At 40.4% G+C, this 576,716-nt stretch overlaps 2 protein-coding genes and 3 long non-coding RNA genes across 8 annotated transcripts; 2 read left to right on the top strand and 3 right to left on the bottom strand.

The window, feature by feature from the left end:
• Positions 1 to 14,052: 14,052 nt before the first annotated feature.
• Positions 14,053 to 40,125, top strand: LOC112644285 (uncharacterized). Its single transcript, XR_003126276.3, has 3 exons — positions 14,053 to 14,106; positions 21,755 to 21,835; positions 39,877 to 40,125. It is a non-coding gene; the product is annotated as an uncharacterized LOC112644285 (long non-coding RNA).
• Positions 40,126 to 147,224: 107,099 nt separating this feature from the next.
• Positions 147,225 to 439,087, bottom strand: UST (uronyl 2-sulfotransferase). 2 transcript variants are annotated; one of them, XM_025422523.3, is made up of 9 exons: positions 438,695 to 439,087; positions 327,560 to 327,603; positions 272,283 to 272,438; positions 261,586 to 261,665; positions 251,624 to 251,777; positions 198,720 to 198,817; positions 196,621 to 196,778; positions 149,869 to 150,148; positions 147,225 to 148,335 (listed from the first exon to the last, which is right to left on the bottom strand). In XM_025422523.3, exons 1-9 carry the CDS (start codon positions 438,942 to 438,944, stop codon positions 148,236 to 148,238), a joined length of 1,320 nt encoding a protein of 439 aa, XP_025278308.1. In that variant the 5' UTR covers positions 438,945 to 439,087; the 3' UTR covers positions 147,225 to 148,235. The 2 variants fall into 2 exon arrangements, with proteins under 2 accessions (XP_025278308.1, XP_025278309.1); XM_025422524.3 differs by having other exon boundaries at positions 147,225 to 150,148.
• Positions 439,088 to 445,885: 6,798 nt separating this feature from the next.
• Positions 445,886 to 446,789, bottom strand: LOC112644282 (MICOS complex subunit MIC26). Its single transcript, XM_025422522.3, has one exon. The coding sequence runs from the start codon at positions 446,759 to 446,761 to the stop codon at positions 446,165 to 446,167; it is 597 nt and encodes a 198-aa protein (XP_025278307.1). The 5' UTR covers positions 446,762 to 446,789; the 3' UTR covers positions 445,886 to 446,164.
• A 49,255-nt stretch (positions 446,790 to 496,044) lies between these two features.
• On the bottom strand, positions 496,045 to 562,692 carry LOC112644281 (uncharacterized). Its single transcript, XR_007412703.1, has 4 exons — positions 562,596 to 562,692; positions 536,909 to 537,080; positions 528,801 to 528,928; positions 496,045 to 504,130 (listed from the first exon to the last, which is right to left on the bottom strand). It is a non-coding gene; the product is annotated as an uncharacterized LOC112644281 (long non-coding RNA).
• A 68-nt stretch (positions 562,693 to 562,760) lies between these two features.
• LOC112644280 (uncharacterized) lies at positions 562,761 to 563,815 on the top strand. 3 transcript variants are annotated; one of them, XR_007412684.1, is made up of 3 exons: positions 562,761 to 563,045; positions 563,176 to 563,507; positions 563,645 to 563,815. It is a non-coding gene; the product is annotated as an uncharacterized LOC112644280 (long non-coding RNA). The 3 variants fall into 3 exon arrangements; XR_003126273.2 differs by having other exon boundaries at positions 563,145 to 563,507; XR_007412683.1 differs by having other exon boundaries at positions 562,761 to 563,507.
• Positions 563,816 to 576,716: the final 12,901 nt, after the last annotated feature.

Below are 576,716 nucleotides of genomic sequence, written 5' to 3'. Positions count from 1 at the left end.
GCTCAATGCTGAAGAGGAAATGGGGACAGAAGTTAGGAGGTGACACTGAACCTTTAGGAGCAGAGTTCTGTCTGCCTGGGACCACAGGCGTGTTCCTGTCACTGGCCATGCTCTGGGGAGATGTGACCCATAATTGGATCTAGTAGATCAAGTGTATGTGTGTGTGTGCATGCACACAGGGGAGCAGGGAACAGAGAGAAGAGACTACAGCATAGCAAAGTTTGAAACTAGACGAGCAAAGAGAAAATTAAGAAAATGCAGGAGGGAATCTCGTAAATATGACTGGCTCCACCTGGCATTCCTCTTCTGGGCAATTCAGCCTCTGTGTGAGTATGCGGTTGGGAGAATCGGGTGAGCAGCCAGGAGAGGGTTGCCACGTGTCCTTAAAGAGGTAGAACTATGGCAGAAAAGTTAACAGAAGTGATAGCACCTGGGGGTAGGGGCATTACGGCTCCTGGGACAAGATAAAAAAAAATGGCAGATGGCCCCTGACCCAGATCAGGAAAGAGGCCAAGGAGGAGCAGTGATGGGACATTCCCCTGGACAGGCACTCGTTCCTTTTAGAGCAGACCTGCTAACAGGCAAATTCCTGACTTAGCCTGTTGATAATTTCATTTCCCAGAGGGTACAGAAGGAACTAGGGAAACTGCTCCCTTCGATAAATTTTAACGAACAAGGCAGAGTCTGAGTTCACACAGTGCTTCTTACGGGCACCTTGGGAGAAAGTCTGCAATAGCTGGCCAGGGAAACTCAGACGTGTACAATTTTTATGAACTCTAAATTTGTGAGATGCTGATTTTTAAAAAAATTCAAGATGGATATGATCCCATGGCCCAGGATTTTGGAAGAGAGGGAGCTCAAGACGTCCTGATGAGCTCACAACTGGGACTCTGATTGTGTAATTATAGTTGCTCTTACTGAAAATAGAAGGGAGGGTTCCCCTGAGCCCCCCACCCTCCAAATCCAGAGTGGCTTCCCCAGGAGCTAATGAACTTTAAATCTAAAGGGGCAGGTACAAAAGCTGGCAAGAAAAGCCTACAACCAAATTAGAAGCCAAGTAAGGAATGTGGTATACATAAGTAAGACTCGTGTCAGGAATGCTAAAACCCCAAATGAGCTGAGGGTTGTAAAAGGGGATGAAGTCTTTATCATCATCTTAGGGCAGAAGATCAAGGGTATAGTTTGGGTGACAAGAAAGCCCAATGGTTAAGAGCATGCGCTCCTACATCTCAGCTTCTACATCTATTAAGGGGAAACTAAAACTATCCACCCCATGGGTTTTTTTTTTTTTTTTTTTTAAAGAAATTAAGCAAAATAGAATGTGTGAAACACTTGGAAGAGTGGCCCATAGTAGGAGTATAGGGCATGCCTGAGGCCACCTATATCCATACAGATATCCTGTGCCAGGCCCAGGGATATGCTGGTGAACCAGAGAGGTAAGGTCCTCACCTTCATGGAGCTTACATTTATGAGGAAGAAGTAAAAGGTACCATAAGAAGGAATGACCATGTGAGGAGTCTAGAGATGGGGGAGTGCTTACCCGGGGAAGAAATATGGAAGCTGAGACTGGAAGAGGTGAGAGAGGGAGGGCAGAGGAGCAGCAGGAGTGGGAGAGCCACCAAGTTAAGGAACTGAAAAGTTGGTCATGACTGTGGGGCAGTGAGCTCAAAGGAAGCAGAACTCTTGAACTTTCTGTTTTGTTTTAGTCTTTTTTGGTCAATAAAAATAACTTTCAGATCGCAAAGGCCTAAATATTGGAGAGGGGAAATCAAAAGAGCACCTAGCTCTTCAAAGCAAGAACAAGACCTACCACCTGAGCTGGAGGCTCTTGACTTCCTCACCTTGGATGGTCCCATGCCCAACAGTTGGTGCTTCAGGGCTTGTCCAGGCCCATACACGACAGCAGGTAAACCTGGGTTTCTTTGACCTTTCAGTTTTTTTTTTTTTTAAGTTGTTAAAACACATACAAACTTCCAATAAATGGTTTTATGAAAGGCCTTTTTTCAAGGACGCATCTTAAGTAGATTGAAGGAATCATCTAGGAGGACTTGAGTTTACATTTGCTGAAAACTGTTTCATGCAGCCGGCTAGAGAAGCAGTGTCCTATAAGAAGTCAACGATTGAACTCAACTGAGTTTTTAGCCCTGCACAGGTCATTTGTTTTTAGGAGCAAATTCTAGGCAGCCATTTCAGTATGGGGTAGGAGTCCATCTGTGGTAAAAAGTTAAAGCCTAAAGGCACAAGAAGGAGGGGTAGATAGACACAGATACTTGTTTCAGCATAGCTTAGAAAGACACAAACCTAGAAAGCATCCATCAATCAGAGAATGGTGGAATGTTGATGGTGTGAAGTACCATGTGTCTATAGAAAGAAAGATCTAGACGATTGTGATGTATGCTTTAGTGAACAAAGTAAGCTGTGGAATAAAATGTGTACTGCTTCCATCTTCATAAAATGAAACAACAAAATGCTTTATTTTTGTGCATATGCATTACTATCTATTTGTATAAACTCAGAGACAGGTATTATTAACTCAGGAAAGTGAGAATGGAAAGATGTTAGGAGGAGAAATAGCTTCTAAGTTACACAGCTGTGGATTATTTTATTTAGTTCAGTAAAACAAATACTTCTGTAATTTGAAATTTGATTTTTAAACACATTAAAGAAGTAATTGAATCAGATGTCTAAAGGAAGAAGAAATGTGGAAAAATTTCATGGGGATTTCACATTCTACTCTATGATATAAAATTACACTTTAACGTGATGTGCTGTGAGATAAAAGCATCCTCTTGTGAATCTGGGGAGAATTAAACAACATGCCATGTGGATCCAATGGCTGTGAGTCCTCTGGTCACCATGGCATGGGCCTAAGGTTGCTCCTAGCCCACTTTGAGAAGTCAACTCAATCCAGAGCATGTCCCACTTTCCAAAAGTTGGACCCTTAAGCTCCACTGACACCTAACGTCATGCTCTTCCTCTGCTTCTCCACAAAATCTATGACCCTGATCCTCTTCAAAAAATGTCACATCAAGCCGGTCTGACAAACTTTTAGCATCTTGGTTAAGAGTGTGGCCCCCCTGGATGCCTGAGGTCAGAGCCCAGCTCATGTGGTAGCTGCTTGATTTGGCGAGTTGCTTCATCTCTCCATGCCTCATGAAAAAAGGATAATGCTGGTATCCACACACAGGGTCTTAGGCGGGGTGGAACCAGTTAAGACATCACAAAACACTTGGAGCAGTGTCTGCCATATAGTGTTTTATCGCTTGCTGTGAGTATCACCCATCTCTCATGATTCCTCTAGGACATAGCTTTTTGACTATTCCCCTCAGTTATTTATTTAATTGTTTCCTCCCACCCATCACTCTTAGGCTTTGAGTAACTTGACCGTAGGGTTCACGTCTTTGAGTGGCCAGGGTTTGGCACAGCACCTAGCGTGGAGTGAAGACTAAATTGATGAAGGGACGATGGATGGATAAAGCCATTCTTGGTCTACTTCCTGATGTATGCTGTTTCCAAACACCCCAGCAAGCCTCAGTGTTTGTGCTTACATTTTGGTACACCTATTAGTGCGTACATCTTATTGGTGTGTGTTGTCTAATTTACCTTTCTTTATATCACTTATGTTCTAACTTAAATTATGTGTTTCTTGGCTCATGTGGGTTTCCTTTCTTTAGTATCTCTTCCGGTTGCCCACTAGAAGAGTCTGAGTCTATTTTTTTTTTTGCTAAATGGGGTGGGAGAATCTTGGAGGGAGAAATGTGAAGGGGGCTTCTCTTGGGGTGTCCTCAAGACGGTGACCAGAATTTCAAGGGGTATTTTCAGATTCCATAATATAATAAGAGAAAAGGAACCAAGCCCTTGAATGAAGAACTTTCGGTCACCTCTACCCAGGCCCACATTTCAATTTCATTTCGTTTCATCAACTCCTCCCCTTGGATGGTGCACTGAAGTGAAAATCATCAGGAAAGGTAGGACTTATAAAGGGACCCGTTCAAGGGATCCTGTTAGGAAGAATTCCATTTCAAAGAATGGCCCTTTACTCTTGCCTGGAATTCTGTCGGTGAAACAAAAAGCTTGGGGAAAGCCAGTAAGGTGAAAATACGGACCATCCATCTGTTTGGAGAGAAAATATTATATAAGTCAGAGGGCTCAGATGAGGTGCTGTTTTTTAGGTTTGGGGGTGGGGAAAGGTTTGGACAAACCTATTTCCGTTTCCTAGTACACAGAAACTAGATATAATATCAATCTGTTATAAATAAACATGATATCTCCTCCAACATTTGTCATTGCTTCTGACTAGTCTATTTGATCTGTGAAAATGAGATTACTTGCAAACCTGTCCTAGATTTTAAAGCTGAACAAGATATATTGATTATACAAATATTTTTATGTCACTATATATCTTAATAAAATAACATTCATGTCTGGAGTATATGTCAGTCTGGAAAGACTGCCCAAAGCCAGATCTATTTATTTAAATCAGGAAAGGCAAAGGGCCATGCTGGCAGCCACTCAGCTTGTCATGCTCTCATGGTTGAACACAGATAATAATAATTTTGGGTGCACACAGGCAGATTTCTGAAAGGAGGAAATTAACCCCTATGTTTACATTATGAATCAGCAGGGAACTATTTCAGATGTTGAGACCAATAGCAGGCATAGCTAATTTTTTCACTCTTTTTAGATTTTGAGCCCACATGGGGATCCTACTGGAATTCCAGATTCAGATTCTAATTTCTGGGAATTCCAGTTTCTAAAGAAGTGATGAAAGGACTGGGTACTCAGGGTCACCATTCTGGCATGATGTAGTTGGCAATTCCCCTGGGAGGAAGGGACTTACACAGCCTGCCATTCTTGCATGGTTTGTCCCTGGGCCAGGCACCAGGGGGGATTTGATGGCCACCTGTAGGGGTGAATCTAACAGCCCTGTAGGGGTGAGTCTAATAGCCCTATAGAGAGGAGATGGGTTCTCCTTACATCATATCCTTTTCTCTGTGGCCAAACAGCCCAAAAACAGAAGCTGCCTTAGGGTTCATCAGGAGACTACCAAGACAGAAGGTTTACTCCTCAAGAACAGTGTTGTTTCTCATTAGAAATTCTCTTAAACCGTCCATTCTGGGACACCTCAATTTTGTTGGCAGCTCAATACCAGAGGGAATGTCTCCTTTTGGGCATTGGGAGTCTGTTATTAAATCTTCAATTTCCGGGGCTCTTGGGCGGCCCAGTTGGTTAAGCATCTACCTTTGGCTCAGGTCATGATCCCAGGTCCTGAGTTGGAGTCTCTCATTGTGCTCCCTGCTCAGTGGGGAGTCTGCTTCTCCCTCTCCTTCTGCCCCTTCCCCTGCTTGTGCTCACTCACCTGCTCTTTCTCTGTCAAGTAAATAAATAAAATCTTAAAAAAAAAAACAAAACTTCAATTTCCTTTCACTGGGAGAAATTTATTTTTTATTTTACTCAAGGACAGCGTTATGTACCTTGTCATTGCATGCTTGGACGGCCATGGGCTGAATGTTAATGTGTATCCCACCCTCCCTTCCTCTACTGAAGCCCTAACCCTCAAGGTGATGGTATTTGAAGGTAGGGCCTTTAGGAAATGATTAGGTTAAGATGAGATCAGGAGGGTAAAGCCCCATGATGGGATCAGTGCCCTCATAAGGAGAAGAAGAGACTAGGACTGCCCCCCAGCCCTTCAAGTCAGGACACAGCAGGGAGGCTGTGTCTACCAGCCAGGAAACCAGGAAACAGCTCTCATTAGATGCTGAATCTACTGGCACTTTGATCTTGGACTTCCCAGGCTCTAGAAACTGGGGAATTATAGCAGTCTGAACTGACAGCATGACACTAACAATAAATAGAGAATAGTTCTGTTTAGATTTCACACTGCTAACAGGTTTTGATTTATATTCAAAAATTACTTTTTATTGACATTAGTATTAATGGAACCACGGGCAATAGATAACTACGGGTTATCTCAAACCTCCAGGGACTCTTGCATTCCCGTGGAAAAAACCAATTAGCCAAATTTGATAAAAATGAATATCAGGTCCACAAAACCAGTACAGCCAGAGACCAAAGATTAGAACTGGCATCATCAAAATGATTGTGTAGGTCAAGCATGATTTCTCCAAGAGCATTGTTTAAATATAAGGGTGTTTAACTGGCAGGAAGGAGTGCCATATTGAGCAGCGACTTCCCCATTATATAGAGATGAGTTCATCAGTCTTCTAACAGAAAGTGGAGCCCAATGACACATGGCAGAAAAGGCTTGAGAGCCAGGGTGTTTGAGGAAAAGTCAGAACCCCGGGGAAGGCAGTGGAGGATGTGGTACCTGAGAAAGACCGCAGGGCCCCCAAGAGCCACCCTGGCTGGGCAGTGCAGTCGGGAGCCACCAGAGAGAAGGCAGAGGGTTGGCTTTGGGTCAAGTTTGCCTCCTCTTCAATTCTTCCTGCTTCCCACATGCATGTCTGAATTCAGGGAAGCCATCCTGCAGGCTGATTTGGTGCCTCTGTAGAGATGCAATCAAAGTCTCTTCCCTTAGCTGGGGCCATAAAAGAAATCACGATCTGGTTTGTAAATCACTCTAACTAGCGTGGTGGGGTATTAATTGTTGTTACTATTTGCCTGAGAGTCTCATGTGTTCTCTTAGAGATTGCAGTGTCTGACCTTCCTCTTTGACTTGCCTCATTTGCATTGTTTTTCCTAACCCGCAGTATTGACACAGTGGCTTGTGCATGGAATTAATTTGTAAGCAGATTTTAAAGGAGAGCATGTTCAAACTAAAATATGTTTGCAGGCATTTGACCTTTTCAAACAGTTATAGGATTGGGGTCTTACATAACAAATACAGCCAACAAGTTATTATTACTTGTAATGGCAAATTTAAGAACATTAAAATCACTTACAGCACCCAGAATCAACAGCCTCTGGAGGAAAACAGTGTAGGCAAAACGCAACCATTTGCAAACAAAAAGCCACCTTTGAAAAGACCAAAAAAAAAGGAAGAGTGGTTTTCTTACTTATTATCAAGTATAGGTAAGAAATTTAGCCAAAAATGTATCATCTGAATCTGCCCAGTGGCTTAAGCTACAAAAATTTCTTTCTTGCACTGCTGGAGGCTAGGAGTCCAAAATGAAGATCTGGCAGGTTGGTTTATTCTGGGGCCTCTCCTCTTGGCTTGTAGGATGCTGCCTGGTCCCTGTGCGCTCACATGACCTATTATTGTTCACTTGCATGGGAGGAGAGAGTCCTGGTGTCTATTCTTCCCAGGGAACCTGTCTCCTGGGATCAGGGCCCCACTCTAATCCCTGTCACCCCCTTAGAAGCCTTATTTTCAGATACAGTCACAGTGGGGGTTAGGGCTTCAATGTGGGAATTTTGGTGGGGAAGTGAACATTCAGTCCATAATGTGTATCTTTTTTTTTTTTTTTTTTTAAGATTTTACTTATTTATTCATGAGAGACACAACAGAGAGAGGCAGAGACACAGGCAGAGGGAGAAGCAGGCTCCCTGTGGGACTTGATCCCAGGACCGGAGCCAAACCCGATCACAACCTGAGCCAAAGGCAGATGCTCAACCACTGAGCACCCACGCAGGTGTTCCCATAATGTGTATCATAATTAAAGGTGCAGCTTTACATATTTATATTAGTTAAAACTTTGCACGTGTTTAAATATAACTATTTGACTTTATGTTGGTCAAAAAGTAGCGAACAAAATGAATGGCTATGACAATTAAAATTTGTTTATTGTATTGTGTATAGAATATACCACAATCAGGAAAGAATAAACACGTAATGGAAAGAGTGGGAAAATAAAGGTAAAGGTTCTCAATTTGAATCAGTCTAGTCAAAGCCTAATGGTGTTGGTACCACTATGGGTTTATAATGATGATAATGATGGCATCCTATAGTTTTATAGCATTTTACAGTTTACAAAACATTTTGACCTACTTGACCTCATTTACACTGGAATTCCAGAAACTCTTTCCTGAATGCCTCTGTCCATTGAATGGTGAGAGGGCTCTGGCAGGGAGGGGCAGTCTCCCTGTGGAGGCAGGGCTTGTCCCTGCTGTTTCATAGCCTGGAGAAATCCTGCCACCACCGCAGGAGGTAGCAAGCTAGATGAGCGAGCGTTTTGGCCAAAAAAGTTAAGAACTGAACTCCAGTTCCTCTTCCTCTCCTCCGGAGCTAAAGAGACAAGGAAGGTCCCTGCCACAGCCAGGTTACATGGGTCAGGCCCTTAGCTGAAGGCCCAGTCTCTAGAGAACCTTCAATAAAATGTCGTTGCTAGAATTAATAATAAAAATAGCGCAGCCAGGAACGTTGGCACAGCCTTAAGCAGGGCCAACTTGGCCATTCCAGGCCCGAAACTCCTGCTACTTTCTACCACTTTCCACAGAGGGATGTAGACAGCTGGGCTGTCAGTTGTGGTCACAGGGGCCCATTTTTCATTTTGGGGCTGCTGCTAACCCTGTGGTCTAGGATTTGAATAGACTGGCCTTGCTCCTGTGCAGAAAGGCCTAACAATAGGCCAAGCTTACGTCTAGAACACGTTTGTTGCCAGACTGCCATCCCTGTGAGAACAGGAGATACTTCTACTACGTTCAGCACTGTACCCCCTAGTGACTCGCTCAGTGCCTGGCACGTGATTGGTGCTCAACATGCATTTGTTGAATAAGGACTCACACTTCGCAATTCTGAACCTCAAGGGGGTAACCAAGTGCCAAGTTCAGGACAAAATCCACCCCTTCTTAACATGATTGAAAACAAGCACACAAGAGGATAGAATAAGGAAGCTCGTGGAACAGCTTGAACAAAATGCAGTCTTATTTCTCTTGCCAGTACCTAAGCTCACTATATTTAAGTGAAATGTCTTAACACCATGTCAAAACATTTACATATGCCTTTCTAATTGAAAGCCTAGGATTGTGGCAAGGCCTTAGCATGCTTAGAGCACCTTTTGATCACCACAAATTCTAGGCTCGTCTATGACATTGTTTTGACGGAGATGTTGTGGCTGGAGCCGTGGTCTGCCCATCAAATGGCTTAGCCTTGGCTTCCTGGCTAGGTTTCTGGCTCAGGTGACCTCACCACATAATCCCAGTAAGCTCTGGCCATGGCAACTCTGGGCAAAATTTAAAGTGATGGTGACCAAGAGGCTAGGCCCGGCATTGGTTTGGGCTTGCCTGTCAGGAGATCATATGACATTGGTGTTCATAATGGTCAGACATGCCAGGCTCACTGAGACACAAATGCCCTGCGTGTGTGATATCTGCCATGATCCCTTTCTAACAGTCACTTGAGTTTTAGACAGAGAAATGCATTCGTGACCGGATATCAGTTGGTGAGGCCTGACATTCCACAGTCGATTGAGTTAATCCCTGGTGGAGGTCCCAGAGATAGTTCCACGGCTGCTGTCTTCTTTTCCAAACCGGTCATCTGAATATGATAAATGTGAGTTTTACAGCTAAGATTAGATATGCCTTCAGCCCGAGCTCTACAAAGCAGGGTGGTTTTGAACTGGAATATCAAGCAAGTGAAAGCAAGTCTTGGCTGTGCCACCTGAGAAGTGACAGTCTCTGCGGGGGAGTGCAGGGGCTCCCTTTGAGCAGAAAACCCTGCTGCGTTTACAGAGCCTGCCCTAGGTGAACAAAGGCAAGCCTGTGTTTTAAGAGGAGATGAGAACTTGCCCTTGAAGCCTCAGACAGCTTCCAGACTTGGACAGGTTTGTGTCTTGCAGGGCCTCTTCACACAGGGTGGGCTAGGGTGGGCAGGGGATGACCTTGGTCACAGGGTGGGGTGGGAACTGGTGGGTAGTGGAGGCTGGGGCACCGAGGGATGGGTGTCTGTCTGGCCGGTGCCCTTGCTCAGTGCTGGGTCACTGGGCCAGGCCGTGTAGGGTCAGTCTTAATTGCCATCATCTTGAACCTAGCTGATTAGCTATGCCTTGTACACACACACCGGGTTTGGAATCTTGGAGGAGCACAGGCCAGAAACCAAACACATCTTGTGACTTCCTCATGCGCAGAGAAAAGGGGTACAGAGAGACCAGGTGCCCTCTAGCTTAAGAGAAAAGAAACATGGACTTTTACGGACCTTCAGAAATTTCAAGTGTGGAATCTGAAGCGTTCCACTGTGGAGTTTCTCGTTTGTGCAGTTATGTTTTCATCAGGCTGGTGGATGCATGGTCTGTGCCAGACACTGCCCTGGGTACTGAGTCCACCTTAGTGATGGGAAGCTCTCTGACTGCAGGAATTCACTATCCTGTGAAGGAGGTAGGTTAGCAAACAGGAGTAGGTGCTGGTAGGAGCCTGGGCTAAATATCACAAAATAAGGAGGGAAAAAGGAGAACCAAGTGCAGTAGGGATGCTGAGTGTGGGGCAGACACACTACCAGGGGTGGGAGTGTTCAGGAAAACATCACAGGAAGAAACATTTGAGCTGAGTTTTGAAGAAGTAGACACTTGTCAGGCTGATGGGTTTAGTCGGGGGAGTGTTTGAGGCAGAAGGACAGCTTGATCCCCTGGGAATGGGGATCATGGCTCATCCTTGAGCCCACCAGGGCCTGGCACATAGTAGGATACCTTCAGTGCCAGGGGATGGGCTGTCACATGGGAGGCCCTTTGCTGTTCCCAGAGAAGAGAGAGTGAGGTTCGGGAAAGAGTCCCTGATAGAAACTGAAGCAGGGCTGCATGGTTATGGCTAAGGGGTTCTGGTTTTATAGCATAGGTCTTAGGAAGCTCTTGAAGGCTTTGCAAGAAGGACAGGCCCATATTCCAGTGTAAATTTTAGAAAGATCAGCCTAGGACCTAGTGTAGAATGGGTGGGAGCCCAAGGAAAGGCAGGACTGACTGCCTCTCCCTCTAGTAGAGGATTTGGCCCAGATGTGGCCCCTTGGTGGACCCAATGCATCCAAGATGTAGGTGGTGGTCCCAGGAGGCTGCTTTCTGAGGAGTTCTGTATTCCTGGAGAAGCAGCAGGGGTGCCAGTTGATGTGATGCCTCTTGGTGGAAGGAGGCCTGAGATGGAGAAGAGGGAGACTGCAACAGGGATCACATAGCATCTTTGGGGACTAGTTTCCGAGCACATGTGAGAGTCCTCTGAGGCCTCCAGAAAATCCTTACAAGAAGACTTTGCAAAAAGTGCGGTGGTACGAGAGTGCTTGGGTGGCTCAGCCAATTACATGTCTGACTCTTGGTCATGATCTCCCAGTTGTGGGATGGAGCCCCATGTCAGGCTCTGTGCTCAGAGTGGAGTCTGCTTTAGATTCTCTCTCCCTCTCACTCTCTCTCTCTCAAATAAATATATAAAGAATCTGAAAAAAAAAAAAAAAAGCATGGCGGTGCAGTAGCAAGTAGATTCAAGCAAAATAGAATGAGAAAAAAGTTAATTTTTGTATAAATTTACTTTCAAAGAAGCAAAATGAAGATCACACATTATATTTGCTTTTGTATCTTACTCTGCTTAGCATTATTTCAAGAGATTCTGCTTATGCCCTTAAATATATTGTTATTTCTTGCTGAATTCCAAGGAATTCTTTATGCTCAGGAATAATGGTTAATAGCGCCTAACACAATCCACAGAAGGCATCTCCATACAAATAAATTAAAACGTTTTACTTAGGTCAATTTAAAAAATAAAAAGAGCTGGAAAGATAAATTATTTGGCTCTGCAGTGGCATGTCAGACCAAGTATAATGTAGCAAAATATCAGTCTTACAAAAAAAGTCAAAGGAAAAGATTATGCTCCAAATTGCTCCTGGCTGACTGGTCTTCTGGTTATTAATTCAAATGTCCCTCCTATTGGTGCTGTTAATGGCTTCAAACAGATCTTGTCTCCTTTTATGCAAGGGGAAAATTGGACCCATTCCAAACAAAATAGCAGTAGCAGAAGGAAGCCAACATTTGCAGCATTGTTAGATAACTCCAACTATTAATTTTCTTTAACCGAGTCCCTTTTCATTTTTCACAGATATTTCTTACACTGCTTAAATCTACAAGTTAGACATTCCTGATGCATAAAAAAATGTTAAATAAAAAAAGAATTTTCCCATATGATGAGCATCCTGTCTGCCTTCCTGGGCTCTTTCACCAAGGTCAGCTAGTGACACAATAGTTGAAACCTCAGATGTGTGGGTTATTTTGGTTCTCAATTAAAGATAAGGCATGGGGGATGGGAAGGGGACTTTAGATTCTTTGGGGATAGGGAGGAGAGTCAAGCAGAAGCAATTTGAAAAAGTTCATCACATGATTCTGACATGTCCATGGGTTGAAAACTACTTAGAGTTGTTGACTCTTAGAATTTAAGGGGTCTTTGAGTTCAGCCAACAATACCTTCTACGTCAGGTTGGAACCTCCCCTGTTTGATCTTGTGATCTATGCTTGAATACCTTGGATGAGAGTGACCTTTTGGACATTATGTTCCTGGACCACTTTAATATTTAGCACATATTTCTTTATCTTGAGCTCTCTGTCATGGTCATTTTTCATTTTTTGGAGTGCCTTAAATCCATTTCTTCTTCCTAAGAGCACCATGATTTTCTTTTGGGCATAACCTACCTTCCATGGAGCAGCCTGGGTTGGACAAATATAGATGTCCTCCTGAAGTGGAAATTAAAGACGTCTTTGGAAGTTTTGTCTGCCAGACTCTTCTTGTCATTTCCCTGAGACAGTCAGAGGGTAGGCATGTGACCCTGGAATTATTTTTCCCTAGGGGTAGGGCCCAGCACCTCGGTAAAGAAATTTCTGATACCAGGATCTTTTATTATCACCTCTTTCTTCTTGGCCCCAAGTCTGGTTAGCCCCCAGTAGGCCTCAGGCTTTTCAGTAACCGGTAGACTCTTCTATCCAAGCGAGGCAATTTCCGTTGCAAAGGAAAGCAGGAGTAATCAACCGAGGAAGGCCTTCTTAAGGGGGTTCACATTTAAAGAATAGTTAAGATCCCTAATTACCTAGTGATTCCTTGTGTTAGGTCATGGTCAATATTGGTGATTTAGGTACCAAACAGCAGTATTGGCCTTTGAGAGGCTCAGAGTATAATGGAGGAGATAGACAAATGACTTGACCATGAAATTTATTTGTGACAAATCCAACATAGAGATAAGAGCAGGTTGCTGGGCACTGGGCAGCTCTAGGTCAAGGTAGGAAGGAGTGTTAGTTTGCATCTCCCTGGAGGCTGAACTCCCAGGATAAGCTTCCTTTACATACATAGGGGTCTCATGATGGAGAAGCTGAGCCAGAGCATTGAGAGGAATGAGATTTACTGTGGACACCCGAATGGCTGAGATCCTGTCACTGTGCTAAGTGGTCCCAGTTGTAATTTGTGCCAGAAAAGCCCTGTTGCTCTTCCCTGGCCAGGTAGTCACCATAGCATTAGTTATTTTATTGATTATTTTCTCTCATTACTTAGCCTCACCCACAAAGCTCTTCTTGCCACCCCTACCTCTGGGGTGGTAGATTTCCATACAGGATGACCCTTTCCTGGTATGAAGTGTGGAGAGTAAATGGGCAACCTCAGGATAAAGCTCATTATACAGCTACGTACTATGGCCTGGCAGGGGAGGGGATCCTCCTGTTGGGATCTCAGCTGTGGCTCAGGCCTGTCAGATTTTGGCTCTGGTGCAGATCACAATGGGAGAAGTATGGCAGTGTCCCTCACAAAAGAGGGTGGGTATGATGGGTATTCCGGGACTTATCTGTTCTGGGATGCTTTCTCATGTCTAATACATGGCTAAAAGCAAGGGCTTTGGTTCTAGAGCTTATCAACTGAATGATCCTGAGCAACTCCATTTCTCTAAGCTTTAATGTCCTCATCTGTAAAATGGAACCCTTCTTCAGAGAATTAAAAGAAATAATTAACAGAAGGCCATGATCACAGTGTGCGGTACATGGTAATAGCTAAATTGATTTAATTCTTTTTTTTTTTATTCACTATGGTGATAACCTCTTACCACTTCTGTTATTTGAATGAGGCACACATTCTCCCAACCATATTCCTGTCATGGGCCTAGCTTCCTCTCCTTGGGACACTCGTGAGGTCACAATTCCACCTTGTGTTGAGATATCATGCTCTGTTTGCCTCTGGGTGTGTGTTGGCCAATGGTCCTTGGAGGTGAGTCTTGTATTCCACCGTCTTCCATCTTGTTCTCTGCTGAACATGGACGGGCTTCTCCTGAACCATTCTCGTTCCCTATCCTGTAAAGTTCACAGTTGTACTGGGGTAGTTTTCTCCCTTCCTCTTCAAATTTCTATCTCTGGTCCTCCTGTTTGGGTCAGTGAGTTTCCTGCCAAACACGTTCTTCCAGAGCTTGTGGATGCATTCACTGTCCCTCTGCCAATAACTATTGTTCTATGTGGTGAGCCCTGGTCCAGAAAACCAAACTCTGCTCTTTGATACCAATTGAAAGCCCGCTGCTCATTCCTCATCCCTTCTTTTCTCAACTTGTGAAACTCCACCTCAAGAGATGTAAACACCTCCTATGCCCTCAGATGATTGAGTGTCCCACCCAGGACTGGAGATGCATTCTAGATTCTTACCCATTGTCAGCTTTTCAGAAGAGAATTCTATGCTTATTTAAGAGAAATTTTGATGAAGTTTAATTGTTTAAATACAAGAGTTCTTACTTAGCTTTATTAAATTTTTGCTTTCAAGACAAAGTAAATTCATTCTTCATATATATATGTGTGTGTGTATATATATATATATGTAGTGATTATATATTGTTTTAAGTGCTTTTTTCAGATTATGAATACTATATAGAAAAGATATTTAAAGCATATAAAACCCACTTTGAGGATTATCTCCAAATCAAGCTTAAAATTTAATTTGTAGGAAAATTAGAAGGAAACACCACAAAAAGTTATTAAACGACCTATAACTCCCTACATACTTTCAATTTACAGAATGTAGTTAAGCCTCTAATTGTTTAAGTGTTTAACCCACAGATGCATGCCTTTTTTCTAGCTTTTTAGAAAATAAAGTCTGGCATTAATGTGGTGACTGTTCAAGTACACAAAGCATGTGGTAGTTAATCATCGGCCCCATTGCCCTTTTCACATATGCAATAAAAGAGAATCATTGTCTACACTTCCATTCTCCTTCCTGATGCTCCTCAAATACTGATGTAAAAGTTTCAAAGTACAAGGACTGAACTGTAATGTTAAGGCTCCACTTTTAGGGCAGTAGCCCAAGATCAGAACAGAGGTGTCCTGAAGGTAGAGGGACCTGACATCCATCTCTCCTGGAAGAAAGTGGCTGATGTGCTCGGTCAGTGAGCTTGCCTGCCTCCTACTCCATAGCTTTCCTCTTTCTCTTGTAGCAAAACTAGGGGCAGTGAAGACATAAAAAGCTCCAAGAAACTCAGTGGTCTGTTTTCAGTTACCCTAAGATGCTAGAATATCAACCTGACCATAGAAAAACATGTAATATAATTTCCTAACCTTTATTTTGAATACCAGGGTGTCAAAAGTGGGATCAAATTCCTAGGACAAAAATAGACCTTCCAGTTCACTACAGCTCGTCCTTATGGCCTTGTAGGCAAGGAGGATTCCATCGAGGCCAGCTTGCTTGTGTGCTGGTGAGAAGGCCCCCAATTCCATCTGCAGATTTCCTTGTGCTGGATGGATTATGGTTGGCCAGAATAGTCTCTTAGCTTATTATCAAGGAAATAGAGTCAGCCATCCCATGGATCAGTGAGCTTTGCTCTGCTGCCTGGCTAAAGAACTTGATACATTTATTTTTAAACACCATTCTTTGCTTCAGGACTTGACCTAGAAAATATCTGTTATTGATTTCAGTTGGACTAGAGACCAATTTATCAGTATTTTTGGTAGAACAACTGAAGCCCCTAACACTTGAGACACTAGGAAACTGAGAAGCATGCCCTTGCTGTCTGGGCTGAACAGAATAACTTCCTAAGCTTGCAGGACTTTAGGAGCTTCCATGGGGCAGTGCTCTGAAGAGGAGGGTAGAGGGAAGGGCATCACTGATGAAGGGGTTCTTTACTCTGTCTCTCATGGCTAGTCAATGGGAGGGGCTTAATGTACCAAATCACCAGTAGAAGAATTAGTGAATGATCCAACACGTTCATATAGGATGAAACCAAAGAGAGATCCACTGTTGCTCGTCACTAGCATGTTACTGTAAATATTCCTCATCAACAGCATATTGCAATAAATACACTTCACCAATAGAATATTGCAGTAAATACTCTAAAGCTTTTTGCTTTGCTTAATTTCATCAGTTTCATCCAGTATGTATTTGGCCTGTAAGAACACAGAGGGAAGCTGAGATTTCATTATACAAGGTCCATTCAGCCAAACATAGGCTTTTTTGACATTCCGCTGAATTTGGAGCCAAGCCTTTCCGTTATTCTAACTTCTTACCCACTTCTGGGAGATGTGTCCAAACATATTTCTAAAACTTGAAACTAGCCCATGGCCTGAGCAACTGCAATTAGGATTTGGGGAAATTTAAAACTCACGTCCAAATGATAACATGACCCCTAAAAGAACAAATAAACTGACCCAATTGAACTCTGCTCAATGGTTTGAAAATGCAACCTCCAAGGGCATCGTTGGAGTCAAGGATGTCACGTGAGGCTCCCAGAGGGGTGCAAACAAGAAACTGATGATCTGAAGAATTTGCAAAGGTTTAGACCAGATTCTTGAGGAGCCAGCCTTACAGGAGATGGCAAATCCGGTTGTCAGCAGCACCTAGAAGTGCCCGAATCTTTGCTCTTTTCTAGAGCCACCCGCTGTGGGGCCTCCTTTCCACGCACAGCTGACTCCCTGCGGGCTCCAGTTTCCCTCACTGAAAGGAGCCCGTGCATTCCCAGCAACCAAGCAACACCTCTGCAGACCATGGCCTGCGTCCTGCTGCGGCTGCGCTGCACAGGGAGGGCCGCGGCTCTCCCGCTGCACCCAGAGCCTCTGCAGTTCTCCGGAGGAAGGTTCGAGCGCCCGGTGGCGGTGGCGGCGAGGACGCCCACTGTCGCCGCTGTCCCGCACCCCTTGACCCCCGGCAAGCTTGGCCCTGGCTTTACAACGTTTATACGCAAGTCTCTCTTCAGGTTTGCTGGGCTGTCTACGAAAAGCACTCGTTTTCTTTGTTAGCAAATGCACCATTTGCCAGCTGAGGGTTTTGCTTTGCACTGCTGGCGACTCCATCCCTGCCCTCGAGTTTGCTTTCTGACACCGCACAGGTTTTTTCTTCCCTCTCGGTTTTGGCATCTCGCGTGTTTTCTTCTAGTATCTGTCTCTCCCCTTCCCCGGCCTGGTCCTCGGCGATGCGAGCGCGAGCCCGAGCCCTCGGGTTAGAGACGGCGGCTCCTTTCCTTGGGGTGGATTACCTTGAGGTCACTCGGTTTAGCTTCGCTCCTTTAAAGGGCCCCTGGGTGCTAACCTTTCCCCGTCTTTTATCAGTCCCGGGCCTTACTACCATCTTTCCAATTGTTCCTTTGGCTTTGTTGCAATCTCCCGGCCAAGAGAAGAGCAGCTGGTTCTGTCTGGGGGTCACTCTGCTCTCTCTCCAGGGGGCCCTTTCAGCATCTGCGTTGATTCTCTGAACATACCCTCACCAGGACCCGCACACATGTACACACACTCCCCTCTAGCTTGACTAATTGGCCATGGCTATCCTGGGGGTTTCTGTGGTTCTTAGAGGCCAGTGTGATTGAATTGGCACTTTGGGACTCTTAAACCGAGCACATTTAAAAGGTTGATTTAGAGGGAGCTTTGACAAAGGCTCTTTTAATTATTTTTTCCTCTGCTTTGCCAGTGCACAGTGCTGCAGTCTGTCAGAGGCCAGTCCCAGAATCATTAGGGGGCCAAGCCATTAGGTGTTCCTGCTTACTCTGCAAATATAACAGGCTTATCACGTAGAACTCTGTCTCCAGCTGGTTTAAAATGTAGGTGGTGCCAGTGGGTAGCAGCTGTTACAGGCTGGGGAGCCAGGAGACGATGGGGACGTTTTATGGCACAAGGAGGTCAAAGTTGACAACTCCGTACAGTATAATGTACCCTTCCATTCTTCGCCCTGGTGGCAAGGGCTCCGAAGGGCGACTGCCTCCCGGGGTCCCCAGATGCCACCTGGCCCTTGCCAGCCAGATCCCAGGCAGGCTTAGCCCTGGCTTTCAACAAGTGGGATCAAAACACTCAGTCACATTGCAGATAATGAATAATTCATACATTTGTAATTCAAATAGTCGTGGTGATGCATAATTCAAATGAAAAGTTGTTATTGCAAATGAGGGGAGAATGGATTCATTTCAGATATTTTTTTTTATTTTAAATTATTATTTTCCTTAGGTTTCAAGGTTGGAGCAGCCTCTATTTTTGCAGCTGTTTTATCTGAATTGGTGCTGGGCTTCGCGGCTTTGCCACAATGTTGATCAGAGAGGGGCAGTGCTTCCGGCTGGGATATTTCACCCAATAGCAAGGACTTTTTGCTTTTTTCGTCCTGAGAAATGGGGTTAGTATAGACAGTCTATTTGTTCTCTCTCTCCGCTTACTTCTCACCCCAACTATGTTAGGGAATTTTCTTTTTAAAACATTATATTATGAGATAATTATCATATGATTTCACTCGTATGTGGAATTTAAGAAACAAAACAGAGGAGCATAGGGGATGGGAGAGAAAAATGAGACAAAATCAGAGAAGGGGAAAAAAACCATAAGAGGCTGTTAATCATAGGAAACAAACTGAGGGTTGCTGGAGGGGAGATTATGGGGTAACTGGGTGTTGGACATTAAGGAGGGCGTGTGCTGTAAAGAGCACTGGGTGTTATATAAGACTCATGAGTCACTGACCTCTACCTCTGAAACTAATAATACACTGTATGTTAATTAATTGAATTTAAATTTAAAAAATAAATAAAAAGCTAAAAAACCCCATTATATTCTGAAAAGTTTCAACCATACACAAAAAGTAAGCAGAATAGTGTAATGCACTCCCATGTACACATCACCCAGTAATAGGAATGATCAAAACATCTCATTTATCCCCATCGGTTACTTTAAAGCAAATTCCACATCTCTAAAAAGAATCACTTCATCTGTTTCATCCAATACACTTCAGCATGTCAGCATCTCTTCTAGATGTTTAGAAGGATGGCCTGTATGGCTCATATCATACCCAAGGTCAGAAAAGGCTCCTCATTGGTGACATGCTCCGGGGGCAGTCATGGCTTCATGGAAGTAGAGGGCAAGTAGCAACCCGGCCTCACCCCCAGTGACATCACATAGGAAACCAATCCCTTGAAGGAATGCCCTGACGTGCCCCCTCTCGCCTCCACCCCTCAGGCAGTGGCCCGGCATCATGGGAATTTGCCTTGTCTGCTTGTTGGTGGTAACACGACTCCCTTTCTCTTTGAGCTCATATCAAGTTTTTAAAGCCTCTCATACTAGCCTATGGTTGGGACATCAAGGAGCTAGATTTTTCACAAACAAGCTTCACTCATTTTTCATATTTTCAACACAAAGTAGGCTACAAAAGCTGTGGTCAGGATGATCAAAGTGTCCTGGAACAAAGAAAAGAGAGTCATTTTAAGAAAATGACTGGACATAATACTACTTAGTCATGCCCAGAAGAAGGTGAAGAATTTGTTTACCGTTTTTCATTTCTGTAATTCAGATAACGTGGCACCAAAAAACCCCCTCTCTAATTCTAACATTAAACATTGTTTGTAAGAGATGAGGCTTGCTCTCCATAATACATATGTTCCTGAGAAAACTAGATATATACTGTCCTGTTTTGTTTTGGTTTTCGGAGGGGAGGGGACAGTAAATAATTTCTGTTGAATCTGGAGTGCTTCACATGGATTTTGAAATAAATCTATTTGATAAACAGAGAACTCTTTTTAAAAATGAAAAAATACCTCTTCCCTTTCCTTCCTTCCTTCCATCCTTCTTGAACACTTTGAGCTCTAAATACTTTGTTAACTTAGTACATTTTGTAAATTTGGGTTTAGGTGCATCCAGTGTTTCTTGTTGGGATTTTGTTTTTCTAAACAGTGGCCTCACTGAATGCAGTAGCTGACATTGATCACACTGGGATAAAAGCACATCAATATTAGCAAAACACAAATGTCTTCCATTTGTCTTTGCACTTACTGTCTTACAAAAACCAGTGTTAATGGAAAGACGTTATTCTGTTGTACGATTGGAGGAGTCAAAGATCTGCTTGTCTTCATTGCTCTCTGCTTTCTGACCTGTTGCAGATGAAGATCAATTCGGAACATATTAAGATAAAACAGTTTTTACCTGGGAAAGGAGAGTGTTATAAGCATTTGACCCTTGAACAACTTAATGATTGGGGGCACTGACCCCGTCCCCCCCTTCAGTCAAAAAAAAATCTTTTTTTTTTAAAGATTTTACTTATTTATTTGGCAGAGAGAGAATGAGAGCGAGCATAAGCAGGGTGAGCAGCAGAGGGAGAGGAAGAAGCAGGCTCCCTGCTCAGCAGGGAGCTGGAGGCAGGGCTCTATCCCAGGACCCTGAGATCATGACCTGAGCCAAAGGCAGACACTTAACCAACTGAGCTGCCCAGGTGCCCTCCAAAATCTTCATATAACTTCGACTCCCCCAAACCTTAACTACTAATAGCCAATTGTTGATCTGGGTGGCTCAGCGGTTGAGCCTCTGCCTTAGGCCCAGGGCGTGATCACGGAGTCCTGGGATCGAGTCCCTCGTCCGGCTCCCTGCATGGAGCCTGCTTCTCCCTCTGCCTGTGTCTCTGCCTCTCTTTCTGTCTCTCTCATGAATAAATAAATAAAATCTTTTAAAAAAAAGAAGCTTTATTGATAACATAAACATTCGATTAACACATAGATTGTATGTTACGTGTGTTACACATTGTATTCTTTCAATCAAGTATGCTAGAGAAAAGAAAACGTTATTAAGAAACGTTATTAAGAAAATGATAAGGAGGAGAAAGCAGTACTGTCTTGTATTTATCAAAACAATCCCTGTATAAGTTGACCTGTGCAGTTCAAACTCATGTTGCTCCAGGGCCAACTGTATTTCTAAAAGAGCAAATTATCCTAAGTACTTATGCGCCTCAGGTTGTGTAAGCATCACAGAACAGAGAGCTGGAGCAAGGGGACCGGACACACCATAGGGACTGGGATGGATCATGGAACTCAGTTGTGCCCGTGCATGGACACGTACGCACCCCTGTAGGACTAATGGCACATTCTTTGGAGTCACAGAGGAACAGACAGGTCCTCACACTTCCTTTCACAACACTTTTTGACCGACTCTCAGCCCACAGCCCCACCTTAGCTAGAGGTATTTCCTGCGTCCTGGGGTGAAGAGCAGGTGTGTAGCCAGCTCCAAAGCCAGGTTCCCATGCTGTACCAAACCATCATCTCAGCCTTAGATGGTTAGAACTCAGGGTCCTGGAGTCCTTCCTCTTGCACCTAAGCCCAACCTTAAAATTAGAACCTCGTATGTCCCTGGTGGTTGCTCTTTTGTGCTTTTGTACCTTGTCAGCTGGACTCCCAGTTTTGCCTGTGGAGCATCTGCGAGGAAAGGCTTCAACAGGACTCAGGTCCTGCTCACTTCAGCAGCCACCCTGGGCCTCCTGCCTGCTTTATTATCCTCCTTGAACTTCTGATGCTTTGATCTTGGATTCTTAGCTGTTCATTTTCTGCTTCTCAAATTCTGCTTGTTTTTGGAATACTTGAAATGCGACACTCTATTTTCTCCCCGTTCTTAAGCAATGGGCCGATCTAACACCAAAACATATTTTTCACTCATAGGTGCCAGCGGGGAGCATGAGCTCCTTTTTTGCTGATTGTCTGGTGATTTTCATACAAGATGAAATTTACTTCGGGGGATGGGTAAGGCCCTTCCAGTTCAGTTTAAAAATTGTGACCCTGTGCTTTGGTTGGGGACAAAAATAAAATTCTTATTACTATTCTAAAAGGGTGATTGATCCACAAGAGGGAGAGAGAGGAGCCCGGAGGGAGGCCTCCAGCCCCCTTATATCATAGTTCTGCTCTGAGCCCTCCCACCAACCACAGCAAGACACTTGCCTCATTTCTTGCTCTGCCCTGGTTCATGCCGAAAAACTTTAGAGTACATTTAAAACCTGGCAAATTCTAAAAACTTTCCCTTAGACAATGAGTTCTACTTTTTCTTTTTGTTAGGAAAGAACGTTCTTTTCCACTTTTCTGATGTACAAATTGGATTTAGTTATGGTAAAGCTTTAAAACACAGATGGATTTCTTTTTTTTTTTTTTTTAAAGATTTATTTATTTATTCATTCAGAGAGAGCGACGAGAGAGGCAGAGACACAGGCAGAGGGAGAAGCAGGCTCCATGCAGGGAGGCCCATGTGGGACTCGATCCTGGGTCTCCAGGATCACACCCCGGGCTGCAGGCGGCGCTAAACCGCTGCGCCACCAGGGCTACCCCAACACAGATGGATTTCGAAGGCCTACCAGCCACTTCTCAAGTTGGTGTTTCTGATTGTTCAAAAGATTCATGTCCCTATTGCCTCCGTTGACAAATAAGTTTACAAATCACCACAAATTCTCCATTTTCAGGGCTTAGCACGTACGCTCCTGAAGCAGAGACAGTGTCGCTTTTGTTGCTGTTGTTCTGTTTGGCTGTAATGTATATAGCACATTGAGATTATAAGTATATTTCAGCTGAAAACATCAGTTTTTTTTAAAAAAAGTATTAGAAGAAATTATAAGCACTTGATCAAAACACAAATTCCAGAAAGAGACCAATTAACCCCAACATCCTGTATCAACACAGAACTGCAAGATGACCCGAGAGCATCGTATGCTATCAATTACACTGACACGTTCTAAAAAAAAATAGGTCTGTAGGAGAAAATGCCTTAGTTCCTTTGTCAGTTCTCTTTTGACATTTTAAGAGTCTGCTTAACTCCCACATTAAGGTATGTAGGGCAGCATTAATCTATGTATCAACCTGTCTGTGATTTTAAAAGGCCAGGCAAAGAATACTCTTTACCCTGCCATTTTAGGACTAGTCTCTTCCTGTTGCTCTTTTGTTCTTGGAGACATTTGTGCTCTCTCTCACCCCTTGTGGCGCTGGGGACTGGCATGCTTCCCTGGACAGGCACCAGATTCGGGCAGGGTGAATGTTTCCTTCATGTAATCTGAGTGAGAACCAGAGTCAGTATTGCCGCAAGTTACACTAGACCAAGGATTACCAGGAGCAAAAGGAAATCAGGATCCATTATTTCAGAGTTCAGCCCATGAACCACTGATATGCTCGTCAGCATTTGACAGCACGGATAGGAAGATTTACAGGAAAAATCCAAGCCATTTGATTTGATCCAGGAAGGATTTTTTGGAGTTCTAGAGGGCGACATTAATGAATTTTGACTAAAAATAGAGTAACTCTTCCAAAAAGGGAGACTTTGGTCATCTTCCAAAATGATTGGGTCACCATATCGTAAGATAATACTTAAATGCAATTAGCTCCTTGTACTATCCAAAGTGTGTGCCAGAAACACATGATTACATCTCATTCATTATCACCTTTCCCAGCTCCTGGGCTGCTATAAACATCATTTTCTTCCAAGGTCAGCTGTAGTTACCTCACTGAGAACTGTCTAGGTATATTTAACTTTGGGGATGGGTCCAACATGCCACTTTAAAAGATGATCGTATTGTTTTTCCTGCTTTCCATTTCTGAAAAGGCGAGGCTTTGGCCAGTGGGTACTCGACATATCTGGCTGCAAATAGGTTACTGGGAGCCAGGCAATGTGGTGCCTAATTTCAGCATTCACTTAAGTAAAATTATTTATGACAGTCCCTACAGGTTTTTTTTTTTTTTCCTTTTCCTAAAGGGAGAGATGTGTCATCTCAGCCAGATTGAAGGAATATTTGCATTTAGTCTTAGCTACTAGTGCATTTGAAATACAGCCTTGAAGGTTTAAACTAGGCATGGTACGTACAAAATTGGATTAAATGTCCAGAAAATGGAAAGCGTTCATTTAAAACATCACTAAATCAAGTTTTCAAATAATCGCGTAGTTTAACATTTTTTTTTTTACACAAGCAGCTGAAACAACATCCGAAGAACCCTCAAAAATAATAGGGTCAATCTCTGTGCTATGTAGTTAATCACCTAAGCCACAGAAAACCTGCACGATGGTGATTTGAATGGAGAGAATTCTCATTTCTAATTGTCCAAGTTTGCATTGCAAGTTGGAAGTATTTTCCAGTGGGTTGGAGGAGGCAGAGAATCTGGACCATACTTTCTAAAAGGGCAAGGCAATGAGCAGCATGAAACATGGGCTCCAGTTTGGAAACTAATGGGAGTTCTAAAACCGTTACATGTCAGAGCTGAATGAGTCTTAGGGATCAGTTGTTTTAATGTCTCCTTAGTTGCACAGATTCTGCATACCACAGAAACAAAGGAAAGCTGGTGCAAGATAAGATCCTCTGACATGTTGTCCTCATTCATAGGTCAGAAAGTTCGGAGAACTGAGTTCTGCAGCAGAAACACAGAATGGGCTCTGTTGTCCACGCTGAAACAGAGCTGATGACTCCCTGCTTTCTTATCTAAAAGCTTTTTGTAATGAAATATCCCTTTTGATATTTATAAGACAGCCTGTTGAGTTTATCATTTATGTTGCATGGTTGTTGCTACTGAGTAAAAATAATTTTGTCTTATTAGACTTGATCTTGGTTCAGAAAATGAGATTGATGCAGACAATAACAAATAGAAGGGGGAAAGAGGTCACAACCTAACAGGAGGATAGATTTATAATACTCTCCATCTTTTTGTTAATTTTTCCTTTTAATTAGAAATTCCTAACAGATGTGATATTGGTTATATGGGGAAAATCGTTCTGGGAAAATAGCTTTTCTAAATGTGCAGAATCTGTGATGAGGGAGAGAGAGAATGAGAGAGAAAGAGAGGAAGAGAAAGAGAGAGAGACTGGCAGCATCGTATGGCTCCTGGGCCGAGGCAGCAGCAAGAAAAGTATATAGGGCCACACTTCTAATTATCCGAGAGTTCCCTATTTTCAAAGGGAGTAACTGTTACATACATTCATGTGGTCAAGAGGGGGTGAGTAAGTTTCCACAAGTCTGGTAATAGGAATGGAAATCAGGAGTTGGAATACTGGCATTTCTGAATGTCAGACCAGGGCTCAGATGCTCAGGAAGTCACTTCTGTCTTGCTTGTGTTGCAGGATCAATGACCCAGCAGAACCTATTCGACTTAAACTTTATAAAGAACTTTTTTACTCTCTCATCCATGGAATAAATGGAGAGACTTATTCAGGAAGTTAAATGCTCTGATTAGAGCCTGTGCTGTTTCATTGTGAGAGGGACAGGGACAGAAAGTCTGGCCTCTCAGAGTGCTCCCTAGCTTGGTTATGGCAGTGGTTCTCAAAATGGAATCTGTGGACCTCTGGGGTTCCCTGAGCCTTTTAAGAAAGATTCGTGAGTTCAAAATTTTATAACACAGATGTCATTTGCTTTCTTCATTGGATTCACTTTTGCGTTCACCAATGAGTAATGGTGGTGGGTACCACTGCTGAGACCTCAAGTCAAGTCACCTGTGCAACTGACATCATGTTGGTTATTGTCATGCATTTGTTTTTAAAATATGCTAGTTTCACTTAAGAATGCCTCACAAAGCAGTAAAAAGTATTAATTGCCTTAATTTTGATCCTCAGTTACAGGTCTTATTAGTATTTTGACAAAATGGGAAGTATACATAGAGCCCTTCTGCTATATTCATAAGTACCACATGGGCTTCAGAAAAACACATGGGTAGGTGGGTTGTGAGCTTAACTAGCTGCTCCTTTTATGGAATACCACTTTTCCTTGAAAGAATGACTGACAAGCAAACATTGGTTATTCTGACTCAGACACATGGCAGATATTTTCTTACAAATGAACTAGGGAAGCTTTCATTTCAAGGAAAATAAATGACAGTATTTGTTGCCAATGATAAAATGCAAACTTTCCAGTGAAAATCAGGTGTTTAAAAAAATTGAATCTTCCACTGTGGACTTGAGAGCTTCCCTACACTCCAGCTTTTCTGATGAGATTTGTAGTGATATTGACAAATTTAACTTTAGGGGCTATTATATAGTGAAAAGTGCCAACATTTGGAGGAGCTAACTCATGATGTTACAAAATCATGTATGGGTCATAGTGAAACAGAGTCCAATGGAGTTCAAAGTAACAGAATATGAAGGCCATCCATCATGGATTCTGATTTCATTTGCTAACCTTTTTAAAAGAAACTACCACTTGTTGAGCTTTGGTATGCTATCAGAGGAAGAGCCACAGTTATCTGAAAAATTCGTATCTCTTCCAACTTCATATCTGTATAGAGCTTGATTTTCTTTACATATTTCAACCAAAGCAACATATCACAACAGATTGAACGCAGAAGAAGACATGAGGACCTGGATAGTCATAAGGAGATTTGCAAAAATGTGCATCTCTCACTCATTTTTTAAAAATCATGGTTATTCTTTGTGAAAATGTTATTTATGTAAACATGCAATGCTGCTATTATGATTTTAAATGAGTTAATCAATAGTTTAACAATTTCCCAGTTTTATTTTATTTTATTCTATTTTAAGAATTGTATTTATTTATTTGAAAGAGAGAGAGAGAGAGAGCATGACTGTGGAGGAGAGGCAGGATCTTTGTCTGAGTAGGGCCCCCGACTCGGAAATCAATCCCAGGGATTGTGACCAGAGCCCAAGATCAACTTAACCAACTGAGTCACCCAGGCCCAACAATTTCCCAGTTTAAATCATAAAACATCAAAGATTGATATGTCTAATCTACATAAACAAAAGCTATTTGGGGGTCTCAATAATTTTTTAATGTAAAAGGGTTCTGGAGATTAAAAAATATTGGTAACTGCTGGTGTACGCTTAGAGTGCCAACTACAGGTTAGAGTAAGGGGCTCCTGGTGCCTTTAGGGATGATAGAAACACCCTGGGAAGTTATCAAAAGTGAGGCAAGAATTTGGGGATTGTGGAGATCAAGAAGAGATTCATTGAAACATGAGTTAATTACATACATAAACAGCTAAGGTGCAGGGATGAATCAGGTCACTGATTGAAAATAAAGACAACATAAATAGTAGTAGGTAACTTTTTATTTTTTATTTTTTTATTTTTTATTTTATTTTCATTTTTATTTTTTTTAGTAGGTAACTTTAAAAAGGCTCCTGTCCCCTCATTGGACCTAAAAGACTTTCCTAGCTCTCCATTAAAAAAAAAAAAAAAAAAAAAGAATAGTGATCAAAAGAGCAGATCCTAGGGACGCCTGGGTGGCTCAGTGGTTGAGGTCTGCCTTTGGTTCAGGGTGTGATCCTGGGGTCCTGGGATTGAGTATTGCATTGGGCTTCCCACAGGGAGCCTGCTTCTGCCTCTGCCTGTGTCTCTGCCTTTCTCTCTGTGTCTCTCATGAATAAATAAATAAAAATCTTAAAAAAAAAAAAAAAGAGTAGATCCTAAATGAACAGACTCTCGGTTGGAATGTCAGCAAGCCTACCTTGTTAGTTATGTAACCCAGGCAGATCCTAGTGGCCACCTCAGTTTCCCTATCTGTAAAATGAGATAATAATGCATAGAGTTAGGTACAAAAATGTGACATTGCAGTCTTCTGTACCCGACCTAGTGCCTGGTGCATGGTAAATGTTCAGTGGATATTAATATTAGCAGGTCAATTAAACACACACACACAGAGACACACGCACTACAAGAATGTGAAATACTTAAGAAAACAAAAGTTAACAGCAAACAGAGCTGTCATAACTATGGCAAATGGTGGCCCTACCTCATCCAGAACGGGGATTTTTAAACTGTGAAGCTTCTGGGCCCTAATAGTTGAGTTCTGGGAGGGATTCTGTGGCTTCTTTGCCCTCTGACTGTCACTGATGCACCCCCTCCCTATGCCCTCCCTGGAGACTATTCTAATCAGCAACTAAGCAAGTGACAACAAAAGAAGTTTTATATTGAAAAAAAAAAAAAAAAAAAAAAAAAGGAAGGTGAGCGAACCAAAAGGAAAGTTCTCGAGTTTCCTGGACACAGCTCTTTCTTTTCTCAATCCAGCTTCTGCTGGCAGTATGCTAGTGGTCTCTTTTCTTTGCAGTCAGGGATTTTAATGGCCTTTAAAAAAAAGTACTAGGTTTCCCTTCTCTGCTCATTAGTGTGCATTTCCTAGGCCTCCCTGCTGTAGTTCACCAAACAGACACAGGACACAAGATCACAGGAGATTCTTTTCCCAGAAACAGGGGCTGTTTTCTGCTTTCCGTGCATTTTTGGTCAGCTTGCCCTGCAGAAGCAAACTCGGTCACGAGTCCTTCCTGCTCCAGGGGAGCCTGGAGGTGGAGTGTGCTGCACCCAGAGCCTGCCAGGTGGGGTGCTGACCTTCACCTGCTGCACCACCCTGGACGAGCTACCTACTTCGTGCTTGGGGCTTCACATCTGCTAGAACATGCCAGCAGAGTCCTCTTATCCTTACTCCTAGCCCTGCCAGCTCAGAGCACTTGCTGCTGCTGCTTCTTCTTCTTAAAGATTTATTTATTTTTTAGAGAGAGAGAGACAGAGAGGGAGTGAGTGCACACTCTGGGGGCAGGGGCAGAGGGAGAGGGAGAGACAATCTCAAGCTGACTCCATGCTGAGGGTGGAGCCCCACAAGGGGCTCGATTCCATGACCCTGAGATTATAATCTGAGCCAAAACCAAGAGTGGAGGCTTCACTGACTTTACCACACAGGTGCCCGTCAGAGCACACTTCAGAGTGGAAGTGTGTGCCTGTTTTAGCCTCTTTGGCTGTAAGACCAGAAACCCAACTTGAACTAGTGTAGACACAGGACTTGGATGCTTTCTTCAGGCTTCACATCACTCTTTTTTTTTTGTTTTTAAACTTCTTTTAAATCTTGATTCCAAATTAATTTTTTTCCTGAATAAGCATTTTAATAAGTCTTTTTTTTCCCTGAATGAGCATTAATCCGAAATTTTCCTGAATAAGTATAAAGCACGTGCAATGTTCTTTTTTTTTTTTTTTCTTTTTTTTTTTTTTTTTTTTTTTTTTTTTTTTTTTTTACGTGCAATGTTCTTTTGGCATTCTGCAAGGATAAGTGTTCTGTGTGGCCAAGAACCGATTTATGCAAGTACCAAATTTACTACAAAAAGTTTTTTAGGTAGTGTACAAAATAGGAGTGGTTGAGGGCTAATGATAAGTTTATGTTCTTCTAGATGTGTTTGGGAACATTTGTTAGGATCAGACTCATCACCAAGTGCAGAAAATCCGAAGTAAGTTCACTGGCGATGCATACCCCTTCACTAGGAGAAGCAAAAGAGACAGGATTTCAGAAGCTGAGAAAATCCTGGCTGAGTTGTAGAGAGAGACAGAAACCACAGCCTGTGTCAGTTTTGCAGTGACAAGGATCAGGCTCCTTTTGTCTTGTAGCTTTACCATGAATGGCCACCATTCTCAAGGTCATGTCATGGTCTAGACATACCTTTAGCCTCTATGCTTGCATTCTAGGCTTGCAGAAGGAGCAGGAGGTCCCATATAGCACTTCAGATTGCATCCCTTTGGCTAGAACTCAGTCACATGGTTATATCTAGCAGCAAGAGAGTCTGGAAAATGCAGTTTTTATTCCAGGCAATCATGTACAGGCTAAAAATGGGAGAAGTTTCTGTTACAATAGAGAAGGGAGAAACAGATAATGGTGTTGCAGGAATTCTCTGCATTGGGTGCTGGCAATTCTGGGTCACATAGATTCGAAGGATGAGGAGGTGAATCAGATGAAGAGTGGTGGGCAGCAAAGCAAAGTTGATTGAGCAAGAGTATAAAGCTCCTGGAGCAAGAGGGAGCTTTTTAAGTGTAGGGGTTTTTATGAGCTCTTTTTTGCAGAACTATCTATCTTCAGTGATCAGGGTGTGTTGAGTCATGCCAATCGGGGCTTTGGTCACATATCTGCATACCTATTAGGTTCATTTCCACGTGCTGATGGTCTTTTTGGATGACATCTGGGGGCTTATGTCTTTACTGCCCTCTCCCTGTGATAGGGACATGTGTCTTGTAGTTAACTGTCTTATTTCAGGATATTTCAGAAGTCATTTCTGCAAAGGCTGCAAAGCGGAATGCTAGTGTACTCCTGCAAAACAGGATGTCAACGCTATTTTATCTTAGCTGTCCTGACCCCATATTTTCTTGTTGGGGACCCTGGCCCTGACTACCGACCTGTCCAACTCACTCCTAACATTGGGAGGCAAGTAACAGCCTCTGCCACCAATAGTTTTATGCTGATCTCACCATGGAGATGGAGAGGTATTATGGACTAAACAAAAGATTGGCAAATATTACTGTAAAGGGCCAAATAGCAGATATTTTAGGCTTTGCTGCCATATTGTCTGTGGGCAGCTACTCAACTCTCCTGTTGTAGTGAAAGCATTCTTGAACCATACATAGTGGAATGTATATAGCTGAATTTGGCACTTGGCCCTTAGTTTGTCTTCTCCTGGACTAAACAAGCAATAATACTAATACTATTTATTTTCCATTTATTGTATATGTGCTAGGCACTGTGCTGAACACCTCACCAGCATTTTCCTGACTATTCTTTTCAAAAACTAGGTGAACTACATATTATCATCATCATCATCACCAGTTTTGTCTATGAGGAAAGTGAGGCTCAGAGAAGCTAAGTGACTTGTTCAAGGTTGTTTGGCTTGTAAGTGGCAGATGGATTTTGAATGAAGACCTTGACTGTGCAGCTCACTCTGACTCCGCTCCCCAAGAAAGTCTGGGCAAGGGAGTAATCAGAGCCTGTGACTGTAGATTTGCTCCAAGATGGTGGATTTAAAGGGCACAAAAGACTTAAATAATGTTTAACAGCTTAGCATTTAGTTAGCAAAAATTATTAGTTAAAATGGGAAGAAGTTACATAAAGGTTGTTGATAAGAAAACTCATTATGAACCATTGTTGATTTGAGGGCTGCTGTAAGTGCTCTCCTGGTTACCCTAACTTCTTTGAATCAGGTTAACTCAGTATATATAGATATTGGTGGGGGATATGGGTGGGAGGACACAATAGCAGGAAGGTGTATGTTGGTCGGGACCATTGTATACTGCCATATGACCATGATGCATGTGTGGCCCTATGTGGCTGTGCAGTATATAATCTGCACTGTGGTATGTGGTGGTCTTAGTATTGGGTGAGATCAGAAGGAGACAGGATTTCAGAAGCTAAGAAAAGCCTGATTGAGCTGGACAGGGAGACAGAAACTTCAGCCTTTGTCAGTGGAGGCCAGAGTCCAGGTGAGCTGTTTTTAAATAAAGGGAGAGATATTTGAGTGGGAGGAGAGATAAAGGAGAAAGTGCCCCCAGCCCTTGCTGTTGGGGAAATGCTTAAACCCATTTCATTCATTTAACCCATTGAATGTTGAAAGTTTTCCTTCTCTGTAGGTAACTGGCAAGTCTATTTTTCAGCATCTAGCAGCTTTAAATGACATATGAACAGATCTCCCCAGAATGATACTGTCTCCAGGGAGAGCTTTTCAGCTAAGCAAAGCATGGATTTCCTCTGCTGGAGTACTCTGGCTTTGCCCCCACAAGATCCAGAGTTCCTTTCCAGCTCCTTTATGACTCCTGGAAAACCACCTGATTTCTCAAATCAAGCATAATTTATTAGGAAATCTTGCCATTTGCAACAACATGAGTGGATCTTGAGAATATTACGCCAACTGAAATAAGAAAGACAAATACTTCATACGACCTCATTTATATGTGGAATCTAAAAAACCCCAAATTTAGAGATACAGAAAACAGATTGGTGGTTGCCAGAAGCAGGGGCTGAGGAATTGAGTGAAGGTGGTGAAAATGTACAAACTCCTAATTATAAGATACATAATAAGTCCTGGGAATGTAATGTGTAATATGGTGACTATAGTTGATAATATTGTATTGTATATTTGAAAGTTGCTAAAGGAGTAGATTTGAAAAGATCTCATTGAAAGGAAAAGAATCTGTAACTATGTGAACTGATGGATGTTAATGAAACTTAGAGCAGTAGTCAAATCATTGTGGCAAAATATACACATAGCGGGATCCCTGGGTGGCTCAGCGGTTTAGCGCCTGCCTTCAGCCCAGGGCGTGATCCTGGAGTCCCGGGATCAAGTCCCACGTTGGGCTCCCTACCATGGAGCCTGCTTCTCCCTCTGCCTGTGTCTCTGCCCGTCTCTCTCTGTGTGTCTCTCATGAATAAATAAATAAAATCCTTTTAAAAAAATATACACATAGCAAATCATTATGTTGTACATCTTAAACTAATATAATGTTATATGTCAATTATATATCAATAAAACTGGGAAAATTTTTAAACAGATAAGCCTAAAGAAGGATAAGTTATTATTGATACAATATTAATAATCTGAACAATACATGTGTTTTTCAGAGCAGTTGTATATGCATTATCTGATTTGATGTTCATAGAAACTCTGAAGGGAAAGGATGACCAAAATAAAACTGACACATGTTGACCTTGGATGCTATAGGTGTGACTGACTGAATACTTTGATGAATACTATCTTGTTCAGTCCTTCGGCTATTGGGGGTAGTAGGTCATTATAGTGTGCCCATTTTACAGAGTTGGAGAAGCAGACACAGAGAGTAAAGTAATTTGCCCAGGGCCATACAACTCTCAACTGGCTTGTGCTATTGCCAGAACTTGAACTCAGTCTTCTGAACTCAGTTTCACTGCTCCTGTCACTTTTGCTCAGCTATGGGTCCTTATAGAGGGTATGACAAGGGAGTCAACACTAGTAGGTTGAACTTCTGAAGACAACAGATTCTATCTAAACATGTGAGGATGCCCGATACCCCTCTTTATTAATATAGATCTGTCTTCATGATGGAACAATGAAATTACCCAAGAAACATCTGTTGGTGTATTCCTTCATATATTCAGCTGATATTTATTGAGAGATGGGCTCTGTTGAGATGTTGGGGATAAGAATAAGAAGGCTAACATCTAGCCACTGCTTATCAGCAAGACCATATGAGCACTTAAAGGTTGGCATCCATTTTGGTGGGTTGGTGTTCATGTCATATCTATTGTTAAATATTTCTTAAAGATTTATTTATTTACTTTAGAAAGAGAGAACATGAGTGGGAGGGGCAGAGGGACAGGGAGAGAGAATCTCAAGTAGACACTGCACTGAGTGAGGAGCCCGCTGTGGGGCTGAGATCAGGACCTGAGCTGAAACCACAAGTCGGATGCTCAACCAACTACATCACCCAGATGCTCCTGTTGTTAAATATTTTGAATACTACCACTAGATACAGCAATAAATAAATTCCTGCCCTTGTGAACCATGTATCTTCATTTGACAAGAGTCAATTAAAAAAAGCAGCTAAAAAAAAAGCAGCTAATAAACAAGTCAGTGATAAGAGTCATAACACAAGTAAAACAGAGTGATATTATGAACATAGCACCTTTTCTGCTTTTTATCTTGTATTTAGTTTGCTTTACAAAGATATTTGATTTTGAATTGAATGAATGTAAATAGAAGTTAAATGCAAATTGAATAAATAACAACAACAATCTATGATGCTGTGTTGGAGGCTAATGGAGATTGGGGATAATGAAAAGGTGATATTTAAACTGGGATCTAATGTCAGGAAGGAGCCAGCCTCCGAGAGAAAGGCTTCTTGTGTAGAAAGAACAGCTCCTGTGAGGCTTCTACATGGGAATAAGGTTGGTATGTTTGGGGAATGGAAAGAAGCCCGGGGTGTCAGAGCACAGTGGGTGAGGGACAGACAGGTGTACACAGGAGGTTGGAAGGGAGGACATGGCTGATTCATGCAGGACTTTCAAAATGTTTGAATTTATTAAGTTTCAAGGAAGCCTTTGAAGGCTTTTTAATAGGAGAGAGCCATGGTCCTATTTGTGTTCTTAAAAGGTCATGTTGGTTGCAATATGGAGAATAGATTCTCTGGGATGCAGAGAGACCGGATGGGAAGTTTTTTACAATAGTCTGGAGATCGATGGCCTGGGCTATGCACATAACCATAGCAAGGAGGGAAGTGGTTTGCTTTAGGATATATTTTAGTTATGGAGTCGACAGTTAACTTGGATGTGTTAAAAATGGGGAGGAGTCAAGTTTGCTTCCTAAGTTTCTGGCCTGAACAATGGAGATTAAAAAGACTAGGGAAAAGCAAATTTTACATGAAATTCTGCTTCGGGGGCACCCATGTGGCTCAGTGGTTGAACATCTGCCTTTGGGTCAGGTCTTGATCCCGGGGTCCTGGGCTCAAGTCCCACAGGGAGCCTGCTTCTTCCTCTGCCTATGTCTCTGCCTCTATCTCCGTGTCTGTCATGAATAAATAAAATCTTTAAAAAAATAAATTCTGATTTGGACATGTTAAGTTTGAGATGACTATTGAATGCTGGGTGTTTAAATCAGTACACTTTCATGTGCAAGACCCGTGGTATGCAGTGAACCACATACATAGCATAATGAAAACCATCGTCAGAGGATTAGAAAGGATTTCTTAAGGCTATTGCTCTGGAAGTGTGATTAAGTATGAACTTCCAAGGAAACTCTAAGGTGATTATTAATGTTGGAACCTAAGATTTGTGCAGGAGACTAATAGAAGGTGCAAAGGGGAGGCAGGTGAGAGCCAGCTCATAGAAGACCCTGTAGGGAGATGATGGAAAACTATTGAAGGGATTTGAGTAGGGAATGATGTGACCACACTGAATTTTTCAAAGATAATTCTGGAACATTATGCAGAGGAGATTGGAGGGGAGTGAGGCTGGAACAGGGTGAACAATGAAGATTTACTGCCAACAATCCAGGTGGGAGACGATGAAGGCTGGAACTCAGCCAGTGACCCTGTACAAGAAGAGGAGGGAGCAGATTCAAAAGATATTCAAAAGACAGATTCGATTGTACTTGGGGATTTTCTGGCTGTGAGAGTAGGAGATGAGTCCTCACTGGGTCAGTTTTTCTAGCCTGAGTGCCTGAGTAGATGTGGGGGCCATTAAATGGGATCCAGAGCACTGGTCCTTGAGGCCTGGGTGGATATGACCCTATCTTGTTTTTTTCTGTGCCAACCCCAGAGCCCCTTTTCAGTGTGAGAAGCTGATTTGCTTTAGCACTTCCTCTAAGCACTTCCTCATTCAAGAAAGCCTTGTTGAATGAATTTCTAGAGAGCTAGGGTCCTACCAGGGGAAATGTCAACACTGAAGGGGTAGACATTCAGGCAACTTGGTAGGTGGCAGGAAAACCAAAAATCAGGGGACCAGCAGAACCAGCAGAGTAGAAAGTGAGGGAATGGCCAGAGGCAGGATGAAATGCCAAGGAGACATAAAATGAAGTAGGGACTTACAAGTATTCTCTGGATCAGGGCATCAGCAGTATTGGTAGCCAGCATGGTTTCAGTGGTGTGGTGAAGGTGCAAGTCAGGTGATGGGTGGAGGGACAAACAGGACAGGAAGTGGAAAATACTCAGTTAAAAAACTTGTGGGCAGTGTGGTCAGAGAATTGAGAGATTTCCCACCCAGTTTTTCGATTTTCTCTGTGAATTAGGAGGAGGCAGACAATGTCCTGAACTTGAGGAAGCCGCATGGAGGATTAAGATCAGTGGTGATTCGTAAAGACAGGGAGTTTTAAAAACTCAACTCTGAGAAACAGAAGACATTGGTTCTCACTTCGCTCTCATCCTGACCTCTAGAATTATCCCTCAGGGAACAACCTCTCTGCCCAAGAGACTTGAGTTAGAACTCCAGTTCACTGATGTGTGGATATGTGAACGCCTCTCCCTCCAGTCACAGAATGATTCTCAGTCAGAACTCAGAATTAATCCTGTGAGAGAGCCCTGGCTCTTGGCATTGAGCTCGGCACTATCAGACTTCCATTCCAGTTAGTATTCCAGGTCAGCCCAGTTGGTTGTTTTCAATTTGTACAGTTGATTTGCTTTAGCACTTCTATTAAACACAAAAGAGCTTGGATTTGGGACCCCTAGCCATTGCTCACACCAGCGGAGACTGGGGAGGGCTGTGAGGCATTCTAAGTGCTGCCCTTCAGAAAGAGATGTTAAACTTGTGTTTCTCCTGATAGATGTTGGTAGATGTCCAGAGAAAAGTTAAAGTTCCCATTGCTTTTTCCAGAAAGAGTAATGGGGAGCCCTTGTGTTCCAGCCAACAATCCCTCTTCTCAATAAAACAAATAGGTTCTAATGTTGGCAGCTTTCTGAGCTGTTGCTGAGAACATAAAGGCTGCTCTGTCTTTTTCTGTGGTAAATATACAGCAAGTATTTAACTCATTACTAGATAAATCACACTGAGATGGATCAGAGTGTCTGGTACTGGTTTCTATTTTTTTAAAAACATTGATTAATATTCCTCCTTTTTTAAAAAAATGTTCCTTTCCCCCAACTTTACTGAGGTATAATTGACAAGCAGAATTATAATATATTTAAAGTGTGCAAAGTGGTGGTTTGGTTAAGTTTCTACTTTTGTTTTTTTACTAACTCAGTCCCTTAAAGAGACACAAATAAACATATTTAGTAATAGCAACTTAAATAAGGTAACTAGAGAAATGATATGGTTAAAGAAAAGATGTGGTGAGGTTCTAAGCCTCACCCAGTGGTCTGGTGCTCCTCTGTATTTCCCTGCTCTAATGGGCCAGGTGGGCCATAGACTCACCCTGGCTGATGAGACGAGGGACAGAAGTGAGCTAAGCCATTTCTAGATTTGACACTTAAAATCATCCTGCAGGATTCTCTAGCTTTCTTTCTCCATTTGATAATGACCATGGAGGTCACGTGTTCCAGTGTATTTAAGCCATGTATTTAAGATAGAACACAGCCACCTATCCATATCAGACATTATGTGATCAAGAAATAAAGGTTTACTGTGCTAAGTTATTGAAACTTCTGGGTTTTATTGTTACTGTAGCAAGACCTATCTTAGCCTATCAAATGATATCACTTTATCAGGAAAAACAAGGTCTTCTATGAGTCCCTGGAGTTAGCTGACATGAAGTGAGACAGGGGGGTATACCTATCTCAGAGCTGTCTGCAAAGATCTGCCTTGCCTTAAGATCATACTTTATATGCCTGTAGAAATTTCCAGAGGTCTTTACATTGAGTAATTGTGGATCATAGCCTCCAATAATAGGTTTCTGACAAGAAAGCAAGGCTGCTTTCCTTTAAGGCTACAACTTGATGGTGGTCAAAAGAATGACAGTTTATGTATAATTTACTCAGGTGGAGTTTCCCAACGCTGCTCTAGGTATGAGTAAACTGCAGTTGTGATCATAGTAAGTAAGCTGTTATGGTTTTTTTTTTATATCTTTTTGCTGCCTTCTGGGGCGGAGGCTGGGAAAATCTCTTCAAGCGTTATTGGTGAGGGATGTGTGGGGAGATGTTCTCTAGAGAAAGCCTGACATGTAGTAATAAACAAGTCAGGTTGGGCAGCCCCGGTGGCCCAGCGCTTTAGCGCCGTCTTGGGCCTGGGGTGTGATCCTGGAGACCCGGGATGTAGTCCCAAGTCGGGCTCCCTGCATGGAGCCTGCTTCTCCCTTTGCCTGTGTCTCTGCCTCTCTCTCTCTCTGTGTCTGTCATGAATGAATGAATAAATAAATAAATAAATAAATAAATAAATAAATAAATAAATCTGAAAAAAACAAAAACAAGTCGGGTCATCTATAGCTATCACATGGCATGCCCCAATTTTCTCCTTGTCAGTTTTAAGATTTTCTTTATTTATTCATGAGAGACACACAGATAGAGGCAGAGACATAGGCAGAGGGAGAAGCAGGCTCTCTGAGGGGAGCCTGATGCGGGACTCAATCTCAAGACCCCCGGATCGCAACCTGAACCAAAGGCAGATGCTCAACCACTGAGCCACCCAGGTGCTCCAGGTCCTACCATTTCTGCCAGGTGTTCCTTCCCACTCAGCCTGGATCTTGCTGCAACCGAGTACATCTGAAGGACCATCTGTAGCTGGGCATTCAGGAAGGAGATAAAACAAAACCACTATATTGGAAATATGTTTACGCCTCTTCTTAATTTCTTTGGGTAGTATCTACTGACTGTCCACTAAGAAAGAGGAAGGGTTTTGTCTCCTTACAATTATTATTTCCCACAATTAACCTTCCCCATGACAGTTGTACTATATTTGCTGGGGAGGAAGGAAGAGGTGAACACGGACCCCCATCCCACTGGCGGTCCTTCCCACAGTTACCCTAATGGCTGCCCTCTGTCCACTCCTGTTCTCTACGGGGCGACTCAGAGCTTGGTGGGTCTTGAAGCTCATGTCAGTCAAGGGTCTTGTCAGGAAAACAGAACTCGTGCCAGATGGTCCTATAGAGGGAATTTAATTAGGAATTAATTACAAAGATCTTAGGGGAGCTGACAGATATAATAGGACGATGAAGCAACTCAAATTTTAGAACAAGAGGCACATGAGGGCAAGAGATTTTCAGAGTTTAGCAGCTCAGGGTCTCCCTTGCTGGATGCTGGAAGACCAGAGTCGGGTGACTCCAGCGGAGCAAAGCCTCCTGGTGGGCAGTGGATCCATAGATGTAGCTATGGATGGAGAGCAGAGTAAGAGAGGGAGAAGTACCCAACCTTCCTCCTTCCTCCCCCAAATGTGTGGGAATTCCAACTCTCAGTATCTTGGAGTATGACCTCACTTGAAATGAAATCGAGTCACTGAAGATGTGATTAGTTAGGTGAAAATGAAGAAGTACTGGAACAGGGTGGGTCTTTAGTCTGTCTACTGGGGCTGGTGTCCTTCTAAGAAGAGGAAAGATGCAGAGACACACAGGAAGAACACCTTGTAACAGCAGAGGCAGAAATGAGAGTCCTGCATCTATGAGGCAGGAAGGACAGAGGATGGCTCATTGTCACCAGAAGCTAGGAGAGAAGCATGTACAGATTCTCCATCACAGACCTCAGAGGGAACCAACCCTGCTGATACCTTGATTTGACCTTCTAGCTTCCAGAACTGTGAGAAAGTATATTTGTGTTGTTCTGAGTCACCCAGTTTGCAGTACTTTGTTGCGACAGCCCTAGGAAACTAATACAGATGAGCAGAGCTTCTGGAAGGAATGCTCTCACCACTTAGGTGTACTCTCGGCTACCACTTTCTCAGCGATGTTTTTGTATGAGTGTGATCCCATATACACCCTGGTGTTCAAAAATATGCCAACATCTCTGGTCCACACAGTACTGTTATGGATTTATTCTATTTTGTTTAAGTGTCATTTAAATGGAATCAATTCCATGAAGAAGAGAAAGAAAACATAGGCACCCAACCTGCCATCCTAAAGCAGAGCCCTACTGCCTTACTTGGCCAGGTTCAATGATCGGGGCACCCTTATCTCCTCCAGCCCAGTGATGGGGTCTTCCAATCACATGAACTGTGCATAGAGAGCATGTCAAATACAAAACAAGGACTTGGGTAAAGAAATCACTACAGTCCCACACTGGGCTCCCCATTCAGTGGGGAGCCTGCCTTTCCCTCTCCCTCTGCTGTCCCCTGACTCCCACTTGGGCTCGCTCTCTCTCTCTCAAATAAAGAAATAAGATCTTTAAAAAAAGAAAGAAAAAGAAGAAATCACTACATCCACTTTATCGAAGATGGAACCTTTGAATTTTTACATACTGATTGATAGAATTATCAAAATAATTGGAATGCTAGGACTTATCTATAAAGACATATATCCTATCCATAAGAGACCCAGGATGCCTTTTCTTAAGCTTTTATATTATCAACTTTTCATAGTTTATTGTTAATGATTTTGAGAATATTAATTAGTGTTCTTCATAAATAACTAGTGTTGGATAATATCTTTTGCTCTTCCTAATCACTAACCAAATTCTGTGTTTCTAGAACTTCTAAGAATTTATAACAAGCAAAGAGTGATGAAAACAACCACAAACACAAAACCCACGGGGCACAAACAGCCTGAGACATGACCACTGGCACTGAGCAAAATGACTAGTTAATGCGCCTATAACCCTCCGGTTTTGAAGGGGCCACAGAACCAGGCAAGTTAAAAACTCCAGAATGTTCTTATCATGGGTACTGAATCAGCATTTGGTAATCGCTTCAGATATCCTTGTCTTTTGGGAAAAATAAAAGCAGCCTTCTGATATATGATATTCCCTCAAAATGACTAATAGCAAGGATTCAGAGAATAGAAAACCATTATTTTGAATGGCATTCTCACATGGGCGGTGGTATTAAAGTGCATGGTTTTTCAGATCTAAAAGAAGAGGAAAGAGGAATTATCCAGATCTTGTATTTTTAGTTGTTTTAGATTATTTTTCTCCACCTCAGTGGCAATAAGAGCATTTCTAGTGGAAACACTCCTTGCAAAGCTACATTTTGCTGTTTTGTGTGTGGGAGAAGGAGAAAGCAGGCACTTATTTTAAGGATCCTCTCAACATGACTTTCTGTGCCATGATCCCAGAGAGGTCTGCCCATTTGTTCATTTTCCAGGCTTCATGTTGGATGTATTTGATTTGGTGATAAAAACCCTATTTGCTTCCCAGGCTTACGCTGGCTGCATTTGCTTGATTTGATTTGAAAGTTGTGATCTTTACAATACTTGTGTATTCCACAGTAATGCAAATTATTGTCTGGTTGCTACAGTGTCTGTATCTCTGGGCCTGGATACCTTGCAAATGAGAGTCCTCAGAAAATCTGGGCTTAGGAAGCCCCTAAATGGAAGATTGGTTTCATGACCGTGGAGGCCAGTTGCTTGGTCCACAAAGAACAGAGGCTCACCTCCCGACCGCATGCTCACTGAGTGTTCTCACCTGCGTCTCAGGCTCCTTGTCCAGGTTTGGGCCGAGTGCAGGCTCTTAGCATACTGGAGAAGCAGTGTCCACTCTGGCGGGGCTCCAGGCCTGCCCCACTGCCCCCTGTAAATGTTGGTGACGGTCACCAGGGCTCTAGTTCACGGAGTTGTGGCTCTTTGACTTAGTCCCTCGCTGATTCTCTATTCTACTGAGCCTAAAGCTCCAGGTTCATTTCCCTACAACATTTTCCCATAACCTTTCCTTAGAAGGTGTTCAAGGCTGTTGCTCTAAAGCATCCTCCACCATTCACTCAAAAATTTATGGAGTGCTTACCTTGAGTGTTACCCTTTGCTGGAGCATGGTGAGCATCACCAAGAAATATATGAGGGACAGAATGGATTTAGTTTGGTGACTTGCAGGCACTTTTTTGCATGTTAGTGGTATAATCTTATGCCTGCTGGATGCAGGGCAAATGTTTTTTCCTGTCCTGTCAATGACAAAAGACATAAACAGTTTTTAAAAACCATTTAAATGATCAAAGATGTCTTTCCTTTCCCATCTGACTTTCCTGAGAAGAAAAGTCCTTTCCTTTTAGAGAAGTCCATTCCACTTCACAGGATCTGCAGAGTGAACTTGGTTCAACATTTTAGGAGCATACACTGTTGGGGACCTGTAGTGTGAGACACATTGATTTTAAAGAGAGCCAGAGCTGCAAAAGAATATTTGCAGAAAAGCAAGACTGTTTGTAGATGGAGAAGATTATGTAGCACAGAGTGGTGAAGGATTCAGAGTCAGGTGGTCCTGGGTGGGACTTCTCGGTGGAAACCTTCTGGGAATTTTGGCAAGTCACTCAACCTCCTCTTCTGTAGAAGGGACTACTAGGATGCATTTCATAAGTTTAGGCCAAGTACTGATAACCAACAACAAATGCACATACAGGATTTAGCACATGGAAAGTGTTAACCATTGTTATTACTGTTCTTAGTGCAGAAAAGATAGGAAAACATTTTGGACAGACAGGCTGGAGTTTAAGAGATCGGACTTGAATTTGCAGGCTATGGAAAGTTTGGTAGCCAGGGAATAACATGGGATAGGCTATATTTAATAAAAATTGATCTCGTGGGGTGCCTGGGTGGCTCAATCAGTTAAATGTCTGCCTTTGGCTCAGGTCATGATCCCAGGATCCTGAGATGGAGCCCTATGTCAGGCTCTCTGCTTGGTGGGGGAACCTGTTTCACCCCTTCCTTGTCCCCCGCCCCCATGTGCTATCTTTCTCTCTCTCAAATAATTAAACAGAATCTTTAAAAAAAATTGATCTCTCTTTAAGGACCTGTGGTTCCCCCAAATGGCATATTTATATTTGTCTCTTTATCTCAAAACTTTTCTCAGAAAAAGATAGCACATCTTAAAATCAATCACACTTAAAAAGTTATTGTGATCAGGTCAGATAGTGATTATTCTATCAATTCACAACTGATCTTAGGTAAAGATTTTGTCTCATAATCAAAACATAATAAACTCAAACTCTGTAAGCTGAATTTGTGTATCCTCATTTGGAGGGAGTTAGGTGATGTTAATTCAGCTATGGACAACTGAGGCTCATCTTACTGGCTCTTACCACATACTGTACAGGGATTTGGATGTTACTTCAATGAGATGTGGCCACTTTCCACATTTTTTAGGGACTGAATATTTGTGTCCCCCCATTCATATGTTGATGCTCTAAGCCCCAATGAGACCATATATAGAGATAAGGCCTTTATGGAAGTAATTAAGGTTACATGTCATATGGCTGGGACCCTGAACAAATAGATCAGTGTCTTAGTAAGAAAAGACCTCAGAGAGCTTGACATCTCTCTCAGTGGTCGTAGGGAGGAATCCCTATGACATCCTACAGCAGCATACAGGGAGATGGCTGCTACCTAAAAGCTAAGAGAAGAGGAGTCAGTAAGATACCAAATTTGCAACTTGATCTTGGACTTCCAGTCTCTAGACTTGTGAGAAAATCCATGTCTGTTGTTTAAGCCCCCCACCCCAGTCTGTGGTACTTTGTGTTGGTAACCCAAGCCGATTAGTGCAACACCCAGCCTCAAACTCTCATTGTGCATATGGAGAGGAAGGGTTATTCTAATCCAAGTTATAGTTATTTTTTAGGGATGGAATTTCTGTTCCTCCATTCCTCCCAAAGCAAGGTTGCACTTGCCTCCAAGGAAAGAGTATCTGGAGCCCAAAGTCCAGAGAATTATAAACACCTTTTCTTATTTAGTTGGATACTGGGTCCCTTCAGCATGAAGTGTGGGAGAACATGGACCAAGAAGCCACATGGTCAAGTAAGCTAAATACTTGAGAGAATTATAAAAAAAAAAAAAAAAAAAACAACAAAAAACAGGGGAAAAATACATCTCCACATTAACCCCAATTCATGAAATCCTAAGTATGGTTTCTTCCACAGGGAAATGATGTGGCTTGACTCGTGACTGCTCTTCCTACCTACTGGTCTCCTTGTTTCAGGATACTTGAGAGATTGAATATACAGATGGACAATGGCTAGACAATATATTAAAAAAGGGACTTTGATCTGCAATCTGCCAAGGAAACCAAGCCCTTTGTCTACGATAAACAACCCAGGAAGCCAGGCTGCTCAAAATCAGATTTGTAGATTGCTATCTCTGGTAATAATCCAGGTCTAAATAATAACCTCTGTAACAATTGGCCCTGAGCTGTTGGGATTTGATTAATAACTGCCAGCTTCTCTAATTTTTTTTTTCAGTTTCTCTAATTTTGATCCCTGCTTCTCTAGGACCAACCAGAGAGAGCTCAGTATGCACTCCTAACCAATCACATGGTGCACTGCTTCTCATTAGCTGCCCATGGTTTTCCATGCCAACAGCGTGCAGTGAGGGCACACTTGAAGCCTTTCAAAGCTTATTTCCACTAAAAACTTTCCTGTTCCTCTGCTTGCCTTCCAAAGTGACTTTGGCTGACCCTCTTGCTATAGCAACTTGGATAAATAGAGCTGCATGTTCTCATTGGTTGGTCTTCATTTACTTTCCTACTGTCTTTTTGTCTGTTGCTTAGAACACTTGAGAGATTCCTTTCCTCCATAATAGTGCTCTACATTTTCCATCACATTTATGATGGAGATACAGCTCCCCCCAACCTATGCTTGTTAATTGTTAAGGGGCATGTGATACAGTATAAAATAAATCACACTAGGTTTTTGTGAAGATGTAAACTAATCCCTAGGAGCATGAGGAAGGGCACACCAAGAGAAAGGGAGAAAACAATCTGTTCTTTTGGTAAGTGTGGACTTCGAATAGAGCTTGCAGGGCTCGTGCCCCCAGAGTAATTGTTCCAGGCCAGTGATGTGCACACAGGGCCTCCGACCACCTGTTCCTGTCCGCCCCCCCGCTGCCACCCCCGTCACTTTTACAAAGGTATTTATAGTGACTTAAGCCCATGTTTCTGAGTTCCTGGATCTAACCCCTGGCAGCCCACAGCTTCCCTGTCTTCACTGTGCCTTTGTCCTTTCCGCCCCACTGAATGTGTGGCCTCCTGGGTGTCCCCTTGGGGATTGGGCAGGCAGTCTAGGTGCTTGTTTTGCTCAAGCCAGTGAAAGAGGCATGAGGGATACCTCAAAGGAGGCTTTCAAACTGCTGATCTTGGCAGTTCTGCTGTTTTGAAAGACAACAGAACAGCGGGAAAGAGGAAAACTTCATTCCCTTAGAGCTTCTCTGCTTAGCTCTGGCAACAATTGCAACAGAGTGCATTTTGGGGGAATTGTCTGAATCGGCTCCTTATCTGCATTGCCTGGAAGGAGGTTTAACAGAAAACAAAACAAAACAAAAACATCAACCAAAAAGCCTCTCCACTAAATTCAGACTACCTCAAACACTCATTTTAGTCTGGTTTGTTTCTTAATAATAGAGATGAATAATTAACTCCCTAAGTTCAGGATTTCTAATAAATAGATATCCATTTGAAGGAATTTGGAACTTGTGGGATTTCTGATTTAACCCCATAAGCTCCTTTATTGACAAAGAATGCTCCTTAAAGCTGTCTAGCTATCAGTCATCAAGAGCTGACACATCAAGAGAGAGGTTTGGAAAGTCATCACTGAGTGTACTTGATGGGAAAAAGAAAGTAAGTGACCTTTCAAAGTATTACTCCAGCACCACCCCCCAAGAGTAGACGGGGGAGATGTCCCCTAAGTGACTGTTAGCCAGCTGAGTCCACACAGACTACAGGAAAAATGTATACAAGAGATCTGACTCTGAATCATATATTCTCTGCCCTACTCCAGGGTTTCCTGATCCTCTTCCAGATGCTCTCTCTCTCGTTTCTCACTGGGCAGGCCTGCTAATGGATTCTCTGGGTATCCATGAGGCTACCTCTGTTTAGCCAGTCACCCTCTCTGGCTTTCATCTTCCACCCCTCCTTCCTTTCCCATGGCTCCTCAAACCTCCAAATCTCCTTTATTCCTGACAAGTGCTCTCCCCTCGACAAAACTTCACTCAGCCTCCTCTGAGCTCTCTTTTCAAGGTGGCCTCGTCCTTGGCTCCATTCTTGGCTCATCGAGTCATCCAATTTTAGCAAAGAATCCTGCTAAGCCAGATTGTGGAGAATTATCCCCACTCCTGACATCCAACCAAGCTCCTCTTCCTTCTACCCACCCTTGATACTTGACTAAGTTCCCCTTAGTCATTTCTCATCCACTCCTTGACCCTGCCGCTTGGCTATAAATTCTCACTTGTTCCTGTAATTCAGAGTTACGTTCAATCTCCCTCCCTTTCCATAAAGTCTTCCTTGAGGTTTCTAACAAGCGGCAGAACAATTTCTCTTCATACGCCCCAACCCCAGGGTCCTGCCTCTTCTACATATGGAATTCTCTTTGTCCTTTAGCTCTTGATCCCTCCTCTTCAAGATTAATCTGGTTCCCACTGTTGGGTGCTGTGGGCCTCACTGAATCCTGCAGGATGGAAGAGAGGAGAGGAAAAGAGGCTTTCTCTGTCCTCAGAGCCTGGTGGGAAGGATAACCAGAGCTTTCCCCTGCTCAAGTTAGTAGGACTGTGGCATTACCCTCCCTTCCTTCTGCTAAAAGAGTTCCTGACTCATTTTGTCACCTGGGTCTGAGACCCCAGGAGAGGAAAAAAAAAAAAAAAAAAAAAAAGAGGAAAAAACTGTTGGAAAAAAAATCTCCAACAACTTCTATTTGTGTTGCTGAAAGGATTTGTCCTGTAATGCTGAAAAACCCCATTCTGCCACAAATGGATTCCCCTCTATATGGAATTAGAAATAACTACAGTGATTTGAAACTGTTACAAAGCAAACAACCTCAACAACCTGCTGAATTATTGATGCTGCAGAAGAAACCTGGGTGTGAGGTCAGATGGGAGGGGCAGAGGGAGAAGGAGAAGCAGACTCCCCACTAAACACAGAGCCTGATGTGGGGCTTGATCCCAGGACCCTGAGAACATGACCTGAGCAGAAATCAGATGCTAATGAACTGAGCCATCAGGTGCCTGCCTGGATAATTATGTTTTAAAGTTTCATTCCCACTTTCTAATCCTCATTCTGTTTGGGGAATTACAGTCTCTATGGGGCCCATTTTGGAGACTGAAAAATTATATAGTTCAAAAAGTTCTTGATGTTTACCTTCCAGTTTTATTTTGGGTTGTATTTGATGGTTTAACATTATATTTTGACAAGTCACAATATTTTGTGTTCTGCTAATATTTTATAAGGCAATAATATTTCTTTCAGTGTAAAATATGAAAAGAGTTTTATTTTTCTAAGTTGATACATATTTTTAGACATGTAGTTCGATAGTGTGTCAGAGAAAAGTGAGAAAAACAAATGTAGTAGAATGTTAAGTGTTGTCTGCAAATATTGGAGCTCTAAAAAAAGTTTTTTTTTTAAGATTTTATTTATTTATTCATGAGAGACACACACACACACAAAGGCAGAGACACAGGCAGAGGGAGAAGCAGGCTCCATGCAGGGAGCCCTTATTTTATATAATCACATTAGTATGATCATACTTAATAAAATTTTTAAATAATTCTTTATTCCTCCTATTGTTCTTATATAGGCTCTCACTATCTACTCCATGTTCAAATACTCAGATTGTCCTCAAAACATTTTTTTACAGTTGACTTGCTTAGATTAGGATTCACACTTTGGTTGGTATTTTTTTTTAAAGATTTTATTTATGTATTCATGAGAGACAGAGAGAGAGAGAGGCAGAGACACAGGCAGAGGGAGAAGCAGGCTCCATGTAGGCAACCTGATGCCAAACTCGATCCCGGGTCTCTAGGATCACGCCCTGGGCTGAAGGTGGTGCTAAATCGCTGAGCCACCAGGCTGCCCATTGGTTGGTATTTTTTAAAATTCTCTTATAATCTATACTATTCCTCCTTTTCCTCCTACCATTCGTGTCATTTCTTTGTTGAAGAAACGGAATCATTTGTCTTCTAGAATTTCCCATGATGTGGGTTTGGTTGCTTGCATCATTGTGGTATTATTTCACATAGACTCTACCCCTTATATTTCCTATGACTGGTAGCTAAGTCCAGAGGTTTTATCATACAGAAGATTGTTGTTTGTTTGTTTGTTTGTTTGTTTTGCTGTTAAACAGGAAAACTTTGTGGTTGGAGCTGGGACTTTCTATTGATCACAGAAGGAGGCACATAATATCTGTCTCTCTTTTGGTAAGTTTTTCAATCAATCAGTGAAGAGAAAGTGTATTTGGATTCCAATCTAGGAAAATATAACTCCTCTCCTCATACAGGGCAAAGAGGAGGTAGACTTTGGAGTCAGACTTTAGGTAAGTTATTGAACTGTGTGACCAGACAAAACATGCTGACTTGATTTTGCTGGATGCTGGATATTTTTGTTTTCTATAAATATTTTTGAGCCATGTTCTGGGATACTTGGACACAGTTTGATGATTTCAGATCCTGTTTTTACAATTGTTAGGTGGGCCCAGAGTAGCATTTAATCTAAGCCTAATTTGGTGTCACTGCAGAAGTGGGAACCTCAAGTGCCCATGAATTATTAGGATTCTATGTTAGCGTCTGGTACTGGTCCCTTTAATCCTTTATGGTGGTTCTTTCTCCAGCTTCTGGGAGGGTTCTTGTGTACAGGCACTGATCAGTGCCCTGCAGGATACTCAGATCTCTGGATCTTGCTGTCTCTGCAGTTCTTTCCTCTCTGGTATTATGCCCTGTAAGCTCCAACTGCCTTGGTATCTCAGTTTCACCTCTTCCACTTAGAGAATCTGCTGGCCTCCACTGAGGTCACCCCTCCCTGTGTCATGGCCAGGAAATACAAGGTGATAAGCTGGGCCAATCATAAGACTCAGCTTGTCTATTTCCCATCTCTTGAAAATCAGTTTTCTTTGTTACCTGATACCCAATGTCTTGAAAATTGTCATTTCAAGTGTTTTAGTTGTATGAGATGGGAGGGTAAATCATGTTTCTCTACCTGGGCCAGAAGTAGAAGTCTTCAAATGGACCTTTTAACTATATTTGGCTTAGTCATCCATGAATATGATATAGCTCTTCATTTATTCAGACCTTGTTTATTTTTTCCTAGAAAAAATCTTTTAATTTTCAGTATAGTGGATTTTTGGCTATTGTTTTAGATTTATTCTTAAGTACTTGATTTTTAAAAATATCTTTCTGTATTCTTCATCATTCCTAGTAGATCTACGCTCTTATCTGATATCAATTTTGTTTGACTCAAAGAACTTTTCTGCTGTGCTGGCTTATTGGCCATGAATTCTCTCAACTTTGTTGGTCTGTAAATGTCTTTGTTTTGCCTTTTTATAAAATGATATTTTTTGCTGGATGGAGGGTTCTAGTTTTTTTTTTTCTTTCAGCATTTCAACTTTTGTTCTTAAGATTTATTTATTTGAGAGAGAAAGAGAGAGCATGCATGTGTATGAGTGGGGGGGGGGGGAGAGAATCTTCCAGCAGACTCCCTGCAGAGCCTGACCAGGACCCAGAGATCATTACCTGAGAGACACGAGTTGGCCACCCAACGACTGAGCCACCCTGATGCCCTCTCTTTCAGCATTTTAAAGGTATTATTTCACCATCTCTGGTCACCACTGTTTCTGAGATAAATGAGTCTTTATTTGTCTTGCTGTCAATTTTGAGTAATACATCTTATTTTTTAGCTGTTTTAATTTCTTCTTTTTATCTTTAATGGTTTGATTATGATATGATAGATGTGATATTTTGTATTTAAACTGTTTGGCATTTTCTGAGTTCTTTGATGGCTTGATGCATTTCATCAATTTGGGGAACTTTTAGGCTATCTTCTCTTTGAATATTCTGTCCCATTCAGTATTCTTCTCTAATTACATTTATCTTACACTGTTTCATATGGTATAGCATATGGTATAACATATTGGATGCTTGTTCCATTTTTCCCACCTCATTTTTATGGTTTAGTTTAAATAATATATATTGACTTGCCATAAAGTTCACTAATTGTTTCCTCTTCTGTTTAGTCTGGTAATAAAACCATTGAATGGTTTCTTTGTTTCTGATACATTATTTTTCATTTCTGGCATCTTTATTTGGTTCTTTTTTTATATATATTTCTAGTTCTGCTGAAGTTCCACATATATTCATGCATATTGACTAATTTTTCCATCTCAATCCTCCAATATACTTGATCACAGTTATTTTAAGGTCATTGTCTGATAACCCCACTGTCTTTGGGCTATCTTTGGGCCTACTTCTTTTGACTACTTCTTCTCTTGATCACAGAACACATTTTTCTTGCTTCTTTGTAGGTCTTAGACTTCATGATTCTATGCCAAATCTTGTATGAAAAACAATAATAGAGAATACAGTAAATGATGTTTACTCTCAGGCAAGAGCTTGCTTCTTCTTTAGACAGGCTGCTAGTGAGGGAGGATAAGTCAATCTAATCTAGCTAAGCTGGTACTGAGTTTGTCACAACTTAATTAAGAGTGATTTACCAGTCACCAGCTTCAATGTTTTGAAGGCAGCGACAGGATTTTCCCTTCAGTAGAGCATAAGCTCTGAGCACTGGTGAAACTCCATAGTTGTCTTTATGCTTAAGAGACCAGCCACCAACTTTCTAAACTACACAGGGTTGATTTCTGCTTTATGAGCAGGTTACTAACTCTGGGGCTTTGGCAGAGTTCTCTTTGCTTCTGGCCGACTTCCACACTTTTACTCCTTGGGAGATCTCGCCAGCTCTCTGTCCCCACCAAACTCCAGGGCCGCTACAGGGCATTCAGTGAAGGTCCAGAGTATCTCAGAGGGATATTTATCACCTCTCCTGTCCTAATCCTAGACTTCACAGGACTGACTGTGTTCTCAGGGAAGGACTAGTGTGCCTTCCAGGGATTTCTCTCCACTTCCCTGCCTTTCTTCTAGCTTTCAGTATGGCACTAACTAGTATTTGCAGAAGGTCTGTGTACCTCAGAAAGGTCTCTCTTTGAATTTCTTCCTCACCTCCAGTTTTGGGTGGACTTTCCCGTGAACTTGATGAGAACCTCTGGGAAAGAGCTGGCTCTAACTAATGCTGCTCTAAACTCTAGTCCATCAATTGAGCCTCTGTGATTGTCATGTATTTGTTAAAGTTCAACTGGCTTTTTTCAATTCCCTTCTATACAAGATTATTCCTTTTCTAACCACCCTGACAAGTATGAAGCCACTATGGATCTCTTCTCACCTAGGAAGAATTTGTCACTTTCTGAAATTAAGTTCACCTAAGTTTGGTTCTTTTAAAGATTTTATTTATTTATCTGACACAGAGAGAGAGAGAGAGAGAGAGAGAGAATGCACAAGCAGGGGGAGGTGCAGGTAGAGGGAGTGGCAGGCACAGGGAGAGGGAGAAGCAGGCTCCTCACTGAGCAGAGAGCCTGACGTGGGGCTCCTGGGATCATGACCTGAGCTGAAGGCAGACACCTAATGGACTGAACCAGTTTGGCTTTTTAAAAACTATGATTTGTGTAGCTCATCTTGCTTATTCTCATTGTTAGGGCCCCTATAACATCTTTGTTTCTTTTTTCCCTATAATGTTTTTAAACTTTTTAAGCATCTTATTCTAAAAAAAATCTTGCATGGACCCTGATTACATAAAGCAGGTCAAAAGTTGAATGGTCTGGTTAAACCATACTTAGTAAATGGAGTGGTGGCATAGAAGTTCCCAGTCTTTCTTATCATTTTTTGCAGTGATTACTTGGAGAAATTTTCAAGTTGCTTGACAATCACTGGTCTGATCATCAAGTGGGAATGTTTTGTTTACTGGTCCAATACTTATAATTTAGTTTTTCCAGTATTTCAATGTCCAGCACTCTCTTTAGTTTTTACATGCCTTGCTTATGCTGCTTCCTCTCCATAGGATACTTGCTTCTCTCCTAACTTAAACCACTTGCCCTTCAGGGTCAAGCTCTCCCTTAAGGAGTTCTACATAACCGGAACTGTTAGGGCACTTACTATCTGGGCTATACAATTTAGACATTGACTGAGGGATGTCTTTTCCTGGTGTAGTGTATGTTCCTCTGCCTCTGTAGCTGGACATCCTTTCTCCAGCTAGGGACTATGTTGGAATTTATCTTAGGTTTTGTTTGGGACTGGAAGAGAGAGGTAGACTGAATATTTGCTGCTGTGAGTATTCTGGAAATGTGAAAACTGTCTTTTGGTTAATGACTCTGTGTCAGCCAGAATTGTTCTGTATTCATGGCTTAACATCTTTGCATTGAAGCCCACATGATTTCTGCTTATCTGACTAAAATGAACCTTGATTGAGATCACCGTCAGCCCTTCAGAATCAGGTGACTGCCTTTGTTTCCACAGCTATGCCATGGGATGCTGGGACTCCAAGGTTCTTCTTAGTATTAGTGATGCTTGAAGACTTGCCATACAGTTATTTTAACTACCTTGTTTCTCCCATCTTTCATCCTCTCAGCGGCCCAGGTCCACTCATGCTAGCCTGATATTCCATAGAGCCTTGCCTCAGTGGGGTAGACTGGCTGTATTCCAGAACCACACTTCAATTGGATTAATGTGGCTATAAGAGGCGCCAACTGACAGTGTGTCTTTTCCCTGATATGTGCTGAGCTGTCAGCAACACAACTGGCCTATTGCAAGGTGGCACCTAGAATATCTAGGCAAGCTCTCAACATGTAATTGTGAGGATTTAGAATTAGTATGTTACTTTTGACTCTGCCTCATGGCTTTCCCCAGAAACAGCTATTCAGGGCAACTCCGACTCAAAGAGATTTCTGGGAATGAAATGTCTTTTTCCTTCCCCAGGAAGATCAGAGAATCTTTAACCTTTCCTTCTCTAGGGTAAGTCAGCTACCTGTTTTTTCTCAAGTATTTTCTAAATCTTGGGGATTGTTGTGGAAATAATACCTACCTCTTGGAGTTGCTATGAAGATTAAAAAAAGCATCAGTCTTGCTTAAATACTCTGTATTTTTCAATATGCATGTTTTCAAGGTCTTTTATGCATGTTATACGTGTTTTCCTGCATCTTTCCTGCATGTTCTTCAAGCTCTTTTATGAAGTAATTGGGCCCAAAAGCAACAGAAGACATAAACACCAAAAAGGCTGTTTTTTGGGGATCCCTGGGTGGCTCAGTGGTTTAGCCCCTGCCTTCGGCCCAGGGTGTGATCCTGGAGTCCTGGGATTGAGTCCCACTTCAGGATCCCTGCATGGAGCCTGCTTCTCCCTCTGCCTGTGTCTCTGCTTGTATCACTCATGAATAAATAAAGAAATAAAATATTTTTTTATTTTTTTTATTTTTATTTTTTAAAGAAGGCTGTTTTTCTTAGAAGACTTTAGGGAGTCTAGTTTCAAGTTTTAGTACCCTGGTCTGAATCCTCATTGTAACATTCTTATCAAACCTCTGGCCTGGCACATCTGTAGGTGAGGTACACAGGTCCTGAAGTTACAAGAATGTGAGAACTAGTTGGCAAAAGACCTTTATGTGTACACCTTTAATGTGGGAGGAGTTTTTATTATGTTTTCAAGAGAGCTCTAAAGTACAATTTTCCTTAAATTTTCTTTCATCACATTTACGTATCTTCCTTAAAAAACACATTTGCACTGCGTCTGTTAGTAGTATTAGAGCCTATGCATTTATTCTGCTTTCATTAGGTCATTTGCCCAGTTGGCATTCTGCAACTCTGAGCTACACGCTGACAAAAGCTGAAATTTTAAACCTACCCAGCAATCAGTTGGTAGAATGGGGCTGTATTAATCAACTTAAAATGAAATGTGTTTTGGGGTCTGGGTAACATTAAGTTCAGCTTTAACCTCTCGTTAACCAGGTGAACCCTGCTCTTGGGTAATGGGTTTGGGCACAGGTACTCAAATCACTGTGTGGATTTCCAGAAGTTTTGAGTAGGACAGTGTATTTTCTCCCTTGCTCTCTAAAGGGGTTTATTGTTAAAATTCCTTGGGACTTGGATTATACTATTTGGATACTTTATCATCTGGATCCTGAAATGAAACCTCTTAGGTAGCAGAAGGGCTGAAACCTTGGCTGGCGGCAGTGGTGGAGCAAACCTGCTCTCTTACTAGCTCGATGGGTGAGGGGATTTACTGCTCGTGTAGATAAGATTCAATGTAGTTAGACACTGTCAACATGTCCTGGTGTAACTGCAGTGCCCCTCCTTGACTTTCCTAAGGGAAAAATAGATCTCATGACATTGACTTTCATTTCTCAGCTACGGTATCTAAAGCATCTTTTCTCATAAAGGGGCTAAGACATTGGGCTTTAGAGGTCTCCATTGCTGGACAGACTTAGGAACATAACCTAACATGCAGTTTAATTGTTCATACATGGACATGTTTACAAATGCATGTATTATTATTCTTTTTAAGTTTTAATTTTAATTCCAGTTATAGTGTTATATTAATTTCAGGTGTAAATATTCAACAGTTTCATACAACATCCAGTGCTCATCACGACAAATGCACTCCTTAATTCCCATCACCTGTTCTCCCCATCCCCCCCACCCTCTGGTTACCATCAGATTGTTCTCTATAATTAAAAGCCTGGTGTCTTGTTTTGTCTCTCTTTCTTATTTTCCCCCCCTTTGCTTGTTTGTTCTCTTTCTTAAATTCCACATATGAGTGAAATCGTGTCATTCTGACTGATTTAGTTCACTTAGCATTATACTGTCCAGATCCATCCATGTAATTGCAAATGGCAAGATTTCCTTTTTAATGGATGAATAATATTCCATTGTTACTTGCATTATTTTAAATGTAAATTTGCACACAGAGGAAATGGGGCATATCTGCAGGAAATAAGTATTTACTACCTGATGGCATTAGTATCAGTTTAGATTATAATGACATTGGCTCCTCAAAAGAAGGAATGAACTAGGCTCCACTGTAGCTTAGTTGGCTTGACTTAGTGGTACTTTTAGGTGGTTGTTTATTTATTCATTCATTTAACATGTTGTGCAAGCACTATACTGGGCACTGAAGATGTATCTTTAAAAGCAGAGATAGTCCCCTTAAGAGATTACAGCAGAATGGAAGAGACAAAATAAACAGGTAGCTGCCACAGCAGGAGAGAGAGGAGGTAGAGAAGCAAGAAAGAGGGATTTAGCCTCTGGGCAAAGGCCTGCAAAGGACAAGTGGTCCTGGAGGAAGTGATCACCACTTCATATTATAAAATTTTGTGTATAGGTTCACTCATTCTCAAATCTCCCCTGTTCTTTAAAATTTTCCTGTTTTCCCATGTTCATTCTTCTACACGAACTTTGTATTATTTTTATCAAATTTAAAATTTGGACTATATTCATAGATTAATTTAGGTAGAATCACTGTCTTTATCGGGACTGAGTTTTCTTACATAAGAACCATATATCTCTATTCACATTTTTAAATAAACCATATACCTCTATTCACATTTTTAAATAAAGATTTTTAATAGCATTTTTTCAGATGTGTCCTACATTTGTCTTGTGGTTATTGCTAGATATTCTCCCCACATAATTTTTGTCAGTGATTGGGATTTTTAAATTATATCTTATAACCAGTTAATTGTGGTAACAAAGAAAGCTAGTGAATTTTGGATATTTCTGTTTTACCATAAAGAGATCACACCAGACATAGACGATTCCTCTTCCCATTTATTGACTGCTTTAGGTTAAGTTGGACGTCAATTCCCCAAGCCAGTGGGGTATATGGTACCTCAATCCTGAAAGGAAGAGTGGGGCAACACCCCATGGCAGGCATTACACTATTATTTTCCTATTTCTGATTCCCAAATGACCAGATACTCAAGGATACCAACAATCCTGATAAGCCCAAGAGGTAACAAACACCCAGCCAGCTGTTCTTTTCTTTACCTTTAAAAGACTTGCTATTTAAATTTATCTTTTATTTATTTATTATCTTAAAAAAGATTTATTTATTTTAGAGAGGGAGGAGGAATAGAGGGAGAAGGAGAGAAAGTCTTAAGCAGACTCCCTGCTGAGTGTAGAGCCCCATGGGGGACTCAATCCCATGACCTCAAGATCACAACCCAAGAGGAAACCAATAGTCCTTCACCCAATTGACTGTGCCACCCAGGTACCCCTAAATGTACGTTTTACAGATTTGCAAAGGCATATCACTCAGAGGATGCTATAGTTAATGAAGGTTTTTGAAAACTGATAACCTTCATTTTGAACTCACTTTGATGTTCTGTGAGGCATTAAATAATATTTATCTTCTGTATAAGGAAACTTACCAAGAATAAGACAGTGTGTCTTCAGCACAAACATTACTGGATGAATTTTAAAATGCCTCAATTAGTTTAGACCTGCTGAAAAAAATCCTGCCTTCCCTCAAAACACATTCAAAGTAAGACTTAAATACAGCCATTTTGTTGCTTTTTCTCTTCAATGTATTGAGGTATGATTTACATAAAATAAGATGTGTTTATTTTAAATAGATTTTGATGAGTTTTGACAAACGTGTACATCCATGTAATCACTACTATAATGAATGTCTAGGACATTTCCATCACTCCCATCCCTGTCCATCCTCCTGTCCTCCCTCCACTCCATCCCCAAGCAATCCCTGATCTGCTCTCTGTTTCCATAGATTAGTTATAAACGTTTCCAGATACAGATGCATAGAGCATGTATTCTTTTATATTTGGGATCTTTCACTTATTTTAGAGATAGTTTTATTGAGGTATAATTTGCACACAATGCAATTGACTCATTTTGAGTGTACAGTTTGATGACTTGATCAGTGTTTACAGTCATGTAATCACTGCCACAATCAAGATAAGATACAGGACATTTCCATGGCCCTGCGAAATCTCCTAGTCTTCTTTGCAGTCAATTCTTTATTTGCAGAGACTAAGCTGTGGCTAATCTCACCATGTTATATTTCTTCCTATTGGATGCTGTTTTCTCACTTTTAGAAGTAGAAGGCCCATGTGGATCTTTTTTCCAATTTCCTTTGTCTTTCCATCATTACATACATGCTTTCTTTTATATCCTTTAACATGTTTACAAGATTTTAAAATCTTAATCTTTTCATTTTCAATCATTTAAGGTCCTTGTCTACTAATTCCATTATTTTTGTCATTTCTGTGTCCCTTTCCATCAATTGATTTTTTTCCTGGTTGTAGGTCAATTTTTTGTTTGTTTCTTTTCATGCTCTGTGAATTTTTATTTGATATTGGGCTTTGTCAATTTTATTTTTATGAGTGCTCATCTTACTATATTCTTTTAATGAGTGTTTTTTTTTTTTTTCTAGCAAGTACTTGTTACTTGGGATCAGTTTTACCAAGACTTTCTTTTAGAGGCAGCCAGGGTGGCTCAGTGGTTTAGCACTGCCTTCAGCCCAGGGCCTGATCCTAGAGACCTGAGATCGAGTCCTTTGTTGGGTTCCCTGCATGGAGCCTGCTTCTTCCTCTGCCTATGTCTCTTCCTCTCTCTCTCTCTCTCTCTGCATCTCTCATGAATAAATAAATAAAATATTTGAAAAAAAAAAAGACTTTCTTTTAAAGAAAGTTACAGCAGATTAAAGACTTCAGAAGAACCCAGGCAGATTTCTACAGTTCTTTCTCTGCATGGCTCCCCTTTATTATATATTCTGCCCCACAGAGTTACTTTGGACTCCCGAAATTCAAGTCTTTTGTCGCCTAACTCAGAAAGATAGCCAGGCTCTCTTTGCATTACATCTCTTTGCATCAAAGTCCATAAAGTTCTTCCAAGCAGAAAGCTTTGTCAATAGTAGGGTTATCTTCATTTGTTTTCCTTTTTCTCAGGAAGAACAACTCAACACTGCTTGTTGTACAATGTCTGAAAATAGCTGTTTCTTATATTTTCTCCAGTGTTTTAGTTGTTTATGGCCAGATGATAGTTCTGGATCCTCTCAATGTAGGTTTTATATTATTGTTTTTAAAACGTATGTGAACATCATTAGAATTTTCAACTCATTTTGTGATCCCATTTTTTAAATCATATGAATTGGATTTCCATAAATAGAGTCTCAATTTTCATGTAATGGAAATGAGGTCATTGACTTTTTGTGGTTTAAAACATAAAACCATTTAAGTTGTAGTTGAGTGGTTATTGGTACCCTCAGATCTAATACATTCTGTACCTTCTTAGAAGTAACAATATTTTCAGCATTAATATGGAAAAAACATTTTGCCTTATTATTACAATAATAAATCTGAAACTCACAAGACAAAATATTTGGTAGACTTTAGTCATAATTGGAAATAAAACTACACACATTAGAATTAACTAGGGAAGTTGGAATTTCTGTTCTTTTTGTCTTTTCTCTTCTTGCATGCCTGGTTTGCTTGCTTTAAATGATTTATACACATGAATTGTCTCCTCTAAAGTATCAAGGTAAACTATGTTCCAACCATGGATAATTGCCCATGTATTCAGTATTTAAAAATAAACCATAATATATCTAAAGAAATCAAGCAGTGAAACTAAACAGAGATAAATATCTAGGTAGCACTGAATTTATACATCACTTCTGGCCAGGAGAATGATCTGTCAGTGTTGCTACCCATGCTCTTGGCTCCCCACTGAGGCACACTTGAAACTACCATCCAGAGAGGTGTCTTCACCTGATGTAGAGAGAGTCACGTTGTCATGAACTTTTAGAGCTAGAAGGAGTTTATCATCAGTGCTCTCCTCCATTCTATAGTAGAGTTAATGATCTTGCAGCGCCCAGGAGGCTGCCACTGTAGCTGTTGCCTTCTAGCTGGAAGGGAAGGTAGATTTCTGGTATATTCACAACCCAGATGTATTTGTCATAAAAATCATCCACAAAGGAGAGTGACTATAGTTGCAAACAAATGATCAGACTCCAGGCTGCATATATTAAGGGCTAAACTGGCTTTTGAATTGGATGAGGAACTGAGTTTCCGAGTCAATATGAGTTTCAAATTATAGGGAGACCTTGTTATCCTGTGTTCATTACAGGAGTCTCTACAGTTATGAGGTTGCAGGATTCATAGGAAAGCCAAAGTCAGAGGCAAGCACAAACCATCAAAGCCAGAAAATATTCACTAATGATCTGACGAACCACCATTCCACCTTAACCATCGAGTATTTCTCAGCTCCTCATGTCAAGGCCGTCTGTGGCTGGCCTGTCTCTTGCTGATGGTCAGATATTAACATACAACAATTAAAAATGCAAATACAAAAGATTCAGGAATTTATAAAGTTGATGAAAATAATGTAGAAGAATTGTTGGAATCACACTCAAAGTTTTGAATGATGAAAGTCTGACAGAGTTAACCTGGTGAACAATTTAAGGAGAGAAATCAAGTATGTGTGAGGCCAGGATATATCCCTAGGAAGAAAATGATTTGATTACTAAAGGACTAGGGGAAGCCTTGGGGAGTTAAAAATGTTCTAGATTTTTTTCTAATTACTTTCTTTATTACCATACTGAAAAAGCCAAACTTGAATATCAAGTGAACTACATCTTATTAGGCTATCATGCAATTTGTTTGAAAACTAATAATCTCAGGGCACATGGATGACTCAGCCTTAAGTGTCCAACCCTGATTGGCTCAGGTCATGATTTTAGAGTCGTGAGATGGAGCTCTGCTTTAGGCTCTGCTCTCAGCATGGAGTCTGCTTGTGACTCTCTCTCTCTCTCCCTCTGCCCCTCCCCTCACTAGCCTGCCCGCTCTCTCCCTCTCTCTCTCTCTCTCTTTCTCTAAAATAAATAAAATCTAAAAAAAAAAAAAGGAAAAGAAAAATAATAATATCCCTTTCAAGGAAATCCTCATGGAATTGATCTTTTTTTTTTTTTAAATTAAGTCATAATTATTTCTTAGCATAAATTTTGCTAAATGTGATATAAATCTATTTTTAAGTTTTAGCTTTATTATTCAAGATTTGGTTCCTATCAAATTAGCTTTTTATTTAGTGTGAAATTTTGGTCCCCATTTTAAAAAGGTTTAACTGACTTTTAACCAGTTGTGATAATGTACCTTTATACAAAAGCAGTTTAAGATTGCAGGGTTTTAGTTAATTGAGGACCAAAAGGAAAGCTCTCTGGTGACTTTCCGGTATAGAGCCTTTGAGATGAATATTTATCTAGAGATCTTCAGAAATGCAAAATTACTAGTTCCTTAATAGGCAGTAGGTGTAACCCATAGTTTGGTTCAACAGCACTTTCAGGTCCTCTTTATGGAAAGAAAAGGAGGACCCTGCAAATCCTAGAAGCAAGAAGGGGTTCCTGCTGTGGCCCTGCCATCTTTGCCCTCATCTCTCCCTTCTCCCTACCTTGCATGCCTCACCTTCTCCACTTGCATTTCCTTTTCTTATACAGGGCTTTCTCTTTTCTGGTCCTAAGACATTCTGGTAGCGATAGACATCATCCTGGTAATTGTCTGAGCATGTTGTTGAGCCTTGGATATTCACAACCAGATGTGAGTTACTCATATCACCATCTTTAGGTATGAATATATAGTCCCATGTCTTTTGTTTAATCTCTCCAGTGATGCAATCAGAAGCCATTTCTCTCTTTAACAGGAAGTTCATATTTCTTGCTCTTAATATCATGTATCCCCACTCCCAAATTATACAAGCATCCTGGAATCTTATTCAATCCAAGGGTCAGTCTTGTCCCCAAATTCCAGAAAATCTGATAAGTCTGCTAGTGGGCTTCAGATTATGGCTGCCATGATTCATTTTCAGCCCTACAGTGGTTTCATGGTTGAAAATGGACTTCCACAGTCTAATATGTCTTTGTCCAGTGCTTTAAGTGTGCTCTTTCTCATCTAGATCCTTCAGATCTAAATGGTGTTTATGGAACCATTGGTACAGATTTTTTTTTTTTGTTAAAGATTTTATTTATTTATTCATGAGAGACACAGAGAGAGGCAGAGACAGGCAGACAGAGGAGAAGTAGGCTCCATGCAGGAGCCCGATGCAGGACTTGATCTTGGAACTCCAGGATCATGACCTGAGCCAAAGGCAGACACTCAACCGCTTGAACCACCCAGGTGTCCCCAGATTTTTTTTTTTTTTAAGTTTATGCTCACATGCTCAACCAAATGATCTCAGAGTCCAATCTTGGTGGAAGGAGTGCTGTGTCTGGACAGGTTTGCCCTCTGCCATCCCTGTACCCAGCATTCTCCTTTCCTATCCATTTGGTACTGGAAAGGAGTCATTCCAAATACCCCATGCCTTCCAGGTGGTGTCCCCATTGGGCTCCTAGGGTTCCTCCTGTACCAACAAACCTCAGTTAAGAGCCTACCAACCCATTAGATAACTTCCCCATAAAATAGAACCTCAAAAATGTGTTTGTGGCAATGAAGGGAACCCTGAAATCTGTAAGCAGCTTGCAAGGCATCATCTAGTCAAAACCTTTTATTTCAGAAAGGGTAAAGAAAGAAACAAAGACAAGGGCCCAAGACATAACAGTTAGATAATAAGAGATCTGGGATCAGAACTCCTCAATTTTAGCACAGCACTCTACATACAGGAGTTTGATCATATTATGGCATAGTCAATCAGACTCTTCTCAGAAAACTTTCTATTATATTTTGTTTGCCTGAAGGAGTATCAAAACAAGCCATGCACTTCTTGGAATTGTAGGACCATCCCCTTTTATATGTCCTGCTTTGTTATATATGAAGAGAGGATTCGATGGGAGCTGAATATTGAAATCACTTTCATAATGTACACTTTTTATACCAATTCTTCTTGTTATTTCAAAGGTCAACCAATATTTTTTCAGAAACAAAAAAGGTGAGAGTAATGGAAAGTAGAATTGTCATATAAAGTTGTTTATGTGTGTGATGCTAATACAGCAATTTGGCCATCCTTTGAATATCACTGTGTTGAATGGATTCCTCTGATTCTGAGTTGGGCCCAAACCACTGGGGTCGTATTAGGATGTCGTGCTGAAAGACCTGTCTGCATTGTTGTTCCCTGATACCTCTTCATGTCTCTTCATGTAGAACCTTATTTTTGGTTGTTTCTTTAGTCTTTCTCAGGCGGTGTAGCTAGAATTTCCTTCCCTTATCTCAGAGCTGTAACTTTTCCAAGCTTGAAATATTATAGCAAAGACTAGTTCAAGGGCCCAAACTTTCAGCAATTGTATTGCCGCACTTCCTACGCTACAGACACCTGGAACCGGCACCTGGGACACTTTTGCAAATTTACCCCTTTTGTAGACCATGAGGTGTCAGTTTGATCAAATCACCTTAAGGACTGCTTTCCTCCAGAGGAGGAGTGGAGCTTACCACCTGACACTGGCCTACCTAAGAACACAAAGGATGGGCCACTCAAATGATACTCCCTGAATTCCTGCAAAAACTCTCCAAGTCTTTTCCAAACTATCAAGTTCACCCAGACTGGTAAGAGATTGTTAGAGTCCCCCGCTAAAATATATTCAGTCTGACTCATTATGCATCCTGCTACCTTTTTTTTTTTTTTTGCCTTTGGATCCAGCTCAGTGCCTGGCACATAATAGGCAGTCAGGGAATATTTGTTGAGTTAGAAAAATTTAAAGAATTTGTGACCTGATTAGATGGAGAGTTCTGACCTGGGCTAAATGGGAATAACAAGAGGTAGAGTGGGGATTAGTGAGGGTAGGGTGTGCCGTAGGCAAAAGTGAGTACTGGGAGTGGTTCGTGTTCATTTCATAGATGAATTAAAACATTTGATAACCCTGTAAATAGACTACTGTGCAGTTATATAAACAGCGCACTTAGATTGTGGTTATAAGGTGCTAAAATAACTATGAAAAATGAAAGAGTCCATCAATCAAGTGGTTGTTTTGCCTACGTGAAAGTCAAACAACCCATTTGACTGATTTTTTTCCTCTTCTGAATTGACCCCATTGTTTTGTGAGCCAGTGCTATAGTGCAAACTGCCAATTTAAGGCAATGCTGAGACTGCTGGTTATAGGTTCTGCAGGCTCCTGTGTGAAAAATGAAGCAAAGTATGACTGCTCAGCCATGACGCTGGCTCAGGAGACGTTTGTTCAAGTCAGTGATCCAGGCTGTTATATCACTGAGATTATCATATTGTTTCTTCTTGGAGGGCATTGCCTAGGTGGTTGAAGGGAGAAATGAGAAGGATAAATGTGGAAAGGAGGTTCAATTTTTACGATCTTTCCAATTTAAAGGCAATTCCTTTTGAATGGTAGTAGAGAAAGACATGTTTATGTATCTGTGTAAATATGCACTTACTTAAAGACCCAGTGATAGGCTGAACAATGGTTCCCCCAAAGATATCCAAGTTCTAATCCCAGGCACCTGTGAATACCCTGCTTTACATGGCAAAGGTCCTCTTCTTCCTCCCCTTTCCCCCCTCTCCTCTCCTCTTCTCTCTCTTCTCTCCCCTTCCTCTCTTGTTTCCTCCACCACCATCCCTTCCCCTCTTCTCCTCTTCTTCCTTGCTCTCCTCCTCCTCTTCTTCCAACTTTGCTTGTAGCTAGCATTCATTCATTGGACATTCTGGCATTTTCTATGAGTGCTGGTGGAGTGAGAGGCAGCAGTGTCAAATGGGAGCCAGCTCTCTATCCTTCATTTCAAGTAGGCAGACAGACAGCATCTTTACAAGGTCCCTACATCCATCTGTTCACACCTGCCCTTTTTGGGCTGAACCCAGGATTCTGGGACTTTTCCGAACCCCCTCTCTAACAATACCTGTTGGCTTTCCTAGGATTGCTGTGACAAATCACCAAACTTTGGGTGGCTTAAGACAACTGAAATTTATGTTTTTGGGCCAGAAGTCTGACATCAAGGTGTCTGCAGGGCTGTGCACTCTCTGAAGATCCAGCAGAGAATCTGCTCCATACCTCTCTCCTTGCCTCTGGTGTTTGCTGGCAACCCTTTGTGTTCTTTGGCTTGCAGCTGCATAACCCCAGTGTTTGCCTCCATCTCCACATGGCCTCCTCTCTGCATATCTGTGTTTGTGTCCCTTCTCCTCTTGTAACGACACCAGGTGCATTGACTTCAAGGCCAACCCTACTCCAGTATGACCTGTGTCTTAATTGCATCTGCAAAGAGCCTATTTCCAAATAAGATCACATTCATAGGTTTTGAGGGTTAGGACCTAACGTATCTGTTTGGAGAATACAATGCAACTTGTAAGAACCCTCTTTCCATGGGACTCTGCTCTCTGCTTGTTCAGCTTGGGATGGCCTTTAAGATAGTACATGATGCCAGTGGCTTCCAGTTCCCCTTGACTCAGATGAACTTGGGTAAGGGGCAGCTTATGGTAGGAATACACGTTAGAAACAAGTCACTAACATCCTGGAGCAGGAGCCTAATAGGGTTGGTGCTGAAGCTGGAAGGAGATTCCTGATTTCAGGAAACTCTGGGGACCTCAGCAGTCAGAGGTGTGGAGACTCATTCTTGTGCTGCCATTAACATGTCTCAGCTCAACTCTGAGTATTGCTTTCTCCAGCCTCACAGCACAAGTGACTTCCTGTATCTTTTCACTGATTTTACTCCCCTACCCCAACTGTAGCTTATTTTTTGTTTTTTGTTTGTTTTTAAAAAAGATTTATTTATTTATTTATTCGAGAGAGAGTGCAGGGAGAGGGACAGAGGGAGAGGGAGAGAGACTCTCAAGCAGACTCTTCACTGAGCATGGAACCCAATGACATGGGGCTGATACTAGGACCCTAAGATCATGACCTTAGCCGAAACCAAGAGTCAGATGCTTAACCGACTGCCACCCATGTGTCCCTGCTTCTTGTTTTTGATTTGGCTTTTACAGGCCTGATTCTGCTTCATGACCCTTCAGCTGTATGGCTCATCACAAACTGATACGTTCTTGTCATGTTTCTTAGTTCTCATGCTGCTAGGGACTGTATGTTTGTGTACCCTCCAAATTCATATGTTGAAACTCTAACCCCAAATGTGATGATGCTAGGATGTGGGGTCTTTGGGATGAAATTAGGTTCAGATGAGGTCATTAGGGTAGAGACTTCATTATGGGATTAGTTCCCTTTTAAGGAGAGGGAGAGACACCAGAACATCATCTCTCTCTGTCTCTATCTCCCTCTCTTGCTCCCCCATCTCTGTGTCTTTCTGCCATATGAGGGCACAGGGAAAAGATTGCAAGACAGGAAGAGGTGTTCATCAGGAACTGAATCTGCTGACACCTTGCTCTTAGATTTTCAGACTCTAGAACTGTGAAAAAAAAAAAAAAAAAGCTATGGTATTTTGTTATAGCAGCCTGAGCTGACTAAGACCCATGCCTTATGGAGAGATTCTGAGTGACTCAAGCCCTTTGAGACAGGCTCGAGCAGAGGACATGGGAAGACCAGGCCAAGGATGTGAGGTAGATGTGTTAATCTCCTCTGGTTTCCAGGGCTATGTATGTGTGTGTGTGTGTGTGTGTGTGTGTGTGTGTGTGTTGTTTTAATAGGAAGTAGTGATCTAACTCAAAGGTTCCCTCTGTAATGGGGGCATTTGAAGCTTACTGTAGGCTCCTGGCAAGTCTTCCTAAAACACAGCAAAGATGCTGCCTTCATTCTTTTGGGATGGAGCTCTGGACTGGGTGGAACTCAGAGAGGCTCTCAGCATCCTACAGGCAACTCTGACAACCCCAGATGGCACTTCTGAGCTGGTGCAGAGGGTAGTGCCCCTGACATGGCAGGGTTTGTGTGTCTATGGAGGAACAGAGTACTAACAGACCTGGGACACTCACTGCAGCTTGGTACCCAAGCAGGAAAGCCAGATCTATGGATTAGTGCTTGTTTGTTTTGTTTTGTTTTGCTTTTTAGCTGCTGAAGCACATGCTCTGTTTCATGATGAGTAGAGGGAGCCAACATGTGGCTTATTGACCTCCATTGCTGAACCTATTCCAACTTGGAGATGTAAGAGGCCCTCTTCAAGTGTAAAGAAACCCCTTTGCTCATGTAACTGAAATTTTAAGTACCTCTCAGGTCTGGTTTCAAGTCTGGCAATAAAACAAAAATCTTTCCCACTGCTTCATAGATTGGGTCTCGTTGGTATAGTTCAAACAAGTGCAGTTAGCAGAAGCCTCTGATATTCCTGGAAACAAAATGAATAGAGGCAAATCTGGCCCCACCAGCTCAGTAGCATCTTGCTGGCCTTCATGTAATCACAGCTGTGGAATGTTCTGGCTCCCCTTGCTGCACGAGAAAGCCTGATTACAACAGGAGATGGAAATATAAGCTAGACATATCTGAGGAGTAACATCGACAAAGCTGAAACATAGGTAGGTCTATAAATCCTTAGAAGTCATTGGTGGGAAAGAATTTGTTTCCTCTAGTCTTCTAATCTTTCCCATTTGAAAGAAACTTCTGCACTGAACAGTTTATATGAGCTCCAGGTTCCAAAACAAGCAGAACTGAGAGTTTCAGATTACCAGGAAGAATCTTCTGGAAGAGTCTGGAAGACACTTCATACAGACCCACAGGACACAGGCAGTAAAGGGGTAAATGGCAACAATAAGGCTTGGCAGCAGTTTAGGGACCTCCTGGGACTACTCTGCTGCTGTCTGCGGGATACAAACAATAGAAGCAATAGTGTTGGCCTGCTAGAAACTTACAGTCCAGGTGGGGAGAGAAGATGTAACTCTGGGAAAAATTAGACAGCATTAAAGTGGTTAGGTGACATTTTAAGAGAGCAGTGGAGGAACTGTAGTGGACCCGTGAACAACACGGGTTTGAACTGTGCTGCATCATTTTTTATGAGGATTTTTTTTGGATACAGGACAGTATCGAGAATGTATTTTCTTTTTCTTAAGATTTTCTTTTTCTTTTTCTTTTCTTCTTTCTTTCTTTTTTTCTTTCTAGATTTATCTATGTGAGAGCATGAGAGAGCACATGTGCATGGGCAGGGGTTAGGAGCAGAGGGAGAGGGAGAGAGATCCTCAAGTAGATGCCACACGGAGTGAGGAACCTGATGCAGAGGTCAATCTCATGACCTTGAGATCATGACGTGAGTCAAAATCAAGAGTTGAAGTCTCTACCGACTGAGCCACCCAGGCACTCCTGTTAAGATTTTCTTAATAACATTTTTTCACTATGGCTTACTTTATTGTAAGAGTACATTATATAATTCCCAAAACACAAAATACATATTTATCATCTGTTTATGTTGTCAGCAGGGCTTCCAGTCAACAGTCAGTTATCAGTAATTAAGTCTTTTTTTTTTTTAAGATTTTATTTATTTATTCATGAGAGTCACACAGAGAGAGGCAGAGACATAGGCAGAGGGAGAAGCAGGCTCCCTATGGGGAGCCCGATGTGAGACTTGATCCTGGGACCCCGGGATCACAACCTGAGCCCAAGGCAGACACTCATCCACTGAGCCACCCAAATATATCCCAGTAGTTAAGTTTTTGGGGAGTCAAAAGTTATTCCGGGATTTTCAACTGTGTCCTTGGTCAGTGCCTCCAGCCCTTAAGTTGTTAAAGGTCAACTGTATTTTATGGCAATCCTGGTAGAATTGTCAAAGTCATCTAGCAATATTGTTCTGCACTGCCAAGGGAAGGAGCCATGACTTTTGGTTGTGGTGGCTAGAGAAGAAGCAGGGCTTGGCCATTGGAGTGGGCAGGAGGCTTACTGATGAAAGAAGAGGGGTCTTTCTGGGTGAGGAGAATGAAGTGGGTAGAGGGCAAAGAGGGGCTATTGAAAGATGTGCTCAGGAGAAGCAGAATATATGTAGAGATTTGGGGGAAAGGTCAAGCATTTGGACTTCATGCTTTACAGAGAGTAGAAGGAAAAATATCCATTCTACAAAGTCTGGGTTTTGTAATAACTGCTGATATTCTGGGCTTATGTACTACAAAGAGTTTAAATGTATGTTTTATTGTAAAACTTCAAATAAAATACTATATGTAATGATACTGATCTATAAACTGTAAAAAATATCAGAATTTTAAAGGCCAATTCTTGTACAAGTTCTCTGATAAGTCTTTTTGTGTCAGGTCTTTTGTTTTTTGTTTTTTGTTTTTTTTAATCATAGAAGGAAATGTTGCCTTATCCAAAGTGCTCTGAAATATCTCACATGGGAAGATTTCTCGATGAGAAAACAATTATGTAATTTTACTTGTGTTTACCCCACTTCTGTACATTTTAATTTACTAGAAGCTAAGGACTTCACAGAAATCTCAGCTCCAAAGCAGGAATTTCCAAATGTCACCATAAGGTAGGAAAACCAATGGTTTTAGACGTAAGGCTTTGTGTCAGTTTACGAAGGGTCTGCAGGAGCGAAGCATGGCTGCCTTTTACTCATCCGTGTTCAACTGGATTCTAGCAAACAGACCTTGTAAAGGCCCTACAATCCATGGAACCTGCTTACCATCAAGACCTTAAGTTAGTTATTGTCCTTCTCCCAATTAACTTTGCAAAGGATTCACATTAGAGTCTGCCAACACTGCGAAGTGAGGAATACAAATGGCACCATTGGAGTGCTGCCTTGGTGTCTCTAGGTGCTTCTGCCCATGCTGGTCCCGCATAGTGATGACTCTATGGGCTCTGACTATACCCAGAGAGCAGTTAGGCTATTTGCCCAAAAGCTGAGCCTGGCCAGCTTCAGAGCTCTGCCCTGGCCCTGCCCTTTGAGGAGGGCACAGATCGCTGTTCCTGTTCGACAAAGCCCATTGAAATGTAAGCCCCTATCCAGAAGTTCATGTTTTCCTGATGAATACGTCCCATTGTGAATCTATGTGTGTCTTTTTTGCCTGTGGATATTCTGTAAAAGGCCTGTTTGTATATGCTAATTGATAGGATTTAAGTGTGACAGAGTTACTGCATTCTGCTGAAGCGAGGATTGAGAAGTGAGGTTTTCCAGGGCCCAACCAGAGAAGACCAGAGCCTTGACAACCAGGTGTTCGTGGAGAAGGACAGGGAGAGATGAGCAGGAGTAGCAGGACACAGACCATGGAGAGGCAAAGGCTGGATAAACAGAAAACGCTAGTTCACAGAGGCTGCTGTTGGAGATGCAGGTGATGAGGGAGGGGAGGAAAAAAATGAGTCAGGCCCATAGCACCTGCCTAGGTGCTTCTACGGAGGCTGGGCTCATCTCCTCTTTCTGGATTCTTCCCTCCCTCTACCATAGGTGCCTATTATGCTTCAGTATAACTATGTCTTTTATTGTCTATATACTAATGTGTTGACATTTGGGGCCTTGTGACCCTGGAGGGACCAACTCTCCCAGCACAGGCCAATTCCTGAAGATAGTAAACAACTCGCCTACAATTGTGCTTGTCAAATACAAATCAACCAATTCAGAGCCCACACCCTAACACCTCCCTTAAGAGTTTTCATGCTGGGCCATTATCCACCCCATGGCCAGGTACCAGACTCCTAGGGACAGCCCCTATGCTCCAGAGCCCCCTGAAATTGTTCAAACTAGCCAAACCTAACTGGCTTACCCAGCCTTGCTCGTTCTTCCCACAGAAACCATATAAAGGCTTTCGCCCATTTAGTTGGTACCCTTCTCTTCCTCCTGGCCAACCTGGTGCTCCCACGCGTGGCCCCTCGTGGTGCGGCATGCTCTCTTCTTAGGAACTGCAAGTAACAAGCTATCTTTTCAATGGTAATCATCTCTTAACCTGTTGGTCTCACCATACCTAAATAACAGTGAAACCTATGCAAACACTCAGTTCCAAAAATATTTCATAGGCCAATGTTCTACCCAAGTCAGTCTGCTCCCACACCCCTAAATCACCCCTGCTGCCGGTTCTCTTTTCTCTCAGCTTTTGAGACTTCACTTGGTTGATAAGTAAGTCAATAAGTGAAATCAGAATAAAAATGAAAATGTAACAAAAAACATGTAGCAAAAGTGCCTAATATTATCTCTGAAATGATCTAATGAAATCTCTGAATATTTAAGGCTGAAGTGAAGCCTGAAGTGTTTGTTTTGCTAGATACCCAGTGTTTGGTCTACAAGTAAAAATAAGGTAAGGGGGAGCGCCTGGGTGGCTTAGCAGTTTAGCACTGCCTTCGGCCCAGGGCGTGATCCTGGAGTCCCGGGATGGAGTCCCACCTTGGGCTCCCTGCAGGAAGTCTGCTTCTCCCTCTGCCTATGTCTCTGCCTCTCTCTGTGTGTCTCTCATGAATAAATAAATAAAATCTTTTTTTAAAAAAAGAAAGAGGGGATCCCTGGGTGGCTCGGCGGTTTGGCGCCTGCCTTCGGCTCAGGGTATGATCCTGGAGTCCCGGGATCGAGTCCCGCATCGGGCTCCCTGTGTGGAACCTGCCTCTCCCTCTGCCTCTCTCTCTCTCTGTCTCTCATGAATGAATAAATAAAATCTTTAAAAAAAAAAAAGAAAGAGAAAGAAGAAAGAAAGAAAGAAAGAAAGAAAGAAAGAAAGAAAGAAAGAAAGAAAGAAAGAAAGAAAGAAAGAAAGAAAGAAAGAAAGAAAGGAAGAAAGAAAGAAAGAAAGAAAGGAAGAAGAAAGAAAGAAATGAGGTGAAATTGAAAGTAAATTTCAGATCTGTTGACCTAGCAAGATCCAGGCAACTAATGGGCTGGACTCGGGTGGCAATCTTGAGAGATGTAAGGACAAGAAAAGCCTAACATTTGTTGTGTGATTACTCAGTGCCAGGACTGCTTCAGAGGCTATGATTCAATCACTTAACGCTCCAACAAAACTGGGAAAAATGTTTTATTTCTATTTTAAAGAGAAAGAGACTGAGAGGCCCAGAGATGGTGAGTAACTTACCCTAGGTCACAAGGCTAGCTGAGCAACAGAGATGGAGTTCAAATCCAGGTAACATGGCTCCAGAGCTTGTGCTTTCAACCACTTGGCTATCTTGCATAGCAGAATGAGCCCCTTCTGGCGACCAGACAGACCATGTACAAATTTGACTCTACCAGTTTTTACTGATTGATTGATTGATTAATTAAAGACTCTACCAATTTTTAGTTGCGTGATTTTGGGTAACTTGGCGAGCTATTATATAAAGGTTCATCTACAACATACAGATGTTGGATGATAATCCTCATCTAACAAGGCTCTTCTGAGGATAAAATAAGAATCATGAGATGAACATGCTGAATACTATGGTACATAAAAAAGTTGTAGACAAATATCAGAGCCCCTTTGTAGATCTAAGCAAGATATAGCTGGTCATTGTATTATTACTCTTCATGGGTGACTCCCTACTTACTCATACCTGAAGTATTTTACCTGAGTAGATTTAGGAAACTGGAAAATGTGTCATTAGCTAAGTCTTCCCTCCAAGGAGGTGTACAGACACAAACTGGGCTGACTTTCAGCATGGATGCCCATGGCAGTTGTTAAAATACGTAGTATGTCATTTTGAGTTGGTAATCAGCTGTTTCCCCACTGAGTAACTGCCTCCCCACTGAGACTCTATCACTCCCAGTTACCCAGACTGGGCCCCCGGGGCACCACCCTGGCATCTGTTCTGGTCAGTGGGAGCCCAGGCTGCTCTGGGGGAGTTCAACATCCCAAATATCACTACTGTGGGCCAAAGCAGAAGAAGAGCTGCACTGCGGCCCTCAGATGAAGACCCCAAATCCTGGGTAGGGGCCAGCCAAAGCAGGAAGCATGTGCTGGGCAAACTGCCCTCTTTTTATGTGCTTAGGGATCAAAGAGAGAAAAATAAGCAACAGTTTCCCTCTTTCTATCCTCCCCTCCCGTCATTCTAACCTTTGAAAGGGACCTCCTAAGAGGGACATTAACATTATTAGGCCCTTGACAAAAATGAAGATGTCCATGTTTATGAAAGTATGATTCCAAAGCGGATCCGTGCCGCCTTAAGCTGACCTGAGAGATAAAATCACCTTTCTCTGGGCTCAGGCCAAATGACATGTGGCTCCTCTGGCCTGAAACTTCTCCCGATTGTAAGGGGCACTTCTGGAAGACACCCTCCCAACAATCGCATCTGTTCAGGGACCACCCAGCCTCACTCGCATGGGCTAGCAATCCAAATACAATTGGCTTCAATTAGATCTTTCTAAAACAGTTTCCTGTGAGCGTGGCCACGAAGCCAGGAGGCATCTTTCACAACCACATTTGAGCTGTCTCTTGGAGCAGGGTTAGGTCGCTTTGGAGTTCGAGCCAAGGCTTTATCCACTTTGCAGTGGGCATTTGGGAGAAGGCTTCCGAGATCTGGCGAACTTAGGCAAAGATAGTTCATGAACCGTATTTATCACATCATGTTCAGAGAGAAACACCAGGATCATATTTCCTTTCGTATATAGTAACTGCCTAGCTTTCTATTGCAATTCCTCATATGTAATCTAGGTCTGCTTTCTCCAAAATCCCATCAAGTGCCCTTATACAGAAATAAAATGAGACTTAGAGGCATTGAGCGCCTCACTAACCAATGGAATGAACATAGAATCATTCTCTGTGATGTTCTCCCTTAACCAAATTGCTTGGAACTGAGAAATCATAAACAAATCAGTTAATATTTTCTAGGAAGTAGGAATCCTTTTAAATTATTTTGACTTTTCTAAAAGGTACAATCTGTTAACCTTATCCACATCCCCAAGAAGGTGAAAAGCTGAGAAGTGGGGATAGTAAGTTTGCGTGTGTAGGTTTGTCATTGACACATGTTGGAACATCTAGAAAAGACCTTCATGATCAGCTAGTCTGTTTTGTCCCAAAGGATATGTCTCAGAACATTCATAGAAGTTATGCATTAAAATAATTTTTTTGATCCAATAAAGTTTGGGACAACGATTTAAACAGTGAAGTGGATGTGTTTACTGTCGGGCTACCAAGGCTTTTAACAGACTGATGTTTGTGAACAGGTGATGACATATGAAATGTTCAACAACCAGTTCTCCAGAGAAAAAGCCCTGCTTTGTAGCATCTACCAATTTCTGTGCTATAAATATACCCTCTATGGTTGATTTGAAGCTACCAAGCCCCAGGATCAGTGATCGTGAAGTTGGTCATCCGGACTGCCCAGAATACAGATGGAAGATGTAAATAACCTTAGGAGCCAACATAAAAGCAAAAGGTAGTGAAGGAATTCAGAAGTATTGTTTTGAGTAATTATCACCTTTGTTTTAATATAATTTAGTTAATTGTAGGTTCTAGAATTTAATTTTTAATAATGGACCGTGTTTAGTAATTCACTCACAAAATTTCTGAAAACATAACAATTGACATTTGCAAACTGGAACACACTGGTTCCAGCACGCCAGTGTTTATGACTCCGAATGGACTTACGGGGGGTACTATGTGGCACTCTCCAGAATGATTTGACCCGGGACCTTTTCTTCAGGTGGGATTTTACAGAATTTGTGTTCTGTGGAGCACACTTTGGAAACTGCTGGTCCAGTTCAACATTGTCATTTCTCCCCCTTGGTTTTTCTTCATTTTTAAAGCTCATATGATTTCCTGACTACTAGCTGGGAGCTTAATATACCACACCTCCACTTAATTCAATTCAATAAATATTTATTGGACTCCTGTTATGTGCAAAGTATTATGCTAGTCCTACAGAAAATTCTAAATGACTAAGAGTTTCTGCTCTTGGAGGGTAAGTTGTAAGACAAATCTACAAAGAACAACAGAGAAGGCAACATCTGGGTAGCACCATAGGAAAGGTACAAGCAAAATGACTTGGGAAGTTCAGAGGAAAACAAAATCATATCCAGTTGTTATGGTAGGAGATGATCAAGTCCAACGTGGGGCTAGAGATTCAGCTGTGTCTCATGCCTGGGGTTGGAGGAGGTACAGGTAGACAGAGCGGCCAGCATGTGCTCTTCTTGTGCAAAGTGTATCTATTCACTCTTTCATTACTTCTTTAGCAGACAAGTTGGAGAGGTCCTAGAGGAAGGCCAGTGCAGCCTGTCTTTAAAAATTTGCATTTTTAATGCAATGCCAGATGAAGTATTTGTGCACATACTAGCTAGCTCTTTGGATTTTCTCCTCTGTCAATTGTCCATTTGTATCCTTTGCCCACTTTTCTATAGGTTTCCCCTTTTGTTCCCTTGCTTTTTTGCAGGGATTTCATATATGTTCTATTATGTAAGTTACAGATGTGTAAAATACTTTCTCCCAGTCTATCACCCATGCTTCATTTGTCTGTTATGTCTTCCAGGGGCAATACAGTGGAGTGGTGAAGCATGAGGGCTCTCAAGCTAGGGTGCATCCCTAGGGCTCATCTCTCACTCTTGTACTCCAGATGTGTCTAGGACAAGTTACTGAACTGATCTGTGCCTGATTCCTCATCTGTCAGATGAACGGTAACCCCTGCCTCATAGGAGAGGTAGTAAGATCAGGTGAATGAATACCTTTCAAGAATTTTGCTAGTAAATATTAGCCTTTATTAGTTAACCTGAAGTGTCTGATTGTGATGTCATCAAATCCATTAATTTTTATTTTTATGGCTTATACTTTTTGGGACTTTTTTGAAGAAATTCTCCATCTTTTTTCTATTAATTTTATATCTTCATTTTCACACTTATGTCTTTAATGGGGTGAAGTATTCCTCCAACCTTAATATTTGCCATGTAATGAGCCAACACCATGTCTGAGTAATCCATTTTATGATTTCTTTTACCTTAAATGTCTTCACTAATATCAGTGATAAATTAAACATAATATATTACATGTAAATATTAAAGTCTTCTTATTGCTTGTTTTTTGGTTCATATTTGACTGGTGCATCCTTTTCTATGCTTTTCAACCTTTCTGTATCTTTGAAAAATATGTCTCTTGGAAATAATAATAAATAATCAATCAATAATTATATAATAACATTATATTATTATAATAACATACAATATAATTAATATAATATATAATTATAATATATAATTAACATATAATATAATTAATAATTAATTATAATAAATACCAAAGTTTTCTGTCTTTTAGGTCTTTGTTTTAATTCATTTACATTAAAAAAAATTATAGGGTGCCTGGGTGGCTCAGTCAGTTAAGCATCTGCCTTTGGCTCAGGTCATGATCTCAGGGTCCTGGGATTGAGCTCCGAATCAGCTCCCGATTTAGTGGGGGGTTTGTTTTGCCCTCTCCCTCTGCCCCTCCCTCCCAGTGCACTCTCTCTCCCTCAAATAAACAAAATCTTTAATAATATTCTGTAACATCATAAATAATACAAGTATTAGATTAAAATACATATTTCTGCCATCTAATTTCATGTTTTCCATTTACCATGGCTTCTTTTTCCCTTTCTGCTTTCCTACTTTTCACAGCCACATCAAATTTCCTTTTGTCTGTTTAAGTTTTACTCTCCATCTTTATTATTCTAACGTAAGTTAAATTGCTCTTAATTTAATAGATTATCTCAGAGTATTATCTATTATTTCAAGAGGTGTTATATAATTCTTTCTGAAATAAGGGCTTATTGACTTTAATAAAAGCAAAACACTGTTCAGTTTCCTGATAATTAAATATGTGCAGATGGAAAGCACAGTAAGAGTTTGGTAATACCCAGTGTGGGGAAGGTGCATGGAGACAAATACTATTGGTGGAGGCATGAACTTTGGAGACAATTTGACAAGTATCTATCAAATGTTCATACTTTTTGATTCATCATTTCCACTTCTAGGAATTTATCCCATAGATAAGACTTTTGTTGTAGCATAAGACATTGTTGTAAAAACTCATACTCTGTTCTGTCTCAGTTTTTTTTCCGATGAACATGCATCACTTCTTTCATTAAAAATGTACTATATAAAAAAATACTATATAAAAATTATATATATATATATATATATATATACACACACACACTTGAAAAAAGGAAAGAAATGTAAGATGTCACACAGCCAAAACAAAAAGTTTCTAATATCAAAAGTTTGAGAATCTCTGATCTAATGTATCACTGTAATTGTTTCTATTTAGAAATATTAGACAGTCAGTACTGTTTTAGTTTGGGCTGCTGTGACAAATCACCATAGACTGGGTGGCTTAAACACCAAACATTTATTTCTTACAGTTCTGGAAACCTGAAAGTCCAAGACCAAGGCACCAGCAAATCTAATGCCTTGTGAGGTCCACCTTTCAGATTTGCAGATGGCCATTTTCTTGTTGTATCCTTACATGGTAGAAAGAGAGACTGGGCTAGCTCTCTTCCTTCTCTTATAAAGGCACAAATCCCATCATGAAGCCTCCACCTTCATGACCTACTTACCTCCCAAGGGCCTCACCTCCAAATACCATCACATTAGGGCTCTGACATATGAATTTGAGGGGAACACAAACATTCAGTCCATAGTATTATTGTATTTCAACGAAATAAAAATGAGATTTTCTCTGGTCTTACAATATGTTTTTATATGAGTGCTTTGAAAATTCAACATAGTTTTCCTATTTTATTCTATCAGTGGGTAAACTAAACTAGGAAGAAGTTAAAAAAACTCAACTCATATCCCACAGTAAGTTAACACAGCCCTGAGGCCTGACCCCCCTGCCATCTCCGGCAGGTATGTTTGTCTGAGAGATACATCACAGAGGTAATAGTGAGTCTCATTCCTCAGTCATCATTCAATTCTTTGTATACATGTCCCAAGAAGAAAAACCCGATCAAGAGCAATGAAGCAGCTTACAAATACTTTGGAATTATTCCATTTATTTTTACTGTTACGGACCGTTCAGATTGTAACCATTGATCAGTCATCTACATGGCTTGGTAACCAATGAAATTGGACAATCTTAGTGGCCTTCCATTAGAAAGAATTGCATAATAGTCCATGAAATTACAATTTTGCATTGCATTCTTGAAACAGGCCTAGAAGCCACAGAATGAAAGCAAATGGCAAATGTGAGTTTAGAACAGGCAGTCCTGTGAAGCCATGTTCATGAGGTCTGGAAGGGAGGATTTTGTAGTGGAACTCACAGACTTGAGAGGGCTTCAGAACAGGGAACCTAAGCAGCCCCCATTTCCAGCTTTGATTTGTGTTCTGTTCAAACAAAATACCTTGTTTTCTGAATGCTGCTTTGGCTTAATTTCAGCAAAGTAGCGATTCTTAATCCAAAACAATCAAGAAGAATTTGTGCAGTGGTCAAACAGCGTTTTTCTAAGTGCTTGGAAGTCATGAACGTCCACTGTTGCAAAATATTCTCTAGCAAACAAGGCAGAGAAAATGAATGAAAGTGCCAGACTATGCCAGGGTCAGCTCCAATGGCCTTGAAGCCAACTGAGACTCCAGAGAGGTACGTGTCTCGATTCCCTCAGCTGTGAAATAGGAACATAATACAGCTTTATGCTGACATCTAAAACTGTACTCCAATAGGCATGTGTATATATGTGTGTGTGTGTGCACATAATTCATCCACTTTACAACTGCCATGCCAGTAATTTTACTATTGTAAAATATTGTAGCAAATATAACTTTAATTCTCAGATTTTCAAGCATATATTATTCACTACCTCTTCTATGCCTCCGAAGCACTTTGTCCATGTTTTCATTATGTATTCATCATATTTTGTCGTGGTTAGTAATTTATCCATCTTTCTTCCCAGATAGACTTTAATTCCTTGAAGGTAGAGATTATGTCTTCATCTTCATATTTTCAAAGCCAAGTGCAATAACTGGCACATATTAGGTACTATATAATGTCTAAAGAATAAAGATATAAACCAACGATTAAAGTCTACCTATATTCTAATCATGCTGTTACAAGATACTTTGGAAGAGTAAATACATCATTCACTGCACACAGATTCAAAGCAGGTGTGTGAAAACAAGATATAGCAGGGAGTACTCTTTCCTGGATGCCAAAGGGAAAAATACAGATACATCATCCTCTTTAGATTTAGAAGAAATTGAGGTCAATTTCCACTCTAACTATTTATTATCTAAATTCCTGGTCACCAAGGTACTTAGAATGTTAAAGGTCGTACAAGTTGGCATTATTTAAAATACATTCCTAGAGGTCTTAGAGATATTCATAAGGTCACAGAAAAAGCTAGTGATGCAGGCCAATTTAAATTTTCTCTTTTGTCTACAAAACTTTTATATGTGAGAAGAAATTGTTTGAATTCTTATCCACCTTAAACCACCAACCCCATCAATTTGCTGGATACACATTTATTTCAAATTAATCTAATGAACAAAATAGACAGGTACTCATTTTATCCCTGAATTTCAGTTAATCCTACTACTGCCCAATAATATAATGGTAACCTGAAAGGAGAATTTAGATTACTAATGGCATATGTGCAGGCCTATGTGTTGAAAGGGACTTGCACTTACAGTAAGAGGAAAAACATCTTTGTTTATCAAGCCAGTAGGAAGGAACTAACTTGAATTGATGGGATGATTTTAGCAATGGATCTTTGGATAATTTGGTATAATTGGCTAATATTTTTAGAGAGTTGGGAATAATTGGTTAATAATTTTTAACAAAAAAGAATCCCTTGGTTGGATGAGTAGTTTTTCCTTTAATTTGAGATATAGTACCAATAATTTTTCATGGCTCACTCATCAAAGAGATGACTGATAGGGAGTGGAGGAGTGCAGCACGGGGAGGCCAGAGCACAGTAACAGACACTTGCCACACAGCATCTCAGAATCTTTGAAGGTCAAGATCTTAGGACCCAAGAGAAGTAATGAAGTCAAGATCATGGTTAGTGAGGGCAGGTACTTTTATTTTTTTGATGTAATGACATCATTAATGAAAAACCTGTGAGGTTATTCTATATGGACCAGTCCTTGAGGATGTAGAGAAGAGAAGGGTAGTAACTGGGGAATAGGCAGGGAAAGTGGACATGATTTTAGGGAATCAGTTGAATGTCCTCTATGTTCAAATTTGGGGATGCTTTGAAAAGGAAGAAGAACACTATGAGTAGTAGCCCTTGAATTTCCAATAGGGACCAAGGACTCCACCCAACATGAGGTGATGCTTTATAGTATGACAGGAGCTTTGATGCTACTGCAATACAATTCTGTTTTGTTAAGGTTCTGTTCACCTTCTGAATGGGAACATCAAACTGCTGGGATTTCTGGATACTGTTTGCCAAACCACTGTTATTTCATTAGCAAGATTGTTTCCCCTATGTCAAGACACCACTAAGCTCAGGAGATCTCTAGGCATCTAGACAGATAGAAATAGGCAGCTGAGCTTCCAGAGTTGGTCCTAGCTGAGAACCAACAGACTGTGCATCCCTATTGCATTCTCAGGAAGATCCCAATATTTGAGGTAACTTGGATAAGTTCCTAAAGCTCAAGAAATTGCCATCAGAGCATTCATTTTTGTATCCTCATATCTTGGTTCCATTCCTGGTATCTAAATTATATTTGTTGACTAAAGCTGGATTAATTTGAACTGACTTTCCCCAAACTGTTTTTGCCTTTTTGTAAAAGGAATGAAACTGTGACATCTCAGCTACTAGAGAATGTTGCCACTGCTACTGATGATGGCAAAGATACTTTAATTAAACAGCATTTAAAGTTTTTAGTCCGTTGTTTCATAACAACCAGCTGAAGTAGGTGGGCAGCTTTGGTTTTATTCCACCTTAGGGAGCATTCCAAATTCTCAGAGGCTGTCTTGGCACTTGAATTATATTGAGATAAAGTCAAACATACTTCCTTGCTTCGCTTCAAAGTCCTGCAGAGAAAAAAACAAAAGAAAAGACTTCAACAATTTTTCCCTAACTTTCTAACTTTTGAAGTATCCTATTCTATACATATCTCCCTGAGATAGTTCAAAGTCACATAATTCTAAAATAGCATATTAAATCACTTTTTAAAATTAGTACTCTCCAGATTGGTATTGCCATAGGGTTAAGGTTAAATCTATGTCTGCCACGTTTGCTGATCTATCCCCTGGAACAGTGCCTGGTACTCACTCACTACTAAGTATATGAAAAAACTGTTAGAATGTCTTTATTTCTTTCTTTTTAATTAAAGTTTTCTGATCTCACAAACCCAAGTGGCACAGTTCAGAGTTGTTAGGTTGGAAAGCTATACGCTTATTCCAAGATTCTTCCATTTTTCTAATCCCTTTTGGAATTCTCATATTGGAATTCCTGTCTTAGACCAAGGCATGTGGTTTTGAAGGATTTATTGGTGGCAAACTTTGCTTTTGTGAGAGGATCTGCTATTTAGAAAATGTAAAAGGCATCTGGAGCCCAGTCTGGTAAATAAGTTGAGTAATCTAACTTTATAATCTCATTCATATGTGATTAGAAACTGACAAGATTAATTTTCTGATGCATTGCATAAACTATATCTCAAAATAATTCCCAAACAGGAATTTCACAGATGATTTGAAGAATGATGGCTCCACTGGAATAAATGTATATTTAAGGTGGGCAACCACCTTAAATAGAACTACATTGCTTTTATGCTTCTTAAAAAAAATCTCATAAAATTTTGTCACACCAGAGAAACAAAATTCCAAGTGGTTCTTGTTTCATATTCACAGGCAATGCCTGGAGATTATTTGAAGCCTAGTACTGTTGAGCCCAACACTTTGGTCACCTGGACCCGTGCTCCAGAGAACCATGATAAGTTTGAATTTGTGGTTATCTTTTAAGTCCTTCAGCATGCCAGAAAGGATGGTGTTAATGCCTTTGGTTCTTTAGTCAATTGTGTTTTCACTGGAATTAAAATAATAAGCTTCTGTGCTACCTATTAACTTCCTACATGCTGAGATGAGAATAGCTTGAAGCTGTGGAAAAATGCTGATAGACTTAAAATAAAGAACCAAAATAGCCATATAAACAAACCTCAGGGAATTTTAACCAAGAAGTTACTGCCAAATGAATCTTCGGCCAGTGAAAATGCTGAATATTTTATTTCAAAAAGGAACTATATTTTTAGTCTCTGCCATGCTTGTCAACACTCTATTGTAATAATAAACATGACCATTCATAAAAAAAAATGATGGAAGCAACCATTTTCACCAACCCTATCAGCCTCCCCATCCCATGTCGCAGTGGAAGCAGAGATGCATGAATAACTGACGGGGTTCACAACTATCACGTCGGGGCATTTGCCCCTCAACACTAAGAATAAGAAAACACACAGCTCCTGTCAGGGGGCAGTTTCATGAAAATGGCTGGTTTCCATGGCGTCCTTCCCACAAGAACGAAAGATAGGAAACGAAAGGCCAACACTGGTCTTGTTTCATGATACTTCATTAGCGGTTTTTTTTCTCTTTCTATTTTTCCTTTTAGTGTTTATTTTATGGATAAAAATACTGTTGTGAGGTGGAAGGCTGAGGCAGCTAAGCAAATAATTCAGGCAACAAGGGCATTGAAATAAGTATTGTAAATATATTTCATATTATAAAACAACTTACATTTACCTCAGACAATTAGGAAAATAAATCAACAATCAAGAAGAAAATACAGGGGCACCTGGGTGGCTCAGAGGTTGAGTGTCTGCCTTTGGCTCAGGTCCTGGGGTCCTGGGATGGAGTACCACATCAGGATCCCCACAAGGAGCCTGCTTCTCCTTTGGCCTATGTCTCTGCCTCTCTCTGTGTGTCTCGCATGAATAAATAAATAAAATATTTTTAAAAAAGACTCATGTCCCTTACTGTTCAGAAATAATCACTGTTAACATTCTGATGCATTTTCTTTAACTGCATTATGGGCAAATAATAAAAGATAAAATTCAGACCAGACATGTAATTTTCTTTTTTTTTTTCCTTTAGTATATTATGAACCTTTTTCCATGTCAGTAAATAGTCTTCAGAAAGGTGATTTTAAAAGGCTGCATGATAGCTGGCAACATGCATAGAACATAAATTTGTCATTGAAATTCCAATTGATAGTTAGGTTATACGTAATAATATATATATTATAATATATATATATAATATATATATTCATAATGAGCACTTTTCTCTATAACATTTTGTGTTCTATTATGATTATTTCCTTAGTATGCATTCTTTGAAGTGAAATTCCCAGATCAAAGGGATTATTTGGATACTTTTAATTAATATACTTTTGGTTAAAAAATAAATGCCTCCACTAATATATTGAAATATGCTAGAATAATTCCCCTTACTTTTCTTTCAAAAATAAACATTATACATTTGGATCTTGAGTTTATTAGTCCCATCCCTGTTGGGCAGTCTATGCAAAACCAAACATGATGTACAGGTTCACCAAGATGGATGGCTTATCTCTCAGCTCACTACCTGCCAGGGGAAGTAGGGCTGGATTTGCTAAAAGGTTCAAATATGAAAGTAAAAATTATGGTGAACAGTTTGGGGTGCCTACAAAGACCATTGCTTATCTTACAAGTACATTTTATAGACTTTGTTGGAAGAGTGGAGTTCGGCAACTATTTTTGTAACAGTAGATCAGGGACATCAGACTCAACCTTGAAGAACCCAGATATAAATCACAAAAGTTTGATTTAAGTGATAAAGAGACACTTGTTCCATGCACGTGTCTTCACCCAGAAGACTGGATTAGAGCAGCCTATTGGGGCCATGAGGACTGGTATACACACAGAGAGAGCCAGTCTACCAAGAGAAACCAGAGGATGGAGCAAAGGCATACAGGGAAGTAGAGGTGAGAGGCCATCATGGTGGGGTTGGAGGAAGTGGGAAAAAGAGAGAGTAAACAAACATTTAGTTTTCAACTGCTATGGATTTCCTAGGTGTATATTTTTAACTTCATGAAATATTCCACTCTTCCTGCAATAGATTCCCCTTTAAAACTGCCTGAAATGGGTTTCTGTTTCTTTTAACCAACTTATCTTGATTGAAACAATGGGAATGATGTTGACCAACTTTCCTCCCTGGCAATCTGAGGCACAGGCCCTTGGCTTATGTGCTTCATTGCTGGTCAATAAATTTTAAAGAATAAGGAAAAATTCAAACAAGAATGTCTAATTGCTGAATATACCTTAATTTGAAAGTGTCCTTTTTTCCCCTATGGATACGTCATGTTGGTCAGACCACAAGCTGACATGTGAATTTATTCCCCTCAAATGAGTCAGTTGAAAAAAAAAAAAAAAGCAAAACCCAAACACCTCCCAATTGTTCTGAAGGATAAAAAGGGAGCTGGTTGGTCCTATTGGTTTGTACTAACAAATATAACCCCCAAAACCTGGCTTCAGTGTATTTAAAACAATAATATTAGCTACTTGTGTTACCCCAGTGGGAACAGAGTTTTAATAAACTGCATACTGTCTGGATTGGTGTGATTTTTAACCTGACAGGGGGCTGAAAAGTACTGAAAGGTACTTGTTATATGGTCCAAAGTTGAGATAGTAAGAGTAGGGTTCTTTTTTATTCACGCTTTAAAAATTTATTATTATTATTATTATTATTATTATTATTATTATTATTATTATTCACACTTTCCTGAGAAGGTCTCTGTCGGTAGAAGACAAAAAAACCTGGGTCTGAGCAGCTGAGACACACTTTTGAAGCATATCAGCTCCTCCAGACCCCAAATGCTACTGGATAATCTATATACTTGTCCTCGGATGAGACTCTGAGGAGACCAGAGTGTTTTGGTTTTGGTTTTGGTTTTTGCTTCTATTTTGGAATGGCCAAGTGTTGGTGTGGAGAGGATCATGTGTTTGAGGAACAAAGACCTAAGGGACAGGGCAAGGACATAAACAGAAGCTCTAGCTTCTCTGTTTTCTTCAGAAATTCAAATTCAAGTATGTTAGGTCTGATTTCCTGGGAAACCCCCATCTTGGCTGGAACTTTCAGAAGGTAAAAGAAAAACTGAAAGGACCATTTTGCAATTTCCCCAAACTCTATGCCTAGAGGAATTCATTCTGTGTCACATTGAAATCCTTCCTGCAGGGTGTCACCCTTGTTCGCCTGTGTGTATGTGGAGCACAGCTGAATGTGACAGCCTGGGAGTCTCCAGCAAACCAGTGCAGGTGCTTAAAAAGTGCTTAAACTAAAAGTATTGGTGCTTCAGTTGTGTGAGTGAATTTGTTTATGAAAATGTGTGAGACAATTATGGGGGATCACCAAAAATATTTGAGTGGAAGCTGGAGGTGCCCAAGTTCTTAAACTAGCAGGTAGGGGAGATAGCTGATTACATTTGGATTTCTACTGTGACTATCACAGCATCTGTGTCCCCCTTGGGGAGGTTGGCACTAGTGAGACAAAGGCATGACATTTTACTCATCTTAAGTTAGTTATAATGGGTTGCTGTTGACTGACCATATCCCCCTAAAATTTGTATGTTGAAACCCAATCCCCAATGTAATGGTATTTGTAGGTGGGGCCATGTGGCTGGAGCCTTTATGCTGGAATGAATGCCCTTATAAGGAGACACAAGAAACATGATCACTTTCTTGGCCAGTGAGGACCTAGTGAGAAGGTGGCTGTCTACAAGCCAGGAAGCTGGCCTTCACCAGATGTTGGATCTGCTGGCACTTTGATCTTAGACTTCCCAGTCTCCAGAGCTATGAGAAATAAATTACTGTTGTTCAAGCCACCCAGTCTATGGTATTTTGTTATGGCAGCCCAAACTGACTAAGACATGGGCGCCGAAGTAACTTTTATTCTCCACCCTCTGCTTGTCAGAAACAATTGGGAAACTGACCCCCCACCCATAGTTTCAAAATGTTTATAAATCTTTTTTTCTTTATCATAGATACTTCATATTCTAAGAATATTTTTTGTCTCTGACTCATCTTCTAACCAAGTGTCCAATGCCTATCTGAATTTGTGATTCCAAGCATTAATTTCCCCCTCTGGGTTTGCCTTGTGTGAATTAATGATTATAGAAATGATAAAACAGATGACAAAGTAAAATATCAAAGAAGACACAGAAGTTCACAGATGAGCAGACATAAAGACATAGCAACCTGATGCTGGTCAAAGAGTACACACTTTCAGTTATAAGATGAATGAATTCTGGAGATCTAATGCATCAGATGGTGACTGTAGTTAATGTTATAATGTATACTTAAAATTTGCTAAGAAAGTAGATATCAAAAAAAAAAAAATAAAAAAATAAAAAAAAAAAGAAAGTAGATATCAAGTGTCCTCAATGTACATGCACATATGCACACATACACATAGCTTACCTATGCAACATAAATATTTATTAAATATTAAATACTTATTTAATATTAAATTAATTAAATATAATTAATTAATATTAATATTAATATTAATATTAAATTAAATATTAAATATTATTTAATATTAAATATTACCTATTTATGTTGCATAGGTAAGCTATGTGTATGTGTATTAAATACTTATTTAATATTAAATATTAAATATAAATATTTATTAATAAAAGAGCACTTAAATAAATTATGGTACATCTATCCATACAATAAAAATCATTGCAGTCATTCAAAATATTGAGGAAGTTCTTTATGAACTGATCTTTAAAAAAATCCAAGATACATTATTCAGTTAAAAAAAATGTTGCAATCTGGGTGGGGCAGGGAATTGGAAAGGAGTCTGAGCATGCAGAAAAATATTATGAAAGTATTTTAGTAAATGATTGGGTAAGCAGACAGACCCTAAGATTGAACCAGGGCTCCCCTTCTTAGCCTATGGGTCAGGAAATATCATCCCATCGTTCAATGGTAAGATCTATTAGTGGACTCTACCCTGGTTGCTGAGCCAGCCAAAGGTGCTAATGCTGGTCTTCACTGGATTAATTCATAAATCCAGGATAAGAAGATGAAAGTAATATTGATGTTATGTAAGATATGGATTTGTAAAGATCTTACAAATGTAGTAAGTTTTGTCATTACTGTGCTACATTTAATATGCTTTATGTGATTTTAAGACGTGAGATTAGAATTATTGGCTTTACTATATTTTAAAGTTTATTGGAGTCGCAATAGTTAATAAAATGTTGGAAAGACTGTACTTTTTAAATTTGTTAAATTTACTTGACAGGCATTTGACCTATGTATTACATATAGATGTACTAAATATGTAACTGTAGTGTGAAATGTCTAGGTACGTTTTGTTATTTAAGAGAGAAAAATTTCATTCCTTATGAGTTAATTTAAACATTAATCAAGGGATGTGAAATGGCTTTTCTTATTTTTGGACAATTACTGTATTTCTAAATAAAAAAGAAATGAGATTCATAAGTTGAACTTAAACATTTATAAGGGCTGAGATTCTTAACTGATAGCTTTAATAAATTGAATACTACTTTTAAGCCCTGCTACAGAAAGTCTTCCTTTCTAGACACAAACTCCTTCTGACTTTTACAAACTGCTCATTCCCATTGTGATCTCAGAGATGTGGAGTAACTTTTTGCTTGAGATGGAAAAAGCTCAGGGAAAACCTTAAGTTAGTTGTCCTAGATTTTTAAAATCCCTCTCCAAAATCCAAGTTAATGCAGCTTGATTCTATCTTTATAATCTCCCATTGAAACATGCCTTACATTTGTCTTTACTCCTTTCTTCCTTGGGGGATGCCACTGCAGGACCAGCATCAGTACAGGATTTAATTTCCCCACAGGGTTTCCTATGAGGAGTTAATTGCAAACATTTTTACTCCTTTTCTAACCACTATACTTCTTTTAGTGGCTTCCTAACCTCATTCTTCTCCTTGTGCAACTATTTCTAAGAAGCAATTCACTTATACAGAATTTCTCACAGTTGATAAAAGGTATCAGCAGCGAATTCATGGATATGGGAGGTCCATCATTAGGTCACTGTTGATGGAGGAGGCAAGCACTTGCAGATCCTAAATGGGTTTTGTTCTTCCTTCTCTATGACTGCAAAGTCCTTTCCTCTCTTTGTCTAGCTCACTCCTCATTTTTCAAAATCTCATCTTGACGGCTTGAATGTATTTTCAGGACTGACTTTTGTCCCCCTCCACATTTTGGGGACTCATTCGTGCTGCTATTTGGTATTCTATTCCATGAATATATCACATTATATTTATTCATTTTTCCATTCATGGAAATTTTAGGTTGTTTTCAGTCTTTTATTCATCACAGACAATGCTAATAATAAACAATTTTATATGCATCTCATGGTTTACATGTGCAAGAATTTTGCTAACATCTTTAAGTATCTGGGAGTGGAATTGCTGGGCCAAATATAATAGATGATGCTGAAGGTTTTATTGATTTTTCTACAGCATATGAGACATCCAGTTGCTCCATGTCTTTCTGAACACTTCTTCAAAATTGAGATATAACTGATATATAACATATTAGTTTCAGGTGTACAACATAGTTATTCAATATGTGTATGTATTGCAAAATGAGCACAATAAGTCTAGTTAACATCTGTTGCCATATGTAGTTACAAAATTTTTTCTTGTGATGTTAAGATCTACTTTCTTAGCAACTTTCAAATATGCCATACAGTATTATTAGCTATAGTCGTACAAACACTTGATATTGTTAAGAATTTTAATATTTGCCAATTGTGTGTGTCTAAAATTATATCTCCTTGGAGTTTTAATTTGCATGTCTTGGTTACAAATAGTTGAGCATCTTAGATGTTTGTTAATATTTGGCTTCTTCCTTTGTGAAATATGTGGGATTTTATTGGTCTTTTTCCATTGGGTTGTTTATTTTTTTAACAGAGCTTAGAACATAGGAAGATATATATCAATAGATATATCATATATACATATGTATATATGACATAAAGAACTGTATTGGGCATCTTGGTGGCACAGTCGGTTAGGCAGCTGACTCTTGGTTTCAGCTCAGGTTATGATCTCAGAGACGAAGGATTGAGCCCCACTTTGGGCTCCACATTCAGCTTGCTGTCTGCTTAAGATTCTCTTTCCCTCTCTCTCTGCGCCTCTCCACCACTCTCTCTCTCTCTCTCAAATAAATAAATAAACCTTTAAAAACAAAAAGAACTATATCAAAGGAATTCTTTACATATTTCTGATCCTAATCCTTTGTCAGTTTTGTGTGTGGCAAATATCTCCTCCCAGTTCATGGCATATATTTTGTACCCTCTTTATGGTATCTTTTAATGAATAGATAGTTTTCAATTTATTTTATCAAAATTTTCCTTCATGATTTTTCACTCTTTGTGTTGTATTTGAGAATGGCTCCTATGCCCCGTGGTGATAAAGACTGTTTCCTGTATCCTCTAAAAAAATTTGTGTAAATGAAAAAAAGGCTATTTATTTGGAAATCGCTTCAAGTTCATAGATAAATTGAATGGCCAAAAATAGTACTAAGGGGACTCAGTAAACCCAATCCCTAGATTCCTATATTGTTTACATTTTATCTTCATTTCCTTTTGCATTTTCTTTCTCACTACTTTTTCTCTCTTTTTCTCCTGAAACTTTTAAAAGTCAGGTAGATCAATCATGATGCTTTATCCCTAAATACTTCAGTGTATGTTTTCCTAAGAGTAGGGATATTCTTCTAAAGTTTTCAAAATTTTGCTTTTTCCATTTATGTTCTTGATCCTTCAGGAATTTTTGAGTAAGTTATGAGTTTGAGATCCAATATAGTTTTTTATAGAGATAGTTAAGAGTTCTGCACCATCTGGAAATACTCCAAACTTCCTCTGTAATGCCACTTCCAACGAATGTCAGTTTTTACACCTGTGTGGGTCTGAGGATAGGCATGTTAGTCTGTCCCATTGGGCTGTCTATTTTTTTTTTAAAGATTTTATTTATTTATTCACGAGAGACACAAAGAGAGGCAGAGACATAGGCAGAGGGAGAAGCCGGCTCCCTGTAGGGAGCCTGATGCAGGACTTGATCCCAGGACCCCAAGATCACAACCTGAGCCAAAAGCAGACGTTCAACCATTGAGCCACCCGGGTTCCCCTGGTCTGTCTATTCCGTTAAGACAGATCACATTATCTTAATTACTGTAGCATTGTAGTGAGTTTTTTTTTTTTTTTTTTTTTTTTTTTTTTTTTTTTTTTTTTTTTTTTTTTTTGTAGTGAGTTTTGATGTCTGGTTGAAGATGTCCCCCTACCTTCTTTATATCAATTTTAGAATTAGTTTGTCAACTTGCAAAACAATCATTTAGAGATTTCAACTGGATTTTCATTAAATCTATAAAACACTTGTATAAGAACTAACATCTTTGGAAAACTGTGCTTTCTAGTCTATGAAATTAGTACGTCCTTCCATTTATATAGATATTTTTATGTTTATAAATATACATTTATAGAATTTTTTTGCAGAAAAGTATTGTATGTGTTTTTTTGGACTTATTTCTAAGTATCATATATATTTCTTGGTCTTTTAAATGGTATCTTTTTTAAAGCATAAAACTCTAAATATTTGTTATTGGTATGAAGAGTATATACAATGAACTCTTACAAATTGGTATTATATCTAGTAACCATGCTAGAAGCTCTACTGGTAAGAATTTGTAGATATTTTTTCAGGTTTCCTATGCAGTCATATGATCTATATATGGCACTAGTTTTGTTTCTTCCTTTTTTTATTTTTACATATCTTTTATCTTCTTGCTTATCTCAGAAGACTAAAACTTCTAGAACAAGATTAAATAGAAGTGAGAATGCATGTCCTTGAATTGTTCTTGATTTCTAAAAATATACTTTTTTAACATCTCAACACTAAATAAGGCATTTATTGTCATTTTGTCTATGGGGACCTTTGATCAGATTAAGGAAATTCTCTTCCTACTCAGCTGCATGTTGAATTTCATTGAATGTTTTTTTCTGAATCAATTTAGATGATCATCTCCCTTCCTCCTTTTAATCTATAGTGTCAGTTACATCAACAGATTTTTCTGAGTTTGCAGTAACCTTGTATCACTAAAATAAACCTAACTTGATTATGTAGTACACAACAGGTAGAATTCAGGTTACCAATATTTTGTTTAGGGTTTTGGCTTCTATTCTCCTGGGTGAGTTTTTTCCCCGCCCTGGTTTTCAATAAAGAATTTTGCTAATTTTGTAACATAAGTTAAGGTAATGTTTCCTCTTTTTCTGCTTCCTGAATTTGGTAACATCAAAAATATCTGCTCCTGAATTTTGGGAGAACTCACTTGTAAAACCAGCTAGGCTTGGTGTTACTGTGGGAAGATTTTAAACTCTGGTCTGATTTTGTTTGTAGTTATAAAACAATTCAGATTTTTAGTTACTGCTTGAGGCATTCTAGAAAATTGTCCATTTCATCTAAGTTTTCAATTTATTTTTATAAACTTATTCATAACATTCTTTTTATCTTTATAATCTCCACTCTATCTGTGGTTTGGCCATTTCCCGTCCTCAGTCCTAATGTTGTTTATTTATACTTTCTCTCTTTTTTTCTGATCAGTTATGCTACACAAATATTCATTTATTAACCTTTTTAATTTTTTTTTTTTATGATAGTCACAGAGAAAGAGAGAGAGAGAGAGGCAGAGACACAGGCAGAGGGAGAAGCAGGCTCCATGCACCAGGAGCCCGACGTGGGATTCGATCCCGTGTCTCCAGGATCGCGCCCTGGGCCAAAGGCAGGCGCCAAAGCGCTGCGCCACCCAGGGATCCCTATTAACCTTTTTAAAGATCCAACTTCTGGCATCTGGATCCTCATTATTTTTATTTTTCCCATTTCATTAATTTCTGCTTTTTCTTTTTTCTACTGTCTTTGGATGGATTATATTGTTTTTCATAGTTAACTTCTTAAATTGCATACTTATTTCAGTAATTTTGAAATTATCCTTTTAAAGAATATATTTTATTTATTTGTTTATTTGTTTATTTATTTGAGAGAGAGAGAGTGTGTGTGTGAGAGAGAGAGAGAGAGAGAGAGAGAGAACAAGAGTCCGTGTGAGCAGGAAGGGAGAGGCAGAGGGAGAGGGAGAGAGAAAGTCCTACGCAGGCTCCATGCCCAGCACACAGCCTGACACAAGGCTCAATCTCAAGACCCTGAGACCCTGACCTGAGCCAAAATGAAGAGTTTAACACTTAACTCACTGAACCACCCCAAAACACCTCAATTTTTCTTTTTTTATATAAGTAATATAATGATTATATAAATTTAGGAAATAAATTTTCTTCTCTGTACTGCTTCCTTACCCCCCTTCTAGTCTGGAAGTTATATACTCTATAGCTAGTCTTTCTATAGCTCCCTTAGAAATTTTATTATGATTATCTAATTACCAAGTCAATGTTAATATTTTATCCTTTTGGGTAATCCAAGGATGTTTCTATGTTTTTCCTACAATAACCTCTCAATTTCCCTATCATTACCCAAATTTTAATTATGTCTTATTTTTCTTTTCTAGCCCCCTCAAATTGAAAGTTACTCTCTGAGAGTGAAATCCTCATCACTTAGGGCCCCAAATTAATTCTTTCAACTCCTAAAACAGTCCACTGACTTAACCCTGCATTTTGTAACGGTAAAGAGCATGGACTTCTAGTCCAAGCCTGATTTGGAGGATACCACAACCATTGAAAACATCAGATTCATGAAACGATTGCTATTTCTGAGAACTGTTTATCTCAGACAAATTTCCCCTTGAGTGAGATGATCAAACAACGGTGACTCTCTCCCCTCTTTCCTGTTTTCATACTCTGACACATACTGTGCTTTTTAATGAAACAACTCTAGGGGAAATTTTCTAGTACCCATGAAAGCCTGCTTTTTAAAATAAAATTAATGAAATATTTTCCCTTTTACTGGGATTCCACTAATTTCCACTGGTTCCCTTTCTTTTCCCTGTGGCTGAAGTCTTGAGTCTTTATTAGCAAATAAAGTGTTCAGTTAAGGCATGAGGTATGTGATACGTGAAAACAAAGAGCCTCAGTGAATGGTGGAAACGTGGGCTTTACTTGTCAGGGTGCATTCCATGTGCTTCCTGAGTAAACATTAAAAAACAAAACAAAACAAAACCCTTTAAAACAACAGACTCTGAGTAGGCCAGCTCAGGGCTGAGTGAAAGCTGAAGAGAGAATTTTTCTCTTTTCTCTAAAAATAATTTTTTTCTCTTAAAAGAAAACTGTATTTCTGAAATGGGCCCTGCGGGGTCAAAGCAATTTAATTCTTTGTCCTTCCAGTCCTGCTGTAAGTGAAGAACCACTTGATTTCAGACTCAAGATGGGAGGAGAGACTTGACCTCTGGCTGCCCCACTCTGAAACCCATGGCCTGACTCAAATGGCCCTCTTAATGGCTCCCTAGTAAACTACATTAGGCACTTCTGATTTTGTTCTATCCCAAAACTAATTACATGCCAAATCCATAAAAACAGGTGGGGGAAAAAAACAGTCTGTGATGGGATGCAAATCTCATCTATGATGTTGGAAAGCCACCACTAGGCCCCGCTGCGGAGGCAGCGTGGCTTCCCTGCCAGAGTCCTGGGGGGGAAGACAACAGAACTCTCGAAGGTGATTGGCCAAGTTAAGCCACAAAGTGATCATGGTGACCTCTGACTGAGAAAAATAATGGGGCAGAGAAAGTTAATATCGTGGGTAAGGAATTTTGTTTACAAAGTCTATACTTAAAATGATTTTTTCAGTTTTTTAGAATCCATAAAATGAGATTTTCTAAGATAAATAGCCAGCTTTTTGTTCAATAATGGGGGAATCTCTATCATAAATATGCAAGGGGATTTCTCTTTCTCTCTCTCTCTCTCTCTCTCTCTCTCGTTGAAAATTCACTTCTTTTAGTATCTCCTGTTGGCAACCTGCGAACATTAGTGATATTAAGATAGTTTGCTTCATCACCTTGTGTTTTAAGTTTTACTTTTCTATCTTGAATGAGACCTGCTTTATCCACACTGTCAGACGGAGGTTTGGGGCATATCCTTTGGAAACCTGTCCAGATTCCTCCAGATTCTTTTTAGATTTCACATTTTCTTAAGACCAAGGGCTGTCATATTCAACAAATTTTTCTTTCAATGTCTCAAATAGAAAATGCATGTTTTAGTTTTCCAAGGTATGCTTTTTGAGAGTATACTTTTTTGCTTTTTACATGCTAATCGGTTCAAAATATATAAGTGTTTCGTGAGAATATAAACTCCCTAATTTTACAGATGTTCATGTATGTCCTTTGTTTTAAATTGTCTTAATATTTGTCCAATGTCAACTATGTGCCAGGCATTGCTGTGTTTTACATATATTATTTGATCCTCACAATAGACCCATGGATATGCACTGTCATTATGTCCATTTTACATGTGGGGGAGTCCAGGCACAGAGAGTTTCAGTGACTCGCCCCAAGTCACACAGCTGGTTAACTCCTGATTTTGCTTTAAAAGCAGGCATTCTGGGCAGCCCGGGGGGCTCAGCAGTTTAGCGCTGCCTTCAGCCCAGGGCATGATCCTGGAGACCCGGGATGGAGTCCCACGTCAGGCTCCCTGCATGGAGCTCCCTCTGCCTGTGTTTCTGCCTCTCTCTCTCTCTCTCTCTCTCTCTCTCTCTGTGTCTCTCATGAATAAATAAATAAAATCTTAAAAAAAAAAAAAAAAGCAGGCATTCTGCCCTCAGCTGCCCACCTCCTCACGATCTGCTATGATACAAAAATCTCTGGCCAGATTTGCTCCGTATTTCACCTGTTTCCCAGGCTCATGCACACATGGAAGCTGCATTAACTTCTAAAAGCCACTAGCACACTAGGCTAAGTCCAGTAAGCAGGACACAGATACGGTATCATTTCACTTCTATGAGGTACCTAAACTGGTCAAATTCACACAGGGAGAAATCAGAAGGATGGTTACAGGGTTGAGGGGGTGGAGGGAGAAGGGAGTATGAGGAGTTGCTGTTTAATGGGTACAAAATTTCAGTTTTGATGAAAGGAGTTCTGGAGCTGGATGGGGATGATGGTTGCTCAACAACTGTATTACTGCCACTGAACATTGCTTTTCAAGATAGTGAAAATGCTAAATTTTATATTATATATATTTTGCCACTATAAAAAAATGCAAAAAAAAAAAAATCCCCAGCAACGCCCAAACAAAACCTCACTAAGATTCTCTTCAAGAGGCCAGTGATTCAGTGAACAGAGAGTACCCACTTGTCGCTAGGAGCTGCCAGGTAATGGAAAAATTGTGTTCAACTTCTTTGAACAGTTCAGAAGAAGTTGGAGATTGACTTGACAGATACTTATAGTTTGGGAAAGTATGTGTGGATCCAATTTTGTCATACATTCTTCTCTGTAGTGTTTCAAGATGGTGCTGTGTATTGGTGGAGAAGAGAGCAGTGCCTGGCCCAGATGTCCGAGACCGGGCAAGGCAGCTCCCTTCCCGCACCGGCTTCTCCGTGGTCTCCGGGCTCCGCTCTGCACTGGCTCTCCCGTTGCTGCTCCAGGTCCTGGACGTTTTGGCTTCTGAGAGATGGTCTGTGCTTGCTGCCTTCTCCCAGCCCGGCTGCCTCCCTGGCCCCGTTGCCAGCCAATGTCATTTCTCCTTTGTCCATAACTTGAGCCAATAGAATATCTTCTCGAATGGTCTGCCTCTCCCACAATCCTGTTGTAACAACTGCTGTCTTATCAGGTGAGGCAAGACCTGCACAAGTGTGCTTGCTCCTCACGGCCACCGCTGGTTCAGTGCCAGGACCCCCGAGTATCAGATGAGGAAGCTTCGTCCAGTTGATCCAGAGAAGAGGATGCCCCAATACTCCTCTCATAGGTCACTACACATTTGATTTACAGCCTTTTTCTCAATGTATAGTTACAGATCTGGGTATGTGTGTTTTTTAATGTACAAATGACTCTTTAATGTCATACACATCCACATTCTCTCACACACAGACTCACACATATACGTATGCTCGCATACACAACTTTACACTCATGCCAAGGCGTGCGTATACCACACATGCACACACACGCACACATACACTTGCACAAATATGAGTCTGAAAGGTTGTTTATTGTGCTTTCTGAGGCTCCCTAAGACCCTTAGAATTAGGTTCAAATTTCTTGGTCTGGCATTTGGGATCCGCTGGAATCCCAATGTCTTTCCAGTCTTTTCTATTCCCACACCTCTCTCACCTCCATTAGGAATCCAGTGGGTGACAGCCAGGACTATGCTGGTTGGCAGGGAGGCTGTGAGGTAGAAAGCTGATGCTGGGATTCCTGTGTCTTTTTTATCTATACCACTGAGGCCTTCTATTGGTATCCATTCCTATCTAAGGAACAAACTCCCATTAGGACCCTTCCTACTTTACTCAAGCTCTTTTGTCTACCCTGATCCTCTCCCAACTACTTTTTTGAAATCTGACCTTCATCAGTACACTTTATGTATCCATCTGCATTCCCTACACCCTGGGCAATGACCTTCTCAACCCAGGTCTCTATATTCCTTCCTCGTGCCACATACCAGCCTTGTGTTAAAGTTACCTGGCTTACTTTACTCATCTTGTCTTCAAACCTGGAGACTTGGTTGGTGAAGTGTTGAATTTGCCAGTATCATTTCAAAGAGTTTAGCAAGATATCTTGCACAAATCAGGTGCTCTAAAAACTCATGTATAAGGTATAAAAGTCGGCATATTTTTTGGTCAGTAAATTCTTCCACAGTCATTTAGTTCAATTTATAACATTGTGTATTGAAATTATTTAAGGCAACCTTTTAGGTGTAAGTATTATTCGATGAGGATAAAACACTAAACCAGAATCATGGGGGGCCCTTCTGTGGGCTGGTCCCAGGGGAACAAGATCTTGGGCCAAAGGGATGTGCAAGGTGTCAGGGAAGAGCCATTTTACAGGATCATAGTTTTTGGTGGGATGCATGAAGAGGCATCTAGAGCATAAAATAAAGTGAGAATGTTCTAGAAAAAGGAATGCCTAGAAGGAAGACAAAAAGAAAGATATAAGGAGTCAAAAGACTCTTTCTCTTAATTAAAAAATTTGCCTTGGTTCAGCATGCCAAGCCAAAGGGTCAAAATTGAATTTAGGAGATTTATGCAAGAGGATTCCTATCTCACTTCCCATGAATTTGTTGAAGTACAAATTGTTTTATCTCAACAGTTCAGTGACAGTTGCTTCTGTGTCATTATTATTAAAATGAGGCTCCCATATGAATAGCATATCAACTTTGTGTAAGCTAACATGGGTTATGAGCTCTTCAGAGGAAAATGTCTATCCTAGTGAAAAAATATTATTATTGCTACTTTATTACTTTCAAATTCAGTCGGAGCTTTGTGTTGAGGCCACTGGGACAACTTACATCTATTGCTTTGATCTCTACATTATTTATTTCCATATCAGTGTGAATGTTTTTCCTGAGGAATCTCTAGTTTCTGGCCCAGGGGTTCTTTGGCAGTGCAGATGCTGTGTCAGAGAGTGAGGCCCTGGGATTTGCCATTTCAATTCAACATGTAGACTTACCTTTGAAGGCTTAAAAACTATCCAAAGAGAGGGTTGGGAGGAAAAGAGTTATTTTTTCCTCCTACCTCCGAGTCCAGTTACCTAATAAAGATTCATCATTCCTTTTGTCCGAGGAGCTCTGTGACCTAATTTTGCTCCTTGCTTCGTTTCAGATATCACAACCCATTTTTATGCATTCAGCTTTCCTAATGAAATCCACATGTCTTAAATCAATAAAGCCATTGTTCAGCTTCCTTTCCTATTTCTGTAGTGCTTTTTGCCTGGTCTATTTTGTTTGCATACTTGTTTGTAGGAAATATGGCTCTTTATCTAGAATTCCTGCCTTTTGCTGGGGGGGGGGGGTGGTCTTTTTCTTATCTTTCCTTTTAATGATGATCAGTTTGTTCATGTGCAGCTATTAAACGTATAGTTCTTTCTTTAATGGGCTAGTCTAGAGGAAACTTTGTTTATACAGGTTTTCTTTGTCATTAATTGTTTGTTTTAGATGGATTAAGAAATTAACAGTGAGAAACTCAATGTCTTTGTTGATTGTCTTTGTATACATATAGGATGTAAAAGACCCCTGTGTAAATTTCAAAAACTCAGTTTTTATTGCCTGTCAGTGTTCTACCTTTTTCCCAGAATCCCAAGTCTGTCCTTTCTTCCATTTCAAGAGCCAGGCATTACTGAGTATGTAGATCTTTTTACATTCTTGAGGTCCTCCAGATTGTGTTGAGACTCTCTTTGGTAGCTTTCTGCTCCTAATGAACTATAAACCCATGAAAGTTGCCTGATGGGTAGTCAGGCTACTTGGCAAGAAACATTTTATTTATCTGAAATCCAAGACTTCAAAATAGAAACCTACCCACAAGCCTTAGAGTTGGTACCAAAGGGTGTTTTCTTCTCAAGTAGCTCTCTTCCAGTCTTCTCATAAATTCTAAATACTCTCCATCCCATCATGACTTTCAACAGAGTTGAGCAAGGGCTAGCCCAGCAGCAGCTCCTGTGATTCCCCCAGAAATCTTTCCTTTAAAAATTTTTTTATCTAAGTTATCATGGCAGAAAGAATGGGCCATATTAGCAAGTAGGTACTTGAATACAGAGGATGATAATGATGATGATGATGGAACACCAGATCCCATTTAAGAGTTAAAACATTAATATTGGGCCATTTACTCATCAAATTTTCTTGGATTCAACCTTGCCAATGGGAAAGATAGAAGAAGGAATAAATAAATGTGGATCCCAATGTTCAGACATGCTCCATGATCCTATTCTTTTTTCCTCATTCATGGTCTTCCTTGGCCTTTTTGGAGGTTGTGTCTCTTTTTCTTATTGTAAGCATCTTGCCAGAGTCGTGGCAAGTCTTCTCCCCTTATCCTCCTTTTCTGCATTTTTATTTAAGTCATATCCTAATGGTGAAAAAAATGTCTTTTTTCTCTCCTGAAAAGCTCTATTATTAACTATTCTGGACTGGATGTGAGAAGATGAGCTTAGAATTATTTTTTTTAATTTTTATTTATTTATGATAGTCACAGAGAGAGAGAGAGAGAGGCAGAGACATAGGCAGAGGGAGAAGCAGGCTCCATGCACCGGGAGCCCAATGTGGGATTTGATCCTGGATCTCCAGGATCGCGCCCTGGGCCAAAGGCAGGCGCCAAACCGCTGTGCCACCCAGAGATCCCGAGCTTAGAATTAAATCCACACATGTAGCATATATAGCTAGCTAGCCACTTTAAAAAGCACAAAGAAAAATTCAAACTCACTCATAGCTGCTTTATTAACATGTTTCCTTGAGGGGAAGTAGTTGAAAGGCAAATTAATTAATGAACACAACCATTTGGCTTTGTCCACCCAAGAAATGCCATCAGTCTCTAGCACACCAGTTTCCTTCAAGAAAGGTAGAGAAAGGGAGAATCCCATTCTGCTTTCTGTGGCTAAACTTCTTTTCTGTCTTCTACGTCTCTCCCTCTAGACTTTTCACTTTCTTGAAACATTTTCTCTTCAATGTCCAGAGTTACTTCTCAGTCACTTCTGTGAACTCAATTTCACACATCAATTTCAAGTCCATTGGACAGGCAAACATTTCTTGTGGGCCGGCACTCTTTGGCTCATTAGAATTACTTTTCTTCTTGACCTGAGAAGTTAAGAAGAGCAAGAGGGGTGGCTGGAAACTGAGCTTACTTTCATTGGGGCTGAATGATCTTGAACTAAAAGGAGGAACACCATGTTTGAATGAAAAACAGACAGTTCCCTGGTTTAAGGTCCCAGACATCCTGCCTCTGGCTGGTGACAGGACCCTTGGGCTGGTTTGTGGACTAGACTGAGGCTGGGAAAGCTCTCACAGAAACTCTGTTTCCCCTTCCAGCCTGGATTCAGGAGTGGGACCCAATCCCAACTTGAGGCCAAGATCCCTGGCACCCTCTTGCTTTTTCATAAGTGTTTTCTCCTCCCTGCATTATTAATTGGCCCTGGGCTGCCCAAGGGGATGTTCTTGGAATAACAATTCTGAGCATTATCAAGTGAGGCATTGAGGATTGAAGAAGTGACCGAAGAAGCTCCAGAGCTGCATGTGACTGGCTGGTCATACCTTTGTTGATTCGGTCATGATTTACTGGCTAGTTCTGATGTGACAGTGTGATGCCTGACTTATAAGTGAGTTTGAGAGGCCTTGTAAGAAAACAGACCATGTGTCAGGTCAAGAATAGCAAAAATAAAAAAAAAAATCATTTTGATCACCAGTTCCAGTACTGTGTTGACAAAGATTTTACAGCTTTGTTCTGGTTTAGGGTAAGGGGAGTAGTCTATGGCAGGCATGGAGAGAGAAGTGGCAGTAAGAATTTTGGTCTTTTTTCTTTTTCATTTTTTTGGTATATTTTTTTATTGGAGTTTGATTTGCCAACATGTAGTATAACACCCAGTGCTCATCATGTCAAATGCCCCCCTCAGTGCCCATCACCCAGTCACCCCACCCCCCTGCCCACTTACCCTTCCACTACCTCTTGTTCGTTTCCCAGAGTTAGGAGTCTCTCATGTTTTGTCACCCTCACTGATATTTCCCACTCATTTTCTCTCCTTTCCCCTATAATCCCTTTCACTATTTTTTTATTCCCCGTATGAGTGAAACCATATAATGTTTGTCCTTCTCTGATTGACTTACTTCACTCAGCATAATACCCTCCAATTCCATCCACATCGAAGCAAATGGTGGGTATTCATCATTTCTAATGGCTGAGTAATATTCCGTTGTATATGTAGACCACATCTTTATCCACTCATCTTTCAATGGACACCAAGGCTCTTTCCACAGTTTGACTGTTGTGGACATTGCTGCTATAAACATTGAGGGGCAGGTGTCCCAGCGTTTCACTGCATCTGTGTCTTTGGGGTAAATCCCCAGCAGTGCAATTGCTGGGTCATAGGGCAGATCTATTTATAACTCTTTGAGCAACCTCCACACAGTTTTCCAGAGTGGCTGCTCCAGTTCACATTCCCACCAACAGTGCAAGAGGGTTTCCCCTTCTCCACATCTCTCCAACATTTGTTGTTTCTTGTCTTGTTAACTTTAGCCATTCTCACTAGTGTGAGGTGGTATCTCATTGTGGTTTGATTTGTATTTCCCTGATGGCAAGTGATGCGGAGTATTTTCTCATGTGCTTGTTGGAATTTTGGCCTTTTGATCTCATTCCTTCTACTACAGAGGAAAGAGTGATTGAGAGACCAAGGACTTCTCTCCTGATTCTCAGATCTGGCCCAAGCTCTTTCCTGGGGCTCTTTTGGTGGCCATTGCAACACATCCAGTCTCACCCCACAAGCTCAGTGGAAAAGATGTGTGAAGAGAGAACCAAAGACATGGCTCAAAAAAGAGAACAAGGATGCCCATCCAGCACATTCCCATGGAGTTTAGTGACTACATGACCAGCCCCTCCACCTGTCAATTGGGAGGACTTGAATGATTCCCAACCTCTTGGTGTAATAGTTTCCTCACATGGTTTTCTAGAATGGGGATGATAAAGCTTTGTTGTGAGGATTAAATGAGATAACACATAAAAAGCCCTTGGAATATTTTCCTGGCTGTACTAAGTTCTCCATAAATGTCAGCTATTGTTATTAAATTATATATAATCTCTTTATTTTCCCACTAAAAGTTCCATTCCTTCTATGGTGGCTCAATACCATGTATTGCTAATGATTCCACTTTATCTTTATCCAGGGATCCTCCCCTGTGGGACTCTCTGAATGTCTCTTAAAGATAGTGTGTAGCTTTTTGGGAAATAGAGGCATCCCGGAATCAGAGAATGATGAGTCCAGAAGACCATCCTCCTATATCTGAAGTTCATAGCATGGAACCAGAGGCGGGCAGTTTCCCCCAGCAGTTGTATGGGTTGATAGAAACTTTGATAAAACTGTGAGGAAGATGAATGATTTGGACGTCTTCCTGCCCTTTTATCCTCTCTGACTTCATCAGCTCTCTTTCCTGGCACCCAGGGCTCACCTCAGCGTGTATCCCAGGGTCAACCTCGGCCTGGCCTTCTCCTAGGCTCATTAAACCTTCATTCCCTGACAGAAGCATCCTGATTGGGGTTTAGGAGATGACCTGATTTCTGGTGATTTACACTTTAGGAATGGCTGATGCATGTGACCACATGGCAGTATTTACATTTTAAAAAGGAAAGCTATTAATCAAGATTAAGGGAGTGTATGGTGCAATTTCTTGTCTGGAGGACTTTTTATTTTCCGCCAATATTTCAGAAAATCGGGAACTCATACATGGGTGCCCCTCTTTGTGGAATGTTGGCTGCCAATTACTGGTTCAAAGTTGAGTTTTCTTAAAAAGATATTCAGAGAAGAGGGTCCTAGAGTGTCCCATATAGCTGTCCCTGACTGTTCGATAATTCTCACTGTCAGGACATTTTTTTCTCTTAACCATGCTAAATCCTGTCTGTGCTGTTTGAACCATTCTATTTTCCTCTCGACCTGCCCTCAGTGGAAACAAAACAGCTGGTGACAGCTCCTTGCACACAACAAAGGATTCTGGCTTCTAAGGACCCTTGATTTAAAGGTAACTCGCTAGTGCAGCCACCCCCAATACGGACCTCTCGGGCCCTAACGTGGAGGGTTGAGCCACGGTCTCACAGATCAGAAAAAGCAGGAGCACCATCGTACACCAGTTTTATGTCATTGCCATGTGTGTGACAAATCTCGTGTTTAACTTGGGCGAGCTTCAGAAGGCTGTCACTGTACCGCATTCCACCTAAGAGCCTGCCACCAAAGGCCCCCGTATGAACCCTGTTGACGTTCTCCACAGCCTCGCAGATTTTCCGAATGCAGCCAACAAAGTAGCTTCTGTGGAGGACATGGATATTGTTGCCATTGTCAAAATGTAGTATTCATCCATTGATTAAAAGAGGGGGGGATCCCTGGGTGGTGCAGCGGTTTAGCGCCTGCCTTTGGCCCAGGGCGCTATCCTGGAGACCCGGGATTGAATCCCACGTCGGGCTCCCGGTGCATGGAGCCTGTTTCTCCCTCTACCTGTGTCTCTGCCTCTCTCTCTCTCACTGTGTGCCTATCATAAATAAATAAAAAATTAAAAAAAAAAAAGAGGGGGGCGGTCGGTGTATGGACCATGTTGACACACAAAATTGCATGGCTCAAACTGTGTGTATTCTCATTTATGTTATTCTGTGATTCATGGAGCACAAATCCTTCACCAGCTTGGTGGAGACGGGGAGACAGTTTTAATTCCTGAATGGATTCAGAATTCTTACTTCAGAGTGTCTGTAGTACAAGTGTGTGCCCAAATGTTCTTGCCAATACAACAAAAACATATTGCTGTATCTTTAAATCCACTATTTTGAATCAAAGATAATTTTCCAGGGGACCCTGGGTGGCTCAGTCGGTTAAGCGTCTGCCTTCAGCTCAGGTCATGAACCTGGGGTCCTGGATCAAGCCCTGCAGCAGGCTCCCTGCCCAGGGGGTGTCTGCTTCTCTCTCTCCCTCAGCCCCTCCCCCTGCTTGTGTTCCTTCTCGCTACATCTCTCTATCTCAAATAAATAAATTACATCTTTTAAAAAATTAATTTTCCAGGCTTTTTACCTTGCAAGTTTACCTTTGCTGTGCTATTTACTGCTTTTCAAGTGGGATCTAGGTACAGGAGTAAAATGCCAGAGTGTAACCCATAATAATAAAAATTAACATTTACTGAGCATGTGTACCAAGTATTTGATGCATTTTAACTTTTTAAGCTTCTCAACAATGCTATGAAGTAGGCACAGCTGTAATCCTCATTTTATATATATAAGGAAACTGAAGCACAAAAGGATTAGGAACCTTGCTCTAGGTCATCAGTTAGCAAAAGGCAGAGGCAGGACCTGAATCAGACAGTTCACCTCCAGAGCCCCAACCCTCAGCCACAGCATGTCAGGACCCCTATGCCCGAAGCTTGAGTGAGCATGGCCATCTCTCTGAAGGGTCAGGTTGCCTGATGGTGAGTAATTCACATATTTTTTACAATGATAAAACAGATACAGAGTCTTATGCAAACGTAAAACCTCAAAGAAGTGTTTAGTGTGTAGTGAATCATCTCAGACTGCACCCTGGCTGTGAGGGTAAGTACTTCCTCTCCTCCATGTCTGCGGCACACATTCAGTGAAAAATTGACGAGACACTGTGGTGTGCCTCATCTATTCTTCAGTTGCACTGAGGTCAGATGTCAGAGGTGATAACAGAGTTTCCGGCCATTCTTCTTGGACTTTTGCTCTATCTCATTCCCTCCTAGGGATGTCAAGGGTAGGTCATGCTAATGTCCTCACCTGCAGGGCAAGAGGGGAGTATTTCCTTAGGCAAGGGGACTACCAGAGGTAGGGGCTGTGTACTGTCATTGGCCAGTCGTTTCCTGTGCCCTTCCTGGGGTCCTGTCTTTCTGATGCCCTACCCCTGGGTAGCCTACACTTCCTCCCCAGTATTCTAGGCACATGTGCTTAGCTCTACCCCAGATGTTTGCTGATGATGTCATGAAACTGGACAGAAGTCAAAAGCTGAGCTCCTTTTATCAATTAAAGCATCAGAGATGAGCTCGATGTTTGACTGTTTGGATCTTGAAGTGTGTCCCTGCCACACTTAACCTTCTTTCTGGGAATCAGGGGCACAGAAAAGCAGGATCCTATCAGCTTCTCTTTAATGGCACGTTTGTAAGGAGAAGCCAACACACAGCTGGGACGATCTCTTCTGGAAAGATTCTGAGTACCACGGTGGGCTATACTCCATTTCTCACTGAAGTGTCTGGTGAACAGCAAGTTTACATGAGCAAAATGAGTCCACTCTATCGATGCCATTGTTTTACTCCTTTCCTTTCCATATTGGATAATCACAACTCAACTCTAAGAAAGACTGTGTTCATAAAATGACAGGATCACAAATAGCCTCCTGAACCAGACTCTAATCTGGAGAATTTTCTCCTGGTACTGTTGGCATGCACTTTTTCTTTCTCATGGGTTTTTTTTTTTTTTAACTTTTTGAAATAACTGCAGATTCACATGCAGTTATGCGAGATCACGCAGAGAGATCCCACATACCCCCTACCAACTTCCCCCAGTGGTAACATTCTACAAAACTATATAGTACAGGGGCGCCTGGCTGGCTCAGTCCGTTAAGTGTCTGCCTTCAACTCAGGTTATGATCCCAGGGTCCTGGGTTCGAGCCCCGTATCATGCTCCCTGCTCAACAAGGGGGATTTGCTGCTCCCTTGCTCATGTGCTCTCTCTCTGGCTCCCTCACTCTCCAATAAATGAATAAAATCTTCAAAAAAATTTAAAATAATACTGTAGTACAATATTGCAACCAAGATATTGATAGTGACACAGTCAAGACACAGAACATTTCCAACAGCACAAGATCCCTCATATTGACATTTTAGAGCCAAATTCACTTTCCTCCCTGCTGTCCCAGGCCAACCATCAATCCTCCCAGCGTGAGGGAACACAACCATCAATTTCTTGTTGCTGAGAAGTATTCCACAGTGAGTCTACTGCAGTTTGTTCAACTAGTCGCCCACCGAAGGACATCTAGGTTTTTTCCAGTTTGGGGCTATTATGAATAAAGTTGCTATAAACATTTGTGCCAGGTTTTTGTGTGAACGTGTTTCATTTCTCTGGGATAAATGCCCAGCAGTGCAATTGCTGAGTCATATGGTAGTTGCAGGTCTATTCTTTTTAAGAAGCTGCCCAAGTGTTTTCCAAAGTGGCTGTACCATTTTACACTCCCACCAGTAACGTATGAGTAATACAGTTTCTCTGCAACCTTGCTATCCTGATAAGTGTGTTGTGATACCTCACTGTGGTTTTAATTTGCATTTACCCAATAGCAAAAGATGTTGAACATTTTTTTGTATATGTACTTGTCATCTGTAGATTTCTTCTGTGAAATATCACTTCATGTTTTTTGCCCATTAAAAAAAAGATTTTATTTATTTATTTGAGAGAGAGAGAGATGTAATATAGAGAGAGAGAGAACAAGCCAGAGGCAGGGCGCAGAGAGAGGGAGAAGCAGGCTCCCCACTGAGCGGTAACCCAATGCAGGGCTCTATCCCAGGACCCTGAGATCATGACCTGAGCTGAAGACAGATACATGCTTAACCGACTGAGTCACCCTGATGTCCCTCTTGCCCCTTTTCTAATGAGACTTTTTTTTCTTACCATTGAATTTTGAGCCTATTTTAAATATTTGAGAGAGTAGTCCTTTGTTGAATATGTGGTTTTCAAATATGTTCTTACCATCTGTAGCTTGTCTTCATTCTCTTAACATGGCTTTTGGTAGTGCAAAAGTCTGCAGTTTTAAAGAAATCCAATTATTTATTTTTCTTCTATGGATTGTGTTTTTGGTGTCAAGTCTAAAAAAGTCTTAATCTCAAAATTTTCCTCTATTTTTTTCCTAAACATTTTATGTTTTTACATTTAAGTCTGTGGTCCATTTGAGTTTATTTTTGTACAAGGTGTGAGACAGAGGCCTAGGTTCATTTTTTGTGTGTGTGTCTGAACATCCAATCGCTCTAGTACCATTTGCTGGAAAGCATACCTTTACTCCACTGGATTGTTTTTGCATCATTGTCCAAAATTAGTTGGGCATATTTGTGTGACTCTATTTCTGGGTCCCTCATTCTGTTTATTGTTTTATGCACCAATTTCTCTAATAGTGCCATACAGTTTTGGTTACTTATTGTATAAGATTACTTACTACCTAATAAGTCTTGAAATCAGATTCTTCCTACATTATTCTTCTTTTTCACTTTTTTTTTTAAAAGCTATTCTACTTCCTTTGCCTTTCATAGATATTTTGGAATAATATTTACTCTATATCCACAAAAAAATCTTACTAGGATTTTGTTAGAAAATACATAAAACCTGTATGTCAATTTGGGGAGAATTGATATCTTTACTCAGTTAAGTCTTCCAATCCATGAACAAGGTATATTTATTTAAATAGACCCTGTTTGATTTTGTTCATCACCATTGTGTAGTTTTCAGTATACAGATCTTAGGCCTGGTTTGCTATACTTACACCTATTTCATTTTTTTTTAGAATTGTAAATAGTATTGCATTTTTCATTTCAGTATCCACACATTCATTTCTAGTACATAGAAATACAATTGGTTTTTGTATGTTTATTTTATATGCTGTGACCTTGATGAACTCATTTATTCTAGAAGGTTTTTTGGTAAATTCTTATGATTTCTTGGGGGATCCCTGGGTGGCTCAGCGGTTTGGCGCCTGCCTTTGGCCAGGGTGCAATCCTGGAGTCCTGGGATTGAGTCCCACATCGGCCTCCCGGCATGGAGCCTGCTTCTCCCTCTGCCTGTGTCTCTGCCTCTCTCTCTCTCTCTCTCTGTGTCTATCATAAATAAATAAATAAATCTTAAAAATAAATTCTTATGATTTCTTATGTAAGTGATCATGTCCTCTGCAAAGAGGGACAGTTTTATTTCTTCCTTCCAATTATGTATGCCTTTTTTTTTTCTTGCTTTATTGCACCGGTTAGAATTTGCATCACTGTGTTGAATTAGGGTAGTGGGTGTGGACCTCCTTGCCTTATTCCCAATCTTAGGTGGAAAGCATTCAGTGCTTGTCCATGGTCTAAATACATACACCAATTAAAAAAGAGATTAATGGAGTGAATTTAAAAACATGACCCACCTATATACTGTCTACAAGAAACCTGCTTCAAATAAAATGATCTAGGTAGGTTGGAAGAAAAAAAATTGAAAAAGAGGAAAAAGATATATCATGCAAACGTCAAAGGCAAGAAAGAGTAGCTATATTAACATCAGATAAAGTAGACTTCAAAGCAAAACAAATTAACAAAGACAGATAAGGAGATTATATAATGATTAAAAAATCAACCCACTAAGGAGACATAATAATCCACTGTTGTTTAGTTTCCAAGCCTTTGGACATTTTATCTGTCATCTTTCTTTTATTGATTCTTACTTTGAGTCCATTATGGTCAGAGAAGTCATTGCATGATTTCAAGCCTGTTAAAAAAAATTATTTTAATGGTCCGAGAAATGGTCTATTTCCATATCCAGTCTGTAGGCACTTATGGAAAAAGTACATTCTGCTGTTGCTGGATGGTGGTGTCACCACCCAGAGGGGTGAAGTTCCTGCTCCTACTCTTCTTTGATATCCCTCCACCCAACCATGAGGATAGAGGGGGGAGGGAGAGGGCCACCCCATTGCAGTCTGTGAAGATGAAAGTCTAGCCTCTGCACTTGACCTTTTCTAGGAGTGGGGCCACAGGTTTTTCCATGGCGTTTGATTGGAGGAGAACAGTTGCTGTCTGTTCTCAGTACAGCCTAGTTAAGACAGATTATCTTAACTAGGCTGTCCCTTTCCTGGTCCTTTGGCTAAGGACAGTGGGCCTTCTTTTCTCTGTGCGCATGAGTTTTCCTGGTTGGCTGCTTCTTCAGCTCCATGTCTGGACACATAGGACAACATGAAAGCTCAGGGAACATGAAAGCCAGTGTCATTCTTTGAGTCTCTTAATGCATTAGCCTTCTTCTTTCATGGTTTCATACATAATGTCTGAGGTTTCTAGTTGGACTTAGCCAATGGAATGGGCAAAACTACTCTACCCTCTCTTCCTAGAAGTCAGTTTCTCATGGCTTCACCTGTTAGCATAAAAAAGCACAGCCCTTTGATGCTATAGCCCTCATCTGCTCCATCATTCACTTCTCTCTTTTTAGAAAAAGGTCCTCAAATCAGGCAGAACAATGACTTCTCTTTGGGAAAGGCTTGAAGCGAAGGAGACAGAAACATTTCTTGGATCACTGTGTGTTAAACTCCATTCCTCTACTTCTTCTTTATACCCTCTTTCAGAAAATGGGCATGGACTTCCTGTGTTTGTCTTCAGTGGTTTGTTCCTGGTTGTACGTCCTGAGTCTGGCATCCCAAACTTCTGGAATTGAGACCTTGTCACAGATTAAGGATAAAGTTAAAGTTACTGGGATACCTGGGTGGCTCAGTGGTTAAGCATCTGCCTCTGGCTCAGGTTGTGATCCTGGGGTCCCGGGATCGAGTCCCACATCAGGCTCCCTATGGGGGACCTGCTTCTCCCTCTGCCTGTGTCTAAATAAAATAAATAAAATCTTTTTAAAAAATAGTTAAGGTTACTTAGGTGAAGTAGACACAGCTGGAAGGAAGTAAGAGCAGGAATGTGGATCCTCTCAACCAGGGAAAGGATCTGCCTTAGCTTGGATGGCCATAACAAAGTACCACAGATTGGGCAGCTTAAATTTGAAAGTTAATTTTCCCTAGTTTTGGAGGCTAGAAGCCCTGGATCAAGATGTTGGCAGGGTTGGTTCTCTCTGAGGCCAGTCTCCTTGGCTTTCAGATGGCCATCTTCTTCCTGTGTCTTCCAACAGTCTTTCCCCTATGTGTGTCTGTGTCCAGATCTCTTCTTCTTATCAAGAACACCAGACAGATTAGATTAGGGCCCACCCTAGTGACTGCATTTAACCTTAATTACCTTTTTAAAGACCCTATCTCCAAATACAGTCACATTGAGGGTTAAGGCTTCAATATATGAATTTTGGAGACACCATTTAGCCCATAACAAACCCCAGATAGGAAAATGTGAGAGTGGAAGGCAGACAGGTTACAATGAGCCCTCTGGTGAGACTTCAGGATAGAGCAGATCAGCAGAAGGGTATCTACTGATTTCACTCAGTGTTTTTTTCAACAGATCATAAGGTGATGTACATTCCCAGAGGGTCCTGGCCTTGTCTGGTTCAACTTCTAGCTTTATTTATTTATTTATTTATTTATTTATTTATTTATTATTTTTTAAAGCTTTTTATTTATTTATTCACAGGCAGAGGGAGAAGCAGGCTCCCTGCAGAGAGCCTGATGCAGGACCTGATCCCAGGACCCCGGGATCACAACCTGAGCCAAAGGCAAATGCTCAACCACTGAGCCACTCAGGTGCCCCTATTTCTTATTATTTTTAACACAGGGAAAGTTAATCACTAGGGGAATTTTCACATACATTAAATGCATGTCAAGTCCATTTATCTCTTTTATTGAGATATACATACTGTAAAGTGCATAAAATGTGCCAATCTGAGTGTGCTACTCAATGTTTAAATACGTGTACACCCTTGTAATCACCACTCAGATCAAGACATAGCACATGCCCAGCATATATGTCCAGAAAGTTCTTTGTTCGCTTTCTAGTCAATCTCTGGTTTTCCATCTGGATGTAACCACTCCAGACCCCTCTTCTTGAATAACATGTAAGTGAAATCATACAATACATTTTCTTTTGTGTCTGACTTCTACTGCTTAACATAATGTCTGTGAGATTCATCTATGTTGTCTTGACTGGTCTGTAGCCTTCATTGCTGAAGGCTTCATAGCCTTCATTATGTCCCATTATATGAATGCAGCACAATTTATTTATCTATTTTCTTACTGATAGATGTGTGGGTTATTTCCAACTTGGAGTTATTATGAATAAAGCTGCTATAAACATTCTTGCATATATCTTTTGGCAGATCTATGCACAAGTTGCTCTTGGGTACATAAATCTAGGAGTAGGGTTTCTGGGTCATATCAAAACCACTTATTAAATTAAATTTGATAAACAGATATAAGCAGGTTTAGGTTACTTTTTTCTTCTGTTACATTACTTTTTGCAGTGATCCTCTGGACTTCAGTCAAGGATATCATATATCTTTGCAATATTTAGTTATATCATAACTTTAATTGAAGGAACAATAAATCATTAAAAACATGATGACTTAAAAATGTGATCAACATTTTACATTAGACCCAAGATGTGGCAAGGTGGGGATTATCCAAAATAAAATAGAGATTATATCCTTAGACTTTTTTGGTGGATGTCACATTTCAAAATAGAGCACTTTTTTCCCAAGATTTCATGGAAAGAAGAAATGATGTCCTGAATGTCCAGTAATGATGTGAATCGGAGACAAATTCTCATCCTTCATAAGCTCTTCTAGTGCTCTGTTAACAGAGCATCAAAAGGACCCTTCTTCACCATCAGGAGCTCAGTATTGCTGGGGGATTAAACTAGGGAGAGGTTGGGCCAAGAGAGAGAGGGTTTAAGAGATTGCTCTAGACCCCAAATAGTTGTGTGGGTTCCTGAGCTGCCTGAGAAATGCTCACATCAGTAGTAACAGGATTGGGTCCCACTGACTTTTCATCAGACCGTCCTATTGACTAGTAGAGAGGTCTCCACTGGTGTGTCCTGACTTTGGTGTCTCAGTTCTTGGGCTGGCAGTGAGACTGAAGCTTCCAGAGCTTTCTGGCCTTTGGCTTCTGGCTTTGAGCCACCACATATATTCTTACCTTTTCCCCCTGTGTGTCGTTCAAACATGATCATATTCTCTGTGTTCTGTGACACCAAAGAGGATGGGAAGCCCTCTACTGGACCATATTCCATCAAGGTAAGTTGGACAACCTACTCCAAAACTCTTCTACGAGAGCCGAGGTTTCACTGACTCCCCTTTTCAGTGACTCAATACACCGACTCTTCCATTACATCTTCTTCTCTACAGTTTCCACATCACCTCATTTTTATAGATATTGCTGAAAGAATCCTCATGCTTACCTCCCTTAGGGCCAACCACCCAAAGGAGAACTGTGAAACCTGGGGCAGACTTGGTGGGACAGCTACCTTGGAGGACATGTAAGAGCTGGGCATCTGGTAGCCACTGGCTCAGAAATTACAAAGACACTGTGGACACAGCAGTCCTGTTCTGCAGGTTGATGATGTTGCCTCAAGCCATAACACAAACTGTGATAACCAGAGAGAGCAGGGGGCTCCTAATGCTGGTCAGGAGTGAATGATAGGCAAGAGGACCTGAGCTCACAAGACCAGCAGATTCCCACCTTCTCTTTTTTGGGGGATGAATAGCTAAAACTACTGGGCATATTTGCTTGGTGGGGATCAGTTGAGGGGCGGGAGGGCAGCTTGCAGACCCTCCCTGCCCCAGTGCCATTTGCAAAAGGCACCAATGTGTTCTCTTCTCTTGTAAACAGTCCATTTCATATGTTTCTGACGATGAAATCTAGGTCATTTCAGGGAAAAAAGGGAGAGAGATAGCTACCAACGTTAGTTTTGATGAGCACAAGATAGCTGTGGCAAATACCTGGAGCTGATGTGACACCCCCCAGGAGCAACACAATTTTAACCTTCAGCATTTTAACCTTATCTGCCTAACCTTAGTGCAGATCAAGGTATGATTTCTCTTAGCTCTTATCAAATACCTAAAGGAGCTGAGGGAGCCGTTGTCACTGCCTTTATGGCTGTCAGCCCCTGGGGGAGCCACAGGTGTTGTACAACCACCAGTGACCCTTGTTCTGATCACTAATAGGCTCTAGGAAAGTTCCTTCCAATAACACCAATCCCTGGGGGTCTGGCCTTATCTCAGGTGCCCTCAGATTTAGAATCTCTTTTGTCCTCTCTCCTCCATCCCTACCCACACTCAGTGGAACTTTCAGGGTTCAGCATCGTGTGCCTGGGAAGGGCACAGGCTCTGGAACCAGACTGACTCTTACTTATCATCTAAGTTATTACATTTACTGAACCTATTGCCTCATCTACCAAATGGAAATTATAATATCCTTTCCTAGGTTTTTAGGAGGCTTGGAAGAAAAACAGGGCCCAAAGCACCTAGTGCAGAGCCTGGCACACAGCAGGCACGTTCCCATGTCACAGTTTCTCCATGTCCTTGGCAGAACCTGGGGACTGAAGAGGAAGAGGAGAGAGAGAACAAATGATCCTACTTAAGATCCTCAATCCTGAAATCCCCTCAGAACTGACCCAGAGCCCACATCTGGAACCATCTGCAAGGGGAGCGGCTTCCAGGGGGGGCTCCAGATTGGCCCACTAACAGCCTGAATCCACTGGAGTTAGCATTCACCAGGCCAGCTGGAGGGGACACAGTGACCGGTCACAGTCAGCAGCCCGTCTCGCAAGCTGAACAGCACCATCTAGAATAGTGAGCAATAATCTAGGCTCAGCTCAGCATTAAATAGCCTCCCTTCTAAGTAAGCAATTTACTTCCTGATAGGATCAACATTTTTACTTGAAAAACCTTCCAGCTCCTTGCAAACGATCACTGGAGCAGCATAACCCCCTCTGGATAATCCTGCAACTTTCCAACATTCTTGGTTAAACGTGCAAGTTTTATACTTTTATACTAGTAAACAACCAACCGGGGACAGGAGCACACCAGCAAACCAGGAAGAAAAAAGAGCAGAGGACCTAGGGTTCTCTGGCAATGGACATAGTCCTGCCCCCATGTCATCTCCCAGCCGGACCAAGGCCCCAGGACTGGGGCTGCTTGTTGCAGTTGGGGAGAGGCTGGGAGTAAGGCAGGTAGCGAGGGACTCAGTCAGCAAGCATGGGTGGGCAGGGAGGAATTAGGAGATCCATGAAGAATTCTTCAACTTTTGGGGCACCTGGGGGCCTCAGCCTTTGAGTATCTGCCTTTGGTTCAGGTCATGATCCTGGGGTCCTGGGATAGAGTACTGTATCAGGTTCCCCCTTACGGAGACTGCTTCTCCCTCTGCTTGTATCTCTGCCTCTCTCTCTGTGTCTCACATGAATAAATAAGATCTTGAAAAAAAATTCTTCAACTTTTTGCAGCTCTGAGCATGTGGAGGACCCACCACAAGCTTGTTATGCTCCCAGCCTGGGCTTCTGTGCTGCTGAGGCACGCCCGACCCCCCACCCCAGCCTTACTTCTAGCGGTCCCCAGCTGTGCCTGGGCTGGTGCACACCCTCACGTCAAGGGCCTCAGTCTGTTGCAGGGGTGGTGACAGGACTGACCCAGAGACATGTTTGCTTTTCAACTGCTTCTTAGAACAGAGCTCGGGCCCATCTTAAAATCCTTGGGGGACGCCTGGGTGGCTCAGCAGTTGAGCATCGGGCTCCTTGCAGGGAGCCTGCTTCTCCCTCTGCCTGTGTCTCTGCCTCTCCCTGTGTGTTTCTCATGAATAAATAAATAAAATCTTAAAGAAAAAACAACAACAACACCTAACCCTTGGAAATACTTAGCCTACTCTGACAAGAAATGGTCAGTGAGGACAGTCAGAAACAATAAAAACACCAAACTGTTTTCAAACAGTGGTGGATAAGCCAAAAAGAAAACTGTTCTCAAATGTTTTGTGTTAAAACTCACAAAACTGACATTTAAAAGCTGTCATGGAAATCTTGATAATGAGTTGAGGCCACTCTTGTGCAGGAGGGAAAAAAAAAATCCTCTGCTTCGAGGTGGAGAAATGGAAAGCCTCCCAATCCTCAGTCTCCAGGGGACGCCCAGCCCTGGGGAGGGCTCAGAAAGGTCACCTCTAAACTTCAGGCTGAAGCCATCAGCACCGAGTGAAATGAACATCATCCCCGAGGAGGGGGGCTGCAGTGAGGCTGATCCCTGCCACCGCCACCCCCACCCTGCCACCTCGTCTCTACCACAGAGGCTTTGCTCCTCAGTTTCCAGGATGAGGTTGCATTAATAGGAAGGGGGGTGGGGATCCAAGTGAGGGAGTTCAAAATCCTTCAAGTGTCAGCTCAGATACCACACCACCTGCTGGGGCTTGACTGATCCCTCAAACACAACATACTTCCTGTGGGCTCCTATAGCACTGCTTACCCCTATGGAAATATCACACCATATGCTTCCTTTTCAGAATGAAATATTTTAAAAAGCAAAAATTTCAAATGAACATACATGGGTGTGTGGGCACCCATGTGCGTGCACACACACAGTTAAGGGCCATATACTTTAAACCGCCTGCTAAAGGTTTTGTGGTCTCTCACTGGCTGCCTGATGCAGGTTGGCCAAGCAAACTTGGAGAGAGATTGAGAGAGAGGGAGAGGGAGAGGGAGAGAAAAAGAGAGAGAGAGAGAGAGAGAGAGAGACTCTTGCCAGCATGGCAGGGCAACCTCCCAGCCTAGATCCACTCCTAGGGCCTCTCATGACAATGTCGTTGGCCTGGTCAGGAGTCTGTGCCTGTGCTCTAGGAATGCTTTTTTTTTTTTTTTTTGAGAGCTTTTACACTTTTGAGTGGATGTGTAACCAGAAAGTGCCAATGACCATTGCACATGGGCTCTCAGATTAAGCACTAGTGAAAAACAAATCCTGACTGTGGAGTCACTAAAAGTTTTGGGTTGCAAAGGGATTGTGACATTGACCATGGAACTCACCTTATTGAAAGCTGTCCCGAAGATGATAGTGCTGAGTTTGGAAGAGTGCTGAATCTTCTATGCAAACGTTCCAGTAATGGAGACCTTGGAGCACAGCACAGCCAGTGGTTGAAGAACGATCTGCCATGTGATCAGACCTTATTAGTGAATTCTGAGGCTTTATAAATAAGCATTTTTATAAGCAAGCATTTTCAATATGCAAGTTTTCCATAAATGATATGTTTACTATTCGTGATAACGTGATGAACCCGTAGAAAACCAACATTTTCAGCCTACGAAAACATATTTCCAGCCCTTAGTTAATTTCTTGATATTTAAGTTTAAATCTTCAGACACTACTTGACCCTTCTAGGGATCCCATCACACTGTAAGTCAGAACCCGGGCATACTGAAATTGCTTGTGTCCGCGTGTATTTCCTCGCTGAGTGGCAAGCTCCTCGAGGCCAGTCAGTGAGCTCTGCACTGCTTCTGCCTGGAGCCTCGCACAGTGCCTGGCACATGTGGGCACTAGGACATGCCTGGTGAGTGGAAGAGAAAGTCTGACATTCTAGGAGAAAGCTTGTTCTTTCACGGGATGGCACAGATTTGTGATCTTGTTGGCAGTTTCTTACAGCTATCTTGGCTTGATGCTGTTCTCCATGAATCTTCTTTACTGAATTTGTGTGAGGCAGCAATGTGCCCAGTTAAAAACTACATTGTCCAGCTTCCCTTGCACTTGAGGTACCCTTGAAACTCACCTCTCACCAATGAAACATAATGAGAACTCTGTTGGAGATTTCTGGACAAGTTTTGCTTTTTCAAACACAGGTCTTGTCCATTCCTCCTTGGGGCTTCCTGCTCTTTCTGCCAAGAATATAGTTATGACAACAGAACTGCAGCAAAAATTGTCAGAGGCCTCAGCCTTACCTCCCTGAGCCTCTCTCCCAGCACTTGCAAGGGTGCCAATAAGGAAAACGAAACCTCCTGATTGGGGGAGACAGATTTTGTGAATATCCAGCGCTTATTTGCATAAATCCCTGGGCCAGATGGGTGTCTCAGGAAGAGTGAGGTCACAAGTAATCTGATTGACTGGGTGGCGCTATCCCTTTGAATGAATGAGCACTTTGTTTTGGGGCTTATCGAGACATTACTGATGAATTTAATGTGTTTGAATTGTCATTCAGGGTTGAGCACACCTGGGTGCACCTGGTATTGTTGGTTTCCTAATAGAATCTAGTTTTAAACATATTACTATCATTCAGTAGAGCCACAGTATGCTCTTAATTTTTCTTCCACAATATCCTGGCTGGGCTCCATTAGTCTTCTTGGAATTGAGCCCCAGTTGGAAGTGGAAAAACCGAGGCTTGGGGTCACACCCACCTGCTTAACCCAGCTCCACAGCTAGAGACCTCGACTGAGCTACTTAAACACTCAGTCTTAGGTCCCACATCTGTCAAAAGATATCAGCAATCTCGACTTCACCAGATTGTCAGCAAAGAGCCAGTGTGTGTTACTTATTCCCTGCCTTATCCAATGCCCCTTGCTGCCGATGCTAAATTGACTTGGAGCTTTCCCTGCCCTTTACAATGAACCAAATCAGAGATTACCCACTTTGAAACTCTTCCATGCGTAGTCTCTGGTAGTGCCAGAACCCAAGATTGACTTGTCACATGTCAAATGACTGAGCTTGGCACCTTTCTCTATGCTCCCTGAGTTCCCCCAAACCATTGCACATCTAGGTCACATCTGATGTTTGTTATTGGTCAGCGGTTCCTCATATTTTGAGAATCTTCTAAGCTTAGGGCCCTGTTGTATTCATTATTCTATCTCTAGTCCCTAGAATAGTTCTTGGCCTTACCTGAGACAAGCTCACGGATTCGAAGACTGAGTGAATGAATGAGCTCCTTGAGCATTATATACATCTTTGTAGCACAAAAGGGTCCTGATAAAATGTTTTGTGTGCATAAATTCTTAGCCAACATTGTAGTATGAGAACATTCTAGTCCTAACATTCCAACTTTGGGGAATTCTCGCTGATTGCTATCAACTTCTTTCCTAAGAAGTTGACATCTCTGTATTTTGTAACCAGGGGTAGTGTGGAAGCACTCTAGCACTTATATAATCCTGTTACTGTGTTTTAGAGTATCTCTGTTCTTCCCCCAAACCTTCTCCCCACTAGCCTACTCAAGGTTGGGAAATTGGGACACTTATCAAAATAGCAGCGGGTAGTCTCTGAAAACAAAACAAAATAAAACATTGACACTGGCTCACCACCTTGAGCATAGCAAGTTGTACATGTAAGAGGTTACAAAGGAATCCTGTGGTTACACATTTAATAATGGTGACAGCCACAATTGACATTAATAAGTGCTAGTATGTAGCAGGCATTATTCTAGACATTTCACTCATCAACTCTTCTCAATAACCTTATGAGGTAGGTAGGATAATTATCCCCATTTGTATCCCCAGAGATACCAAAAGGCTAAGAAACTCGCCTAAAGTTACTGGTAACCAGTGAGGCTGGGATTTGAGTCAAGGCTATCTGATCCAGAACTGGAACTCTTAACCACTGAGCTTTACAAAAATTTATTGCTATTTTGGCAAAAGAATTTGGTGGCATTGGTCCAATCCAAAGAAGTCTCGGTTTTTGACTTACTGACCATAACTTCTGAAAGGACAATTTCATGTACATGTCACTCCTCTCTCTCCCAATTGGATCTCAAAGATAATGTCACAGCCAAGTTCCACATGGGCTTGCCTAGTCTTAATATGGCCTAGTCAGTATTTTAAAATTTCACCTAGAAGAACCTGTAATCTGGTTCCCACCCTCCCTCCTTTGCCTGTTTCACAGAAGGCATCTTGCTTGTGCCGAGAGCAAACCTCACCAGTCACGAGCCTACAGTACTGTGTGCACAGTTGGGCCAGGAATGAAAATAACTCCACCGTAGTAACAATCCGTCATTCTGTCCATCTGCTGCCCTAGAGGGATCTTAAAATAGTTTCAATTCACCTTTAAAATCTGCTACTCTGTGAAGGGCTTGTAACACTTGGCGGCCTGAGGAGCCTGCCTGCGAAACAGGGCTGGTATTCGGACTACTGGTGTCCAGCTGTAAGCCTTTTTGGAGGGAAACAAACCATCCATTCATCAGGCCTTTGCGAGATTTTCCTTCCCCACCAGTCCTCCCGGCGGAGGAGGAGAATACCTGGAGGAATGGCATTCTGGGGTTCTGTTCTTCCTAACTGGGTCTTGATGTTTTATTTTTAAATTTGTCCATGCTTTTTTCCCCCCTGTTAACCTTCTTCTGCCCCAACTCCCCAACTCTACAACTTTCTCTTTCTTTTAGCTTTGTTTTCTCTATCCCTAAAGCTGGGGGCTTGGGCATGAGTTGATGTTTAATTTTAAATCAGTTAGTGGGGTGACAGTTTATAATGTATTACCCACACCAGGACACTTCTGAGGATGAAAAGAAGAGAGCTATTAATAATTAGGGTGGGAGTAATAGGAGTAAACCGGGACCTTCTTGGACCAGCCCAGACACGTGGTCACCTGGTTTAGCTCTGGTTCCACTGCACAGTACTGAGAGAGCATTTAAATGCTCGCCGTACAGCGGCAGAGGTAAGAGCATTGCCATTTCTTGCTCTTGGCTCTACTGCCAAACTGTGGTCTAGGTCTTGCACAGGACGTGGTCAATGGGGCTTAAAACAGGACAGATTGTTCTCTTTTTTGCTTACTGTATCTTTAGTCTATAATGATTCGTTTTCTGTCTAGTTCTGTATTTTTCCGAAAGGTCACATTCTCAATATTCAAGCAGTGTAGCCTAGGGTCTCTACTTGGAATTTGAAAGTTACACAGTTAAATTTCAATCTCATGCAGATTTTTTTGTTCCATTTTAAATTCTAATTAGGGTGGGAAACTGAGTTTAAAATAAACCTACAGTGGGCAGCCCCAGTGGCCCAGCTGTTTAGCACCGCCTTCGGCCCAGGGTGTGATCCTGGAGACCCGGGATCGAATCCCACGTTGAGCTCCCTGCATGGAGCCTGCTTCTCCTTCTGCCTGTGTCTCTGCTTCTCTCTCTCTCTCTCTCTCTCGAATAAATAAATAAATCTCAAGTAAAATGAAATAAACCTACAGTTCTGCTCCTTAAGTAATTCTTTGGGATTGATGTTATCAGACTAAGAATACCTTGCATGTGTTAAAGAGTTTTGTATAATTGCACAAATTCTTATTTGCTATCCATACCAAGGCCCTGAAGTAGGCTACAAGAGTTCAATATTTTTTTTGAACACAGAACATAGCACTTTGCATTGGAATCAAATTATGGAAAGTAGGAGTAAAGGGGCGTGGAGAATCAAGAGCATGAATGCAAAGTCTTGTCACACTCTAGTTGAAGTATAAACATACAGATACGTCATGCTAAAGCTACCATTCGCTCATTTTTGTTTGTTCGTTGTTTGTGAATACTCATGCTGCGGTGAGTAACAAACACTTGTGATGGCAACCAGCAGCCACCCTTCTCGCATATCTTTGTCAGCAGAGCCCACTTCTACTTAATAATGAAAAGACTGACTTTCCCAGCAGCCATGCAGCCATGGGCATCCAATTAAGTCTTGGTGAATTAAACCAGAGAGGAAGTCTTCCCTAGAACTTCTGGGAAAACTCTTCCTCTTTGATAAAAGAACCATGCAAGGGAAAACCAGTGCCTCGGACTTTTGGGTCCAAACCGAGTGGGTGGCTGTGGTCTTCATGCAGCCATGGAGGGATGAACCTGAGGACAAATGCTAAGACATTGAAAGCAGCAGATGAGAAGACTGACACCACCTGGGCTGTTTTCCAGCTCATGAAGCCACTAAAACAGTGTTGGAACTACCTACCTCTGGGCTTCCTGTTATATGAATATATTGTCTTTATGTGTTAATCTAAGCTGCTTTAGCACACGATGACTTGGCAGTGAAGAGCACCAGTGATTTGCTATGCCACAGTTCACCGTCAGTCTCATCCCCCTTCTGTGGCAAACTTTCTGTTACATTCCTTTCACTCTTTTGAAACTAACTGTTTAGGTAATAAAACTTACTTATACACATAATTTAAAAAGTCAATAGGACACCTTGACTATAATATAAAGGAGAAATGTTAAAAATAATTTGAAAGAAGAATAGGCATTTAAATGGTAAATGTTTAGGCAGAGCGATGCCAAAAGATGCAAGGAGGTGGTCAGAGCTTGCAAGTTTGGGCTGAATGACGATGGTTACAGCTCTCCTAGCAGGCCTGCTGCAGGCTCTGGGGATGCAGATCCCATTAGAGGTGTGGACACGGGCACTATGATTTTTCCAAAGGTAAACACCTCTTGCTAACGTTCCAGACCAGTGTACGATCTTACATGGACTTCAGCTGTAGCTGCACTCTCGAAAAACTCAGCATTCATTATACTCATGCAAAATTCCTTTGTGATGGTATGTGACACAGAGTTAAGACCCAGGATTACAAGATTATAGCCATATTTTGACCTAAGTGAATATCTGATGGGACATTTGGAGGTGATTTGGGACCTTGGAGAAGTCTCTGCTGTGTGGACAGTGCCTGCACCTTGCAAAAATGTGACAGTGATCCCTAGTTATCATGAGAACCAGAAAGTGCCCCCATGAGTTTTCAAAGTACCCCCTGGGGAGGTCCTGCAACCTTCTGGCTCATCACAGAGGACAGTGCGTGGAGGTCAAACTGTCTGGGGCAGGTGTCCTACTCACTCATGTGCACTAGTGACAGGAGCACCTTTTATGCTGGGTCCACACGACATAGGGATGCCCGTATTTCTTGGGGGTGGGCGTGGACAGGGGGAGAGGAAGTGCAGGAGCTGCTGGTGGATTGCTTAGGATAAGAACTCTTACTGAATCTTGAAATTCCACTCTTCACCCTTCCTCAGTACAGTGCACTTTTTCACTGGCTGCTTATTGAGGCCCTTGTTACGTACTGGGAACTGTGGTTACTACTGGTAGAAGTAGGGCTGACCAAGATTTCCTTCCTGCCCTCAGGTGGGTAGAAATCTGTCGAAATGGAGAAAAGTATCCAGCTGAGATGGAGCAGATGTTCTTAGCCTGGGGTCTCAGGAATATATTTCAATGAATCCTTTAATTCCTTGAATTGCAGGCAAGATTGCATGTTTATCTGTGTGTTGTGTGTGTGCGTGCACATTTTTTTTTCTTAGCAGAGGATGCACATAGATTTAATCGCATTCTTAGAGGAGTCCAGCACACTGGAAAGGTTACAGGACTGGTAAGGGGGTGCCACCCTGTTTGATGGGTTTTCACAAGTTCCCTCTGGTCTAAATGTCTCTCTTACTCAGACACTTCTCTCATGGAAATTCTACTCGTGGAGATTCATTTCTAATGAATGGGTAGTGAGCACGGATCTCTGTGGACATCATCTTTCCCACAACATTCGGGAAATGTTTACTGAGCTTCTTCTGTGTATAGGGCACCGAACCGAGGACTAAAGACCCAGCAGCAGATGGACTGAAGCTTGCAGTAGTGTGGTGGATGGGGAGTGGAAGACAGATGCTAGGATAACAGAAGTGCACTATCTTTTGGGAGCATGCTGGGTAACCTCACCCACTCCGGGGCAGTGGAGAAACTCTCAGCGGGGAAGACAATGAGCCATCCTGGGCTGCTGACCTCTGCACCGATGTGAATGCGCACATTAGCCAGCAGGCTGGTGTGAATGAACAGAAGGTCCTTGTCACGAGGATGCTGCCGTGAGTCTGTGGGCATGGGGGAAGCACTGTGCTAGAAAGGCTGGGTCAGAGTGGACAGCCTCCACCAGCGCTGGGCCTCCGCTGTCTCAGGGCTTTGTGTGGGTCAGGCACCGGGTGAACAGGTCAGACCTGGAAAGGCTGACTCTGATAAGGCGACCTGCAATTTGGTGCATATTTAAAATTCCGACTTACACGGGCTATCGCTATTTGTTGCGAGAGTGTGTTTGGAAAGCAGATCGTGGACTATCTGGGATGGGAGAATGAGGGGGAGGGTGGTTTATAACTGAGAAACTATGTGCTGACTGTAACCATGTTGAAAGCAGTGTGGTTTCTATGGGGTTCATTCTGGAACTAGTACATATCGTTTTCCCTCTGGAACAAGGCCTTTGCCAAAAAAGAAAACATACCTTGGTCATGAAAACGCCAAACACTCTCCCTCTGCAGCTCTGAGCAGTTCTCTCTATGGAGGGTTAACTTGTCCTGAGGCCATCTTGCCTTTGGAAACGCAGAAGTAGCAAAACACAGATCTTTTATGCCTTCCCCTCCTTTACTAAAAAGGAACGGGAATAATTGCCAATTCAGTAGGCTCCTTGCTCTTTTGTGCATTTTAAAGGCATTTGCTGTTTGGGATTTGGAAGAAAATCATGAGAAATGAGAATCTCTAGCTGCCTTGGCTGGAAGCAGGCTCATTGTTTGCAGAAAGAGCTGGTTTCCATGGTTTTGGACTATAGACAGCTGCATTTTTTTTCAAGAGTAGTTTCTACTTGCAATTGGATCTAATAAATAGCCAAGGTAGTCGGTCTTCCAACAGCAAGAGGTCTTAAAGTTAGTTGAAAGCACCCTGGTACGTTATCATTCACAATCAACAGTGCAAGCCTTTTAGTTATTAAAACCCATACATTTCTCTCAGGATGGGCCCTGTTTGGCCCAAATTTCTGCTTCAATAGGGGCAGCCAATCATGTTTCAGGCTCAGGGTCCTCGTCTTAAAAGTAAACACATTTTTCTCTTCTAACTAAAGGAGACTCAGGGAATGGTCTGGGAGAGGGGAGTAGGGCAGGAACCTGCAGTATCTGAGGCCTGAGCAATAGCCAGGGGATAGCCAGGGGAGCGGCACACAGCTGAGACGTCTTGGCCTCCCCTCCTCCCAGCGGCAGCCTGGAGCAGGGCCAGTCCCCGCCGCCCCCCCCCCCCCCCCCCGCCCCTTCCCCAGGAGCTCCATGGCATGTTGCAGAGGAACCAACATGTGGAAACTACCTATTCTATCTTCTGTCCCTAAACAAGACATAGGACAATTTTTTGCTTCTTTTTTCAGATGTCTCATAAAAAAGAACAATCTGCTAAAAACAATAAAAAAAATCCTTTATGTCTTATTGGGACACCGGCTTGGAAGTAAGGAGGATCAGACAACGAATTTAGCAATTTCCAGGACTCAGAGCAGGAGGAAAGCACCTCCCAGTGTCCCCAATATCGCCAGCAGCAGGCGCAGCGCAGCGGCCTCAACCTCAGCCGACGCCTCACCACCACGTCAACAATACATGTCGTCCTTGTGGCCCTTTTGCAAAGACCTCTGCTCTTTTCCAACAGGAGTGAGCTATGTGTCTACGATTAAAACTGCAACTATTGCCATACAGTTTTTTTGTAGGGTGTTATGGTCTTTCTGGAATGTACGGCAGTCGCTCTGTGTCATTTTTCACTTCGTTGGCGTTCTCATCATTTGACCCTTCTATGCTGTTTGACTTTTCTCTGTCTAGATCTTGCCTTCCCGACTGGCTTGTTGGTGCTTTGGGAAAAGAGAGCCCTGGGTCTTTCTGATGCATTCTGTTTCCTCACCAAGGATGATTCTGGGTTTCACAGAGGAAACTACCTGGGCCTGTGTTGGACTGTCTTTCAAATGACATTTTGGTCACATAAGACTAGAGATAACCCTTTTCTGTGTCCCCATCTCTGCTGTAGGCATCATGGTTGCTGAGGGTTAGGGGTTTTTGAGGATCACTTAAACCCAGATTTACAGCCAAATGTGTAAAATGCTGACAGCTAAATTGGACAGATTAACTAAAATGAGGCTAATGGTGACTAAGTAGAGTTTGGGAAGGTGAAGGAAGGGATTCTACTTTAATCTGCGATGTAAGCATTGCAACATCTTATTTTTCATAGCCACTGCCTGTTTCCTTGGCAAGAAGATTTCTTCCCTACGTGGCTTGAGTTTTTTCATCTTGATTGAATAAACATTTGGCTCAGGATCCATTCCTTCTCTTCCTTGGGGACCAATCTGAGCATAATAATAATAACAATAATAATAAGCACTTCCTTTCAAGTAACAGCGCTAAACCTCTCAGGGCCAGACAGAGCTGGTCAGAGAAGTGTGACTCGCACTTAGGAGAGTATTCCTCGGTGGAAGGAGACACTCAAGAATGTGCCTGTCTTCCAGGCTGAGTGTTGCAGAGACTCCAGGCTCAAGCCTCACCCCCAACAACTTTTGCAGCTCCTTCCACAAATGAGGACCAACATCAGGAACATTGTGCCTCGCTCAATTCAGTCTTACAAGATGATATAAAGTCACTTTCTCAAGTGATCAATACTTTCAGGTGATCAATATTGTTTTAAAAAGGGAATCACTGTGAATTTTTGTAGTAACACTCTATATGAATGTATTTCAAGGTTGCTTCCATCGGGAAACTTCCACTTATCAGGAATCTAAGCAACTGTCACGGTGAGATAAGAAGTGTTCTTCTCCGTGGTCTACTGCAGTGTGTGAGAGAAGCTGGGATGCTGGGAAGGATGGGGTAGGGGGAAGAGAGAGGACAGGAGAGGAGAAAAGCAGTGAGTGGGACTGCTTTTCTGGGATGTGGAACTGGGTGTTAAAAAGAAGCTTCCATGATGTGCTCTGAGACCAGACTTGATTTTAAGTCAACCCCCTTATTCTAATATTAAGTCAGAAGGAATGTTGGGGTATGGGATGTGGAATCAAAAGTCCTGCATTTGAATCCCATTCCTGCTTCATTCTTGAGCAATGAGAGTTCAGTTGATTAATTTCCTATTTTAACCTCTTGAGCCTGGATGCACACATCTGGAAAAGAAAGACACTATCTCAGAATTGAGAAAGGACTTGACTAGCTAGCACACAGGGCAAGCATTGGAAGCTGCTAGTTATTATCACATCTAGACACAGAGCTCCTAAGAGCTCCGTTAATGCTTTTAAAGAATTTACTAGCATTTAACACAAACAACTGACCTAGAATAGACACATTTAATCAGTATGTGGTTAATGGTGCAAAGTTTAATATGTTGAAATAAGTTGAGTACACAAAGATGAAATATTTTGAGAATTTTAAGCGTGAATTGCGTTGTGGTCATATGTGAAAAATTAACTTCTTCCTTTAATACAGCTTAATTAAATGTCTCCTGACATCAGGCACTGAGTACCCACTAGGAAGTACATGAAGAAATGCATCCTACAGAAGCTCATAGGATAGTCGGGGAAGCCAGACATGAACACAAATGATGAGAGTGTTGTTAATAGAGCTGAGGAGGTAGCTATTGAAATGAATACACAAGGAGCTAGAATGCTTCTTCCTTCAATCATGTGGAATCCGTGGGGGTTTATTATTTGTGATCCTTGAACTCTTCACACGGAAGGTGGACAGACACCTGGATAACTGACACCCTGGGTTACCCAGTACACAGTGGTCAGAAATCCTAAGAATGCTCCTTTAAACTTCATTTGAATGTGCTTAGTTCCTAGGACCTCAAAGGGGAGAAATGTGTAACTTTGGATTATTTTTCAGGCTGAGATTTAGACTTCCTTGAGCTCTGGGCAGTGTTGGATTGTTTCAGATTATTTGTGATGGGGACCTCAGTCAACACACAAGCTCCATGGCAGCTTCATTACTGGGATGTTGACTTTTTTCCAGAAATTGCTCAAAAAGTAATTGAGTTTTTGAATGAGTGAGGTGGAGTGAGCTGTCCTTTAAAAAATTAGATAAAAGGGGCAGCTGGGTGGCTCATTTGGTGAAGCGTCTGCCTTCAGCTCAGGTTATGATACTGGGGTCCTGAGAGGGAGCCCCGTGGGGGCTCCCTGCTGAACGGGGAGTCTGCTTCTCCCTCTCCCTTCCCGTTCGTTCCCTGTCACTCATGCTCTCTCTTGCTCTCTGTCTCTCAAATGAATAAATGAAACATATTTTAAAAAATTAGATAAAAGACACTGTTTTATAACTGAAGCACATTGCTACCCAACTATTAAAGATATCTAGATGTCCAGCCAGAAGATGCTCAGTGACCTTCAGAAGTGTGCTCTTCTCCCCAGGAGAAGACTTCCTGGGGCCATAGATGTATTTGCTGATGTTGGAACACACAGGTATTTCCTTGCTATGTGACCAGCATAACTGCTTGGGCTTATTCTGTGGTATAATAGGAAAGGGTTTTGTTTTGTTTTGTTTTTAGCCTCTGAAGAAGCTCTGTTATTGAATTATTGATTTTATGTTTCACTTGCCACTGCCACATCCCTCCCACCCCTTCCTTCTACTCATAAATCTGTGATGAAGCAGCTGATATTTTTTTACAAATCAGATCAACTGCAATTCTAGATGATTTGTAGTTCGTCCAATTCCAGCTAGCTGTTTCTTTTGCGGATTAGTTGATTGTCTCACCTCGGTAGCTAAACAGACTGTATTTATCTTTAGTTTAACAGAGATTCTAACAAAGCCACCTGTTATCTATTAGATGGGTTTCCTAGGGCTCTCCGCACTATAATACTGTTGAAAGACAAGTATCAACTGGTGCATTGGTGTTTTATACCTCAGGTGCTTGAAAAGCTCTACAGGCACTTTTCTGTTCCTCTTTTCATTCATTCATTCACTCATTCATTCATTCGTTCATGTGGGATGTCAGATTTTGCTGCTCAAGGTTTCATGATAAAGGTCACTTATAGGCTCTAATGCTTCCGATGATAGGCTGTAGGTTGAATGTTAGTCACGTTCTTCCCAAAATTAGTGACTTTAGCATTTTTTGTTCCTCTCCTGGGCTCCAGCCTACTTTTTTTTTTAAGGAAAATGGTCAAGGTTTCACCTGGCTTTTTCACACCTCCCATTCTCCTTCATGGACACTGCAAATAATCCAAGGTTATGACCACTTAGAGGACCTCTGGTTGGCAGTGGCAGATATATGCATGGGGCATCTCTAAGTCAAAGAAATTGTCAGACTTGGCTGCTGAATTAACCAAGAAGGGATGGATGAGAGAGGAGGGAGAGACATGCCCAAGAAGAGAGACATGAGAAAGCCAAGAGCACCATCAAGGTGAAGGGAAAAGTAAGCGTGGGCCTTGAGGGGCTGGGAATGGAGGAGGCAGGCACCTTTTAGGACCTACCTGCCAAGAGGCTGTTTGCCAAGCGCCCAGCCACAATTTTGTGCTAGGCCTGCAGGCCTGGCCTACATCTTTGTTTGGCTGTTTGGATCTAGCTTCCTCCTTCGGACAAATAGAATTTATGTCCACTAAAGAAAAGCTTGCTACATGTTTTTCTCTCCATGCTTTGGAAAGTTACCAAAACTGGAAAAGAAAATCCTATAAATCTCTGCTCATCCAGATCTTTCTTGTACTGAAAAGAAGCCCAGCACGAGTTCCCCATCAGGGGCACAACCTTCTCTAACTCCTCCAGCCCACACTGAGTTCTCCCTGAGAGCCCCTGCAGCTTGGAGGCCGAACCACGAAATTCAGCCATTAATCATCCCTCGGCACAGAGGGGCCTTGGAGCCAGGAAATCCCAGGACACCCGGAGGCCAGGCTCCCGAGATGCGGCCCGGGCGGGCTCTGCTCCTTCACACCTCAAGTCGTGCAGTCCCTGCTTTCCCCTGCGCGTCCCTCAAAACACAGGCTCAGTATCTATACGTTGACTTGTTGCTCTAAGGCCACAAGCGCACGTGTTGTTCTGTCACTGCTGGTTTCAAGTCACAAGAGCAGAGAGTGTGTTTCATACGGTTTCCTCCTCCCCTTCACGTGGCATCGGGGGGCTGAGGGCGCAGCACGTTGTCCACGCAGCTCTTCCTTGAGCACCTACTGGGACTTGCTACACGTTCACGCGGCGTGCTGTGTGCTCCACCACGAGTCCCGGGACACGCTGACCGGCCGCAGAGCCTTCAGGGACTCCCCTAATCAAGCCAGCAGGGGAGTCTCCTCGAGGCTCTAAACGTGCAGCTCTCTGGGCTGCACTTGCAGGGTTTCTGATTTTATGATAGGTCTGCCTTCTTTTTAAAAACATTTTTTTAAGATTTATTTATTTATAAATGATAGAGAGAGAGAGAGAGAGAGAGAGAGAGAGGCAGAGACACAGGCAGAGGGAGAAGCAGGCTCCATGCAGGGAGCCCGACGCGGGACTCGATCCCGGGACTCCAGGATCACGCCCTAGGCCAAAGGCAGGCGCTAAACGGCTGAGCCACCCAGGGATCCCCCCGGTTTGTATTTCTAACAAGATACCAGGTGATGCCGACGCTGTCAGTGGAGAGAACCACATTTTGAGAACAGGTTTGTTCTCACAGCAGGGCTACTTTAGCCTGTTTGAGAAACATGCCGTTATGAGCCTGCTTGGATGGGGTGAGACCTTTGGATGTCACCAGCGCCAAGATATTGGGGACGGGAAGCCACTCCTCGGGAGACACACGCAGAGCAGAGAAGGAAGGCGGGAGCTGTAGGACCAGGGAGGTGGGGGCCAGCCTTTCCTGGGAAAGTTTTTGTGTTGTGCTGTAAAACCTGTCTTTAAAAAAAAAAAGTATTTTAATTCCAGTATAGTGAACATACAGTGTTATATTACTCTCATGTGTACAATACAGTGATTCAACAATTCTATACAGTACTCAGTGTTCATCATAAGTGCGCTCTTAATTCCCTTTTCTTTTTTTCACACACATACACCCCCACCCCCGCCAGTGACCATCTGTTCTCTATAGTGAAGAATCTGTTTTTTGGTTTATCTCCTTTTTTCCCCCTTTGTTTGTTTTGTTTCTAAATTTCATATGTGAGTGAAATCATGATATTTGTCTTCCTCTGACTTTTTAAAGATTTTTTATTTATATTCAAGAGAGACAGACAGAGAGAGAGAGAGAGAGAGAGAGAGGCAGAGACACAGGCAGAAGGAGAAACAGGCCCCATGCAGGGAGCCCGATGCGGGACTTGATCCTGGATCCCCAGGATCATGCCCTGGACTGAAGGCTGTGCTAAACCGCTGAGCTACCCAGGCTGCCCTATCTTTCTCTGACTTATCTCACTTAGCATTATACTCTCTAGATCCATCCATCCATGTTGTTGCAAGTGGCAAGATTTCTTACTTTCTTATGGTTGAGTAATAGTCCATTTTATATATATATATATCCCACTTCTTTATCGATTCATCGATGAATGGATACTTGGGCTGCTTCTGTAATTTAGCTATTGTAAATATAATGCTGCAATAAACATCGGGGGCATATATCCTTTTGAATTAGTGTTTCGGTATTCTTTGGGTAAATACCAAGTAGTGTGATTATTATAGCATATGGTTGTTCTATTTTTAATTTTTTGAGGAACCACCATAATGTCTTCCACAGTGGCTGCACCAATTTGCATCACCCCCCACAACAGTGCATTGAGGGTCCCTTTTTCTCCACATCCTCGCCAACACTTGTTGTTACTTATGTTTTTGATTTTAGCCATTTTGATAGGTGTGAAGTGATATCTCATTGTGATTTTGATTTGCATTTCTGTGATGAGTGATGCTGAGCATCTTTTCCTGTGTCTATTTGTCATCTGTATGCAGAAATGTCTGTTCATGTTTTCTGCCCATTTTAAAATTGGATTATGTTTTTTTTTTTTTTTATGTTCAGTTGTATAGTTCTTTTTCTATTTGGATACTCACCCTTTATTAGATACGTCATTTGTAAAACCTGCCTGTATTCCCGTCTCTGCCCCAAATCTACCCCCTCAAATCTTCAACACAAAGAAACAGGAACTCAGGGGAAAAGAGACCAGAAGAAGACTTCAGAAAACACAGGAATCCTGCAGAGTCTCAAGGCTCCACAGATTCTAGGACTGGAATTCGCGGCAGCCCTGGAGCCCATCTTGCCCAGCATTTCAGGAGTCGGAGAACTTCAAGGGCATCTGGGTTACTCCATGGCTGCAAGCCGAGTTTTCCATGCGTTCTTTCAGATGTAGACAAGCATTTATTTTATTTAATGTTTTAATTTTAAACACTAGGCCTTTAAAGAAAGAATGGAGCTGAAATTCCATTAACATCACTATAATCACAATGATATCATATTGTAGTAGGGTTATGAACTTTTTCAAACTTACAGAGTTCTTTGAGCTTCACCATCATTTTGTCAGGGAGCAAGGGCTGGTATTAGTTTTATTTTTCTATTGGAAAACAGAGCAAAAGAGATACACAGTAAAGCCCAGTTCAGAGCGCAGGTCCCCTAACAGCAGGTCCAGCGAGCTTCCCCCATGGTGACCCTGGGAAGGGTCTTTGTTCTTCGCACTTTATTTTCCTCTTAACTGAGCTAGCTACAGAGTACAATTCTAATTCTGAGCAAATCAACATTTAGAATAGCATTTTGGAATACTCCAGTGAGGAAATTAAATCATTTTGTCCTTTAACATCTGAATCTCAAACCCGGAGCCTTACCTTAGATCTTTCCTTTAAAATCTGCATGTCTTTTGTCTGCAAGAGGGAAGTAGGGAAAAGCGTGATCACACTTCGCTCTCTCTACATTTTACAGCCACATGTTATATATACTCTGATATAAATCTTGTAGCTAGAATATAAGATGTTCGCAGCCAAATCCCTCCATTTTTTTGGCAACACTGACCCCGTCTGTCTTTATGGTCAACAAACAAATCAACTTCATTCTAAGTCGAAATGATGGGTTTTCTAGCAACTGGAGGGCTTCTAGCACTGGCCCAGGAGAATTCTGGGATGAGCAGGACCCAGAGGCCCCCTCTCACCTAACTCACCTTTGCAAGTATCATCTGTAGTCAGGTGAGCTCAAGTTTATTTTTTTCTTTTCTTTTTTTTAAAGATTTTTTTTTTTTTTGAGAGAGAGAGAGAGTGTGTGTGTGAATGCATGAGCACATAAGTGGAAGGGCAGAAGGAGAGGGAGGGAGAATCTGAGGCAGACTCCAACTGAGGGGGGAGCTGATCTGATGACCCTGAGATCATGACTTAAGAGGAAACCAAGAGTAAGGCTGCTTAACCAACTGCACCACCCAGGCACCCCAGGTGAGGTCACGTTTAAATGAAACTCTCTAACAGGGAAGGGGACAAGATCCCACAAAACCTAGGCCAATCAGGGTTTGTGGTCCAAAAGAAGAGCAGCTCCATGTTGGGGGGCAGGAGTATCAAGAGAGACCTTTGTTCTCTCGCCTTGGCTCCAACCCCACACTTACATATGCTTATATTCAGTCTCAGATGATGCACCCCAGATGATGCACCCCCAGATAATTGCAGCTACCCCTTAGTAATCCCTGACATGCCAGATTCATTTCCTCCGTATTCATTTCCTGTCCTTAAGTGAGCATCCCTGCTTCACAGGAAAGAGCACTAAGTGGTGGGTATTGGAAGCAACCTGCCCCAGGTAGTAAGCAGGTGGTAGAGTCGGGATTTGAACTTGTGTTACTGCCAAGCCTCTATCCTATGTTAGTCCATCCATTGGTCGGCCTGTGAGAAAATAAAAACAAGTGACTTTTTTCATAAATATGAATTCATGTCTTTTTATCTTTATTTTTAAAAGACATTTTATTTATTTATTTGGCAGAGAGAGAGCACAAGCAGGGGGAGTAGCAGGTGGAGAGGGAGAGCAGGCTCCTCGCTGAGCAGGAAGCCCGATGTGGGGCTCCATCCCAGGACCTCAGGATCCTAACCTGAGCCGAAGGCAGATGCTTAACTGACTGAGCCACCTAGGAACCCCAAAATTCATGCCCTTTCAATTTGAAGACTATATTCTTAGTTTTTTTGGTGTTAAACTGTCTTCTTTTCTCTAAATCATGATAATGATAGATAGTAGTTCTTCCTCCTCTTCCTCTTTTTTCTTCTTCTCGTTCTCCTTTTTTCTCTTTGTTTTGACTTGACCAGGAAGAAAAGTTCTTGACAGTTCTATTTTGGTTGCATGTTTCCATTATTATTTTTTTCCTTGTTACATAAATTCCAAAAGTCTGGGACCTCTGCTTTATCTGAAGTAGCTCATTAGAGTTGAATAGCTCAGCTTAAATCATAGGAAACAGACTGAGGGTCACTGGAGGGGGTGGGACTGGGGTTGGGGGGATGGGGTAACTGGGTGATGGGCATTATGAGGGCACTGGTGTGATGAGCACTGGGTGTTACATAAGACTGATGAATCACTGAGCTCCTTCTGAAACCAATAATACATGATATGTTAATTAGTTGAATTAAACAAAAAAGAATCGCTCAGCCCTGAGGGCAGGGCCACACCTGTGGCCTAGGTGACTCGCTGGAAATGTGACCTAGGATTCACAGCCACAGAGCATTTGGTTCACATTTGAAGCTAAATTTGAAATAGGACTTACTGAGGACACCTCAGTGAAACGTCGGTCGTCCCTTCCTTAAGCTGGAGCTCCTCTTTCCTTTTCCTTTTCTGGATTCTCCAAATACCTGGTTTCTGGCATCACTAGAACTTGCAAATCAGTCGAGATTCTTCGAAACAACTTTTATTGCTTCTTACACAGTTATTTTCTTGGTCGTGTTGAAGCCTGGGCACGTTTGTTCTATTGCAAGCGTCCTACTAATTTTTACACGCGATCGGAAATTGTATGGGGCTGGGTGCAAAGTGACAGCTCCTCACCCTTGAACAGAGAGCTGCAATGGGGGGGAGGGGGGAGGTATCGTGCGGGGTGGGGGGGACCAGGGAGCAAATCTGCAGGCTGATCAGCAAGCTCCCCGCGCTGACTTCACATTTCGGGGTGTTAATCAGCCGTGGGACCGAGCTGCCAGTGACCCCCGGCCCCTCTGAGCACGGTCACCCGTGGACCCAGAGTAACCGCGAGCCGTCCACCCCGCGGCCCCGAGCCGCCTGGTCAAGCACGGCCCTGCCTGCGCGCCCCGCTTCAGGCCCCCGAGGGTCTCTCGCTCCACGTCCCTTAATTTTATGGATGTAGTAAATCATTCTCCACCGCGGAGCGGGAGAAAGCTGATTTATTAGACCTACCTGCTTGGTTCCTTGAGAGTAAGATTCCCACATTGAATGATTTTTCTCTCTTCCAGTTTTTTATTTCTCATATTAAAATTTTTTTAAAGATTTATTTATTCATGAGAGACGCAGAGAGAGGCAGAGACACAGGCAGAGGGAGAAGCAGGCTCCATGCAGGGATCCGATGCAGGACTCGATCCCAGGACTCTGGGATCAGGACTTGATCCAAAGGCAGATGCTCAACCACGGAGCCACCCATGTGCCCCGACATTGTTGAATTTCTGTTTACAACAATGGTTTAGGTTTTCTTTTTAGCTAGGTGATTGGTAAAAAAGATAGTGTATCAAATCAATGTGATCAATGTTGATAACATGACAGGATCAATAGATTTCACTTGTGGTGTTTATTGATATTGCCTTGAATATGGATTTTATTTTTATTTTTATTTTTTTAAAGATTTTATTTATTTATTTGAGAGACAAAGAGCACACACAGGGGGAGAAGGAGAAGCAGGCTTCCCACTGAGCAGGAGGCCTGGTGCGGGACTCGATCCCAGGACCCCAAGATCACGACCTAAGCCAAAGGCAGACACTCAACCACTGAGCCACCCAGGTGCCCCCAAAAGTTCAGGTGAATACACTCAAAGCATCCCTTAGTGGTTGAGCAGGGCAGTTCCAGTCCTGTCAGGCCTCTAACGATGGCTTCAGAAGGCACCAAGTTACCTTCATTCTCTCTCTCAAGTTTTTATTGCAGCTTCCTCTTTCTCAGGGCATCTTCCCCATCCTCCTCTGCTCTGTGAGAAAGGAGCAGTTCACCTCCTCATTCCTTCTTTCCTGTGTCCATTCATCCCAAGCTCTGCTGAGGTGCCGCAGACCCAGCAGTGAACAAGGCAGGCGGGGGCCCCTGACCTCCCAGAGGGTGTGACCTAGGGGGCAAGAGGATGGTGCAATGGGTTTTACCGTGCAGTGTGGTGAGTGCTGCATCTGGAAGGGGCACCCAGGGTCCCTGACCCAGCCCTGGTGAGGGGCAGTTTGGATTTCCAGAAGGTTTCCCTGGAGCTGAAGCCCAGGGCCTGGAACTCAGGGAGTGGGCCTGGCACCTGGGCAAATGCTGGTTTCGTTGATCTTCTGGAATTGTCTGGCTTTCCTTATGGGCCAGAGGTCGTATTTTTGGTAACTTTAAACTGTGGCTGTCAGATCATGGTAGGATACTTGGTGGCAGATAGGACAGAGGAAACACAGTCAGAGCAGAAGCTGGAAGACAATCCCTTAAAACGGTATATAGGGCGCCTGGGTGGCTCAGTCAGTTGGACTTAGGACTCTTGGCTTCCACTGGGGTCATGATCTCAGGGTGGTGGTATGGCACCCTGTGTGGGGCTCCATGCTCGGCCTTCTCCCTCCTCCTCTGCCCCTCCCCCTGCTCGAGAGCCTGTGCTCACTCAAATAAAGAAATAAAATCTTAAAAACAAACAAACAAACGCAATATAGGTCCTTGATTTTGATATGGTAAAATAAACCCAAATGCAAATGGCAGTTCCAATGTGGATGTGTATTTTGGGTGTTGTGCGCTCTAATACCTGTGTGTGTGCTGCTCATTTCTTGTTTCTCATAACTAATGAGACCAGTTTTCATCCAAATTAACTCAGTTTTGTGAATTATAAGCATCACCTAGCGGAGACTTGATTTCCTCCAAAGCCAAAAAAGTTTAAGAATTTAGGATTCCTTGGTCTCCAAATTAAGACCAACAATATCTCTTGCTCTTTGATTTTTCTTTTTCTCTTGAGGGGAACATTACTTTGATTTATTCTTGCCATTTAAGTGTTGATGGAAGATGCTTAGAAGAAACCATTAACTTTAATGAGTTAAAATATCAATTGTGATCAAACTTGCTCTGCTTTATATTTTGTTTTTTACTCTTTGCATCCTTTTTGACATTTAGGAAATATGTGGGTTCCTAGCACAGAGTAAAATGAGACTTAGAGGGAAGCAGATGAGCACTCCATGTTTTAGATTATCTAGGTTTTTCTCCTCTTTGATTTGCATTTATTGAAATGAGATAATTGTAATGCAGAATAGTATTTGGGATCCTGTTTTCCTGGCTGCCTAGTAAGAAAGTGACCACAGGTTCTTTAGGAGCTGCTCTAATTGTATCTATGCAATTAGATGTCTAGATTATTTTCTTCAATCTCTGAAAGGGAGAAGAGACTGGGAATTTCTTGCTTCAGTTAAATTATGAAAAACCACTTGAAGTAACTTAAATTGCTTTTCAGTTGTTAGAAATTAGTGATTAAAAACCTAAACAAAAGGAGCTTTAAACAAAATCTTTCTCTTCCTGACTTCTGGAATAATTTACTTGAAATTTATCCTGAAATTGTAAGAATTGTTTAAATAAACTGAATAGCTAGCTAACTAAAGCCTACCCCAATTCAATGATATTTGTGATGTCCCCCTGTCTTATTTGCCTTATAATATTTATTATCATTATCTGATTATCTTGCTTGTTCATCTGGGGAAGAAATGAAATCCAGGAAGGAAAATGGATATTATTACCTTTTCTGCCTAGAATGTTAGCTTCTTGAGATCAAAGACTTTATCTTGCTCACTGCTGAGTCTGTAGCTTTAGCACAATGCTTGGCACATAGTAGGGCTTTCAGAAGTATGAATGAACGAATGAATAAATATTTCCATTTGCAATAACTTTCCCAGGTAAATTATTATTATTTATTATGATTATTATTTTGCTATTATACAACAATACTGTGTACATAATTTGGATGCTGAACCAAAAAAATAAAAATAAATAAATAAAGTGGGATAGATCTAGGGATCAGGAACCCAGAGCTCAGTGGCAACATTTATGTGTGAACTTTTGGCTGGAAATATTGGATTGTACTTAGTGTCCATTTGTTGTGTGATAAGGTGAATTTAAGTGTTTGTAAGATACTAATGGTCCTTGAATTGGTTATTGAATAGAAGGCTATTTTGTGAGATAGCAATATTAGGCCTGAAAATATCCAGTTAGTGAATAAAAAAACAAACAAACAGAAATAGGGAGTTTGACACAAAATGGGCAATTAAATTGATAGAAATGGAATTGACATTTGAAGACTTAAAAAAATTAATCACTGGCAATTATTTTTCAAAACTTTTCCTCTTTGTTTCTTTGTTTCTTTCTTCTAAAACCCAGATTACTGTATAGGATAATTCTTTAACTCAGTACTAAGGAAATGGCAAATATATTCATATTATAGTCTTAATGAACTGAAGGTCACTTTAGCAGTGTGCTCTTTTTTGATATTAGGTCATTTTCTTTGGAAAAACTTAAGCACTTTACCAAAAGAATTTCAAGATTACTCTTCACATTTCAGTGAGGATGTGGTGAAATTGTACCGTTCAAAACATGAGAAACGAAGGTTCCCGGGAGACCGCTTGAGCACCAGGTTGAAGTTACAAAGAGTTGTTAGAAGACAGAATATAGCCATGTAATTCCCAGCCATCACCACTGGATTTTCTCAGTTATTTGGTCTGGTTGCTTTCTGTGTAGCAAAGAACCTGTATTTTTCTCTCATTAAGGTAAACTCTAAATTCTGCTTTGCCATGTGCTGAATGGGAATCAAACAAGAAGAACAGAGTTTAACCTTAAGAAACTTAATAGAATTGTATATAGAGAAATGGATCTTCTTGTCACAAGCACCTAACAATATGGCAAATCATGGGATGGATTTGACTGAACAGAGGCACTTGAAATGGCAGATGCCGTGACAAAGGGCCCTCAACCCTGGGGTCCCCTGGGCTAACGGGTGAGGCCAGACGCAGGCCAAGTTTCAACGGCGTCTGTAGTTCTTGTTTGAGAGTGAAAGGTATCCCAGGGAAACACCACAGTGGGGTTGGAAACAGAGTAAGATAAAAGTGTGCAGAGGAACAGAAAATGGGACTTCTGGGAGGTAGAGGAGAGCGCTAGCAGCACAGCGTGAAGAGCAAAGTCTGCCCAGATCACTTAAGTTCAGCCAGCACTTACTCAAAGAGGGATACAAAGGGTTAAATCCACCGAAGTTGGGTACACCAGGGAGGGGAACCTTGAATAATAGTTGGCTATTTAGCTTGAGAGAGGTGAACTTGATAATTCTAAAAAAATTCTCTTTGGTTGTGAACTGTCCATGCTCTTGCTCAGAAGTCACTGCTCCAAGCTTGGTTCCTGGAAGCCCTGGTGATTCAGGTGGTGAAGTGGCTTTAGGCTAAAATGGCCACTCAGTGCTATGTCTGCCTCTGGAATTCACCATCAATACCAAAAACACAAGTTTCTCAGAATCTACCTTCTGTCTCATAATCTCGTCTCCATACACCCCTGGCTCCCCTGGTCCCCAACCTGTGCCCAGTCAGGCCCCTTTAGCTGTTAACCCCCCACAGTGCATACACACAAGCTGTGGTATTCACAAAAGCACTAGTCCTGACTTTAGGGTAAGGGAGCTTTGCTGAGCTGAGATGTTGGACACCAGCAAGGCTCACCCACAAACCAAGGATCTGGCTTGAACGTATTGATTCAAATACATGCATTTGCAAGTTGTAGTGTGCCACATGTCAGGAACCTATATGTCACTTGAGACTAGGTGAAAAATAAAATATTAAATATGTATCAGTTATGGGTCTATTGTAATGTACATGGAAGTGCTTTGGAAACCTGAATGCCCTTAACCTTTTCTTGGTCACAGACCACTTTGAGAATCTAGTGAAAAACCTATACCCCTTCCCAAGAGAAATACACAGAGTATGGTAATACCTATAACATTTTGTGTAGAAGTTCAAGAAGTTCATGTATCTTCTGGTGTCATAGATTCTCTGACCTAAAGGGATTTAGAAATATAAAATCTTATTGTTTTTTTTTAAAGATTTTACTGATTTATTTGAGAGAGAGAGAGAGAGAGCATGAGCAGAGTGAGGGGCAGAAGGAGAGGGAAAAGCAGGCTCCCCGATGAGCAGAGAGCCCGACATGGGGCTCGACTGGCATCACCACCTGAGCCAATTGAGCCACCCAGGTGCCCCAGCATAAAATGTTAGTAAGAGTATTCTTTTCACATTTAAATGAACAGCAGAATGTAGAATTGTACATTTAACATGATCTCAATGACATACTACAAATAGGAAAGTATACATATATATAGAAAAGACAAGAAAGACATGCACTAAGATGTAAATAGTACTTATATTTGGATGGTGAATTTGTGATTCATTTTTTTTTCTTTGAATTTGTTGTATTTTCCCAGTTTACTGATGTTTTCACTAGCTCATTTTCACAAAAGTGGCTGTTTATTGTGACCAATTATGGAAATACTGGCCAGAGCTTTCAAAAACAAATTTAAAAAGACACTGTAGTGGTCATTCTTCTGGGTGTCTGTCATTCACAGCATTTACCCGGCTCTGGGATCTCGTGATCTGTACCACAGGAATCTTCCTCCTGGTCTTCCAATTGGTGCGAGGGTGGGGGCCTGACTCAGCTGAATCAATCAGTGTCTTTTCTCAAGATCTTTCTGAATTGTAACTAGCAAGGAGCCAGCCAGTTCCTCTGTGGTGACAGAAGCTGTGAGTGAGGTCTAGAAGCTTTGAGGCAGGGCGGGGACACACTTCCTGCTGGTCTGCAATGAGAGAGAGAGTGAGAGAAAGACAAAGAGACACCTCATAGTTCCTGGTTCCAGTTGCCTGTGAGTCCAGCTCACCCTAGTCCTTCTTACATTTTGGTTTTTCAATTCTTCCTTTGATTTATACCTTTATTCTTCCAACAAATTTTCTTTTTGTCTGAACTAGTTAGAGCTGGATTTCTGGCACCTGAAACCAGCAAGTCCACACAATTAACAAAAGTACATTTATAAGTACTCAAGAATAAAATTTGACCCAAATTGTGAAATAAGTGAAATCGACAATATTTCGTGATACAGAAAGTGGCTGATTCTGGGTGTCTGGCACGATGCAGGACAGAGGGAGCTCAAAACGCAGAGACAAATGGAGATTATTGGTGCAGATCCTTAGATCCTTCTGTTCATTTAGGAGGTAGAACTTGTCTTCTTGGCTCTAGGTAGAGACAAACAATAACGGGATTGTTCAAACCTTGGTTATAACCATAAAAGTTACAGGTCACTTCTCTCAGTTATGAATATGATGCTTGGGATAAGAAATTTACAAGTGAATGAAAGATAAACGTATTTTCTAATTCAACGAGCTAGAAAACAATCCCTTCATTAATTTGGCAACGTGAAGATATCTGAGCTCTGCTAAAGAGAAACTCTCAGCGAATTGGTAGAGATACTGTGCAAGAATAATCAACTTTACAGATGAGTTTGTGCTCTACATAGCTAATTCCATTTCAACAAATATTTAACTCTGATGAAAGTAGTTAGAAATACTGGGTCATGGCTTAATTATTCTAGGAATATTTGACAATGAAGTTTCAAATGACCTGCTTAATTAAAATGTAAGTCATTTGAGCTAAAAGCTCCAACTTCAAGTCCAGTTCTGTATATAGCCTATGGAAAATTATATTTTCTAGGAGCAAATGTATGTTTTCCTGAGTTTAGAAATGGCCTGCCCTGGATAATGTAAGCAAGGCATGATAGAGCTAATTTCACCTTTGGAGGCTGGTTAGAGTGGTAAAGCCAGAGGGAAAGAATTTTGAGTTCACGTCCAAACCGACTATAAGATAATGAGACCTAGATTTAAAAAAAAAAATCAACATACTATAACCTACATACTCTAATTCAAGTAAAAGATATGTTCACATTTCTTGGAGGCTGAGAGATATCATTATCACAATATTGAGACTTTGAGTCATCTGATCTTCCATGCCTTCCACCTGATCTTCCATGCCTTCCATGCCATGTCTTTATTCTAGATTTGAGATTTAATGCTATAGCTATAAAATTAGCACTTTAGGCAGGCAGGGCTTTCAAACTAGTTTTAATCTCAAGTGTTTATTTCATTGTGGGTTTTGATATGAATTACTAAACTACTTTTAAAAATTGTACCAATTTTATTCCCATCAGCAGAGTATTTCATCATGCCCTCTGTTCATCCCATGCATTGGCACACTTAACTTTGTCACTAAAGTACCAACAGTAACATTACATTGCTTCACTTCAAATTTCATTGATTATTAATGAAGATAAACATTTTCTCTTGTTTCTAAGCCTTCTGCAGAGCTAAGTTCTGAGAAGTAATATGTTCTTTGCATATGTTTACTCCTTTTATTGATTTATGTAAGTTCTTTATATAGTAATTTCAATCTTTTTTCTGCCATTTTGCCACAAATATTTCCTTATTTTATCTTACTTTATTTTAAAGTAGGCTCCACTCCCAGCATGGAACCCAATGTGGGGCTTGACCTCATGACTCTGAGATCAAGACCTGAGCTGAGGTCAAGAGTCAGACCCTTAACCAACTGAGCCAGCCACACGCCCCTCACTGTTTTTACATTGTGACACTTTTTTTTTTTTTAGCCTCAGCAATTCTCACTCTTTTTTTTTGTTATTTCTTCCATTGTGCTTACCTTTAAGGTCTTTCCCTATCCCCAAATCAGATACGTCTATGATTAGTGTTCACCCATACGCTATAACATAAATCTTGTCAATTCACTGGATTGGAGAGACGTGTGTGGGGTAATAGTGTGAAATCATTTAATTTTGAATAGTATGTTTTTCTTTATGCTATTTTAAAAAGAGAGAGAAAGGAGGGCAAAATGGGAAGGCAAATATCCATCGTCTTTGAGATCCCCTGGTGTTTGTTAAGTCTGAGTCTCTGTGTAGAAGAGGAAACCAGCAGTGACTTGCCTCTGCCCTCGGAGTGCTTCTGGGCTTCAAGTTAGTGTTCTGGCCAGAGTCAGGAAAATAGCTAGAGGCCTGGATTTGCTAACAACAGCCCTAGTGCAAGTTACAACGAAAACACGAATGTCTCCTATCACACCTGACCATCAAGTGGATTAGGTGCCTGGAAATCCAGGGATGAAATGAAGGGCAGTCTTTTTGGGAAGGGAGTTTAGTGGAGGAGGGGGGAGCCTGGGGACCCTGATTTCCGGCATCTTTTGCTTCTGCCCTCCCTCTTTCCTTCCTCTCTCTTATGCTCTGCCCCACCCCCCTCCTGGCCTGATGACTTGGACATTAATTTACAAGGAACAGAAAAGGGGACATTTTTATATTTCCTCTCAACCGATTTTACGTCCATAATCCAACTTCACTGTCATTTTTCTCTCAATTTCCCTGAAACTAAAATTTGTGTTAAAAGTGGAAGGTAGAACAAAGTAAAGATCAAAGTAGGTAAAATATATGTCTTCTGGTTGAATCTCCCCATGAGAGGCTGGTGTCTGGAAATAGAGCTTCAGAAATGCCCCTAAATGTGGAACAGCTGTTTCCTATTTGTTTAATCAAACTCTTAGGCTAAGAGTTCAAGTGTTACACTGCCCTCCACTCACAAGGGACCCTGCAGTTCTTAAGTGATAAACACATCTAGTGAATGAAGGAAAATGAAAATTATTTCCCATACTTTAGCCATGGGGGCATAATTTAGACAAAAGAGCAATAGAAATGGAATCAGAAGGTTCTAGAATCAGTCCAGCTAATAGGCCACTTAACAGCCTCCTTGAGCCTCAGTTTCTATATCTAATAGCAGTCTATCCATGGAGTTGATACAGCATATTCAAAAGCACATGATCTGGAGCTCAAAAGTGCAGCACAGTATGTTCAACTGAAATAAAAGTTTACCTGATTCCTAAACTATCCAATCAAATAAACTATACTTTGTATTTTAAATTTGTGAATTCTAAAATATTCATTTAAAACTATTTTAACATATATATTTCAATGCTAAGTATTACACATAAAATCCTCTTTGAAGGTGACTAAAGACTGGACATTGATCAGAGGTTAGCTGGCCAATACTAAGAAATATTTATAATTATGGAAACCTTTTACTGTTTAATCACTTTAGTGAAAGGGAGACTCTAGGTGTACAGGTTAATCATTTTCAGTGTGAGAATGGTAACAAACGATTCCTATATTTCCTGGGATATATGGTTGGCAACTTTGTTTGAGGCTGATGCTCATGAGCCTGAGGTCAGAGATCTGTTTTTAGGCCAATCAGTTTTGCAATATTTTCTACCGATATTGGTCTCAAACAGTCTAAGACAGGCAGGTTTCTAATCCATCATCTTTGCTCAAAAAATTAACCAGGCCACCTTACTGTCTGTATGTACTTAATTGGAAGTCAAAGAAAAATTAGTGTAAAACAAAGAAACTGCAAGACCTGGAAAGAAAAGACTTGTTTTAAGAAGAAACAAAATCAAACCTGAAAACTCTGTGTATTTTGGGTAAATTAGAGCCATCTTCCCAATCTTTTTTTCATATAAAAGCACATCTAGAATATAGTTTGATTTGTATAATAGCACTCTCATGTCAACAGGAGGGAATGTAGGATGCAGTCTCAGCCGCTTGTGGCCACACAGAGGGCTGAGGAGATTGATACAATGCCCATTAGGAACCTTGCCTCTGAGGACAATGAAATCCAGGAAGGGATGAGCAAGCTCGTGGGAGGCAGCACATCCACACATCTCAAACTGAAATCCTCTGACCACTAGGGCAGCTCTCTCTCACCCATTGCTCATTTATATCACTTGCATCTCTGTCCAAGCTGGACATAGCTGAGTTAATGTTATATTTTCCTTTAGCTCCTTTTGGTCTATTCAACTCAACAAATATTCACTCACCTTGTGTGGAGTGCTGTTGGTTGAAACCAGTCATGGAGCCCTCTGTAAGTTCTGTCTTCTGTGCTTCTCTAACCTCTTAGCCAACCCCTGTCCACTCCCCACACACATGTGGAGGTCTACAGAGTTTTGCCTTTCGGGCCTTCACCCATTATATAGTCAGAGGCAGAATTTCACTCAGATGTTGCCCATCTTCTCTGTGCCACCCATTGGCCAAAGCCAACTAAGAGGCAGCAGGCAGGGAGCCCAGGTGACATAATGCACAGGGCTCAATGTCTCAGAATTAGAGCCTGTGAGGAGGGGCGGTGAATGAAGGAGAGCTCTGGGTGGGCAAAGGGAGAGTAGTCAGCTCACCTGTTAACTGATTTAGAAAAAAAAAATGATTTTCTCATGTTTCTTTAATATTCTGAAGAATAGAAAGTCATTTCTAAACTACTGAGGGTCCCTCATTGTCCTTAGAATGAAATAACAATTCTTCCAAAGTCATTGGCAGTCAGGATCAGTTATATCTTGCCTTTTCCAATATGCATCTTGGCCTTGTCACTTAATGGGCTAATGCAGGCTCATTATTTAACTTCATGGAGACTTTATTTCCTATAACATACACAAGGTACAATACCTTTCTCATAGATCTGCTGAAAGATCAGGTCGTTGTGCTTCAGATCTGCCAGGCTATTTTTTATACAAAATCTGCTCTCCCTGGAAGGGGACGAATTCCACATGAAACCTCTCCCCTGTTCAAGTCTTCCCTCATCTCTTACCTTCTCCGTATTTAAGCCCCTATGCATGCTGATAAATTTTTGTACATTAAAAATATTTGGAGAGTACCCGAATCTTTTTCTAGTTTGGACTACCTTGCTGACAATATGGGATTTTTTTTTTTTAAGATTTTATTTATTTATTCATGAGATACACACAAAGAGAGGTAGAGGGAGAAGCCGGCTCCCTGCACAGAGCCTGATGCAGGACTCAATCCCAGGACCCCAGGATCACAACCTGAGCTGAAGGCAGACACTCAACCACTGAACCACCCAGGTACCTCACAATGTGGGATTCTTACCTTCCTCCTACATCTTTGTCTGTTTCATTGTACTCACCTCATACTTACAGCTGCAGCCCGTGGTATGGTATTGCCTGAGGGTTATTATGACCGTCAAGCCACTGCATGAGGCAACTCTTGATTATCGAATCAGAACTTCATTCATGTTGTAATTATACAGCACACTCAGGAAAGATGATCTGATAAAGACTGATTGTAAACATACTATAGTAATTTAAAAATAATGGCAACAATACGAGAGCAGGTCCCACAGCTTGGGAAAGAGAATACCCTATGTGCACATTGTGTTTTAAATACGCTAACCGAGATGATTGCCTTCTGGGCCATTCTCCTGCAAAGCACTGAAAGAAAGTAAGCAGGTGTGGGAGAGAAATTAAGTTTGGAAAGACTTTGGGATTTCCTGAGTAAATTGTTATGGCTCCGGCTCCCCCTAGTGTGCTGAACAACATGGGTACCCCAGTGTGCAAAGGCTGAGTTGAAGCTCTGGAGCTGAGCATTTTTTATCTCTAGCCACCAACCTTACCTGAACAACTTGAGATCTCCATTTTGCCACTCTTTGCTCCCCTAGTGCGTAACCAACCACAGACGAAGTGGGGCAGGTGTTCTTTATCCAATCTGATTTGAGCACCAATCTTCATGGAAGTCGTGAATTGATTCGAGGCATCCAAATAATATTAACAAGTATTTTAAAATTACGAAGAGTTTCTACTTTCTCGTGAAGTAGGGGAATATAATTACGGTGCATAAGCAATTGAATTTAAATAAAATGTTAAATAGCTAAAAAAGGTGCATAAGCAAAACTGAAAGATGATTCCTTGTTTTTTTTGATTTCTTGCTTTTTTTTACTAAAAATGTTATTTGCCCCCACCTTCTATTTATCAAAGTGTTAATCATCTGCAAATATATTTTCCTCAAGCAGGATACATGGACCACTTGGAAGACCAAACACTGAACCATAGCAGAAGGAAAGCGCCTCTTCTAATGGGGGAAAAATGACACATTAAAGCAATGTTTCTTCAAGTGTAATCTCCAGAACACTAGTTCCACAGCTATTAATGGGTCTTACTTAATAAGGATTTCATGACAAATAGTTTTGAGAGATGTGGGGTTTGGCAATGATAAACTGATTTTTTTAAAAAGATTTATTTCTTTATTTCAGAGAGAGAGAGAGAGAGAGAGAGCATGAGTGGGAGGGCCAGAAGGAGAGAGATTCCCAAGCAGACTCTATGCTGAGCATGGAGCCCGACATGGGGCTCGATCTCACAACAATAAGATCAACCACCTGAGCTGAAACCAAGAGTCAGACAATTAACCAACTGTGCCATCAGGTGCCTCAAGATAAACTTTTAAAGACTGTACTATTCTTCCAAACCTTTAGTGTGCTCTTAATTTTTTTTAAAGATTTTATTTATTTATTCATGAGAGAGAGAGAGAGAGAGAGGCAGAGACATAGGCAGAGGGAGAAGCATGCTCCATGCAGTGAGCCCGACATGGGATTTGATCCTGGGTCTCCAGGATCATGCCCTGGGCTGAAGGCAGGCACTTAACCGCTGAGCCACCCAGGAATCCCTTAGTGTGCTCTTAAAACACGACTGTACTGTGTGGCACTGTGAACCATACAGCATTTTCCAAATTGTTTAACACAATGATTTCTTTTTTCATGCCTATCTCAGACACTTGGTTTGTGAATGATCTTTTGGAAATATGCTCTAGATTAGAATTTCATTAACCTTCAATCAAATATGGAGAAAAAAATAAGAAAGTATGCCAGAGAAGGAAAGGAGATGGTAAATTTGATATAAGCAGCAAATAGAATGGCTGTAAAGAACTTTATGATCTGTGGAAAATTAGTTAACACCACAGATTTAGAGTCCTATAATGACAGTCCTGTAATGGAGTGAGAAGGATTAACTATGCTGGACACATCACCAGCCTACGAAATCATTACTAGATTTCTCCCCAAACGTCAAAGCGGTGATGCCATTTTAATAATGAGAAAGACTCCAGAAAGTACAGTACCCCATTCTATCGGGTTTTCAACCTTTAGTAAAACTTCTCTTGTGTACAACCTGTACTAACTGACATGGATTAGGTTCTTTATCATGAACAGGATCACAGATACACCGAGTACTTTAAAGAAGTTAGAAGATGCTTGTATTTAAAAGCCGAGTTAGAGAAGATTCCTATAATGCAGAGCTACACAAACTCTTCCCAAAGGGACTGTTAGAGAAAGCTGGAAATCCATAAAGGGGTTTGTTTTGGATAATGGCATGGGATAAGGATACTGACTCATGTCCACTAGAATGTGCCTATTCCTATTGGCTCCATTCAGATTTCTGAAGTACTGCTTTCCATGGACTCATTGGCATGTTAGGTAGCAACATGAGCAGACGTGAGGGGTTGGGGGACCAATGGACCTAGAATTGGGTGTAATTGTAGGCTCTCTTGCTGAGGACAGACTGTTTTGTGAAGAAAATGAACGTTCATCAGCCCCAAACGGATTGTGTCTTAGCATATGGGGGTCGGAGGATGGGACAAAGTTCATCCCAGAAGCAACCCTTGGTTTTCAATGGCCCTCCTATTTTCCAGCTGGGCTGATTTCAGGCATGGAGAGGTCAAGTGATTTACTTAAGCGCCCAGTGAAAGAGAGCAGCTGGGAGGTGAACTCGGGGACTTTGCTGGTGTGCAGCCTGTGCCCTAATCAGTCAACAGCTCTGCTTCCAGGTTCTAGCCCCTTCTCTAGCTGCACCACGCAGCCAGCATGCTGTGTCTGGCGCGGCCGACCTCCCGGCTGTCTCTGCTCATGACTGGAAGAGGAGGCGTGTTACAGGTCAAGTCTGAATGTTCTGGCAGCACAGTGCAAGGCAGATTGCTCCATGCCTGCTCAAAGCATACAGTGTCTGGAGAAAGCCAGATTGAAGATAGCTAAACTCACACGCCAAGATTCCAAAGGAAAAACTTAGCTCACATTTTTCCTTTGCACGGTGATTTTTCTTCCCTTCCTTTTTTTCTCCCTCCCTCCCCCCGCTTTTTTAAGGGAATCCCCATGTTTACAAGTTGAAATCCAAAGTGCACAAGTGGTCAGTTCACAATTCTGTGACCCATGAACATCTGTGGGCTCGGGTGTTCCTCGGGAATCAGCAGTGCGGGGAGCTGGGAGCCAAGCCTGCCCTACGCAGAAAGGAATTCTCTCGAATAAGTGAAGCAGTCAGGGAGGGAAGAGGCCTGGGAGCTCTCAGGGCCTGGGTACTCTCTAGCTCTGGTTTTCTGGGGGCATGTCCGCACTCGACTTCCACTAGTTTTATGATCTGCATTTGACTTTATTTTTTGAGGCAGGACCTTCTGAAACTCCTTACAGGACGTAGAATATGAATCATCATTTTGCTTTTAAGAGAAATACAACTCTATGACCTAAGAGGGGCAAAATGTGGCCCCAATCTAGAAACTCTTAGAACTTCTGTCTTTTGGGAGAAAAATCTAAAATGAAACATGTTTATTTCAACACCTGTGTCTGAGACCCTAGGTGATTGTGGGGTCTCCCTCTGTGGGAGGTCCCCAGGCCCCACACCCAGGAAAGCCACATGATGTGGCAGGTGGTCTGGACGTGGCTGAATGTGCCTTATCCTTTGCCCGGATTTCAGTCAGTAGAGGGACTTGGACTATATCATCATTCCCAAGTTTTGATTTGTTCAATGTTCAAAAGGTAATTAAACCCTCAATGGAAAAAATGATGTATTTGTGTTTGTCTGGACCTTCGATTCCTGACATATAAAACCTGGCCAGAGGACCACCGAGCCCCCACTGCTCCAGGGGTCTGGGATTTTAGCTCATTTTTCTCCTAGTCAAAGATGAGCTCCTCTGCTCTAACTTCTCTGTTATTATCTGGGTGTTCTGAGAACTTTGTCCCCACAAAATTCCTATGTTGAAGTCCTAACACCCAGCACTTCAGAATGTGGCTTTATTTGGAGATAGGGCCTACATAGGTGTAATCAAGTTACAGTGAAGTCATTAGGGTGGGCACTAATCCAATACGAGTGGTGTCCTTATTAAAAGAAGAATTCGGGTACACAGGTGAGGCTGTGTGAAGACAAAGGGAGAAGACGCCCAGGTACAAGCCAAAGAGAGGCCTTGGAAGAAACCCACACTGCCGACATTTTGCTCTCAAACTTCTAGCCTCCAGAAGTGTGAGAAAATAAATTTCTGTTGTTTAAGCCGCTTAGTCTATGGCACTAAACACACTGAGCTCTACCACGATGACTTTTCTGAGCCGTGAAGGAAGTTTTATGTGTTTTTCTTAACAGACTCCCGATACTGGTTTTAGCCAAAAACAGGCTTTTCTTTTGTAGGATATTCAAAAGACTTAAAAAAATTATTTTCTTATCAGATGTGAAGTTATTTTAGTAAAATAAATCCTCTTTGCTTTTACTTGAAGAGAATTTCATCATTTTGACCCACAGAACAATTGTTCTGAATGCTTATGGACCATTGCTCTGCCTTCTGAGAAATACTACCATCATCCACAAAATTCATTTAAAGCCAAATAGTCCACTGGATGAACTTTAACAGCACAGTCATGAAGAACTTCAGACTAAACAAGCAGCTCTGGGGTGGGGGTGGGGGGGCATGGTCTGAGTTTTCTTCAGTACTTTTGTCTTTAAAGATCACCTAGAGTCAAATGTCACGTGACTACGTTACAGAACAAATTAAATGATAAAGAAAGGTAACCATTTGCCACTTGCTCAAGGTTCAGACTCTTACTTAAAGCATGTGATTACCAAAATGGGGTTTTCTTTCATTCAGTACCAAGATTCTGATTCTTTCCTTTTACGAAACAGCCACACGTAGTTGGCATGTGTTGTCCACTTGCTAGAAAGCCTGGGGCCTCCCTGACTCTGCAAGTCCCTTTTGATGCAGCTGTGAAATTTCACAGGAAGAGGGTTTCTGGACCAAAACTACTTGCTTGGTAGGTGAGAATCACCCTGCTTTTAGGCTCTACCTGTCAGAGAGATCAGAGTACATGCTAAGAGGCATGGTGTGGCATCTCCTTCCTTGCCTGTGTTAGGGAAGATGTGCAGCAGAGACACCTGGCATTGGGGGTTGAGGGTTCTGTTGAAGCCCCCCAACACCAAACCAACCAGTGCACATGGAGGTCAAGTCAGCTGCTTGGGATTGTATATACACAACTAGATGAATTAAGGCCTAACTCTAGTTTATTTTTTCAGCCAGCTTTTTGGTGTCATCCCATTATAAGAGTTTATGGACTTAAAAAAATACATTTTTCTAAAGAAAAAAAAAACACATCTTGATGGAAAAAGTTTATCCACTTAGGAAGGCAGAGGGCGCTGTGAAGAATGGCAGGTACTTTTATTTCTGGCTCTCAACAGAATGGAAAAAAAATTAGACTTATTTATATTCATTTATTTAAATGGATAATGAATAAGTTAAGGAACACTTCATCTCAAACACAGATTGCTTTTATTTTAGCTAAGCTCATGTTTCAGTTCCATATATATTTTTGAATTTCCATCCATGTCAAACACCATTTTTTTCTTTCTTCTTAAAAAAAAAATTTACAAGCACTTTTACGGCACTCAAGGAAAGTAGGCTGAAGGTTCATAATAATAATTTTCCTTTTAAAAAACATCCATCAGACCAAAATAAAATCATTTTAATTAACTCTTTCCTGAGTAACTGAAACCTTGGAATGTGCTGAAAGGTTATAATAAATAAGGCAGTCAAAGATCAACCAGCTTAAAATGTATTTTTTAAATTAAACTATGTAAAATGTACAATATATTTCATGAAGTACAAACTGCGTTGGGCTCGGGGCCAAAGAAATGTTGTCATGTGTGCCAATAAACTGATGAAGTGCCTGGACTTTTAGGACTTGGAGGCTATTTGTTGGGACAAAATAACAGTAAGGCCCCACAAGTGAATCTGTCAGCATCTTTTGTTGTGATGTTGTCATGATCACTGCTGACAATAAATGCCTTTAAACACCCAGGTAGAAGTGCTCGTGTGAACTTACACTAGGATGATGCATTTTTAAAATGACCAATGGTCCTGATATTCTGACACAAGCAGAGAACACTAAGCTGATTCAATTTTATTTTCAGAGAATGAGCTTGCACAATATGTAAACGAATTATCATTCTTTATATGCGATTTCATAGAAATGACTCACAATGTACCAGGCCGTCGTTCTTGGTTTTGTTTTTAATATGACAGCTGTTCTCTGCATTGCTTTTTAAGGTATGCCTAATGGTAGGGCCCTGGTCCCTCTAAACAGGACAAAGGATATTTCCTCTTCTAAGAACATTTTTCTTAAGCACGTCTCTACCCCAGTTCTCTGAGGCAGAAAGGAGGCCCACCAGTGGCCAAATGCTGGACTTTGTGCCTCTGTGGTCTCAGCCTTCACTGGACTCCTGTGGGGTGGAGCCTTCTTAATACATCTCATGATAAAGTAGCTTTAGTGCACACTCGACAGGTTCCAAATGACTTGCTTTATATCTTGGCTACCATCCAATTTTAGTGAACGAAGAAAAAACTCTAGAGAGACTTGTTGGTTTCTGAAAAGTAGAAAATGTGTAGCTTGTGTAAAGTCAGTCTTATTTACTATTAAGTATTCCCAACTCACACTTTTCTAGTGCTCTTAAAGGGCTGGCTTGAGGGGAGAAAACATGAAGGAGACAAAATCTGTTGCAAGTATCCTGCCTACTGTCACCACCTGCACCCCTGCTTCTCAGTTGGCTGTAGGCGATCCACCCAGGAATAAAGGTATATTCAGGGCTGGGGGATTAAAGATGAAAACCTTTTAGAATTCGAAGACTCACGGGATCATGAATTAGTGGCAGATGATGGGAGAGAAACGGGAAGAAGAGATATTTGGAGCAATGGAACTGCACAACGGCTGCGCAGACCACTCTGGGGGCGGACAGCTACTCATTGAGCTGGTCAGGTAGTCTCTTACCGGAAGCTCTTGCTTCTTCTCTTCTTGATGTCTTAGTAAGGGTTTTCAGGAAAGAGCTGCTTCCATAGGAAATGGGGCTGTCGTTTCACTGCTGCCTGAGTAGAACTCAGTACCCCTTTTTACCCAAACCAGGTGCCTCTCAAGGGATCCAAGGTGAAAGATGCTAGTTACCGTGGGACCCAACTGGGCCGGGGGTATGCCTAGATTATGCATTGTCTGTGGAGGGCTTAGAACTTCTGCCACAGGAGTCACATGCCAGAGCTAAACTGGGTCCTGCGTTTCCAGTGAAAGCAATGCCAGGGAGAGAGATGTTTCATACTGGGTGCAAAGAACACAACCAGACCTGGTATTTCCAGAGCTGATCTGCCTCACCTACACTCTTCCTTACACAGTAAACTTTCTTTTCCCTGCAATGCTACTTTGATATCAGTCAGAATGGTGCTTGGGAAGGGAGTGTCTCAATGGAGCTTGCCATGCACCTTGACCTTCGAAAGTACTCAAGGCTCTGGATGGGTTGGGGGTACGGGAAAAGCATACTTGCTCTTTCGGAAAGATGTATGCTGCCCTCAGTGAAAGTGTCCCCTGATTCGGACCAGAAGCAGAATTCTACCCATGGGGGTGGAAACCACTCATCCAGGGGCATTCCCCCCTCTTGAGGTCCTTACCAGTCTTAGCTTCTCCTTAGATCCTTCTAGAGTGGATTCCCTGGTTTCTGAAGTGGTTTTGTATTTCTACCAAAATAGATGTCTGGATGTTACCTACCACTGAGGTAATATTTTTACAAGTCATTCTACAAATGATAAGTTACTGGGCTATGGGCTGTATTTCTCTCCCTCCTCTCATTATACTAGAGGGAAAAGCTATGTTATGATGAGATGCCCTGGGATGGTGCCATCTAGTGTACCTGGGAAGGACCCAAGGAGCCAGGAAGACACAATGCAGTTCGACAAAATAAGACCCGCAAAACCGGGCATCTCCCAATGACCCCAACATGTGGGAATGTTTTGGTCTTTTTAATGCAGCTGAGCATTAATTTAGTTCCTTAATGATTTTTCTCCCCCCCAACCCCCACAAAAGAACTTTCTGGAAAAGGGAGACACAGCCAGTGGAGGCAACACAGTGCTGGCATCACCTCTTATAAATATCTTCTAGCCACTTCTCATCGTCTTGGTTCTCGTCATCGATCGGCTCCTCAGTTTCCAGTGGAGTTGGAATAAAGAACTGGGGTCTCAGGGGGGGCCTGCTGACATGGGACTTGAGTCCAAACTTGCGCTTCAGCAAGTGGAACTGCTCTTTGACGTAGTGGTAGAATTCATACTCATATCTCATTCGCTGGTAGAGAATCTGCACGGCCTCAGGGGAGGGGACAGTCTTCTTCACGGTCACAGTCATGTTTCCAAGTTTCCTATGCTCTGGAAAAGAACCGGGTTGCACATGAGCAGTCGTCTCTAATGCTTTTGCTCAAAAGGAATAAGGACAACGCCCCGCATTACATGCCTAAGACTGGCAGCTCCTAGAGAAAGAAACTGCAGAGCTCGTGAAGAATAGAAGGGAAAAATGGGTTCCCAACAATATTTAGAAAGATTTCACCATTTTCTAGGAGTTAATATCAACATTAGTTGACTAAACATAAATGATCCGGCGTTCTTTCCATGGGAGGCGAACTATGTAATTTGATCACAATTCAGTTATAAACAAATGATACATTCTTTTGAACAGCAAAATCTACCCAGTTTCCTTTTTTACTTCCTGTTACACACATCAAGGGCTTTACTTTCAGGAGGATGCATAGGAAAGAGCTCTCACCACTTTCTAATCATCTTGTTTTTTCTTTTAAAGTATTAATATGTACTATTGACAGTTTAATTTGGTATAAAATTTGTTTGTGCTTCATTATTTCAACAGAACATCTTTATTTTTCAAGAAAAATAAAGAAGAACTACTAGATTCCTTAAAATATGATGTTAACTGTTGTGAATTTTGAATGCTTTTAAAGTTGTGGTAAATTATAACTAAAATCTGCATAGTTTTATATTAATGACTACTACTACTAATGTTATACGTATTTTACATGTAATGCCTAACAAAAATGTATATATGTATCACAAAATTTTAACCCTATTAAAGTGTACATTTCAGTGGCATTAATTACATTTATAATGTGGTGCAAACATCATCACTATTTCCAGAATTCTTTCATTGCTCCAAACAGAAACGAAACTGCACACCCATTAAACTCCTTCTAACCCTCCCCAGGTAACCTCTAATCTACTTTCTGTCTAAGAATTTGCTTTCTTAGGTACCTCATATAAATGGACCATGTAGTATGTCTTTTGCGTCTGGCTTTTTTTCATGTAGCATATGTTTTTCACGTTTTCAAGGTTCATCCACATTGTATATTTATCAGTATTTCATTCCTTTTTTGAATGAACAGTATTCCATTGTATGGATATGCCACAATTTGTCTATCCATTTATCCATTGATGGAAACGAGATGTTTCTACTTTTGGGCTATTGTGAACTTTTGTACGTAAGTATTTGTTTGGGTCCCTGATGTAGTTCTTTTGGGCATCTACAAGGAGTGGAATTGCAGGCTCATGGTAATTCTGTTTAAATATTTGAGGAACCACCAAACTATTCTCCTCAGTGGTTGAACCACTTTACACGTCCACTGCAATGTATGAAGGTTCCAATTTCCCCAAATATTATTCTATAATTCTTATTTTAATGTTAAAAAATTATAGCCATCCCAGAAAAGTGTGAATTTGTACCCCGTTGTGGTTTTGACTTTTATTCTACTAATGACTGATGATGCAGAGCATCTTTTAGTGTGCTTGTTACATTTGTGTATCTTCTTTGAAGAAATGTCTAGTCAAGTCCTTTCCCTATTTTGGCATTGGATTGTTTAAATTTTCATTTTGGAAGTTATAGTTCTTTATAGGTTCCAAATATTCTGCATATATATCAGATAAATGATTGGCAAATATTTTCTCCCAAATCATATGTTGCCTTTTCACTGTTGGTAGTTATTTTTGATGAACAAAAGTTTTTAATTTTAGTGAAGACCAATTTATCTATTTTTTTCTTAGATGGTGTTATGTTAAAGAAATCATTGCCAAACCCAAGATCATGAAAATTTACCATATTTTCTTTTATCATATATTTTAACTAAAACTTTTGTCATCAAATTGGAATAGGTATATTATTTACCAAACATAACTCCAAATGGCTGCTTCTAAAATCAGATTCATCACCTGACAAAGGCATGTCATTTTTTAGGCTTTTTGAAATACCTTCTGAAACCTCCAATAGCAATCCTAATTTCTGAAGAAATTCTCAGAAGAAAAATGGCCTCATTGAAATAAAGGTATTGTTTTTCCAACTGAGTCTTTGCAATCCACATGTGGGCATATGAGTTCTAGAATTTTTGTTAAAGAATTTGGCATAATCTCTTCTAAAACAGGTTTATGACAGAACATTCTATAACATTTATCTTCTCTGTATATATTAACTATAGCTAATCTGAGGTGAGACACGTTAACATGTCTATCCCTTTGGGTTTTCAAAACACAGAGTTTAAAAAATTGGTATTAAGGGCAGACAAGACACAAGAATTTTAAGTTAAACACTGAAAGGCACAAGAAACATAATTCACTCATTTCTAGATTCCTACAATCCCTTCCTCTTGAAGCACTCTAAATTGTGTGGCATTTTGTTATTTCATACCATAAAAAAATACTAGGGTTCTTGTGATTTTCAAATAAACTCTTTAGTTAACCTATTTGGTCCAACCTGGTCCAAAAAGAATGTAAAGAATTTTTCAAAAATACATATGCTACAATTAGCTAAATAGTTAGGAACAGGACAAAGGGAGAATGAGGGTTGGAAGTTTGGTATTAATGGTAACAGCTTTCACCCCATTTGGAAGGATCTCCCTAGAGCACTGCTCCTACTTCTTGCCCAAGTCCCTCTTTCAGGTGGGGTGGGCCAGGTACCAGGGCCAGAGGAGTTTCTCTGCATTTTGGGGAAGGGGTTGAGATGCCATCCCCTCTGGAAAGAGTATGTCTGCCTGCTGAGACTTTACACCTTCCTGCAGAGGAGGTGAGGGCTTCCAACCATGCCTGTGACTTGGTGGGCAAGTCTGTCAAAGTCAGGATGGAATATGATCAGCCCACTTCTCGCACATAGGCTGCATCTTCCCACCCAGCTCAAACTGGTAATAAAATTGACATTTGGATCTCTGCCTCCAATGTCTATCTCTCAATTAGTTTAGAACCCAGAAAAAAAAAATAGAACCCAGGCAGGGGGAAATGAGTGGTATTTGTTAGTCTCTCAAACCCCAGCATCAAGTAACATAAAATGCACATTGTGAAGTCCTAAGCACTTGGGCAAGAGGTGGGTTGAGAGTGCAGCCCTAAACTTTCTAACAACAGAGAATTTAACATTGTGAGCTGCACTTCATTTTCACCAATCTTCACATCCATTCCTAGTTATAAAGCACAGAGTAATATCTTCATGAATTTTCATAAGAAAAACTGTCACAAAAATGGGCATCATTTTAATAACGCCCTTCAAGTATTTTCAGCCATGAGTTTCCTGGGTGAAAGAGAAAAATGGCACATCCCAGGTACTCAACTCAGGCTTGATCAGGGAATACACTCCAGAGTAGAGGCTCTTAACTCTCCTGAAAACCTGATTAAAGCTCATGCTCGGAAAGACAGGGAGCATATACGGGCTTCCAGAAGCCCATATATGAATATCTTAGGCAATTTCTTAAAAGAAATCAGACTGCATTTCCTTCTACGATCTTTCATATATCTTATTTATTCTAGTAAGTATTAGTTCTGGTATGATTGATAAATAGTGGAGTTAGCTATTTTATGTGTTGGTCAGGTATATTATATAGTCATTCACACTGCAACAGCAAAAACAGAAGGCCTTGTATTTACATTTTATGAAAAGGGAGGGGTTAACAGTGCCTGGAACTTAAACAGAAGGCCCTCCTACCCCATTTTGGAGGAAGATCCAAAGAAATAAGCATTGTGGAACCTACATCTTTGAAAAGAAGTGATTGAAGATCTGCTCTATTGCGGGGCCTCAAAGCTCTTTAAAGTTGAAACACAATTTTCCTAAAAATGATACACAGCAAGTGTAGTCACTGACCACAAAACCACCCAAGAGAAGCGCCCCCTGAATTGTTATCCTAGAACCAGGTAACCTCTTAGACTAGCCTTCAAGATAAACTGGAGAAGATAAAATGTCAAGTTGCTGTAAAGGGCTATTAACATCAAGCCAGCAAAATTTTGGAAGATTTAAAAAAAAAATGATAGCATGATGGAGTTACACATTTCCTTCTTTGATTAGGATTAGGTAACTGGGTCAATTGCTATAAAGCTACTCCTAGGTCATTGCAGCAAAACTCTCTTCCCTGCATGCTTTCCTCTAGAGCTGAGGATGGGTGATTTGGTGGGTGGGCAGAGCAGGTAACCGTCTGTCAAAAGTAACAGCGTGTCATTCAAGGACAAGTGAAAAGAACCAGGTATATCCACATCATTAATTAGCTGATTTGGCAAGGAGTGGTGACGGTCTCAGCTAGCTAAGCCTGATCTGTTGTGCTGTATTTTTATAGGAACAGCTACATTGAATGTGTGCTACAGTTGTCCTAGTTTCCTTCTAATTGCTCCCTTTCAACTCCCCATACCCAGACCTCTTTCTCGGCCTGTCCTTTCAGTGTCAGTGCTCTTGGCTGCTGGTCTAGCCCTCCCCTCCTCCCTCTTACTCTCCAGTGGTGTCATCTAAACCCTCTACCCTTAGTTTTCATACCACTGTGGACACAAAATCAGAAGTTCATAGGAAATGATTACAGCTCCCCACCTCCTTTTGTTTCCCATGGAGCTGCCAAATTTAAAAGGAAGGTGATTGATACTGCCAGAGGATGGTGTCATGGTCAGAAATAAGTGCTTTGTTTTGTGAAAGGAGAAGCAAAGTTCAGACTCAACTAATACTATCATGAACATCTATTAGAGGTTTGGATTATGCCCATATGCATGTTATTTTATTTAATATTTTCAATAAACCTATGAGGTGTTCTGACCCTCAATTTTGCAGATGCAGGGGCGGGGGGGGGGGGCAGTGTACAAATTCTGGGAGATTAAATGACTTACTCAGGGTCACACTACTAGTAAGTAAGCGACGGGGCTGGAATCTGAGACTGGACCTCCATTTGTGTTGAGGTTTCCACTAAGTACTGGGCCATAACCAGTGAAGCTTTCATGAGCCTGCAGAAAATTATCACCTTCACATGGAAAGACTAGAGGGAAGTTTGCCTTGTATAGTTAGTAGAGAATTTTTAAAGTCACATTTCAAAGGCCTATGGTTATGTGTCTTGCTGTACAATAATCAGTGCTATGGAAAAGTCATTCCATTGCTAAGTGTCCCATATTTTTGTAAAATGCCAGACTTTCCCTCCAAACAAAACAAAGCTACGTGAACTGTGGAATCAGCCTCTCTCCAGATTGCCATAATAGCAGTTCTAGAGGAAGTTGTTAGGATTTTTTGGAGGCTGTTCTTATTTCAGCCACAAGACAATCATGCTTTAAAAAGCTATTCTTATTATTAGCATCCTTTGGGAAGTGAAGTAGCCCTTGTTAGGTGGGCATTTGCTGTAGAACGTAACCAACAAGAAGTGAAGACCTACCCCACAAACATTCTTTGAAACTAGCAGGAACTGAAAGATGACTTCAAGGGGCTCATGTCTCCAGTCCCCACTGGTGAACACTTCAGAAGGAGGAGACAAATTCAGGGCTCTTTTCATGGAAGCAGGCACAGCAAGGAAGCAGCCTCAGATCTGACTGGCAGGCTGTGTTATTTGGCCTGTGAGGTATTTTTTTTAGAAATTGACTAAGTTGTTGTAAGCCTTGGTCTATTTCACATGGAAATCTGGATCTCTGGCTTGTCTCAAAGTGAGGCAATATTCTTCTAGAGCTGAGTGTGGCTGCCCACCTCCCTCCCCGAGAGAGGCCAGTGCTCTCCATTTTTTCCAGACCCCAAATGCCAGTCCATTCTTTTATGTTACCTCCTTGGTTGCTATAAAAATTTGAGTTTTATGCTTCTGCCTTAAAGATTTGGAAATTCTGGCTTTCATGAATCTAGGAAGCAAGTCCTCTATGTCAAAACGAAGGCTTCAGGTAGTCCTCATTCCTGTGTCCAAGGTTGTCTCCCTTCTTTTTTCCTGCAGATATTTACTGAATATCTTATTGCTCCAGACATGGGAGTTATGAGCAGTGAATGAGACTTTATCATCATGAGCATCATCATCAACAGGCATTTTTGAGAGCTTTCTCAGGGCAAAGAATGTGAGAATTCTAACATCCTTCCAAAAACCCCAATGAAGGAGGCTCTCTTATTATCACCATTTTATAGATGTGACATTGGAATTTAGAAACTTGCTCAAGTTCACACAGCTGGTAAGTGGAGAAGCCAGAAGTTGGGTCTGGACAGTTAGTTTGGCTACTGAGCCCAGACTCTTGACCCCTCACGTTGTTTATGGCTGAATGGGGCTCAGGGTCTTAGAGGAGAATCCTTCCTCATGAGTCTGCTCACGATGGGAGCGAACAGGGCATTTTATTCTGGCTGCTTTGATGGTGTCAACATTTCCTTTCCTCGGTCAGAAATCATGAAAAGACAAGCCTAATGTGCTTATCTCCACGATACTCTGCATGGAGCTGGGTCTCTCATAACCATTATTTGACTATTTAATTATGAAGATCTGCTGTGTGTGCAAGTTTGAGCGTAGGGGGTAGATCTGTGTATGTGTGTGTGTGTTTCAACCAAAAGATGGAAAACTTTTAGGAGGCCTCTGAGGCACTATGAAACTTCTAAAAAATTTCCCCCCCTAACATCCCCAGCATTGCATCTAGTTATTCTCCTAACAGAGCCTGTTATGCTGAGAAAGCCCAGGAGAGAGGTGGCTCCCATCTATCTTTGTATTTCCACAGCTCAGCACCTAGGGAAACACAGCACCCTGTTCACATGCTTGTTGAGGGAGTGAAAGGAGCCAAGAGAAGGAAGGGGGTGTTGTCAGAACCACAGAAGGCTTGGCTGTGCCTGTGATGCAGACATAGCCAAGTGGGAACGAAGGCAATATTTGAATGTTCTTAATAGCAAATGCCCAAGAGGCCCATGATTGCTGGGTCCTTAGCAGGAAGCAGCCGACCCTCACATCTGGGATTTCTCACCTTCCACTGGGGTCTATAATTTCCAGTGTTTAGCTTTTTGGTCCACTTGCCTTTTTGGAATGATAGCGCTGGCCAAGTCATGTTTTTCTGCTCTTGTACTTTAATTAATCAATATATTTTGGCAAAGAGAAGCCGGGGTTTCAGGATGTTTTTTTATTTTCCCCCCATTTTTCTTATTTACTTTTAGGGAGTGGCCAAAGACTCCCCTTAATTGTTTTCATAATTGCAGAAGATTTCCTTAAAGTAGGCATTGGTTTTTGAGCTGTGAAGTGATTAAAAGGGAAAACCAACCAATTAACCGACAAAAACCAACCTCTGACCTTTGTATTTCAATAGCAGAATAAAGATTCTTTTTCCTTATAGACATGTCCAAAGTCACCAGAGTCAGGACTATGTGAGGACAGACTACTCTAGGCTCCCAGACTCTGTAGGGTCTCTATTACCAGGGACCGTAGCCCTGAGGAGTGGTAGTAGAGCCCCCACGGAGTCGTTATGGCCCTGAATGGGGTTCCTTTTAAACTGCTGACCCTTGATAACATAAATATTTATAGCTGGTCATCCAATGTCAGTAGGGGAAAAAACCCAAGATGATACTGAAATCAGGAGATGGCTGAGTTGAGTCAGCTTTCCACATCATTAAAGCTTTATAGATAGTGGTGCAAACAGCTCAAACCTTCCTCTACCTCACTGTCCCTCCACAGTTCATCAGAATAGCATGCCCTTCTTTGCATAGAGCTCTGTAGATTCATGTGTTTCCTCATGGCCTCTCATTGCCTCACACAGTCCTCAGGGCAGCTCATTTTACCTATAGATCCCGAGCACTTGAGAGGTCACAAGACTTGCTGAAAGGTGTTTGACTAGGAAGTGACTGTCCTGAGACTAGAAAGTAGGCTTTCTGATTCCCAGCCCAGTGCCTTTTTGCTATATCACTGGCTGTTAATTTCCAATTGAGTGGAAATCTATAACCACCCACTTCTCCTTGCCTTGTGTGTATTCTGGCATTAAGGGGGTGGGTTGAAAAGAAGGGCTTGAGTGTTCTAAGTCTAAGCTTTGATAAGTCTGGGAGGATCTGGTGAAAAACTTGCAAGCCAGCAGAAATGTTTACAGACTGAAAGTGACTGTATCTTTTTCATTTTTGGCTCCCCAGCACCCAGCCCCACGCCTGTTCCATAACGACTGTCAATAAAGGTTTGTTGATTTGAAAGCTGTATGTTAAATCCATCTGTAAGACTGGATTAACCCAAAGGGCAAATTTTGGTGTTGACTGTACATGTGTTGTTTTTGCTAAATTCTTTCCTTAGTTGAGGGTCCTTCATGAGCAAACTTTCCATTTCTAGAAATCAGAGCACTTTAGGATGGGCTGATACAAGGGTTTAGGATCACAGGGTGCTCTGGAGAGGTAGTAGTATTTGCTTTTCTTAGCCATTTTATTGGAGAACACTATATTATAGTGACAGATTGCTTACATACACTTGGCGAAGCTTAAGAAATACTGTGATAAGGGACATCTGCCACAAACGTAAATACCTATGTAGGAACATAATATATACCACAACCTCATCGCTAATGAGTTTATGTTGTGTATTATTATTACAGCCACTAAGTAAAGAAACTCAAACATGGATGAAGCAACAAGGCATTGGTGTGACCTAATTTTGCTATATTAACACTGTTTGATTACTCAATTTGCCATCATTTTTGGTACTTTTTCAGTGCCACCTTTCCATTTGCAGAAGAAATATTTCACTTAGGACTTAGGAGTAAGACATTCATTCAGATCACATGCACTTGACCCAAGTTTCAAGGGCTTTGCTATGGATATAATTTGAACTGTGGCTCTTTGACCACTCTTGAATGCTCCCTGGAAGAAGAACTTCAGGCAGGATACAGGGATTATCCCTGGAAAGCTGGTGTCTCAGGGAAGGGACTGCATAGGAGAATTTCTATAGCCCCCTTAGACACACACCTACACTCAGCACCAATCGCATCCATCCACTCAGAACACATATGGGGTGAAGGCGCTAAGGCTCAGTTTCCCAACTCAATGCTCTTCCCAAGGCACTCCTAGGCAAATACTGGGAGTTTAACTTTTGAATGTGATGATAAATATCACTTATCAGTAGCTCATTTGTATGCAAGACTGAGCAGTGACAAGCACAATGCCTCCAACATGGCTTCGAGCTGAGGCCATGAACGGATTTGGCTTTACTGCCTGAGATCTGGACAGTTTTGCAAAAGCAGTGGCTCTTTCTACCTCTGCTGCATTGACATTATATTTGGACTGGTTCATAATCTTCAGAACTCTCAAAAGTCCCTCTAATATAAATAAAAAGGAAATCACAGACCTGCCCCATGAAGTCCCCCTTCCCACCTCTCTTCATCTGTCAAACAGGCATAATGGAAAAACGATGTAGCCCTGGCTCTAAGCCAAAGTAAACAATCTGGAAATACTGTGTAAACCCAGCTGCTGCACTGGAGGACAGAGGCCTCACTTTATGACCTTCAAGATGGTTAACCATATGCAAAATAACAAAACCTCACCGCGGGCTTGCAGTCTGTTCTGATGCTGAGCTGCTTTGGGCATTACTACACTTGATCTAAGGGAATGCACACTCCACACCGACCAAAGCCCCCTCTCCCCATCAATCCGGTCCTGTTTGAACCCGGTCCAGCAGAGATTATGTGCAAGAAAAGAATACAAGTTGAGTAACAACCAGAAGTGGGGCCAAATTTTACCACTGGGGGAAAAAAAAAGGCATCATCTAAAGATAGGTATCAAATTGTCAGCTTCGGGGGAGTTGAGGGGTAATCAACCGAGAGGCCCTGCTGTTAGAATCAGCCCTCTGTCTAAAAAACTTCTGGTTTCCTCCTCTCAGATGACATCCAGAAATGTCCAGCACACAAGGGATGAGGCGTACTTTCTCAGGTGACAGGTATAATGAAAGCCACGGTCAGGTGCAGCTTGCTGGGGTATTGGTGAGTGTGGGGACAGCGTGGTGGGTCCATCCCAGGGCTACTCCTGCGGAGCCTCACATCAAGCTGGCTGCTCCCGAAACCGTGTGAACATGATGTTTGTCACAGATAGAGTAAACTCATTTCCTGAATTATATAGGGAGGCCACACATTTCAAACACAAGCGGCTCCTTCACAGCTGCCTCCACCGGAAATGAATGTGTGTCACTGCGGCATGCAGCGATGTGCTGGGCTGAAAGAGCCAGCGTTTGATTTGCCATGTGGATGATCGATGGCATGCTAAGACCAGCTTCTTGGAGGTATGGCAATTAGAGGAGAAAAGAACAAAAAGCACTTCATGGCTGATTGGGTGCTTGGGGTTGGTCAAGTAAACAGAGGGTAGGGTTTTTTTTTTTTTTTTTCAATCTTCTTTTTAGATCTGGAAATATAATTAATTGAAAAATAAATTGAGCTCACTTGGAATTTCAAGAGAACCTTTTTTTCCATGCAGCCAAGGGAAAGTTACATGACTATTTTTTTTTTTAAATGCCTGTAAGTGCTAGGCTCCTTTGATGAAAGAGAATGAAGCCTTTTTTAATGCTTCCAATTTGCTCTGAATTTTGAAAGCAGGAGCACAACAAAGGGAACCAGGAAGAAAAAGTAATTGCCCCGTGTTGGGTGAGTCACAAGGGCTCCCAAAAGCCAGGGCACTGGTCCCCTTTGGGAAAGAATGGCAAGCAGCCCTGCGAGGAGGCACGTTTTTACAGGAACCCTGCATGGTCAGGTTCTAACCTCATCAAATCTTGAGGTGAGGGGCTTCCTGGTTATTTGCCCAGGTGCTCCAACCCCACACTACTTACCCTCAGGATCTGTCAGAATTGCTGGGGGTGGGGGCCAGGAGTGGTAGTGGTCATTTTCTTACCCAGCTTCCCTTGGCTCATTCAAATCCGCCTCAAGCACCTACTAGGCACCAAGCATGATTCCAGGGAACAAGAGAACTGCTAGATGCTAGAAACACAGGCCCTCTCCTCCAAGAGGAAGAGTGAACAATAAAGAGAGAAACAAATGTAGAGTCCTTCCGACAGCTCTCCAGACAATCTGAAAAACCCATCCTTAAGAGGAGGGAGGAAAAGGAGGGATCAGATCTAAAAGGGGTGGGCTTTGAGGGCTACCTTTGTGACCTTCTGTTGGGCTGGGTGACACCTGGCTGGACAAACAATGTGTAATGAATCCCCTGAGCAGCCTGACACCTGGAGAGATGGGGCCCCTGGAACCTGCATTCTTTATTAGTAACCCCAGGTGATTTGGTTGCAGGAGCTGTCCAACCACGCTCAGGTCCTAAAGTTTGGAATTCACCATGTCAGAACTGGAAGAGGTGTCAGAATGGATCTCTTCCGGCTCAGACGCAGCATGTGTTGTTGAGTAATCAGCTGGAGGCTGCCTCAGTGCCCCTTGGGGTCTGCTGGCTCCAGCTCCCCACTCTCCTTGCTGCCCTGGTTCACTGGGCAGAAGACAATTTACTCCCATTTCTTTTCTCCCCAACTTTGACATTATGACCCAAATGGTCAAAAAGCTAACCTATTCCTTTGAAAGTGTATACAACCCTACTTATACATACATGATTTCGCCAACATAGCATTTGGCCATTAAAAACAGTGGCTTGGGCGTAGGAATGGCAATAACAGAGGGCTTATTTTCACAGCAACACTTGAACCAAGATATTTGAAAATATCTACTTAAAAACACCTTATTGGAAGACTTACTATGGCATTATTAATAAAATGTATTTCTTCATCGCAAATACGTTTTTTTTGAAATTATTGAGAAATACATTTTTATTACTTTTCAGACTTTTGTTACTTTGTTTGGAATCATGTTATGGTGAGTGATGAGGACCTCCTGATCAAATGGGCTTATTTGAACAAAGAACATTAAGAGAAACACTAGCCCAGTAGTTCTGTCCAGATTTCTTTGGCATCTGACAATCCCATAAGCTCTGCTTTTACCTTGTATGCAAGATTCTTCATCTTTCTATCCCTCACAGTCTGTATGGTGTTAGTAGGTCTTACATACACACACACACACACACACACACACACACACACACACACACTTCCTTTGACAGGGAAAAGGCCCTCTCTTGGAATCACTCTGCATTGTCCAAATCTAGTCCTGATGATGTTGAAGCCAATTGCTGACACCACAATCACCCTGGGCACTCCAAAGATGGCAAAATGCCCACAGGAGAGCTCTTTGTCTCATTTTAAGATGTTGTTCCATTATTTTTCCTCTCCTGTGTTTCATTTAGGCCAAGCTACCTATCTGGTTATGTATAGGGCTATCATAAAGTTCTTGAAGACTTTATAAGCTTTTAGCTTTAAATCTTAATTCTTAGGTAACTTGAAATTTAAAACTTCATTTTCTTTCTGGTTATGATGTACATAAATATATACATACCATATAGACACATATACTTACCTATATATGTGACACAGACACAACTGCAAATATTAGAGGGTAAATTCTTTGGGAAAAGATTAAAAAGATAACATGGCTTTAAATCAAGCCACACTTATTACTATAATAATATATTCCTTTTAGTTTTTTTTCCTATTTATGTGAGTGAAGTGTAAAATAGATCTTTGCTATACTGTTTATTGAGTTTTATATTCTTTTAAACATTAACTGATCATAAGCATTTGTCTACAGCATTAATTACACCAAGTCATATTTTGCAGGTCATATAACCAGTCTGCTACTGTTAGATAATTGAGTTGTTTTTTTAGTTTCTATGACTCTAAATAATATGAGATAAACAACCTTGCTCATAAGTGATCATGTGCCTTTTTGCTATCTCCCTAACATAAATGGGAGTTTTAGATAGGAGGTGGTGAACTTTCTTCTCATAGCTTGATAAGGGTTTCGATTCTGACAGCTTTAAGAAGACATGCTTTACTTTCTTTTGTCAGAGATCCTGAAATTCATGTAATGCAATTTTTCTAAACTTCAAGACATTTTCTTTGATGTTACCTGACATTAATCTAATTGTAACTTAACTTACTAAGTCTTAAAACACACAGGGCTTTTTGAAGATCCTGCAACTACTGCCTGTGAGAATAGAAAGTACTATAGCACTTAATATGGGAATATAGTTGCTTGTAAAGCATTTAATGTGCAAGAAATTCTTGGTAAATTATACCATATGATGTCTATAATGATAGTGATTAAATTGTTGCTCATTCTTGGGATTCTATGACCTGGGAACTCACACAGGGCTCCCACAGAACTTAGTTTTTTTCCTTTGCATTGTTCATTCTAGATACATTTTCATTAATGAAATATAATCTATTTCCTTGTTGTTGTTTTGACATTGTATTTATTATAATGATCAGCTTTGATGAGTAAACCCAAGGTGAGTCCTAATCACCAGCAACCTGGATGTTTTCTCTGGAATGTTAAACATGGTAAGATTTTGATAAACCCTTGGAGGGCTTTGAATGATGTAGCTGTTCATGGAGGCCAAACATGTAGATAAGTGAGATATTTAACCTCTTGCCCAGGCATTAAGAAGTCAGGTTACTAAGAGGTGCTACTCAAAATAACCATTCCCAAGTCAGGAAAGTGTGAAATGAAGTTCCAAGGATGCTGTCAATTCCACTGGGAAAGTTTGCAATGCTACTTTGAAATCAAGTTTATGTTATCTGGGCAATCTATAGCACACTGGTAGGGCCAGGTCTTGGGAAGATGTAAATGAACAGTCCTTTTCTTCCCCTTGCTTATCAGATTTTCAACTGTCTGTTCTATAAGACAGGGCATATATCTAAAGTTGGTCCAAATGGATTTTGCTTGGAGCAAAACCCTAAGAAAGAAAAAGAAGGTGAAACCTCACCTGTCCATTTGTATGGGTGGTCCATTAGTTCAATTAAGGAAAGTATAACATTGATAGGCTCATACCAGTAGATACCAAGACCATCTGAGCGGAAAATGCTTGGGTGCCATGGCTACTGCTTTAAAGAACAGTGGCAAATGCTTGATATAAACATTTAAATACTGTAAAAATGTTCCAGACATATTAACATTTACAAATGTAATACGGCAAGAACAACAAATTTTTTTCACAATGTTTTTGAAAGATTTGGTTGTGGTATAAACTCATGTATCTGACTGGAACTTGCTCATAAAAGATGGCAGGCAATAGAGGTTGCAAGTTTCAAAAAAAAAAAAAAGAAGTTGCGAGTTTCTAAGAAGATATTTAAATAATTAATTGCCTTTGGGTAGCAGTTGTTCTTAGAAAGAGATGGTAGGGGAAAGGTGTTTTTACTAATTAGAAGAGAAATATAAACTTTCTGGTGAGAAAAAGCTCTTACTTCTGATACATGAAAGACAAAAAGGGAGGAACACTGGGGTAGGTGTTAGATCCATAGCAGCTATACATGAAGACAGTCGGGGGTGACATATTGTGTTGAACTTCTACAGCCAATGGCTGAGAGAAACTGCAAAAATCTGTGATGTTGGATGGAAGGGAGAGGACAACTGCCAGGGGACTTCTGATGCCACATGAACCTGACATTGTGTAGCTGTGCACCGGCCTTCCTCTTAGATAAGATGGGAGTGTGACGGGGGTGGGAGGGTGGTCCTAAAAAGAAACAACCTACCAGTGATAGAAAGGCCAGGCTGGGGATTAGAAGCAGCCAAGAAAGAGGTGCTAATGTTTTTGAAAAAAGAGGCTCATGGGTATCATGAGGTTCCATCAGGATTGGTTCACTTTAGAAATGGTGTTGAAGACAGGTGGGGAAGGGGGCAGGAGAACAGGATTGTTTGAATGACATTCAAGACATTCTTTAAAAATTTGTTCAAAGGATGGAAAATCAAAGATGTTTGAAGGAGAAAAATCAACAAACGGAAAAGCTGTAACCCATTACATTTTGGTTTTATTGGGCCATGAAATGAAGTTTCATGATGTTCTAAAAACAACAACCTAACTGTGTAAAATTGAATAAGTGAATTGGCATTAAATCCATACCGTGTTTTCTTCTCATTTTGATATAATAATAGAAACTGGTTCGTTAGGTCACAGTCCTCTTCTTCAAATCATACACAGTTAAGGAAATATTTGAAAACTTTCGAATTGCTCCTACATTCAAAACCATACATAGACAGGCTGGTTGATTTATGACTTTCCATTAACCTTTACTCTCTAATGGCTTTTACCAAATGATTTATTTACTCGGTCTATGCTGAGGTAACCTCCTGGCTGGACTGTCTGCAATTCTTACAGCTCAGAGGCTGAGGGACCAAGTTCCCTCACTAACACATCTCTTGAATTTCTGTGTGGCCTGTGGGTTCTCGTACAGAGGAATTAGGAGGCATGGTTCAGTTTTAAAATATTCCTCCTTCCCCGCCAATTCTCTTTGGAAAAATGAAAAAAAAAAAACCCAATAACAATTTCTGACCTATTGGATAATGTATATGAAATAATAATAATATGAAATAATGTTATTTCAAGTCTTGGCTAGCTCTATGGCTCCACTTCACCCTTCTCTTACATTATTGGCCAACTTCCTTTCTTAGATTACAAAATGAATCTACTAAATGCCACCTAAAACAGCAGGTTTAAAAAATTAGACCTGAATGAAATTATTAGCTTTCCCATTAAGTATTGGTGTCCCCTCTGATTCCAGAATGTACGATGTACATGGTATCTGGAATTGCAAGAGATTATAAAGACTGTGCTAGGGTTTACATGACCTTCTTGAGTGGCTCAAGGAGGTAATGCGGTTGACTATCAAAGGTTGTGGAACATGCTAATAGGAATTAATGTGTCCCCCTTGAAAACTTTTACATCATTTCTACCAAAAAAAGATTAAATTCTAATTTAATGCTATTTAACTCAATCGTCACTTCTTGGGTTTTACTAGTGACAATAAAATGAAGAATTGGACGCTAGTGAAAACACTTTCTCTCTTTTCTGGGGAGATTTAATCCCACCTTCCTTTTCTGAATGTTACAAAACTTCTGGAGCATAAGAACTTGTCTTCCCCTCCTTCTATTTTTATCCCGCAAAATCCAAAGCAGTAGAGGCTGGGAAGCTGCTGGGCATAGTGGGGAAGGGGTGAGACTAGGACAGAGAATCACTTCTGCTCTCAAATTTTGCTAGAGCCCTGGGAACAGGTCATGAGAGGCAAGTCACCATTCCCTCTCGCAAGTACATGGCAGTGATCACCGCCGGGCTTAGGCTGACTGTCCCCGCACTTGTTTTCTGGACACCATGGCTGACTGTCCAAAATTGACATAGACGTAAGCCCCAATTCTTGCACTTTTTCACTCACAGCATGCCTTGCAGCAATAGTACAGCAATGATTCCCAAACATCATGCCCTCTATGCATTTCCAGAGGCGTTTAGATCCAATTCTTTGGTAAGTTAATGGTTGTAACTAAGCACATAACTCTTTCTACACACTTAGAATGTTTTTGAAGAAATTAGTTTCCAGTTCCATATACTTCATCCATTAGTGCATTTCCTCATTGAATAGACATATGAGTGACTATTTTCTCCTACATACCATTAATACGTTGACATACATATACTGTCAAACGCTGAAATCAGTTGACTTCCAAGCTTCTACTTTATAGCAGCAGATAATGAATGTGTCATTTCCATAACTGTCATGGAAAACCCCCACACATGCCCTTGGGTCTACAGACACAAAGGTCAACAGAGCAAATAGAATGCTAGAATTTTAAGAGAAAAAAAATCTGCCCTTGAACATTAGCATAGGATATTTTCAAGCTTACTGATACAGCCTTTAATCATAGCTCAATGGTATTCATAAGTAACAAATGTGAAATATTGTGAAAATACTTGAAAGCCAGTAATTCTTTTGAACAAACTAAGAAGACTTAATTAATATTAAATTGATTTCACTAGCTGGTGATCATATTTATTTCTGCTAGATTATATATTTTAATAAACAATTTTAAAAATAAATGTTACTGAATGTCAACTCACTATAATTTTAACAGCAAATATATCACAGAATATTTTGCTATTTAAATAATTAAAATAACAGTGATAGGATCCTAAAATAAATTTTGAGAGGTGCTCATTAATCACCTTTTTGTTCTATATGATAAATCATATACTCTTAGAATTTTTAAGACTCCAACAAACATTTGCAGCAATTAGACTGGAAAGGATTCCCATTCTTGTTTTGCTGTTTTAGAAAAATAAGCCGTTTTCCTTGGATTGTTTGTTTTCTTAAATTCCATTCCCCGATTCGTTAAATCCTTATGAAAGCCAAAGTTGTTGACATGGCTGAAACAAATGGCTTTACTGTTAACCAGATTGAGTCTTTGCAAGCACTTTATTAAAGCAGTCAATTTTAACAATTTTAACTATTCAAGTCTTTCTCCCAGAAAAATGAAACAAAGTAACATATCCAGAATATCAATGAACACGTCTCCACGGAGTTTCTAAGGTTTCTGAACGTTGGCTTCTTAAGAATTTAGCAAAATAAAATTTGCTAGAATAGGGCAGCCTGGGTGGCTCAGCGGTTTAGCGCTGCCTTCAGCTGAGGGCGTGATCCTGGAGACCTGTGATCAAGTCCCACATCAGGCTCCCTGCATGGAGCCTGCTTCTCCCTCTGCCTGTGTCTGCTTCTCTCTCTCTCTCTCTCTCTCTCTCTGTCTCTCATGAGTAAATAAATAAAATCTTAAAAAAATTATTTAAAAAATTTGCTAGAATAGTAGGTTTTATTAACTACTCCATTTCAGATCTTCATGTTTTTGGTTTTTGGTCCTTACCTGGAGAGGCAGTAGAATGGTTAAGAGCAAGAGATATTAAAAACCCAGGCCTAAGTTTGAGGGCTGGCTCTGCCAATGACCAGTTTAGTGGTCTAGGAACATTAAGATCCATTCTAACTTGTCAGTTTCCTTATTTGTGAAACAGTTATAACAACAGTATCTGTCTCCTAAGGCTGTTATTGTGATGAAATAAAATGATACATCTAAAAGGCTTAAAAAATATCTAGGACACAATAAACTCCTACTGAGTGTTACCAACGACAACAATTTCTATCATTATTACCACTTTCTCAAACCCTGCTCTCTTGGCACATCAATATTCTGCAACTCAAATGGAAAAATGCTTATCTTCTTAATTGAAACAAAAGAATGTAAGTTTAAATTTAATTGAAACAGTAGATAAATTATACTTCCTGCAGCTACAGACATCAAGAAGTCAAGGAGCTTTGCTGATCATTTGGTGAAAGTAAAGATTCACATCCTGTGCAGTATTCATGCACATTTGTTGATAGACTTTCCCCACCTACATGTCACTAACTTTACAAATTCCTCAAAGTGCATCTTGCTTACTAATAGCACCCAATCCAGAATTGATTATATAATGTTTTAAATGTCAAAAATATATTTAGGATGTTTCATGTATTTCTCTCTCCCCCCAACATTCCATTTGGGTAGGACTATTTTCAGTCTCTTTTTTCTTCTGTGGTGTTTTATCTGGGCTGGGCAAGTATAAGCTTTCAAAAAATAATTCATGACACTTAAAAAAAATAGCAAAAAAGGTAAAGTCTTGTAAGAAACTCTCCCCAACCCATTACTATCATAGATGGGCAATTTAGAGAAGTACGATGAGGTGGCAGAGATAGAAATGACAAAGCGTGACCCTGAGAGATCAGGAGTGCTGCCATCCAATTCTCTGCCCTGTTCCTGGGGTTATGTAATTTGGCCCAAACCAACTCAGACTCACTTTCTTCTGGCATGCCATGCTATGTAACGAAATGTGAAATGCACAAAGGATCAATTTCAGATTGTGTCAAAAGACCCAACAGTACCCAGGAATTGGTGTTAGGAAAATCAGATCCATTCCCTGGTCTTTCCCTCTTCTGTGTTGGCTTTCCTATTTCTTCCAGCATACTAACTACTACTTGGTGAAGTCCCCTGGGTATATAGAGGGTCCTGCCTGACTTTCTAGATCTTTTGCAGCCAGCCGAATCCCCCACACAAGAGTATGGCTGAAGGTGGTTTTGGAGTTCTCTGTTCTTTTTTTTTTTTTTTTTTTATGATAGTCACAGAGAGAGAGAGAGAGAGAGAGAGGCAGAGACATAGGCAGAGGGAGAAGCAGGCTCCATGCACCAGGAGCCCGATGTGGGATTCGATCCCGGGTCTCCAGGATCACGCCCTGGGCCAAAGGCAGGCGCCAAACCGCTGCGCCACCCAGGGATCCCGAGTTCTCTGTTCTTGAACGTGGATGTTTCCCTGGGAATACGGCTGGGGAAGATCTCTGGCTCAAGGTGGGATCCATATTCTGCCACAGAGACTCTGGTCTGTGTCGGGCGGTGACCCTCACTTTCACACTCACCCTCCAACACCAGCACCTGTCCCTGGGCCGCCTTCCTGATCTGTCTCCACACCGCAGCCACCTGCTGTGCCCAGGCTTTGGGTTGCTTGCACCTTCTGGCCCAGCTGCCACCTGGGCTCTGGCTCCTTAACTAGTCTTGGCATGTGGGCTTTTACAAACACTCTAAACAAGGTGGGAAAAAATTAGTAATAGTCAAATAGTCACACTATAATCCATCAAATGGGAGAAAAGGCCTATCAATTCACCACCACGTTCCATTTTCATACATCTCCTGACTCTCAACATTTTTGTACAATTAATCATTCCTTTTATAAAAAACAATCAGGATCAATGTATATCAACCAGGGGTGTGATAGTAATGGTTAATACATTGTCAAAAAAAAGCTTGTAGCTTTTATTTTTGGGACTTGATTTCGAAGAAGTTTTAAAAATATATTTTATTGAACAATATTAGCAAAGTCTAAACTGTAGTCCTGAATAATGCTGTTGTCTACCTCTCAAAAAGGATCCTCATCAGTCAAGAGGGAAAATAAAGAGGCAAATGTCGTTTTAACATTTCCTGAGAATCATGCTATGGAATGTGGGGAGGTTGCACAGAATTTGGAACGTCCACACTTACTGAACTTAATAAACTAATGACCTCAAGATACCATGGCAGGAAGAGTTTATTGGGTGCCATCTGTACTGCTCAACTAAAAACAAAGAAGGGTTGCATATTAAATCTCAGTCCCTGTACATGGAAAGAGCTGCAGAGTGAAAACAGTTAATCTTAATACTATTACAACTTGAGGGGAGGAAGGCATGTCAGCTACTGCAGAGTTACCTCCATTTGTTTTCAGATTCAGGATAGTCATGCTGCAATAAAAAAAAAAAGCCCCCTTCTTCATGCACTTCAACCATCTTAAATATCTGCATGGTTGTCTGCAGGGGTCAAGGATTCAGGCATAGGAAGCCAATTCCTATGATGTGGTGTTTATACCATGGTTCATATGGTGAGATAAAAATTTCAGGACTATTAAAGAGTTAAATGCCAGAGATGGGATGTTAGTATTTCAGGACTAGAAACCCTCACATCATTCCACAGCTCTAATATACACCCAATAAGGGCTGTGTGAGTGTGCATGCGTGCCTGCCTACATGGGTGTGTAACTAAGGGATTGTTGGCTAGAATTTGGAAGGCAGTTTGATAGAATCCGAAGGAGAGTTGCTGATAAGATGTTAGAAGTCTTTAGGGAGAGGCTGGTGAAGTGACAGAAAGCTAGAGCCTAGATTCCTTCTGCCTGAATCTATGCTGCCCCCTAGAGAAGCATGTTCTTTATTTGCCCCTGGCTACTGTGTGTGCAGAAAAGCATGGGGAAGAGGACAGAAGTTCTGTGAGATGCTGCTATGCTTTGGTGCTCTAGAGGGTGTCGCTCCTGCTTCCTCCTTCACATGTCAGGCATATCTGACCATGCAATTATTTTCCTAAAATTCATAATCCTTTTCCAAAATTAAAAATGCTTTTAGATAATAGCTGGAAAAGAAATAAAATCACTGGTAATCCCACTGCCCAGAGATACAGCTAATGACTATGAACACTTTGAGATATTTCTTTTTTTTTTTTAAGATTTTATTTATTTATTCATGAGAGACACAGAGAGAGAGAGAGGCAGAGACACAGGCAGAGGGAGAAGCAGGCTCCATGCAGGGAGCCTGATGTGGGACTCAATCCCGGGACTCCAGGATCACACCCTGAGCCGAAGGCTGAAGCTCAACTGCTGAGCCACCCAGGCATCCCGCTTTGAGATATTTCTATTTCATTTTATTTCTGTGCTTATAGGGCTTTTCTAGTAAAATTAGTATCCCACTTTATTACTACTTGTTATACATTTCCCCCTACTTCATGTCCCGTCATATTTTGAGCAATCGTCTATGTCATTAAATGTTCTTAAAGACATGATTTCAATAGTTGAGCCATGTGATAGCCTTCAGTTGATTGTACCCAAATGTATTTAGTCATTCTCCTATTTTTAAAGTCCATTTTTGATTTGCAGTTGTAAACTATACTGTGAAGAATATCCTTAGGATAGTCTGTATGCACTCATCTGCTCTTCTTTTTCTAGAATTAGAATGACTGGATCAAAGGATGTGAACATTTTTCCCTAGCAAGAAATCAAGGAATGACTTAGATTTAATAAACACAACCATTTATAACATAAAATTTAGTGTTTTGACAGCTATCTATACATGCAAAACCACTGGCACAGTCAAGATACAGAACATTTCTACCAGTCCGTTGGCCATGATGTTCTTTAGGCTCTTCATATATATTATTGTTATATGCATTATTCTTTACCCCAGGTTATACCAGTTTGCCTCCCTAATGGGGAGTCTCCTGAGAGGCCATTTTTCTGCACATTCTGCACTCTCCCCACCACCAAGGACTCTCATATTGCTTAGTGATAGTCCATTTAACAGACAATAATAGTTTAATAGGAAATTAGGTCTCATTGTAATGTGCATTTTCTAGATTATTAGTGAGTGTGGGTTTATTTTTAAATATATTTTTTCGTTGGCTATTTGTGTTTCTTTTTCACCATTCTTTTCTGTTGGTGTTTTGCTTTCAGATTTATAAAAATTCTTTTTATATTGATAAAATATCAACCATATAGCTTACATTGTCACAAGTGTTTTTGTTCATTTAAATGTTTCAGACATGTTTATTTTGAAGTTTTACTTAAGAATATTCATTTTGTATTCCCTTTTTATGCATGTAGTCCCTTCTTTTCCATGGTTTTGTTTTCCATGGTTTCAGTTACTCAGGCTAACCAAGGTCCAGAAGCAGATGATCCTCCTGACATATCATCAGGCCAACAGCAGCTTAATGATATATCATGATGCCTATGTCATTCCCCTCATGTCATCTCATCACATAAACATCTTACCAGCTTACATCATCACAAGAAAAAGAGTGAGTATAGTACCATAAGATATTATGAGAGAGACCCTCACTTTATGTAACTTTTACTACAGCATACTGTATACTTGTTCTATTTTATTATTAGTTCTTGTTGTTAATCTCTTACTGTGCTTCATTTATAAAATAACCTTTGTCATAAGTACATTTATATAAGAAAAAAACATAGTACATATAGGGTTTGGTACTATCTGTGGTTTCAGGCATCCACAGGGGTTCTTAGAATATATCCCCATGGATGGGGGGCGGGGGGGCTACTGTATGTGTTTTATTGCTTTTACACTCAGTAAATTCTTAGCAAAACTACCTTTGCAAAAATGGTCACCCATCTCTTCTTCTATTTCTTTTGTTTTCATAAAAAAAAAAAAAAGAACTCTTTAGGATGCTTGGGAATTTATTAAGGCCCATGATATAACATGAGATTCTTTTTTTCCATAAACATTTAGCCTATTATTTCACACTACTCTTCCTTCATAATGATCTTTAGCATATAGCATATCACTTTTTACACTAGCACCTGGTTCTCTTCCATTGACTTGTCTCTCTGAGCTTATGCCTTTACATCATTATATTAAAACCAAGAGCTTTCTCATATTTTAGAATCCTGTAGGGCAAATCTCTTCTTATTTCTTTCAAAAAAATCATGGGCCATCTCACATGTTTATTTTTCCAGAAGAGTTTGACAATCTATTTTAAGTTAGAACAAGTTTTCTTTAAATTATATGCTAATTTGAGAAAAATGGCATTTTTACAATATTCCACATTCTGATGCATGAACATGTTTCTCCTTCTTGCTTTGCATTTCTGCACTGGTGTATGTCCCCTAAATCAGGCTTGGTGCCCACATTTGAAGAGAAATTCTGAGATCTCTCCAAGTTAGAACTATCGATGAAAAATCCTAAGATCGATTAGAGTATGCTACACAAAAATGGTGTAGAGGGGTGGAGAGCACAAAAGATTTAAGAAAGCCAAGAGAATTTTTACATTTTGAAATGCCTATTAAATGGTTATTAAAATGTGTTTCCATGACTTTCCCTAATGAACCTTTGTGTTAAAAATCCTAGTCCTAGCACACAAAAGAGATACGGGCTATGATCATGGCACCGTCTTACATATACTCTTATACATAGTAACTCTTCTTCTTTTCTTTCTTTTTTTAAAAATTTATTTATTTATTTAGAGAGTGGGGGGGGGCAGAGGGTGAGGGAGAGAGAGAATCTCAAGCAGACTCCTTGCTGAGTGTGAAGCCCCCTGTGGGGCTCGATCCCAGGACCCTGAGATCATGACCTGAGCTGAAATCAAGAGTCAGATCCTCAACCACTGAGCCACCTAAGCACCCCTATACTCTAACTCTTTTTAAAGACTTGATGTTCATTTGACATTAGCAACTACTAGTAGTACTAGTAATACTAATACTATGACTAAGTATCAGCACCATTTTTTTTTTCCCATTAGCTTACTCACTCCATTTCACAGATATGTGGAAACAACGCCTGGCTTCAATTTGCATCTGAGATGGGGTGTGTATGTATTTTTACTCTTGGTTTATATTAAAAATAAACTAGCAGAGCAAATGGGAATGTGCCACAGGATGTGGTCAGTCAACTTCATGTGACCTCAACATTTGCATTAGAAAACAAGTCTAGCTCTTGACTTCCAAGGTGATTTTCAAAATAATGCAGAGGGAAAATAAATCCTCCTTCACTCCAAACAGAGACACTTCCAAGAAGTCAGGCTGCCCAGATCAGGAGGCACTAAATGGACAGTTTCCCTACCACAAGAAAAGCTGAAGCCAGTGGAGGCCTCATGCCATACACCACTTCGAATCATGCCCGGGAATACTGGAGCTTAGCAGTAGGACAAACAGATTTTGGAACAGTTGTTTTGGTGTTTCCTTTGAAACTCAAAGACCAGACTAGCATGAGCACTTACTACAAATCCTGCCATACAGGTCACTGAAAATCAGGAACCAGATGAGATGACATAAAAGTGCCTTGGAAACTGTACATGTGCACATGAGTACATCATCTTCATGAATCCTCAGAATAGCTCTGGGAGGTTATCATCCTCCTCTTTATATCTCAGGTTGAATTTGTACAGGTGTTCAAGATGTTTTGAAAGTTATCTAGGAAAGTCTAGAATTGAGGACCCCTACTCTTCTGCCATCTTGCCTCTGGACTCATCCTCCTCTCTCAGATGAGGAAACAGAAGCTCAGAGAGGTTACGGAACTTGCCTGGGGTCAAAGGGCTGCTATGAATTCGAGCTAATTTCAGAGCCAATTCTACTGGCTCCAAAGCCCATGTCGGTAACCTGTGGCCTGAGACTGCTTTCTCATCTCAGGAAAGAGAAGAAAACCTTGCTAATAGGAGGAGCATTTGTGAAAGAACAGTTGTTAGCCTTCTACTAGACTGTTGAGGTCAAGGTGGAATAAACCAGGCCCTCAGAGGCTCAGCTAACTCCTCAGCCTGTGAAATGGTATGGTGGCCAGTTGACTGGCTGAGGGGCCAACTTAGAACACCAGCCACGTGTTCCCAATCGAAAGAAGTCTTCAAGCCTACTCTTGTTAACTTCCAGGAGAGGGCCATTACTCATCAGTGGATTTTGTGCACCAAGTAAAACTCCAGGCTGCATAAATAGGGTTGTAATTATTCTCTCCAGACCAACGCATGTTTTTTTTTTTAACGCATGTTTTAAGTTATGTTAGAGTTCTCCATGGATTTAAGAGGAAGATCTCTTTCCAACTCTCTGTTGAATACTTCTTGACTGTGGCCTGTAAGAAACAATAGTAATTGAGAGACATATGTCTGGCCCCCAGTAATCTGAAATCAGTGAGTCATAGTGCCCCTGGGGACCCTCACACACACCAAGAAGCACTTCCTGGAGAATGCTTCCTGTACCTAGCAGGGCCGGGCACACAACAGGTGCTCAAAAATATTTGCTACACTGAATTGAGTTTGTGAACAAAATAAATCTCTTCCTCATACTTCTCTATAGTGCTATGTGTTTAGTAAACTGTGAAACTTATTAAAAAATGAAGGGAAATTGACAGAAAAATAAGGAACACAGGTGTACCCCTCCAAAGAAAGGCGTTTCATTAAAAAAGATGGATTTCAAATACATAGGTTTCTGAGCCCCAAATAGCGAATGACATCCCCTAACGGCCAGGAAAGCCTGTCCACACATCCGCATGTTACCTAAAGACTCTGCCTTGGAATTGAGCCTCAGAACTCTTAACTCTCTCTGAATCAGAAAACAGTACCAGATTAGTTCCACACCTAATAATGGATGGTGCTTATCAGCTTACAGAATTTGACACACTGTTGATGAGAATGATTATTTCAGCAATGCAAGCTCACCACAGGGTAAAACTTTTTTTTTTTTTTTTTTTTTTCCGTTTTGTAAGACAAAACAAAACAAAACACTAAGTCTTTGATGCTGGCATATTGGTCTTTTTCATTTGGGTGGATTCCTTCTCACAAGTGTTTCCTGCCCCACTTTAATCTGATATCCAAAGCACGTGTTACTGGAAGAAATTTTGGCTATTTGTGCCCAAAACATTAGACTATTGAGGACATTATGAAGCAAACTTGAAAATGACTTGGATCTATCTTCGGAGCTCTCCAGATGCCTTACCGCCTTTCGGCGAGGCCCAGCATTCTTGTCTCTGGTGGTATTAAGGCTGGAGCCACAGGCATGTAGCAGACGCCATTTCACCAATAAATCCCATGGCTGGACGAGATATTGATGGCACCATGCATGCTTAATACCTAGTTCTACCTATGGATAGAGAACTCTAAGTAACACTCCCACCCACCCTCATCACCTTCAACAAGGAAAACGTGAAAACTTAGGAAACAACAGATACAAATTGTTACTTAAACACCATGTTTCCTCGCTGATACTAAGGAAAAAGGGAGTGAGAGAAGGGGAAACTATAACCACAATACCATAATTGAGGCCACAATATGCTACCGTATGTCAACAGAAGCCAGATACTGACAATAGGGTTGTTTCTTTCTTTTTTTTTTTTTAATGGAAAAACATTGGCATTTTAGAAGAATATGCTAATATTTCTTAAGGGTTAGGAACATGTAGAAATCGCAGGCTGAACAGAGGGAACTGTTTAGCAGAACCCTCATGAAATTGATTTAAGTTTTACGAGGAATTAAGTTACAGTTTCTGACTCTGGACCATTAAAACCAACTATTCAGCCAAAAATGTATTTGGGATTTAACATTTTCTTTTAGAAAAACATCTTAAAAGTGACGTACTCTAGTCACTTAAAGGCTGTGAAACTCTATTTTAACAATATGATGGGGCCCACTTTCAACCAAAGCAAAGTTAATAATAATATGGTCTAAGATCAAGACTAATAACACATGTGGTTTGGTATCTACTTATAGACACTCTGGGAGTTGTGTGGTCTTTCTTGATAGCCATAGGGGCTGATTCTGGGTTGGTGAAAGTAAGCTAATCTTCCATGGTTAATGCCAGGAACCAACTCACATGCCCTATTATACTTAGGCAAACAATATCCTATGCTATAATGTGGAAATCTAGAAGTAGGGCAGAGCCAAAAATCACCCTGAACAAACACAAGACTTCATCACCACTTGGAGCGTCAGCTCTATATTCTGGCTCTAAAGAAGATGGCCACCCTCAGTCCACTGGGTCAATTCCTTTGACTGAGAGCCAGCTCAATAGTCCTCTTGGTTGATCTCCATCAGATCAGGCCCATCTGTGTCAAGGCTCACACCCAGGGGGCTCACTCTGCTGTGGTAGGGTTCACAGCTGAGCTGGATAGGCATGTTGTCAGACTCTCCCAGAGACCAGTCATTGGAAGGGAGGATTTGGTAGACAGTGAGCTCCTCTCAGGAGAACCCCATTAGACCACAGGTCTATGTAGTGGTTGTGCCTGGGTCCAAATCCTGGTGCTATATGACCTATGGCAGGCTACTGGGATAAAGAGTATATTACCATACCCCAAGGCAACCAAGATTTCACCTCATGTCTTAGTCGCTATTGTGATAAGGGGAAGGAAGCACCAAAGATGCAAACTAATGAATTGGCTTAATGACCAATGGAAGTTCACATCACCTCCCTATATTTCTGGTGCATTAAATTTATTCATAAAACAATGTATTTTCTCCAAAAAGTTATTTAAAATCATTTTCAGTACATGTGATAAAAAATATCTAAAATGATTTTTTCTAGGGAATTTCTTTATAAAATAGTGATGTGTCATATATATCTCTTTAAACTTTAGTTTACTCAGCTGTAAAATGGAAATAGTAAAAGTACCTATGTCATTGGGTTATTCTGAGAATTAAATTAGGATGTCCACATAAAACACTTATAAAATGCCTACAATACTAATTCAACCAAATTTTAGTGGGTACTCACAATGTGTATAGCACTGTTCTAAATGCTACTCTTACCATTATTAATAGAAATTTCCGTAGGCAGGATAAATTATGCTACTGTCATCTATGAATACCTTCATACTTCTAGAATAATTTATCAGTTCTCTGAACAGTGAACCATATGGTAGTCTAATCTGGGGAGAGGATGGTTCAGGTGTCAAGTGCCAGTAGTGTGGAGGAGGCAGCTTAGGGTATGGGAAAGGTGAATAGGAATATTGCAGATCTGGAGACAGGCACAAAGCAGGAGAAATCTATCTAGAAAGATGGATTGGAGGATGCATATCAGAGACTTCATTTATTCACAGTAAGGATGTTTCATTGTGGTTATGGGCAAGGCATGACCGAGAGAGGGACTTGGGTCTCTAGTTACGGGGAAGGGGAAACAAAACTGAATGGCATCCAAACAATGGCATGTGCATTTCACAATGACCAGAGACCATCACCAGTAATCTATCATCATGTAAAGAGTCCTCATGATTAAACTGAAGGCTAGCACAGTGGGAGCTTCCTTTTCCTCTTCTTGAGGGACACTCCCCAGAAGAGCAAGGAATGTGGACTAGGGGACATAAGGCAGGAACACCCCAGCTTTCCTTGGCTATGAACCTCAGAATGCCATTTAAAGCTTGTAAATCAAATTGTCCAGATTTATGCACCTATCTCTGTGCCTCTCTCTCTGCTCTCCTGTAGGACATTCTAGATCTAGCTCACTGGGCTAAAGGTCTAAGAGGAAACTTTCTTCACATACAACTGCATCAGCTGGAAAAGAGCCCTCCTGGAGGGGAGCATAGGGGCAGTGGTTAGCAGAGGCCCCAAGGAGGGAGGAACTCAGCCACAGTGACAAGTCTCATGACTATGAATTGGGTTAATATCTATAAAGTGCTCACATGCTGCCTGGCCCATAGCAAGTCTGCTAATAGCGTTGGCTAAGTAAATGACTCAGTTGCCTTTCCCTATCAGGAAATTTCCTTCTCTGGGAAGGATGGGCTTTCCTTATGTTTGACCACTTTTGTACAACCGATGGCTACCCAAGTTCTTATGAGAATGTCGGACTGTATCTCAGGGTGAGGAGAAGCATCGTGCATCATTCATTCACGGAGCAAAAAAAATGTTTCTACTATAGCCTATGAGTAAGACACCGGAGATAGGGAACTCAGTTCATAAAAAAAGAATCTGGGAAGAGGAGGTCTTGGTAGTCTTTACCGGAATGCTTCTGAGCCCTTAAAAAAGCTGTGCCATGGAGCTGAGTTCATCAGCCTCCGGAGGAATGGCACAGCCTCCTAATGGGGATGCATGCCAGAGAACAGCCTGAACCAAATGCCTTTCATGTACTGAACTACATAAAAAAGATTTTACTTTTATAATGCTTATCTGCTAATATCTGGAGATACTTTCCAGGAAAACATACAAATAAACATGAGATCAAAATAATGGAAACAAAGAATTACACAGATAAGAATTAAAATTCTGTGCTGAAACTGTATGAGATATAAATGGAATAAAACTAGGCTTCAATAATCTATTTAAAAAGTGACTTAAATATCTTATAGTTAAGGTTTGAGTTATTTGAGTTGGAAAGGTAGAAGGCTACATGAAAAAGAGACAGTATCAAAGTTTTTCTCATGCTCTGACTGGCCTTCAGATTTAGGGATTGTGTGGAGAGGACATCTGGTCCCTTAGTAGGCCCTTCTACGTGTTTGCCCCAGAAATGCTCGGTGAGTAACTGTGCTTTATGTGGTATTCCCCAAAATCTGCCAGGCAGGGGTATCTGAAAGGAGATAAGGATAGGAAAAAGAAATCCAGGCAGACATGTGATGAAAAGTGTTCCAGGGGTGCCTGGCTGACTCAGTTGGAAGAGCATGCGACTCTTCATGTCAGGGTTGAGTTTGAGTCCCATATTGGGTGTAGAGATGACTTAAGTAAATGAATTTTTTTAAAAAAAGTGTTCTAAAGTGTTCTATAGTAGTTGTCATGGGCAATTAGGAAGGTAGGTGTCATGGTCCCTGTCTTCAAGAAGCTCCTACAGAGCTAATGGCAAAAAGGATGATGCTTCTATTTCATACAAACAACTTAGGCTGTGTAAGCCCTGCCCAAAGGAGCCACAGTGACAGTTTCTTCTTGATTCCTTACTGTTTAACTGTCCCCTCTTCCCACCAGCCTCTTTTTTTTTTTTTAACCCTGAGCATGAAAGTGGAGGCCACAAAACATGGTGGAGAGAGCACAGGTTTGGAGCCAGACTGGCTTTGCCCCTCGCCAGCTGTGAGATCTCTGAGACAGTCCTTTGACTGGACATTTTTCCTCCTCTAGCTTTCATACCTAGCTCGTCGTGCCACTCTGACAACACCAATGTGCATGTAGAGCACGTGGCATAGTGCCTGGACTTGGCCAGGCTGTAATACACCGTGGCCACTCGCAATCCACATTTATTAGAGTAAATGTAGACGATGTGGAAAAGTCTAAAGGAGAAAACAAAAGCTATCTAGAATCCATAAGTATAATTAACAACTACTGATCTGTTGGTGTCCTTTTTCTTCCAGTTTGTTCTTCTAAGCGTATTGTGTGTGTCTGTATGTGTACTATAAACATATATAAATACTGTATAATATAAATATGATATTATGTCTGATTTGTCATTGTTTTTGTTTTTCACTAACAATTCTTCCAAATAAAATACCAATAGCCTCATGATATTTCACTGTATTGTTGCAAAGTCACTTATTTAATTTCCTCCAAATGTTAATATTTCTTTTTTTGCCAGTTCCTTCATCCAACAAAGACAGATAACCTGGTGGAGAGGACAGTGCTCACATTTGTTCAAGTCCAGACTCTGCTACTTGTTAGCTGCTTTGAAAGCGAGCAGATCTTATTTATCATCACCAAACCTCCAGGCCTTCATCTGGAAATAGGGATGAGGAGGATTTATACCTAGTTTCCTAGGACTGCCATAATAGTGCCATAAACCGGATGGCTTAAGACAACAGAAATGCATTCTCTCACCTTTTGGAAGGTTAGATGTCCAAAATCTAAGGGTCAGCAGGGCCATACTCCCTCTGAAGACTTCAGAGAAGACTCTTTCCTGTTCTTTCTAGTTTCTGACTATCCCTGCTGACAATCTTTGGTGGTCCTTGGCTGTGGCAGCAAAACTGCCATCTCTGCCTCCATCCTCAAATGGCCTTCCTTCTTCCCTGCGTCTGGATATTTCTTTCCTTATAAGAAGACCATTGGATTTAGGGTCCTCCCTAATCCAGTAGGACCACATATTAATGTGCTTGTATCTGTGAAGACCTCATTTCCAAATAAGGCCACCTGCACAGATTCAGGGTTAGGACTTCAACATATCTAGTTAAGGGACATAATTCAACCCAAAACACTACCTAATAGAGTCGTGAGGGAAAAGTGAGCCAACATAATTCCAAAGTACTTTGCTAACTGTAAAAGTGCTATCCTAATGTGAATTGCTACTTTTAAAGGTTTTAAGGTCAAAAAGGCACCAGCTTTAGGAAGGCAGAGTTTCAAAGTATCATACCTCTTTGAGTTGGGGTGTCTGGCCATTACCTTGGAGCAGTAGTTTGAGTTTTGAAGCCAAGAAAGCAAAACCATATGGAAGAATCATGGCACTTCATAAGCCTCAAATGCCTTAGGTACGGTCTTGTTGACTGGATGACCTTCCAACTGGCAGCCCACAACAGTAAGGGAATAGACAGCAATGTTTCTCAAACAATCTCTGGCTTATCCCCCCATAATCTATTTCAGTTTGATGCTTTTATAAACTATAATATGAGTGAGTTTTGAGAAAAGTGATCACAGTCATGCCGAATTACCATCCAAGTTTCTAAAGCCTTACTCTCAATTCCTGCCCTTATCTTATCATGAGCTGGGAGCGAGCAGCTTGAGGACTGGCACTGGTCCCCGGACCACACTTTGAGAAACAGTGGTCCGCCACAGCCAGGGCCACTGCAGAGCCAGGGGCCCTGCTGGAGCCTGGTCACACTCCCAGGCCCCTGCAGAGGGCAGCTCACGGATTCCCAGCCTCCACCCCCATTCCGGGGGGCATGCCTGGCTGGGGAAAACAAACACACCTCCCACACCTGAGTCCCAGTGTTTTCTTTGAGTTTGTTTTCCCACTGACTGACTTTCCCTTCAGTCTGGGCTTTAAAAACAGCTTTCTGAGTGAATGCAGGCGAACTCAGCAGTCCCACACCACGGCTCATATGGAATGCATTTAGAGAGGGGGAAAAACTTGAACAGAGTGGTTATACGATTTTGAACTGGCTCGGACATGGCGTGGCTGGAATTTCAGAGCTGGCTTTTGTTTGCATTCGTCATGAAACATTTGTTATATGAGCTGCTGCTACTGTTACTAAAGCAGCTGCTGCTGAGAAACCCCCTCAATGGCTGCTTTTCTTTGGGACTTTAGCTGACTGACAGCGTTCACCAACTGAGGGCCTCGACTCTCCCATCCGGATGCCTTTGCCACTCTCCTTGCATAAGTTAAAGGAGACACATCCCCCCGAAGTGACACATGACAGCATACGAAATGGAGACACCTGTTTCCGCCAAGTTCCATGGAACGTGATCTTTGGGTGGTCATACGCTCTGCCTCTGACAATGAGAGTGTCTTTTTATCAGTTCTTAGAATTTGCTTTATCTCCCATCAAAGAGATCTCCACTATGGCCTTGATTTGTCTTCAAGGTAATTTTTCAAACAGTAGTTTGGAACTTCATTGTAGTAACATCATAACATCATTCAGTAAAAACCCAATGGAATTTAATTGATAAATTACCATGAAGGGGTCTAGTTATTGGTTGCTTTACTTTAGAAATCCCACCAGTACTATAATCCCCAGATACAGCTGCTAAAGATGGTGTGATGGTCCAAGTCACATTGCGGCTACGTAATGAGAGAAACGGCTGTAATGTACCTAACATAAAACCAGTAGCAGGATCTTAAAGTTCAGGTAGTTAGAACAAGTCTTAGCAACTGCAGTAGGCTAATTACATGCCTCCAACTCCTCTCCTTTGAAAATCTACAGTGACAGTGAAAGATCATACTCTTATCAAAGAATGCAAGGTCCCACGGAGAGCTGGAAAAGGATGTCAAAACTGGAGAAGGATACTGGTGGAAAACAGACCTCAACCACTTGCTGGGAGATGAAAGCTGATGAAGGAGGACACTGGATGAGGCAGAGCAGAGGAGCACACCTGAAGTGTTGCAGTGAAGACGTACCTCAGGGGACATGAGTTCTCTTTGCTCCGCCCCTGAGAGACAGAGTGGGGTGCCAGGTGTCTCAGATGGGAGAGCTGGATATGAGGTAAGCAGTCTGGGTATGAAGCAGTTGGGCCTCAAATTCCCTCCACAGCTGCATGCAGCCAGGTATCTTGCAATGATTCTCTCTCTCTAAGGGAAGTTCCTCATATCCTGGGAACTGTGGGATTAGTCTCCACAGAATTTGGGCAGAGGCTCCAGACTAATTTGCTAACCCAGAGGAAAGAAGGGAAGAGTGCGGGCTAATATAAGAACAACCAAGTGAATGTTGCATTGAACGTAGACCTTCAGCTCCTGTTCCAACACCAGCCACCAGATGTTCACTCCACTCTCTTATCCCACCTCACCTCCCATCCCCCAAGCAGATGTTCTGAGAATTCTTCAGTGGGGAAACTGAACAAACTCCAGAGAAAAAAGGACCTACAATCACTAAAAAATGTTTTTCCAGCAAAACTTCTATTATTATTTGATCAGCCCAAGTGGAGTCCATTAGTTGATAAGCCTCCCTCATTGCACAACATTTCCAATGAGCTTTTTAGTGGTTCACCCTTAATATAAATTCTGACAAAGATTACCATAAGAAAGACCTTAGTCCAAAAAAGAGAGGTCCAAATATCCAAAATAGTAAAAAGGAACCTGGAGCAAATAGAGGCAATGCAGGGGATAGGTGAAAACATTAAAAAAAAAATCTCTATAATTTTCAGAGATTTAAGATGATGTTGCATTCAATAAATAAGAAAAAGATATTATATAAGAAGAAAAAAGATTAGAAAAGAGTTCTTAGAAAAGAGAATATTCAGCAGAATGAATGGAATAGAAAATGAGAAACTCTTCCAGAGGGAAAAAGTAGAAGAGATGAAAACTAAGAGAGGCAAAAATAATAAAGTAAATAGAAAAAAATGAATCCAGGGGCTCAAATATCTGACCAACAGCATTTCATAAAGGAAACAGAAAATGGTAGCAATAAAATCATGTAAGAAAAAAAAAGAAAAAGAAAAGACATGAGTTTTAAGCTTGAAAATAACCATTTATCAGCTGTGGCAACTTTGTTCTAGATATGTCTCCATAGGCAAGGGAAACAAAAGCAAAAATAAACTATTGGGACTTCATCAAAACAAAAAACTTCACAGTAAAGGAAACGATCAAGAAAACTAAAAGGTAGCCTAGGGAGTGGGAGAAGATATTTGCAAATGATATATCTGATAAGGGGTGAGTACCCAAAACATATAAAGAACTTATACAACTCAAGACCCAAAAACAAATGATCCAACCTAAAGAAATGTCTAGAGAGCAGACATTTCTCCAAAGAAGACATACAAATGGCCAACAGACATGGAAGGATGCTAATCATCATTCATCATGAGGGAAAGGCAAATCATAACTACAATGAGATCTCACCTCACACCTGTCAGAATGGCTAAAATCAATGACACAAGAAACAAAAGGTATTGGTGAGGATGTGGAGAAAAAGGAATTCCACTGTTGGTGGGAATGCAAACTGGTGCAGCCACCGTGGAAGACAGTGTGCAGGTTCCTCAGAAAGTTAAAAATAGATCTACCCTATGAGCCAGCAATCACACTACTTAGTATTTACCCAAAGAATACGAAAACAATAATTCAGAGCTATACACACACCCTTATGTTTATTGCATCATTATTTACAATAGCCAAATTATGAAAGCAGCCCATGTGCTCATCGATTGATGAATGCATAAAGGAGATATGGTATATGGTATACACACACACAAACACACACACACACACATAGAGGAATATTATTCAGTCATAAAAAGAATGAAATCTTGGGGCACCTGGGTGGCTCAGTTGGTTAAGCATCTGACTCTTTATTACAGGTCAAGTCATGATCTCAGGGGTGTGAGATCAAGCCCCACATCTGGCTAAGCACTCAGTGTGGAGTCTGCTTGAGATTTGATCTTTCTCGCTCCACCCCTCCACCCCCACTCATGTGTGCACACTTTCTCTCAAATAAATAATAAAAAAAAAATCTTATTGAAAAAGAGAATGAAATCTTGCCATCTGCAATTACATGCATAGAACTAGAAAGTATAATGCTAAGTGAAATAAGTCGGTTAGAGAAAAACAAATACCAAGTGATTTCACTCATATGTGGAATTTAAGAAACAAAACAAATGAGCAAAAGGAATAAAAGAGAAAGACAAATCAAGAAGCCGACTCTTAATTATAGAGAACAAACTGATGGTTACCAGAGGGGAGAGGGGTAGAGTATGGATTAAATAGGTGAGGGGGATTAAGGACTGCACTTGTGATGAGCACCAGGTGATATATAAAGTAGCTGAAACACTATATTGTACACCTGAAAATAATAAAACACTGTATGTTAAAAAACTTGAAAAAAGTAACTATATACATATATATACACACATATATAAAACTTACGTGTGTGTGTGTGTATATGTGTGTGTATGTATGTATAAAGCTTGAGTATTCAGCAAACTGAGGCATACTGTAAAATTTCATAACCAGAATACAGAGAAGACCCCAGGAAAGAGAGAGAGAGACAATGAGAATGAGAAAGTCATAGAGAAAGAAGTGAAATATAACATTAAGCTTTTTAGACATTCAACGACTCAATAAATGTATCTTCCACCCATCTATATCAGGAAGCAATTTGAGAATATCTTGAAGTAAAATGAATGATTAAATCAAGAAATAAGATCTTTGGAATTCAGGAGACCAGGAACCCAACACAGAAATGTGTTAAAGAGAAGTTGCAGGGAGATTCTGAGTAAGTATCAGCTCAGATTGAAGTAGGAAGTTAAAGAGCTCTGGGTGGGAAAAAGGGAAGGGGTCTTGGGGTGGGGGAGGTAGGAATGGCAAATGGAACTAATGTTCTTATCTGGTAATAATATTGAAAATATCAAAAATAGTATTGATACAATGGATGTGACAGCATATATGAAAAATTTTGGTAGGTGCAAATAAATCTAAACAAATTAAAAAAACTGAGGCAATAATTAATTCCAGGAAAAACAATAAATTGTTCAAGAAATGAAATATAATCATGGTGTACTACTTGGATCAGCAGCCAATAAAATGTATGTAGTCACAGTAATATAAACAGGACTACACATCTAAAATGTGGATATAACCATATTAGGAGAATGGAGGACAGAGGAGGAAGTAGAGTTGAGGGTGATGGAATAAGAAAACTAAATAATGTCTGGAAGTAATCAATCAAGAAATAGTAGCCTGTGCATACTAGTTATAAGTAGTGTGGTGATTATCAGAAGTAACAGCTAACTGTGCTCAAGGCATTTGCTTCTGGAAAATCCAACTCTGTGATGGGTATGGTTGGAATAGGAAGCTGCTGCTTGTCATTATACATCTTTTTGCATTATTGGATTTTTAACTTTATGTACACATCACTTTAATAAATATAGTTTTAAAACAGGGAAATAAAATTCTAGGAACACGTGTTTTTGAAAAATAGCTCAACCAGGGTCTGGCTGTGACAATACAGCAAAAGTCCCTATGAGCACAGGGTGAAAACTGGGAGCTAAGTCTTTCCAGTCAGAGTATCTGAAACTTCCACTTGACAAACAAAACTTTCCTATTTTCATCAGTGGGGAATTATGCTGGATTTCTCCATGGGATGGTGGACAATGAAATAAATGTGCTTAATATAACCCACAAGGAACCACGAAAGGCAGCAATGTTTTGTGAATCTTTGGACAGGTATGTTTTCAGTTTTTCACTGTATTCTCTCACAGTTCAACACTATTTGCAAGATGTGAAAAGTTAGAGCATTGTATGTTGATACAAATGCCTGAAATGTTAAAAAAATCAGATGATATTTTTATTTGAAAAAGATTTAGCTGAACAAAAATAGAAGCTTCCATTGTAAAGTGTTGAGTCATTCAGAATGGGTAAGGATTGTACTTCATCCCAGCTGGGGGTACATTTTATAAGCAAAGAATGTCAGAGAGGCTAGGCCAGGAGCCAAGGGTACAAAGAGAGTTCTGAAATGCTCTGTCTGGGCCTTTTGCACATCACCACATGAATCTGTAGTGTGGGCAGGGACCTTGGCAGTTTGAGCAAGAAAGATTAGTAAGATCACAGGGTCTTTTATGAAGATCAACGATCACCCCTGGGGGTCAGGTCTTTCTTTAATCTTCTTTGCTCAGGCTGTAGAAGCATTTTAGCTCTGTGGAGTTATCAGGGAAATCCAAAAATTGAGACTCTGGTGACTAATCTGCCCTCCCCCTTAGTAATGCTCTTACTCAGTGCAAAGCATATTCCTGTCAAGCTCAACTAAATACTGCTCAAAGTAGAAGTGATTAAGTTCTCAAGTAGAAGAAATTCACCTTTAAACACAGAAGAACGCTGGTACCTTCACCACAAACCCAGATATTGTTAGGCAGTTTTTTGTTTGGGGAAATGAATCATAGGAAAGAAAACTGTACACTCCTCTGCCTAGCCACACAGTAGGGGGCATCTGGGGTTCTCCAGATGATGAGGTTGGGACACAGAGGAGATCGATTTCTTGGGATGTGTAGTGTGGGAGGCAGAGGCTGAGGGTGACGGTTCTGGAAGGATGATCCCAAGGGCTTCCAGCTGGGGATGCCTGGGGACCCACCCAGCTCAGACCTGGGTCAGGGATTAACTGGTAACAGACAGGAAGTCCATGCGGGTAGGCAAAGGGCTGAATCTGGTGTCTGTAGACAAGTGGTGGGGGCCCCTGGGACAGTGCAAGGCGTGCAGCCAGTGGGTGCCCCCGGCCTAGAGGGTGCTTGGATCTTAGGTTGGGAGACAGGAAGAGAGCGAGGAGGAAGAACCCTAGTGGTAGGAACATGGGGACCTGGCAGTCTCCTGACACACTGCTAGGAAGTGAGGGGTTCTTGGGTGGTGGTCAGCCTTGGCAGAGGGCAGGGGACTGGGGTGGGAGTGGGAGGTTGACACATGGCCCTCTGGCAACTGTGGCTTGGCTACTGGTTCTGAGATTAGTATGTGTGACTCAGTTCCAGGTTGTACCACACAGAGAGTGGAGGCTGCTGAAACTCTTCCTGCCTTGGGCGGGACTGTCTTAGTAGCAGCAGGATGACTGAGCTATGAGGAATGAAGCCCTCCAGCTCCAAGAGGCAGGGTCTGCAGGCAAGGGCCAATGTGGGCTGGGCCATCCCCCTGTGCACCCCCGCATTCCAGGCAGATCTGCACCTTCATCCCTCTTTGCCTACACTCATGTTATTTTCCTACCTAGAATGCCTCCTTCCACAACCATCTGATGAGAACCCTTCTAGGCCTGGCACAAATATCTTCACTAGGAAGTACTTCCCAGCCCAATTTGTGATGGCTTTCAGGCTTTCTTGATCTTTGTAGCACCCTTCCCCAAAACTGGCGTATTGCAGACACTCAAACATTTGCCGAATATGTTTGTAGAATTTTTCTGGTATTTTCAGGTTATATCTGCTATTTAAATGCTAGTTTTTCACAGAAGAGAGATACTTTTGGAAAGTTATCACTAGAAAATCAATGTGAATTAGGTCCTATTTTCCCATTATTCTTAAATAATAAAACTGAACATGCTTTCTCCTGGAGGAGGGATGGTACTAAGGCAAATTAATTAGCAAGTGGAAAACACAAATACATTTAAATATACATAATTCAAGGTAATTATTATTTTCAACAAAATGAACAATGATAGTTGAAACGGGTCAGAAGTATACATATACTTCTTTTACAAATATATTACATATATATGTATATATACAATGCTGCAAATATAGCTTTCATAAAATCAATTAAACACCCCTGAAGGCTTAGTCTTTGTAAAAAAGTGATGTATAAGTAAATAAAGTAAATAAGTAAATAAAGCTACTGTGGTTACAGAGTTCTCTTCAGCAAGCATTCACTGAAAAACCCTAAGTGTCTGGGAGTTCATTTAAAGGAATGTTCATATTTATATGTTAATTCAAACTATTTACTCAGCAGCTACAAATGAAACAATTACAGGTATTCAGTTTTAGTTTTTAGATACTGTTTTAAAGGTCTAGCACTAAGTTCCCTTTTAACCTCCCACCCCCGACCATGAAGGTATCAGGTGCTGTCAAATGGATCCATTTTCTTCTAGTGGATTACCATACACTGGCTTATGATAATACCTTAGTGATCTGACATTTTCTGACATCATATTCCTTAGTGCATAGACCATATGTTAAATAAATATAACCTCTGGATTTTATTTTTAAGCTCTTACCTTCAACTGCAATACATACTAGGAATGCTTAATACCTACTAACCTCTGAGTTAGTGATTAACTATAAAGAATCACAGGTTTATGGTGTCAGTGGTGATTCCTGGGACAGAAGCTCAAATGTCTGTGGTCACTTAGGACTTAGGCCACTGCAGGCAAGTGGCTCAATCTCCTTGAATCTCAGTTCCCTTGTTTAGAAAATGAGACAAAAATTTTGTCTTCCTCAATCTCAGAGGATTTGTGAAGAATCCAATGAGATCTATATGAAAGTGCTTTATAAACTGTAAATTGCTATGCAAATTATTATTATTTAGGAACTGTTACTGCTTTTCTGATCCAAGGCTATTCACTCAGAGCTGGCTGCACTATAATAAGGAGTTTAGCTCTTTGAACATGAATGGATGCAAACATAAACACACACACACACACATAATCTAGTACCAACACGATTAATATCTGAGCCCAGGACATGGCTGGTGAACAAACAAATATTGGTGGAGAATACTGATGGCAGATGAGCCAGTAGCAAGCGGGGTCCTATTTTTATAAATGACAGTTGAGTTCTTTAAACAACTTCATTGGTCTCTGTAAATGGATAGCCTGAATTCCTCCCAGCCATAACTTGTGTCTCTATCAGGTTCCAGAATATTTTTGAATTTCATTGTAGCACAAAAGCAATAGGAAGTGGCAAATAACAATGGAAATTAAAGATTAAAGACAGCATCTGTTTAATCCAGACATTGCAGAATGATGGATTATTTTTACAAAACCAGAGTTTACAATATGTATTTCCTTAACCCACATAAAGTTATTGGATTGTAAAACTCCCTCTACCCCCACTCCAATGGCTCTCCTCTTATGTAGTTTGGACTACTGCAACCAATTGTACTTGGAATCCTTTTGATATCTGGGGTTCCATGTTTAGTCCCCAAACTGGGCATAATTATACATCTGTGTTCAGGCATTATGTAAACTCCTGTCTACAGATGCAAACTGTATGAGGAAACTACACGCACGTCCTTAAGAAAGTGGAGACACTGCCACCTGCTGGACGAAGCTTATTAACAGCAATCTAAAAATTTTGCACAAATGAAAGTTTTTCAAGAACTTAATCTTAGGGTCTTACTTAGAATAACATCCATTAAATCTCTGGACACCCAACCTATATCTACTAAATATCATGGGATATAGCAGTCTGAAAAATTCAACATTCAGCACAAGTTAATGGTAATTACCCCCAATCATATCTCAACAGAGGCTTTCATTTTAAAGTTGAAACCTTCACTCCCTGATAATTCTGGCAAGAGTTGAGGTATAAAAACGGATAATTTAAAAAAATCCTCAATGACTTGGAGGATGTGTGTTTTCAGCTTCTGAAGGCATCACTGTGGTAATATTTCCAATACACTTATTCCCTATACTTGTTACAGAAATAGAATATTAGCCAGAATGTAATTGTTCCCTCCTCCTAAATCAGAAATACTATTTCCTAAAGGTGCACAATTTTACAGGTCAGTTGTAACTGTCAAAATAAGTCAAGGCTCATCATATATTCTCTTTCTCTCAAGATGTAGAGGTTACAAAGACAACATGATGTCCTGTTTCTCATAGACACAGACCCCGTTTTTCTCCTATGATGTGGCTGGTAAGTGAATAGCTAATTATTGAACTCTTATCATATGTGAAGCTCTGGGTTTAAGGCTCTACATGGATTCGATCAGTTGTGTCTCATGACAGCCCTGTGAAGTAGATATTGTTCATGCATCTTTTTAAAAAATATTTCATTCATTCATTCATGAGAGACACAGAAAGAGAGGCAGAGACCCAGGCAGAGGGAGGAGAAGAAGGCTCCATGCAAGGAGCCCGATGTGGGACTGGACCTCAGGAATCTGGGATCATGCCTGAGCTAAAGGCAGATGCTCAACTGCTGAGCCACCCAGGCGTCCCTTGTTCATGCATCTTATACAGATGGGGAGACCGAGGCTCAGAGGGATTCTACTTTGCCTGTGGTGACAGCAGTGAAGGAGCAGCTTTAGCAGCCAGGCTCTCCACTCCAGATTCTGTGCTCTAACCATTATGATATCCCGCTTTCTTGACAGAAACGTATACTGTACGGAAAGAAAGGAATGGACACCGTGACCAGAGACTTTGAGATGGCCACCTCCATATCATTACCTATAGGGAAGAGGAGCTTCTGAACCAATATCCCTCCATCTAGGATTCTGTTATGTCCTCTAGGTGGCGATAGCCACCATCGCTTAATTTGGAAATTAGCAAGGCAATGGGGACTGTTGGACTGTTGTGCTTGGGGGAGGGGAAGTACCCTATAATTGTGCTATCCAACAAAGGTAGGACATGCAGCCTTCAAATATTCTGCTTGATGCTTTAGTATCAAAATAAGTCAGCCTTTAGAGATCAGCCACCAAATACACATTTACCCTGGGTCGTGTGGACAGAACCCTGGCAAAAAAGAGGACTAGAGGCTCCTGTAACTCCTAACTCAGTGTTCTTCCCTTAAAGAATGGCTGTTCTTTATGATACAGAGGCAAAGCTTTAATCACTTAGTATTTGTTTTAGACCAATCTGGCATTTTTATTGTTAATGAATGAACACTTGAATTTTCCCTATAGCATACTATATTAAATTTCCTCTTCTACGTATTTGCTATTATTTTCTATGTAAATGTCCTCAGATTTGAATACTGCAATGCACACGGACTCAGAATACATACTATACTCCTACTGAGAGGTCAAAATAGCATTCAAGCATAGTAAAAGAATATTTAAATTTGTACTCTATCTTGTTTCTAAAAATATTTAAATAAGAATATTAAAAAACCCCAAAGCGCCCAGTTTATGAATGAACTCTGCAGAGTTAGTATGTAAGTCATTTGTTTGGAATTACACATTTTTCCTTTGTAATAGTTGGTGGCCAGAGTCTCAAAGCAGCCCACAGAAGTCTAGGAAATTCCCTACTGTGGCGCCAATGTTTACATTTATAATGGAACAAAGTTGAAAATGAATGCTGATGTAATGTTAGTAATGGAAAGTATTTAAAATACAAGGGAAAAGAATTGGACACATCAACTTTCCAGTCTCCAGGCAGGGGAAAGGTAATGGGAGTTAATGTTAGTTCATACAGTTCCAACGTCTGGGTGCTAGGTGGCGCTATTGAACTATAACAGCTCGGTTATTTGCCAAGCCAAGGGACATTCATTTAAGCAATGTTCCTATCACAGATATTCACATGTTCTCTGTCTTTATTTAATTTGTTTATTTATTTTGGCTCCTAACACCACTGTGATTTTAGCTCCTAAAGAAATTACGACTAAGAAAAATATTGGTGGCTCACAGTGTGTCAGTTTATAAGAGCGAAGGTGAAAAAGCATGAACAAAATACTCACGGCTTAGGAACATGTGAGTTCTGTCCCTTCCACATTTTGTTTTTTTTCTTTTTAAAGTATTTTACTTACTTACTTACTTACTTACTTACTTACTTACTTACTTATTTATTTAAGAGAGAGAGAGAGAGAGCGTGAGCATGAGTGAGGAAGGAGGGACAGAGCAGACTCCCCATTGAGCAGGGAGTCCAAGGGAGGACTCCATCCCAGGACCCTGAGATCATGACCCAAGATGAAGGCAGACGCTTAACTGACTGAGCCACCCAGGTGCCCTTACTTCCATATATTGAAGGCTTTCCATTTCTCTGGGCCACCTCCAGTTTCTTATTTTGAAAATAATGAGCAAATACAATTAAGACTAATCAATAAACAATTCAGACTGTGTAGGCTGAACAAGTGAGGTCGGCTGCCTTACCCTGTACACTTGTCTGGGGCTTGGTTCTCCCTAATTCAAACTCAAACCAAGGTTGGGTGGTATTTACTAAGTGCCCCGCACCCCTTCCCAGGGTACTTGCCTACACATCAGCAACTGCTCCCCAGGCTTGTAAGAAACATCTGAGCAGGATCCCTGGGTGGCTCAGCGGTTTAACACCTGCCTTCAGCTCAGGGTGTGATCCTGAAGTCCCAGGATTGAGTCCCACATTGGGCTTCCTGCATGGAGCCTCCTTCTCCCTCTGTCTGTGTCTCTGCCTCTGTGTGTGTGTGTCTCTAATGAATAGATAAATAAATCTTAAAAAAAAAAAAAAAAGAAACATCTGAGCATAGTCTCTTGGTTATTCACATGCTAAAATTCATTTTTTATTTTCCTCTGAGTGCTTACTATTAGAAATTTCTTCTGAGATATGCTAAATGGGTCTCTGCAGAATGCAAACATTAATTTAAAAAGCTATTGTTTTTAATTCCTAAAAATTAAGTTTCTCAAATATTTTTGGAAGGAGCCAAATTTACTTGTCAGCATACTCTCCAATAAGAAATGAACAGGGTGGGAGCAAACAGTCAAGCAGTTATGTAGAGAAGTTATCAACTTCCCTATATGGTGGGTTATTGAAACAAGTAGTACTGTTTGGAGGAAATTAAGGAATATCATTCCTATCTAGAATAAGTGACAACCCGTTTGACAAACAGACATTACTATTTTTACCGGCACCCCACACAGTTACTGCTACTAGTGCTTTTTCTTCAGGAGTGAAACGGATCTCAATGTGTTTTGTATTGCTGGAAGGGAATTACTAAAAATCAGCACACACCTGCATTTTAAAAAATAACAGGACAAGTGCCAGTGAAGTTTGTGCACCTCAATCCAGCTCTATGGAGTTAATCTATGATGATTTAAGGGTCACTAGATCCTTCAGTATCTTAGGTTTTAGTTTTTCTTCCCTTTGTTCTCTAGGCTATTCAGTTATAAGATTCTTTAATAAAGGGCAAGAGTGATGATTTTAGTGTGCCATAATCCAAGGATTTAGACTAAAAATGTGCTGATGAGACAGCTCTGGTATGAAATCACAGAAATGACTTGTGGCCACTGTTCCTTTAATCTGGCTGACACCAACATGTGGTTTTCTTATGCTGGTCATGAGAAAACAGTACAGGTGCTTCAGCTTCATAGAGGCTCAAATATATTGAGAAATGGGCTGGGAGTGGATGCTCATTTCCCATCCCCTGGTCCCCAAGGATGTGGCACTCCTTGAAACAGAGCAAGTGTGGAACTGCTTGGCCTTCAATGTCACCACAAATCTCTCCAGAAGATGCCCAAGAGACTACAAAACATGGTGGAAAGTCCTGAGCAATCACTCCAGGGTTCAATTTGTCAATGCAGGCTGTGTGGCAGCAGAGAGAGGTATACTGGGGTGGTATTCAAAGTATGTGGCAACCAGTTCACCCAGGACCTGAATTCAGAGTTCACCAGCTAGGCCAGAGTTCTGAAGATTCTATGCCCATGAATTACCCCTTTTGTTACTTTACTGTTGGATGGGGGGAAGAGGTGGTAAGGGGCAGCCAGGGTGGCAGGTGTACCTGGAGGGTGGTCGCCGCACGCAGTATAGCCATATTTCACTATTTTAACCACTAATACAGCTGGATGGTGTGAACTGGTCATGTGTTGGCTCCGGTCCTAGGGAAACCTCTCATCCCACTACATGGGAGTATCAGAAAACCCTTACCATCTCTAAGGCAGCAAGCTTCAGAGTATTTAATATACTGCTATACCAAACTCAAAAGGATGAAAATCTTTAAATTATAGGTGGAAAGATGGTGGCTAAAGTCAAAAGAGCTAATAGTAACTCAATTTTCAGAAATATGTTCTACTTCAATTAACATGCTTGTAGATCATGGACCAAGGCCCAGTTTTTGAGAAGGCACATATCTAAATGGAGAAAACAGCTAAGAGGTCAAGATGATAGATTCTGACAACAGCAGGTAAGCGGGCTCTTTGGGCTTAAGGTTTTGATTTGCGGTTTATTTGTTTTTAAGAAGAACAAAGATAAAAATACCCTCACCTAAATTATCAGGCTCACACCCCAGATACTGACTTTCCGCGTGCAGGGCTATGGCACCTGTGAATGACACCAGTTCCTGGTCTGAGGACAGACGATGTATGTGATGTAGACTCACCAAAACTCTTCTCAAATGCTGAGACAAGAGTGCCTTCACTTTTTTTTTGATGACCACGTGTCCGCAGGATTTCGTTCACCTTTTATCTCCTACTGTGTATCACACATACATGCACACTAACATGTGCACACCCACACGCACTCATGCACACATGCATGCTCTACAACAAGATAAAGCCAAAGAGTGGAAATAACAATGAATAATCTAAACCTTTTCTTCAAAAAAGTCTAATTTAGTGTAAGACCCCACCTTGCACAAAGACTCGAGTTTATGCTATCTTACAGAGCTAAAAATTGGTCATGGCATGGCTCTTTAAATCCTTTAATTTGCCCATTGTTGAAGGGTCAAAGGAAGGCCTAGTTTCAAAAGGTGACTAGGGCTTATTATGCTTCTAGCTATTCAGACCACATTTCCTGTTGAGGAGACACACCTGCAGGGTACACGTGAAGGTTCGCAGTCATGTTCCCATGTGTAGGTACGTCATCTCTGAATAAAGGAGCTGAGACACTAGGACAGCATCCACCCACCAGCCATGTTCCTCCTGCAAACCCCTGGTGGTGGCAGGGCCACCTTATGTGACAAGATCTAGGGCAAAGGTCAGTTCACATGGGCATCAGCACCTGCCAATGATGCAGGTGTGGTGTGAGGTCCAATGGGAGGCAGCAGGGCTGTGTTTGGGGTGGCCTTTCAGTCTGCTCCTCATTTCTATAAAGCAGAAGACAGCTTCCCATTTCAGGATGACAAAACAAGACAACAAACAGATCAGTGAATAAGTATGCAAGGCTTGTTGTGGCAGCAGTAGATTAGGGAGAGCCGGAAAGAAACAATGTTGTTTGCCTTTCTCTCAGGATAAAGTAATAATGAGAAAAATAAATGATGGATTTCTGAGAGTAATTATATTTACAGTGACACTATGAGCAACCTTTGCAATTGCTCTGCTGAATATTCCATTTCTTGCTTCTATTTAGAAACCACTCCGTTTGTTAGAATAAAATCATAATTGCATTTTCAATTTGCTCCTCTACCTATTCTACTGCTAGAATTTAATACGCCAGAGTGCTTTGTCAAATGGAAATAGGGCCCAGATACTGTATCAAACGGTGGTTCCCATCAGTGGACCCCAACATGGGCACACCTATTCATGGGTGTACCCCAGCAATACCCATAGGACAGGGTCAATGCGAATGTTACCAGCTTCACTTTCCAAAGAGAGAAGTGGAACCATCAGGCTTTTCAAACGTGGCACGTTTAGGTTGGGACCTGATGCTCCAGGTTTTGGAATCTGTATGTCGTGGTTCTAACCTTCCTTTGCAAACCAGGGCAACCTCTCTTCATTATCAGAAGAGAAGCTTTCACTCCTTTATTGGCCTGAGTCCTGGTCAAGGCGAGTAACCCTCGAAACGCCGAAGACTTTGCTGCAAACGGAATTACCTGGGTCTTTGTAGATACTGAGCACACCCTTGAAGTAATGAGGTAAAAATCTTTCCAGTAAAAGCAGCACATCTTCCAACTCTTCAAGAATCCCCACAAGCAGGAAGTTTTCATTCACGTTCAGTTTTGCTCTTTCAAGGGCCCACTCACCAGGCTCCCTTTATGGATATAAAAATGATTTTTCAATCAGAGATTCATTTTCAAAAGGCAGCAACAACATGCTAGAAAACATACCTCTTCTACCCACCCCCTGCCATTTGAATGGGTTCAAATCCCATTTCCTCCAAGCACCTGCCCTGACATGGCTGTCACTTGCCTTTCCTACCTTCTGACCACTACCACATTTGCCTGTGGGCAGTGCCTTGCCCAGGGCCTCAGGGGCCCTCACTGAAAGATTTGTTAGAAGAATTACAGACAAAGGTAGGTGGGTCCTATAAACACTAATCAAGGGGCGATTAGAATGGCTTTTTAATAGAAGGAGCAAACCAATGAGGCTAGAGATTTTGAAATAATGAAACTTACTGATAGGGTATTTCTATAGAAATCAAAACAGTATGAGGTCATGTCTGTTCATCATCTGATTTTTTTAAAGACTTTAAAAACAAAGGTGTGTTTGTTTGCTTGTTTAAATTACAGAAGGAAAACAGCCTAATCTCATTCGCAAGACAGGTCTCTGAGCTAACAGCATCTGAGTGAGTCGGAAAGGACAAGAGTCACAGGAGCTGGGCTCCAGGCCTGGCCGGCATTTACCGTCCAAGGGAATTGGGGCAAGGCAGTGTTCTCTTTTTGAAAAATTATAATCATAGCCCTTGCCCAGCTCAAATAATTGTCAAGGTGGAACAGGGGGGCGTTGTGAGAGAGTTTTGAAACTCATCATGTGTGTCCCAGGGTAAGGCATCGTGAGTACTCTCCTCAAGATTAGGAAATATATAATTTAAGAAAAATACTTGAGGGAGTTAGAATCATGTTTCTTAGAATAAATATCTTCACTGTGACAGAAAGTGAGTCATCTGGCCCCAAATCTTCCCAGTGTTTGAAGCACTGACCGTGAACCAGGAGACATTTATACAGGGGTGAGGGCTGGAGGAGGGAGGCCTCCTGAACTCAGGAAGTTTATGATAAAGCAGAAAACCGACACTTTTAGTCCGAGAAGTTATACCGTAAACAAAGTCCCGTGTTCCAGTAAACTCAGCAAAGCAGCAATAACAACGCACATAGTAATTAAGCAGTGATCAGAGTGCAAGCAGAAAGGACAAGGGATGGGCTGCCCTTCAGAAATAGTTTCTTATCTTGGTCTTTTCAGAAATACACTGACCTTCTCATCAATGTTCCTTTTGGGGCAAAGCATCACTTCTGGTAGCAGGCTTATTTTTCATTACATGAGGATAATATTCATTGTGTGTTACTGTCATTTCTTTTCAAGGCTACACGCTGGTCTAGTACAATGAAATCAAACCATAGCTAGACTAGCACCAGAATCATCTGTGTCCTGCCTCAGAGACTCTGATGACATGGGGAGTCCTGGCCAGGGCCCCAGGGATGCTGATGTGGGAGGTGAGCAGACCACACTCCGAAGCCTAACTAAGTCATATTCTACAGAAGCTCTTGCATCCAAGTAAGGTTGAAGGGCAATCACTAGAAAGTACTTTTTCTACTAAGAATATCTCCTGGGAGAGACACTATTGACTTTTGAGTGTGAGCACCCAGTATATCAGACCTAATTATATATAATAGGGAGGTTAGAATAGTTGCTGATGGAATCCAGAACACTATGGAGGAGCAGGCTGGGAGCTCACCTCTGGTCTCGACTCTTGAGCAGTAACAGGAGTTAAAATTAAAAAATGGGTTTGGTTGGCATTCCAGTTACACATCTTTATGGGGTGGTCCCAGGGCCTCTGTCAGACCTTGATCTGTTAATTTCTTCAATTATAGGACACTCAGAGTCTCCAATGCAATCTTTAAAGATTATGGTAAACATAAACTGAATTCCAGAAGGCTGAGAGACTAGGCATACAAGAGATTGCCACACAGTGCCAGCTGGTGGCTTTCCTGCTACTGTTCTCCACCTTAGCATGCCACAAGTCTGTTTTAGTCTTTACCTGCATCTGGGATGCTGTCCACAAAAATATGGAATGATGTAAAATAATCTGGGGTTGGAACACTCAGGATAGTTTTCAAGAATACACTCATTGATATCCTAGAAGAGAAAACACAGCAGTGAGATGTCTGGCGGTCTCTGCAGTGCTTTGTCAAATGCCATACAGGGTAAGTGAAACTGATACTTAAATTACATGGGCAAGCCTTGAGAGGATTCATAGATCTCATGACAAAACTTTCCTATTGCCTTTCTGCCTCCTGCTCCACTGGCCAGGTGCACATGTGGTCTGAGCATTTCCAGGAGTGCTTGTTCTGTTGAGTAAATTACATTTGTGCATGTCCCAGTGGCCTGACATCTTCAGCTAGATGACAAGCATCTTGATAAGCACTTCTACCCAGAGTACTCATGACCCACTGTAACCCAGAAGTTCCCAGCCAACTGGTATACAGTTGGCACTTAACAAATATATGTTGAGTGAATCCAGTGTGGCCTAATTTTTAATTCATTCATTCACTTAATCAGAGATCTCTCTATAGCGAACCCTATAGAAATGTTTCCCTGAATATCCATACATCCAACAAATAGTAAGTACCTACAGCAGTCACATAAAGGACTTTGTAGATTTTGGACAGGCTATAAAATATTTTCTAATGTCTTATTAGGTTAGACAGTGACAGGATGTTTGTATATATTCTCTCACTTTCAAAGGCAACACTTGAGATTTCCAGATTTTCTGTTTCTCTTCTTGAAGTTGAAGAGCGTGTCTCTGTTACTTCAAGAGCTTACAATGGCTTAGTGGGTGAAGAAAAAGTCTAAAAATCAACTTTTATGAGGTGGATTGTACTGGATACCCTAGAAAAGACATGTCTGCTTCTTAAGTATTTCTAAGAAGAAACGATAACCCAATTTACAAATAAACCCAACAGCTATGGATGTTTTTCCAGAGACAATACTGGCAAGTCAGGTCAAGAGGGGACGTAACTCGAAAACATGGTTGCATCGTTGATGAAGTTTATGAATCAGCTGATGCTCCATATCTGATATGATTGGGGTAGGTGGTTAGTTACTAAAATGATTTTTAGTTCAAGTTGGAAATCACAAAAATGTACCATAAGCTTTTTTTCCTTTTTTTTATTTTTTTCTAATTATTTTTTCCTTCTTATACTTCTTTGGTTTATACACCAATTAAATAAATTACACAATTACAATAACAATTTCAACTGGAATAAACAGATTCAGCAACAAATACTCTAGCTAAGTACTGGAGTCTCCTGTGGGAAGCAGGGCTACACAGCTCCCAGGGAAGAATATACTAGAAGCCAATGGAGTACATCTGTCCATCCAGCCATATGTTAAATGAGGGGTGATGAAGAACACTTTATTGTGTATGAAAATCCAGTAAAAATGCATGATGTTAGACCCAAAATACCTTTCTAAGAAGAATCTGACACAGAGGGGGTATATAGATCTTCCTCAATTTATGATGGGGTTACATCCTGACAAATCTTTTGGAAGTTGAAAATCTGTTAAGTTAAAAATGCACTGAATACACCTAACCTACCAAACATTGCAGGTTAGCTTAGCCTACTTTAAACATGCTCAGAACATAGACATGAGCCTGGGCAAAATCATCTCACACAAAGCTTATTTCATAATAGGGTGTTAAATATCTCACATGATTTATTGAATACTGTACTTTAAGTGAGAAAAAGAACTGCTGCATGGGTGCAGGATGGTTGAGTGCGTAGAAATTGACGACACCCCGGAAGGCATGGCCAACTGGGAGCTGTGGCTCACTGCCGCCCAGCATCATGAAAGAGGCTCCTCCTGAATATTGCTAGCCCAGGAAGAGATCCAAACTAAAAATTTCAAGTGCAGTTTCTACTGAACGTTTGCAGCTCTTACATCATCCTAAAGTCAAAAGATCATCTGTTGAACAATGTTGAGGACCACCTATATAAGGATATTCATTACTAGAAGATTATTACAACAAAATATGACTCAAGTGTTCACTCATAGGGGCTTGATTCACTGAGAAGTTATGGCACATTCCTACAGTGAAATACTGGGCACCTGGGAAGGAGGAGGATCTACAGGTACTGTCCTGAAAGTGTCCGTGATGAATTTTCAGATGAAAAACGCCGATTACAGGACTATATGAAGATGTAGGACACTATGAAGATAAGCAAATATGTTTGCATTAACACAAACATATCTAGAAGGATAAAGACTGAACTGTTAAAAGTGGTTATTTCTGGCAGTAGGTGTGAAAGGTGGGAATACACTGAACTTTGACTTAATTCATTTCTGAAATGTTATTTTTACTATAAATGTTGTTTTATATAAAATATCTTAAGTAAAAATTATTTTATATAAAGGCTACTTTTATATCTTATATTTTACCTTTCTCATCAGAAAAGGGGGCTTTGCATGTTGTAAAACAAATCGAGGCTTGTGTGGGAGGATGACTGGGTTTTGCTGGAGGATGCTCTGACCTCCCTTCCTCCCTCAGAGTCTGTGTGATGTCTGGCAGCCGGCACCCCAGGGACCTGACCCTTAGGTCAGAGGGACCCCATAACTAAGCTGCTATCTGTGGGAGGGAGCCAGGAGCACAGGGGATCTCTGGCCAGGGCTAGGGTGATCAGAGGCAGAGGATCTATGGGCTAAGGTGGAGATTTCACACCCCAGGCCTTGAGCAAATTGAGTAGTGGTTTAGAGGGTGTTGAGAGATGTGGCCAATACGCAGTCACTGCCCTCCCCCCCACTGCCGCCCTGCCCCAGAGACCTGCACTAAAGGGAGGGGCAGACAACAGAGCCTGCCAAGGCTGCCCAGAGACTCCACAGCACCTGTGCTTCTCCAGAGATCACTTTACAGTTTCCTTTGAATAAGAACTGTGTCATTATTTGTTTAGGTGGCAAGTCTACAAGAACACAGACTGTCCACAGTGTCTCCAGCACTTAGCACCCGGCCTGGAAAAAGCGGGGGTGCAATAAATATTCAGTGGATAAATGAACAAATGGTAGCAGAATAAAGCCAGGACACACAGCCATGAGTCTGTCCCCAGTGATCCTGGCCTGGAGCTTACAGGAGTGGGCAGAGGACATTAGCTGGTGGGGGTGGGAAGGGAGAGCTGAGGACGTGCAGGGACAAGGCCATCTCCCTGTTGGAATCCACAAATAACCCTACAAGGTCAATTTATGGGAAGACATAAATTCCTAGTTTAAGAAATGCCGTTAGCAGTTTTTCTTTTCTTAGATCAAGGCATGTCCTGGGGGATTTGAGTTCCATTTGAGCCCATTAGAGGTTGATGAATGGTGTTGACCACAACCATCCTATGGAAATGCTATGGGAGGACATAAATAAAAGATGATTCAGGTGGAAGGTCAAATGAAAGGAATCAGAAAGTGAGCCGTGAAGACCTACACGTTGAACTGCTACAACTTAGCCACAGTGATCAGTGACACTTCCCAGCAGCTCAGGGACGAGGGGCCTCAGGAAATCGCTTCTAGCCACTCACAGGGGCCACTCTCATTCCTGGGCCCGAGACCTTCAGTGAGTGGCCTTTCATGTCCAGGGTAGCTGAATGGGACAGGTGTCAATGCAGCTGCTCACACAGTGTCCTGCTCTGACGGGTATCACTGATTCCTTGGGACCAATTGGGTTCTCCCTGTGTTGATGGTTTTGTTGTTGGCATTAAGGCTTCACTATCCTGTGTTGTGTTAGTCACCTTATTACACTGGCGTTCTTTTAATATATATATAATTCTTTATATATATATATAGTTCTTTTAATATATATATTATTGATTTGCTCCTGTAATGAATATATATTCATTTAAATAATTATGCATTTAAATAATTATGCACATTTTTTTTCTTTCCATGCAGTGCTTCTAGGATAAGGTTTTTCTAAACAACTTTAATCCTTATTGAAGATTAAAAGCTTTGCTCTAGGATGGTCATCATGGTGATGACTTTAGACAAGCTGACCCTCTTGCTAGCACTTGCTCTGATTTGGTCATCTGCCTGGATATTGGCATCTGCCATGGGCCCCCCACAGTGCCCTCCCCTGCTCATATCTAGCCCTCTTTTAAGATTGGGTCTGAATGTAAGACCCCGCTCTGCTCATATTCTCATGTTATTAGGGAAATGAGACATTCTCTATAAATGAACATCCCAGATAACTAAGGGAATCCTTTTAACTGCCAAAACTACCCCCCAAAAATAGATGGATTCTGTTAAAATTTATTCTGAAGTATACTGTTTGAAAGAGTGTACACTTCTGCACTCTAGGGTTTTTTATTTTTTAAGATTTTTATTTATTTCTTCATGAGAGACACACACAGAGAGGCAGAGACATAGGCAAAGGGAGAAGCAGACTCCCTGCAGGGAGCCTGATGTGGGGCTGTATCCCAGGACCCCGGGATCACAACTGGAGCTGAAGGCAGACACTCAACCACTGAGCCACCTAAGCGTCCCATAGGGTTTTTGTGTATGCGTGTGTATGTGTGTGTGGAGGGGTTCATCTTCCACTTTAATCTTACAGGGAAATCGTCTTTTATTGATTTGCTCCTATAATGTTTCACAGGATGGACTATGATGAGCAACTCTCACCTTCTGAGTGCCAAGGGGGGCACTGTGGGCTCACAGGAAGGGCCACCTGCAACATCCAGACCCTACAGTCACTCCTGACTCTCTCTCACCTGACTCCATGTCCACTCAACCACCAGGCCTTGCACTGGTTTCCTCATTTGCATTCTCCGCCCTGCTCCACACCCTGTTCAGCACCTCTCTGGCTAGTTCTATCTCTTCCTCCTCCAGAGCCTTATCCCTGAACGCATTCTCCCCAGCCTCAATAACTGAGCTAAAATGCACATTCATCCATGTCAGTCCCCTGTTCAAAACCTCTGAAGGATTGTTACTCCCAATACAGTGGGAATAGCAATCAGTTAGGGCACCTGTTAAAAATGCCAATTCCCTGGTGCTACTTGCAGTGTTTGATACAATAGGTTTGCTTGGGACATGGCTTCGAATTGCACTTTAAAGAACCTCTGATGATTCTGAGAAGAGGTCACACTCCATGAGCTGCCAACACTATACCATTAGGTGATTCCTTGCCTTTGCTCCTCCATCTCCCTTGCCTGGGATCTCTTTCTGCCTCCTCCCCTGGTCCCAGCAGGCCCATGTTTTAAAGTGCAGATTCTAAGTCATATCCCAGACAAACCTATTGTATCAAACACTCTGCAAGCAGGGCCAGGGAATTAGCATTACTGGCAGGATATTAGCACATAGTCCCCCGACACTTGTCATTCAGGTCAAGGGAATGAAGGCAGCTTTGACCATGGCTCTCTTCCATCCTGGCTCTTCACTGCCAGTCACATCTGGGACAAGCTATGGTGCCGCCCAGCATGGCACATCCTCCCCACCATTGGCTGGAAAAGTCCCCAGAGCTGGGTATGCTCCCAATATGCCCTGCTGGTAGCCAGAGGTCTGCTGTCAGTAGGACTCTGTAATGATGTCCACAAAAAGATTCCCATTCAGACCCAATCCCATTTGGTGTCCCAAAATGATCTTACCTCTGACCCCTTGTGAGGTCTCCTCCATGTGTCACCATTTGCTCCCTCCACATTTGGGGTTGCTCTAGAGATGAGACCCTGCCCTGGAGTAGTGAGTACTCCCTCCTCACACTCCCAGCCCTGCTTCCTTCTCCTCACCCCATCTGGCCAGGGTCCTGCAGGCCTCATGCCTGCTTCCATCTGAGACAGAGAGTTGCCTGTTTCTTTCTGTGCAGAGAACTTGACAAATGCTTCCTCTCCTGGTTTTAATTTTGGAAAGAGTAGAAGGATTGAAATCCCAGGTGGGGCAGCCCAGGTGGCTCAGCGGTTTAGTGCCGCCTTCAGCCCAGGGCCTGATTCTGGAGAACCGGGATTGAGTCCCACATCGGGCTCCCTGCATGGAGCCTGCTTCTCCCTCTGCCTGTGTCTCTGCCTCTCTCTCGGTCTCTCATGAATAAATAAATAAAATCTTAAAAAAAAAAAAAAAAAGAAATCCCAGGTGGAGTTAATCTTATCACAAAACGTGAACTTAGATACTATTCATATTTTATTTATCCTTTTATAAGATAGCACCTTGTCTAAAAACTACTGAATTGAAAAAAGATTGTTGGTGTTTTTATATAGCTCCCCACCAATAACATCAGCTTTGTTTGTATGGCCTTGAAGTTTAGAAGACAGAGTTTCTGATGCTTTTAGCAGCACAAACCTTGGGAAGCCGCATGCAAAGCTCCCCAAATGAGGTAAAGGAGATTTGGGTTTTAGTCTCAGCTTTGTGATGAATTAGCTGTGTGTCTTTAGCTAAATCATACTATCCAGAGCCTCAGTTTCCCCAATCTGCATAACACAGGGCTGGACCATATAATCTCAGTCCATGAAACTGTATTCATGGCTCTGTTCCTCAAATTAACTAACTCCGAAGAACAGTTTTGTAATCGGGAGATCTAGAAAAAGTGGTAATTTTTTTTTATTTCAAAGTTTATGACCTACTAAAAGCCTTTCACTCAGCATTTACCATCTAAACTCTTCACCTTTCAGGGGCACCTGGGTAGCTCAGTGGTTGAGCATCTGCCTTTGGCTCAGGTCACAATCCTGGGGTTCTGGGATTGAGTCCTGCATTGGGCTCCTTGCAGGGAGCCTGCTTATCCCTCTGCCTATATCTCTGCCTCTCTCTGTGTCTCTCATGAATAAATTTTTTAAAAATTTAAACTTTTCACCTTTCAGGGAAGGTAGAGAGAGAAAGCACTGAGGTTGGTATCAAACAGACATCAAGTCTAGCCTGTACCAAATGGTAGCTATAGAGTCTAGCCAATGTCTACCTCTTAGAGCTCAATTTTCTCATCTCTAAAATGGGGACAATAATACGCTGCATCACTGATCCTTTCCTTAGATTGAAATCATATATGCAAACTGTTTTTCCTGCCATCCAACCTTTAAGAATATTCCATAATCTTCAGCATCTCAATTCCTCTTTCCTTTGGCTTATATTTAAAAACATGATTACTGGCAATTGCAATAGTTTTAAAAATAGTGACATCAGCTAACTCATAGGAGAAAACACAGAGGAAAGGAAAACAAGGAAATATGAAACATGCTATTTGTGGTAAGCCAAAATAACAAGATAATTTGATGGAAAAACAAAATGATATTATGCAATTATTTCTCATGATATCTCATTTTACTCTATACATGAAACAAGGTAATGGTACTATGATATAAAAAAGCTCTTTTTCAATGTGGATTTAACAATGATTTGGGAGCCAGTCGTCCATGCTAAGAACACAGGTACCAGGAGAAAAGTTGAATGGAAAGGAAAAGACACAGTGAAGGACAATTTGGTGTGTGGGAGGTGACTGCCAGTCCAACATGGCCACGTTAGAAGTGGGACAGAGTAAATTACTGAGTGTTAGTAACCATGGTAGCAGGACCTGCATCCTTGCCCTGTAGACAGACCAAGGTAATCAGATTACAAACTTAATGCTTTAGTCAATTTAGAGAAATGGAATGGATGTGGTCTACGTTAACTTTTATTGCACCATACATTCTTCTTTGTAAGCCTTTTTAAGCCTTATAAAGAAATTTGAACCAGAACCAGAAAAGTCAAGTAAGACTTTTTAGTCAGGCTTAATGGACGTGAAAATGGCAGATGGCCAGACACCAATGTTCTTTCATTTCATGCTCATGCCAGGCATGAATTACTGATGACATACTCTTTCTAGTAGCTATGGGAAGTGTCCTTCAGAATCCTTCTTAACACAGCCATCTGGGACCAAGCAGAGCAGCAGCACTTTGTCCCACTTGTTATCAGCAGAGCATGGAATATTGGATAGATAACATGTATGACGTGTATTTTGGTGGCTTTGTGGCCCTTTATACCAACCACTTCTAAGTCTGTCATTGGGTTTCTAATTGCAGGATGGTAGACAAAGAAGTGTGGGTGAGTATAAGGCTACATTTATTTTAGCCAATATCCTTATTCACCAAGGGCTCTAATCTAATGGGGAGCTCCTGAAACTCAAACACTTACAGACGTAGGAGACAAAACTTTTGAAGTCCTTCATTTGGACTCCAAGATTGTGAATTTCAAGTTTCTATTAAACTAAAGAAAATAAGTAGTCTCAGTTTTATCCTGAAATGTTTTAAGATGAGGATCAATCCATTATCTAGATCAGTTTTCATTCAGTTTCAGTAGGCCCTTTTCAATTGGGTGCAACAAAATTTACTGAGTGCTCAAGATGACTTTACGCAGGGTCCGCACAAGCAGTAAGTGTTGCTTCCCAGAAATGTCTTTGCACTTCTGTTTGAACACAGTGTTATTAAAACAAGGAACCATGATCTTTGAGGCCAAGGAGTTCTGGTGCTTATCAGAGATATGTAGAGCACAATCACTGTGACTTCATAAAAAGCTGAAAAATTTGGGGGGCCTAACCAAATAAAAATAGCAAAATTGAGACAGAGTCAAGCTATCTGACAAAGACTTCTATTTTTATGCCAAAATATTTATCATGTATTGTTTAAAAGATCAAAAAATTATAAACTATTCAAATATATAAATTAGGTAATCTATAATGTATCTAATTGTAAAATACTTGTAGTCATTTAAAATGTTTACAAAGCATATGTAAATAGAAGAAGAATGTTTATGTGAGAAAATCAAGGTAAAAACATATGCAGTATGACTACAACTCTGTTGATTCTCCTTAAAAAAGAATAATCTCTCTATATTTTTAAAAGATTTATTTGTTTCTTTGAGAGAGAGAGAACGAGTGAGCACATGAGGGAAAGGGAAAGGGAGAGGGAGAGAAGTAGACTCTGCTAAGCACAAAGCCTGACTCAGGGCTCCATCTCATGACCCTGAGATCACACCTGATGCTTAATCGACGGAGCCACCCAGCACCCCAAGAATAATCTATATTTTAAGAGTACACTAGAAGAATATAGACCAAAACATTTTTTAAAGTTTGGGTTTGAGATGATGGAGCTACATATTTCCCCATTCCTTCTCTTTTCTAGTCTTAAAATCTAATTTCACGTACATGTGCTACTTGAAAAAACTTTAAAAGTTTTTGTCAAAGTAATACATGCATATGTCAAAAAATGTTACAAAAAAGTTTATATGGAAAACTAAAAAAAAAAAAAAAAAGTAAAAGTAACTATCTCTTGTTTTACCACTCTGCCTCTCAGTTGTACTTGCCAGAGGTACAGTGCCTTTTAACTAGATTCTATGACTTACTAGAGCTTGGTTTACTCCCTAGTTTTGCTGGAACACCTCCTCAAGTAACTTTTTGCTGTTATTATTGCTGTTTTCTAGCTTAAATCATCGCTGATAAGGAATTTGTTGTCAGTAACATTCTCAATATTTAAAGGTGATGAGAGAGAGAGAGAGACAGAGAAAGAGAGAGCGAGCATGAGAGTAAACATGTATATATGTTAACGTCTCTCTTTCTTCTTGGTGTTCTGAAATTTTGCCATGGACCTAGTATAGTGCTAAACACTTAGTAGGGCCTTTTTAAAAAGTAGGCTCCACACCCAGCCTGGAGCCCAAGGTAGGGCTTGAACTCACAACCCTGAGATCAAAATCTGTAGTAGGGCCTTTTAGTCTGGAGCTTCATGTGTTTCAGGCTTGAGATATTATTTTGTAGTGTGAGTGTGTGTGTATAAATAATATTCTCTGCCTTTTAGCCCTCTATTCTGTAATTTTAGGTGTCTTTATTGTTGGATTTGGGACCCTGACTGATCCAGTAGGTGACTCTTATTCTTTTATTTCTTATTCTTTGTCTTTTGTTTTTCTTCAAGGAAATATCCTTTACTTTATCTTCCATATTCTTCTATTGAATTTTTTGTTACAACAATCGTATTTTCATGTCTAAGACTTCTTTTCTTGATACTCCTTGATTTTCTTTGTATGGCATTCTGCTCTTTTTATGGATGTAATATTTTCTCGAATCTCTCTGGGGAAACAAAGTAGAGCTCTCTTTTAAAACTTTTCTTTTTCCTGAAGTTTCTGTTTCCTCTAAGGTATAGTTTCTGCTTATCTTGGCTTCTCTCTTTAAAGGTGTAGCCTTTTCTAAAATATCTATGGAGCTTTACTTGTCCTATGAGTATTTAATAATGAGTCAGTAAAAACTTATGGAGAACTGTGCTGACATTGGTAGGGTTTGTCAATCAGTGGGCTTCACCATTTTGCTAATGTTTGTTAATTGCCAGATGGTAATAGGGGAGTCTTTTCTCTGGGAACATTCACATTTTGGGGGACACATTTCACCTGGGACACAGCTGCTGGACTTTCCCAGGTGGGCACAGGAAAGGTTACTCTTCCACAGAGATCTCCAGTCAATCCCTGGTATCTGCCTCTTGCCTTACAGCCATCCTCCATTGTGCCTGGCATTTCCACACAAGTGCCCAAAATTCAGGCAGACTGGATTCTTCTTCTGCTGTCTTTCCTCTGAATGTACCCCTGGCTGTGGCCTCCTTGCCCCATTTTATTAATTACCCACATTCTATTTCCTCTCCTCAGCATCTGCTCAATTGTTTTATCCTCCTGTTTTCACTGTTGTGTGTCTGACCTTTTAAAATTCTCTAATCGTTATCTTTTTTTTTTTTAAAGATTTTATTTATTTATTCATGAGAGAAACAGAGAGAGGCAGAGACATAGGCAGAAGGAGAAGCAGCCTCCCCATGGGAAGCCTGATGTGTGACTTGATCCCAGGACCCCAGGATCATGACCTGAGCCAAAGACAGAAGCTTAACCACTGAGCCACCCAGGTGCCCCCTCCTCCCCTTATCATCTTCTTAATGAGGTCCTGGGAGAGAATTAAATGCTGTGATCCACTGTCTTCTTGAACTGAAAAGCCCAAGAAGGGCTAGTTTCCCCAGCCCTAAGAATACATACTTTACTAATGCACAGATGAAGAAACTGAAATAAAATATACAAAAAAGAAAACTCAACTTCAGATATATAATGCCTCAGAAATACAGATTTTAAGTCCCTGTTACTTCAAGATACCATGTTTTGATTCAAATATCAATGCAACATTTTTACGCTAAAATGCCCATAAATATTAAACATGCTTTATTTTTGCACCATCAGTTCCTGCCTTTGTGGAAGATTTCTCTTTTTTTCCCTCAAGCCTATGGCAAATTGACAGAAAAGTCTCCTCTCCCTAAATAAAGTAACCCATTGACTGCACAGCAAGAAACCCTAACCAGCAGAAATGTTATTGTGCTGTCAGTTTATGGTGTCTCATAAAGAAATCAAGATGCAAATTTAAACAGAAGTTTGTAGATTAGGGCAACATGCATAGACATAGACTCAATAAATGGCTCTGGGCTCTCTCTGCACCTTAAAAAGGAAAATTACAAATAATAATTTAAGAAAGCAGCAGTGAGGGAGCATCTGGGCTCTGGCCTTTCAGGCTCCTCTGCTCTTTAGGACTGGGGAAAGATTGGCATCTCTTTCTGGCAGCCAGGAAAAATCTTCCTGTTTCAAATGTGGAAGTGTGGAATGCCATCTTGACCACTTTCTAAAATGTTTACAAAAACACCAGTTGAATGCATGAAATTAACCATAATTTGTGATAAAATTCCAGGTGGAAGGGATAATTCATCTATTCTCAGCAGGGACTTGAAGTTCTAACAATCGCTCAGAGAGGACTGTAGGGTAATAGTCAAAGGGGCTATGGCAGACAGGAGCCAGCAGACAGTGAATGCTGATCAATTATTATCAGGTGGTCCCCAAATTTCATGGGCCATGGTGGGGTCAGTTGAGCCTATCCTCTTAGGTCTGTGGCAACAATCAGGTTCAGACAGGGAGCTGAGCCAGCCACAATGCCACAAAGGATCATAGCCAACCTCAGGTCTGTGATCTCTCTTCCAATAGTTCGCCTTACTGGGTGTGATCATGTTTGTGGGAAACTTATCATAGCTGTTTTCCCCTGTCCCCTTGAGTACCTTTCACTTCTCCATAGGTTCCCAGTGCTGTCAAGCCCTCTCTGGTTTCCTCCTCTGACTCCTACCCATCTGAAATCGCTCTCAGCTCAGAGTTTAGTGGAAATGATCTCATAAATTAATGCGCACAGAGGTATAAATAAGTGATCAAGCTTAATGTGCTTCCCAGAAATATTTGCATTGTAATTGGGGACAGTTATTTAGCCCAAAGAATTAAGGTTGTAATGGTGAGGGAAGGAGGAAGGGAGGAGAGGGGAAGGGAGGGGGAGAGGAGAGGGGATCGACATTTATTGAACATCTACCACTTTATTCAGTGAAAGGTTGTGGAATGAATGAGAAAGCACTAGAGACTTTATTTATTTATCTTATCAAATGAACGAAGTCCAGAGGCCACTGTCAACTTGGTGAGAAGTGGGGGATTTTTTTTTTTTTAATGGGGACTATATATGCTGAGCATGCTATAAACCACACTTGTGTTAGGTTGTGTTTGTCTACTCTGAAGGCTCACCAGAAGTCACCTTGAATTTCTGTGAGATTCTGAATTTTTCTCCAGCTCCTGGAGCCTTCTTCTATAGCCAAGGTCAATCAATCCTCTCCAATCCTATGGCTAATCCTGGGCCTCAAAAGGAGGGATTTAAGGAATTCCAGTAAAAAGAAACATCAAGGTATATATAGGGTGCATGGTAGGGGGAGGTACAGATGAGCAGGGCTCTAGGATCCTCAACCCTACTCAAACCAGAGAAGTTGTGTTTTGCCTAGGTTTATATATTGGGTCTTGTATAAGATTTCATTTGATAAGAAGGTTCTAAATCTGAAAAATCATTGCTTTAGAGAAGCACACAGAGACTTAAGATATTGCAACAATTACCACAATCCTATTCCTGGGCTCCAGTCTGACCACTGCACTCCTTCCTTATCTCCAAGGACAGGTTCACTCAGTTATCCACTGCTGGTAACTGAAGCCATGTTTTGCTGCCTGTGTCTGAGCCTGTCTTGGTAGCTTCTTTTATAACCTTGGTTCCTCTAGAGTCTAGAAGAGTGTGCTCTGACTTGCTTTTCCTAGGTAGCCCTTCCTAGGGAAGAGAGTCTTATTTCTGAATATCAGGTCTGTCATAAGACTTTGTTAGGAGTGTGAGCTTCTAACAGCATACTCCTGGGCCATTTACTGGGGCCCCATTGGCACTTCATTGTGTCACAACTGTTTTATTTTGCCTGCTGTCACTTTAGGTTCTGAATATTGGACTGATCATGCTCCAGTGTGGGCATCAGCGTCTTGTGTCTCACCTCATCACATTCCCCCTCTCTTTGCCTATGTAAGCAAGTGATTCTTAAGGGTCCAGGAAATCTGATCTCATTAACTGGGTCATGATGGCTTGGGTCCTAAGATTAAGGAGTAGCTTGTGGAAAAAACAAAATAAGAGAAAACATTTTCCTTCTTCCCCTCCTTTCTCCCTGCACTTACCACTTTAGAGAAAGAGACAACTACCAAACCGATGTGAATAAAGGAAGAATAGGTTTCTTGTGTACTACTGTTAAATACTACATAGCATCTATACTCAAAATACCAAAAAATGGCACTTGATGGGATGAGCACTGGGTGTTATTCTATATGTTGGCAAATTGAACACCAATAAAAAATAAATTTATATATAAAAAAACACGTGGCATCTTCTATTTAAAAGGTTTTAAAATTTATTGTAATTTTGGTCTATCATGTCAATATCAAGCACTTCCAGCAAAACTGGTCAATTTCCTGGCCATTTTGGTCTTTATTATCCATTGTGGATGAATAAGGCCCTTTGAGCCTATAAAAACCTGGGACATCAACCAGGCCTTCAAGGAGGGCACACTGCATACAGGTGGGGTGCTGGGCAGGCTTCTTGAACACAACTTTCTGAACTTTCTGAAAGCCACACCTGCTGAGGCCCATGCTGTTCCAGGCTTCAGGGCAGGAAAAGCTGCCAACTATGCTGAATTTTGCCAGATTGTGTGGTTTTTTTTTTATTAGGTGGATAAATGTCTACAGATTCTCGTGTAAAAACACTGGGCTCAACCCAGTTTTGTACAAACATTTTCAAAACTAAAAGTGGAATACATTATCAGGCACTAGTCCCCATAATTATAGTTTTTTTGGCTAACAATCATTTTCCTTCTTTCTACATAGAGTGTCTGGAATATTTGCACAAAGAATGCCTTTAGGCAGAGGTTAGTGCTAGTAGGACTTGCTTAAGAAACCACTGGACACCCTAAACCTTATACAAGTGGGACATTTTGAGAATCCCATTTTGACAAAAAATGGAGGACATGAATTTTATGGAACGATAAATTAAGAGAGTTGAGTCCAGTGATTAGTTGAAGGAACACTGAGGAATAGAGAGGTCGGTTATCATTTCCTTAATGCTATATGGTTAGAAATGAGACACAAGATACACTTAACCAGGAATTCTAATTTAAATTTTCCACTAGAAAGTTCTTGTATAGTTTACGTCTATACTGCTACAATATGGCCTAATGCAATTTGATCTCAGAGATTCTTAATTTGGGATAGTTCAAAATTGGTTGTTCATGGTGTTTCAACAATTCAAGTTCAAACAGTCAATAGACCAATGCCAAGATTCTTTAATTACAATATGAATGAAGGCATCTACTATTTTTAAAGTATCATGTTAAGTACTCTGGCCGCAAATAGCTGACAATTAATTGTGGCTGTCTTCCTTTATTTGTATTTCATGTCATCTTACTAACATTTATGTGGAATTTCTTCTTTAGTAGTTGGTTCCCTTTATTTGTAGGTGATATCTCTTTTCATTAACACTTTTGCCTTATATTAAAATTTGTCATATGTCATAAATTTCTTTTAGTATTTAAATGGTGACCTTCCTCATCCCATTATTTTGAGCCTGTTATCAAAAGATGAATCCCTATTTTTAATGGATAAATTTAACCATTTGCCTCTACTGTGATTATTGATATATTTGGATTTACTTCTACATCTTCCCTTGTGTTTTCTGTTTACTATTCTTTTTCTCCACTTTTTCTCTTTTCATGTCTTCTGTTGGTTTAATAAAAATTTTAAAATAACATCCCTGCCTTTCCTCTATTGCTTTAGAATTAAAGATTGCATTTCTATTGTTTTCATGGTTACCTTTACATTTGTAATATTCTAGGAATTTTTTCCCTAAATATATGGTTCTGACAGCTTTACAAACAACAACAATGTAACTTAAAATACTTTCATTACTTGGGAGATATTGAGGAGGGGTGCAGAATTTTAAAAATTCATTCATCTATGGATGGGTATATCATTTAAAGATTTTAAGATTTTAAGAAAGATGAGCAATCTTCTCATAAGAAAGATAAATTCTTATCATTTAAAGAAAGATAAGTAATCATTTAAAAATTTTAACATTCAATTTTGAAAAAATTTTTTCTAATAAAGTCTGAAGAAGAAATTCTTTCCCCAAGTCTGGTTTATGACATTCCTTTGGGCAGAACTCCTATCCCCTAGCACCAAGCATGGCCTAAGACAGTCATGAGACCACAGCTGCTGCTTAAGGACTCAGTTGCCCTCCCAGTGCTGTTGCTGGGCAGGCTGGGGGCACTGGTGTCAGTCCTACCACCTCCCATATCTGCAAAGTCTGAAGTAATTAAATTTTTTAAAACTTTCATCTTAGCACTTTTAATTATCCACGAAACACCACACACTGAATCTTATTAATGCATCTAATTCAACATCTTTTTTAACACACTCAAAAAACTTGTAGCACTTAAAAAAAAAAAAAACCAACGAGCTTTTTTTTTGAATGTTAGCATTCAACTTATTTTACCATCTTTTAATCAATGGCTATTTTCATTGTTGTTTCTTGTACCTACACCTTCCCTACTTTTCCTTATAATCCATCTTGTAATAGTGCTTTTAATGAAGTCAGTAAGTGGTAAACTACCTCCCTAGGTTAAAAAAAAAAAAAATCTGGAGAGTGATTGTGTAGCTGGGTATAAAATTCTACTTGACAAATACTTTCCCTCAGCACTTTGGAGGTATTACTCTACCATTTGGTGGCTATTATTGCTGGTGAAAAATCTGCTATCAGCTTAATTACAGTTCCTTCATTGGTCATTTGGCTTTCTACTTTTTCCTTAATATCCTCTAGTTTCACTCTAAAATATTTGGGTGTAAATTTAATTTTATTTATGCTGGTCAGTACTTGTGGTGCACTTTTAGTTTGAAGAATCACATCTTTAATTTTAGAATATCCTACCCTTCAATTGTTTCAAATATTTCTTACCTACCATGTCATCACTCTCTTTTTCTGGAAATCATATTGAATGACTATTGGAACATTACAATCTCTTTTCCATTCCTTAATTGTTCCTTATCTGCCTACCTATCTACCTACCTATCCATCTATTTATCATCTGTCTGTTCATCTATCAGTCTTTATTTCTCTGAATTGCATTTTTTGGTTAATTCCTCTTGCCAACTTTTTAATTCATGAATTTTCTCTTTAATTCTACTCAGTTTAAAGTTTGTTTCACTTCTTACATTTTTATTTTAATGAACATATTTTCAAGATTTATAATTAGCTCCTTTTTAAAATTCTCATGTTTTTGTTTTATAATTTTGTTGTATAATTTTCCGTTCCTTTTTATTTTTTATTTTTATTTTTTTTCAGTTCTTTTTTAATGGCAGTTATTCATCCTTTTATCTTTTCAAAAATCCCAGGCATACTTATTTTAAAGTCTTTGTCAGATTGTTCCTTAAAGCCATCTAGAGTGAAGTCAGGTTCCAATAGTAGATTTTGCTGCCTGTATCTTTTGGTATTAGATTTTCTTTCATGTCCTCAAGATTCCTGGCCTGAAGACTCATTTTGTTTTTTCTTAAATCAGTTTTATTTTATTTTTACTTTCCTGAAGGCTCATTTTGAATGGGAGTTTCATTCTCATTCTTGTTCTTTCTTTCCTCTCCCTTCCTCTTCTCCCTGTATCTCTTCTTTCCTCCGTCCCTATTTTTGTCCTTCTCTAGTGGTTTTGTAGTTACTACCATCTGATCTCCTGAGCACTTAGCCCAGAACCAGGTCATGGTTGTATTTCTCATCCTATGGAAACAATGGGACTATTACAGATCTGGTTACCAAGTAGAAAGAATTTGGTTCACTTCCTACTTGTGAGGCTATGGCTTTGTTTTCCCACTTCTCTCTGTCTATAATCTATAACACTTCTCTCTGTCTATAAACTATTAACTATTGCTGGTCATAGTTCCAGCAACAGATCAGCAAGTCATTTTGTTAACTTCCTCTGCTTGGAATAAGGGGAACTGTGGCTCCCCACCCTAGGCCCTAGCTTAAAGCTCTGAACTTTGCTCTGGTCCCATCTTGACAGGGAGTGCATTTAGTCACCTTTACTTTTCAGAAGTCCCATTTCTGGCTGTCACTGCCTGATTTTGGACCAGAGCCTAGCTGGCTTGCAGCTTCACCACTGCTTATTACTCTGGTATTACTCCACACATGCTCTTCTTATTTTCTAACCTGGTAAATCCTTTGGATTTTCTTTTTTTAACATTCTATCATTGCTATGTGTTTGAGGCCAAGGGCTGTGAAATAATTTTGCCATCTTGATTAGGGGTCCAGTATAGGCTATTCATTTTTTTTCCCTACAGGGAAGTCTACCAGAAAGAATAATGAATACAGAGATGTGGGCAATCTCAAGTATGGGAAGTGCAACTTGTTAAGTCAGAGGAAAGAAGCTTGGTAAAATGTCAAGTCGTGCCAAAGGAAGGTCACATGTTTATTGAAATGTGGTAATTTCTGCTTCATAAAGATGTCAGAGAGCATAGGGCAATGCAGCTTCAGCAAGACATCAAACAGTGTGATTCCCAATGAGTCTTCTTACAGACCTTGTAAGACATTAATATATTGCAGTAGTGACTTTATTATTACTGCATTACTTTTAATCTTTTAATCACTTCAAGTGTGTTGCAAAAGTTCCAATATTTGAAGTATGCCATGAATGCAGAAAAGATATAATCTTTGTTCTATATTTATTTATTAGTAGTATAGAGACTCTAAACTTGTGGAAGAAAAGTTTCATGATTTCTCTCTGTATTATGGTACCCACACCAGGGCCAGGCAGGTGCTTTCTTATAGCTCATAAAAGTGCCTTTGAAGATAATGAAATTTTAATTTGAATTGTGCTATGTCCAGCAAATCACCATGGGAAGCTGATAAAAGCTTTCAGAAGATGGTACTGTTTTTCAATAAACAACAACGTAAAAAAAACATTCACCAACAGGGTGAAATACAGAATGCAAGTACTAATGCATCTTAAACAAAAAGTGCTTAAATGGTATTGTAAAGATACATCATTATGGATACTTTTTTCAGTAGACATCTGCATAAATGACTGCCATTCAATAACTACAATCCTCCTCCCTGCTAGAAGTACATTCCAGATGTGGGCTCCCCCAATAATGCTTACCAATTTTGCGATTCTAGTTTCCAATGCCTGGAAAGAGCCATTTGGGTGGATCTTTGGCATCAGCAGCTCTGCTATGAACCCTGGAAATGTTCTTTTGGTGAACCAGGCACACATTGGCCCTCTGAGCCCAGGGCTCTTCTGCCTGGTGCATTCAGCCCAGTGCATGGATGGCAGCAGCCCTTTCAGAAGGAGGCTATGCTGATTATATTTGGAAGCATACAGTCAATGAGACTATCTGTCCTACTAATATGACTAATTTTGAGGTGCTAATCAAACCCTTAAAATAAACAGGAGGTCTCGTTTATGGAGAGATCCACCCCATCCCTCCTACTAGCCATATAGAAAATGGACACTTCATCATTCTGAGGGCTTTCTGCAGGTCTATCATATCATTTCAACGGATTGCCAGTGAAATCCTATTGGATCTACAATTTTACTATGCTAGGTCTTAATAAAACCATACGAATGCATTTTAACTTTTGACTGCTCTTTATGTAACACCAGAAGCAAAAGATGGTGGCAAAACACAGGCCAGAGATCAGCAGAACCACTACAGATTTTACCTAAAAGTTGAATTATGAAGTAAAGAGAAACAAATTATTCACTTCGAATCTGTCCATTTTACCTTGTCAAAAGAAGCCCTAGGGATAAGCTTAAGCCTCAACACTGTTTAGTATTTCCTAGAGGCCACACTGAGCAGGAAACTCAGGCTCACACAGATCTCAACCAGCATGAAACTTTGGGAGTGTAAGAATGGCAAGAATCTCTGAGACCAAGCATGTTCTTCAAGGATTTTATACCATAAAAAAATTATTTATGACCTATTTGGGCCACACAAGTTTCTAAAAACCACAGAAACTGTCTTAACTTCGCAGTATTTGGATAACTTTGCCTTCCCAGCTGAAGAGCTTCAGAATTCCTTTTTCTTTCTTTCACATCCAGTGGTCTAATTGTTTTGGCCTCAGACACCAAAACAAACCGCAGAAGTCACACTTTAAACTTCTGGTTACCCGGGGCACAAACAGCATGTTTGTGCATTTTTTTTAGGGCCAACAGTCTCTCCTTTTGTGGCCCTATAGTCCCAACTCAGGATTCCAGGGCAGGCTTAATAGGAGAAACTGAATTTATCCACCAAACATGGGAGCACCCAGACTCAGAAAATAACTAATGACATAGAGGAACTAATAGATAATAATACAATAATAGTAGGAGACTCCACTTATATTAATGGACAGATCATCTAAACAGAAAATAAGGAGACATGGCTTGAATGACATACAGGACCAAATGGACTTAACAGATAGATATATTCAGAACATTCCATCCTAAAACATCAGAATACTTACTCTTTTCAAGTGCACATGAAATGTTCTCCAAAATAGATCACACATTAGGTCACAAAACAGGCCTCAACAAATACAAAGAGATTAAAATCATACCATGCATCTTTTCTGACCACACTATGAAATCAGAAGTCAACCCCAAGAAAACATATGGGAAGGCCACAAATATGTGGAGGTTAAGCAATATGCTACTAAACAGTGGAAGGGTCAACTGGGAAATTAGGAAAAAATTTAAAAGTACATGGAAACAAATGACAATGAAAACACAACAGTTCCAAACTTTTTAGATATAACAAGAGTGGTCCTAAAAGGAAAATTTATAGCAACACAGGCCAACCTGAAGAAACAAGAAAAATCTCAAATGAACAACCTAACCTTACACTTAAAGTTTGTAGAAAAAGAACAAATGAAGCCTAAAGCCAGTAGAAGGAAGGAAATAACAAAGATTAGAGCAGAAATAAATGATCTAGAAACTGAAAAAACAATAGAACAGATCAATGAAACCAGAAGCTGGCACTTTGAAAAAATTAGGAAAATTGATAAACCTCCAGACAGATTTATGAAAAAGAAGAGAGGAAGGACCCAAATAAATAAAATCACAAATGAGAGAGGAGAAATCACGACCATCACCACAGAAATACAAACAACTATGAAAATATTATGAAAAACTATATGCCAACAAATTGGACAACCTGGAAAAAATGGATGTTTCTAGAAGCATAAATTACCAAAACTGAAACAGGATGAAATAGAAAACTTGAATAGACCAAAAACTGGCAAAGAAATTGAATCAGTAATAATAATAATAATAATAATAAAAAATAATAATAATAATAATAAAAACTCCCAAGAAACAAAAGTCCAGGATCAGATAGTTTCACAGGTGAATTCTACCAAACATTTAAAGAAGAGTTCATACCTATTCTTCTCAAATTATTCCAAAAAATAGAAAAGGAAGGAAAACTTCCAAATTCATTCTAGGATGTCAGTATTACCCTGACTAAAACCAGATAAAGGCACCATGAAAAAGAGAGCTATAGGCCAATATTCCTGATGAACACAGATAAAAAATTCCCAATAAAATACTAGCAAACTAAATCCAACAATACATTACAATAACTCACCATGATCAAGTGGGATTTATTCCTGGGTTGCAAGGGTGGTTCAATATTTGCAAACCAATCAATGTGATACACCAATAAAAGAAAAGATAAGAACCATATGATTATTTCAATAGATGCCGAAAGCATTTGACAAAGTACAACATCTATTCATCATAAAAAATTTCGAAGTAAGTTTAGAGGGAGCATACTTCAACATAATAAAGGACATATATGAAAAACCCATAGCCAATATCATCCTAAATGGGGAAAAACTGAAAGCTTTTCCTCTACAGTCAGGAACAAGACAGGGATTTCACAGAGCTAGAACAAACACTTGTAAAATTTGCATGGAATCATCAAAGACCCCCAAATAGTCAAAACAATCTTGAAGAAGAAAAATAAAGCTGGAGGCATCTCAATTCTAGACTTCAAGGTATATTACAATGCTATAGTAATCAAGATAGTAGTACTGGCACAAAAATTGATACACAGATCAATGGAACAGAATAGAAAACCCAGAAATAAGTCAACAATTATGTAGTCAATTATTGGCAAAGCAAGAAAGAATATCCAGTGGGAAAAAGACAATCTTTTCAACTGGATAGCTACATGCAAAAGAATGAACCTGGACCACTTTCTTACACCATATGCAAAAATAAATTCAACATGGATAAAAGACCTAAATTTGAGATCTGAAACCATAAAAATCCTAGATGAGAACACAAGCAGTAACTTCTTTAACAATGGCTGTAGCAACTTCTTTCTAGATATGTCTCCTGAAGCAAAGGAAACAAAATCAAAATAAACTATTGGGACTTCATCAAAATAAAAAGCTTCTGTATAGCAAAGGAAGCAATCAACAAAAATAACAAGTAACCTACAGAATGGGAGAAGATATTTGAAAATGACATATCTGATATAGGGTTAGAATCCAAAATATATAAAGAACTTCTAGAACTCAACACCAAAAAAAAAATCATGCAATTAAAAAATAGGCAGAAGATATGAATAGACATTTTTCCAAAGAAGACATACAGATAGCCAACAAATACATGAAAAGATGCTCAACATCACTTATCATCGGGGAAATGCAAATCAAAACCACAATGAGATACCACTTCACACCTGTCAGAATGGCTAAAATCAACAACACAAGAAACAACAGGTGTTGGTGAGGATGTGGAGAAAGGGGAACCCTCTTGGACTATTGGTAGAAATGTAAACTGGTGCAGCCACTCTGGAAGACTATATAAAGGTTCCTTAAGAAGTTAAAAATAGAACTATCCTACAATCTAGCAATTACACTGCCAAGTATTTACCCAAAGAATACAAAAACACTAATTCAAAGGTATACATGTACCACAACATTTATTGCAGTATTGTTTACAATAGCCAAGATACGGAAACAGCCCAAGTGCCCGTTTATTGAAGAATGGATAAAGAAGATGTGTAAATATATACAGTGGTTACTCAGTCATAAGAAAGAATGAAATATTGCCAGTTTCAATGACATGGCTGGAGCTAATAAGTCAGTCAGAGAAAGACAAAACCATATGACTTCATTCATGTGTGGAATTTAAGAAACAAAACAAATGAGCAAATGGAAAAAAGGAAGAGACACAGAGACGCACACACAAATCAAGAAACGGACTCTTAATTCTAGCTTGTTATCAGGGTGGGGAGGGTCGGGGTGGGTGAAGGGATGAGGTAAATAGTGATGGGCATTAAGGAGGGCACTCGGGCAGCCCGGATGGCTCAGCGGTTTAAGCGCCGCCTTCAGCCCAGGGTGTGATCCTGGAGACCCGGGATCGAGTCCCACGTCAGGCTCCCGGCATGGAGCCTGCTTCTCCCTCTGCCTGTGTTTCTGCCTCTCTCTCTCTCTCTCTCTGTCTCTCATGAATAAATAAATAAAATCTTAAAAAAAAAATTAAGGAGGGCACTCGCTGTGATGAGCATTTGGTGATGTATAGAAGTGTTGAATTACTATTTTATATGTAATACAATTATATATGAATTATATATATGTATATAACATACATTATATGTTAACTAACTGGAATTTAAATAAAAACTTTAAAAAAAATAAAGAAAAATTGAAACTAAATAGAATGATTACTTTAGATTGAGGATTTCAGCTTCTTAAAACCTTATTGGTATGAGTGACAAGAACCGTCTGTGATGGAGATTCATTGGACTAGTCTCTCTTCTATGAATATATGAAAATTTCCATAATGTGTAAAGAGCAAACAAAACAAGTTCCTACTAAAATGCACTGAATATAGTTGTGTCTCCAGCCACATGACCTCAATATTTTTTTCTGCTTTCTTTTTAACCTGGGATTCTTTTCTTTTTCTTTTCTTTTTTTTTTAAATTTTACCCTTAAGTGATCTCTACACCCAACATGAGGCTTGAACTTACAACCTGAGATCAAGAGTTGCATGTTCCACTGACTGAGCCAGCCAGGCACCCTTGGGACTCTTTTTTTATACTTCATTTTTTATCTTTCTCTCATCACTTTAAGGCTTCTCATCTGTATTCCAGTAGCCTTTATGTATCTTTAGACTTTCAACTTTATGATTTTCCATCTTCAGTTTGTCTAGAGACCTTATTTCTGACCTGTCATTGGCTCTGATTCCTGGATTCCTTATGTTCTAGAATGAAACAACAACATAGCATGCAAGACAGAAAGCTACAGTTCCTTTATGATGTTGGTCATTGGGATTCTATTAGACGTCATCTCATGTTTTTATTATGTGTAACTGTGTTTAAGGGTATGGCATTTAGCAAACCTATGCAAAACCCAATTTTTTTCCTTTAAGATCTGTGCTATAAAGTTTTTTCTTTTATTACTATTTTCTTTCTCTTTTTGATGTTCTCTTCCCTTTTAAAATTTATCTGCCCATGGATCAGACCAAGACTATAAAAAAGGAAAAAAATTTCAAATCACCATAATAACTTCTATATACAGGGAGGATGCCTGGGTGGCTCAGTCAGTTGAGCATCTGACTCTTGACTTCAGCTCAGGTCATGATCTCAGGGTCATGAATGAATTCAAGCCTCCCATCGGGCTTTGTGCCCAGCATGAAGTCTGCATGTGATTCTCTCTCTCCCTCTTCCTAGGCCCCTCTCCCTGCTCAAGCATGCATGTGTTCTCTCTCTAAATAAATAAAATCTTAAAAAAACTTCTATATACATAAGAAAAACATTTTTGAAATGAAGAATTATTAAAACAGCATTTCAACATTGCTCTTACCAGGCTCCCAATATATGCTGGGTGCTCTGCTACATTTAGTCTGTTCTCTGCCTTCCTCCCCAGGATTTCATGTTCTAGAGCAGAGTGAGCAAACCTCCATGCCCACAAGTGCCTGTTAGGGGCCATAAATGCATTCATGGGGCCCTGGGCCCGCCTCCATCACCTGAATGGAGAAGCCTAGAACCAACTGGGAAAGCAGATTCGCTGTCATCAGGGGGCTGGTCCTGCTCCGTTCAAGCCCAACACTGCTACATGGAATTTGTTTGTGCCAGGTTGCCTGATCTGATTTTTCAAGAGAAGCTAGAAATTTGGATTTGTGTGAAATCCTTAAATGTTAGTGCCAAAATGAAATAAAAACTGTGACTGAGACAAAACTCTGTGCAGGTCAAACACGACCTTCAGGTATCCAATTCCTGTTCCATTGTCTTAAGCCATAGCTATTTCAAATGTGGGGCACTCTCTGGAAAAAAAAAAAAAGGAAAACAAACCAAATCTTATAATTTTCGGTACTTTGTGACTTTGACAAGAAGGATTTATAAGGAGGCTAGACCATGTAAGAGCCAACTATGGGGTAAGGTAGGAAACACTGGATTTGCCATCAGATGATCTGGGTTTGAGACTTGGCCTCTTACTAACTGGTGGGATTACAATGGACAGGATTCTTCACCTTTTTGAGTGTCACTTTTCCTTACCTACAACAGAAGGGTAGAAATACTTCTTTCACAGGATGGCTGGAGGGATTAAAGGAAACATGTGAAAATGCTTTATAAACTACAAAGAGAACCGTAGGTGTGAATAGGCAGGTTGATCTTTGAACCTATTGATCAAGGGCTATGAGGGTTCAGCAGCACTCAGAAAAATGGTAGTGGAAAGGCAAGGGCTTGGTTATTCAGCTCACCCCCTGGGAAGGAAACTATGCACTTATAAGTACATGGAAAGTGAGGCAGAAACTAAAAAAAGCCTGGTGCTGGGGACAGGAAGGAGAGCTGTGCCCTAGAGGGAGCAAGGCTTCCTTCTTGAAAAAACTTACTGAAACTATAAAGCCCACAATGAAACCCTTCACCGACTAAGTGGTGAATATCCACCTGGTGGATTATTTGTGGCAAATTTAAAATCACAGATTGGCTTCCTACTCTTGGGATATTTTCAAACCACCAACTTACCTCTCCACCCTTAAGTCAAAGAATAAGAATTTGTGTTAATACTAGCCCAAGAAAAATACCATTAGTGGAGATCACAATGCTGGAATACTTTTATTAATTCCAAAACTAAATATAGATGACTTTTGGATTATTGGCTGTTTTCAATGATCAGCAGTAATATTCTCTTTTATGAAAGTGCATAAATAATTGGTTTTCCAATAAAACGCAAATCTTTTACCAGGAGAGTTAAAAATTTCACTATGGAGTTATTACTGGTTTCACTCTTTAGGTAACCACACAACTGTAAATTCTTTGCTTCTTAACTTTCAGCAGGAAGGGCTAGATAATTTTTCAAAGGCAATGAGCCTGAGGATGCTGGCTTGATTTAAGAAGCAGAGAAAAAGAAGAAAATTATTGATGTAAAAGAAGTTTTGTTGTTGTTGTTATTGTTGTTTTTTCCAAAAACAGCAACCAAAATTTTACAAAGTCCCAGTGGAGAATTCTTGTTAGTTCTAGATCCTAGGGAGCTGCTGGCCAAGATCTTCCTACCTCCAGTCCAGGGACACTTCCCTTTAAAGAATCTATATTTAGCAGTAAACACAGTGCTACTCAGTCCTACAGAAGGTGGAAGAGAAACTCATTCTTGCCTGCCCTAGGTTTATTAGGTCTAAATTATCATACTGACAGAATTTGGGGATTTAACATATTAATTAACCTGTAAACAAATGCATTAAAAAACAAATATCATCTCTAGGTGTTTCTCCTTGTTAGCACAGATTGGGGGAAGCTGATGGTTACTAACCTGGAGTACAGAAGACTTCCCTAAAAGGAGTCTGGAGCTATACCTTATTCCAATATAATATTTTTCTTGTAATCCTAATATTTTATTTTGTGCACTTAAACCATTCTAAGAAGAGGTCTGTAGGCTTCACTGGACTGAAGGAGCTGAAGACCTCTCTGTACTGGATTTTTCTTGAGCAGGAGCCATGTGTCTCTGCTGTGAGATATATTTCCAGACTTGTATTGCAGCATTAGGCAATCAAAAAATGTCAACACATTATTTTTGACTGAGACTTAAAAAAATTCTTCCTTAAAAGCTTGGGTAAAACTTCTATTTCAAAGAGTTGGCTAGCAGACTACAATAACCACCACCAAGATTTTTAAGCAAATAGAGTCCCCTGGGTGGTTCATATGCTTAAAAGAATTTCTTTATTTGTCACTTAATCTTGCATAGTGGTTCTCAAGGTGTGGTCAATAGATCCCTGGTGGGACTCTGAGATCCTTTTAGTGGTCCAGGAGATCAAAACTATTTTCATAATAATACATAGGAGTCATTTGTCTTTTTGATGGCATCAACATTTGCAAGGATGGTACAAAACTGTGGTGGTAAATTGCTGGCTCCTTAGTAAGAATGGAGACAGTGGACCTGACTGTACTAGATATAATGGTATATTCTTCACCATAACACACACTTAAAACAAAAAACTCTTTCTTTTATCACTCAAGAATGGCCTTGATATAGCAGTAAAAATTAATAATTGTACTAAATTTCAGCGCTGAGTACACATCTCTTTAAACTCTGTGAAGAACTAGGAGAAGTTTGCATAAAACACTGCTGCTATTGACCTCCTGAAAGTCTGGTGTAGACTAAGGACCCAGTTCATAGATCAATGTGTTTAAATGTATAAAATAAAACATATGGGACTAGAAAGGAAAGCAAAAATAGTGAATTATTTATCAAAATACTAAAAAGTTGTGGTAAGTAATGTATATATGCTTATTTAATATATTAAATAACAAGATTTCTCTCAGTGGGTCTAATGTTATAATATTGATGCAAGTATTATGGTAGTGCAACTGATTCTTTTGAGATAGTTCCAATAAGAGCAATTGATATACAATACATATAATTCTAGACTGCTGGAGTTAGAGGTATTGTTAACAGTGCTATAGTTGTCTACATTCAAAAATGAAAGAAATGCTGAGCTGGTGAAAGTAAGGATGCATCTTTTTCCTCTAGTGGAGTTCATAGACTTATCCAGGGACCATTATCACTACCTGAAATACTACCTATTATTTGTTTGTTTGCTATCTGTTCACATAGCTAGGATATCAGCTCCAAGAGAGGCGGGGCTTTGTCTTCTTCACTGCTTTCCCCAGGCTCAGGAGAGCGTCCAGTCCCAGGCAGATGCTCAGCCAGTGTTTCTTGAGTGAATGAGGAGGTACGGGCAGCTTCCAGGTCCTACTGAGTCTACTTGGCAAGCTCTCTCCTCTTTCCACTTCTAGTTCTGACTCCTGACAGTATCACAGATGATTTCAGTATTTGTGTCTCATAAGTATTGTGGTTTGCAGCTAGGCTCATTATTCAATCCAAATTGTTCTAGAAAGAAGTTGTCACCTTAAAAGAATGGCTCGATCGATTAATAGCCTGATAGTAACATTCCCTGAGGGTCTGGGGGATGGTCTGTGTCCACTGCTGTTCCCTCTTGGCTTCCACAGTGAAAAGGCCAGTGACTGAAACAATGAGCCAGAGTTTTCTGCAAAATCTCTAAAGTAAAACTTCTGTGGGTTAAGATGGAAAGTCTAAATCTGAAAGTCTGAATATCTGGGATTGTAGTTTTATCCATGAAAATACCCTGGTGTCATGTGAAAGAGGCCAAACAGCTAAATGGAAACCTACCGTCTAGTTAATTTATCAGTGAATGTTTTCTTTGGCTTCTTGATTTTAATGCATTGATTTGCTTAACTATTTGCCTTTAAAGTAGGAAAGATCTCATCTGTGTTAAACCTTAGTCTCTCTTCAAATATTTTTATTTATTACAAAATCAACCCATGTTTATTACAGAATATAGAGTTAAGCAAAAAGTGAGAAATCAAAAGGAACCTAAATCTTCTGCACAGAGACAAATATTTTTAAGTAAGAGATATAAAGAATACAAAGATATAATAAATAAAAAGAAATACTTGGTACATTGCCCTTTGCACTATTTTTTATATGAAAGCCTATTTGTCTTGCTGTGGGTTGTCCTGACTGTAATGCCAAACTCCAAATAAAATATTAAGAAGAACAAAGGAAGCAAAAGTCTTTGAACTTGCTTACACCATATCCTTTTTAAAAATATTTATAAATGAGACTTCTTCACACAGAGGCCAATGTTTCTTTAGTTGGATTTTCATTGACTTAGATGTTCTTCCATCTAAATTACAAATGGGAGGAACAGAATTCATAAAGTACAATTGATTTGATTACCAAAAAAAAGCTCAGGGAAATTTGTTATTTACCATATGAACAAGCAATTTCTTATTAACTCGTATATTTGATTAAGAGGCATGCATATTTGACAGTGCTCTCAGGCTCTCAAAGAAGAATGGGTAGGTGCTCTAGGGTCCCCCTCGGGAGGAGTGAATGAGTGATGCTTTCACCTGGACAGAGGGACATACATGACTGTGTCCCACTTGATAGACTTGGGGACACAAGTTTTCTCCCTTTGCTGTTGCCTCTGTTAACGCAATGCAAGTTGTTTCAGTTTAATCTGAACAGGGAAAAAGGCCAATTGCTTCTGTTTTTCCTTTATTTGGGGTGCAGTTTCATGGATTATCTTTTCTTTAAAGCTCTAGCCACCTGTCGCATCAGTCTGGGTTGGTAAAATGCTACAGCAGTCTGTAGAATGTAACAGAGACCCCAGACTTGGCTTTGAAGGAGGTGCTAGCTACCTCCTTCAAAGAGGAAGGGCCTGGAATTTCTGACTTCAACATTTCCCTTCCAGCTCTTCCTTCCCATCACTGTTCTAATTTCTTTTGAACCTTTAATACTTTCTGACCAAGGTTTTTATTTAGGGAGCATTTAGTGAAGTCAATGAATTCCATCCTCGTGAAGTTCCCAAAACAAAACACTACCAATTACGAATTATGCTTTGTGTCTATTCAAAGTCTTCGAACACTTATTATCCCATTGTTATTGGTTGATAGAGGATTAATGAGGTTCCCACATTTCCAGGAAGGGCCATTCTAGAAGGAGCAGAGGTGGTTGTGAAGCTCCTTGCTTGGCTCACTCGGTGTGGTGGGTACTGAGTGCTGGGATGCAGGCCGAGGAGAGGGCTGGCCTCCCAGGGGCCGCCAGAGTGGCCAGTGAGTTACCAGTGAATTAACGGAAACAGAGGGTAACAAGGAGGAGGTGCAAAGGAACAGCATCCCTGGGACCAGCAGAAGTCTCCTCTAAAGGCTGGATCTGGAAATGGAAGGAGACTGAGACAAAACGGAGAAGAGGAATGGGCTGGGGTGCAGCTGGGAGGAGGCAGGGAGCACAGGACAGAGTGGTCACCTCACAGGTCCACATTTTCAGGTTAGAGACCAGGGGAATGTCCCCCTCAGGCTTCCTACCTTTCAGAGACCACCAGCAGAAAGGTGGACTTCAGGGAATTGTGGGGGTTGTGGTTTGTTTAAAATTAGCAGAATAAACTAAGGAATGGACACGATGCAGGCCCTGCCTAGCTGTCTCATGCTGGGTTTCAGTTCTTGCTACTTCCTGCCTCAAACTTTTATACCCCAGCCACCTTCACTGCCTTCCGTTTCCTAGGTGTACCAAGCTGTTCCAAGTCTACTTTTTCTTTCTTTCTTTTTTTTTTTTTAAGATTTTATTTATTTATTCATTAGAGACACAGGGAGAGAGAGAGGCAGAGACACAGGCAGGGGGAGAGGCAGGCTCCACACAGGGAGCCCGACATGGGACTCAATCCCGGGTCTCAAGGATCACGTCCTGGGCTGAAGGCAGCACTAAACTGCTGAGCCACCTGGGCTGCCCCCAAGTCTGCTTTCTCTCTGTCTTCCTTCTATTCTACTTTTCTTCCTTCAGGACTCAACTCAAGTGTCACATCCTGAGGAAGCCTCACAGACACGACCTCCTCAGCCATCCACTGGTTCTCACAGATACCCCCTAGTGCTAGACCCTAGGGGTTATGTGTCTGCCTCTCCCCTTAAACTGGTTTCCGAGAACAGAACAGTCTATCCTTCTCTGCAGCCCCAGCCCCCACCACCACAGAGCAGACGCACAACAGATGCCCAGTGCCTGTAGGCTGAATGAATACATGTTGGATGCAAGAACACATCCCCGTGCAACGAAGATCAAGAGGATCACTGCATGGGATGGATCTCTCATGTGAACCCCACAGCAGGAGCAATTTTGTTCTATTTGCTGATGTCTCCCAAGTGCTGAGAAAAGGGCCTGCCACATAGTAGGCACTCAAAAAAGCATTTTTAGAATAAATTAATAAGGAAGAAACCGAAACCTCATTGGAAGTGGTGCAGAGGAAGTGGTGACTTTCAGATTGTTTGGCAATGTCAGAAGTTTTCAAAGAGCTTTGCTGGAGGGCAAGGGTTGCTTTCAGGAGAGACCTGCCTTTTTCCTAGAAGCAGGCTCCCTGGCACAAGCTTCTTCCGTGGCTTACTCACATGCATTAGAACTATTTGGAGTAGCTCATATATACGCAGGTTGAAGTGACCCCAGACCCAAGTCTTCTGATGTCTTGGGACCACTTAGGGCACATCACTTTCTACAGTGGCTTCAGTGCCCTGGGCAGATTTTCATCCTAACCTTTCTGGGCTTGTTCTCTCCGGATGCTGGGCTCTCAGACATTGGACTGTGTGAGACAATGGGAGAAGCCTCAGGTCTCCCTCCCTCCAGGCAGCATGGATGCTTTATTTCCCAGGCTGGAGAGCGCAGGGTTGGGAGAATAAACAATTTCACAACAAACTGCTAGTGGCCAGGCAGGCAGGTAATTAATATATCTCCTGGTGTGTGGGTGGGAGTAGGCAGGAAGCATACCATCCACATCACTGGGCTGTAATGGATGTTACAGTTCTTGTAAAAGGTCATCTTGAGGTTGAAACACTTTCAGTACTGTCTGCCTTCCTAAATGTAAGATTCAGGATCTCAATATGAGTGGTAACAGACGGAAATGCACCAAGCACAACCTTTTATATCATTTTAGAGATGCCACCATTCCCTAATTATCAATAGAAGCAAGTAAGTCTATCAGCATCAACTTCATCAGCAGATATTTATTGAGTGGTGCAGTGGTGTGCAGGGGCTGGGGACACAGGAGGTATATGACAGTTTCTTTCTCTGTCCTGGTGAAACTTCCTGTCTAGGTAGGGAGCCAGGGCACACAACAGTGTTGAAGGAGTACAGGGAAGGGCAACACATAGGGCATGGCAACTCCTGCTATAGGGATTCAGAGGAAGGGAGAATGGCTTAGGGAATTTTTGCATGAGAAATCGTTAAGGGAATTGCATGTATCACTGAGGTAGGAGGGGCACCTCTGGAGTCAGATGACCTGGGTTCAAATCACTGATTTGTGCTGGTGAGTGTATAACAACCACCTTTCCAGAAAAAACATACAGAGGCCTGATTTGAACATTTGCAAATTTCTGTAATATAAGTACTCCCACCCATGGCCAAATTCAAGCTACCATCTTGATGTCAACTGAATAGCACAATTCCTAAAATTTAAGAGTTAGTCAGTTAGTCTATGCCAGATCCACCGCACTAGTTGAAATCTAGGCTCTGTCTCTTACTAATTGTTTGAATTTAGGCAATTACTTAACTTCTGTAATCCCTGGTGTCTCATCTATGAAGTGGGCATGATGACATCTTAGAGGGATGCTATATGGATTAAATGAGATACTGTATATGTGGCAGCTGTGAAACTTTCCTACTATCAGGAGAGTAATTGATCAATGGCTCCAGATTCCTTGCTCTGAACTTATCACCTCATTTGTGCCAAGACCATGCTTCCCATGGGCTGCTCTCGGCCAAAGACTGAGTGTGGCAGGCCCATTCCTGCAAGATGCAGGATTCCTCTAATGAGTGACTTCAGCTTGAAGATTCCCCATTGGCCTGTCCAAAACTTTCTGGGAATGGCACTGCAGTCTGAGCTTCTGCTTCATTCTTCCTTATCTGTTCTTCATGGCTCTTCTCAGTCCTTTTACCCTGAAAGGTTTAGCATTTCTTCCAATAAATCTCTGCATGTCCAACCTCATCTTGGAGGACCTTAGCATGTTAATCACTTTGGACTTTATATGTAGTAAGTGCTCAATAAGTATTTATTATTTTTTTAAAAAAAGGAGTGCTGTGAGATTTCCTTAACGTTTAGTTGTTGAGGACCTGCCTCTTCCCCTGGTAAGTGATCCTAAAGAGAACATTATCTTTGTGAGAGACAACCTTGGTGTGTCTGTGCATTCCTCACCAGGACAATGAAGGCTTCCCATCACTTGCCCTTGCCCTTGCCTTTCCCTTGTCATTCCTGCCCTCCACTCAACTCCATCCTCTATTCTTATCCTGAATGGAAATTCTTCTTTCCAAGATGACTTGCTCTTGCCATGCTGTTAAATCCAAGAGGGCTCTATTTTTCTAGTTTCATTTTGCTTGCCCCTCGTAGAAACTTCCAACAATGAAAACTATTTTCCTGTGATCCTGTAATGCCACATCTCTATGTTGTCCTCTTCTTGGGACTCTTGCTCAGTTTCTTTTGCTTCCCACTCCTCAATGTGTGCTAAAAAATGGGTGACCCCCAGGCTCTTTTATCCTCAACCTTAATTTCACCCCATGGTTTCATTTCAACAACTTTTAGCAAATAATTACTGAGCACCAGCATTGTTCCAGATGTGATCTCACCCTTTATGGGATATATATTTTAGTAGATTAATTACCCTCTTTCTGGATACTGATAATTTCCAATTCCATATATACAGCCCAGCCCTCTCTTCTGCTTGCTAGATGTCCCTGTTACATATACTTCAGGCATCTGAAACTCAGCAGACTCAAAGAAGAGCTTGTTTTTCCTGCTCCTTGTCTCTTCATTCTCCACTCTCAGGTTGAATTGCTCCAACCAGAAACCTGGAATCTGCCTTAATGCCTTCTCCTCCTTCAGCTCCGAGTCCAATCACTCATGAAGCTTGTTGATTCTATCTCTTAGATGTGTCTTAATCTATCCATTCCTGTTGGCCTTCTCTACCGTGATCTATTCCACACCAAAGTAATTTGTCTAGTTCTGCTCCAGGTATCTTCCCTTTACATAAAATTTCAAATGCAAATTTTATCACCTCATCTCCCCTCACCACCTCACCCCCAACCATAACTCAACCAGTCTATGACTTTTCATTGTCTTCAGTATAAAGGCCCACAATATGTAGGCTATTTTTAGAGGCCTTTTATGATCTAGCCCTGCCCACCTTTCCATATCCCTATCACATCCTTATACTCTGTTTTTTAAACTCCATCCATATGGGATTCTCGATGTACCTGAGATTCTTGACCTCCGCACAGACTATTCCCACAGCCAGGTCACCTCTCCCGGTTACTTGTTTAATGCCTGTTTTCCCTGACAGATTATGTACTCTGTGAGGGCTGGAACCACATCTGTGTTTTTCATTATTGTATTCTCAGTATCTGCCAAAGATACTGGCTACAGACTAGGTGCTGAGTATTTGCTGAAAGAAAGAATGAATGAATTAACCACATTAGAATATAAATAGTCTGATCATTTTATGCACATGATGTACATAATCAGTTGCAGATGGGAAGGTTCATTAAAAGATGGAACAAAATGCCAGACTGACCAGGCCTATTTATAATTAGAGGAAAGAACTCAGGAAGAAGAGCTTAAGTTAAAAAAAATAATAAATCGAATTTTCAGTTGCTGAGTGTGTGTGTGTATGAGTGTGAGCATGTGTATGTGTATGTGGTGGGGACAGAGGTCCACCCATGGTGATGTGGTCACCTTGACATAACTGTGTCCTCCAATTGCAGATAGGTGTGGGATTATAGTATGTAGACTATGAACAGTAAATTAGAAAAATGTAGGAGATAGTCATCATTTCCGGGCTTTGTAATTTTGCTTCAGGACTTCATGTACACCCTTTTAGATCATCCTATACTTCATAGATTTGTTCTTGACATTTTATTTCCTAAATTTACTTTTCCTGCTAAACACCCAGTTGGGCTTAGTGCCTTTGCAGCCAACAGCAAGCAAGATGATGAGAATCACTCCATGTGGTGGTTCTGACCTTCCTGCTCATCCAAAGTACTCAGATGAGTGGTTTAGATGAGATAATCTCTGTGTTTCTTTTCTACCTTTAAGTACTATGACTAGTTGATGTCTGGTTTTTTGTTTGTTTTCCTCTTCTCGACTGCCTGGGATCCCATGTTAAAACAGGCCTGATGACAAATCCTGTTCTTACATTTGGCTTCCTCCTTGCTGATCACTTTCCTGCCTGTTGGGTTTTTAGGGTCTCTTCTTTTAATTAACCAATGATGGTCCAATTGTAAGTTAAGTCACCCTGGGTGACTCCATTCCAGTAGACCCTGGTAAAGATATTTAATTGCTTCTTGCTACAACTTTGTCATTTGCAAATTGGGACTAATAAGGTTATCTTGGAGAACACATTTTTTGGAAGACTGTAGTCTTAATGAGGTACTTTGAATTTTTCAAAAGAAAATCCCTTTGAAAACGTGGTGTTAATTCAGCCCTTGATGTAAAATCATTTATTTTGACTGAATTTTAAAATTCTCAATGCTAACTGAGGCTTTGTAAATAAACTAAATACAGATTGTGCTCTGCAGAAGCCTGACTTCCATTAATAACATTTAGATAGAATTAGATGAGGTGTCTTTTATCTAAAATGCTAAAATTGACACTGGATGAAAAGTGGAGAGCAAAGTAGTTTTCAGGCATAGGGTATAAAACAAATAATGGCTTCCTTCCATTTAGAAGAGCTCTCCCATAAAGATTTCCAAAGATGAAATGTTAAAATGTGTCAAACTAACGATACCATTTTATTTACTTAATAAGCAAGCACTTTAGACCTCAAGTTTAAAAGTACTGTTTGTTAGCACTCTAAACTTAACAGTGTCTCTTTTTGGTTTTGATACTAAAATATTGATTTAATTAAATGGGTAGACTTAATGTCTCAACTCTAATAGAGATGAATTCCAAAACCCTTTATATCCACAGAAGCAACAATTAACTTAGTTGAGGGCATCTAAACATCCATTTGATTTTGGAAAATGTCCAGCTCAATCAGGGCAGTGGCCTGGAGGCAATTGAGAGACCTGTACATAAAATACAGATATGTAAATTTATGTGAAAGGAAAAACTTAGGAAGGATGCCCTGACTCGATAATATGTTTATCAAACTGTGAATCAATCAAATACTCATTTAGTTATTTATTCAACAAATATTCTCTGAGCACTTACCATGTGCTAGACCCTGTTTTTTTTTTTTTAATTTTTTTAATTTTTAATTTTTTAGGTGAAGACATGCTGGTAAGACAGATAAGTTCTTGGCACCTATACAGGGAATTCTGTTAAGAGCTTCCTACACAATGGGCTCTAGGGAGGCAGCGAAAAGAATGTAAGAATGGGAAGATAATGCCTGCCCATCAGAAGCTACCCATCAGGCTGGGAAGGACTCAGGAAACAATAAGAGAGTCACACAGAACAGCAAGAGGCAGTTCAGCATAGTGGTTAGGAACGTGACCTCTGGAGCCAGATTGCCTGAGTTTGAATCCGAGCTTCATCACTTAATGATTGTAATTCAACCTTGCTGAACATCAGTCGTCTTGTCTATAAAATGAGAGTGTAATAATATAATAATAATCTCATAAGATTGTGTTGTGAGGATCAAGTTAAGTATGTAAGGACTTAACAGTACCTGGAATAGATATGAATTCAAGAGTAAGTGATGGGAGAAGAGCACATGAGTAACTAGAATTCTAGAAAAGGGACAGCACCCCAAAGGTTGGAATTAAGACGAGAGATGAACTGTTGAAGGATACATAGTATATGGATGAAGAGAGAAAAGAGAAGGCTTTCCAGCTTGAGGGAGCAACATAAGGGCAGGGATGGGAGTGGACATGAGCCTGTTCTGGGAAGAGGATGTGAGCAGCTTGGTTTGATTAGTGTTTGGGAAGATAGTAAATTAAGAAGATCCAGGTTAGTGAGAGTTTTGAACAGACTAGAATTCATCCTGGAAGACAGGAGTCACCTAGCTTCTTAAGAAAGGGATGAAACAATGATGTGAAAGGCTGCTTTGGAAAATAAATGTAGCAGCATTAAGCAAGGTGCAAGGGAGGAAAATCCTCAGAAGAAGTTTATTGGGGAGCTGTCATTGAGGTGAGAACCATTAAAGACTGTGGTGTGGCAGCAGCAATGGAGAGAAGCTGAGGAAATCTGAGAGGCATTCCAAAGGAAAAATAAAAAGGATTTCAGTGCAAATTGGCTGAATGATCGAAGAAGAACCTTTTTTTGAATCAGGATCATTATAGATTGGCGACATATGTATATTACTCAAAAATTTTACATACATAAGTGATCCAATTGGGCAAAAATAAAGTAGACAAGATGTCTGAGACTGACTGCACGAGACTCTTACAGGACACCCAAGGAAGGCTGAACATGAGTACCTGATAAAGATGAAGACACAGAGTGTAAGTATTAGTGCAAAAGAAGAAACATCATGAGAGAAGAGGAGCCCATCTGTAAAGGGCTGGAAAAGGAACCTATGGTTCAAAATAAAGAAAGTCACTCAGCTTTTCACATCTGGTAAAAGATAAAAGGCATATACTCATTTTTGATATTAGTGACCTAAATTTAATGATGGGGAGCAGCACGAAATGACAACGTCAAGTCTCAGAAACATATGAAGTCAAAACAATTCAAGTGATGGGGTTTATTCTCTCACTTCAACTTAGTTTCCAGAAGTAAAGAAGAAATTACAGGCTCAGTTACTGGCAGCCCTGCCAACCACACAGGTCTGTGAGAGAGTGTGGCAGGAAGTGGGTGTCACTTTGAAGGTATCCCATAGTGCTTTTCAAGCCCAAAACTTCGATGAGAAACATCACCCACCCAAATGCCCACCGTCAAGGTTCTTCTCATGGATCTTGGCTTATTTGCTTTCATATTTGTATTTAAATGGATTCACAACTGCTCCAAGTACTAGGTCCTAACCAAAGAGTCCTTGCCTTTCTAAACTCAGGTGTGCTCAGGTTTACATCAAAGGATTTTCTGGTCCTTTTATAGCAGTCTTAGAGGAAGTCAAAGAAGACCGTTCTACAGAAATTGGTGAGACGTGTGGTCTCAGTGTCAGAGATGGGCCTGACTTCACCAAAGATGATCTTGACCTGGCAACACTTCACTTTTATATTTGTTCATAATTTAAGGGAAAGTAAAATGTGTACTTAATTCCACCCTTGGGCTCTAGTTGTTTTTCATGTTTCCTTTGTACTACAAAATTGTGAATGATGAATGCATTCTGTATTTATTAAATGCGGTCACCAAGGGACTGACTTGCCAGAAAAATCATACCCATGGCAAAAGAAACAAGATCACATCCAGTCCAGAGACTTCAAGAAGGGACTCCAACATTGAATTTATCCCTAGTATATTGTGTTTTCCCTCACAGATCCAGAGAGACAGGCTGCAGAAAATGCAGTCACTCTGGTCACTAGATAATAGTGGTGGTAGTTACCAATAATGGCATCTAAAGGTGGAAGATTTGAAAAATACTGTCTTTTCCTTAGGTTTTCTGTCATTAGACATTGAGATTTATACCACTTATATTCTCCCTGAAATGAAATTCCAAACAGCCTAGATCCTAAACATTATAGTCTAGTAGAAAAGGAGTAGAAATGATCAAACATTGACAGTGATTTGATTTTTACTTTATCTGTTTTCTTTAAGAAGCCAAATCTTATCACCACTATATTTAATACTTTTCTAGAGATACCAACAAAAGCAATTGGATAAGATTTATAAAAACTAGAAAAAAAAACCAAAAATTATCATTATTAGCTGGGGACACAATTTTATCTGATAAATGAAAAGAATTTCCTTTAGATTTATTGATAAACAGTAAAGAACTGAGTTGGCTGACTGAAAAATAATGTATAGAATTTATTAACAATGATAATATGTAACAATAGCAACAACAATAAAAAAAGATAAAATAACCTAGAAATAAACTTAACTGTGCAAGATCTAAATGAAGACACTCTCAAAAAATACCTCAAGGGATATAACAGAAGTTTGAATAAATGGAAAGGCAAAATACATTCTCAAATAATAAGACTCTACATAAAGATGTCAATTCTCTATATGTTAATCCAAAACTTGATGTAAACCCAACAAGTAAGGGTAATTCTAGGTATATATGTGAAGAAGAAGGGAGCTGAAAAGAGGATCTGAAAAGTTCACACGGAAAAATTAACAAAAACAAAGAGCTAGGACAGTTGGGGGAAAAGATCAATGAGAAGAGATTAAATGTAGAATAGTGTGCTACTGTACTAAAGACACAGATGAAGGAAACAAGATTAAAAGTCAAAAACAGGTCCCTCCAAAAACGAGAATTTATTATACACTAAAAGTGACACTTCAGTTTGGAAAAGATGAATTGTTCTATAAAAGTTGTTGGGATAATTTGTTAGCTCTCTGGGGGGAAAAGATACTAGATTGATATGTTATACCTGACAGCAGGACAAATTTCAGATGAATCAAAGACTTTAATTTAAAAAATATGAATTATAACAAAATATGAGAATTTTTTTTTAAATAGCTTCAGAGTGAAGAAAGTCTAAGTGTAGCACATGTTTCTACACCATGTTATTTACCTTCTTGCTCAAGAAGCTTAGTGACTCCTACCTTCTGTGATGAATTTTAAAGTCTCTTCTCTGATTTTTAAGACATTCAGTAATTTGTATCAATCTAACTTTGACTTTTGCTTTCCTGAATAAATCTAATCAAACCATGTTTCTTGCATCCTCTTCCCAGAACCAGGCTCATTCTCATCTTCCTTTTTCCTATACTATGTACTGATTAATCTATCCTTTCTCTGTTGGTTTGTGATGCTTTTAATCATTGAAGTTTTTTTTATTGACATAATTGTAGATTCACAAGCAGTTATGATGCTCATTGATTAAATAATGATATTATTGTACTATTGATAGATATAAAATCCCTTACATCTAGGGAACAGAAAGACCTAGAAGAGTTGTAAGCAGGGGAATGATGATGTCAGATCTGCACACTGGACATTATGATTATGGACTGAAAGAAGATGAACCAGAGACAGGTTGATTGAGCCCAGGAGGCTTTTGCAGATATCCAGGTAAGAAATGATGAGGGCTTTATTGATGACCCATGATGGAGGCTGATCTGAAAGTGGACAAAGAGGAAGAACCAACGGGCTTGGCAGGTGAATTAGACACTCTTGCACCCTACCTCCCATTCTCATGGCCAATTTTACTTTAGCCGTTGTGGTAGCCACAGATTCACACGAGAGCAACTCTGCCTCGGCAGCTTGCCACATCCCTTGCTTTCTGTTCTTGGGGCTGCACCCATAGGAACCTACCTGGAACTCATGTATGCAAAGCCCAGATGTGAGGGAGTTAAGGGGCAAACTTGAAAACAAAGGATGAAACCAATGGGTAAATGCTCCCCTTGTTCTTTCCCCGCAGAAGAATTTAGGGCAAATTCTGCACTGTCCTCAGAGTCCTGGCAGGCATGAGCCTTGGTTTCCAGGGGAGAGATCAATGTGAGAACACACCATTGTACTGGCCTTCCCTCCTTCCCTGTTTCTCTCTCCAGTATCTTCATTTCCTGGGATGGTTGTTCAAACCCCACACCCTTCACCCAAGCCCTTGCCTCAGGCTCTGCTTTCAGGAGGACTATAGGCTAAGTTGGTGGCTAATTACACATGGGTTGGGGGGTTCAGGAAAGAAAGCATGCAGGGATGACTCCAGAGTTTCTTGTTTGGGTGACTGAACAGATGGGAGTCTCATTCACTAATAGTGGAATACAGGGTGTCTTGTGTGTGGTAGAGGCAGGAAGTAGGAACAGATGCCCATCTTACCACAGCTTGCTTGCCATCACAGTGCCTGTCACATTATAGGTGTCCAAAATACACTGAAGTTTATTGCAAGTGGAGAAGAAAGGGAAATGTCACTGGTTCTCTGTGTACATTTGTAGCTGTTATTAAGTAAGTACTGAAAGTTAGGCTGGGTCTTGGCCACAGAGCTGTGATGTACTAAGATGAAAAGAGGGGATTATGTCCTGTCATTTAGAGAATTACATTTTAGTTAAAAATATAAGACACATACAACCATGAAATAACTGGATGGATTTAAGAAGCAATACATACTAACAAGCAAAAAATAAGGATAATCCATACCGAGTAATCATTCCTGGAGAAATAAAGCCTAGCAGCCATCAAATTTGGTTGAGATTAATCTTAGTGTCCTGGTTTAGGTCACTTTTCTTAGTCGCACATGGTTTTTATTAATAGGGGTCAGCTAGAGAATGTCATCATTATATCTGATATTTTATCGTCATCAATGATTCCTCTGTCACTTGCTGAAAATGATTAACCCTCTTTTATACATCTGCTGATTCTTTCCCAAGTCTTATCTAAGAGGTGGGTTTATTTCAAAAACTGGAAGTGAGCATTTAAAACTCTGCAGGTGGCAAAGATGCATACTTGCAAGATGGCAATAGCCATCTTCCTATAAATTCCTATCAGCTTACTTCCTCTTTAATGCAAAAGGATATGAGTATAGACACACTGAGCTGAATGTTGATACAATTCCGTTGTGTTTTTACCTTGTCAAATAAAATTCAGAGCTGTTTGTAAAAAGCGTTCCTTGTCATGAAATTGAGTAGGCTTTGGTTAAAGTTCTTTCATTCAACCACGAATATATTCATGAGCCTAGGGCCAGAGAAAAAGTGGTCTGTGCCTACAGGTTGCACGATTTTATAGCCAGTTCACCCCCCCACCCCCCACCCCACACACACCTGCTCCATTCATTCCTGGCTGCGTTCCTGAAGATCAATGCAAATGTCATGTGGGAGAATATCAAACCTCCTATCAAATTCCCACCAAGCCACATTTACTGGTAAAACTTCTACTCTGTCTGCAACACTCATTAGTCAATCATGAAAGGGAACTGAAGTAGTTTGTTAAGTGTGTTCTGCAAAACTAATTAGAGCTAAGACCATCACAATTTCCAGGCTTGATTATTTATTCTATAAGTTTTCTAGGCATTTATATTTTTAGTATTTTGAGGTAAGTTTCACCTTCCTGCTGCATTTCAGGAAAGCAGCATCTGTTATACCTGCTTCTATTGAAGATGGCCCTGAAGCTCCAAGGCACTTTGTATGCTTTTGGCTCACCATTCCTCAGTCCCTACTGACCCCCCTTTTTTTTCTAGGAGATTTATTTATTTATGTTAGAGAGAGAGGGAAAAAGAGGATGTGCACGCCAACTACACGAGTGCACAGTGGGAGAGGGGCAGAAGGAGAGGGAGAGAGAGTCTCAAGTCCGATGTGGGGCTCAATCTCATGACCCTGAGATTACGACCTGAGCAGAAACCAAGAGCCAGATGCTTTTTTTTTTTTTTAAGTTTTTATTTATTTATTCATGATAGACAGAGAGAGAGAGGGAGAGACACAGGCAGAGGGAGAAGCAGGCTCCATGCCGGGAGCCTGATGTGGGACTCGATCCCGGGACTCCAGGATCATGACTTGGGCCAAAGGCAGGCACCAAGCCACTGAGCCACCCAGGGATCCCCAAGAGCCAGATGCTTAACTGACCACACCACCCAGGTACCCTGTCACCTCTTTAAAGAATATACTCACAGTAACATCTACATCATGTCCCAAGCTTTGGGAAGAGGGCCTGGATATGGTGCCAAATGGTCAGCCATGCCCTCTCCTTACTTTCTATCCTTCTTGTAGTCAAAAGTATTTGTCCTTCTATTTCCAGCCATTAGAGGGCCAGTCTCTACAGCTAACAAATTCTAGGGCTTGTTTTGAGAGAGCCTGAGCAAAGCAAAGCATTTTTCCAATTATACACCATCTAATTCAATTTACATTTATTAGAAAAACTGCCAGCTATTTCATGTTAATATTGACATTTTCATAAGTACTTGCAATTAGAATTCAAGCTGAGGTTCCAATGAATCTCTTAGATGTTTTACACTTTTACTTTTCCTGTCTGTCTTCAGACTTTGCAAAATATTTTTAAGAACACATTTGGAGGTCATCCTGCCTTTGGGGAATTTATGCTGCATATGTAAAACGATGGGGCAGAGAAAAAAATATTACAATTTGGCAAAGCAAATTGAGGACAACTATAAAGATGTACCGGGTTCCGAAAAACAAATGTAGGGTATGAAATTCTACATGTTAAAACAGATCAACTGAGCCATTAGTTTTTCACTTTATATAAAACTTCACCCCATAACTTCTTCGAATAGTAAGTGCCCTGACTACTTTTAGGGCACATTATTTTAAAGAATATTTCCTGATTGCATTTAAAGTGTAGTTCTATTCACCCATGTCTTTTTATTTAGCATGTACATGTATTTGTATAAACTGGGTGGCATTTAAAGAGTGACACATGTCTCTTTGAAGAGTTGTTAGTGAAGATGTCCTCATGCTAAAATATTTTATTCATCAGAGTGCTCACTCTCTGTTTTACTGCCTAAAGCAGGGCTCTATAAAGTGAGATACTAAATGTACGTATAATATACTCTTTGGTTTCTGTATAATAAATATTACCCACATGGATTTTTTTTTTTTAAGATTTCATTTCTTTATTCATAGACACACAGAGAGAGAGGCAGAGACACAGGCAGAGGGAGAAGCAGGCTCCATGCAGGGAGCCCGACGTGGGACTCGATCCCAGGTCTCCAGGATCACACCCCAGGCTGCAGGCAGCGCCAAACCGCTGCGCCACTGGGGCTGCCCTACCCACGTCGACTTAGAAGAAAGCCTGACAACACATATGCAAGTGTGCATAAATACAACCTTGCACTGTTCCATCAAACTTCTTTAATGACATTTATTTGCACATGCCAGTTTAAAAGCCTTACAAGTGGAAACATTTCCAAGGGGAAGGCAAATATAGCTTTTTCCAAATGGGCAGAGGATACAGAAAGTAAGACTCTAGAAGATATTCAGGAGGTGCGTCTCTCAGTGAGAACAGCTCCTGCTTATACAGCCAAGAATGGATGGTGTGTTATTACCCTTCCATAGTTCTCAACCTTAGCTACATGTTGGCATCACTTCCAGAGCTTTCAACAAATCTGAAAGCCCAGGCTGCACTCCAGATCAATTAAACCAGAATTGCTGGGTGTGGGAGGCAGGTCTCACTAGGTTTTCCAAGTTTCCCAGGTGATTCTAATGAGTGGCCAGGCTGAGAACCATCACCTTTGTGAATATGAGCCAACTGCCCAGGCAGGAGTGCAGCGCTCAGCCCCCAGTGAGGAGACAGCTGCAGGGGCCACCGACTTACAATGAGGGGCGGGGTCAGGAGTAGATGAGCTCAGCTGACAGGTGGCCAGCGGATGCACCTGGCTGTGCTCTGGCGGCCCCTGGGTTTGATGCTCCTGGTGGGACCTTCCATCAGGAAAGCATGCTGCTTCCCCTGCTCCAGGCCATCTGGAGAATTGCTGCACTGTCCCAAAGCTCCTCGCCTCCCTAAACCCTCTGCTCCAGCCAAGCTGTGCAGCTCACCAAAGAGCAAGCTTCAGGCTCTCAGGCTTTTGCACAAACACTCTGCTCCTATGGTCCTCTTGACCCTTACTTCTGCCTTAATCTTCATCCATCCTTAAAGACTGAGCTCCCATTTGGGCTAGGAAGCCTCCCCCAGTGACCCGAACTCTCCCAGATTACCTTCCTCACCTGGATTCTCCCGCTGTATCTGCATCATTCTTTTACTAACTAAACCCGTCCCAGCCAATGACAATTTTGGTGCTGCTGCACTGAGCTATTACCTCTCTCCTTGCTGGTGGTGAAGTTTCAAGCTTGGTTCTTCTGTTGCTAGCCAAGCACCTAACAACTGGAAGGACAGTGAGGTTTTTTACAGTTGTTTGTAAATGCTCCCCCATCACCACCCCTGCCCCAAACTGGAGCTGCTCCTTGTGCATGGGCAGTACTCCATAAATACTTGCTCCTTGATTTATCTCCCAATTGGATCTCTGCACTTAGCCTTGAACCATCTTGTCTATCCACATACTTGGAGTCCTTCTGTACTCTGTGTTTTGTAGCTATTGTTTTTTTAAATGTAAAAATTTCAGTATCCCATGTAAATATGGCTACCTTGTTTTAAATCCTGAGTGTCTTCCCGGGGCTCTTTAATGGGGCCTGACCCCTGCCTCCCCACATTACTAGACTGAGCTTTTTCTTTCTTCCCTGTGCTCACTCTGCTCTAGCATCCCTCGTTCTCCCCCTAGGCTTACTGTGCTCCTTCCTACCACAGGACCTTTGCATGTGCTGTTCCCTATATCTGGATGTTCTTCCTTCTTTTTACCTTCAGATGGTTATGTCAACCATCTCTGACCTCCAGACTTGCCCAGGGCCCCCATTCTATGCCTGGACAGGGCCATGTGGCTGCATTATAGCATGTGATGCATTTACTACTTCGCATGCATTTGTGTGGTTTGGGGATGAATGCCTGTCTCACTTATAGGATTCTGAGCTCTATGAGTATAGACACAGACTCTATTTTTGCTCAATATTTTATCTCCAGTTTCTATTATTGTGCCTGACATACAGAAAGTACTACCAATGTTTGTTGAATAAGTGAATGATGAATGAATGCATGGACAGATGAATGGATAACTAGTAGGAGAAAAATTAAAATATATGACTGGACTCTTGATTTTGCAGACCAGAAGCAGGGAGGCTATTGTTTGGTGTCACTGCATGGCAGCATGCTACAGTGGAAAGCAGATGTGGGCCCCTACCTATGGATGGGATGGGTCAAGTTTCAAATGCCTGTCTTGCTCACATCACCTTCACACTCCTCTCAGTCCTTGGTGACACTGTGGCAGAGAGAATCATGGGCCTCACACCCTAATCCCTGGGACCTGTGAATATGGTATCTTATGTGGCAGAAGCGATTCTGCAGATGTGATTAAGGTTACAGTCCTTGAGATGGGGAGATTATTCTGGATTATTTGGGTGAACACAATCTAATCACACAAATCCTTCAAAGTGGAGAACCCTCCTCAGCTGGGTTAGAGGAATGAGATGGAAGAAAGAGAGATTTGCAGCAAATGAGGGACCCAACTCACCACTGGTTGCTTTGAAGGTGGAAAAAGGGGATTAGATTTTAAGGAACATAGATGCCTCTAGAAAATAGGCATGGTGCTCATTGGATCACCAGCAAGAAAATGAGATCTCAATCCTACCACCACAGGGCATGGATTCTGTCCACCCCAAATGAACTAGGAAATGTGTCTTCCCTTTGAACTTCCAACATGGAATGTGGCTCTGCCAACACCTTGATTTTAGCCCAGTGAGATCTGTGTCAGGCTGCTGACCCTAGAAATGTAGAATCAGAATTTCTGTTGTTGAAGCCACTAAGTGTGTGGTAAATTGTCACAGCAGTAATGGGAAGCTTACATGCAGGTGCTCCAACCTGCCCCATCCATCTGACTACCCCCTTGACCAGAGTAGAGACTTGTGTCAGGGGCAGCCAAACATGACATATGAGACAGCTGGATGGAGTGACCAACTGGACAAATTGGGGTCACTCAGGGCCTTGAATATGAGCTAAAGAGAAACACAAGGCACCTCCGTGGGAGCCGTGGATGAGGCCACTGATGCTGGGGAGAGGAGAGCGAATGGCTGAATAGGGAGCTAGGAGCCCCTGGGCAACCTGGCGCCAACATGACCTGGTGGCCAGGTCTTGCTCCAGTTCTGAGCCACTTCTAATGTCCCACCGTAAGATTGGGCTTCACTCTGCCCCTTGCCCTTCCCATGGGTTGGGCTCTGCAGGGCACGTCCTGGTCTTTGCTGGCAGTGGTGGTTCTTCTGTCCTCATCACTAGACATATCCTCACAATCACGTTTCTGCTCCCCTGGCCCCAGTTCCCTGGGGCAACCCAAGTGGATCTGAGCGTCACATAACCCAAGTGACCTAACACAACTGCCTCGTGCTCAGAGTCCAACCCTATCCACGCAGCCTCTCAGGGCTGGCCTTCTAAGCCTATGAAAGGGAGCTGAAGGGTGGTGCTAATACCCACAGCAGGGGATGTTGGAGGAGGAGTGAGCTAACATGAGGAGAGCACACTAATCCACTCCACGCCACACTCAGGCTCTGGCTACTTGATGCATCTTGAGCCACAGCTGGAGGTTCTGTCCCCCACAATGCTCCTAGACGGCTTTTTCTCCGAGGCCCCTTCTTGTTTTCAACTCCCCTGCCTCTCTTTCCCCTGCACCCATCATCCTCTCTGCTTGCTGGAAGCCCCCCAGGGTACTCCAGATACTGCTGAACCCCAGAAGTGTCTTTGATTCTAACAATGCTCATCACGGCCTTTGACACACCTCAGAACAAATGGATTTCAAGAACATTTCTCTCAAGTGGGGACTCCTTTGTCCTCTGTGCCTCTGTATGGCTCACATGGCACACAGGAGCCTTTTGGTCCTGGCACACCTTTCCTCTCCATGCCCTAGGAGCCGAGAGTCCACTGCTTCTGTGACTTTACTACCCTGTGCCCGTAGCTGCTTGGGTTTTCAAGAAAATAAACACAGGACAAATATATGCCAGCGGGCTGGGATCGAAATGTGTCTCCAGCTGTTGGGAACACAAAGAGAACCAGTTTCCTTAGAAACAGATTCCCAGGGGAAGGGGCCTAGTGGGGCCATTTGAGATCTCGGCGGAGGTGGGGAAGGGGCCTAGTGGGGCCATTTGAGACCTTGGCGGAGGTGGATCTCGCAGCTCAGGACAAGGCCCAGAGTGGTCTGAGCCACATGTGAACAGCAGCCCTTGTCTTCGGGGGAAGTAGTCCCTTTAGGGCATTGGGAGCCATGAACAGAGCCTGGGGAATGAAAGCATCAATGCTAAAACATGTTTTGGAGACTTTTAGCTATCAGAGCACTTCTGCGTATAATGTTTAATTTATTCTCCCAACAACCCTGTGATATGGACAAAGGGGGCAAGATGTCCCCACTGTACGAGAAGAGTAAGGTTTACAGAGGCTCTATCACTGCTGGGTCACCCAGCAAGTCTGCTATCTCCAACTGCAATCACAAGCCAAAGTGAACTAGCTGGAGGAGTATTACTTTTTTACTTTCAAAAATTCGGAAGACATATTTATCGAAATACTTAAAAAGCAGATCATCCAATCTCTCCTTTGTTTTCTTTCTTTAAGAAAAAGGATGCTTTAGAGACAGAGGCAAACCAGAGGTTTCATTCACAGTACAGCCTCAGCTGGTCAGGACAGAGTGGAAATTTCCAGAAGTGAGTATTTCACATATACATTTCCAAAGATATAGGACGTCTAGAGTTCAAAACTTTCAAGCAAATTAAAATGCATAGCTTTCTGAAAACCTTTGCTGACGCTGGCCGGTTTTCAGACTTCTCCAGAATCCAATGGGGCCAACATGATTCACTGAATTCTTTATGAATTAAGAAGCTGTAAATTATGCATCTTTTCTTTTAAACATGCATTACTTTCCATGCTTTACAGCCAAGCCGTATAAACAGTATCACAGAGGCAGTTTCCTCCCTGGGAAAATTCTCTTCCTCTCCCCACTCATCAAATGGAAGATCATCTTGTGGAAGGGTCATCTAGTGAGTTTGCAATAAGTTGGGGTAAGGAGTCCAACTTGACATTTTTTGGAGTTTGAAAGTGAAAACTGGTATCTCTCCACACAACACTTTACCATGAAACTTTCTAAGGCCAGGTTTTAGGCACACAGCAAGCAGAAATCACACACGTATAACTGAGTGGAAATGCCAGGGCAGGAAATCCATTTGCAGGGAAATCCAGCAACTGGAAAAGTGGTTTCTGCAAATATGAGATGCTCTCCCTTGCTTGTAAATCACAATAGTTGTTTTTCATTAGCAGCCATTCATTCTTTCATTAACTGCATTCAGAGTGCCAGGTATCTCCTCACCCTGGAAATAAAAGAGCCTGGACTCCAGCTGGAGAAGAGTCTCCTGTGCTGGGATGCATCCAAGTATGCCTGCACTCAGCTCTGTCCCACTGTATGATTCTAAAACCAAAAAAGAAGGTAGCCACCACTGCACTGGGCAGCCAATTTTCTGACTCTGGACAAAGAAAAATGAGCCTAAGAGAACTGCCTTTTCATGGCGTGGCTGCTATAAGTTGAATTTGTATCCATTATAGCAATAATTTATCTAAAAAAAATTTTTTTTTGGCGGATACAAGTGAAGCATGGTTTGGAAAGAAATAGAAACTTCTAGAAAATCTATTTGTTTCCAGAAAAATGGGAAATAGCTATAAGATGCTTGAATATTTTGGGGGGAAAAAATGTTATAACAGCTGTGTCTTTGTAAAGATGTGTCAGACAAAATGATTTTGCACAAAAAGCATAGGACTTGGCCCAGCCCAGTCCTCCTCTCCTTTTACCATGCAGGAAGTAAAACCTAAAGTCCAAGTGATCCAACAATACAGCCGTGGAGTTGGGAGGCCAGGCTTCTACTTCTGGCAGGGCCTCTGACCCACCCCTAGACACAGGCCCCATTCCTACACCTGTGAAACAAGAGTTTCCTTATGACCTCCAGGGACCCTGCAAATCCTATGATCCCTTTAACCTTTTTCACTTTCTTCCAAACCGCCCAGCATCACAAGATGATATTATTTCACCCCCTGGGCAGGCTCAGAGGCCCTGGCCCTCTCTCAGCTGTATGCTAAGCAGCTCTGCAAGGCTCAGGGCCAGGAGCAGAACTGCCTGATTTTTGGCAACTGGATAAAGTGAATGGCTTTGAGCACTAAGATCTGGAATAATGTGGGTACATCAGTAGACCCATTTCGGGCCAGCCCCCGTGACTCTACGTGCGTGCAGTGTTCGGAGAGAAGTCTCATCTCACAGCCCTGAGCGGGTGGCCTGCCACGCCTGCCTCCTCGGGTGTGGGTTCACGCTGCGCATCCCCTCTCAGGCCCTCGCCTCCAGGGAGGGCCTCGTTGAGGGGACAGCGGTCTCCTCACAGCTGCCATACACCCCACCGAGACACAAACAACACCCTCTTTTGAGTCAAACAACTGACCACCCAGGCTTGCCAAAATGAGGACAGGCTCTGAAAGGGGGCAGTTTTATTTCAAGGATTTAATGGACCAAGAGATGAAATAAAAAGTTTCAGCTATTAAAAAAAAAAAAAAAGGCAATAGATCGTCTTCTTCCAAATAAACAAACTATCCTTTGAACAAGAAAAGAGTCTTCTAACTGGGTCAGGCTGGGGCCAGGTCATGAAGGAGTCACGTGTCCCTTGGGCTCCCCTCTGGATTCCCTGTTCCCCTGATTTCTCCCTCTGTTGCTTTGGGGAGCCCAGTGTTCTCCTGCTGGGGCCCTGCCAAGGAATGACATGAGCTCATCGGACACAGGCCCTTCCCAGGACACAGCGCTCACATTTGGAAAGAGGGCCCCTACAAATCTCTAAGGGTAGAATTATAGGCAGGGAAATTTCCCCAGAATCTCTCAAATCACACCATAAAGGCACATAACCTGCTCTTCAAACATAGAAGACTTGCCTTAACTACCAACTTTCAATATTCCATGCTTTTTTTAAAAAATGTTTTATTTATTTATTCTTTAGAGACACAGAGAGAGAGAGGCAGAGACACAGGCAGAGGGAGAAGCAGGCTCCCTGTGGGGAGCCCAACGTGGGACTTGATCCCAGAACCCTAGGATCACACCCTGAGCCGAAGGCAGGTGCTCAACCACTGAGCCACCCAGGTGCCCCACTCTATGGTTTTGTTTTGTTTTTTTTTTTAAACTAAAGCATTATTTTTTTTCTCTCCTGTTTACAATTTCTCTGCTAATGATTATAACTTATTGTGTGTGTGTGACTGTGTGAAGAGTATGTTATGTGCAATGACTTACAGGATGGCAAAAAACATGATAGAAAAACCTAGAGAATTGCCCTCTACTTCCTTATTAATACGTGTTTGTCATCTAGTAAGTAGAATGCTATTTGGGCCTCCAATATTTCAGCCCCTCTTCTGGGTGCCAAGGACATAGATGGAACTCTGGTCCTATCCTGTCCTTAAGTTGCTTATAGAATGTTGGGAGGAGAGAAGTCAAGACACTATATCACCCAGAGAGATGATATTACCAGCACAGAACTTTGAGAGCACAGAGGGAGAACATCAGGACCTCCCTGTACAGCTGTGTAGCTTGTGCACTGCGTAACTCTGGGGTCACCATCCCACAAACACCATTTTCAATAGAGCTGTGTGGAAACTTTGAGTGTGAGGAGCCCTGTAAGACTTTCAGGGAAAGCATCCAGGGATCTGCCAGATACAGGTCTAGAGCAGGAGGGAGGTTCTGACTCCTAGAAAGTAGGAGGAGAATTGCTGAGGATATCTGAAGGCTGATGGGATGACATGTCCCCTGCTGGGAGAAGGGCTCAGGCTTTCTCACTGAGATTCAAGACAAAGAATCACTGATGAAGGTGTATTCGATTTGAGGTCATTCAGGTCACTTCCCAGCTCACTTAGAGAAATTGGAGGGACTCACAGGCTGTATATGATCTGATGTCTCCAACCCTTACTTCTTTGAATTCACCTCCTGCTACCTTCCTGTCCCCACCCCTCACTCTACACCAGCCACACTGTTCTCCCGGCTGATCTCTGATTGAGCCACACATGCACCCACTGCAGGGACCCCATGAAAGAAAAGGCTGGGTTTTTTCCCCCTTTGCTTCTTTTCTAGCTTCCATTCTTGCTAGGACTTGTACCCCTCCCTATACATGTCTTATTTTCAGGTATGTCCTCCTTGTAAGAGACAAAGAGATAATGATTATCTTTGGAGCTTCCTGGCACAACAGATGATATCTAAGGAGTGACCAAGCAGAGGCATCATGTGCACATTCGAGAGCACTGGCGCTAGATATCTCCACGCCAAGACCACTGGCTTCAGAGAACAAGTGTTTTATGAAGGACACCTGGACCCTGTCTTGTTCTGACCAGTTCTTGGAGGTCTGAGAGGACACATGCACCAGACCATAATCGCCAACAGGAACCCCAGACTCCAAGCAAAGACAGGAGTCCCTCTTTCCTTCCCAAGTCTCTAGGACGCTCCGTCTATATCTCTGTTTCTATATATCTTCAATAAACTCTGCTTTCACCTCCTGCTGGCTTGCATTTGATTTCCATCCTGCATCATGCCAAGGATTCTCTTGGCTGGTCCTGCGGAGACCCCCCCACCCCCTACCGAGTCTTTGGACCTGGCCTGCCTACAATCACTGGTAAGTGGTTCTCTACCCTGAAAATGTACTTGTCACTGAATAAAAATTATATAGCCATATTTATAACATGTAGTTTAAAGAAAAAAATTTGAGCTTTTGCCATCAAAATTTCAAAAAAAATAAAAAGCCACTTGAAAAATACTTTTCATTAAAGCATTAGGTAGCCGAACAAATCCTCAATGGTGAGTGTCGGGGCTTAGATTCTGGTCTTGGCCCTTCTATGAGTGACTTGTTTTGCAACAGATAAGACACAACCTCTAGGCATCTCAGTTTTCTCAACTCCACTCATGGATTTTAAGGCATATTAAGTGACAACATCCAAAATGCTCCCATCCTCCAAACACATACTTTTATTGCATTTTAAAAATTTAGATGAGGAAAGAGAAGTCTGGTCATTGGCTGGACCTGTGAGAAACAACACTTTTCCTTAGCTACAAGGATGCTCTCTGGCTTTGGCAGCAGTGGGCTCCGGCTTTGCCTCACTCTCCCACCTTGGGAACAGATTTACACTGACCCCTCATTACCTTCTTCTCCTTCTGCTTGTGCTTGATAGCCCAGGATGGGTCTGTGTGACCCCAATAGGCTCCCTCCAACACAGAGACTATGATTTCCACTTCCTCACCACAGGCTCTCAGTTACTCAGCAAGTTTTTGTCAATTTAGGCCACAAACAGGTGAGAAATGTACTTTTGCTCTGGTGCTGGTGGAAAGATGTGTAACTCAGCCCTCTGGTTTTGTTCTTAACTCTGCACTATGGAAACAGCTACTGGGGTCAAAGTTAACACCACCATGGAGCTGAGGGTCCCCAAACAGGGTGCAGAAAGATCAGATGGTCGCTGCCAAGATGGCCTGATTCTGTTGTGCTGTGATGGCAAGAACCCAGACTTGACATCAGGTGACCTGTAAACGGTCACACTTGTGCCCACATCTTTTATGGAATCTAAGATCCTCTCTGAAAACACCACTCCCTTATATAGGAAAACACTTCGTGACCCTCTAAGAGACTCCCAAACACATTTAAACGACACTAGTGCTGGTCAGGCTAGCCTAGGAAGGGTTATTTCTGCTCTAGGCTCTAAAACCTAATGCTAAATACCAACCAAGAAAAACAAGGTTAGAAAGTCATTTGAGAAGATGTTGTCAGGATCTGGGTCATCTGGGACAATTAGCTTTTCACCGGCAGAAACTTCCTCCCTGGGGAGTGTGCCACAGAAATGCCACGGGAGCACCACACGGAAGGAGGAGAGGGAGAGCTCCCCAGCTTCCAGGGGTGGGCCCAGGGCAGGGGAGGGACCGCTTCTTGAGGACACCAGAGGACTTACCAGGTAGCGCTCCTCCTGCCTCATGCTGGGGGTGCGGATCATGTGATTCTGTTCCCCTCTCCAGTCTCCAAATCGGCGGAAAAAATAGTTAGATAAAAACCGGTTGACGGGGTCTCTAATGATGTTGATGTAGACAGGCTGGTCTCCTCCAAACCTAGCACACGCACACAAACACAGAGCTGGTTACAACCCATCAGTCCTGGAGGAGAATAAAGCCCCCTTCAGACACTGTTTCCCCTCTAGTTCTTAAATTAGCATTATAGGACCCCATCCCCTAAGGGACCAGTGAACCGCGTAAACTGCAAGCGGTGTTTCCTGACCGGCCTTTTACTTTGTGCAGGAAATGCCTGTGCAGGTACCTGCTGGGAGTCTGGTAGCACTGCTGGCCGAGCGGCACTATGCAAAAGACTGGATTTGTCAGCAGCGAGCTATAGATGTTGTCGTGTTTTCTCACTAGGCTGTGAGTTCCTGGGGGCGGGAGCATGCTGTGCTGGGTTTTGTATTCCCAGGGTCTGGCACAGACACACTGGCAGGTGGTCGGCCCTCCCAGAATGTTTGATAAATTCTGATTCCCTCGCTGGGTGACACGGTGCCTAGTCTCTGTTCTGATTCAAACAGTCTCAGATAAGGTGCTCTACAGGAAGTGGGTAATATTAGCCAAGGTTTATTAAAGACACACAGCATTTATTAAATCACTTTGTTGCCAACGCCTTTCGTGGCCAACTCATAGAAGCCTCACAACATCTCCACGGAGCAGAAACCATAATCACCCCCATTTACATGTGGGGCAGGGAGAGTGTGAGTCATTTGTGGCTGAGCCAGGAAACGAACCCAGGCAGTCTGGCTCCAGAATTCTGTGCTCTGAACCATAGAGAGAAGATTCGAGAATTGAGAGAAGTAGTAAGGTAAGGGACATTATGAACACAACAAGAATCAGTAAAATTATCCTCAAGTGATGGCTCTTTGGTTTTAGATAAAAATAAAACAAATACCTAGGTGTTCCATTTTAATGCCTTCCATAAAGGGCTTGGACAGATGTTCTGAATGCTAGACTGGGGGCAAGGCCGGCCCAAGGCAGAATGATGAGATTGGCTGAATTGTTCTTAAGGACTCCTCCCCCTTCTCTTCAACCCGCCTGGAAGCAGTGACCCTGAGAGGCCTGGGGGAACACTCCAGGCTCTGGACAGCGGTCTCACTCTGGGGACCTCCTGAGGGACCCACAGCTCCTTTTACCCGATGACCCCATGACCTTCTGATGAGAATGCCTCCACATTCTATCAGGGGTCAGAGGGAGCTCAGAGAAAACAGACATGACCCTGTCCAATCTCTCTTCAGCTGGCTGACTCTGTCACCTTTCGAAACCCAGCCCAGAATCAATCATATCCCTCAGCAATTCAGCACTATGCCGTGTCCCAGTCCCTCTCCCCAGCACTATGTGCACTGCCTCCCCCATCAGACTGTGGCCTCCTAGAGTGGGGAACGATGTCACTTAGCACAGTGCGTGGCACACAATAGGTGCTCAACCACTGAAGACAGGAATGCCTGGGTGTATGCTTCTAGGTTGGCAAGTTTCTGCTGCTACCACAGGGCTCTGCTGTAGAGGAAAGTAGACCTAACAAGCCACCAACCAATCCTTTTTTGTGTATTAATTCACACAGTATTGTCCTCAGTTTATCTACATTTTGAAAGAGAACCTTCAGAGAGAAGAATCCAAAGGTACAAAAAGGAATGACTCTCCAGGGGTGGAATTTCAGGCACAGGGATGCACGAATGACATTCTGGACTACTCCACCTTGGAAAACATGCTGCTTGTAAGGTTAGCCTGCCAATCTGAACCTTGTCAATTCCCGGATGTATGCAGGTGACATTCACACAGCTGGATGAGCATGGGAACTAACTAGTCTCATAAGTCACCTGGGCCAAACCAGCTAGCCACTACCACGCTGGCTGTATCTTCTTCTTTGTAATGGAGTTTCATATCTATAATAAGCAACAACTAAAGTAATAAAGCTAAGGATCAAGGAAGACAAAGCATGCAGAACAGATGTGAATGCAATTAAATCCTCAGCAACTGCATCATGCTTCAAAAAACCTCAACTCCACTTGTATCTTCATGGGAAGAATGACTATCACTGCTAATTAGTGGAACTGCCCAATCATGTGAATCAGTGCACAGCTTCCCATGGTGAGATAGTTCCAGTATGGTCACAGCCAGCTTCCTCCGAAGGCTGTAGACCTGAGGACCCACAAGGCTTCTTAAGCATGGATGACCTGCTTCCAGTTGCACGCCGTAGTGCATTGCCGGATTTCCAGAATAATTTTCCCAAACAGAAGTTTTAGATGGCTTAGAAATTTACTGTTAAGTATCAGATAATGTAACAGGCACTCTCTCGAAATTTTTAACTGTAGAGAGACGTCTCATATATCTCTCCCCACTTCCAGAAATCGACAGTAATGATGGTTTCAGGCTCCCGGCCCCAGTCCTTTTTCTAGGACACAGAGCTCCCTAGAGTGTCTCTAGGACACTCCCAAACTACCAAAATTAGGGTGCCATGTCAGTTATGCAAAAGAGGCCAGAATATCACCCATGTGTCCCAGAGAAACAAATGCCCCCCCTCATCCCACCCTCTCTCAGGGTCCATTTCTCCTCCTTTCACAATGTTTAGTTCTAGTCACTTTAGGAGGTCTCTTCATCCCCTGAACCTGCGGCTGCTGCTTGTATGTTAGAGAGAGAATGCTTTGCTCTCCCACCCAAACTCGCACAGCACGACACTCTACCTTATGTTTTCAGCTCTAAAGAGAACATTTCCAGAGGCTTCAGATGAAATCCATCCTATTAGCTAACCTGATAGTTGAGGAGTCTCTGGTACCCCCAGCCAAAACTCCTAAATCTTCCTTTATGCGCATTTCTTTTCTTTGACCCGCTCAACATAAAGAATTGTCTTCTCTTTATGTTTTTATTTTTTAAAAAACTTTTAGCCTTTTCAGCTTCAATTTTAAATCCCTTAAATTCTTTTGTGTGTGTTTCTTCTTGAAAATTTTATTAGCAGTTATCTTTAGACTTATTTCCTTTTATTTTTTAGTCTGTACTTCTAATTTGGTCTTTATTCAACTCTAAATAATGGTGGACAAGTTCTGTGCCGTGCATACACACTAAAGCAGAGGAGTCAGGCCATATTTTGTTTTTCCCTCAACACACATTCTTTTGACCCTTGCTCACCACCACAGCGACTACATATTTGAAGCTCTCTTTTAAGTCATCCCAAAGTAGCAGGTATTTCCAATTTCTTTGACTTTTTTTCATGTCACGTTTACCTACTCTTTGATCACCCCTATGGGTCTCGTTCCGACCCTCTGCAAATTTATCATATTCTTTTTATTTTCGTTTTTTGAAGAGAAGATGAAGATCCAAAGTAGGATGTAATTCTCTTGGAATCATAACTACATGGTTCTAATTTTTTCTCATGCATTCCTAAACATCTCATTCTGAGGATTTTCTTCCATATCTGCCCCCCATTACTACTTAATCAATTAACCCACAACATGAGCTGTTTCTCCGATAGCTATGCAAAAAGCACATGGGTAAGAATTTTTGGTATACTTTCATCAAATTGCTGATGATACATTCCCTAGAATATTACTGCATAAACAATAAGACTTATGACCAAAATTATTCTAGGGAATTAAGATTATTTTGTCCTCCCTGTTTTCTAGGGCTGAGAATACTTTTTGAAAGTATGTCTTTTTAAAAATTATAGTAAAACATGCAGCACATAAAATTTTTAAGTGTACACTTCAGTGGTAGTAAGTACATTCACACTGTTGTGCAACCATCACCACCACCACCATCCATCCCCAGAACTTTCTCATCATCCCAAACCCAAGCTCTGTGGGTTTCTTATCATCCCAATCCCTTCCTCTTGGCAACTGCCTCCTGGCAATTTCCACTCTACTGAAAGCATTATCTTCTTTTGCCTCTGACCTAAAAGTAAAGGTTATCCTTGTGTTGTTACCTACATTAAAAGATGACAAGTACCCCAGGGTGAGAGGCCCAGCTTTGATCCTTGTCTGTAAGGGAGGAGACACTCCAAAGTAAGAGAAAAGCCATCAGGGAAAAGGATGTGCTTCTTTGGGAGACAGGGTGAGGAGCTGCCTGGGGAGGAAGAAGAGAGGCCAAGGAAGGGATGCTTATTGCCTGGTCCTTTGCCAGAATGGGGTGGAAGCGTCACCCTCTATCATCACAACCGGAGACAGTGGGACTTGGGTTCTTGGTGCCCTGGTTAGGACCTCACTTCACAAAAACACAAGCAGAAGAGACTGAACTGACTCTGTTCTGTGGCATGTCCTGAAAGAAGAGAGGTGGAAGCATATGCTGAGTGGAAAGTGGAGACAAATGGGGTGAAAGGAGGGGCAGCAGGGAATTAGGGCTCCCACTTGGAGACAAGATGACTCTACCAGGGGAAAGGCTGCTGGTCATGCACTGTGAGGTAGGTTCAGGGAAAGTCAGATGATACTCATCTTCAACAGGCCAGCAAAGCAGGTAGGTGGGCTCATGGGAGAAATAGGCCAGTAGCAGCAGCCACATGGGAGAAAGAGGAAAGTGAGGGAGAGAAAGCCATTTCCCCAAGATTGGCCCAGCAGCGTTTACACAGAATAAAATCCAACTTTTGGGCTACATTTAAGGCGGGAAAGAAAGTATCCACCAACTGCTGATAGCAATTTTTCTCTTGATGCCTTCTTCAAAGATGGAGACTTCTGGCACCATTACAAATGATTTGCAAGGCATGGAACGAAAGCGGATGGCTTCTCTAATGAGAATGTAAAGTCAACATTTAGAAAGAAGTTGTGGGAACCTGACCGAATTACATCATCAGCTCAGATCTGATTTGTTTTGTTAAACCGTGCCATCAGAGGGCAGCCTCTGTTCACACCAGTCATGAAGGCTTCATATTAAGGGAAGAGAGCAAGTGTCCAAAATGCTTCCCCTTACATATCATGCCCTGCCTGCTTCTCCAGTGATTGATTTATTTTTAAGTGTTTTGCTTTTGCGAATTTGTGTTGGCATTGGAGCCACCATGTGAGATAAATGAGGAAAAGCAGCAGAAGGGAGGGAGAGTGAGGGAGTCATGTATGAGAAACATAGCATGCCATGGAAAGAGGGCTCTGAGACGGTAGTTTGAAATAATTGAGCACACTGATATGTGCTGTAATTTGCCTGGAGTACTGTGACCTCGCAGTGCTCCCAACCAGACCTTCCCAGGGTCTTCCCTGTAAGATGTCAGTGGGGCTTGAGGGGGACTCTAGGCTGGAAAGCTACTGCCTCCTCTCCCCTCCCCACCCCAAAACACTTAGCCAACAAACAAAGAGCAGGGATGAAGGGAAGATAAATTGAACTGTCACAGTCTTTGCAGTGGGTGGATCTGAGACTCCCTTAAAGAGATTTCGATGATGCAGAGAGGCTGAACTTTTTCAAAAATTGTAATTATCTCAGTTAGCTCTGGGAACGAACACATGAAACCAGAGTACACAGATATTAAAAATCCTCCTAAAACATCACAACAGAGAGTAGCATCTTTTAGGTTAAGGTCATTCGGACTCAATTCTCCAGGTAGCCCAGTTGGAAAATATTTGTCCAGCTCAAAGCTTTAAGCAGGTCAAAAACCATGTAAAAGAGCAGTATTGTGGACATCCTCACAAATCCCAACTGGCCTGAAATTTCTGCTGGGTTCAGAGTTGTTTATCTCCCCTAGCACAAAGCCTTTTCCAAAACAATGACAAAAATACCAGTTTGGTCTCATCTCTCTTGCTTCCTATGTTTGAATTAATAAAACTGGATATGGTGAAATGGTCCTTGTAGGTCTAAAATTAGGGAAAAGAAGAACAGAGCAAGATGCCTAGATGATGCATAAGTAAAGCAAGTCAGCCTTCGAATCACCAAAAGCTCACAGGATAGCATTTTGCATCACTCAGAGTGTCTACATTTCTAGATAAAAATGCTGTACTTAATGGAAGAAAAGAAATAATGGGAAATTTGTTTTAGTATAATACCATACGCTTCAGAAGTTCAGAACATTTATGTGTGCAACCTATAAAGAGAGAGGTGAGACTTCCATTCTTATATTCCGCTCACCAGCAAGTGTCTTGCTGCATGTTAAGAATGTATGAATATTAGAAATCAAATATCAACAAAAAATATTAAGTTACAGTATCAATTCTTCTCTTAAAAACCTCATTATCTTGAACCAAGCCAACTGTATGGCTGTCAGCAATGATCAGGTTAGGTTTCTTCAGAGTAGTTTATTATGTCTTTGCCTTACAATTCAAAATATAGAATTCATTTTTAAAAGCATGGGAAAGCCCTCTTAACATGTTCCAACCTAATGGTTTTTCTGTGATCATATGCTGAGGGCTTTCTTTGTATACGCAGTTTGCCATTTACATCTAAGACATTTCCTGGTGTTTTAACTTACCATGTTCAATGGATTTAACACAATCTCACAAAGTATTAAGGCTCAGTGTGTCATTCCATTCATGCTCATGGATGTCTCATACCTGAAGCCCCAGCCTTGTGCATGTAGGATGGCAGGAGAGGATGAGATTGCTCCTGCAGGTAGCATGAGCTTTGTAAAGGACCAGAGCTGCTCAGGCCAGTGTCTCCTTTTTCCTGCTTAAAACTCTTGACTGCCATCCTTTTTTTTTTACTATGCCCACCCCTGGGCTCCCACCTACGAATTCCTTTCAGTCCTTCTCATTGACTGGCTTTAGCTCATGCTTGTCCCTGTGCAATGAGCACCCTTCCCTTTTGTGTAAACTGGTCTGTCCCTCATATTCCAGCAGCAATGGCTTCTGTTCTGGAATGTCCTTCCACACTTCCTCCTCCAGGGAGGGCACGTCCCACGTCCCATCTCCCCTGGAGGGGACTCCGAGACCCTTGCTCCTAAAGTCCTTCACACTTTGTTGCCATGCTTCCTTAATGGAAGAAAAATACACTTCCCCAAAAGCAAGGAAAATATTTCTAGTTCGCTGTGGAAGGTCCCCATCCTGGAGCGGCGTACAGAAGATAGAGGGTTCTCAGTACAAAAAAATGTGTTCATTGAACAAAATGGAATGGATGAAGGAGAAATGAGCATGAGCTGAACCCTGCCCTCAAGGTTATAGAGACACTGCCAGGCTATCCAGGGACAGGAACTCAACTGGAGGCTCAGAGTGAGACTTCTATAGAGATGCTCTTGAATGCCACTCTGTAATATCGTGCCAGTTGTATTTAGGAAGCAGCAGCAGAGCACTTCAGAGACCTCTGCAACTAAAAACTACAAAGGAAATATTTTTTCTAAGGCTAAGCAGTTGTCAAAGACATTGTGTATCATTCCTAATACACAATCAAATAGACACACAGCCTGGATGGAAAAACAAAATAATCAAAAGTGATGCAGTAATTGCAGCTGAAAATAAACAGGAAAGTATGAGAAAAAACGTTACTGGGATATATCAGAGGAAAGATTACTTATAACAATCTCCTTCATAAGGAATATAGGAATATATGTTTCAATTTTGCTCAAGGATAAATTGCTGTTATTTATTAAGAATGATTGGTTTTGGTACACATTTTTTTTAAGTGTGCATAATAGTCAATATATGTCTGGACTTGTTTCAAATAAAATGACTTCCGCTTAAAAAATAAATTCCACTTTGCATATATGTAATATTCTTCTCTGAAGGGAAGTTGAAGGGCTTTCCTTCATTCACATGTTTGGAGCATCCCTACAAGGTAGGAGTGGGCAGGACTTGTTCCTATCTTATAGATGGGAAAATAGAGACCTCCCATCCTCACCCAAAGATGAAATTGCTAGCCAGAGTCATGGTCAGTGGGAAGGTCTCATACCTAGAGGTCCTGGCAGCCAGGCCAATACTGTTTTCTGCAGATGTGGTGTCTTCTCAAAGGTACTTATCAATTCTTTCTCATGATGAAATTGATCAAAATTGAACAATTCTCAGACATGTATTCAATAGTGGAGGCCATGATAAAGTATGGTTACCATGCTGTGCTCAGCTCTGCTGACTCAATTAAGGTACTAACTTTGGCTTCTCATTAGAGATTCATACTGTCTTGAGTCAATTATTAAAATTCGTTACATTGCAATTTGTTTTGATTGTAAGAATTTGACCCATGAAGCAAGAAGAGTCAAATCATGAGGTTAGAGGATGTCAGGGGTGATGCAGAAGGAAACTCATGAGAAAAGCAAGGGTCAGGGGGGCCATGCTTTGCTCTCTGCAAGTTATAAGACAATGCCTGAAATAGTTAACAAGATAACTTTGTTATCTAGTTATGTCTAATTATATGTTCTTGGCCGACTGGAAGTGAGAGGCAGGGTGCATACCCCAGACAATCCAGTCACAAGCCACTCCCCAAATGTGGTTGGAAAAGCACTTGGCTACTGAGTCACTGAGGTTGATCTGCAGGTGTTCTCTACACTTACTCACCGTCCAAGGGAACTCTGGTTAGCAGGTAGGTGGGGAAATCTCAGGGGGAACTTGCTTTTTTTTTTTTTTTTTTTTTAAGATTTTATTTATTTACTCATAGAGACAGAGAGAGAGAGGAAGAGACACAGGCAGAGGGAGAAGCAGGCTCCATGCAGAGAGCCTGTCGTGGGAGTCGATCCAGGGTCTCCAGGATCACACCCTGGGCTGCAGGCGGCGCTAAACCGCTGCGCCACCGGGGCTACCCGGGAACTTGCTTTTAAAGATAAGGTGGCACCTTCTCTTTGCTGCTCCATAACTTGCTCTGCAGAATCTCGCTTTATACTTGATTTGCACAGGGCTTGGTGCACAGCAGGGAAGTCCTTTGAAGGCTAAAACCTCCTCCCAGTCCCTAGACTGTTAGGCATCCTGTGGCAGGGCAACTGAGCCAACTCTGAGCAGCTCAGATGTGAACTGCTGGAGCAGCTAACACTCAGGGGAGCCCTGTCTTTCTCTGAGTGTCAGCCTCTCTGGGCGTCTGGCCCTGGGTGGGGGGTGGGGGTGGAGGATGGAGGGGGGCTGGGCATTAGGCCAGCTTCAGCTAGCAGGACCTCTGTTGCTCTCTTGCAGACTTGTGAGGTCCTGTTATCCCCAGGGGAACTGTAGCAGTAAGGCAGGTGCCTGTCAGTTGGAGGAGGAGGGAGGCCCAGGGGTCCCGGGCTGTTCAGCATATCTGCTGCTAGACCCAGGGCTCTGGCAGCCCATACCAACCATGAACACAGACGTGGGCCAGCCTGAAGAGAGCAGGAATCTGAGATCTGCTGATTTATAGTAAAGCACAGTGACAAGGGGAGTCAGGCTAAAGGAGGAAAAGAATGCCCAGAACTGGAAGTCAGCAACTTAGCAGATCAAGAGTCTAAAAACCTAAATTTGAAGATTTACATTATGATCAGAAGGTCCCTGAAGAAAAAAACAGAGTTCTAAAATACCCACCCCCCCATCAGCGTCAAACGTGCATGATTTAGAATTATCAAATAGGGTGTTAAAAAGTTAGGCAGAGAGGCCAGTGCTCACGTTTTGGATCCTGTAAGACACATGACTCCACTACTCAGCTATTCCCAGAGTACTGTGTGGGTTCCAATTGTATAAAAATGTGCAATGAAATATTTCTGTTCACATACCCATCTCTTGCCTCTTAGTTTATTTGTTTCAATACCTACCCGATTTTTTCTTTAAAATGGAACTGTCAGGTCAAATGGCTTTGCATTAACATTATTTCAAGTTTTCAAGAGATTTAAGATTAGTATTTTAGAGAGAAATGAAGCTTCTGTCCAAATATTTCAAATTTGGATCCCTCCACGGCAATAATAAATGGATTAAAGAGTCTTTTCAGGGGCAATTACACCACCTTGAAAAGGAAAGTAGATTCTAAAATAATTGTTCATTAGAAGGAGTTTAAGTACTAAAAAGAAATGAAAGAACCATTAAGCTGGAAAATATCTTACCTTGAGAAGTTGAGGAAATGAACATGTCGAGTGAATAAATAGGGCTGTTCGGCAGTACTTATATTTTTAATCAGTTCCATCTATTAAAAAAAGTACAAAATTAGCATATATAGGATCTAATTTACCAAACTATATTAAGCTAAAGGTTATGTTCCCTACTCCTTTATCCTCGCTATTACCTCTTGGACCAGGGCCAAACAGCTGTGTTTTGTGCAGCATCTATGAACTTTACATTAGACTTCTTGTTGAAGAAGCCTAAAACTGCTACCCAAATTATAGTCCCATATTTAATTTAGGTGATTGCTACCATGAAAACAATGTGACAGGTTAAGTCATTTTAACTGGAGAATTCAGTGTGTGGCCGTACTGAAACGCAAGTTCAAAAAAAATGTCTTTATTCCCTTCCTTTAAAAGTCAAACCAAGACAAGAGATTAAACATTATTTTGCATTTCTATCATGATATTACTGAGATCTACAGAAATATTGGAAACCAGTTCTGCAGAATTTAACAGTAGGAATCAAATGAGGCAACACCTCATGATTTTCCTCTTTGATTACAAAAGTTTACAAAGCAAATATTTTACAGGGACACAAATACCCAAAACTTCTTGGGGTTCTGGTGGGTGGTCACCTGAAGTATTTATTTGCAGTGATCGGCAAGGCAAAGAGGAGTTTATATGAGAATAAACTAACGTTTATGGTCTTCTGGAACATGTCATGATACAGAAAATGTTTAGTAAAATCTGTTAGAAATTCCAAGCATTCTTACGACTCCCTGACTTCCTGAATTCCATTTTCCTTTGAGTTTCTAATTGGCCCTGTCAATACTGACACACAGTGGAACTTTTTAAGAGTGCCCTGAAAATTGCCACTTGGGATGTGCATCAGCAGTACAGCATCTTTTAGGTACTAGTCCATCGAAAAAGCTGAAACAAAGGTGATCGTTTATGTGTTAGCCTTAGTAGCAGCAACAATAAAACCAGAGTCTGGAAATCCCAGTTTGTGTCAAGCAGGACAGAAAACCCAGCTTTGCCTTGGTCCCTCATGTCCAGCACGGGGCTAACACATACAGAAATGCTCAATAAATGTTTATTGAATGCATTAGCTCCAACTAGTACCTGCATTACAGACTGTTACACTAGGACCTCGGGTCTAAAACCTTTAGACATTCACGCTCACAATGATTGTTTAAAGAAATGAAATTGAATTTTACAAGTAAACGACTTTCAGTTCATAACCTGTGCTCTGTTCATCAGTGGCAGGCGTGGGTAAGTAATGGGCTGTCTGTCCTCCAGCTGGAGCGTAAAAGGAAATTGAATCCTGCCTCTTTATCTGTTGTTTATCCTCTATGTACCCCCGGCAATCCCCCTGCATGTCCCAGACCTTGTTTTTGGTAATAGAACTTCCTGCTTGGTCACAATGTAGATTTTCATTTTTGATGGACCTAGCAAACAGAATTACAGATTTGGAAGCACAGCCAAAGACATCTGAGCATATCTGCCCTAGACACATAACTCTTCACTGTGTGTATATTTGACAGAAAGACCACATCATGCTTAGATCTCTGGATTATTTTTATTCAACTATTTCTCTGCAAGGATAAGAGTAAGATGAGAAAGCCCCCTGGTATTGTACAGGAAGACTGGAAGAACGGGTCAGAAGAAAAACTGTTTCTCTCACATATTCAACATTATATTACATTCTCTAAATACATGTCAATGTGTTAAATTGAACGGGAGAACAGTAGTGGTTAGATTTGGAGATAGTGCCATAATAGTCATAAAGCTGTCTGTTTCATGGGGAGAAATGGATTAACAGTGACAGTGCATAACTCTCTCTAGATGTACCTTTAAACATAGAAGGAAATTACTAATGCTCATGTTTATTGCATTAGTACAGTGAAGTCGGAGAGTACATCCAGCTCTAGCACCGCTAGCACAGGCTTAAGGCATCACAGTCAAGATGTCCTTTGACTGTCTTCACAAATACTAAGACTTTACCCAGGTCTCATGGCAGGCAGTGGTCTCCCGTGCCCCTACTTCCCTTCCCCAGGGTTCCCTCCTGTTCCTCCCACTCTGCCAGCAGCCTGTCACTTCTCTTGCCTGAGTCTTATCCACATGGGTGGCATGATGAATGATGATGGCACTACCTAAAATCATCCCAGAAACCACCTGTCCTCTTCCTTGGCTCATGCAGGATCACTGCTCGCCTTTATTGTGATTCCACCACCTACATTCATTCACCATTCATTCATTCATTCAGCATTTAGTGAGCGCTTACCAGGCCCTGGAGATCAAAACATAAATAAGGTAAAGACACAGAAAGATAAGACAGTGGAGTGTGTCCTAATGGTGTCCCCAAGTCCACAATGGCCCAAACCACACTCTTGGTCCTTGTCCATCCCTGGTCCTTATACAGCTATCCCACCTCTGGAGAGTGTGGTCCTGGTTAATGATCTTATCCATATTTTTACATTTGATCTGGGTCTTTCCTGACTTTTGTACTTAATCACTTGCTAAGTCACGTTGATTCTACCTTCACTATCACCCTTAACTGGCATTCACGACGTCCTGTGGCCAGCCAAACCAGACCTCTCTTTGTTTCTTCCTCACGCTGTGTCCAAGCTCAGCCTAACCTTCTCCTTCTGGAATGTTCTTCCTCTTTTGTCTGCATGTCCAAACTCTAACCACCTTTTCATCTCACTAAAATGCCTGCCTCTTTCCAAGTAGCTTTCCTGGATCTCCTTTCATTCAACATCCATTGACTTCCATCTCTGTGTCAGGCTTGGTGTCGTGACTATAGAGATAAAAGATTTGACTCTTGCTCTCAGGAAGCTTAAGGTCTTATGGGTGAGGTGGACTGGCAGGCAAGTCTCATTATGCAATAACCACCATGGGGTAGGATGCACAGAGGTGAGGCATCTATCTCTGCCTGCAGACAGAGAGGTAATATTTCCCCAAGGAGGCATTCCTGAGTGGTTTGCAAGGATCTGCAGGAATTACCAAGTGAAGAAAGGGACCCGCAGCATTGCAGGCAGAGTATACAGGAGATACAAAGGACAAAACCCAAAATGACCTGGATATTAAAACTGCCAGGAGTTTTGTGTGCTGGAGGTCAGTTGTGGGATCTGCCAGAAAACAGATTTGACAAGAGAAGAAGGTAGGAGCTGGGTAATTGGGGCCTTGGAGGTCATGTGAGGAATTTTAACATTATGCTATGGGCAATTTGCAGTCAGAAAGGGCTCCCCCAACCCCAGTGATCTGAGATCAGGATGGAGAATGTGAAGAAAAAGGGAAGAATTAGACAGACAGTTTAGCTAGAAAGATGGGGCAATAATCCCCTAGGATATGATAAGGTCATGAAGTAGCAACTTATTAGAAATGCATATTCTCAGGCCTCACCCCAACCAACCCCATTAGAAGAAACTTTAGGGGTGGAGCTTGTCAATCTGCGTTTTAACAAGACCTCCAGAGGATTCTAAGGTACTGAGGTTTGAGGACCACGGAAGGAAGTCACTGGAAGTGAAGACAGATGGAAAGGTTTAGGGACGATAAGAGGGAGGATCTTCTCAGCCTTGTGGCCAGGTGGTGACAGAAGGGGAGTGGTCAAGAGAGCTTTCCAGAGCCCTGGTGACATCTGAACACAGGTTGGTCCTCATTCATGGGGATGGGAAATGCTGTGCAGGTAACAAGTCTGGCTGCAGAAGTGAGGCCAAATAGATTGGTTTTGACTGTCTTTGGCTAGAAATCCTGTTGTTTTCTTTGATCTCCCACAGTGCTTTGAGGATCTTCTAGGGTGTACACTTTTTATGTTATGTCATAGGTGAGTTTGTGTGCTAGCTTTGAAGCAGATTGTAAGCTCCTGGAGGGTGGAGGCCGGGATGCTTCCAGAAAGCCTAGCACAGAACCCTTGCCCCATAATTCTTTATGGCATGAAGACAACCTCTTCAGAAAAGTGTTTTTGGAGTCAAGAAATTTCACTGAAGACAGAATTATCTCTCAGGCAACAAGGTGAGCCTTTCTGGGACAGATTTGTGCATTCATCACCTTGGTATTATAACATCTGAGAGGTAGCAATGCTCAATGATCATTTCCTGAGTGGTTTCTGGGCTATACACCATACCCAGAAGCCCCTTCTTCACATGCTGTCATTCATTCTCAAATACTCTGTAAGTTAAGTATTATTATCTACACTTTACAGATTAAGAAACTGAGGCACAGAAAGACTACGTACATAGCTTAAGTTCTCCCTGGTAGAAAAAGGTAGAGTCTAGATTCAAACTCAAGTTGGTCTGACTCCAAAAATCCTGCTCTTTATCGTTGAGCTGCAATTGCCTCACCATTCCTGGTGCTTTCTGATCTATACATAACCTCTTAAAATGGGAGGAAGAGGCCAGTTAGCACAATAACTCCAGAGACTAAAGAGGGTTTATAGGGATATAAATTTTCTACCTTTCATGTGATGTGCTGGAAAACTGAAAGAAAGTGGTAGCAGGTGGAAAAGCATTAAAAATAATAAAATACGAAAGCACTAAAATATCAGAGAAAATATTTTTTTTAAAGTTCAAGGTGGGAAAACAGCATATTTTAACAAGAACAGGAATGAGTTTAAAATACTGGAGGAAAAAAAGTGCTATGAAATGGAATGTATCTAAAGGAAGATGTTAAAGTCACAGTGCATCTGAGAATGAAAGAGAATTGAGGTTTTAAAAAAAGGTAAAAATCAAACAGAATTTATAATGCAGAGGATCTGTGAAGAAGGGACTTTTAATCTTTTAATACATCAAAGGAAAATAAGGAGTAGCTCAGAGGAGAACTCTGTGGCCCTTTAACCTCAGAAACCGAGAGGATGGCAATAGACTCAGGTTACCTTTCCCTCTTCCTCTTGTCTGGGGAAGCCCTTCTAGAACCAGGCAGGATGGCCTTCCTACCTTCAACTCAGGGCAACACATGCCTACAATGAAGACTAAGTCCATCACGGGTAGCAATGACACGAATAAGGTGAAGAGGCTGGCTCTGAATAGCAGAGAAAATCAATCTTGTGACTACCATTGGTCAGGGAGGAGAAAACATTCTAATTTTTTGGGCCTTCTTGTTTTCTCCTCCTTTTACCTTTTCTTTCTATTGAGTTTCCATTTAGCAGACTCAGCTTTTTTCTACAAGAATCCAAGATAAGACCTTGTTTGCAGAGTTGGGTAAACTCATCTCTCCTGTGACCTGGCGATAGATTCTCTGCTAATCTTGTTGGTTTGGTTTCAATGTCTGGTTGGAGTAGCTCTGGTGCCTGTGGACAATGTCTCTACTACTATAAAATCAGGAAACTCTAGGGGTCATTCTGCGGAGACTTTTCCAGATAGGTCTCAAGCAAAGGAAACATTCCCAGGATAAATGTGCAGGCTCCCAAGGAGACACCACTCATTACTTCAGAGAAGGTTTGGGAGACTCTCAGATGAAAAAGGAACTTTGCTTGCTGAGTGGAGGGTTCACCTTAATAAAATGAAAACTTTCCAATAATTAGAGCCTTTTGTGTGATGATTCTTCATCAGAATTATGCATGAAGACATCTTTGGGCTTTTTTTCCCCCAAAGATACAAATACCAGAACTCTACCCTTAAGAATCTAACTCAGTACTTTGTAATAGGACCAGGAGACATGTGTCGTGAAAAAGCTCCCAAGGAAAAAAAAAAAAAAAAAAAAAACTCCCAAGATTTTGATGCCTATAATGATTAAGAACAACTTATTTAATGGCTTCCCACTGTCCACTGAATAAAGTTCCTCCTCGTCAGCCTAGCATTCAGAGTTCTCTAGGATTTGACCCCAGTTTCCTTGCAAGTCTTTTTTTTTTTCTTTTTTTCCTTGCAAGTCTTATTCTTCCCTATTCTTCTTGAACACCTGCTCCTTCCCATAAAATGGGATGGTAATATCTTCCTAATATTGTTGATGAAAGGATTAGAAATAAGATGCACAAACATCTAGTGTGCTGTCTGGTGTTCAACGTACAGAGTTATTAGTATGTCCTCCATAAATATTCACCAAAATGAATGAAGACACAATAGTGAGACCAGCTCCAGCAAGAAGCAAGTGAACCTTTGTTAGTAAATAGAGGCCAGATGCCCCTGCCATAGGGAAACCTGGCAGGAGCCCCCATGGCCTCTAAACCATCTTCAAATACAACATGGTTTCTGTAGGTGAGTTTTCCTTTTTTGGAGTTGTGATGCTATACAGGCTTAGAGCTTACAACTGGCGAGAGCAAGGCAAAGGAAAGTTTAAAATATGGTGAAGCAATTCTCTTTTTGACCAAGAGGTGAAAGCAGTCTCAAGCGGATGGGCACAGGATCTCTGTCTTTTCCATTCTTTGAATACTTTTCAAGGTTTTGATCATTTGAATAGCTTTTGAATAGAGTCAAAGCAGATGTGAAGTTTATAGTGAAAGAGTAGCCTTTCCTGGCATGATTGGCAGAAGGAAAAGAAGAGGCTAGTGCAGCATTTTCCAAGCTGGAAGTCTGAGTTTTGTCTGATGCACGTGACAGCCACAAACATTCATAAAGACTCCCCTGGCCAACTAAGATTGGGAACTCTAAGGAAAGGACAGTTCAATACACTATTAATTTTGTTTTTAACTGAAAGAATTCTCAGTCTTTAAAATGTGAACGATTGGTATAAATTTCCCAGAGGGGGGCCGAGGCAGCATTCCCTAAATTTATTTAACCATGATATTTTCTTTAAAAAATTTTTTTTCAGTGTCTCAGGGGACTAAGATTTTTAGGAACACACTTAGGGAAATGTTGATATGATAGTTTTGACAGGGTTCCTAGCCTGGTGTGACATTTCATTAAAAAAAAAAAAAAAAAAAACTACAGAGTTTTCTGGACTCTATCCCAGAATCTCCAGGAGAAGGGCCATTGTAACTTTATGTTTCATAAGGCTCTGCTGGAGATTCTGCTGTGCAGCCAGAATGGGAAAACAGTACATCAGGAGAATGGCTTTGGATTCAAGACGACCTAGGTTCAAGTCTAAGCAGCAGTCATTCTATTATATCTATTATATTACATTTGAAGTGACTTAATCTAGTTGTCTTAATTTTCCCATCCATAAAATAAAGAATTATACCCATTCACTGGTATAATTTTTGGTCCACAAGAATTAAATGAAGTAATGAAGCAAAATAATTTGCATGTAGTAGGTGCTGTTTCTAATTTGCAATTTTCAGTAGCTCTGACATAAATAAAAATAGTAAAATTATTTGCTCTCTTGTTCTCTTCGGCTCACATGCTGAGAATTTTTGCCCCTCTCCCACAAAAATGAAATAATTTTGAATCCTTTATATCCATGATGTGTTGTGGTGCACTCTGACCTTTGCTGTACTCTGAGCAATGATTTGAAAGAGGTGATTATAAGGCTTTTGGAGATCACATTCATGTCTTCTGGAAAATAGTTCCCTATCTTTCAAATTGTATATAATCTCCATTTTCCAAGAGATTATCTAAACCAGCCCAAGAAACTGAAATCTGGTTTCAGAGTATAAGTGGGATGATGTCATCAAGGGCTTATATCATATGCCCTGAAAAGGTCCAGCATTTGGCCAGCAGCAGGTGTCCCCGCTCTTCTCTTCAGGTAGAGTTTTAAAAATATAAACTTCAATGGTCTTTCTGTTTCTATAAGGGCAGATTTAATGGGATTTTTATTGGTGTTGTAACATTTGGTGTCTTTGTGCTCTCCTTTCTTTTTAATAATCCCTCCAGTATCTTATTTCATTAAATAGACTTAGTTAAATTCAGTAATCTGCCCCCACGTACATGTGCGCACATGCGTGGATGCATGTGTTATGACAGTTAGCCTCCAGGGAGAAATGTATGCACGAATTTGACTCTGACCCCAAGAAGTGCCTCTGTGTATGAATGGAATGATATAGATAATTCCAGTTCTATGAGTGGATACTATTCCAAAGTTCATTTGTAAGTCAGTAGTTGGGAACTTGGAACACATTTTCTCATAAAAGAAATGTTCTACATGGTGGAGAGAGACCCGGCCAGCCCCCAAGGGCCTGTTTAACTCCTGCTACACCTGAAGTCGGTTTGTTTCTAACTATGGGGAACAATGTTTCCATGAGAACATGTTTCCAGAGTTTGCTTAAAGGTTGAGAACCACTGACTGTAAAATGTTAACTCATCTCCTAAATCACATCTTCCTTTTTTCTTTAATAAATTATCAAGCAGCAGAGCTATTCTTACCACAAATTATTTCTTCAGTATATTAGGTTAAAATAATATTTTTTTCCCTCTGCTTGTTTTATGCACTTTGTAACTTAAGCAAAAAGGATGCATATAATGGGAAAGAGTTCTTTTAAGCATTCTTGAGCTTTTTGGAAGTTGGGTTCTTGTCATTTCTTGGCTCTCTCTGCATGTCACACCAGTCAGTGAGCTGCAGAGAAGCAGCTGTCACTCGTTATGTTTGTTGTCATGTCCAAATTGTTTGTTTTTTCTCTACCTTATCATTCCCTGAAGTTTTTAAGACATGCCTTATAATTTAATAGGAATCTGGAATAATGAAGTCATGAAATATATTCCAGGTCACACTGACCACAGGAATCAGAAGTGTTTCAACTGCACCATACACAGATTATGCTAGAAGTTGTATAAATATATCACAGAATCATAGGGCTGGAAAGAACCTTAAAAGATTGTCTAGTCTGTTCCCTGGCTTCCAGACAAGCCAATCATTCCAAACAGATGAGAGCTAACCTCTCTTTTAGAGGAGGAGAATGACTTTGTCTTTAACCCTTTCTAGGTTTAACAATGTATATACCATTAGCAAGTTATTATTTTAAAATCTAACATGCTTCACTTGACAGTTATAACTGCATTTTGTTTTCTCATGTTTGCTTCTCATAGGAAACAAAGTAGGTGCAAAGCCCCAGTATATTTAAAGACCATATTTTGTCCTCTCTCTTCTAGTGCATTCCAGAACACCACAGTGTCTCATACTTTGGTTACCTTTGTCCTGTTCTCTCTGGGTTGTTTGTACCCTTTCAGCAGTGGGCACTAAAATCAAGTTAGTGTTTTATGAGGCATCTGAGAACTGGGCATACACACTCTTCAGGTGTAGGAATAAATATAATCTGATACACAGACCCAAGGGCCTAGACTCCAACGAAAACCAAATTTAATAATTATAATAACATCAAAGTAACATAGGCTAATTATCTATAGTCACTTTCAGGCAGTGACAGGGCATGATCAGATGAGCTTTTTGATCAGGTAAGGAAATGAAAGAGAACCTAGTTCTATTAAAGTTATTCATAAAATGTGATATCCTTAAATGTCACCAAGTGTACTTTTTCTATTGAAAGTCTACTACACAACTTATAAGGGCTGATCTCAAAATATTTTTTGCTAATTGGAAATGACTTTTCAAGTTTGATTCTTAGCCGTTAGTGAAAGTTTTCAAAGGAATGGGCTTTTTGATCTCTACACTGGAAGACACTGAACATACTGGCTTTACTGAAAGTACCACTAGCCAGTAACACTCTTAAAAGGTCCTGCTATCCCCCCAAGATAAAAGAGAAAGATGGGATATTGTAAATTAATAATGAGATTCCTTCTGTTGGGAGGTTTTGAATGCCTCAAAGGTGAGGATTGTGTCAGAAAGAAGTGGACATGGGTAAAAATTTCCATAATTATGGTTTCAATCTGGTAGTAAACCATATGCCCCGTTTATTACACAAATTTCTGTACTCATTGGGTGGTGTGATGGTTAATTTTATGTGTCAGCTTGAGTAGCCAAAGGGTACCCAGATTAAATAGTATTTCTGGGTGTGTCTGTGAGGGTGTTTCCAGATGAGATTAGCATCTGAACAGTTGACAAAGTAAAGTAGACCACCCTCCCTAGTGTGTCAATCCCTTGAAGTCCTGAATAGAAACATGTGCAGAGCAACGTAGAATTCTCCCCCTTTTTCCTGCCTTACTGATTAGGCTGGGACATCACATCTTCTCTTCCCCTGCCCTTGCATCAGGATTTACATCATTGACTCCTCTGGTTCTCATTCCTTCAAATCCGGACTAAAACTGAATTGCACCAATGGCAACATGTCCACTTGTATGACTTGGCTACATTGAGATTGAATTCTTCTCAGGAAATGGGTAATTCTTTGGCTTCCATTGAATATACCAAATGCTGCTTTGGAAGCTCAAGATCCCCTGAGCTTATCCATTATAAGAAGCTCATGCTCCTATCACCCAATCAGATTTCTGGCCCAAAGAGAATTTTCTCTTTATTATAACCATAAAAACTTAGAGCAGTTGTGAAAGAAAAGCAAAAGAAAAAAATATCAAAATAGTTTTCTGTTTTTGTTGTCAGGAAGTCAGCATTATTTGTAGCTCAGTAGTATAACTATTTGAGAATTACGCATTGCTAATTTTAGCTAAATAGACAATGATGAGTATACACTGTCCTTCATCCATCTTGGTAAAAGTATTGATGAGTATTCCCCAAAGGAATACTTTGGGGAAACTTCCTGTTTAAAGACTTCCTTCAGAATCTTTAACTTAAATTTCCTTCCACACACTGGTAAAAATACAGTATGACATTGCAACTCTGGTATTTGTTAGGGTGTTTGAGGGATGTCTTGTAAGACACCCACTAATTACACAAATGAATTGACACAAGGTACAATCTAACCATGGGCAAAGACAACTTACTTGTTCATTTTTAGTAAGCCTGGTTTTGTTGTGAATGTCTGATGTGACCAAATTGAATCCGTGCTTTTCTGACAAGATTCTCAGAAGCAAGACCACAGTACGACTCCCACACTTGCCTACTCTGTTGTAGACCACCTGGCTTGGGAAAGGTAGCACCTGGGAAAGAAAGAGAAAACAAACATAAGACTTTGGTTAGAGTACTTGGGATTCTTTCCTCAATTTCAGAACAATAAATGTCCGGTCACTCTAAATGAGAAGAGTCCATATCAAGTCAATGAGAGAACAGAAACAATGAACTAATGTTTTTCCTTCATATTTTAACCTGAGAGAAATCTTGGACTCAGTATCTCTCTCTGCACTGATACTTAAAACTGGGAAGATTTCATGCCAACTATAAGACTAATTATGAAGCTCCTTTTCTTTTTAGGAACAAACTATATAAATATGTGCTTTGATGACAATATGCTTTTGCAATTTATATTATGGTTTATTAGAACTTAATTTGTAGAGTAGTCATGGAAAAATATAGTAACTAAAACTTGAGACATAAATAAAAGCTCCCAATATAATTCACCCTTTCAAAATGTACAATTCAGTGGTTTTAATGTATTCACAAAATTGTGCAACCATCACCTCTATCTAAATCCAGAACATTTTCATCACCCCTAAGGGAAACTCCATATCCAATTAGCACTCACTTTTCATTTCCCTCACTACCTTGGTCCTGTGAAACCACTTATCTACTGTCTGTCTCTATGGTTTTTGCCTATAGCATTCCCGACATCTCTTATAAATAGAATCATATAATATGTGACCTTTTATGTTTGGCTTCTTTAAAGTTAGCATAATATGTTCAAGATTCATCCATATTGTAGTATGAATCTGTACTTAATTCCTTTATATGGCTGAATAATGTTACATTGTATAGATATACCATATTTTGTTTATACATTCAGGAGTTGATGGACATTTGGATTATTTCCACTTTCTGGTTACTATGAATAATGCTGCAATGAACATTTGTGTATACGTTTTTGTGTGGACATATGTTTTTGATTCACCTTGTATATATACTAGGAGTGGAATTGCTGGATCATATGGTAATTCTGTTTAATTTTTTTGAAGAACTGCCAAACTTTTTAATGCAGCTGCACCATTTTATATTTCCACCAGCAACACGAGAGTTTCAATTTCTCCACTCCTTGCCAACACTTGTTATTGCTCTTTTTTTTAATAGCCATCCTAATGGATGTGAAGTGGTATCTTATTGTTTTGATTTGCATTTCCCTGAGGACTAATGATGTTGACGATATTTCATGTGCTTATTGGACGTTTGTATATATTTTTTTGGAGAAACATCTATCCAAATCTTTTGCCGATTCTAAAACTGGGTTGTCTCTTTATTATTGAGTTTTAAAAGTTCTATATTTATTCTGGATTTGTGAATATATGATCTGCAAACATTTTCTCCCATTCAATGGGTGTTCTTTTCATTTTCTTGACTGTGTCCTTTGAAGTACAAAAGTGTTTAATTTATCTAACTTTTCTTCAGTGGGTTATGTTTTTGGTATAACATCTAATAAACCATTGCCTAACACAAGAATATTTTCTAAAGAGTTTTATAGTTTTAGTGGAAATATTTAGGTCTCTGATTAATTTTAAGTTAATTTGGTGTATGATGTGAACTAATGATCTAACTTCATTCTTTTGCATGTGAATATCCATTTGTCCCAGCACCATTTATTGAAGACTATTCGCTCTCCATTTAATTGTTTGGCACCTTGTTGGAAATAGACTAATCATAAGTGTATGAGTTTATTTCTGGACTCCCAATTCTATCCCATTGATCTATGTGTTTATTCTTATGCCAGTGCCACAGAGTCTTGAATATTCTTGCTTTGTTAAAGTTTTGAAATTGAAAAGGATTAGTCCTTCCAACTTCATTCCTTTTTAAGATTGTTTCAGCTATTCTGGGTCCCTTGTATCCTACATGAATTTTAGAATCAGCTTGTCAATTTCTGCAAAAAAGACAGGTGAAATTTGATAGGGATTGTGTTAAAACTATAGATCAATCTAGGGACTATTGCTATCTTAATAATATTAAGCTTTCCAATCCATGAACATAGGATATCTTTCCACTTATTGAGTTCTCATTTAATTTGTTTCACTGATGTTTTGTAATTTTCAGTGTATAAGCCTTACTTCTTTTATTTTTTTGATATTATTTTAGATAGAATTATTCTCTTAATCTCATGCTTGGACTGATTGTTCATTGACAGAAACAGTTTATTTTTTTTTAATTTTTAATTTATTTATGATAGTCACACACACACACAGAGAGAGAGAGAGAGAGGCAGAGACACAGGCAGAGGGAGAAGCAGGCTCCATGCACCGGGAGCCCGACGTGGGATTCGATCCCGGGTCTCCAGGATCGTGCCCTGGGCCAAAGGCAGGCGCTAAACCGCTGCGCCACCCAGGGATCCCAGAAACAGTTTATTTTTGTATATTGATCCTGTGTTCTGAAATCTTGTTGAACTTACTAATTAGATCTAATAGCTTTTTTTGTGTGGATTCTTCAGGAATTTCTATATATAAGATTATGTCATCTGCAGAAATGGTTTTACTTCTTCCTTTCCAATATGGATACCCTTTCTTTTTCTTTTCTAGTTGTCCAGTTTATAACAATTTTGATAGACTAAGAAGCCATCATGAAAAGCATCTGATTAAGTATCTTTATTTCCAGTAAGGATAATATTTCCATCTTGAATGCTCAGCATTGAGGAACAACTGACAAAAGATCATCAAAAGAGTCCTTAATTCAGAAAATATCCATAACAGAAGGACATAAAAAGGCCCAAAGCTAAAGAATATAGTACAATATAAATACAAGTATACCCCTAACTTGCCTACTGTATGTAATATGAACTTTGCCTTTGTAAATTATAGATTTACTTATTTTTCTGAAATATTTTATATGCAGAATAGCATTTTATAAATTTGGAACTTAACACTACTTGCCATTGGAGTAAAACATAATATCTATATCAATCACTTAGTAATTATGTACCATTTTGATATAATTTTTCCAGTATGTATTTTTTTTTTAATGAGCAATACCTTGTTTGTTGTTGTTGTTGTTGTTGTTTTGGGGTTTTTTTGTTTTTGTTTTTAGGGCCAGTCAGTATTTTTTTTTTCAGTCAGTATCTTCTATTGTATGTCCTCATATGTCTAAAACATGCCATACACACACACACGCACATATGTGTGCGTGTGTGTATATATACACACACACACACACACATATATATATATATATATACACACACATATATATATATATATAGCCTCCACATTGGTTGGTTGGCTGCTATGAGGGATTTAATGTGCTATTTAACAGTAATTAACACAATGATTCTGTTAAAATATGAGACCAGGAGTATCTTCAAATACAGCTGATCTTTCCAACCAAAAGCTAATAAAAGGCTTCAGGGTAAAAAGGTAATCAATCATTATAACGGGTCATTTTATTCATGTTTTTATCACTGAGTACCCAAAAAGTAAGCTCACTGGAACAACTGCAGAAGTTCAGATATTCAGATAAATCATATATGGTCTTCCTCATGAGGTTATGATCCAGGGAGGGTGAAATATAATAGGGTATTAATAGTGTTTGTAAATTGGACTTAACATAATAACCAGGCTGGGGTATAGACTATAGTTGTGACAGAGCTGCCAATATAAACACAAATTTTCATTTCTTTGAAGAAATAAACTGCTTAAGATTTGGATGAATGCATTTTCTTGTCTTCTAGCACAACATAGTACAGCAAGGGCAAGTTGTTTGTTACATCTGAATTGCTGACTAAGAAGATGTGAGTTACCACATATGCAAGTGTTTTTTTTTTTTTTTTTCCAAGAGTACAGGTGTATCTTAGAAGATTTAAATGAAGAACTGAGGCACTCAGTTACAAATCTTCAGTGAAAACACTTAATGTCTCCTGAAATTTTTGAGGACTTAACACAAGCTTCCCATCTACTTCCTTTTGCTAATAACTAAAGATATTTATCTACCTTTTGGTTATTTCTTAGTTTTAAAAAATTGCTCATTCCAATTCTTTCATTAGTCTTATGGGAGGCTACCAAATAAGAGTTATAAATATTTAAGAAGAACATTTTTGTCATGACAAGAAAAAATGTTTTAACTATGTATGGTGACAGGTTTAACTATACTTACTATGGTGATCATATTGCAATGTACACAGATATCAAATCATTATGGGGATCCCTGGGTGGCGCAGCGGTTTAGCGCCTGCCTTTGGCCCAGGGCGCGATCCTGGAGACCCGGGATCGAATCCCACGTCGGGCTCCCAGTGCATGGAGCCTGCTTCTCCCTCTGCCTATGTCTCTGCCTCTCTCTCTCTCTCTCTCTGTGACTATCATAAATAAATAAAAAAAATTTAAAAAAAAATCATTATGGTCTGTACCTGAAACTTATATAATGTTAGTTGTCGATCAGATAAAAAGAAAAAAAAATCAACTTGTTGCTGTTGCTAATTAAAAGAAAAAATAGCAAAAGAAAAAAAAAAGAACACTTACATAAAAACAAGAATCCCTGCATTATTCCCACAGCTGTATCTACAATAATATTTGAAAAGGAAAGAGAGCTTAACATCCCCACTGTGACTCTATTTTTACCACTTCTTTAAACACCAACATACAGCTACAGGGTATGAAAATTTAGCTAGAACATGTGTTTTCAGATGAAGCTTCTAGAATCAGTCTAGTTATTGTTAAAGACATAACATACACCATCACAAACATAAACCTTTCTCAAAGTTAAGATGGGGCTTTTAAATAATTTTCTAAAGGAACCTGTGTAATGCTCTGGAAACTGGCAAATTTTAGGCAGGCTAAATCAATGTGTTGATGTTGGATAAGGTGTTAAAATTAGCAACAGCAACAAGTTGATTCATCTCCACTTTGGTAGAGCTATAGATCTTCTCCTGAAAGTCTGCTTTAAAAATCATTGTCATTTTTTTATTTGAAGAGTTCTTCCTGGAAAAGGGGGGAAAAAAGGAAATGATTTTTATGAAAGGCTGAACCTAACCCAATCCTAGGTTCTGTGCCATGTAAACGCTTTTAATCCTTGTTAATACTACTGAGTCAAAATAGTGTAACTGTCTTCATTGTAGCTGTGCACTTCTCTAGGTGGTTAAATGATCAAATAATTTAAGCATCATTAATCACACCTAAGTGATTCCCCTGTGTGCCCCTCTCTTCTCCATACATGGTAGATTCATAGAACAACAGAGTTTGAGGTCTAGAGCAATTCAGAATAATCCACCCACTCTAATCCCCTCCCCACACCAGCACTACTACTCTCTATCATCCTCACTCCCAGCCCAATGTATGTTTGGCTTGGCTAGACTTTTCTTTCATGTTGTGTTTTCATTCTCTTGAGTACCCTATGAGGGAGATATCATGACTATTTTTAGATGAACAAACCAAGGCACAGAGAGATCATTTGATATTTTCAATGTCAAAGAGTGGCACATAACAGCTAAAGCCCAGCTCATAGCTCTCCTGATCCCTAAGACAACAGTTAATATATTATAACATCAAATGGTGTAAATAATGTTTAGTGTGACTTCTGTAAGAGAGACTATTTCCTCTTTTATGTCTTGAATGTGTCCAACTCCATTAAATGCTATTTTGTCAACAGTCAACTATCACAACAGTGTTGTTGGCCATTATTCATCCATTACCCAAGTCTCTGGAATGCTCAAGTGGAATGGATAGGCGTTAAGTAGTTTCTCCTTCCAGAGGATGCACCATAGAAGCTAATGTAATCCCAGAGTGTCAAAGCAGCTATTGGGTGAAGGAGAGTAAAAAAAATTCACCCCTTCCCCTAGTCTACTGTAGGCAATCACAGAGCCTTGGATACTATGAACCACTTCCACCAAGAAAGGAAAACCAGGAAGCAATAAGTCATAGTAAAACATATATGAAATCCTAAATACACTTGAAATGTCTATCAAGACAAAAAATGCCTTCAAATGATAAGCTTAATGACTTCTAAAGGCCTCTTAAGGTCAACCTCAACATCCCCATTTTTTTCAACAGATATTTGCCAATTATCAGGAGAAAACTATAACCCAACTGTAAATTGCATACAAATTTTGAACACTTACTCTTTCTTTGGATGCCCTATAAAGAAGTACACACTAAAAGTCCTCATCCTCCCCCACTCCCCAAATGATTCTTCATTCTTGGCAACTATGGTTATATGAATGTTATGTCTGTGGTTTCTATTTTATGGCCAATTTGTAAAAGTGAAGGGAGCTCCAAAATAGTTCACTCTATGAATTATATATTTTTATGTTGCCTGCCTTGTAAGTTCTGCAAATGCCACAAATCCCCAGGGGCTGACAGGCTTGTGTGGAACATGCCAAATAAACAGAAGTCTTTCCAAAATCCTGAGCACAACAGTAACTACCACCAGATGACGTCCACAATTTCAATCACTTGTCCCTGGTTTGCAATGGGAAGGGGGACAAAGCAGACTTTCTAGGTAAAAAGCAAGCTTGGTCTGGACCAAGACTCTCATAGCCTATGATTACAGGACTCTCTGGGGACTGGTCTTGTTGGAAGAATTAACATCAATCCCATTTTTAAGTCTTTGCAAAATGACATTTAATATGGTATGTTACAAGCTGTGGTTCCCAAATGGCTGTATATTTGAATTACCTGCAGAACTTTAAAACTACATTTTTCTGGGCCCTACTCTAAGACTAATTGAAACAGAAGGTCTAGGATGAGGGTCAGGAATACAGCTCTCAAATGCTCCTACAGGCCTCTGCTACGACTAAAGGGCCAAGGTGGGAGAGTGGGTTCTGTGCGTGAATGCTAGAAAGGAGTTGGGGAGGGGGAAAGCACTGTCCCTTCTTCCTTGGGTCTCCCTTCAGTCTCCCTGGAGTGCTGATGGCCTCCAACCCATAGTTAAAAGTCACAATTAGCCCTGACAAATATGCTTACACTTCAGTAATGCCTACTCACCCAGGATGGTTAGAGAGCAGGTGTCCTGGTTAACTGAATGTGTAGGTTATCTGAAATTCATACTAAATATTGTCAAAGTACTAGACCTAACTTAGAACTAACGTTATGCTGAAGATGAAATGACTTTCTTTGAGAAACGGAACTGCACCTTGTGATTTTACAGCCCATCTTTCCCACGGTTACTCATATCAATGTGGGACAGTCAGGGCCAGGGCTTTGTGAGGCCCAAACTCAGGGGCACTTCTGCTCCTCACTGTCCTTATGACTTTGAGCAGCAGTTCAAATCCATTTGGTGAACCCTCATTTAAAGGACTCTGAGGATACTGCGGGGGCTAGGAATCAGCCATATTACACCCTCCTCATCCATAAAAGTGGAAGGTGTTAGAAGCCAAGAAATAATCCTCTCTTCTTTAACTATTATTCACTTTAATCTTTATTGGTATTAAGATATAACCAGGAAATGCCTTAAAAATTAAAACTTGATTTTAATATTTTTCCTTGTCAGATATAGTCATAAAGGAAATAGAAAAAAAAACAAAAACAAAAACCCAGTTCCAGTAATTTGTGCTGATAACATGGATTCCAGCTCCAGGGTGTACATAGTTCTCTTCTGGAAACTTTGACATTTCTGTCCATGTCCCACTCTTTTCTGGGCTGGTCATGTAATAAATCTTCTTTTATGTTCTTATGTTTCTCTTCCTTTCCACAGTTTTAATCACTTTCAGCTCTCTGTTTATTTTAAGACCATCACCAAACACCACAGCCTGCACAGGGCTTCAACCTTCCAGCTGTGCTTTCCAGAACTCTGGTAGCCATTGTCACTGACTTTTGCCACCAAACCACTCTAGGTCCTCTGACAAATGCATCTCCATTTGGTAATCACCATCAACTTTCCAGACCCCTGGGCTAATTTCCTCCATTCTAGAGGAGGAAACACATAGGACTCATTTAAGAGTTTGGGGTACTTGAGTAGCACAGTCAGCTAAGCATCTGACTCTTGATTTCGTCTCAGGTCACGATCTTAGGGTCCTGGGATCAAGCCCCATATTGGGCTCCCTGCTTAGTGGGGTGTCTGAGATTTTCTCTCTCCCTCTATCCCTCCCCCAGCTCTCTCTCTCTCTCTCAAATAAATAATAAATGAATAAATATTAAAAAATAAAACCCTATATGTTCCCTCATTGCCAAACCTCTTCAATAGAAAGTTCTTTCTATCCACAACTCTCAAATGGCATCCCTGTATCTAATTAATTCATAACCTATCTTATCCCAGAAGCCTTGCCAAATATGAACCTTATGCTTTCTCTTTTCCTCCTGCTCCCCCTTGAAACAATCTCATGTCTAATGCTATCTACAGAAAGATGAATAGCAATAAAGCCAGTACAAGCCCATCTGTTTTATTTCTGTAATAGATTGGATATTTCATGTGCATAGTGGGTACTTAATAAATATGTCTTAATTCAATAGACTAGATAAAAATATCACTAAGTGTTGTAACAGAACCAATGCTGTCATATTTGTCATTATTAAGGATGCTCTTTTGGTTGTCTTCTAAAACTAAAAGAAAACCTATCCACTTTTCTCAACACTCATATTCTGAAACACTCTTATTTGCTCTATTACATAAGAAAAAGTTTGGTGATATAGAGAAAGTTCCCTTGACTTTCCCCTTGGCCAAAGTACTTGCATGACCTTGAGCAAGTGACCTTGAACAACTTCTCTGGGCCAAAGTTTCCACAACTGTAAATAGGGATATTGAACCCAATGATATCAAGGTTCCTCCCTATTTATTATGTCCCACAATGTTAAGGTAGGACTATATAATAATTAGAGATGTTCAGGGATTATCTAAATGGCATCTTGTACTTCTAAATATTCATTCCATTCTGGTCTATCTAATATCCTTATCTCCATTATATACATCATTATGTTATTTCCAGGAATGTAATACCCTTCGTATTATAACAGAATCCTCATACAAAGAAGCAATTTTCACAAGAAGATAGAAGCAATTTTTGGCTGTGATGATTAAACCATTATAGCTGGAACTTTGAAGTATTCTTCAGAAAAAAAAATGATTTCTAGTTTGATTAAAAACTTACATTTCAGACGACCTTGGGTGAATGTTATCAATGGCATGGACAAGAAAATGAGTACTCTCAGATTTCAAATTGACAAATGCAAAAAAAAAAAAAATCACATTAAGAAAAAGCAGATTCACTTTTAATTTTGCAACATTCTTTATGCTTCTTTGTCTGGTCAGTATACAAGTAATAGGCAAGAAGAAGCCCATAATCTGGGTGTCTTGTTACTACTGTATGTTATAGTTTCTAAAGTTCAAACCTCAGTTTGGTCTATAGATAACTGAGTCAGTGGAACACTTATGTTTGACAGAAAAGAGAAATGATATACACATGATATCCTGAGCAGAATGTGGAGGATGCATCAGTGATAGAGGCTAAACCATCCTGAAAGAATATTTCAAAGTAGTACTTATTCTTGCTTCTAACATATATGGTAGCCCTACTGCACTTGTGCTCAGAATCTCTGCCCACTCTTCTAGGAGCCCTTTAAATGGCTCAATGGCTTTTATAATCCAAATCAAATGGAGAAACCCAATAGGGGTTTGGCACTCCTACTGAACCCTCCTCTTCCTGTGTATATGCCTTGTATGTTTTGTTGAAGTCAAAGACACTATAAATGATATTGCTGTAGTAAATCTGAGGAAATTCCAGCCATTTCCAGCACTTTCTTATATGCTATGTATTCTGTGATCTACAAGTTCCTTATTAAACAAAACTCAGAAAGAGAACCACAGATTTACCAGAAAGAACAAAGAAGGACTTGGGTCTTTCTAGAACTGGAGTTGTTCCATTTTTAGTATTAATCAATTCAATTGACTTTTATATTAAATTTTGGACCAGGAAATGGAATTATGCAGATGCCTTTGGGTCATCTTTCCACCAGACCCATATACTTAGTTTTTAACTCTCCATTCAGATCTAGAACACATTTTGTCTTAATCACATTCCTCTCTAAATAAAACATTCCTAGACATTTTAGTTTATACAGACTTTTAAGATTTAAGAGTCATAAATCTTCAAAAAAAAAAAAAGGGAGGGGGACACCTGGGTGGCTCAGCGGTTGAGTGTTTGCCTTCAGCTCAGGGCGTGATTCTGGGATCTGGGATCGAGTCCCACGTTGGGCTCCCTGCATGGAGCCTGCTTCTCCCTCTGCCTGTGTCTCTGCCTCTGTCTCTGTGTCTCTCATGAATAAATAAATTAATCTTAAAAAAAATTTAAGAGTCTGCTTTAAAGTTAAGCTTTATTTCTTTTCACTTTATTATTTTTTTTAAATAAGAATTTATACTCTGAGCCCAATCTAAAAACTGCTTGTTATAATGCAATAGAAAAGTGTTGATTACTGATTGTAAGTTTCATAATTTATAGCAGGTATTGCTGGCGTGGGCCAACTACTCAATTTAGAATGGTATCCTCTGGATGTTGGGAGGTGAAGGTGAGAAGAGTCAATTATTCTCATTAGGAATGTCACGAAAGAAAACTGTCCTCACTGTAAATACTACAAAGGCTGGAGGAACAGCCGTGTTTGGCTGTCAATACCCCCTCTCTCATCAAAGCACCTATTAAAGGTTTTAAAGACCAAAGGTTTAGATTTCCTGTTCATTGTGAACCCCATCGTTATTTTCCATTTAAAATGTCTGAATCAAATTTTAGTTTGAGTGTGAATTTGCAGCAAGAAACTTATTCTTGGATTCAAATGATCATTGTTTAAATTCCTTGGCTGAGTTTAAGGTTTTTATAACATAGCCCACAATTTAAAATAGTGTGGCAGATTGGTACAGTAACAGCCCCAAATTGGTCCCATCTCTTGCTATCCACGCAAAGCATCACCTCTTTCCACACAGATCTTGCTCCTGGCCACACGATTTGCTTTGGTCAATGAGACATTAGGAAGCACAGTGCAGGCAGAGGCCTGAAAGGAGCTTGCACACTGGGTCTGGACCCTGCTTGCCTCTGGGAGCCTTTCCCCCACAATATGAACTGAGGCTAGCCTTCAGAAGCATAAGAGACCCCGTGGCATATTGAAAACTCTGTGGCTGAATTCAATAGATAATTACCAAGCTCTTTGCTGAGTGCCCATCATTTAGTTAGTGGCATGAAATGAACCAATTATTGTGATGATTTGATTGTCTGTTTCCGACTAGACTCTAAATTCCATGACTGTAGGGGCACATCTGCTTTTCTTTACTGCTGTATCTTCGGTACCCAGCTCAATAAATAGCTACAAAATAAATGAATACAATAAAGGCTATGACAAGGATGGTGCCCTGTGTGAAGTCACAATTTAACAAAGGAACTAAACACTGGCCCACTTGTTCTGATGCCCTGTGGAAGTGCTTCGCTAGAGATACAAATACAGTAGTAGGAGAAGAGGAAGAAGGGGTGATGAACTTCACCTAGCAGGGCAGAAGACTGATGATCTGCAGCTCTAAGAACAACTAGCTTAAGTGTGGCTAAAGAATTTCCATGATTACTTTATGTAACATCTCCAAAAATCAGTGAGGGTGCTTTTGTTTGCAGGTAAGAGAAAACCCAATCCAATTCAAACGATAAGGAAAACATAGTCTCCTACAAATAAATAAAAGAAAAATGTATTCTTTTTCAAAATAGATGTTATTAGGTATAGAGATCTTAGGACTCATTCCATATTTTTGTTCTATCCTGGTCTGCCATGTAGTATGTTATTATGTATGTAGTATGTTATTACTCAGACTAATGTTCCTCATGTTTCATGATGACTGCTCCAATTCCAGCCATTACATGTAGAATGACACAGTCCAGGCAGGGAAGAGACTCTCTTTCTTGGATGTTTCCTCTAAGATCTAAAAATCTTACCTAAAAGGTCATGAGAAAATTTCCCCTCACGTTTCTTGGCTAGGTCCAAGCCAGCAGCCCTCTCTCAAAGAACCATTAGCAAACAAAATGAGACAGCCATTATCGGCTTAAATCACTTAGAAGTTACCCTTGAGCTGAGGATGGGATTACCTTTCCCATAGGGTACAATTTAAGCAGATTAGTAGATTTCTGCTAAAGAGGAGAGACTGTGAGGAAATGGATTTAGGGGACAGCAAGCAATAGAGTCTGCTTTGCAAAGTACTCAAAGGACCTATTGTTCTCAATTCCTCAAAAATCCATTCTTGAAAACCCTATTCCTCAACTACAAAAGACGGAATTAAGAATGGTAGACAGGGAACATTTCCAAACAACAAGGTTCTACTTGCTGGTTATGTCCCAGATATACTTCCAGGGCTCCTCCAACCCCTCCACATAGATTTGCTGATAGCTGGTGAAGGGGACAGATGACATACATTCCCCTTCTATATAAACGACATCATGCCTTATGCATTGAAATGAGGTGAAGAATTAGCAGCAAGGTGAACTTGAGCTTGAGTAAGATTAACTCCACAAAAGAATCTAGAATTCATAAGGTATTTTTAGCTGGAGATGGTAATAAGATATTTAAATTGCTCTCAGATGAAGAAATGTCATACTGCCTACATGTTGGAGGCTTTTCACAAGTACATCTTTTTCCTAAATGGATTAATTTTGAGTAAGTATGGCACATAGGGGCACCCGGGTAGCTCAGCTGGTTAAGTGTCTGCCTTCAGCTCAGGTCATGATCTCAGGGTCCTGGAATTGAGCCCCCAAATCTGTTTGGGGCTCTCTGCTCAGCGGGGAGTCTGCTTCTCCCTCTGTCCCTCCCCTCTCTCATGTTTGCACCCTCTCTCTCTCAAATTAATAAATTTTTAAAAATTCTAAAAAAAAAAAAAAAGTGTGGCATGTAATGCAGACCTAACCCACCAGCATGTAGAGGAGTATGTAGACTGGTTTTGATTTGTTTTCATTCTTCACTTGGTGCTAAGTAAACAGATTTTTCAGAAATTCCCACCAAGATAGATGAAGTATCTTGTTTCCTATGGGGTACTATAATCACATTCAGGTTATCAAACACTGCTAAAGGAAAGAGATTATTCCCAAAATTGCTTTTTAAAAAACTGACATGAATATTTGCCATCAGAGTTTTACTATAATAAATAGAAATTACTGTTACTACAGAGAGAAGGACAAAGGAAGACTACTTCTGACCCACTGGATGTAAAACTTATGATTTTCTCCATAATCGTCAAGGACTTGAATCCGAATTAGGAATGAAAAAAAAATGTTTATAAGCAGAGTTCATGGTGAGATAGACAAATGTGGTAAAATAAAGAAACCTGAAGTTTGAAATGAGAGGAAGGGCCACAGGTTTTAAGCATCCACTGCTGATTCTCAGACTAGAGCTGTTCTGGAGCCCTGGGGGGAGCATCCAGTCCTTGCCAACAGGATGACTGTTCTCTGACCAGGGCATCAGTTAGGCTGGATGACCAACCTACACCACTGAAGTAAGGAGTTCATCACCCACCAAAATCCCCACTCCCAGCTCCCACCAGGGACCACATGTTGGAACAGAAAGCCATTGAGATCTATCAAAAGGTTGGCTGAGGGACAAGATACATAAGGAAGATTGTTTGAAGGACATAGAATCCATCCATTTCTCTGTACACTCCAGATTTTTAGTCTTGGACTGAGTTGGGCTATTACAAAGCTATCTATTGGAGTATAAGTTCTTGGCCCCATCAAGAGCTACCTTGACTGAGTGATATTTTCATGTTCTTTGTGGTCATCAAGGATCACCATAAGATATAGCATCACACAATCTAGTTCTGTGTTTGTGATACAGGAGTTATAAACCACTCTGTCTCCTAACTTCCTTTTTTTTTTTTTCCCTCATAGCAGGGCTCTTATTTGTTGACAGAAATGAGAGACTCCTAACTCTGGGAAATGAACAGGTGGCAGGTAGTGGAAGGGGAGGTGGATGGGGGGGATGGGGTGACTGAGTAACGGGCACTGAGGGGAGCACTTGACAGGATGAGCACTGGGTGTTATACTATATGTTGCAAATCGAACTCCAATAAAAAATATACAAGAAAAATTATTTGTTGATATCTTACATGTAATTATCTCAATTTATAAAACAACCCAATACTGTGAATACAAGTACTCCATATAGAAGATAAAAAACTGAGAATTAGGCAAATTAAATAATTTGTCCAAGGTCAGTTGTAGAGCTGGTATTCAAGCCAAACTCATGCTCTTTAATCCACTACACTACCTGGAAAACTAGTATATTTCTGCTTTATGGAAAAAGAGAAGTGTGTAACCATTTATGGCCTCATTTTTCTCTTGGCTACCAGGAAGTTCAGAGTAAAAGCTGTTCAAGTATAGCAATTTTTTGGAACTTAGGGTTCTGTATGTTACAGCTTCTATTTGAATTTATATTTTCCATGGTTCTGATATGTCTTTGTTTACATTTTATCATTTTACTTTACATTTTCTATAAATGGCCCCAAATTGTTTGAAGAATGAGCAAAGTATTAAACACATCCACCAACAAACAAATAAAATGTATTCCCATTATTTTGTGGTCTGTTAAAATATCAGCTTAAAATTTATCTTTTTGTTTTGTTTTTTTGCCTATGGCATATCCACAATCTCATGGTAGACCAGCTGCAAGCTTGACTCAGTTTCTAGTCATTATTATAATTAACAACACTTGTAATCTTTCCTCCTTCATCTGGTAGTAGTATCTACATTTTCTTTCAGAGCATCACCCCTTTCCCTGCTCTGTCCTTGAGATTTTGGAGGGCTGCCCTCAACCCTGCCTCACGGGAGGATGTTTGAACTGAGCACAGTCAACCAGTGCATCCATCCACTGGACTTGATGACTGGTTAACAGATGGAAGTGTCCATCTCAGGAATTTGTAGGCTTGTTGAAAGTCAAGTCCTTTTTCTACTATAATTACTGAATGAGATGCTTGCTTGAGCCTAAAGGCACCAAAAGAGAAATGCACCCACTAGCTTGTAAGGCCTTGGTAAGGCTAAGACCTCAAAGTACTGTTATGATTTTTCCCCCTCCATCCCTGCCTCTGTCCCTTCTTCCTTCTTGCCACACCCTTCCCCCTCCTCCCAGAGGGGGGACCCTCCCCCGCTGTCCCTTCTTCCTTCTTGCCACACCCTCCCCCCTCAAAGTACTGTTATGATTTTCCCTTCCCTCCCTGCCTCTGTCCCTTCTTCCTTCTTGCCATACCTCTTCCCCTCTCTCTTTTTGTCACAGTATATGGTTTTGAGCCCAGTACATAACAGGGATGCAATAACTGTTGATTGATTAACCAGTTATTATTGTGTTCCACATTAAATGTGGATATTTTATTTGTAAAGTAAACATATACCATTTTTATATTATTGACTGCTTTCTTTCATCTCCACAGTCTTCTCATATTTAATATGGAAAACTAGCATTTTTCAAACCTAACTATTACCAATGACATAAAATATTTTGAAACGATGGCCATCTCTGTGGCAGAATCTGCTTATTGCCTACCCAATAACCTTTCTTCCTTGCATCCTAATGGAATCATGGTTTCACTCTTGATAAAAACATCCCCAACTAAAAATATTCATACTCTCAGACTCATCTGAAGCTGTAGGTGCAAGTGATCAAATTCTGGCCATTCATTTAACAAATAAATGAGATCTAAATGGACATTGCTGCAATGGTCTTTTAAGAAATCTATTAATAATGAGTAGACTCATCTGGCATCCCTTTTCTTTTTTTTTTTTTTTTTTTTTTAAGATTTTTTTTTATTTATTTATTCATGATAGTCACAGAGAGAGAGAGAGGGGCAGAGACACAGGCAGAGAGAGAAGCAGGCTCCATGCATCGGAAGCCCGACGTGGGATTCGATCCCGGGTCTCCAGGATCACGCCCTGGGCCAAAGGCAGGCGCCAAACCGCTGCGCCACCCAGGGATCCCTGGCATCCCTTTTCAAACCTTCGCATTTAATTCGTTTTCTCCTTCCTGGAACAGAGGCACAATGCCTAGAGGTGTAGCAGCCATTCTGTGACCATGAGGAAACAAATATAAGGATCATTGTACAAGCAGAGATCTACCTACTAATGTGGACAGTGGAAAAAGAAAGGAGATAGATTCTCTCACTGTGGCATTATACCAGACCTAGGCTGCTTCTGGCATGAAATAAATAAAGCTTATCACCTGTTTAGGCCACTGTCATTTGGTTTTGTGTTGCTTTCCACCAAACGCATTTCTAACAGATGCAGACCTTTCCCTTTTTAGTTGTTGATAAGTTTATTAATGTTTAAAAACAGCCACAGGTATTATTATCCTCCGAGCAAATCAAGAGCACTCATGGTGAAAAGAACTCCAGTCTCAAACCATTCCTTTTGGTCCTTCTGTGTGTTGACACTGCAGTAGCAGCACCATTAGCTTAAGAATTCTATGTCTATGATCAAAATATGTCACTGGGAAGCTTTGTGCTTTCTCCCTTCAAGTGCTTTAACTTTAAAATTCCTTCATTTGACAAGGTGCTCTCTATTCTTGGGTAGTTTATAAAATATTTATGGTTGGAAGTCAAAGGTAGCTGGATAAGGAGATGTGTCTGTTATAAACTCCATCTGTGCTACCAGCCTGTCAAATATAACTCACTGCAGTGCCTTTAATCTGCTCGGTTATGGTAAAGACTCCCTGCAGTAGATGGATCAGGTTGACTTAAAACAACACAAAACACACTAATTTGCTCAGAAACACAGCAAAGAGTCCTTCAGCCCCAAGGTCCTCATCCCCAGTTTCAGTGTAGAAGCATGAAGTCTGTACTTTGCATACTTTGCACCTGGAAAATTATGTGGTCAGTAAACAACTCTTGACCTAATTCTGTGAGTTGCTTTAAGGCCAAACTATGTTCTCCAATCCGTCATGGGGAGTGATCTCATCCAGAGGATCACTTGCATCCAAGAGTGGAAATGCAATTTTATTTTTCAGGAATTTATAAACAATCCCTTTGAAGCTTCAGAGAAGCAATACTCGGTAGGCTTTGACATAAAGTTTAGAACTGTGTTTAGAACTGTGACTTGGAAAGGTTTCCCTACTCTTTCTGCTGGTCAATATGCTTGCAAACAACCTACACATTGGAAATCTTTGGAGAAAACCTGTTATAAACTGCAATCTTTTCTCTTTTCTCCCCTCCTTCCCTTCTTTTCCTTCCTTCTCTCCTCCCTCTCTCTCCTTCTCTCCCTCCCTCCCTTTCTTGCATCCTTTAGTAGAAAGTTTAAAAATCATGGTGAGTTGCAAATCCTTCATTTGTGTTTGTCATTTTCCTTTTAAAAGATGTTTCCTTATCTGTTGGAAAAGTCCATGTGGATATTTGCACAAGACTATAAACTGCTCCACTTGGATTCCTGCAAGCATGGTGAACACTTGCTCCCTCAGGCAGGTGTTATCCTGCTTGCATCTTGTCTCTTCACCTGTGGGCCCAGTGGCCTTTCTTTAGGGGTAAGTAGTCATGGCACAAATCAATCATTCTTTTTCTGTCTCCTACGCACAAGTTCATAGAGAGCAATTTTTCAAATCATGTTGAGAATGTTAGACACCAAAAAAAAGCATATCATGTCAACAAAGTTTGTGTGGTTAATTCCATACAACTCCAATGAAAGTTCTAGGGTAAATGCAGAGCATCTGTTTCTAGACGAGAAATTCGACATAAGCATTAATATTAGAAAAGTAAGTAGAGACTTAAGTTCTTTTAAAGGGCCCAGAGCAATGGAATCAAAGGGGCAGAGACAGGCCTGCATCTCTTAGATTCTCAAGAAACACTTGTTTCACCTTTTGTAATCCAGCCCCATCTACAAGGGTGCAAATCCTGAACCCATGCAGTCTAGTTGAAAGAAAATGACAGTCCTGTCTTCCTGGATGATCCGGTACCCAAAGGCCAAGTCCCCTTTCTGGAGGGGATTGTGAACGACTGAGAGGTATGAACCTAGGAAGTCCACCCCTGCATGATTGCCAAGGAGAAAGTCAGGATACCTCTGCACACGTACTGGATGGGCTAAAATTGAGGACACAAGTATTGTTCAGCTAAAATGTACTGTATGGAATGGCTAAAATGAACAATTCAGAAAACAAGAGATGTTAGCAAGGATGCAGAGAAAGGGGCACCCTCTTATACTGCTGGTGGGAATGTAAGTTGGCACAGCCACTCTGGAAAACAGTATGAAAAGAGAAGTACCTAACAAACTGCAGTTGTACTACTAGGGATTTATCCAAAGGGATACAAACATGGTGATTTGAAGGGGTACCTGCACCCTAATGTTTATAGCAGCATTGTCCATAATAGCCAAACTGTGGAAAGAGCCCCCATCATGTCTACTGACAGATGAATGGATAAAGAAGATGTGGTGTATATATACAATGGAGTATTATTCAGCCATCAGAAAGGATGAAATCTTGCCATCTGCAATCACGTGGATGGAACTAGAGGGTAAACAAGTCAGAGAAAGACATGTGATTTCACTCATATGTAGAATTTAAGAAACAAAACAGATGAATATAGGGGAAGGGAAGGAAAAATAAAATAAGATGAAAATGAAAAAAAAAAAAAGATGAAAATGGAGAGGAAGGCAAACCATAAGAGACCCTGGATTTTAGGAAACAAACTGTGGGTTGCTCTAAGGGAGGATGGTGAGGGGAAGGGGTAACTGGGTGATGGGGATAAGGAGGGCACAGGATGTAAAGAGCACTGAGTGTTATATAAGACTGATGAATCACTAAATTCTACCCTGAAACTAATAATACACTATATGTTAACTAAATTGAATTCAAATAATTTTTTTAAATGCACTGCAGGGGCACTTGGGTGGCTCAGTGGGTTAAATGTCTGCCTTCGGCCCAGGCCATGATCCTAGAGTCTCGGGATGAAGTCCCATGTCAGGCTCCCTGCTTGGCGGCTGCTTCTCCTTCTCCCCCTGCTCATGTATGCATACTTTGTCTCTCAAATAAATAAATAAATAAATAAATAAATAAATAAATAAATAAATATTTTTAAAAATGCACTGCATGGGAGGACCATCTCTTCTCAAATCAGGATGTAGGCAAAATTGTGAAGTTGGCAAAACTCCAGTATCCCCTCCCTCCTCCTCTTCCCTTCCTTTGGCCTAATTAATATTAATTTTCTACTATATGCTGAGAGGTAGTAAAGAAGTGCTGATGCCCTTGTAGGGATTCTGTGTGGAAGGGCAGTGATAGGTGCTAGGTGAGGTGCCCTGGCAGGAACACCCAGCCCCTGGAGTGGGGAGGGAGGAGCTGCCACAGAAGGTTCTACGGCAGGGGTGGTGAAGTTTTACTGTCAAGCACCGGATAGGAAATCTTCTAGGCCACAGAGATCATATTTTCTATGTCACATATTTGTTTACTTCACAGACTTTTAAAAATATAAGAACCATTTGGCCTGTGGGAGGTATAACAACATCAGCTGATTCAGCCCCTGGGCCAAGTGTGCTGACTTGACTTCTAGAGGAAACTGTATTTGTGCTGAGTTCCTAAGACATAAAATTAGCCACTGTTCAATAAATGCTTTTATTTGTCAGGCCCTGGACCAACAGCTTCAACTCATTTCATCATCACAATACCGTGAGAAGGTTATGTTTTTATCACTATTGTCTACCAGCAAGGAAACTGAGGACCGGAGACATCAAATTACTTGTCCAAAGTCACAGCCCCAGAGCCTAGTTGAGACTGGAAGCCAGATCTATTGCCTTTAAAGGGGCAAAGAGCAGGCCATGTACAGTTGTGTAGGTTGTGTCCTGGACAAAGGCACCCACAGAACAGGTCTGAGGGGCTGATATCTAGCTTGTACTCCACTGGTCAGCCAGGAGTCTGGAAGAGAAGGAGCATCCAGCCCAAGAAAGGGGAAGGGGGCCACAATTCTTTGTACAGACGTGCCACTATCTCACTGAGCCATCCTTAATCTACTTGTATTTTTCAATAATGGTTTAGAAAATATTGTGTAACCACAGTGAGATAGCACCTCATACCCACTATGGTGGCTCAAATTAATAAGATGGATGATCCCAGTGTTGGCAAGGATAAGAAAGAAATTGAAACCCTTGTACATTGTTGGTGGAATATAAAATGGTGCAGCCACTTTAGAAAGCAGTTTGGCAGTTTCTCAAAAAGTTAAACATAGTTACTATATGGCCCCCAAATTCGACTCCTAGATATATATTCAAGACACGGTGGGGCACCTGGGTGGCTTGGTGGTTGAGCATATGCCTTTGGCTCAGTTGGTGATCCCAGAGTCTTGGGATGGAGTCCTGCATTGGGCTTCCTATAGGAAGCCTGCTTCTCCCTCTGCCTGTGTCCCTGCCTCTCTCTGTGTGTCTCTCACGAAAAATAAATAAAATCTTAAAAAAAAAGACCTGGTCCTAAAAAATCTTATACATGAATGTTCATATCAGCCTTATGCATTATAGCCAAACAATGGAAACAGCCCAAATGTCCATTAAACAAAGATGGAACAAACAAAGTGTAACATATCCATACAACACAGACAGTGTTCTATATAAAGCAGTAACATACTGACACTTGCCACAACATAGGTGACTCTTGAAAACACATGCTAAGACAAAAAGCCAGATATAAAAGGCCACATGCTATATGATTCCACTGACATGAAATGTCCAGTATAGGCAAAACCATAGAAAACAGAAAGTAGATTAGTGGCTGCCCAAACCTGGGGGTGGGAGAGAAGTGGGGAGTGACTGTCAATGGGTACAGTGCTCCTTCTTGGGGTGATGAAGATATTCTGAAATTGGGTAGTAGTGATGGTTGTATAACTTTGTGACTGCACTAAAAACCACTCAATTGTATGCCTTGTAAAGGGTGGATTGTATGGTATATGAATAAGATCTCAATTTTAGAAACATGGTGGACATTTGATTTCTCTTTCCCCACCACAAGGCATTCCAGTCCTGTCCTGGCCCCCTTCAAGCCTTCACTAATCTGAGGTTGTGTTTGCTGAGTCAGGTGTCTGAGCTACTGACCCTGGCTCCAGTTATGCCGGAAGAGGATGAAGGCTGCTAGGCAGAGGTGGCAGGTGGTGTTAAGAAACAAAAGAAACATAACTAACCACACACAGCTGGAGCCCAGAACAGAAGAGAGGGGCTTGGGTAGCAAGGGGAGGTAGAGGGAGATGGAGCTGCAGAGGCACAGACTTCAGACCATAGGGTGGCACTCCATGCCTGGGCTGGGTGCCCAAGGTCTTCTGTCCTTGCTTCTACCACCCACAAGGCCGCTCTAGGTCCCTCCTGCTCCAAAAGCTTCTGATCCAGCAGTACATCCTGGGATGCTGAAGGCTCCATGGGGTCCTTCCTCCCAGGGGTGTGTGTACTCCAAAAGGAGGACTCAGGAGAGAACAGTGTTTCACTCTGGGATGCCTGAGTGGCTCAGTCGGTGAAGCATCTGCCTTCGGCTCAGGTCATGACCCCAGGGTGCTGGGATGGAGCCCCACCACTGGGCTCTCTGCTCAGTGAGGAGCCTGCTTCTCCCTTTCCCTCTGCTTGCCACTCTGCCTGCTTGTGCGCTCTCTCTCTCTCTCTCTCTCTCTCTCTCTCTCTCTCATTCTCTGTCAAATAAATAAATAAAATCTTAAAAACAAACAAACAGTGCTTCACTCTAACACAATACCTTGCTCATGGTAAAATGCCAGGCAACGAGGGCCCCTGGAAAGGGAGAAACTTTGTGAGTGGGGTCCCAGCCTAGACACACTAGACAGGTTGAATACTTTTTCACCACAGACCTACAAAACACTGCCTGTCCTATACAACTATAACATCACCAGGAAAGGCAAGCTGTGATTTGTGCTGGACCCAAACACCTCTCCAGCTCTTGGGGATTTTCCTGTCTACCCATTGTGTGGCAATCACTAGGCAAGAGCTGGGCACTAAGTTATTTGTGACTCCTTAATCTTCTTGTATTTTATCTTCCTGATTGCAGGTTCCCAGAGGCAGTAGCTCTGTCTTTGGAGATCTTTTTCCTCTCAGGGCAGTACAAGATGCTCAGCCTGGGGGTCCTCATTCTGTCTGGTTGCCACTAGCAATCGGCCATTAATTGATGTTATGTAAACCTTCCTTGTTAGAAATAATTAATAGACTCATCTCGTGTACGATCAAGAAAGCGCCTCTGAGACTTTTGCAAGTAACTGCATCTAATTAACTCTCAAGCCATTTATTTTAGGTGCCAGCAATGCCAAATGAGGAAAGCTTCCAGAGGGGTATGTAACACCCACCTGGTGTGGGATCACATGCTGCTGTTTGTCCATCTGACATACCTGATAGGAATACAGCCGAAGTACAAATGGAGACTTGATAAAAATAACCCAGACAAGTCTCCCATCACCACTTATTAAAGATTCTTAGTCTCGCTTTTTAAAGAGCAAACAGGAAATCATGGTATGCTATTCAAAAGCAAAAGCAAATGACCAGAAAAGTTCCCCAGGGTGAGGGAGGGGGCTGGGGCGGAGGAGAGGCCCAGGTCCTTCGTGCTCCTGGGTCTTCATCCTGAGGGATGTCTGGAGGGTTTGAAGTCCAGAGGACCCCTGGGCCTCGAGAGACCACATCTAAGAGTATGGAGGATGGGTTGGAGGGAGAGAGCTAGAGCTAAGATCTGAAAGACCTAATGTAACAACAGTTAGGAACAAGTGGCATGCAGCACCAGTGCATCCTCTAAAGATTAATATATGGCATAAAATCCCTAAGATAAACAAAGCCTACCATATATTTAAGCACTGATGTTGCTCTCTTTGAAATGGGTGACATAAAGCTTTCTGAGGAGATTCCAAGATGATGTGTAAGGAGGTTGGGGTGTGTGAGGAAGTCTCCATGGGTGTTCTCGGGTGGGCGTGAGGCCTTGAGGGCTGTTCACTGGGCATGTGGCACTTGGCAGGCCTGTGCTTTACCGACGGCCTGACCTCACTTACTCCTCACACCAGCCCTGTGGGTGGTGGTTGTGGGTGAAAACACCCTGGAGAGGTTAATAACCCAACCAAATTCACATTGCTAGTGAATACAGAGCTGGATCTGAAACTTTCTTCTGTCTGACTCTAGGCCTTAAAGCCAATCTAAGCCATTTTTATAGATAACAGGGGTCAGAAATCACCTAGGCTCACTCTAGAAAATCTAAAAGGCTGAACTGACACCAACACTGTACAAACTGAAATAATAGCCAAAAGTTACCTGCTTCTTCAATGATGAAGAAACATTTGGAAGAAACACCCCAAGGGAAAAAAATTGGTGAATAGCTGCCCTCAGAAGACAAACTATTTTTGTGCACAACCCGCATTTTGCCATAACCACCATGATACTTATGGGAAAACATTATTGCCTGATTATCTCATTATGTAGAAAAACTTTGCATGAACCTTTCCTATTAGACTGTGAACCCACCATGGTAACAGAGCAGATATTCACTATTACCTATCTGCAGTCCCTAACACACACACACACACACACACACACACACACACACACAAGCACCTCCTATAGCAAGAATACTGTGGAGAGGGGGGGAAAGGCTGTCTTAGTTTCAAGGAGATTCTGACATTTCCCTCTGCTGGGCTGGAGCAGGTCTGAGGCAGCAAGAATAACTGCAGAGGGGAGCTGGCCAGACCCTTAGCAGTGGCAGCCATATTAGAAGATGCCCAGCTGCAATGAGGAGATGGACAGGCCCAGAAAGCATCTTTGGAGAGGAGGTAGGGGCACACTCCCTGGTGGTAAGGGTCTGAAGAAGAGAAAGACACATCCTGACTGAGTGGGGGAGGCATTTCTATGTAGGAGATATTAATGGGGCTCAAGTTCATTTCTCTGGGAGAGATTCTGGCGCTTTGGAGAGATCACAGGCTATAGGCTGTAGCAATGTCCATGCAAAAATAGTGCTGTGAACCAAAATGAACCACAAGTTCGATAAATGTGGATGAATATCAGTCTCCTCTATTCATATTTATTAATGATGTTTATTTATATATATCCTAGTATATTCTGGAAAGCATACAAGTAGCTCAAAAAGGTATCTTCCCTCTAGCAAAGAAGCACAAATTAAAAATAGGACTACATATTTTTTAAAATTAATAAGCAAAACAAAGAAAAAAATACAAGGGTTGGGATCTAACATAGTGCCAGGAGTTAGAGCTGAAATACATGCCATAAAGAGGCTATTGATGTATTTCTGGGATCCTGTTAGATAAAGCAGGAGCCATCTGTCCAAGCCTAATCATAAAATATGGGTAGAAAATATGAACTCAATCACACACATTTCCTGTGACACTTTAATCATCATTTAAAAGCAAGCAAGAATAATAATTTTTTAAAAAGAGAGTATTTTGTTTGACAAAGAAAAATCTGAAGAAGATGGCCCTATAAAATTTATATCCAAAGCACTGTGCAGGCCAATTTTTAAAAAGCACTCTGCAGGCAAATTCAGGTGCCAGGTGATTAAGAAGCACTGAAGAAGGGGAGTCATTAGATGCTATATTAAATCAAATGACTATTTAATAGTTGAAAGTAGAAAGAAAGGTTGGAATAAAAACTATTAGTTTTTAGAACATATGCAGGAGAGGATAAAAATGCTTCTTTTCTAAGCACGCTGTCAAGGAAAACAAGCCTTTATGAGCTTTTTACATAGAAATGGTATCTTAAAATTTACTTAAGAGCATTAAATGAAGACTCTGAATAGGAAACCAGAGTTCAATTGATTTGGGAACAGTTCCAGGTTAGTATTCAATTCATAAAGCAATAGGTCTTTTCCTCCTTACGGATTATTATAAAGCCCTTTTGGAATCTTAACTGGGTGAGGACTCAGATTCCATTCATAAGGGCCTTGGTTGCAAAGGGGCCGCCCCTCGGCTTGTGGGCTGTGTGGCTTGTGGCCACCAGGAAGCCACAGTTATCAATGTATACAGTGGGCACTGGTTATCAGAAAGAGCAGGAAGTACTGCATAGCCATTTCTAAGTGAGTAACACAGTCTACTTGCCTTAGCATCACTGGGGCACAATGTTAAAAATTCAAATCCCCAAGCTCCACCTGCCTGCCCCAGAATCAGGCGTTTGTGGGTGGAGCCTGAGAACCTGTAACCTTTACAAGGTTCCAGGTAGTTGTTCTGTTTGCCAATGTGTGAGCATTCTGCTGTAGGGTATCAAGGGGCAATGCTTGGGTGTTTATATAGCAGTCGGTGTGTTTATATCCAGCCAGCATGTAACTATAATCATAAATAGTGACTCATTCATTATTTACCGAGAGTTGGCTATGTACAAGATCCTGTGCTCTAGGCATGGGACTAAATGCAGATATTCAGGTGAATAAGACAACCCCAACTCTCAAAGGAATGTACACACGTTGGCAGAGAGAGATGCAGAGTCTCCAGATAACAGAGCTGGGGGCGGGGGGTGCTGCTGCTCCTGAGTTACATGCAATTCTTCCTCCTCAAGCCCTGGCTCTAATTTGGAGCCCACAGGGTGATGAATGCTGCCCTAGAGCCCTGCAAGGACCCCTCTCCTGCTACGTCCCTCCATTCCTCTCTACTCTTTGTACACTGCACAGAGGCTGAACCATGTGATTAGATCACATCAGAGTAGGACAGAAAAGGGACATGTCTTGGGAGCTGGGTAGGGGGGAGAGGAGAAAGGGAGGGTGTGAGGGATTGACACTAACTGTGCAACTGGATGAGTAAGGTGGCAAGAAATTTCCTCTGCTCTAGTCCGTATTTTCTGCCAAGGTTGGGTTCTGCTAAATAGTTACATTAGAATTTTTTATCAGTGAACCCAAGTGCAAGTCATGGGCGAATATAAGTCACAACACTGTACCCAAAATCTTGGGTCTGCAAAATCTAGGAAGTAGTGTGCTCAGATGGTGTGTGAGGTCAGCCTCAGGGGAGAGCCACGCCATCTCCCGGCAAGCATGTTGATTTCAAGACCTCTCTGAGAAGTGGAAGAAATGAAGGAGCGGTGGTGTGGAGAGACAAGCACACAAGGGTGACACAAGTTCTAGATTCTAAAGATCTCCTATTAAATAAAGGGCTAAGAGCTTCTTCCTGGGCTAAGAGCTGCCAGAGTGAGTGCCCTCTGCCCAGTGTGGATGGTGAGACATCCAGGACCAGAACCATGTCTATACTTAGCTGTGAAACCCAGTCTCTCTTCCTGTTTCACTATTTATGATGAAGACCCTACTTCCCTCTTCTTGCTTCCTATAACAATTCACAAAAAAATACCAAAGATCTATTAAAATTGATCTATTACAATATAGCATAGTGCCAAGGTTCCAATCTCAGCTCTACCTCCTATCAGCAGTGTGATTGTAAGCAAGTTACTTAACCTCTCCATGCTTTGCTTTCTCCATCTATAAAATGGGCTAGTAATGGTACCAATTTCATTAATTGTGAGGTTTAAATATAAACTATTCAAAACAAGGTATGGTACATAGTAAACATCCAATATACTTTAGCTATTCTTTCCCTTTCCAAAGTTCCTATCCAGACAAAAACCAAACAGTTGACCATTTACTTTATATGCACCATTTAAGTGCATTAAAGTTCCAGTATCAGAATAGAAGACACATCCTTTTAAAGATAGATGCTGTTTAGAGAAGTGACAGTCTGTTGAATATAGTTCCTGGAGAAGCTATTTGTTTTGCATTCCCCATATATAAGTGGTTATATCTATGTAACATCTATATTCCAAGCCAGGTTTAAGCACTCATTTCCCCCACACCTACCCTCTTGTACAAATTTCCAGAAACCATTCACTCCACCCTTCAAATTGGAAGTGTCCTTCCTTTTCTTGGACAAACTTGACTTTAGTTCCCATTTCATCATGGGTTTCTTGGATGTAATCATTCAAACTTGTCCTTCAATGACAAAAACTCATCAAATGCTGGCAATAAGTTTGCCAAGAATTTCTCTGCATTTTTATGCATGTCTCTGTTTTTCCTATCTGGATCAATATTTCTTTCCCAGAATTTGATAATTATGTTGACATAATAATGGGTTGCACCAAGTTACAGTTACAGTTCTGTACTATATGAGATGGACATTTATCATTTGTGGCTGGCTGGAATCTTTTGAACAGCTTATCAATATTTTGAGAACTTCACACAGTGTGAATCCTGCCTTTCTAACTTTTCTGGCTTCCCTTGAAGCTATGTGTGACCATTTAGAAATATGTAGAATTCTTTGGTTGGGTTTCTGGAACAGCTTCTCAAATTAGAGGGACTCAGTTGGGAAGCAGGCTGGAGCTTCAGTGGCCATTTTGGATCAGAAAGTAATGCACAAAACTAGTGGCCCTTTGATGACTTGTGTGATTATCATGCCAGTCTAGAACTGCCTACCTTTGGACTTATTTTGCAAAAAGGAAAATAAATTTCTATCTTGTATAAGCTAATTTTATTATGTCTTTTTATTATATGTAGCCCCATTTAATCATATATTTTTACATTACATATTATATATAATTATATATTATATATTAACCTTATATACTATATTTTACCCATCAAAGGTGGGATCAAGTTTTGATTCTGATTTCTGAACTCTCATAGGGAAGATAAACCATACTTAACATTTTTAAAGACAGAAAACTAGACATGTGTTTCACCTACCTAATGAGATGCAATGAAAGGCATGCAGCATCTATGCACCAATGATATATTCTTCCCCAAACACTGAATTGGAATCTGAGTAAGCCTCTGCATCTAACCACTAATTTATAGCAAACGCAGAAAGCAGAATGACATGTTCTATAATACCATAGGGATGCAATCATCAAAACCCAGAATGGAGGAAATTCTAGTAGGTACAAATGGTTCCGTTTCTTAAAAAATAAATTGCAAGGTTGGGGAAGGGTGGTGAAGGAAAAAGAATTTACAGATTAAAAGCAATCTGAGACATATCAACAAATGCAATGTGCAGAAACTTCTTTGGGTACTGAGTTAAGTAAACCAACTGAAAAACATTTTGAGGCAACCAGGAAAATATGGATTTCTGATGATATTAAGGTATTACAGCTAATTTTAAGTTATAATGATATTGTGGTTATATTTTTAAGTTTTTATGTACATCCTTTTAGATATAAATACTGACATATTTACAGATGAATATAGTTCCTGGAGAAGCTATTTGTTTATGAAGGGACATAATATATAGGATTTGATATAAAATAATCCAAGGGTGAAGTGAGGCTTTGAAAATATAAATGAAATAAAACAGGCCATGTGTCTTAGTCAGTTTGAGCTACTATAACAAGAATACCATACACTGGGTGGTGTAAACAACCGAAACACTTCTCATGGTTTTGGGGTCTGGGAAATCCAATATCAAAGTGCCAGGCCAATTGAATTTCTGAGGAGAACTTTCTGCCTCGTGTGGAAATGGCTGCCTTCTTGCTGTAGGGAGAGACATCATTTCTCTCATGTCTCTTCTTTATAAAGGCACTAATCTCACTCATGAGGGCTCTACCCTTATGATCTAATTATCTCCTAAGGGCTCCACCTCCAAATACATCATATTGGGGGTTAGGGCATCAACATATGAATTTTGAGGGAAACAAACATTCATGTGTTGGTAACTGGGACAGCTGGAAGATGGCTAAACAGAGCCTTGTCCAACCAGTCTTTATAATTTCTGTATATGTTTTAAATTTTTTATCATTTAAAAACGATATTTAACAAAACTCCTATATTCTTTAGTGAACTCTTAATATTTTTTTCTTTGATAAACCAATTTTCTTTTAATATGGCAGGTTCTTTTCTACAGAACTGATAATTAACTGAACCAGAAGCTTATCTGAACTGGCATAGGAAGCCAAAATATTGGAATCAGAATTTCATGTTAAGGAACCAAAACCCCAAGAGATGTATTAACTACTCACGGTTAATGGCTTTCCTCTGAAATTCCTAGTTATCGTGTATCCAAAACTTTTAGGGACATTCATCATTGACAATGGAATTGTCTTTTGATGAGTTAGTATAATCGCATCTAATTCTAATTGGCTTCTTGGGTCACTCCAGTGCTCACAGAAAAGTTTTGGTCCCTAGAAGACTGGACAACTGCAGAAATTGCTTACTCATGTAAATACAACATTTTATATAGTCCTGGAAGGGAGTCCTATAGACTGCAGATGGAGAGAGTCACACCATCAGAACCAATTCAGGATGGGCATTCACAGGGGTTCTGTCCTGACTATAACAAAGCACTTATGGATGATCTTTGTTTAAACTCTTGGTTTCCAGTTGGGCAATTTCTTTAATGACTGATTGGCAAGATGAGGATGCATAAAAGCCACTGGCATTGCAAGTCCCTATGGCTCCACTAATTCCAAAAGAAATTTCCATACAAAGCTATTTGAAACTGCTAAGTTTCTCTAAACTTTTCTGTATAAAGTAAGAACCAGGCATCAGTAGCAGTAATATATCTTGAGTAGTCAGAAAATGTAGAATCCCAGGCCTCATTCAGGCATTTTAACAAGATTCTCATTGATTCGTATGCATATTACCATTAAAATAGCAACCTAGGTGCACTTATCTGCTTCATAACAATGTATACTGAACAATTCAGTGTGAAATGATCAAGTTGGGATTCTGTAACAGCATTATATATTTATTCTTCGAAGTGAATTTTTTTTTAAGTGCTATCCTCTGTCCTTATCTGTGGGTGACTCATCTCAAGATAAAAATCCCAAACTCTCAGGGATCATCTGCCACACCTGATAATTCTTTATCTTCATTTCTTGCCAAATCTATGAACAGCTCTGACCAGCCTGAGAGAAATTTTTCCAATTGTTTGTTTCTCCCTGTGGATAAATTATGGAAGCCATTACAAGCCAATGCAATGTAGATAAGAGCTGTTTCTCCTTGACCCTTGTGTTCTCTTAAATTATACAGCATGGGGTTAGAGTTATTGCTTAACAACAGCAAGGCCTGAAATCCCCCATAGTACAGAATTGAATGAAATGCAGCTCAGGACTGATGCAGTGATGCCAGCTAGCTCTCCCTTCGTCCTTTACTTCTGTTATCATTCTGTGTTATTATATGTCATCTTATAAGCAGCCTTGAGACGAAAAGAAATGACAACTCATGAACTTAAACTTTCATTGAGACATTTTCCAGTGGATTATATGAACTCAGGAAATGCATCAAAGTGCCACAAAAAAAGACCTGTAGATTGGGCATTTGAATCTCTTTTTAAATTATAACCTCTTTGTTGCTGAAAAGGACTGGGCATCATTGTCTTCTCCAACCCTCCTCCCCCCAAAATAGCACAGAACCAATTAAATAACTAAGACAAGAACAAAAGACAACAGCTAAGTTAAAAGGGAAAGGAGACAATATAGAAAAAGAAAATGATTTCATCTTCCTACCAAACTTTTTTTCTGATAATTTCTTTTAATTTTATGTTTCAAGTATTCAGTTATGACTTTCTAGAAAAGCTAATTTGTTTTGAAAGCCAACTTTTTCCAAAGCCAAGTGGTTGAGAGAGGAATGACTTGGAATTCTAAAAGCTAAAAAGCAAAGCCTGAAGGAAGAAGACATCAAGTTTATCGACAAAATCAAAGACTGGTAAATAAATAAATAAATAAATGAATAAATGAATGAATAAATAAATAAAGTAAGTAAGTAAGTAAGAGCTAGTTGCTTCCCAAAATGAGATAAAAAGTTTAGGTGGCTGGTGGATGAGGAAGGAGCAGGACAAGACTAGGTCCTAGAAGCTGTCTGGGACCCTAGGAAAAGGTCTAGCGATTCACCCCCACCAGTGGTTTGGAGAGGGGTGGATTGATAGAAATGCCAGCTTCCCAGTGTGGGTGTCCTCAGAGGTATCACCCCTGACCAGAACTTGAGCTTCAGGGTGTCTTTGTCTGAGGGAGATACTCAGAGACATGGTTCTGGGGCAGTTCACTCTGAGAAGTCTTCTGGGATTTCTCTGAAGCTATGAGACAATGTTGGAAGTACCTGGGCTCAGGACAAGGAAGATGCAGCATGTATGGGCCTGTACAGCCGAGGCCCTGCTGGGGCCAGTGTTCAGAAGCAACAGGTTGAAACTCAATGTCAGGCCCAGTGACCTGGGACAACCCTGGAAAGAGGACAGCATCTAGACAAGGTGCCACTCCCCTAAGTTCACACAAATCCCCCAGGGAAACTGATGAAAGGAACCAGGAGAGACATCTGAGAAAGTGAGTTTAAGCTGGAGGAAACTAAGATCACTTGGTACCATCATTGGAAATGGGGACTCCTGTGCTAGCTTTACTTAAACAGGGAAAAATCTAAAATGATACATTTTCCCCTACTTACCCTCAAACCTTTAAGCGTGTATATGCACACGCATATGTATACACCCTTAACTTTACTAGAAATTTGAACTAACTCTGATTAATGGAGACAGCAGGAAACAGAGGCCCATCTAGTGGTTCTGGGTTAATTTCATTAACATTTTTTATGGTTGTGAGCCTGTACTCATGACAAAGAATAGGTGGGCTATAGTACGGTAGAATGCGGGATGGCTTAGATCGTTCTTTGCACCTGGAAAAGAGCTCTGGAGGAAGAAAAGGGGGACTAGGTAGGAAGAGCTGTCAAGAAAGTATCCAAGATTACCTCGGAAATGTAAAGAACCTATTCCGATTATGAAATTTATGTGCTTCCTCATCACAATCAAATTAATTCTGGGCTCCATTAATAGGAAACAAACTTCTAAATCATTAAATAGATAGCAGAAAACATATCCCCTTCCCCATAATGCAGAACTGTGGCCTATTGCTTTTCTCAGTAAGGTTTGTTAGCTCCTTCTACACTTGCATAATTAAGGCAATAGTTCTTAAAATAATACGCACTATCCATCCTGTGAAAATGGAATTTGTCTATTTAGCCATCCGAACACATCACATCTGCCATCACTGTTGATGAGGGTAAAAGTACTTGAGGAATTTCTATGCAGCAAAAGATTTATCTTCTTGCCAGGTCCTTCAACCATAGCAAAGTAATCACTTAGAAGGCAGGCTGGCAATTCTCTAAGTGAAAATGGAGGTGGTCTGCCAGCACGCGTCCTCTCTGCTTACACGTAGTCCCAAGGACAGCACTGCTAAACAACACTGCATGAATAATGTAGATGCTGAGAGCTTCTGAGTCCTTAGGGACCTACAGGCTCCACTGCAAAACCAAAACAACAAAAACTGCCCACCCAAAGCTCTTTGGGGCACCTGAAACTGGAATATTAGTAGAGCCTATTAAGAGTGAGATGGAAGTTTTCAATCTTTTTACATATACGTATATGTGAAGAATATCAAATCATACATTTAATAAAATCAGTCATCTATTCTAAGTGCCATTAGCACAATTAGTGAACCATTTAGTTTTCTATGCTTTATCTGGTGACTTTTGAGAACTGGGATGAGTATTTCTCTCTATGCTAATGGTGGAACTGTTAGAACTCTGTGGTGGTGTCTACTCAAAGCCAAAAGTAGATGGCACTACCATTTACATATTTGAGCATCCATTATAATGAGAGTTCTTTAAAAGTAAAAATGTTGAATTACTTTCCTTTAGAGTTTCTGACAACATAAGAGAAATTTCAACAAAATATACTTCTTCTCAAAGAGAATATCATAACATGAATATAATTTCCAATAAAATGATATTGGAAAAAGTATGTTCATATGATAATTTTTAAAAGTTTTATGAAAAGATAACTCTAAAAGTTAAAAGTATGAAATACGGAATACATACAAAAGACTGAAAATATATCCTTAGAATCCTTAAATTTGGATGAATTATAGCTTAGAGCTATAACTCAAAAATTCAAGAACCATTTAATCATAACATCAACTGTAAAAAATTAGAAGATTAAGAGTAAACTATTGAAAATATTTTGATAAGGTTGAAGAATGAGATCCATGTGAACACATGGAATAATTTAATTTCTGAGATACTCCAAAAAGGGAATGATTCACCTGTTTAATCAATAGTCTTTTTGAGATGCTATGAAAAGATTTTCTTCTATTTAAACATTACATCACAAAATCATTTTTTGATTAAAATTCATCTTTCATGTGTACTTTTTAGCTTATACAAATATTTGAAAACAGGTTTAACAATAATTCAAATTACTCATGTTACATAGATGTAAAAGAAAATTTGATATTTATTATAAATTTATAAAATAGTAACTTGTTATCCTGTGTAGGAGTGGTTAACTTTCTTATCCACCAATGTAAAAAAAACATACCCTGAAAGTCCAGAATGTTGAAATGAAATGATTTTTCTCTGGGACATTCCACTAATGTACTACTTGGCTTTGAGTATATAACAATAACCAAGTAGTCTTTTATGTTTTTGATTGGATGAAACAGTAATCTAAAAAGATACCTCACTGTATCATTGATTAAAAATGTATTATGTTTGCCTATTAAAAACATTTAGTAACAAAAACACATTTTTGCTAGGGAAAAAAAAACCTGGCTACAACGGATCAACCTAATTTGAACCAAATGCAACAAAACATATGCAATCAAATTCATTTAAAACATCTACCCTGAAAGGCCTCAGCAGATATTACAAATGGACAATTGTTACAATATCTACAAATATTACTATTCCAGGACCTAGTAAAATACAATTCATCAGTTAGTGACATTAGGGCATATAACTGAGATAATGAAATTTGTTGCAGGCCGGTGCTGTATTGTTTCTTTCAATCCATCCTCTCAAAAACCCTACCAAGTGGGGACTTCTGTCTCTATTACACAGATAAGGAAACTGAGGATAACATATATTCAGAAATCCATCCCAAATCACATAGTAAGAGTCAGCCTTAATCCGAAGTCAGGCTCACTGAGCTTTAGAAGCTGAGCACTCATGTACTACATTCTGATGGTGATCATGCTAACAATGTCGCTCCTTGCTGTCCATCTGATACCTCAACAAATTTTGAAATTTTAGAAACATCTACTGGATAACCCTCAAAAATTATCTGTTCAGTGAAGAAATGACAAGCCCAGATCAGTTTATTTTTTCTATTCTGATACTTTTACCCATGATGCAGTTAAATTACAGCACAGAATCAAGGGACCTGAGATTCTCATAATACTATACTCGGCACATTTCCCTATATGCCCTGACACACATCTTCAGTGGGATATTTATTTTGGCCAAAATAAGGTGGGGCATCTGGTTTCAAAAAAAAAGAAGGAAAAATAAGAAAGGAATCAAAGTCAGGGGAAAAAGTAAATGCAGGCAAGAATCATCCTCTTTTCAGGCCACCTCTGATTATCAGTTCTATGGCACCATGCTAAGCTAGCAGTGTGTCGTGGAATCATGCTGGATATAGCTTACACAACTGACAAGCTTGTTTTGGATACCTCTGACTGCTAGATGAAAGGATCCCTCCTGATACATATAATTAGTACATATCCATTGAGCCATAAGAGATGTATTAAAAACATGCTCCATGTCCTTAAGGAATTACAATATACTTGGGGAGATAAAAATATATACATACAGGTGACATTTCAAAGTATAATGATGTGTGCCAACTACTGTCATAGGAAAGTATTATAAGATCCTAGGTAACATTTTTAGAGCTTTATAGTTTTGCACACAATGATCTCTGACAGGAGTTCAAAGCTATCATCTTCTCTGTGGAGGAAAGGGAGTCCTTATGATCTATATTCCTCAAGGACAAAACTAAGCTAGTGGCAAGAAATAGTGCTCTCAAGGTATGGTACAAAGTTTTTAATGATCTTTTCCACTTGGAGTCCTTTCTTAATCTCTTCCTGTTGTTAGCCTGTTTCACATTGCTCACTTTGCTCTTAGGTCCCATATACCTAGTGTAATAGTAAATGGTCCCCAATTTTCCCTTACTGGGGTGGAAAAACCAAGAGGGAGTCTGGGTATGGCTACAGGGAGTCCAGCTGGTTCTGCTCTGCTCTGGGTCTTAGGAAGAGATAGTGACCATCCTGCATCTTGTTACCTCCAGAGGTAGTAAAAGTTCAAGATCAAGATGAGAGTGTGAACCTGGAAGAGAACTGTCAGGATGTCATTTAGCCTACCTTTCACTGGGTTTGGGGGCAAAAGGAACCCTGTAGCTCCACACTGGGGTTCACTGGCAGAGCATCGTCTCAGGGAACCCAGGAAGGAGAGGCAGCTCCCTGAGGACTCAGAGGTTCAGAATGCAGGAAACAGGCCATCCCCATCTTTACCCATCAGCGACACAGCCTTACAGATCCAAAATCCACTTTTACAAACATTTCTTGAATTCTTTTTCACAAAGATGAGAATGTGAAGAATACAGGGAAATCACTAATTAATGTTTTTCATTTTATAAATGTTTGATAAACAAAACTCAAGAAACATAGTTGGCTTTTGTCAGGTCTAAGAACTAGTAAGAGTTAAAGCCTGGGCTAGCCCCAGGATATTCAAACTCCTCGTTCTGAAGTCTTCACACACTTGAGCTACCAGCTAAGGCAGCCACAGAAGGTGCGGGATTCGGGCAGAGCCCTACAAGATGGGTAATTTGAACAGCAGCAATTCAACGAATGACTCTGGAGATAAACATCAGTAGTGACTAAATTGTAAAGAAGAGTCAATGATTAACAATATTCTGGTTGGGGAAAAAGGGAATGTTCATTTTCTATCATATATAAAACAAGAATAATCTTACTGGATTTAAGAATATCAACTCAGGGATCCCTGGGTGGCGCAGCAGTTTGGCGCCTGCCTTTGGCCCAGGGCGCGATCCTGGAGACCCGGGATCGAATCCCACATCGGGCTCCCGGTGCATGGAGCCTGCTTCTCCCTCTGCCTGTGTCTCTGCCCCTCTCTCTCTCTCTGTGACTATCATAAATAAATAAAAAAAAAAAAAAAAAAAAGAATATCAACTCAGAAACATTAGGCTGTCCCTCACAACAATCTTGTTTTCTTCCTTATCTATTGTGGATTTGTCATTCATGAATATATATAAACTTTTATGTGGAATGATTTATAATTTTGGCCTGCCCTGTCATTTGGGCAAATGAAGTCCAGTAGTTTACTACCAGCTGTAAGAAGCAGAATATCCTTCATTTTGTTTTTGATATACCTTATTTAAGATTTGAGGGACATTGTATCTATTTATTTCAGACCAGATATATGCTTAGGGCCTTGGTGAACAGTTTTGTGTTCTCCTCAAACACACTGTCTCTGGTTTTATAGACTTTGATAATTTTCCTGAGCCAATGTCTTTCCTGGCAAGAACTGTAATCAATTTAGTCTTTTCTTCCACCTTCCAAGAGCATTCTAGTTGTTACATTCTGGATGTTCTCCAGCACAATTAGGCCTCTTTTGATCATCGTCGGCTAAAACTGCATATAATCTTTCAGGTGTGGATGAATCCCAGCTTCCACTAGGTACTGTTATGTCCTCTGCTGGAGGATATTCAGTGTCTTGATAGCCTCTTTGGGCTGCAGTATTACACTGGGCAGGAGCTCGAAGGTGAGAGCTTACAAAGACACCAGGCTTGGTAGGTAGTCCTGTGGTTGAGTACTATTCTTACCCGCCCATCTACCCCCAAAAAAAGACAAAAGAAAAAAAGAAAGGAAAGCAAGACAAGATCAGAGTCACCTACAAACTCAGAGCTTTCTAAACATTTCTTCCGGGTCACCACTAAAGATGTCGAAATAAATTGAACATTGATAAAAAGTGCCCATTTCCACTTCCCAAGCTGTCTGCCCCCATTAATTTTAAAACTGAAAGTAAATTAAATTAAATCAATTCAAAACATGTTTCTAAGTGCAAGATCACTTTGTGCAACACACAAAGGAAACATGATTCTCTCAAATAATTGTATGCTTTTAGAAAAGTAGCAATATTTTTTAAGCATGATAAAGAATATCTATCTTAAACTAAGTAGCAAAATTACACTTAGTAATAAAACACTTGTAGCATTATCATTAAAACTTCAAGCAAAACAAAGATGCTGTCTATATATCCATTCATTCATTTCACAAGTATTTATTAAGTGCTACTATGTGCCAGGTATACCTGTTCTAAATGTGGGTGACAGGGTGAGAATTAAAACAACACTCCCCCACAATGAACTTCACATTATTTAGTATTATCCTAGATAATGCTATTAAACTTGAAACAGGGTTAGACGGGGGATAAAATGGATATTGTTCAATAATATGATTCCCTATTAAGGAAAAGAAAAAGAAAGATTATTGAAATAGATAAGAAGCTGAGTAACATGAATATGTGTAATGCACAAAATCAATAATTTCTAATACTATAATAATCTAGGTAAAACATAGTGGAAAAATTCTGTTCAGAATAGCAACCAAAAAATAATAAAATATCTAGGAATCACCTTTGGTAAGAAATGTAAAAGGCCCCATTTGGAACCAAAGAGTGCTCCAATAAACAACATTTAGAGAACAGTAACAACAGCAAAAAGGCTCTTGGAAATTAGAAACATGAAAACAATGAGGAAGAAACTCGACAGAAAGGTTGGAAAACAAAGTTGAAAAACTTTTCCAGATAATAGAGCAAAAAGTGAAAGAAAAGAAATATAAGAGGAACAAAGATCACACAGACAACTATATTTGGAAGTTCAACATCCAAATGAAGAGTTCCAGAAGGACAGAAAGAGAAAATACAGAAGAATAAGTCATCAGGGAAGGTCAAGCAAATATCCCAGAATAAGATATTAGTTTCCAGATCAAGAAGTCTGCTGAGTGTCCAGAATCGGATCTGAAAATTGGCACACAGTAGACACAAAATTATACAATCTGAGAAAATGAGGAATAAAAAGCTTTCATAGAGATAGACGGTTTTTTTTTAAAGATATTATTTATTTATTCATGAGAGACAGAGAGAGAGAGAGAGAGAGAGATGGAGACATAGGCAGAGGCAGAAGCAGGCTCCCTGCAGGGAGTCTGATGTGGAACTCGATACCAGGACCCTGGGATCACGACCTGGGCCAAAGGCAGACACTCAACCACTGAGCCACCCAGGTGCCCTGATTCAATTTTCATATATAAAGTCAAGAATTAAGGGACACCTGGGTGGCTCAGTGGTTGAGCACCTGCCTTTGGCCCAGGGCATGATCTTGGAGTCCCGGGATGGAGTCCCACATCGGGCTCCCTGCATGGAGCCTGCTTCTCCCTCTGCCTGTGTCTCTGCCTCTCTCTCTCTGTGTGTCTCTCATGAATAAATAAATAAAATCTTTAAAAAAGAAAAGAATTAGTCTTCTCAACAGAAATACAAAAAGCTATAGTAAAATGGAGAAAGACCAACCTTCTGGAGGGAAATTCTTTTGTGGCAGAGACATCTGATTCTCAGAGTACCGAAGTGCTCAATGTCCCAGCTTCCTGTGGTTGAGCAGGGCCTTCTGACCAGTTCTAGCCAACTGGGTGCTCACAGAAGTGACACGTGTCACCCCTCTAGCTCCTTTCTGCCCTGCCACAGTAACACAAAGGTCCTGTGTTGAGATGGTGAAGCCACAAGATGGATGCAGCCAGGATGTGGAACAAGCTTCTGAAAGAAAACAGCCACTGGACCCACTGAGGGTCTTATGTAAGCAAGATATAAACTAATGTGGGAAGCCATTGAGATTTTGTGTCACCCTAGGGTATCCTGATTAATATAGATTTCCAATCCAGAATTTTACATCCTGTCAAATGATTAGTCAAAGTGAGAATAGCCATCTTCAGAAATGTATCATTTGAGCTAATTTCCAGACCATGTACCTTTTCTCAAGAAGCTGCTAGAGACCAAGGAAAGAGCAAGATGTATTTAGACGGCAAAATAATGTGTGCCCAGGATGACCAAGTCCTAACTTCTAGAATCTGTGAATGCATTTCCCTACATGCCCAAGGGATCTGGAGATGGGGAGATTATCCTGGATTATTCAGGTGCACACAACATCATCACAAGGATCTTCATGAGGAGAAGAGAAAGAGGCCATGGGTCAAAGAATGCAGGCAGCCTTTGGAAACTAGAAAAGGCAAAGCAAGCTCTCAAAGAACTTCCAGCAGAAACATAGCCTGGCCGACTCCTTGATCTTAGCCCACTGACACCCATTTCAGACTTCCATAAAATAATAAATTTGAGTTGTTTGAAGCCACCAGGCTTGTGATCATTGGTTACAGCAGCAGTAGGAAGCTAATGCAACATGGGGTGAGGGAAGTGGGAGCAAACACAGAAGGGGCCACTCCCAGACACATCTGAGCTGGAGGCCGAGCTCAGGCTGGAACTGGTGAGAAGACCCAGGAGAGACCTCAGCAACTGGATGTGGACAGATCCCTAATGCGGTTGGAGGTGCTGGGATTTACACCACTGGAATAAAGTTTCACGATGACTTGGATGTCAGGGAAAAGTGTGAAAATCAATTCACGAAATAAGACAATTATTTGTTACAAAAAAACCCAAAAAGCTGAGTAGGAAGAAAAACATCATAATGGCCCCGTTGCCCCTATTATTTGCCTGGTGTCAGCCGTAAAAACACTAAGCCCTGGGGCGGCCCAAATGACACAACCTGGTTTGGGGGGGGGGGCGCTGAAGAGGGTAGTGCTGGGAGTGGGGGGCGGCACGCTGCCATAAAAGCACTAAATCCTCCTGTTCCAACAGAAGGATGTCAACAGACAAGGCCTAAGGCTGAACAAAACTGAGAAGCAGCAAAAGCCTGTTATTCGGAGATGTGAAAGCTGATCCTAAAGATTGGCAGAAAGAGCATAAAGTAATTGTTTCTGAACAGCAGAAAATAATGGGGAGGGTGTAGTTAGGGGTCACTTTCTCACAAGCTAATGAGCCATTTGGTGCTTTAAACTGCACTATGTTTATGCATGACTTTGATTAAACATAAAAAGTACATACAAGGACTGGCAAAATATTTGCAACAAATGATACATAAGGCTTTCATATTCTTAATGTACAATAAAGATTGGGCCGGATTGTGAAAAATGCTTTGTTATGGTTGTCTCTGAGTGGTGGCATAATGTGTGATTATTTTTTCTGGTTGCTAATTTTCTGAACTTTCCAAATCAAAACAGAAGTATGCATAATTTCTAAGACAAAAAGAATTGATCAGATGGTCAAGGAAGAAATAAAACAAACAAAAAGAATTAGGTAACTATATTAGAAGCTACTAAAATGTTTAAGTTACTACAACTTTGAAAACCCTCAGGCAGTTGTTACCCTGCCAAAAAAAATGGTGGCACGAGTTTTCTTAATTTACTAAAGCAGTTTCTTGATTAAATATGCTTTCCAACAACAATTTGCAATTTAAAAATTTCATGCTTCATTTAAAGCACTTTATTTTTGTTAAAGGCAGCCCAAACCTGACAACGTATTAAGTCTGTGATTTTAACTGGTGCCAGTTTGGATAAGGTTTGAAAAATATCTTATCAGTGATAACTGGCCCGTGGGCTTTGGGGAGTAGGGTGAGGAAGATGCTAAAAGAACAATTACATAAACCACATATTTTTAGACCTGTGGCTTCACAGAATTTTTTTAATTAAAAAAAAAAAGACAGAAGTGGAAGATATGCTTAATAGTACTAACCATTTGAGTAAGAAATGGATTCATTATGTTCTTCTTGGGAAAGAGTGAACACATTACATGCTCATAAAACTGATAAATTTAGAAGTACTGTTTCTGAACTTGGACACAGATTTCTGTGGAAAGTTGAAATCTCAGGAGGCCATTGGCTGGCCAAAGACTTCCATGCTAATGGTTAAGAGCTGTGATGAGTTCAACGGAAGCATGAAGGAAGAATACAGGTGACTTCAGGATAAGAAACAATACCTATTATGTAAGACTGATTTGTTCCCCTTTGGTAGATTCTTTTTTTTTTTTTTCCCTTCTAATCTTCTAAGCTATTAATTATCCATCTCAAATAAAATACCTAAATATAAAGTTCTTTAGCATACCCACTGAACTCAGATGCTCTTAGAGTTATTTAAAAATAAAATATTCAAGTCATAAATTTTCCTATCATTTGCAATGATCAAAAAAAAAAATGAGAGGGTGGAAGGGACTCCTTCAAGGTCATGCTCATTTGAGTGAAACTGATTCCTAACTCCCAGCCTCATTCTGTTCTGCTAGTTCTTTCTCTAAACCTAATATATTTATCATGAATCATTAAACACAAGCCTATTACCCAGTGCAATTGATTCATCCATAAAATGAAAAGCGACTTCGCTTTTGTAGTGTTTTTTTAAAAAGGACTTTGGATAAAGTCAGGTGTGGACACAGAGAACAATACAGGCTTCAGAAAAGCTAAATGCCAAAGGTCGTGGAAGGCTTCGCTTACTGTTTGTTCCAAACTAGCCCAGGGAAGAAATGGAGTAACCACAGAACCTGAAAGTTCTTACACTGGTATCTGGTATGCCACCTGACATGCAATTAATTGCTTTTAAAAATCCAAAGAAAGTACAGTTGGGGGGGTTGGGAGCAAGTCCTACTCTAAGTAATAGCAAGCTGAGTTATCGCAATCTGTGAAAGGCTGTGTATAAACAATACCTAGAGTACAAAAGACCCACTGCTGGGTGCTTACTTGTATCTGGCACACTAAGTGCTTTCTTTAAACTCACAACTCTATGAGGTGGATGGAATTTACAAATATAAAACTGAACTCAAAGAGATGAAGTGTTTATTCTAGGGTAACTAGCTCTAAATAGCTAGGATTTGAACTGAAGTCTGACTCCAAAATCCATGCTCCTCAGACTCTTAGCCAGCAAGAGCAAAAACGAAAAGTTGGAATAAAGAATCTGGCAAATTAAGAGTAACATGTTTTAAATCTAAGGGGTGGACACATTGGGTAGGTTGCCTATACGTCTTACTGGTCTCACTAATTTTTTGTCTTTGGAATATTTCATAATTAAAAGATAATGCTAAAGAAGCTTCATTGGATAAAAAGAAGATGATCTCAACTTCTTAAGAATGCCATTTTTCCCCTCCAAAGAAAATCAGACTATGTGCATCTGAGGTTATTTACAATAGGATGAAATGGAGCTATACATCTAGAAGGCCCTCTTATCAGCAGCAATGGCTTCAGGGATTGTTGTCAAATTGGAAGCAGCTAGACAAGGTGGGTCAAGCACACACCCAAGTCTGTGTCAGAGATTTATTTGCTTCTTGCAGATCCTAACAGACAAGAGGAAAACAAGATGGATGGCCAGGACTATATGCTCAAAAATAGGTTCTGAGGGAGAGAAATGAGAAATTACTTTTCCTCTTTGAATCTCAGGACTACTCTTCCAAGTAAAAGGTGTTTTTGACCAAGGGAGACTGTGTACATACATAAAACTCAGCAATCCTGCCCTCAGGGAAACTCTCCAAGTTGATGGTACTTGGCAAAGATACATGAAAGTAAATATACTTCCGGTATCTTCCAGAAGTCACTTACCTATTATAATTAGTAGACATGTGGGTTTTCCTCTTTAGGCTCCAAACAAGGACTGTAAACCATGGTTTCTTTACTAGAGAAGATTAGAACATCTCCTTTCAGCTAACATCAGTAAGAATTTATTGATACGAAAAAGACAGAAACAAACATGTAGTCTTTCTTAGGGACTCAGTAGTAGGGGTTGTTAAATGGCAGGCAGAGAAATCTCCTATAAAAATAGACATATTTTTTTAAAGGGCAACAGACTTCTTTACTGTTTTTTTCCGTTGCTCTAATAGCCCCTGGTTCTACAAGAATAGGAAGTTTCCTTTCAAATAACTTTCTCTCACATGGATTTTCACTGACATTCTTTCCAAAGAAAACACAACATATTTTTATACATTAAAACCATGATTTGAACAGTTGAAATGAATTTACAATGGAAGAAACTGGAGAGAATATTGGATAGAATTATTATTGGATATTATATTACTATTAATATGATACTGTTTTATATATTATATATTGGATATATTATGTAATATATATATTTTCTTGGATATAATATTGGATAATAATAAAGTAGTTGCAGACATGAGAATCATGAAGAGGAAAAAAACAATTACAAAGAAAACTGCAGAAGGAATTTTGGGGAAAAACTTGAGTAGTATTGAATGTTGAAAAAACTACAAACATGCACTGAAATTATCCTAATGACAGACTTCTAAGGATGGTTTCAATGTTTGTTAAATCAAACCAAACAATGCTTAACAGGGCATAACATTCCATGCTATCCTGGTAATTGAAGATACTAAACTCTACCCAGTTAAATTGCTTTCTAGGGCTTTCAAAGTATCACAGACTAGGTGGCTTAAATCAAGAGAAATTCATTCTCTCACAGTTCAAGAGGCCAGAAGTTTGAAGTCAAAGTGTCAGTAGGGTTAGTTCCTTCATGGGGGGCTCAGAGGGACAATCTGCTCCATGCTTCTTTCCTGGAGTCTTGTGGTTGCCAGCAACCCTAGGTGCCCTTGGCTTGTGGCAGCGTAACTCCAATCTCTGCCTCCATCCTCACAGACCATTCTCCCTGTGTGTCTCTGTTTCTGTGTCCAAACTTCCCTCTTCTTATAGGGATATCAGTCATCCTGGATTTAGGGCCCATCCTCATCCACTACCATATCTTGACTATTATATCAGCAAAGAGCCTATTCCCACATAGGACTGCGTTCACAGATTCTGGTGGTCAGGACTTCAGCTTTGGGGGACCACAATTTAATCCATAACCCCATTCAGAATTGAATCTGTGACTTGTCACTCCTTTCCTACTATTCAATTTCTCTACTACACAATTATGTTGCCATGGTCACCATCTCCTACGCTATTGGTTTTTTTCTCTTTCCGCTTAAAGCCAAGCTTCTCAAAGCAGTACCTGTCTTCATCTTCCACTCACCACTCCTCAAACCTCAGTAGGGAGGCCTACCTCTTCTCAACCCCTCCATCCCAAACTCTTCGACCTGGGTAGGTCATCCTATGCAACCTTCAGGACTCTCACCTGCAGAAGTCAGGTGGAGTCTCCTGTGCTCATTCTATCACAGCATCTAGTGACCTACTTAATGTATCAGATCAGGCCTATATGAGATGCTCGCTTGTCCTTCCCACTATAGTCTCAGATCCTTGAGGGAAGGTTCTATGCCTTCTGCAGTCTTACAGCCCAGCACAGAGCCCAACACAAATTTAGTGGATGAATAATGCTTGAATGGTTGTATGTATAGGGTCATTTACACTCAAGATTATCTCTATCACAGAACTTTATGCTCCCATAGTTTTTTGATTCTTTGAAACCTTGAGATGCAAGTAGATTGTAAAGTATTAGATGGCAGAAATTATCTTCAACTATTTTTTGTCTTCCTGATCCCTTACATAAAGTAGGCACTCAAAAATTAATTGATATTAAAGGGAAATTAGCTTCTGGGTGGGTTGGGAGGTAAAAAAGGACTAACCTTTACTGTGCAATTGTTCACTGCCAGACACCACTAGGTATTATACAAATGTCATTTCAATTAACATCACTAGTTCTCATTCATTTGAAGATTGCTTGCTCAGCATAAAAAATTGTATAACCTCTTCTAATGAAACAATTTTTAAATAGAATTTTGAGTACTAATACTGGCTAGCACATTATTTTATATTAAAAGATAGTATGTAAGTATTATCTTATCTATCAAAATACTTTTATATACAAATGCAATGCAGGCATCAGCAATACATCATAACCTTCTGTATTACCACGACCCACTATGCCCAATTTTAGTTTTTTAGGTTTGGGGTTTTTTTTTTTTGAATGGTTCTAACTATCTGTATTAACATTTCTCTCTTTTTAAAGACTTCATGGATTTATTTAAGAGAGAGAGCAAGCGAGCAGGGGGAGGAACAGAGGGAGAAGCACAAGCAGGTTCTATGCTGAGTGCTGAGCCTGTTGTGGGGCTCAATCTTGCAACCCTGAGATTATGACCTGAGCCCAGATCAGGAGTTGGATGCTTAACTGACTGTATCACCTTGGCACCCCTGTATATGAATATTTCTTGACTTCATTTTTTCTTAGAATGTTCCCAGGAAAATATACATTATTTTTCAATAAAGAGAATAAAACTCATTCTTCCTGCAGTTATTGTCAAATAGGTCCATATTATTATAATTATATAATCATAATTATAATAAGAGATATAATATAATTACTATATAATAGAGTCTACCAGCCTCTTTAAAAAATTTAAGATCCACTATGGGATCTTAATGATCTTATTTTTTCTCTATCTTTAGACACTGCTTTTTCACCATCCTAGAATAATTACCTACCAATTATGCATCAATTATTCTCAAATATGCTTTAAAAAGACTAAAGTAGTAGAAAAATGGAAGAATGATGGAATGGCTTTAACTACACTGCTGTTTAGTGATTACCAGAATGTTCTATTCTGTGCTGCCCAATACAGTAGCCACTAGCCACATATACCTGCAAAGAGTTTGACATGTAGTTAGCACAAGTGAGAAACTGAATTTTTAAAAATTTTTAATTAATTTAATTTAAATAGCAACATGAGCCTAATGGCTACTGTCCTGAACAGGGTAGGCCAAGAAGAGTAATCCACTGGGGAAATACATCATCATTACTGCATTGCCCTTTATATTTTACTGTGTTGCCCAAGAATTTCATCATCTTTCCAAAAGATAGAAGACTGAAGACACCATCTTTGTAGTTTGCTTTTAATTTTCATTAGAGTGGAAAGTTTAAAATCTTTATTCCTTCCTATAATGACAAAGAGAAGAAAACAGAGACAGGTTTCACAAACATTGGAGGAACCAGAGATGAATGCTAGAGTTAGACAGCAGCACTCGAGACTCTAAGGATGATGATGATATTGATCATGAAAGGGAAACAGGAGACTCTGAGCCTTCAGATGATGATATCTGGATTAATTCTCTCAAATTCAATAGTTGATGAGGGAACAATATATTTCTAAGGATAAATTTTATATTTAAAATTTTTTTTAAATTAATTACATACATACATACATATATATGTATATATGTGTGTGTGTGTATATATATATATACTATATACTATATACTACATATATAGTGTTCTCATGCAGTTAGCCATCAAGAGGAAGGACTTTGTCAAACAATATTTTGCAACAAGAACCTGGACCATCCCATTTAGCTAAATGAATGTGGGACAGTGTTCTTTCACCCTTTATGATAGTTGTACACCAAAATGTATTATATATGCAGTTTGTAAATGGATAAATGCTGAAGGTAGGTATGCATACAAAAGTGACTAGAAAAAAAGGATAAGGTAGAAATTAAATATCACTGGATTATAAAATAATGTCTAAAGGGTCCATTGGGCTCAGATAGTAAATGGTGAGGACTATTTTTTTTCTGGTATACTGAGAGTTAAAACCTTTTATTTATTAGTTAGGCTACCAAATAACTACATGAAAGAGTACAATTCTAGAAATAAGTCTAAAAATTATCATATTTCTACTTAAACAGGTAATCTTGAAATGGTTAGAATAGACCCTGGAGCTACATAGCCCTGGGTTAGAATCACAAGTTCAATACTTAGTGTGCATGACCTTGGCAAGTTATTCAGCCTCTCTATGAACTAGTTTCCCCATCTGCAAAATAAGGATTAAAAAATTACTTCCTCTCTTGGGAGTCAAAAAATACCTTGAGACAAATGATAATGGAAACATAACATTCCAAAATCTTTGGGACACAGCAAAAGCAGTTCTAAAGGGGAAGTTTATAGCAATACAGGCCTAACTTGAGAAATAAGAAAAATCTCAAATGAACAGTCTAACCTTAGCCATAAAGGAACTAGAAAAAGAAGACAGAGACCCAAATTAGTAGAAGTAAGAAGATAATAAAATTAGAGTGGAAATAGAGACTAAGAAAACTAAAAAAAAAAAAAAACAAAACAAAAAACAATAGAAAAGATCATTGAAAACTAAGAGCTGGTTCTTTGAATAGATAAACAAAATTTAAAAACCTTTAGCCAAACTCAACAAGAAAAAGGAGTGAACTCAAATAAATAAAATCAGAAATCAAAAAGGAGAAGTAACAATCAACACAGAGAAATACAAAGCAATGTCCACAATAGCCAAACTCCAGAAGGAGCTGAGGTGGCCTTCGACAGATAAATAGATAAAGAAGATGTGGTATATGGAATATTACTCAGCCATCAGAAAAGAGTAATAATCCCTACCATTTACATAGATGTGGATGGAACTGGAGGGTATTATGATAAGTGAAATAAGTCAATTGGAGAAAGACAATTATCATCTGGTTCCACTCATATGTGAAATATTAAGAAATAGTACAAGACAATTATCTGGTTCCACTCATATGTGGAATATTAAGAAATAGTGCAAGAATAGTGCAAGATACAAGAGAAGGAGGGGAAACCGGGGAAAAAATCAGAGAGGAAGACAAACCATGAGAGACTTTTAACTCTGGGAAACAAACTGAGAGTTGCTCAAGGGGATGTGGGTGGGGGGATAGGATACCTGGGTGATGAGCATTAAAAAGGAGGGCATGTGATGTGATGAGCACTGATAAATGATGAGTTATACAAAAATGATGAATTATTGAAAACTACGTCTGAAGCTAATTTTGTACTATACTTTGGCAAATTGAGTTTAAACAAAACAAGAAAGCCCCAAAGGATTATAAGAGACTACCATAAAAAAATTATATGCCATCAAATTGGACTTCAAAGAAACAGATAAATTCTTAAAACATACAGTCTTCCAAGACTGAATCAGAAAGAAATAGAAAATCTGAACAGACCAGTTACTAGTAATGAAATTGAGTCAGAAATCAAAAAACTCCCAACAAGCAAAAGTCCAAGAAAAGATGCTTCAAAAGTAAATTCTATCAAACATTTGAAGAGGAGTCAATACCTGTCTCAAACTACTCCAAAAAAATTGATGAAGAAGGAATGCTTCCAAACTTATTCTGTAGGGCAGCATTACGCTGATACCAAAACCAGACAAAGACACTACAAGAAAAAAATTACAGGCCAATAACCCTGATGAACATAGATGAAAATTCCTCAACAAAATATTAGCAAACCAAATTCGGCAACTTATTAAAAGGACCAAGTGATCACCATGATCAAGTGGGATTTATTCCACTCATGCAAGCATGGCTCAATATCTACAACTCAATCAATGGAATATACCACATTAACAAAAAGAAAAATAAAAATCATATGATCATTGCAATAGATGCAGAAAAAGCATTTGACAAAATTCAACATCTGTTCATGATAAAAACTCTCAACAAAGTGGGTATAGAGGGACACCACAACATAAAAAATGTATATATGACAAATTCACAACTAATATCATATTCAACATGAAAAGCTACAAGATTTTCCTCTAAGATCAGGAACAAGACAAGGTTGCCTACTATCACCAATTTTATTCAACACAGTATTGGAAGTCCTAGCCACAGCAATCAGACAAGGAAAAGACATAAAAGTTTAGCATCCAAATTGGTAAGGAGGAAGTCTCACTAAGTTTCACTATTTTCAGGTGACATGATAATATACATAGAAAGCTCCAAATCTCCAACAAAACACTACTAAAACTAATAAATTCAGTAAAGCTACAGGGTACAAATTACTATACAGAATGCTGTTATGTTTCTATATACTAAGAATGAACAAACAAAAAGAGAAATTAAAAAACAATTCCATTTACAATTATAGCAAAATAGTCAAATACAAAGGAATACAGTTAACCAAGGAGGTAAAAGACTTGTACTCTGAAAGTAAGGACATCAATGAATGAAACTGAAGATGAAAGAAATTGAAGGGAAAATATACTATGCTCATGGATTAGAAGAATTAATATTGTTAAAATGCCCACACTACCCAAAGCAATCCCTACCAAAATACCAAAAGAACTAGAACAAATAATCCTAAAATTTATGTAGAACCACAAAAGACCCTGAATAGCTAAAGTAATCTTGAGAAAGAACAAAGTGGAGGCATCATACTCCTGGATCTCAAACTATCCTATAAAACTATAGTAATCAAAACAGTATGGTACTGGCATAAAAACAGACACACAGATCAGTGAAATAGAATAGAGACCCCTGAAATAAACCCACTATTACATGGTCAGTTAATCTACAACACAGGAGACAAGAATACACATTGGAGAAAAGACATCTCTTCAATAAATTGTGCTGGGAAAACTGGACAGCTATATGCAAAAGAATAAAAGACCACTCTTTTACACCACACACAAAAATACACTCAAGATTGGATTAAAGACCTAAATATAAGACTTGAAACCATAGACTTCTAAAAGAAGACAAGAAGACATAGGAAGTAGATTCCCAGGCATTAGCATTAGCAATATTTTGGGGGGGGGGATTGTCTTCTCAGGCAAGGGCAGCAAAAGCAAAAATTAACTGGCACTATAACAAACTAAAAATCTTTTGCACGGCCAAAAAAGAAAAACCTCAATAAAATAAAAAGACAACCTAGTGAATGAGTGAAGATACTTACAAATGATATGTCTAATAAGGGGTTAATATCAAAAGCATATAGAGAACTCATACAACTCAACATCAAAGAAAGAAAGAAAGAAAGAAAGAAAGAAAGAAAGAAAGAAAGAAAGAAAGAAAGAAAGAAAAAAAGAAAGAAAGAAAGAAAGAAAAAAAGAAAGAAAAGAAAGAATCCAATTTAAAAATGGGCAGAGGGCTTGAATAGACATTTTCCAAAGAAGACATACAGATGGCCAACAGACATGAAAAAATGCTCAACATCACTAATCATCAGGGAAACACAAATCAAAGCCACTATACTGACTTCACACCAGTCAGAATGTCTAGTATCAAAAAGACAAGAAACAGCAAGTGTTGGTAAGGATGTGGAAACAAGGTAATATTTTTGCATTGTTGGTAGGAATATTAATTGGTGCAGCCACTACAGAAGACAGTATGTATGGACCCAAAAATTAAAATATAAATTATTAAAATATTAAAAATGGAAATATATGACCAGCAACCCCCCTCTGGGTATCTATTCAAAGAAAACAAAAACTAATTTGAAAAAGTATATGTACCCCTATGTTCATTGCAGCATTATTTACAATTATAGCATTGCAGCCAAGATATGGAAGCAACCTGTGTCCATATATAGATAAATAAGGAAGAGGTGATATATATGTGTACACACACACACACACACACTGGGATATTACTCAGCCATAAAAAAGAATAAAATCTTGATATGTGTGACAATATGGATGGATATAGAGGATATTATGCTAAGTGAAATAGGTCAGACAAAGACAGATACTATTTAATGCTACTTAGATGTAGAATCTAAAAACAAAATAATTAAACAAACAAAACAAAAACAGACTCTAAATACAGAGAATAAACTAGTACTTGCCAGAGGGAGAGGGTGGAGGCAAGGGTGAAATCAGTGAAGGGGATTAAGAAGTATAAACTTCCAGCTATAAAATAAATAAGTCATGGACATGTAAAATTCAGCAGAGAGAATATAAGTCAGTAATATTGTAATAACTCTCCATGGTGACAGAAGGTAACTACACTTATGGTGAGCATTGCATAACATATATACATTCAAATCACCAGACTGTACATCTGAAACTAATATAATATTGTATGCCAACTATACTTCAATTTAAAAAATGACTTCTTCTTTCATGAGGTTTTACTGAGACTAAACTCCCATGCAAAGTGCTTAGTAGAGTGCTTGCCACATAGGAAATGACAGACATCTGCTATGGATAGTGGTTTTATTTTCCTGGAGGTGCTTAGATCAGCTCTTCTTATCTATCAGGTTTGGGATGATGTTCACCCAACATAGGTGAAACAATTACTACATCCTGTTTGTTACCACCAGAATTGATCATTGCCATCACCAGCTGCCTGCCCGAGTCGGGGACCCATAGTCCAGGCCAAGTGAAGCAGGAGGAGAAGATGTCAATCTTCAGAGGTTAGGCTGCTGTGGGGCGTCAATGAAACTGCAGATGCTGCTGCAGAGGCCAGAGCACCACTGGCTCTCCAGCCCAACCCTCATCTTCTCTTGCATAAAGACTTTTTCTGGGATCCCTGGGTGGCGCAGCGGTTTAGCGCCTGCCTTTGGCCCAGGGCATGATCCTGGAGACCCGGGATCGAATCCCACGTCAGGCTCCCGGTGCATGGAGCCTGCTTCTTCCTCTGCCTATGTCTCTGCCTCTCTCTCTCTCTCTCTGTGTGACTATCATAAATAAATGAAAAAAAAATTAAAAAAAAAAGACTTTTCCCTTTCTTTCCCCCTTCCATTCCAATCCTTAGGTTGAGCAGGCATTACTTTAATGAACTCAAAAAATACACGAAAAAGCAAAAGAAAAGAGTAAAAATCTCTTAAAATCTCACCATCTAGAGAAAACATTATTATCTACCTAGGCTTTTCTCTGCACACACATTCCTATAAACACAACTTTATAAGAAGTGTGACCACACTATCTTGGCTGTTGTATGCCTGGTTTTGTTCTCAAGAATATCTTTCCAATTTATCCAATAGAGATTTACATGTTCATTCTTTGCAGGGCTCGAACCTTCAGCCATGTGTTCTATGTGCACACAAAATGGTAGTAAAATGTGGTTAACAAAAGAAAATATTAACATCTGCCTTTAAATAATGACTTCAACTTAAAAACTGAGGTGAGTTGAGAGGTTACAGTGGATTTTATAAACAAGTTAAAAAAAATCAGAGGCATTTGGGTTCTTTTTTATGAAAATACTGGCGAGAAGGAAGCCCTGGGCTCTGTGTGCTGTGTGGCACACACCCCATTCCCTAAATGGCTATTACTTGTGGAATGTGAAACTTGTGGAATGAACTTTTAATAAAATGAGAACTTGCCTGTAAACCTCAGAACATTTTCAGGGTTTAAAAACCTTATTTTATCTAGATCACAGCTCTTGCAGTCTTGGCATCCAAAGTTATTTCTGAATGTTAAACAAATATGAAAATGGTGGGTCTGCACTTGGTCTTGCTTTCCTGTGCCAGGCTGGGGGTTCATTCTAGAGGCCACACATGTGTGAGTCTGTCTCTTCTGGATGCCACCATGTCCCTGGAGACCTCAGCAGTCTATAGATCTAACTAACCAAGGTCCCACTTCAGGGGGACAATCAATGGACTTTTATCTGGAAGTCTGACTTTATCACTTCTGGGATTCATTTCTACCCTGGCAGAAGTAATAAGCATGGATGAAAAGATGTTAATGTACCAACATTATTTTTACTCACTTTTATATTCTTCTTATTTTGGCTACTGCTTAGAAAGTCAAAAGAGTGTTCTGCTACTCCACTCCTAGATAATGAAAATACAGTTATAGTAAAAGAATCTGTCTCATATAAACTTCTGCTGGTTGACGGAGATTATATTCACAGTTTCGAACTTGGAATAGAATTGATAAAAATAGATTTAGTCTGAAAGTGGTCTAAAATGATCTGCTATGACCTGATCGTTCCTGTGTGCCACAGGGAGCTCTGGCTGGGGATGGAGGAAGAGGGACAGGTGGAGACCAGACCACAGTGGTGGGAAAAGGCAGAGCCAGGGCAAGCTCCACAGGGGTAAGGGGAGAGAGTCCAGCAAACACAGAATCCAGGCACCAAGGATACTAGCAAAGAAACAGGCAGGCAGGATGGCCAACTCAGCAAGAACAAGGACTCGAGGCCCACTAAGGAAGTAGTCCCAATCAAGGGGAGAGAGTCCAGCAAACATAGAATCCAGGCACCAAGGATACTAGCAAAGAAACAGGCAGGCAAGATGGCCAACTCAGCAAGAAACTTGAGGCAGACTAAGGAGGTAGTCCCAAGTCAATCACCAAGGATTGAGTTCATAAAGGTAAGTTTAGATAAAGTAGGCCTGGGTTTCCTAACTAGATAAAACCCCATTTATCAAACCTGAAACCCAAAATAATGTCCCAACATGCCATTGAAAGAAACAGCTGATGGGTCCCAAAGAGCCACCCTGACTCCCTTTTCCTATAGAGCCGAGAGCATGGGGAGGGTTCACCTCTTCCCACTTGGGAGAGTACGGTTAGTGATGCAGGAACCTAGCAGGCCACCCATACCATTCTTCTCCCCCACCCACACTCATTCTTTCTCCCAGGCAGATTACCAACCAAGGAAAATTTGTTTTCACTGTAAGAAGAGTTACAATAGCAAGTCATCATTATATTAATAAATAGTCATGGGGTGCCTGGGTGGCTCAGTCGGTTAATTTGCCTTCAGCTCAGGTCCTGATCTTAGGGTCCTGGGATGGAGCCCCCCGTCGGGCTCCCTGCTCAGTGGGAAGTCTGCTTTTACCTCTCCCTCTACCCCTTCCCTGCTTGTGCTCTTTTTCTCTTTCAAATGAATAAATAAAATATTTTAAAAAGTAAGAAGCCTTTTTATAGTAAGCCATACCACTCTCTTTAGGCTAGCAGAAAAAAAAAAAAACAGAAAATGTCCAGAGATATTGTTTTCTTTACATTAATGGCCTTTAAAGCAGTGTTTCACAAACATGATCCCGAGATCAGCACCATCAAAATCACTTGGGAGCTTGTTAAAAATGCAAGTTCTCAGGTCCTACCCTCTGCCTACAGAATCAGACTCTCAGGGGTCTGGGCCCAGTAATCCATGTTTCAATAAGACACCAGGAAACCCTGATACAAGCTCAAGCTTGAGAACAGTGGCTGAGTGGAAGGAACCTGGGCTGGGAGCCAGGAGACCTAATTCAGATTCCAGCTCTGGATTCCATGGTCCAATTGAGTGAAATTTAATGAATAGTCACAATGTGCTACTGCAAGGATGTGAGGATGCCAAGATGAGCTAGACACGGTTCTTATCCTTGGACGGTATCTAACCTCCACATTCCTTTGCTCCTTCAGGGTAGGGGTGATTTTGTTCTGTTGTTCCCGTTTGGTTTCATATTTGTATTCCTGGTGCCCACAGCATGACAAGCACCCATTATATATGCAGTGAGCCAAGTGGTAGAGCCGGTCACAACTGTGAAAAATACTACTGGACCATTCATCAATAATCTTAATGTTCCTCCAGTCTAGTTAACACAAGCCACTGTTTATTTAATACTTACTGCATGCCAGGTGCTGAATATTATGTATCAGCTCATTCGATCCTTTTAGATGTCCTATACTGTGGGTAGTGTTGCTAATCCCACTTTGCAAATCAGAAAACTGATGCTTATAATATTAAGCAATTTGTCCAATGTCATACAATGAAAGTAGCAGAGCTGGTGATGCACCCAGAAAAACCTTATTCCAAAGCTCATAGTCTTAAAAATAGTAGAGTACTTCTTCAAATCCCATAAGCTCAAAAACTGACTTTGGGGTAAACTTCCCGGCTCTAAGGTTAGTGGGTGATTACTCCTTACTAGGTACTTAAAACTGTCTTTTGCAGGTCATCATCTTAAGTGATCCAAAACTGTCTTTATTTTTCTCATTTTTTGGTATATTGACATTTGGCGTTCATTGAGTTCAAGAAAGTAAATAGTGGCGGAGAACCACACTAACGTGTCACTGGACTATTCTGACCCTTAAAAATCAGGCCAAAACTGCTTATAGGAAAACAAGTCACAGGCCAGGTCAGGGCACCCTTAAGAGGGCATTGAAAGAGAAGGCTGGTTCTAATGGGTTGAGCCTTGGATGGAGTATCCCAACTAAGGTGGGCCAGGGAGAAAGGGGCAGAGACAAATCTGGCCCCTAGACCCAGAGGTATCCAGAGGCCAGGTTGTAGGCATCAGATCATGCATCAGTATGGATGCAGAGAGGACAAATGGGGCAGCAAACAGGATGAAACTGCCAAAGATAGGGGATCCCTAGGTGGCTCAGCAGTTTAGCACCTGCCTTCGGCCTAGGGTGTGATCCTGGAGTCCCAGGATCGATTCCCACATCAGGGTCCCTGCATGGAGCCTGCTTCTCCCTCTGCCTGTGTCTCTGCCTCTCTCTCTCTCTCATGAATAAATAAAATCTTAAAAAAAAAAAAAAAAAAAAAAGAAACTGCCAAAGATCTGAAGTCAGCCTAAGGCTCTAATGCCTGGCACAGCTACAACTACGGATAAGATAATGGCCCTTCCTCCGTCACCACTTTGGCTATCTTCACATGCTTCCTTTTTCTCCTCCCTGTAAGTCAAAAATGAACTTGACATCTATCATCTACTATTTTCCTGTAAACAATTCAGGGCCGGGAGGGCTCTGGTTGGGGTTGTTGGAGGCTGTAGGAACTGAGAAAAGAAAAGGGGGATTTATATCATGAGCAAAGACCTTACCTTACTAGGAGGTGGTCCATGATCATCCAAGTATGTGGAATTTCCTAGAGAGAAAAAAAAGAAGAAAGTTGATGAATCAGTGGTTTTAAAACCAAAGTGAATTTAATGCAAACTCACTGAAAATAAGCATCCTACATATATCTCTATTTTGATAATTGTACCAAAGGAAAATAGGTAATTAATTGCCAGTTTGGTGGGATTTTGTTGATGTTACTGTGCTCAAACACAGCTGCAGCAGGTACAAACATGCATCACTATCCCTCACCCAGTCTCTGTTGAGTTTAGACCATGGTTCTCAAACCTCCATGTGCATCAAAATTACCTGGAGAGCTTGTTAAAACACAGATGGCCTGGGTCCAATCCCAGAGGTTCAGATTCAGTGTCTCTGAGAATTTGCATCTCACAAGCACCCAAGTGGTACTGATGCTGCAAGTCCTGGAACCAGACTTTGAGAACCACTACACTATTCTCCACTTTGTCTCGATTATTGACTTCCCTTGATCTTTTCAGTCTAACTTGCTTTGGAAGCTTGATCTGTCTTTACGAATAGCCACTTACTTGCTTGTGTGTTTTTCAGAGTGCATGATTATTGTTTCCTGATGAATAAAGACTCAGAGGGGTTAGGATGGAAACTAAAGGCCCCTGAGTTCCTTTTATATAGCAGGTACTCTGCTAAGTGCTTTCCAGGTTTTCATCTAATTCACATCTCCAGGGTGGATTATAATTATCCTTGCTTACAGAGGAGGAAACAGAAGCCTAGAAATCCAGTAATTTGCTCAGGGTCACGCCCCCTGTTAAACTGCAGAAAAGGCAGAAGACTGGTTTTTTGCAGAACATGCTTGGGCATCTGCTGAGCATCTGAAAAGCCTTCCTATGGGCTTTTGCAGAGCCCGGGTACTGACATCACAGTCCGAGCACTGACCCCACCACCCAGGCACCCACCTGGCAACACATTTGAGCCCATCAGGGGCAGGGATGTGTGTAGTCTATTCAAAGTCTCCCCTCCAAGGACATAATACTTATCAGTCAGGGGAAACCATCTTTGCAAAAAAGTGAAGACAACCAGCCTTTCTCACACAACATAAGGACAATATTGTAAACACAAGGCTACCAAGAGAACGGTAGCTTCAGGAATAAGGTAAATGTCCCAGTTGAAGTAGATGAAGGTGCTTTTTTTAGGAACTTGGAATTAAAAGAAGCAGGGAGCACCTGGCTGACTATCAGAAGAGCATGTGACTCTTGATCTCGAGGTCGGGAGTTCAAGCCCTAAGTTGGGTGTAGAGACTAAATATATAAATAAATAAATGTTTAAAAAAAAAAGGTTGAAGTAGAATTTAACACAGAGACAGTTCAAATGGGGAAACTTACCCAAACATAACAAATAAGTGGGTTTGGGCCTATAGGGCTTTTTTTCCTTCTTCCATCCTGGGGTATCAGGCATTCCTTTCACTTTGTAGTCTACTGATTTATCACCCACTTAATGTCCACAATGACTGTACCCTAATGGGCTAGCTGTCTATAGTAAAAGGACAACAGGCCCAATTTTTGTGTGTAAGACACATCAACACAAACACATGGCATGCTCTTGCTTGGGTTATTTTCAGGAAACCTTGACAGGTGAAAATGATTAACAATTTGTTTGATCTTAATTGTTGTGCTGCACTCCACTGAGAAGACACAGAAAGAGGAAGTGAGATCTATATCTGACTTAGTAAGGAGAATGTGTATGAAAGAATTCAGATAAACAACAGCCTAAGTCTAGAGAAATATCCAGAAGTATTCCTACCTAATGCAGTCAGTATACCTAGCTGCAGAAGGTTCTCATCACCTCATCCTGTGAATGTGTCCTCCCAGGAGGTATATGAGAAATTCCATCAAACGGCAGAGATGTTCTCCAGGTATCAAAGACAGCTCAAACAACTGTTTCTAAAACACTAGAAGTTTCCATAAGAAACAAAGTTCCTAAAAATGAATGACTTGAATGCCTGACTCCCTCAAACTCCGGAGTCAGCTACCCATTGACTCCTCAGTACCTCGGTGCGGGTGTGTCTACAGGCATCTCACAATTTGCCAATCCAAACACAACTCTTTATTTGCTGCAATTCTACCTCCCCTCCTCCTCCCCTGACCCAAATTGCCACCTCCCTATTTCTTATCTGGTCACACAACACATCCCTTCCCCTATGGGCTCCGAAGCCCAAGAATCATCTTTGATCCACCTCCTTCCCTTACCCCATCTGTACCAACCCAGTCACAAGTCCCAATGGCTCAGCCTTCAAAATGTTACTCAAATCTGACCACTTTCCACCAGCCCCTCTGGGCCATTTTGGAGAATTCTTCGAGTCTCTTCACTGATTACAAATTTCCTCCCCTCCCCAATTCAGCAATCAGGGGGATCTTATAACCTTATCCATCTGGCCATGTTAGCCCTCTGCTTAAAAATCTATTTCTCTAAGAACAAAATAGTCAACTCTTCATGATGGTCCCCCCCACATTCCCCAGGCCCTGTCCTCCAACCATGCCCACCGCCAACCACAATAGCCTTTTCTCAGCTCCACAACACATCAACCTGTTGTCACCTAGGGACCTTTTCAACTAGTTCTTTCCTCTGCCAGAAAGGCTCTTCCCCAATACCATCATTGAGGCTTGGCTAAAATATCCTTTCCTTTCTCCCCTGCTCCCTCCCCACTCCCTCATTCTTTCTTTCTGCAGAGAGAGGAACAGGGCCGACCAGTGTTGGCACATGTGCCACGGACCCTGTTGTTTTCTCCACCAGCAGTTCTGACTGCCCATCCATAGGTAGGTTTATTAGGACACAGAGGCTGTAAATGTTGGTGCTAATAACAGAGGTGCAGAAAGGGAAAAGATCCACAATTTTCTTTAGTTGGAGATGTCAAATTTTTGTTCTCCTAGGGTATAACTGTATTATTATCCGGTATATAGGTGGAGCTTTTCATCCTAGGATCTTATGCTTTCATAGTGTAAAGTAAACCAAACCATCAGAATCTTCAGACCTGAAGCTGGTAACTTACTGGCTGTGGAGATCAAAGAGGAGCCCTATATTCAAAGTGAGCCTCTCTGAACAGGCTCCCAGGCACTAGAGGAGCTTCTTGGAGCTCTGCCTAGTAGGGAATTCAATGGAAGGTGTCAAGGTGGGGAAGGATGTCAAACTAAAGCCCTCCAGATCTTTGGGCTTGGAGCTCAAAATGTAAATTTGGGAAGAAAAGGTAGAGGAGGGATGATGAAGGATCTAGAGTCAGGATTGAGGACACGTGCTTACCTGCCATCCACCTCTACTTGCCCTGGGAACCCCAGTTTTTGGTCCTGGGTGGCAGGACCCTATGAGGCAGTAGCTCTTATTTTTGGAGGCAAATAGAAGCCTGTCATTTCATTTCTTTCCAGAAAGTAACCTATATCTTCAAAGCTCTGACTCCAGCCTCCTTTTCATGTCTTGAGTCTTTTCATTCTATGACAAAGGCTTAGAACACAGAAAGTAGCTAGTATGTTTGCTAGCAGCACTAGTTGCACTACTAGCAGTACTCATGGTATGACTGGCAGCACTAGTAGCAGTGCAAACCCCTCCTTCCCAGTCTCACCATCCTCCCTCTTATTAGTTTTCAACCCTCCCTTGCCTGCCATGATTTTTAAGAATGTGGAGGTCAGACTCCAACCTTTGCAAGTCTGATTTAATTTGGGGACAAGTCATTGAGCAGTTAGTATATCCTAAAATTCTTCAGGTCATTCTAATGTCTTGCCAGGGTTGAGAATCCCTAAGCTATAAAACACAAACTAATGTCCTTCACAATTCAGGCTGAACTTCATTTTCCAGAAATAAAATCTAACAGCTCAAAAGAACTTATTAAACTCAGCAGCAAAGAAACAAATAATCCAATCATGAAATGGGCAAAAGACATGAACAGAAATTTCACAGAGGAAGACACAGACATGGCCAACAAGCACATGAGAAAATACTCCACATCACTGGCCATCAGGGAAATACAAATCAAAAGGACAATGAGATACCACCACACACCAGTGAGAATGGGGAAAATTAACAAGACAGGAAACCACAAATGTTGGAGAGGATGCGGAGAAAAGGGAACCCTCTTGCACTGTTGGTGGGAATGTGAACTGCTACAGCCACTCTGAAAAACTGTGTGGAGGTTCTCAAAGAGTTAACAATAGAGCTACTCTATGCCCCAGGAATTGCACTGCTGGGGATTTACCCCAAAGATACAGATGCAGTGAAAGACCAAGATACCTGCACCCCAATGTTTATAGCAGCAATGTGCACAATAGCTAAATTGTGGAAGAAGCCTTGGTGTCCATCAAAAGATGAATGGATAAAGAAGATGTGGTCTATGTATACAATGGAATATTCCTCAGCCATTAGAAACGATGAATATCCACCATTTGCTTCAACATGGATGGAACTGAAGGGTATTATGCTGAGTGAAACAAGTCAATTGGAGAAGGACAAACATTATATGGTCTCATTCATTTGGGGAATATAAAAAATAGTGAAAGGGAATAAAAGAGAAAGGAGAGAAAATGAGTGGAAAATATCAGTGAGGGGGACAGAACATGAGAGACTCCTAACTCTGGGAAACGAACAAGGGGTAGTGGAAGGGTAAGTGGGTGGGAGGTGGGGGTGACTGGGTGATGGGCAATGAGGGGGGCACTTGGCAGGATGAGCACTGGGTGTTCATATGTTGGCATATCAAACTCCAATAAAAATATATACAAAAAACATATAACAGGTCAAATTCAGGCTGCTGTGAATCAGGGGTCACCCCCATTGTTTCTACCGAGAGACTGCATGACACGAGTGCCATGCAGGAGGGGAATTATGGTCACAGAAGGACTCCTAGCCTCAAGAAGGTCACCAGGCAGTTCTTTGCATGCACCTACTTGGGGCTGTATAACACTGTAAAGGGCCACAGCCACTCACAAGTTGCCTGAGGGCTGCTACAGGTAGTGCAGGGCAGAGAGATTGCCCCCTAAGCCACATGGGTTGCCCAACTTTTGTGGGTCTTCACAAGTCTTTTCAAAATAAATTTTCAGAGCCTATAGTCTCAGGACATGTGCTGTTGTTCCTATAAACAACAGCACATGCCATCCTGTGGAACCTCTTGTTTCAAGGTAAAAAGGGGAAGTAAAAACATAATCCTCCATCCCCAGAGTTTCCCAGACCCCACTCGACTTAAACAACCACAGGGTAATCTGTCAGGCCTAGAGACACTTGTGTTTGATCCATACGCACATTTTAAGGGACCATCAGGATCTAGAAGGAGAACCCTCCAGAGAATCTGAGGCGGAAACACAGCCTGGTCCCCACCCAGTGAGGTGCCCATCTTGGCAGGCTTGTGGGCCTGGTGTAGGGAACCTGGCCAGCACAGAGGAGCTTGATGCCATGTCCAGGTAAATCCAACAGAGACCCACACAGCTGAGAGAGGGGAAATTTCTAGAGGCACAGATGTGAAGGACTATTGAATAAAATTAGCCAGGTATTATAAATAGCAACAGTCACTCTTCTATGAAAGAGTGGAAAGGAGGCCCAGGGTAATCATTTAATGTATTCAGGAAGAAATACTGCTAATAGCACAGTCACTGGTGACAAAGGGTAACACAGGGGGTTGAAGGGGATACAGAGGAAAAGACCTGCGTTCAAATCTCACTCCTAACTTTTGGTCATTGAATGGTCTTGGAAATATCACTGAATTTCCATGAGGTTTAATGTCCTTATTTGCAAGATGAGGACATTAATAACTGCAGTACCAGGGTTGTTATGATAAATAAGACATTCATAAAGCATTTAGCACACTGCCTACTCAGCACGTAGTAAGTGCTCAGTGAACAGTAACTTTTCATCTCTTTTACCTGATTTTATCATTTATATTCAATTTTATAATTTTATTTATTTTTGAGGAAATCAAAGAGAACCCTGAGGCCAGGAGAATGGTTTATCATAGGAAGGATTAATATTAACAAAAAATAATTATTTGATATTTTCTATTACTTTCTGATTCTATCTTTGATCTGTCTTCAGAAACACACAAAGATCTTCCCCCGATTGTTTGAAATACCTTCGGCAATGTGCAAATGAATTTACAGAACCTTCACGGCATATAATTTATTCTTGACTCTTAAGTCTTACATTAGCAAATCTATTTTTGTCTGAATTGGTCCCTGAAGAGTAAAAATGTTTTAATTCTAATCCCTCTTATAGAAACCATAATATGCATTAGTGTCAATGTCAAAAAAGCCGCCTCTACACTCTGTCAATTTTGATCAAACACCAGCAACTCTTTCAAAGTCTTTCTTTGGCCCCTTTTAAAATCATACTCATAAGCAACTGAGACCCTTTCCATTTTTTTATTTAGAAGCAGTCATTTCAGGTTCTGGTTACCTACAACACAATCATATGGCTGCATCTACCCCCCTGGAGTCTGGGCCTCTGATAAGACACTGTTAATGAAGGAGTCACTGTTGAAGGCAACACTGCAACCCTAGCTTTGTCCTTGCCAAAAAATTATGTTAATGCCACACTTTCCACCATTAACTATGGGTTACATTTCTCTAAGAGGCAGCTGTCAGCACACACCAGCCGTAGTTAACAATGAGGAGTTTGTGTGCTGAGTAAACGTCTCCAATAGCTCCATTTATTATAATTAACGCAGCCCCAAAGACACTGTAATGGAGGAAAATTGCTTGCACAGCTTTATTTAGGCTTTAATAAAATTATTTTCCATTAAATTAAAACAAATGGCTTTATTAACTATCAATACTTAAATACATTTACAAAAATGCCTTTCAAAAAAGAAAATTTCAATGTTTACTTAACCAGTTAATAAAGGCACAAACATCCAGAAAATACTATCTTGATGTTAAATGATAAAAATGAGCATTCCAGACAGTGAAAAACATATCTAAATTAAACTGTTATCAAGTATAATTTAGAAAGTGGTTTCCATTTCTAATACATTTTAATAGAATATTAATGTTCTTCTCTTTGTATCCCAGGTTCAAAAACAGGGCTTTGTTTTATAGTACATCTCTCTCTCTCTCTTTTTTTTCCATTAAATCTGAATATATATTTTAGGATGTTAAGGACACATTTGTAGAAGGAAATTGCCTTTGGAATCAAACAATCAGTGCACTACTGCTATAATAACCTAAATACAAATATGAATGTATTGCCAAATTAGCTCAGGGATTCATTATAATCATATATGATCTTATCCAGGTAGGAATGGTGTATCAAAGAGAGATAGAATATGCTGGATTTCTGTTTCATTCCATTAGATTTTCCTCCCAAAGTAATTACTACAGTCAACTGATCCCCCTATGTAACTCTAACACACCGATTAACACGGCAGCCCCTGCCCTACATTGGGCAATGCTCTAATGAGCAGCCAGGTAAGTTTTCTCATATCAGGACATAGCCACCGTGAGAATGGACATTTCCCATCACATGCATACTGCACAAAGCACTTCTGATAACTATAGCAGAAGACAGGCAGGATGCAGACGATTAAGAGAGAAACAAAACAAGGATGAAACAAATCAGCATCTGCATTATCATCATCAATGGTTAGCACTGACACTGATCTAAGCACAGTGCTAAGTATTCTCCAGACCTCACCCTACTGAGTTCCTATGACAACCATCACATATCTCCATTTTACAGCAGAGGAAGCCAAGGCTCGGGAAGGTGAAGTGACCTGCACCATGTCCCACCACAAATTGGCATAAGATCCCAGATGTGGCCACAGCTGCCTGATTCCCTGCCTTGCTCAGAGACTCCATGCTGGGGGCCACAGCGTACTTTGAGATATTGAGCCCTTTGGCTCCCAAGGCACCTCAGACTGGGCAAACCAAGGCCACTCAGGGATGGCCTAGGCAGAGCAGGGTCTGAGCTCCATGGGCAACATCTGGCACTTACCAGCTAGACTGGCCATCAAGCAGAGTGCCACTCCCTCGACCTCACCCGAGGAGAAGGGCCTTGTGGGCTGCTGAAGAACCTAATGTCCTGGGAGCCCAAGGAGCCAGCATAGCACTGGGTAGGAGGGAGGTGAGGACTTAGGTGGGGCCCAGATTCCAGGGGCACCTCAGAACCTCCGGCTACCTCGGGTCTGTTTCTAGCTGACATTCTATTTTAGTGGGTCCTGCTCAGCCACAGGATGCTGAGTGTATGACCTTTCTGCATTCATCATTATTTTGAAATACTTGATATAAAAAGTTAGCTTGGATTTAGAAATCCATTCACATTATTGCAAAAAAAAAAAATCAACATTGTATTTGTCAACTACAGAAAAGGAAGTTTTTCTTGATTCCTTAAATAAATTGGAATTGGCATTTGATGTTGATAAACAACTGATGCAAATTTTTGAAGAGTAGTGTGGTAGGCTGGATAATGTCCCCCTCCAAAGGTTGCCCATATCCTATGCCGCAGAACCTCTGAATATGTGACCTTACATGGCCAAAGGGACTTTGCAGGTGTGATTAAGGAAGAGATTTCTGAAATGAGAAGATGATCCTTGATGATCTGAGTGGGCCCAATATAATCACATATAAAAGACAGGAGGGTCAAAATCGTAAGACTTTGTAATGAAAAAGATTGGTAAGTCAAGAAACGTTGGCAGCCTCTAGAAGCTAGAAAAGGCAAGGAGCACATTTCCCTCTAGAATCTCCAGAAGTGATGCCACCCTGCTAGCACCTTGATTTGAGCCCGTTAGAACCCATTTCAGATGAACTGTAAGATAACGAATTTGTGTTAGGCTACTACATTTGTGATAAATTGTTAAAGCAGCAATAGGAATTAACACAGCTCCTAAAATGGTTTTACATTTTAAAAATCACCTGTTCATATGAATAAAGCTTCTTATCAGTGGTCATTCTCAAGAACTTGGAAGAAATTTTTTTTTAAAGATTTTATTTATTTATTTATTTATTTATTTATTTATTTATTTATTTATTTGACAGAGGGAGAGAGAGTGAATGAAATAGAAAGAGCAAGGGTAGGGTGGCGAGGGTCAGAGGGAGAGGGATAAGAAGACTCCCTATTGAGCAGGGAGCCCAACATGGGGCTTGATCCCAGGACCCTGGGATCATGACCTGAGCTAAAGGCAGATGCTTAACCCACTGAGCCACCCAGGCATCCCAAGAGCTTGGAAGAATTTTTCATCAAAACCAAAAACTAACTCATCACTCTCAATGATAAATTTGAAATGTTTCTATTTGTAAGTTTTCCATGACTTAATATCTAATATTTTGTATCTTGTCTTTCTAATAATCATATAATAAAAAGAAAATATAATGAATACTTTCATCAGACCTCATATAGATAACCCCCATCCACACCAGTTTACTTCAGCATATCATAAAAACTTCATCACTTTCAAAGTATTTCATGACTGGAAAAGTTTTGATGCACCACTCTACTTAACAAACACACAGAACATCAATCAAATAGAGTGCTGTTTTGAAAAAGGGCTTTGGTCCAACTGAACTGCCATTGCTCTAAGTCTGGAATTTCTCGGGCTTTGCTATCATTGCCAACACGGGTCAGAGCCCATAACATACACACACACACACATCATATGATTTCAGAACAGGAAAATCACTACAGATATATAGTCCAACCCCTCAACCTACAGAGGAAACAGTTGAATCAAAAAGGTCAAATAATTAGGCCAAGACCTAAGGCTGAATAGTAGTGAAGGTTAAGAATAGACCTAGGTCACTGGTGCTCACTCCACAACATAACAATCTTGCCACACACCCTGTGTTCACTCTAAATGGTATTTTCAGGCTTGGTCTCCTTGTCTACTCTCCAAACTTAAGCTGGAACGACTTTGTGCTTTTCTGACATCATCAAATTACTTCTCCACAGCTAAAGATATCTCATGATTGAGAAAATTAACAAAATATATGCTTCAAACCCAGAAGATCATTCCCAAAGAGAATACATGCCCTGCGCATGGTTGCATGGAGTTCACAGCCTCTCGGAGGCTTATATGCTAATTTTGACGTTGAGTTCCAGCATGTCTTGTGGAAAAGAATACTTGTGCATCAACTTCCATACGTGAATCAAACGCATGTGTAGAAATGTTCATGAAATAACTGAGAAAGTGCAACAGACAGTGGAAGGGGAGTGTGACAGGGAGGAAGTAGTGGCAAGACATTCCCAACTTACCCCAGCAGCTATTCATCAAGTGCCTAACCTATGCCAGGCACTGTGTTGGATCCTAGGGATACCCACATGCATAAAAAGATAGGATCCCTGTCACGCTTTGTTAGTTTGGGCTGCTATAAGAAATTATCACAGACTGAGTGATTTCAACAATGCATATTTATTTCTCACAGCTGCGGAGGCTAGAAGTCTGAGATCAGGGTGCCAGCGAGGTGGGGTTCTGGTGAGGGCCTTCCTCCTGACTTGCAGATGGCTGTGGTCTTGCTGATTCTCACACGGTGGAAAGAGAGCTCTGGTCTTTTTCTTTTCCTATCAGGACACTAATCTCAATAGGTGGGGGCCCCACCCTCGTGACCTCATCTAAACTCCCACCTCCAGTGCCATTCAATGAGGAGTCAGGGCTTCAACAGGTGGCTTTTAGGGGGATCACACAGTCAGTCCATAGCACAGGCCCTCTGAAGTTTCTAGTAAAAAGGGATGACAGACATTAAATAATGATTACAAAATAAGTATTTAGTTGGGACTGTGATGGGCTCATAAGGAGTAAAGGATGAAGGGCTATGAAAAGGAACAAAGTCCCTAAACTCAAGGATGAGAAGCAGTACAGGACAAAGACATTCCAGGCAGATGGTGGGCAGTCTGTGCTGATGGCCCAGCTCAGTGAAGAACCAAGAGAAGATTGTACTAGATGCACCTCTGCAATGAAGTGAGGCACAGCTCCATATGGGGGGCTTCTCCCCAGCTGTATCTCAAAGAAAAGAGGGCAGGTGTCCCAAGCCAGAGTACTGGTTCCTGCATTGGAGGTATGATACTAGGAGGAGGGCATGGCATCAGCATATCCGGACAGGATGGCAAGTCCAAATTAAATTTGTCCCTGTGACCTTGAAATCAACATCAGAAGATGAAGTCTCATTTAAAAGGCAACGGGAGGTTTGGGCAAAGGTGCCGAGGGCTTTGGGGCACATCTGAAATGAGCTGATGTGTCTCCGGAGCTCTAACGTTCCCATGCATCATCCCAGCAGCCTCTACCTCTGACCTCAGCAATCATGGGAGATCTGCAGGGCAGAGCAAGGATCCCCCTTTACCAGGAAGGAAGCCAAGCCCCAGATCACATGGTTGGAAGTTGTTAGAGCTAGATGAGGACTTTGTGGGAACCCCAGTTTGTCTCAGGGTTCTGTGTACCATAGGCAGACTGGAGGGGTTCCTGTGGCTATGATGTGTGAACCTGGAGCCAGAATCCAGATGGAAGAAGTCTGTAAGGACAAAAGAGGGAAACACTGTGGGAAAGTCATCAGTGGGCACGGATGCTAAAATACCTCTTGCTGGGTTATGGATCAGCACTTGCTTGAAGGTTGGTGTCAAAGCATACGTATTTTTAAATGGATAAAAAAGCTTTTGTGTTTCTAGCTCTGTCCCCTGCTCCATGGATGTCTGGGCCATGGCCTGAGGCCACTGGTAAATGAGCGTCTGTGTCTTCTATATTGTAAATGAAACAGTCATCTGTTTGACAGAAAAATTACTTGTCACTTGCCAATTCCCTTCATGCTTTAGGGAAATGAGTATGAAGGAACATTCTATGGGATGTTTCAATTAAACTGCACTGAAATGATATGCATGTGAAAAAGAGATTTGAAGAGCTGCTCGTAAATGCTGATGTGATTTAGAAAGCGTGTGGATGAAATGAGTCTGATGGCAAAGTTGGTCTGACACAGATGTTGTGGTGCACACAGAACTATCCCATCTGGGATTATACTTTCATATACACTTTCAAGTAACACAAGGAAGAGATCATAGTTTCTTTTTTATTAGGTCTTTGAATGTAAAAGAGGATTTTTAATAGAGCAGCAGAAATTATTGAAATCATTCAGAACAATAATCCTCACAAAATTGACTAGCAATCTAACATATGAGCCTGGCAGTGTTAAAAAAGAGTGAGTTTCCATAAATTCATCATCTCTCCATTTTCTATCATCTCACTAGTTCTATTTTGTATCAGATTTAATAGGATTTTGGTGAGATCTTGTGGTTCATAGAACTCTAATATTGGAAGATAAAAGAAGATTCTTATAGCTCTATATGTTACTTCGTAGGCACAAATAAAAGACACACACACACTCATTCACAAACACAAAAAGGCCAAAAAAATAGGTGCTTAAAAATCAGAAAATCCTTGCCAAAGATGAGCTGAAGGTACAGGGAAAACAATGCAGGGGAAAGAATTTGGGCTTTGCGGCAAAACAGTCCAAAGCAGCAATCCACTGACTGGATATGACCTTGAGCAAGGTCTTAAAGTTTCTAAGCGTTAGTTTCCCCATAGGTAAAGCAGGAAGAATAAAACTTCGCTCATAGAATTGGGGAGATTAGAATTACCCTTTATAAACTGACTGCCATGCATACAACAAAGTGTAGCTCTTATGATTATATTTAAAATAGAGCCAATTTAAAGACATGGTGCATTAAATAAAACCTCTTCCAAGTGATCACATACATAAACATCAATCCCGGGCACTGAAATATGCATCCCTCATTATGCACTAGAATGGCCTGTCACTGTCTTCCTCCACATTTTTCAGAATTTATGATGGGAGGTTATACCTGGGCATGAATGAAATGTAATTTTTAAAACCCTGGCAGGATTTGGGTATTCCTATGCTTTTATTATTATTCTAAAAGGTAAAGTGTACTGGCGGTCATAAATACTCTTTAGCATGTAGTAGATCCATTTCTTCTCTAGCAAAGTCTTAATTCTGCCTTTCAACAAAAGGAGTTGAGGGAGGTGGTACTTTCCTACACCCAGGAAAAGGAGTCCTTCCTAAAAGCCTGCCTGCCTTGAATTCATCATCGATCTGGAAAAATAATGTCTTTTAAAGTCTTAGTGAGTCACTCACTTTCCTGAACCACTAAAAAAAAATGTTGAGTCAGAGGGCAAAGGCAGATACTCTTATATTAGAGGCCAATGTAAGCTCTCCTGGAAGACCAGAGTTCATTCTGCATCAAAACAAACATGGTTTTTCCTGGTTTTCATACTTGTGGATTTCAAATATATCCGAGCCTACTTAATGTCAACTTGCTTGTTGGAAGATGTTTCTTAATTAAAAAAAAAAAAAAAAAAAGAGTTTCTCCAATAGCAGAAAACATCTATCAAATGAATCTATGCCTACCCAAAATAATTTAACTGTCATGGTGCACGAAGAGAGCATTAGCTCATCAAAGACAGAATTTTCAGTCTAAAGTGCTGTCTGAAGTGGAATGGGGGCTCAGAGCAGTGTGCTACTTGTGAAGTGAAGAAGTTGCTCATTGCCCTGGTCTGAGACTTTAAGGCTATGCCTTTGCTTTCAGCAAAGCAGGAGATACCTAGTGACAGCCCTACCTTTCTTCCAATTCTCAGATTCCCTGAAGACCTCTTATGGCACAAGCAAATGAAACTACTCACCTTTTAAAAATCACTAATTTAACAGGGCACCTGGGTGGCTCAGTCAATTAAGTGTCTGCCTTTAGCTCACATCATGATCCGGAGTCCTGGGATGGAGCCCCTCATTGGGCTCCCTGCTTAGTGGGGAGTCTGCTTCTGCCTCTCCCTCTGTGTTCTCTCTCTCTCTCTCTCTCTCTCTCAAGTAAATACATAAATAAATGCTAAAAAATAAAAATAGGGATGCCTGGGTGGTTCTGCAGTTGAGCATCTGCTTTTGGCCCAGGGTGTGATCCTGGGGTCTTAGGATCAAGTCCCACATCAGGCTCCCTGTGAGGAGCCTGCTTTTCCCTCTGCCTATGTCTCTGCCTCTCTCTCTCTCTCCCCATGTCTCTCATGAATAAATAAATAAATAAATCTTTAAAAAAATAAAAAATAAACAAAAATAAAATAAAAATCACTAATTTATTAAGCAGATTTCAATCATATGAGTAAGTGCAAATAATACAAATAGTGATATCAGTGACACCACAAAGACATTTTAACACAGGCATGACACAGAACTTGACAAACAAAATGGCGTTAAAAAACACATATATAGGGCAGCCCGGGTGGCTCAGCAGTTTAGCGCCTGCCTAAACCTAGAGTGTGATCCTGGAGACCTGGGATCGAGACCCATGTCGGGCTCCCTGCATGGAGCCTGCTTCTCCCTCTGCCTTGTGTCTCTGCCTCTCTCTCTCTCTCTGTCTTTCATGAATAAATAAATAAAATTTAAAAAAAAACATACACACACACACACACACACACACACCTTCAACATTACTTTAAACAAAGGTAGACTGAGGAAGGGAAAGCCGGTTAATGCAAAATGAGTTTGTCTCTCAGGAGCAACTTCATGCTAGGCAAATGGTCTAAGTGTCATAGATGTTTTTCTAATGTAAATTCCAGGCCAACATGTCCTGATTTAGCCGAGGGAAGTAGTAGAAGCTGGGGTTCCATGAAGATGAGACAGTCTAATTTCAGGACACCAGGATTGAAGTGAGAATTGGGTACAGGAAAATCACAGGATCCTTATTAAGGATTTCATAGATAAGGTTTTTAGGAGAAAAGCCATAGATCAGGCAACAAGATGGACAAGACTCTGGTTAATCTAGAAGCCTCCAGACTCAAGCAAAGCCACTCCAAGCCTAAAAGAAACTAAAAGCCAAACCGTGCTCTGTGAGGGCCATAAAAAGATAAATCCTAGGAGGGTATGTGAATGTTTTTATATGTCACCAAGAATAATTGAAGAAACCACTCGGCAATGGAGGAAATCTATTTCGTGATGGTGCAAAGAGGCAGTGGAGCAAAAATAACTTCTAAGGATTATAAAAATAATAATGTAGGGTTATAAATAATACGAGAAATTGAATATGCTAATGGCATCATGCTGATGAAAGCTGGAAGCAGAGAATTAGGTTAGACTAACTAATAGAAATACGAAGCAACGGAAAATGGATTTTTAGGTAGGGAGCCCTTGATCCTTTCCTGGGGCTCAGGGAAACAGGGAAAGGAGCAAATATTTATGTACCGTTCATGACTCACACATTAGAAAAATCCTTATGTATACTCTTTCACTCAGTGTTCAAGTTTTCTCATCTTGTAGATGAGGGAATGACCCCAAGAGAGGTCAAAAGTCCTTCTCGGGATCCCTGGGTGGCGCAGTGGTTTGGCGCCTGCCTTTGGCCCAGGGTGCGATCCTGGAGTCCCGGGATCGAATCCCACATCGGGCTCCCGGTGCATGGAGCCTGCTTCTCCCTCTGCCTGTGTCTCTGCCTCTCTCTCTCTCTCTCTCTCTCTCTCTGTGTGTGTGTGACTATCATAAATAAATAAAAATTAAAAAAAAAAAAAAAAAAGTCCTTCTCATGAAGGAACAAGTAGCCAACGGCAGGGCCAGTGCATTTCCAGAGTCCCCCACATGCTTCCCTTTCTGCTCTGACCTACCACACACTACTGGTGCTTCTGCTTGTGTCATAGCAATAATTTCATAATATCAGGGATTTTGAAAAGTCTTTCAAATTAGTGGAAAAAGTAAGGTTTCGGAGGCCTGTCAAAGGTTTCTAAAAGTATGTTATCTTACTTTTCATTGATCACGTGAAATAACCAATGTTGTCATGGGACAAAGTAGGGATGAATTTTAAAACTCCCTTTGTCTATCTCAAGTTCTAAAGTTACATAAATAATGTCACATAAAGCTGTGTACATAAGAGATATTTGTCTAAGGGAGATATGTGTCTTCATTGAAAACACTCATTTTCTTTTTAAGTAAGCTCCCTGCATATTCCCAGAAACATTTAAGTCAAATTTCCAAAAGATCTTTTTTACCTAAAAACCTAAAGTGTTTGGGATCCCTGGGTGGCGCAGCAGTTTGGCGCCTGCCTTTGGCCCAGGGCGCGATCCTGGAGACCCGGGATCGAATCCCACGTCGGGCTCCCGGTGCATGGAGCCTGCTTCTCCCTCTGCCTATGTCTCTGCCTCTCTCTCTCTCTCTGTATGACTATCATAAAAAAAAAAAAAAAAAAACCTAAAGTGTTTTATCACCACTTTTCACCCATCCAAATTTTAGCCACTCAAGCCCCATTTTACTTCTTTCTCTAAGTCTATTTTTGAAAGCTCTAGGCCATGCTCATTTGTATTTCCACTATGATAAAAGGAGATATATATAATTTTTATTAATTTTTTTCAGCACAGAAAGCTCTACACCAGTTCTGGATAGCAAATTGAATTTGACTGCTGCATGTCCCATTTCACATTGGCATAGACCCAGCCAGTCTAACCACCAAGTGTTCTCTCTTTTTATATTTTCTATACAAAAGCTAAAAAGTAAATGACTTTCCCCCAAAAGCCAAGAAGTTGAAGAAAATAACCAACTTCTTCCTCCACCATACCTCTAATCACAGAATTAGGGACCATACTGAAAATTCAGTGCTCAATTCATCTCTATGGGGACTCCTTCCAAAGCTTTAAATACCATGACCGATGCCCCAAAACGCACTCAAAAGACAATTCCAAAAGTGGTTTCTGCTATTACCCAACTTCAAGAATCATTCTGAGCACCTATTCCAATCACCGATGTTACAAAAAATCCTTAAATACCAATAGAGAGCTATATTTTGGCCCAAATTCCTCCAAGAACAGTCATCCTTCAATGTGCTACCCCAAACAGTTATCCAAGTATTGTATGTACCACCTGTACTTTATCAAGAACATCCAAATGGCGTTCACAAGTAGAGGCCAAATGAATGTTTACAGTTCAAAGCCAACATAATGTTCACATTCGCGACCTAATATAATTCTAGGTCTAAATATTGCCAAGTACAAAGTAGCATTTTTTATTTTGTTTATCTAGATTTTAACTCTTTTATGAATAAAACGACAATATACATAACACAAACCAAATTTATAAATATTTTGGTTAGTACTCACAGAGAAAATACACATCGGCCTTTTGGAACACTCTTGGCTCTGCGCATTGAAGCGCTGTGTGCTGAGGGAAAAACAAGGAGAACCAGAGCAAAGATTAATGACCTGTTTCACTGTCCAGGAGACTGGACTCTAGAACATCTTAGTCTGTCCAGTTATGATTCTTTCCTTTGCTATGAATATTGATAATGACATTTTCAGAAACAGCTGAGGATAAGTACTAATTTTTTTTAAAGATTGTATTTATTTATTTGAGAGAGAGAGAGCAAGCAAGTGCACATGCAGGGAGGGGGTAAGGGCAGAGGGAGAAGGAGAAGCTGAGCCCCCGCTGAGCAGGGAGCCCAATGCAGAACTCAATCCCAGGACCCTGGGATCATGACCTGAGCCAAAGACAGACGCTTAACTGACTGAGCCACCCAGGTGCCCCAGATAAGGACTAATCAATAGAGTAATACCTAACACTCCCACCCAATTCTTACAGAGTGCTTTCACAACCTCAGAAGTCAGTGAGTGAGTTTGCTTTACGCTATATCCTTCCACAACACTGCTCTTTGCAATCAATGTGTACTCAGATTTTTCTGTTTTTACCCAGGTTCTGGATTCTCATCTGATGAGTATCTTTGTCCACGGACAGGAGAAAGGATCATCTTGTGGTTTCTCAACCACTAGCCACCCAGGCCTGGATCAGACAGAAAAAAGAAACAAATGTAGAGAAGCCTTGCTATGCTTCTTCCTCTTAAAGCATCTAGGAAATTTTTTAAGGAGTAAGAGTTCCTCGAGGACACCTGGAATCTGAGTCCTGGCTTCACCGTTAACAAGCTGTATAATATCGGTCATATCACATAGCTTCACAGAGCCTCATCTTCATATGCAAAACTGGGGTTAAGGTGAATATAACCAAGCATCTAAAGTCATGGTGTACACACTCTGCTGTGAGCTCTGCACTTCTTCAGCACCTGCCCACAGCCATCTAATTATACTTATCGAACTGTATTAATTGACTGACCAACTAACTATAAATTCAGAGGCAGGATAAGTGACCCACGTCAGCAGAACTTGCAGCAGAAGTTCTTAATACTTAAGCCATGCCTTACAGGTTAGACACAATTCAACTCAGATGTGATAAAGGGAAGGGCATTTATGGCAGTGGAGCAGCAAAAGCAATCAGAATGATGGGCAGCGTCAGTTTGGCCTGTATATGTGCCAAGGGAGCACCGAGTACACTGCAGGAGGTGAAACTGCAGAGGAAAGATGAACATAATAGTATCTGCAGCTCTCCTGAGTGTTTTTACCATTTGTTGTGGGCCTATGTGTGAAAATTTACACCTGAAGCCAAGTTCTGTTCACTGAATGTGTTCACCAATTTCAAGATTCTCCTAATCAGGCTCCTCATAGAAATGATCAAAACCTCCCCAAATGTAACATAACATGCTACTACACCTACATTCTATCCTTCAAATATAAAATATATATATATACACACACACACACACATGCACATAAAATACGTATATATACACACAAAATACACATGTATACACACACTACATAAAATACATATGCACATACACACACACATAAAATACAGACGTATATACACACATAAAATCTATATGTAGCACACAGTTCTCATTGTTTTGCTACTAATCCAATCATAAGATATTATTCACTATAAAATCTTATCTTTGGGGATCAAAAAAAGAGGAAAAGGAGGAAGTCGGGGATTTGATCACAGTCATGATTTTAGATCCCAATTCGCAGTCAGCTTTGGTATGAAGACCAACCTGAAATGTAACTTAGGGCAAGTTTCTACTTGCTATTCTTCTAACCAGTTCAAAGGCAGTGCTCCTGCCAGTCGAGTGGTTTGTGCCTAAATACCTGATTTGCCTAGATAATCCCTGATGTTCCAGCAGAGATTACACGGGGGAGCCCACCCCCCAAGTCCCACCTCATCTCTCACAGTGCTAGCTATGCCCTGGCCACTGGCATTCACATGGTTAAGAAAAAGCCACCGTTATGGACATTTGTGGACAGAGCAGCCTGGCAAGTACATCCCAGGGGTAACTGCTTCCTAGGAATGGAACTTAGTTTATATATACCTTGATCATAATGCACAACGTTATGCTAATGGTTTGGTTCTGACTTACTTTGTTTAGTATGAGTCATTTCTGTGACTCTTTACCATATTTACCTTACACAATGATAATCAAAAGATACTTTTAAAGTTGTACATAATTTTGCTAGGCTGTGGAAAGCTGGGATTTCCCTCTAAATACAAAGGAAGAAATGTTTCACGTGTCGAATGTCATTTTTGCCAGGTCTGAATGCCACCGTGGGGGCTGTCAGCTCCAGGGTGTGCGCATCCGAAGATGGCCTCACATCTGCAGTGGGACCTGGTGGGCTCACCCTGGGGGCACACACCCTGCCCAGCACACTAGCTAATCTCACTATCTCCAAGAATCACCTTTCCTCCTGAAGTAATATGATCAAGAGTGAACAGCACTCAGGTGAAAAACACAGATTTCTCTACCTGTGCATATGTAAGAGATGAAACTGGACTCTGCCAAAATTGTTTCCAGACTCAAGTTCCCACCTGCCTTGGATTCCTTCACGCTCTGGATGGAAACTCCCATTTAATTTTCTTCGTTACCTGACTCTGAGGCTCCAAATCGATCCTCACCACGTGAGCAGAGACCTTTGCACAAGGTGGCACGTTCTGGCTCTCCTGCCTGTCCCTGCTAGCCTTCCTTCCCTGCCTGACCTTCACAAGAAGTGATATGTCTTGACAGGATGGTCTTGTGGTGCTTGGGGGAGGGGGGCATGATTCCTTCCCTGAGAAAAGCTGGGACTCACAGCCAATTGCTGGAGCACTGTGAAAGAGGAGAAAGAATAAAGAATGAATGAATAACTCCTACCTGCTGTTAGCAGGTAGACTGTAAAAAGAAGGACACCTCCAAGCATTGTGCTAAAACCTGGGAAGGCTGCTCATAGAGAATCATCACTGGAATAACTGATGCCAACCACTGTGTCAAAATATTTCAACAGTAGAGGCTATCAAAGCATTTTCTCACCTTTAATTTCTGCCCTCCTCACCAAGTATTACCCATTACCCTGTGATCTACACACCCACGTATTAACTTCAATTAATCAGGAATAGGACCTTTTATCTCCCACCAGCCTTGCTTCTTCTGCTCCCTAATATTACCATCCCAGGGCCCCATGTGTCTGAAATTGTATTACACTGACTCCTCCCAAAGCACAGTAATATTAAAATGAAGATTTGGTCCTCAATGAATAACCTCTTCCTGAAATGAAACGAAGACAAAACCAGAATCATAACTAACATGCGAGAGAGCACACCACAGTGCTGAGAGCACAGGTAACTATGAAAAAAGCACATTTAGACAAAGTTTAATTCTCAATTCTGCAAGAGGAGAAGAGACAGAGTAGGCAAGATCTTTTGAAGAAAATAGAATAATCGTTCTGTAAGTGTGCAATGTGTTGTCCTGAAATATATCAGGCAAATTCCTCCCCAGCCACACATTCACAATCATGTCCACCCTCCGTGGGCTTGCAGTGCCCAGCCCTGATTCTGAGACTCCACACAATAGGCTTCGTAGTGGGTCTCCCAGAACATCTCAGGGTGCCAGGCTCCAGGCCAGAAGGTGGAAGAGGGGCTGCACTTGGCATGCTCATCACCATGTTTCCACATCATATTTCTCTTTAAAAAAAAAAGGATTTTATTTATTTATTCATGAGAGAGACACAGAGAGAAGCAGAGACATAGGCAGAGGGAGAAGCAGGCTCCCTCCAGGGAGCCTGATTGGGACTCAATCCTAGGACCCTGGGATCATGACCTGACCCAAAGGCAGAAGCTCAACCACTGAGCCATCCAGGTGCCCCTCCAAGTCGTTTTTCTATAATTATTTTCTATAATTCCCTTAGAGCAATCTTATTCCGAAGACTACGGGTTTGCTTTTGTCTTTAAACTGTTATTTGTTTTTGACCATTTACATGCCATGAGCTACCAGACTCAATCATGTGTATCTGTTTGAGAATATAAGATGTTTGTTAACATGATGCAAAAGTTGTCCGTTTTTTTGTTCCTACATATCTAGTGGAAAGGAAATCTCAAATGTCACATCAAGGTTCAGGGTGTGTAGTAGGGAGTGAGGGGTGTGGGTGAGGTGGCCCTGGGAGCCAGAAGTGTTGGCTAGTACACAGCAGTCCCTACTAAAGGACAAATGCCTTGGAGAAGAGAGGTGTCCTCATTCATTCAAGAGATGTTTACTAAATTCATGTGGCAGGCTCTGTGGCTTCTAATCCTCACAGACCATCCTCCTGGTGAAGGATGGACACGGGCTGTAGGCAATTATAACCAGGTATGAGAAGTAGAAGGATGGAGAAGCACAGGGAGGAATAATCCACTCAGGCTTGGATGTCAGTCAGGGAAGGCTTCTCAGGGGAAATGTCATCTGTGCAACGATGAGAAAGATCAGTAGGAATTAGGAGACAACCAGGAGCTTAGTGATGGAGAAGCACGTTCCAGGTGAAGGGAAGAGAGTTCACCAGGCAGCTTCTATCTCACATGCTCTGGCAGCAATTTCTGATGCTTCTAAGTCTCTGAATATTGTGGTATCTCCTCATATGAATGGATGAAGGAAGAAATGGACTTGTTTTTACACAGTGATACATGGTGACATCTGTCCAGTAGAATCCCGGGGCTGAAAATCCCTAAGGTTGAGAATAGGGGCCTCAGTGTAATACAAACAAGACTGGGCTCTTTTCCGGAACTGTCACAGTTCAAACATACATTCAGATCCTGGACAGGCACCACAGGCCTCAGCAGCAGGAGGGTAAACATGAGATTAGCATTTAACCAAACGCAACATGTGTTTTTAATGGATTCAGCATAATTTATCTATTCACATGGACTGTCCCTTTTCCCCAAAGGAAAAGTCAGTGGTCTTTGTCCACATTTGTTTCTAAACATTTTAAACACGTTGGTCCTGACTCTGCTCTGCTTTAGGTCCTTTCTTAATTAGAACCCTGGCATTTATCACAGATTTGTAACATGAGGCCAGTTAAAAACGTCCTTTCTGGAGAGGGATGAAAGAATCCCGCTGCTGGTTTGCTTGATGCCTTTGCAGCTAATTAAATCAGTCCCAGCCATCATTCTCTGGTTCCTTACATCTTGTATGAACAAGAGTAAAAAGCCATTGTTCAAAACCTTTCCCGGCTTCCTGCAGCTCAGACCTCGCTCTCGAGGCCTTATCAGGGCCAGCTCCAAGATCAACACCACACGGTGAACACCAAGCACTCCGTCCCTTCACTTGCTGGCCCCTAAGCAACCAGCCAGCAAGCCAGAGGAGCTCCTCCTGGCTTTCATTCATGCCCACCATACACTGCTTCATCCTGTGTACACACGAAGTTTTCAGAGATTCAGGAAAATCTGCACAAGCCCAGATGTTCTGATAATTCTATTCCTACTGTCTTCTCGACCCTAAGAAAACCGAGTCACAACATTGTTCTTATTTCTATTGACTAAAACAATGATTTGGATCAACATTTACTGACCCTGTTGGGCAGAGGTTTACGGACAGCCTACTTAGTATAGTTAAATTTACACACAATCATATGCATCATTATGTGGGTACATCTGCATCGAGATCTGCATGAAAGGGTATTTAAAATGTCAATGTTCACTTTTAGTAAATAAAGCAATATTTGTAAAGGACTGGATTGATTTTAAGAGATTTCTACCATTTTTCTTTATAAAGCTCTGTGGTGCTTGAATCATTTCTATAATGGGCAAGTTTTATTTTGTCAGTAAAAACTACAAATACATATGTACATATAAAAACTATAAATAGTTTTATATAAATATGTATTATGTATTAATAAAAACCCATAAGTATGTATCTATGTATGTATAAATATTTACATATTCATTTATATGTATAATATCTTATATATTTATAGTCTGTGTTTGCTTTTTATACATGTGGGGTTTTTTTAGTAAAACAAATCAGGTAATCTGAAGGTGTAGCTGGCCAGACTGTTCCAAACTACATTTCAGGGACAAATGGTGCTAAATGTCCATGACAATAACCGTTCATTGTTCAAGATGTCCAGGAGGAGTTAGCTGAGCTTCAGGATGGTTCCAAAGGGCAGGCTGCACCCTCTTCTGCTCTCACTCCTCTTACCCATCAAGCCCTCCAAACAAGGGTAGGTGGTCCTGAGCTGTCTTCTTCACAAGGATAAGTTCTGGATTGGCACAGTACCATTACTGATACAGTAGGCATCAAAGCGTAGAGGTCCTGAGACTGCTTTACTGCCAGCCCAAGAATGTCCCAGGGCCATGCAAGTTGCCAACAGAGTATCCATCGATGGATTCAGCAGGAAGTCTTTGTTGCTCCAATTGTGGCCCTGTTGAAGGCCTTTTCTGAGTGGGAAAACCAGAACTGTGGTGGGGACAGGTACTGGTTGAGAGTCCATGATACCAGTGAGGCCATGACTACTCTTTAGGAACAATTCATCTCTTCTTACTGTTTTCCCTTTCCTGGCTCCTATGTACTCCCACCGGTCAACCTGGAGACTACACTTCCAGATGCCAGTTGAGACTTTTCACAGAGCTCCAACCATTACTGCAACTTTGGAGGTTGGTTTTTAGTCTACCGGGAAAGCATTGTATGTTGCCCTTCAGAATCATAATTAGGCCATCACTGTTGGGTTGTTTATTTTCTTTAAAATAGTGAAGTGTGGGCTTTCTTAGATTGGTTGTCCTAACCTAGAAGTTTGTGCCAGGCTGGAGCAAGCATGCTTTTTTGGTTTGTTTTCCTTAAGCTGGAATGCACTGGTTTATCTTGGACTCTTATTGATTCTGCCCCCCCCCCCCCTTTTTTTTTAACTGTTCGTAAGGCTGGCTATGGCTTATGCATGAAGAGAAAGCAAATTTCTCAAGACTGAGGATGGTGTGGCAGTTAAGAGCAGAAACTCGGGTCCAGGCTGTTGGTGTCCAAATAAATGCTATGGAACAGGCAAGTTGCTCACCTTCCCTGTGCCTCTCTTGCCTCATCAGTATGATAGGAATAATAATAGTACCTACATCATAAAGTTTATAGAAGCATACTTTTAAAAAAGTTAAAACACTATTCTCATGTAAATACAAAGTTAGAATAAATCAAATACTGATGTCACTCATTAACAAGGGAACCAGCAGGATGAGAACACTAGTTCACAGAATATGTGGGCTGGTGCATATATATTTCCAAGTTCTGGAATTGTTTAACAGGTCGTTATGAAGACTAAATTAGTACATATGTTTATGTGTATATATTTGAATAATATATGTGTATCTATGTGTGTGTATAACAATATAGGTATATATTTAGTATATATAATATGCTGGGTAGAATGGTACCTGGCACATACTAAGCCCTATATAACTTTCATCATTATTATTATTTTGTAACTAAAATAAATTGTTCTTTCACTATGCATCCATCAACAAAGGCATTTTTTTGCTTTGAATGTCAATGACTTAGAATGAATTTGCAATGTGACAAGAGAAGTTTCCAAATGTCTATTAATATTGTCTTTCTTTTTTAACCAGAAGAGGAGTTAGATATACTATTTTCCATTTCTTTGAAATGATTAATTCATATACTTGAGGAAACTAGGTTATGCAGCTTATTCAGGAGATGAATTTTGAAATAAATTTTTTTAAGTGTAGCTATATGTCACCCTTAACTTCTCAAAACTATCTAAACTATTAAAGGATTATAATAATGTTTCCCAAAAGTCTGGAAGTGAGTCTTTGTGCTTGGTTTAAATTTGAAAAAAAACATTTAGGGCTCTCAAAAGCCTTAATTGACAAGGATAGATAGAATAAATACCACATGGTCAAGGTCAGACAAAGCTCTGTTTTCTTCCTGCACTGTCCAAATTCTCCAAAGCTAAGGGTTAAAGCTTGAACATCTTCCAGATAGCCTCTAACAAGTAAAATATTTTGTTTGTTGCTGGTCTTTATACATGTAACTTACTTTTTACATGAAAAATACTCTCCCTAAAAGTATAGACAACTTAGTTTCATATGACTCTCAGGCTTTTTTTCTGTTTTGTCTAGGTCAATCATTCTATTCCAGATAAGCAAACTTGTTGCCAAAAAGTTTGGCTTCCCACCCTTGTGTTACAAGGGTCACTCTGCCCATCTCTCTACTTTTTTAATCCGTGGCAAATTTCAGAGCAGGGGCTCTGTCCAGTAGCAGATCACAGAAAAGACTCAATTCATCTCCACTAAATGAACCCACTGAGGAGTATTTATCTAGAAATCACTTCATGCTTTCCTATCAATCATCTGCACAAGTGGACATTAACTGCAGATAATGGATCCAGAACAGTGTCCCTCTGTGTTGGGGTAAAATGAGAGCCTCTGAAACTATTCATTAAAACAGTAAAAAATGTAATGCTCTCTTTGGGTCAAAACAACCACTTTCCTCATAATATCTGTGTTTTCCATTTTTAAAAGGTTGTAAACTGACCATCTGTGGCAGACAGGCACTATCATGACCTCTAAATTATCCTCACCTCTTGGTATTCATGTCCTTGTGTAATCTTCGCTCCTTGAATGTGGGTGGCATCTGTGTGACTTGCCTCTAACCAATCAGATGTTACAAAGGTGACAGGATGTCCTTTCCATGATTAAATTACATAAAATTGTAACTTCCACCTTGCCAGGCTATGCTCCTTTGCTAACCTTGATGAAGCAAGCAGCAATGTCAGAGAAGCTGGCATAGCAAGAAACTATGAGTGGTCTGTGGTCAACAACTAGCAAGAACCTGAGGCCCTCAACCCACAGCGCACATGGATCTGAATCCAGCTAACAACTTTGTGAGCTTGGAAGTGAATCCTTCCGCAGGCAAGCCTTGAAAGGAGCCCATAGTCTCAGCCAACACCTGATTGCAGGCTTGTGAAGTAGAAGACCCAATTAAGCCATGGCCAGACTCCTGATCCACAAAAACTGCAATAATAAATATGTGCTGTTTTAAGCTACTAAATTTGTTGTCATTTTATTATGCAGCAATAGAGAACCAAAATGCTCTCCTAAAAGACCAGTCAGAGGTCAATGTTTATGCTTTCAATGATGTCCAAGTGGACTTCCCATGCCAGAAGGACCCATTGCTGAAGAACAGCCTTCCAGCAAATAGTGAGCCACCTCACTCAGGAGAGCCAATGACTGGCTAGTCACTCACCAGGGGTCACCAACCTGTCACTTCCCTTTTGAAAGGCTGCTACCCTCTGAAGATGGTAGTCCAAAGGCCTTTCAGTTTAAAACAATCTGCATGCTAACATGGCATGAGGTTAGATTTCTAGATATTCATTGCTTGAAGGGATCTGGACAACCATTTTTGCAATCCTCAAAATTAGTTTCACATGCATCATTTTTCTGCCAGACACTGAGTTAAGCATTGTGGATAGAGAGATGAATGACACCTACTTCCTGATCTCACAGCTAAGTAAGAAAGAGGGCATTTTAAAAGGTAGCATAAATTTTTTTAAAAACTGACAGAATCAAATGTTAGAGTAGATATGGAGACCCTAGAACTCTCATATGTTGCTTATGAGAGTATCAAATGGTACAGCCACTTTCGAAAATGGGCAGTTCCTTATAAAGTAAAACATGTTTCTATTCTATGACCCCATGATTCCACGCATAGGTATTTATCCAAGAGAAATGAAAACACAGGTTCTCAAAAAGACTTGTGGGATGCCTGCATGGTTCAGCGGTTGAGCATCTGCCTTTGGCTCAGGGCATGATCCTGGGGTTCTGAGATCGAGCTCCACATCGGGCTCCTTGTGGGGAGCCTGCTCCTCCCTCTGCCTGTGTCTGTGCCTCTCTGTGTCTCTAATAAATAAATAAATAAATCTTAAAAAAAAAAAGACTATCAAAAAGACTTGTGTATGAGAATGTTCACAGTAGCCTTTTCACAATAGCCCCAAGCTGGAAAAGAATACAGATGCCCATCAATAGGAGAATGGATAAACAAATTGTGGTATATTCATAAAATGGAATACTACTCAGCAATAACAAAGAATTACCATTCATATGGTAGATTATCAGTACATACAACAAATGGATGAATCTCAAAAATATTACATTGAGTGAAGCAAGTGATAGATAAAAAACAAAAAACAACTCCATAGTTCAATTTCTCTAAGTTCAAGAACAGGCAGCTTTCATCTTGGGTGGCTAAAAATGACAGAGAAGAGAAGGAGCATGAAGGAACTTTCTGGGCAGGGGAAATGTTCCATATCTTGACTGGGTAGTTACAGATGTGTGCACTTCTCAAAACCCATCAAACTATACACTTAAGATATGTGCACTTCACTGTATGTAAACTTTGCCTTAATTAAAAATAAAAGAATAAATTGAAAGCACAGGCTTTAGGAATCAATTAGATCTGGATTCCTCTTGCATCTCTGAAATTTCACTGTTACTGAAAGCAAGTTATTTAATTCCTCTGAAACTCGGTTTCCTTATCTGCAATATAGGCTAATGATGCATAAGGTTTGTGTCTCCCAGGATTGTTTTGAGAATGAAAGAGAGATAATATTTGTAGAGTACTTAGCTTAATGACTAGCACAGTGCACAGTAAGTGAAAGTTATCAATCTTACTTTAAAGAAAAACACATGAAAGTATATATAAAGTGATAAGTGAATAGAAGCAGCATTTCTGCCTCAAGAACAAAGTAGACTAGACAAAACTATATAAATGAGATGACAGTATAAACTAGCCCTTGAAATGGGATTTTACGAGGTGAAAGAAAGGTGGAGAAAATCCAACTCTTCATCTTTTTGTAACGAAAATTACTCTGACCCTTCTAAGTTGAACAGCTTTCCGGGGGCTCAAGATATCTGAAAATGGATTAATTCAGCAAGTAGTTATTAATTACGTACTATATGCAACACAGCATGCTAGATACTCTAAATGGGAGAAATACCAAAACACAAATATAAACCATAAATTTTATTGGATTATACTGGGAGTGTGGTTACCTTCAGGTAAATGGAAAACCTAGCCAAATTATAAATGTATTTGGACTTGTTAGCCCCACATGCCATTCAGTCATGGCTATTGGGGTGTTTGGGGGAGATGAGACATTTTAGACAAACCTGAGTCTGGAATCTGGAATGGACTCCCTATTTTGCCAAGCGGACTTTTAAAAATCAGAGCCTCGGTTTTCTCACCCACAAAATACCTTAGAAGGTTATCTCAAACATCAAATGAGATAACCTGAGTAAAGGCATCTGGTGGAGTAGATCTAGTTACAGTATTTAGTATAGCAGAGGCTTGAAAGATGTTAGCTCACTTCCCATGGAAATAGTTACAGAAAAATTCAAAGACCGGAGTTAGAATGTAAACATGGGAGAAGGGTGTCCTTTACCCACAAACTGTAATAGTCTTGATCACTGTCATTAACAAATGAGTCCTTTTAAAAGAAAATCTTACTTTCATATTTTAAAGAGATCTGTATTTTAAGTCATACACAATCCACCGTAATGATCAGTATCTTCTAAGTTGGATTAAAGAGCCCCTGTAGGAACCAAGTGATGCTAGTAGCATGGATGGGCTGCCTTTGAGATCTTACATAGTAAATGGGGGCACTCAGAAGGGAAAAGCTGCTTCTTTTTGTGGGCACCTGTCTCACTCAGCATCTGTTCCCTGTTTCTCCTATGATCAGTCAAACTGTTTTCAGAATATTTTATCTAAGTAAGACACTTGGTATAGATGTTGCTTTCCTGAAATTTTAATCTGGGAAATGATGTTTGTTTATCTACAGGAATCTTCAGGTGCCTAGACCACACTCAAATTTAGGGTTTCAAAATTTCATTTCTGGCAATAATTACATAGGTGTGTTCTTTATTTCATTTAATATCTCTTTCCTGTGTTTTATTTAGCTTCCAGAACCACACTAAGTATGTCATCACCGCGACAGAGTGGTTTTTAAACTCTCTAAGTGCTACTCACCAGTATTGCCACAGACCAGCCCTGTTATAAGAAGCCTCCTAAAATACACAGAATAGGGCCACGCTGTATTTGCTGCCTCCAAGGGTATGAATTAAGGCTAAGTGCAAGCATATGCCTACCGAGGAAACAGTCTTACACTTTTCAAACATACCAAATCCTCCAGCAAAATAAAGTACATGGTTTAAATAATATTCTCACTTCGTTAGGATAACCACAGATGAAGGGAAGTGCAGATGGGGAAAAAAAAATCCCCACAATCTTCCCTTAGGCTACCCTCACCTTTGGGGCACTCTCTGTTTCCTCCTGAAAGGCTTAGCATTCTTAGCAAAGTAAACTGACAGCCTCAACTCCAAGTGATTATGATCTCTATCTCCCTTTTACTCTTCTCATTTGAAACAAGAAACTGAAACCACAGTTTTTGCAATGATATGAACAGTTGTATCTTGTATATAAGATCACAGTTGTCATAAGACAATTACAAACAACACATGCATGCAACCGATTTTTCCTCAAAACACAGTTGAAGAAGGATGGTTGCAAAGCCCCTTCTTGCCTACACAACAAATTGAGGTTTCTCTTGCTTTTTTTCTGGAAAATAATGAGAACAAATCTTCACTATTTTACTGATATTTTCCATATCCTAATGATAGGCTTTAAACATCTTTTTTTCCCCCTCAAATTTTTATTTAAATTCTAGTTAACATACAGTGTAATATTGGTTTCGGGAGTAGAATTTAGTGATTCATTTCTTACATACAACACCCAGTGCTCATCAAAACAAGTGCCCTCCTTAATGCCCATCCTCCATCTAGCCCATCCCCCACCCAACTCCCCTCCATCAACACTCAGTTTATTCTCTATAGTTAAAAGTCTCTTATGATTTGCTTCCCTCTCTTTTTGTCCCCTTCCCCTATGTTCATCAGGCTTTAAACATCCTAAGAATAATTGCAAAAGTGCCAAGTAATGACCTGTGATGACCTTTGGATTTTGAATTGACTTGTGATTAACTTACTGCTATGTAAGACTATGATTTGTTCTAGGTCAACCAAATAAAATAATTCAGAAAAACTGCTCAGTTGCACACAGAAATATGACAGAGCACTTTTGCCTCGTCACAGGAAAAGCCAGTAACAACTAGCTGTTTGTTCAAATATATGAGAACAGAATCAGGGATTTTTGGGCAAATTATAAAGCACAGCTGGGAAGAAAATAAGTCCCTTAAAACTTGTAAATAGTAATTATCAAATAGTAATTCAAAGTGGAACTTAAAATAATAACAAAAAATCTTTCGGGATGCCTGGGTGGCTCAGTGGTTGGGCGCCTGCCTTCAGCTCAGGTGGTGATCCTGGAATCCAGCATTGGGCTCCCTGCAGGGAGTTTGCTTCTCCTTCTGCCTGTGTCTCTGCCTCTCTCTCACTCTGTGCCTCTCATGAATAAATAAATAAATCTTTAAAAAAAAATCTTTCAATTTATTGCAATTTTCGTTTCCCCTGGTTCCAAAGAACAGAATTTCTTTTCAAAGGTAGGAATTTGGACAGGATGAAATTATGGCAGAAAAAAATATTACTTCAATAATTTCTTCTCTAAATATTAAATCAATTGTAAGAGAAGGAAATTATGCCAACAAACATCAGTATGGAAATTTGTTTTATGATACAAATTAATTACTTATGGCCCCAATAAATTTTCTACCCTCGTTTTCTAACCTATTACTTAATCAGAGGTGACCTTTTGCTATTTTTTAAAAACATTTTCTTCACAAGTTATGAGAAAGACATTTTCTTCTATTTCAAATCTCACTAGTCCTTATTTGTCAAACTCTATTAAAATATCACGAAGAGCCGCTGTAATTTCACTGGTATTTTTTCCTTTCAGAAGTTTTTTGGTCATTGAAGAAATTCCATTAAGTTTCAGAAGGCCAGGGAGGTCAAGCACAAAGGCAAGTTTTCATTGACAAACATCCATGGGCACAGCTCAGCATAGTAAAGACACACCCTTTGTGGCAGAGAACACATAACCACAGAAAAAACCAGACAAGTACAGGGTGCATCCACGGAGCTGGGGGCCAGTCACCAGTGCTCCACAGGAGAAAGGGACAGAGCGCAAGAGGGTCAGACTCTAAATGCCCAAGAGCAACATCTGCTTCCTTTTGATGGTGACCACTAGTACACAACCAGTAGTTAAAAGTTTGGCTTTCCGAGCATCTATTGCCTCCTTTTGCATACAGAAGAGGTGCATTCTAGCAAAATTGGCCCTCCTGAATGCATACATCAAACCCCATTTTCCCACTGTCAGTCCTTTTCAAATAGAGTTGGGGTTTGGGGGAAAGTGCAGGTCTGGTGGTTGCAGTGTGATGACCAGACACAGCATCTCTAGCAGTGTAGCAGCCGATGCCAGCCCAGGACCACAGCGGTTTCTTGATCTCTGAGAATATCCCTTCCATTTTGCCCCTTCTGCAACTGTCCTTTCCCTTTGCAACTCCTCCCTTCGCCCCCCGACCACCACAGCAACCAGTGTCCTGTGTTAGATGCCTGCTGTTTGAAATACCCAAGTTTCTGTTTTGTAGCTGGACCCTACCTCATACAACGCTCCCCTCAATATCTAGCGCAGTGAGTTTTGTCCCAAATAGGGAAGTAGAGAAGTGGCATGCTACTGTGGAAAAAGCACTGAATTTGGAATTAGAGGAACGAAGATGAAATCTCTGCTCTATCACTTCCTGGCCCTCTGACCTTGGGCAAGTGAATTAGCATCTTCTTACCTGCTCCATGCAGTGGGAACACCAGTGCTAGCTACCTCCCTGGAAAATTGGGTGAAGGCCTCCGGCTCCAAGACCCTCACTCTGCACTACATATTAGCACCACCTGGGAATTCCTTTAAAAAAATCCAGGTCCAAGATCCTCCACGCAAGGAGTCTGATAACTCACCTTAAGTGTGACCCAAACACTGGTAATCTTTCAAATCTCCTCAGGTGACTAGTCTTCACAGCATGATGTGAAAACCATCGGAAAAGCTCAATGTGCACCCTATAGACTGGCGGCATCAACCTCAGCTGCTAGAAAAATAGAGTTTGAGGTCCCACCCCGAACCTTCTAAATCAGAGTCCATGCTTCACGAGATCTCCAGGTGATTACTATGTTCATTACCATGTACACCTCAAGAAGCACTGCTCTTGAATACAATAGGTACTTGATGAACAACAGCAGGACCTAAATGTTAACCTTATTGAAATACTTGAAATTGAATATTGGGTTGCAAATCTGTACAGCATCCTTAAGGGGAACCTACTAGAACCTCTACTCTGAAGTCACAGGCCTCAGTCCCATGATCCTCAGCATCCACCCCCTTCAATGCACTACAAGAGCTTTCAGCTAATCTCCCTGCATCTACTTTCATTTCCTTTTTTTTTTTTTTAAGATTTTATTTATTTATTCATGAGAGACATAGAGAAAGGCAGAGACACAGGTAGAGGGAGAAGCAGGCTCCATGCAGGGAGCCCGACATGGGACTCAATCCCGGGTCTCCAAGATCCCACCCTGGGCTGAAGGCGGCGCTAAACTGCTGAGCCACTGGAGCTGCCTTCATTTCTTTTTTTTTTTTCTTTTTTTTTTTCTTTTTTTTTAAGATTTATTTACTTATGAGAAAGAGAGAGCAAGCAGAGGGAGAGGGAGACAAGCAGACTCCCCATTGAGCAGGGAGCCCAATGCAGGGCTAGATCCCAGGATCCCTAAGATCATGACCTGTGCTGAAATCAAGAGTCAGATGCCCAGCCTAAAGGAGCCACCCAAGGGCCCCTACTTTCATTTCCTTACAATTCATTCTCCGATCTCCACAGAGCAGTCCAAGTGATCTTTTAAAACATGGATGAAACCCTTGTCAAAGTTGGGTGTATGGACCAGCAGGAACAGCATCACCTGGAAGCAGCTAGAAATGCAGAATCTCAGTCCCCACCCTAGGCTTACTGAAGCAGAGTCTTCAGTTTAACAAGCTCCCCAGGTGATTTGAATGTATCTGCACAAATACTCTAATGGCTTTCTCCTACATTAGGAGGAAATCTCAAACTCCCCGATGACCTGCCCCCTCCTTCCTCTCTGACCTTGCATCCTTGCGCTGCCACCCACACTCACTCTATGCCATACACACTGGCCTTCCTTCCACTCCTCCAGCCCATCAAGCCCATCTCTGCCTCAGGGTCTAGGAACAGGCTGATCCCTCTAACCCTTGTCTCCTAGGCCTCCACGTGGCTGACTCCTCAGCAAATCTGTCACCTGCAAGTGGCTTTGCCTATCTATCCTACTTCATGAGCTCCTCTTCTCTCACCCAATCCCCAATTGTTCTGTATCATATTATCCTGTTTTAATTTCTTCAAGGCACTTACTAATATTCGAAACTATCTTATTCACATGTTTATTTAGTTATTACTGCCTTTCCCCCACTAAGAATATAAGCTCCATAAGAAGAGGGACCTTGTATGTCTTATTCTCTGCTATATGTCAGAGCCTAAAAAGTGCTCAGTCCTTGGTAGGCATTTATTTAATAAATTCCTGTTGAATACATACTTCTTTCATATTTTTCCACCGTAGTTCCCAATATGACAATGAGTTTGATGCTAATCGTTAGGAGGAGTATCCTTTTTCCACGCCCTGGGATTCCAAGTGAAGGAACTTCAGCCAGAGAACATTCCTGGTCTGACATTTCTCCCACCTCCTTTTAGTGACTTGTTTGATGGATGAATTTTGGAAAAAGCAACAGAACATTTCTAGCTTTTGGAATCAGCCTATCTCCTCAATTCTGACATCCTCTGCCCTTAGGTTCTTGCAGTGGGGTAGTTTTTGTTCCAGTAAAGGGGAGAGGAATATCTATAAGTTTAGGAGGAGAAATTCAATTTAGAGAGAGTTGGCAAGGCCCTTTGGATACAAATCTAAAATTGTTTTGATCTCAAATTGCCTGCCTCCAATGCTTCAAAATCAGTCCAAAATTCAGAAGAGGATGAAAGGGGTATTATTTATTAAGCTTTATAAAATCCTCACACCACATTGCAACTCATCAGGCATATTGATAATAACTTGTCAATATAAATGGGTATTATTGGAGGACTAAATATTCAAATATCTATAGAACTACTTAAAATTGTTTTCTCCTGTAATCTATGCCCTCATGAGTTATCAGCTGAGGAAAATGATCCCAATTCCAGCATATCCCCAATGCTTCTGAAGAGAACTGCTAACCTCTTTTCTCTTGGCACAGTGATCCAGTCTCCAAGATGTAAATGTAATCAGAAAGCTTAAAAAAAAAAAAAAAAAAAAAAAGAAAGCTTAGCTCTGCTGAGAATCTGTTTCACCTGGAAAGTGTCCTACTTTCTCATCCACCTTGGGAGAAAGTTCTTGGCACCCTAAAGGATGCACCTATGCACCCCTCTGATAGCCCACCCCCCGTCCTGGATACCTGATGGACTCAATGCCCATCTTTTGTCAGGGCCTCCCAGTGTTTCCAATGACATCCCAAAAAGGTAACAAGTCTCAGAAAGCTACAGATTCATCCCAGGAACAATGAGGATATGTTTATTAAGTCTCAAATCTCAAAAGTTCTTCAGAGCTGGATGAAAGTTAAGAGATTTTCCTGCATCAAGAATCCAGTGCTCAGAGAAGTTAAGTGATTTGCCCAAGTTGACTCATCTAAAGTATGGTGAGGCCCAAACACTCTATTAAATTAAGATGGACCATCTTTAGTGTGAATTGCAATTAAAAAATTAGGGAGTTGTGTGAAACACTGCTGGAAGCCAAGCAGGTCCTATGCAATGTATATTTGCTTGGGTTTCTGTGAGATGGAGTTAGCACAGGCTAACATGAGCCAGACATCAGAAAAAATAAATGATTAAATGCTGCCAAGTCATTACAGTACCAATAACAACTATAGCTAAGAAAAGTAACTCATGACTCAGAATAAATAATTTCCATACACATTGAATTAGCATTGGCTTTTGGCAAGAACCTAATAAAGTGCATGTAACTGCAGGGATTAATTGAAAATGCTGTCAAGCAGATGCTACCCCTGTGTGTGCCTGGGATTGCTTTGCCTTTTCCACAAAACATCATGAACTCTGAGAGTTCAAACTAAAGAAAAAAAATGAAACAGTTACCACAACCCAGACCTGTAAATCAGCACTGCTCGTTTTAGTACGTTATTGGCTGGCCAACAGAAAAGGTGGTTTCTTGTAGCCTTTACTGAAAATAATTGTGTGTCATCATGAAAGGAAAACACATACTCATCTTTAAACTAAAGTTTCTAACATCCCTTTTTAAAAATAGCCATGAAATTGAAAAGGGAAAATATTTTCCAAGGAAACTGATTGCTCTGAACTTCCTGTCCTACACACTCCCTTATTTTTATACAAATGTCCATACTTAAGATTCAGAAATGAATCAACCAGGCGTCATCTTGGAAAACCCTGAAGGCCCCCAACTAAGCACACAGGCTGGCCAAATCTCCCTGAGTGCCAGTGATCCACCTTGTTCAGTGCACAGAGCATGCCCATTTTTCAATGTGATAATGCCAGACTGAAGACTCAGAAAAAGATGGTAATTGAGCCCATCGTAACAAGACCACTTTGCCAATAAATCAGGTCAATCTGAACAAGCCACAATGAGAGCTGACTGGAGACCAGAGATGTGCTTGATTAAGATGCAGTCTTTCTGTTAAAACTAGAAAAGTCCTCACCTTTCTCCCAACTGGAAAATAGACCACTGGCCGCCTTCGGTGTATTGCATGAGGATGATAAAAACCTTCTATATTCCTTTTTAATTCAGTAGAAAGTATATGGGACTTTTTCTCCAACCATTTCAGAGATGAAATTTAGAATTGGTGGTAACATACTGCTTTAAAGAATGACTATTTATGTGTATAATTTGGGTGTTGCATTTTGACACTTCGTGTTAAATAGCCATTTTCTATTAGCAAACTTCAGATGAAATTTATCTTTAAAGAGTATGAATTTCGGGGAGGCTGGGTGGCTCAGACGTTTAAGCATCTGCCTTCAGCTCAGATCATGATCTCCTGGGATTGAGCCCTGCATCACATGGGCCTTCTTGCTCAGCAGGAAGTCTGATTCTCTCTCTCTCTCTCTATCAAATAAATAAATAAATAAATAAATAAATAAATAAATAAATAAATAAATAAATAAAATATTTTTTAAAAAATAAAGAGTATGAATTTTATGACAGCAGGATCTATGTTTTACTAACTTAGGTATCCCTGCACATAGCATAGCACCTATCTCGTAGTATGCCCTCAGCAACTCTTTGATAAACAAAATACTAAATGAATGAGTGGCTTGCTTATTGGAAATACTGCTGTTTCAGCAAAGAGAGCAATTGCCCAAAATGGTTTACTTTCACTTAGAAAATCTAAAGGTTATCTACCTAGGGAGGGTTTTCCTCTAAGAAGTGACTAAATAGTAATAAACTGTGTTTTTTTGTTTTGTTTTGTTTTTTGTTTTGTTTTAGGTTAGTCAAAGTAAGATTACTTTGACACTGGGTATTTTTTTTCTCCTTGTTTAAATGTGTGCAAGTTAAAACGAAATGAATGGTATAAATGCATGTGATTTTTTTTCTCCTCGGTGTATCACTGCTATTCTTTTGAGGTCTTTTTAAAAGGTATTAAATAACATAAAACCGTGGAGACAATAGGTGGAAAAAATTACACGTTTGAGACAGACTCTTAGCCATATTGTTTCAATAACAGCATCAATTTCTGAACAAAAAACAAGATGGGGAAAAGGTCAACATGGCAACTGATTCTCTCAACATCAGCCATTTCACAGAAGGCTCATATGTTTAAAAAAAAAAAAAAAACTTTTGTTCTTAAACCATCAAGATACATGCAGCCCCTTCAGACTGTGCTTATATCTGGAAAAGTTTTTTCCTTTAACCTTTTGATGAAATGGCTGGTCTTAAAGGTATGTTTTTTGAAAATAGTATTCAGACTCATGCATATTGAATTTCAATTACTCTGCTTCTCTGAGCTGGAGATCTGTACAGTGGACAACTCTGTGAAGTTTATAGGTGGTGGCTGGCTGGAAAGATGACAACATTTCTAGCAAGGTTAGAACATCTATAGCCTATTTGTCCTCCACCTAAATTTCCTTGACCACAAGGTATCCTTTTATCTCAGACACACACTTTTTCAACTTGGAATAATTTTTTAAAATGTTTTCCTACTTGTTCTTATTCTATAAAGCCAGGGTTAAGTCTTCTTTTCTCTTTCTATAGGCTCCCCAAGTTTTAAAAACATGTTTGTGATGTTTTCCTATCATTGCAAAGATGTCTTTGGTTATACCCTACCAGTTATGTCTTCATAGAACTGGATGGATCAGTACAAAAAGGTCTTCAAAGGTCTGGTGCTTTTTCTGGGGAGGACAAGGTCAAGAAAGAATCCATCAAATGGCTTTGAATAAAGGAGCTTCTATACCTTTTCCTTGTTATTAAAGTCGCAAGATGAGGCTTTTTTTTTTCATTCTTTTCCAAAGATTATTTGTTCTGACAGTTATGACAAAGAAAAGATAGAAATACAATATGATTTGGCACTGCTTGCTAGTTATAAGAAGCAAGTTGAAAAAAAAACCCAAGAAATATAAATAGTACAGAAGTTTTGATTCTTTGCCTAAACATCAAATAGAACTCATCTGACAATGAGCTCCAAATACAAACTGACCACATTTCTTCACTGGGTGTTTGGATTCTGATAATGTATAGGGTTCTCCTGGTACAACTGGATTTGCATTTTCTGATTCACTTGGCTGTCAAGACTACTTTGACTTTTCTTTCTGAAAATGCCCCTCAAATCCACGAGATCTCCATACAGGTTACTATCAATTCAATATGCCATGGTCTGACCACTCTCACCTTTTGCTTCTACCACTGCCATACTGTCTGGATGGATCAGACCTGGAGAGGTCCCATACATTGTCCTTTCCTTCTGTTGGGTACTGATAATTTTTAGGCCTCCCTTAGCTACACTTTTAAATTGAACTTACCCCATACTAGGATCCTAAGGGCTTCAAACAAAGACATGTAAATTATACTCATCAGCAACATGTTTAGTTTATTGATACTTTAAGAGCTAAAGAAAATTAATATGCACACTGTGGTTGTAGGCTGAACCTACATATGAATCTATAGAGTTCATATGTTGAACTCTATTTCATATGTTGAACTCTATAACCCCCAATGCGATGTTATTCAGAAATGGGGCCTTTGGGAGGTAGTTAGCATTAGATTAGGTCATAGTGAGCCCTTCATGATGGGATTAGTGCTCTCTAAGAAGAGGAGGACAAACTCACTGGCACACACACTGTAAAAAGGCCATGTGAGCACACAGTACGAAGGCAGCTGTCTACAAGCCAGGCAGAAGGCTCCCACGAGGAACCCAACCTGCAGACACCTTGATCTTAGACTTCCCAGCCTCCAGAATTATGAGAAATAAATGTCTGTTGTTTAAGCCACTGAGTCTATGGTACTTGTTACAGCAGCCTGGGCTGAATAGGACACACCCCAAAACTTGGCATCCAATTTTGGCTGATTTCATTAAGAAACTAACAATATCCTTAGACAGGTAACATCCATAAGTTTTTTTTTTAAAAGTATTTTTTATGATGTCTGATCTAAAATTAATTAACATTCTCTCAAATGCATTTATAAGTATTAAATCTACTACATATAATCAAAATAGGTCAAAACTAAGTTTCAATCCACCACTTATTAGCTCTATGGGTTTGAGAAAGTACTGAGCCCATCTGGGCCTTGGTTTCCTTGTTTTGAAAATGGGGATAACAATTGTACCTATTTTTTTTGTATTATTGTATGGATTACATGAGTTTTATTTGTAAGGCACTTAGAATGGTACCTTGCTCCCAGGAAGCATAATATGAATGTCTAAATGTCTGCTAAATGAAAATAGGAAATATTTACAATGCCCGGAACACAGAAGGTATGGAATAATAATAATAATAATAATAATAATAATAAAATAATAATAATAATAATAATAATTAATAAATAAATAAATAAATAAATAAATAAATAAATAAATTCTGAAACCAAGGGCAATACAGCCTCAATAAAACAAAACTAAAATTATAAAGCAAATTTTCTGTAATAATGGGCATGGTATAGTAGATGGAATATTCTTCTGTGAGTCATGAAATGACTGCCCCAGTCATAAATACACCCTGTGACATTTGAGTAAGACACTTCCTCTCTGCACCTGAATTTTCTTATCTGCAAAATTGTACTGTAGTAGTTTCCAAATGCAGGTAATGTGATGGTAAACCAGTCAGTGGCAATCCAGTTTGTGACAAAAGGGGAAAACAAAGGACAATGAATTGACCTTTTTGTAAAGTTACATTTAGTAATTTTAAAGGAATATTCCTTAATTTGAGGTCATTCTTCCTCTTCCTCCCCTCTCTTCCTTCTTTCCTTCCCTCCTTTCCTCATCTCTTTTTCTTTTTTCCTTTCTCTTTGATGTGAAAAGTTCCTTTCTTTTATGCAACAGTTATGAAAGTAGATGGTAGATATTTTTAATTGCAGCAAAATATTCATGACATAAACTTTGTCATTTTAAGCCTACAGTTCAGTGGAATTAAGTACATTCTCATTGTTGTACAATTGTCCCCTATTCACTTCCAGAACTTGTTCATCATCTCAAACTGAAACTCTGTTCCCATGAAACACTAACTCCCCATTTCCCTATCCCCAGCCCCTGGCAACCACCATCTTCTTTCTGTCTCTACGAATTCTATTCTAGGTACCCCATACAAGTAGAATCATGTAATATTTGTCCTTTCGTGTATGGCTTATTTCACTTAGCATAGTCTCCTCGAGGTAGGATTTTTTTTTAATGTTCATACTTGAAATCCCCCAGTTCTTACTCTTTCTCATCCAAAAATCTGGAAAGCACTGGACTAAAAACCTTTAACTTCTCCTCCAGTACTGGTATTCTGCGGTTCTATGACCAAGGACAATGGTCACATTTTCAATATGCCATAGCACCCAACACTTTATGCAAGTGCTCAATAGACTTTAAATAATGCAGCAAGATGCTGGAGTTGTTGCTTAGTGGTCTCTACAGGGATAGGATTGGGTTGAACCTGGGTTGGGTACATCACTTCTTGTATTAATTGCCAAATCTCTTTTATGCTATAAACTAGTTGAGCTATAAATGTGAAAATTAGAAGATAATGGAAAATACTATTTTTATTATTTTTAAAAAGACTTCATTTACTTATCTAAGAGAAAGAGGAAACAAGAGACAGAGCATGAGTGGAGGGAGAGGGGTAGAAGGAGAAGCAGACTTCTTGCTGAGCAGGGATCATGGCTTGATCCCAGGACCCCACGATCATGACCTGAGCCCAAGGCAGACAACTGGGCTTAACTAGCTGAGCCACCCAGGCACCCTGGAAAATAGTATATTTAAACATATACATCCTGTCACCAACAAAACCTGGCCTACTTGCTGCAGACTGGCAGAAGGAGATTGATGGTTTGGTCTAGTTTCTACTGGATTCTACAAAGCATCTGCTCATGTCTACTCCTGAACAATTCAGTAAGTTGCTTTATTAAGGGAATCATATTAGGGAGGTATTGGTTCCTCAAGTTACCCTAAAAATCACAGATCTCTAGTCTTGCTGTTTACCATTCTTGAATAACTATTGAGCCTCATAGACAAGATGCTTGAGAACTTACAGTCCTTTATGCAACAGTTAACTACATCTAAGTATAGTGCCAGGTAGCTTTTTAATGTTCTGGAGATGGTGTACTAGTCTTTATCCATGCTACTAAGTTCAGAATGTTTTGGCACTTTAGGTCACAAACTATGAAATTATTTTTTAAAAAGCTTCCAAAATAATATTCCATAAGTCATACAAAGTGAGGAGAGAAATACATAATGATGGGTGTGGTAAAACTGTTTCATTTTTGGAACTGAAGCTACATTAGGAAGGAGAGGAATACAAGAAGAATAAGAAAAAGTGTTAAAATGAAGGTTTTTGTATGCATAAAAATTAGCTCAAAACAATTTTAAACAATCAAGGGGTAAAAGTAAACAGTGAAGAGCAGGAGAACACAAGTGATCATGAGTGAAAGCTTGGGGCAGGGCTCAGCAAAGAAATGATGGGCAGGCAGGTAGAGGTGGAGAGAACAGAATGGATTTAAGCTGGATTTTGGAAGCAGATTGAACATAACAGAGCATATTTTAAAATACTTGAATCTGGACTTTCACATAGTATATACTATTATCCCCCCGTATCCTTCCAGGCTCACTGTGATGCCTATAGTGGCTGACAATATATGCATTTTCCAGATTGGGAATTCAGGCACAAAGTTGGCCATTACAGCACAGCTGCCCTGCTCAGATGGCTGGGTGGGAGATGCAGAACGAGGCGATATGCGTTCATGGGAGCAAAGGATGCATACACATAAAAAAGCCTATGTTGGGGTCTATTTCCTCCACCACTGTTAAAAATGTGTGATCTTGAATTTAACAACTAAAAAAAAAAAAAAAATCCTAGGGCTTAACTGGAAAGAACTACTTTGTTCCTGAGCACACTCAACAAAAAAGATCAGAGACACACCTCTTGAATGGATTTTCCACTTCTTATTTCAAGGGACTGGTAGTATTGTGTTTCTGGTAGACGATGTATATTTTGTGTAATTCCCTCCCAAACAAACATCATCTGCTTTCTAGTTTTTAAGAAAGAGACGAATCTGGCTTTAGTTGACCTATTCAAATGGAATAACTAATAAGTTAACAGTAATGTACCACCGGTTATGAAATGTTATGGTAACGTCACATTGCTTCTACTGTCAATTTGATTAATTTGGTGATTTGTGAAGTTTTGAAAAGTGGTTGATACTTCATAGGTGCTTAATAATAGATTACTGAATATACTTTTACCCTAAGGCTTAATCATCATCATCATCGCAAACCTTTATTTATTTACTATGCATCAGGCATTTCTCCAAGTATTTTATGTATATAACCTCATTTCATTTTTCTCCTCCATTTTACAGATGAGGATAATGAAACAAGTAGAGTAAAGTGACCTGCCCAAGGACACATATCTAACAAGTGGCAGAGCCAAAGATTTCAACCCAGGCACTCTGGTCCTAGAGTCTGTGCTTAGTATCACATTTTCCTGCACTCTTAAGCAAATAATTTTTTTTTTTTTAGAATCTAAGGAGCATATATTAATTAAGCATATTCCCAAAATATTATATTCCTATAACTAACTATGTAAGCTTATTTTCCAACAATAACATAATGGCATTATTAGCTTATGATATTGCTCTTTCTAAGCTCTTCCTATATATAATTCTTGACCTCAAATCTGGTGCTGAAATGAGAATCAAATCTCTGAAGGGCACAATTACAGTTTTCTTTAAACACACACACACACACACACACAAAGTATTTGGTAGCATTCAACTGTCAGACTTCAGTTGAATAAATAGTTAATTTTACAGAGGTCAAAACCCCACTGGAATACCCAAAATCCAGAAAGTGAATAATGGTTCAAACTCATTTCTGAAGGCACAGAAACAACTAGCAAGCTCTTTGAAAAAGCTTTTATTTTTCCCCAAATATTAAGTGAAGATAGATATAGAAAGAATTTCTCACTGTCCTTAATCCAATCATTTCAAAAAAGGCATAAAAACACAAAAACACTTCTAAAAATGTATGCTTGAGGGTAAAAAAAAACCTTCGTATGTTTTAGAAAACCATATATGCTAATATAAATACCATATCAAGGTTATTTTTTTAATGGGTAAACTCTTTAATTCACAGTTATATTTTTTTATATTAAAGAGTAAACTCTTTAATTCACAGTTATATTTTTTAGAATCATTTTAAAATTAAGAGTATGGCAAGATGACCAGGCTCATGATGGATGTTTTTGCTGACATCATCTCATTTGAAGTTTAGACTTTTCTTTCAATAGAAGGCCACAGACTCTTCCCTTAGAATATGGAAGAAATCTTAATATAATTCTTTGTATTCAGAATCCATTCCATCAGTGGAATTAAATTAGTGATTCTATTTTGATGATGATTGGAATGTCCAAAAGTCCATTTGTCAGCACACCCCAAAGTATATCCTATGTATGAATCGCTCACACTGCAGGGCCCGTATTTACTGGTATTTATTTGTAGGCAGAATAATCACCCTCTTTGATGTCCATATTCTAATCTCCAGAACCTGTGACTATGTGACCTTACATAACAAAAGGGACATTGCAAATGTAATTAAACTGAAGATCTTAAAGTGGGGAGATTATCTTGGATTATCTGGAAGGGCCCAATGTAATCACAGAGACAGAAGGGAAAGTCACAGAAAGAAATGTGACAACCAAAGCAAGGTAGGATGCAATGTGAGAAGAACACAACTTGGTATTGCTGGCTTTGAAGACAGAGAAAGGTGGGGTATGAGCCCAGGAATGCAGGTGGCTTCTGGAAAGGGGGGAGGGGGGGAAGGAAATGGGTTCTCCCTTAGTGCATTCAGATGGAATACAGACTTGCTGATCTTTTAATTTTAGCCCCTGAGACTCTCACTGGACTTCTGACCTCCAGAATAAGATGAAAAACTTGTGTTCTTTTAAATCACTACTTTATTTGAAACATCTTATAAATATAAATTTATATAAATATAACAGCTTATTTTAAGCTAATCACAAAACTTTGATCACATACAAAAACTCTACCCCTTTACTCTCCCTCATATTTTGTTTTCAATGTCACAATTTACATCTTTTTATATTGTATATCCACTAACATATTACTGTAGCTGTAGCATATTTTTAATATTTTTGTTCTTTTACACTAGAGTTAAGTGCTTAATATGCCACCATATTAGAGTATTAGAATATTCTGAATCTGACTATATACTCACCTATACTGGTGTGTTTTATACTTTCATATGATTAGGTAGTGTCCTTTTGTTTCAGCCTGAAGAACTCCTTTTAGCATTTCTTGTATGACATGCCTACTGGTGATATATTTCCTCAGCTTTGGTTTGTTAGACAAAGTCTATCTCACCTCATTTCTAAAGGACAGCTTTACTGGGTAAAGTATTCTTGATCAAAAGTTTTTTTCTTTCAGCACTTTGAATATATCACCCACTCTCTTCTTGACTGCAAGGTCATTGTTGAAAAATATGCTGATAACCTTATGGGGGATCCTTCATATAAATGAATTCTAAAGTTCTCTGCTGTTTTTAAAATTCTCTTTCCATTTTTGATTTTAGACAGTTTTATTACAAACTACTCTGAAGAATATTGTTTTAGATTGAATCTCTGATATGACCTGTTAGCTTTTTGAACTTAGTTGTGTCTTTCCCCAGGTTTGGGAAGTTTAAGCCATTATTTTTTTTAAACAACTTTCTACCCCTCTTCTACCTCCTCCCTATGGCACTGCAATGATACATAGATTGATTTTCTTAGTGGTGTCCCCTAAATCCTATAGGCTTTCTTCATTCCTTTTCATCCTTTTCTCTTTTTGTTCCTCTGATTGGATAATTTCAAATAATTTGTCTTCGAGTTCATTGATTCTTCTGCTTGCTTCAGTCTGCTATTGAAGCTCTCTACTGAATTCTTCAGTTCGGTTATATTCTTCAGCTCCGAAATTTCTGTTTGATTCTTTTTTATGTTTTCTATCTTTTGGTTGAACTTCCCATTTCATTCTTGTATTGTTTTCCTGATTTCATGGAATCTTATAGCTTTTTGAGCACCTCTAGAATAATTAACTTGAATTCTTTATCATACAAGTCCCATATCTCCAATTCTTTAGGCCAATGACTAAAAGTTTATTGTGTCCCTTTTGGTGGATCCACATTTCCCTGATTCTTCACATCTGAGCCTTTTGAAGAAGATGTCTGTACATTTGAAGAAGCAATCATCTCTTCTAGACTTTATGGACTGACTTTGGTAAGGAAAGACCTTTACCCATGAGTGATGACATTCTGGAGCATGATGTGATCCTGGGTCTAGGGGTGGAGGACTCCAAATTTAGCTCCTGGTCCAGGGGGATGTGGTGACTTATCACCTCATGCTTCTGGTCGCCATAGGAACTACAACTGAATGGTCCTTGATGAATACCGTGGGTGGTCCACAGAGGAAGCAAAGGCTACTAGGTGGAACTAAAGTGAGTTCTTCATATGGCACCTGAAAAGGCTGGGGAAGTTGGTTTCTTACCCTGTTCTCCCTTTTTCAGCAAGGGAGAATTTTTCTTGTTGAGAACTTTCTTCTTGGAGATGAGCAATGCCAGCTTAGGGGATGGGATGATGCAGGCAAAATGAAGCTGTTCTTCTTTCCTTTTCTTGTGTGCTATTCTCGTGTTTTGTTTTTGTTGTTCTACTGTGTTGCTGAACTTTCTTAAGGGGGCTCCAGTGCTCTCTCCCATGACTCTTTTTGTTTGTGGATATTTAATTTTTTATCTTTGTGAGCAGAGGCAGGCTGGGGTCTCCTACTCTGCCATCTCAGTGATGTCACTCTATTCTGAATCTAAAATTCTGTAAAAATTCCTCTCATCCCAGTCCATAGTGCATAAGATAGAATCTAAGACAGCAGTATTAACTGAAATTCCAAACATCCAGGCTAATCTTTCAAAAAAGGAAGGATGCAATTTTTTAAAAAGCTTTTATTTCTCACCCTTCCTAATTAAGGTGTACTGCTACCATTTTCATTATCACTTTTCTTTTCTGTGCTATCAATTGAATGATGAAAAGGAAACGTAGGCAACAGCATAAGGCAGCACCAGTAGCTAATAAATTAAGAAGAAAATATAATCCTCCTCTAAATTATGTTTATCACAAAAGTGCACAGTTTCTCTGAAACTTAAAACACAGGAGCACAACTGTTCTCTGTAGGCGATCAGATTACGATTGATTTTGAGAGTACCTGATGTTAGCTGAAGACATAAAAAGCATTTTTAGAGCAAAGGGCTGCAGATTAATATACAGGTTATTTTTTTCCCAAGGTAACTTTCATATTGTCAGTGATAAACTTCTTTTTTTCTACAGTTTGCTTTATTAAGATTTAAACTGCTTTCTACATCATTCCTTCAGATTGTATCACAAAAGCATGCAGTTATGCAAGAAAAACACTCTTCAAGTCAACATTTCATGTGATATTTCACATTTTCCAACTAAAAGAATGGTCTCTCACAACTCTCTCTTCTAAAACTAAACAGAATTATTTATACTTCTCTGGTGACATAGACAGGTGTAGGGAAACTCACTCTCCCCTCAGCATATGCACACACATGAAGTTACCCCCACCCACGCTGACACACACAAATGCAAATACCCACAAGTTATGTAAGAGTCATGAATATTGCATCAGCTCTTTTCAATAGCCAGGTTATTTAATTATCTTAATAAAAACAATTAAAACCTAGTTACTTTTTACAAAAAAAAAAAATGTCCACTACCCATAATATATATATTTTGCTTTTTCAAGTTCTTCCATTAGGATTTTTACTTTTGATGAAAAGTAATGTTTTGGGGTTATCTATCTGTTACCTCAGAAATTACAAATCCCCTTAAAAGAAGGGAAATCAGTGTTGTTCACATCACTGAACAAATGGTAAATTATTCATACTCCCTACAGAAGAATTTCATGGCCCATAATTACTTAGTCTCTATGTGTCAAAAACCTGTCTTGAGACTGTACTCAGGCTTTATTTTACATACTGTGCAAAATTCTGTATTCTTTTCTCTCACACACAATTCTGTTTCATAAATTTTGCCAAATAAGGGCTATTACACACTTTTTCTCAGGTGAGGTCAAGACCAGTGGGGCAAGAGACAAGGAGCTAGCCCATGGGTGTGAAGACTAGTTGCTCAAAAGCTTGAGAAAATAAAGGAATACATTGAAAATAATTGGGTTCAGTTTCTTCTCAGAGAGGGAGTTATAAATATGGAAATGGCATTATTATTCTGACTAAAATAAACCCAAAGTATTCCATTTGAATTGGAGTACCAATGCAAGCACAAGGTTTTTAATACATGAACAGATACAGAAATTAGTTCAGGTTTGTGTGTGTCTGTGTTTGTGTGTATATAGTCACATATTTTCTAATTCTGTCCACTGAGAAGGCCTAGAACCAATAACCCTCCAGAAGCAATGCCTAGCACCTGAATCTTTATTTTTAAATACTACTCTCTACTAAAAAGAACCTGGTATCATTAGAGAAATGGTTGATTCCATGGCAGGGAAAGTACAAGGTGAGTCTAAAATATCTTTTTGGACCATTAAATAAGGAAATGCTCAAATAATGATGGGATTATGTCCAAAGGACATAGGAGCCAACTTGATGGAGCCCCCATTGGCCAAATCTGGGAAACTTTGAGCATCAAAATTAATATAGCTGATGTTGAACAACTCAGGAATGGAGGTACCAATCCCCTGCACAGTTGAAAATTCATGTATAACTTTTGACTACCCCAAAACTTAACTACTAATAGTCTATAGTTGATCAGAAGCCTTACCAATAACATAAAGTCAATTAACACATATTTTGTATGTTAAAATATTATATGCTGTATTCTTACAATAAAGTTAGCCACATAAAAAAAAATACTACTTTAAAAAATCATAACAAAGAGAAACTACATTTATGCTACCGTGGTATATTTATTGGAAAAAATCTGCATGTAAGTGGACCTACACATTTCAAACCTGTGTTGTTCAAAGGTTAACTGTAGTGATGGTAATGGATTCTAATCCATTAAATCAAATAAGACTCCATGATTTACATTAAAATAAATAAATAAATAAATAAATAAATAAATAAATAAATAAATACAAGAGAGATTTCTGTCTTATATTACAGTGCCAAGCAATAAAAGTAGAAAGAATGAGAACATAGAAATTCACCATTTGGCAACAATCTAGTAATAGCTGAATACATTTGATAAAACAGATACTGTTAAGAATCATTAATGTATGCTAAAACAAATGGATGAGAGTCTGATGAACAGAATATTTAGTTTTTAATGTCTCCTTATATCAGCTACTTATTAGTTAATAAGCACATAATACTTGTTACTTAAATTTATATGTATAAATCTGACAAATGTCACTTTATCAAAGTAATAAAAGTTTACATCATCAGTGATGAGACAAGTCAGTGCCATGTACCTCTTAATATGATGCCCTGGAGATTCAGTATCACTTCTCCAGTAATTATTCCTACCCCAAAAAAGCATAATCTGAATCTAAACATAGGGAAACTTCAGACAACCTCAAATTAAGGGACATTCTACAAAGTTATTGACTTGGACTGAAAAAAAATTGCTCCAAGGGTGCCCAGGTGGCTCAGTCAGTTAAGTGTCTGCCTTTAGTTCAGGTCATCATCCTAGGGTCCTGGGATTGAGCCCTGTGTTGGGCTTCCTGCTCAGCAGACAGGCTGTTTCTCCCTCTCCCTCTGTCCCTCCCCCCTCCACTTGTGTTCTCTCTCACTTGCTCTGCTATCTCTCCCTAAAAAAAAAAAAAAAGAAAGAAAAAAAGCTTAAAAAAAAAAAATCACTCCAGAAAGAGATCAAAGAGATGTGACAACTAAATGTAATCCATGATTCTGGACCAGATCTTGGACCTATAAAGGACATTACTAGGACAAGTGACAACATTTGGATGAGGTTGGAGCATTAATCGATAGAATCATATCTATGCTAATATCCTGGTTTTGATGGTGTCCTGTGGTTATATAAGAAATAATTTTTTTCAGGAAATAGATATTAAAGTTTTAAAGGGTAATGGGATATTGTGTCTTCAACCAACTCTCAAATAGTTCAGAAAATTAAATGACATATACATAGAGAAAAAAAGGAGAGAAAGAGCAAGGCAGAGAAGGAAGTGTGAGTTAACTATTAATTTGGGGGGGTGGAATCTGAGTAAAAAATATATGAGAATTTTTTGTTTTATTCTTGCAACATTTCTGTAAGTTTGAATTTATTTCTAAATAAGTATCTTTAAAGAAAAAAGATCAGAGATTTTAATATATCAGTACCTTTAGATGGTACTTACTTAGCCCCTATTATGTACAACAAAGCTTTGCAACCCATGGGGAATGCATGAAGGACCCAGTCATGAGCTTGAGGCTCGTCATCTAGAGGGACAGGCAAACACATGCAGTAAGATGTGGAACAGCTTAGACTAAGCTGGTACCGAGAGTGGAAGACAGCAGCAGACACAAATGAGCCTTGCAAGTATTACAGGAAGAAAAAGCAGCACGTTTAAAAAAAAATCTGAAGGGTAAGAAAACTCAGAACAGTTGAGAATGAGAAGCAGAGTTTCATGGAAGGAGGAGAGGATAACAAGACTACTCTTAATCAGAAGAATTTTCAGTAGAAGATGCTATCTTCCCTTTTTCATTCACAGAAAGGTTCCAGACACACTACATTACACTTAGTGCAATGAAAAAAGAGCCTATTACTGATCTTGACGATAACATTCATAATTCACAAACATAAGTTACTACTAATACAAATACAAAATAATGCTCTTCAATGCCGATACATACTGACTTTTAAAAGCCATATGGAAAAGACACAATTTCAATTTTTAACTTCTTTAGGAGCATAAAATACATTATTAACCATCTGGATACCCTTGCACCAGAAAATGTACAGGCCTGTATAAGTAGGTAAATAAGAGAACGTAACATAAGAGATTCCTAATATCTTTCTATCTTTAAGTCAATAGATTTACCAGTCCAATTCAAGTCACAGTCTTGATTACTTTTGCAAATGGAAGAAGTATGAGGTAACAGGGCTTAGTTTCTGACCCCAACGTAACTACACAATGAACATTATGTCAAATCATATTTTGTTCTACTAAGTAATGGGAGAGAGTAAATCAAGAACCCACAGTGGTGCTTTTACAGTCTCTTTTAACATTTAAACCATTCTTGCTTTGCATTTCATTATTATCTCTGCTAACAAGATCAGTGATTAAGTTGAGACTATTTTTCAGGCTGAAAAGTAACCTAAATTGAAATCTATTACTTTCCATTGCAAATCTGCCCTTACTTTGTGATGTGAGGTTCACTCACAGAACACAGCAGCGTTCTGCTTCAAATGCAGTCTCTCCATGGAAAGGAAAATTCAATGAAAGCATTAACCCTTCACTTCTCAGGTCTGACTTATTTCTTCCCCAATCAGTGATCTCACATTACATAAGAGCCCAGATTTTTATTACCACCTCTCCAAAGAGAAAACCAGGGCTGGACATCAGGTACCAGGTGTATCTGAATACCTTAGCAGTTAGGAACCAGACGGAGGAAAAGAGAAATCCATTCCATTCCCTTTTCCTCATTTCTCTCTCTCCTTTGAGATAATCCTTTGTGTATGAAGTACAAACACAAATACGCATGTATGAATATTCATAATTAGAATGGACTCATATGATGTTAATTTATCATCCCAATCAAATTCAATCAACAACATAATGCTATCCCCAAATACTATAGCATTGCTTAGAGTAGTTCACATTTTTCTTAATATTTGGCAAATACTCTTTGAATTGGCTACCAGCCTAAAATTTCCTTACAATCACAGAATTTGCCCTGGGGTTAAAAGCCAGCCACCCACGTTTGAAACATTTATGTCTGAACCTGCAATTTGTTGGCCACCCACACTCGCTCATTAAAATGTTGGAACCAAATTTGCTTTGCCAGCTTGATTATCAAAGCCAAGAAATCCATTTCCCACCAACTGAATTAGTGACAGCATTCTCTCTCAATGAAAAACTGAAGACCTATGTGTTACTCCCTTTCTCTAGATTAGTTAATGCACCTGTCTACTTCCAAAGGAAAGTGAGATGAGAGCAAGTCTCATGTACACACCAACAGTCAAATCCAGCCCAGGGCCAGGTATGTCCCTCACCTCAAGTCACACTTCGGTAAATGAAATAAATGATTTATTGCATATATTGGCCTAAGGCCTATCTTCTCCTTCAGGATCTACAAAACTTTACTTTAACATTCTATATTGAACTTCTTCCATTCTGGGTCTTTTTCATTTTCATGGCTATTGGAAACTGATTCCTGACTGACTAGTAAAATATCAGTCTTTTGGTGAAGGTCTTATTTGTTCTTAGAGAAAGAAAAGCATCATATCTGTTCTATGTTCACCCTTTAACACAGTGGGCTGGTCAATTTTTTTTTTTGTAATGGGTCAGACGGTAAGTATTTTCATTTTTGCAGGCTATATAGTCTCTATCCCCGCTACTCAACCCTGACATTGTAACATAAAAGCAGCCACAGACAATGCGTAAACAAATGGGCACAGCTGTGTGCCAATAAAACTCTATTTACAAGAACAGGAAGATGGCCAGATTTGGTCTGCAAGCTGTAGTTTACAGACCCCAGCTTTAACACTTCTTGTCTTTGCTGTCCAGTGAAAGATAACCTTTATATATATATAGAAACAAAAACAGAACAAAACAAAACAAAAACAAAAACAACACTGGCACAGTTTCTGAAAGAGTAGTTCAGACACCAACTGTGTCAAAATCTCCCAGCATGTTTGAATGCCACTCATACCCATGGGCTTTACCCCCAATTCACTAAATCAGGGGCCCTAGGAGTGGGGCCCAGGAATTTGCATATTTACAAGCAGTTAACTCATAGCACCAAATTTAAGATCATTAGGGCCATAACTTCAAGGTAAGATAGGGTAGCAAAGTCTGCATCTGTTGGGAATGACAGTTTTGAGGGGAACTCTATTATCCCAACCTTAAGCCCAAAGGAGGGATTCACTCTCACCTCAAGGACTATTTATCAGCCCACAGATGAGTGTAATAGTTAGCTGTTTGTTTTTATATGTTAATACAGGAGTGCCTTGGTGGCTGAGTCACAGTTGGAGTGTCCCACTCTTGGTTTTGGCTCGGGTCATGAGCTCATGGGTCATTAGATCGAGCCCCATGTCAGGCTCTGTGCTCAGTGGGGAGTCTGCTTGAAGATTCTTTCCCTCTGCCCCTCCTCCCACTGCTGCATGCATTCTTCTCTTTCTCTCTCTCTCTCTCTCTCAAATAAACAAATAAATCTGAAAAAAATAAAATAAATGTTAATGTGACAAAAAGAAAATAAATGTTCCATGTCCTATTCTCCATTTCTCCTATACAATGGTTATTTAATCTCAATTTTGGCTTTCTTATATGTAAATGTCTGGATTTGCTTAATTCTCTACAACCCATTCTTCATGTGTCTATGTTTATGCAGCTGATGGCATCACTCTTTTGATTTGTGTTGGGTTGAGTATCTCAGAAAACCTTTTTTCAATGGAATCAGCTAAACAATATGCACAGAGAGCTGATAAAATTCTATCAACTCCCTTCACACACTGGACTTTGTACAGAAGCTCCCACCAGGGGTCACACAGGACATTGCCTTTTTGCTCTATCTCTTCTCTCAGTAACACATGCTCAGTTTGGAATTAAATTCTCTTTTTCTCCTAGACTAACACCTCTATAGTGGGTGCAAGGATCCCCTCTCTGCATATTCCACTTGTTTGCCTGAGTGACAGTCACTTTATACCTGAAACACCATGTTACTATCACCGGTCATTCATCCTCCCCACACGGTGACTATGTGGTTGGAATTCACCATTTGGGACCAACCATGGGACTAAAGTGCATTACAAGTCATTGGTTTACTTTTCGTGGCATCTCCTGATAATTTGAACTGAAGCATGCAAATCTGAGTGAAAACAACATAGTATGCAATTTCAATCATGCGTTCACATCCCGACTAGCCCATCCCAAGGTGCTAAACAGTCCCTGCATCACCGAATCATAGTGTCTATCAGTCAAGCCCTCCCATACATCACAGTGAAGCCCCCTTAAATAATTTCCTCTCTGTCTGGAGGCTCATCAGGTCTGCTGCTCATGAGCAATGAAACATTCCGGACAGGGAAATAGGAACAAATAGGGGAGTTGAGTATAATAGAAAGGAAAGCAGATTCAAGACTCAGCCTGTCTTTAACTACAAAGTCCATGATCACCTAATGAGTGATAAAAATTCTCTCATCCTATAATTTCCATGCATAAGATTAATTAAAGACAAAGCTTTACACAGAATAGGAAAACCACTGAGAAATACTGATAAAAATATATTTCCAAACCCAAACTGATTTTCTCCTGAGCAATATAACTTTTCATGTTCAATTCTTTGGGAGTTTTTTTTCTCTCTCTTTTTTAAAAAGAATTTATTTAAGAGAGAGAGAGTGCACATGAGCAGCAGGGAGGGGCAGAGGGAGAGGGAGAAGCAAACTCCCCACTGAACAGGGAGCCTGATGTCGGACTTGATCCCAGGATCCCAAGATCACTACCCATGCCAAACTGACTGAACCACCCAGGCGCCCCTGTTTCTCTTTGACCAAGACACCTTTCCTACTGAATGGCGCTAATTTTGAAGTATATAATATATACTTTGAAAATAAAAATGAAGGGTGGTTTTCCACGTGGTACTTATTTTTTCAGTTAAGAAATATTTCTTGAAGGTCTAGCATGTGCCAAGGACTATGCACTAGGAATGTAATAGTTGAACAAAGCAGGGCAAGGGAGGGCTTTAATTCTCTGCATTCATTTTTGCCTCAAGTCTCATTCCCTCTGCCTTGTTTCAACATTGTTTTCTTTTACCATTTTTTTGTTTTATTTACTTGGTTCAAGATCCAAAATGCAGAGAAGGCCATACAGTGAAGAGTATCTTCTCACTTCTGTCTTCCAGCCACTCAGTTCCCTCCCTAGAGGCAAGCAATGTTATAAGCTTCTTATATAGCCTTCTAGAAAATGGTATACTATTCAAGCAAACAAGTATATGCTTCTTCTTTTCTTCAAGTACAATAACTACATCAATTATACGTTCTGTTTTGCACCTTGCTTTTACACTTGACAAGTCTGAGAATTCATCCCATCTTAGTACATCCTGTTTATAGCTGCGTAGTATTCCACTGTGTAGATATACCATGATTTAATGAGTGTCTTTAGTGGAAAGGTATGTTGCTTTAGATCTTTTATTACTACAAGCTGTTAATGTATATCTAATCATTCATACACACATTTTAATCTAAAAAACTATCCTTAATGGAGTTCATTTGTTGCATGTGCAGGCGGTTTCCAGTCCATGAGCAGAAACAACATGGGTTGACCCTGTCCCCTCCACACTAGTGAAGAGATATGTCAAAGAGAACTCACTGCCATTCAGATCATGTTGTGCCGTACATCCTGGAGAGTTTCCTCATGAGAAAGGGAAAGCAAAGAATCCAGTAGACATTCTGGAAATCTGCAAATAATCAGCCTGCTTTTCCAAGGTCTACAAACAACTGTAGTAAACTGCATTGGGGCCCGGAGCAGTCAGAAGCCAACTAGATGAACTGCGGGGTTAAGAGCTTACAGAACTGTAACCCTGGTGTCACAGATGGAGTTCAGGCACCGGGCATCATAAATCTATATGAATTTCTTGGTCAAAGGCTCTGTTGGCATGATTTTTTCTTTCAAAATGCTGTGAAATGCTCAGTGTCTTTCTTTATCCCTCTACACAGCTGCAAACTCACATGTCCCTACAAGAAGGCATAACTGGAGTGTTTCCTTTTAAACCTTTTAAATCAAACACCTTCCATAGGTACTTTGGCAGCTCTTCTAAGTCTTTAAAAGTGAGGGGGCAGAGAGAGGACCACCCACATGCAGTTAGGTTTATTTGCACAGCGTAATCCTTATGGTGGGCTCTGAAAGGCTGCCCTTCCTCACCCTCCTCTTACAGGTGCTCCTCCTGCCCTCCGCTGCCAGGACGTGGGTCTAAATGCAAACCTTGTCATTAGTACAAATGACCAGAGTCCTGTCCTTATTACCCCATCATTTAACTTGGTAGTGGCAATTTACTGAGTGCCCACAACATGGAAGGTGCTATAAAATTTATTAAATTTTGCAATGATTGAAAGTGCATCATGTAAATGAATCCAGATGTATTTCTGGAAAGGCTGAAAAGATTTTTACGGACATGAAAATGAATCAGTTACACTTTATCTCACATAAATGGCGGGGGCGGGGGTGTGAACTCACAGACCATATGAGTATTCATTTATAACACATTAAGTTAGTTCACAGATTGTAATAAAAGCTTTAAAATCACCTGACATAGAGGAGCCCTTTCAGTATACTGGTCCGAAGCACATTTCCTTTATGCTGCTTCAAAAATAGTAAAGATAGCAGAACTGCAACTTGGCATAAATGGTGAAGGGTATGTTCTATTTTGTAATGGTCAAGTTTCTTGCCAATTAAAATTTCTTCCATTAAAGGAGCTATTAATGGCAGTGGCTTACATGAGGTTGGGGGCAGTGTGACCTAACTTATGGAAACTAGGTACTAAATTAAAAAAATAAAAAGTTTCTGGAAGATGATGGGACCCAGTAGTTTCTCTCTCTTTTATTTCTCCTTCTCCCAAGCCATGGTTTATGGAGGGCACTTTCTGGAAGTTTACCAACAACAAAATACTTTGTATGGTGTTCTGAAGTATTTTCTGCACACATTAAAAATATGACATTATATAAAATGATAACAGTATCTTACAAAGTAAAAAACAATATCTTACAAGGTAAAAAATATTTTCTAGCAAGAGTATCTTACAATTTTTTAAAAAAGGAGTCATTGACTTGTTGATCTCTATGAGCTAGTACTTCTCCATTAAGGAGATATGCTGAAAATAAACGTTTGCTTCCCATGCATCAATAAAAAGCAATTTGAGGAAACGTATTCATAGCAATGTGTAGGATCTAGTTTCCTCCAAGACTCCCTCAGTGCTCCCCTCTCCTGGTACTCCCACCCATGCACATTCCCCTCTTACACTGAGCCAGAGTTGGTCTGTGTGGCCAATGGATTATGATGGAAGTGAAGGTAGATCATTTTTAAGATTAGGTAATAATAATAATAATAATAAAACCCACAGCTTCATTTGGGTTCTCTGTCTCTTCTCAGTTTCTTTCTCTCTCTCTCTGTCTTCTCTCTCATCATTCACTTGAAGAAGTCAGCTGCCATGTCATGAGCAGCAGGGAGAGACCCATGGGGCCAGAAACTGGGGCCTCTGGCCAGCAGCCACATGAGTGAAGGTGGAAGCTGATACTCCAGTTCTACTGAGGCCCTAAGATGAGACTGCAGTCCCAGGCAACAGCTTGAATGCAGCTTCGTAGACATTGCCTACAAGAGTAAATGGTTATTGTTTTAAGCTGCTAAGTTTTGGGGTAATTTGTTACATAGCAAATAGATATCCAATACAATAACTGAGATACCCCAACTGGAAAGCTGCTAAGCCAATTACAGTATTATTATCTTGATGAACTCCTAGAAAATTAAAATAAAAATTACAAGCACTTTGTGCATATAAAATAACTTGAAAAAGTTAAAGCATAAATATATACACTGATTAAACTGTACAAAGTATGTATGTATGCATTTTCTCAAAGATCATGAAGAACTTAGAATGAAATAAACGGTTACCCTTATTCATTTCTTGGGTTAGTTTATAGTATGCAGAACTATATAAATAAGAAAATCATCTGATTATGTAAATTCTAAGTGCACTATTTAATGGAAATGGTCAGTACTAAAGACATAAAAATAATAACATTGTGACTTAGCATCACAGAATAGGGGAACTGCTTACTTTCCATAAATAATTGTAGCAGATTTGTGGAGATTTTTAAACATGTCTGCAAATTCACCAACACTTCTTGCACCAAGAGGTGGGGTCTATTTCACCTTCCCTTGGATTTGGGCTGACATTAGTGGTTTGCTGTTACCAAGAGAAGGTGCCGGAAGTAAACACGTGGCTCCCCAGACTACAATAGACAAGGCTATTCAGCTTCTTCCTGGTTCATTTGGGATACTCACTCTGATTAATTGTCATGTAAGTCTACTTACATGTTGAAAAAGTTATGCGTAGGCATCAACTGCTAGCTATGCGAGGGGGACATCTGCAAGGCCCCCACCAAATCTCTGGATGACTACACACCTAGCCTAAGTGACTCCCAAATGAGAACTGCCAAGCTAAACTCTCCCCAAATGATTGAGCCACAAAATCATGAACAAAATAAGATGCTATTGTTCTACATCTCTATGTTTTAGGAAATGTATTAAGCAGGTGGAATAACCAGAACAAGTTGATTGTAAATTTGGTACCAATTCTCACCAATCTGTATATGCATATTCTTTGCTATATGACATTAAGAAGTAGAGATGTTTCCTCTTCCTTTGGGCCTGACCTTGATTTGTGGCTTGCTTTGGCCAACAGAAGGAACGGTGTGTGCTGGTTTTAAGCTTAGATATCAATGGCCTTCTGCCCTTCCATTCTCTCTGTACTGTGCTGTAAGAATAAACCTAGGTTAGTCTTCCAGAAGATGAAAGACCATAAAGAGGTTCACTTACCTCTAAGTTGTCCCACATCCTCCCAGACCAACGTAGCTCCCCGCAGATCATAAACACGAGTGTGCTCTCCACTCAAGACCAAAAGAACCATCCAGCTGACTAACAGCACTAATAATATATCATTTTTATGCCAAGCTTTTGTGGTTGTTTGCTACACAGCATTACTGAGGCAAGAGATAGCTGATATAACAATCATAATAAACGACATAATAAATGTCTGTGATAATCAATGTAATAATCAATGTGGTAATCAATGTGATAATCAATGTTTATACAACTTTAAAATGTCAGCTTGCAAAGGCTCAATACTACATGTATCAAAATTTCTTTTGGGGATCCCTGGGTGGCTCAGCAGTTTGGCGCCTGCCTTTGGCCCAGGACGCAGTCCTGGAGTCCCAGGATTGAGTCCCGTGTCGGGCTCCCGGCATGGAGCCTGCTTCTCCCTTCTGCTGTGTCTCTGCCTCTCTCTCTCTCCCTCTATGTCTATCATAAAAAATAAATAAATAAATCTTTTAAAAAAATTTCTTTTATGACAATGCAGACAGATTAGTATATAATACTTCAACTTTGTTTTAGGAATGATTGTGTAGCTTAATTGATGATCTGTAACTCATAATGATGTATATAAAAGAATAATAGTTTAAACAAAGTGGGGTGCCTGGGTGGCTCAGCCGGTTAAGCATTTGCCTTCTTCAGCTCAGGTCATGACCTCAGGGCCTAGGATCAAGTCCCACATCATCAGGCTCCCTGCTGAGCAGGGAGCTTGCTTCTCCCTCTCCATCTGCTGCTCCCCCTCCTTGTGCTTTCTCTCTCTCTCTTAAATAAATAAGTAAAATCCTAAAAAAAAAATAATAATTTAAACGAAGTAATTTAACCCCAGAATTAGGCTAGCTGGCAAAGCACAATGCTGGAAGTAACAATGTGTTGGGTTCTGGCACTTTTTTTAAAATTTGGTTTTCTTTTCTGGTAATACCTCCTATAAATGTCCCACATGACTGTAGAAAGACAGAGTTGAGCCCACCTCCAAAAAATGTCAAGATAGAAACTACCCTGGGATTTTTTTTTTTTTTTTTTTTACCCTGGGATTTATTTTGACCCTATATTGCTTAGCAGTTGGGCAGTAAGGTTCAGACATAACAAAATAGCAGGGTTGATTTTTCCCCACACATTTTTCCTAATAATAGCCATGCAGTAATTATGTACATGGCAACTATGTGCCAAACTACTGCACTGATCTATTTAAGTAATAGAAACAAATATCTACATACAATACTTATTACTCATAGGAAAAGACAAGCTTAAATACTATTTACATTAATTCAGATAAGGTACCACCTCTAAAGCCAATAGCGAACCATATAATGAAGTGTTGAAAGGACATTTTTTCAAACCATATTTGTGGCCTTTATTCTAATCCTGATCTATGGCAGCTTACCCAAAATTTTCAAAGCAGCTACAATTCTAAGCAGACTAAAAATATACATTGCAATGCAGGCTGCCCCTTTCTAACCGTTTAACCCCAAGACAGTCAGCCATGAGGTTCAATGTTATAGTCAGAAATCAAAAGTGTTAATGTTCAGGTTCTTCTGGCTACTGGGTTTTCTCTTCTAGCTACTAATTTAGCCCCAACTGCATTCTAAAGCTGACTCTGGCAATACATTTAAAAGTATGGTCAAAACAAATAAGATGGCTCTGTCTCCTCCCTGTCCTCTAGCAGGGAACATTCCTTCTATATGAAATTGACAGCAAATTATCTATACATGATACTGCTGCAGACACCAACCGGTATAGAACAGCAGAGCTAGGGTGAGGATGGACATACATACACACTGGGCTAAATAATACAAGATTTAAATAAAAGGTCAAAACAACTGTTAGAAAGATGCCCCAGGGCCCTACATGTGAATTTGAGAATAAAATGTGAGATTAGACAAAGTGACATTTATAGGCACTTCCACCCCTAGGACTCACTGATAAATACCCACATGCATGGTAAAGGAGTTTGGAAACAAGAGAGCTTGTATCGGGCAGAGATATTCAAGCAAGGCTGGGCCAGCTAGAAATAACAACAGCGCAGTAGCAATCAGCATAGCTCTTGGCTTTGGCTGCCTAAATGCCATTTCCCAGTTCCGTTCCTGCTGAGGACAGAGACAGCTGCAAGAGAATGTTGTTCCCACCCCAACCATAAGAAAAACAACTAATCTACAAAACCACAAGTTTCAGAACCGATTAGAATGTTGAGGTCAAAAGGCTACTAAGTGAACAAAATTCCAGAGGGTGACAAATGCCTCTGCGGGGAGAAAGGACACAGACAGTTTCACCTTTGACAAAGCACAGGAGAAAGGAGTGACAGTCGGAAAAGCAGGCGAGAGGCAAATAATGAAGATTTTAGCAAATTCTGTGTGGGTGAGTGTGATAGCTCAGGACCCCTGGATCTCTACAAGGAGAGTCTGGTTCCTACCTGCCAACTCTTTTCCACAGGCTTCCACTGAATGTTCATCAGACACTCGGGACAGAAGCAAGACCTGAGAGGGACCTTGAGCGCATGGGCCCTGCTAAGGTTGGAAGAGGAAGCAAGAGTATCCTAAGAAGCCCATGAGCATTTGGGGCCTGGCATAAGTACAAGTGTGAGTAGCTGCAAATGAAAGACAGTGTCTCAGTAAGTTTGGCCTGCTAGACGACACCACAGACCGGGTGGCTTCAACAACAGACATTTCTTTCTCACCGTTCTAGAGGCTGGGAAGTCCAAGGTCAGGGTGCCAGGGGGTTCCGTTCCTAGTGAGGGTCTGCTTCCTGGCTGCCTTCTGATGTGGTGGAGAGAGAAAGCATTCTGGTGTCTCTTCTCCTGAGCTTTTAAGGACATAAATCCCTTCACGGGGGCTCCACCTTCATCTAAACTTCATTTACCTCCTAATGTACCCACCTTTTAATACCATCATGTTAGGAGTTAGGGCTTCAACATATGGGTTTGGGGTTGGAGGGTGGAACACAAACATTCAGTCCATAACAAACGGCACAAACTGTCTGTGTCTCAACCATCTCTGATATCAAACAAAAGCAGTCTGCTGCTGAGGAGGTACAAGAGCTGACCCTTTGGCATGAGGCAAAAGCAGGATGTGGCTGGGGAAGAGACAAGACATCTTCCATCCCTGCCTTATCCCAGGTAAGGATGACTGCCTTAGAGGGGTAGAAAGCCACTCCCCTCACTGGGACTAGAGGGGGCTGGGTAAAAGCTATCTCCTCCTGGGCAGGGGCTCATGTCCAGGATATTGCCCTGGTACAAAACAGAAGAGTCAAGGTAGGAAAATGTCTGCCTATAAGGATGGACAAGTGGGGTGTCTATTGCTCTTGCAGTCCCCAAAGTCAGGGGACACGAGTGAGAAAGTAACAAGACTTAATATTCCCAAGGAAACCCTGCTCACTCATAGACACTAGGTTCCTCCAGACCTGTCTGGAACACCCTCACTGTGGGTTGACACACATGGATTCAAGCACTAGTGCTCTTCAACATCTATCTGCCTTAAAATACGCACAGAAACTCCAGTTACTTCTAGAACAAGGGTGACTACTCTTTGGAAATCTTGGTCCAAAATGGACCAATGGCTCTGATCGCATGCTGGCCCAGCCCCGCCTGCCATCCACGCACCCCCACGGGTGCCTACTATTCACTGATCACAGGTAAGTATTCATCCACTGGGTCCATAGCATGGTGCTATGATTTGTGGACTGTGTTATTCTTCCTTCTGCTCTATTTCCACGGGCCTATTCACATTCCAGTTTGATGTCTTTCGAAGCATAACACTGATACCCACACCTGACATCTTCTTATATAACAATCATTTACAGTGACCCTGTAATCTCTTCCAGACACATGAACCAATCACAAATTTCTCAATATGAAAATACAGCCATTCCCATCTGTTTCTTACCAACCGACCCAAATACCCTAGCTCAATGTTTCACAACTACCTCTATAAATGTCCCACATGGTATCTTCTGTGAGTTCCTCTTGGCACAATTGACCCTGCTGCTGCAATCCTGTTTCTGCATCCCACCCCCCCCACCCCCACCGCCCACACCTGACCTGCTTACCTCTGGAAGAGAGAAGTATGCCACTGGACACTGTACATAGACCAGACAACAGGTGCTTTCACACACATTCAACTCTCATAACTTCATTATTATCCTTGTTTTGCATAGTAGAAACAAAGGCTTAGGTAACTTGGAAATGGCCATGTGGCTAGGAAATAGCTGGGATTGAAACCAATAACCCCATAGCCTATCCCTTTCCCTCTGTTCCTTCATGTGTCATTAGAAGGCCTAGCAGGGTGTGGACAATGAGGAAAAGATGCATCTGTCCATCCCAATCAGGCAATTCAGCAGAGGCTTCCTCAGATGTTTCTTCCAGCTACTGGCCTCAATCACCAGCAGCAAATTACCTGCCAAGAGGTTAACACTTTCCAGTCCGGGCAGCTGAGTGAGGTACTGACCAGACCCAAGAGACCTATATTCCAGGCGGTGACAAAGTGACTCTCCCTTGTTAAAGGAGGCCTTTCAATTGCCCCTCCCCTCATGTCCTCCAAACTCTAATACCAAGCTCCTTGCGGTATGTAGAAATGAATGAAGAAAAAGAAGGAAACAAATTTAAAAGATACTGGGAAGGTATATCCTTTGTCATTTTCATTTCAAGCATAAGCTCGGGTAGCAGTAAGTTTTCAAACAATATAACCATGGCATAAGTGCATAAAGATTAGCCTCATTAAGTCTGAGCCTACAATAGCAAAAAGGCTAACCAAATTCAGAATTCTCTTAAACATTCCATCTGAATAAACTTGGTTCAGATTGCGGACATAAAGCACCACTACTTAACAAGTGAATCACACTTAACTAAGCATAAGAGGAAAACCTGTCCTTTTGATTTCTTAGAATGTGTATTTAGACCAGCAAGGACACTGTTTCTGGTTCCTGTACACTTGAGTCTCTTTTTTTCTCCTTTGAATCAGCTCAGAGTACTTTTGTAAAGATACTGGAAAACAAACAAAGAGTAGCTGTGAGCACCTGAAGGACAATCCTGCATTTAAAGTCTCCAATCACTAGCTCCGTAAAGTATTCTTCCAGAGATAAGAATGTAAAAAATGTTTTGAAGTTCTAAAAAGTGTTCTGACCTCCTTCATCAGCTGGGTCAGTCTTCGAGATATTCACTACTTTGCAAGATACAACAGGGTGAAGTTCAAATTTCCTAAGTGCCAACTGATTTCAGGAATATGAAAAGTTTAAGAAAATGAAAGTTTAAAAAAGCCTGAATTGTGAATAGTGTTGGAAAATGACATCAACTTGCAATTTCCTCTCCAAATGTTAACAGCCTTCAAAAGAGATGTGCTCCCTTTTCTGGGAAACTTTTTCCAGAAAGCTTCACCATTTTATTGTTATTTTCACTTACAATCGGATGACTTTTGGGACACTGAGTTTTTAAGAGAGAATCATTTCCCCCTTTTTTCTCATGTCTTTCCTACATAACTTTTAGAAGAAAAAAAAAAAAACAAACCTAAAAATCCCTCCACTAATTTTCCAATACCTCGGGTTTTTTCCAGTTGACTTTGGGCGGCTAATCATGGAATCAAATCTGTAGGCAGATTATTCATTTCCTATTCTTTTTCTAATTAACATGATTTACGAACATTTCTACATACTATAACACTGAAATAATTCTTCTGCAGAATCCCCAGAAGACATTTACACAAACAACTGAAATGTATAATGACTTTGGGATATTGAAGAATATCCTTCAAAAGTGAAATCGCAAACAAAATGATCTGGGAAAACAATTTGAAGTCCTTAGCTACATAAAATGGTCTGTTTTGTGCACATGTTTACAGCAACCCTCGGATACAGAATTTTGGTCATATGGTATTCCAAAAACTGAATACACACATGCCACATATACACTGGAAAAATACTGTATTTTGGAAATTAGAGTTTATGAAATTAGATTTTTATACATCTGAAAATATATTTTCACTTGATTAATCATATATTATGTGTATATATAACAATCAGCACACTGAAAAATGCATAGTAATTACAATTTCATGTATCTCTTATTAAATATTTGTTTTATGAAACTGAACTCAGGTTTCAAAATAATATGAAATCCACCTACATTTCAAGTGTATTACACTCCCACATAAATCTTAAAGACAAATGCCTTTAACACTCATTAGAAAACAAATTATAAAATTCCAGCCATGACTTTGCCCTCTGAAATACATTTCTAGAAAGCCACACCCAGTTAATGACTAGATGTGATAAGGGCATGAACATCCTGCAGGTGGTTGACATGCAACATTCATTAATTGAACCTTGTAAACAAAGCAGAGGAGTACCAGGCCACCTCAACCTTGTGTGTGGCACTGTAGTCACCAGAAATGGCACCACAGCAGGTGAGCCGGAAAGGCTCCACATCAAGGTCCTCCACTTCCACCCTGCAATCTGCCAGGGCAGGAGGGCAGCAGAGGACACAGAGCTGAAGGGTGAAGGGGGAGTATTTCAAAGGGATGGTCTTGCAGGGAAGGTTGATAAGCGCAGTCAATGTGAGTCTTCTCAATGGGAAGAGAAGAATGTGCGTCTCTCCCTCTCTGAGACTTTCAAAGCTCTGTATCAGGCGCTCCATCTGACCCCTCCTAACAGAAGAATGGCTCAGGGATTCACAGAAGTCATCCTTTGAGTGCCCAAGAAGGGGCCAGTCGCCCTGTCATTCAGTTCCTGCCTTTGCCTCATTTCCAATCATGTATTCCGCAAGTATTTATTGAGTCCTATGTGCCAGGCCACTATAGGCCCTGGAGGGAGATACAATGGAGATCCAGACCAGATATTTTCTCCTGCCCCATGGAGCATATAAGGAACTAGGGAAGGTGATGAGGAGCTGGGAAAGCATATAGTAGGATCACTGAACCCAGTCAAAAATTCAGGGAAGGCTCTCCTGAGATTTAAAGGACAAGCAGGGGTTAAGGAATGGGATGGAATCTTCTTGCTATGGATACTGCTGGTGAAAAGGCTAATGGCAAGACTCAGCAGGGCAAAATCAAGAAGGCTAATGTGCCCAGAATCAAGACACTGAAGTGAGAAATGATACAGAAGCAGGAGAGGAAGACAGAGCTGGCCCTGGCAGGGCCTCTTTTGTGCAGCTGGGGAAAGAGCTCTAAGTCATGGAAAGCCACAGAGGGCTTTAGGCAGGCTGCAGGAGGCATGGGGGCTGGGGGGGCCTTATCTGATTTACATTGTGAAAAATTCACTCTGGCTGCAGAGTGAAGAACATTTGGCATGGAATCTGAGTGGATATAGCCAAGCTACTTTGATGACTGCTACAGTAGCCTGGGGGAGAGAATATTGTGGCATATATTACAGTGTCAGAAATGGGGTTTGGACAAAAGTAATAACACTCAAGAAGTATTTAAGAGGCAAGATCCACAGGACTAATGATAAACAGTGTATAAATTTTGTTAGGGATGACTTCTAAACTTGAACGTGGACTCTGGTCAATAGATGGAAAAGTAGAACCATCACGGCACCTTAGAACATCACAGTTCTAAGGAAAGAATTAGAGACCAGGATCCTGGATTCAGTTCAGTACCATACCTAAAGTTTCTTTCTTGCCTTTCCAAGAGGGGAAGCAGAAATAGATCCAGAAGGGAGAGGATAGGAGAAAGAATTATTCTTGTCTATGAATCTGCAAAGTACCAGGCTTCTCTAGCATAAAATCCTATTATCAGACAAGTCAGCACTTGAAACAACATCTTATTTCACAGACTCTGAAAACCAGCCCCTATAGTACAACATACTGTTAAGACACAGTCTCCAATGATGATGAAAATTATGATAATGAAATTTTCATACCATTATGATCATCAACATTAAAAAAGAATTACCATTTATTGAGAGTCTTATAGCAGGCAATGGAACAGGAGTGCTTAATCCTTACAAAAATCACTACTAGGCAACAGATGAGGCGAAAGAAGCTCAGAGATAATGAATCAAATATGTCCTGGTAAAGGTTTAAAATAACCTCCTTCTGTGTCCACTATCCTGCTCAAAACTCTAAGATCCTTTTCACAATTTTGGTTCCAAAATTCTTCTTGCTTTCTGGGTAGAGACGAGTTCACTCCTGAGTATACACTGGTGTCTTTAAATTTCTTGGTACTTTCCAAGCACAGAATCTGGGACAGGCACATTAGCATTTCTTCCCACCCTGGCCCTCAATACATAACACTTACAAATCTGGCTATATTTCAGAGCCAAGAGAGTATATATAAAATCCCCCATAATTTATAAATGACACAGAGAGAGAGAGAAATTGAAGTGTGTCTTAAAGTGATCTCTAAAGACCTTAGTCCTTCATTTTCAATCAGGTTGGTTCAGATAATCTTCCCTTCCCATATTTTTATGCCCAGAACCACCAAATTCTACTTCTATTTAACCTCAAATAAACTCATACATGCAATGTGTGTTTATAAGTAAAAAATTTAGATAACAAAAAATTAGAGAATTTTTAAAAATGTGACAGGTGCCTCATTCTTGATTCATTGGTTTATTGAACTATCTCAACTTTAAAGAACTATGATTGCTTGTTAAATAAAAAGCATTGTGATGATGGCTTAGGTTAAGCTCCCTAGAAGCAGTCTGAGATAGGAATTTGGATGCAGTTCTCCAGAGAAAGAGAAGCTGTGAGTCTCAGGAGGCTACACTCACAGAAGCCTGGAGAATAGAAGCATCAACCCAGAGAGGGACCAGGCATTGCACCAATAGCATGCCCTACAGGCTGTTTTTACAAGGTGAGCTTGCTTTCTTATAAAACTTTTCTATATATGGAGTGCCCTGGGAGCTTATTGTGCTCCTCTCCCTCTACAGAGAAGAAAACTGAAATTCAGAGAGGTGGAATCACTCATACAAAGCCAGAGAATCAAATGGCAGAGCTGATACTTTAACCCAAATTTTTAAACGTCAACTTCCATTTATTCAACCTGACAACCTGAAAAGTTTCTCAGTATAAAATATATAGAAATGTTGGATAAAATATAATAAACACTATTTTACTAGCTTGGCTAAGTTCAGAGAGAGAACAGGATATGTCCAGGAGCCAAAAAGAAAGAGAAACTGAGTGGTAAGCATGTGCTGGTGCCCAGGTAGGCCCTGGAGAAAAGGGTAGGAAACCCAGGAGTTGGGATTTTAATGGCCAAAGAGGACTGAGGGTTAAGCCTAGACCCAACAATGGGCTGAAATGAGAACTAAGAACCCCATGAAGAGCTGAGAACTTCACAAGGCTACGCTGAAAGGATGAACCAGAAGCAAAAGTTGACTCACTAGCATAATGAGATAGTAAGGATGCTTCTTGTCTCAGTGTGCTCTCTGGATGGAAAAAAAAAAAGAAAGAAAAGAAAAAGTCTCACTGAGAATTCATAATTGGGAACTGACCCTCCATGTGAGTTTGGAAACCAAATCTATACTACTGGTGAGTCTAAGAACCATCAGGACAAGAGATTAACATAAGTAGTCTCAGGTCAGAGATCTCCTGGAGCACAACTCATAGGTTAACATAAAACCTCTGTATAAAATAACCAGACCCCAAGGAATCTTAACAGATAAAATCCACTAAAGATGAGCACACAAATCAAAACTACAAAATACTCAGTGGGGAGAAATCTACCATGACTGCATCAATAGACACAATAAACAACAAAACTAGATCTTCATGCTTTCTAGTGTTTCTCCTACCATTTAACTTTCAAGAGACTAAGTTGATAAGGCAGCTTTACTCTTTAACCACATTATTCCCAGAAATGCAAGCCATGCTCTATTTCATTAATTTAAAAGAGCTATTCAGTCACTCAAAAGTTTCTCTTTGATTTTGGCTTTAAGGAAAAAGTGGGACCACAGCCTTCTAATCTTAAAAACAGAAGGATTTATCAATAGAAGGATTTATCAAAGAAATTATCTTTCTTTAGATAATTTAAATATAGATCTAGCTGGAGGCAAGCAAGTGGAATAATTTTGTTCTTTAATTCCCCTAGAGTCTTAGGATTCTATGAAGATTTCTCTAAAGCCACGTGTCTCAATCTGTTTTCAAAAAAAAAAAAAATCTGATCTGAAAATGTTATGCAATCATTGGCTGTAATCAAAAAGAGGGTGGGTGAGGAGGCTGTATTGTTTGCCAACCAAAACAGTAACTAGACTAAAAAACCTATCTTCTTTGTATTTGGCAATCTCTCTCAGATGATACAAATATTCCCTTGAAGAAATCCAAAGTGGCCTATTGTAAACAAATATATAATCATTCCTTATAACTGCTAGTGTAAACCACTGACAATAGCTAAGTCTCAGACTATGAGACAAGGACACTTTCCAGCTTATACTCAAAGCCAAATCATTAAATAAGGGGAATGGGAGATTTTTTTTTCACATAAAAAGACTGATTGATTTTCAATGGTTTGTTCTACCTAAGAACAAAAGACAGGAGAGGAAAAAAGTTGAAGTAAAAAATGTGGAGTTAGGACAAAAAAAGGAGACTTTAAGTACTGATTGTGATAAAGCGACAATTTGCAAATATTAATTCTCTGAATCCTCCCAAAATCTTCTGGCTTATGAACCAATTTACAGATGAGCAAACGGGGTCCAGTGTGAGTCAGTAATTGCCCACAGCCACAGAGCCACTGAGTGGCTGAGTCTTAACCAGATCTTTCTGACTCCAAAGCCTAAAATTTTGATCAGACTCTGTTCACAAAGTCCATATTCAAATCAAAGGTTCATGAAGCTACAAAAAAAAAAAATGGGGGGGAGGCTCTCCCTCTCCTAGGATCAGAAAGCTCTGATACTTGTAGACTTTCCAGTTTTAATGAAATATTTCCCATATTGGCACCTGACAGTTTTGATAGCATTTATATTTATTACAACATATATGTTTCTCAACAAACATACCTCAACATGATAAATGCTATGAATAGCAAACCCACAGCTAACATCATACTCAACAATGGAAGGTTGAAATCTTTTCCAATAAGATGAGAAACAAAGTGAGTATATTCTCACCACCTTTATTCAATATAGTATTGTAAGTCCTAACTAGAGCCACCAGATAAGATAAGGAAATAAAAGGCATCCAAATCAGGAAGAGGGAAAATTGTCATTATTTGCATAGGATGTGATCTTACATACAGAAAATTGTAAAGGCTCAACCAAATATGTTGGAACCAAAAAACGAATTTAGAATGTGGCTTTTAGTGATAAAGCAGAGGTATCTGCCTTCTCAGGAGGCCCTGCTATACTAGCCCTGCTGAAAAGGATTGCTCACTGAAAAACCATTCCCAAATTCCTGCTTGACCAAATTTGCTAAAAAGGAGGGTGTGAAAGGAGAAAAGAAGAGATAAAGGGAAAGAGAAAAGGAGTGAGGGAGACAAGAACAGATAAAGAACAGGTCTTCCACATCAGTGTAAGTGGTAAGATTTCATCCCTTTGGGTGGCCGAGTAATATTCCATTGTATATAGCTATACACACCACATCTTCTTTATCCATTCATCTGTTAAAGGACATTTGGCCTCTTTCCATAGTTTGTCTATTATGGACATGGCTGCCATAAACATTGAGGTGAAGGTGCCCCTTTGGACCACAACATTTGTAACCTTTGAGTTAAAATTGGAAGGCGTAATGCTGAGCGAAACGAGTCAATCAGAGAAAGACAATTATCATATGATTTCATTCATATGTAGAATTTAAAAAACAAAACAGAGGATCATAGGGGAAGAGAGGGAAAAATAAAATAGAATGGAATCAGAGAGGGAGACAAACAATAAGAGACTCTTAACTATAGGAAACAAACTGAGGGTTGCTGGAAAGGAAGGGGATGAGGGAATGAGGTAACTGGGTGATGAACATTAAAAAGGCACGTGACATAATGAGCAGTGGGTGTTCTATACAACTGATAAATTAGTGAACTCTAAATCTAAAACTAATAATATACTATATGTAAACTAACTGAATTTAAATAAAATAAATTTTAAAAAAACAGGTCTTTCCTGAACGGTTTAAGCGTGGAGAGTTGCAAATGATTTCCTTGAGCAAGAGGGAAGCTGACAGCTGTGTCCCTGCTCAGCTGTGGTGCACACCACTGCTCCCATCTTATCACCTCTTTCAGCTGGCACCTACTAACTGACCACCTTGAACCAAAAACTCATGTGTCATGTGAGTGACAAATACAAAAGAGAACAAATTATCACCTTGGCAATCTGGGGAAGTTGGACTGTTAAACAGCTACAGTACAAGACAGAGAATGATAAATGCCATGTAGCAGCACAGATTAAGGGCTGTGGGCAATCAGGAAGCAGAGGCGGCTCCTGTTTGAACAGAAAGAAGGTAGGACAGCCTTCACCTCAGAGGCCAGACTACAGTGGTCCCAAGGGCAGAAGTGGCCCTCAATTCCTACAGGCCCCAAACATGTGTCCTCTGCTCTTACTAGAGAGGTGTCCTCACAAATCACCATCGTCTTGTTACTGCCATGATTGTGCTGTTACTACCTTGACCTGGGGTGTCTGCACACCCTGCCTCCACTATCCAAATTCCATAGGCATTTTAAAGTCTTTATTTGAACGCTACCTCCTCCTTCGTTGCTTTTCCTGACCATTCCAAGCCTCAGTCATTGCCTTTCATCTATATTCCTAGGAGTCAATCTTAACAAATAGTAACCAGCATTTACTGTACACTAAGCATCTTCCACAGTGCATGTCTAACTCTAGTGAGTGCCCCTTCTTGAAGTGCTTCCATCACATCACTGTCCTGGTTGTCCTCCTGCATCCATGCCCTTTTGAGATTCTTCTCACCATGCCCTGCTCACTAATCAAATGTGGGTAGTCTCCAAGGATCCATGTTTGGTCCTAGACCTCACTCTTTATCCATGTCCTGGGCTACATATCCCACATCCTCTAATTTACATGGCAAGAATGTGCTGGTATCTCCCCAGTTGTTATCTCCAGGCCAGAGCTTGCTCCTGTGCTCCTGACCCAACTATCTATAGAGCATTTCCTCTGACATAAATATTTATACTGCAAACTCAGCATTCCCTAAATACAACTCACTAGCCTCCCTCCCCTTCGCCATCACCAAGCCTGCTCTTCTTCATGTGTTCCATATCTTAGCAAGTGGGGAAACAAACAAAATCCCTTCATTCAAAAAAAAAAAAAAAAAAAAGCCACTGCTCTCTTATCTTGCCTCTGAGGCAAGCTCAAAGCTAAGTTGTTTAGTGCAGACATACCCTGGTCCACATGGAATCCACCAAGTCGAAGCCTACTTGTCTAAAATCCCACTCTGCTTTCACCAGTGTGTCTGCCATGGTTCAGGCTCTTTCCCTTCTATCATCTGAATTATTTCTGTATCTGTTTCCCATCTTCACACCAACCTTTTTCAAACTATTCCCTACCCCGGCCTCATGCTGAACATTCTAAAACTCAAATCTGACCATGCCACCCACCTACTTCAATGCTCTGCCATCTTTCAAGATGATGGCCAAACTCCTAACTCTTCAGTGTTAGTACATTGGTATGCTCTTTATGATCCGGCCATGCTTATCTAGCCAGCCTCATCACTCAGCACCATTCCTACCCTCGCTAACACCCATCTCCTCATCCACTAAGGCTCTGGACGTACTGAATGACTGGCAATCCTCCAAGATCAACACATTGGTCTTCGTGTGCATGTTTTTTCCATCTGACGGCCTTCCTTTCCTCCTTCATATGATAAACTCCTCCTCATCCTTCAAAACTCAATGCAGGGATCAACTTCCTTGCTTACTCATTCCATAAAAACCCACACCACAGTGAGTACAATTTCCGTCATACACTTGATCACCCTATACTCAAGAGCACTCATTTATCTTATGGTCTTCCCTTCAGGCAGGCATTGAATCTTTTCAGATTTTGTATTCCCAATGTATACCATAAGGCCCATAGCAGGCAATAAGTGTTTGCTGAATAAATGAAGAAAATATTAGGAATGCTTTTTGGTATGGTTCTTTGCTTTTCTAGTGTATTAACCTTTGGATTCACTTGTGGGGATTAAAATAAATAAACAATATATATGACAGTGCTTTCTAAACTGTTTTAAATTCTCAGAAAACACTAGCTTTTAAGGAACAACACTGTGAGGTGAAAGAGTCAGTACTTTGGAGGCCAAGTGTCCCTGCATTTCACTTTTGAGGCCTATCAGCACATTATCTATCCTCAGTATGCTTCATTTTCTTCATCTCAGCTCTTAAACTGTGACTCCACCTTCAACTTACAGACAATTGTCGAGAAATGTTTCTAAAGCAAAATCCTACCTCCCTTGTAGGTATGTGGACGTATACGTGAAGAGAGTGGCCACGTCCCAAGTGGATTCTCATCTTAATCCTTTTCCTGGGTAAGGATTCAAAACCCCCTTCCAAGTTCTTGGGCTGGGGAAGTTATCCGATCAGCACTCGGCCCAAGCACCATGGCAGGAATTAGAGCAATTACCCACCCTGCTGTCCTACCTTGTTTGTTGAGTGATTAAACCACAGTTACTTTAGGCCTAAACAAGATTAGCTGAACGATAAATATTTTCTTGATGATAGTATATGCAGGTGTAGTTAAGAGCCAACCTTTGTTTTGCTTATAATAAACTACCTCTGGAAGTAAAACAAAATTAATGGCTGTATATTACTTCAACCAGCCCACAATGAATGAGCAGAATGAGTGAATCAATATTATTACATAAACATTGATCACACCTGACATAACAGTTATACAAATCAAGTCCATGGCATGGTTTTATAGCTCCATTAGAATGCAAAAATACTTAATCTGAGCAAAGAAGGAATATTTTAGAGTCAAGCTACCCACAGCCTACAGACTTGCAGAGGTCTCTCCCACCTATTCCATAACCCACCCTGATGAAATTTTTCCACTTAAGGGTATAGTTCTTTTAAAATCCCTGGGTAAAATATAGCAGGTGCTGAGAGGACTTTTTTTTTTTTTCATGTATGGTAGGGAAAAAAATTTTTTAAGCCTGAGTACAGAGCTTTGGGCCCTGCCCCAAACCCACCCTTTAAGAAAACATATTCACACTAAGTCCAAGAAGTTAAACAAGGAAGCACTTTGTGTCACAAATTAGAGGCACATCCATGACATGCTTGTGCTCATGAGCAAGGCAACCTCCGAAGTTAACCAGCCTCCCCCAGAGCTCCCTGGGAATGCCCTGAATGCCCTGAAGACCAAAGAATTCAGCCTCTTCGTCCCACTGTGCATTTACACCACAAGCTCTCTTGTCATTAATGCTCCCCCACTCGGCTCACACCTCCAAACTAACCCCAAGCCTCTCAAATATTTCTTGCAACGCCTCTGTAAAGTTTTGAGAGTTGTTTTTCCATGATAAAAAAATATATATATATTACAAATCACATTACAGAAAATTAGAGAAATAATTCATTGCAATTGGACCAGAAACAGAAGTCGGGAAACTCCAGACTCGTTAGACTTTGCACCAACAACCAGTGCCCTTTAATATTTAAAAGCAACATGAGTCAGTACTTAGGATCACTGGCTGCCTTTCCTTAGGATGTGGAAAAGACCACGCAGCCTTCAAAGAGAACTGTAGACCTAAACACTCAGAGTCAGAAATAAGCTTTAGGGGATGAAGGATACCCATGGCAGTGTAGAGAACATGGTAAAAAAGATGGCATGAGTGCCCCTGACCTCCATATTTTATTAATTATTCCATGTATTTATGGCCCCAAATTAAAGATCTTCCACACCAAGCTTTTGTTAGTTCATTGGACGTTCTGCACACACCAGTAGCCAGTTCTACCAGGATCTGGCCAGAGGAGGGTAATGTTTTGGCTCTGGGTCCAGAGCAAGCATGTATGAATTAAATCTTCTGCCAAGGGGTTTTGCAGGTCTCCCAGCACTTAATCAAGTATTTCCACCTCTGAGTGTGAGAATATTGGCAAAAAAAAAAAAAAAAAAAAAAAAAAGCCATCTATAAGATCATCAAACCTTTGCTCCTAATCTAAAACTAACAATAATTTACAAGAGAATTTCTTATCTCAAATCATACCACTCTAGCATTTTTTAACTCAAAAAAGGAATGTCCCCACAAACAAAATTCTGCTAATGATAATGGAAAAATATGATACTCTTGCAATCTAAACAATACAGTTATTAGAATAAAACATTGGTTATGTGGTCTTCAATCACAAAAGGCATAAGAAACTTAAAGGCATTCTGAGCAAAAAGAAGACCCATCCTTTAACCATCAAACACCATTCACCTAAAACTCTATACAGTGACTCAGAGTTTCCTAGAATATCTATTCGATATTCAAAATATAGCTGTAATCCTAACTGAGGTAGAAATTATCTCAAATACAACAGCATCAAATAATCCAGGAGAGTTCAAAGTAGCTTGGGGAAATCTAATGATCTGTATTAAGAAAACATAGAGGGTAAAAAATAGAGATAGAAGTCTGAGTCGCTACAGCCACTCTGGAGAACTGCTTGGCAGTATCTACTAAGGCTGAACAGAAATAGACCCTATGACCCAGCATTTCCATTGGTGTTCCCCACCAGAAACGTGTTGATATTAACCCAAACAGTACTCAAAGTTAGCACTAGAGACAATTTTGATGCCCATCATGAAACAGAACAAACTCTAGTTATACACGACACTATGAATGAGTCACAAATATGACATTGAGCAGAAGAAACCATGAACCCTAATAGGACATATATTGTATGATCTCAATTATAAAGTCCAAAAACAGGCACTAACCTCTGCATTTAGAAGTCAGGACAGTGCTTATCCCTGACAATGGAGAGGAGGAGTTTGGTCATTTACATTCCCAACAGCTGTGTTTAAGAGCTCCTACTCAGAGGACATTCTTTTTTTTTTTTTTTTTAAGATTTTATTTATTTATTCATGAGAGAGACAGAGAGAGAGAGAGAGAGGCAGAAACATAGGCAGAGGGAGAAGCAGGCTCCATAGAGGGAGCCTGATGAGGGGCTCGATCCTCGCACTCGGATCACGCCCTGAACCAAAGGCAGACGTTCAACCACTGAGCCACACAGGCGTTCCGTTCCAAGGACATTCATTTTTGAAGAGTGAAGCAAAAGACAAATGCTGCTTCAAATATTAGATTTTTCCCCCTTACATATAGAATTTTTAAAATAGGTCCCAAAAAAATGTATAAAGAAGTAAAACCATAAAATTTCCCATAAAATTGAAAACACTGGTTACATGAGGCTTAAATGAAGCTAGAGCGCAGGCAGTTTTGGACAGTATCCCTGAGTCACAAGCTGACAGCAAAAAAGTGACATATGGGAGGCAGTTGATATCCAGACGGCCCTCACACATTCCCTTATGGAGGATTTTCCAAAGTTGTCTTGATCCTTCCATCAGAAGCACCTAGAAGACTGAGTAGCTTCCACATTTCAGGCCCAGGGGACTTCTGGGTTTTGCTGAACACAGAAGCCCAGGGCTTGGAGTTGGCAGAAGGGAAGATCCGTGAGCCCTCACTGCCAGTACAGGATCAGCTGTGGACAAAGGGGCAGACTCTTGGTTTTTCCAGGGTACATAACTCAGACAACATGAATATATTTTGGTCTGCATTGTGCCAAGGTGTATTTATTCAAGTGTATAAAGCAGTTTTTAAATCGCACTATTGGGAAACAGGTTATTGTCTAGGTCATCACCAGCAATTAACCCCAAATACCCTGAAATTCGGTAAGATTTGAAAGAAACTGATGAGATCCTGTCCACCTTCTCCTCTGAGCCACCTGCCACTCCCCAGGCTCTTGTCATTCTTCCCAGGCACCCTTCCTTTGAGGACTGTGCAATCTATTTCCTCTTATCCAAGCACCAAAGATAATTAGGATAAACTATTTGAATACAGTATTTCCATTTGAATGTCCTAAAGTCAACCTATAAGCGTAGATATGACACCAGCTATCCTGTGATTGGAGCTTTGGTGTTGACTTATTCGTTCCTTCAACAATCTTTTCATGAGCTTCATGCCAATGGATCCAAGTTCTGATTTAACACATGAGGTTGTCAAGAAAACAACAGGAAGCCTAAATTCCAGGATCCTGAAATGAAATTCCTAGATTCACATTTCCCCTTTATTGTTACTTTAGACAGGCAGAAGGCTAGAGGAAGGATTTACTATTTCTATCCCAAGAAAAACAGAAAATCTAGGACAAGTAGTCATAAGACCCTGGACAACAGGAGTATTGTATTTAAATGTGTTTCTCCACAGGACTCAGTGATCAGAACTGCTGCCAGCCTCAGGGTCACAGAGTAGAACCCATGTGTTCCTCCAGGGAGCAAATGAGTGGAAATATTGACTTTGAGTTGGTGTTTCTCTGACCCTACAAACTGCTTATGCGTGGGCTAATTGGTAAATGTAAACTATGCAAAACATATGCAACAAAAATACATTTATCCACATCATTGTTTTAATATGGAAGATTTTTTTTTAATATGGAAGATTTTTTTAAACACTGAACCCCCACTCTAGAAAAATATGAGGGAAGTACAGTATTTCATTCTTACTTCAATTGTCTCATCCATAAACTGAGTTTGGCCCAATTGAAATTTGGGGCTTGGGTGATTCTTTGTTAGGGAGAGCTGCCCCATGGATTGTAGAATGCTTAGCAGCATCTCTGGCCTCTACCACTATGACCCCCAAGTCTCCAGATGGTGCCAAATGTTTCCTGGAAAATATAATCCGCCCCTGTTGAGAATCCCTGCGTAGGAGGGAGTCAGAACGGTGGGATTGGAAGAGCATTCAATCGAGACAGGTTCCCATCTAGATTTGGCAGCTAGCTGACTGTGTAACTTGGTCACTGAGGTTCTTTCAGGTTGTTAAAGCAGCTATTTAGCTGATGCTCAGATGCTGAAGCAGAGAGGTACATACACACAGGCATGACCTATAAAGAAATGATGGAAGCAGGACTGGGCAGAGGGAGAAGGTAAACTGCACATAACTGCAAGGCAGACCTCCACTACTCCTCCAGGGAGCTCCAGCACTGGGATAGCCCGCCTGAGCCGTCCCAAACTGAAGCAAGGGGATCAGGCCTCTGCACCCCACAGCAGCCAGCCACTGCCCCCCAGGGCTCTAAGAGGCACAACCTTGGACAAGGAAGTGCCCTTCCACACAGGCAAGGCTGGAAGGAGGGACCCAGCCAAGAGGGCTCAGCAGCAACACCCAGGGGCCAACGGACTGAGTCCTCCTGCAGAGACACCCCACAGCATCCAAACAATGCAGGAATAAGACTCACCAGACATGAACACGTACATGGGAGGGGCAGGAGCAAGGACTTCAGAAGCAGATCAATGAGGCAGGAATCCCACTCCCCCTGGCCATCCGGACCTCTCTTCATCTGAATCACTGGTCTCTTTTTTAGACTCCTGTGCTCCCTACTACTCCAGTGAGACAGCAAAAATATAGTGACAGGTCACTCTGTCCCAGGCATCGGAAATGCAGCAGGGAACAAAATGGAGTTTTGACTCGCTAGGAACATTCATCCTAGAGGAGAGGGAGGGAGAAGGAGTAGTGAGGTGATGGGCATGAAGGTGGGCATGAAGTCACCTAAGAGAACTGCTAAATCCACCCAGAGAGGAAGAAACAGTGAACACTGTCTGTGAACAAATCACAGTAAGCAGCCAAAGTCTAAGCCGCTTTAAGGATAAATACAACAATAATGTGAATTTATTATTTCCAGAGAAAGAAAAGCACTAAAGGGATCAGCTCTCCCAGAGAAAAATAATAGGAGCTCCAAGCTGAAAATATCTTGACATCTTGATGACTGAGGAAAACATGTTTGGTTTTTAGCTGACATGTTGATATTTATTTATGAATCTTCATTATCAAAGTATTACGGTGTTGCATTATTTCCTTGGAATTTGATGATCACAAACATTTACAAAATAAATAAAATTGAAACACTTTTGGCAGACAGTGCCTATGTATGTGATCTGTGAAAGAGTTCTAGATTCTTGCTACTCAAAAGTATGCTCCAAGAGAGGAGGAATAACATCCCTTTTCTGAAGTTCTGCAGAGGTATGTTGACACTCTTTCGCTATCACGTGTGTACACCTGTCATCTGACTTTGTCTGCTGTAAGGCCTCAGCCCAAACCCCAATGCAACCAAAAACTTCCATTTCACCAATCTTTTATGCTAACTGCTTCCCATTAATAAAGAAAACATATAAAATTTATTTATTATTCAGATACTTGAGTAGCTATTTTGGGTGCTAATGCTGATAAACGAGAAAACATGATAGAGCAAATTTGTAGTGTTTCTACTCCTAAAAAATATTACTTTTGGGAAAAAACACACACAGACAGCTGTTGGATTCAGTAACACTTCATTGATAGTCACCCCAGAAATTATGTGTTAAAATTTTCAAGCTCCAAATAATTCTAATAGGGGAAAAATGAGTATTCACACCAAGCGCCCCCCACCACCTAAATTTTTCTACACAATATCAGCATTCAGAGGGGGAAAAAGGTAAAAAAAAAAAAAGAAAGGTGAAACTATGCATTATATTAAAGCTAATATTGTTCCATCAAAAAAAAAAAAAAAAGTATGGTCCAAATTGTGCAGTGCTCGCAGAGGATATTCTACTAAATCCAGATTCTAATTCAATGGGTTTGGGATGGTTCTGAGAGTCTGCATTTCTAATAGGTTCACAGATGATGCTGATAGTGCTAATAGGGAGGCCACACACTGAGGAACAAGTTTCTAGATCATTTAGCTCAAATGGTTGTTGAGGTTCAGGTGAAGAAATAAATAAATAAATGAGCGTCCTGGAAAGAAAAAGAAATAACACTGCACCAAGAATCTGTAGGTTAAACACTACTGCCTTAGCAGCAAACTGAACCCTAATTAAAAGTTCCAACAAATCAAAGATATTTCCTTCAGCATTTAAACATTATGCGTCTGGATCTAAGACAACACTAGGTAGGTACCATTTGCTGGCAGGTATAGGTAGTTACATGGACTTCAGATATATTATTTACAATATAAATACCACAAAACAAGACCTGAATAATATTATTACCTGTGAAAATGGGCCAACCCTTAACCACAGCATTTTCCTGGACTGAACTGGCATAACAATTCCCCTCAAATGTCTGAGCTGAGAGCCCTTAAGTAGAAATAATTTGCTACAGACATCACGTTGATGAGATAGTTACTGAACATTCTTAATATAAGGAGGAAGATTGGTCTTAAAATTAAACAGACTGCCACAGCCAAAAGTAGTTTAGTTTCTCTTGATGGTTTTATTCTAGATGCCTAGCATCATTCAAAATTTTATCTTTTTTTTTTAAAGAGCTCATAAGACACATTATAAATCAACATCTTGGGTCATATTTTTTATCACAGTCATCCAGATTGGATGTGTCAGATAATAATTATATATGAGGATGATGAGTGATCTTTGGGAATGATTCAATTTCATTGACATAAGCAAATGTTTATGAAATAAATAGTAGCATAATGACAGCATTTTCAAAAGAAATGCCTAATATATTTTAATGATCTTTTCATATAATAAGTCTTCCTCAAAGTGACTCATATCTATATTATTTAAGCACCCAATAAGGCTTAGCCTGATTAATTAATAAAATAACTATCACAATATATATTATATATAAATTTTTATTCTATATTAGAAATATGTATTAACTATATTTTAATTTAATAATCTATTATTAAAACTTAATTAAGATTCAAGAAGGTAAACTATTTATGAAATGACATAATGGGGGGCACCTGGTGGCTCAATAGGTTAAGCATCCAACCCTTGATTTCAGCTCAGGTTATGATCTCCAAATTATGGGATTAACCCCCATCAGGCTCCCCACTCAGCATGGAGTCTGTTTGTCCCTCTCCCTCTGCTCCTCCTTCCATTTGTGTGCTCTCTCAAAAAGAAAGAGAAAGAAAGAAAGAAAGAAAGAAAGAAAGAAAGAAAGAAAGAAAGAAAGAAAGAGAGAGAGAGAGAGAGAGAGAGAGAGAGAGAGAGAGAGAGAAAGAAAGAAAGGAAGGAAGGAAGGAAGGAAGGAAGGAAGGAAGGAAGGAAGGAAGGAAGGAAGGAAGGAAGGAAGGAAGGAAGGAAGGAAGGGAAAATGATATAATGGGAAGAAATTACTCTCAAAGATTTATCATGTATTATTAGTGGGTCTGATTACAACTTTTTAAAATAGCACTGCCACTATCTGAATGATCACAAGTTATGATCACAAGTAAATTATACTTCCCTATATCCTATGTTAGTTCCTTAATTCACATTTTTTTAATAATTAGAGGATCATTAATAAGCAAACATGTATTTTAAGTTACTACTTTTTTAAAAATGTGTGGTTTGGGGCATCTAGTTAGAGTTAGTTCTTTTATATTCTCCTACATCTTTAATATGATTTCACTGTTCAAGTGCTAGTCATGAAATACACAGCAGTATCTTGAAATATCATTCAAATGATGGTGTTCAATATAGCTTTGATATTAAGGATATTTAATTATAATCTTTTTTAACTACAAAGATGTATACAACACTTCTCTTATCCAGAATATTCAAATAATTAGAATATTATATTTTCCAACTATTCATTATAAATGCCAGTTCAGGGGCACCTAGGTGGCTTGGTTGGTTAAGCATCTGCTTTTGGGTCAGGTCATGATCCTAGGGTCCTGGGACTAAACCCCATGTTGGGCTCCCTGCTCAAATCATTCATTGGTGGAACTTGAAAGGATTTCAGATGATGTGTGAGTGGGCCAACATTACCTAAACTTATGTAGGGAGAATGTTATTTTCTTCACAATCCTCTTTCAGATTATAAACAAGAAAGGCAAAGTTTGGGGCTAGTATATCTTTAATATCTCCATATCACTGGATAATATCTCTTTTTAGCAGAGAGACTCAGAACCTTTAACAGGTAACTTTGGTTAAAATTTAAAATATCTATCTTTTCATTGCAGTAGTTTTAGTGTTACCTTGTTTTCCATAGCAGGTGAAACTGGCTCTTATATAAAGTTTCTTTTATAAATTATTTACATATAAAAGGCTACATTTAAAATTACTTTGTCCCTGATGGTAGGTGGGGGACCTGATGTGGGATGAATTATGGAAGTAGTAAAGAAATTGCTGATGTTTGGGAAAAACTCCTGGAGAGAAAAGCAGTGGATTGACCATCAGCAGCCTGGCTCTAGCCCAAGTTGTGTGACTTTGAAGAAGTTATTGAACCTGGCAGACTCACCATTTTCATTTGTAAGATGTGGGGTTGGACTGGATCTGTAATGCAACATTTTTCTGTCCCTGTCCCCTAGACTTATGACATGCTCCCAGTAGACAGAATAACCTCTCCACTACAATGATGGTAGAGAAGTAACTAGGTTAGAAGGGAATGTGTAGGTTTTTAGTTTCCCCGGCTTCCATTCCCAAGTGTATTCCCTTTGCCATGCTGAGAACATGACGAAGGGTTTAGAAGCACCAGATGAGACAAGCACTAAGGCCTCTTCCAGCTCCAAAACTCTAAGAACTCTGATTTTACATATGAATGTAAATGTTAAAATATGAAGACCATTTAGTAGCTGTCAGAAGAAAATACGTCCACAATTTCCCCAAAGAAGGAAGAATTATTAAAAAAAAATATTATGCTAGTTCTGCTTTTTTTGAGAAAAGCTATACATGGCAGGAGAAAAACAGTCTATGCAAGATTGATTAAAACTTGAGCTCTGTCCAGCAAAAAGAATATGACTTATCTGAATCTGGCAAAACAACTTTACCTAGTTCAAGGCATGTGTCCATATCTGTACATGCATTTATACGTGTAGAGTATATCATAAAACACAGTACACCTTACTGACCCATAACTCAGTGTCTGAAGGCTTCTCATATCTGGAATAAACCTGAGCATCAATAAATAAGTAACCAAAATAAATACCATAAAGTCTGCTGACAGTTCATGTGGCCTCCAAGAACTACACTCAAAGTAATTAAAATAAGCAGCTAACAACAAGGAAGTGAAGGTGATCAGAATACACAACCCTAAAATACGCCACTTTGGCATAAGAATTATTTTGAATGGAAGACAATTGAGAAACAGCAGACACAAGAGGAGCTCTCTGTCCTCCCTGCATCTGCCTCAAAGAAGGGCTTACATTTTCCTTTTTAAAGGTGATATAAATTTTCACTTATAAAAGTTCTTCTTTCCCTCACTTATAAAAATTCCTCTTTCCCATAGTAGGAAGAGGATAATTATGCTCAAGATGACTCATCACCATAGACAACTTGATTCTGCATGACAAGCTTCACTAAACTGGGGGCTCCTTTACTGCCCCAGAAGCCCAAACTCCTTTTTCTTCTGCATAGTCACTTCTGTACAACTTACCACCCTTTGTGAAAATGGTATGTAAGTCCTCTGGTCTAACTACTTCTTTGGGCTTTCATTTCTCTTCTGTGAAACCCTCGTGCACGTAAAAATATGAGAACTGATATGCCTTTTCTCCTGTTAACCTGTCTGTTGGCAATGTAACTGACAGGCCCCAGTGACATAATATAAGAGGGTACAGTAAAACTTTTTCTTCCCCTACAGGAGGGGGGGAAAAATTGAGAAACACTAAGTTAAATAGAACTAAATGGATCTCTTTCCTGCAGGACTTAAGGGATGGCTTTAGTAGGTGAAAATGTGTTATGAATTTCCAAGCGGAGAATAATTCACTAGTTCCTAAACTTACTTGACCAAGGTCCTCTTTTATCTCAAAACCATATTAATATTTCCAGTACTGATGACACCTACATGTCTAAAGCTCCTTTAACTTTTGAATTTTAACTTTTGAATCTACATACACTGCATCTCATTTTGTCTGCACAACATTTCAGGGAGTGGGCTGAGTGGGAATTACTCTATCCCTGGGACACTGAAGAAATGGAAGCAGGTCTAAAATGAGAACCCCCTCAACCCCTGCTCTTTCCTCCAGACTGAGTACTCTCACTGGTATTAGCTAACTAAATTCTCCTACATCAATTTGATTGTATCTCCTCTTTGAAGCCTTGAAAACACCTTAAATCTCTAAAAGTATTCTTTAAGAGCATTTTGATGAAAATTTAATATTACATAATGCTTCCCCTCATGTTTTTATTTCATCTCCTCAATGAAATGGCAAAGGCCTGAAATCCATACTTGAAAATTAGACAAAATGCTGAGTCAATGGAAGTACAGTGATGTTTCTGAAATAAAGAGGAATTTTCCAGGAGGTTTCAGGGGGCACTTTTTGGTTGACAAAAATGTTCCACAAAGAACATTCTTCGGTAAAGTAAAAGCTTAGTCATTCAGAAGGAAAAGAGAGGAATCTTACATGGGTACTGCAGCTGGTAAGGAAAGCCACAGCAGCTATGGGCCCCAGCCCAGGGCCACACAGGGTAGAAGAGCTGGGCTGCTGAGCACCCCATGGCAATGGGGAACGGAGAGAAGATGGTAGGAGACATGCCATGGCCAAAGCATATGGACAGGATGGAATGAACAAGGATTGGGCAACACCACAGAAGACCAGGGATCTGCCTCAAGGTCCCATCCCACCACATGGTGGATTTCCAATCTTTGGCAAGTTGCCCAAAGGCCCTGGCTTTCAATCCTGAAGTCAACACAAGGTCAGCAATGATAAGATGATACATTATGTGCCTGTAGATCACAGGTGCACTGGATGGACTCTGAAAGCTAAGGACTCAGACCTGTGGCTCTCTGAGGACCCTCCTGCCAGGCCCCATCTTGGAATGAGGACCTCCACAGAGCAATTGCCCATACCAGTGTGCCCTGCTTGAGGTGGCCTGGGAGGGAGCAGGGCTGTTTACCAAGCCATGGTGCCTCCATCCTCTCTGATGAAGGACCTTTGCAGAATGACTTAGTCCCAAAGGGTACATTTTTTTTTTCTGTTTCTCACAAAGGTACTGTATGCCCAGCAGGGCCTGGGATCTTCAGGACTTTAAATCATTTAGTGAATTCGCTTGATGCAAGAAAAGAAGACAAGAAGTATCCCCAATAGGCAAAATCTCCTCCCCTTGCTTCTGAGAGAAAAAGAAACAAACTACCCTGGCAAGAGTGATCTGAAAACAAACAAAACTGGTAACAGGGACTCTGTACTCCAGAAACTCCTTACAGGGAAAAGAGACCAGCTCTCTACTCCCAAAAGCCATCTCCTGCTACTTTTCTCAATTGAAAATTAAAGAGAAATTTATGATATTTTGCATTATATTTTAACTTTTGTTACTTTAACTTTGTTGATACGTAAATAAGGAACTCTAAGATATTCACATGTACCCTATTTTAGAGGAAAGAATCTTTTATGTATGTTTGGCTTCGTGTTTGACTTGGTGTTATCTGAGAAAAACCTATCAAAATAGCATTCCATCCAAACTTATTTATTTCTTTATTCAGAGTTATCCACCAGGCTCACTCATCTGAAGCACAGTGGAATATAGGAGCTAAACAAACAAGGCTCCTGGTGAGCTAATGGTCCAAAGTCTGGGAGATAAAGATCATGAATGCTGTTCATTTATTCATTAAATACAGTCATTATTAAGTGCTGGCAAGTGAGCCAAGCGTTGCGTGTGAAGGATAAAATGACAGCAAAACCAGACACGGTTCCATCAGGCTTGCATTTAGAGATCTGCTGAGAGCTAGTCCCCCTTGTTTTACAAACAACCCCGACAAGTTCTGTAATTTGCTGTCGAAATTCATTGCCATTTAGAAGCAGCAAGTTAGCAGAAGGAGAAGACCTGCCAGCTACCTGATAGCAGCGAAAGGCATCAAGGACAAGACAGGAGGTGGCACAGCTACAAAAATACACCCAAGGGTTCACAAAGCGAAGCCAACCGAGGGCAGGTGCAGGGAGCACAGGACCCACCTGGACAACTCCAGAGAGCCCCTGGGAATAACGCGCATCCCCTACTGCGTGCCTCAGCCATGCCTGCAAGCCATTAAAAAAAAAAAATCAAACAACGCATATAGTTCCATTCTAAATATGTCGGAGAGACTTTCAACAAGATCGGTAAAGAAAAGGGAGATTATGGTGGTTAAAAGTACGAACCTTCGCTTTCTGGAAAAGATCATTACCTTGAGCTCTTCCTTCCCTGGTCTTCTAGATTCCTAAGGTTTTGCACTATGTTTTATTACAAGTACGTCTCTTTGCCTCTTTTCAAAGTGCTCAATTCCAACTGCTGTGTCTCGCTAAACTTGAAGGTTCACTTTACAATGAACCGCGTGCAGAGAAGAATTAGATGATTCTGCACAAAACTGTAGTCACAATAAAACAGCTCAATTTCTAAGTCCCTGGAATTCTGTTACATCACTGACCACACTCCCACCCTCAAAAATCCACCGCAAACACTTTTGCTGAAAAAGGCTTGAACGCGTTGGAAAATGTAAGCTAACGGTCATTTTTTTTTTTTTTTTAATTTAGAACAAGATTCACTAAATGCCTGAATGAGAACCAGAAAGTACGCCTCTGCTGGAAGGCAGCACTGGAGGTCTGCAGGAGATGTCACAACTGCTCTCGCCCAGAACAGCATCACGCTGGGATTTAAAGATAAGATCCATCATTTTTGTTTGTTTGCTTCTTGGAGATGAGGTAAACTTGCCTTGTTAATTTAGCTAAAAGAAACAAGAACAATTCTCTGAAATTCACATATCCTTTAAAAATGCAGAAAAGAAAATATAAATGAACTTTTCAGCTCAGAGTTTCTTCAAGTTAAAAAAAAAAAAGACAAAGATATAGGTCTTGTTCTCCTAGAGTCCCAAGTATGAAATTCATATTTCATCAAGTTTAGATAATTAATTGTGACATCATCAAAATAGTTCCCATATCTAGGATTCTTTTCCAATAAGGTTAAAACTATGGCCAACTCCCCTTCATCGCCACAGGCTGACAACAGACCAGTGCGTGGTCTGGAGTAAGATCGCTTCTTTTCAAATCCTGCATCTCTGCTTACCCTGCAAATTCTCAACATCTCTAAGCCTCAGCTTGTCCAGCAGCAAAATGGGGTTCTCTAATTCATAGGATTTTGTGAATATCAAATGAAATGAATGACATAGCGACAGAGCTCAGAGAAAGCAATCAATAATTTTTTTGGCATTTTTTTTTTCACCAGACTCTAGGTGCCTTGAAGCCCTCAGCACACAGTAGGTCTTCAATAAATATTTTCAAATAAATACATCAGTACAATTTAAATCTGTAAAATTCCAATTTAATAGTCTCTGTATTGTATTTTCCCTGCTTAGCATTAATATGACTTGAGATGCTGTGATGAATCAAAAAAGATGTGTGAAACATAGTCCCTGCCTTGCCATCAAAAAATTTACAAACATAATTGAAATAAAGTGTATGGCACAGTTAAATGGCATCCAATAAAGGCTGGTGGAGTCAAGTTAACTACTATCCTCCTCTTCCTCCACCACCACCACCACCACCACCACCACCACCACCAAAATGAAACAGGATTTTTACTGTGACAGTGAAAAAAGAAATGATGTGCTATTTATAGTCCCTGCTGCTTCTAAGAAACTAGCAGCTGAAGTTTCGCTGAGTGAAGGGATAGGTTTGGGACTGTCACGATTAGAAGAAGGCTTGGGGAAGGAAAAAAAAAAAAAAAAGAAGGCTTGGGGAAGAGTTCAAATGTTCCAAATAAGATCAAACAACCTCAAAGATAGAAACTTGAATGATTTTAATTTTTTGTTTTTAACCAAGGGTGTAACGCAGAACAACCACAGGTTGGGGAAGTGGGGTGGGAAGCAATAAGGACAGGCAAGGAAGATGGATGGAGGAATCTGGTTTTCCCTGCCTCCCTGGCAAACAGATGTGAAACCAGGACATATCTCCATGTGCAGCCATGCTCTTGGCTACCAGGACTCGGTAAGAGCCTCCAGGGCCCAGGTCAGTTTCCTCCACTTGGAAACCTCTGAATACACCATAGGATTCATTTCCAGGCATGGAGGTCAGCTCTGTGCTTTCTCGACAGAATTCCAAGTGAACAGCAAGGACTAGTGTCTCTTCTGTGATGGTTGTCAAACTTCTATGCTCACAATTACCCCATAAGGATTCTGAAATTGCCCTAGCACACTTTAAGTTAACATCCAAAACTGTTCGTCATATCTTTTAAAAAGCTGCAAGGGATATAATTTCCAGCAAGATACATATTAACATTTTTAAATAAAACAATTACATCATTTTATAAAGATATCCAACAGAATACACACAAGCAATGGTATCTGCCTCTGTGAATATAAAAATTTCTTTCCTGTAAGTTTGGGACGTGTGTGTGTGTGTGTGAGAGAGAGAGAAAGAGAGAGAGACAGACAGACAGACAGACAGAGAGACAGAGAGAGAGAGATGTATATAGAGGGAGACTCACAGTGAAATGACTGAAGCTTAAGCCTCAGGAGCCTTTAGACCTGCATAAATAAACTTATTAGCAATAAACTCACTTGGTCACACGTCTTCATGTAACCTGCAAAGGTAAGCTGCTTAACTGCAATTAGTTAACGACCACTGTCTCTTTCCACTCTTACCTTCTCCTGCCTCATACACCCTCTCAGATTAGATGACTTTGCATTGGTTGAGCATTTTTAAATCATAATGTTTTATTTTTCTTCCTTAAAAAAAAAGGCTCTTAAATTTGTACAGTATTCAAGTCCCACAAAAACTGGCAGAGAACAGTAAGTACGAGATGGAGAACACTAGTTACCTAGGTTGGGGAGATCAGGAGAGAAGGGAAGAGAATAGCATGGGTATATTTAAGTTACAGTCAGTTTTGGACCCCTGTTAGGGGCGAAACCATTACAAAGGAAGGACAGAGGAAGGACGAGTTAACAGGCTTTTCTTCCATTCACTCATTCTCCAGTCACTTGTATCTTCATTCCACTTCCCCTCCAAATTTTTATTCTAACAGAACATATTGGGCAGCCCAGGTGGCTCAGCCCAGGGTGTGATCCTGGAGACCCTGCTTCTCCCTCTGCCTGTGTCTCTGCCTTGCTCTCTCTCTCTCTCTCTCTCTCTCATGGATAAATAAATAAAATCTTTTAAAAAAGAACATATTATAATGTTTGAGAATATTTTTCATCATTCCATTCTATTCTTTACAACAAAAATAGGAATGTAAATTGAAATTCATTTTTAAAATTTCTCTGTGACCATAATGCGCTTACAACACAAAAAGATATGCTGAGCGGAGTTATTATTAAGATTACCATTGGCTCACAATTGACCAAGATAACATAAAGATTTTCACAAACTTCAGAAATCATGATAAAAAAGCCCAAGTAAAACTTGATTGAAAATGCATCTATTTGGGGTGTGTGGGTGGCTCAGTGGTTGAGCGTCTGCCTTTGGCTCAGGGTGTGATCCTGGGGTCCTGGGATCAAGTCCCACATCGATCCCAGGGAGCAGGGAGCCCGCTTCTCCCTCTGCCTATGTCTCTGCCTTTCTCTCTGTGTCTCTCATGAATAAATAAATAAGATAAATGCATCTATTCTATTCCTATCTTTCATTTGAATAATATGAATACAGTAACTTCGTTCACATGAATTAGTAGCTGGGGATGGAAGAGTTATAGTGAAGATACTCCTTTATAATGTCTTCTGAAATCCCACAGTAATCTGTTGCTCATCTACAGGAAGAGATCACTTGATTTCTTGAATACTTTGATTCCTTGATAACTTGAACTCCTTCACTTGGGTTGAAAGCAAAGAACTGAAGCCACCTGATTTAGGAAAGGATTTACCACCTTCACTAGCCTTTTGTGTTCTTGCATAAGCAGCTGACAGTGTTTGGCACCCAGCACCCATGGAATCCAGGCAACCCTCTCTGCAAAGTGGGGAGGGCCTACAGGGCGAACTAGTGGGAAAGAAGAGCCAGCATGGCTCAAGGATTCTCCCTGATTCTCAGGGAGATCAATTCAATAAAAGAATAACTCGGCAGTTGACAACTGGGAATTTGATTCTTTCTGACAATCCCTGCTCAACTCCCCCTGGAAAGCCTGTGCACAATGCCCAAAGGTGTATCAAACCCAAATCCGAGGTGCCACAGAATCCTGCACCAGGCATTTGGTGCAAATTCACAAATTTGCTTTCACATCTCTTCCTCATATTGTCCTTTGCAAAAGATAAAAATAGAAGAATGTCTGTGTAGGTCCTATAAAAATAATTAAACAAAATGTCACCCAATGGAAAGGACCTGAATTCACCTTTCCACTGTACTAAAAAATCTGAGTTGTGTGTCTGTATCTGTATGTGTGTGTGTATGTACAATAGGCTTCTGGTGTTTCCTTTTATATTTAAAAAATAAATTAGACTCAATATGCATATTATTCCAAATATGAAAAAGATGACCATTTTCTGATTCATATTAATGTAAGTGAAATTAAAAGATATGGAAATTATAATCTATATATTTTACAATTGATTTCATAATATCCTTTATTTTTCTCAAAGTTCCTCATATGTTTTTGTGAAATCACAGATCCAAAAGTGCCTCAAATATGGCAAGACTAATAAAAGTTTACTGAATTGGAAAATATTATTATTATTATCATTATTATTATTATTATTATTACTTAAAAAGCTACAGAAGAAAAGCCAGGAGAATGAATTCCATTCTCTCACTGACAACTGGAAGTATGTTAGATATTTAAAAAAAAAAAAGAAAAAAGTCCTTCAAGGGATCAGGTTGTTGAGGCATTCAAAATGCGTTTATTCAGAATTTCTCCCTTTGAGAGAGATTCTGGTCCAGATCTCAACTGCCAGATGAAAAATAATGCTGAGAGTCTAGAAGTGTCCCATCCAAGGCTAGCCTTCCGCCAGGCCCAGCAGATCCCAGGCGGGCTACCCTACAAGGGCAGATGAAGGAACCAGAACATTGCTCCGTGCAAACTCACTCACCTACACTGAATTTCTGCACCTCAGCACTTAACATCATTCAACTGACTACTCTCCTGTTCCTGCCAAAAACAAGGCTGAAGAAATTGATACTTGAGAGAAACAATTAGGGCCATGGTCAATACCCATTGCGCTGTCTTTTCTCAACACATAAACCTACTGAAAAGCAAGACACCTAAACAGCTCAGCTCCCCAGGGAAATGTCATTGCTGACCTGTGATTTTATATTATGCCCTTCACTTTCACAAAGAGCTGATGTATGGCACAGCCTCATAAAGAACAGGTCATTTTCTGGAAGAAACAAACACTGTAGAAGATATTGTCCAATATAATACTCTTAAGAGCAAATAAATTTCTCCTATAATTTGAAGGCAGGAAAAGAGAGAGGACACCTTTTCCCAACGAACAGATACTTTTTTTTATACAGATAACGATGACATGACATATCTTATTCCCTTTTTGCGTTGGCCCCCAGAAAATCCAGATATACATTAATGTACCCCTACAAAAACTCCCTCACTCCAGGTTCATCTTATAATTACCCTAATAATAAACATATATTATCCAATAAATGCCAGATTCTGGGCAAGTTTAGACAAGTTTGGGGCACAAAGAGCCCACTTGAGCGTGTTATCCTTCACCTCTTCCCTAAAAAGATGTCTCCTGCAATTCAACTGGTCGAATGGCCAGACTACCCACCTATCCACCCACCACCAACAGCACAGTTCAGTTTCTTTTTTGTGTGTGTAACCTAAACCCCTTTCTTCCAACTGTATTTTAACAAGATTAGAGATTTTGAAACTTGTTTCTGGTTAAAAACAAGCACAAACAAAACCAGACCATTTTGCTTGAAACCTCCCAGAGCAGGTGGCAGCACAGGTAGGGCCACGTGTCCTCCAGCAGGGGTTGGAAGGACTGAAACTGCTTTATGAAAAGCTACGTTCAAAATGCAAGATCAAGGGCGCCTGGGTGGCTCGGTTGGTTAAGCACCTGCCTTTGGCTGAGGTTATGATCTCAGGGTCCTGGGATCAAGACCTGAGCCTCATGTGAGGCTCCCGGCTCAGCGAGGAGCTTGCTTCTCCCTCTCCCTCTGCCCCTGCCCTGGGCTCGTGTGTGCTCACACTTTCTCTCTTTGTCAAAGAAAAGAAAAGAAAAGAAAAGAAAAGAAAAGAAAAGAAAAGAAAAGAAAAGAAAAGAAAAGAAAAGAAAAGGGAAGAGAAGAGAGAGAAGAGAAAGAAGAGAAGAGAAGAGAAGAGAAGAGAAGAGAAGAGAAGAGAAGAGAAAGAAAAGAAAAAAAAGAAAAGAAAAGAAAAGAAAAGAGAAAAAAAAAAGATCAACAGCCCCAGCATACAGGACTTAAGGCAAGACGTAAGTGGAGTCACTTCTACAGAGAAAATAAGCCCACTGTATTCAGTGAATAATCATGATCGAAGTCACTGAAATAAAGGAAACATAAATTCAAGATACGATAGAGTCTAATAAAAATGCAGTGGGGATTTTTCTTCCCATTTTGGCTAATCAGAGAAAATAAACCATCAACTTGTAGAACGCTATCATAACAGGAAAACAGCAGCAAGGAGGCAAATCGACATGAATCTATTAGACTAAATAAATACCTGTGGGATAAGAATTAAGTTGACTTTCCTGTCAAACTTTCTTTATCAAGATTAAAACTACTTTGAAAGTTCTCGTTAAAAGAGTTAGAAAAATACTTCAGTGCTTTTGTTAAAAGCTGCTTCCATATGCATGGAGTAAAGAGGACAAGATCCCTGGGTTCTGAGCAGAGTTGGACCAGATGCCGAACAGCTCCTCCCCCCACAGCACCAGCTGAGCCACCCAGGGCCCTCCATCCATCTCCCAACTCGGATTCCTTATCTGCATAGTGACCTTAACACCCACCATGCAGGAGAGTAAAAAAGCAGGTGTGACAATACTTGGGCAAGTACTTTATGAACTTTAAAGGCTATTCTGGGATGCCTGGGTGGCTCAGTGGTTGAGGGTCTGCCCTCGGCTCAGAGCATGATCCCCGGGTCCAGGGATCAAGTCCCCCATCAGGCTCCCCATTGGGAGCCAGCTTCTCCCTCTGTCTGTGTCTCTGCCTCTTTCTCTGTGTGTGTGTGTCTCTCATGAAGAAATAAATAAAATCTTTTAAAAATAAATAAATAATAAAGGCTATTCAAATCTGAAGACCATTCCAGACACGTACTTAGACTCTTCCACGGCATTCTGTTTCTAGAGTTATCTTCATGAATAACAAATCCACTATCACCCCATTGTCTAAAACTGATCATACTTTCCCTACTATATGCCAGTTAGTGCAACATACAAGTTCCTTCATAAGCGACCCTTTTCCATTAGGGGCTCTTTTGTAGCAAATCCCACTCCCTGTCCCCCTGTCACGATCTCTCACCAGCCACCCTGTACTGCTCGGAGTACCCACAGGTGCCACGATTTGCCCACTGGCCTCCACTTGCAAGTGCAGCTCCTTCTGTTTGGAATTCCCCTCTCCTACATCTCTGCCTAGCAAACTCCTATTTATACTTCAACACCCAGCTCAAGGGTCACCTCTTCCATGAAGCACTCTTGTATTCTAATTTTTCCCTCCTCTGTGCTCCCCAAGCATGTGAATGAATCTCTAGTAGCATGAATATATGCATGAAAATGACGAATTTATACATTCATATCAGAGACTATACTAGTAGCTCTTGGGAGAACTTTTGTGTCTCCAGCACACAAATTTTGAAAACAGTATTGAAAAAAAAATAAACACTTATCAAATAATCACAGGGCAAGTGTTTTAGAGCTCTTAACCATCAAACTATTCTTTGCAACTTAAAATGAAATGGCCAGAAGTCTTACAACAAATTAAAAAAATCTCTTTGTTTAGTCCTTTAGGAAAATAGGGAAAGAGTAAAAATATCCAACAGATTAAAATGTAATTTACTGTATCTTAGGAGGTCTTCTTCCCACAGAAAACTGTGACAGAAAGAGCAGAACTATATACACAACAAATAACCGTGTGTAAATGCCTAAAGGCAGAATTTTGATGGGTTTGTTTGTGTCAAGACATAACACACATACCCACAACCGACAGTTAAGTAATATCCCTCCAGAGTGCCACCTGCTCTGGTTAGGCTTCTGCCTCAATAATTAAAATGAGGATGTGTATGGCAGATATTAGAAATGCAAATTTTCATAGTATTCTAGGCAGCAGAGTACCAGATAGCATTCTCTTTATAATCTGCTGGTTGTTGTTCTATAACAGAAAGAGTCCCTCTGAAGTTCCAACGGAGATTCAGAGAGGTTAAGTGAATTACCCAAGGTCACACAGCTGCACAGGGGCAATGCCAGGACTCAAACAGAGGACTTCTGATTTAAAGCCCAATGCTCTGTTACACCACACTGCCTCCTGAAATACAGCAGCCTCCTGTTAAAGGCAAGTTCACAGTAGAAACATGATTTCCTGAAAAGAAAATGTAGCTCTGCTAGACCATATGGTTGGCCTTTAAACGTCCGTGTTTTCAAATTGTGATCCTTTGAGTTTTATAAACATTTAAAAGAATAACAACCCACGGGAACTAAATAACTTATTGTCATCTAGCTGCTTATAAAAACAGTATTAGCATGAGTGTTGTCCCCATTACCAAGAGACGCTGCAAAGGGCTGAGGGCTTGTAGAGCCAGGCTGTCCTTAAGGAGCTCCACCCTTAGCTAAATTTCTAGCCAAACTGAAAAGGGTGCATGTGGCTGTCGAGAGGCTCACTTTTAGTTCTTGGTAACAGACCCAGTAAGAATCCAAGAGGCTGAGATTTATAAATTTGCCCAATCCTGCAACCAAGCTACTCAGGCAGGGCAGGCCAGGAGATGGTCATGTCTGCCTGGCCAGAGTGCAAGCAACTGTGCAATCCACTGACACACAAACAGTTCTGTCCAGAAACAATTGCAGTGGCTAGGGAGCAGAGATCTGCACTCAGAGGTACAGCTGGGCAAGGCAGAGGAAGAAGAGGCCCAGCCACGGGTTCCAGTACTACAGAGAAGGACTGGATGGCCTCTGAATCCCTCCCGCTTCCAAAAGTGTGAGATTAAATGGCAAATGGGAGTTTGGAATCCCCTAAAAAGCATTAAGGTCAAATCAGTTCATTTCAATGTTTGAAAAATTAATTTACTGTTCAAGAATGACAACATTCAAGTATGACGACTTTTCTCCAGCTAGACTTGCAAAATCATGGAGTTAATTTCCACCAAAATAAGTGCCAAAAGGGGTGAGAAAGTGAATGAAATAAAGAAACAGCAAACAAACTAGAAGAAAATATACAGACTATATACTTGATGTCAGGATGTAAGGCTTTTCTAAACATAAAAGCAAAGAAAAATACTAAAATACTGATAAAATAAAATAATAAACAGAAGAACAGGAAAAAATAAGATAGTGGTTTAAAAAACCACAGGGCAATGAAAAAACCACGAGTTTATTATCTGTGCACATGGGGAAGGGTTAAAATACTCTTCATCCCAAAAGAACTCTCACAGTTGATGAGAGAAAGAACACATCTAGAGGGGAAAAATGGGGGAGGGTAAAACTCATTCCCTAAAGAAAAAACACATCTTATAAGCACATCTTATAAACACAGTCAAATTGTTCAATGTCACTAATATGCAAGCAGATGGGAATTATAACACGAGAATATCACTTTTCACCAACTGAATGAGTAAAATTTTATAATAGCATAGCCAATGCTAGCAAGGGTACGAGCAAAACAGGTTGTAACTGCTGTAACTGCTGGTGAACTCAACAAAAACTCCGTCCGTTTGTACAAAGAGCAATTTTAACACAGGCATACACTCTGATCCGGCAGTTCCAAGTCTCAGAATTTATCCCAGGGAAGTAGGCAAGAGTGCAAAAGCTGAACAATGTTCATCACAGCTGTATCTAGAATCTTGAAAAACTGGAAAGAGGCTAAATTTCAAACAGCCTCTGCTAAAGGAATCATGGAACATTCACAAGATACTCTGCCACCATGAAAACCAAACTCATCGAAAAATGTGTAAAGACCATTGTGATACTGCCCAGGGGAGGAAGGTGTAACCAAACCAAAGCAGTTGTGAGTAAAGAAGTTAACAAGCTTTTTCTTTTCTTCTTCATCCTTTTCTGTTTTCCATTTCCTCCAATGAGCCTGTATTAATGGTTTTAACTATTTCTTAAAGTTGTGTTGTTAAAGGACAACACCAAGTCCTTCTAATGATTTGCTCTATTTGCATCCAATTATTTGCTCTGGCCATAAAAAAAAAAAAATCCTTCACCAAGAATATGTGGATAAGAAGGACACTTGGCAATGAATTCTGATACTCTACCTCAACGTCAAAATTTAAAACGGTGCAAGAATTTGTAACAACTATGAAGAAACTTCATACCCAACACCAGTTGTTTTATTTCCAATGCTTATTAACGAACTTGACATTAGGCCACAAAATCTGTACATTCACAAATCTCCAAACAGCCTACATTTCAATCCCTTAGATTACAGATATTAAAAGGGGGGTTAAAGCAGATATTTTAAATTTGAATCATGCAAGTATATGATTCTCACTTAAGAAAAATCTAATGGGGCAGCCCTGGTGGCTCAATGGTTTAGCGCCGCCTTCAGCCCAGGGTGTGATCCTGGAGACCAGGGATTGAGTCCCACGTCAGGCTCCCTGCATGGAGCCTGCTTCTCCCTCCGCCTGTGTTTCTGCCTTTCTCTCTCTCAGTCTCTCTCTCTCAGACTCTCTCTCTCTGTCTCTAATAAATAAATAAAATCTTTAAAAAAAAGAAAAGAAAAATCTAATATTCTTAAATTCGAACAAATTGGTAAAGGAAAATCTAATTCAAAAGTTTACAGGGGTGCGTGGCTGTCTCAGTCGGTAGAGCATGAGACTCATGACCTTAGAGTTGTTACCTAGAGCCCCACATTGGGTGTAGAGATTACTTATTTAAAAATCTTTTAAGAAAATAATTTTATAAAACATTTAAATGCACAGAGCTTTAGTCGGCTAGGCCGTACCTTGACTCATGTGTCTTTTTATAAATATTAATTATGTCCTAGAAGTGCTGCAGTGTAGACCCTTGCTGCTCAAAGTGTGATCCTCCAACGGGAGCATGCAGGTGGCATCTGGGAGCTTCTTGGAAATGCAGAATCCCAGGTACCTTTCAAACCTACTGCACCCAAACCTACGGTTAACCATTCCCAGGTGGTCTGAATGCCATTAAAATTTGAGAAGAGTTGGTGTGGAAAAGCCAAAAGCGAACAGATTATGTCACAACAAAACAAATGCTTTTAGAAGAAGTTGAGCATCCCTACATAGCACTGTAAGAGGACTTAATGCACACACCAAACTGCTGCGCCCTATATCTGTCACAGTGGTTCTCTACCTTGCTTGCATATTAGAATTACCTGGGAGCTTTTAACACATACAGGTGCCCAGGCAGCACTCTGACCAAATGAATGTAAATCAGCATTTTCCCAAGATCTCTGGGTAATTCCATCATGCAGCCCGAATTAAGAGCCTGAGACTGGCATAAACTGAGCCTTAACCAAAGAAATCCTCAGCCTCACCACAGCCAGGCACAAATATTCTTCTACTCTCCTCTGGTAGCTTCCCACACGCCCCTACTCATCCCTCTGTCTATGTTAATCCTCAGTCCTACTCTGCCCCTCCACATGGAAGGCAGCCCCATGAGTGTAGTGTCATTGGTCACGCTATCTCCAGCACCCAGCACTTCACTAGAGCTTGATAGACAATTGTTGAAGGAACAATATGGAAGCAAGAGAGAGCAACTGCCAAGCTGAATGCAAAGGAGGATGGGCATGTGAAAACACATTCTCCAAACCTGTAAGGCTCAACGATGCGAAACTTCCATGAAATATCAGCCTAGTGGGCCAGACTTCCTCTGAGATGAACAAAAGTCACCTATCATTCCAACAAGGTGGCTAGGAAACAAATCTGGACGAAGGGGGCTATGTTTTCAAACAGCAATGCCTTATGTCATAAAAGAAGTGAAACGCAAGAAATAGAAGCCCTCCTGGTAACCCAAGGATGTTCTAGTAAATCCTCCCTCGAAGCTAGGGAGCACTCTTACCAACACACCTATGCACACTCTCTATGGCAGAGTTCAGGCACTGCTGTGACTGTGTACATTTCGCAATATAGGCACAGAGACCCACACACCTCTCCCCGGCCATCAGGAACAGGACAGCAAGGCACAAGAATGCTTGGATAAAGTATTTTCCAAATGCATTTGAAAAGTTAGTTATCCAGCTAAAGCTGACGAGACTCAACTGTCATCACTAAATGCTAACTCAAGATATCCTTTGCTCAAGGGACAAGGGCAATAAAAAGAGGTTATGGATCCTAACAAGTCCTTCTTTCTTCCTCCGTTTAATTTCTGGAAACCTCTTCATCTCACAGCAGGACTTGAAGAACATAACCACAAATACTTTAGACTCCGTGAGGCCTTGGAACTCCGCTGGGCAAGCAAACAAGAGCAGCCTTTGGAAATGGGAAAAGCACGAGCAAAGAAAATAATACGGCCTCGCTTCTGTCATCTGCTAAGGCAAAATAAAGACACTGCACCATTTGGTTTTTATATTTGTGCAGCTTTTCAGAATCTTTTGCTCCATGCTCCATTTTCACCTCCACGTCCTATGCAGCTCTTGAGCGTGGCTCCTGTGGAACTGCTCTGAAGAGCATACAGTGCGTCTCTGGAGTAAGCAGCGTTAACCTCACAACTGCTTAAACTGGCATCCAACAAGAAGGTTATGTCAACACTCTTCTCTCTGTAGGTCTTCGGCACAGGAACTCCTCACTCGACCTGCTAAGAGGCCACCACACCGCAGCCCCCAGGCCAGTCTGGCAAGACGGGAGACGCAAGCGTGCCCGCACCCCAGCTGTGCAGACACCTCACCTCCTAACTCAGCCCTGCCCTGACTTCCCTGCCAACTGTCACTTTCTGTTTCCTTCCCCGCCCTGGTAAAAATAACTTCCTCTTCCAGTGTCTAAATCTGTACGTGACTTTACACACATTTTCTGGCACATCATTGGATGAATTTTGACACTAAAGCAGAATGAAATCGCAAGAAATCTGCAATCATATTTCTGTAGAACTCCAACCAGATGAGTCAGTTCCACTTGTTTTCCCAGATATTGAGAAAATACTCCCAGGCAAGATGCTGCATTCTAAGTGGGCGACGTCAGTTCCTTCTGCCTCTGCTTCTTACAGACTCAGCAAAGCCCCGGTGATGGAGGGAGGCGGAGCAGGGTGCAGGGCGCTATTGGGTGTTAACTGTGTGTGGTTCGCTGGCTGCGGTTCCGAGTGGGGACCAGGGTGTCTCAGGGAGCAGACCATCCAGCACAAATATGACACCCAGACCTCTGTACTTAGGGCCTGAGTCGGAGCTTCCGAGAGCTGCCCCGGGCCCCACCTGCCTATCAGAGACGTGCATCAGAACGGTGATGGATGTGGCAGTCATTCTCCAAAGAAGGCGGGTTAGAAGAGAGACACTTCTGATAGTGACTCCTCTCCACAAAGCAGGCTCACCAGCAGAGGGAACTGGAAGTGTCTGTCCTCAGTTCTACGGGCCAGTAAAGGTCCACAGAGGCAAGTGGTTAAGGTACACGAGATCATTCAGTCTTCTCATATGCTTCCTGGCCAGTTGTGTTTCCTCTTCTGTGAACTGCCAGCTCATGTTCTTTGCCTGTTTATCTCATTAATTTTCTTTTTTACTGATTTATTGAACATTCAAATAGCTGCATATTAATCCCATTTTCTAAAGAAACACCTGTCCCCGGTCTGGGTCTTTTGCCTTGTCTATGGGGTGCCGTTGTTCAGAAGGTTCTACTTTTATGGTTGTGTTTTCCTTTTGCTGTTTGTGCTTTCTATGTGTGAAAGTGACTTTAGATGACGAACTACTGGGATCTACATCTATTTTTCTGGACAATATTTATGTGGGGGGCGGGTATGACAGTCATCTTCATATCTTTTATCCTCTGAAAGATGATATAGTCCAATAGACTGTTCTGTATAACTTCCAGAAGAAGTAGCAGAAGCAGATGGAAGCTACACGGAAGTAGCTCACCACACCATAAAGAACTCCCTCTGCCGCTGGAGCTGTCCACAGTGGAAGGGGAGAGGTTGTGAGACTCTCCTCTGAACAATAGAGCTTTCTTATTCCTACTTGTTTTCCTTCTTTCTTCTGATCACATTGTTAGACTCTGAATTCTGGAAAGACACTCTGCTTTCTCTCTCTCTTTCTCTCTCTCTCTCTCTCTCTTCTTTTGCTCTGCCTTCCTAGGGACATTCTGTTTCCCACAATTTCAGGAACAAGATTCTCCCATTATTGTCCAGGCAGACCGTGGCAAATTGGTGATGTCGGGGCAGTGCTGCCAATTTTAATGAGACAAAGCAATGAAAGCAACAAACAAAAAAAAATATGATTAAGACTTTGAAAAGAATGGCCTAAAAAGTTTTCGCATATTGTACTTGCCTTAATCACTTGACTCCTACAATCTTTTAAATAAGCATTTGCTCCCAAAGGAAATAGCCTTACAGTTTTAGTTGCTACAGTTAAGTGGCTTCTTACAACAAATGATTTTAAGAGTAGGTACGGTGCCTGGGTGGTTCAGTCAGTTAAGCATCACTCTTGATTTCCACTCAGGTCATGATCTCCCGGTCACCCCACACTGGGCTCTGCGCTCAGCATAGAATCTGCTTGTCCCTCTCCCTCTGCTCCTTCAGCCATGTGCACATGTGCATGTGCACGTTTTCTCTATAAATAGATAGGTAGATGGATCAATAAATAAATACCTTTAAAAAAAATAGGCAGGACCTTGGTAAACACCTAAATCAGTGATTCTAAAAATCTCCTAGAGAATCTCTCTAGAGAACCCCAAATCCACACTTATTCTCCCATTCCTGGCCACTGGGACACAGTCCTAGACTGATCATCAAGACCATATGGAAACATTGCTGCTGATGGGGGTCTTAAAAGGAAAAACAATGGAGAATCATGGACCTAATCAAACATCTTCATTTTAGAGGTAAAGAAACCTAAGTCTAAGAGGCTCGTGTGACTTAAGAGCACTGACCACCGCAGTATTTGGGAACCCTTACAGAACCACGTCCTGTACCCCTCACAGCAACCCCCATAGTTTTGCTTCTGATTCTCCAGGGCAGAAGGCATTCATGTCAAACAGCCCTCGTGTTAAAGCAGGAAGCTCTGCACAGGAATTGCAAGGTCATGGTTTTGCTAAACAAAAATTTAACTTTCTATTAAATAATGTAAAATCACATTTGCTTTCAACTTCTCAAGGACTTGAGTGACCAGCTAAGGCAGATAGTAATGTCCTGTGGCTCTCACATGCACCAGCATCCAAGGCAGGGCAGGTCAAGATAACTCGAAGAAACGGAATATGCAGAACAGAGGCAGGTTCACAAATCTCTGGGCAAAGACATGATCCATGACTCGGGTCCACTGTTCTAGCTCTGACCTCCAATAGACAGGAAGCAGGAACCAGAAAAAAGCAAGTGGTCATACTACTGAGCATGGTAGTTCCATCTTAAGTGGGAGGAGTTCTCACAGCTGTCACAGTGTCTGCCTGGTATTCTGATGGCTTGAAAGGGCATGAGTTACAGATCACTAATCCAGTCCTCGAACAGCAGGCCATCCCAGAGCATAAGCTGTACCATGCCCCCTCTGCCCAACTATCTTTATTTTATGAATGCGGGGGAAAAGGTGTGGATAAATTCAAAACAGAGCAAACCAGGCTGTGTGCAGAATGTGTTCTTTCCAAACTGTTTCCAGGAAGCAAAAGAGAAGCTGGAAGGTTGGTGTGTGCATTATTAATGGGGCAAATGACTGGAACTTGTCAGCTGTTGAAGAGCCTTCACCAATCTGAGGGTGAGGTGACAAGATAAGCCCCAAGGATACTAGTTTAGTACATTCATATTTCTTGATTAGATTGGTGCTTTCTATTGGAAGCCAAGCCAGGAGGGGGTCTGCACATTCCACCAGGATTTGTGTTTGTATGAGTGTGTGCTCCTGGTGCATGGATGTTTATGTGCCAGAAGAAAAGGGAGCCTAAGAGAAGCAAAGGACAAAGTGAGAAAATTGACATTTGTTGAATATGAATGCCAGGCCTTGGGTTAGGTAAGTATCCTACAAAATAGCACTTACCAATCTCATCATATAGATCAAAATACCTGAGGTTCAGAGAAGTTAAGAAAATTGCCCAAGTTCTCCCAGCTGATAAGTAGTAGCACAGTGATTCACATCAAAATCTCTGCTCTCAAACCTCTATTCTTTTTAACACCTGATGCTTTTGGACCATAGGTCTTCCATGAATATTTGCTGAATGATTGAACAAAAGAATTTATATGTTTCCGAAAACTTCCATTTCTACTTTCATCAAGACTGTGAAAGTCACACTCACTGAGCTAGGAAAAAAAAAAAAAAAACAATGTTTCCAGAAATGTAGTACAGTTAAATGTAAATAATTACTTAAATCAGGGATCCCTGGGTGGCGCAGCGGTTTGGCGCCTGCCTTTGGCCCAGGGCGCGATCCTGGAGACCCGGGATCGAATCCCACATCGGGCTCCCGGTGCATGGAGCCTGCTTCTCCCTCTGCCTATGTCTCTGCCTCTCTCTCTCTATCTCTGTGTGACTATCATAAATAAATAAAAAAAAAATTAAAAAAAAAAAATAAAAAAAAAAAAAAAAAATAATTACTTAAATCATTTAGCAATGAGTGAACTAAGAACTGCTTAATCAAAGCCATGACATAGATTATTTTAATACCTTTTGTCAAACAAGGGTCAATGGGTTTGTGCACTGAGCCCTAATTTTATAGCTTCTCATTTTGCCATTCTAGGTTTAAATCCATTTGATCACTACTTCAAAAACCATATCATCTTTTGGTCTCACATCCTTAAAGACAAAAAGTCATGCTGGAAATGGACTAGCTAATTTAACACAAATTGCTAGATAAGGAAGACACTGGCTTAGGGAAATAAACTATCTGCAAACTCCCAAAACAACTGGCCGGGGTTTGGGAAAATGACAAAAAACAGGAGGTCTGCGTTCTAGTTATAAACAGCCAAAGCGGGGCACCTGGGTGGCTCAGTGGTTGAGCGTCTGCCTTTAGCTCAAGTCACGAGCCAGAGGTCCTGAGATTGAGTTTTGCTTCAGGCTCCCTGCAGGGAGCCTGCTTCTCCCTCTGCCTATGTCTCTGCCTCTCTCTGGGTGTCTCTCATGAATAAATAAATAAATAAAATCTTTTTAAAAATAAAATAAACAGGGATCCCTGGGTGGCGCAGCGGTTTAGCGCCTGCCTTTGGCCCAGGGCGCGATCCTGGAGACTCGGAATCGAATCCCACGTCGGGCTCCCGGTGCATGGAGCCTGCTTCTCCCTCTGCCTATGTCTCTGCCTCTCTCTCTCTCTCTCTCTCTCTCTCTCTCTCTGTGTGACTATCATAAATAAATAAATAAAAATAAAATAAAATAAAATAAACAGCCAAAGCTTTAGATCCATCTCAGGTATTCTTAATTACAGGGAGAGGGACGCCTGGGTAGCTCAGCAGTTGAGCGTCTGCCTTTGGCTCAGGGCGTGATCCCGGAGTCAGGGATCAAGTCCCACATTGGTCTCCCTGCAAGGGGTCTGCTTCTCCCTCTGCCTGTGTCTCTGCCTCTCTCTCCCTGTATCTCTCATGAATAAATAAATAAAATCTCTTTTAAAAATTACAGGGAGAACTCCATAAATGTAATTCCAAATCTCCAGAGGTAAGAGGTGGACAATTAAACCCCTTGCACAGAGGAAATCTTTACAGAACTCTATGTCATAGTAGCTTTACTATCTTTGCTTGGAGCCTATGCTTTCAACAACCAGGAAGAGACAGGCCATAGACATCACCTGAGCATAGGTCTTTCCTGGCACTCTTCTTCTCCATGTTCTCTACTTAAAATACAGACCAAACAAAGCAGGATGTAGAACCCTCACAAAGAACAGTCTGCTTAGCAAATATATTGAATCAACAGTTCCTGAGGGCCTGTGCAGAGCACCCAGGAGGGGTGTCAGAGTAGAGATGGATGGTGCTGAATGAAGAAGCTTCCTCCTTTCAAGGAGTTTGCCCACAAACTATCACACTACAAAGTAGACTATCACAACTTCAGACATGATCATGAACCAATTCCAGGAGTTCAGAGATCATCCATCATTGGAATTTGAGCTTCCTAAACCATCAGCAGAGAGGCCATAGCGGAAGCATAGTCATATAACAAGAGACAAGAAAAATGAGCCAGCGGCTATCTTTGGGAAATGACAGAAACTGACACAGACCCTGAGTCAGTCAGACCCAGAGGTGCAGCATACCCTCAACACTAAACAGCTATCTGGCTCCCAGGTCATTTTCAATATGAGAGTAGTGCAAATTATTCAAATTGAGCCTCTCCCAAGCAGCATAGAATTGACTGTATCTATCTTAAAGCTTCTCATTTTGAAAATACATATATTTAGGGTACCTGGGTGGCTCAGTTGGTTAAGCGTCTGTCCTCGACTCAGCTCATGGTCCCAGTGTCCTGGGATCGAGTCCCACTTCAGGCTCCCTGCTCATGCGGCAGGGGGGAAGGGTCTGCTTCTCCCTCTGCTCCTCTCCCCGAATTGTGCTCATGCTCTCTCAGATAATACATATATTTAAAACATGCTAAATATGTCTAATACTTTTTGAAAAACAACTAATATTTCTTTCTAAAATTCATGTTAATTTACTAAAGAGAAACAAATACACATAATATTGTTGTGTATATTTGTTCTGTATGTTATACCACAATGTGAATTTAAAAAATGAATTGCATATGAATTCTGATTTTATGAGAATACTCAAGATATCCTTGGTGACTGACCCTGTATTACCTTGTTAAGCAACATGATGTACCCAAATGTTTTCCCCTGCTGAGTTCATAGCTCCATTCTAGTGAGCAAAAACAGGACAAAAATACTCACATAAATTGTACTATAACCTGCTGTTTAAAACTAGCTACACTCGGGATCCCTGGGTGGCGCAGCGGTTTAGCACCTGCCTTTGGCCCAGGGCACGATCCTGGAGACCCGGGATCAAATCCCATGTCGGGCTCCCTGCATGGAGCCTGCTTCTCCCTCTGCCTATGTCTCTGCCCCTCTCTCTCTCTCTCTCTCTCTCTCTGTGACTATCATGAATAAATAAATAAAATCTTTAAAAAATAAAACTAGCTACACTCATATTTCACATATAAGTCACAGTAATCTTTATGAAATCTATAAAATGGGTTAGTGCTAGCTATACATGAAGTTTCATACATGAGAGCTAAATGTAGATAACCAAAAGGTTTCCTACTCAAAGTGATCCATAACTGCAAACAAGACTCCCAAGGTTCTTTTGAAGAGATCCTTCTTTTTGGTTAATTGTTAGGAATTTATTTAGAATTTACTATATACCCAGATTCTGTACTTAGCACTTTGAAAGTGACTAAAGTATGAAACTAAGGTGTCCCTTTAGAAGGTGCACACCTATAATATAGAGAACAATACATAACATATTGTGTTTCAGCCAATACCATCTTTTGCAACTTCAAAATAAGCAGCAAAATCATGTAACAGGGGGGTGTCTGGGTGGTTCACTTGGTTAAGCATCTGCCTTTGGCTGGGGTCATGATCCCAGAGTCTCAGATCATGCCCCACAATAGGCTCCCCGCTGAGCAGGAAGCCTGCTTCTCCCTCTCCTCTCCACTCATGCTCTATCATTATCTCTGTCACTATCTCAAATAAATAAATGAAATCTTTAAAAAAAAAAAAACCCACAAATCTGACAAGGATCTAGTATCCAGAATACATAAAGAACCCTTAAAATTAAAACACACACACACACACACACACAACCCAATTCAAAAATGGGCCAAGTAGGTGCCTGGGTGGTACAGTCAGTTGAGCAGCCTACTCTTGGTTTTGGCTCAGGCCATATCTCAGGATCATGAGATCAAGCCCCGCAGTGGGCTCCATGCTCAGGGTGGAGTCTGTTTGAGATTTTCTCTCTCTCTCTCTCTCTGCCCCTCTCCCCTGCACTCGCTCTCTCTAAAATAAATAAATAAATCTTTTTTAAAAATGGGCAAAGGATGTGAATAGACATTTTTCCAAAGAAGACATACAAATGACCAATAAGCAAATGAAAAGACGTTCAACATCACTCATCATTAGTGAAATGCAAAACAAAACCACAACAAAATACCACTTCACACCCACTGGAATGGGGGTAATCAAAGTAATGAAAAATGACAAGTGTTGGTGAAGATGTAGAGAAACTGGAACTCTCATATGTTGCTGTTGGGGATGTTCAACGGTGCGGCCACTATGAAAAACATCTTGGCGGTTCCTCAATAAATTAAACATAGAATTACCATATGACTTAGCAATCCACTTCTAAGTATATATCCCAAGGAACAGTAAATAGGTATTCAAACAAAAACTTGCCCACAAAAGTTCACAGAAGCACCATGCATAATAGCCAAAAGACAGAAACAACCCAAGTGCTCATCAACACATGAATGGACAAACAAAATGCAGTATATCCTGTGGAATATTATCCAGTTATTAAAAGGAATGAAGTAGGGATACATGCAACAACATAAATGAACCATGACAACAATATGCCAAGTGAAAGCAGCCAGTCACAAAAGACCACATATCATACAGCTTCATTTCTAGGAGATGTCCAGCATAGCAAATCTATAGAGACAGAACATAGATTAGAATTGACTTAGGGCTGAGGAGATGGAGGAATAAGGGGGTGACAGCCAAAGGGTATGGGCTTCCTCTCTGTGCTGATGAAAATGCTCTAAAATCCACAATAGCAATGGTTGCACTTGTCTATGAATACACTGAAAACTATTAAACTATTAAAAGCTTTAAACGGGTGAACTGTATGGTTTTTTAAATTATATCTCAACAAAACTGTTTTAAAAATTAATAGCAATACCGAAATGTGCTTCATTTGGACTTTTCTCACCCAAAAGTTGCTACATGTGTTTGATTTTTGCAAATAAGAGTTTTTGTTGGAATATCCATGTTTCTGTCTCCATTTCTAATAAATGAAAGGGTTTACAGCTACCACTGCTTAAAGCTGAGTTTCTATAACAAAAATCAATATGGTAAGACAACATTTATTTGTGGTCAAATCATACATCTTGCAAAACAAAAAGAAAAGCAAAGAGAGCAAGTGATAACTTCTAACAATTCAAGCAGCCACAGGCTGTCAAATAAGATGTCTTTTCATTGTCCATCACTGCTCTCCATCAGGACAGCTGCAGGGCAAGCTACAGTATCTGCTCCTGAACTTCTCTCAAGGGAAGCAAAAGATACTATTTCTTCTGGGACCCAACAAGCTTGACCACTTTCGTTCTGGTTTCTCAAACACAAAGCCAACTAGTGTTTTAAACCTGGATTGATGACAGGGAATTTGAGGAAAGACAGTATCCAGATAATACATATTTATATGTACTTTTAAACAATTCATACTGAGACTAGTCTACATCAGAAATAGTTTACAAAGCAGAGTGCTTTTCACCATTCATGCCATGTGTTTACAGAACAGTCTGCCGTAGCTGAATTCCATCTTGTGTCCTTCGTCTAATACCAGTGCTACTGTGTCCGGGGCCAACCCTCTAAGACACATTTGCAGCTATGGACAAGAATGCCATTTTCTTTTTATGTCAACAATTTCTATTGATCACATCATATTTAATGCATTCATTTCCTAGATTGCTGTCTGGGGCCCAGAGCACTATATATAAACCATGCCTGATGTGCAGAAGCAAAATTAAATTTGACTTTTAAGGTTGAAAGAAATGATTTTGTAACGGATCTGGATCTCTATTTTCACTTTTTCCTTTATATTCATTTAAACCTGGGGAATTTCAAATTCTATAAAGTTCCATCTCTTTCTCTCTCATTTCTTGACTCAAAACTGCCATGCTCATGTAGAGTATATAAAGAATGGCAATTCTGAAAACTGAAATAGAAGTAGTGTATCTCTATTGAAAGTAGTATAATTTAAAAATGGAAAGGAAAGCATGTCAATTTGAGATCGACCCAAAAAATTTAGTTCCCATAAAGGCTAAATCACATATCTAAGGCTTGATGATAAATCATTAGAGTTTGCCGGTTGTATAAGATCTGTAGTAAGCCATCTGGTGCATTCAGTTTACATCAGGGTAACGAGTGTTATTCCAAGTTTCTGATATTTCCACAGCTCATAAGTAATGAGACTACTGGCAGAGGCTGTATCATAACCTAATTTCTGGGGGAGATTTTACTTGATTTTTATTTGCTTTCCATAGCAAATCAAAGTCTGAATGCCACTTCAAAAAAAGCAAATAATTTCACCGAATTGGAAAAACTATAGTCCCCAAGCTTAGGGATAGGCATTTGCCAAACCCATGCATTTTACCCCACGTATGCTCCTGTTCTTCCTCTACCCATTTCAAGGAGGGAAAAATCAAGACCACAGTTATTCCTGCATAATCCACCCCGCTCCCAATTTACTTTGCTTTTTTTCAGATCTGTTGCAACAGAAAGTATCTTTAAGGAGAATAGACTCTGCCCATTCCCAAACAAACTAGGAAAGAACTCTTTGACCCAGCTTCTATGGGAAGAGAAAGCATCATTACTGCCTCCTTTCCCTTTCTTTCCCTACTATTCCTTCTGGTTGCCAGCTCCACCCCATTCCACGGATCTCCTAACCTCAGAGAGTCTAAAGCCAGCTGGAGTTGCAGCTGTTGGCTGGTCCTTCCCTTGAAACAATGGGACTTAAACAGCAAAGCAGATGCATTTTTAAGAGTTGCAATGTAAAAGATGAAACCATGTACATCACCTTTAAAATACTTGCTGAATCTCCTCTCTCTCATCTCCTTTCTTTTGCTCAACTGTGTAAGAGGCATCCTGACAGTAAAGCTTTACTCTGGAACCATGGTTCTCGAACCTCAGCCTGCAATAGCGTCACCTGGAAGACTTGCTAAAATACAGATTGCTGAGACCTAGGCCCTTCATTCAGTTGGTCTGGAGTGAGCCCTGAGAATCTGCATTCATAACAAGTTTCCCAGATGGTGATGATGCTGCAGGTCCAGGGACCACAAACTGAAAACTACCAGCCTCAACAAAGAACAAATTGCTAAGGGAATAACAGAAAGATCAGGAATTTCAGATCATAATTGACATCACCTCCAGTTGAGTGGTTCTCGGAGAGATGAGCGTGCCTGTACCCAGAGATAAAAACAGGAAGGTGGAGTTAAGAGGAGACCAGCTAGGGGCACCTGGATGGCTCAGTCAGTTAAGCGTCTGCCTCTGGCTTAGGTCATGATCCCAGATCAAGCCCCACTGTCAGGCTCCCTCACTGTCGGGCTCCCAGCTCTGGAGGGGAAACTGCTTCTCCCCCTCCATTTGCCTGCCACTCACTCTGCTTGTGCTCTCTCTTTATGTCAAATAAATAAATAAAATCTTAAAAAAGAGAGAGAGACCAGCTGCTTGACTTCTTTCCCTTCTCTGCTGGCACCTTAAGATACTCAGAAAAAAAGTATCAAAGAAAGTGAACTTATGCAAATAAATGATTATTTTTAGCCAGTCAGCTCTTTATATTGCCCTTGCATCTTGGCTGCTGGTAGGGTTATACAGGAGGTGCCTGAATCAGACAGATTTGGGTTCAAGTCTTGCCTTACTTGCTGTGTGTCCCTCAGCAAGTCTGTGAATCTCTGTGTTCTCATTTCTCCCACATCAAAAATGGGAACAACAGGGACGCCTGGGTGGCTCAGAAGTTTAGAGCCTGCCTTTGGCCCAGGGCGTGAACCTGGAGTCCTGGGATCAAGTCCCACACTGGGCTCCCTGCATGGAGCCTGCTTCTCCCTCTGCCTGTGTCTCTGCTTCTCTCTGTGTGTCTCTCATTAATAAATAAATAAAATCTTTAAAAAAAAATGGGAACAACAATCGAACCTACCCGTAAGATTGCTATGTGGATACAATTTCATTCTGCATGTGCATTTACTAGAACACAACAATACATGTTATCATTTATCATGAATGGTCATATCTCCTGGCTTTACTGTGAGAATATTCAATATGTTAACTATCAAACGACTTATTTGATAAAATAGGTTCGATTATTTTTGCCATAAATATCAAGCACCTACTGTGTGTCAGGTGTATAATATTATATAAGCATATTAAAATAATATCCAGTCAAGAAAATTTTTTGCTATAAATATTATTTTGATTTGGAAAATGTTGACTTTAGATAAACTTATATTTAAGAAAAATGCTTGCCTCTAAAATTGGATAACTCAGGAAATTGAGAGGATATGTTTACTAACCACAAATTTTGTTTTGACAGACACTAAAATAATAGAATGAAGGAAACAAGAGGTAAGTATTCTGCAGATACCTTGGCCTTATATTATTAAGGGCATATTTTAGACCCTCTTAAAGACCACAAGCGCACTTTTCCCCAAAATCATTATATTTGTGTAACAAAACAACAGGGAACAAATTTGGCCAAGGTGTCCTATTTCCAGTTCACAGTGATGTCATTTTTTTTAAACCCATCATGTCAGTCAGAAACTTAATGATGAGTTAGTAACAGGAGCAGTGCTCAATCCATCAGGTTTTCCCAGTTCCCCTGAGGGAATTCACCCTTCTACCACCTGCGCCCCCAAATTCATCAGGCCTCTTTTTTTGAAGTATAGAATGAAAGCACTCGATTCTGGGGGCAATACACTTTTGGCTCAATTTTCAAAAGGTTAACATGCTAGCTACTGCAGTGTCTTGATCTCACCCTCAGTAGGGCCCTTGTTCTTTCCTCTCAGGCTTTCCTGCCCACAAGAAGGGATCAGAAAACAGGATTTCAGGAGCTGGGTGGAGATCTGAGATATAACCTCGTCCAGCCCCTAACTTTACTAGTGAAAAGCTAAGGCCAAGGACGTCTGACTGCCCTGCCTAAAGCCAAGTGCTCTTGAGGACACTAGATACAGATACCCTCATTCCTCATCCACTGTTTTCCCTGCGCCCCACCAGCCTCCAGATTTTAAGGGGAATTCCAACAAAGAATTTATCAGATTTTATAGACCTCTGGGCTTCAAAAACACTTCCCAATGCCAATTAACAGTGACTGTTGTTGACTGTCAAAAAAAAAAAAAGTTGGCTTTGTAACTCTAGCAGGTGTCTCCGAACCAACCTATTTTGGACACTCCAAAATACAGAACTCAGGGAAAGAACTGATTTGACTCCCTAATAAACGTGCATATTATCCCAAACCCTCTTAAGAAACCTGATGCTAAGGATTGTACTTTGGAAATATGCAAATACCTTGGACAATATTCTCCTTTAATCTCCCCTTAAAACATCGGACAAAAGCCATAGTTCTCCAAAGTTTCTGCTGAAATGGAAGCACACCTTTGAAAATCTCAGCTTCTCTACAGGGAAAGGACATCATTTTATCTGCGTTTATATTTCAAAACGCTCCAGGACTTTTGTCACTTTGCTGAGGTGGTTGGTTTGTTGTTGTTATGTTGGTTTTTTTTTTTTTTTCCTTCGAAAACGGCCTGCGATCTAGACCTGTGGCTTCTGCGACTAGGGGACTTTTGAGGTTAAGTGTGGCAGCTCCAGCCGCCCGGAGCCTTTTGGCCCGAGACGGTCCAGCGCTTGAGAGGCTCCCCTTCGCCGCCCGCTCGCGTCGGGCAGATGCCGGATGTCGGCCCGGGGGCTCGGGGTCACCCCCTGGACATTCATTCGCAAGCCGCCGGCGCCTCCGCAGCCTCCCGCGCCCGCACGACCTGCTCTGGCCACGACGCGCCGGGGACTCGCAGCCTCGCTCGGCCCGGCGCGCGCCAGCCGCGGACCCGGGACCTGGGCGTGCGCTCGCCGGCCCCCGCGCCCAGCTGCGGGGCGCGCCCTCTCTGCAGCCGCTCTTCCCTCCCCGTGCAACCCCTTCCCCCCACACAGGCGGCCTCGCGTCTAAGAAACCAACCATAAGCCCCCCACACACCCCAAAAAAGTTCTGACTTGAGACACACGCAGCGCAGAGGATCTTCGGGTCAAAGCAGGCGACACCGCCGGCCCCGGGCCCCCCGGTCCCCCGGCGCAGCCGCGCCCCGCGCCCCCCTCGCTGCCGCGGAAGCCAAGCCGGCCCAGGTCAGCAAAGGGCTCCAAGGCTGCCCCTGGGCCACCGAGGCGGCGAGCGGCGGGGCGGACGAGCCAACCGCCCCCCCGCGCCCCGCACGACCCCGGGCGCTCACGAGACGGGACTGCGGCCGCCGGCAGAGCCCCGGGGGGGGGCGGGGGAGAAAGCACGCGCTGCACACGCCCACGCCCACGAGCACACACGCCCGCCCCCCGCCCCGGCAGCGCCTCCCCCCGGCCCGCCGCCCGGGTCGCACCTGGGAGCCTCGGGGCGCGGCGGCGGCCGCGGAGCCACAAGTCCCCGGCGCGCCCCTCTCGCCCCGCACGAGCTGGCGCGGCCCGCGCCGCCCTCGCCCGCCCCCCTCCTTACCCAGATACTGCCGCAGGTCGAGCAGGAAGCGAGGGGGTCCCCCGCTGAGCTGATAGAAGAGGGAACCCAGGCAGAAGACCAGCAGGACGGCCATGCAGAAGCCGTAGTCCCGGAGGGAGAAGCGCAGGAAAGGCAGCAGAGAGACCCGGCGCTTCCAGCCGCCCAGGCCCGGAGGGGCGCCCCCCAGAGGGGCCCCATGGGGCCAGGGATCCGCGCCGCCCCCGGGATGCTGCTGCTGCTTCTTCTTCATCGCCTGCTCCGCCGCCTCGCACAGCCTGCCCGAGCCGGGAAGGGGTCACCCATCCGCCTGCGAGGAGGAGAGCCCGGCCGGCCGGCTGCACATGGGCAGGGCCGCGCGGAGGGCAGCGGGTGGGGGCGGGGAGGGGCCGAAGTTGCCGGGCTCAGGAGACTTTCCTCGGCATGGTCCCCGCCGCCGCGGCCCGAGCGGCCGAGGTGCCGGCCCCGGCTCAGCCCGCGCCCGCGCCCGCGCCCGCGCCCGCTAGCGCCCCCGCGCCCGCGCCCGCCGCGCCCCGCCGCGCCCCGGGCTCGCTCGCGGCCGCCGGGGCTCGCCTCCAGCGCCAGCGCGGACCCCCGGCTTTGTGTCCGTCGGTCTCGGCGCGTTTTGTCCCGATTCAGACTCCTCTAAAAGACGGCAGGGAGGAACAGGAGGCGGACACCACCCCCTCGCTCCACCTCCTTGACAGGGGTTTGCCTCCTCTCCTCCCCTTCCCTTCTCCGGCTCTCCGCAGCCCTCTCTCCTCCCTCGGCCCTCCCTCTCGGCGCGCGGGTCTCCGGGTTTCTCCCGGGTGTCACGTTACTGCCTCTGACCGGGGGGCGGGGGGGGCGGCGATTATTCACAACTAGGAAGAAAGTTTCTGGGTGTTTTTCTCCTTCCCCCTTTCTCTGCAATCTGGCCTCAGTTTCTGCGCCACCAGCGACCTCTTGGGGGCCCCGCTGACTTCCCTCTCGTAAACAGTCCCCGGCAGGAAGAAGCACAACTTCTACTCTCTCTATATTATATATATATTATATACATATACATGTACTTTTTTTTTTTTTTCATTTCAGAAACTTGATTCTCCTTCTGTATCCTGAGCTGCCTACAAAAGGCCAGTAAAAGGTACTTGGGTATATGTTCAAGCCTTTACTGAGTTGGTCAAAGAGCAAGTGATGTGAATTCTAGTGAAACATGCCCCCGCGGAGCCAGGCTCACGGCCCGACTCCTAGAAGAGAAAGGGAAGAGGACGCTCTCTTCTTGCTCGCCCTGGCTCTTCGGCTACTCCTCCACAGAGCTGCTCATCCGCATAGCGGCCAGAGAGGCACGGGGGTGGTACTGAGAGAACTCAGGGAGGTCCTTCCTCTAGGAGATTTGTAGGGAAAGGGGCCTTACATACCCATTTCCTTCCATGGGAAGCTTCTGGACCTGAAAGAAACACCACCACCACCCCATCCAAAGTAGATAGATGGCATGGAACACAGATCTGGCGATGGGGGTGGGAGATGCATGAAAGGGCTGGTCTCATCAGCCACACTTTAAGTAAGAATCATTTGTTGCTTATATAGAAGTCCCACCACCTGAGGCTTAGGGGACTTGCCCAGGGACACAGAGCTACCTGGAGTGGGTTGGAGAGCCACACTCATATCTGTTTGACCCTCAAGCCTACTATGCTAACCACTGCACTGCACTATCTCCCAGCTAGGGTTTTGGGGTTCCCCCCATTATTTGCATAGTGATTGGAGAAAGAGATATATAGCTCATTGAGCCCAGGCCACCTTGAATAACAGAAGCCTTGGATTTTTGGTGCCTCTCATCTGTGGCTCCCCTGTCACTGTGACATTCTGGTAGTCGACAACCCCTTTGCAAGGAAAAATCAGCAGCCAGGGGCCTCTATGATTCTAAGACTGATTTTCCTTTTTTTTTTTTTTTTTAATTTTTTATTTACTTATGATAGTCACAGAGAGAGAGAGAGAGAGAGAGAGAGGCAGAGACACAGGCAGAGGGAGAAGCAGGCTCCATGCACCGGGAGCCCGACGTGGGATTCGATCCCGGGTCTCCAGGATCGCGCCCTGGGCCAAAGGCAGGCGCCAAACCGCTGCGCCATCCAGGGATCCCTCCTGAAAATCTTTTTAAAGGTGGATATCTGAAAACTTTTCTGTGGAAAACTAGGGAATAGGATCCTGAGATCAAGAGCTTCTAATTTAAGAACAATATGATTTAACCATAATAATCCATATATAAATTGTGCTTGGTTTGAAATGAGTGAAGAGGACACACAGATCATAAACTGGAGGGAGTTACAAATGAGGTGGGTAGTGCCATACACACACACATAAGCTCTACCTTCTAGTTCTTTTGTCCTAGCCCACTTTCTCAGAGACCAGAGGCTGCTTTGGGACCCCAAGCAAAGGGCAGCCCCTTTGTTCTATCACCAAAAATCCAAAATAGACTGTTAATGGTTTGTTTCACATTTATTCCATGAATCAGAGATTTCTGTGGATTAATATGCACATCTGAGAAATGTGAATGCCCCTGAGAGAATTAAGCCAATCAGTCATTGCCCATTAATGCGAATTACTTTAATCACCACACTGAGTAGCCCAGAATAGGCTCTCAATTAATAATTTTTGAGTTAATGAAGAGGGACTGAGGGATGGGAGAGCAAAGCAATGCTGATAATGTTTCAGAGACCACCTTTGACAAATGGGACCTGTACCTGTGGCCCAGCCCTGTGATATGAATGTTTTTCATTAGATGTACTGTGCAAGATCCCGCGTGCTCACAAGGCCTGCCCGGGGTCTAGAGACTTCTCTCCCAGAATGATTTGGGAAACCTTCCAATTCTTTCCCCCCAACAAAGGAATCTGAGCAAGAGTGAGGTTTTAACAGGGAGATGAAGCAGGAAGAAAGGAAATAAACAGCTGTAAAAGTAAGTAAATATGGGAATAAATGGTTTTTTTCCATTGTGAAAAAGTTGTGAGGCAGGTACAAGGGGCAGACCCAGCTTAGAAGAAACACACTGTGACGTGAAGAATTTTAGAAAGAAAAAGCAGGTCAGTTTTTCAAAGATCACATTAATGGACACCTTCAAAAATGCAGGAAGGAGTAGAAACCAAGATACAAAGAAGTTTCATGCGGAAAAAAAAATGCCTTGAATTTTCACCTAACAGAGACATAGATTTGGGCGTAAAACTTTGTTCTTTGAAGTCCTATAAAAGTCCCATCAAAAAAGAAAAACAAACTTTTAATCTAAAATACCCTGATGAATGGTATCTTTATTGAAACCACTTAATAGATCAACTAATTATAGGAATTTGGCAACAGTGTTCTATTATTAGTCTTATATTGAATATGGTTTAGTTAACACCTTAACCTCCCCTCCAATATCTCGAGCTTCTTCATTCCTTTTCTCTTCAGTGACTTGTCCTCTGTCTCATCGGAGCCACTCCTTTTCAGCAGTAGCACCCTCTGACCATCAGCTTCTGTCCTGCTTAGCTCCTTGAGTCCCCTCACTCTGGCAATTTCTCAGCCTTTTCAAGGATCGTCAACTTTTCAGTCCATCCTTCCTCTTGTGTGTTCACTTGCTTCCTTCTCCAGTTTTGATTCCTGATCCTTCCTTGTGATCCCTGTCTTACAGACACCCCTTCACTCCCTGGTTCCTTCCAGTTTACATAGTACGAACTTGCCTGGCCAAACCTTGTGAAACCCAGCAGTGTCACCGGAACTGGACTGCAGAAAGACACACAGTACTGCTGACTGCTTCACTTTAAACTACCCCAGATGTGTAGCGAAACTCGTTCATTGCTGCCCAGCAATCCCATGCTCTAAAATGACTACTCACCCTCCTTTCTCTCTCTCTCTCTCTTCCCATCTCCACCCTCTACCTCCATCCCTTCAGTCTCAGCTGATGACCTGGCCTTGTACTTTATTGAGAAAATGGAAGCATTGGACAGGAGCTCCCTCATTTTTCCACTGGCGTATGGCCCATGCTCTCTCCCTACCCTCCTGTTTCACTGTGTCCCTCCCTGCTTTGAGCGAGGCCAATTTGCCACTGCCCTGGACTCTTGATTCTGCCCAAGCCCACCTTATACCCAGCCATGCTCTCTTTCTACCCTTCTGCATCTCTGTAATTAATGGCACCAGCAAGACACTTGTTGCAAAACCCAGAAGTCTTCCTTACTTTCTCTCTTCCCCTCACTCCTATGTCTAAGCCATCTGCAAAATCTAAAGGCTCTACCTTCAAAAACATAACCAGAACCTGATTTCCTGTGCTACCACTCTGGTCCACCATCTCTCTCACCTGGAGGATTGCCACGGGCTCCTGTATCAGTTATATTTAGGTTCAACCATATATAACTAAAAAATCCCAAATAGCAATGACTTGAACAGAACGGGAGTGCATTTCTCTCTCGTGTGAAACAAGTCCAGAAATAGGCAGTGCAGAGTTGGTAAGACATCTTCATGCACTCATCGGGGAGCTACCAGAGCTTTCTGTTCCACCATCGTTTTAAAGGTCACCTTGTGATTCAAGATGGCCACTGGGGCTCCAGTCTTTGTATTTATGTTCCCAGCTGGCAACAGGAGGAAGCAAAAGAAGAAAAAAGACCTCCCAATGGAGTAGGCTGTTTTTAAGCACTGTTCCAAAAATGCTACCAATCATCTTCTTACAGTTCTTTGGCCAGAACGCTGTCACAGGACTATGGTCCAGTTCTAAAGGAGATCCAAGAAACAGAGATTTAGCTGGGCACACTGCCACCACCAAAAAATCAGGGTTCTAGGACTAAAATAAGAAAAGACAGGTGGCAATTAAATGGCCACCAGCAGTCCCTGTCATTCCTCCTTCCTGCTCCTAGCCTCTTGCCTTCTATTCGCAGCCAGAATGTAACTCCTCCTCTCTACACCTGCCCATGGCTCCCACAACACTGAGAGGAAAAGCCAAAGTCATTAGGATATCCTACATGGCCCTATGCAATCTGGCCCCATTGTCTCCCTTACTTCATCTCTTACCACTTTTCCCTATGCATCCTGCCTCATCGTTGTTTGCCAGACAAGCAAATCTTGCTCCTCTATCAGATCCTTTACATTTGTGGTCCTCTCTGCTAGAAAGTTCTTTTCCCAGGTCTGCATATGGCTTGCCTTTTGACTTCCTTCCAGTCTCTGTCCAGTGGTACCTCATCAAAGCAGTCTTCCCTGACTGCCCCATACATCATGTACACCCATACCTACCTTCCTTATTTCCTTCACCTCCTTTCGTTTTCTCTATAGAATTTATCATAATCTGAAATGTTGGTATTTTTCATTTGGTGTGTATCTACCTTCCCTGGATACCAAACATCATGAGGGCTGTGATTTTATCTCATTCGTTAACTGCTCTTTGCCCAGCACCTAGGACAGTGCTGAGAGTTGGTAGTCACTTCATAAATATTTGTTGAAAGAAAGGTTAGTTTCTAGTATGAAGGAATAAAGTTCAGTAAGTCAAATCTCACTATTCTGTGGCTGGCCAACTGGGGATGAGAGGTAGGAAGAATGGAGAGCAGGTCTGTATCCTACTAGAACATTCAAATAATCATGGAAGGAATTGTCTGAGGTTAGAAGTGTATTTATTAAAAGGAAAAAAGGATGGATAGAAGGAATCCTCATTAACTTCCGTGACCCCTAATTAGCAATTCAACCATTTCTTGTGATTATAAATGCCTCATGGAATCATAAAAGGCATATGAACCTATGAGTTTTGTATGGTGTTACCATTCACCTTGGCAGAAGTGCCATTTATCTTCAGGACTGTTGCTTATTTCAGGGATTGAGGAATTCACTCTCTTGGAAAGCCAAACTCTCTGAGCTTTGGCTCTAGAAGACCACTGGGCTATATTTGATCCTCTTCTTTCACTGCCCTGCTAAAAGTAGGGCTGCTTCCAGGAACATTTTTGAGTTGGAATGCCCATATTGCAATGATGGTAAATCATAAGCCAGCCTGATCTGTTTCTCTGCCTTGGAATTGTGCAGTCAAATGAGAGAACAAGGTTTTAATAAGATTAAAATGTCACTGGTTTCCAATCTCGTGGATCCCTGGTCATTGTGTCTATGGGAACTTAATCTTGGGTTCTCTGTACACTCCTCAGTGTGCAACACACCATCTGCACATAACTACACATGCATCAAGAACAAGGATGCTCTCCAGCCACAAACCCTTGTTACTCTTCTCCTTCTCTTGAGGAGATAAAGCATAAACAGAGAAGCAAGCAAAGAAAAAAAGAAAACATTAAACCAAGGGAACTTTAAAATATCAGATTTTTGTAATTAATAATAATACCCAAACTGTGTTAGTTATTATTATGTTTCTAGCAGGTTCTAATCACCCTATATGAATTAAGTTATTTAATCTTCACAACAAATTTGTGCTATAGGTACTATTATTTTCCCCATTTTACAGATGAAGATACAAACCATAAGATTAATGACTACTAGCTATGGAAGACCTGGTCTGGGGAGGCTTCCTAGAAGAGGTGGCGCATGAACTGGATTGCAGGGTGAGTAGGATTTATAGCTGAGCGGTAGCCTAGAGGGCATTCCAAATAACAAGATCCGACTGAGGAAGATTACAAAAATGTGTCTGGGGGACAATGGTGAGCCTATATGAAGAAGAAAGGTGGAGATCTGTGGCTGCATCATTGCTAAGAGTGGGGAACCTCAACCACAGGAAACCAACTGTAGCTTGTCCAAAGTTTCCTTAGAAATTCTCCCCTTTGTGCCAGGGCTCATAGGCTTCTTAGCTCTTAGGCAAGTGTTCAGCAGAAACTCTTGATTCTTTTTCAATTAAAGAGATGCTGCAGAGAAAATAATGTCAATATAGGGAATGCACAAAAGACAAGCATGGCTTAGCTTTTTGCAGAAAGAAACCACTTATCCAAAAAGTTACTAAGCTATAGACACTGGTTCATAGTCCTAACATAACACAATGCAAGTCTAATTCTTCCAACTCTGCAAAAACAGAGTGCCTCCAACAGGCATTTTTCTTTCCATAGCGAATTTTCTTTAGAAGCCTTTGTTTAGTCAGGGGTGTCTTGGTGGCTCAGTCGGTTAAGTGTCTGATTCTTGGTTTTGGCTTAGGTCATGATCTTGGGGTCCAAGACAGAGCCCCATATCGGGCTCAGTGGGGAGTCTGCTTTCCTTCACCCTCTCCTTTTTTTTTTTTTTTTTTTTTTAATTCAGAATTTTAATTATGTACATAAATAGCAACATGAGAACCAGGAGTTCTAATGCTGGACATTATCTCTAGGTGAAAGGATTTCCGATTAGTCCACTGGTAGTATGGTATCACCCAAGATAACAAAGAAGCCTGGTATAATTTTTCCTGAAGAAGAAAGCCAATTTACTACATTCAGTACTGACTTCTCTGCCATTTTTCTGTAGAAAATGCATGGAGTTTCCAATGTTTACCTATAACTGATTAAAATGGGCAGAGCATGGAGGATTCTACTTATTTCCAGGTGAATTCTTCACATTTCCTGGCTTTTGAAAGTTCTCCTTCCACAAATCTTCTACGACTATGTATCCTCGTAAACCCCAGTCATATAATTTCTCCCCACTGACCTGGACAAATACAATGGCTTGTTGTGGATAATAAAGAGAGGCAGCTAGTCCCATGAACCCAGGTGGATACACCAGCTTCTTTATTTTTGACCCTCTAGCCAAAAGAAGTCCAACAATGCCAGCAAAACCAATAACACCAAGTCTTGGAAAAAATCCAGGAGGTGCATTTTGTAGATATTCATAGCTGTCTAACCCCCATTGAACCAAGCTCTGCATCTTGGGCTTTGTTTGTAAGTACATTTCCTGACACCAACTCGTATATGGCTCGCAATAATGTCGGAGATGTGAAATGCTTTCTTCAAGCTGGGTCCTTGGCTCCTCCACATATTTAGATTGACCCTCAGGAACCGAGTAGAGTGAAAGCTCATTAACCTTCACAGAAGTTTTGTGAGGTGAGTCCCTTTTAGGTGACGCATACACTTTAAAGGTGAGCAGACTCAGGCTGGCTGGCCCCACAGACCTCCGAATTACCTTGAACATGTTGCTGGCAGAGGTGGCTCCGGCGGGGTCCTCCTTCACCCTCTCCTACTGCCCCTCCCCCCTCTCATGCACTACACACACACTCTCTCTCTCTATAATAAATAAATAAATCTCTTTTTTAAAAGTCTTTACTTAGTCTACATAAAAAGCCTAAAAAATTACATTTGCTTACAACTAAAGAAAAATACTTTTAATATGTCCAAGCATTGAATGTCTTACCTTCATAGGTAAGAGCTATATCACTTTAACAGTGCAGATGGCTATTTGGACCATATTTTTAGATCTCTTGTCAGTAGAAATTATTACACTAACCGTAGAGTGGATTGTCTAGCTGATTTATTTTTCACCATGCTTGTAAGAGGTTCTAAATTGCATTCAAGCTTTTGTTTATATTTTGTTATAAAAATTCTTGACTAGACTTTTAATCTATGTTAACATAGCTTAAAATTAATATATTCCTTTCAATCATGCAATAAATAAACATGTAGCACTATTATGTGCCTACCACTCTGCTAATTACCACAAAGCAAAACAGAAAAGTGTGACACCAAATGCACAGCCTTCAAAGAATTTGCAGTCTTTTCAGGAATACATGATTGTCAGAAGTGAAGAAATTTGACAATAATGCAAGGCATTATTATATACTGAATTGCTTGTTACATACTATAAGTAATAAAGTTGTTAAAATCTTTAGAGAAGTTCAATACTCAATTCATTTCCAAAAGGAATAATTTTTCTTTGATTTTTAAAATTGTCTTATCAATCTTTCTCCTTTGAATATGAAAGTGATTTTTTTAAAAGTAGGCGCCACACCCAACACAGGCCTTGAACTCAAGGAGATCAAGACCTTAGCTGAGATCAAGAGTCTGACACTCAACCAACTGAGACACCCAGGCACCCCTGAAAGTGATTTTTAGATTTCAGAGTTGCTTATAGGAAAATACAATGAATAAAGTAGATGGTCGAATTGGCCATTATTTTTTATCTCAGAATGGTGGGACTCTGAAGTCATGGCTAGGAGTTCCTTGTGTAGCTTTTGCATTCATTGTATCTGATGCGCACTATTGGTGGGGAGGAATGTCAGGCCAAGGAGATGGAGGAGTCTGTAGGAGCCAAAAATAGCCTGGCAAAGTGGGAACTTACATGGGGACTCTAGAGACATTATTTCCAATAACTAGCTGAATAATTCTTTTGCAAATGAACTTCGTGTAGAACTTCATGTAATGCAGTGTTATTGGTCTATTATGAAATATGCCTTGTGCTTTTTTTGAAGCTGAGCACAAATATAAATTCCAATCTATTCATTTATCAGAAGATTTTTTTTGCTTTTAATTAGTTAGTTATTTGATGGATTCATTGGCCTTGCTTAAAAAGCATGAAAATAAAGTAATAGGGAGGGTTTTTAAAAAATTGTTAATCCAAATGAGTCTTGTCACCCTCAAATTATGGATAATTATTTAAATCCCAATGTCATTGCTTAAAATATAAAAATATGACATTTTCTTTATATCTTGTTAACTGATCACATCTTACTCCAGAGGCCTATTCCCTTGAGCAGTAGGGGTTAGGGATGGCAGGAATCTATCTGCCTCAGCCTCTTCTGGCTGGAGACAATCTCTTTCTGGTTGCATTTAATACTCTTGGTCACTTTGGGCTCAGTGTTCAGTCAAATTCGAGGTGCAAATTCCCTGCAAAGGACTCCCCTCTTCCCAGCAAAGATGCTTCTTTGTAGGGAACATTTAATGCATATAGCTGTTGTGGCTCATTGTCTCTGATGCCCTGGTGACCCCAGCCACAGCAGTCCACAGCTGGTGACCTCTCCATTTGCTCTCTGCTTCTCACTGATGTGGCTCCTAATGTAGGGCCATCTTTTTCAACTACCTCTGCTACAGAGTCTCCTCACCCTGAATGAAGTCACAACCAGCTCTGAATAGGCAATCACATACTGTTGGCTCCCCACTACCTTAAGGACCACAGGAACTTTTCTTTTCTTATGATTTTTTTTTTTTTTTAGATTTTTAAAATTTATTTATTCATGACAGACACAGAGAGAAAGAGAGAGGCAGAGACACAGGCAGAGGGAGAAGTAGGCTCCATGCAGGGAGCCTGATGTGGGACCCAATCCTGGGTCTCCAGGATCACACCCTGGGCTGAAAGCAGCGCTAAACTGCTGGGCCACCAGGGTTGCCCACAGGAACTTTTCTAGATCTCAGTGTGTCCCATCTCAGGCCTTCTCTGCAGAGAATCCTTCCTTGGCCACTTCTAATCTCTGGCTAGTTGGCACTGTGTTGATCCAGTGACTCTCCAGAAGGCTTAATATCTCTCACACCTGCTTCAAGGAAATGTGAACAAACCCTTCCTTAGTCAGTGCAGACTGTCATACCAAAATACCAGCCCCTGGGTGGCTTAAACAACAAACATTTATTTCTCACAGTTCTGAAGGCTGGGAAGTCCAGAATCAAGGCACTGGTAAATCCAGTGTCTGATGATAGCCTGCTTCCTGGTTTGTATGTATCCTTAATGACTGGTGGGGGTAGAAGGGGAGGAAGTGAGGTAGATGGAGAAGGGAGGGAGAGAGAGAGAGAAGAGGGAGAGAGGGAAGGATATTGATCTAGTCTTCTCCTCTTCAGTCCAGAGAAGCCTCAAATTATCTGGGTGTTCCAAACTTCCCTGAGCAGTAGTATTGGGACCTGGAGTGGGACAGCCAAAATCAATGTTTCTCATAACCTGCCTTTTTTCTCTCTCTTTCACTGTCTTCCAGCTCAGCCCCCATGAACCATGAACCTGAAATACTTTCTTTGTCAATGTTAACAAAAGAGCTAATAGGCAAAGAAAGTAAAGGCCAGGAAAATAATTCAGGGAAATCATTCAAACTATAACATCTTTATTATGCTCCTTTGGGCCTCTCATTTCTGAATTTCCCTTTGTGTTGTCAGTTTCTTAAAGGACACATATCTTCATCCTTTGAAGATTGATTTGATTTTTAGAGACAGTCAGAAGTATTCCAAGGCAAATGTGTTGAATAAAATGGATGAGATATTTGGTCAGTAGACTAAAGCATTGATAGAAAGAAGGGAAAGGAACCACAAAGAAAAAAGAGAGAGAGTAGGAAAGCAGCTGAGGATTATATGGGGCAGAAATTCACTAAAAACAGACAGCTGGTGACACCTATGCTTTCCCAACCATCCTGAAGTATGCAATCCCAGAGGTAGGTGCGTTTCAATGAGAGGTCAGTAAAAACCAAACACTCAGGTACCAACTACCTATTGATTATATTTCACCTCCTATGCATCGACATTACGTATGAAAATTCAGCTCTTGGGTCGCCTGGGTGACTCAGTGGTTGAGCATCTGCCTTTGGCTCAGGTCATGATCCCGGAGTCCTAGGATCTAGTCTCTAGTCCCATATCAAGCTCCCCAGAAGGAGTCTGCTTCTCCCTCTGCCTATGTCTCTGCCTCTCTCTGTGTCTCTCATGAATAAATAAATACAATCTTAAAAGAAAACTTAGCTTTTAACATATCATTAAGGACAATTTTTTTTTAAATTGGCACCTAAAGTCTCTGTTGGAAATTGTGTCAGTATTTTGTTTTTTAGGGTTTTGTTTTGGTTTTTTTGTTTGTTTGTTTGTTTTACAAATTGTAATAGACCATTAGTATAGATGGAGTGAAATGAGAAAAAAATTTGGTCACACACTCACCGGTTGCTTTCATGTGATTTTCAGTCACCTCTTACTCAGGCATGTAGCTACAGAGTTGAATTTCTGGCCAAACTTGATTCTTCATCTCCAAAATCCCTGTCTATTCACAATGTTAAGCTGGCACTTCCCTCATTTTAGAGGTCATTGTCTGGTGTTAATGTGTAAGAGCTGAAATCGATGTAGAAGTGATATCCTTTTTCCTCCCTTCTTAACATCGTTAGTCCTTGTTCAATGGGCATGTCACATACCTTCCTGTCTTCTGAGAGAAAAATATTGCTCAAGCTTTGCAAAGTACTTTAAAATAATTTTTTGAAGAACAGCCAAAAGCTGAACTATGAAGATAGAGAGTTGGCTCTCCAGTAAAAAAAACCTTAGCAGAATAAAGACTCCCAAGGTCATCTTAATAGAATATGTAAGAAAATATTAGAATTTGAAGTATAATCATCCTGCTCTGCAAATTACTAGCTTTCTGACATCAGGTCAATTACTGAACCTCTTTGTACCTCAGTCTTCACTTCTGTAAAGAATAGATAATAAGATCTGTACTCCTTGGCTCAGAGAGCTCTTAACTGGTTCAGGATGAGCCTTAGCTGGCAGAAGAAGCACATCACCAGCTAGCTGCTTTATGCAGTGAGATGATGCAAAAAATTATCCTACCCAGGAAAAAAGTATTGCCAAATGTATGGCAGGGCAAGCTCTCTTAAAGAGCAGAGTATTTGGAGAGTGGCAGAAGCCTAGGTCTTGGTCTAGAACTTACCTGGGGATGGATGTGATCTTAGGCATGTGCTCTGAGTGTGCTCTGAGCCTTATTGCCATTATCCATAAGATGCAGTAAAGCACCTAGCATTCAGGTTTGAAATTAAATACACTTTTACCCAGTGCCAGGTACATGAAAGTTGGAATGCAAAGAATTTATTTTTAGAGATGAGGAAAGTAGAATCCAATTAAGTTACATAATCTGCACAAAGTTATATTATTTGCAAGTGGCAACACTAGAACATACACGCAGATCTTATGAATCTATCTCTAATACTTTTTCTACAATAAAGTAAATTTTATTTGGGCCTAAACCCTCTGAGGACCACACAAATCTATGAACCCACTTCCCCCCAAAAAGCACATAATTTTTGCAAATAATTTCAGCTCATCCATAGACCTTCTAAGGAATTACAGACCCAAATTAAGAATGCCTGTACTACAAACTGTGGTCTCTCCTAAATACTTCTGGTGAATTTACCAAATAAGAATATCATTTTTTGTCCTATGTCAGAAGACCACAGTAGATTTCATCGTGCTAAAGATGTATGGAAAGTCTTTAAGTGATATTGGAAATACAAAATCTTTCTTCAGTTTGTCATGGTCTTTAATTTTTAAGGAAGTTCTTTTTTTAAGATTTTATGTATTTATTTGAGAGAGAGAGAGAGAAAGAGATCATGAACTGGAGGAGGGGGAGAGAAGGGCAGAGGGAGAAGCAGACTCCCTGCTGAGCAGGGAGCCTGATGCAGTTCTCCGTCCCAGGACCTTGGGATCATGACCTGAGCCAAAGGCAGACACTTAACTAACTGTACCACCCAGGCACCCCTGTCATGGTCTTTAAAACACTCCTAAGATGCTGAGAATGTGCCAAAATCTGGACTGTATTCAGGCATTTATTCAGCAAATCCTTACTGAGGGCCCAATGTATGCCTGGTCCTGGAAGTAGAGTGGGGCCCAAGATAAGCCCTACTCCCAGGAAATTTATATTCCCCATGAGGAGATGGACAATCAGCAGATAGATTATGCCACATATGCCACATAGTAGTAAGTATCACCAAGAAAGTAAGACAGGGTGATTCGACAGTGAGTTATGGGTTGTGACAGAGGGTCTCCTGAAGTCTGTGTGGACAAGGAAGGCTTCTCCGAGAAATTGGCATTTGAGATGTGACCAAAAGAATGAAAAGAAGCTGCCCAGAGAAGATCTGGAAAACAAGTGTCCCATGCATAGCTACCAGCCCATACAAAGACTCCAAAATGGAAATAAGCTTATTGTGTACTCCTATCACTAGGGTGGGAATGGGCCCATTGGTAATTTTTTTTAAGATTTTAAAATTTATTTTAGAAAGACAGAGACAGCAGGGGGAGGGGCAGAGGGAGAAAATCTCAAGCAGACTCCAGGCTGAGTGCGGAGCCCAATGCAGGGCTCGATCTCACAACCCCAAGGTTGCCACCCGAGCAGAAATCAAGAGTTGGACGCTTAACCAACTGTCCCAGGAGCCCCTGATTCATTTTTTTATTTTATTTATTTATTTTTTAAAGATTTTATTTATTCGCTCATGAAAGACAGACAGAGAGAGGGAGAGAGGCAGAGACACAGGCAGAGGGAGAAGCAAAGGGAGAAGCAGGCTTCACACAGGGAGCCTGATGTGGGACCCGATCCCAGGTCTCCAGGATCATGCCCTGGGCCGAAGTCAGCGCTAAGCCACTGAGCCATCCGGGCTGCCCTGATTCATGTTTTTAAAAGATCATTCAGACTGCAATGTGGAAGTGGGTTGTCAGAGGGCAGGAGTAGAAAAAGAAAGATGAGGAATCCAAGAGAGGGATGATCCTGGCTTTGCTCAGGGTGGTACTGATGAGAGTAGAAAAAAAGGTAACATATCCGGGATATGTTTTTTGGAGTGCCTAGTACTAGCCAATAAGGAGGTAAATGAAAGAGTAAAGCTAAGGATGATACCTAAGCTTTTGCCAGAGCAACTGAATTGATGGTGGTGCAGGAGTCTGGAACAGGAAGCTTGCAAGGAAGAGTGGAACAGTAATGATCAGCTACATTAAGCAGACAGTTAGATATATGAGTTCAGAGCTATAGGGAAAAGTCCTGGCTCAAGACATAAATTCAAGTAATTTCTATCTAAATGGCATATAGGGGGCAGCGGATGGCTCATTTGGTAAGCATCTGCCTTTGGCTCAGGTCATGATCTCAGGGTCCTGGGATTGAGTCCTGCATTGAGCTCCCTGCTCAGCAAGGAGCCTCTCTCTCTCCCTCTGCCCCTCTGCCTTGCTTGTGCTCTCTCTCTCTCTCTCTGTCATTCTATCTCAAATAAATAAATAACATCTTTTTAAAATAAGTAATAAACAGTATATAATATTATTGCATAAAGTTAGCTCTAGAAGCATATAGACAGAAAGAATAGAAGATGACACAGATATAGCCTTGGAGAAGTTCAATATTTAGAAGTCCAACAGAAGGAGCACCTGGGTGGCTTAGTTGGTTAAGCATCTGACTCTCAATCTCAGCTAGGTCTTGATCTCAGAGTTGGGAGTTCAAACCCTGCACTGGGCTCCACACGAGGCTTGGAGTCCACTTAAAAAAAAAAAAAAAAAAAAAAAAAAAAACCCTAACAGAAGAACCAGAGCCAGCAAAAGAGACTGAGGAAAGTTGAGAGGCAGGCAGAAAACCAGGAGAGGGTTATGTCACAGAAGCCAAGGCAACAAAAGTATTTCAAGAAGGACGGAATGATCAATCATGGCAAATGTTCCTAGGATGTTGGATATCTCTGCTAATGTCCCCTGCAACCAGTTTATCCATTGTTATTTTAGTAGTGGGAACCATTTAGTTTTATCCAGGCACATGGCCATCCAGACAGAGATTGCATTCACCAGTTTCCTTTGCAGCAAGTTATGGCCTTGTGTCTAAGCTCCAGTTGTGAGAAAAAGCATTCAGGCAGTCTGCTAGATTTGGCCTTGAAATATTGAGTGTGCATTCCTCCATTCTCTTTTCCTGGTTCCCATAGCTGGAATGTGGACATGGAAGTGACCCAGATTTAATCGTGCACGTGAGGACAGTACTCTAAGGAATATCAGAGAAAGTGATGAAAGGAAGCTTGATCCCTGAATGCTCTCATGAAACAGAGCTGCCCATCTGCTGTGGATTGCCCACCTCCCTCTGGATTCTGGTGTGAAAGAAAGAAATTAACCTCTCTCTTTGGAGTATCTATTTTAGCTGTTAAGGCTGTACCATAACCTACATACATATCAGGAGCATAGCAGGGAGGCAACATGTAGCTGATTGGTGACTTTGACAATTTCAGAGGGGTCAGTGGGACAGAAACATGAGAGGAGTATACCAAAGAGATCATTCATTCTCTCATTCATTCAAAATACTTACTTAAGTTTTAGTATGTGCTATGCACTCTCCTATGCCCTAGGACATAGCAGAGACTGAGAGAGATGATGCCCTGGCCTTCATGGAATTTGCATTCTAGTTGAGGGGAACAGTGAACATACAAACAGATAATAGATAGCTATGAAGACCAGGTAGTAATATGTGCTAAGAAGAAGAGAAAGTGGAGAGAGTGACTAGGAAGTGCTACTTTAATAAAGTGTTCAGGGAAGGACTTTTAGAAGAGATTACTTTTAAGTAGATTTGAATAAATGAGGATTAAGGAGAAAGCTACAGGAAAATCTGAGGAAAGAGTACATCAAGCTGAGGAACAGAAAGTACAGAGTCTGTAAGGCAAGAATTCACTTGTTCAAGGGCCAGCAAGTAATCTGATGTGCTCTAGAGCACAGTGAAAGGGATAGAAAGAAGCAAGAGGTGAAACTGGACAGAAAGAGAGGTGCCAGATCATGGAAGTCCATGTGGACAAGAGCAAAAGGTTCCAATTTTATTGTAGGTGTGATGGGAAGCCATTGGAATAATCATAGAGAATTTAGCCAGATTTAGCATTTAATTTTATTTTGGGGGGAAGAAGAGGTAAATGAAGAGGATACAGATTTTGTGCTTTAAAATATTGATCTTGGTGCTATTTGAAGAATTGAATAGAGGGGTAAGGGTAGAATCGGTTGATTGAAGTATCCAGGCTAGAGATGATGGTGGCTTGGACTGTAATAACAATGGCAGAAATAGAAGTGGTCTGATGTACAGAGTGTGTGTGCTGAGGTCGGCTATAGGACAGCTATAGAAACATCTTTGAGATGATCTGCTCTGTAGGGAAGCAGAGAAATGGGTCAATAGTTGGGAAGTTTACAGGGGTTTTCAAAGTCTATCTCTGTCTCTCTGTTACTCTCGGTCTCCTTTCCCCAATTCCTCTTTTTTAAAGGTAAGAGACACTAGAGTTAGGGTGGTAAGGGGGATGGTCCAGTAGAAAGGGATAAATTGATGATGCAGGAAAGACAGGTGATATGTGCAGGAGAAGGATAGATCTAGAACTAAGTGGAAGGTTTGGTCTTTAACAGGAACCAAGACTATCCATTGAAAAAAAGGGGGCAGGTGTTGGAAATTTCCTGGTGAAGAAATAGTCTTGTGTGGTGGCATCTGTTTTATCAATGGAATATGAGGTAGCTCAGAGTGCAGACATGGCTAATGAAGAGGTAGGAGAATGCACTGCGGCATGATTATTTCATAAAGTGGGAAACATGCACACAAAGATAGGGACAGTAGGAGCACCGAACAGCATTGAGTTCATTTGAAATGGGTGGTTTTGAACCTAAAGTGAGCCTAGTTGGCACCAATGCTGTGTTTTCTTGTGGCCCAGTTCAATTACTTGTGTGCAGGTGCTGAGAAGCTGTTTCATTATTGCTTACTCTTGGATAGAGTGTTGCTAGGGAAATGGAGAGAAGGCCAGTGTGTTAAGGGTGTTTTGCAAAAGAAGGGTATGATGGTGGATCCTGGAGTCTACACCGACTAAAAAGAAAAATAATCAAATGACACTGATTTTGTCAGCCCCAATTAGTACAGCTTGGAGGGAGGCCCTCTTAACTTGAAGAATACAAAATTATAAATACAGAACGAGATATAAGAGTTAATGTTTATTTAAAATGACAAAAAATTACAAGAAATTATGGATTTTATAAAGCTGATTGTGATGGTTAATTTTGTGTGTCCACATGACTCGCTACAGAGTACCAGATAGCTGTAAAAATACTATGTCTGGGTATGTCTGTAAAGGTGTTTCCAAAAGATATTTGCATTTGAATTATTGAACTGAGTAAAGCAGATGGCCCTCTCAACATGGGTGGGCATCATCCAATCTGTTGAGGGTCGTGAACACAGCAAAAAGATTGAGGAAGGGCAAATTTGCTCTCTCTCTCTGCTTGAGCTGAGATATCCATCTTCTCCTGCCCTTGGATATTGAGACTTCTTGTTCTTGCTGTTTAGAGACATAGATCTGAACTTACACCATCAGCCTCCCAATACTCAGGCCTTTGGGCTCAAACTGAATTATACTACCAGCTTTTCTGGTGCTCCAGCTTACAAATGCAGATCATGGGACTTTCTGTGAGCCAATTTCTATAATAAACACCTCTTATATACACCTATATATATCCTATTGGTTCTGTTTCTCAGAACCCTAATACACTGATATAATCCTAACAAGAGCCAGAAAACTTACATGATATTTTTATTAATTAACTGCATGATATATCTCTATTATATTCTTTTCCTTACATATTATGATTGCATAAACTTTGATTGCCTTTTCATGTGGCAATAATTTTGTAATAATTTTTTACAAGAAAATAGAAAGACAATCCAGTCTTTCCTCTAGCACAGATGACTGAAAAAATGTCTGATACAAAAATCATGTGATATCACACCCAGATATACTTGCTCTGAGTTTCTGCTCTATTATTATAGGAATTTTGATAAATTGTATTTTATATAATCCTCATCATAAGAGGGAAAAATGCAGGGTGCTTTCCTATCTGTTGCTTTATGGAGATCAGTCATGTCAGGAGAGAATTTGTTTTGATTAGGTATCAGTGAGAATCAAAGGCAACTCTTATACACAATTTCATGCAACAAACTTCCCTACATTTACACCATGTTTCTTCTGTACTATCCACAAGTTGCTGGTATGGGCTCTGTAGTCAAGCAGTAAGATCTCTCCTTGCCCTACACCTTCATGTCATGTCACAAGAGGGATGGTATAGCAGGCAGGAGGAAGAACCCTAAAGCCATTACTACACTAGCACAGCCACCAACTACATGACTAATCTCAGAAGTGACTGTGAACTCTGTATCACAATAAAACCTAATCTAAATATACTCCCCAATAAAACTCCCCCTTAGCTATATCCCTAAATGCCTACAGCCACTCTGATACCATCTTACCTAAAGGGAGGCACAAGAGAAGGGATGGAAGAGTAAAAGAGAAGCCACTTTTAAATATCACTATTAAATACCTAACAGCTTTTGTTGACATATCTCAGTTTAAATCCTTTGTTTTTCTTGAAGTTAGTCTTTTCCCCCTTTGATTTTAATGCAATATTAACCTTAAAACTTTTGCTTGTTATATGTTAAGGTGAAGAAGAGTAAAATATACCACTGCAGATTATGCTTCTTTGGCATGTAATTTTAAGATGTTTTTTTTTTTAAGAAACAGCAAACACAGATAAAGCTCTAAAAACTGAGTAGAAGTTACCCTTTTGTCCAAAACATTGGGGTTTGTAGGAAAAATATCCATTTGTAAGGGTGTCTCCTTCTCTACACGGTAGTCCGCCCCTTACCCATAAGACCCCCGGGGAATGCCTGAAACAACAGATAGTACCAAACCCTATATATACACCAAGTTTTTTTTCCTATACATACATACCAATGATAAAATTTAATTTCTAAATTAGGCACAGTAAGAGATTAACAATAATAACATAATAAAATAGAACAATTATAACAGTATACTGCAACAAAAACGTGAATGTGGTCTCTCTTTCTCTATGAAAACATTATACTGTACACAGCTTTCTTGTGATGATCAGGGTGATAAAATGCCTACCTAGTGAGATGATAAAGCACTTACATGATGAGATGACACAAGGTGAATGACACAGGCATGTGACATGGTGTTAGGCTGCTAGTGACCTTCAGACTTTACATCAGAAAAAGGATCATCTGCTTCCAGACCACGGTTGACCACAGATAACTGGAACTGTAGAAAGGGGACTATTGTATCAGGAAGAGCAGATGCCTCTAAATGTCTATAAACTTCTCTCAGTGGAGAAGGCAATGACTTAAGTCTATGGAACAACCTTACCCTTGTTCACTGTGTGTTTCCTGGTCACTTCCCATAATTGCCCTTTCCCTACTTTGTCTTTAGCTGGAGATGATATTTAAGGTGGTCATTTCAAAGATTGACTCAGTCCTCCTACCTATCTCCCACATACATAGGAGGTTTACATGTTATTAGATGTTTGTTTATTGTTCTCCTATTAATCTGTCTTTTTATCACAGGAGTGTTTCAGCTAAGAACCTAGAAGGGTAGAGAAAAATAATTTCTCCTGCCCCACAAAGGCATGTAGAATGGTTGGAAAGTCTCTGAGAACTTACTCATTACAAAAAAAAAATCTGACCATGTGAATACCTTGCTAGAACCTTTTCCAATCCTTGCAAACGGACTGTGCTGGAGATGATCTGAAGCTCAGGAAAGCCTGAGCTTTTTGGTAAATCTACCTCTGGTTTAGATGGAGACATTGGAAGTACTAAAGAACTTTAAAAGATTGCTTTCCTGGGGCACCAGGGTGGCTCAGTCAGTTAAGCATCCCACTCCTGATTTTGGCTCAGGTCATGACCTCTGGGTACTGGGATCAAGCCCTGCATCAGGCTCTGCAACTCAGTGAGGAGTCTGTTTGAGATTCTTTCTTGCTCTCTGCCCCTTCCTTGTCAACTCACACTCTCTTCTTCTTAAAAAATTAAATTAAAATTTAAAAAAGATTGCTTTTCTTATTAAAAATCCAGTCCTCCACAGCTTCCTTTGCTGCCCTGTTGTTTCTTGCTTATGTTTCCCTTTGGGCCCTACTACCACCTGCACTCATAGTGTAGTAGGTAGTGGAAGAAGGAGGGAAGGTCAAGATTGGCTAGGAAAACATACATCTAAATCTTTGAGCCTCATACTTGGTCAAGAGTTTCTTTGAGGCTTGGTTTCTGGTTTATTATGGGCTTGGAGTTCACTCTGCAGGGTACAAGCGAGGACACAAATGAGAAGGGAAACACATGGGAAAAGAAAACCATACTAATACTTCACAATGCAGTCCGGCCACAACTGAATAAATGAATTAAAACAGCTCATGGTTATTAGATTTCTCCAAAGATGAATAGCCTCGTGTAGCTGCTATTGCCGTTGATATCAGGCTTATAACTAAATCTCTCTGCAGTGCCTGCCTTCCTGGAAGGCCCCCGACATTCACTCTGTCTTTCTTTATGAAGACCATCCAAAACCTGCCTCCTTAGAAATATTTGCGGTCACAGATCCACTTGAAAATCCCCCTGTTGGAATATCCCCTTGAATTCTTTCAGGAGGCTGGTTAAAATGTAACTTTTATCTGGAACAGATGCATTAACCTAGTTTAGTTTCTAATGTTAATTTAACAGTCTACTTAAGGTACTAATGAAATGGGAGTGAAAACAGGAAGGTTTTGCTGCTGAAGCGCCATCAAGAAAGCCAAGAGCAATGAGATAGTAGGAGGGTGTCAAGAATAGCACAGAGCAAAACATATTTCACAACTGAACCTACACCTAAGTGTGAGCCTTTATCTTTAAAGTTTGTCCTATTAGCTGCTTGGGAAGTGAACTTATTAAATTAGGAATTTGAGGGGAAATTTTTCAGTCTGAAAATGTAAATAACTTCACTGAGATGAAGTATCATTTAAATAAGGTATTTCTTCTTCTTTAAAAGATTTTATGTATTTTTTTTATTTTAGGGAGAGAGAAAGCACAAGCAAGAGGAGGAGCAGAGGGGGAGAAAGGGAAAGGGAAAGAATCCCAAGCAGACTCTGAACTGAGCATGGAGCCCCTCTTGAGGCTTGATCCCATGACCCTGAGATCATGACCTGAGTGGAAATAGGAGTCAGATGCTTAGCTGACTGAGCCACCCAGGTGCCCCAAGGTATTTCTTCTTTTATTTATTTATTTATTTATTTATTTATTTATTTATTTATTTATTTTACCTTTTTTTTTTTTTTTTTTTGGTATTTCTTCTTTTAATTTGAGGGGGGAAATGGACAAACCTAAAACGTCCCACTACCAAACTACCACATATAGAAACACTACATAGGAGAGACTGGAGGATGTGCCCAAACATAAGTCAAAGCTTCCCTCAGAAAATGGATAATTATGGGCGCCTGGGTGGCTTAGAGAAGTATCTGCCTTTGACTCAGGTCCCCCCTTGTCTGCTCAGTGGGGAATCTGTTTCTCCCTCTGCCTCTGCCCACCACTCATGCTCACTCTTTCTCAAATAATTTTTTTTTAAATCTTTAAAAAAAAGAAAATAGATAATTATATTCTGTCCTTACAAAGTTGTTCATAAATGGGATCCTCTTGCAATTATGTTACTTAGACTAAAAAATATTTCGAGGAAGTCATAATTTGAAGACTAGCTTAATCAATGTTAGTTTGCAGTGCTAATAGACTAGATGGCAAGCCAAGGAATTTTTTTCAGTTTATCTGAGATATAATTGACATACCATAAAATTTACCTATTTTAATTGTGTATTTTAATATGATTTAGTAAACTTATATCGTCCCTCAACCCAACGTGACAATCATGTCTTAGACCAATTTCATCACCCTCTAAATGTGATTAACCTCTGCTCTTACTCCAGCACCAGGCCACCACTAATTTATATTCTATCACTACATTTTGCTCTTGTAGATTTACACATGGAATCTAAAAGTGCACTTTCTTACCTCGTTCCTTTCGCTCATAGGTTTTTGAGATTCATCCATGTTGTTACATGCTGTAGTATTTTGTTCGTTTAGTTTTTGTACTTAATTTTTATTGTGGTAAAATATACATGACATAAAGTTTACCATTTAAAAAAATTTACCATTGTAACAGTGGTAAATTGTTGTTGTGGCATCGTAATTTAAAAGGAATATTTATTGGCATATATTCTTCTGTTTCTGTCACAGAGGTCCTCTACAACACAGTAGAAATTTCCTAAGCGAGGAAAGTGATCAAGGTGTCTTTTGTTATTTTAATCAGGTGCTTTTGGAAAGCACCCAGGTCATCTAACCTGGGGGTTGGAAGCCAAGGGCTCCAACCTTCTGGTTACAAAGTTGAAATCTTTAATTCCCCACTCTCCCCATCACCTCCAGGGAGGTGGAGGTGAGAGGAACTGGAGGGTGAATTGATAGCCTGTGGACTATGATTTCATCAATCATGAGGGCTGCATAAAAAACCCAAAAGGGTGGGGTTTGGAGAGCTACCGGGTTGGCAAACACATGGTTCAGGGACAGTGGCATGTGGGGAAGCTCTGCCTTCCTGCTCCATGTATGCATCTCTTCATGTGGCTCTTGATTTATATCCTTCAGTATCCTTTGTAATAAACTGGTAACCTAGTGAGTCAACTGGTTTCCTAGATCCTATGAGCTGTTCTATCAAATTAATTGAACCCAAGGGGGAGATTGTGGGAACCTCTGATTCATAGCCAGTGGGTCAGAAGCACAGGTAACAACCTGGACTTGTGGTTGGTATGTAAACTGGAGGGCCATCTTGTGGGACTGATCCTTACCCTGAGGAATCTGATGCTATCTCTGGGTAGATAATGTCAGAATTGAGTTGAATCGTAGGACAACCAGGTGAATTGTTGCTTGGTATGGGGAAAACACCACACACACACTCATACCTTGTGAGGACTGGGTACAAAATAACTAGTGGTAAATATACATGACATAAAACTTACCATTCTAACCATTTTTAAATGGATAGTTCCATGGCATAAGTACATTCACAATATTGTGCAGTCATCACAATTATCCATTTCCAGAACTTTCTCATCTTCCCAAATCTAAACTCTGTACCCATTAGATACTAATTCCCCATTCCTCCCTCCCTCTAGACTGCAGCAATCACTACTCTACTTTCTGTCTCTAAGAATTTGCCTATTCTGGATTCCTCTTTCAGGTGCAATCATACAGCGTCTGTCCTTTTGTGTCTAGCTTATTTCATTAATACAGCATTTTCAAGATGGACACTTGGGTTGTTTCTGCCTTTTGGCTGTTGTGAACAATGCTGCTATGAACATGAGTGCACAACTATATGTTTGAGTCTTAGTTTACAGTTATTTGAGGCATATTCCTAGGAGTGGAAGCACTGGATCATATGGTAATTCTGTTTAACTTTTTGAGGGACTGCCATTCAGTTATTTCGTTTCTTTATTCGAAATATTCTGATGGGTATATAGAAGTATCTTATTATGTTTCTAATTTTCATTCTGTAATATCCAGTGATATTGAACAGCTTTCCAGGTATTTGTTTTGGCCTCTTGCATATCTTCTACTGTGAAGTATCTGCCCAAGTATTTTGACCATTTTTTGGGTTTATTTTACTTTGTTAAGCCACTTTATTAAGGTATAGTTGGCACACACACACACACATATATAGACTTGTCTTATTACTGAATTGTAAGAGTTCTTTTTATATTCCTTTTTCAAATATAAGTTTTACAAATATTCTTCCCAATCTCTTGCTTGTATTCTTTTTTTCTTTAAATATTTTATTTATTTATTCATGACAGACAGAGAGAGAGGCAGAGACATGTGCAGAAGGAGAAGCAGGCTCCCTCCAAGGAGCCTGATGAAGGACTCGATCCCAAGATCCTAGGATCACAACCTGAGCCAAAGGTAGACACTCAACCACTGTGCCTCGCTTGTATTCTTTTTCAATGAGCATGAATTTTTAAATTTTGATGCTGTCCAACTTAACACATTTTTTGCAGTTAACTCTTTCTATGACCTGTGTAAGAAATCTCACCTAACCCAAAGTCACAAAAATGTTTTCCTTTTTTTTTTCTAGGAGTTTTATAGCGTTAAGAGCTTTTGTCTAGGTCCATCATTAATTTTTTTTAAAGATTTTATTTTATTTATTTATTCATGAGAATACACAGAGAGGAGAGAGAGAGAGAGACAGAGACACAGGCAGAGGGAGAAGCAGGCTCCATGCAGGGAGCCTGACATGAGACTCGATCCCGGGTCTCCAGGATCACGCCCTGAGCTGTAGGCGGCGCTAAGCCGCTGAGCCACCGGGGCTGCCCCTATCATTAATTTTTAAATAATTGTTGTCTGTCACATGAGGAAAGAATTTTTACCATGTATTCAATTATTCTGGCTTCATTTATTGAAACAAACTATTCTTTCCAGCATTGAATTACCTGGCAATTCATTGACTATGAATCAATTATAATTGTGTGGGTTTATTTCTGACTCTCAGTTCAGTTTTATAGATCTATGTGTCTATGCCAATACCATACAGTCTGCATTACCAAAGCTATATAATATGTCATAAAAGCAAGTATTGCACGTCTTCCAACCTTTTTCTTCCTTCCAAAAATTGTTTTGACTATTACAGGTCCTTTGCATTTCATATAAAATTTAAAATCAGCTTGTCAACTTCCACATATAAAAAATGTCTGCTAATATTTTGATATGGATTGCACTGATTCTTTTTTTTTTAATTTTTTTTAATTTTTTAAATTTATTTATGATAGTCACAGAGAGAGAGAGAGAGAGAGAGAGAGAGAGGCAGAGACACAGGCAGAGGGAGAAGCAGGCTCCATGCACCGGGAGCCGATGTGGGATTCGATCCCGGGTCTCCAGGATCGCGCCCTGGGCCAAAGGCAGGCGCTAAACCGCTGCGCCACCCAGGGATCCCGATTGCACTGATTCTATAGATCAATTTGAGAATGCCATCTTAATATTATTTGAGTCTCTCAGTCCACAAACATGGTATATATCCATTTTTAACGTCATTTTTAATATCTCTTAGTAACGTTTTGTGTCTTCAGTACAAAGGCTTTGAAATCTTTCTTAACTTTATTTCTACATAGTTTAAATGTAATTACAAATGAAATTTTTAAAAATCTAAAGTTTAGACTGTTTCTGGTATATAGATATCCTAAATTCACTAATGAGTTCTAGTAGTGTTTTAGAAATTCTCTACAATATTCTAAATATATAATCATGTTTTCTGCCAATAAAGAAAATTTTCTTACTCCTTTTCAATCTATATGCCTTATATTTCTTTTGATTGTTTTATTTAACTGGCTAGAACTTTCAGTACAATGTTGAATAGAAGGGTGTTTCTGATCCTTGGTAGAAAGTATTCAACAGTTTGTCATTACATGCATGATTAACTCACATGTAATTACTTTGTTGATGATTTTTATTCGATGGACAAAGTTTCCACCTAGTCTTATTTTGTTGAAAAAATATTTAATCATAAATGTGTGTTGGAATTTTCCAAATACTTTCTCTATGTCTTTGGAGACTTTTCTTCATTATTCTATTATTAGAATTCTATTGTATTAATTGACTTTATTAGAGGTGTATTGTAGTAATTGATTTTTGGATGTTAATCCAATCTTGAATTTCTGTGATAAGCCTCACTTGTTCATGATCTATTATCCTATTTTTATGTTGCAGATTTTGAATTATTCATGTTTTGTTAAGTATTTTTGCATGCATGCTTGTGAATTATACTGTTCTGTACTTTGTGCTTTTTACCTTGTGATATCTTTTTCTGGCTACATTATCAGGGAGGTTCTGGCCTCATAAAATGAGTTGGGAAGTTTTCTTCATTTTTTATTTCCTAGAAGAATTTTCTTTTTTCTTTTCTTTTCTTCTCCTTCTCCTTCTCCTTCTTCTTCTTCTTTTTTGTAGGACTGGATTATTTACTTGATTTGGATCTTTTCGGATTTTTTATCTCTTGAATCAGTTTTGGTAATTTGGTAACTTATGCCTTTCTAGGGATTTGTCTATTTCCTCTCAGTTGTCAAAAATATTGGCATAAATTTGTTCACAGTCTTTCCTTAGTATCCTTTAAATGTTTGTAGGAACCATAGTGATATCCTTTTCTCATTCCTGCTATTAATAATTATTATCTGTCCTTTTTCTCTTGATCAGTCTAGCTAAAGACTTATCAATTTTGTTCCCTTTTTTTCAAACTAATTGACATTTAGTTTCATTGATCTGTAGCATTTTTTATTTTCTATTTTATTTATAATGTCAGTCATTATTCATATTGTTGTTCCTTGTATGTGATCTATCATTTTTCTCTTGTTGCTTTCAAGATTTTCTCTATGTTTTTCTGCAGTTTGACAATGGTATTTCTTGTGATTCTCTTTGTTTTAGCCAACGAGGTGTTCTTTGAGCTTCTTGGTCTCTAGTTAAAATTTTTTACATTTGAGAATTTGGAAGTCATTGTTTCTTCAAAAAGTTTTTTCTATCAATTTTTCTCTCTTCTTTCCTTCTAGACCCCATTTATGCACATGTTGAAAAACATGGTATTGCCCCATATATGTCTGATATAGTCAATCTAGGAGTTGTCTATACCATGATATATAGTCTATGGTGTCTTTGCTCAGATCTACTTGTTCATTTTAGCCTTGTTCCATAAGGTCTCCTTGTGCCTGTATAGTTTAGTGGTCAGATTGTTATTTGGTAGAGGTTATATGCAGCCACTCTGAGCTCATAGAGCTGCTGTCCTTTTTAATCCAGGCCGTTTGTAGGTTTGGGAATGCTTTCAAAGGCACAGCAAATTCTCACACCTCCTTTGATCCCACTTTTTGTTGCACTTTCTGAGATCTCCCCTATGCATATGTAGTTTGGCAATCATCTAGAGATCTGTGGAAAGTTTTAAGCCAGCCTTGTATGACTCTCACTTCCAATATCTCACATTTTTTTAATAGTTATTTTTTTATTTTTTAAAGATTTTATTTATTTATGCATGAGAGACATATATAGAGAGAGGCAGAGACACAGGCAGAGGGAGAAGCAGGCTCCACGCAGAGAGCCCGACATGGGACTCAATCCCAGGTCCCCAGGATCATGCCCCGGGCTGCAGGCAGTATTAAACCGCTGGGCCACTGGGGCTGCCCCAATATCTCATATTTAAATTTCTAGTTGGTAACCACATGCCTTCGACTGAAATAGTAGACTCTAGCTGGTTAAAAAACAAACAAACAACAACAACAAAAAAAAACAACTACAAGTTTTGTTTCTCCACCCCAAATGGAATCTGCTACCTCAGCTAGAAACAACCAGATTTTTACCACCTATGACAAACAAATCCACCACTACTGGATAATGGTCCTTAATACTTGAGCTGGAGGAAGGGAAAAGTTGGGAGCAGCTTCAGGTAAGAAACCCACAGTCTTGTTGATCTGACCTGATGCAGTAGCAATTTTTCATGAGAAGACTCTCCTCAATTTGTTTTCTGCCTTTGGTCATTCTCCAGTGCCTTATGATGGTTGTTTTCAATAGTTTTGTCCAAATTTCTACTAGTTTTATGCAGAGGGGCAGAGGAGTGATTTTATACAGTCTTTGTCATTATACTTAGGATTTTACAAGTATAACTATGATTGTAAAACACACAAACTTAAACAGCAATACTGAAAATGGTTAGGTTGTGGAGCTCTAACAAATACAGAACAAGTACTTGATAAATAACAGTAACAAAAATCTATCCTAATATGCAAATAGCACCATTGGTTGTCTACAGAGAAGCGCTTGTCTCTTCTTCCTTTCGAATAGAATTAGCATGTGCTTACATATTGTAAGATGGATGCTTCATATCTCTTTCCGATCTCAAGAGGTAATATTGATTAATCTTAGCCAATTATAATAATTCATATCCCTTGAGAGTTATCACTATAGGCATAAGCTTATGAAACAACCCTGGCCAATGAGATAAAAGGAGAACCCTGCCAAGTGACTTTTAGAAAGGTTTTTCTTTCTCATATAAAGAAATATAAAACAGGAATTCACTCACTCTCCTGTTTCAGATAATTATTCAATAAAGATAAAACTCTTAGAGCTGCTCAAAATGAACAAAAGCCAAGGACAAAAGCCTTGGTGATCTGATAGGGTTACCATCCATCCCAGTTGGCCCAAGACTGTCTCAGCTTTATCACTGAAAGTTCTGTGTCCTAGCAAACAACTCATGATTGCTGTGCTGGGCCAAGAGCAATGCCCTCCATTTCCCATTAAGGAAAACACAAAATAACCTCTGAAATCAGAGAACTTATCCATCTTGTAAGGAACTATAATTCCCCATCATCTAGCACAGTAGTAAACATGTGGCAAGGAATCCTTAAGTATTTTTTAATGATTATTGCTTATTACTTTTACTAAAATTTCTCCAGCAAATAGAGAAGTGCTCTTGGTACCACTAGAGTGAATTAAACAGTCCAGTAAACTCCTTTAAAGTATTAATTTCTCTATCAACTTTAGACAGATCTAGTATACCACAAATCAGAGCAAGCTACTGGACTGTGCATCTTATGAGGGGGAGGGTAAATCAAGACAGGGATAAATCAAGAAAGGGAAAGCATGGTCAGAGTTTTAGGGTTTTGGGATGAGGAAGAGGTATATACCTAATGACTAACTCCAGGTATTGATAGTAAGGTATACATTTAAATAAGTATTAAAATTTGGGGATAACTGCAAATTATAGAACATATACTTTAAATAATGATGAAATATTGAGGCATGACCAGGAAGAGGCAGACCTTGGTTTTAAATGTATATGTGGATGTTGAGTTGAGAGCTAGTGGGTCAGCCATGGGCTAGTGAACCCACAATAATGATTGGGAGTGGACAGTCAGTAAAGCTGGCTGCCTGGGGACCCTGGCAAAGACTTGGGGGTGTGCAGCCAGCAGGAGCCAAAATGAAGCTGAGTCAGCATGGGGAGTGGTGCTAGGAGCAGAGCCTGAGCCAAAAGGATAGACCACGAGTTCAACAACTGCAGACCTCACTGTCAGAGACCAGCTGGGTACCCAGCAGTCAAGTGGACAGGACATCACCCCTGAGACTAGAGGACTCCTTACTCAAGGACCCGCGGTCTCCCTTTTCTCCTCATTTATTGTCATCATAGGGAGAGAAGCAGGGGAGGGGAGGTCTATCTGAGAGACAGAACTGTTGGATTTAATAGAGAGTCAACATAAAATATTGGATTGGACTAAGCTTTAAATCATATTAGGCATTAAAAAACAAAATAAATCATATTAGGCATGTTTTTTACTGCTAGCTAGTGATTGGGAGCTTATGAACTATACTATATTAATTACAGACCAAATAAAGAAATCTTATTTTGTCAATACATGAGTAATTATTGGGTCAAGTTTTGTGACCCTCTTGCCCCCACATACATAGTACATGTGCACTGAAAGGGAAAAAGAAGGAGTCTAGCTTTCCAGGAAAGTTGAGCTGGAGAGGAGAAGCCTTGGGGAAAGAGTGAAATCAGAAACGACTTCCTGGATTGCTCAGAATGAAAGTCTCTGAGGACACAGCTGTGGGGTTTTTGATCCCAGAAAACACTGGAGCAAACTTGAATCTGCTTTAGTGATTCAACCTTGTACTTTAGGTCTATGTTGTTCAACTTCCCTCTGCTCCTAACCTCTCTATTACTATTTACCTTGAAAGATTGTCTATGTGGAGATTTTCTACTTGTGTCAACCCACTGGTTGGGTAGAGAGTCAATGTTTATGTAGTCAAGTTTCCCTCTCAGTGGTTGGCTTTCACCTGGGATCTCGTTTCACTGTTCTGATTGGAAACAACCTGATAAGTTTATTAGTACTAAGATGCCTGATAATAATGGTGTTTTCATCTCAAAGGTATTTCACTGGGGCACCTGGGTGGCTCAGTAGTTGAGCATCTGCCTTTGGCTCAGGTAGTGATTGTGATCCCAGGGTCCTGGGGATTGAGTCCTGCATCGGCCTCCCCACAGGGAGCCTGCTTCTCCTTCTGCCTATGTCTCTGTGTCTCTCATGAATAAAGAAATAAAATCTTTTTTTTTTAAAGAGCATTTAAGTGAAAACAAAAAAAAAATCAAAATCTGGAGTAATGAATGTAAAAGGTGACTGTTTATATGGTGGTTTTTAAGTATCCCATATATGTATATATCCTGGGAAATATGCTTGAAAAATGCAGATTCCCAAATCAGTTCTTCCAGCCCCAGTATGAGAGTCTGATCCACAAAGGTCAAGAGTGGCCCTCAGCAAATTCACAGAGACAGTAGTGGAACAGAGGTTACCAGGGGTGAGAGGAGTGGGGAATGGGAAGTTTTTAATAGGAGTAGAGTTTTTGTTTGGAATGATGAAAAGGTTCTGGAACTGAATAGTGGTGATAGTTTCACAACAGTGTAAACGTACTTAATGCCACTGGACTGAACACTTAAAAATACCTAAAATGATAAATTTTATGTCATGTGTGTTCTACCACAGTAAAAGAGAAAAAGGAAAAAGGTGGGTTAGAAAAATGAAGCTTTGAATATTTTCTATTAAGAACTGGAGGATAACAAGTAATAAAAGAATATTATACAAATAAATAAGGAAATCCTAAAATTGGAATTAAAAAGAGTGGACCTTGGGAATTTGCAACTTCAACCAGGATCTCTGGTGATTCTAATTCAGGTGGTCCATGGACCGCACTGGGAAACATTACAGATCAGATCTCAAGATAAGAGCAATGGAAAGGTTTTTTTATGGTCTAGGAATCTGGTTTGCCTCCATTTTATTATTTATTTCTCAGGCCATCAGGGATCTCACTGGGACCCCAGTTCTTTCAAATTCCTTCTCCCTGGCATCTCATAAATTCCTATCCTCCACCCGATTCCCACCTGGCCTTATGATTTCCAAGGCAGTTGCAGCTGGCATTGCCAGATGCTCCAAATGTATCAGGAGCCTGGCTCTACCTTGATTATTGCCCACATGATAGACATGAATGGATGCTCCTGCCGCACTTCCAAGAGAAGCTTTTTCCTAATTGGTGGGGCTGTTACGTAAAAGCTAGAAGCACTGATGTTCTTTGTCTTTCCATTTCACAGAGAAACTGGGACTGCCAGGTTTATTTATTTGCTTTTTGTTGGGGTCACCATACCACAGTCTCTCCAGAACTCTGGCTTGGTCCAAAAGGAAATAGAACTGTCAGGGATATCACCTCAAAACATGCTTAACAGGCTCTCCTTGGCAACCCTAAATGTTTTCCTCATATTCTTTATTCAGGGCGAGCCCTTTCATACCTGATATATTGTGCAGGGGATTAAAGAAGATCCCCGGCTTCCCGGGGCTCAGGGGTCTTAGAAGTCTTGGCCCACTGAGTGGGCAGACTTAAAGCATGGATTCCTTTTCCCTTCATACATCATGCACCTTAGGTCTTTATGGCAATATGTTTCTGGAAGTCCTACAGAACCTACCCCTACAGCCCTTTACATGTGCCTAGGCAAGCAAGAGTTTCTGAATCTACACCCTTCAGGCCCACAGTTTGGATTCTATTTACACATGTGTCCAAGATTTGTGACTCTAAATATATTATGTAGCTGATTTGAATATATGATATGTGTGCTTTCAAATAGAAGTTTAGAAAATTATTAACAGGAATAGACATTTTCCAAAGTTTTTAACACATTTTAATTTTGTGGTTTCAAATTTGAAACCTGATCAAAAAAAGCCTTCTAGATTTAGGCTCCTTGAAATGTGGATTAAACACTCTGTTTTTCAGTGCAAATTGCTTATAAAATGGATTTCTCTTTGGATGTGAACTAACTCTTAGAAAGCTGTATTTTGATGAATGATGTTTGAATTATTTAAAAGCCAACAAATTTAATTCTCACTGAAATATACCGAGGTTTGAAAATTAAAAGTGCTTTCAAAGTAACTGAGTAGTACATTGGTTGATACAAAATATTTTCAAGTTTCCCTGTGTCTCTTTCCATTTTTCATAAGCACAAGTCCAATTAGAGGGTTTATAGGTTGTATTTTGATAAATTATTGCCAAATCTGATTTTCTCAATATTCTCATCACAACTGTTTTCAAGGCATTAAGGAGAGACAGACAGACACTGTAGTTTCCTAAACTAGCTGTCATCTTCTTTCTTTTAGTTAAGCTAATTCCTATTTTTATACAGGAATATCTTAACAGGAGTATGAAACAAAGATTATGAGGAAATCATACTTAGCACTTCTTTATGAAAACACATACACTCCTATTTAAATTTAACAATGTTGGGCAGCCCTGGTGGCTCAGCGATTTAGCACTGCCTTCGGCTGAGGGTGTGATCCTAGAGACCCGGAATCGAGTCCCACGTCAGGCTCCCTGCATGGAGCCTGCTTCTCCCTCTGCATGTATCTCTGCCTCTCTCTCTCTCTGTGTCTCTCATGAATAAATAAATGAAATCTTTAAAAAAACTAATAAATAAATTTAACAATGTTCTGATACAAAATTCTTTGAACCAACTTGGTTTCCATTTGTTATATTCTTAGGATTATATACGTGGTAATATCATAATTTACATGACTAAGCTGTACATTTGCATTCTCTCCAATATTCAAGAGATTATTTTACATAAGAACTTGAGAATTGAGACTACTTCTAACTCATGAAACACTCATTTCTACCAATGCTCACTCAACAGATGCTCATGGAATCCCTCTTTTGCCATTGCCAGCGATATAAAGTTAAATAATCCCAGCTCCTCATAGTTACTTAAAGGCTTTACATGCTGGTCTGTTTTTGATTGGAAATATTGTGTGCTTTTCATTTAAGAATAGCAAAGGGCCAATTACATTATTCAATCTTAGTATTTCATTATCCTTTCCACAACAACAAAAGAAATTTTTAACTTGATTTTTGTTTATGGTATCCTTTTCCTTTCCACTAGTCAAACCACACATTCTTCAGATCACTAGGTTTTCAACATGATGTGGAAATAGGAAGTACATCCCAATCAAAGTAAAAGTGATTCAATCATGAACTACTTTACTGTTTACTGTTATAGGTCAGGCATTGATTATTCTAGGTATTGTGGATATGCAAGTAAAGGAAACAGGTAAGATTCCTGCCCTTCAGGAGTTTACAGACTATGTAGAAAGAGGGACACCACTAGTTGCTCATCTAGTAATTTCATTCTGTCTTATTCGTAACTATCTTCGAATAGTTCAAGGGCTCTTGAACTAAAGAGCCCTTCTTTAGTTCAGAACAATAATATACCCTGTTCAAAATATCTGCTTAGTCTTCTGTGCAGCTAAGGATGGAAAAGTGACCCATTCTGGCCATTAAGAAATACTTGTAAGTTGCTAAGTAGGACTTCTTCTTTGAAAAAACATGCTCCTTTGTCATTTGTTCTTCGCTCTCCATCCTTCACTGAAGCAATCATCTTCTTTATTTTTTTTAAAGATTTATTTATTTATTTATGATAGACACACACACAGAGAGAGAGAGAGAGAGAGAGAGAGAGGCAGAGACACAGGCAGAGGGAGAAGCAGGCTCCATGCTGAGAGCCTGACGCGGGACTTGATCCTGGGACTCCAGGATCACGCCCTGGGCCAAAGGCAAGCGCCAAACCACTGAGCCACTCAGGGATCCCAAGCAATCATCTTCTTATATGGAAATGTAATCCACAGTCCAGTAGTAATGTACCAGAAAGCTAGAAGGAACCTAGGTCCTTGATGCCAGCATGGAGACAATGCACCATTTATTTAGAGATATACCACCAACTACTTGGGTTTCTGGCATATGAAGCCTCAGGCAATTCTCATTAATTGTTAAAGGTTGGGTTCCCTAGGAGCAGACTCTGAAGCAGGGATTTTCTTTCTTTTTTTTTTTTTTTTTTAATTCATTAAATTTATTTATTTATTTATTTATTTATTTGAGAGAAAGCATGCACAAATGGGGAGAAGGGACAGAAGGAGAGGGAGAAGCAGACTCCCTGCCTTACCCCCATGATGTGGGGCTCAATCCCAGGACCCTGAGATCATGACCCAAGCTGAAGGCAGACTCTCAACCAACTGAGCCACCCAGGTGCCCCTGAAACAGTGATTTTCATGGAGGAGGTTATCAGGAAATGCCTTTGGGATCAACAACTATGGATTGGGTAGAGAAAAAGTCAGGCTATGGGTATCTTTGAGACTGGGATGGCCTCTCAGACTTGATCCAAGTAGGATAAATGACATTGACCTTTATAAACTTGCAATGACCAGTCACAGCATATAGCCTCTTGAAAAGGAGTATGCTTCAGGTAAGACAATGCATTTCAAGTGAGTCACTTCCTCAAGAGGTCCGACAACAGGAAACTGTTCACAGCACTTCTACCATTGGGGGAATAAGTCCTCCACTCCTAAAGGAAAGTCTGGGCAGAATATCAGCATCTGCAGTTGTCCATCCTCTAGGGCCCTTGAATACATTTTTAAACATAAGTTCCATGAACAAACCCTTTGGATTCCATTAGATTTCTTTTCTTGGGAGAAACTTGAATGCAAAAGGTTAATGGTATTAACTACAGCCCCCCAAATATTTAATAGAAAGGGAGAACTGATCTGGCCTTGGAATTACAACTGAAGGTCACTGAATCCTTTCTTTACTCTCCATTTTACACTACCCTCACCATCAGCGAGCACCTCTGCTTATGTGGCAGCATGACCCAGATCCTCATGACTGAAGAGTTTGAGCTGCTGGTCACTGTGCTTTTCTTAGGCCAGCATGGCTGCCAATTAACCATCAAAATTAGACAAAGGACTACCAAAAAATACCCAAGTGGATTATTAAGGGCCAAGTATTTTCTTCCCTGTCTTCATTGGATAAAAACAGCCTTACCTTTTTCTAATGATCAGGGTCAATTATCCTTAGTAATATAATAAGTACTTTTCTTTCCTGTCGGTCCCTTGGTACACAAATACAAAAAGTGCCTAGACAACAGTTATAGTTTGTAAATCACAGAGACTATTGATGTGTCCCTTGGTAGAAGAATTTCTCTTTGTGAATCAGAATCTCCAAACCCAGAACTGTAGAGACAAGAAACAAGATTTCCCAAGTGGGTCACTGAGAGTGATGGTAAGCAAGACCACTCCTGCTTCTACCCACTGGTTTATGGACCTGTTGCAGTCCAACAATGGGGATACAGTACCACATAAAAGTCTGATTTAGATTATATATGGCCTTCCAGAAGATAATGTTTTACTGGAAAATTGGGATTATTTCTGTTACTTGTAAGTTACTGTTACCATTGGCTGTAGTAGTAGCTAGACCAGACTTAGTAAATGAGAGGCCATACTGTTGGGCTCATGCAGATCCCCTGTCCCTGTGACCATCACAATTCTACTCATGGCTCTCATTGTGCTCAAAGTGGAATGGCTGGTGACAGAGGCAAGCTAAATAGGGTTGTGACATAGTAGCAGTGGAGACTCAATGGAGCTGACCCCACAGGGAGCTCTGAAGCTGAGATGCCCCTGTAGAGTGGAGGTTAAAGGACTGGAAAGGCATTTCCTAAAGAGAAGTGACAATGAAGGGCTGTTTTCTAGAAGTATTTTCTAGAACTGGGGTAATGAGCCCTTCATTTCTGAAGAGGGTTCTTGGGGACATACCAAAGTATACATTACATTAATTCAAAGATAAGAACATAAACAATATTTGACAATATCAAATAAATGCCATGAGGAAATGAATGGCATGACAGGATAGAGAATAACTACAATGGGAAAGGGAATGATAATTTAGAAAGAGTATTCAGGGAGGGGTGCCAAGATGGCCAGTCTGTTAAGCGTCTGACTTTTGATTTTGGCTTAGGTCATGATCTCAGGGTCATGAGATCGAGCCCCAATTTGGGGATTTTGGGATTCTTTCCCTCTCCCTCTCCCTCTCCCTCTCCCTCTGTGTCACTCCCTAGCCCACCCTACCCCCACCACCCTGTCATGAATGTATACTCTCTGTCTAAAAAAGAAAGAAAGAAAGAGTATTCAGGGAAGTCCCTTCTGAGGACATAGCAATTGTACTGAGAGCTAAAGAATTAGACTGATTCATCTATGAGGACAGCTGGGTAAAGAATTTTCTGACAAAAACTGCAAGCAGGAAACTCTAAGGTGGGGACAACCTTAGTTGTCACAACCCAGGCTGTCACAAAAGATCACAGAAGATTAGTGAATTTACAGTAAAGAGAATATGGGGAAACAAGTATAAAATAGAAGCCAGATTATTTATAACCTTTTAAGTCATGATGAGGACTTTGCCTTTTATTCTAAATGCAAGACAAAGTCTTTAAAAGGTTATAAGTAAGAGAGTAACACTTTCTGGTTACAGTTTTAAATGATTTCACTGGGTGAAGTTGAAGCAGAGAGCTGTAGAAGTGGTCTCCATTTTTTTAATCTCCCCAAATTCCACCCACAGGCTCATGCAGAAATAAGAATAGCAGAAACAAAAATCTGTAGACATCTACTCTAAAATAAGTAGAAAGGTAACCTCATCAACCCCAAAATATAGGTGAACTCTATCCTGACAGCTTTAAAACCTTCAGGAAATCAGCATCTATGAAGGTGAAAGCAGAAGAAAGCAATGGGCAATAAACAGACCTAAGAACTCCAGAATAACCACAGGTACTTATTTGAATGCTCTGCAAGACAGTTTGAGAACAGCAGCTAAAACAAGGAGGGGGTGGTTTCACGCTATCATATCAGGTCTATGATAAGGTATTAAGTTGATGGAGTACTCTGGACTTCTAAGCCCTCAAAACTAACTAGCAACAGCTCCCTTCCAGGACCACACACCTCACTGAGGTGAAATTCTTGGCAATCAAATCACAACTATTCAGGAGATGGTCAGCAGAGTCAAAGGAAAAAGGAAAGTCTGTATAAAAATAGGAAAAAGGAACAGAGCTAAGAAACCTCAGAAAGCAAACCATTATATTTTCAAACACCTCACAAAAACAATAGGAAGGGGGACACCTGGGTGGAGGGGGGAGCTCAGTCCGTTAAGTGACAGACTCTTGATTTTGGCTCAGGTCATGATCTTAGGGTCACAAGATTGAGCTCCACATTGTTGGGCTCTGTGCTGGGTGTGGAGCCTCCTTAAGATTCTCTCCCTCTGCCTCTGTCCTTACTCAGCTTGCACACATGCACACTCTAAAAACAACAAAAACAATATCAGCAGGAGGGGGAGTTCTAGACCCATGAAGTTGGAAACGTTAATCTAAAGTTCAAGAATATTAATTTCATATAAAAATGAGCAAAATATGGGATTAAGGTCAAATCCCACACAGAGTTACTTTAAGGAAAAAGAAAAGAATGGACGCCTGGGTGTCTGCTCAGCAGTTGAGCATCTGTCTTCAGCTCAGGGTGTGATCCCAGATTTCCGGGGATCCCAGAGTCCCTCCAGGGAGCCTGCTTCTGTCTCTGCCATCTCTCTGTGTCTCTCATGAATAAATAAATAAAATATTTATTTTATTTATTTTTAAAATTATTTTATTTATTTATTCGAGAAACAGAGAGGCAGAGACACAGGTGTGGGACTCGATCCAGGGTCTCCAGGATCATGCCCTGGGCTGAAGGTGGCGCTAAACCGCTGAGCCACCTGGGCTGCCCTAAAATCTTTTTTAAAAAGACAATAGAAAAGAAAATACATGATAAAATTCTTAACAATAATAAAAGCAAGCCAGAGAGACATGTCCTTAAATAGAGGAAAAACATAAACTGATGTTTCAAAATAATATAAAATACACTAAGAAAATGCTATAATATCTAAAAGAATAAAATAAGTCAGGAGAAAAGCTTAGAAATGAGGAGACAGAGCTCAAAGAAGAAGGGATTAAAAAAAAGGATTTATTTCTGAAATAAGGTCTAAGCCAAAAGAAACAGAATGGATAAATAGAACACATGATGCCTTAAGAAAAATTGAAGATTAAAAAGAGTGTTTAATACCAAAAAATTAAAGTATAAAAAGTTTAAAGAAGATTGGAAAGAAAATGACAAATACAGAAGTCAGGCAAAGAAGACTCCACATACATATAACAATAGAGAAAAACCCAAGTCAAGGAACTGGGCAAATAAGAACTACAAAAGGAGAAGAAAGAAGAAGAAGAAGAAGAAAGAAGAAGAAAGAAGAAAGAAGAAGAAGAAGAAGAAAGAAGAAGAATCACTTTTCTATACTAAACAGCAATCATAATAAAATTGATATAATATTTTGAAAAGATATCATGTGATCCTGAGAAAACACAACTCAGAATGACCAATAATGAAATATAATCTAATAGAATTATTAGATTTAAAAAACTCTTTTGGGCACCCAGCAAAAGACCAAATAATTTACATGAGGGAAACAAAATCATATTGTCCTCAAAAATCTTTGACAGCAATGCTCTATACTAGAAGAAAAGTGGAATGACGTATATAAGATGCTCCAGGAAAGGACCTGGGAGCCAAGAATTTTATATCCAGCTATAATGACTTTCAAATATTAGAAGTTAGAGACAAACTGCAATCAAAATTCAAGAATTCAGAGACGTCTGGCTGGCTCAGTTGGAAGAGTATGAATTTTTGATCTTGGGGTTGTGAGTTTAAGCCGCATGTTGGGTGTAGAAATTACTTTAAAAAATGAAAACTTTAAAATATACTCAAGAATTCAGAAAATACTGTTTCTATGAATAATTTCTTAGGAAACTAGAAAATGTGTTTCAGATGACCAAAATTATAGGAAACACATTAACATAAAGACTGGTGGTAAGCTTTAAATATATACTTGTACAACAAATTAACACTAATTAAGAAATAGAAGGGAAAGGGGAAAGTATGTAATAACTCTATGGTCTCACAATATAGAAATCCTACAGCCACTTAAACAAAAGCAGGAAGAACTCTTTCAAAAAAAATTTTTTAAGTACTTTCATAATCATATTGCTAAAAATACTCATATTGTTCATCTTAAATTACTTTATGTGTAGGTAATTATGTGAAATCATCTTTAGTATGCTTTAACAAGCAAGATCTATGGTATGGAGTGACAGGAGAAACAAGTTTCATATTGAAAAGATTAAGTAAAAACCCTGTAGTCTTGAATTTAGAAGCCCTGGTATCTTTTAGTGGGAAACACTATTTTTAGATCAAAATTGCTGCTAGGATGGTCATTTTTTCCAGGCCTTTCAGCATTCAGAGCTGTAATATATATGTCTCTTCTTGATTATACGGTGTAAGCCCCTTGGATCTTAAATGCCACTCTGGAAAGAATAAAGGGAAGACAGTAGTCCCAAATGGACTGAGTTTGAAGGTTCTGAGAAAATCCTGAAGTGGCTGAAGAACCCAGAATTCAGTTCTCTGCCATGGAATGGAATGAGAGAGGTAAAATTCCTCATTAGGTTATAGAAAAGCAAATGTATCTTCTCACACTTGCACTTACAATAGACAAGGAACTTATCTATTTCTCACATAGGAAAAACAAAACATAAGGATAACTACACAATAATGTATTGCTATGGACTGAATGCTTTTCTTCTCAAGATCTACATTTAGAAGCCCAAATCCCCCAGGGTGATGGCATTTGGAGGCAGGGCTTTGGGGAGGTAATAGGCTTAGACAAGATCATGAGGGCAGAGTCCCCATAATAGAACTGATGACCCAACAAAGGATAAGGACATCAAAGTTCTCCCCCTTCCTTCATGTTAGGATAAGCAAGAAGGGACCTTCTACAAGTCAGGAAAAGAGCCGTCACCAAGAACTTGACTACCTGCCACCCAGATCTCAGACTTTCAACCTCCAGAGCTGTGAGAAATAAATGGTTGATATTTAGGTCAGCCAGTCTATGATGGATGGCTATTTTTTAATTTAACAACCCAAGATGGCTGAAATAAGTTTATAAAGTATTTTAGGGCACCTGGGTGACTCAGTTGGTTAAGCAGCCAACTCTTGATTTTGGCTCAGGTCATGATCTTGGGATTCTGGAATTGAGCCCCAAGTTGGGCTCCAGGTTGGGCTCAGAGTTCTACTTAGTGCTCAGTGAGGAGTCTGCCTAAGATTCTCTGCATACCCCTACTCTCTCTCTCATTCAAAAAAAAAAAAAGTATTTTAACATCAGGAATACAATTTATGTTGCAAATACATATAAAGCTCTCAATTTAGAATCTACTATATTTATATCTTGCTTGTCAAAAGAAATCAAACGTTTATAGGACATTAAAAATTGTGATTGTCTTTTTTAAAGGAAAAGACTCACAAAATACATTCATAGCGTTATATATTTAATTTTATACTCTTCCACATGCAGTTTAAAGAAGAACACTATTATCCACTATGATAGCTCATTTATTGTACAGGTCCCAGTTAAATTCCACTTCTGGTCTGAATCCTTTCCTGACCCCCTGAGTCAGAGTTAGGTGCCTCTCTGCTGTGCTCTTATAGCACCATCTTTGGTCAAAGGGTATTAGAACTGCCTGTCTCAGGGTGCCTGAGTGGCTCAGTAATTAAGCGTCTGCCTTCAGCTTAGGGCATGATCCTGGGATCCTGAGATTGAGTCTCGCATTGGGCCCCCCATGGGGAGCCTGCTTCTCCCTCTGCCTATGTCTCTGCTGCTCTGTGTCTCTCATGAATAAATAAATAAAATATTAAAAAACAATAACTGCTTGTCTTGGAATGCCTGGGTGGCTCAGTAGGTTCAGCATCTGCCTTAAGCTCAGGTCATGTTCTGGATCCTGGGATAGAGCCCCACATCAGGCTCCCTGCTCAGCGGGGAGTCTGCTTCTGCCTCTCCCCTTTGTCTCTCCTCTCTGCTTGTGCTTTCTCTTGCTCTCTCTCTTTAAAATAAATAAATAAAATTAAAAAAAAAAAAGAACTGCCTGTCTCTCCATCTCTTTTCCTACTCATATGTAAACTCTTTGGGGATGGGGTCATGTCTTGTTCACCAAGATATCCCTGGCATCTAGCCCAGCCCTGCTCAAGATAAGAGCCCTGGGTCTATTTGTTGAATGAATAAATGAATCATCACTAGAAAAGGCAATAGCCAACTTGATATACTTTGGAAAATGAAAGGGGTTTGCTCGTTCCTTTTTTTTAATCAAAATGATCAAGAATATAAAAAAGGAGAAAGCCAGAGTTTTTTAAATTGCCCATGTGTTAGAAATGTTGGAAACATTTAAAAAAAAATTTAGAACACTAAAGCAAAACAATGAATTTTGCCAAGAAGGAAACAAAAATGTAACATTAAAATTAGCATCATCATTCCAGAATTTGAAAAGGCAAATATTAGGGGAATTTTTTAGAATAATAGTAAAAGATCCTGTTAATACGGAAGTGAATGAGTAAATACACTTTTCATACAGAGATTTTGTTCAAATCATTTCACTTTATGCAAACCAGCTAGTGAACCCATTTTGGCACTTTAGTTTGTTGTTGTCTTTGTCCAAAATCATGTGCTCTAAGGAAAACTATGAATTGGTTTAAACATTAACAGATGCTGAATTTAAAGAGTGATCACCCTCTAAACTGCTGATCACCACGGAAAAACTAAATACACATCCTCTGTTCTGTATCAAGTTTGAAGCTATTATACTATGAAGAGATTTCTTATGTTTGAGAAAATCTAAAATATGTGCCATAAAAAGCAATGGTTTAATGGCTATTTGTCTCTCTTTTGTATTTGGAGTTGGTTGATGTCAACCAATTCTTGCTAAAATATACCCAGTGTGATTATAATAGCTAATACTTATTGAGGGCTTACTGTGTGTCAGGCACTATTCTAAAGGTTTTATGTGTAATAACTCATTTAAGCCTCATAATAACTCCACGAGATGTATTATGGCACTTTTACAGATGAGGAACCTGGGTCATGAGAGAAATTTGCTTAAGGACACAGCTAGTAGGTAGGACATCTGGGATTTGAAATTAGCTTTAGGACCTGAGCTCTTAGTTGCAGGCAAAAGCCAGCTTTGTTCAACTTAGCAGAAAAAGACTTTATTCAAAGGATAGTGGGCAGCCCACAGAACTTTTGGGAATGCTAGAGAGGTAGGCATGAGGATAAAGAGACAGGAACAATCCCTGAAACCACACCTCAGAGCTTCCCTGGAGAGAAAACCACCATCCCTGCCACCACCACGGACCACTGCATGTGCCATATGCTAGGCACAATAAACCTTTTTCTCATTTTTGACATGAGCAGCCAACTGCAAGTCTCCTTTGCTCTTTATTTTGTATAAACCAAACTATGTAGCACTATTTTACCGATGTTATTTCATCTTCCACTGAGGCAGAAAATTGTACTTATCAGCACTTAACGAATAAACTGGATCATATAAATGTGGTGAAAATGATTCTCTATAGTGACATATCCTTTCTGAACTACAGAGGTAAAGGATGTGGCCCAGGGGGGAAAGGTGCAGGAAGACTCAGATTTTGCTGTGTTTTCAAAGCCTTGATAAAAAAAAAAAAAAAAAAGCCTGAGATATCTTCTCCATCATGTTTGGCAAGCTTGTGCATGCATCAGAGATGCACCATCAGGGAACACAGGCCAATTTAAGGGATAAGGAACCCCTAGGATCAGGTCTCTGATCAAAGATCAGGTGAGAGAGTGAAGGCTCCTTTTTTATGAAACATTTAAACCTGACATCCATACCACATAGGGGCTGGAAAGCTAACTGTACGCATCCGTTTCCAACAGCACATTTGGTGACACTCTGTGGGTGGCTTGAAATAGGTCATGGGGCAGTGTTTATACCACAGAAATTGGCAAACTCCAGAACACTAACTGTTAACCATTTACCTATTAGTAAGATGTATTATTGACAGAACTGCTAGAGAGGAAGTGGATGGGGTCCACACATTGGGTTTCCATTACACAAAATCAAATACTGTATTCCAAAAGAAGATACCTATTGTGCTTATTCACTTAACATTTGAAAAGTCAGAGAGGAGGATGAATCTCAAGCTCTTTGGAAATTTATTTGTAAATTTTCTTTTTTCTTTCTTTCTTTCTTTCTTTCTTTCTTTCTTTCTTTCTTTCTTTCTTTCTTTCTCTCTTCATGAGAGACACAGAGAGAGGCAGAGAAATAGGCAGAGGGAGAAGCAGGTTCCCCACAGGGGGCCCAATACAGGACTCAATCCCAGGACCCCAGGATCACGACCTGAGCCGAAGGCAGATGTTCAACCACTGAGCCACCCAGGCATCCCTGGAAATTTATTTTTTTAAAAAATTTATTTATTTATTCATGAGAAACAGAGAAAGAGAGAGAGAGAGTGAGGCAGAGACACAGGCAGAGGGAGAAGCAGGCTCCATGCAGGGAGCCTGACGTGGGACTCGATCCCAGGTCTCCAGGATCACGCCCCGGGCTGAAGGTGGCGCTAAACCGCTGAGCCTTTCGGGCTGCCCTGGAAATTTATTTTTAAATGAATAACTAGAATAGCATCCCCGCTGATACACTTTAGCAATACAACTAATTAGATTTCAATGTATACACTTCATAAACAATAGCTAATAAGCTCAAAATATATTTGGGTCAAAGATCTTTTAGAGAATGTTCAATTTGGAGGATGGAGAATGAGACCAAAAAGAAAAATGGTTAGAAAGAATATTCTCAGCAGTAACAACCAGAGCACAAAATAAGAATGACTCAATCAAGATATCACTAATTTTTATAAAAAATGAACAAATTACAATCAGCCCAATGTATGCATGTCTCCTACATGTACTGCCCCCACCCCCAAGCTGTTCCTACGGGGAAGAGGACATTCAGTCACAACCTTAGCATGAGCTGCAGCCAAACAAATGAGGTGGCAAGGAGGGAGAATTACAAACTTTGATGGGATAAAGATATCAAAATAAACTCTACTTTGTTGTCAAAAGTGACACCCAAAGATCAAGGAGAAAGGTAGAGTTCAGTTTCTGACCCCTGTGGTTTCTTTCCTGATTACCCACAGGTTGCTTACTCTTGATGAAAGTTACTGACCATCTGCGTCCCATCTGTAAGATGTTATGACAATGCTCAGTGTGTCAAGAGTTGTGTCAAAGGCTTGAGCAGTCTTCACAACATAAGCTAAGCAGACACAAGGGCAGTCATTACCCAGAAGTCACATTAAAATGCTGTCTTACCTTAGGACTTCCAGACACAGAAAAAATACTGTGACTCCAAACACGAAGGGCAGTGATATGGTGTTTTTTATCACAGGCTCCTAGGACTGCCAAGGCTGATACCATCTGTGTCTGACAGAAAGAATCTTAAGTGATGATTATCTCCCTCTCTGAGGGAATGTAATGTTGCTATATTAGTCTGCTGGGGTTTCCACAGCAAAACACCTTCAACAGGGTGGCTTACACAACAGAAACTCATTTTCTCATGAATCTGGAGGCAAGAAGTTCAAGATCAAGGTTCCAATTGATTTGGCTTCTGGTGAAAGAGATCTCTTCCTGGCTTGTAGATAGCTGCCCTCTTGCTATGTCCTCATGCATGCAGAGAAAATGTGTGCATGCGTGTGCAAGAGAGAAAGAGAAAGAAGGGGGAGAGAGAGCAAAAAAGGAAGTGGAAGGAGAAAGAGAAGGAGGGGAAATGAAGGCAAGGAAGGAGAGAGAGAAAGAGGGAGCATGAAAGAATTCTCTAGTGTATCTTCTTATAAGGAAACCAATCCTCTTGTATCAAGGCCCCACACTTATGACCTCATTTACCTTAATTACTTCCTTAAAGATCCTATTGCTAAACATGGCCACATTGAGCATTAGGGCTTTACTATGTGAATTTGGGGGATACACAAACATTCAGTTCTTAATAGCCATTGTCCTGGAATAGAGGCCTGGAATAGAGGGTCACTCATGATCAAGAGCCAAGCATTGGGCACAGAATCTCTCATTATTGAAATTTAGTCCTCCTGTAGATTTTCAGCTGAGTTTTCCCTTAGAATGTGGAAAGAGACTGAAAACTAAGATTTCCCTCTTGTTTCCTAGGTTGTCAGGGATGAAGAAAATGGGGAAATGGGGGAAAAACAGTACAAATAAAGGGGTAAGGTCCAAAAGTGGGCAGGGCAAATCCTACATAAAGATTTTTACCTGATCCCTCAAGGTCGGGAACACCCCACCTGTGCAAAAGAAAAGAGAGAGAGAGTTTTCACTGAGGCCCAGAGTTTCTCTTAGGGCCTTGTAACTAGTGAGTGGAAACTAAGCCAGCCCTGCTGTAAAGTCGAAAGTCTCTGCCTGGGTCTATCCTGAAAGATCTGAGTACAGAATTTCACAGGGAACTTACCATAGCCTAGGCAATGAGACTGAGGAAAACTCAAAGGCTTTAAAGATAATCCCCAATTTTAAAAATTGGGGATAAAAGTTTAAAAACATTTTGTAATTAAAAACCGTTTTTTAAATTCCCCTTCAGGAGTAATCCTAATGCTGTCATTCAGTGATGAGTGCCCAACCAAGCCCTTGGAATTGTTATGGAAACCCACCCAGTAACTGCCATTCCAGAGATCTGGGTGTTGCTCTGGGTGTTTTCATTGAGGACCTAAGCCTGAGGCTACCTCAATTTTGCTTCACCAGATCTTTAATTTTCTTTGAGCAGTCTGATTTTTGTTGTTGTTGTTTGCTAACATGCAGGCTTTGCCCACTATCTAATTATTACATTCCATCATTACAGAGGGTGAGTCTGTACTAGCTATTTGAATGAAAGGCAATGTTTTATACTGACATTTTAATCAGTGGAACTTACTGTCATAAAAATCTGTGTGAGACAGTAATGATTTGCAAAACCTAATATTACATCTTCTGTAGAGTCTGGCATCTGTGTATAATTGACCGATTTATTAGATGCTTGTGGTTCATTGATTTTCTAGACAGAAAAAAAATTGGATTGCAGTTTCTAGCTGCTATTTTCTTCAAATTGATCATGTTGGTTCTCATAAATGTTCCCTTTGTTCCCCTCATGCTCTTACTTTTGCACAAAAGAAACTGTATTATATACAGTGTGGTGTCATTGGCCTTGGAATTAGAGTCAGAGTTTTGTGTTTTGTTTTTTCCTGCAGAAGCTCTTTTGTTCTGCTGTTGCAAAGCATTTTGAAGGCAGTTTTATTCAAAGGAATTTTCCTTACAAAAGGCTGCTTATTTTCTGAATATACATCTCTTCAGTCTAGCACTATCCCTATAAAGGGAAAATTTCTGAAAGCTACTTTGCCTGATTTATAATGATGCCACACAAATAGACATTTATTGACAATTAATCTTGGGAACCAGTGCCAATGGAAGGATGAATTTCAAAAACATTTTCTTTATAGTATTCCTGATAATATTTCTGGCTTGAATGGGGGTTTTACTAAAAGAAGTCACAGTATTGAAACTCAAGGCCACATAATGATTAAAAGCAAATAAATAGTTCTTCCTTACATAAAATATCATGTAACATATGGGAAGAGGCAGGCCTGTGTTTAATATATATGAGTTGAGGATTACTGACCCTTGTTGAGCTTATAAAAAAAAAGCTAGAAGTAATTAGAGGTAAGGAAAAGCTAGAAATAAGGGGAATACTTTCTTAACCAATTTTATGAGACCAGCATAATCCTTTGTTTTTTTTTTTTTTTTTAAATTTATTTATTTATGATAGTCACACAGAGAGAGAGAGAGAGAGGCAGAGACACAGGCAGAGGAAGAAGCAGGCTCCATGCACCGGGAGCCTGATGTGGGATTCGATCCTGGGTCTCCAGGATCGCGCCCTGGGCCAAAGGCAGGCGCCAAACCGCTGCGCCACCCAGGGATCCCTGTTTTGTTTTTTTTTAAGATTTTATTTATTTACTCATGAGAGACACACAGAGAGAGGCAGAGATATAGTCAGAGGGAGAAGAAGGCTCCCTGGGGGGAGCCTGATGCAGGATTTGATCCCAGGACCCAGGACCCCAGGATTATGACCCGAGCCAAAGACAGATGCTCAACCACTGAGCTACCCAGGTGCCCCAAGACCAGCATAATTCAAATACTAAAACCAAGCAAAGACATTACAAGTAGGAAAATTACAGACCAATCTCTCTCATGAACACAGAGGCAAAAATCCTCAACAAAATATTATCAAATCGGGTCCAACAATGAATAAATGACTTATAAACCATACCAAGTGGGATTTATTCCAAGAATGTAAGGCTGGTTTAACATTTGAAAATAATTAATGTAATCCATCATGACAACAAGTTAAAGAGGAAAAATTATATGATCCTATCAATAGATTCAGAAAAAGAATTTGACAAAATCTAATACCCACTTATGATTTAAAAAAAAAACACTCCACAAATTAGGAATAGAGAGGAGCTTCCTAAATTGATAAAGAAATATACAAAAATCTACAGCTAACATCATACTTAATTGTGAGAAGTAGATACTTTCCTTCTAATATCAGGAACAAGGCAAGGATAACCTCCCTCACTACTCTTATTCAACATTGTACTGAAAGTCCTAACTAATGCAATCAGTCAAGAAAAGGAAATAAAAGGTATACAAATTGGAAAAGAAGAAATAAAACTGTTTTTGTTCACAGCATGATTGTCTATGTAGAAAATTCCAAAGAATCAGCAATAACAACAAAAACTTCCTGGAAACAACAAGCAATTATAGCAAGGTCACAGATATGAAGTTAATACACAAAAGTTAACTGCTTTGTTGCATATCCCCATGAACAATTAGAATATGAATTTCAAGACATAATATCATTTAATATTAGCACACCTACAATGAAACATTTAGGTATAAACTTAATAAAATATGTAAAAGATATATATGAGGAAAGTAAAATCCTCTGATGAAAGAAATCAAAGAAGATTTAAATAAGTGGAGAGGTATTCCTTTTTTTAAAAATTTTTATTTATTTATGATAGTCACACAGAGAGAGAGGCAGAGACATAGGCAGAGGGAGAAGCAGGCTCCATGCACCAGGAGCCCAATGTGGGATTCGATCCCGGGTCTCCAGGATCACGCCCTGGGCCAAAGGCAGGCGCTAAACCACTGCGCCACCCAGGGATCCCAGAGAGGTATTCCATTTACATGGATAAGAAGGTTCAATACTGTCAGGATGTCAATTCTTCCCAGTGTAATCCCAACCAAAATCCCAAGTTATTTTTCAATATAGACAAACCAGTTCTAAACTTTCTATGTATAGAGAAAAGACCTAGAATAGCCACCATAATATTGAAAGAAAAGAACAAAGTTAGAGGATTTATTTACATGACCCAACTTCAAGATTTACTAAAAGCTACAGAAATTAAGATAGTATGGTATTTGGTCAAATGGCCAACAGATACATGAGAAAATGCTCAACATCACTCAGCATCAGGGAAATACAAATCGAAACCATGATGAGACACCACCTTACACCAGTTATAATAGCTAAAATGAACAAGTAGGAAGCGGCAGATGTCAGCAAGATGCAGAGAGGGGAACCCTCTTACACTGCTGGTGGGGATACAAGCTGGTACAAGCACTCTGGAAACAGTGGAGGTTCCTCGAAAAGTTAAAAATACAGCTACTCTACCACCAATTGCACTAATAGGTACTTACCCCCAAAGATACAAATGTAGTGATCTGAAGGGGCACCTGTACTCGAATGTTTATAGCAGCAATATCCACAAGAGCCAAACTATGGAAAGAGCCTAAATGTCCATTGACAGTTGAATGGATGAAGATGTAGCATATATATGATAGAATATTACTCAGCCATTAAAAAATGAAATCTTGCCATTTGTGATGATGTAGATAGAACTAGAGGGTATTATGCTAAGTGAAATAAGTCAATCAGAGAAAGATGATTATCATATGATTTCACTCATGTGGAATTTAAGAAACAAAACAGAGGAACATAGAGGAAGAGAGGGAAAAATAAAGCAAGATGAAATCAGAGAGGGAGACAAACCATAAGAGACTCTTAATCATAGGAAACAAACTGAGGGTTGCTGGAGGGGAGAGGATGTAGGGATAGGGTAACTGAGTGATGGGCATTAAAGAGGGCACATGATGTAATGAGCACTGAGTGTTATATGCAACTGATGACTCACTCTATCTCTGAAACTAATAATACACTATATGTTATTAATCAAATTTAAATAAAATTAAATTAAAAATAGGGGGTGGGAAAAAAGATAGCATGGTCTTCACAAAAGAATAAACAAATAGAAAAATAGAACAGACTAGAGAGTCCAAATATAAACCCACATAAATCAAGTAAACTGATCCCTAATAAAGGAGCAAAGACAATTCAATGGAAAAGGAAAGGGTAATCTTTTCAACAAACGATGCTGGAACAACTGGACGTCTACTTAAGAGAAAAGGAAAGAAAGTATCCAGAAACAGACTTTACTCTTTTCACAAAAATTAACTCAACGTAGATTACAGTATAAAATATAAAATGCAAAACTATAAAAATTCTGGAAGATATCATAGAGAATATATTAATGATCTTGCATTTGCCAAGGACTTTCTAGATACAATACCAAAAGCATGATCCATGAAAGAAAAAACTGGTAAGTTGGATTTCATTAAAATTTAACATTTCTGCTCTGTGAAAGACACTGTTAAGTGAATGAAAGAACAAGCCACCAACTGGAAGAAAATGTTTGAGGGGTGTGTGTGTGTGTGTGTTTATTTTTTAAAGATTTATTTAAGAGCAAGAGACAGAATGAACCTGCAAGCAGGTGGAGGGGCACAGGGAGAAGAGAGAGAGAGGGAGAGAAGTAGACTCGCTGCTCAGCATGGAGCCTGATGTGGGCTCCATTCCATGACCCTGAGATCATAACCTGAGCTGAAGTCAAGAGTCGGACATTTAACCAACTGAGCTACCCAGGTGCCCTGGGAAAAAATGTAAAATATATATCTGATAAGGAACTGGTATCCAAAATATACAAAGAACTCTTAAAACTTAACAATAAGAAAATGAAAGACCCCAATTTAAAATGAGCAAAAGATCTGAACAGACACCTCACCAAACAAGATATACAGATGGCAAATCAGCACATGAAATGATGCTTAACATCATATGTCATTAGGGAATTGCAAATGGAAACAATGTGCTATTTCTACATACCTATTAGAATGGCTACAACACATAAAACTGGCACTACCAAATGCTAGGTGAGAAAGAGCAGCAATAGGAAAAACTTGCACTCATTATTGGCAGGGATGTAACTTGGTACAGCCACTTTGCCAGACAGCTTTAGTTTCTTACAAAAGTAAACATTATCTTACCATATGATCCAGCAATTGTGGCCCTTGATATTGACCTAAACCAGTTGAGAACTTATGTCCGCACAAAAACCTGTGCTGCAAATGTTTACAGCATCTTTATTTTTGTATGTGTGTATGTATTCATTTTAAAATAGGCTCCATGCCAGTGTGGAGGCCACCTCAGGGCTTGAACTCACAACCCTGAGATCAAGATCTGAGTTGAAAACAAGAGTCAGATGCTTAATTGAGCCACCAAGGTGCTCCAGGAACTTTACTCTTAGTTGTCAACACTTGGAAGCAACCAAAATAGTCTTCAATAGAGGTAAATAGATAAACTATGGTACATCCATACAAGGGAAAATTATTTGGCAATAAAAAGAAATGAACTATCAAACCACAAAAAGACATGAAGGAATCTTAAATGCACATTGCTAAGTGAAAGAAGCCAATCTGAAAACGCTCCATATTATATGATTCTAACATTTAAAACATTCTGAAAAAGAGTAAAACTATTGGAGACAATTAAAAAATCAGTGGTTGTCAGGGATTTAGGGGTAGGATGGGAGAGATGAATGGGGGTGGCCTGGGGGATTTTTATGCCAGTGAAACTATTCTGTATGATATTATAATGCTAAATACTTGTCATTGTGGAATTCATTAAACCCACAGAATATACAGCACAAAGAATGAACTATAATATAAACTATGGAAGTTGGTTAACAACTTGTCGCTATTGGCTCATCAGTGCCAACATATACACTGAGATTCTAAGGATTCAAGATGATCATAGCAAGGCAAACTGCGGGAAAGGGAAACCTCTGTCCTTTCTGCTCATTTTTTGGTAAGCCTCAAACTGCTCCATAAAATTAAGTCTATTAATCACAATTAAAAAATAAAACTTTCAAGATCAATTTTTTAAAAGGGCAAGGCGAAAAATTAAAAGGGTCAGGTGAGAAATGTATCTATATAAGCATATAGACTTTTGTGGTTTTTTTTTTTTTTTTTTTTATATAAGCATATAGACTTTTGGATAAAAGGGAAGCTTCAGCATTAAACACAGGAGCATGCAAAAGGGGACCTAAATACAAGAAAATATTACTAGGAACACCTATATTTTGTGCTAAATTGGACAAAAAACAGAAAAGTAGGAAAATAAGCAGCCTGAAAGAAAAATAATATATTTACTCAAAATTGAAGACACGTAACCACAAGGCACTAAAATGAGCATCCTGAAAGGGTCACAATGGAAGCAAAAGTGCCAATAAGCCTCTAAAACCATCCCCACAGAGGCTGGGTGCCAGCTGGCTCCCAGCCCACTCTGCAGGTGTTCTGTAAAAGCCAACTGCAGCAGCCCCTTCCCGGCTCAGTGCAAGTCCTCTGGGTCTCTGTCCCAAGCTGGGGAGAGATTTGCAAGTGTGGAGGGCTTGAGGCCAAACAGAGAATGTCACAGCTGGGATTCCCACATACCACTGGATGACCTAGGACAGGTAGTGACTCCTCAGACTGTAAACTAGGGGGCAGTTAAGTACTGATGTCCTGTGTAGAGGAGTTCTGGTCACACCTCATGGACCAGATCCCAGCTCTGACTCTTCCTGGTGATGGGACTATGAGAATCACATTAAGAAAAATGAATGAGGGCAGCCTGGGTAGCTCAGTGGTTTAGCGCCGCCCTTGGCCCAGGGCATGATCCTGGAGACCTGGGCTGAGTCCCACATCGGGCTCCCTGCATAGAAACTGCTTCTCCCTCTGCTTCTGTCTTTATCTCTCTGTCTCTTTGTTTCTCGTGAATAAATAAATAAAAATTTTTAAAAAATGAATGAATAGGTTAGCTGTCAATATTCTCTGTTTTTTACTTCACAACCTACCAAATTGAGTCTCTGTTTGGCCCCTTTGGATTGTTAACTCTATTGGACAAAATGGAAGACTTTTATTTTGTTTTTCTACACAGGACTTTTATTTTGTTTTCTTTGCCTTTTCTCACTCTTCTTTTCTTATAATGTTGCTTCTGCCCCCTGCCCAAATTCCAGCCAATGCTCAGCAAGCTAATGCTGCTTATTTTTAAATAGAGAAACACCTTGTAGGTATGTACCTAAATGTACCCATGTACATGGACCTAAAATGCCAATGCCTATATGGCTTTACTGGACCTGTGGGGTTAGGATAGCAGTTATTTAAAAACCAATGGAAAGAAGTTATAGAGGGAGACAAACCATGAGAGATTCTGGTTTTTGTTTTTTAATGTTATTTATTTATTCATGAGAGACACAGAGAGAGAGAGGCAGAGACATAGGCAGAGGGAGAAGCAGGCTCCCTGCCAGGAGCCCGATTCAGGACTCAATCCCAGGACCCCAGGATCATGACTTGAGCCAAAGGCAGATGCTCAACCACTGAGCCACCCAGGTGCCCCATGAGAGACTCTTAATTATGGGAACGAAACTGAGGGTTGCTGGAGGGGAGGTGAGTGGGGGTAAGTGGGTGATAGACACTAAGGAGGGCATGTGATGTGATAAGCATTGGGTGTTATACGCAACTGATGAATTTCTGAACTCTACATCTGAAACTAATGACATGTTATATGTTAGCTATTTGAATTTAAATTTAAAAAATAAAATAAAATTTAAAAATAATAAAAAACAATGGAAGAAGAGAAATAACAATCTCTATGTAGTAGCAATGTGGAAGTTGAATCAAAATGAAAATGAAACTGACTTTATTTAAACAACTAAGAGGTTCTAGGTGGCTATCAATAGACAATTACTCAGGTGGTCACATAGATAATGTATATTGAACAGGTTCCTGAATCTAAGGAATGTGGAAGAAAAAGTATGCATTTGTACTCTGGCTACAGTGCCACACAGTTGGGCAGCAGGCAGTGGGAGCAATTTTGCATCTGCTTCTTCACAGCCTGGCGACGGCAGAATTTTATGGTCAATAGCAGTAAAAATTTGGCAACTATACACTTGAAGCCCAGAAACTGAATCACCAAAACAACCCAGGGAAAAAAACAGAGAAAAATGGGAGAAATAAAACTCACCCCATAACTGCAAAGTAAGATTTTTTTTTTTAACATAGAGGTTTAAAAGAAAGGCAAACTTTGGGTCAAAAACAAAAAAGGAAATAAAAAAATGAATTAAGGGATGCCTGGGTGGCTCAATGGTTGGGCAGCTACCTTTACCTCAGGTCGTGATCCCGGGATCCAGGATCGAGTCCTGCATAGGGCTCCTGTGAAGAGCCTGCTTCTCCCTCTGCCTGTGCCTCTGTCTCTTGTGTGTGTGTGTGTCTCTCATGAATAAATAAATAAATCTTTTTTTAAAAAATGAATTAAGCCTTGAGGAGGGAATTGTGGAGAAATAGAGTTTCCAAGGCTTCAGGAAATTAACAGGATACATTTCAGAAGATCCAGAAATTGCACAACTGTTTGGAATTAGTACAAGATTAAATTAGAGATGTAAAGATAAGGAAACATCTAGGACAGAATGACTGTCTTCTCTGTCTCGGAAATAAATATTTCCTTTCTTAAGGGAAGAAAAGAAAAAAGAAAAACCACAAGTGTTCAAGGAAACTTTTCATTAAAAAATATATACTTAAGGTACTAAAAACTAGTCCAATATTTAATATCCTATTAAAATCATAAGAAGAGAAGACACCAGAGATAAACATACCTAATTCTGAAGAAATCACATTTATTTATTATACTATCATAATAGCAGATTTATATGCAGCAAGCCAATAAGTTATTGTTGCTACTGATTTAATTATCAGTAATAATAATAGATGCTGCTTTTTTTTTTTATTTTTATTTATTTATTTTATGATAGTCACAGAGAGAGAGAGAGAGGCAGAGACACAGGCAGAGGGAGAAGCAGGCTCCATGCACCGGGAGCCCGACGTGGGATTCGATCCCGGGTCTCCAGGATCCCGCCCTGGGCCAAAGGCAGGCGCCAAACCGCTGCGCCACCCAGGGATCCCCTAGATGCTACTTTTTAATAAAGAACTAGGTTAATAGAGTAAAGGGACTGACCTAGATTCTCCAAAGTATTCAGTGTCAGAGTTTGTGCTCATGTGTTCATGTCAGAAGAAACTTTAACACCTAAATTATTTAGGAGAGAAACTTTTTGTTGAATAATTACATTTCATCACCCAAACCCCCAAATTTCTCCTCACATAGTGGTTCAAAGCCTAGACCCTGATATCAAGGCTGCCTGGACTCAAATCCTGGCTCTGTTCCTTCCTCTCTAGGTGACCACAGGCACATAACTTATTCTCTGCTCCTGTTTCTATATCCATAACCCAGGGGGTATCAATAGTACCTCCTCTAGAAAGTTGTTGGGAAGATTAAAACAACAAACTAGGTAACAGATGGTTAGTGAATCATGGATCTCACAGCATAAGGAGCAAGTCCCCTTCTACTCACCCCTTCCACCCAGAGTCCATAGGACCTCAGGGGTCCAGACATTCCCCTATGCCTGCCAGAGTCTGCAGACTTTACCTGGGCAGTAGATCTACCAGGAAGCGCTTCCGAAGGTGTCAAGGGGATCCCGAAGCAAGGCTGAGAGGTGAACCCTCTCCAGGTGGCCTGACTCTAATTTGAGGCAGGCCTCAGAACTGCAGCACCTTGGGAGCCACGATAGGGCCAAGAGACCAGGCAGGTGATTCCTGGGCCTGAGAATGCTGAAAGCAACTGGGAGGTATTCTACTGCAGCCATGTGGTCTGAAGACACAGTAAGTACAGAGTTCCATGCCTAGTCATGTACAGGGTTGGGCTGCCCTCCAAATAAAGGTCAGTAGGGACAACAAGATCTGCCAATCGCCTTGAACCAGAGGATCCTCCCTTAAATGCACACTCTTCAGGAAACTTCTCCAAAACCCAGATATTTCCAGGAGAAGGGAAGGAGGAGAGATTCTCTGAGAGCCTGAGCATTTGCCCCCAGAGAGGCTGGGTTATGTTAAATCTAAACCAAGTTTTTCCTAAATGGTAAAATCAAGTTTTTCAACTGTCAGTAGAAATATAAGCTTAAAGAAGAGATAAGTCCAAAAGGAAAAGAGGGAGGGAAGGAGGGAGGAAGGAAGAAGAAACTGGCCATTGTAGCACTTCTCAGAGTGCCTGTTATCACTAAGGTGAACATCATCCTTTGATTTGCCTGGGGATGGTTCTGCTTGACTCCTGTTCCAACATAACCAAAGAGCATCTTTTTCACTCACAACAGGGTTCCAATGTGGATGATTTGCAAGGGTACTCTAGTTATAACCCACTCTATTGTACACGCTTTGTCCAGAATTTCCAAGAGTTGGTATACAGGTTTCCACCACTAAGTAAAAATAACCCTCAATATAAAATGGAGCTGAGCCACTGAGAAATATGGTGCAGAGTAGAGGTGAGCTCTCAGAAGCAAAAGAAATATTGAGAAGAAAGAGCTGTTGTATCTCCTGGTGAGGTGCTAGAGAAAGCGCTTTACCTAGCATGCAGCCCAAGGGAAGTTAGGCAAGGTGGCTGAAACATTTAAAGGTAAGAGTTCTCTGAGTAATTTACTTTGATTTTTCTCCTAGGATCTAAAGACTTACCCATGAGATGAATATGAATATGACAGTGTGGTGTCGGTAGCAGTAACCAGAGCTGCAGAAAGGGACCTTGGGGTCGGTTAGGGGCCAATCAGGAAAGCAACTCACTGAGCTCTCACTGCTCTGCCCAGGGATGGGCACAGGGAAGCCCCTTATAATCAGAAGAACCAGAAAGAGGCAGATGTGATAGGCTTCCGAATAAGATAGAAGTCCTGGTTGGAAATTTTTAACTGGCCAGTGACAGAAAGAATATTTGGCTTTGACGAGGTCATGTGTTTCTCAGGAGTGTGTGGGGTGCTATAATCATAAAAAGTCGTCATCACTGCAGGGAGCAGTAGTTTTGGAGAAAGTCCAAGAATCTGCACTTGGTGATTCTGACAGGATATTTGGTCTACATGCCCACTCTTGGAGGAAGACTGACTGTTGCTAGAATTGAATTTCAAGGCCAAAAATTCAATATCAGAGGCAGAGATTCTTCTTTGAATGGGAGAACAAATCCAGCAGTCATGTTAACATAAACAATCTTGGTCAGCTGAGGTCAGGTTAAATCAAAACAATTTAGTTTCTAATGATTGTCAACAATTTTTCCCAGCTCCATTTTATATCCTTCATTCATCAGGATACTCACTGCGCTTATTTTGCATTTTTATATTTCTTATTAATTACCTAATTATAAACCACATCATAAATGATAATTATTGAGATAAATTTGGCTCTTCCTGCTTTTCTTTTAATCCTTTTCCAAGAAGAGACAAGAACTTTGGGGTTTTCCTTCTCAGGGAAGTTTATGTTTCAAAGTCAGGTGGAAGTTGCTTGAAGACAACCTCCCTTTCTGGGTTTTGTTTTTGAAAATAAAGAACTGAGAACTTTTGAGGGGTCCCTAGGTGGCTCAGATGGCTAAGCATTTGCCTTTGGCTTAGGGTCCTGGGATGGAGCCCTGCATCAGGCTCCCTGTTCAGCAGAGAGCCTGCTTCTCCCTCTCCCCCTACCCCTGCTCATGCTGTCTCTCTCCCTTTCTCTTTCTCTCTCTCTCTGTCTCAAATGAACACATAAAATATTTTAAAAATAAAAAAATTAAGAGGTCTTCAAAGAGGATAGAGAACAGGTATCCAGTTTGGGAATGAGACAGAAGATAAGAGACAGGGAATGTTTAATGCAAGAAGGAAATAGTAGCTAGATTTTAACTTTTAGTGGTTGAGAAAGTATAAGGAACCTCAGAGGAGCTTGTGTGACAAACTCTGACAGCAGGTCCATAGACACTGAGTCCCCTGCCCCAGAGGCACTAGAACTAAGGAGCAATTTCCAAGGTCTATAAAGTCACAGACAGCTGTAATCTAGGAGTGGCCTGGGTGGGCCACTCAGCAGTGGAGTTCCCCAAATGTTTTGCTTTGTCGTAAGATCTCGGAAGCTCTTCATAGATCTTGGCTGGCAGTGGAGGATGATAGTGGGAAACAGAGAATGGAGTTCTAATAATGACTACATTAACTTTCCTCTCAGAGTTAGATTCTATTTGATTTTGAAAAAATAAAGTTAATGATATGTTTCATTTCTTAACATGGGACAGGAGGGTAGACATCAATCAAAAAGGAAAGACACAAGAGGGAAATTCACCAGGAATGATACATATACTTGGAGCGCATAAAAGCAGTCTCAAATCTATTAACATTTTAAATTCAGCTCTTTGAGTTAGAGTTGAAATAACTATTGAAATTGATGGATTCAAGTTTTACTTCTTATTCTATCGTCCTCTTAGTGGATGTTCTAATAAGCCATGTGTTTAGGAAGGAATGAAACCAATGGTGAAACAGACTGGCTGCAGAAGAAGATGATTGACTGGTTAGCAAACCAGCCTCTAAATTATGGAGGAGGCTAAGATGTTTTAATTTTTTTTTTCAGTAGGCTCTATGCCCAGTGTGGATCCCAATGCAGGGCTTGAACTCAGGACCCTGAGATCAAGACCTGAGCTGAGATCAAGAGTCCCATGCTTAACCAAATGAGTCACCAAGACACCCCAGTATTAAAATGTTATAATGCTAGCATTACTTGTATTCCAACAGAGACTAGTGAAAATTTAATTGTAGCTCTACCTCTGAATGGGCTTGTGGGTTTTCTTTGTTTTCTGAATTAAGAATCCCTTTTAATTGATGTAATTTTAAGGACTATTGATAAAGGGCCCTCTAATACAATTTTTCTTTAACATGGGATAGAGTTTTTGACTGTGAAGAGTGGAATCCTGGCTCTTTGAATAGATGTAAAGGCAACATGGCTTGTCATCAGGAAACTCAAACAATTTGTTATAATCAGCAGAAATAAAAATACAAAATCAGCAGAAATAGAGATTATATCTTTTTGTTATAACCGTTTATGTAAGGTGCTATGGATATATTAGTCACATTTTACTTTAGTACCCAAGAGGGGATAAATTGGCTAAGAAGCAGGCTTCTCATGCCCATATGAAAGATTCCACTTTTGTGTTAGTATGTTAAATATCTAACTATAATTTTTACCATTTTTAAAAGATATTTACCCAGTTTCAGTGGGATTTCCCTCAAGCAAATCATCCAAATTATTAATCCTTACCATCGGTCACTTTCTTTACACTTTTTTTTTAAAGTTTTGTTTATTTATGTAATCTCTCACCCAATGTGGGGCTCAAACATCAAGAGTCTCATGCTCCCCTGACTGAACCAGCCAGGCACTCTTCCTTACACTGCCTTTAAAATATATATATTTTAGAGAGAAAGTGTACATATGTGAGTGACGGGGAGGGCAGAGGGAGAGAGAGAATCCCAAGCAGATTCTACACTGAGCACAGAGCCAGATGTAGGGCTTGATCTCATGACCCTGAGATCATGATCTGAGTCTAAATCAAGAGTTGGATGCTTAACTGACGGAACCACCCAGGTGCCCCGCACCTTACACTTCTAACCTAGTTAGAAGAATTTTCTGAGGAAAATGACTTTCTAACTGAAGGCTCCTGACTTCAGTCAGGGTGACTCTGGAAAACAGGGTCTTTACTAAGTCTCTACAAAATCTACGATTGTCATCATGAACCTGTTCCTGCAGGGTCATCAGGCCTTCATCAAAGTTGGTCATGAGATAAACCTTCGACGTGAAGCAATGTGAAAAGTAATTCAGGGAACCCTGGGTGGCGCAGCGGTTTAGCGCCTGCCTTTGGCCCAGGGCGCGATCCTGGAGACCCAGGATCGAATCCCATGTCGGGCTCCCGGTGCATGGAGCCTGCTTCTCCCTCTGCCTATGTCTCTGCCTCTCTCTCTCTCTGTGACTATCATAAATAAATAAAAATTTAAAAAAAGAAAAAAAAAAAAGTAATTCAACTCACTGCATTTGACTCTGTAAGTCCTTTGAAGAGATTATTATTATTATTATTATTGAAGTGAGGTTGAAGATGAGCAAGCAATCTAGCCTTGCTAACCCCATTTGGCCTCTGCTCTGTCAGCATAAAGTACAAAATGTCCTCATTATCCAAGAATAATTGGTACCAGAAAAGAGCCACTTAGAAGTGAATCTGCACAAAATGGGAAACAACATTTAATAGTAAATAGCAAATAAAAAAGAAAGGTTTATTAGGATCTTATCCTGAAAAATGAGACTGAAATTATGAAAATTCGTTTTATATTACATAAAAATTTTGAGGTTATCACTACATCTACATAAGAATTCTTAGGATGAAGGAAGAATTAGGCTTTGCTTGTTTTTTTTGGGGGAGGGGTATAAATCTTTTTCCAACAAAGTTATCTCTTAGCATAGTTTGACATTCTTCACATTTGACTTTCACTGCAAACTAGAAAAAGGGTCATTTTTCTCTGCAAATATATTCAAGGACTGCCTCCTATTTTATAAGATCTTTTCTTAATCCTTTGATATTCAAGTCATTCTTTTTCAAAGTATCACCATCCCTGGCAACTTTCTGTTCTTCAGCTGTTGACTCTCTGCCAGAAATTTACTTGCCAGTGGCTGTGTGAGTGGGTGGAGTGGTTCTCAGATTCCGTGACTTTATGAAAGTCTCTCTGTATGGTGAGATTTGCCATTGTTTTTGAGTTAATCTGCCTCGCAGGGCAGAATGTTAATAAAATCAAACTACCATCAATATTCAGGCAACTATAGGTTTTGGAACATCTTGAGAACTATTTGAGTAAGAACTCTTTTATCAGTGTGGTCAGCTTACTGTGAAAAAATTTCAAGTTGTGGGGCACCTGGGTGGGTCAGTTAGTTAAGTGGTTGACTCCTGGTTTCAGATCAGGTCATGACCTCAGGATCATGAGATTGAGCCCCATGTGGGTTCCATGCTAGCACAGAGTCTACTTGAGATTCTCCCTCAGGAGAATCTGCTGCTCCCCCTGCTTGCATGTGCTCTCGTGCTCTCTCGCTCTCCTTCAAGTAAATAAATAAGTAAAATCTTTTTTAAAAACTTTCAGGTTGTGGCATCTTTTTCAATTCTATCACATCAGGGATTCAATAATGATTGTTCAGATAATGAGAATATCTCTGTACAACCTAATAGTTGAGAGGTGTTTGGGTAGAGGGGAAAGGACCCAGAGAGAATTGCTAACAGTTAAAAAAAATTTACCCCTTTATTAAAAAGTAATTTAAAAACCTTGATCCTTCCTTTCTATTTCCACATGCCTCTAAAAAGTCAATCAACATGATGGGAAAAAAAAAACTTTTTTATATTGCTATAGAAAGAGATGATCCATGCAATGACAACACACCTGAATGCTCCTTGAAAGACTTTACCAGTTTTGTTTTCCTTTAGCATATTCTACTGATATTTCTGGTTGCAGCTATTTTAGTATAAGTAGCATTACCCTTAAATTTTAAGAGTACTGAAAGAAATAGCCCCTAATTAAAAACACGTAATGTAAAATTGTTTAAGGATTGCTGAAGGTCCTGAAAATAAAAGGCTGGAGAGCCATTTACCATCCAAATGGTCCTCAAAAGAAAGCAGGGGTAGCCATCCTCATATCAGATAAAGTTTATCCCAAAGACTGTAGTAAGAGATGAAGAGGGACACTATATCATACTTAAAGGATCTATCCAACAAGAGGACCTAACAATCATGAATATTTATGCCCCAAATGTGGGATCCGCTAAGTATATCAATCAATTAATAACCAAAGTTAAGACATACTTAGATAATAATACACTTATACTTGGTGACTTCTACAGTGCTAGAAGTCACTAGCTTTCTACACAGTACTTTCTACAATTGACAGATATTCTAAGCACAACATCTCCAAAGAAACAAGAGCTTTAAATGATACACTGGACCAGATGGATTTCACAGATATTTACAGAACTTTACATCCAAACGCAACTGAATACACATTCTTCTCAAGTGCATGTGGAACTTTCTCCAGAATAGACCACATATTGGGTCACGAATCAGGTCTTAACTGATACCAAAAGATTGGGATCGTACCCTGCATATTTTCAGACCATATTGCTTTGAAACTAGAACTTAAATCACAAGGAGAAGTTTGGAAGGATTTCAAACACGTGGAGGTTAAGGACCATCCTGCTAAAGGATGAAAGGGTCAACCAGGAAATTAAGGAAGAATTAAAAAGATTCATGGAAACTAATGAGAATGAAGATACTATCATTCAAAATCTTTGGGATACGGCAAAAGCAGTCCTGAGGGGGAAATACATTGCAATATAAGCATCCATCCAAAAACTGGAAAGAACTCAAATATAAAAGCTAACCTTGCACCTAAAAGAGCTGGAGAAAAAACAGCAAATAGACCCTACACCCAGCAGAAGAAGAAAATTAATAAAGATTCGAGCAGAACTCAATGAAATAGAGACCAGAAGAACCTGGAATAGATCAACAAAACCAGGAGTTGGTTCTTTGAAAGAATTAATAAGATAGATAAACCATTAGCCAGCCTTATTAAAAAGAAGAGAGAAAAGACTCAATAAAATCATGAATGAGAAAGGAGAGATCACCAACAATACCAAGGAAATACAAACGATTTTAAAAACTTATTATGAGCAGCTATACACCAATAAATTAGGCAATCTAGAAGAAGTGGACGTATTTCTGGAAAACCACAAACTACCAAAACTGGAACAGGAAGAAATAGAAAATCTGAACAGGCCGATAACCAGGGAGGAAATTGAAGCAGTCATCAAAAACCTCCCAAGACACAAAAGTCCAGGGCCAGATGGCTTCCCAGGGGAATTCTATCAAACGTTTAAAGAGGAAACCATACCTATTCTACAAAAGCTGTTCAGATGTTCAGAAAGATAGAAAGAGATGGAGTCCTTCCAAACTCGTTTTATGAGACCAGCATCACCTTAATTCCAAAACCAGACAAAGACCCCACCAAAAAGGAGAATTATTAGACCAATATCCCTGATGAACACAGATGCAAAAATTCTCAACAAGATACTAGCCAATAGGACCCAACAATACATTAAGAAGATTATTCACCATGACCAAGTAGGATTTCTCCCCGGATGAAAGGCTGGTTCAACACTTATAAAGCAATCAATGTGATTGATCATATCAGCAAGAGAAAAAACAAGAACCATATGATCCTCTCAATAGATGCAGAGAAAGCATTTGACAAAATACAACATCCATTTCTGATCAAAACTCTTCAGAGTGTAGGGATAGAGGGAATATTCCTCAGCATCTTAAAAGCCATCTATGAAAAGCCCACAGCAAATATTATTCTCAATGGGGAAACACTGGGAGCCTTTCCCCTAAGATCAGGAACAAGACAGGGATGTCCACTGTCACCACTGCTATTCAATATAGTACTAGAAGTCCTAGCCTCAGCAATCAGGCAACAAAAAGAAATAAAAGGCATTCAAATTGGCAAAGAAGTCAAACTCTCCCTCTTTGCAGATGACATGATACTGTACATAGAAAACCCAAAAGACTCCACCCTAAGATTGCTAGAACTCATACAGCAATTCGGCAATGTGGCAGGATACAAAATCAATGCCCAGAAATCAGTGGCATTTCTATACACCAACAATGAGACTGAAGAAAGAGAAATTAAGGAGTCAATCCCATTTACAATTGCACCAAAAAGCATAAGATACCTGGGAATAAACCTAACCAAAGCAGTAAAGGATCTATACCCTAAAAACTGCAGAACACTTCTGAAAGAAATTGAGGAAGACACAAAGAGATGGAAAAATATTCCATGCTCATGGATTGGAAGAATTAATATAGTGAAAATGTCAATGCTACCCAGGGCAATTTACACATTTAATGCAATCCCTATCGAAATACCATGGACTTTCTTCAGAGAGTTGGAACAAATTATTTTAAGATTTGTGTGGAATCAGAAAAGACCCCAAATAGCCAGGGGAATATTAAAAAAGAAAACCATAGCTGGAGGCATCACAATGCCAGATTTCAGGTTGTACTACAAAGCTGTGGTCATCAAGACAGTGTAGTACTGGCACAAAAACAGACACAGAGATCAATGGAACAGAATAGAGAATCCAGAAGTGGATTCACTCAACTCGATGGTCAACTAATATTCAACAAAGCAGGAAAGACTTTCCACTGGAAAAAGGACAGTCTCTTCAATAAATGGTGCTGGGAAAATTGGACAGCCATGTGCAGAAGAGTGAAACTAGACCATTCTCTTACATCATACACAAAGATAAACTCAAAATGGATGAAAGATCTAAATGTGAGACCATCACATCCTAGAGGAGAACACAGGCAACACCCTTTTTGAACTTGGCCACAGCAACTTCTTACAAGATACGTCCATGAAGGCAAGAGAAACAAAAGCAAAAATGAGTTATTGGGACTTCATCAAGATAAAAAGCTTCTGCACAGCAAAAGAAACAGTCAACAAAACTAAAAGACAACCTACAGAATGGGAGAAGATATTTGCAAATGACCTATTAGATAAAGGGCTAGTTTCCAATATCTATAAAGAACTTATTCAACTCAACACCAAAGAAACAAACAATCCAATCATGAAATGGGCAAAAGACATGAAGAGAAATATCACAGAGGAAGACACAGACATGGCCAACAAGCACATGAGAAAATATTCTGCATCACTGGCCATCAGGGAAATACAAATCAAAACCACAATGAGATACCACCTCACACCAGTGAGAAGGGGGAAAATTAACAAGACAGGAAACCATAAATGTTGGAGAGGATGTGGAGAAAGGGGAACCCTCTTGCGCTGTTGGTGGGAATGTGAACTGGTACAGCCACTCTGGAAAACTGTGTGGAGGTTCCTCAAAGAGTTAAAAATAGATCTGCCCTACTACCCAGCAATTGCACTGTTGGGGATTTACCCCAAAGATACAGATGCAGTGAAATGCTGAAACACCTGCACCCCGATGTTTATAGCAGCAATGGCCACAATAGCCAAACTGTGGAAGGAGCCTTGGTGTCCATCGAAAGATGAATGGATAAAGGAGATGTGGTTTATGTATACAATGGAATATTACTCAGCCATTAGAAATGACAAATACCCACCATTTGCTTTGACGTGGATGGGCCTGGAAGGTATTATGCTGAGTGAAATAAGTCAATCAGAAAAGGGCAAACATTATATGGTCTCATTCATTTGGGGAGTATAAAAATTAGTGAAAGGGAATAAAGGGAAAGGAGAAGAAATGAGTGAAAATATCAGTGAGGGTGACAAAACATGAGAGACACTTAACTCTGGGAAATGAACAAGGGGTAGTGGAAGGGTAAGTGGGCGGGGGGTTGGGGTGACTGGGTAATGGGCACTGAGGGGGGCACTGGGTATTATGCTATATGTTGGCAAATTGAACTCTAATAAAAAATTTTTTTAAAAAGGATTGCTGAAGGTCAACATTTTTCTTAGACATGTATCAAGAAAGAGAAAAGGTAGTTTCTGGTCTGGCAACAAAGTTAGGATTTTATCTTGGGAGGACATGATGCTCAGACCCTATAGACACAGATGAGAGCAGTGGCCAAGTACATGGATGCTAGAGCCCAGTCTGGGTCTGGGCCCCAGATCTACCTATGTGTGATCTGGAGCAAGCTACTTAACTTCACTGTGCCTCCTTTTCTGGGGAGCTTAAACAACAGAAATTTATTTTCTCTCAGTTCTGGAGGCTGTAAATCCAAGATTAAGGCGTCATCAGGGTTGGTTTTTCCTGAGGCCTCTCTCCTTGGATTGTAGATGCCATCTTTGTCTCATTTTCATATGGTCTTCCTTCTTCAAGCATCTGTGTCCTGATCTCCTGTTCCTATAAGGACACAAATCATATTGGATTAGGGTCCAATCAATAACTTAACTATTTCTCAAAGATTCTATCTCCAAATATAGTCATATTCTGAAAAACTGGGGGTTTTAGCATATGAATTGTGGGAACCTCTATTCATCCCCTAACAACTGGGTACAGAAGTCTAGTTTTAAAGTTATTTTTCTTCACAATGTTGAAGGCATTGATCCACTACCTTCTAGTTTGTAGTGTTGCCACTTAAACGTTACAAAGTCATTCTGATTTCAGATCCTTTGTGTGTGACATGATCTACCTGAATGCTTTATGATCTTCTCTTTGTCCCCAGGGTTTTGAAATTTCACAAAAATTTTCACTAATGGATTTTCACAAAAATCCATTTGCAACTATTTGGCTAAGTTTTGATGGGCCTTTTCAACTGAAAAAATTTTTTTTTCTCAGCTTTACTGAGATATCATCAACATAAAACATTGTGCAACTTTAAGGTGTATAACATGATGCCTTGATACAGGTATATGCTACAAATGATTATCACAACAAGCTTACTTAATACATTCATCACCTCACATCATTACCTTGTGTGTGTGTGTGTGTGTGTGTGTGTGTGTGTGTGGTGAGAACATCTTAGATCTGCTCTCTAAGCAACTTTCAAGTATATAATACAGGATTGCTAACTATGGTCACCATGTTGTGCAAGAGCCCCAGAATTCATTCATCTTATACCTGGAAGTTTATACTCTTTGAGTAACATTTTTCCATTTACCCCACCCCGTAGCCCCTGGAAACCACCATGCTACTCTATTTCTATGAGCTTGCTTTGTTTAGGTTCCTATGGGTAGAAATATACACTATATTTGTCTATCTTCATCTGATTTATTTCCCTTGACATAATGCTTTCAAGGTCTATCCATGTTATTGCAAATTGTGCCTTACTTTTTTTCTCAACAAACAATAGAAGAGTTCTTCTTAATTAGGGTTGTGATGAAGATTAAATGAATAATATTTGTAAAGCAACTGAAATAGTGATGATACACAGAAAGTGCACAAATATTTTAGGGGGGAGGGAGAGAGAGAGAGCATATGTGCACAAGCAGGAGAGAGGGAAAGAGAACCTTAAGCAGGTTCAAAGCTCAGCATGGAGCCTGACCCAGGGGCTCAATCTCACAACCCTGAGATCATGACCTGAGCCAAAATCGAGAGTCAGATGCTTAACTGACAGATGCATCCAGGTGCCGACAAATAATTATTTTTAAAAATACATGCCCAAATATACATCTAGCACAATCTGTTACCTGCTAAAGAAACTGAAGCACCAAGAACAATGGAAGAGATTTCTCAGAAGGGCTTCTGGCAGCTTCATGTTAACCAATACAAAATCTGGCAATTTTACCAAATTACATAAAACATATTCAGACTTCAACTTAAAAATTCATACAGCATTGTATATTTTTCTAAAAGCACAAATATACAGCTTTATAATCTATTTTGAGAGTGGGCTGTCTTACTCACTGAGGACATATGACAAGTTTGGAGCTCTAGCCTTGTGATGGTCACCACAGATCCATTGCTTCCCCCTTGGAATCGTGTGTGTGTGTGTGTGTGTGTGTGTGTGTGGTGTGTGTGTGTGAGGAGCACTTAATCAATTCTCCCCATAGGTATTGTGACCACAGAGCCTCCTCTAGTCTACAGCATTTGCAGACAGTAGAGTGGCGGCAGGACTATGCATCTCCTGATACTGACACCCAACTCGGTCACCACACAAAGCCCAGCAACAGCAGTTGAGAGTTGCTGGAAGCCAGCTTTCACAGGTTATAGATAGACAGTGATGCAGCATCATGATAATGATGAAAGCATCATGAAATAAATGGTATTAGGGCCTTGCAGAGGACACAAGATCGACATTGTTTCAGTCAGAAGAGTCATTGCATGGTAGTAATAACAGTCTTGTTCCTTTCTTCTCATGGTGGAAAATAGAAAACTAGCCAGGAATAGAAGATTTGACAATAAAATATGAAAAGATAGTTGCTGAATCTTCACAGGAAAAGATGGTGGCTGGACATCACAAAGAATCTTCTGATTGGACAATAAACATATAAGTACCTCTCCTTTACCCTTTATTCTAAATCATCATTGATAATATTCATTTTCTATACCTTATATGGACCAGTGAATTGTGAAAACAGTTTATTTGCGAAGGGGTGCCTGGGTGGCACAGTCAGCTAAGCATCGGACTCTGGGTTTCAGCTCAGGTCATGATCTCAGGGTAATGGTATGGAGCCCCACAATGGGCTCAGCACTCAGTGCAGAATCTGCTTAAGACTCTCTCTCCCTCTCCCCCTGATCCTCACACCCCCTGTCTAAAATATATAAATACATCTTTAAAAACATATTTGCCCAAGACTCATACCTTGGAGACTATCCTGGTTGAGTGCTGGCTTTGGAGCTGGACTTCCATTGTTCAAATCTCTGCTCCCTTAATCAGGAGTTGTGTGTTCTTGAGCAAGTTACTTAAGCTGTCTGATCTTTAGTTTCTCCACATGCAAAATGAGGATGATGCATCATAGGTTGTGTAAAGATTAAATAAACTGATGTATATAAAGTCAATGCCTGGCCCATGATACGAACTCAATAAATACTATTATTTTTATCATCTCTGAGAATTCCCTTAAGATGAATTACTAGAGGCAGAACTGCCAGCTTAAAGACTGAGTATTCATGTTTTTTGATGGTATTGCGAAACAGCCTTCCTGAAAGTTTGATCATAACATTTTCAAAGCCTGTGATTTCATCATGTCTTAAAGTGGCCTATTTAGATCAACCAAAACGAGATGGAAGAATGGAGAAGAAAAAAAAAGGAAACAAGAGAGAAGAGCCAAGGCCAAAAAGGAAGAAAAAGGATATAGGAAGAGGGGGGATACTTTAAAAAAGAAAATGTCAATGAAAACGAAATGAAATATGAATAAAAATGCAAAATCATCTTTAGCATTTAAAATATTTTGTGACGACTAGTTCTTGTGAACTGGCCCCTCTTATTAAAGTCTGATACTCTAAAAGGGGGTTTGTCTATGTTGCCCTTCCATTTCCTTTAACCTGCAGGAATGACTCTTTGAGGGACTTCTCAACCAGACTCTACCATATCTCTCTGGGATCTAGCACTCTTTAATAATTAAGAAGGAAAAGTATTTACTCTAAGTAACCCCAAGACATTAGCCTGACATTAAATTCTTCAACCTCAAGCTCTAAGTAAAGTTTCAGGAAAAAAATTATTAAGAAGATCTATTTTTCATAATGTATGCTAGTTATAGAATTTTTTTAAGGCAACGAATTTACCCTTTTAATTTACAAAATCTCTCCAAGTTTCCCTGTAATGCAAGAGCTACTGGCGGGCTCTTCACTGTGTCAAGAATCATAGATAAATATGATTAAATGTACAGGGCCTTGAATCATTTTCTGTAGAAGGAATGGGATTTATTTCAGTATATATCATTGAGTAATGCCTGAGTTCAGTGTAATTAGTTCTAGGGACAGCTGGAGTTTACATATTATTTTTATTTCTGGAAGAAAAACAAAACAAGATTTCTTCTAACACTGCAGTTCTCATTCTCAGTCTATTGCGAGCGCATATACCTCAGTCCCATGTAACATGCACCGTTGGGATGAACTCATGGTACTCTAGCAAAACAGGATCTCTTCAGAGGGGATGAACAGAAACTAATTTCCACCATTTCAAAAGATCCTGTGCAACAATAAATATCAATCTTATACCCTACCTCTGCCCAGCCTGCAAAGTCATGGTTGAACATAACATTAAATTACATAAATGGGCAAATATTTACTGCCAGGCTCTGCAACAGAAAGTGTTTTGAGGTTGCAAACATTACTTAATCCTTGACAATTTCTTTCTCTTTCTCTCCTTATCTCTCATCTCCATTTTTTATAGGTAGTACAGATAGATGTTCCTGTTTTCAAGTTGTATAGCTTCTGGTGCAACTCCCGTTTTAGTGAAACAAGTGCCTACCTTTTATGGGGATTGCCAGCTACTACAAAGTCTCTTACATATTCTCCACATGAGTTTCACATTTGCTTAGTATCATGTGTGGTCAGCTTTCAGATCATCTCCCATCTACCCATACTCATGTTTGGGTCAGCAAAGAGAAGGTCTGGCACCCCTATTTTGTTCCTTTAATTCTGAGAATATCCTTTTTCTCTTCCTATCCCTCTATCCTGCTGGACCTTTGGCAGCTCTCTCAAGTGAGATGCCTCTTTCTTTGAAAAGATCAGACTCCATTTGGGACTTAGGATGTGTGTTAGTCTGTGTTAGTCAGGGCCCTCCAAAGAAAAAGAACTAGTGGGATAAACACACACATGCAAAAATATATACATATAAAGAGTTTTATTATAAGGAACGGGTACATGGAATCATAGAGGTTGAGTGTGGCTTCCAAGCTGGACACCCAGGAAAGCCAGTGGTGTAATTCAGCTTGGGTGAATAGGCCTGAGAACTAGGAAGATCAGTGTCCCAGCTCAAGCAGTCAGGCAGGAAGAGCCAAATTCTTCCTTCCTCTGCCATTCTGTTCCATTCAGACCCTCGATGGATTGGGTAATACACACCCATATCAGGGAGAGCAAACTGGTCTACTGAATCCATCGATAGAAATGCAAACTTTATTTGGGAACACCCTCATAAACACACCCAAAAATAATGTGTAGCCAAATATATGGACACTCCATGATCCAGTCAAGTTGACCTATAAAATTACCATCACAGAACAGGATGGCATGTTCCTGGACAGTTCTGAACCTTGTGGTGTTTATTTTTATTTTTTTTTTTAATTTTTTAAATTTATTTATGATAGTCACAGAGAGAGAGAGAGAGGCAGAGACACAGGCAGAGGGAGAAGCAGGCTCCATGCACTGGGAGCCTGATGTGGGATTCGATCCCGGGTCTCCAGGATCGTGCCCTGGGCCAAAGGCAGGCGCCAAACCGCTGCGCCACCCAGGGATTCCCCACCTTCTGGCGTTTAAAGGCACTGAAGTACAAGAAAGGCAGAAGGAGGAGGGGTGCGTGGATGGCCCAGTTGTTTACACATCGGACTCTTGATTTTAACTCAGGTCATGATCCCAGGATGGTGAGATTGAGCCAGTCTAGGGCTCTACCCTCAGCAGGGAGTCTGCTTCCCTCCTCTCCCTCTCCCTCTGACCCTCCTCCCACTTACACCCTCTCTCTCTTGCTCCCTAAAATAAATAAATAAATAAACCTTAAAAAATAAAAGGCAGAGGGAATAGGAAATCCTTAGGCCCTAAACTAAAAAATAACTCAGCTCTCAATAAATTAAATCTGCTCTGTTGCTCTCTTCTGAGTGAGCATAGGTTGGTGGTTTCAGAGTACATCTGAATGACTCTTCACTCAACTTATATTTTGCTAAATTTTATACTGAAGTTATAGGTTGGCTTTGACATAGCTGCAAATTTGTCTTCTGAACTATTCTAGGAAGCTAAATTATAGAGCCCTAAAGATAATTGAAACATCTCTCTGAAACTTAGAAAAATCTACATGTGTTTCAATTTCTGAGAAAGAATATATATATATTATGTATATATATACTTACACTACACAAAAACACGTACACACATCCCATTTGGGGTGTACCTGGGGCATGTTCTAGAGACCATTATTGAGATTTGGGATGCCACTAATTATACTCTTCCTCCTCTGAATTCTAACCAATTTGATACGGACACAGGTGACAGATGGAAGGACCTAGAGCACAGCAGAGGTGGGAGGGGGTGTGGGTTCCTTCTCCTCCCCACCTGAATCTGGCTGGCCCCCACAGCCAGAGGCAGTGCAGCTGGAGAACCTCAAACAGGCGATGCCCTTCCTGCTGCCTTACCACAGGGGAAAGGGAACAAGGAGGAGATAGAAACCTCTGTCTGCTTTTTGATGCCAGATTCCACGTCTGCACTGGCTTGCTTCCACAGCCTGGTGGACTCTCCCATCTGTCCTATTTCCCGCCTGTCCTCTTCTTCCAGAGGAGAGCTAGCTGGTAAGGAGGTGGGAAAAAGCCCAAAGCTTCCTCTTTCAGTAAGTCCTGGAGATGGTGGTCACACTGGTGGAGGGGGAGGAAGCTCCTTTTTTTAATGCATTGAAGGGAGTTGAGGGAAGAAAATTGCCTTCCTTCAGGACAGATCATTGAATCTAAGAAGCAAACCTAGTTTTTAATATTTAATGTGAACTACTGGAGAGCTGGCCTCAGTGGTAGAGAGGTATCTTTAAAGCACTCACGGTACAATAGAACAATACCTTAAGTTCTTATTTTACATCTAGACTGAACCATTCTATTTTAAATTGGGAATTTTTTTTTGAACTTAAAAGCCTAGCCAATTTTTTAACACCCCTCCCACCACACACACACATACGCGCACGCACACACACGAACAGGCAGTGATGGGAGGAAATACACAAAAGCATTTCTAGGCAATTACATTAAGATGACGTTTTTTTTCCCCATCCTTTACCTTACCTATTTTTTTTTTTTACCTTACCTATTTTTTTCTAAGATTTCCAAAATATGATTTTTGTATCAAGAGAAAAAGAAAATACACATGCTTAGAGAAAGAGTGCATTCTGGAGGTTCTGAGCATAATTGAACCTAGTACTTGAAAGCAGGAAGAGACAAAGTCAACCCCTCACTGTCCTGGGAGAACCCTGGAGGCAGATGAAAGAGTGGGAAGAGTAGAAAGGTAAAGCCAACAAGATTAAGCAAGAAGAACTCTTGAAACCCAGAGAATGAGGGCCAAGCATGGTCACATGTCCCCACAAGATGCATGGATGTACATTTAAAGGCTGTGAGGAAAATTAAATCAAGTCAGTGATGACAGCTAAATTAGTTCTGATTGTTGACATTTTGGGATGTTTACAAGTTGGGCTTTTATAAGCCCGTGGACTTTCTCAAAATATTCCTACATTCCAATCGCTTGTTTAATCCTTTATTTTTCCTTGTTTCAAGATATCTTTTTACTTGTAAATATACATCAATGATCTTAATTTTTAAAGATGTAATTTTATTGTAAAATGTAGGGACAAGGAATAATTTTGCCCTAGTCTAAACACAATCACTGTTGATATTTTAGGGCAATTTCTTCAGTCAAGGGCATTAGCACAAGGCCACAGCCACATGCCTTATGTGATGATGGCCAGGTAAAAAAAAGAAAGCACAGAAGTTTAGAGATGAAGGCCAGATCAGGCAAAGCAGCCTTTCTTCTGAGTAGAAGCTGCTGCTGATTCTTCTGTCTTCAATTTAATATAATATTAATGGCAAAGGGATAATTTTCTTGGTTGATTTTCTATGGCTGTTCCTATGGACAGGAACATAGTGTAGTGGGGAGATAATGAGATTGTGCTAGAGTCCCAGCTCTACTGTTTATGACTGTCACCTTGAGAAGGTTCCTAAACACTCAAGAGTCTTGCTTTTCTCCTCTATAAGATTAATAATGCTCACTTCCTATGGCAACCGAGAGAACTAAATATGACAACACACTAAAATACTAGGCACATAGTACTTCCATATATTTTTTTAAAGATTCTAAAATAAATTTAGTATTGCTGGTAAAATTTTACCCATTCATCTTTCCACTTTAACTTCTTATGCTTAATCACAGCATTTTAAATCAGTATACTTGTATTTGATACCTAAAGAAAGAATTGCTGTTCTTAACGTGGTTTAGCTGCCTTTCACTAAATTACATATTTTGGGTCATGGAAAACCCCCATTTGAAATCTTGATCTATGCAAATACAACTCCAGACATCTGGATTAGTAACTATAGGTGTCAGAAAATAGGGACCATTATGCTAAGTTTCAGCTGTTCCTCTACTTCAAGAAAAGGATACAGAGTATCGCTGTATTATAATTTGAGGATGATTTTTTTCCTAGAATGTCAACAAAAATGAAGGTCCTCTTCATTGCAGATTGAAAAAAAATTGCCTATGCTCTAATTTATACATATCTCTCCCTTTTAAACATACATCAAAATTGAGTGATGAATAAAGAGCATTAATAAACCATTTAGAAAATAAAGTCACTAAGTGAAATTTTATTTTCATCTTGGAGAGCTCACTTTATAAACTCATTCCAAGGGAAAAACTCAAATATGAAGAAATCAGATGTCAGTTGTGAAATCAATTATTTAGGTGTGGTGGGGCAATAAAGCTTTCAGGAGCTCTGCTAGCTCGACTCTCTCCAAATTATCCAAAACCATTAGGAAGACTCACTCTTTGTCATCATTTTATTTATTCCTTAATTTTTAATTTTCCGAATTGCCTAAGATCAAGTAAAGTCCCAGTGGTCCTCAAAAACCAACCAGCACAGGGTGCCTGGCTGGCTCTGTCAGGAGAGCAAACGACTCTTGACCTCAGGGTTGTGAGTTCAAGCCCTAAGTTGGGCTTGGAGCCTACTTAAAAAAATAAAATAAAATAAATTTAGCCAGTACAGTATGGCCAAATTAAAATTGTGATGAAAATTCTGAGAAGTGAACCATCATGACCTATAACATACATCCCTTATATATCATACACAAACCTGAATGTTTCACAAATCCCAGGGGTTACAGTGCTAGTACTTATTCAAAAGAGAAAAAATTTCAAAGTTCTCCTTTCCAGGAAACATCATAACCCCTACATGAGTTGATGGGAAAGGCCATTCAGCAGTTTTACAAAAAGAGGCAGGATCCTTGTACAGCTGAGTCAGTAGCAGGGTGATAACCAGGTTGGATGCCAGCACTTGACAGGTGACATGCATCTCTGGCCCCAGCTTTTTGCAGTCATGTCTCTACACCAATGCCTATTGTCAGCACATAAAAAGTGTCTTGGTGTCCGCGGTTTGCTTCTCTAATTCTGAAGACTTCTTTTCTTTTTTATTGATAATTATAGTTTAATTTTATCAGAGTGGAAAAGCATGTAATAAGAAAATTATTCACCTTTAGAATATTCTTTCTACCATGAAATATCAAATAAACTATTTTTCAGCTTTATTGAGATATTATTGACATATAGCATATATAGTTTAAGGTGTACAATGTGATACATTGATATGTGTATATATATATATTGCAAAATGATTACCATGGTAAGGTTAGTTACCTCCATCACCTCATGGAATTGCCTGTGTGTGTGGTGATAACATTTAAGATCTGCTCTCGGGCAGCCCCGGTGGTGCAGCGTTTTAGTGCTGCCTGCGGCCTGGGGTGTGATCCTGGAGATCTGGGATCAAGTCCCACATCGGGCTTCCTGCATAGAGCCTGCTTCTCCCTCTGCCTGTGTCTCTGCCTCTCTCTCGCTCTCTCTGAATAAATAAATAAATCTTAAAAAAACAAAAGATCTGCTCTCTTAACATTGTCATTAATATAATACAGTATTGTTAATTATAGTCAAAATGCTATATATTAGATCTCCAAAACTTATTTATCTTATAGCTGGGAGTTCATACACTTTGACCAACATCTCCCCATTTCCCCTACCTCCAAACTGCCATTCTACTCTCTGTTTCTATGATTTTGGCTTTTTTTAGGTTCTGCATGTAAGTGAGAACATATTTGTCTTTCTCTGTCTGATTTATATTACTTAGCATAATGCCCTCAAGATCCATCTATGTTGTGGCAAATAGCAGGATTTCCTTATTTCTTTTTCATGGCTAAATAATATTCCTGAGTGTGTGTGTGTGTGTGTGTGTGTGTGTGTGTGTGTGTGATGTTTTCTGTATCTGTTCATCCATCAACAGATGCTTGTGTTGTTTCTATGTCACAGCTATAGTAAATAATGCTGCAGTGAATATTGGAGTTCAGGTACCTCTTCAGTACAATGATTTCATTTTCTGAGGATTTTCTATTATTCTCCCTTAGCCCTCTCCTGTCTGGTCTTCTGGCAGTGTTCAAATCCCTGAGGGAGATGTTAAAATTATCCTTTTCCCCTCAGGGTTCTTTGAGAGCTGAGGCAGTGGAATCTGCAAAAGAGGCCCCAGTGCTGCTATGAATTTTATCTTTAAAGTTTAGAACATTATTTCTAATCATCTCTCCAGGGCCATCCCTATGTCCTTCTGAAGTTGGCAGACACTTGCTTCAATGACCTGAGAGCTGTGCAAGAACATGCAATGGCACTGAATGACCCAATTGTCCGTGATCCTTGAGGTTTTTCTCCAGAGAGCCTCATCTAAAGTATCTTCTGTCGAGCTAATTCATGAGGCAGTGCTCTGAATTCACTAATCCAATTACTTATGATAAATGGTGCCCTAAGGAATAGAGAACAAAGAAGGGGAGGTCTGGAAAGGTCTGAAACATAGCCGGTTACATGAGAAGAAAACCCCTGTAAGCAGGGAAGCAAAAAGAGTGATCTCCCCAATTAGAAATTCCCTGTTTTTCAAAAGCATCTCTACCTCCCATATTACTGGTTTGGCTCACAGGATTATTCACTCAGCGTGGTATTTCAGGACTTCTCTTCCACACATGAGCTAAATTCCTTCAAGCCAGTGACAGTCCCCTGGTTGGCTCCCTCTCTTCTCCTATAATGTAATTCTTTCCTATGAAGATGGATTTGAGTAGAAATTTTATAATGTTGCTGTAATATTTCTCTCTTGCTCTCCTCCTTCACAATCACAGTGACATTTGGGCCATTTTTGTTTTAGCATAATGCATGGTCTTGCCATCCATAATTCCAAGGGCAACTATGAATGAAGTGAACATTAAGTACATTAGTTTTCAATGCTATTAAGGCCATTAAGCATATTAGCATGCCCATTACTTCATTTTCCTACAGATGTTTTAGCAATAGTGCCCACTGTGATCTCCAATCACGAAGAAAGTGTCAAGCCTTCCCAAGCGGAAGTGGCTATGGATATAGACAGGAGGCAGAGTTCACACGGACTGAACTGGATCATTAATGGAAAATTATGCAGGCTGCCAGAGGACACGGGGAAGCAGAAGATACTGTACAATGAAGGAAGACACTAATCTGTGCCCACTTTGCCACCCATCTCGTTATATACAGCTCATTAATTTGAAAGCCAAAAAGAGAGAGAAATTAGGAAGTACCATCTTGAAGTATCTCTCTTCTGCCCTTCAAGTGGCAGTTATAGAAGAAGAAGAGCCTGAAGCTCCAGAAAAATGTAAAAGCTTCTTGATTTCGGTGTGAAAAAAAAAGGGGGTGGGGGGGACCAGAAAACTTTAAAGAAGCCAAAAGGAAAGAAGCTCTGATTTAATCATTTCAGAACAAGCCTTGGAAACATTTAGCATATTTTTTCTAATTAATTAGTTCTAAAGATGGTGCTGCAAATGTTACCTATCTACCTTGTAACAAAAGGAAAAGTCCCCAACCTTGATTTCTGTGAACATTTGTTCTACCTTTACTCAAATGTCTAGTTTACTTATCATAGGAAAACCACCAGGCTCAGTTCCTTTCTGGACGTAATGTACCCAAATGAGGAAGAGGCATTCTGCAGCAGAAGCTGTGCCAATGGAGTGGGGTAGGAATGTTTTAAAACTTTGCAAGTTACTGTTGGAAAAAGTTAAGCCTAATATAAAATTTCAAACTATGGCTTCAGACTTGAAAATCCTGGTTTCTGAGTATTTCATTTGAAAAAGTGAGGATTGCTTATAGCTCTTAAAGACGAGTTCTTAATCATGATGATCTTTGTTGTTTATTTAACAGCCCAATGATGTCATGAGGGAGCAAGACTCTTCCTGGATTTTCACTCTGCCATCCTTAGTATGTTGGCTTTTTCTCATGACTGCTGCTTCATGATCACAATGTGGCTACTAAAGCACTGGGCATCACATCTATGATCCAAACCAAAAAAAGAAAGAAAGAAAAGGGCCTACTAAAAAGAACAGACCCTCTGCACTAAATTGCGAAGTCCTTAGAATAGAGACTACATCTATCTCATCTTTGTAACACCACCCTCCCTGGACAAATCCAATAGGGACACATAGATGCTCAAAAATCATGGATTTAAGAATAAAACCATGTACTATACTTAATCATGCCTGTCACCAACTACTAGTCAACAGATTTTTTTCCTGGGGTCACTCCTTGAATGCCCTATAGTATATCAGTATACTATAGGATATGCCCTCAGTATATCCATCTCACCAGCTCAGGACAAACAGCCACAAAGATGCCACTTATATGCTGCATAGCCTGGAAAACCACAGATCACACAGTGTCACCCTGATGAACAGATATGCTGAGAGGAAACTACCTCCAAGAGCAAATTCTGCCTGTTTAAAAATAAAACTGAAGAATTAACACAATGTGTTGTCAGTTTATTACCACAGCTTAGTGCTCATGGAGATGTTCTTACTATGAAGCACAACCAAAATATCTTTGTTCCTGACTAACAACTTGTTTTATCCTCAGAGTTATAAAATAAATATGACCGATCCAAAGCCAAACTGTGAAAATACTGAAAAGTTATGCTCCCCTTTTCCATTTTTAGGCAGTTAGGTCAAATGGTTTGTACTCCTAAATGGTTTTTGACATATATTGTCAAATTGCCTTCCAGAAAGTTCTAAGCACTGATGAAACTGTCCCTAAACTGAAAATCATTACTTCTGTTTTTAGTGTCCCCACTTCACCAGTATACTAAATTAGGAAGAGTGATCCAGGGATAGGCCTGACTCTAGGTGATAAATACTTATTAATGGGGCTTGTCTGGGTAGTGGTTACTTTTTAGCTTTCTGTACAGTTACTCACCATATCTGTTACCCACCAGCAGCATGAAGTCCTGACTCTAAGAGAATCACTCAAAGGCTGTATTTGTACAGCCTTGCTCAGAAACAGAAAGCCCTGTCTTGCCAGTGTCTTTCTTTTCCCTCCCACAGAGACCAAGCAGATGCTCTCTTTGAATCTTTGAATCTTCTTTGAAGATTCTTTGAAACTTTTCTGACTCCTGCAAAAGCAATGGGTACTGTTGAAATCATTTATTCAGTGAAAATAATGGTGTGTGGACCATCTGTTCTTGCGGTCTAATCCTTCTGAATGTTCCTGGTCCCTGAATGTTACATCAATTCAGTGAAACTTTAATGTCCTTCCATTAAATTCCTCTTTTTTCTTAAGATATCCAGAATGAGTTCCTACTGTTTGCACACATGGATTTCTTTTTTCAAATTCATGACCACAAATCTCCAATGTCCACTTCCCTAGAGGAGCCGCCATGCAATCTCAGGTCAGTGCAAAGGTATAAAGTTCAATCCACTTTGCCCCAGTTTGAGACAACTCCGCAGGGCCACCTTAGCTCTAGAATCACCTGCAGAATAGGAGAAGCTCTTTATCAACTGCATCACAGTTCAACTTTCCTTTCTGCCAAAATCCTATTTATTTCTAAGAGATGCCCTAACACACCTACTATGAGCAAACCTCTTATCAGAGTCTGCTTTCTGAGGAACCTGACCAGCAACAGTTAATGTTGGAAGTGGTCCAAGAGAACAGATTCTAAAATGAGACTGTGGAGCTGGATCACCTGCTGGCAGCTGGCAATGCAGATCCCATCACTGGTGGTAGTTACTGGTAGATCCTGGCATGCACTAGCATGCAACTGTTAACATTTCTACTGAGATGAACTGAGATGTTAGACTGTTGGAAGGAAATGTGCTGGAAGCTGAAATGCTGGAAGCATTTGGAAGATGGAGGCAAATGGGATAAGGAAGAAGAGGGCTATTACAAGAGACAATCAGTGATTTGGAAAGACAATGAAAGGCTGGGAGTAAGTTCATCAACAACTAAAGGCTACCTGGGAGAGCCAGAGGGGAGGGCCTTCTTTGCTGCAAAGGAGGTTGAATTCTCAACTTCAACAAGTCTGTTACTCTAAGGTCAGCATCCTCCTTGGAAAGGAATGGGACCCTGAGAAATGGATTGGGACATCAGGGCCACACTTGAACATCCTGAATCTCTAGATTCTCCTAACCCCTTTGGGTCTCCAGAAATGGCCCGTTTTATCTCTTAAGGTTAGCACTTCTCTCTTGCTTTAGGATAATGCAGCACTGACTCCTCCACAAGATAAATGTGCCTCTCTTAGTAATATCAACTTAAGGAAGACCCAGAAAGGGCCAGAAAATTGAAAGGAAAGGAAAATTTTCCAAGTTTTTATATGAGTAAAGCATTTCCCTGATAGCAAATATCTGTATCCTCCTTTAAAAAAAATTACAAGCACTGGGTGTTATTCTGTATGTTGGCAAATTGAACACCAATAAAAAATAAATTTATTATTAAAAAAAATTACAAGAAACCAAACTATAGACCAATATATTTCATGATCATAATGTAAAAACTCTTAACATTATAACAAAATGAATCCAACAAAATATGAAAAGAATAATATTACATGATCTGAGGTTTGTTTCAGAAATGCTGAGCAAAATAAATCAAACAGAGGGGATCCTGGGGTGACTCAGAGGTTTGGTACCTGCCTTCAGCTCAAGCTGTGATCCTGGAGACCCAGGATCGAGTCCCACATCAGGCTCCCACATGGAGCCTTCTCCCTCTGCCTGTGTCTCTACCTCTATCTTTCTCTCTCTTTCTCTGTGTCTTTCATGATCTTTAAAAAAAAATAAACAGAGAAACACAATTATCATATGGTTTCACTCATATGTGGAATATAAGAAACAGCACAGAGGATCATAGGGTAAGGGAGGAAAACTGAATAGGAAGTAATCAGAAAGGGAGACAAACCATGAGAGACTCTTAACTCTAGAAAACAAACTGAGAGTCACTGGAGGGGAGATGAGTGGGGGGATGCAGGTAATTGGGTTATGGGCATTGAGGAGGGCACATGATGTGATGAGTACTGGGTGTTGTATATAAGTGATGATTGTTGAGCTCTACATCTGAAACTAATGATGTACTATATGCTGGCTAATTGAATTTAAATTTAAAAAAAAAGAAATGCAAGGTCAGTTTTTAACATTCAAAAATCAGTCAATGTTGGCAATCTACTGAATGGGAGAAGATATTTGCAAATGATATATCTAATAAGGGGTTAATATTCACAATATATAAAGAACTTATATAACTCAACACCCCCCCCAAAAAAAAACCCCAAATAATCTGATAAAAAATGAGCAGAGGTACTGAATAGACATTTTCCAGAGAAGACATACAAATGGCCAGTAGACACATGAAAAGATACTCAACATCACTTATCATCAGGGAAATACAAATCAAACCCACAATGAGATATCACCTCATGCCTGTCAGAATGGCTAGAATCAAAAAGACAAGAAATACCAAATGTTGGTGAGGATGTGGAGGAAAAGGAACACTTGTGCACTGTTGGTAGCAATGTAAATTGGTGCAACCACTGTGGAAAATAGTATGGAAGTTCCTTGAACAATTAAAAATAGAAATACCATATTATCTACTTATTCCACTACTGGGTATATACTGAAAGAAAATGAAAACACCAATTCAAAAAAACATATGAACCTCTATGTTTGTTGCAGTACTATTGCTATTGTAAAACAGCCAAGACGTGAAAGCAACCCAAGTGTCCATTGATAGATGAATGGATAGAGATGCAAGATATATATAATATATAATGGAGTATTACTCAGCCATAAAAAATAACAAGATCTTGCCATCTGTGACAACATAGATAGACCTAGCGGGTATTATGTAAAGTGAAATAAGTCAGAAACAGAAAGACAAATACCATATGATTTCACTTATATGTAGAATCTAAAAAACAAAACAAGCAAACAAACACACACAAAAAAACAAAAAGCAGAAATAGGCCTACAAATATAGAGAACAAACTGGTGGTTGTATAGGGGGATGAGTAAAATGGCTGGAGGGGAGTGGGGTATATAGGCTTCTAGTTATGGGATAAATCATGAGGATAAATGGTACAACACAGGGAATATAGTCAATGGTATTGTAATTACATTTATGGGGACAGATGGTGGCTACACTTGTGGTGAGCACAGCATAATGTATAGACCTGTGAAATCACTATGTTGTACACTTGAAACTAATATAACAGTGTGTGTCATTTTGTGTCAACTATACTTCAGTTAAAAAAAATCAGTGTTAATCACCATACTAACATACTAAAAAAGAAAAATATGATTATCTTGATAGACATATAAAGACCATTTAACAGTATTCAACATCTATTCATCATACAAACTCTCAAAAAAACTAAGAAGGGAATTTCATCATCCTGATAAAGAGCATCTACAAAACACCTTCAGACTTGGTAGTAGTGAAAAATAAACAGCTTTACCCTTAAGATCAGGAGCAAGGTAAGGATATCTGTTCTCACTGTTTCTATAAGACATTGTATTTTAGGTCCCATCCATTGTGAAAAGGCAACAAAAATAAATAAATAAATGGCATCCAGATTAAAAAGGAAGGGGCAAACTATCTTTATCCACAGATATGGTCCTTATGTAGAAAATCCAACAGAAGATACAAAAAAGCTATTAGAACAAATAAGAATTAGCAAAGCTGCAAAATAAAGATCACTATACAAAAATTTAAACTATATTCCCATATAGTAGCAATGAGCAATTTAAAGTAGCAATTGAAATTTTTTAAAAAATCATTTACAAAATACTGAGGGATAAATTTAACAAAAGATGTGTAAGATACCCAGATGCCGGAATCTATAAAACATTGCTGAGAGAAACAAATTAATTCATAAATAAATGGAGAGATATGTCATACACTTGTTTTAGAAGACTCAATATTGTTGTCAATTCTACACAAATTGATCCATAGGTTTAACACATTTTAGTCAAAATTCCAATAGACTTTTTGTAGAAATTGGCAAGCTGATTCAAGATGTGTATAGAAAGATGAAACCTAGAATAGCCATATTTTTTTTTGCAAAAGAAGAACAAAATTGGACTATTTAATTGCCTGATTTAGAGTTCTTAAAAAGCTAAGATTATTAATACAGTGTGGTACAGGTGTAAATATAGACATATGGATCAATCATATCAGTGGAATGAAAGTCCATAAATAGATCCAACCATATATGGATAATTGGTTTTAGTATATTCACAGAGTTGTGCAATGATTCTAGGCTTAGAATATACTTTTCACCCCCGACAGAAATCTTATACACATTATCAGCCACTCCCCATCTCCCCTTTTCCCTTAAGCCCTGACAACTAATAAGTTACTTTTGTTTCTATGGATTTGATTGTTCTTGACATTTCATATAAGTGGAATCAAACAATTTCTGACTTTCTGTGTCTGACTTCTTTGACTTAGCATAATGTTTTTAAGATTCATCCTTTTTGTAGTATGGATCAGTAGTTTACTGCTTTTTATTGCTAAGTAATATTCCATTGTATGGATATGTCATATTTTATTTATTCATTCAGCAGTTGATGGACTTTTGGATTACTTCAACATTTTGGCTATCATTAATAATGATGATATAACCACTTGTGTACAAATTTATATGTAGACACATGTCTCACTTTCTTGGAGATACATACCTAGGAATGGAATTGATGGATCATATGTTAACTCTATGCTGGAAATTCTGAGGAAATGTCAATTATTTTCCAAAGTGGCTGCACACTCTTACATTCACAACAGAAATTACCGAGGATCCCAATTTCTCTACATCCTCACCAACACACCTTAATGACTGTCTTTTTTTATTATAGTCACTCTAGTGGGTGTGGAATGGCATCTAATTGTGGTTTTGATTTGCATTACACTGCTGACTAGAGATACTGAGCATCTTTTCTTGTGCTTATTGACCACTTAAAAAAAATCTATGTTTCTGTGCCTATTGAGGTGAACATGTGGCTTTGTCTTTTATTATATGAATGGATAATTTGATTTCATATATTAGATTACTCTTGCATTCCTGGGAGAAATCCCTCTTTGTACTGATGCATAACTCTTTTTATACATTGCTGGATTCTATTTGATAATATTTTGCTGAGGATTTTTGCCTCCACACTAATAAGGAATAATCTGTAGATTTTCTTTTTCTGGTTTTGGTATCAGGGTACTACTGGCCTCATAGAATGATTTGGAAAGTATTTCCTCCTTTTTTATTTTTTGGAAGGGTTTGTGAAGGACTGGTATACATTCTTTAAATTTTTGGAAGAATTCATCAGTGAAGCTATCTGGGACTGAGCTTTTCTTTGTGGGAAGGTTTTAAATTACTAAATCAATTTCTTCTTAGAAATCTATTCAGATTATCAGGTTTTTCTGGAGTCAGTTTCAGTAGTTTGTGTTTCTAGCAGTTTAGTCATTTCATCCAAGTTATTTAATTTGTTGCCATTCACTTCCTAAGGCTTGTCTCTCTCTTTGGGCAGAAACTGGATCACTGCACAGGAGCTGGGGTACAGATAATGGCCTCCTTAACAGTCAGTGACATCCTTGCTCTATTAATGGTTGCTGAAGGGGGCAGGTGCTAATCTCTGGCCTTCTTGGCTAGAGAGGAGGCCCCAGTGCCCCAGATTGCTGGTTCTAAAATAGTGTTCCTACCCTATGAATACAGTCAAGAAAGAGAGCCTCAGTCTCTTGGGCCATGTATAATAGGAATACAGCTTCTGCAGCACAGGGCTTGTGGAGAGAAACATGAGCAGCCTGCCCCTCCCAGGGTGAAGTTGCAGCCATATTCTAGGACATGGTGGGGACTGAGAGTCCCCATATCATTCTTGGCTGCAGCTGCCTGCAGTAGAGCATACAGGGCACTGTTTCCATAAGATGCAACTTGAAGGTGGGGAGAACAGAAGTAAGGCATGGCTCAGATGCCACAGACTCTTGCTCTTACCAAATTTGGTGGATTTCCTTAAATGAGTATTTCTTCATTTGCTGTGTACCCTTAGGATAGTTCTCAGGAACTAAATGGTTGAGTTTTGTTTTTTTTTTAATTTTTTTTTTATTTATGTATGGTAGTCACACAGAGAGAGAGAGAGGCAGAGACATAGGCAGAGGGAGAAGCAGGCTCCATGCACCGGGAGCCCGACGTGGGATTCGATCCCGGGTCTCCAGGATCGCGCCCTGGGCCAAAGGCAGGCGCTAAACCGCTGCGCCACCCAGGGTTCCCTGGTTGAGTTTTTAAAAACAATTTTCTTCAGTAAAATGATTCTTATAGTGGGGAAAGGGACTACCCACTTCTCACTTCTTCATTCTGGAAGTCTGTTGCCCATCATCCTCCCTCCCTACACAGTCAATTGATTTGATTTTTGGACAAAGGTACTGAAGAAATTTAATGGGGAGAGAGAAGGCAAGGACAGTCTTTCAACAAATAATACTGGAACAACTGGCTATCCCTACTCACAAAATATTACCCTTTTCCCTTATTTCATACCATACACAAAAATTAATTCAAAATTATTGTACACCTAAAAGTAACAGCTAAAACTATACAACTTTTAGAAGAAAACATTAGAAAAAAAATCTTGGTAACTTCGGATTAGGAAAAGTTTTTTAATCAGAACACTAGAAAGACAAATTATTAAAAGAAAAAAGATAAATTGGATTTCAAAAAATTTAATAATTCTCAGTCTTCAAAAGACATTTAAGGATTGAAAAGCCAAACATAGACTGGGAGAATACAATGTCCTTGAGATACCTCTTCTGAGTTTAGCACATTCCTTGCAACTAGGACTTATGGCATAATAATTCTTTAATACAGACTTATCATACACCAAACATGTTAATGAAACATTTGCATTGCTTCTTTTAAAACATACAAATAGGACCAGCCTTGAATGTAGGAGAGGAGACAGCTGCCTCTGGAGAGATTTCAGGACACCCAGGAAAATGTCCTTGATTAAAGAACTTTGTCTCCCACTGGATACTGCTTTTGTGTCTTGTATTCTATTTTTCTTTTTAATTGCCTGAATTTTCCACTCTACTATTGTGAGATAAATCATTTTTGTATTATTGAGCAATTAACTTATATTCTATTTATAGCTCTCAGACAAAATGCTAAGCAATTACTCTCTCAGAACTTCCCCATTTGCAAATAACTTAAGTTGATTTACAAAGGGTTCAGAACTAATTCAACCATTTGATTCGTACTGATGCTGGCAGAAAGCAAAAAAGAGAGTCATTGGACTTAAGTCTTCAGCTCTGTTGCACACACATACATATCATTTCACCTTGATTTCTGCAGGCCGTCCTCTCAGGCTGATTGGCTTGGCTTCTCTTTCTAGAGACAGTCTCGGTATTTGTAGTAATGAGTAAATATTAATCTATAAAACCTGGGGATCTGATGACACAGAAATGATAAATATAGACAAAAATCATAAGAACTAGAAGGGGATTTAGAGATCATTTATTTCAGTTCCCTGATTTTGTAGCTGAGAAAATCCAAGTTTAGTAAAATTAAGAGATTCTTCTAAGGTTTTACAATTAGTTAATGACAGAACTAGACATTGACCCCAAGACCTGGCTTCTCCCTCCAGCACCATTTCCTATTATGCCCTCAATATGTATGTAAGTTCATACACATGCTTGTTATAAGTTGTCTCTGCTAGCCTCCAAAACTGGGTTTCAAAACAACATTTCAAAACATTTTTTTTTTAAACAACATAGTTTTTTAAAGACTAAATATAAGTCAGGAATAATCCAAGTGTTAGTCTTTAAAGATATTCAAATAACTAAGTTATGACTTCTGCCAGCTTCAAAAAGAGGAAATGTGATATTTAAAATGGCATACTGAAACATCATCCATTTCCTAAATTTTATTTCAATTTGCAGTAAATATTTTTAAACCCCTATGTGTAGTTCCTGTATGATGTAGTTCTGAGTCTAAACTAACAGCTGAAAATGAAAATACTAGGTGGTAGAAGTAGTGCCAAAATCAGGGTCATTTATAGAAAACACCCTAAAGCATTCTGAGGGGACACAGTCAAGGATTATCGACCTAAACGTTAAACCTGTTTGGTCTGTGGGCTCATACTGACACAAATTATGTTCCTCCTCTTCTGCCAAGTTGATCTAACCTTCAGATAGTCTGCATCATTCTTGAGAACAGGTGTTTATTAGGATGTAAAAGGTTCCTCTCAAGTCCTGCCCTCTGGGGTGTTTCTCATCACATGTGGAAATAAGTATTCACACTTTAGAGTAACTATTATCTGTGACACACACATCCCGCCCTATTGATCATATTTACTGACTAGTTCCATACTTATTTATGTTCCTGTCTTAGTAGATCATAAGATGACCATTTTCGGGAGTTTGAGCCCATTACAGGACCCAGGGCAGTACTCTGCATGCCATATGTGGCCCAGAAATACTTGTTGAATAAATAAGTAAGTGCATAACTGCCTAAGATTAAAAATCACATCTGTTACAAACTGGTTGCATAAGAAAATACAATATATTTCATGTGTTTAAGAATTTAAAAGTTTACTATGAAAGGAAATGCCATTTCTTATAAATGTGTATGAATGCCATTAATCTTGGTAATTACACTTTTCTTTCCTGTTGGTGGATTTATGCTATTTTTGGATCTTGGCGTGCATTAGTGAGTATAAGTTACACTGAAGATGCCTAAAATAGTGATGTACCTATTGTGGCAAGAGAGATTTAGAATAGTCCAAGCTTGTTAATTAACAGGTAAAGCAATCAAGGCTTGGAAAATTATTATGTGGTCAAAGTAAAAGCAAAGTAATGGCAGGCACCTATATTTGCTATAGATATCAAATAGGGTTGTTTTTTACATATTTGTGAACTGAAAAAAATGCATGCACTAGCACATGCCTCAGTTTTTCAGCTTCTATGTGGAAATTAACTATTAGGAAAGAATCCAAATTGCAATTGGAGTAAAGATCCCACAGAAACATGCCATTTGCTTTGCTAAACTTTGTGAACAATGTCCTAATATTAAAGAGAGCTAAATATTGAAGTGGATTATTGGGATGGGGAGGAAGAACACAAAGGAGAAGACCAAGTATTCTAACTTCTCATGATGCTGTAGATTTTTTTTTAGGTAAAAAAAATGAAAGTGTGGACAGGCTGTCATTATTAGCCCTGCTAATTGTTTTATTTTTTTAACTTATCACTTGGGGAAAAAGTGAGTCTCAAAGAATTAAAGAAACTTTGAATGACTGAAGAATCTCACCTTAAGGGCTAGTGGCTCTTTTATTTCCAGTTGATCTATTCATTTGTACACCACTGCTTTTCCCTGTGCTTCCCTCCTTGGGATGCTTAACGAAAACTATTCATTCAAGTCCAACTCGAATGTTCTTTCCCTTGAGGAATTTAATCCTCCATGTTAGAAGTACCCACTCCCTTCATTGAATGTTCACAGATTTCTTCCTCTCATAGAGCCTGAGTACCCCAACATGATAGAACCCTCACCAGCAACTAGCTCTCTAAGCTTGGTCATTGTCCTGGATGTAAGTCCTGACTCTGGGCTTCCTCTCTCATGACCATTGTTCTCAATTTCTTTCAATCTTCTTCTTTTCCTCCTTCCCAAATCTTTGTACTGGATACTCTGGACGTTATCTGCAGTAGCTTTGAAGATATTTTGATCATGAACCAAAAAGTAAATCCTTTTCTTTTTCACAACTCAGAAAACACATGGAATATGTATACATTTTATAAAACAATATGGATTGCATTCTAGTATCTTCCATTGTCCTTTAAAAAAAACTCACTATAGGATAATTGTATATCCACATGCAAAAAAATGAAGTTATATCCTTACCTCATACCATACACAACATTTAAGTCAAAATGAATATAAATATAACATATATAAATTATATAAATATATTTAATATTATAATATATTATATATTTGATAATATTTGATAATAAATAACAAATATAAATATATAAATAATATGACATAAATAGAACATAAATATAAAACTTCTTGAATAAAATGTAAGAGAAAATCTTTGTGACTTTGGGTTTGACAGCATTCTTAGATAAAATACTAAAAGAAAAATCCATAAAAGAAAAAAATAATAAACTGTGTTTTATCAAAAACTTATGTGCTTCAAAAGACACCATTAAGAAAATGCAAAGACAAGTTACAGGCTGGAAGAAAACATTTGCTAAGAACATATTTGCTAATCTCATACCTGATAAAGGAATATATCAAGTACCCTCATAATTCAATAATAAGATAACCCAATTACAAAATGCACAAAAGATTTGAAGATATATGAATTGTCAGTAAGCATAGGAAGATGTGTTCAACCACATTAGGAAAATTTGAACCACAATGAGATATCACTATAACAGTTATAATCAAAAGACTAACACTACTGACGAGAGAGTATGGAGCAACTGAAACACCTGTACATTGCTGTTGGTATATAAAGTGGAAGAACCACTTTGAAAAATAATTTAGCCATTTCTAAAAAGTTAAACATAAATTTTTCAAATGATACAGCTGTTCCATTCCTAAGGATATATCCAAGGGAAATGAAAACCTATGTCAATCCAAAAATACACATTTATAGCAGCATTATTTATATTAGCCCCAAATTAGAAACAGTCCAAATGTCTATCAGCTAGTGAATGGAGACCACAATGTACTTTATCCATATAATGGCCTCTTCATAATAAAAAGAAACTATTGGTACATGCTCAAGGTAGATGAACCTCAAAAACACCATGCTAAGTAGAAGGATCTAGACACAAAAGACTCTATGTTGTATGATTCCATTTCTATGAAATGTCTAGAAAACACAAATATAAGGAGACAGAAAGAAGATCAAGGGTTTCCGAGGACTGACGATGGAAGCAAAGATGAATTACAAGTGGCACAGTAAAACTTTGTGAGCTGTTGGAAATGTTCTAACATTGGATTATTGTGATGGCTTTATAACCATAAATTTGCTAAAATTCTCTTAATTATATACTTACAATAGGTGAATGCTATGGTGTGTAAATTATACTTCAACAAAGCTGCTTTAAAAATTAAATAATGCTGGACAAAACCTGCTAATGTGATATTTTGGCCCACTAATGAGTCATGATCCATTGTGGAAAACATTGCCTTAGTGAATAAGAAGCAAACACTGATAGATCCTTAAACTTCTCACTGAAAAATCTCCTCCACTTCTTGCGCTAACTGGAACCAGGCCATCAGTTTTCTTTCCTAATGTTATATCTAGCTCTCCCTTAAATATGGGCTCACCCTTTTTTCCTGTGGAGTTCCTGTCATAGGGTTTTTCCCTCCTCTACTCCTTCCTCACATCGGATTAATGGTCAAGTTCTCCAGTGTTACTTCCTCAAACCTCACATCTCTCCATTTCTACTCCCTCTGCCTTAGTTCAGGCCACATCATCTCTTGACTATTGATTATTGACAAAACTTCCATTGGTTGCTTGGACTCTAATCTTGTCTTTTCTAAAGCACAATCTTGTGTTAGTATCTATTTAAACATTGCAATGGTTTCCAGTGCCCTCAGGGTGAAGTCTGAACTATATGCCTGTTTCCCCTAAAAAGCGAACACTTCTCTAGGATAGAGCTTTAAGTATTCATACTCATTTGTCTTCCATAGTCCCTAGCACAATGGACTCCACACTGTTGTAATCTGATATGCATTTGTGAGTGAATGAATGGGAAATAGCTTTTCAAAGAACTGTATTAGGACCCAAGAGTTTCTGGTTCCCCAGGAAGTTCTTGGCTTTGGTTTCACCAGCAGAGCAAACAAGAGGCTCCTGGTAACAGTATGCAAACTCACCAAATGTTCTACATTCCTGAAATCTGCCTGGGGACTCATCATTCAGACACTGTTTTGACTCAGGAGAGTTGATTAGCTTGGTTCTGGACTCCAGTCAGCAGCTTCTTCTTGCCAGGCACTCCTAGAATCTTCCAAAGAGGAAGAAGAACACATTTGACATTTATATTGAACATAGAGATTTGAAAGATACTATGCACATGTGTGGTAATAGTTTATATCCCAAATGTCTCCAGAAAGGCTTAGTTCAGGTCATTATTGAGCTTGGCAAAGTGACAGATCTGCTCTACAGGAAGTAGTACAGGAAAACATCTCATTGTCCTTTCCTGTCTGCCAACATGAAAACAAAGTCTGTCCAAGTGCACCTTCTTGGTTCCCTGCTAAAACAGAACTGGACACCTTCAGGAATTACTTGGCCGCCTATGTCTAAAAAAGCTGTTGTTTTCACTTGATTCTAAAAGTTCTGCTGTGTTTTTCAGAAGAAGAGTTGGATAATTATTTTTCACCCAAAGCTCTCCTGAAAAGAAAAATCACCTTTGCATTCAGCCAAATTAAGGCGGCTTTCTATTATGAAAGACTAGAATTATTATAAAGGACTTTACATGTAGCCATTTTGACACTTACCTTGGTCTTCAAACTTTAATTAGATCATGTTCTTTTCTTCAGAAAGATAAAACATAAAACAAAAGAGCAAGAATTCATAGAGCAAAAATCCCTGAACTGACTTCTCAGAAGGGACCATTTTTAAATATTAAATCACCTTTGGGACTATATTTTTAAATGTTTTAGGATATTTTTACAATTATATTTCCCTACACCCTCTGTTCTTGCCATCTCTTTGTATTATGCTTATGCTTTTGCTTTATTCTAGAAGACCATTCTCTCTCTGTTCTGGCCAAGCCTTCTCTTCTTCCAGTGCAGTTTAAAGGCTATTTCCTCCAGGAGGCCTATCCTGAACTTGAGCCATTATGAATACTTATCTGGAGAACTATTTATTATGGTTTTTAAAAAAAGATTTTATTTATTTACTTGAGATAGAGAGAGAGAGCATGAGCAGGGGGCAGAGGGAGAGAGAGAAGCATACTTCCCTCTGAGCAGGGAGCCTGATGCAGGACTCCATCCCAGGACCCTGAGATCATGACCAAAGGCAGATGCTTAATTAACTTAGCCACCCAGGCCCCCCTATTTATTGCCTTTTAAGCAAAGGTTGCCAGCTGGGGGTAGGTGTCTGGGGAAGGGAAGCACATAAGAATCTGAAGTGTAATTTTAAAAGGATATCATAATATATTTTGAAACAAAAGAAAAAACTATTAATATGGATTTAGAGGTATGAAAAAGAAACAATATTCTCGAGAGAATAGAAGGTAAGCTTTCTTGGACCTACCCCTCTTCTTATCAGAATCTCTAGATCCAATACTTTTTGTTAAATTGAGAAAAACTAACGTGGTGTCTACAGCACCCAGTACACTTAATATGTAATACTCGACATGCATAAAACTCTTCCCAGTTTACAACTGCCTCATGCACAGTTCTCAGTCCTTAGTCTAGCCTCATAGATGTGATAAGAATTATCATTGTATCTTAGGTAAAATAGCTGAGTGTCAGAGAAATGAACCTAAGAAATGACACAAGAGTAGTAAGGGGGAGACCCAGACTAGGATATTTATTTAGTTTGCTTTATTTTGCATGCTATTAAAGGAGATCAGATTGTGCCACCCCCAAAATATGCCACTTTGACAAAAGGATTCTTTTGAATTAAAGTAATTAAGAAAAGAGCAGACACAAATGGAGCTCTCTGTCCTCCCCCTTTCTGCCCCAACACAAAGGGAAATTTGTGAAAGTGCCCCTCCCACCCCACCTCCCCTACCAGGAAGAGAACATGACCATTAGCACTGGAGCAAACAGACTCAAGTCTGCATAACAAACCTTATAAATAACCCTTCTTTTCCATTACTTTCTTCCATATATTTACCTTCCCACAATTTACTGTCCTACAAGTCCACATCCCTTTTCTTTGTCTTGTCACCTCTCCACAATTTGTCATCCCTTGTTAAAACGGTACATAAGCTCTGAGGTCTAACCACTTTGGGGGGATTTTCTTTTCTGTGAGGCTCCCTGTGTGCATAGGATATAAACCTGTTCTGTTCATCCGTCTGTTGTCAGGTTAATTCCCAGTCCCCAGCCTGCGGGAATAACCTAAGAGGGTATAGTAAAAAGTTTTCCTCCCTTACATTACCATCTGGAATTTTTCACATCTGGGATTTCCAAATTTATGGAGTTTTTTTCTCTTAACCTTTGGGTGGTGTCTAGTACAACTGAGTGAGCAGGTGGATGAATGGATGGATGGGTGGATGAGTGAATGGGTGGATGGATGGATGGATGGATTTGCTACAAGAGATATTTAACATGTAATCAAAAGTAGAGGGATAAATATTTTGGCTTCCCTAGTATCTTGTTAATATTCTCTAAGTTAAGAAATCTTAGAAACCCTAAAACTATTTAGATGTTAATCATGATTATTATTTTGATACAGCTGGAAAGATCAAGAGCTAGATTTTGATCAAGGTCGCAAGTCATTGGACATTATCATCCATTATTGTTCAATGAACACTTACTGTTCATTAGAAATTATTCCTCTTCCCAATACACAGATGAGCATACTTATTTGTCCTTTAAACAGACTCCCCAAATGAAAACCAACATGGTCTTTGATAAAGACCTTAAAACAATCAGTAAACTAAGCATTAGTTATTTTTTCATTTAAATATAGAATTCCTTTCTATGAAAGGAAAAAGATGGGACAAAGTAGTTGGACCAGGGATCCCTGGGTGGCGCAGTGGTTTAGTGCCTGCCTTTGGCCCAGGGCACGATCCTGGAGACCCGGGATCGAATCCCACGTCGGGCTGCCGGTGCATGGAGTCTGCTTCTCCCTCTGCCTGTGTCTCTGCCTCTCTCTCTCTCTCTCTGTGTGACTATCATAAAAAAAAAAAAAAAAAAAAAAAAAAGTAGTTGGACCAAGAACGTCTGTACACGGTAGAATTATCTATATTTTTGTATGTGAAAATGGCGTCCCTGTGAAAATCTAGCTGGGGCCCCATATGAATTTAGAAACTGTTAATTCATTTGGTATCTTAGCCTCCAGATCACTGTATCACTGAAACTGAAGTATTGCAAGTTAATCAAAGCTGACTTCTCCTTTCTTAGCTGAGACTAAGAAAACTAGGTCCCTTGTCAGCTCTTGCTAATGAAGACAAAATAAACCATGCTTGCTATTAATCACTGGCATATGAACTACACTGCTATGGGAAAAGAGCACGTGGCTCCAAGGTCTCTTCAAATGCATAAGGACACAATACATGTCTGTTGAAAGTCTGGAACCAAGTAAATTTTAAGATTTTTGAAAGTAAAATTTCTAAACAAATTCCTTTTTTCCATACATTTCCAGCTCCATGAAACAATTTAATACTGTATTATCGAAGGCCTACTATGTGCCAGAAGCTTCCAAGAGCATTATTTTATTTTCACTCAGTTATTACAATAACCTCAGGCTTTTGCCACAACACTATACTGTTTCCAACTACCAGTGATTGGCAGAAAAAGTACAGGCATATTTTTAAAAATTAAAAACATTTAGGAGGGCTCTGTAAGTTTTTTTATTATCTTATTTTATGGGTGTGTTCCATAAAGGAGAAATATCAGAACCTCATAATTTTTAAAAGACAAAAATTATCTTTATTAGAACAATTGGTACAAATGGAAATGCTGTTGAAATAAATCCTTTAGCCCCTAAAGGGGATCACATATTTATCAAATTCCCTGCATTTATTTCATGCTAATTATCTTATTTCAGGCTGGATGAATCATAGACATCACATGATAATTATTTTGAACTCAAAAAAATTTATGTAAGTTCCCTAATACACATCTAATTTTTCTCTCTAGATATTTTAAAGATTTAACATTAACGTTTAGAAATGTTTTTCAAATGTCATATTTCAGTACTTTCTTCCCAAAGACTACATCATGCTTTTACTAATTAACCAATGTGACGGCTTCTGGCCAAAATAAACTCTTTAGCAAGATTACACTTGTGTGTTTACCATGGTGCAGTTATTTAAATATTTGGATGCCGAGAAACAGCATTTTAAAACATACTTAAGTAAATATTTTTTAACATTTTCCAAGTGGCTTCATTAACTTGATTTATGAAATTACTAGCAATTTCTGTTGCAGGCCTTCATTTCTAGAAGGCTTTCTACCAATCATTTAGGAATAACTCTTTACCAAGGGTCATCTCAATTTTGTTCAGCTCTGAAGAAATTTAAAATCGATCTAAATAATTAGTATACAGCTATTTCCCAGGGATATGGACAGCACAGCTAAACCCCAAAGACTAAACCTAGATGCAGGATACCTGAGTTTAGTCACAATTGAGATTCTTGGACATGACTGGGCAAGGATTTCCACTTTACAGACTGTTTGAGGAATCAATTCCATAATCCAGGTGAAAACTCTTCATACATAGACATTCAAAAAGTATTTACTTTACCTATGATGAGAGCATCCACAGTTGTGGCTGAGCCAATAAAAAAGTCAGCTGGAGCAAGAGGCAAACTACAGGTTGAAACTCATTCTTCAGCTTTGCCCTTGAATTGGGATTTCTGCTTTGCCTTGGAATAAATCAGAGCTCCAAAGCAGTTACTGACCCGATTGGCTGCCATGCCTGCCCCTGAACCCCCTCTGTGTGTTGATGTAGCCCGGTGCTCACTGAACCCACCTGGTACTAACTGCAACCTCTACCCCATTCTAGCTCCTCCATTCCCCACAAAAACACAATCTTTCTCACCTGCATTTTCAAATTAGTTGACTTATTTAGAAGTACTTATTTTCCATAAACATTTACAGCTGATTCCCCTGATAATTTTTTAAATATAATTGGAAAAAATGGTACTGAAAGATAATCACTTATTAAGCAGTAAAGTGTATTGAGGCACCTGGGTGGCTCAGTGGTTGAGTGTCTGCCTTTGGCTCAGGTCATGATCCTGGGGTTCTGGGATCAAGTCCCAAATCAGGCTCCTCACCGGGAGCCTGCTTCTCCCTCTGTCTATGTCTCTCCCTCTCTCTGTCTCTCATGAATAAATAAAATCTTTAAAAAAAAATAGTAAAGTGCATCAGTCACATACATGAAGATGACTGAACTGTTTTTCTTTCTACACCAAACCCCAAATACCTAAAAAAGTATATTGAAGGATGACTCACTGACCGTCCACCTCAGAGCCATATGGGTGTTGTCTAATGGGCAGATTTATCTGGAGGACTCAATAATCCACAAGCCGTTTAAACTCCCTCGGGAAACGTTACCATGCTGCCCCCTGAGCATGGTAATAAGCATTCAGTCAGCACCTGAATGCCTTTGGATTCACTGTGGAATCAACAGATGTCACTACAGTACGACATTTTTCCCTTGCATTTCTCCTCTTCCTCCATAGAACAAGCCACTGTTCCTTCCTAGTACTCTTCCTTTGAGCCACTTTGCCCAATCCCAAAGTATGCTGTAAGCACCATGTGGTGCGGGGTGGAAAGTCAATCCTTGTTTCTCTTTGCTCCTCAAACCTCACTCCATTCTGCATCTGAATCTCACTGTAGATTAGGGAAGTAAATTAATCCCGGAGGTTGATGACAAGGAAGAGGTGGCCATCATTCATAATAGTAGTGCCAGATCTCTACGTAAGAGGGCAAAAACAAGCAAGATGCTAGTGAGAAATTTCAGGTTAATGTTCCTCAAACAGCTTACATGTTTTGAGTAACGTGAATGAGCATGTTTATTTCCACTGTGTTATTTTGCCAATAATCCCATCACCCGGGAATCCCTGGGTGACTCAGTGGTTTAGCACCTGCCTTTGGCCCAGGGTGTGATCCTGGAGTCCCGGGATTGAGTTCCGCATTGGGCTCCCTCCATGGAGCCTGCTTCTCCCTCTGCCTCTCTCTCTCTCTCTGTCTATCATGAATAAATAAATAAAATATTTTTTAAAAAATCCTATCACCCCATCTTCATAACCAAAAAAGAATGTTTAGGACCTCTTAGGTAAATATTGAAAAAGCAAAGCATGAAAGTATGCTGATCCAAGAGCCAAGTAATTTAAGGTGAGATTAATTAATAAAATAGCATTTATCTCTCAGCTGATTTGGCAAATTTCTCTATAACATTGCTGGGTCTATGTGGCTCTTGCAGCTTGGTTAGCAATTGCAGATAACCACCAGTCAAGTTTTTGAGCTTCCTTCCTTCATGATTAGATATCATGGGCTAAATAACAAGCATTCATGCTTTCTGAAGTCCTTAGTTGAGCCTCAGAAATCACATACAGTAGGGCCGCCTTCATCTAGGGGAGATGTATTCCAAGACCCCCAGTGGATGCCTGAAACTGTGGATAGCACCAAGCCCCATATGTACTCTGTGTATGTATGTGTGTGTGTAAATACATGTGATAAAGTTTAATTTATAAATTAGGTTTAGAAAGATATGAACAGCAATAACTAATAATAAAATAGAACAATTACAACAATATAATGTAATAATAGTTATGTGAATGTGGTCCCTCTCAAAAGATCATATTGAACTCACTCCTCTTCTTGTGATGATGGGAAATACAAAGTGGCTGTGTGATAAAGTCAAGTAAGGTCAGTGACACAGGTGCTGTGACACAGGGTTAGGCTTCTGTTGACTTCCTGAAGCTATGTCAAAGGAGGATCATCTGTTTTAGGATGGCAGTTGACCATGGGTAACTGAAACCACAGAAAGCAAAACCACAGATTTGGGGTGAGGGCATCCTCTACCGGGCCTGGATGGGCTCTGTAAAAACAACAGCCAATCAGGGTACCTGGGTAGCTCAGCTGATTAAGCATCTGCCTTAGGCTCAGGCCATGATCTCAGGGTCCTGGGATGGAGCCTCCCTCTCCCTCTGTGACTCCCCCTGCTTGTGTTGGTCTGTTCTCTCTCTCTCAGTAAAATAAATAAGTAAAATCTTTAAAGACAAATAAATAAAAGCAACAGCTAAGATCAAGCTGATAACAACAAAAGATGAAGTTTAGCTTTGTCCAGCAACACTGAAGGCCTAAAATCACATTTGCCTTGAGTCTCTAAATTCTTATGCACTTGTTTATTCCTTTATTTGGAAGCTCTGAACTGAGTTTCATTTTGAGAAAATTGCCACTAGGAGAAAGGATACCATCTGAGTAAAGATTACAAAGAGCTCATTTGTTTTTATTTTCTATCTCTATGAAAATTATAATACAGAAACAAATGTAAATACAAAATGCACTGGATGTCATGCTTTTTTGACAAATCTATTAGGACTTTATTTTTGGGGGCGGATATTATAGCTCCTTCTCTTCTTCTGTTCTGTTCTTGTCCCTGGCTTGTTGCCTTCCTAGCCATGACCTTGGTCCAATTCTCCACACTGGTTGTGCTATTTCCTATGCTGATTTGGCTCAGGACCCTCTTCCCCTGGCATCATTTCAGGAATGATACTCTCACCCAGAACCCAGGTCACTATCACCATTTCAGAACTGCTTCCAGAATGTTCACTAGAAAAGTCATTGTATTTGGCACAGTAACATTTATGTAAAGTAGATTAAAATATAGAGTAATAAATAGAAGGAGGAGATCGGACAGAGAAATGGAGATTCTGAATACATACCTTCATAGAGATTACTTTGTGAATTCTTAATCTACATAAAATCACTCAGTACCTCAGAGCCACAAAAGATTAATTATAAAGATATGAATGCCGCTTGGTGCCCAGATGCTTTATTTTATTCTGACCAAGACTAAAGTACGTTATAAGGCATAAGAAACTCTAACAAGATAAGTCATGGCAGCTGATTTTCACTCCTTTCTCCTAATCCTTGTCAATTGCTGCATAAACATATGTTCCAGAAAAATGGGACCTGTCATCCTGGCAAAGAGTTGGCAATCCCCAACTCCTTTCCATAAGGCAGCAGGAAGCAAAAAAACTGTTTTGTGGGGAGTCCCTAAAAACCCACAAGCTGAGAGATAATAGACTGTGTTATCCCCCCACGGAACTAACAATTTGGAGACAGAGCAGACGTACTTGGGATTTTCTTCCATTCTCTGGAACCTGGGAGGAGCTGGGTGGACTCTTGATGCCACCAGCTATGCCCCAGATCAGCAGGAGGCAGTGTAGTAGAATCTTCCCCAAAGAAAGTGGTCCATACCAGAGCCCAGGACCAATCCAGACAGGGGTGCACTGGCCATTCTGGATTCTGGGATATGGGAGACAGTGAAGCACAAGTTTTAGAGGTCGATTGACTCCAATTCTGATTTGCTACTTGCTAGATAGGTCACATGACCTTGAACAAGTGACTTTTTGATACTCATTTTCATCATCTATAAAATGGAACCATTCATCTTCTCTTCATGGGGTGTTGTCTGATTTAAAGAAGGTAACACATATGAAACCAATTTTAGCACACTGCAATATTGCTTCTTAGAACTGTATGAACTTGGCAAGTTATTAAACTCTGTCCCTCCAAATGCTCGTTGAGAACATGACAATATCATAAGACCTGCCTCAAAGGGATTGTATGAGTATTAAATGAGATAATACATGTGAAGTACTCAGAAACGAGATGAGCTATTTTCAGTAATAGCAACGAATGTTAAAGCTATTAATATTAGCAGTGAGCACTCAATAAACAAAAGCTATAATCATTATGGTTACCATCATCATTATCATCATTCAGAGACTACAAGTATATTAGAGAAACATTTATTATGGAATTTTTCAAACTCACCAGATCTATTTGTTGTAGAAAACAAAATTTATCTTCCTTTTAACCAGTTTCCTTCAGTCATAATGTGATCAAAGTGTTTATAAATAGAAGTCTCCAGATCAGGCTACAGGGTGCATTTCTAAGGCTTCTTGGTGCTTATACTTAAGCCAAGAAATGCAAAGTAACTCCCCAGAAACTACCTGCACACTTCTAGCAACAGAAGATACATTTCTACAAACGCTGGCACGTACCCGTGTGTATAAGCATTCGTAATCAACTTGGTCAAAGGGTTCAAATTTCCATGGTCTTTGGAGGTCTGAAATAACTAGATTCTGATGAGGCTGTCGAGGTAGTGCATTAGATGCTTGCTATATCATTTAAAGACCAAAGAGTTACGGGATCTTAGAGATAAAATAAACCCCTTGGTGGTCATCTAATTCAGTTTCACACCCAATGGAAGGTTCTTCATCAGCAAGAATTCCTGCCAGTCCCTCCCTCTGGGGAGAGCTTGCTCAGTGACTAACCATTGTTGGACAACCTTAGTTGTTATAAAGTTTTTCCACATTTTGAACTAAAGTTAGCTTCCCAGCATCTTCTACCTGACAATCTCATTTCTGCCCTCTGAATCTAAGAAATCATGTCAGTCCCCTATTCTCCATGAATACTATTCGTTCACTCTCCACAAGCTTTAAAACAGCTCCATGCCTCCCCATTCGTTTTTGTCATCTCTGGTTCTCTAACCATATTCCATCCAATCTTATCTAACATTACTACCAATAGTACCATGGGAATATTTCCTCCAGGGCAGACATCTGTTTTGTTTGCCCATCTAGTATCCATTTCCCTTTGCTTCTATTCATAGGGTTCCTCTTTTATATGGGAACTATCTTGGGTATTTGGGATAAAAATAGTTCTGCCTACTGCTACTAACTTCTTTAAACAGAATGGGTTTGTGACCTACATATGATCACCCTATCCTGTCCACAGTGATTGGTTTAGGAATATGACCTAATTCAAGGCATGGGGAGCCCAACTTACAGCTCTGTCAGAACCAATGGGGAAGATGTTTTCATTGTGCTAGTTAGTTTAATGTAAGTCCAAGCTGTTAAAGGTCACGTGTGTCACCATTTGGTAAGAACATGTCTTGGAATGAATATGACACACAGAAAACAGAAGTCAAGAGGTTGAGAGAGGCAGATTTCTCCCTACAGTGAGCACTTGGCTCCAAATATGCTGCAAGGAGGTTTATCTCTGGAATTTGTTTAAGTATGACAGATGATGTATTTTTTTGTTTTGGAGTTTTATTTATGTCATTTTCGACTTCAAAAAAAATGATTAACATACCTCCCTTACTTCTGTCATGGTAAGAGGGCAAACCATGGCATGGAGCCCAATCTGATCCCTTTATCCAGTCCCAAGCAGCTGCACAGCTCCCCCTGAAATTAGGCCCCATGAGAAGTTATCAGTTGTCTTACTTTGGGATCCTTTGTTGTAGGAAGAGAAATTGACATAACCAGCACAAATGATAAGAATGTTTATTAGAAGGATGCAATGGGAGATGCCTGGGTGGCTCAGCTCCTTCTCCTTCTCCTCCCTCTGCCTATGTCTCTGCCTCTCTTGGTCTCTCATGAATAAATAAATAAATTTTTTTAAGAAAAGATACAACAGTGAATCATAAATGTAGGTGTATTCCCTTTTAAATTAGATCTGATTTATTTTGATGCAAATAAAACATTTAAGATCACTGTAAATATTGATTTCATCATCATTTGAATTAGTTGTTTCTGGCAGATGTGTATCTTATGCATACTTTTATAAATATGCCTTCTATGACTTACTAAACCATTAATACAAAAGCTAAATAAGACAAGGCCTCAGAGCCCATGGCCCACCACTGGAAATCTGAACAGGTTAACCTGCCTATTCATTAATATCCTTTGGGTATAGTTAGCCAGCCAGCTGCAAAACTACCTAACATTTCTCTAATCCAGCTCACATTTCACCATCTTACTCATAACCTATCTCAAAGGAGTTTTCAAAAATACTTTTCTTAAAAGAGAAAGTAATAATGCACTGCACCTGGCATCCACCATCTCCTCATTACTTTCCAGCAGTAACTGCTACTAGAGAACTTGCCGTTCTGGACTGCGATTGTCTGTCCAACAAGACCATGAGTTGCTTGAAGTGGCCAAGCTCAGTGTCTGTATTACCATATTGTTGTTTTTCTAGTCCATCAGCTTATCACAAGTTAGACTTTAAATGTTTAATTTTATCTTGCATATTAATGTTGCAGTAAAAAAAGGGTTAATTAATTAGAAAAAGAGAGAGAGAGCAAGAGATTGGAGATAGGGAGGAGGAAGAGAGATGAGGATTTTGGCAATAACCCAGAATGGATTAGCTTGGCCCTTCTAAAGAATTTATAAGATGATAGCATTGGGTTTGTAACATCAATACTTAGTTTTCCTCAAGAACAGGAGTGTTCTTAGTATTATCCTTATAAAGCATGATAAGGAAATTGGGCAGTAACAAATAAATTAGGTAGAAAGGAGAAGAGAGAAAAATAAAAGAAGCAGGCTAAGATGGAATGAAATGAACCATAGGGCAGCAGAGAAAGAAAGAAAGAAAAATAAATGGAGAAAAGGCTGGAAACAGCACAACATTTGCCTGATCCCCAGTAGGTGAATCATATCACCTACTGGGCCAGTGGCCCAGGAGGTGAGCTGTTCTCATAAATAGAGAATGCTTGTGTAGTTTGAATGCTTGTGTCCCTGAAAATTACCATGTTGAAATCTAACTCCCAATGTGATGGTATTTGGAGATGGGGCTTTGGGGAGGTGATAGGTCATGAGGGTGGAGCTCTCATGAACGGAATCTGGTCACTCAGAGAGATTCCTTGCCCCTTCCACCATGTTAGGACACCATGAGAAGACAACCTAGGAATGTGGAAGCTAGGCTCATCAGATACAGAATGCCTGGCACCTCGATCTTGGATTTCCCAACCTCCAGGACTATGACAAATTTCTGTTGCTCATAAGCCACTTCATGGTACTCTGGCATAGCACCATGCTATGCACTCAGTGGCATAGCACTGAGTAAGGCACCATTATTTGGGTTTTGTAACTTTGAGTGTTAAATGTAGTTCAGATGAATTGGGATATAGAGTCATGTATATGAGAATACTTTGACCGCAATTATTGAACTTTTATAAAATACCTATTGTAATTTCCAAATAACCCTGAGGAATGATAATATCACTGTCCCCTTTTAGCAGATAAACTGAGGTTTGGAGATTTTAAATAGCAGTCTTTGACCAATGCCTCATTTGCAATGTCGCCAGAATGTGATTTCAGATCATTCTTGCCAGGGCTCACCTGTGACCCTGGGCTTTCAATGTCAGGCCTTGATTTACAGCTCACCAGGGACTAACAGGTTAAATGCATTTATCATTACCTATTTTTAAAGATATCCATATATTTTTTAAACCATGGCATTGAACTGTATTTTCTCACTCGCTGTTTTTTCAAAAAGGTTTTTTTTAATAAACTTCAAGGTTTCAATTCTCACTTTAAAGCAGAAACAAACCCCTTTGTAACTGGAGGTGATATTCATCACTATGAGGTCTGAAGGATATTGGATTGCCCATGTGTTGAAAGGCTGTGCAGCTGCCTGCAATGAATCCCCAGTCACAGACATGGGAGTGAGATGGTGAAAGGGTCTGGTTGAAACAAATGGAACATCTGGCCAAAGAATTCCGATTTCCTCCTTCGGTTTTTGCCTCTCTCAAGTGCCATTGCATAACCTCTGATGATCAGTTATGATCCTTGGAAGTAAGGCCAAGTTGTTGGTCATGCTGTCAATATTTCTTCTGCACTATCATTTTTATTGTGAAAGCCATTATGAAGCAAAAAATAAATAAAAAATAAAAATAAGAAGCCCACTTTCTTCCTGAAAGTTTGCCACTTACAATATTTATAAGGGCAATAGTGGACTCTGTAACTGGATATTACTTTGTTTCTTTAATAATTAATCAAGTAAATGAATCTATTAGAATGGATAATTATTTAATGAAACCATTAGTATAAAGTTCCTAAAAACAGAATGCAAGCATTTAAACTGTAGCTCAAAGGATGTGATCTTCCCACAGAAACTACTTTATAAACAAGCTAGTTGCTAAAAAATAACACTTTCACCATAAGAAAGCAGCACATCAGTTGCTGTTTCTCTAAGGGCCATTTTTCTCCCCTTCTTCTTCCTGCTTCCCCCGTCTGTTTCAGTACTTCCCAAACCACTGCTACAGAAATTGATATTAAATTTAGGGCCTGGATCCCTGGGTGGCTCAGCAGTTTAGCACCTGCCTTTGGCCCAGGGCGCGATCCTGGAGTCCCGGGATCGAGTCCTGCGTCGGGCTCCCGGCATGGAGCCTGTTTCTCCCTCCTCCTGTGTCTCTGCCTCTTTCTCTCTCTCTCTATGTCTATCATAAATAAATAAATCTTTAAAAAAATAAAATAAATTTAGGGCCTTATGATAGGTTCCGATTTTGAGCATTAGTTTCTGGGTATGAGAACTGCCACTATCAACTCTCTCATTCTGAGGGCAGGGAAGATGCTGGTTGGTTTTAACTCACCAAGGAATTTAAGTGTTCTTAGAACTACCCCAAAAATTGGTTCAAGGGTTCCCTTCATCATCAGATTCCAGAGATGAATCAATGGGGTTCCAAGTCAATTGCATCTTTTTTTACTTAGTGTGGTCTGTGTCTTTTGGAATCGCTGTCATCCAAGAGCACCCAAAGGACAGGTCCAAACTCAGATGTGAGAAACAAGGTTAAGGCCAGGGGTTCCCCACACCTAGCTCCTCATTATGCTGTTTGCTTAAGAGCTTCATTCTTGGCTTGCTCTTACTCTGTTTTCTTCCCTGAAGAAATGTGGGGTGTGGGGAGTTGAATGACATGTGAGAACTTATGAAGTAGAGAAAAGGGTCAATGAACTATGGGAAAGAAGTGATTTAAAAAATGATTGTAAAAAATCAAATAAAATAATTGTAAACACTTCATGACAAAAGAAAGAAGACATCTGCTCAGCAGGTAGAAGGGAAAGAAATTGCAATCCAAGTTGTAAAGATCTTGAGAACAAGAAGCAAGCCCACGGATATAAGGAATAAGGCAAGCCACAAGCAATATCTGACAAGTGCCCAGTGGCTGTACCAGGCCCCCTCCCACCCTGCAACCCAGAAGAGAGTTGGTAGGATGCCAGGTTTACCTCCTCCACTTTCTCAACAACCCTGTCAGGACAATGAAAGAAAACTAAGAAGAGGCTTTCCAATCAGAGTTCTGGGTTGCAAAAAAAAATAGAAACTCACTGAAGCTGGACATAGAGGGACACTGAGAAGCATCACAGAATCTAAGGGAAACAAGAGCTAACCCTGCCTTCCAGGGTCTGTAAAGCCCCCGTGAATAGAACTGCCATTTGCCAGTGGTCGTGTTGCCTCCCACCTCACTTATCTGCATGACTCCTCCTTCTCTCCTTTCTTCAAGCTTGCTTCCTCAGCTAGCTCATCAGCTGCCCACTCTAAGTCCCCGGTTTCTAGTGCCTTCCTGCTTCAAAGCTCTCTTGACTGACAGAATTGTCTATACAAATAGTTAAATTTTGAAGGAAAAAAAAAACTGATTGAAATAGCTCATTGGTCCCACCCAGACAATTTGTAGCTAGCCATAGGCTCAGTTGGCTTTCATGGTTTATCCTTGGCTCTATCAGTGTGGTGTTGCATGGTACTTAAGGTGACTCCCAGAAGAAGTGGGGTGAGACGGGCATCACCACACAAGGATAGGTGTAAACCTAGAGAGACGAGAACAAAAGAGAAAAGCATATGCATTCTTTCAATGAACATGTGTTGAGATCTTTATGTGGCAAGTACCATATTGGTGCTTGGAATACAACCTGCAAAGGGCTTGTCATCTAATTAAAGTAGTAAACTTATAAACACTCAGCTACTCTATAATGGAATGGATGTTTAACAGAGGTTTCAATCAATTGCTATGTGAAAATAGAGGACAGAGAATTAATTCTTCATGGAAGACTTGGGAAAAACAGTCAAAGTTGGTGTTATTACCTCTAGCCCTGGAAAAAACCTACAGGATTTGTACAGGTAAGTACGGAGAAACCTTTCTATCAAAGCACTAGTTATTTGATCCTCCCAAAAGTGCCATGAAGAACACCAAGCAGGTTATTTCCATTACGTAATGAAGAAACAGAATACTACAAAAGTTCAGTTAATTGACTAAGGCCATATACACACTGTGGGGTAAATTCCAGATAGATCCTAAATCTTCCAACTCCTAGTTCACTGTTTTTTCTATTTGTTATATGTGCAGAGACAAAAGGATGACCCTGTCCCTTTGCAATAAATAGCCCTAGAATCGGACATACTATTACTGTGCTTTAAAGCTGCCTTCCCTACGTTCAATTGCCATCATTTACTTTGTAAAAAAAAAAAAATCATGTATTTAGAACTTGTATCTTTCTAAGTCTTGGTGGGGAACCAATAGCACACTTGAATAGTTTGATTTGGGAAGAGTTTAATAAAGAGATTCTTTGCAGATGTGTAGGTGGGGTTCAAGGGAACCAACAGAGGACTATATAGGATCCCAGAACTGGCAACAGCAAGGGTCTGTTGTCAGCATTATCATTCCTAGGTTTGAAGGGCAAAATAGTAATGGAGTTAGTTATGAGAACCCAGACATAGCATGGAGAAGCCACACCAGCAAGAGCTGTGGCTTTCACAGAAAGACACAGTCCACCTTAGCCAATCACAACTTCACTCTCTTCAAGTTTTCAGAACTCCCATCAGTGCCTTCCAATGAAACCCACTAGGAGTCAGAGGGCATGAGAACCCACTGATGAGATCCACAATGTGTCCAGATCTTGCTTTTCAGGGCAATATCACATTAGAGAAGGCTGGAAAGTGAACCTGGGGAGGCAAACAAGGAGCATCCCTGCATGGGGACTAAAGGTGATGTTCCATGTGGAAAGCCAGGTGTGGTTTTCCATCTGTTTCAGTTCACTCCTCTCCCACTCACACACATCCCTGGGGACACACACACACCCTATTCTCTTTTTTCCTTTCCCCCTTGCTATTTCCTTTTGTATTTTGGAAATCTGACTACTCCAGTCAGTGCCCTGGGTTTTCGGCCAGGAATCCACTCCAGAACCAATGGAGCCAAATCTACTTCATCCCAGTCTCTCGGTCATTACAAGTCCTGAGCTGAACTTGAGGATGTATGCCTGCCAAGGTGAAGGATGAGTTGCAATGGAAGCACTTATATGATTTTGAGGTGTTCCAAACCCTGTCCTTTTCAGGATCTTCTTGGTACAGTCTGAGTGGCTGATCTATAGAATCATCTGGGGGAAAACAATCTTGGATATCCAAGCTAAAGTGTTTCATGAGGTCTGACTGGATGAGCCAGTGACTCTATTGTATCAGCAGAAATCAATCTACCCTCTTCCATACTAGAAGGAGAGACCTAAGGTGGGCCAACCTGGATGTATCAGATGAGTACAACACAGCAACCAAAAGATTGTTCTTAGAGGAGACTAAAAAAAATTACTAATGTAATTAGAGCATCTAAAAGTTTATTTTTATGGAAAAACAATCCCTTGGTTTGTTTTGCTAGTGAATGAAGTTTGCCTTGACTTCCACTTTTGAAAATAATTCATAGGCATGTGAATTATATTTGCAATCCTATTCAGTGATCTTTTCTTCTCAGAGACTTGATAGGAAAGCCAATTTTTATTGTAAAGTAGAAAAATGAAAGTTTAAAGGGCTGGGGAGGTGTTTATTGTATTCCATGAAGGTGAATCTTACAAAATCTGATGCTTAAACTAATAGCTATGTGCCTGTTAAACTAAAATCTTATATTCAGATGATACCAAAGTTATGTTTCATAAATCAGAGGTCCCAAATCAATAGTGAGCAGTAAGATGTTTTTAGAGAATCATTTGTTGAGGCCCACTGTTGTGTGTCCCTCTACCTTGTTTGCTCATCAAAACCCCAAATACTGCTTCTAGCTAATTATTCATCCATTGGGAGGCTACCCATCCACATTAGTCTCCATCATGAATTCTGCCCTAAAACACGTCTGAATACCTTTTGGGTTTTCCTGCCATAGGCAATATGGAGGTCGGTTATCCTGCTATTATTTTATCCTAGAGATATCACAAAGGAGTACAGAGAGGACTCCAAGGTGATGTTAAGGTAGAGGCACAAAATATTCCACAAAAGGGCAACATTTTTCAGAAAAGGAGATTTGTAAGAGAAAGAAGGAAGGTGATTTTTTTAAAACAACATGTCTGTTTTTTATCTTCCCCTCTGCCTTGCCTTTTAATTTCTTTTTTCTTGGCTGAAATTTTAGAGAGTTGGGAGGAAGTTTTGAGTAAGTTTTTAATGTGTCAATGGCAAAGCTAAAGTTCTTCACAAAATAATGGCTAGGCTCTAGTCTAATGATATCTGGTATGTGAGAGTATGAATGTCAGGCCAGATATGAGCAAAGTCATAATGCAGGAAGTTTCCTCCTCTTCCATATCATCCATCTTTCCCCTCATTACTATGGCTAATTTCTCAGAACACATCCTTGAGATACTTCCAGCCAGCAGTATCTCATAGTGATAGCCTGTGCATTTTTGAACCCATCAAAACCACCAACCCAATTGACTTCAGTGCTCTCAGTATCCAGCCTGAAGAAGCTAGCTAGTTCTTACAGATATGAGAAGAGGACTAAGGGGTTAACAGGTACCTAATTCCAGGTAATGCATTTAGAATGGAACTTCTTGGAGATGCTGCTCGAATATACAAAAATTACTCTAATGATAGGGATTTGAAGAATGTTAGCATGTGGCTAAGCAATTGTGTTTTGGGTGGACAAGGCCTTTTGGAAGCCTTCAACTCGTCATTTTGACCTGAATTATGCCCTTTTTGCATAGGAGTCACCCTTACAGTTTTACCACAGAACTAGTTGAGAGTTGGGGTCATAACCTCCAGGCCTCAGATTCAAATATGGGAGAAGTTCATAGTTCTTCAGCTTTGTTTGTTTGGTCTTTCAAATACACAAGCCAGATGGCACTCGGTAAGTTCCAAGATTAGTGGCACTGCTGCTTGATGACTAATGCAATTAAGTAAGTCTTGGTGCTGGCACAGCACCACAATAACAAATCCCATAGTGTCAAATGCTTTTGCCAGATGGATTGCTCAAACATTTGGAAGCATTCTCAAGCACACATACTTAATCACTGCAAGCCGAGTTCATGGAAAAATGACATGGTACTTGTGTGGGCGGAAGGTTCCTGTCACTTTCTTTGGGCAATCAATCCCATTGTCAGCTTCTATAACCAATATTGTCCTGATTTCCTCTTATATGCTAGTGGCATATAAGTATTAAAAATACAATGAATTTAGGAGTTCTAATGATTTTTTTCCCAAATATGTTACATTTTTCTAGAATAGGGCCAATTTCAAGTATTCTATCCCATTGCCTTTTCAGTACATTCCGTACTCATCAAATCAGGTCTCAATTCTTACTTTTATAAGTAGGTGATAGAATTTCCCCCATTCACCTTATTAAAAAATGGAATTTACCTGCCCAAAAGGGATGTACATATTGAAAAGTAAGTGAAGCCTTGTCAAAACTCACTGAATCTATTATCCAATTCATTTATCCCAATAAATCAACAAGTCATTCATTTTTTCTTTCAGTCACTATTTACCACATGCAAGGAACCTGAGACAGAGATTCAGTGTGATGTGCTATCTTTCCTCAGGGAATTTATAGTTTAGCTGAAGAAGCAAAACTGGCACTCATGAATGCTGGTGAACAAGATGTATGGATAAATAAGTGTGATAAATGCACAGCACAGATTATTCCTCTTATAGAAGGTCAGGATTAAGGAAACAAGTCTAAACAGATAAGTCTTAGAGAGTGGCATCTGACTAGAGCTCCAAGGTCTTGTCTGACTTGAACAGACACAGAAGAGTGTCCACTTTAAATATGTAAGCAAAGCCAACTACTATAGGCATGCACACCAGGACTAGGCTGGAGGGTGTGACTAATGAGGGATGAGACTCAACATGAAAGTATATAAAGTTAGAATACAGAAAGCCTTAACACAGACAGAAGCAGTCAGATTTAATGATATAATCACCAGGGCACTAAAGAAAGGTTTTTCAAGAAAAGCTTAATCTCAGGACTCTTAGGCTGGATTTCCATTATGACTCAAGTGGTAGTAAGGAGGCCTTAGACTAATTTAGTGTCCACAAAATGGAAAAGTAAGGGGAGATGTGAATGATACTGAAAAAAAGTCTATCAAGTCTAGATACAGGAATAAAGGGGAAGACTGGGTCTCAGATTCTAAACCCAGCCTATGGTGATCACTGAATAAATCCAGTTACACCAAATTGAAAGAATACTCATGCCACTAACAGGAGACCTTAGAAGGGCTTCCTTTTGGGAAAGGAGACAAATGTGGTTTTGAATTCATGGACTGTGAGATGATAAAGGGAAATTCAAATGAAAATATCTCTTAGATAATTAAAGAGGCACGTTGATCTCCAGTGAGGTCCTAAAGAGTCACCTGCAAAAATGTGATACTGAAGCCATGGCAATAGCTGACCACTCACAGGAAGAGAGGCTGTAGCAAGAGAATAGGAGATGCCCAGAGAAAAGCTTTATTGTTATTTTACCTTAAATCTGATGATTTTGTTCTGCCCATAGGCATGAGGTCTGCCCAGGTCCAAGATGTTAGAATAACAGAGCTGTGTACATAAGCCTACCATACTTGATCAAATGGCATTTTGTTATTGAAACTCTGGGAGAGAGCTGTTTTTAAAATGCATTGACTTCTGCTAAATTAAAAAAATAAGTTTTCAAAATTAATGGGATGTGTTTCAACCACTCAGCCTGAAGCACTATGTAAACCAACCATAAACATGATGTGTGGTGTAATTCATGTCTTTCACCATCTCTGTTTCTAATCTGACATAGACTGTCACACAACTACCTTGCTAAATTGCACAGTCATTATTATCCTGATTCTTAGATGAGAAAACCAAATACCATAGGAACTTTGTGGCTTGATGCAGATCAAATAGTAAATAGCAGAAACATGACTGTTACCAAGGTTTTCTGATTCCAGATGTTGTGCTCTTTCTGCTATGTGATGAGAAATCATGTTCAACAGCAATGCAGAAAAGATGGGACTTCTTCCAAAAAGCCAAATGAACAAATTCCTGCAATGCTAGATCTCCAAGAAGAATCTTCAAGGGAAGCAGACTGCTTACTTCTCTGCACTTCCCATGTCCCACTGTGCACATGCACATGCATATCATACACACATCCCCGAGCCTCTTGAAAGACCTGTCAAGGTTTGGACTTGAATTATAGTCCATTGCAGGCGCATGGGTGTGGGGTACATGGGGAGTCATTATGCTGCTACATATTCATACTTCATAAATATAAGTGCTTCTCCATTTAGAAACTTTAGACTCAAAACCATCCATACAGATGAAGGAAACTCCCTTTCAGAGCAAAAGCCCACCATCTCTGCTCTTCACCAACAGATGGCACCATGCGTAGACATTTTAGCCCTATCAAAGTCTGTTAGTCTGTGGCCAAAATCTTAAACTCATCCAGGTGAAGTAGAGGAATGAAGTGAGACCAGTATAAGGTAACAGAGTAGCAAAACTTGTAACAGACCAAGTAGCAGGTGCCCTGTCAAAAGAAGGCAGCGAAAGCTCAGCTCTAGCCAACTAATAGCAAGCATAGAGGTTTGGGGGCCCACAGTGGCAAGACATTCTGATTTTTCAAGACGGTGTGAAAATTCTGATTTTTATGTGAAATCCCCTGGTTTTCAATTTTGCAGCTAATTCACATTTTACAAAAGCAGCGTGCAGACTAAACACACCCCACATCTGCAGGCCAGATTGTTGGTGTTTTCTGAGTTACTTTATTAACATTATTAACTCTGTCATGTCCCCAAAGTGCAAAGCTTTTGGAGAGGGACAAAATGATAAGAAGAGCTCAAAATGATAAGAAAATCCCAAAGTCTGAACTAATGCCACCAAAATGCACCATTCCCTGGAAAAAAAACTGACTTTCCATAGATACGGATACATGAACTGATTCAAAAGTAATGCTTTGGACTCGTGAACAAATGGACTTATAAACAGCTTTTAGGAACCTTACATGTTCATCCAGACAGAAGCACCAGCAACGAACACTTATATTACGATTCTCCCAACATGTTTATAGAAGTAACACTGCTCTGTGACCCAGGGAGATTGAAAGTCTCTGCGAGTTAAAAAAAAAAAAAAAAAAAAAAAAAAAAAAAAATTACATCAAACATGAGTTTTCGAAGGCAAGATCTGGCCACTAAAAATAAGAGAGGGGCTGCAGGAAAGATACCCTGGTGTGGTGAAAATGGCTTTTTCATGATTTGGAGTCAAAAGATGTGGGCTTTAGTCTTAGCTGTTATTAACAGGTGCGTGACCTACGGCAAGTTTTATAACATTTATATAGTTCAATTTCATTTTCTATAGAGTAGGAATTAATAATTACTTTCATCACAACAGTCATTATAATAATGTAGCATAGCTTACGAATGAAGCTGAAATAAATTTTAAATGCCACTATTAAAATAATAATGAAGATGACAAGGATGTGGGTAGGAAAGAGTAAATGTATGAGGTAAAGGGCACAAAGCAGCAATCATTTGTACTCTGTGGAAAAAAAGGTCTCCCCTGGTACTTTTTAGGTTGAAAGAGAATACAGACTTCTCTGGAGGCTTGCTGGAAGGGACTCTAATTCCAAAATTATGTGAGCATAGGGAGATAGTTGCATCCCACCAAGGCACTTGAAGCAAAGCTATCTTCAAAGCTGGGACACTATAAATCCTGGATAGTGGTATAATACTTTATTTTTACTTTTATAATTAAAATCATTTCTGTTGCATTGCAAAAGCTTGCCCTGGAACTGGAATGTACTGGGATGCACACATGTGCGTTGGACTTGAATGCAGAAAGGTGAGAGAGATGAGGAGGCCTACTCCAATTATCTTGAAAGTCCCATGCTAGGATAGGGGTAGTAAGTGAGGGAATAATAGAGAAGTAGATAGCATAGTGCCACTCTTCTATCGTTTTATTTAAATTGATACTCATATCAATTTATAACATGCATTTGACAGCATAAATGTCTAAATTAAATAAATTAGCTACAGGGCACCTTGGTGCCTCAGGTTGTGATCCTTGGGTCCTGAGATTGAATCCCGCCCTGGGCACCCCACAGGGTTCCTGCTTCTCCCTCTGTTTATGTCTCTGCCTCTTTCTGGGTCTCTCATGAATAAATAAATAAAATATTTAAAAAAGAAAATATTTAAAAATAAATAAATAAATAAATAAATAAATAAATAAATAAATAAATAGCTAAGAAAACCTAAAGAGATTTTTACAGGAGACCTCCACTCCAGCCATGGTGAATAATGGGTTAAACTTATCCTCTCACCATAAACAACAAAATTCCCTCATAAACATGAGGGAACTATTTGGAGATATTAGACAACAGGCAACACAGGACTATGATCTCTCAAGAAATGGGAATTCATGAAGTAAACCTAGGAGTCACCCTTGCTTCCTGTTTCAGGCTATTTTGGATCATGAATCATGGGAAGTAAGATCCCAAGTTGTGTGGCAGACTTACTTTATTTGAGGAGACAGAACTTGAAGTTTGAGAGGACTGAATTGGTTAAAACTCGGGGACAGAGTACTCAAGAGGGTGGGGAACAGTACATGGAGAAAGAGTGCCAGAAAACTCCATAAAGACTGATAATCATGCTAAATGAAAACAGTCTAAACACTCTCATTAAAAGGTAGAGATTGTCCAGTTGGATAAAAATGAAGGACCCAACTATATGCTGTGTACAAGAAATGTACTTTACATATAAAAACACAAATAGGTTAGAAGTTAAAGATGAAACAACATATATCATGCAAATACTATAAATAAATAAGAAAAACATTTAAGCTGGAGTTTCTATATTAGAGTCAGGCAAAATAGATTTCACAGCAAATATTGCCAGAGATAAAAAGGTTAGTTCATAATGATAAAGGTTAATTAATCAAGTGAACATAACAATCCTAAATGTTTATGCAACTAATAATAGACCTTCCAAATACATGGGACAAAACTGATAGAACTGAAAGGAGAAAAAAGACAATCTGCAATTATAATTGAGAGTTCAACATTCCTTTCTCACTAACTGATCAAACAAGTTGACATTAAATCAGTAAGGATACAGAAAATTTAAACAGTTCTATCAACCAAATTGACCTAATTGACATTTACAGAACACTCTCCTGAACAATAGCAGGATGAATACTCATTTTTCTCAAGTGCACACAGAATGTTTATAAAGACAGACTATATTCTGGTTACATAAGAGAAGTCTCAAAAAATATAACAGTGTTCCAGTCATACAAAGATCTCTGACCAAAATTAAATTAAAAATTCATAACAGAAAGTTATCTAGAAACATCTCCAAATATTTGGAAACTCAAAGAAGAAATAAAAAAAATAAATTAGAAAGTATTTTGAAATGAGTGAAAATGAAAGCACACTATCCCATACTTGTGGAGTGGAACTAAAGCAGTACTAGAAAGTACTCCAAAGGATAAGGGATTATTGTGACCTACCTTATAGTAATAAACACTATGTCAAAAACTTTGATAAGTGAGATGAATTGGACAAATTCCTTGAAATAGAAAATTTGTCAAAATACACACACACACACAATAGATAATGCAAATAGCTCTAGATGGATAAAGAAATTTAATTTGTATTTTAAAACTTTCCTATGAAGAACACTCCAAGGCCAGAGTCCCTACTGAGGAATTCTAGCAAACATTAAGAAAGAAAGAATACCAATTCTACCCAAACTCTTCCAAGAAACTGAAGTGATTACTTCTCAATTCATTCTCTGAGGCTTGCATTACTATGACAGACACTTTGAGAGAAAAGACTAGACCCATATATGTATGATCAATTCATTTTTGACAAAGTGCCAAAATAATTCAGTGGAGAAAGACATTTTAAACAAATAGTGCTAGAAAGTCTGGACACTCAACTGAAAAAATAAATTCAACTCTTACTTCATACCATATACAGAAATACAATAGGAACTCAAATTGGATCTCAGTCCTAAATGTGAAGTATATAACTTCTAGAGGAAAACATTACAGAAAACCCTTGTGACATTGGGATGGGCAAAATGATAAATCATACTATACTATGTCAAAGTCATAAATTTCTTTGAAAGATACCTTCAAGAAAATAAAAAGACAAGCAAACTAAGAGAAAATATTTGCAAAACACTTCTCTAAAAAATGACATGGATTCAGAATATATAAAGAACACTTACAACTCATTACTAAAAAAAGTGACCCCTTATAAAAAACAGGAAAAGGTTTTTTTAAAAAAGATTTATTTTAAGACAGAGAGAGAGCAAGCAGGGTAAGGGGCAAGGGGAGAGAATCTCAAGCAGACTCCTTGCTGAGTACAGAGCCCTATTTGGGGCTTTATCTCACAACCCTGAGATCATGACCTGAGCCCAAATCAAGAGTTGGCTATTTAGCTGAGCCACCCAGGTACCCCCGAAAACAGGAAAAGTTTTAATCACTTCACTAGAGATATTAGCAAATAAGCACTTAAAGAGATACTCAACTTGGGGCACCTGGATGGCTCAGTCGATTAGGCATTTGACTCTTAATTTCAGCTCAGGTTATGATCTCAGGGTTGTGAGACTAAGCCCTGTGTCAGGTTCTAAGTTGGGTGTGGAGCCTGCTTGGATATTCTCTCTCCCTCTCCCTAACCCTCTGCCTCCCCGACCTAAAAAAAAAAAGATACTCAACATCATCATTTATTGGGGAATTGCAAACTAAGACCACAAGGGAATGCCATTACACACTGACTAGAATGGCTAAAATTTTTTTAAATTAACAATATCCAGTGCTGATGAGGCTGTAGAACAAATGAAACTTTCACAAATTTCTGGTGAAAACACAAAATTGTATAGTCAACCTAGAAAACGGTTTGGCTGTTCTTCTTTTAATTATTTTTAAGTAAGCTCTACACCCAAAATGGGGCTTGAGCTCATGATCCCGAGAGCAAGAGTCCCATACTCCACTGACTGAGCCAGCCAGGCACCCCTAGTTTGGCAGTTGGTTAGAAAGCCAGACATCCTACAGTATTCATCATCTAAACTTGTCATCTAAGCTGGCTACACCTGTGATATTGGAATTAACATTCCTTGTCCTTCCAGAGCTTCCTTTTTCTTCTTTCCTGTATTACATCTCTTCATTCCTGTATTCCAAGCCCTCTTTTCTCTCAGTTCATTCTCTTATTTTAGTGGTACTTGTTAATTTCTTGAGAAAAATCATATAGGAGGTAAAATTTGGAGGGGGGGGGGGACTTAGAACATCCAAAACTCTCTTTAGCCTAATCTCACATATAAATGATAGCTTGGAAAAGTAGAAATTTACTATCAGAAAAAAATTTTTTCTTCAAAAAAGTGTCCCTGCAGGAATTTAAGGCATGGCTCCATTGTCTTTTCACTTTGAATGCTGCCATCATTATGATTTCTCATTCTTTTTAAAGATTGATTTATTTATTTGAGAGAATGAGCATGTGTAAGCAGTGGGGAGAGGTTTAGGAAAAGGGAGAGGAAGAATCCTAAAAAGACTCCTCACTGTGTGCAGAGTGAGATGTAGCTCCATCAACATGGGCTCCATCCTACAACCCCAAGATCATGACCCCAGATGAAACCAAGAATTAGACATAGCCACTTAGGCGCCCTAATTCCTCATTCTTCATATGTAACCAGTTTTGTTCTTCCCTGGAAACTTATGGGATCTCTTTTTGCCCCTAACATTCTAAAAGTTCACAATGATGCATCATGGCATCGAGGCCTTTTGATCAATGGTGTTGGGCACTTGGTGGGCCCTTTTAGTCTGGAAACTGATGGACAGTTATCTTGATTAATTTGGTTGTTTAATTCTTCCCCTCTATATTGCTTGTCCTATTTCTAGAACTCCTTCAGGATATCTGATTTCAGGAATTACTTCTTTGATTTCATTATATTTTCTCCTTTTCTTTAAATAATTTTTTTAAGGTTTTATCTATTTAAGTGATCTCTACACCCAACATGGGGCTCAAACTCACAACCCCAAGATCAAGAGTTAGATGCTCCACCAACTGAGCTAGCCAGGCACACCCCCTCTCCCCCTTTTTAATCTCTTGGTCTTTTTGTTCTATTTTCCATTAGATTTCCTCAAACTTATTTTCCAACCATTTAACTGAGGTTTTCCTCATTTCTGCTAACTCAAACAATCCCTCTGCTTCTTAATTCTATCTCTGCATCCAGATGTCCATGATGTTAACAAATCAGAAACATTTTGGAGAGTTTTGTGATGTAAATTGAATTACTTCTTGGTTTTCTTCAGGGCCAATTAAAAAATTAACCTTCTGGTCTACCAACAGTCAGTTTTTGCTCTTTTATCCACTTTGCAATTTCCAAAAGTTTGTTAATATTGTCTCTGTTCCAAAAAAAAAAAAAATATATTGTCTCTGTTTCTATTCTCTTTGTCCTTGTGGTTTTAAGCCTTAACAAAAATATTTTTGCTAGCATTTTATGGGGATATTAAGAGTGAAAGTAAACACACGTTTAATACTACTTCTTTACCAAGAGGTACTGACCACGACTTTAGCATTCCGTTCTCTGCAGCTTGACTAAAATGTATATAGACTTCGTCCTGGCTCTGAACCTCTCTGACCTCCTTTTGCTTAGAGCATTTACTTTAGAAACCTGGTCATCATAAATCCTTCCCCTCTCCCTTTAATATGTAAATCTTATCCTAGTCTTTTGCCATACCCAGGAATGTCTTTCTCAAAGACAAGGGAGCCGTTCCTTTGAAATGTAATCATTAAGAAACAAAGGGCCCCTATACCTCAGTTTTTGTGAGAGGAGCCTCATAGCTGACCTAATCATATTGACCAACCTCCCACTAATACCCTCTAGTACTTGTTCACTAGCGCACCCCAGTGTTTAAAAATTCTCTCTGCCTTTTGTTTCAATGGAGTGAAGTTCAATCTCTCTCCCCAATTCGTCTTAAAGTCTTTCTAGACTGTTTAACTCACTTTGGCACAATTTTTCTTTTACAGTATGTATAACTTTGTATTTTCAAAAACTACTAAAAAAAAAACCTACTTGGATCAGTAACTTACAAAGACAAACATAAGAAATAGTGAAAGTGATTATAAGGGAAAGGAGGGGAACTGAGTGGGAAAAATTAGAGAGGGAGACAAACCATGAGAGACTCCTAACTCTGGGAAACAAAGAGTTACAGAAGGGGAGGTGGGTGGGGTGATGGGGTAGCTGAGTGATGGGCACTGAGGAGGGCACTTGATGGGATGAGCACTGGGTGTTATACTGTATGTTGGCAAATTGAACTTAAATTAAAAAAAAAAAACAAATATTGTATCTGGAAATACGCTTTTAACATATTGTCCAACCCAGTAAACATTTTTTTTTTTTTTAGTAAACATTTCTTGAGTACTTGTGTATTGTGCTTGTATTATGCCAGGCACTGAAGATAACCCTCAAAAAAGCAATAAATATAGAAGATGGGCAACCACATCCAAAAGCATCTATTACAGCCATTGAGTTTGATTTGTTTACTTATAACTGAGACAAAGACTGGCTTTGTGATCTCAGGCAAATTCACTCTCCTCTCTGTACCTCTGTCTTATTTTGAAAAATAGTGGTATTGGACTACATAGTCTCTAAATTTCTTGTTTGACTCAGATTCTGAGAATAGTTTGAAGTAATTCAAAAACTTGTTTGGGGCAATAAAGTTAGTAAAATCATTTTTTAAAATATTACCTTAGTCAGAATTTATTTAAATACATTACTAGCTTATTTTAAATAGTGGTAGAATTGGATAGGGATACTATGGGATTCAACTAAGCATAGCTGAGTTCTCTGAGACGTACTTAAAAATCAGTATTTCAGCTCTATCTGAATCCTAGCAATTTTTTTTTTCTCTTTGCAGGACATAGTTTCAAGGTCCAAAAAGTATCTCCAGAGAGTATTACATTTTGGAGCTTGCTAAAAGTTCTATAAATACTCCAGCAAAGGAAAAAAAAAAAACAAGCCATCAGCAATCACTGTGACAGGGATTTATCCAGCGGCCCAGAGTGCTGGACTTCGACTGTCAGGGTTATAAAAAGCAGCAGGGTCATCATTCAAATGGACTTAAGTGCCTGCCCATTGTGTGTAAAGACCTTCCTCACCTCTCACTGCTAACAAGTTAAGATGGATAACACTAGAGTATCTTAGCCTTAGAGGGTGCTTGGCACAGCAAAATTCAAACACAGTGATCACTTCACTCCAATTCCTGGCTGAGTTTAGCCCAAAAGTAGTACGGAGTCTGTGGGAGAAGAAGAGATAATCCACAGTCAGACAGAACTGAGTTAGACTCTGGATCTCTTCCTATTTACTAGTTGTATGACTGTGGGCAGATTTACTTAACCACTTTGAGTCTCACAGACATAACATTATGTGACACGCTTAGCATAGTTCCTGGCATATAAAATGTGCTTAGTAAATATTAGCTGAAAGTTTTAATAGTAAGAGCTAATATTAGAGGAAGCAACGGTAACTTGGTTTACCTTATATGCATCGTAGGGGATCAAAGTATGCTCCCCCTTTTTATTTAAAAGTGGGACAAAAATTTCCCATGAGAAAGGTGCCTTCCCTACACCTGCAAGGGCAAAATGACTCTTATCAGCCCAGAGAGGCAATCTACATAGCAAACTTTATTAAAAACAACCCTTATCTTCCATTAGTTTCCTTATATAGATGTATCTTCCCACAGTTTGCCACTCCTAAAAGCCTAAAGCCTTTTTCCTTTGGCTGTCATTTCTTCATATTTATCATTCTTTAATAAGACATTATATAAGACCCAAGTTTAAGTTGCTCATCACTGAGTTTCTCCCATTTTTAAAAAAGATTTATGTATTTATTCATGAAAGACACACAGAGAGAGACAGAGACATAGGCAGAGGGAGAAGTAGGCTCCTTCCAGAAAGCCTGATCAGGACACTATCCCAGAACCCCAGGATCACACTCTGAGCCAAAGGCAGATATATTCAATCACTGAGCCACCCAGGTGCCCTGAGTTTCTCCCATGTTTATGTGCGCTACACAAGTTAATAAAATTATTTTTCTCTTTTTAGTCTGCCTTTTGTCAGTTTAGTTTCCAGAGCTCCAGTCACAAAACCTAAGGGGGTAAAGGAAAAGACTTTTTCCCCCTCCTCTATAGTATATGTATATACTATACACACACACACACACACACACATATATATATATATGATAACTATGTATATCTAGAGAGACATTGATCTCATCTATTAACTAAGGAGACAACAAGGCATGGGCTAGATGGCTTATTAGAATAGGAAGAAATGAGAAATTTGAAGGAATCCTCAGGTAAGAGAGGGATGAACATCCAAAGTGGTGTCTGAGACACAGTCTCTCTCAAGTGGGGTTTCTCACCTGAACCATTAACACAGAAAATGATCTAACTATTTTCTCAAGTCTTCCAATGGTGTTGTAACAGACAGAAAATAGTTCAATGGCCTTTAGGAGTCATTTTCCAAAAAAAGTATACTGTGAACTTTCTATGCAGCTATTTAAAAAGACAAAGAGGGCTTGTATGTAACATGGAAGCATATCCATGATTTACTGATGAATGCAAAAGAGGATGTCTTTAATAGTAAGCATAGAACGTCCCATTTTATTTTTTAAAATCCTATGTACAAATACTTAAAAGGAAAACAAACTCTGGAAGAATCTACATCAAATTGGGCAAGAGGCTGCCCTTGGACAATGAGGTTTGAGTGAAAGTAATGGGTGAGCAAAGACAAATTTTTAATACTTTATCTTTACTCCTCCAATGTGTTCAATGGGCATCTACTTCTTTTGCAATTAAGAACATTTCTTTCTCGAATTCCCAGTAGAAATATGACTCAAAAGAACTAAGATATGCAAACTTACCAGGCATATAGTAGTGAGAGAACAAAGTGGTAGAAATAAGGGCATGAGTGATTGCAGGCGTTTCAGGAGGTGCTGAGTAATCAGAAAGTGTGTAGGCTGAAATATTAGGGGCTGGCAGTGATCCAGAGACAGGCTGGGGCTGGATGGGTCATCTAGGAGGAGGACTCTAGTGCTCTCAAAGATTGCTATGCATTGCATGCAGGGAGCAGCCATCTGCCTCTGTAACTCCAAGCCCTGGAGAGGGGGTGCAATCCAGGTCTCTGGATCCCTCACATTGGTAACTGGATCAGTTTCCCAAATGTCAGTCATTCTTGTTGCAGCTTCATGATGTGTACCATACCTTCACAGTAACTCTCCAATCCTTCCTTTTTAAAATCTAAATAAATTTGGCTCCATTCTGATAAGAACATCCATGAAATGAGTTTCTATGTTACTTACATTTTCTACTTCATATTATTTATTAAAATAATTTTAAAGCATTTAACTATATCCCACCTAAAATTGCCAGAGCATATTTTGGGAAATAAACCAAATTATGTTACATATGTTCATTATTATCAATGAAGTCATGCTACTTAGAAGAGGAAGGCATGGGGACACCTGGGCGACTCAGTCAGTTGAATATTTGACTCTTGATTTCAGCTTGTCATGACCTCAGGGTTGTGTGATTGAGGCCTGCATCCAGCTCTGCACCCAGTGTGGAGCCTGCTTAAGATTTTCTCTCTCTCCTTCTGACCCTCCCCCCACCCAGCTTGTACATGCTCCTTTTCCCTCTCAATCTCTCTCTCTCTTAAAAAAAGAGAGAGAGAAAGAGAGATACCAGGTACTTAAAAAGTATCTGTATTTAATACAATGTGGATAACTGGAAAAATAATCAATCTGCAGACTGAGTGTGTGATAGTCTTCATGTGGATTAGTGAAAGTCCCATTAGGGAAGAGGAAGGAGAGTACTTGGAATAGGACTTTATTACAGGAATTAGACCTGATAAAACTGTAGGAGGAGCTGAGAAGTAAAGGTCTGATGAGGAGAGCTTGAGGTTTGGGAAGAATCCCCTAACCTGCCCTCCTGAGGCACTAGTGCAGATGGACAATTTGGAGCTTGCAAGGACCCAGGGAGCCAGGCAGATCTAGCTAACAGAAAGGAACCACAGCAGAGAGGAGAGCTGGTGGGGAAGTGTGCTGTCTCTATATCTGGTGGTGGGCCAGGGTTGCTGTTGGTTAGCACGGCCCACCATGAGATAGAAGAGCTGAGGTCAGGGCAGAGACCCATGAAGCAACTGGCAGTAAGTGGCATCTCAGCATCTGTTTCTCTCAGAGCATGCTTTAGTCAACTTCCTTTTTTGACAAACTCAAACTCAGAACCACACAAGGAAGGGGATTCTGGGAAACACATTGGACAGCCAGGATACTATGAGAAGGAAATGTAAGATTAAGGAATAGGAGATGGAAGTTCTGACTCAAGAATGGGGACCGGAGGGATCCCTAGGTGGCGCAGTGGTTTAGTGCCTGCCTTTGGCCCAGGGCGCGATCCTGTAGACCAGGGATTGAGTCCCATGTCGGGCTCCCTGCATGGAGCCTGCTTCTCCCTCTGCCTGTGTCTCTGCCTCTCTCTCTCTCTCTTTCTCTCTCTCTCTCTATCATGAATAAATAAATAAAATCTTTAAAAAAAAAAAAAAGAATGGGGACTGGAGGTGTGATCATAATGCTGGGGTTAAGATAATGAACATATATCTGGAGTCAGACCGAGTTACCTGCTAACAGGATGTCTGGCTCATTCTTTTTGATGAGATGGCATGAGCTTAAAAGGGACAGAAATCTAGACGTTGTTAGATTGCACACAAGACAAGCAGCTGACAGCCAACTGGTTCCACTACACCTCTGCAGGATTGTGAATTTATAACCTTGATGCACATGCACAAGCAACAGCTTAGGTCATCCAGCCATTCATTGACAGGTTTTTGTTGAGCACCTACATGCCAAACACTGTTCCAGAAGCAGAACTCAGTAGTGAAATCAGTAGATCAAATCTCTGCTCTCCTGAGAAGGGGTGGAGGACAAGCAATGGCCAACATATGCACCCACTCTATGTAGGATGGAGATGAGAGGTACGGAGTAAGAGCAGGGTACAGGTCTAAAAAAAGACTGGGGATGCTCTTTGTAGATAAGGTGGTCAGGAAAAACCTCCTTGAGGGGGATGTTGAGGAAGGATGGAGTCCCATGGTTCTCTGGAGGGCAAGTCTTCCACACACAGAAACAGCATGTGAGAAGAGATGTTTCAGGTATTGGAAGAACCACAGAGTCAAGTATGACTGTGGCAGTGAGGGCCAGGAGGAAAGCAGTAGATGAGGTCTGGGGCTAAGGAAGTCTTTGAATTTCATCTCATCCCAAGTGGGAGTGCCCTGAGGGTTTGAGCAGCAAAGTGACCTGCTCTGAATATGAAGGAGATGGAGCAGCTCTTCCCCAGTCAGAGCTGACTGGAGTTCTGTGGACACTTTATACCTTCATAAATAAGTAGAGTTAGAGAAGAAAATATGAGTGATAGGTTACCTATTAATTGAAGGAAAGCACTGAACTACTGAGACAGCTCATTTTCCTCAAGATAGGTTATTTTGTTTTAAAACTGCCCTGCAATTAGCCAAGGGCCTTATCAGTCAAAAACTCGGCCTCTGGCTTTAGTGTAGGTCCACTGCTCGCCTAGAGGCTAGGCCCCAAGATGGCACCTGAGACAGCTGGGCAGTGGCATCGTGTCAGCTTCCTGCCCCAGTGTCTCCCTGTGGTAGAAGCAGGTGAAGGGAGGGATTGTTCCCTAAGAGAGGGGGGTCCAACTGGTGACCAAGAATGGCAATGATGGAAGAAATGCATTAAGTCAGAAGAGGACTTAGCATAGGGAACAGGTTGTGTCAGTGTAATTTCATGGCCAAATGCCAGTCCTCGTGGTCATCAAATATTAGAGCTGGAGCAAAATAGCTTAGAGAACTTCAAATCCTATAAACTACAAAACTGTGCTGAGGAGCCCTAGGATTCCACAAAGGTGACTCAGGGATAATTTGGAGACGGGATGTGAAAGAAAGCCGGTGGGTCTCCTTCATCCTGGCCTCTACCACACTGTTCCCACCTAGGTTAGATCAAATATTTATCTAAGATTATTCTTGAAGGAAGAGTTTTGCAGTTAAAAATAAATAAATAAATAAATAAATAAATAAATAAATAAATAAATAAATAAATAAAAGGTTTGAAAATCACAATCAAATCTAGTTTAATCATCTCCTTGTGGAGCTGGAAAAAAAAAAAAAGGTTCAGAGATTAATTACAGATGTTCTGGACAGCCCTTCTCAAACCTGGCCTCTCAATCACTTATTGCCTGGGCGCAATATTATTTAATAAGCACTTACTATGTGCCAGGCACTTGACTGGATTTTGTACAATCTTTATCTCATGAATCCTCCAACAAACCTATAAAGTATTAATGGTCCTATTACTGCTAACGAGTGGCAAAGACAAGACATGGGCCCAAGCCAACCGATCTGACACCGAAGCTATAATTCACAAATTCTATGCTATCCTTAAACCAAACCAAACTACCAGCCAAGGTGATTCTATCAACCAAAGAAATTTGTTCAAATGTTTAGAACAGCCATAGAGGTTGACATAACATTTAGAGAGCTTTTAATATTTTACTGAATATTCTTTATGTAGTGTCAGCCATAAGCAGGGCGCTCTTACAGGGGATTTACAAATACTAGTTCACTTAATGTTTCCAACAGCTCTAAGAGGGTGTTTGTATCAATAGTCCCAATTTGCAGATGAGAAGTTGAATAATTGTTCCCCTACTGGTAGAGGAGGGATGCGAACCTACCGGATGCTACACACAAAACACAGTAATTCCATCAAGCCAGCTTCCAGGCTTCTCTTCCCGGAAGAGAAAAGAAAGCCACAGCCTTCATGTCCGCCAGACCGGATGTGCCCGATTTACTTCCGCTCACACCCCATTGGCCGGGAGCCGGTCACATGACCACGAGTAACTACAGGGGAAACCCGGAAATGCAATCAGTGCGCGGAGGGGCAGGCGGGAGAGGTCCGGTGCGGAAGCCCTCCCTTCTCCCACGGGGAAAAGGCACAGTAAGTGATATGAAAATACTCATTGGGAGGGGGAAAAAAGCCAATTTCTGTATTTAGTTCTTTAAAAATCACACATCTAAGAGGGCTAACAATACAAGTGGCGAGTTCGTTTAGCAAATGGCGTTTTCTGAGTGGCCTCGTTGCCCAGGACAGTTCACAGGATCGACGGCCTCGTGCGTGAGCCCAGGTAGGAGCGTGGGAAGGCAGTGGGCCTCGCCTTCCTCTTCCTGCCCATGCGCTGTGTGCACCCTTAGGCCTTCCCTCTCAGGCCCCCTTTCCTTCACAGGCTTGTTCTGTTCCCCTCTGAACCGATTTAGGCGTGAAGCCTGGCAGGGCCACCTCGCTCCGGTGGCTCTGGAGCAGCTGGAGAAAGAAGCTGTTCCCTGGGCCCGAGAAAGCTGGGGACAGGCCGCCGCCGCGCTTCTCTCTGCCTGACACCTGCCAGCTCCAGCTGACCTGGGACAGCCTTTGCTGCTCTGAACCTAAGAAGCCTTGACCCTTCCCCAGCGCACGGACACAGCAAGCCACGAAAGCACTGGGTGGCCCAGGCTGAGAAGGGAGGGAGGCCCCTAAGGAAGCGTCGTGAGGCAGGCAACCTGCACTCCAACCCGTTGGGACCAGGGAGGCACCTGGAGATCCCCTCTGGCGGGTGAGTGCTGCTGTGAACAGGGGAGTCTTAGCCCAATACAAATCCACAGGTGTCTTATAGGAATTTGAGGCCAGGGCTGCCAAAATACCTATTTTCCTTTTTTTTTTTTTTTATTCTTTTCTTTAAATTCAATTTAGGGCAGCCCGGGTGGCCCAGCAGTTTAGCCCTTGCCTTGGGCCCAGAACCTGATTCTGGAGACTCGGGATTGAGTCCCACATCAGGCTCCCTGCATGGAGCCTGCTTCTCCCTCTGCCTGTGTCTCTGCCTCTCTCTCTCTCTCTCATAAATAAATAAAATCTTAAATTCAATTTAATTAGCATATAGGGTATTATTAGTTTCAGTTGTAATTTAGTGGTTGTTCATCAGTTGCAATAACACCCAGTGCTCATTTCATTACGTGCCCTCCTTAATGCTGGTCCCCCAGGTACCCCATCCCTCCAACCCGCCTCCCCTCCAGCAACGCTCAGTTTGTTTCCTAGAGTTAAGAGTCTATTATGGTTTATCTCCCTCTCTGATTGCATCTTCTTTTATTTTTCCGTCCCCTCCCCTATGAGCCTCTGTTTTGTTTCTTAAATTCTGCAAATGAGTGAGAGCATGTATTTGTCTCCAACTGGCCTGTTTCACTTAGCATAGCTCCCTCTAGTTCCATCCAGGTCACTGCAAATGGCAAAATGTCATTCTTTTTTGGAGAATTCCTGTTTTTCAAAAGGAATGGAAAAGCAGGACTTGCTGTGACTCTTCATTCTAAGTTGTTGATATCTGTTTTAAACAATTTAAAAAATGCTGCAAATTAAACAAAACATGTGTGCAGGCCAGCCTGACCCCAGGCAGACAGTGTGTGGCTGGGGATTAGGTCCACGCGGCACAGTCCCCTACTGAGGACTGTCTTTGTCCCATTGGGAGCTCTTGGGGACACTGGCCTGGGTGTTTGGGGGATATTCTGTGTTTGTGGCCCTGGAGGAGCAAGGCTCTGGACTCACTGAGCAGAAAGCAATAAAGATGAAGACTGACTGGTGATGGTTAACTGCCAAGAGCACTTCATGGCAGGGCACGGTAGTCCTGATCTTCCTGATGATCCTGGAGCTCGGAGTGGCGGCCTCAGCTGCACGGAATGACACACTCCTGTGTGAGCCAGATGTTTGGACCCGCTGCCAGGGAAGTAGGGGGAGGTGCCATCCACCCCACTCGGATGTCAGCTCCCCCGGGTGGTCGGGGCTTCAGCGCCATAGCAGTAGGTGGGGTGCACCTGGCTGGAGACGCCAGGGATGCTGAATTTACATTGATCATTAGATTAAACTAAAAACACACAGAAAGTTTGATGTTTGTACAGATCCTATGAGGAAACCTTTGTAAGCCAAAGATTCTGCTGGCAAAGTGGATCGGCCATGCCTCTCCTCACTTAAACCCTCCTAATTTCTTGTACACATTCAGAGCATGAGAATCCAGCTTTCTGAAATTGAGGCTCATGTGAACTTCAAACAGGAGAGTGGGGGGAACAATTTCCACACCACTTCAGGAGTGGGTAACCCTTGGATCAATAGGATGGGGCAGGGGAGAAGGTTGAGAACCATATGCAAGTAAAAAAGATGGGATTTTAAGATAAACTATTCATTATTTGTAAAACTATTCACTATTTAAAAGCATGGCTTAATAATTTTAAATGATTAAACTTCTATAATTATTAAAATATATTAAATTGCAATTGTAGGGGCACCTGGATAGCTCAGCGGTTGAGCCTCTGCCTTTGGCTCAGTTCATGAATCTGCCTCTAGGTAGATAGAGGGAGAAGCAGGCTCCCTGCAGGACCCTGATGCAGGACTCGATCCCAGAACTCCAAGATCACGCCCTGAGCTGAAGGCAGATGCTCAACTGCTGAGCCACCCAGGCATCCCTAAATAAATAAAATCTTTAAAAAAAATAAATTGCAATAGAATTTTAATGTATATTTATATCAGCACAATAAACTCATTAACATCAATTTTTATGATCATTAAAAATATTCATAAATTATTAACAGAAAACAAAATACGATAAGTGGTACACTTTGCTTATAATGTATACCATGTTGAGAAGAAGGAAACAAAGAATTGGAAGTGAAATAAGAAAGAAAGACAGGAAGTAGTTTTTCCAACTGTTGGAAAACTACTCTTCCAAGTTGTTGAGGCTGCTGACCAGCTATGGAACTCTCAGGAAGCCATTAAACCTCTCTTTGTCCCAGCTTCTTTACCTATAAAAATGGGAGTTATACAACCAACCCTATCCAATTACACAACCTATCCCCCACCATATATCTACCTCAAATGCTGTTCAGAGGCCTAATAGGATTTTTGTGAAATCATTGGAAAATTATTAAGTGCTATAAGACAGTAAAATAGTTTACTATAAGACAGTAAAATAGTTATGATAGTATTAATTTTAATATAAATGACAAAAGTATAGACAGGACAAAAGTAGGTGAAGAGAGTCCAAAGTATGAGGGAATTGGAGGGGTGGTTCTGTTGCTTCTGCCTACATCAATGTGGCCATCAGAACCAATTTTCTCCTTCTGTCTCTGCCCTTTGAAATTCAAATCATCTTTGTAATTCTTGAATGGTCCTGATTGGCCTTATTTCCACCTTCGAGGTTTACATTTTAAATAAATGTTTGTGGGCAGCCTGGGTGGCTCAGTGGTTTAGCGCCACCTTTAGCCCAGGGTGTGACCCTGGAGACCCGGGATCCAATCCCACGCCCTGCGTGGAGCCTGCTTCTCCCTCTGCCTGTGTCTCTGCCTCTCTCTCTTTCTCTCTCTCTGTCTCTCATGAATAAATAAATCTTTAAAAAAATAATAAAAGAAATAAATGTTTGCTCTGACGTGGATTTTGAGAAGCACAACATGTGAAGAAATTTTGAGATCTACACGAGCCTGACCATGAATTCCTGTGACACTGAAAATTCCTTATCCTTGACCTTTTATCAGAGATTGTTTTCTTCCCATTTTAAGTGCCTCAACATTCAATTTGAAACCAGCATGTTTCATTATTCCAAGTCCTATTTTTTATAGCCTAACTGTACAGATGATGGTTCCACAGGAAGGCTAGGGTGTAGCTATGAGCTGAACTTCAGGATAGATAAGATCTTGACCATGGTTTGCTCTGGTGCAGTGACTCCTTCAAACAGATTTCCTCTCGTCACTTCTTAATGGTTCTCCAATAACTTAATGAAATCCAAATTCCTTCTTGGGGCAAACCAGCCCCTTGTCAATCTTACTGTAATCCCTTTTCCACTTCGTCCCTTAATAAGCCTAGGATAATACAGAACAATGTAGTGCAGCAGGCTTAGAGAGCAAACAGTTCAGATTGTATGCAGAGGATTGAGGGTGCTGGGGTAGGGGCGGTCTCCAGGAAAAAAAGCAACAATGATAAAATGGTACACCATCTGATAGATTTAAGCATAAAAAAGTTGATTGATAAACAAAATGATAGGGAGAAAATGAAGTCTCCGTATAAAGAAAGCAAACTACAGGGAAAAGACTGCAAGAATAAAAACATAGTGGATTACGTGGGTTTTGCAATGGGTATTATGTACAAGAACATACTAATGTCAATACCTTTATTGATTTAGCTAACAATGGGATACAACTATTGGGAGGGTGGTAAGAGAGGACGTGGGGGTAAGGAATATAGGAGCACTAAATCTTCATCTAGGATAGCAGAAAATCAATAGATAATGTCCAACTTTTTTTTAAAAATAGTTCCATAAACTACTACTTAGAACTCTAGAGAAATAAATACTATTCCCTTCAGTATACCAAGTATAGAGGTCTGTCTTCATGTTCTAGATGCTCAGTTTTAAAATATCCTGATCTTCCAGGAAACATTTGTAGCTAATTGTCAATCCCCAAGGCACAATATATACTATTGTTAAGGTTCATTATTACAAATAATGGCTGTGCGCCCCTCTTTTGAGTCTTTTCTTGAAATTCTTGAAGGTTTTGATCAGTCTTAACAGAATAAAATCACATGATCATATTTTTTTTTACCTTATCATCTTAGGACCGATAAAGAAAGCATCCTGAGACCACATGTCCATTTGCCACTTTCTGGTGGTCCATTGCACTTAACATTATTAGTGCTCCCTTGTCTATTCTGTGAGGCTTATTTCAGTTAGATTTGGTGGTATATTCTGAAAGCTACTTTTAAACAGTTGAATGGGGGTCATGGTCATATACACCCCCACTGCCATGTGTGGGAACGCTTTCCTCAGGGCTCTAAGTGACAGGTGGCATCTGACATGTGGACTTGACGATGATGTTGGTGACAACTCCTATATAATGTTAGTAACTTAAGTACTTTTAATATAAAAATTAAATACAAATAGAAGTTCTAATATGCTTACCTTTAATCTAGTGAGTTTTCACCACCCCTCCCACTACGGGGTCCCAAGGTAAGTCCTTAAAGGGCCCACCTCAATGTACTCACTTTTCAGCTTTTGCTAAGATGTCTCTGAAGCACAAAGGAGACAGAGGGGACCCTCAAGGCTTCTAAGGGAAAGGGGAGCTCTGGCCAGTGCAAAGCAAGTAAGATATTTCTTTCTTTTGTTCATCTTCATGTTTTACATATATTTTGTTTTCCATTTAAGAACATTATACCTATGCAGGTTTAATCAAATGTATTTGCATTTAAGTTAGGTAAATATGACAAAAAGTGATAGTTCAGGCAGAGGTCTCTGTTTAGCTTGTTGTTCAGGTACCTGGAATGTTTGAAGCACACTAGTAGGATAAAGGAGTAATGCTGAAGTGAATTTATCACTGAAGAAAGCCAGCTATTGACCAAAGTGTTCATTCACATGCTCCCTAGGAGCCTCTAGCTTCCCAGAAATATTAATAAGAACACTAAGCTCCCAGGTAATAACTTTTAAAAGCTACTCTTTTCATTATAGAATAACTGTGGGTAGCCTTAAGCTTTGATAAGGGCGGCTGGCTGCTTATAATAACTTAGCAATTGAAAAAATGAGTGTAGAATATTCTAGTGAAGGGGGTACAAAGGAGGACGCACACTTGGAGGAGAAAACTGCTAATTGGAATACAAACCTCCTTAAGACATGGACATAAATAATACAAGGCAGAAGCTTAAAATTTCATAAATGAAGTGTGGATCCAGAGCTGTGGGATGTGGAGCAGGAGGGAGGAGTGGAAGTGGAGCCGAGGCCTTGAAATCTTGAAGGAGGAGGTGTTGCAGGCACCCTGGAGGCAGGACTGAAAAATCCAGAGATGGGCGGAAAGGGAAGAGGCTGGACAGCTGAAGGGCCACAGTAATGCTTTCTGAAAGGGTTTGTTTTTAATGGATAATTTATTTGTATGTACACTTAGAATTCTAGAAATAAATACCACTTCCTCCAGTATACCAATTATAGAGGTCTGTCTTCATGTTCTGGATGCTCAGTTTAAAAATACCAAACAAAAATTTGTGTATGTGTAAATAGTCATTTATTTGTATACTTCCCATCTGTTTTAGTTCCCATAATGGACTACACATGATATGGTAAAAACATTTATATATTCATCACAGTGGCAGTTTATTCTTCAAGTATACATGCAGCCATAGATGTAATTTTAAAGCATGATGCAGAAACTCAGAAATGCTTGCCGCTAGTTCCTAGGAGTTCTACTTTATACATATTGTTTGAACTAGACTTTTTTTTTTTAAATAGAAGCAGAGAAAAATTAAATTGTACTAAATGGCTTATAACAAAAAGCAGTGGTCCCTGCCTTCCCCCTCCACCTCCCACACCTTTGGTTCTGATTCCCAGAGGAGGTCACTTAAATTCTTCAACTGTTTTGTTTGATATTTACTTCTAGATTTCTAAGTAGTATGCTTATGTGAGTTTTTTATTTTTTTTTTTTATTTTTTTTTTTAATTTTTATGTATTTATGATAGTCATCAGAGAGAGAGAGAGAGAGAGGCAGAGACACAGGCAGAGCGAGAAGCAGGCCCCATGCACCGGGAGCCCGACGTGGGATTCGATCCCGGGTCTCCAGGATCGCGCCCTGGGCCAAAGGCAGGCGCCAAACCGCTGCGCCACCTAGGGATCCCTTATGTGAGTTTTTTAAAAGCTGGACATTACTTATTAATTTTCTGTTATGCTAAATGAAGATTTAGTGCTTGTGCATTCCCTACCCCCCCCATGTCCTCTCTGGCCATCTTCCTAATACTTATGTCCCATTTTTAGGCCAATAAAGGTATCTTCATATAAATAATATTCATTGGAAAACCTAAGTTGTCTACTATTATTATGTTTTCTTGCTTGCAAAGTGTTTTGTTTTCCTGGACTTATAGTTGCCTTGTCAGTTTTTCCCTTTATTTATAGTTACCTATATGGGGAAGGCTTGATCTTCTCCTATAAAATATTTCTATACCAACGAGCTTTTTTAAGATACTTAAACATATCAGATGGTCTGTCTATTACTTTTTTTTTTTTTCTGGAAAACTTCCTCCCAGCATCCTCCATCCTCCTCATATAATCTGATCTGGTTCTTTCTTAAGGCCACTACAGAGTGACATTCTGGTACTTCTCTGTTACTTTGCTGAGTTGGATTCACTGTTTTGTGAGTGTTCTGTTTTCTTTTTCCCCAGCTTCCTCTCTCATTTTTCTTCCACCTTCTGCCATAGCCAGTCTCCCATGGTCCCCAAAGATCCACGCTGCCTGAGATTTGTGCTCTTAGGTAGTCCCCTCCTACACCAAATCAGGGGACCCCTGAATTGAATGCAGGAAAGCAATGGCATTTCACTTCTGAGGCTAAGTCATAAGAGGCACTGCCTCCTGCCTCACTCTCTCGGATCTCTCACTTGCTCTGTGGGAAGTCAGCTGCCATGTCAAATAGAATACCTTGCCCGTGATGGGGAAGTAGTGCAAAAGTTCATTTCTGCAGGGCTGGCTAGGGGGGAGCCGCAAAGACACAGCTAAGAGAATTTTTCATTTCAATTTTGCACCGAGTTAATATCCTTAGATTTGTTGAACATTGAACACATGAATTCACCCTAGTTTTATATGTATTTATTCATTTCTGGGCAAGTCTATGGTGAGGGGGCATCGTTCCATTGCCCTCAGGCACCATTTGGCCTCGGCTAAGTTGCTATCGACCATCATAATTTAGTGAGCTGAGCCAAAGATGCATGCACTTCTTTCATTTGCATCTGTGTGACGGATCTCCTTAGCCGCTAATGGCCTTAAAAGCAAGCTTATAAATCAAGTAGTCACTGTATCACAAAATGTAAATTAAGATTTTCAGAAATGAAGTCTCTATAATCAGAGTGTTCTCACATAAAATGGGGTTTCTGATTGGCGATAGGGCAAGGGCTCTTGGCACCACAAATAAAGTAAAACAATTTATTTAGATTGTTTATTTTGTCTTTATCTTGTACTCCTCAATCTTGTTTATGTTTCATAATGGGTATATAGTATGTTAATAGAGTAATAATACATTTACATAATCTGTTAATAAATACCTCTCTATTTGGGGTGTGCATTCAGAATCTTGTGACTACAAGCATGCAAGGCCAAAAACGTTTGAGGAGCACTGGTATCACGAAGAATTGCTCAAGAGAGGTATTGTTTGGGGATTGCCCCCCAGACTGGCCCAGCAAAGAACCACACTGTGGCCCTTTGAGCTCCCTCTAGCTCACAGCTGTGGTCTTAATATGCAATGTGAGATTTTCATATTTTATCTTATTCTATGAGGTAAATAATTATCCCCATTTCCCGGATTAGGACATTGTGACTCTCTGGGCTGAGTCACTGGTACCACATTATGTCACTGTAAGGGGCAGAGTCTGTATTATGATGAACCCAGACTGTACTGACCCAAAGCATGTGTTCCTTTTGTTATTATGCTGCCCAGACCTTCCATATAAGTGACCTTTCTACAACTCCATTTTCACTTCATGAATACTCTGCTTTACCATACCTAAAACACTTTTGTTTTACACTTGAAAACCTTAAAAATCAGGACATCTGGGTGGGGTGGCTCAGTGGTTGAGTGTCTGCTTCAGCTCTTGTCGTGATCCTGGGGTCCTGGGATTGCATCTTGCATCGGGCTCCTCACAGGGAGCCTGCATCACCCTCTGCCTGTGTCTCTGCCTCTCTGTGTCTCTCATGAATAAATAAATGAATAAATAAATAAATAAATAAATAAATAAATAAATAAAATCTTTAAAAACAAACTTCGGAATCCTTTGTGTTGAGAAACATTACCTATTCCCTGGCTTTAACATTCGCACTTCCTTCAGCCAATGCAGATATGATTTCCCTAGCAAACCATGCCTAGTTCTCTTCATACCTTTGTTTCTGCACTTTCTTCTATTGGGAACATCCTTCCCTCAATTTCTTCCTGATTGGCTGTTTTCCAGACTTCAAGCCTCACCTTTTCAGAGATGCCTTCTGACAGCATCTGACATGTTTCTCCCTTGTCAACCTCCACCATTTTTCTTTTAGCTCTTGGCAATCAGGGCTCCAGCCACCTCTGTGAACCTTAGCATACAGAACTTAGCATATGGTAGTCAATACATGCAGCAAATGTTTTTTTGAATGAATAAATGAGAGAATGAATCAATGAAGCCAACATTTCTATGGGATGGAGACAGTGGCCATCATGGTGAGGCCAAGACTAGCTGGATATCCATGTAGTCATGTTTAGTCTGTGTTGTCTTTAGCACTGTGCAGTAGAGGGCACAACCTTTGGGAAAACCAAACACAAAAACAAAAACAAAAAAAACACAACTGAGTTTGAGTCCCAGCATGGGCACTCACCAAAAGTGAGACAAAGCTTATATCTGGCCATGAGGATAATACCTACCTCATAAGGTTGAGAAAAATTGAAAGCAAAGTGCCTGGCACACACTCTATTAGATCCCTTTACTCTCATATCAGTTAGGGTTTAGTCAGGAGAGGGGAAAAGTTTAACAGAGGAAAAATTATCTAGTTATAAGGGTGTTAGCTATAAAGGGGCAAAAATTATCTCAAAAAAAATACCCTAAGGCTGAGAGAGAACTGAAGGCAAGAGCAAACTTAAGAGGTAGGTGATATAGGTTGAATTATGTCCCCCAAAATCCATACATTGAAGTCCTAACCCCCAGTACCTTGGTGTGTGACATTATTTGGAAATAGGATGGTTGTAGATGCAATTAGTTGTCAGGATAAGCTTGTACTGGAGTAGAGTGGGTCCCCTAATCCAAAATGACGGGTGTCATGTAAAAAAGGGAAATTCGGACACAGACACGGACATAGGGAGAACACCACGTGAAGATTAAGGCAGCGACCAGAGGGATGCTTCTACAAACCGAGAAATGCCAAAGATTGCCAACAAACCACCAGAAGCCACTTCCAGCCCTGCAGAAGAAACCAGCTTTGTCAATACCTTCATGTTGGACTTCCAGCCCTCAGAGCTCTGAGATGATAAATTTCTGTCATTTAACCCACCAGTTTATGGTACACTGTTAGGGCAGCCCTACTGGAATTCAGGTGAGGAAGGTGTGGCTCTAGCCACTTGGAGGATAGATTAGTTTGCTAAATTGCCTTAGGTTAGAACCTGTCCAAGTTCCAGGACTATGGCTGGCAGGAAACACCCCTGCCTCTCCCAGCTGGCAGCTGGAGACCTCCAGTGGGAGCTGGTGGGTCATCTCTGGTGGGCAGGAAAGGACAAAGGAACTCACAATTGTGGGGTGCCACCAAAGCTTGATGGGGGTGAGCGCCATTGGATACTCACCCCCATGCCACTGGTAGCCTTGCAATAGGAGCAAAAAGAAAAGGGAAACATGGGGTCTTCCAGGAGTAGAAGCCCCTTCTTCTGGCCATGGTCTCTCTAGTGTCCTCTACTGACAAGTTGTAGCATCACGCCAACAGCGAAGGAGAAAAGCTTACTGTGCCCAGTTCTATGGCCCAACAAGCCATGGAAGGAGAATTTGGAGTTAAGGGACAATAAATGTATGGATGGCATACCCCTCCTTTCCTGAAATGTATTGAAAGAATGTACAATGAAATGTAGTATTTTGAGAAGGATTTGTTTACTCCCAGGAAGTAGCCAGAGGCTAGTGGCCACATGAGAGAGAATTTATTCTCCTGGGAGTTCTTAACATTTTTAGGTGTCATGAGCCCTTTTGGCTGTGCAGTGAAGCCTGTATGTCTCTTCTGAAAATGTTTTGAAATACATAACCTAAAATACATAGAACTACAAAGAAGCCAATGACATTGAAATACAGTAATAAAAATACTTTTTAAATAACCAAGTTTGTTGTATTGTGTGCCGGTTAATTTTATGCATCAACTTGACTGGGTCATGAATACCCAGAAATTAGGTTAAACGCTTTTTCAGGGTGTATCTTTGAGGTTGTTTGTGGATGAGATTAGCATTCAGTTGGTAGACTGAGTAAAGAGATTGCTCTCCCCAGTGTGGGTGCACCTCATTCAATCCATTGAGGGCCTGAATACAACAAAAAGGCAGAGGCAGGGAGAATTTGCTCTCTCTGACCACCTGTACTGGGATGTCATCTCCTGACCTCTATTGGGACTTCTATCATCTGCCCTTCATCTCTGAGGACTACGTCACTGGCTTTTCTGGGCCTCCAGCTCACAGCTGGAGACCATCGGACTTCTCCACTTCCATAATCATGTAAGTCAGTTCCTCATAATAAGTCATTAGTTTTGATTCTCTGGAGAACCCTGACAAATACATCAAATGCTTCTTTATTAATGCGTTAAAAAAAAAAAAAAAAAACAAGATCTCCTATTGGGTCTAAGAGCTACATGATTTCTAAGTAGCAGTGACTGGAAATGACATTGTGGGATCCCTCTAAACACTGTGAAGTAGTCTGAAAATAGTCTCTTTCAGTTGGTGCTATTACTGCTGCTGCTGCTTACATTCATAATCGAAGAAAATACTAAATTTGAGGGGCAGGTTTTTGGGGGAAAGAAAGATGGAATTCTTTTATTTAAGTTTGGGGACCCTCTGAGTTCAGAACCCCATTGATAGGGGAAATTCCAGCATTAGCACTGAGGTTGGCCTAGATCTCACTACACATCAGGCAGGTATTTTTGCCTGGGGCTCGAATCACCCAACCCAAGGGTCAACATTCGATGCACACGCAGTACTGTCATAGAGTTTAGACACATCTCTGCATGAGCCACCCCCGAAGGCCTCTGCTGCTCCTTGGGCCTCAGCCCCACTGCGTTTACTGCCTCCTGCCCAGGAACGTATGCAAAACACAAATGCATGTGACCTTAAAAGTGGGGAAGAGGGAGGTTCCCAGCTTCACAGTGCTCACGCCCCGAGAACACAATGACATACTTCATTTTTGGTGGAGGGGTCATGTGGCTCTGCTCCCACCCAGGCCAAGTGAGTCAGTCAAGGAGGAAACACAAAGATTGAGTGACATGCCATGTACTGCAATGGGCTGATAGGGCAAGACACAGGAACTACTGGTTACCTCTTGAAAAGAACATCAAAAACCTTGGTTTTGGTGCAATATGAGTTACTGATCAAGAGAATCTGCTTGTTCATCACAGCCCTTGAATTACCACCTCCAATCTTACCTTTCTGTCTGTGGCTTTACCCTCCAAGAATACTAGTAATCAGCTCAGCTCTCTGTGGTCCAATGTGCTGATTATAACCATACCTTAGATGATTGGAAGTGTTGCATTTCTCAGTCCTATTTGATTCTCATAACTTAGAAGTATTTATTCTGAAATTGTATAATTGTGAAAATTTTATAAGTTAATATTTCTAGGAAAGAAAGGCATATGTTAGTTAATTTTTCTGAAGTAATATACTTTTTATTTATTATATAAGTTAGTACCTAAGCTTATAATTTAAATAAACATTGATTTTTCTGATTATAAAAAAATTTTTTTATAATAAATTTATTTTTTATTGGTGTTCAATTAACCAACATACAGAATAACACCCAGTGCTCATCCCGTCAAGTGCCCCCCTCAGTGCCCGTCACCCATTCACCCCCAGCCTCCCTCCCTCCTCCCCTTCCACCACCCCTAGTTCGTTTCCCAGAGTCAGGAGTCTTTATGTTCTGTCTCCCTTTCTGATATTTCCCACACATTTCTTCTCCCTTCCCTTATATTCCCTTTCACTATTATTTATATTCCCCAAATGAATGAGAACATATAATGTTTGTCCTTCTCCAATTGACTTACTTCACTCAGCATAATACCCTCCAGTTCCATCCACGTTGAAGCAAATGGTGGGTATTTGTCGTTTCTAATGGCTGAGGAATATTCCATTGTATACATAAACCACATCTTCTTTATCCATTCATCTTTCAATGGACACCGAGGCTCCTTCCACAGTTGCATGGGTGGCGCTGGATAGGACAACTGACCCACTGACCACTTGGCCAACGAGGATGAAGACAAGGCTGACTTCTCTCATTGTGTCATACATTCTGGAAACGGAAGTCCTAAACTATAACCAGGCCCAGAAGATAGGGCAGAGTGGCCCACACTGGCCAGTACAGGCTGGCACGTAGACCTAACATCCAGGAGGCTGCATGTTTGCTTCCTGCCCAATTCCACTGCCTTGCGGCAGTCTCCTAAAAAATGAAAAAAAATAAAATAAAATAAAAAGGAAGAAAAAAGGTGCTGGCATATTTATTGGTGTGTTCTCTTCATCCAACAAATGTCTATTGAGCCCCGGTGTGTGCCAGGCACTGTGCTGGATGCTGGGAAAATAATGATGAAGTATTCCGGGCCTCAGGGAGCTCAGTCTAGTGAGAGAAACAGACAAGTAGGCAAACAGCTACAGTGTCGTGTGATAACTAGATGAGCCCAGAAGTGAACCTGGCACCGTTGGAGCAGGGAGGGGAGAGGGCCCATTCACTCCATTAAAAACTCCATTTTTAAAAAATGACACAATTTGAAAGTTGTTAAGAGATGGGGTGCCTGGGTGGCTTAGTTAAGTGTCTGACTCTTCATCTCAGCTCAGGTCTTGATCTCAGGGTTGTGAGTTCAAGCCCTGTGCTGGGCTTCATGCTGGGCACAGAGTCTACTTTAAAAAAAAAAATAGTTGCTAAAGAGTAGATATTAAAAGTTCTCATCACCAGACAAAATGCAACTATGTGAGGTGGTGGATGTTAAATAAACTTACTACGGAGATCATTTCACAATATATATAAATATCAAATCCTCATGTTGTATACTTAAAACTATGGTAATGTTTTATGTCAATTA

Source organism: Canis lupus, chromosome 1 (genome assembly GCF_003254725.2).
Source record: "Canis lupus dingo isolate Sandy chromosome 1, ASM325472v2, whole genome shotgun sequence".
NCBI lineage: Eukaryota > Metazoa > Chordata > Mammalia > Carnivora > Canidae > Canis > Canis lupus.
The sequence above is the reverse complement of the archived record's forward strand: the minus strand, read 5'-3'. Positions and strand labels throughout refer to the sequence as shown.

Excerpts from the sequence above, each read along its gene's own strand:
- UST (XM_025422523.3), bottom strand. The coding sequence starts at position 438,944 with ATGAAGAAGAAGCAGCAGCAGCATCCCGGGGGCGGCGCGGATCCCTGG. Across the intron at positions 196,779-198,719 it reads GGACAGCATCCCAGATGCAG|GGAGCCTGGTGAGTGGGCCC; the intron begins GTAAAGACTAAA and ends ATATCCATAAAG. Across the intron at positions 150,149-196,620 it reads CAGTATCTACAAAGACCCAG|AGCATAGGAAACTTGGAAAC; the intron begins GTAATTCCGTTT and ends GTTCTTTTCCAG.
- LOC112644282 (XM_025422522.3), bottom strand. The coding sequence starts at position 446,761 with ATGTTCAAGGTAATTCGGAGGTCTGTGGGGCCAGCCAGCCTGAGTCTG.